Source organism: Talpa europaea (assembly GCF_964194135.1).
Source record: "Talpa europaea genome assembly, chromosome: 2".
Taxonomy (NCBI): Eukaryota; Metazoa; Chordata; class Mammalia; order Eulipotyphla; family Talpidae; genus Talpa; species Talpa europaea.
The window spans coordinates 58014156-58590871 of record NC_140068.1 but is presented as its reverse complement, the minus strand read 5'-3'; the positions used below and the strand labels follow the sequence as shown (position 1 = coordinate 58590871).

The following is a 576716-nucleotide window of genomic DNA, read 5'->3' as shown; positions in this document are numbered from 1 at the left end:
AAGTCATTGTACTTTACCCAGAAATGATCATTAATATTTTATGTATATTTGCCCAAAGTGGTTACTCTACCCATATATACAATTATAAGTATCTATTTCACAAGGGCAGGTAATGTCATAAAATCTCATTTAACTTCAAGGGGGATCTATCACTTAAAAATATATCCTGTATTTTTATATCTCATATGTATTAATGCTACTAATCTACTATGCTATTATGTTCCTTTTTCCTTGTAATGGTTGCCTAAAGTCTATCTCATGTTTATCAGACTTCTAAAACTAATTAACCATGTTTTTCTTCTAATTTCTCTAAGAGCACATTTTTGACACAGCACTTTTAATTTGTTACATTCTACTAGAACATCTTCTTGAGAGCAGAAAACTTGTAACTTCAAAGCTTAGGATGAGAGCTTACTAGCTACATATTCAATATAAGTACATGAATTAAAATACATATCCATCTATTCTACCACCTATAAGGTATTAATTTCATTTATAGGCTCAAAAGGAAGTATTTTTCTCATTATCACAAATAAGAAAAACCTTTTTTGGTCTTTAACAAATTTACATCATATGGAAAGTTCAAATTCCATCTGAAAAAGTTTAAAATCCATGATGTGGAAGAAGAATAGATGTTAGGGCAGTAGTACCTGGACTGTAGTCTGACCCTTAACTCTGCATGATGAGAAGAATTATCTTGTCATTGCGTCCTTGATCTAGCTTCCCCAAGAGATGCTGTCTATGGTAACTAAATTCACAAGAGACTGATGCACAATAACTGAAATTATAATGAATGGTGAAAACTGCATACTTATGATTCTTCCAACCAGTACAGTCTTTCTCAGTGCACAGGAAGCTAAATAATATCAGAAGAGAGCTGAGAAAAGAGGAAAGAAGGTTGTGACTTTACCATAAAACTTCCATTAAAAACAAAACTTCCATAAAAACATGGGGCTTAGTATAGCCATCTCCATTGTGAACTAATTCTGTCAGCTGCCACAGGTACCTCTATCCTGAACCAGAGAACTGAAGAGTTAGCTGTTCACACCCCACTTATTAGTCATAGAAACATAATATATGTAGTATGTAAGTGAATTATGATATGAAATAAAATAAATACTCACGAATATAACTATATTTAAAAGCCAATTGATTTCTAATACTTTTTAAAATGTGTATTTGTATATTTGTGCTTCTCTCCTGTCCCTGCCTACACTGACAGAATAATTACCACTCTGAAAAAATGTATCATTGTGCCTTGCTATTTTTGTTATAAATCATTATTACATATTTATCATCACTAAAATTTCTGTTTTCAGAATTTATTAAATACTGTATTTTAGATTGCTTTATTTTTACTCAGCATTAGGTATACAAGATTCATCCAGTTTGTTTTTTAAATAGCTGTATTTATTTTCACTTCTGAATAGTGTACCTCTGTGTAAATATACAACAATTGATTCCTTACTTTCTTTTGAAAGATACTTGTTGCTAAAACATTGTTGCCTATGTTTCATGATAGGAGGCAAGAGTTTCTCATACATAAATATATCCAAGAGTGGAAATGCCGGGTTATAGTGTGTAGGCACAGTCAACTCATGTTTGTTACCTAATAGTTTTCAAAAATGCTTGTACACTTTATTCTGTTGTCAGAGTAGAATAGTTCTGCTTGTTCCATATCACCATCAAAACTTGGTATTGTTAGACTTTTAATTTTTATCTCACCTAGAGGGTAAAAGTTGTACCTCATTTTTATATTAACATGACTTCTCTTGATGATCATTGAGGTTGAACATCTTTCATATATTTATTAATATTTCTGTTCTCTTATTCGTGAAATTCGTGTCTACGCCTTTTGCTCATTTTGTTTGTACATATAGAACATAGTTTGTTTTCTCATATTGATTTGTAGGATAGGGGTGTGTGTGTATGTGTGTGTGTGTGTGTGTGTGTGTGTGAGAGAGAGAGAGACAGAGACAGAGACAGTGAGACAGAGACAGAGAGAGACAGAGAGATAGAGACAGAGAGAGATAGAAATTTATCTGAGTAATAATGTTTATTGGTTTCATGTGTCCAATATCTTCTCCCATATTATTGTGGCTTACTTTTTACTTTCTCTACAGTCCTTCAATAAACTGAAATTCTAATTTTATCCTTCTTCACCAGAAATGTCTTGGCTCTCCTTCACTTTTCACTTTTCAATGCAAATTTTAGAATTAGCTACTCAATTTTTTCTATAAATCTTGTTGAGATATTGAAGGAATTACATAGACTCCATAGATGTTTAGGTAGAATTAACACTTATTATATTGAATCTTTTTCCTTATCATAGGTCTCCTTTAATATGCTTCAGTACTTTTATAAAAGTTACCATAAAACCTACCTACATTTTGAAGGTAGATTTCTTCCTAGGTATTTTATACATCTATTGACACTAAAAAGGTCTCTTTTTTGTGTATTTATGGAAATTGATTTTATATTAATTGTATGTCCAGTTTGTTAAACCTTCTGATTTAGTCTAATAACTACTTTTGGATTTTCTCTATAGAGAAATGTCAGGGTACATTTATTTATTGTTTTTCTCACTTCCAGTCATTCTGCTTTTATTTCTTTATTTTTTCTGTTATCACACTATCTAGGATTTCTGATTCAAGCTGAATAGAAATTTTGATAAATGGACTGCTTGCTTGTTCCTAATTTTAAAGAGAGTGCTTCTAAACTTTTTTAAGTTTTCACCATTACTATAGCTTTACATCTTTTATTGGGTTCCAGTATGAAAAAGGTTTATATGTTAAATTTTATCAAATGTCTTTTCTCTATCAATTGAGAGGACTAAATGGTTTTTCCCCTTTAATCTAGTAATTTGATGAATTTCATTTAAATATAGTCTGTTAAACTACCCTCTAGCATTTTGACTCAACTTGACCATCAAATTTTTTTTTCATACACTGGTGAATATATTAGATAATATTTTTTTTTTCTTTAGAACTTTTGCATTTATGTTAAATGGTAAGATTGTCTTATAAACTCTATTTTGTTTTAGTTTGAAAATTTATTTTCTTTATAGGATGAGTTGAGAAGAATTTCCTTGTTTTCTATTTCCTGAAAGACTTTATATAAGGTTGAATTAGTCTTGTTTTTGAAAAGTTTCTCAAATTGCCTACAAAACCATCTGGGCTTGGTGTTTCCTTTGTGGGAAGCTTTTTAACTACTGATTCCATTTCTTTAATGGTTACAGACATTTTTGACTGTCTGTCTCTTTTTACTTCTGGTTGCTTAAGTTGTATTTTTTAATAATTTGCCAATATCATCTAGATTTCTAAATGTATGGACATAAGATTTCCATGTATTCTGTATCTTTTTACTATTTAGTATATTTATGTTGTTTGATTGTTTATTTGTAGTATTGTTTATTTACTCCCTATTTATTTTTTCCTTGATCATTTTGCAAGTGACGTGATTGGAGAGTTAGCCAGAGGCCAACAATTTTTAGAAATTCCACAGAGAGCATAGATACGCCAATTCATTGACATTTGCCTTGATGCAATTATTTTTATCCAAGAATTTTCAACTGGTCAGCCAAATTATTATTATACACCATACTTATGCTATGAACATGACAATCTGTTAGATTTTTCTTGTTCTCTCTTTCTTTGACTTTTTTCTTTCTTCCTCCTCCTTTTCCTTCTTAAATTTTTGATTAAAGCAAATTTTTATTACTGAATAAAATCATTTTTGGATTTTTAATTATGAAAGATATACTGGATATAGAAAAAATCTGGTGAATAAAATGAAAAATAAAATTCTTCTTCCTGATCAGACCCAATCTCTAGAAGCAATCATCTTTATAGTCCATCTTGAGGATATTTTATAACTAAAGATGTATAATCTTCTGCACAATCTTGCTTGCATTATTTATGTTTCTTCCCTCTGCTTTTTTATTTAATAATAGGCCTTAGAGATTTTTTCTTATCACCAATTATCACTCTATTTTATTTTTATGCTTATCTATATAATTCTATTAAATTTTGCTCATATCTGTATTATCTCTTCTAATCTACCTTCTTTGAGTTACAATTTTCAACTTCTTTAAAAGTAGCTGTTTAATTCCTTAATTTCAGTATTTTATTTATACTCTAAGCCTTTAAAGTTACAGATTTTCTTTAAGCACATTGTTCAGTATTCTACTTAAGTATCTTGTGTTTTCATTTTCATTATTGCTACATATTTTAAAATATATTCCCATTTATTTTAAATGTGAGACTCAAGAGCATTTATTGGATAAATGAATTAATATAGCATAAAAAGTCCCTCCCCCTTTTTTGATATTATAGAATAAGATAGATATTTCTCTCATTTTGCCATGAAATTTTGCTTATGTTTCAAAGGTCAGAAAACTTTTTGTACAATTTTTTCTAACATGAAACCTACTTATCTACTCTAGTAGCCTTGAAGAATTAGTATTTTGTTGGATCATTGTTGCAACAGAATATTTCTCAGGGTTACAAATGTTTTCTAAATTAATATAGTCTAGGAATTGTCAAATTTCTCTACTGCATTTCATTTTGATACCAGCTTTGTTTTTTTCAGTCTTTCTATTACAAATCAAATCTGTTACTCTGATTTCTGTTCTAAAGCACTGTGAAAAACTGAGTGTTCTCTTGCTCATTAACACTGATAAGATAGTATTATAGTGTTTGTGGTCTTTGATCCATCAACTTTGTTACCTGTGTTCAAAATTGGTATGCCTTTTGCAATTTTCTTTCAGCCTATCATGTAATTAGTACTTCTTACAGTTTTATGTATGGAAGGAGAGTGCAAGTAGCTGTAGATTGATGATTTAACAGTGTCTCCTGCTTGCTCCTTTGTTAAAGGTACAAGTTTGAAAGACTGATTCTCCATTCCTTTAGAGAGTAAAGTTAATGTATTCCATAGAATATAACGTACTCAATAAAAAGGTCTATATAAGGATAATGATGGATCTTAAAATAAATGAAAAATAACAGGTACTCTTCTGTGTTTCTTCATCTATTTTTCCACTCTTTGGGGGATGGCCACTGAAAATTATGAGTTCTCTAAACTTTTCATTCAGCTACAATCTTTAAATAATCACCATTTTAGAAGCTGAGTAGATACAAAAATAAATAAGGTGAGGTCACTGACCTTGAAGATTATACGGTGTAATGAGTGAAACAAACATGGATGCAGAAAATTAGGTGCACTAAAAGTCCTTGAATTGGCTGTAGAATGCTATGGAAACAGAATTCTTTCTGAAGTGATGATTGAAATAATGGGAGAAAATTAGGAGACACCGTCTAGGGAATGAGACTTGACCTGGGCCTTGAAGAATAAAAAGAAGTTCAACAGACATTTTCATCACAGAAAACACCATTTTGTAATGCTCAGACATAAAATTAGGACAACGTGACATCGCAAGTGAAAGTTTCCAAGTCTCTAAAGAGAAGCGTGTAGGAACAAGGCAGGAGATGAGGCTGATAAGAAAGATCAGGAACTTTTCTAAAAGAGTATTATATATTGGGCAAAGAAGTTTCTACTTAAGGATTTACCAGATTTATCATATGGAAGATGGAGTGGGGAACAGGCAGGCTGAAGTTATAGAGACCAGTTAGGATACTTTGAGAAAACCTTTGGAACAACAATAGCGCTGGGCTCAACTGGGGCCTTACTCTTCAGTAGAACTCAAAATCTCAAAAACCTTTCGGGCTTGGTAAGTAGCTTAAGTGAGAAAGGGACTGATTATAAGAAATCTTTTGTTTTATTTTTTAAATATGATTTATATATATTTTATATCATTGTTCATTTTTGTAGAAAAACTTTGGTTTTAGAAGAGAAATACTGTGTGCCGAAAGGAACTCAAATTCAATGTAAAAGTAATGACAATAATATCTTTTTTTGTCATATAAAGTTCATGCATGAGACATACTTAATCTGTAGATGTCAGTTTATCACTTCTTTGTCAACATGGAATGACCTATTTATTCTTTTTTTTGATGCCCTTTTGGAAAAGAGAGATTTGCTAATATTCTCAGTTAGACCAGGCTGCTGTTCAGTCATTCTGGGAGTCAAGGGCTTCATTACATTCTGAACGCCTGCTTCTAGTTTAAATTCACTTCCATTTGTGCCACCTTCAGTGCAACCAGAGATCATTTGGGTTTTCAATCCCATTCTTGAAGTCTTTTGTATTCTTTACCTTCTAACTCAAAGAACATTTTGTTTCGAACCAATACAGTACATGAAATTAAAATAATGACCACAACTAAGATTTGCATAACACGCCCCAGCAAAAAGGCACATTTATCCCCTTCTTTTCAGGTAAATAAGGCAGATTTTTCAGTTATGAAAATGTGGACTTTGTTTAAATGACAAACTCAAGTCATATGGGTTGGATGATGGAAACGGGTATCTGGGCTACCTCACAAATAGGTTTGCTCTTTTCCTGACACCATCTTCCCTCTCACGGCCTATTTGCAAGTCGGATGACTCATCTGCATATTTGTTCTCTCCAAGTACAGAGAGAAAGAATATTGATTCAGGACTTAGAAAACAATCGCATTTTAATAAAAATGACACTTTGGGACTTAAAAATATTAAATTAATCTTTTCTTTAAACCCACAATTTTTTTGCACTGACAGTGTGTTGAAATAATGAATATTTAAAAGTTTGGTTTTTTTAATATGGAAATTTCTTTCAGTGACTACTTTAAAAACTCTTGAACTTTGAACTCATTCATTTGTTCATCCATCCATCAAAACATTTTTTTTAAACAGACATTGTACTACGAATACAAAGAAGGAATAAAACATGGTTTCTGCAAGCAATTCAGGCTCCAGGTCATTTCTGACTCCTTCCCTGATGGATTCTGCTGGTATATTCTGAAGCCTTTTTTCCTTCACTTTTTTAGATCTTGGTATCCCTCTGAAAAAGGGTTATAGACAGAAAATCACACCAATCTCTAATAGAAACTAACTCATGTTTTATTTCTAAGCAAAAAATTACAAACATATAGCACCCTCTAAATTAATTTAAAGAAATATCATATTGCTTACAAATATATTTTAAACCAAAGAAAAGTGGGGGGGGGTAGTCCACTCAAACATTGCTTTTTTGATAAACTGCTTTGAAAGATATCTTATTTGTCTCTTCCTTAAGTTTCAAGAGAATTGCATTTATATAACTTGAATAAACAATTATGAAAATTTGAAGTAATGAAGGATTGTTTGAATTTGAAAAACATATATGCCAAACTTTAAAGAGATGGAAGCAATAAACAGAAGAGGAATTTTGCAGAAAATCAATTAGTAAAGTAGAAAACAATTTGTAAATTCTCCCAGAGCATAGAAGAAATGAATACAAGACTGCAATAATGAAGCAGATAATTAAAAATATGGTGAAAATTTCATTGAGATCCAAGCAAGGAATATGGATTCTCCAAGGAGACAACAGAATAGAGGAAAGAGAAACAAGGATCAAAGAGTTAATGGAAGAAAACTTGACTGATTTAAACATGTAAATATTGAAAGTATGAATAATATACACAGGCAAATGTCATAACAAAACAATAGTTGACACTACTTGAATATTTTCAGCTATTAAGACTATGTAAAAATCTTAAGCACTTTCCACACTTCTCCCAGCCTCCTCCCACACATACACAAAATAAAATCAATAATAACACATCAAGTTATCCACTATGTCAATTATGATCCTGGCAGGGAACCACTTCTGTTGGTTCAGTGAAGAGACTTTAATTAAGGCACTACTTACAGAGAGACTTCAAGGTGCAAACAAGGAAAGTAAGGCACCCAGAGAAATAGAAATAGGAAGTTGTTGATAATTCTTGGACTGACAGAACAAAGGGAGAAAGTAGAGTTAGCAGAGTTCACTGAGCTGGAGCTCTGATGGAGGGGCCCTGTGTGGATTCTGAAATTACCAGAAGATGCTGTACTGAACAGGGGAAATGTCTTTGACCTCTATCTCTCCCCTCCTGTCCTATGACCTCTTGCTGGTACTTTCCACTGGGCAAACACAACCAGGACCCTACAACAACAGTGCCAACAGAGGCAAAAACCAGCTGTCAGTTTTCTACTGGTCAGAGATATATAGAGAAGCTTGGAACAGATAAGGAGAGTGGAGTCGGAATGTGGATAAGGAGACTAATCATATATCCAGGAAGGATCAAATAACTAATTTGATGGAGAAAATATCCGATTCACTTTGAGGAAAAAGGAGGATCTTTTTTTTTTCTTACATCATTGTTCATTTTTGTACAATATTTGATTTCTCCCTTCATGTATAGTCCCCATAATTCTCCCACCACCACATCGCCTGTGAACCATCACCAGAGTCCCTTGTGCTCTTCTCTCCCCTGTTTTGACCCCTTTCTCTCCCTCTTTCCTGCTGTATGCCTTAAATCTATGTTTTGCCTGCAAATTTTGTCTTTTTCCTAATCCTTTGTTAGGATTCTTTATCTAATCACTTTGTTGTTGATGTGTGAATGAAGTTTAAAAAAATAGTCAAAGATGAGCATGGGTTTAGGGAATCTTCTGGGGGATACAATGAATACAGGCTCAATCTCTGCTCTCACTGAGCTTATAGCCATGCGAAAATCAGTTTGTAATAAACACTGCCATGAGTTGGAGAAAAGCTTTCACAGGTGTGGGCCTGCAAGTTAAACTGACAATTGACAGATAACTGGAGAAAAGAGTATTACATATATAAGAGTGCTATATAGAGATAGTAGCTCCTGGAACAGCTAGGGGTTAAAGTTTATATACTAACCTAATAAAGGCTGTGGTAGAAGTGAAGTTTAAGGGCTTCAAAGGAAAGAAGGTGCTGGTGAGGGTTGCTTATACTAGCTTTCTTCAAACAGGTCAGTTCCTCCCCATCTCAAGTTCTCCCCTGGGGAGGATGGGAATTTATGTGGCATCTGACTTTCATAAAGTCTGTTGTAGCAAATGATAAGGAAAGTTAAGATAAGAATTCTTTCTTTATCTTCTTTTACTCAGTTGTTTTCATTTTGAAGTAATTTCAATACCTGTCTGGTAGGTTTTTGGTCTCTTCACTTGGCTATGGAAGCAGAAACATAAGTCTTATTGGGAATATCTTGGATTGAACAAGATATCATACTCCAGTATGATCACAGAGACTCAAGTCACAGTTGAGACTGAAGGATGAAGAGATGTGAAAAGGTAAAACAGTTCAGGAAAAATCTAGGCAAAGTAATAGTATATAGCATATATGGGTTGGCGCTCAGTAGGTGCTCAGCAACCATTACCAAGAGCTAAATAGTCTTGTTAAAGTCCTAAGAAAGTTTTCACAGGGAACAGTCTTAGTCTCTGGGGGCTGCTTCAACAAAATATCAGGGACTACACAGCTTATAAACAACAAATGTTTGTTTTCAGTTCTGGAGTTTGGGAAGTCTAAGATCCAACTTCTTCACCAGCCATCTTTCCAGTGTCCTCACATGGCAGAAGGGAGAGCTAACTCTGCAGGGTCTCTTTTATGTTGATCCTAATCATGAAGTCTTTCCGCGCAGGACCTAATCACCTCCCAAAGGCCCCTCCACATCACTTTGGACATGAGGTGGTTGCAACATATGAATTGGGTGGAGGCAAGGGTTGGGGGGGTGGTGCAAGTATTCAGACCATAGCAGGGCTGATGCCTTATCTATATGTAAGAAGCTTTCACTAATCAACCATTAAGGACATTGGGGACACAAACACAAACAAAATACATTCTTCAATTATATGGTTTTGACTGAGCAGTTGTGGAGAGAAGCAGTAAGCAGAGCAGTTTTGATGAGACCTGTCTATTCAAAGGAGGGTGTGGATGTCAGCGCTGCTCCCAGTGTATCACTCACATGTCTGCAATAGGTTCGATTTGGTGCTCTGGGCCCTCAGAGCTTGTCCTCAGAACTTTGATGGTTTGTGTAGAGGGACTCTAGGTGGTGTCACTAGTAATTTCATGTTACTATCATCCTTGTAAATGGGCGTCATATTCTTTAAGATGTATCAGCAACTAACTCTACTATCTATACTTTTTTCATCTCTTCACCATTAAGTTTTATCACAGTAAGAAAAATGGTGTAACTAACATTATTAAGTTTCCCAGAAATTTGAATAAGTTAAGGAATGTTCTGTCAAAAAAAATCTCTTTTTTAAAACTGTTTATTCAAATGAAGAGAACATTAGGAGTTTTTCAAATAAATCTATATAAAAAGTATGTCTTATATTGACGTGCCTTTCAGTAGTCATTTTTCTTAATTCTCTAAGGGACACACAAAGAAAGACAAAGCACAACAAAAGCAAATAATCACAAAAATGTACTTGGTAAAAAAAAAAAACATTAAACTAGAAACTCAGATCAGTAACTAATTTGAATTGTTCAAAGTTGCTTCACACTTGGATAAATAGGATTTTTATTTTATTTATAATTAAATTTATAGTTAATAATCTCTGCATGTCATGCATAAAGACATATTTATACAGTGCAATTTTAATCAATTTGGGTCATTTAAAAAATAAAAATAGAAAAAATACAAGAGGGCCTTAATATTTAATATATAGAATCTTAACTCTACAAATTGGTCACTTCTGTGGAAAAATGCAAACTGGTTGGATAAGAAATATGCTGATGTGGCTTTTTTTTAAGTTATGAAAGAGTGTGATTTTTTGGTAGCTCTGAAAATAGAGTTATCTCTAATGAAATATATGCATGAAGGGAGCCATTAAGTCACACTTTATCTTCCTTAGGCTTGTGATAAAATGTTCCCTACCGGTGAAAAAAAAGTGCTATGAATTGAAGAGCTGAGCTCTCTCTATCAAGGGAGTAATGATTCTTGTGTTAAAATGTAAATGGCAAGGTCTTGAGTGCTTTAAAATTTGTGAGGAAAGACTGTGGAATTGTCATTATCATACCATTACTGTGGCTCCCCACAGGAGCTATTGCAATGGGGGAGGGGTGAACTGAACCACCAAGTTCCAGGGATGCTTCCTGTAGGTTGAGACAGTGAGGAGGAGAGTCTGGAGGAATCATAGGTGATTTCAGGATCCAGGAGATCCCAAATTAGGAAACAAGAGTGAGAAGTACATTTTAGAAAGTCAAATTAAAAAGAAAGATGGAGGTTAGGGGCAGAGGCTCAGGGCCACTGACTGGACTTGTGAAGATAGGGCTGAAAAGGGTATGGTTTGCAAGAAAGCTAAGCTGGACCAGTCAGGAGCCACAGAATCAATCTCAAAGAACTTTATAATTCCAGAAGCAGAAAGGGGCTCAAAGGTAGTGAGTTGTCCTAGGACTCGAGAATCAAAATGGAGTAAAACAGAGTATAAATCATTGTCCTTCTGAAATTGAAGATAAAAATGTGTCTTGTACATTTTTTACTGTGAGAAAATTAGATCCTTATCTTTAAAGGCATCAGATTCTTAAAAGGATCAATATCTTCCCTCCTCCCTGTTCTTTTTCCTCATCACACAACAGCAAAACCAGGGGCCTGGAAATGCAACTTTATTTTTTTAAAGATTTATTTATTTATGCATACAAGAACTGGGGTACAGGCCAGATGTGTGGGGATTGAGAGGATTCACCAAAGGTAGCTGAGAACAGAACAGGCTGACTGACTGAAATACACTGCTGAGGGGAGGGGCGGGAGAGACAGGAGAGGTCTGCTGTGCCATGTGGGTAGCTCCCTGGAGGGCCAGGGATCGAACTTATGTTGCAGAGGCTGTGGATAGCTTCATAGTGCTGTGCTTAACCCCTTGCGCCACCAGGAAGGCCCTAGAAATGCAACTTTAGATTTAGCTGCTTCTGAAAGTGAAATGTCAACAAGAATATCTGAAATAACTTTATTTTTCAGATTTGTGCCAAGAGAATTGTTTAACCCAAGATTATATTTATAATTTCCCCTCTCAACTGTATTGTTTATTTCTAAGTTCTTTCATTCTATTGTGGATTTTATTGTACATTTGAAATGAATCTGTGTTAAACTAGTGGATAAGATAGAATGAAGACATGTCTTTTGAGAAGATACAGAAGTCCAGTGAGTGGAAGTCCTCAATATATTATATATATATTATATATATATATATATGAGACTCTTGTTCCTCTGTCCATATTCCTAATTAATGTGGAATGACAAAACCTAGGTACCACACATGAGCAAAATGTCATTCTCATTGTTACATTTGCTGTCCATGTCAGCTTGTGTGTGCTAGGTGGCTTACATGCCAGACATCTGACAATAGTTCTTTGTGCAAGTTTAGATCATTTGTAGTTCTAAACCACTTCTCAGGAGACAGGTAGCATCAAAGGTCACATAGAAATGGAAATGGTGGGCACTGAACTTAGTGGCTGGGCTCTTTTTAGATCAGCTAAGGATTTTTTCATCATCTAGCTAGAGGGGAAATGTGTACGTGTTCTCAATAGTTATGAGTTAAATGCCAAAATATAGGAACACATTGCTGGCAGTCCTTTCAATGATAGGATGAAAAGCTTTCAGAGATGAGAAGGTAATGGTGAAGAGCAAGAGACTGTGACAAAAATAGAGACTTCATAATTTGTCTCTCCTCCACACTCCTGAATTAGAATGTATAGGAAATTGACTCTGGGGTAAAGCTATTTCTGCTCCTTTTTGCTCTTATCCATTTGAAAATGGATGAAAATGCATTGTACAGATGAAAATGTTGAAAAATTATGAACCCAGAAATCTTAATGTACCATGATGTAACAGAATATAAAAGAAATGAATAGAGAGGTCTAAAGTCTATTGCATCTGATAAAATCTGAAGTAACCAGGAAATTTGAAAAGGTTGGAAATTAATCAACTAATTATTATGGAAACAAAATTAGTTAGGCTAAGGGTGTGATGTAAAATGTGGAAAATAAGACTTTTCCCTTTCAGGAAATACTGCTGTTGAAAATAGGTTTTCAAATTTTTAAGAGAGAAACTGATACTACAATTTTATGCACACCTATCTTTTGTGTGTTAAGCCTTCTGAAGCAAACTACTTAATGTAGCCTATAAGAAATTTTATGTTTCTTACAAAGGATATTGAATTAAGTATATTTATTTTTAGTAATATTATACATTTCCAAAATCATTTTGTTGTGTATTCACTTTCTCCATTTTATGTTTTTACAAAATATAATTGTATACTTTTTTTGTATTCAGGATGATTTCAATCTAACTTTGTATTGTAGGCAGTTGTGCTCTTTGTAAGTTCATTTGTAAGGTTAATGAAATGCCTTGCAGCTGAGCAAGTTGCTTAAAAAGAGAGATCTTATATCAGAAAAACTGTTTAAGAGAAACACTCTTCTCATATATTATTTTCTACTATTGTAGTTTGAAGTTTAGAAGTCCTTAATAATGTCACTGCAAAAGCATATGCTAAAATCGCCTGTTTAAAATCAGCTTGAGTAAAGTAGATGGAAAGCATTTGCCATATTTGTTTATATCTTAAATAAATTTTATGTACTTTCTCTGTCTACCAAAAAGACCCAGGAAGAGTGACTGATCCAATAGCAATGAACATCTCTGGTACCCAGGTTGTGGTTTCTAAATGACCATTTTTCTACTAAAATGAACCAAGACTTGTTAGGGATAAGGCTAATGTCAGGTCAAGGGTAACATGAATCTGGCATATCAGATGTGAAACTAAGATCCTATTAAAATCTGTTGGAGTCATGTCAAAAAAGCTGAGGAGCCAAATGGAAGAGACCCCACCCACCAAGAATGGAATCTTTGGAATATCAAATGTATTAGATGCTCAAATTAAATACACCAAATAGATTTAAATTCTTAAGGTTATAATGACACCAGAGGGTAGAAATTCACTGCGATAAAGACTCATTTATTAATCAACTTTGGAAGAAACTAGGGAATCAATTCATTGTTTTGAAAATTGGTAAATAAGGGACAAGAGCCAAGGATTGATTACGATTTTCTAGTACCAAGGGGTTACCAAATGTTTAAAGAGGATAAGGTTCTTTTTATAAAATTGTAACCAATAATTGTAGATGGAATAATAATACTATAATATTACCATTGAGAAATCCCTGATGAAAAAAATAGTTCTAAGCAATGATTACCATGAGCAGCTAACATTGAAAGACACAATTAAACATTATGAGCCTCCTGACAGAAGCATATACCATCAACCATGAAGTATTCCTGACAAAAAGTGAACCTGACTCCAACCAACCTCTCCATACAGCAACCAACATATAGGAGAGAAGAGCATGTTAAATAAACAACCTTGCGGGGATGCAATCAGCAAATCCAGAAACTCTGCAGGACAAATAAGTGAAAGCTTTTTTAAAAATAAATAAATTGCAAGAGATAAAAAGACAGAGGCACCTACAAAGTAAATGAGATTTGAGACTTCAACCAATTGTATTGCTTGGACCTTATTTTCATTCTGATTCAAATGAACCAACTAATAATTTTTTAAAAGAAGAAATTTGAACTCTAATAGGATATTGGTGATGATAAGCAATTATTACTAATTTGTTAAGGTTTGATAATAGTATGTGGTGACATTTTTACACAGGGTCTACCATAGAATGATATATTTACAGATCAAATTTGCTTCAAAGCAACATAGTTGGTTAGTAGGGATTAGAACTGTGTATGAAGGCATAGACAAAATAAGTTTGGCCATGAGTTGGGTCCTTGATCATGAAAATTTACTATTCTATTTTCTCTTATATGTTTGAACTTCTCTGTAGTTAAAAACTTAACAAATATTTAGAAGCTCTTTCTTCCCCATACATAGTAAAGTAAAAAAAAAAATGATCAAGTAAGATGATTTCAAACAGATAATTCAAAATTCTTACTTCTTATAATTAGTAGTTAAAACTAAGCTTTATTTCTGAAATGATATTTCCTCTACCAAGACTTCAGGGGGTCATGCCAATCCCAGCAGTTAGGGACAAAGCACTTTCGCATGTCTCCTAAGAGAGACAAGTTTGGTGACAATAGCCAACTCTGCTGTTGTGACAGGGAATATGCTCTTTGACTCTTGGGCTTCTTCTCAGAAAGTACTGAATAGTAAAGATAATATCTTAATAATGTTAGTACATTTAATATAAATGCCCATTTACTTAAACATCTTCATGAGAGAATTTTCAGAGGGAAATTTAAATATGCAAACTGGACTTAAAATTTCAAAATTTTGTTTATGCCTTTACTAATTCACATATGTAAACACAAACTTTCTTTGAGTACCTATCATATTAGAAAACAAGATAAAATCCCTGTTCTCAAAGAATTCTAAATCTTAAAATAAAAAAATCAATGATTACAATTTATTATTATAAATAATGTCTGCCATGTTCACCATTTTGCTTTAGCACCTAACAATATCTGACATATAAAAAAATCTAGGGCCTCCCTGGTGGCGCAAGGGGTTAAGCACCGCACTATGAAACATTCCGCAGCCTCTGCAGCACAAGTTCGTTCCCGGGCTAGCCAGGGAGCAACCTACATGGTGCGGCAGACCTCTCCTGTCTTGCCCACTGCTCCCCTCAGCAGTGTATTTCTGTCGGTCTGCCTGTTCTGTTCCCTACTCTCACCCCCCTGTATCTCTGGCCTATACCCCAGCTCTTGTATGCATAAATAAATAAATCTTTTAAAAAATCTAAATAAAGATTTCATAGGGGGATGGGCAAATGGAGTTATGGAAGGATGCAGTGGGAGATAAAGTAGGAGAGATAGATGAAGATCAGTCTAAGAGGCAGAAACACCAGAAACACTATGCCAGGGAAATAATCTTTATCTTGAAGACTAGGGATTATTTTGGTTTCAATAGACTTGATTTTTAGGGCAGTTTTATGTTCACAACAAATTGTAGCAGGAAGTACAGGGATTCCCCAGAGATCTCTGTCCCTCCAACTATATAGCCTCCTCCTGTCAACCTCCCACACCACAGTGGTGCATTTATTGCAATGAACCTACCTCATTATCACCCAAAGCCCATACCTTACATCAGGGTTCTCTCTTGGTATGACTTATTTTGAGGGTTTTTGACAAATGCATAATAATTAAATGTATTAGCTACTACTGTATCATGAGAATAGTTTCCCAGTCCTAAAAATTTCTCTGTCTATCTGTTCAGTCCTCCCTCTCCTAATCCTTAGCAACCACTGGTTCTTTTATTGTCTTCATAGTTTTAACTTTTCCAGGATGTCATAGTCATACAGTTTGTAGCATTTTCAGAGTGACTTCTTTCATTTAGTAATATGCATCTAAGTTTCTTCCCCGTCTTTTCATAGCTTAATATAGCAATTATTTTTAGAGTTGAATAATATTTCATTGTCTGAATGTACCACAGTTTATTTATTCATTCACCCAGTGAGAGAAATCTTGGCAGCCTCCAGGTTTCGGCAATTATGAACAAAACTGCCATAAACATCACTGTGCAGGTTTTTGTGTGGACATACATTTTTTAATTGTTTGAGGAAATATCAAGGTATGCAATTGCTGGATCATACTGTTGGAGAATGTTAGTTTTTTAAGAAATTCAAATCGTCTTCTAAAAATAGTGACTATATTATTTCACATTCCAAGAATTCCCAGCAGTGAATGAGAGCTCCTTTTGCTCCACATTCTCATCAGCATTTGGTGTTCTTAGAGCATTGGATTTTTGCCATTCTAATAGATATGTCATAGTATTTCCTTATTATTTAAATTTATAGTTCCCTGACGACATACGATTTTGAGCATCTTTTCCTGTCTTTATTTCCAACTGTACATCCTCTTTGGGAAGTGTTTGTTCTGCCTTTGTCAATTTATTTATTATATTTATTATTTATTTATTTATTTATTTATTTATTTTTAAAGATTTATTTTTTATTTATTTATACAAGCACTGGGTATAGTCAGAAGCGCGGGAGGGTGAGAGAATTCACCAGAGCCAGAGGGGGGAGCAGAGCAGACAGACTGAAATACACTGCTGAGGGGAGCAGCGGGCGGCAGGAGAGGTCTGCGCACCATGTGGGATCCTCCTCCGGTGGCCGGGGAGCAGCCGAGGATCGAACCAGAGCTGCAGAGGCTACGGGCAGCTTCGCAACCCAGCGCTCAACCGCTGCGCCACCGGGGAGGCCCTTTTGTCAATTTTTAAATCACCTTGTTTGTTTTCTTATTAATAAGTTTAAAGAATTCTTTGTATATTTTGGATAATAGTTCTTTATCAGACATGTCTCGGCAAATATTTTTTTCTCAGTCTGTGACTTGTCTCAGTGTTTTTTTGCAAGGCAGAGGTTTTTAAGTTTAATGAAGTCCCATTATAAATTATCTCATCCGTGGTCTGTGCCTTTGGTATTGTATCTAAGTTATCTCCATACCAAGATCATCTGCATTTTCTTCTCTGTTGTTTTTCAGTGGTTTTATAGTTCTGCACTTCACATTTTAGTCTATTTGTTTAGTCTATTTAGTTTATTTAATTTTGAGTTAATTTTTATAAGGAGGTAATGTCTGTGTCTAGGTTCTTCTCCTTTTTCTTTTTTTTCTATTTAAATGTCCAGTTTTTTTCTAGAACTATCTGTTCAAGAAAGGTAGGAGAGGTTGTTTTTTTTTTAATTTTAGAAAACAAGATGTTATCTCTTTCAGTTAATGTTCTTTCAGTTAATGTTCCAGGGTAAACATGTATGGCATAATAAAATAAGTGACTCAGTTAACAATATTGGGCATTAAAGTAATTGAGTTTTCTATGCCAAACCTCCTAAAATATTTATATATGCTACTGTCCTCAAAACAGAGATGAACTTCACATTATTCATTTGTTATATTGAGATGAAGCAAATTATTATGAATGTAAACTATATAATTGAATTAATGAACAATCACATGAACGATTTCTCACTCAATAAAAATACTTTTAAAAAAGGAAAACTGGATTCATAATATGATTTCTATGCATAATAACTTTCAAATAGCAACATGGAATTTTTATTTTATTGCTTAAATGAAAATGCAAGTTGCAAGAGATCTTTCTTTCTGATAAAGCTATTATAAATTACTAGTAGAATTGTTGTCACCACAAAACTACAATAGAAGAGACAAGTTCATTATACTAAGGAGAGACCAAGACAGACATTACCATAAAATTCAATTCACATGGCGCCTTGTACTCAGATTGCAGAACTTGAAATTCACATTTGCAATGACTCTAGATGTAGTATAGATGAAGTTAGTTCATAAACATAACCAGTACTTTCCACTAAGATTTGGGAGCAAAGGGAAAAATTAATATTCATTTATTTAACAAAACAAACTAAATAAGGAGATTGCATTACAGTAGTTACAAAGATGTATAGAACAGAGTTCACTCTCAGAAAGCAAATCTTCTGCTAGATTAGATAGGAACATACCTATATGACTTCCGGTTAATATAGAAAATGACCTGAAGATAAAAGAGGCACAAATTAATGATTAGAGATATCAGCGGTTATTTTCAGAAATCAGAAAACACTCCATCACGGGGTGTTGAAAGAAAATATTTGAGCTAAATCTTAGGAGGAGAAGAATCCCTTTCATCTCTCCCACAGTTGGCTAGAAGGTTTGGTATCCTCTTCTTGCACTACATTCTTGCCTCTACTCGATTAGTACACTTCCATCTTTAAAAGTTCTGCTTCTCTGAGTTTCATGCCCTGAAACATTCCACCCTTTCCCCCTCCTCATTGCTGTCAACCAACAAGCCACTGTTCACTGTCTTTTAATCACTGCAGACTTGGTTACGAGAACAACTTCTTCCTCTTTGTCCCAACATTTTCTTATTCTGGCTGGATTCAACACACATTCAGCTGCTGCTGTAACTTGGGCAAGTCCACGGGGTCATTGCCATCAATGTCTCTACCTGTTAGTTTGATAAATTTGGCAGATGATGGCAACACATGTGGAAAAAGAGGTGCCATTTTCATATTTGCCCAAAGTCACAAATTGACGAGTAGCCAGGTTGTATATGGACAAGTCATTCAATATTCTGCTCCTTTGTTCTTTGACTGCTACTCCATCAATTACCTTGCCCACCATTCCACCTCAGCCATATCATCCTAGAGTCACATCCTGGATTTTGTCCCAACCCTCCACACCTTACCATTACCTCACAATGAATCTGAAGACCCTCCTTTCATACCATAACTTTCTATCTTTCAAGCTCACTTACTCAAGTGTTTCTTTGAAAACAACTTTTCCATCTAGTTGATACCAAAGATGTGTTGTCCTTTTTATTTTTTTTCTGTAGTCATTAGTTCCAGTCATTTATTCTCTCCTATCTAGCTTACATTTCATGATCTTTTATTACAACTATTCTGTTACAAACACTCTCAACATCCTTGTTCTCACTCCCTCATTCACATTGTCTAGGGGAAAATAAACAATCCTGGATGAACTCAACATCTGTCTTCTCTGGGCTGGTACTCATGGCGCTCAGCTCTGCTAGAGACAGCTCCAGCAGATGGCTATCCCTCCCCATCACTCAGGCAATTCCAGCACCACCTTTTGATAGATCCTATAACAAACTGAGCTCTACTGTCTTTGCACACACCTTTCCCTCTTCTAGGGATGCTTTCTCCCCAAACTCTTAGTATGCTTGGCCCCCTACTTCAAACAATCTGCACTCAAATTCTCACCTCTACTTCTGGGAGTATCCAAGAAGTAGATTTTTTAGTAAACAAAAATAAATTTGTAGGAAAGAAATCCCCAAAAAAGTTGATAAATTTGTGTTTACAATTTCATGTCCTGGCTCCTGTTCATCTCCCCACTGTGTCCTCACATGGGTGAAGGGGTGAGGGACTCCCTGGGCTCTCTTTGCAAGGGGTCCCTTGCAAACCTGAGGACCAAATCACCTCCTAAAGCACCCACTTCCAAACACCAGCACATTAGGGTTAGTTTTTAACATAATAATTTGGGGATGGGCGGACAGTTTATAACAATATCTTTATTTTCCTGCTCCATCTTTCCTTTCCTTTTTTTCTTCCTTAAGCTATCAATTGGCAGTAACCTTTACTACTGGAGCAGTCAGTGTGGTATTTGTTTTGATATTTGAGGGTCAAGGTGATGCCCAGGTTTCCTAATTGAGAGTTGTAATAACTGATGGGTGTCTGTAGTGATATAATGGTGAAATGAAAAGAAACTTATGAAAGTTATATTAATCTTCCCCTCACAGGTATCTTGATTCAATTTTGCAAAGATGGAAACTAAGACTTAAAAAGGTAAAGTAACAATATTTTTAAAATAGTTTTAATTGTGATACCATTCATATAACATACAGTTCCCCCATTTCAAGTTTTAACTAAACAGTTTTTAGTATATTCACAAAGTTATGAACCCATCACCATAATATAATTTTGGACTTTGTTTTTACAGTAATGAAAATTACACACTTAATCTATATGTTAAATCCTGTGCCGGGCAGAAGAACTTAAAAGACACTTCTCCAAAGAGGAAATGCAAATGGCCAACAGGCATATGAAAAAATGTTCAACATCCCTTATCATCAGGGAAATGCAAATCAAAACCACACTGAGATACCACCTTACACCAGTAAGAATGGCACATATTAAAAAAACTAGCAACAACAAATGTTGGTGAGGATGTGGTGAAAAACGAACTCTCCTGCATTGCTGGTGGGAGTGCAAACTGGTCCAACCACTATGGAAAGCTGTCTGGAGGTTCCTCAGTCTACTAAAAATGGAGCTATTATATGACCTGGCAATTCCACTGCTAGGGATCTACCCAAAGGACACAAAACCATTGATTCAAAAGAATACCTGTACCCCTATGTTTATTGCAGCACTATTTACAATAGGTAAAACCTGGAAACAACCCAAATGCCCAAAAATAGATGACTGGATCAAGATGTGGCATATATACACAATGGAATATTATTCAGCAATCAAAAAAGATAAACTCATGCTATTCGCAACAATGTGGATGGAGCTAGAAGGCATTATGCTCAGTGAAATAAGCCAGAAGGAAAAAGAAAAATATCAGATGGTTTCACTAATAGCAGGAAATAGGGGAACCAAATAAGACATCAGTGTAAAAAAATAATAGCAGTATAAAACACAACAAAGCAAAAACAGACAATTATAAATCAGAGACATACTGCGGGGGAAGAGGAGGGAGAGGGATCAGAGGGAAGGAGGGAGGAGCACAGGGGACTGAGGTGATGGTGCACGGGTGTATTAGGGAAGGAAATTCTATGGCGACTACACCTGGGGGGTAGAGGGAAGCAAATATTGTTTAAAAATGAACAATGATGTAAAAAATAAAAAATGAAGAAAAAAATTCTGTGCCAGGATCTATAACAGGCACTGGACCATGTGGATGGACTAGAGTGTGGTGTTCTGACCCTGCCACGGGGCCACACACATACATCTAAAACCCACAGTAACAAGATAATCATAGGCTGTGTAGTAAATGGTGTGAAGAGAAAAAGGGAAAAAAAATGAGGATAAATCTTCAATTTACATGGCAAGGAGAGCGTCTCTGAGGAGATAAAAAATTATTGAAGAGGCATCAGGCAGATGCAGATCGGAGCAAGAACATTCCAGGCTCAGGGAATAGTAAGGACAAAAACTCCACAGGTTGCATAGACAGTGGCCCGGACTCATATAGGAGAAATAAGAATAAGGCAAATTCTGGGCCTCCCCGGTGGCACAGCGGTTGAGCCCTGGGTTGCGAAGATGCCCGCAGCCTCTGCAGCGCCGGTTCAATCCCCGGCTGCTCCCCGGCCACCGGAGGAGGGTCCCACATGGTGCACAGACCTCTCCTGCCGCCCGCCCTCAGCAGTGTACTTCGGTCCTTCTGCCTGCTCTGCTCCCCGCTCTGGCTCTGGTGAATTCTCTCACCCTCCCGCGCTTCTGACTGTACCCAGTGCTTGAATAAATGAATGAATGGATGAATGAATGAATGAATAAATCTTAAAAAAAAAAAAAAAAGAATAAGGCAGATTCTGCAAGAATTATACGTCCCTGGAAGGAGTTTGTATTTTATTCTAAATGTGTTTAGATGCTATTGAACTCTTAATCATCAGGTGTCATGACCTAATTTATACTTTTAAATTTTTTGTGTAACTGCTCTTTGGAGAATGGATATTAGGCAGTGGAAATAGGGAGACTGAATAGGAAGAGAGGATGTTGACTTGGACCAGTGGTGACAGTGGAGATAGAGGGAACAGATGGAGTCAAATATATGAGGAAGCAAGAAGAGATGAGAAAATCAAAGTAGCACGTTCAGTTTTCTGAGAATGGGGGAAAAGAAGAGGAGTAATAAGCTGAAGTCAAAGGATATCGGCATATGGGAGCTGCTTGAACATGCTTGGATTTTGGCAAAAAGAGCAAGGTGGGTGGGAGGGTGCAAGCGCGAAGAGCTGGAATGGTGGGAGGCAGGTAACACAGAGCGGAGGTGGGATGGACCCAATCACACCTGTGGCCCTCAGGGTTCTCTGAGGACTCCTCCATTAAACCAATTCAGAGGGAAGCAGAACAACCAGGACGTGAGGGAACCTATCCCGCTTTATAACCAAAATATTCTTTGTCTATTTTGTATTTGGGGCTTTAACACTTAAATTTTTACATGAAGGCAATGAACTGGGCTCAGTGAATTTGGAGAATCATGGTACTAAGCTACGTGCCAAGAAGTCATTTGCTTGGCAAATACTTCTCTAACATTGAAGGTGAAAAGATCTAACATTGAAGTGAAAAGATCTATAGACGATTGAATGGGAGGGTAAAAAAGACTTGAGATTGAGTCTAGTTACTGATTAAATGATTTAGGGTAGATTATGATGTCATTAACTAAGAAAGGTAATAAGGGAAAAGGAGCTGCTTTAAAGGCAAAGCAAAAGAAACTTAGGACTTAATAATTTTGTGTACAAACATGGGAACGTACGTACTTTATTTAATATCTACAATGATCAAAACATTTCCATTTACCTCAATAGTCCTTTCTGCCACCATTTATTTTGAATTGTTTTTCAAGTAATACAAATTGCACTAATTTTTCTACATTCACCTGCCCTTTCCCTTTTGTATTCACATATGTGCAAAATCTGAGATGAGGGTCATGATCCATAAAGGAAAAAATTACCATGCAGGATGGAACTCCAGCATCTGGAGGCATCAGCAGTATCCTCTCACCAGGAGCTAATTGACTATGGATAATATCACAAACAATGCACTTCTATTGCCACTGGATTTTTAAAAATATACCCATTCTGTTATTTCCACATCAAAGCTTGTAAGAAATAAGCTGTAAGTGGGTTTCACACCATTTAAGACGCTCCTGACATTTTCAAAGTTCCCCTGGGGTTTACAAACAGTCTTTCTAGGAATACTGATCTTTAGGAAATGAGAGGAAAATTCCTTGGGAAATTTTGTCTAAATGAAATAACAAAAGGAACATTTGGTATTCAAATCCTTCAAAGAAATTGCATCTTTTAAAAATAAAAGAATAATAGCTGTTGCAGGTTGCCACTTGCTTTTTGCTTGTGATTTTGTGGCAAAGTGCATGCTGAGTGGGGAATTTGATGAAGAGGGTTTGAGCATAATGAGCAGAAAATTGCGTGTGATCGATCTGTTGTATACATTATCTCAGTACCTAAGTGAAGAAGAGGGTGGTGAAATTATCCTTTGAATTCAAAGCCATGCTAGTCATCAATCTACATAATTTTTCAGTTGTATGTTTTGTTTGCTTAATTATCCAAACTAACCATCCAGTGACTTCAAATCCATTATTAACCATACATTCCTTGCTTTGTTCTTGTTTGGTAGACAAATATTTCCTTTCTTTTTAAGCAATAATGCACTTTTGATGTACTCACTTAGTACCTATGTGTAAGTGTGTGATGGTAAGGCAAAGATCTTACAATATTTTATCAATCCTTGAACTAGAAAAAAATGTTGAGAGATCACATAATTCATCTGTGGTTTGCATCTGAGAAATAGATTGGTTAGTTTGTGAGTCATTTTTCAGAGCGGTCCTTGAGTGCCTGTCCTGCTGATCATCACATGTCCCACACCCGGCAGAGTATCTGAAGCAGACAGAGACTCAGGACCCTTTGTTGAATGAATGAAGAAATGAGTGAATAGATGAATGAATGAACAGTGACTTGATACACTCACTTTCTACACCCCCAACTTCTCTAGTATTATTGCTGACAAGGTATTTACTAATTTATTTCCTTCGCCTAACATCTTAATGAGGTGATCATGTATAGTCCAAAGCAGGACATTTTTGAGAATGAAAGGAGTACTGTTTTAATAATTACACTGAGACAGCAGGTATAAACTGGGACCATATCAGACAAATTGGGACATACAGTCCCATATGAAGACACTGGACAGCCAGAGAATATTTTCTTGCCTGTGTCACATATTTTACCTATTTTTTTTGTTACCTTACTTAGCTTGATATAATTAACCTGACTTTTTGAGCTGATTACTAAGAGTCTCCTAAACTTGATAGCTTTTCTTTTTTTTGCATTCCAATTTGAATTTTTCACTGAAGTGGTAGGTAAAAAGCTCTACAGGGAGAGGCAAAGAGTCTTTGGGGGACACTATTCTAATCCCTATGCCCAGCTGTGGCTGGCATAGTTGGCACAATTATTTATTCCTTGCTTAAAATAAAAAGAATAAAACTTTGGTTTCAAAATGGCAGTATGTAGAACTAGTAAATGCTGCTCCCACATAAAATCCATACAAATGATTAAAAACACATATCAAAATAAATTTAAACTTAACAAAAATCGAGAGGATCTTTTACTTAAGAAGAAACTAATAAAATCTTGAAAAGTGGAAACCACATGGTTTAAGATAAAATTAGAAAATCATTTCTCAAACCATAAATAGGAGGTGTTCCAAAATGACTCCAGCACCAGAGGAGGTTAGAGGGGACAGAAAGCAGCACAGAGGCAATTAGCAAGGGTACCAGAATGGCAGTAGCTTCACACACACACACACACACACACACACACACACACACACACAAGCAGTGGTACATGTCCCAGGTGTCCTCAAACCCCCGAAGAACCAAGTGTGTCACTACCTCACTAGTGCCATGGCTCATTGTTCGGTTCCCCTTCCCTGGAAGCAGTACCTGCCTCAGCAGTGGTGACCTGTCCCTTAAGAGAAGTGACAGAAAATCTAACAGAAGTTCAACTATGAAAAAAAAAAAAACACAACTCATAAGAAACATGAAAATATTCTCAAAGTTTTGAGAAAGAATAGTATCATAGAAGTGACTGTTCTCAAAAACATATAAACTAGACAAAAAAATTTGTATCAGTTGAAGTAGCATAGGTCTATAGCACAAATTGATTTGATATCATCAGGGAGATAAGGGAAATTGTCTTATTCCAAGAAGTGGGATGAGTGACTGAGAAAAAATCCAATTGGAGATCATAGAAATGAAATAAATAAATATTTAGAAATAAAAAACTCAAAAATAGGTTGAATAGTGGAATAAATACAGTTGAAGAGTAAATTAGGGATCTGTAAGACCGCACGAAGAAATTATTGCATGAAGCAGAACAGATGGAAAAAGAAACACAAAGGAAAAAAAAATTAAGATTAAGAGCTGGCTGGAAATAAACATTAATCCATTGGTATAAATTCAGAGAATACGGAGAATGTAGAGAAAACAAAACTTAGTGACATAAAAAACACAAATTCTAGACCTAAAAAAAAAACCTGAGTCCTAAAATTGAAAAGATCTGACAAGGTTGAAGCATAGCAACAATAGCAACAATGACAACGACACCTAATTCTAGGTATTTCATAGTTGTGTCAAGCTTTAATGGAAAACCCTATAAGCTTGAAGGGAGGAAAAATCAGATTAACTACAAATAATTAGGATTACATTGACACTGCACTCACCAGCATCATTGACAGACACAATGACGTTGAGGGAAAATAGACTTGAATCTCTAATTTTATATACAAGGAAACTGCCACTCTGTGAGGCAGAGTAAAACATTTTTAGACATAAAAGTCCTCAGAAAGCTTATTACTCTTAGACCTTTTCATGAGAATTACTATAGGATATTCCCCAGGAAGAAGAAAATGAAGTCCAGGAAGGAGCAGTTGGATGCATGAATTGTAAGTACATTAATTTAATGTGTTAATTAAAATTGATAGTAAAAGTGACATTTATTTCTAAGGAAATGATATTTGATTTTTTTTTAATTGTAAACATGATTTAGTTACAATTGGAATTCTGTAACTTGCTTCAGTTACATAATATGTCACAAGCCAATAATGGTCCAGCTGAGGAATTATCAAAGGCCTAGAAACTTCTGATTAACCATACTGTTAATCTGGGAGGTCCGCTTTTCTTGACACTGGAGTAGGAGAAGGCTGGAGGCCAAGACTGAAGCAAGAGCTAATCTTCCCACAAAAAGATATGAGAACCACATGCCACAGAACTCCTGACACAGAGCCACCTCTAACCTGTAGTACAGTTCCCTGAAGATCTATATTTCAAATTTCTGTCAACAACTAGATCTTTCTCTGTGACTTTTTTTTTAAGATTATATTTATTTATGCATACAAGAACTAGAGGCAGGGGGGTGAGAGGATCCACCAGAGACAGAATGGGGAGCAGAACAGGCAGACAGACCAAAGACACTGCTGAGGGGAGCAGCGGGCAAATCAGGAGAGCTCTGTTTCCCCATGTGGGTAGCTCCCTGGCCGGGGATCAAACTTGTGTTGCAGTGGCTGTGGTTTGCTTCGTAGTGTTGCATCTTAACCCCTTGTGACACCAGGGAAGCCTTCTCTGTGACATTTTTAAGGAGTCTTAAAAGGTAAGCAGGATTTTTATAGGGAGCAAGTTTCATAATTCAAATAAATTGAATATTAGTGAAATGTTGAAATCCCAGAGATGCTCCATCTTACATTAACTCTTTCCTTAAGTTTCCCAACTCCAAGTCAAGACATAAGGTGCTCTGAGCAACATAAGCTTTTTCCCCTTGGTCATGCCCTCTACTCTCCAGGTGGCAGATGGACTCTAGGGAACAGTTCTCCCTCTTGACAGCTCAGTGTATAAGCAGATGTTTGCTAATTGAGGTTGCTTGTAACTACTACCTGAGTTAGGAGAATGTTAGGTTTCCTTTGCATTCATGTCATGCTTGGCATTGTGCCCTTGGTGGACATCTGCTGTTAGGACCACCCAGTTTATCTTGTCTTCCTCCAGTTTGCCCACCTTCTCCCTTTCCCACAGCAAGAGATGCCTCAATCCTACCTCCTTGGCCTCCGTGATTAGTACAGGAAATGAACCCGTACTTGGTAGATAAAAATCGTTCTCCAGAACTTTCTGTTCACCCCTAGAATTGGAAAGATGGGGACCCTTCATCTCTGAAAATCTGTGAAGATGTGATCTTGGTCATGTCATATCCTCAGTACATAGAAGAGGAAAGCCTGCGGATGGAGGGAAAGAAGCCAGAGAGGTAGGGATAAGGGATAAGGGAGAGTTCTGGTGGAGAAGGCCCTGGGCCCTGTAGCATCAGTTACACCCCTACTCTCCTGGGTCCTGACCAGTAACCTCACCACCTCACCTAGCTAGTGCAAGTTGTCTTTCTATTATCTGCAACACAAGACACCTGTCCAGCTCAGTGCTTTCCCCAGAACAGGTGTACATAAAGGTCACTGGACCCAGAGGAGCAGGCCAAGAACTAATTCAGCATGAGATCAGGTTCCGGAAGAGGGAGGTGAGTGAGCTAGGTCTGAGCCTTCTTGTGGAAGCATAGCACATGTGTGGGGGCAGGGACAGACCATGTGGGTGAAAATTTGCCAACAGGAAGCAAATAACCAAGCACCTGGCAGCACCTTGTGCCAACAGAGCACAGCAGAGGTGACTGTAGGTTGCAATAGAAAAAGGTCCTTCATCCAGAAATTTAAAATGACTTTTAGGGAATTTTGTTTTGTGCATTGTAGAATTTGGAAATGTCATGATTCTGGCTGTGTTCTAATACTCGATCTCCATTGGTTTTCCTTTCTCTTAATAACATTATCTTTTGTTACCTTCTGCTAAATTGTTTACATATGAATTTATGTGTATAATTTCAGAGAGGAAGGGGAAATTAATGAGTGGGCCTGTTGAGCTTCTAAATGAAGAGATTTTCTCAAGGCTCTGGGTGAGGAAACAAACCAAGAAAAGCATAATACCCAAAAGGTAATCTGAGCCCTTGAGGGCATAGGGATATCTGACCAAGGGACGGCAATAATTCACTTTTAGCTTTGCTTTCTGTGGTGCTACAGTTTTCCTTTGTGACAACTAATACTTCCTCTATGCCACTTTCAGGGATTATTCAAAGGTTAGCAGGATTTTTATTGGAGGAACATCATATAAATCAAACAAAATGCGTACTAGAGGTCTGTTTCGCTTCTAACTGTGCTTTGACTCATATGCCTCTGATGCAGTTATTATTATTTTTTTTGGTGTCCATTTCTTCATTGGCTGATATATACTCATCCTCTTTGACTGAACCAGGAGCATGGAATAGACATGGCAATTTAACAGGATGTTAAAAAGGGACTCTTCCTGTCTCTGTCTAAAGTGATGACAGAAAGACAGAGCAGGGCACAAACTATTATCTACAGAGTTTACGAAAAGAAATAACAGAGAATCACTTGTATTTATCATGGACTTCCCACCTAAATCACAGATTAGTACAAAAAAGAAAGTGCCTGAAAAGGGAAGAAAATTTGGTAGTGGTATCTCATTGAGGGAGCTGTTGCCACATTAAGTCTCCTAAGAAAGGGAGTGGGCTCGAGCACCAACACCTCAAACTATGTGAGGGAGCTTCTGTGGGGTGACATGGAGAACTTCGATGTGGCTTGAGACTTGGGAGACATAAAAACTGATGCCTGAAATAGTTAAAGTATCTCTGTGTCAACAGGGCAAGAGGTGGCTGTATCAGGAGCAGCTTGAGCTTCCAGTGTTTACTGGACCAACGGATCCAAGAGCACTTCCTATGAACCAAGAATGAGTCACAGTAGATTCACAATTACTGTGGGGTCATCGTATGCCCTGTGCTGAAGGGCTACATGGAGGAGTGGAGGGTTCCCAGTAACAAAAGACTGGAGATGAATTCAGAATTCTTAGGGTCTATAAGAGAAGTTGCAAGTGACAACCTAGAATAGAGATGCTGTTACCCCAATTATGAAAAATGCCATCAAATGTTAATCAAGGAAACTCTGAGAAGACCATAAAATCATTTCTTGGGATAAAACAACTCTTGGGAGAAAGAGTTGACTTTTCTCACCAGTCAGGCCCAGAAAGCATGAAGCTAGCTTGCAGCAGCATCAAGGTAAGACCTTTTCTATTCCCCTGCCACTCAGCCCCCTTCACCCTCCCCACCATAGCCCAGGAGGAGTCCGGAATTGGTTAGTGAGAGTTAATGAAAGAGAAACCCAATGTGGCAAAACCCACCCTGCATGCACCCCCCCCTCCATCCCCGCCCCACTGAAGGCTTCCAATCTGAAGCAACCTCATGTTAAAGAGGGAAAAAGATTTTAGTTTTAGTGATTTGAACAGTATCTCAGACTGGATGCTGCAATTATTGAATTGATTTCACACGACTATAAAATTGTCCATTAATTAACAGTGAGCAGAGAAGCCCACATTTCTAACCAAGTTTCTGTCTTCAGGTTGACTGAAACAAAACCGCTAAATTCATTTAAAAATAAAGTTGCATTTTGAATGCCTCATCACTTAGATTTGTTGGAGCAACACAAATAAAATCAAACAAATATAATACTGAGATATGTGAGCAAGCTGGTCAAGAGGCATGAAGACATAACTTTAATCATGCTCTGAATTAGTCAGGAATTCTTGCAGATGTTGTATTTACTCCTGGGGCTTATTACTTAAATCATAGTGTCCCTTTAGAAGCATGATGAAAAGATAGAAGCTTCAGATCAGGAAGAAAAGCTGGAGAACTTGACATTCAGCACTTCTCATGACACCATGACACCCATTCTTAAAAATTCTGTCACCTAGAGTTGGAGGCATCAAAACAGCACACCCATGTGTCACAGTTACACGTTAACTAAGTTCCCAACATGGGGTGCACTAAATGATCCAAAGAGCTCCAGGTGTGGCAACAGTGAGGCAGAAATAGAAATATTGGGAATCTGGAGATAATAATTGACGGCATAAGATGGGCTGGTCTCCAGCATCAGTTGACATTTATTGAGTAACAATCATATGCCAAATTCTGTAGATAAGGAGGCAGAGAGGCACAAAATAACCACATATTCAAAAGAAAAAACAAAAGTGAACACAAGACAGATGCAAACTACTGTGAGCACTGGGGCAGCAGGGGGCGGGAGAGCCATCTTATTCCACCCCTAATTAACTGCCCGCAGCCTCTGCAGCGCCGCCAACGAGGGTCCCACAAAAAAAAAAATAATATATGAGGGCCTCCCCGGTGGCACAGGCGGTTGAGCGCAGATCTGTGAAGCTTTATGCAGCCTCTGCAGCATGGGTTCAACCCGGCCAGGGTCCCACATGGTGCAGCAGACCTCTCCTGTCTCGCCAGTTGTGCCCCTCAGCAGTGTATTTCAGTCAGTCTGCCTGTTCTGTTCCCCAGTCTGTCTCCGGTGAATCCTCTCACTTTCCCGCACATCTGGTCTGTACCCTGATTCTTGTGTGCACGAATAAATAAATCTTTAAAATAAAATAAAATAATACATGATATAATGAAATCTAAATATGAAAATAAGTACAGTTGTCACTTTTGTAAATTAAATTGAATGCTTTGGAAAGATATGGCAAGGCAAGTCACTAAAAAATCATAATTTAATTACCCAGATTCCAGACTCTTAGTTCTTGCAAGTTTATGACTAAATGGCAGAGTGTGCTTGCTATTCTCTTGTCTTTTCTTCCCAAAATGTGATGTGAATGAGCCAATTTTGTAGATCTAGTCAATGCCAAAACAGACAAAACATTGGCAGAGAACATAGTGTCATTTTCTCACATAGAGGAGCACTGTCAATTGCAAAACCATTGTCTTGGCCACCAGCTAAGAAAAGTAATAACCTCCAGAAATTCTATTATTTGTGTGCCAGTAAGGCCATATGACCATTGCAGGGAGAGTCTTTCAGCATCAACCACCACATACTTCATGTCAATTCAGTCATTCATTCCATTAATATTGATTGAGCTCCTGCAGAGTGATTGGCAATAGTTCTTATTGAACAAGCAAGAAAGATTGCCTGACTCACCTGACTTCATCAATGTGCTGCCATGGAGGAATCCTGAGAAAGGTTATAGCTATGGTAGCCTCTCTTCTGAGATCATGGTTGTAGGGTAAGTGAAAAATTATCAGGCTTTTCCGCCCACCTGCCATTAGCATTAATGACAGATCCCTGTGATCCTATATGCATACCTGATGGCGGACACCTGGAATAGGGTGTGGGCATGCTTAGGTGGGCACCACCAGCAGAATGAGAGTAGCAGAACAAGAATGATGAGAAGAGCACCAGAACAAGAGCAGAACCAGCAGAGCAGCAAAGGAGAAGCAGAGAAGCAGAGGCTATGGGAGAAGCCAGAGTCCAGAAAGAGTGAAGATTTGCATCCCAGTCCCCCGGGGCACGCCTGCCTGCTGTGTACTTGGTAATAATAAGCTCAATAAAAGCCTGAAAAAGCCACGGAGGGTACCAGGACACTCTTTTACCCGTCTGCCCAGATCATAGATATCCTGCACTGTGCTTTCCCACCACTACAATGGTACTAGAAGGTTTGGCTTCCTGGGTTTGGGATTCAATTGTTTATATACTCTGTGGCTTGTTCCCTGGGGCAGGAAAGGTTCCCAGCAACAATGTAGTGTTCATTGGAATTTCAGGCTACAGAGAGTCCCCAGTCTACCTCCTTGCCAGGCCTGACTGTCAGTGCAGAGGCAAGATGCCCAGCCCAGGTAATGGAGAAGTTGCCTTGGAGACTTCGTGTACAGGAAGACAGCTGATTCTCATATATAAAGTAAACTTTATCATCATCAGTTTCTCCAGCATTAATCAATTTCTATTTAATATGCTAATATCCAATAAAAATCAAATAATTGAATGCTAATTATCCATGACAATGCTTATAAAGTATTGAAAATTCTGATAAATATTCATGATTGATATTCTAAGATTACTGACGTTTAAGAAACTGTTTCTATTTCTAAAATGACTTAAACACCATATAAAATTATAGGTCAAACTCTTATCTCAGAAGTTTGTTTTAAAGGCTGAAACCTGTTATTATAGCACTTATAGCTTCTATAAGAAAGAAGTCAAGCAAGTGAAAGATAAGTTGATATAAGGATTTGCTAATATTCTTTTTTTTAAAAGATTTATTTATTTATGCATAGAAGAACTGGGGTACAGGCCAGAGGTGTGGGAAGTGAAAGGATTCACCAGTGACAGAGTGGAGAACAGAACAGGCAGATTGAAATACACTGCTGAGGGGAGCAGTGGGCGAGACAGGCGAGGTCTGCTGTGCCATGTGGGTAGCTTCCTGGCCAGGCATCGAACTTGTGCTGGCATGGCTGCAGATAGCTTCATAGTGCTGTGACTTAACCCTTTGTGCCACCAGGGAGGCCCTAATATTCTTGATAAATATGAGAATTTGAAATAATTACCTCTTCCTGTGTCCTAAGTTTCCAACTATGTGAAATGCAACATCTCATATAGGCATTGAGGATACATGTTATTTATCTCACATCATATGTCTATGAGTCTTTATTTTGGGCAAACATGATTAGGATAGACAAAATTAGAATGGATGTTCCACCAACTCTGTGTGCTCTCTCAAGTTAGCTATTATAGAACAGTAAATTTAATTATCCTAATGTTTTCTTACTATTAATATTAATTTAAAATCTTAGCATTCTTTTTTATTCTTTTTTTACATCATTTTTCATTTTTGCACAATGTATGCTTTTTCATCTTGTTTATATTCCCCATACAATTCCTAGCCCCCTTATTTTGACCCTAATCCCTCCTCACTTCCGGCCCCCACCTCGTAGTATGTCTCTGGTTTATAGTTAGTTGCCTGTTGATTTTGATATGCCAATCTATATAGGCATGCCAATCTAATAGTTTATCAGTTTATTGAATGCCAATCTATATAGGCATGAACTGTGTTTTTAAGAGCACTGAATCTTACCCAATCTATTTTGGAGGAAGGAAAAATGTGGAGCAGTCAGTTAGTGGACACTCCTGGTAGTCCTCACTAGCCCTTTCATTTGTTCATTAAATGACTACTTCTACGCAAGCTGTGTTTTAAGGAGGAGATATAAAGGAGTTAAGGAATTCTTCTAGCTCATTCTTGACTCAGTAGGACCAAAAGAGGGGCCAAGAGGAAGCGCCCACAAGCATGAGCATGGAAAATGAAGCTGCCCTTTGCTCTGAAGGGCCTTACACTTCATTTGCCTTTGCTGAATCAAGGCGCTATAGCAATGAAAGAGTAACCTTGCTAGTCTCTCTTCTAGGTTCTTCCTTTGGTGGAATGAACTCAGAGGAACTTGTATTGATTGGAGGTTGCAAGGGGCTTGTATATATATCAAGTCTTCTTGAATGGAGCAGACCACACTGGTAGTATCAAGTACACCTGAATACATGCAGAAAACATGATAGTGTTGATTAAGAAAATCCTACCTGGGTAGAATTTGGTCAGAAGAAGGTGATTTTTAATGTAGTTGTGGCATCAATAGCATTTGCAAGTGAGAAGAAATAATGTATAAAAATATCATATGGAGGCATTTGATAGGTGCCAGTAATAATGCTACATGTATTACATACACAAACATACTCTGCCCACCTAACATTCCTGAAAGGTTGGCATTTTCTTTATGACTTCAAGGAACCTGAGGGCTAGAGTGTCTCCATAAGGTCAAGAAAAGAACAACTTTGACAAAAGTACATATCTATGCAAATTCAAAATTCACACTGTTGATCTCAACCAGGTATTATAACTAAATGGGAGAGACTTTAAAAGCAATATCCATACTTGAAAAGATTTCTCTCATCTAAAATCATGGAGCTATTTATTAGGCTAAAACATAAAATTGACAATATCTGACCACTTAACCTACAAAAATGGCATTTCCATGTGGTTCAGTCATATCTATTTATAACTTCTGCAGAAAGTATTCACAAACTGGGAGGTCACACTATAGACCACATTCAATCTGAGGAGCCCCTCACATATTCTATGACTACCAGACCATATTATGTAAAACTAAAGGGAAATTAATCCAAGTAACATAATATTCACCTACTAAAGTTGGTATAATTAAGGCAGAAAGTGCCTATGCATTAAAAATTAAAATTTACCATTTGGAGGTAAAAACAGGAACTCTTTGTAATAAATATATCAACTCTGATAAAAGTTGACAGTTTGACAGAGAGTAGCTCAGAATACCAAAGCAGGAAAACAAAATAAGACGATCTAAACCAAGCCTCAGCGAGACATACTTCTTCGGTTGGAGTTATTTATGACTTGCTATGCATCTGTTTATGTCTACCTTAACTATTTAGTGACTTGAACACAATCCTTTCACTCACTATATATCTAGTTAATTTCAGCTAATGCCTTGTTCTTCGTTCTTATAAAATTCCAAAGTAGAAGATTCCTTTCAGGTACCGTGGTTGTCATTCAAGCTATTGGCCAAATATGTTCAATTTTTCTCTCATTCAGATACAAGAATGGAAATGGCATTTCTGAGGTCCCTAAGGGTAGGTGAGCACTGTGATTAGTTCCAGCCAATGAATTGTGGTAGAGTAACAGATGTCTCTTCTGGACTGAGCATTGAATTTCTAGTGTGAGATCTTCCAGAGCACTCTTTTTCTTTTTTTTTCCTAACAGGGCCGTTGACAAGATTTGATACAACAGCTGGCTCTCAGCCCATATCCTGAGGGGAGAAGATCTGCAGTACAGTTACTAGTTTATCCTTGATGGATCATGATGGACAAATACACAAAAGAAAACTAAATTTATTTTAACAAATCACCAAGTTTTGAGTTATCAATTACAGAGCATACCTTAACCTATCCTGATGGATACAGGTATTTTGAATGGTTCAGCTACATTTTAAATCCCCATTCTGAAAATTGAGTTGGGTCTATCTGGTGCAGATATTTCTCCTGGATCTGATGGATACAGACCACATATCTGACTTACAAACTTGTGTTTGGAAAGAGCATATTTTAGTGTAGGTATAACTAGCCTTTCTAGTCAAAAGTAGGAACCTTCATGTCTAATGGCATGTTTAACTCCTTGAATGAAGCAAAGCCTTCACAAAGTTAGGGACAGTAGACAAAGCAAACTTATGAGAAACCAAACTTCAGAGGCAACAGAACCTCCATCAAGGAAGGAATATCGCCCCTCCCCCATCTACCATGGAGTCAGATTACCTCCATTCATCTCTTTAACCTGCGATGTCATTACAGAAAGAATGAATTAACAAAGATGATACCTAGAAAAGATGAAAATCCATTGTAACCTAGAACAGGTTACCTTGTAGATAAATTTTGACTGAAGAATAAGCCATCAGGGCCTCCCTGGTGGCACAGAGGTTAAAGTCTCAGTGCTATTGCCAGCCACTGTGGCATAACTTCAATCCCTGGTCAGGAGCTGACCCACATGACACAGCAGACCTCTCCTGTCTCGCCTGCTGCTCCCCTCAGCAGTGTATTTCAGTAGATCTGCTTTTTCTCACCCCCAACCCACCCTCCAACTTCCCTGTACCTCTGGCCTATATCCCAGTTCTTGGATGCATAAGTAAATCAAAATAAATCTTAAAAAAAAAGAAAAAGAACAAGCCACCAAAAGTCAAAGTGCCAGAGGACTGCCCAAAGGAAATGATACCACGCTGTGAGCAATAACACAGGAGACAGACGTGGGGGAGCAGGAACAACTGATTTTGCCAACTTAGTGATTTCATCTTGGAGAAAAGCCAGGTTTACACTGATTCCAAATGAGGTTTTTCTTAAGAAAAATCCTCATAATTGGAGATGTCTATCAAAAATATGATATCGGGGGAAGTAGTTTTCCATTAGGATCTAAAGTCTCTTCAAATAAATTTATACCCTTTTAATCTACTATGTAAGATTTGCCTATTTGTCAGTTGTTGCCATTATGGAACATTTATTCCAATTTGTAGAATATTTTTATTAAGATGTGTGCTTTGGGTTTGCCGACAAAGTCTCTTCATAGTCTACCAAAACAGTGAGTCTTGTCATATGCCTTGATAGCTGCAAGATTCATCAAAGTACTACTGCAGGTCAGGCAGTGATGTGAAACATTATCACAAAAAAACAAAATATGTATGAGGAAAACATTCATCTCACAAAAAAAAAAAAAATACAGGATAAAAGATGACATATTTTGTTAACAGGAAGAACAGCAAACCTCTCTCAACCCTCCTGACAGTCACCGTACCTGCCAGCAGGGATCTGTGAAAGAGCTGGTCATTTCATAGGTAATTTATGCTGCTCTTGTAACACCCAGACACTAATGCAAATTCCCTATTTAAGAATGCTGACCTTCCCTGCGTCAAACTAGGGCCCAGCAACCAAAATTCCCCTTCAGTCTTGCATGGAGCAGTCACATTTTAAAGCCTGTCATCCTGCATAGGGAACTACCATTTAACTGTCACTAATACAGCTTTTAGAATTTAAATTGAACAGCATTAAAATACAATTCTTAGCAGCAGGTAATTGTAGTTTATAATTGTTTTCTCCTTTGCATGATCCACTACAGTGTTCAGAACCTTACACATTGGTTTTCATTATGAGTTCTCAGTTTGGGGGGATTGGTCAAAAGATAGTTTTATAAAACCTTAGGTCTTGAAATGTTAGGCTTAAATCATGCTGAATTTTAAAAAATGTTTTTACATGTGTTTTTAATTGCCTTACTGTGATAGTTTGCTGCAGCAGCCACAATGAATTACCACAAACTGTGAGGCTTAAACAAAGGAGGTTTATCAAGAAAATAAAAAATACGTAGTGCATTGTCTGTCCTGGACTCATGAAGAAAGTTTTCAGAGGCTCATGGAAGAGAGATCATTCTCCTGGAGGAGAAAAGAAGGAGAAATTGGAGACAAATGAGGAAGGTGTAGAGCCAAGATAGAGAGAGACCTGAATGAACATGGAATAGGAGAATAAGAAGGGATGCCTTTGGGGAGAGGGAGCTCTGGATTGGGGAGCAGGAGAGATGAATAGGGCTAAGAATGGGCAGGCTGGATGGTCCAGGAGTTCAAATCAGAAAAAAGCATTTTAGTTCTCTCAATATTTCTGAATAATTTTCTGTAGAATTTATTTTTATGGCATTTTATAATGGACTTTTTTGATTGATTTATAAGCTTACTTTCAAGGACTACCTCTAAGTTAGAGCCTTTTAAATTCTCATCTCCCTTCAGGTTACTAGGAATGATTCCATCTTAGCATCACTCACATACTTCAGGATAATTCATTCTGTCTAATATGTTTTTAACAAAATATTAAATTGCAGTGAGCCCCAAACTAATCAGAAGAACATGAAATAGCCCCTGTAGAGAGGAAGGTTTAATTTTTCATGGTCCTTCAAGGTGAGTGTATGTGAGGAAGGATTCAAGCAGTTTATTTCAAGTCTGCACTCATTTCGTACCCACTGTGCGCTAAAGAAATGTATACTCAATATTTGGAGAATATCATAGAAATAGTTTCAAATAGTTTCAGCACACTAATGCATAGAAAAACAACTAAACAACATTGAAAAATTTATACATAAATGACAAAGTGAATATAATAGTACTGAGTAATATGAAAACTTATTAATAAAGATTAATGGAGTAAGAAATAGTAGTATCATAGTGAGAGTTATTGATATTTGAATGCACCTTTAAAATGATTTGAGTACATGAAAACAGAAAGACAGCTCTTTTTGGCAGGGAAAATGAGTAGAGTACAAAGGCAAGACTAAGCCAGGGCTCTCCTACACTGTGTGAAAAATAAAAAGTCAGGGTCACCTTGAAAAATCCCAGAAGATTAAGTTTTTGGACAGGAAGTTAAAGGAGCACTTTCAATGCCAGATTAATAATATCTCTTTCTCTGAAACACAAATCCTCAATAAGTATTTACCCAAGATGCTTAAGCATGAGTCCCAGACAAAGTCATAGAAATGATTCAAACCGTCTGCTGTAATGAAGAATATAATCTTATACTGTGTTTTTTTTAACAAGTACTCCTCAGATTAGTTGTCTGGAATGGAGATTTGTACCTCCTAAAATATAGTCCCCTGAGTGGAACATCAGATACCAGTTCATTTTATCCAATTTTGATTTATACATTGTAACATTTCACTTATAGTCTCAGCTTTTCCAGTTTTATTTTTCTACTTATTCTTATCCAACTGACTTCTAAACATATATATGTCCCCAAGATCCAGAATTATCCAAGGACTTTTTTAGCTACAAACTAAAGAATGCTTTCTCTCTGATCTACTTGTTTAACAAGTATTTCTTCAGTACCAACTAAGTTCTGAAAAACTAGAGACAATGAAAGTATTGATAAGTGATGAAAGATACTCATTATTATCTCATTTTATAGATAAGAAAACACATAGGCAAGATATGTGAATTTTCCAAAGTAATATCATGATTGAGTGGTAAAGTAAAACAGAAACTCTTCTGTCTTCAACCACAGATATTTATTATGAAATATTTGACCGCTAAAATGTAGAAATATAACTCTTCAGTTGATTTTTGGCATCTTAGATATACATCTTTTGTTCCCATTTGGCATCTTAGATATACATTTTTTGTTCTCATCAATTCTACTTTTTCTCTATGTCTTGGCTTTGAAAGACGAAAAATCTTGGTAAGATAAAGAACAAGCATGGGTTAAAGTTTGATTGGGATGCCACATGATAATCTCTAGTGTTAGAGACTATTACTCATCACCATTTCTCTGTAAAATGTACACGTTGAGAAACAGGTGATACTTGGATTTCTGATCATGAACTTATTGCTCACTTAGGTCCACACTTGTCAGTTTCTGCTATCAGCACCTGTTCTCCATCCAGGTTTTTAAAAAAAGATTCCACACTGAAATATTACACACTGTCTTCTGTTCCTCTGCATTTTAAGTAACATGGCTATTATGAAAATTATTTAGACATTTTCCTATAATTCATCATCCAGGATGTTTATCACCTTGACATGCTCAATTAGTAAGCAGCAAAAAGTGTTTAAGAATGGCATTTGAATTTAACATTCCAGACAGAACATCTGGCTTTTTTCAAAGGCGTCAAATAGCAAACTTTACTCATTCTGAAGGACACAGTGGCATGTTTTCATTAGTACACTATTTCTGTTTATTAGCCATGGTTGCCCTAAGAATTATCAAAATATTTAAGTTCAAACAAATATTTGGATGTGTAGAAATCAGATGACAAGGAAATTTTCTGATATAATTATATTTTATAAATACGAGTGTTCTCAGCATCATTTCATTGACTAACTGGGTTGTAATTTAGATAATTTCACTAAAGTTAAATTATTAAGTAAAGGCACTTCAAAAGAGGGTCCAGTATCCCAAAATAGAAAAGGCTGTTTACATAGAAACTCGAGATAAAAACAAGATAATCAGTTTACTTCTTTTTGAATCAGAAGGGAGAGGGTAGAATCCTTCATTATTTAGAAATGGAGAAGTTTACTTTCATGCTGGCATTTTGATAAATGGTAAGAATTAGTGGAGAGAAAGGTTGTGAATGCCAAATAGGAACTTCTATCAGTTACTGTGTGGTCATTTTTTTCTGGAAATAATACTTTTCTGAACAACCCATGCTATGATCTATCCTTTGTAATTGGTTTTAGGGTGGTTTACATGTAGAAGAATTGGTATTTGTAACTTTCAAAATCAATTATCTAAATGAAGGAACACACGCATATAAACCCTTGCTAAAACATAAGATAAATAAGTTAACCAATATAAAGTGTAAAAAGGAAGGAAGGAAAAAAAGAGGGAAGGAGAGAGGGAGGGAGGGGTAAGAAAGAAGGAGGGAGAGAGAAAGGGAGTGAGGAAAGAAGGATGTTAATTTTCACTGTGGACAAAATTTAGTAATGAAAAGAATGAAATCAATTTTCTAACTTCTGAAATGTCGGTTAATTTCATATGCATTGTGTACAAAACAGGAATCTGACCATGAATCAGCTGTGGTATTGGGCACTACAATATTACAACCTTCTGTGCACTTGTGTATTACTTCAATTAGTGACAATGAGATCTTGTGTCAAGAGCCAAGAACAGAGATTAAAGAAAATCCAATATTCAAGCAGTTCAAAGTACAGAAATATCATCCACTGATGCATGACACACCCTTGGGGGCAAATATGGACAGGAAAAGTCATGTAGAAAGAGCAAATGCCTGTAGCTTAGTTTGGAATTGTAGCTTCATCTCTTCCAAGTCATGGCATTTTGACAGGGCGTTTAAACTCTGGGCCTCATTTTCTTCACCTTAAACATAGGAGTAGTCACACTGCCCTCAATATATCACTGTGAGCATACATAAAATTTCATGTGGAAGGTCTATGTAGGTTCTAAATCACTCTGGAAATATTATGGGAGATGCTATGATGAGAGATGCTATATGCCTGAGAGATGAGCAGAAAATCTATTAGACACATAGAGTCATATTTCTTTGCGATGTTTGTTCCATTGTAAAATGCAAAGCAAATCTTAAGCCCTCTATTATTTACCATGGCTTTGATTCAATACACAATATTTGTGGATAGTTTGGACTAAATCTCATTACAGATTTTTATTAATGCATACGGGAGGGGGAGTTACAGAATAATGGAATATTCTGCTGAAATTCTCTCCCAATTTATCTTAGACTGACATGTGAATGTGTATAGAAATGGTATTGTGTGTAATTGGTGTCTTTGTAAATGTGTGTTAAGTATCAATATATAGTGTATGTGTCTACCTATGTGTGCATAAGTATGTGTCTGCTGCATGACTTATATGCTTGTGTAATTGTGATGGTGTCTGGTATATGTGTGCCTGGTACACTCCATATGTAGAATGTGAATATGTGTGTGTGTGTGTCTCTGTGTGTCTGTGGGAAGGTCTGCATGTGTGCCATGTGGCATTGTATATGGGCATGTCTGATTGAAGCCCTGAAACTTTTCAGTTGGAATCAAATGTTCTCTGGAAACAGAATTTCCATGAATTCATGTCATTTTTTATTCTGGTGTCACAACCTGAATTCCTTTCATTTTCCACATCCTTTGGTCTAGAGTTACTTGGATCCGATAATAGTAAATAGGCAACCTCTAAATTAAACATTGAGATTTGACCTTTTTTCTCCTTCTCCTGTATGCAGTGATAAATATTAAGATTGTGGGCTCAAAAGCATCTCACAGGAGCAATGCTGATTTGGTGCACACTTACGTATTTTTCCTAAATGTTCCTATAAAATATCTTAAAATTTTATTGCTCTCAAACTATAAGCATTTAAAATGTTTAATTTATGCAAAGTGAAAGACAATAGAGTGAACTTAACATTTGTTTAAAATATTTTCTTCAAATTTCTACTGAATAAACATTAAAATGATATATAGCTCTATTTCTCCTAGTAGATTATTTCTTTTTTATTCTTATTCTCTGATTTATTTCCTGGAGTAAATAACAATTGATTGATCATCTTAGAGAATGAAATAGTAAAATGATGTACTTAATACAGCATTAAATAAAGAGATGGAAGTTGTTTTTTGATAGTAATGATTGCTTCTTTTATTTTAAAATTTGTATTTCTGAAAAGTATTTCGTTCTGATCTCAAGTGGCATCCTATTCAGCTTTCATGCAACAGTAAGCACTAAACTGAGGTGGAAAGTATGGGCAGAAAGATTAATTTTTATTAGATATTTTAAAGGGCACTATAGAAAGTACTCAAAGACAATATGATTTAGACGCACGTTTGTTTGGAACAATAGGCAAAATAATGAAGCTTTTTTGCTGATTTAGCCAGTGTAGACTCTGGTGACTTTACCCTTACTATATTTTAATGTCTAAGATCATACTCTCTATAGTAACATCACACCAATGTGTGATGTAGTATTTCCGGAATCCCTGAAGTCACAAGCAAGGTCAGAAAATATTCTCCAAACAGACCCATGAAAGTATTTCTAGTCTAGGATTTCCTGTCAGTTATTGCAATATATAAGCCCATTAATGTAAGTTCATTAGGAAATCAGAGATTGTCTATGTGGATTTGTCAAGAGGAAAGGTCATATTCCTTCACTTTAATGCATTGCTGATTGCCAGCTGAATGTGTGATTTTGTGCACTCATGTGCACACATGTTTTCTTAGCTCACCCTTTTTCTTTACTCTGCTCCTATTGCCACTGCCAAAGATATCAAATAGCTCAAACCCATTTTCCAAATTAAAAAATGTTTTCTCTATCTTTCCACAAACAATCTGACAATTTTTTATAAGCATAATGAGTGCATTTTTGTTCCTCTGTTTAAACAATGTATTAAGTGTTAGAACAACATAAGAGGGCTTGACAACCTACGGTGTTTATGTTAAAGCTGACCTTCTGCTGGTGAGTAGCAAAAACATTAGCAAGGTCCATCAAAAGGGCAGAATGTTCGAAAGGAATTAAGTTCATTACTTATTTCTAGTAGACATAAAGAAAATAGACAACTAGGAACAACTGTTTATGTTTTCTTCATATTGGGCACTGGGGGATGTGTCTTCCCACATTCCTTCCTCTGTTCCTCCATCATTAAGCCTCAATTTTGCCCTCAAAATGAAAATGATAAATGCTCATGAAAATGGTTGGAAAGGTAGTAAGTGAAGGAGATCATAAATACCAAGACACAAAGTACTGATGGGTCCTGTGGCAAACTGAGTGATGGCACTGGTGCCAACCACATTTTACTTAAGGCCCTCCTCTATATATACCAATTGTATAACATCCATTTTTCATGCTGAGAAGTAGTTCTTTGATATTTTTAATGTCTGGGGATGGCAAGCATTTTGCCCACTATATTTGATTACTGACTGATGAAGGAAAAATGAATCCTTTTCTCCCTATTCTGTTGTTTATTACCTTAAATTATATGCACCCACCTTATTCTTTCCCTAAAGACCCATGTAGCAAAGACAGACTAGCTACCCCACAAATCCATTTCCCTTTTTCTTGAACTCACAGCTCAACTATATTTCTCAGCTTCCCTTGCAACTAAATTAGTTTATGGGACTAACTAAATTAGAATGTGGGACGAAGTGACATACACCACTACCAGGCATTACCCGCAAGTATCTTTGGCTCTAATCCTCCATTCTCTTCCCATCTACTAGCTGGATGTCAATCCCAGGGCCATCATGGAATCCATGTAAGAAAATAGCAAAGCATTTGTTAACCTGGGACTCTGAATGGCTGTGTGGTGAGGAGACCCTCTTCTACCATAGAATTGATTTCTTATAAACAAGAAAATTATTTTTCTATTGTGGTAAGTCCTGAGATGTCAGGATTTACTGTTGTAGTGGCTAATATTATTATAAGCCATACAAGAGGCCACGCTCAAATGAAATTAATGAATGATTCATCGACTGCCTGGTACATAGAAGATGCTTAATAAATGAAAGATATAATTATTATCAAATATATTATTTTACTTATGGTGTTAGTACAAACCTTTCTAAGACTGTAACATACTATAGTCATAAGAGACTGGCATGCAGCCACATGGAGTTCTGCTTTGTTGTCATACATGGAGGTTTTGGAGTCCATTATTCCTGCTAGAAAATGAGTACAACTGGGCATAGTCATGTCATCTGTGTTTCCTTCATGGTGTCCTTCAAATGAAAAGATCTTAATCATTGTTTGCTGAATATGCTGATAAAAATAATGAATGTCTCCATTGTGCCCCTCATTCCTCTGTCATTGGGTTGTAATCTGGTAGTTTCTACAACAAACCATAGAGAAGCCAGAAGCAAGGGGTTTAATTGAAAGCAGGAGTTCCAAATATATTAAAAATATTGTTATATTTGTAGCAACAAACAGTTGTTTTGGCTGACATTTAAATCATATCTTAGTATAAGGTCCCAACATACAAAATAGTACACAAAGTAATAAGTGAGAAAATGTCAAAATTTGTAGCTTATTTTCACTTGAGTATGACATTTTGTCAAAAAACAAAAATACCTCTTTGAAGTTTGGTTGTATTACATCTATAACCTAAATTCACACAAAACAAACAGTCAATGTTAAAGCTTTCCTTCTTTTTTTTTTAAGATTTATTTATTTATACATACGAGAACTGGGGTACAGACCAGAGGTGTTGAGTGTGAGAGGATTCACCATAGACAGAGTGGGAAACAGAACAGGCAGACTGACTGAAATACACTGCTGAGGGGTGCAGCAGACACCACAGGAGAGGTCTGCTGCGCCATGTGGGTAGCTCCCTGGCTGGCCAGGGATTAAACTCATGCTGCAGAGAATGCGAATAGCTTCTAAGTGCTGTGCTTAATCCCTTGCACCACCAAGGAGGCCCTTTCATATTTTTTAATGTGATACACTGGAAACAAAATGTAGAGCAACTATTATTGTCTTAAAATATCATCACTACATGTTCAAAAATGGAATTAGACAATAACATTTTGAAACCTAAATCTTAAATTCACTGACCTGCAAGATTAAGGATTATTTTGAACAAACCATTACTTTTCACTTGAAAAAAAATTAGCAAACAGACTGTAATCGAGATCTACAAGTTCATTATTTATTGTCCCTTTGCCTAAGTCAATTCCCCCAAAGAAATGAAATATGCTATTGTTTGAATTTGTTACAGTAAACAGGTACTACTTTCTTGCATCAAAAACTTTTGGATATATAGCACACAGAGAAGTGCATAAATCATAAATACACAACTCAATGAATTTTTTCAGTTAATCCACTGGTGTAACCAGTACTCAGCATAAAAATAACAGAACATTAGCAGCATCCCAGAGATTTATACCTCCCTCCTGTCACTAGCACCTTGATCCCAAGGATAACAGCTACTCTGCCTCTACACTATTTTAAATTTCTTTTTGATTTTTTTATGGTGCCATATAGTAGTTTTAATATAGATTGACAGTTTTTCAAGTATTTGTATCCAATTGTACTCCAACAACAATGTATGAGATTTCCACTTGCTCCCATCTTCACCAAGACTTGACATTGTCTATTCATTTTTTTTTTTAGCCCATTTTCAGTCATGCTTTATTCTTTATTTTTTTTTTCAAGTATAATTCTTTTTTTTAAATAAATTTTATTGTTATATTCCCCATACAATTGCAGCCCCCCATTCTGACCCCAATCCCTCCCCTCCCGCCCCCGCCCCCCTAAAAGTGTCTCTGGTTCATAGTTTTTTGTTGATTTTGATTTTCACTTTCTTATAGTTATTCATTTTCCTGGTCCCTTATTTAAGTTTTCTAGATTCCTGCTATGAGTGAGACCATCCGGTATTTTTCTTTTTCTTTTTGGCTTATTTCGCTGAGCATGATCCCTTCCAGCGCCATCCATGTTGCAGCAAATTGCATGTGTTTATCTTTTTTGAATGCTGAGTAATATTCCATGGTATATATGTACCACATCTTCTTGATCCAGTCATCTATTTTTGGGCATTTGGGTTGTTTCCAAAGCTTAGCTATTGTAAACAGTGCTGCTATAAACATAGGGGTGCAGGTGTTCTTTGGAATTGATGTTTCTGTGTCCTTTGGGTAAATACCTAGGAGTGGAATTGCTGGATCATATGGAAGCTCTATGTTTAGTAGGTCCAGAAATCTCCACACAGCTTTCCACAGAGGTTGGACCAGTTTGCACTCCCACCAACAGTGCAGAAGAGTTCCTTTTTCTCCACACCCTCGCCAACATTTGTTGTTGCTAGTTTTTTTAATATGTGCCATTCTCACTGGTGTAAGATGGTATCTCATGGTAGTTTTGATTTGCATTTCCCTGATGACAAGTGATGTTGAACATTTTTTCATATGCCTGTTGGCCATTTGCATTTCCTCTTCAGAGAAGTTTCTTTTAAGCTCTTCTGCCCATTTTTTTGACTGGATTATTTTCTTTGTTGTTGTTGAGTCTCATCAGCTCTTTGCAGATTTTTGTGATCAGTCCTTTATCATTAGTGTTGGGTGCAAAAATGTTCTCCCAGTTGGTGGGGTTTCTCTTTGTTTTTGTTATTGTCTCTTTTGCTGTGCAAAAGCTCTTTAATTTGATATAGTCCCAGCTGTTTATCTTTGCCTTCACTATCACTGCTTTGGGTGATGTGTCTGTAAAGATGTCTTTGATGTGCAAATCACGTAGTGTTTCGCCTATATTTCCTTCTATATATTTTATGGTTTCAGGTCTTATGTCTAGTTCTTTAATCCATTTTGAGTTGATTTTTGTGTATGGTGTGAGGTGGTGGTCAAGCTTCATTCTTTTGCATGTAGCGACCCAGTTTTCCCAGCACCATTTATTGAACAAACTTTCTTTGCTCCAATGCATAGTCTTTGCTCCTTTGTCAAAGATTAGTTGACCATAAATCTGTGGGTTTATTTCTGGATTTTCTATTCGATTCCATTGGTCTGTATGTCTGTTCTTGTTCCAATACCATGCATTTTGATGATTATGGCTTTGTAGTATAGTTTGAAGTCTGGGAGTCTGATGCCTCCATTCCCTTCTTTTTTTTTCAGGAGAGCTTTGGCTATTCGGGGTTTTTTGTGATTCCATATGAATTTCATCAATAATTGTTCTATTTCTTTGAAGAATGACATTGAAATTTTGATTGGAATAGCATTGAATCTGTATATTGCTTTTGGAAGGATGGCCATTTTAATAATGTTTATTCTTCCAATCCATGAGCAGGGGATGTCTCTCCATTTCTTTGTGTCTTCTTCTATTTCTTTTAACAGTGTTTTATAGTTTTCTTTGTATAGGTCCTTTACCTCTTTTGTTAGATTTATTCCCAAATATTTGATTTTTTTTGTTTCAATAACAAAAGGGATGGTCTTTTTGATTTCTTCTTCTTCAGATTTATTGTTTGTGTATAGGAAGGCTACTGACTTTTGCGTGTTGATTTTGTATCCTGCCACTTTACTGAACTGATTGATGAGTTGAATTAGCCTTTCTGTGGAGTTTTTGGGGTTCTCTATGTATAATATCATATCGTCTGCAAATAGTGATAGTTTGACTTCTTCTTTTCCTATTTGGATTCCTTGGATGTCTTTCTCTTGTCTTATTGCCCTGGCTAGGACTTCCAGTATTATATTGAAAAGCAATGGTGAGAGTGGACATCCTTGTCTTGTTCCAGATCTTAATGGAATTGCTTTCAGCTTTTCACCATTGAGAATGATACTGGCTGTTGGCTTGTCATAGATGGCCTTTATGATGTTGAGGTATGTTCCTTGTATCCCAAGAATTTCAAGGGCTTTTGTCATGAATGGGTGTTGCACTTTGTCGAAAGCTTTCTCAGCATCTATTGATATTATCATATGGTTTTTATATTTCTTTTTGTTGATGTGTTGGATAACGTTGATTGATTTTCGGATGTTAAACCATCCTTGTGCCCCTGGAATGAATCCAACTTGGTCGTGGTGAATTATCTTATGGATACATTGTTGGATTCTGATAGCTAAAATTTTATTGAGGATTTTTGCATCAGTGTTCATTAGGGAGATTGGCCTGTAGTTTTCCTTTTTTGTGTTGTCCTTGTTCGGTTTTGGTATTAGTGTAATGTTGGCTTCATAAAACGTGTTTGGTATTGTCCCTTCCTTCTCAATTTTTTGGAAGAGTTTGTGAAGGATAGGAACTAATTCGTCTCTGAATGTTTGGTAGAATTCATTTGTAAATCCATCAGGTCCTGGGCTTTTGTTTTTGGGGAGGTTTTTGATTACCATTTCAATTTCGCTAATTGTAATTGGTCTGTTTAGGTGTTCTATTTCTTCTTTATCTAGCTTTGGGTGATTGTAGAGTTGTAGGAATTTGTCCATCTCCTCTAGATTGTTAAACTTGTTTCCATATAACTGTTCATAGTAGTTACTGATTATTCTTTTGATTTCTGCTGTGTCCGTTGTGATTTCTCCTCTTTCATTGATGATCCTGTTTATTTGTGCTTTCTCCCTTTTTTCCTTTGTGAGCCTGGCTAGGGGTTTGTCTATTTTATTGATTTTTTCAAAGAACCAGCTCTTGGTTTCATTGATCTTTTGGATTGTTTTTTTAGTTTCAATTTCATTTATTTCTGCTTTGGTTTTTATTATTTCTTTTCTTCTACTGGTTTTGGGGTTTTTTTGTTGTTCTTTTTCTAGATCTTTGAGCTTCGAGATTAGGTTGTTTCTTTGCGTTCTTTCTTGTTTCTTGATGTGAGCTTCTATTGCTATATATTTTCCTCTTATTACTGCTTTTGCTGCATCCCATACATTTAGGATATTGGTGTCCTCCTTGTCGTTCAATTCAAAAAATTTTTTAATTTCTTCTTTGATCTCCTCATTAGTCCAATGGTCTTCCAGTAGTGTGGTTTTTAATCTCCATGAGGTAGGAAAGTTCCTTGCTTTCTTTTTATGGTTTATTTCTAGTTTGATGCCTTCATGGTCAGAAAAGATGGTTGATATGATTTCAATCTTGGTGTATCTGTTGATGTTTGTCTTGTGCCCCAGTATGTGATCGATCCTGGAGAATGATCCGTGTGCGCTTGAGAAAAATGTGTACTCCGTTTTTTTGGGGTTTAGTGTTCTGTAGATGTCTGTTAAGCCCAATTGCTCTAGGTCTTTATTTAGAGCTTTGGTTTCTTTACTTATTTTTTGTCTTGTTTATCTATCCATTGTTGATAGTGGTGTGTTGAAGTCTCCCACTACGTATGTGTTTTCTCTGATGTCTGTTTTCAGAGAGGACAACAGTTGTCTGATATATTTTGGTGCTCCTTCGTTTGGTGAGTATATGTTAATGAGTGTTATTTCTTCTTGAAGTATTGTCCCCTTGATCATAATATAGTGACCATTGGGGTCTCTTTTTATCTTTTTGAGTTTGAAATCTGTTTTATCTGATATAAGTATAGCTGTTCCTGCTTTCTTTTTTGGTCCATTTGCTTGTAGGATTGTTTTCCATCCTTTAACTTTGAGCCTATTTTTATCTTTTGTAGCTAAATGTGTTTCCTGGAGACAGCAAAAGGTTGGGTTTTGTTTCTTAATCCAGGCTGCAACTCTGTGTCTTTTTATTGAAGAGTTTAGTCCATTTACATTTAGAGTTAATATTGATATGTTAACATCTGTATTTGCCATTGTGTTTGTCTTTCCTTTGATTTTATTTATTTATTCTTTTAATAACTTTTTTTTTTTTGGCCTTCTTTCATTATTATTCGTCGCTCTGAGGTTCTGGCTTTAGGACTCCTTGTAGTATTTTTTGGAGTGGGGGTTTAGTTGCAATGAAATTCCGGAGTTTCTGTTTGTCTGGGAAGGTCCATATTCTTTCTTCAAAGAGGAAGGAGAGCTTTGCGGGATAGAGTATTCTTGGTTGGCATCTGTTTTCTTGGAGTCTGTTGACTATGTCCCTCCACTCTCTCCTTGCCCGTAGTGTTTCTTCGGAGAAGTCTGATGTCAGCCTGATTGGTTTTCCTTTGAATGTTATCTGTTTCTTCCCTCTTGCCAGCTTCATTATTTTTTCCTTGTCCTGGATTCTTGGGAGCTTTACTATTATGTGTCTTGCTGTATTTTTTCTTTCGTCGTGGAAGTTTGGTGTTCTTCTTGCTTCTTGTATATCAATTTTCAGCTCCTTCTTCACATTTGGGAAGTTCTCTTCAATTATCTCTTTGAATATTTTCTCTGTTCCTACATCTCTCTCCTCTCCTTCTGGTATTCCTATAACTCTTATATTTCCTTTCCTCATGGAGTCAGATAGTTCCCGAAGTCTTTCTTCGTTCTTTTTCCTTCGTACTTCTCTTTCCTTTTCTGTTTTGGTTCTTTTTATTTCTGTGTCTTCAAGATTACTTATTCGTTCTTCCATTTCATCTATTCTGCTTTCATTGCTTTTCCCAGAATTCTTTAGTTCTTCCATTAATTCTTTGATCTCCTGCATTTCTTTTACTTCCCTCTTTAGGGACTCAATTTCTTTCTTCTGACCATTGTTTTCCCTCTCTAGGGACTCAATTGCATTCTTCTGATCGTTGATTATTTTTCCCTTATCATTGTTTTCCTTTATGACTTCTGTCAGTTTTTTAATCACGGCAATTTTAAATTCTCTTTCTGGAAGGCTCAGAAATTCTTCCAAGTTATTGTCGTTGCAATCTGGGGGCTGGCTTTCTTTTTGTGGTGTGCTTTTTCTCTGGAGAGTTGCTAGGTTGCGTGTGGTTCTTCTCCTCCCTACTGTCTGTTTTCTAATTTGCCGTATGCGTTGGGACACTGTGTTGTTGGGACTGGCCGGCATCTTGGGTGGGCTTCTCTGTTCCCCTCTGGTTCTTCCAGGAGTCATCTGTCAGTTTCAAGCAGCCTTTACTGGAGAAAGGTCCCTGTTCTAAAATGCCGATGTGGGGACACACTCCCCTGTGCGCCTGGTCTGCCCCGGCGGTGGGTTCCTGCTCCCCTCTGGGCTTGGACTGCAGGCCAGAGGGGGTCTGGCGTGGGCGAACTTCCCCCGCTCACCTCTGGCTCCTGAGGAAGCCTTCTGCAGGTAGTCTTTACTGAAGAAATGTCCCTGTTCTAAAATGGTGATGTGGGACACACTCCCTGCGCTTCTGGTCTCAGGCACACACTTCTGCGCGCCTGGTCTGCCCCGGCTGTGGGTGCTCGCTCTCCCTGTGGGCTCAGACTACTTGTTCGGAAGGGGCCTGGTGTGGGCTAACTCCCCAGCTGGCCACTAGCTCCTTCAGTAGCCTGTGCTGGGGTCAAGTCGCTAGGTGGCGCCAGAGATCTCTCCTAGAGCCCTTGGGGAGCTGATTTTCCACCCCGTGGGACAGGGAGCAGAGCGGGGATGGTAGGGTACACCTCAACGGCTTTGGGGTGCTGTGTCTGCCTTGTGCCCCACCGTCGTGGGGAACCCACGCCCCTAATTTCGTGCCCCGGGTCTCAGTTCCAAAGCCCTCAGTTCCAGGACGCGGGCTGTAGCCCAGATCAGTGGCGCGGGAATGGCGCCTTTTGAATCCCGCTCCCCTGCCTGGGCACCTTGTTCCTGCTCACTCAGGGAGGGCCTCCCGCCGTCTCCCCGCAAGCCTAGGTCGCAGGCGCGGGGACCGGGGCAGCTGCAATCCAAGCGCCGCTTTTGCGCAAGCTTACCAGGGGGCCGGGGCTGTGTGCTGGTGCTGGTCTCCTCCTGGGGGGCGGGGCTCTCTTTAATGGCGCCTGGAGCTCACCTCCGCGGCGGATCCTGCAGGGTTCGCCTCAGCTCCCGTTCACGGGGTGTGGTGGCTGAAATAGTTCCTTTCCACTCACAGTCCCACTTGCTGTGTCCGTTTTTCTTGTTGGCCGTTTTGGTTTGTTGTTTCCCTCCTCTCTGCCGGTCGGAGAGTGCCGACTTTGTGTCTATTCATTTTTAAATATAACAATAGTGATGGTTTACAATTATTTTTAATAGCACACATTTATTTACTAGCCAAAAGGATGAGTCTAATGAAACCAACACTTTAAAATAGTTGCATGTAAAATATTTGTGATAAATATCACTTCAGGACTATTTTGGTTATTATGTTTGTGAAGCCCCATAATTAAGAGTGCATGCTCTTCCTCCCATTTTTTAATGACTTACTTGAATAAACAAGGCCTGTTGCCCTATAGGAAATCTAACCTTCTGGAATTGCCTTTTTCCTCATGCTCTCACTTAATTTGCCCTTCTCTGTTATGTATTTTTGGTAAACCTAAAGACCAAGAATGTTCATGGAATTCTGGGTATGACTTCCCTATTGAATTACCCCAGGAGACACATAATCTCTGGGCTTTCAATATTTGCAATGCCAAGTTTGGTCACAGGGTTAAGATATGATTCCCCATACATTTTCTTTGTAAAAGTACACATTTTTCCTTCCAACCCTCAATCTGAAGAATGAATCCAACTATTTTTATATTCACAAAAATGAGTTTAAAGAAATCTTAAGATATAGGATGTACCCTGGCAAAATTGCAGTGTCACTAGCATGTACTTCCCAACTTTCACCACTTTGACCCTTTCTTTTCTTCTTTCCCAATACATCTTGTGCCCCTCCCTACTTCCTTAATAAATGCTGGGCAGAAGATAACAACTGGGTAAGAAAGGTATACTGGAAGAATTCTGGCTGTAAACACCTATGTGCTTCCACAGGTTGGGAAAAGGTCATGAACATGCATTTGCATTTATTGCCTCTACAGTGGTCTTCAAGGTGTTTTACTGTTGTGATAGGAACTTTGTTGTCGCCTTGAGGTGGGGATGGGATGAGGGACACAGCAGTTGTGGAGCAGGTTTGAAAGCCAAGACTCTGTTACTTGAGCAGAAGCTCTTGTGCCATTTATTGAAAGCACACAGGCTAGTAAAAGCTGACCATGCAACAATGGTATGAGGAATAAGGTCTAGAGTGTGGGATAAGAATGGGGAACAAAGTTTCACGAGGGACATGGAAGGGGACATCGTGACCATATGTCAAGAGCCATTTCATCAGTAACATATCTGATGTTATCACAGGCAGAGTTATCCCAAGACCACCATGGAGATAGTCACTTAATCAGATCAAAAGCAGCCTAGGCATCCCATGGATAACATGATGTGGGCTATTCTCCATAGATAGTCGAGGAATGCTCTGCTATGATTTGTAGATAGTATACAGGTCACAATTGACCATGAGTGGCCAGCTAGTAGCCAGCTCATAGGAATTCACATTTTACAAGCATTAGCTATTGGAGCAACTACTTTCTCCACGTGTGACAATGCCTTCTGAAAGCAGGTTGTATTATAAACATGGAATAAGCTGTTAATTGTTAATGTTAACAGTTAATAGTTGCTGTTATTAGTCCCACAGGAATGCCACCATCTATCTTATGGGACCAATAAAAATGCAAGATATGATAACATGAAGAGGGTTGGGTTTTCTTTAATAGCATTCCAAATTTGGGAAAAAAGTCATAATCAGGAAGCAAGATTCCAATTCTGCCAATATACTTGAGTTGTGCAATTACTCAGTGATCCTGCATCTCTCAGTGATCCTGCACTGGGTTCAATTCTTGATGCTGTTTCATTGTCTTAGGAGGCATACATATTTCTAGGTCTCAAGGGTAGAAAAATGCTAGAAGAAAATTAGTCCCAGAATATGAAGAATGGACATTCACCATGTGCCGAACAGCTTGGAAATTATTGCTTAATATTAATTTATTAGATCATTGCTGAGCCAAAAGGACATAATATTCATTATGTAAATGTTCAGTCATGGACACTGTGCCCCAACACTTATTAAGTCCAGGCCGAATATTGAATGGCATGAATCCAAATCTAGATATGTTCAAATAGACAAGTACTTTGTCATGAAAAAGCAAGACCACTCAGTGAGTAGTACATTATGTCCTACAAATGAGAGAGTACTTTTTCTTGAACAATATTAAAGTCTCAAGCCAGACAAAAGTGGGCACTGGGGGAAGAAGCAAATAATGTGGTAGGAAAGTAAGAGCATTTCATTGCTACACTTTTATTCACATTTTGTCCTGTCTCTATTTGAACAAATGCCCTAAAGGTACATTGCAATTCGATGTGCACAGTGCTTATGATTATACTTTGCAAGCCTTTCAAGGATTTAGAAAAGGAATTGTCTCCTTTGTAATTTATGCGTAACAATAGGTGACTTGTATAATTCATTTGTTTATCTGCTCACCTTAGCATTTTCAAAAATGAATTTGTGACTCTGCGATGCAGTTTTTGAGGAGCCCTGAGTTTTGTACAGTTGACCTGACAACCTTTTACATACAGTAATCCACAGAGAATAAAGAGATTTTTCTATTTTATGAGTCTTCTTAGGCTTGAGGGAGCCCGTGACATAGATTGCCTTCATTGATTCAAAAACCTTTAAATGACCAGTGTGGGAAGGATTTTTTGCCACCATTTTCCATATCTGAGGTTTAAATTTCTTTTCAGTTCCTGAGCAGTGTTTAACAGGGGACACATATCCATGAGCTAATTGTTGTATGAACATACAAGAAAATGAATTATTGTATAAGGTCTAAAAGGGTATGCATTTTGGGCAAGCCTTAAAGCTTAGATGGTGAGACCATAAATAATTTGGCCAGTTTAATCATTTCCTGAGCTACTGAATCTATTTAAACCTTCCAGTAACCACTTTCTGTTTTATTGGGGCCAGCTGTCTTTTATAATATGTTCTTTTGCTCTTATAAGGAACCGCTATACAACTGTAGTCTCATATGAGCAACATTTATTTTCAGAAAAGATGCAGCAACATGTGAACTCACAGGAAAGAGCAGACATGATATTTTTATTGGTGAAGGAGTTCATCAGCAGACATAGCAGCTGGATGTGTGACTCTTTGCCTTTTTCTCATGTTTTTTTCTGGGGAGGATACCTCTGTTCATGACTACAGTCCTGGATACCTGATGCTTTGCCCCTTGAAGACATCTGACTGCTTTTAAACTGCAGTAAAACCCACATGGCACCATGTCCTACCTCCTGGAGACCTCTCCTGTAGCTTTCATCTTGATCTCTCCAGGTCTGGCTTTGCTGAGAAACATTGCTATCATTTGCCCCAATGCACAATAGTCCTATAGGTCCAGACCAGCTTTAACCTACCTGAATGACAGATCAGCAAGGACAGAAGATAATGACCATTTCAGGAAGCTATATTGTCATTATTTACCTTGTTTAGGATATGATCCCTGCCAGTCACATGTAAACATTAGCACCCTACTCACTGTGCTACAACTGACCATGTTTGCTAGACCCCGGAGCCAGGCTTGTCAATGACATTCCAAGAGCTGCACAGTGAAAAGTGTGCTTACCTCTGCAGGCCCCTTTTGGGCACACCAGTTACTCCACATAGCAAGGATGTTGGACTGTGTGTTGTCTGTCCTCACAATCTTGAAAGTGATCATAATAAAACCACCACTTTCTGGAAACCATCCTTCCAAAAGCAGTTATGAATAAAAGAGAGAATATAAATAAAGGGCCCTGAGCACCCAAAAATAAATGATGAATTTAAGAACCAGAAGCCTAAATATAATAAAAAGACTGCACAGTGAAAGAGAAATCTGCTAACTAGTGGCCAGTGTCTCTCCAAATACAACTTTTGATGTGAACCCAGAGGTAAGATACAGCAAATATAAAAGAAACAGTCCAGGTGAGAAAGTGGTAATAAACCAATGGAAATAAGCAATAAAGGTCGGAGTGACAGCATTGCCAATGGTGATGGAGGCAGTGAGGAGGTGCACTCTGACAATTGGTAGAAAGGGCAAAAAGGTGGCGAGAGAGCTGGGGACCACTCAGGCTGCAACTGGGAAGCCTTTGAGGAGAGAACTGCAACAATCTGTTAATCATGTGGAAAAGCTGAAAATGTGTCTCTATATCAACAACATATAGAAGCAAGGACTTTGATGTGAAAGAGAAAACCTCAATACTTGATAAAGAAAATACAGGATAAAATGTTTATGGCTTTGTATTGGGAAAAAATATCTTAAACAAGTTATGAAAAGTAAACAACTCTTAAAAGAGCAGATTAATAAGTTTGATTTTATTAAAACCAAGAAATTCTGTTTCTTGAAAGACACTATAAAGGGTAGTGAGCCACAAACTAAGAGTGCATTTACAGCATACATAAAGTCTCATTCAAAGGTTTTAAAAGTTAGCAAAGAGATCACCAATTAGAATGGATATCAACCATAAACCACTATTATAACTGTATCAGGAACACCAGCTTAATATCACTACATACCATGAAGGATTAGTATGAAAAATATATAAAGAACTCCCACATATAAAAGGTAAGCATCCAAATAATAAAGTGGGTTAAAAGACCAAAATAGGCATCAGGCAGAAGAGGAAGCACAAAACACCAAAATGATCCATGAAAAGATAGCCAACCTCAGTGGTAATCATGAAAATGTAAATAATAACCCACAATAAAATCCTACTGCTGAGCCATCAGGCTGAGAAAAAAGTTTAAATGTTTAGTTAGCTATAGTGCTACATAAATAAGGAATAACAGTAACTAACTTTCTTTCATGTTGATAGAAATGTGAACTAGTGAGGTCACTTGGAAAACAACTTGGCATTACCTAGAACATTAGATTCTGCACAGTACTTCTGCTCCTACATATAAATCCTAGAAAAATTCTTGCCCATGTGCTCCAGGGAACATATACAAATCTGTCCTTTAAAGCACCGATTATAATGGGAAAAATGGATGCAATTCAAGTGCCTGATGAGATTGAAGAGGATAAATAAAGCAGGGCATTAGAAACCTATACAGTGGAAGCTCTGTATATATAACTGAAAATGAGTGATCTATAGTTGCATGAATGAATCTCAACAGCATATCATTCAATAAAAGATTAAGTCATAAAAGAAAATACGTCCATTCTATTTATGTGAAATCAAAAGCAAGGGAAACCAAATAGCTGTTTAGAGGTGTGTGCTAACACAAACTGGGGTCAAGAAACACAATTTTGGACACTACCTAACTCTGGGGAAATAGGGTAGGGAAGGGGTAATGCAATCTGGCAGGGACACACTAAGCAACCTATAACTGGGGTGCTAAAACAAGGGTGTGTTATTACTATTCAAATATGTATATGTGATAATTATGCAAGTATACATATACATGTATTCACATTTAGAATTGTTTACATTTTAAAAGTTAAAGCACAAAAAAAGTGTAGTTGCAGAAATGCAGACACGGTGTAACATTTTAGCAGATAAAAAAGTAAATTAGCATATAAATGTGTACAGTAATGTGTATTCACTTCCTTCAGAATACTTAACTACCTCTGAGAAGGAGGCTGGGAGAATAATAGGATATGGGTAAGTACAAAATGAACTTTACCTGTATTTGTAATATTTTATTTCTTTAATAAACTCTGGAGGGAATATGAGAAAATGTTAAGATTTTAAAATTAAGATGTATGAACAGATTGATGCCTGCTACTCTATTTCTTGCACTTGTTAATATTTAGGAAAAAAGAAATAGCTCATTAATAAAAATCAAAATGTTGATGTTTTGGTAATTGAGCAACTAAGCCTTAATGATTTAGCAAACTCACATATCTAGAATAACTTAGTCAAGAGACAGGAAAAGAAATGAGGAAAGGTAGAGGCATGTTCTCCAGGAAATAAATTAACTTTAAAATGGAATGTATATATTTCATTATCCTACACTTAGAGTTCAGTTTAAATAATAATGCAGTTGGCTAATTTTTTTGTTTGCCTTGCACATTTTGTTCCAAACAAATAAGCATGAACACCATTTTTAAAATCTGATTTGCATTATTAGTTATATTCCCTTTATCTATAGTTTGCTTTACAATTAATCTTTTTTTATTATAACTTGAATCTTAAATTTTTTATTTATAATTGTTCTTCCTATTTTTAAATGAGGAAAATAACTGCTTTGTACACTGGGTGACTTTATTATTTAATGCATACATTTACATAACTACTTTTTAAAGGTTAGAATTTCTCAGTTTTAAAACTAACATTCACAGTTATATGTAAAAGTTTCACAACTAGTATAATTATTTTTAGCTTAATTTAATTTAAATTTCTGATCTTGAATATTTCACTGCTTGAATGAGATACTTTAAAGGCTGGATTATTTTTAATTAATTGGGTAAACTAATTCGAAATTAGTTTTAATGCTTTGATGTCATTCAACAAATGATATTTTTAAATCTTTCTGTATTCAAACATGGAGTAAATTGGCATGATATAAAATGCTCAAATTGCAAATTGATTTATTAAGCATGAAATTAACATTTACTACATATCTATTACAGTAAGCCTAAAAAATATGTAAAGCAATTATTTTTGAATTATTATCAACCAAATAAAATATATACTCATGCTTGGAAATATATTCTTATAATAATGTTTTCCCCATCTCTCAAAAAATACATTAAAAAAATAAGGGTACTTGTATTGCTAATAAACTGATATATTTGAATTTTAGTTTTGATCTAGGATGGGGAGAAAGTCTATAGTGCTCTCAATATTTGAATAAGGTTATTCTATATTCTTTAAAACATTAGTTTAATACTTTGTACTTGATGTACAATTTTCAATAGGCTAAAAGCATGGTATGCCATGAACTACTCCCATTTTAGTTTATGTGTGATTTTCTTTTTACATTTATGAGACATAGCCAATTTGCAATGCAGTGGCATTGTTATATTTCATCTTTTAAATGTTTTTATGATGAATAGGCAGTGATCATTGTGTTCTCAATTTTCCATTACCAGACAGGTATTTTATTCCTGCATTCAAGCATTATGTCGCTTCCAGAAATGGTGAAAAACTGTCATGTTGTACACGCATTTCATACTTACTTAGCCTGGCATATGGAAACTCCAGAATATACTATAAGTGAGCTTATTATCAAAAACAGAATCAATTCGCTATAGAAACAGAATGAGATCTGGGACAAGGGAAAGAAAGAAGACCTACTGTATGGAAATTAAAATGGCCTCTGAAAAACTCAACAATGAAGCTGCTCAAATTACACTTACAGGCAGAAACACCACAAATGGCTCCTGGCTCACAAAGAAAATCAATCCAAGAGGCTGTGCTGATTTACATAACTGATATGGCTGAAAAATGAGCATGGGAGAACACAGATTTAAATCCATAAAAAAAGGAAGGTGAAGAATTAGATTTGTACCGAGAAGATACATAATGGAAAGAGTTCTTCACAGTGACAAGCACCTTAAAAAACAGACATGGGTGAAGTGAGGATAGGGGTCAGCTCTGCCTGTCCCAGCCTGAAAACTGCTCCAAGAAATCCTGGTGAAAATGAAGCTTTAAGTGGGATTCATTAAGTTCCATAATGGTCACCCAGAAGTGATTACAAAGTTGCAAAGAAAATCTGTCACTTATGCTATCTATTTACAGATTCTATACTGGGTGTTTTGCAATTTCCTTTTCTTTTAACAGATTGAAAAAGCACACTTTGACATACCTTTTATTAATTTCTCTGGCTTTTAAATTGTCTGAACTGTGGAGGTCTGCTATAATGCATCAGCCTGTTCATTACAGTTCTTGTCCACTCACAGTTTCTGGAGAAGGAATGAATGAGCCTAGGAATGGAAATAAGTACAATTGTTAAATTACCCAGGAGGGTAGTTTGCCTGTGTCAGTAAATATGAGGGGACATAAATGCAGTGTGTTTGCAATTCCAGGAAACGGTGCAACTAAGTAGATCCCCTACATTTTTTGCAGGTACACATCATGCTAGTATTTCCAGCAATCCTACACAGCTTATAATGACATTTATATCACCCTTTGCATCATTTTGTTTGTTTATTTTTTTTCTTTTCTCCTTTGTAAAGGTGAAAGTACAAGAGGTGGTGGGAATCAGTGTGGGTGAAGACTGCCAGCATTTCCAACACAGCAAGCTTTGGGGAACTCCAGACATTATCCAGAACCACCCCTGGCTGTTCTTTGCCGGTTTTTTGTTTGTTTTGTCTTTTTGAGTTTCAGCACTTTTCTAAAAGGTCTTTCAGCGTGGGTTTGTTTATTCTTCCCAACACAGAGGTGGGTATGCTATTATCGGCATTTCACAGGTGTAGAAACTGTAACACAGAGAAATTAAGCACTGCCTCCCTGTTCACTACACAGATTTAGGAGACTGAGCTTGGACAGTCAATCAGATGTTTGGCTCCAAGTGTGTCTGCTTTCCACCCCTACGTCCTGCAGCCTGGGGACAATCACAGAAATAGCCTCATCAAGTCATGGATATTCAGTGACTCAGTGGCTATGCAATTACAGTTGTGGGTCTTTCTGTTATCACTATTAAGTGTTCACTTTCTCCATCTGCAAGGACAGTTTTTTTTTTTTAAATTCATTTATTTGTGCATACAAGAACTGGGGTACAGGCCAGAGATGCAGGGGGTGAAAGAATTCTCCAGAGACAGAGTGGGAACAGAATAGGCAGATGTACTGAAATACACTGCTGAGGGGAGCAGAGGGTGAGTCAGGAGAGGTCTGCTGCGCCCTGTGGGTCACCTCCCTGGTGGGGGATCAAACTTGTGCTGTGGTGGCTGCTCACAGCTTCATAGTGCTCCCCTTAACCCCTTGCGCCACCAGGGAGGCCCCAAGACCAGTTTTTAATCCGATGGAAAAGACACCATCCCATCACACACCAGCCTGTGCCTTGGGGAAAGGAAGGAGGCAGTATCACTATTGGGCTTCCCTTTCCACAGACTCCCACTTCATGTTGGTCCCACTGTGACACTGTGATTTAGAATAAGAAGTACATATTTGATCCAGTTTCTGTTCTGGCGCAGAGCTCCTATATCCCTTGGAATTTTCTAAGTGAAAAGAGCAACACAGGTGTGTTTTGTTTGCAAATAGGATAACTTTAAGGAGCACCTAAAGGTGAGAGTTGGTTACTAGGAGAACCAACCATGTAATTAGACAGTTGGAACTTTCAGTTCACACCCCCACATGCTTTCCCTAAACTTTCGGGAAGAGGAGAGGGGCTGGAGATGGAATCAGTCACCAATGACCAGTGATTTAACCAAACTTGCCTCTGTAATGATCTCTAAAAATCCAAAAAGTTGGGTTCACAGAGCTACCAAGTTGGTGAACAAGTGAAGATTCTTGCAGAATGAGCTGCCTGGAGATGGCATAGAGACTCCATTCTCCTCTCTTCATCCCTCCCCCTATGCATCTCTTCCATTTGGCTATTAATGAGCTGCATCCTCATATAACAAACCAGCAATTTAGTAAGGAAAATGTTTTTCTCAGTTCTGTGAGCCACTGTAGCAAATTAATCAAACCCAAGGAGGGAGTCATGGAAACCTCTGATTTATAACCATTTGATCAGAAGTAAAGGCAACAACTTCATTTTGCCACTGGCAACTCAAGTCCAAAGAGGGGTCACTGGAACTTCTGGTCTGGTAGCCAGTAGTTCAGAAACACAGATAATGAACTTAGCTTGCAATTGGCATCTGAAGCTGAGGAGAGGGACAGTCCTTTAGGACAGAGTCCTTACTTAACTTGTAGAACCTGATGCTCTGTTAAGGTAGATAGTATCAAAATTAAGTTTGAAGATACTGAGCTGGTGATGCGAGCATTGCTTATTGTATGTGTGAGGAACCCATTCCCACATTGGAAATCAGTTCAGGAACCTAAAAGATCAATCATCCCACATCATTGTTTGGTTCAAAGTTTTAGAGACATTAAGGTTCCTATTCAGTAAAAGAAATAAACTTGCTATAGAACCAATGGTTTCCAAACATGGCTGCAGGTAACTACCTAAAGATCTTAGCAATACCGACAGGAGCCCAGGACACTCAGGTTCTAATTTAACTAGACATGTGTCAGGCCTGGATATGAGGATTTTTAAAAGCCCCCAGGGGGTTCTAACATGTAGCCAAGGTTTTGAACCACTTGTCTAAGACATCTGTTCTGTAATAATCTATTAGTTCAAGTGTTTTTATTATTGTTTACTAAGTATTATAGTTTACTGATTAAATTAAGGTGCTTTCTTTGTGTCTCCAGAAGAAACTAACCTAAATTTACTTGATAAATTTATCATTTACTTGATAAACCTAAAATTTACTTGATAGAATAAACCATAATTGCCTGGTAATTGAAAGTGTGCAGAAAGGAATGAATGCAGGAGAGAAGAATTACAAGTGGTTTTTTTTTTGTTTGTTTGTTTTTTGCTTTTTTCCACAAACACTGCCCAAAAAGTGATCCACTTCCAGATGAATAGCTCTTGTTCTCTGGACAGAACTCAGCAAGTATGGACTAGGGGGACTCAACAAGCTTAAAAAAAAATAAATTAAGTAGAGGCTTTTGTGTCTAAAAATAAAAGATTGGGTTAAACAAAGGTCATAATATGAAATACTCCGCTTCTATCAAGGTGATTGTTCTGAAATAAATATACTGGTACAGAAAAATGTTCACAAGATGTTATTCAATGAAAACATTGAGAAATTCTATGGGGATTACAAGGGGGGGAGAGGCAGAGAGGGAAAGCAAACATTTTTTAAAAATGAACAATGATATAAAATATATATAAATGAATTTTTAAAAATAAATTAATAAATTGAGGAACAAAATAGTGTACATACAAATACTTTTTTCCTTTGTAAAATAAAACGAGATAGCCATACAAAAATAACTATAAAAATGCATCTCAAAATGTTAATAGTGATGATTGCTGGATGGTGGTATTGAAAGTCCTTTTTTTCTTCTTTTCTATCTCTTGACACAACTTCTCTAATACTTATGCATGACTTGTATGGCAAGGAATATAATGAAGAATAGAAATCCAACTTTCTTGTTCAAATGTTATGCTCATGAAAGCATTCTTCTAGTCTGTAATGGGGCAAATTTAGTATATCTACCCCCAAACTAAAAGGCTATCTTAGCTGACTTTAGTCATCCAGAATCAGATCAGCAAAAGTACCAACAGAGTTTTTAATGTGAATTTCTGCTGCAGCCAAGATCAGCCAAGCAAACCAGGATCTAATCCTTCATCTTCTGGGGGATTCCCTGCGAAGATTCCCTCAAACAGCCACAGACCATATCCTGTCTCCTCACACACATGGCCATGTTTGGGTAGCCGTGTGCTTTCATTTGGAGACCTCACCTCAGTGACTAGCATCCTGTTTGGGCCATTTGTAGATTCTGGCCACATATGCAAAAGACTGATTTTAGGCCAGAGCTGGAATTTGCTCTTTTAGTAAACGAAACATAGGAAAAGCAGCTGAAGACTTGCTACAATCAAAGTACAGAAAGCCAACTTTTACATTAACAGTCTTTTATTTTGAAAGCAAGAACTTAATGAAACCCTATCACCAATATAGTTTTGCATGTGATAAATATTTGATGAATGAATAAATGAACAAAAAAACATCAAAATTCATCTGTATAGAATGAAAATGAATCTTACCTAGGATGGGGCAGGCCCCTCAGTGAGCCAGACACATCCATTTTTGCACTTTTAAATTCAGACTTTTCACAGATGAGTGACACATGGTTCCTGTGGTTAGAGGCAATTCACAGATTCTTTGTGCACCATGTGAAAATACCTTCTGAATGAAAAGGTAATGTGGAGGAAAACACTTTCTCTACAATATGTGCTTTTGTGGGAGCGTTGCATCCTTTTCAGAAAACTTTTTTGTGGTTTGATACATATACATTATTTCACAATAGCGGCTAAGCCACTGCATTCAGAAATTAGAAATATCTTCAAGAAATCATGAACTTCATGGTCCCAAACCCTCACTCTTCCCCCCACTCCAATGAAGAAAAACACCTAACATCCTAGACATGTCTGACTAAATCTCAAAGATCTCCAGAGAAGAAGATCCTGTCATTTTCTTGAGACCATCAAAGTGAAATTAAGGGATTATTAACTTTATCCCAGGTATCAGGGTTTATAATCATCATAATATGTTACCAGCCTATTGAAAAAAACTAAAAATAATTTTCTTAATATAGTCTTTCTAATCTGAGTCAAATCCAAAATTAATCATCTATAATTATCAAACCTAATTTAATTAAAACTAGCTGTTCACCATCTGGTCTTATTTGTATAAATTTAAGAATCTACCATTTCATAAGAAATTCCTCTATTTAACCAATTAGGTTAAGCATAATTATTATGTAATTAATCTCAGTTCAAATTACATTTGTTGTCACTTGACAGAAAAGTAATTTATGTGATAAGAAATCAGTTGACCAACTAATTACTCTGCCAGATTGGGGTCTTTTATCTCAATGTCTCACCATTTTTTAAGTGGTATTTTATAGGAGAACATTGTTGTGGATATATGAATCTAGGTATTGTCAGGGCAAAGTGAACATAAGAAGTAATACTTGGAATGAATCATCATGTTTTGTAGTTATAAGACCTTTGTCTGGATAAATCAATAAGCATGGGAATAAATTAATGGTAGAAAAGAACACAAATTTTAGAATCAAATGTGCTAAACCAAGAAAATTCTTAAGGAACTAGGTACAAATGTATATATTCCCAAAAGTAAGTTTCCTGCAGCATTTTTGATTGCCAGCTACTTTCAAATGCCTGTTTCCCTGTTTATGATTGATAAACCTGCTAGTAGAGGTGATGAATAGTTACTGATTATGAAAAAGATACCTTTATAAATAATTCTTATTTCTATTCCTTTTCTTTTGAAGACTTCTGGAAAATTAATGATGTTATCCAGAAGAGTCTAAAGGGTCATGTTGTTCACCTAAAATCTTATCATATGGGAGGGAATTTGATCATTGCAGGAGTAGGTGAATTTCTGAATAAGAAGAAATAGTTTTGAAGACAAGACTGCCTGGCTTGAATAAGGGCTGGGATGATAAACCAAAGAGTAGGTCAGAAAAATAATAAAAATATAACATTTAGGTTTCTTGCTGCAACTAGATAAATGGGGCCACAGAGAAGGAGGAAGACATTGACATGTATCCAAACCTGAGAAACACTTTGCAGGACAAAGGAAGAACATCTTCCTACCAGCTGAGTGTTTCTCTCTTTGTTCCACACTTATTCTGTACTACTAGCTGGGATAAGTGTACTGGGCGTTGAACAGTTGTCTCCATAGAAGATGAGGCCACATATAAGACAGGTTATTAAAAAATTTTGCCAACATGCTTAAGGGCAGAAATGTGGTAGAGAATTTTAAGTCAAAATCATGAATTGCATTTTAAATATTGTTTGACATCAATGGTAAACCTGAACTTGATCATTGGTCTGTGGTTATGGAAAAGCTTGTCTTGTTCTTAGGAAAATATACAGTGACGTATTTGGAGGTGAATGGGCACAATTTTTAAAATTAATGCCCAAGCGAAAGCGATTCTGGATTTTTATATATGTATATATATATATATATATATATATTAGCAAATATGTCAAAATGTAAGTCATTAATGAAGGCTATTGGAAGTTCTTTATATAATTCTTGTAAAGATTCTATGATGTGAAATATTTGTGAATTAAACTTTAACAAATAAATATGATAAACTCAAGAAACTGTCTGCCGATAAAAATACTAAAAGTTCCTGATCAGTGTATTGGGTTACATCATCTAAGATCTTTAGGTTCTGTAAGTAGAGCAGTTGCTCTTGCCTTCTCTCCATCCCAGCCCATACCCCAGCCCCACTATTCCAAGTATAGAGAGCATCTTAACATTTCTGGTAAAACAACTCTGACAACAAAGGTATAAGCTATGAGAATATCTGAAGCAAAGAACACAACAGCTGATGCTCTGTCCCTAGTGGGAGCAGGAAATGTTCAGTTTTTTTCTCTGAACATGCATCTCAGTGGTAAAACACAGACCCCCACTTTTCCACCAGCTTCTGTGAAAACCAGATGGCATCTCTCAGATAGAGTACTCATGACTACAAAGGTGGCATATGGGTCAGTGCCAAGATGATCACTTACACGGCATCTGCAGATGGTGGTCCACCACATCCTGAGGCAGGAATAATGAGAACAACATCCACTTCATCATCATCTGAATATCCAAACAAACACCAGGGGAAAGTTAATGAAAACAGCACCAGGGCATGTCCCTGGAGGAAAGAGGGGGTCGACTGGCTTACCTGAGATGAAATGAAAACTGCAGCAAAACATATGCAAAATATTGAGTTTGGCTTTTAATTGGGAATCAAGGATGAATGATCCAAAAGAGAGTACTGCAAAGTATAAAGTGCCATACAAAAGGAAGAAATTATTTCTGTCCATGAAACTGAATAATGAAAACAAATATTTTTCAAATGTTGCAGAGTGAATTGAACTTCTCTGAAACTTATAGTAAAAAGCATTCATCAGAACACATAGGATCGATTTCATGTATTTTTAGAAACTGAAATGGCAGTTTCTATAATGTATACAAGTAATGCAAATGATAAGCAAAAAGTGTTATTAAATTAAGCCTGAAATTATAGCTGATTATCTTAGTTCTGAACTGCAATATGATAAACTACCTAGATGGCTACCAGGACCATAATAAATGATGCAATTATACATCCTCTGATTTGCCTGAAATTACACACCTAAACGCACCCTTGATTTCCAGGGCTATTTATTCATATCTTCTGATTATCAACAAGCAATTAACTTTAGCTGGGGAGAAAGAATAAAAGGATAATTGATTGGCTGGGAAGATGGACAGATAGACGGAAGGAGTAATGACTGCATGTAGAGATGGAGAGAATGAATGGACTGAAGGATGGGTGGCTACTAAAATGGATAAATGGAAAGATGATGGTTTGATGGGATGTGAAAAATAGAAGAACAGACAGATTAAAGGATAGAAGAATGGATGAAAGACTATATGGAAAGAGCTGTGTCTGACTAACATAAACACAATGAAAAACCTTTCAATTTTAAGAAAGCACATTTCTCTGATAAAATACAATCTCAGTCTACGGTTTCTATAATAATAATATTGGATTAGCTGTCAACTCATCCTAAGAGAATGGCTATTGGTTTAATGAAGGTTCTGTTTTTATCTCGATACTTATATTAATACAATTTTCATTTTCTTTGGTTTCTTTCAGTTACTGAAATAATCTGTCAATACAACATCAACATCAACTATACCTATATTTTCATTTCTTTAGTTGAAATTTCACACCCATTAGTTTATTTGCCGTTTTCATTCAATAAAAATTGAGTGCCTACTTTGTGCCAGGCACTGTGCCAGGCAGAGAGTTATGTTAGTAAGTAAACACATCATTCCTTGTCCTCAAAGGGCTAGTTCTAGTATAAATGGGGGACAGGTAGTAATCAAATAATAGCACAAATAAATGCTTACTTCCAAATTGTGATAAATGCTATGAAGAAAGGGCATTTGAAATTGAATAAGGCAATATAGGTTTATGAAAAATCTGGTTGAGGCATTCAATTCACATTTAATCAAAAGTTGTATTTTTAACCAAAACTATCTTTAGTCAGCTGAATTTATACACCAACTAAAAGGTAAAATGCCCTCTGTTTTTCAGGGCATTGTGTCTTACTGTGGTGTTTTCCATAAATCTATAGTGGTTTAAGCCACGTATTTTATTCATTGCCATGAAGCTATCTTAAATTTTTTTGTCTGTTAAAATACTATGTTGGTTTAAATCTCTTAATGTCAGGCCAATATAATTGTTTCTTATAATGTCTAGGAAAGAGAACCTTTATTATTAAATATACACATCAAGTTTAATATATGGGCCCTTCATTTACCCCTAAGACTGAATCTCTGTCTTTTTTTTTTTTTTCTGGCTTTTTCCATCTCACCTTAGCAGAGCCTCTTTTTAAGGTACTTGCTGAACAAAAAGTTCTGAGAACCCTCTATTCTCTCCCTTGGTTTCAAAAACATTTCTGGCAATTTTCCTCTCTCACTGGATTGTTTTCAGGCCCCAGTTATATTTAACATTTGTTTCTGTTAACATAAGCTTTTTACAAAGATTAATATCTTTCCAATCTCAACTTCTCCCACAACAACCCAACCCCCAAACATTCCTTCCTCTTCCAGGATTCAACCTACAGGTTTCAGTTTACTTAAATCAGTCTTTTAATGGCATGATGAAAAGATGACAGGATTAGGGATCTGGAAGATGTGGGTTAAATCTGTTAGTAAATGTTTACAAAACACTTAACTTCTCTATAACTTAACTGTCACATGTAGCTAATAACAGTCTTCTCACAGAGCTATTGTGATAAATAAGATACAGCATATTTAAAATCTGTGAAAGGTGATATGTTAATTTAAGGCATTTAAAATGTAATGATTATCTGTTTGTATTCCTTTCCACTGTTTTTGCCTATTTTGATTAAAGCAATTTAGCAGCATTTAACAGAGTAGCACAGGGCTATTACATAAGTACTCAGTAAGAATTAACTTCTCTTCTCCTTCCCTAATAAAAATTTAAAGTATCAAGTTTAATGTAGAATAATGAAGAGATTAATGAAGTTGGTTGTACAAATTTCCTTAAGAGCTCCCCTGGCTGCAATTTTCCCCCCTTCCAGGTAGATGGATAAATATGGCATTTGGCAGGGTAGTTCCTAGCACATGTGACACAGTTGTGCAAATACCAGGAAGATGTCCAGTCTCACCAGGGGGCTTGACTGTATATCTGCATCACTAAGACCCAAGTTAGGCCCTTTAGTTCAGTGCACAACCTGCATAATCATGGTTGGCAGCCCTGTAACCTCCCTGGAGCTGGAAGACAAGAGCTACTGCCATTTAGCCATCACTCTAGTATCATTCAAAGTGAAAATATTGGTCCAGCTATTTTTAGTCACACAGATTTTTCAGACTCTTCTACATCTATTGACATAAAACCGTGAGGCACATGAGACAAACTTGCTTATTCCATTATGAAACTGTACCTTTTAAGATATTTCTCTCATCATTTTATACTAGTTATGAAAATGGTGCCTAGTAGTGAGACAAAATTAATTGAGATGAACAAGTGTGCCTTTCATTTGATTATTCTTTCAAAAATAAAAATAAATAACATAACAACAGAATATGCAGTGAAAAAAATATTACAGGGATGCCTCTATTTATTTTACAAACTTCCCACTGATAATATTAACTTAAGCATCTGTTTGGTCAGTGCTAAAGGAAGGAACACCCTACCTTTGAAGTTTTTGAGAGAGAGGAAACATCCTAAACCCTTTGATTTCCTCTGCCATCCACCACCCACCCCACCCCACGCCCACCCCCACAAGACCTTGAGGTTCTTGGAGACAAGGCAGAGACTTTCCCTAATGCTGGATCTCCTTTTGGAAAAAAAGTGGAGTTAAAAGAGTGATAGCAAGAGTGGGTGGGATTTCACCTCAAGACTTACTCTTTTCAAGAATTTATTTTCAAGGATTCCTACAACCCAAGCAGGAAGTATAGATTGACAAGTGAGGAGATGAGGATCTTAGTGTGTGTGCTGGGTACAGGGCAGACGATGGTAGATATTCCAAGTAGTCATGCTTCCTCCTGTCCTGGGGACTTGAAAAGAACACAGCCACTGTCTGAGACTCCCCAAGTCCTTCTTCCCATGTACCAGCAGCAGAAGCCCAAATGATCCCCAAGCTTCTGCAGTCCCTGATTTTGCTATATGGAGACACAAGAGAGAAGCTAGGGTCCAGGACCAAGTTGCAAAGAGCTGCATCTTAGGAACATTGGTGAAAGCAGTCTTTATGGGATATGTTGGGGACTTAGCCACTGTTGAGGATGCCATAGCAATTTTTCCTATGGGAAAATACGCCATGCATTTCAAAAACTAATTTACAAGGATTTCAGAGCATAGCCATGAGTAAATTGGAATTTACTTTAAAAAATAATCCCCAATCAGGGTAGAATTAAATAGACACTTGAATGTGATTATGAACTTATTTGCTATTCCATACATATTATCTGTCCAACTTGTTATAAAATGTAAGTTTAACTAGAAGTGTTAACTTCTGATTTTCAGCACTTTCCTTCTAATTATTATTAGTTGCTATTTGTGTAGATAGTGAAGGATAGTTTTAGTTCATGGTGCCCTTTGAGAGATCTGAATTTTCTATAATGATGTGAACTGGGTAACTATTGTTCCTTCCATTTTGTGCATGAGGAAACGGAGGCTCAGCAAGTTTGGCTTCTCAAGGCTGTGTAACTGGAACTCAGCCACAGGTCTTATGGCAAAACCCCTGAAGGCTCTTTCTACAACATCCCACTGTATTGCACAAACCTTCTGATGATGGGAGAACAAAAACCATCAAACAATGATGTTTATCTAAAGGAAAGGCCTTGTTCACTCTTTCCAACCAGAAAACTGTTTGCAGTTTTTCATTAACTAGCTGGAAGCCTTCTCCTTTCCTTATGATCAACATTTGGCTCACTCCTGTGCCACAGCCTTCCCTTAGCAGTCAGCAGCTTGTCTTTGATTCAGCATTTGGACATTTCTGAAAGAAGTGTATATTCTGTAATGGGCTATCCCAAACGGCATTTTAACAGAATCATAAAGCCACTTACTTCCCTTTGAGCACTATCCACATCCTTTTCTGGTTACCAATATGTAAAGAAAATAGGGGCCTTTGCCTCTAGGAAATGTACTCAGGGGTGAGCCACAAACATGGATCCCAGTGTGAAAACTAACCGGAGCTAGATCGACTAAAGTAAGTGCATCAGTGAGAATGTTGAGTCTTATTAACTTGATTTTGTTTGGGTCCTGAACTTAGTGTTTGTTTTAAAAACAAATAGTGAATAATCAGTCTCTTTCTTACTGTTTAATAAAGGAGACACGATAAACAATTGTGGAATCCTATACTGTTATTAGGTCGATATTACATTGACAAATTCTTCTTTACTACATTTATTTCTCCAATAAAACCACATATCTCGGTCTTTTATCTGTGACATCAGAACACAGAAATTCAGAATCTTTCTTAAAAAAAAGGCTGGATATCCCTTTTTTTTTAAGTGTAAGAGCCTTTTATTATCCACTCTTTATTGCCACTGACCTTTGTCTAGTGCGTAACAGGCACTTGGTAAATAATTGTTGATTAAATGGATGTTGGTATTTTGAATTCAGCAAGTTTTATTCATATTATATTATACCATCAATTTATCCTATGGGAGATATTGAGTCAGAGAGAACAATGGAAAGTTTTTGTAATGGAAGTCTCAGCAGAATGGTGACAATGACAGTCAATAAATGTGAGAGAGATCGCAGAGGCAGAATGCCTTGATAATTGAATCTACGCAGCAAAGAGGGGAAATCCAAGATAATCTTTTTGAGACTTGCTGACTGGGAAGACAGTGATACTAATAGAAGAGTTAGGGAACATAAGCGTAAAAGCAGGTTTGTGATGGGGAGATAATTACTTTTCAAACCCCTTTTGCTTGAAGTACCAGCAGGACATCCAGGTGGAGGGTGTGGCAGGCCAGTATGAGCACGGAACTTGGGGAAGAGTCCGAGCAAGGCTGTGACTTGGGCCACCTTCACGGAGGTGTCTGACACCTTGGACTTTTATAAGACAGCCAAGGGGAAGAGCTGAGAGAGAAGCGAGATAGTGACACTGATTGAAATACACTGAGGGGCAGAAGGAGGAAGAAGGGCTAGGGCAGGAGCACTCTGAAAGGGAGCAGGAGAAATAGAAGAGCTGCGAAACAGACACCAAAAGAGACAGCCAAGCCCAGGAGTTACTCCTCAGAGAAGGCAGCAGGAGGGAAATGGGTGAACATAGCCAGTGGGAAAGAAGTCCTGATAGCCTCTGCTGAGTCATCACAAGAAATAAGGGAGCAGAAACACAGGACAGGAATTGAAGTCGAGGAGGTGAAAGGAGATCTTGTTGACCACTTTCAAGTCATTCAGATATTCAGGGGAGAAGTTAAAGCTTGACTCAAAGATATAATCACAAAATCTATTCATCAATCTAAAGATTTGCTTCTCTGAAACTCTGCTATAACTTTTATACTTTCTTCTAAATCTTATTTTAAAGTCTCCTCCAGAATCCCTTTAAATGTCACTCTTTTCCATTCTATCTCCAGGCAATGGCCATATTTAGCATCCCTTGCTTCTAATATTTTAAAGTTACTTTCTTCTTCATTAGCCTCACAGCCAGGAAAGTTTTCTGTCTTTATTATTATTCTCTCTTGAATATTGTAACCTCCTGCTCTATTATCTTCTCTTGCTCTAGACTATTTCCTATGAAATGTTGCCCACATCTTCATGGGTAGATTCCATTGAAGCTCTACCCCTATTTAAAGCTGGACTTGCTTTGTATATGTGCTGCCGAAGCGAGCACTAAAGCTTTGTATATTAACTCTTATTCCTTACCCTTCATGATTTAGCCTAATAGATCTAGAAAATTATAAATTTGATTACTGGACTTTTTAATCATTGTGTTTGCTTCCTAGACCTTGCAGAGCCCATATGATTAATACTTACTAGGAATAAAGTTTAGGCAAATACAACCTCACATAAGCACCAGTGGTAAGTTCTATGACATTCCACAGTTTCTGACTCATCTGACATTTATCTCCTTAAGAATTTCCGTAGAAAAATAAGGCAACATTCTAGTATCATCTAGTTTTAAGTGTAATTTTTATCCATTCTTTAGCAAATGAATAAATTAGTAGACATGTTCTTTGGGCAAATAGAAACTTAACAATTATCAGTATTGAACTTGGCAGGATATAGGTTTCCTTCTTTCAAGGCATGCATCGTCTATATATTACAGCATCAGAAAGAGTGGGGTCAAATTCTACAATTGAAGTAATTAGTACTTTGGATTTCAATATAAATATTTGAATTTTGCTTTAAAATAATAAATTAGTTTAATATTTTGTCTTTTATAAACACCATGATTTTCCTTTGGCTTTCAGTAAATTCAGACCAAGACATGAAAAATGATGATTAGATACAGACAACTTTGAAACATTACAAAGGTGATGTGGATAGTGCATGCGGTATGTTAATAAGTGCCAAAAATGACTAGATTGTATCCATATTATGTAAATGCAGAAGTCTTTTGTAAATTTTATCTCTGGGGAAAATTTCACAAAAGTACCCTCTTCCTACTTTGGATTAGCACTTAACAATTGTAAAAGTTGATTTTTCCCATGTAAATGAGTCAAAAATCTTCCTTTACTTTTGCATCCCTGGAGATAGAAAAATGTTTTATTAAAAAATCAGCTGAAGAATTTATTCCAGGCTAATTATGACTGCAAGATTTTCTGAAGAGTATCTTGCAGCCAGGGTTATCATTGGTTCATAGTTTGCTCTTAGCATAAGCTAATGAATCTGAAATAAACCTGGCCCAAACATGTCAGGAGACAAAGCTCCATTATTACTCGGCTCGAAGCTATCATTTATTCACTAGGAAAAAAATTTCAGGAAGAAGCTTGCCAAAGAACCAGATGTCACCATCAGTAGACAATTATGTTCCACAGTTTGGCACCTGGGGCCCACAGTCATCATCCAAGGAGGAGGAGAAATAAAAAGTAGAACATTCTGGCAGACTATAGATTAAAAGATTCCAAGTGCCTCATGGGGAAAATGGAGACTGAAGGATTGTTTCTTCACTGCTTAACAGGGATGCCTCAAGAAGGAAACTCATTCACATTCTACCTGTTGAAGAATCACGGTCCTGACAGACACATCCATCTAAGCAGGCTTTGGGTGTTCTTAGGCTGGCACACAAGCTGGTATGGCAGCGTTTCCTACATCGGAAAACTTGCCACCTGGTACGGGACATCTTCTTTTGGGTAAATTACCAGTGGAACCACAGGTATTTCCTTCTTTGGCAAATTTTAAGGAATAGAAAAGGAAGAGTTACGACTTGGCACTGGCTTCAATGAAGTACTGTCCCAAACATATGGAACTATACTGCATACATTATTTATTTATTTATTTCATAAATAATCTAGGATTCAGAAATTTACACTGAGAATCTCACTAATATCTCCCATAGATTCCGCGGAGAAAATGAACTTCCTCTTCTGAAATGTGTTTCACACCAGAATAGATACTTAACAGTCCTATCACATGACTCCAAATGAGTACCTAGATAACCTAACGTATCTTTTTTTTTACATTTATGTAATCTAAGAATAAAATTAATCAATGAAAATTGAAACAACTTACTTTTCTTAAATTCTTGCTAAATCTTTCTGAAATATATGTCTATACATATATACATGTATCTATTCCCTTATTTACCTTTACATGAAAACTGTCCATTGCCCCATATTAATTAAACAAAGGGTCCACATTAGATTTATTCACTAAGCCTGCAAGTAAACAGAATGAAACAGAATTTTGGCCAGTAAAAACTACTCGTATATCTTTCTTTGCCTTTTTAAGTCATCAACATAAGCAATCATTTAAAAATTGTGTTTATTGCACTTCTCAGACAGCTGTCATGTACTTCCATGATCAAAAACAGACTTTTTTGGGTGACCAATCTAGGTAGGGTGATAGAAGATCAAGGCAAGTTTCCAGAGAGAGCTAGAAGGAAATTATCAGTAGAAATGATGGGTTACAGATGTACAGGACAGGAATAGTAGAGTCAGAGGGGAAAGAGGTGGCTTTAAAATCAAGATCATCAGTGGACATGGGGAGGAATATGAATTTTACAATTAACAATTAATGACTGTTTTCTTTAAGACATTCAAAATATTTTTACTGAATTTGTCTTTGTAGTACTTAGAAGTGTGAAGTCTATAATACACGTAGAGTCAAATGAGACTTTCAAGTCTGCTTTCAAACATCACTGTGTAGTTCTTATGGAAGGAATATGACCCTTCTCCCTAACCCCAGCAACACTGACAAAACACGGGGTTTTATAAACCTGAGCAAATATTTTCTTAGGTTTGAATAATTCTCAATATTTTATTTGACTAGAGCTAACTGGCCCACTAAAGTTAATCTATAAATCCACAAATAGTTCTTTGATTCACGAATAGCTCTTATCATAATTCTTAAATTATTGTACTTTTTGGCAAGGTACATGAGTTTTCTTTATGTATATAATGTCAATCATCTAGTTCATTAATATGTGTTAATTAATCTCAACATGTATTATATAATTAGTGTAAATCATATAGTTAATTACATATTTATGTATGTCTGAGGTTGTGGTTCCAGAATAGACCTTCAGGCTAACTATAACTATGTTTGCAATATCATGATAAAATAATACATTACTTTGTTTATGGAAATGCCTTGCATTTAATATGGTGGTTTTCAAGTTTTTTTGTTTGTGAATCATTTTATCAAGGTTTAAAAAACAAACAATGGGCCACAATTCCCATTATTACTACCAGTTCCTACTTCCTTTTCCATCAGCTCTCCCCACTGAAACCCTTCATGAGCATTACAAGAAAGAATACTGCTGCATGTTTAAATGATACACATGAATTATAGCATAAATAATTTTCTAGTTTACTTCTGATGTGAATAACATTACAATTTTCTGACAGTTTTAAACACTTATACTATCAGCCTGTGTGCACTCCTGATCAATGGCAAATTTTTTTCCTCATGACTAGAAAAAAGCTGAGAATCAGAAGTCCCAGTTCTATTGCAGGATTTGTAGTAAGATACAGGACCTTTCTATGCATCTGAATTTCTTCAATTTATATGTAGAATTATTAATTTTTCCCCTAATGCACAGCACAGAATAATAAGCTACATTCTTAGAGTTAGGCTAGCAAAGAAACTTCCACAGGCCTATGTAAATAGAGAGAGTTTTTGCAACAAACCACACAACATCCCTTGATATTACTGCTGAAGCCTCACACCCCCACACGCCCTCTGATACCCATGCATTCCATTTCAAAAGTGGCAGGGAAAATGCCTGGAGTTAATGGTCACACTCATTGCTAGCTCCAACTGAATGACTCTTAGAATGGATGGAAAAATAAAGAAGAAATGGTTTCTCTCCTCCTCAGCTCTAGAGGGAACTCTGTGACACTCTCTCAAGGTCAAGGAGAGTACAGAAGTGGGTGGAGAATTTCTGCAAAACACTTCAAGGCCCATTGGAAACTGAAAAGGACATACTTTTATAATAGTGCTTTCAGTATTGTAAACACCTCTGCAAGAAATGATGATTTTGCTGTATGTCTGATACATAGTCAAGAAATAGTAGGGGGAAAAGATAAAAAATTATTCTTTAGGCAGTGATGTCAGTTTTTTAAAAATCAGTATTTTTTATTTTTTATTTTATATATTTTTACATCATTTTTCATTTTTGTACAATGTATGCATTTTCATGTTGGTTATAGTCCCCATACAATTCCCACCCCCCCCTTATTTTGACCATAATCCCTCCTACCCACCCCCCTCTGTAGTGTGTCTCTGGTTTATAGTTGCTTGTTGATTTTGATTAAAAATCAGTATTTATAATCTGAAAGAATTTCAACCCCTAGCTTGAAAAGATGCGCTACACTGCAAGTCCACTTTGACGAAATTCAAAAAGCACTATCACAAGCATTCATAAGGATGTAGAGAAACGGGAAATCTCAGGTATTATACATGTATGCATGTAAACTAGCAATATTTAATAAAATTAATTCTGCATGTAGTTAGCAATAGCTATCATATCTATGTAAACAAGATTAAGGTCACAGATCAATAAACAGACATATACAATGTTGTCTGTTGCATGATTGCTTTGGAAGCAGAGAGCTGGAGGTAACCCAGATGTCGATCACTAAGAGAATGGAAAAGTAAAGCACAATGAATACACATGCTGAAAAAAACTGCTGTAGTCAGAACTCAATGCACACACAGAAACATAAAATTTTAAAATAGTGTTGAGTGATAAAAGAAATAAAATAAGAGCAATAATACATATTTTATATGGAAAACCCCACAAAGAAGCATTCTATGCCTTCAACATTGCACACTATCCAAAGCTATACATACTGAAGTCAATACTTTTGATGTATTTCCATCAAAAGATGGAAAGAGTGAAGAAAAGGTATAGGAAAAAAATATTAAAACAATTCTGCCTTCATAAATATAGTTATTTGAATGTGATTAACACAAGTCTGTACACTTTAAATCAGGAACAAAAAATATGAGTTTTAAATTCATATTCTCTCTTAAGAAACTGAGCAATAAGGTAAGAATTTGCCTAGTGAGTTCAGAAAGGAGGTATGGCTAATTCACATTTAAGATGGAATCAGAATGAAGCTGCAAATTTGCAAACTCTTGTTTCTAGCCTGCAGAGCCTTCTTAAATATAAAACTACCCTCTGGCTCCTGTCTCTTTGAGTTCCAACCCTGTTGTAGCTTCTTTTTCCTTAAACTGTTTTGAGTCGTTCTCTATCCTTGCTCTCAAAGGAACCAAAATAAAATAAAAATGTGCAAGAATATGATCAGAGTCAAGGATTCCTACAGGACAGTGCTGACAATCCAAGAAGAAAAGGTGACTAAGGATCATGAAAAGGAAGATAAGTTTGGGAACCAAGATTACACAGATTATTGAAATCCTGTAGGAATGAGTAAATGTGGAAAGGAGAGGAAATTAGTCTTGTAAGGATTGTTTACAGAGAACGAAAGCAGCAAAAGAGACTGAAAAGAAATAGCTAGAGATATTAAAAAATTAATAAATAAAAAATAAACAGGAGAGAACACTATTACCGACACCAAATGAAGGAAAACACATAACCAATTTCATCATTTACTGCTAAGCTCTCAGTAAGTTGAGGCTCCATTGATGTTCCAATTGCAAAATCATGGTGGCGTTTTCCAGAACATCTCACTTCTACCGCGACCCCACCTTAATCTCTTTCCAGACAAATCACACTTTCCAGGCATCTGCAAACATATATGTCTATGTACATAATATTTCATAAAATAAAATCATTCCATTTAAAATATATAGGATGTGTAGGCATGAGTGATATCAATTGCTTTTAAAATCAGTGTGGTGGGACATTAATCAGAATGAAGGCTGCTGGTGAGTACTCCAGGCCTGGTGTGCCACATTTCCTTAGCCCTGTCCCAGCAAAAGTGCTGGGTACCTGGTCAGCAGTGCCAGTTACATGGTGTCCTGCCATGGAGGCTCCACTGGAGCCATCTTGCCTGTGATTTGGACATGTTCCTATCTGCATAACATCTCAGCTCTTTCTTAGGCTCTCAAAGATTTTTCTATGAGGTGAATAAGCTTTAATAAATTCCCTTTCCACAATATTTAAACTAGCCAGGGCAGTTTGTTGTGGGGTTTTTGTTTGTTTTGTTTTTGCCAGCAAAAACAGAGGTATATTAAGAAAATTTAAAAAACAGGTTTTTCATCTCATTCAAACCAAGGTTTTTGGAGACTGGCAAACTTTGGAATCTGTGGCCACCTATAAGGAAGTGAGCAAATCCCTGAGATTTGTACCTCTCTTTCTTCTCCCTTCCTAAATGAGTCAGCATGTAGAAGCTGGGCATTGCCAGCCCCTAAGTGGATTCTCATCTGTAAAAAGGACAGTTATTTTGAATAAAACAATTTCTCTCCTTTGGCTTTAATTTAAAAAAAAATACATGTTGCCTTATTTTAGACTTTTCTTTTGTAATTTAAAAATAAAAAGCAATCAAGAGAAAAACAAAATAAGATCTTCATTTGCATATATCTGCTTTAGAGGAAAAACATACTCTTTTTTTCATATTTTTCTTGATTACTTCAGCAAAAAAGCATTCAGAACACAGTGTTTTTAAATTACTGCTCCAGGTACTGATTATTTTTGAAGTCTTTATGATATTAAAGAAAAACTGAAGAAGGAAAATTTCCAAATTTTTTTAAATAGTCTAACTATGCACATGTCATGTTTAGAAAGTAAACTTAATACTCGATGCAACCTTATACACTGAAAATTGTCCTAGATACCAAGAAAAAGGAGAGGGACATTCCAGTTGCAGAAATGTAGTTCATATGTTCATTGTCTTGGTTTTGATATATGCTTAACTATATTGCATTCTAGGAGCAGCTAATTTCCATATAAAGTGTAGCCACTTTCAATTTTACTATGTCTTGTCTGCAGTGGAGGCTTTGATTTGTGTGCCCTAGGCTAGATCAGAGCAATGTATAATTTTCTTTAAGTTTCTTGTGTCATGCACAATCGGGGAGTTCCAGCACCAATTATAACATGGATGTTTAGAAAGACATTACCCAAAAGGGTAAAAAATAAGATAAATGGCATCATGAAAGGTTAGAAAATCAAAGACAAATTATCAGAGAGAACCTCATGTCAATCCTTCTGAATCGTATGCATTTGGGCTTAAGCCCACATGAATTTTGGTCTGCTGGGTAATTACAACTACTATGTCAAGGCTGCTTGTAGAAGGAAAGTCCTGCAGTCGTAGTAAAACATCTGTCATCATTCAGCCCTCATGTGATACTTATTGCAAGCCGACCTATGTGAAAGGAAGGTGATGTACCCACAAAACAGTTGGGTTAATGAGAGGTGTAACTTGTGCACCAATATAAAAGCTCACCCCCAATATATCCTAACGGTATTTTTTTTTGTGGGACCCTAGCCGGCGGCCGGGGAACGAGCCGGTGCTGCAGAGGCTGGGGGCAGCCTCCCAGCCCAGCGCTCAACCGCTGCACCACCAGGTGAGGCCCCCTAACAGTATTCTTTCATTCATTTTGTTCCTTGAGTTATTTTTGAAAAATATGTGCTTTTGAAGTTAGATGAAGGGATATCTGGAAGGTAAGACCAACTATTCACACAATGTCAGTCCATACTACAATATAATGCCTTTTTCTGGTTACCATTTAATAAAAAGAGTTCCAAATGGGGAACCAAGAGACTTAAGTTGTAGTGCTGGCTCTGTGACTACATACCTCAGGGTAAATTCTGTATCTTCTTTGGGTCTCGGTTTCTTTACCTCTGAACTGATGAAATGTAAGGTTTTTTACAATGTGGAAATCTGATTTTGTGACTAAATAATCACCCTTGCAACTTAGCATCTGGAAGAAATAGGAATCAGAAGAGTTCAGTTTTGATGGAGTTGGTGATGAGAGAGGTAGATAGGACGTGAGTCATGCCCAGACCACAGGTTAATTAGGAATTTGTTAGGGAAGAGACGCAAGCATTTGGCATTTTAAATTGGGGGGGAAACAAACATATTTTGTTTGACCCTGCTTCTGTACTTGAGTCATTATATATTTTTGAATTATTTTTCCTGTTAAAGGCACAGAAGACCTCTCCTGTTTCACCCACTGCTTCTCTTACCAGTGTATCTCAATAAACCCACATTTTCTGTTCTCAAAAAAAAACCAAAAATATTTATTTAAAATATTTAAATTTATAAAAATAAATAAAAATATTTTCCTATTAAGAATATTAGAATCTGGGGCCTCCCTGGTGGCGCAGCGGTTGAGCGCTGGATTGCAAAGCTGCCCGAAGCCTCCACGGCGCCGGTTCGATCCCCGGCTGCTCCCGGCCACCACCGGAGGAGGGTCCCACATGGCGCGCAGACGTCTCCTGCCGCCCGCTGCTCCCCTCAGCAGTGTACTTTGGTCCTTCTGCCTGCTCTGCTCCCCGCTCTGGCTCTGGAGAATTCTCTCACCCTCCCGCACTTCTGACTATACCCAGTGCTTGTATAAATAAATAAATAAATCTTAAAAAAAAAAAAAGAATATTAGAATCTGCTGACCTTCCTTTTGAAAACCTGCTCTTTGTTAGATTTATTTGTTTTATTGTAAAAGGATGAAACTACATGATCCCATCCTGATCATTGTTTAGAGTTCCTTCTTGCAGCCTTTTATTCATGCATACATAATTGTAAGCATATTGATATATGTTTCCACACTCCCCCTGCCATAACTTGCTCCACTGCACACCATACTACGGTAGTCCGAGCAGATGGTGTGATAGGATGTGCAGGTGAGTGCCCTGTGCCCGCATCTGACACACTGTTGTAAGTGCAAGGCTGGAGGGTAATTCTGTCTCGCCCACAGGGAGACTGCAGAAGGTGAGATTGCCAGGCTAAAGCACATTAGCTAGGACCTGCTTCACTGTCACGGGCTGCTGGGGTCAGTACTTTCTGAAATGTGTGAAGCCAGGAAGCAGGAATGAGAGAAGGGAGTGAAGTGGAGAAGGAAAGAGAGCTGATAGGGAGATGCTTTCTTGAGTATTGCTCCATATGAAATGTATTTCAGGACATTTGGGCAGGGAGGGTGGTGGGCAGTGGAAAAGGGAGAGCCACTTATCCAATTATTCTGTCCCTCATTCGTCAGAGATTTGCCTCATGGGATATTCACTTTCCAGCTCTACTGCTTTGCACACATGTTGGCCTTTGCACAAATTCCCGTGGAGTCCTGAGTTGTGGGACAGGGAGCCCTGGAATGGGTGAAACCTGTGTGAAGCTCACCTGAACCCACACTGAGTCACTTCAGCCTGGAATAACAAAGATGAGGTCAAGAAGATCTGAAGTGACACATAAAATGTTTCAGGTACACTAACAACCTATCACACAAACATGTGCTATCAGTTTACACTTCCACCAATCAGGCAAAGGTGTTCTTCCCTTTAATGATAGCAGATCCTATGAAGAACTTTTACCAATATAGTAGGTGAACACTAGCATTATTTCCTTTTATTTTGCATTTCTGTATTATTGAGGTTAAGTATCTTTGCATATGTTAATTAACCTGCTTAATTTGTCTTTTATGGATTAACTACTATATTCATTGTCTGTACTTTCTATTCAATTGTTCTTCAAGGTCTCATTTTTTTTAAACCAAGAAGACTATTTTATGAAGTACATGTTCATGAAGGTTTATAAATATTCTTCCTTATGTTCTAAAATAGAAATATGCTGCTTTCTAGCGGTTGAGCGCTGGGTTGCAAAGCTGCCCGCGGCCTCTGCGGCGCCTGTTCGATCCCCGGCTGCTCCCCGGCCACCAGGTGAGGGTCCCACATGGCGCGCAGACCTCTCCTGCCGCCCGCTGCTCCCCTCAGCAGTGTATGTTGTCGGTCTGCCTGTTCTGTTCCCCGCTCTGGCTCTGCTGAATTCTCTCACCCTCCCGCGCTTCTGACTGTACCCAGTGCTTGTATAAATAATAAATAAATAAATCTAAAAAAAAGACTCTATTAAAAAAAAAAAGAAATACGCTGTTTTCTGCTTGCCCAGTTCTACAATTTAGTGTGAACTGATGACATTGTTCAACCACAATATATACTCTTTGTATTAGTGAAGTTATTGCTTTATATTTTTTTCTGTATTAAAATCAGACGACATCATACTTCATATGTAATAGCAGATGTGCCATTAAAAATGAATACCTTTTACTTACAAATGATTTCCGGAACAAAGTTAAAGTTTTAAGCTCCTCTTTTCATTCTTTGTTCCTTGGGTAATGATTGCGTACCTTTTTTTTTTTTTTTTTTTTTTTTGTTCCTGGCAGAGAAATCTATTATCCTGTCATAGTCCAACTCTACTCTTATTTGCTACTTGTTAAATGGCTTCTGAAAGAATACAAGGACTTTTCTATAACCCGCTCATGATTTCACTTCAGATCTAATAGTGCAACTGCCACATACAATCTTGTCATTTAGTTATCAGCCAACCAAGCAAGGTCCTTTTGGTCTTATCCTTTGTTCTACAAATCTAACTTCTTGTATTTTTCTGCTGTCTCCATTGTGAACTAAGTGCCTGGAGTTTCAAGTGAAGCACCCTTATTACAGTAATATTGTAAAATATTATCTTATAATTTCATAAATTGTGTGTGATTATAGGAATATTGTAAGATGAACCTGATTTTCTAACTATGGGTTTCTAACAAAATTGTGTAGGCATCATTTTTTAAAATAAGTACCTCCTAAAAGCACACTTCCGAGGTAAATCTTATCTTTCTGATAAATAGGATCTATGAATAATTTCTTTTCCTGACTTATGGGATGGATGAATCCACCTCTAACTCCAGGTGTCATATATAGGTGTATAAAGGTGATTCCATCTTCTTTACCTGTTGTTGGTCTGAAATGAGCCTGTTTCCTAATTCTGACCAATAAAATAAAAAAGAAATTATGATAAGAAACTTTCAGGATTTTTTTTTCTTTTTCCTAAGAACGAACACAGGATGGAAATTTCCTCTGCGTGCCGTCATGCTTGATTTGGCTGCAGTTAGTTTCCTACTAGGCTGAGGGTAAAGACAACACTGAGACAAGCAGAAAGGGGGGAAGAAACTGGGTTTCTGATGGTCTCATTGAGTCACTGAATTAACTGACCTGGAAAGTTGTCTTAACTCTGGATTTCATGTAAAATATTTTTTTTCTATTCACTGGGGCTAATTTGAGTTGGGATTTCTGTTTCTTATCACCTAAAGCACCTAACGAAATACGTTCCTTCCTAACTCAGTCATAAGGATATAGGATTAGTCTGGAGACACACGTAGGTACTCTTTTCCTTCTAAAGTCCAGAGAGACCATGTGTTGAAACTGGCATATCACAAGGCTGCCAGAGGACAAAGTCTACAGCCTTTTCCAAGACCACAAGACTCACACTGTGCTTCTTAAGGACTGTTTTTTTACCTTGGGCAAATTGCTTTAAGTCTCTGAGCTTCCATTTTTTTCACCTGCAACATAGACATAGTAATCATGAATATGATTATTTACATATCTTAACTTATTTTATAGTCACATATAACCGATTATGAATTTAATATATGCTATTATTATTTCTCAATTGTAACATGGGCATAATAATCACAGTTACATTATTATGAAATAGTAATACAGGGAAATAATAATAATAAAGTAGATGTCATAAATGTCTTACAGATTTGTTAAGGTGATCAAATAAGATATATGTGAAAGAAATATACAAACCCAAAGTGTTTATCACTTTTAATTATAATGATTATAATAATTATGAAGAATTATGCTTTTTTAATTCTAAGATTCTATCAATTATAAAGCACATTGTTAATAAAGAAAAAATACTGCCAATTGTGCAACCAGCCTCTCTAGTCATTAGCTCTTCCCCATGTACTTCAAAGGATCTGGCAACATTGCCTTCAATTGCCCTGGTTGGCATATAATAGGTAATCCCTTAGTATATATCTCAGAAAGAAAAAAAGCTTAACTGTGTCTGGAGAAGGTTTTTCTTCCTGAAAGCCTATGAAGCACTTGCTTGTTGCTTTGAAAATAAATGTAATTGTGGTTATTTCTCCAAAAGTGAATATTTACTTCATCAATATCAAACTTATTCCCTATTGTTTTGTTTCCATCTATATCTCTGTACACAGAATCTTTTTATCTCTATCTAAAAATATTTAAATAATATAACTATACTACCAACTGTAAGATGCCAAGTTTATCTTAGAATTGATGAAATAGGGTACTCATAAAGGGACTAATAAAGACAGAATGACCCACTATCAGAAAGATATTTATATTTTTTCCATTGCCTATTTTTTTTGAAGGAGGATATCCAACTAATTGTGTAAGGATGTTAAAGCAAACTGGTAAATAGTATTAGAATGGAAGCTTAAAGAAAGATACCATTTCCTCTTTATCAAATTAACAAAGACTCAGAAAATGAAAATATCCAATTTGGTGTGGAAAAAGAGAAATGGACATTTCCATGCACGGGATGTATTAATTTTTATGGAAGGAAGATCTGAGATCTGCCAGACTTTATTTCTTTTGCACTTAAGTACTTGACAGAATAATTTCTTTCACCTTAATTTCTCTGTCTAATAGGAAATGCAGAAAAGAAGAGGCAATGAAGCAGAGGAAAAAATTAACAATGGTTCTGGATGCTCATGGAGAGAACAGTCTATGGAACATGCTGTAAGAAATGTGCAGGACAGGAGCTCTCCACCCTCATCCCAGACAGGTGCCATGGCTTGGAGGAAGGGCAAGCTACTCTTTGGGAGGCAAGCAAGAGAACTTTCCTTTTTTTTTTTTTTTTTTTAACTTTAAAATATCATTTTATTTTTTCTTAATTTTTTACATCATTGTTCATTTTTAAACAATATCTGCTTCCCCCCACCCCCTCAGGTGTAGTCCCCATAGTTTCCTTCACCAATGCACCCGTGGACCATCACCTCAGTCCCCTGTGCTCCTCCCTCCCTCCCTCAGACCCCTCTCCCTCCTCCTCCCCTGCAGTATGTTTCTGATTTATAATTGTCAGTTTTTGCTTTGTTGTGTTTGTACTGTTATTTTTTTTACACTGATGTCTTTTTTTTTTTTAAGATTTATTTATTATTTATACAAGCACTGGGTACAGTCAGAAGCGCGGGAGGGTGAGAGAATTCACCAGAGCCAGAGCGGGGAGCAGAGCAGGCAGAAGGACCGAAGTACACTGCTGAGGGGAGCAGTGGGCGGCAGGAGAGGTCTGCGCGCCATGTGGGACCCTCCTCCGGTGGCCGGGGAGCAGCCAGGGATCTAACCCCGCGCTGCAGAGGCTGCGGGAAGCTTCGCAACCCAGCGCTCAACTGCTGCGCCACCAGGGAGGCCCATACACTGATGTCTTATTTGGTTCCCCTATATCCCTGCTACAAGTGAAACCATCCGATATTTTTCTTCTTCCTTCTGGCTTATTTCACTGAGCATCATTTACTTTTAGCTCCATCCAAGTTGCTGCGAATGGCATGAGTTTATCTTTTTTGATTGCTGAATAATATCCATTGTATATATATGCCACATTGTCTTGATCCAGTCATCTATTTTTGGGCGTTTGGGTTGTTTCCAGGTTTTACTTATTTCCTCTTTAAGAGAAGGTGAAAGTTGTAGACAAAAGGAAGGGAAGGGTGGAGTAAAAGGGGAGAGAGCCTGGAGATGGACAGTAGCTAGGACCTGTGAAACCCCGTGTCTGAGGAGAGCCCACTTTTTTTTTTAAAGATTTATTTATTTATTTATACAAGCACTGGGTACAGTCAGAAGCGTGGGAGGATGAGAGAATTCACTAGAGCCAGAGCGGGGAACAGAACAGGCAGACTGACAAAGTACACTGCTGAGGGGAGCAGCAGGCGGCAGGGGGCAGCAGGAGAGGGCTGCGCGCCATGTGGGACCCACACTCAGTGGCTGGGGATGGAACGGGCACTGCAGAGGCTGCAGGCAGCTTCGCAGCCCAGCGCTCAACCACTGCACCACCAGGGAGGCCCAGGAGAGCCCCACTTTTAAAGAATGAAGATGAGTAGCACGTGCCTGAAGTTGTCTGCTTTTCCTCCCCACAATCTCAGGAAGTCCTCACTAAAGTCAGCTATTCTGACAAATGTTTGTTTTCAGCTATTTTTGACTGTAGTTTTTGAGGAAACTGACAAAGCATCCTGGGACACGTAAGAGTGACTTGGCGTGAGCCTGATGCAGGACCGACAAGACAAGAAGGTAAAGGCCAATACCCTCCTCTGACCTCCACCTCTTCCTGTACCCACTCCCACCCTGCTCAAATGTGTAGTCATTGGGGGGTGGGCTTTGCTCTCCTGCAGGCTGTACATTGGGCAAAAGGTTGATTCATCCATTTGATACGTATTTATGGACCAGCAGCTATGTGCAGCCACCGTTCTGAGTACTAGGAAGGAAGCAAACATGCTTCCATTCTTATGAGAAAGGGAGATAATAAATAACATACAATGTTCACAATTGCTGCAAAGAAAGACAGGATCAGAGAGTAGAGGTTCATGGGGTGAGAGTGAATCCCTCCATGAGCAAGTAAGCACTTTCCGCACAGACAGCAAGTGCAAGGTCCTTGTGATAAGGACCACTTGACTGATGTGTGTGAGAGGAAGGGTGAAGGCGTGAGGCACAGTGGTCAGGAAGAGACACTAAGGGTCTCACAGGCAGGTTATAGCCATTGGGTATTATTCTAAGTGTAACAAAGTCATTGGAGAAAAGGATCTGTTCTTCTATAGATGTTCTTCTGTAAGGAACAGCTATTCCTTTCCCCCATGTAATTGATTATATCACTAAAGATTCAATATTTATTTCATGAAAGGGTTAAAATCCAATACTATCAATATTTCATTGCTTAAATTGTTCCAACTTGGACTCTTTGAAGCTCCTTTAGAATGCTCTTAAACTGCTTTCTAAAATTATGAAATGTTTTATATATAGGAAAGTGATTAAATTCAGAATATACAAAACATATATGGCATAAATAATAAAATAGAAATATGATTAGCCAGCTTCTAGATTTTAACCTTAGAATTTGAGTAAGGATATAGAAACATGGGGGCCAAGTAAGGAGGAAAATCAGTAGTTGGGCTTAAGATATTTTAAGTGAGAAGCTTTTTAGTTGCCCAGTGAATGGCATTAAGGAGGGAGATAGAACTAAGGGCAACTGAGAGCTCATCAATAAAACTGAGGGTGCCAGGCTGACATGCGGGCTTCAAAAGAAGAAAAATCATAGTACACCCAATCCTACCGCTCTAAGGGAAATTCTTCTTAATGAACATTTGGAGTTATTTCTTCCAATTCATGGTCTCTTCTTTTTCCTTATTTAACATTTTAATATAAACATTTTTAAGTTTGTAAGGCCATATGTGTGTATAATTACCTATGTCTCTATGTGCATATATATGATGTAATAGTCTTACATTCACATACCATATCAAGGGTTAGCCTTATATGTCTTCATTTTAGAATATTTTCTCTAAATTTTCCTGGCCTTTTGCTCTAAGGCACTTTTTCACATTGGAAATGTCCTTCCCTAAGAACTGAGGTTATTGCCAAAGTTAATTTTTCTGTGTTCTTCAGAAATGTATATGATTTGTAGTCTTCACCTCTGTTATTAAACCTTGATGGTCATTATCTGTTTTTGTTTCCTTTTATAATTTTTTTAATGAGCTTTCTCTTGAGCTCATTTTTTTGAATCAAAGGCTTCTAGAAGTTTACAAAAGTAACAATTACCAGATGCAATTGATAATATAATACAAGGCAAATATTTTCTAAGATACTCTTTACCTCATGAAGTAAGACAAATTCATAATTTTGATGCTAACATTGCATTATTAGATTTCTTTAACATATAAGCCTCATTCCATACTACATTCTTTCTATCTAAGCCAACATGTAAGTCTGTTAGTTTCATATCACATCCAGCTTTTTTCATTTCAACTCTTCAGAGAAAAACCCTTTTTGCATTTTTTCCCCAGGTTTTACCTATTTCCTCTTTAAGGGAGGGAGAAAGTGGTAGACAAAAGGAAGGGAAGGGAGGTGAAAACATGAAAGCCTGGTGAAAATATGTGGGAAAAATCAATGTTCTATAACTTGTGGCAACTTGTTTTCAACATTTATGTTCTTCTTCTCCATTTTTAGACACTATTCCCTCTGTAGGAGCCAGGTGTTCCTCTTTGTTTCTTTTTTTCCCTCTTCTTCTATTACCAATAGCATTTTTGAAAAGGTGGGGAATCCCTACATAAATCTAATTTTGTCAACAAACTTAGCCTATAGATTGTCCTCAGTGCCAGATTGCTCTCCCAGGCATAAAATGATTGATTTCTAAGGTATGTGCACAGCTTCTCTCCAAATTCTGTTGATTCACAGGCTCTAAGAAGGTGGATAAAATCTGCTGCTTATAAGAAACTAACTGCCCATTAGAAGAGTTAATCTGTTGTAGAAGCTGAGATTGTATTTCTTCTAAATTTCATTGAGCATGTAAGTTATAAAATTAAAGCTATAAATATCCATAAAAGGAAACTGTCCTTATTATTGGAAAATATAAATAAAGTCCATCTTTTCTGGTCATAATTTTATATATGTAGTTATTAGTAGTTTTAAACAAATAAAGAAATAACTCACACTCCTCTTAAAAATATCTTATTAGATATTTTATATGTAAGTCTAAATTCTTAAGTAAATTCTTAAGAAAAATTATATGGTGAATTAATGATGAGTTTTGAATGAAGCTGGAATGCAACAACCATGCTACTTCTATGTTAGTGGAAGAAACCACAAATAGACCAACATGAGCCATGAGGTGCTGCACTCTTGTTACACAGGAAATATGATGGATTGTTTCATCCTATCTACCTTTGACAAAAGGTTTCCCTAAGTTCCTTAGAAAAGCAAACTTGAAAACTGATATCAGAATCCAATTTGATAAGTTATAGTTCGTGGTATATAATTACATTATAGTAAACTACATTAATTTCACTAATTTGCCAATAAGCATTTTTCTATCTCCTTTTACATCCCCATTTGGAGGCCTACTCTGGGTATTGTTGTGGAGAGACATCCAGGCTGAGAGGAGCCTTTCTGACTTTTCTCATCAATATTCTGGTGTCCAAACACAGATTCTAGGGCTGATTTTGAAATAAACTACAAGTTGTAACTGTGCATTTCAATACTTCAGAAGGCTATGATTTTTAAAAAGCAGTACCAATTCCTAAAGAGCATTTAGCAGCACACATGTGAGAGCATAACCAATATATACATGGGAGTGATACAGAGAAATGAAAGAACAAAGAAAAACCTAGCATCCACGAGTATAGTGTGGGAGGGGGAGGGCTACATAATCCTGATGTATAATGGACATGGTTTTTCTTTGAAAATCTTAAATATTGTCTTGTGGAACCTAAACCATAAATTTCAAATATCAAACAACAACAACCAAATAGTGACAAGAAGATCTAAAAAGCACTCATCCAGAAATGCAGAACATAAGATAAAATGACACTGGGAAATCCAAGCACTCTGACAGCTAAGAAGCAAGATCAAATCAATAAGATATTGAAGAGTAGAAATAGCACATAATGTTTATGCACCTAGCAGACAGTTCTTGATTCTTTTTGTGATGTTAAGAAGAGATGAACTGGTCCACCACTAGCAATAAATACATTATTTTACTATATATATACATATATATTTACTGTAAATATATATAAGGGATTCAAAAATCTCTTGCCCCAAGTGCCTCTGCCTCTATCCAAAGTTTGTTCCTTAAATGTTCTCAATGTTGATACTTCTGCTTAAGTTACTTTAACTTTAAATGCAACTGTATTACAATATGACTCCTAACCTCCATCCCTCTATTGTTTCCTAGAAGAAACAGCATATTAAAAAATTACCTTCCTTTACACCTTTCAGATCTTTCTGTAATTGAGGGCCTGAAGAAATGGACGCTTAGAGAAAAATTTGTACAAAAAACTTTTATACAAGAGTTTTATTATATTAATGCATGATATGGTCTTAGAAATCAACAATATAGAAAAACTTGTAATAAGAAGAGTAGCTGAATTTAAAGAAGCCCTTTGGAGAAATAAATGTCTGGAGTACCCAAAAGGCAGTTTGAGTGTCCTATAGTAAGATAAAGGAGACCTTTAAAGGAATTAGAAAGCCACATTGAGGTCAAAATTAGCCATTTTGCCTGGATCTAAGTCTGAGAGGGAAACAAAAAGAGTTTGTTTATTGTAGTTTATCTATTTGGTTCAATCTTTCCTAATTAAACTTATGAAGTATTTTTCTTCTTATTATACTTCCAGGTAGATGCACTGATATTCAGCAAAATGAACTTAAGGCAGCCAGGTAGGCAAGGAGATGACATAGAAAAAATACCATGGTTATCTGGTGGAAGCAGGTGGTGCTCTAATTTTACACCAAGGTAGTATCAGCAGGGCCCATGGATGATTGAGCCTCTACTCCCATCTGGCATCTTTGAAGTGGACTGAGATAGCATGAAGTGGGGTAATTGATACTCTACTGCTCTTTCAGGCACAATGGGGATCTGAATGCCCACCATGCATAAACAAGATGGAAAGAGAAAATGATATTCAGTACTCTGCTTTCCTCCAGAAAGAGGTGGCACAGCATTTTTTGAGAATTGAAACAATTAAACTTAAATTCTATACCTAGCAAAAATATCAAGACACTGTCAAATGAGAATGTATTGCCAGCAGACTTACCATGAAGAGTGGCTAAAGAAATTTCTCTAAGCAGAAAGTAAATAATAGAGACTGGGACTTTAGGAGTGAGAGAGAACAATGGAATGGACAAAATAAGTGTAAAAATAGTAAGTTATTCTTCTTCTCATAAGTTATTAGAATTATTTGTAATATTTGAAGCAAAAATTATAGCATCATCTGATATAGGGCTTAACACAGATACAAGAAATACTTAAGATATATATTTTTAAGTGGAGAGGATAAAGAAGTCTAATGAAATTAAGATGCTTATACTTCACTTAGAGTAGTAAAATACTAATACTACTCAACTGTATACTGTAACACCTAGAGCAACCTATTAAAAAAATTACAAGATATGATCAAAAGCACTACAGATCAAAATGTTATTAAAAAAATTTCAAGTAATCCTCAAGAAGAAAAAGAAATGGAAACAGAGGGACAAGAAACAGAATGAAGAAAGGGCAAGAAAGAAATAAAATGGCATACTTAAGCCATATCGGTACTTACATTAAGTTTAAGTGGTTTAATACACCAATAGAAACAAAAATTGGCAGAGTATATTTTTTAAATACCCAACTATATGCTGTATGTATGAAACTCCATCAAACTAACAGCATAGTTATTTGAAATTAAAATAATAGAAAAAGATATATGATGTAAGCATTAGCAATAAAAAAGTAGGGATGATTGTGTTAATATCACTTAAAGTGCACCTCAGAGTGAAAGAAATTAGTAGGGACAAAGAAGAACATTACATAATAATAAAAGGATCAATCTACCATGAATACTTAAGAACCTTAAGTATATATGTACCAATAAGAGAGTTCAAAAATACAAGAAGCTAAAACTGCAAGAGTTAAAAGAAAAGTACATGTGGGATATGAATAATTATTTGAATTTTTATTTTTAATTGAAAATAATGCAGTAATTATAAATTTCAATGTCTTCTATAGCATGAAGATTTAACAATGCTTCATCTTCCTCATCTGCAGAACCAAATAACAATTATGGTTTGGAGTAGGTCAGCAATGCCATATGGCTCACCCCAAGGATTACCAAATCTCCTCCCATAGCCATACCAGCTGATATAAATGTATACATTTCATTTACTTGCCAAGCATTGTGGAACACCCACTTTATGCTGATGGAAGTACCTAAGGACACGGGGATGAGTGTTATGGAAACATATAGCAAAAAAAAAATGGAAGGGTATCTCAGAGGATGCTATAAATTACCATAAATAAATGAGAAAGCCCTGAGGTTCAGAAAGCAATAAGAACCACAAGTGTGGAAGAAATGTCAACCTGGGCAGAGATGTGGATAAGAACACAGACTGAGGGTGAACTTTTGAGTTCTACACTTTTCTGTGCTCCACGTGGCTCAGTTCCATCATTCTTATGAGAGAGGCAGTAGCAGTGAGAGTGGCAGTAGCATTGATAGTAGTAGCAGCAGCAGACCAATTAATTTAGTGCTGGTGTTGATGAGCAGTAGCCGAGGTCAACCTGATTCACATGAGCTGACTGAAAAAGTTTTCTGTAGGGCAATAGCATACCGATTACTTGTTCCTCCATACCCCAAAGCTAACAGATTAAACAAAGGGAGATTGTCCCCTCCTAATGTGCATCCTCCATGGGATTAAGAAAGTCTACGAAAGACATGCTCTCAGAATAAGAAAATATTTACTAGAAATGCCAGGTACATGAAACTCTCCAAGAACTTATCTTTTCCTTCCTCCTTAAACTTCTTAATCTTCCTAATATAGGTTACGGTTTGTACTGCACCAGCAGTGACATAAACTGAGCCACAATACCTGAAGGATTAGATGATGTCACTATAAGAATATGCATTCATGAAACAAAATAATTAAATGCTGGAGTATTATAGCCAATATAAAAGAAAACAATAGGCTGATCAAATTCTTCCACACTAAACAGAAATACCAAAATAGGAGTATCAAGGATTTACATTAAACATAAGCTTTATCCTCAAAAAGACAAGGAAGGATATTAGTAAGAAAAATGTGTAACAAGAAGTCATCAAGATAGACATGACTATATTGTGTACGAAAAATGTTAATAGGTGAGACAAAGAAGACAACAGATGGGCTAAACAGTATTATGATTATAATTGGTACAAAATTACCAAGTTGAAGAAGTGACCCTATAAATCAGCAGGGAGGGGGAAAGGGTAAAATTTTTTTTCAGTTAAGAGATATAGAAGATAGAAGTAGAATCTATCTTGAATGATAGCCAAATAAGGGTTCCTTAAATGGAGGCAGAAGAAAGAAAAATACAAAGGAAAGAAAAGAGACAGTGACAAACCTCTCAGAAATAAGATGAAGAGTCTCAAATTGGAAAGGTCCTAGAGGGCCAAACAGGATAAGACACACTCATACCAAATTCATCATGATGACATTTGATAATCTAACTTTAGAGTGAAATTTAGTAACATCGAAAAGCTTCCAGAAAGAGTGTATCACTTCTGAACGAACAAGAATCAGGTTGACATTTGACTTCTCTACAACACTGAATGCCAAAGGACAGTAGACTAATATTTTTTAAAAAATTGATGAGAAAGAACTTTGAACTAGAATTAATATCCAGTCTATCATTTAAATGCAGGGATATGTTTAAAGGAAATGTGCTTGATCTTATTCAGATGTGTCAGTCTATTCCTACTTAATCTGGAGACTTAAAAAGCTAAGATACATTTACAATTAACTCAAATTACATTGAGATGACAGTTTTATTTTTGCAGGTTAAATACTGAGGAATAAATGCTTGCTGCCAGTAATTGAATGAGGAAATCAAGCCTCTGTGGCATTATCAACTGTTGTAACTAGTTTAAGCAAACTTTGATTGCCTATCTTCACTCTCTTTGAAGGCAAATGAATTTCTATGAATGTAGAATTATTAAATAATGCAATACAAGAAAAATGAATAGCTTAAAATTGGTAATGTAAGTCAGATATTCATTGTTTTGTTATTCATCCTCTCTAATATGACCCCATTGAATGTTCCATAAAATTAATTTTAAGTGGAAAAGTATATAAATAAATAAATGCAAGGATAAAAGTAAGCCATTGTATGATTTAAAAGTTGCCACATGAAAAGACCCTTTGCAAAACACTCTCTGAGGAAATAATTCAAAGAGAAGAGAAACAAATCTAGGAAAATGCTACAAAAGATAGGAATGTAAAGGGATCAAGTAACTAAGAAAATGTACTGTTTGAAAAAACCTAGGACCAAAACAGACAAATTAATAAGTAAAACAAAAAAGAAAGAAAAAAGACTTGCCTGTCAACCCAGATTACATCTGAGAAAAGGGTTGATGAGACACCAAAGAAGATGCTCATGTTCTAAAGCCCTTGTCTGCTTGGGTGGAGAGAGGACAGATCAATTAACTGATAGAGTTAAGAAATTAATTTATTAAGTATGTGTAAATATAAATCTTAAGTCATTATGTACAAACAGCAGAATGACAAAAACAAAAATGTTTCCTTTTTAAACTTAAAAATATTAAAGAGAGGGCCTCCCCTGGTGGCACAGCGGTTGAACGCTGGGCTGCGAAGCTGCCCGCAGCTTCTGTAGCGCAGGTTGGATCCCCGGCCGCCGGCAAGGGTCCCACATGGCGCGCAGACCTCTCCTGCCATGCCCACTGCTCCCCTCAGCAGTGTATTTCATCAGTCTGCCTGTTCTGCTCCCCGCTCTGGCTCTAGTGAATTTTTCACCCTCCCACGCTTCTGACTGTACCCAGTGCTTGTATAAATAAATAAATAAATCTTTAAAAAAATATATATTAAAGAGAAAGCCCCTCAAGCTCTGGGCACAAAGAAGAAAGTTTGCTGAGGTTTTAAATCAGTCACAACAAAGCTATGAAAAATATCACCATAAAAGATATTTGCTGTGAAGCAACCCTGTGGGTTTTATCCACCATTATTCCAAGTCTTTGCCCTTCCATGCCGCTACCAGAAGAAACCAGACCAGACTGATAGGAACACGCGTGCGCACACACACGCAAATCCTTTAGTACAAGAACTTTTGTCTTCTAGTACTTGCTTTTCTCACACACAGATTGCATCTGTACACAGAGACAGCAATCTTCTGAAGGTAAACAACACACCCCTTTACAGAGATGTTACGATTACTGTATGCTGGTTTCTGAAACAAATACTTGGGACATTAATGTAATTTTTCTATTATAATCAGTCAGACAATTGTATACAAGCTGGAACCTACCTTGAGAGCTGGGTGGAGAACAGTTGACCAGAACTCTCTGCTGACCTGATTGACCACCTGGCCCTCATCTTTGTCTCTGAAAAAATAAAATTCCTTTATTCACCTTTTCTCATCACAACAGTGATTATTACCTTTCAGTCAACAAGTATATAAAAATACAAGTTGAAATATCCAATGGAAGGTTTCAGGGAAGGAGACGAAAAATAGAGTAAACCTAAAATAGGAAGTAAATCCTAGAAATAATGTAATGTAAATAATAAATAAAGGGCTTCCCTGGTGGTGCAGGGGTTAAAGTCTCAGCACTATCAAGCAATCACCAGCCACTGCAGCATGAGTTTGATCCCAGGCCAGGTTGCTGACCCACGTGGCACAGCAGACCTCTCCTATCTCGCCCGCAGCTCCCTCAGCAGTGTATTTCAGTAGATCTGCCTGTTCTGCTCCCCACTCTGTCTCTGGTGAATCCTTTTACCACCCCCCCACCTCGCACCTCTGGCCTACACCCCAGTTCTTGTGTGAATAAAAACAAATCTTTAAATAAATAAATAAATAAATAAATGACAATGAAAATAAGCAAGAATGTGTTAAACTCATTCTCAAGACACCGAATCTCAGAATGGATTTTGAAAATAAGATCCAGTAATACATTACCTGTAAGTCATACTTTTACAAAATATAGCAAAGTTGAAAATCAAAAAAAAAAAAATATGCTATAGCAAGCAATTATAAAAGCTAGCAACTTTAAAATGTGACAACAGAATTTAAAGCAGATATAAATCATAAGGACCAAAAAAGAAGCATTATTTTGGTAAAAGGAACACTATATTATGGGAGGTAAGGAAATAGAAATGGTACAGACTCAGGCAGCCAAGACTGGGGTGATTGGGTGGCAGCTGGAGGGAAGAATAAGATCAGGAGGTGAGCTCTAGTAAATAATAGTTGAAGTTTCTTGAAAAGAAACATCAGAGGAGAGAGAACACTTCCATAGTGCAAGAAGAACGTAAGGAGGGAAGGAAGTAGGTAGCAAGGGGAGGGCAAGGGATGGGAGGAGAGAGTGGGAGGCAAATAGCTGAGGCTCACAGTGAACTCTCACCTGCTTTTCAGCCCAGCATTTAGTTTGCAGGCTGATGAAACCTGTATCATTTCTCTTGTAGCTAAGAGTCTCGATTATACCTACGTTGACCGCCACACAAAACAAGGTGAGTTTTACATTCCACCACCAGAATGCTTATCACACCTCAATAACTTTACACATCTTGATTTTAAATTTCTTATTTGTGTATATACTTTCCCCATATTTCTAGTGTCTCTGATATATTTGAAGAATAAAAACTGGGGTGTATAAAAGGCAGGCTGAATCAGGAAGAATGAAATATATAACTCAAATTTCCAATCCAGTTTTCAAATCCCAGGGACGCCACCCAGCTTTGAAAGTCTGGATGTACCCATGGGCCACGCCTTTGAAATTTCTGATGTTTGCCATTCTGACTGTAATGTCTGCCTCCAGAATGTGCCTTTATTACACAGAGAATGAAAACCATCCGTTACAGTAAGTGGCCTGATGTCTTCACGAGGGGCTTTAAAATACAGAAAGGGAAACCTTGCCCAGTGAACCACGGAACTGTTGTGTCTAGGATCCAAGCACAAAAAGAACAAGAGGCATGAAGGCTTCATCTGGCTTTCTTAGTCTAAGAAAATAATGGAGAATTTTTTTTCCTGGAAACAAAAAACCAGTGCAACATGTTGTGCCTGGAGGAGAGAACAAAGGTTGCTATTTTTCCTTAATGACAGCACTGGGTCTGAAATTGAGCACAGCAGGTAGGAAGAGCGTGTATAGATTTAAAAAGATATCTAAATGTTACGCAGACACTTCCCCGAAGAATGAGCTGCACGGAACCTGGTAGCGGGTTTTCTTTATTTTTCAACCAAAAACAAGACATTCTTGCAAAAACAACCCCATTCTTGCCCTTTGATGCCTTGATTTACTGTCACAAAGCAGAGATTTGGCTAAGATAAAAGTTGGGGGCTGGGAAGGGCTAACCTGTCTGTTCTGGTGACTTCCCACTTTCAATTATTCCCAGCCCCAGGGGATGGCTCTCCCAGCTCCTCTCTTTGTTTCTATAATTGTCATTATTAGTTTGCTAAATGTATCCCTATGTGCTCTTTACTGCAATATACTGGTTCAGGATCATAATGGATTCCTCTACTCGGGGACATTTCACAGATAAATCATGGAGATTGAGAAATTCTGTCTCCCAAGCCTGATACAATTTGATGCAATTATAAGAAACCCTAAGAAAGGAGATTTTTTTAAAGCATTGATCAAATGTCCAAAGTATAACAAAACAAAACCAAAAAAGAAGCAAAGAAGTAATATTTTTAAAAGATGTTTGTGACAAGGCAATTTGATCTGCATAAATTAAAGATTAGATGAAAAAGCAGAGAATGGAATCTGTGAAAGTAGGTACAGAGTAATTCAAGGACATGTAAGTCCCCATCACCGCTGGATAGAAGGAACCAGAGTCTAGACCCCAACAGGACTTCAAAAGCCTGTATTGATAGCTGATGAATAACTAAGGATGAATATTCAATGCTATGTCATGATTGGAAATGTAAATGTGGCTCTGAGGCATGATTCCAGACATTAGACATTTAAGAAAAGGTTCTTTCCTTTACTTATTTATGGCTGGATTTACAGACAGATGAGTTTTGTAGGAGGGAAGAAGCATGTGGAGAGCCTTGCCAAAAGGCGTGGCAGAGAGGGATTGTGAATGGCAAAGGAATGCAATCCGTCATGGTTAGGATAATAGGGCAAATTATTCTGTTGAGGAAATATATAAACAGAGATTTCCAAGTCAAGAGGAATTAATTCAGCAACAATCAAATGGAATTAAGTTACGAAAACTTCTGTTTAGATAAGGATGGGGGTGAATGAAAATGAGGACAGAGAAACAGGTGAGTGATGCAGGTACTGAGATCACCAAAATGTAGGAATTAAAATGACTAAAAATTTCTAACACAGCCTGGCTGCCACATTTGTGGGATGGTCTAGGGCTCTTATGGTAATTCTCACTCTTCTCCTGCACCCTGAAAGAAGTAGGAGAAAAAGTCTAAATGCCTGAGAATTGAGAAATTCTTGCAGTCCCTGACAATTTTGTGACCTTTGTGTGCACAGAATTACTTATTTTTCTCTGCAGTGCAGTGAGAAGCTCCAGTCATGTTAAGTTGGGTTTGTACTCTGAAGTTTATGTCTTTGGAATTGTATAGATCATTCTTCTGAGTTGGCTGTCTCTGGCTGTGTGGGCTTATTTACATCTGTAAACAGAATTGGGGCTAAGGTGGGGTGGGGGTTAGAGATGCTGGAAATCAAGACAATGCAGAGTGACAAAGCAAAAGGGTGAGGAGTGTCTGCTCACCAGTACAACTCTTCAGCATAATTTGCCTCCTTTATGCTACCCTAGTTTCTTCTTTGTAAGCTCTCTCAGATGAGGCAGACAGATGGTATATTGGGAGACAGTCTGAAATGAATGGGAAAAAAAGTGGGTGGTACTTCAGTAGAAGGTGAAAAAGATGAGAGACTAAAGTGGACCAGATTCCCAGTCTCCTAGATATAATATCGGCAGCATCTGTTTGTTTTAAAATCAATTTTCTTCCTATTTCTTCCTCAATAAGACGCTGTTGACTGCTTTCACTTTAGTGGTTAAATGAAAAAAATAGCATATGGGTTATCTAAGTGCCTTACCTTAATGAAAAAAGATTGCCTTTAATATTTCCTCTATGTTAACTGACTGGCTTAGCCCTTGATGTGATGAAAACAGATTATCCAAAGAACCATTCGACTAAAAACAGATACCTTTGGACTGAGCGTCCATCCTAATGACTCAGCAGCTCAGTTTGTCTCCAGCAGAGGTTAGAACACTCAAAACAGAACAAAAGAAACAAAGAAGGTAGTGGAGTGGGGAGACAATTGTAGCTGATGCCCAATGGTTGAAATTCCTCATAACACTATCATAGAAAAAATGTTTGCTAAGGTTATGACAGTAATATAAGATTTAGTTTAAGACTGAAAAATTACAATAATTTCTCTTCCATTACTCCAACCCAGGAAGCCAGCTAAGTAAACACTGTCATCTATAAAGCAGATGTAACCTTTGGAAGGAGAGAAAAGCTGTAGAGATGAGTAAGGGACGGAGGGGCAGGCACCATGGAAAGACAAGGCTGCGGGTTCAACGGAGGGAACACACTCTTATTACTCTCACTACAGATGCCTGTGCTCCCAGGCTGGCCTTTGGTATGCTATTTGAACAAGGTGTAATTACTGTGATTATGACTCTGAAAATGGCTTGAAGCTTTATCTTCCCAGTGCCACCCATCAATTGTACAATGCCAGAAAACAGAAATCTCTCCAGTAACTGGTCTTCTTCAGGATTGAATTATTTTTCTGATTAGTTTACACTTGTATTAGTTTAGCAGAGTAGCTGAAACAAAGTGCCATAAACTGGATGACTAGAAAAACAGAAATTTATTGTCTCACAGTCTGGTAATTAGAAATCCAAGATCAACGTGCCTCAGTGGGTTTGGTTCCATCTGAGGGCTGTGATGAGAACATGTTCCATGCTTCTCCCCCAGTTCCTGATGGGCTGCTGGCAATCTTTGGTGTTCCTTGGTGTGCAGATGCATCTCAGTTACCTCTGCTTTCACCTTCACGGTGTACATGGTGTATGTTCACATTTCCCCCTTTTATAAGGACACCACCGTACTAAATAAGGGCCCACCTTATTAACCTCTTAGGAATTGAATTAACCCTGGAAAAACCCTACTTCCAAGTCAAGTCATATTCTGAGGCACCTGTGAATTAGGACTTTAATATATCTTTTTTGGAGAACACAATTTGCCCACAACACTACCCAAGTTCAGCTGTTCTTAAATGAGAGCACCCACCAAGATGTCTGATGTAAGGCTGATCCTTCAAATACTGGTTTCAAACCCTTCCAGAATGGAGCTGTGCCTTTTATTTTGGATCTGAGAAGCAAGGGTGACAATTATAGTGGCATTTAATCCCATGCCACATCTTTAAGGTGGTTACTAGAGCCCCAACTTTCCTTGTAGTGACTTGCCTCTGCTGATAATTAGGGACTGATATAGGCCACCTCATCAGGGGCTAAGGCCCCTAAAAGTGTGTTTTTTCGGCTACAGAGACCTGCTTCTCCCACCCACAATGCCATGTCCCCTGTTCATTGACCCTTCTCTTGAGGTTGGGAAGGACCTCAGTGTTAAGGGAATTTTCTAGATTGTATCAGCTTTTAGAGATCTTAAAAAAGGTAATCCCCTTCCTTCCTTGTTATCCTAGAATAATATCTTAGGATAAGGGTCCAGGATAGTTGGGGACATCCTTTAATGTCTCTCCTCACTGATTGTAAAAATGCAATGCAATTTACATCAAGAGCCTCTTGAAAACTCATCCATTACCAGGATGCACAATGAAAAAGTGATAAGAAAACAGAGTAACTGCTTAGGTATCAGCTTAATTCTTTCTTTATGATTCCACATAGACCTTGTTCAGAAATCAAAATGCTGATGAATTTGAACCACTAAATGTAAAGTGCTGTGATTTCCGCATGCGTGCTTCACTTGGCTAGGGTATTTTCATAATGTGTCCCAAGGCCATTGACTGCAGCTTTTCCTTCAGATCTTTACCCTTCAGTGCTAAACATACAAACACTGAAAATACCACAGAGATTTTGCATCACACAACTCAAGGATTTAGGAAAAAGGAAATCTGAATGTAAACTTCACATAACTGGAGGGATTATTCGTGGGGTCACAAATACGGATTTCGTTGCCCACATGCCTTTGATAATGATATCAACCTGAGTTCACTAACCAAAAGGCAATGAGGACCCTCTACAGTCACGTGGAAGGGCGTGCATGGAAGTTTTTGGAAACCTTAGTAATAAAAGTCAAATGGTTTTCTATATGATTATGAGAAGAATGAGATATTTCTGAGAAAATGGCAGTTTTCCACTTCTATTATTCTTTTCATGAGTCAGAGAGCTATATCATGTGAATTTTTTAAATTATAGATAGAGGTTTAAAAAAAGTAATATTGCCAAGAGAAGAAAGCATATTTCAGCTTTGGCTTTTGAAACCTGTATTGCAACACATACATTTTGTTTTTATTATAAATATAAGGCCATTTTTCCTGGCAAAAGAAAAAGAAAGCTTACTATTTGTGATGAGACTGAAAGCAAGTAAGAAACACTGAATTGTATGATCATTCAATGAAAATTGGTTGCTACCTTTGATTGACATAGAGAACTTTTCCTACAGTCTGTTAGGAAGTAATTTGAAATCAATAAAATATATAAGCCAGGTTCTCAAGTTAAATAGCAGAAAGGTGAAAGTTGAGTTTGTATACTACCCATAGGCCATCTATTTCCGTGGTATTTAGAACATATTCAGTAGGTATTAAAAAAAAAACTTTTGTCTCAGTGATAAATAAAGCAGAATAAGTCATGCAAGGAAAGAAAAGAAGATTGTGCTTAAGAGAGTACAGGATAGTTGTTCTGGAACAAGGTTTTTAAAATATGTTCATTCTGATACTTTCCTAAGGCTGCTGAAAACTACCCCTATCTCTAACAACCCTGAACACAGAGGCTGAACAATAGTTACTAAAATTTCCTACTCTGGGAAAAAGGGAGCTATCGTCACCTTATTTGCTGTCCCCAACATAGGAGAGGAGTAGCAATAGGGAGGTCAATCTAGTGAGTTATGGGGGAAGCTGCACAGGAGGAGCGCCACCATGGCTGGCTATCGACAGGAGGAATGAGTCAAATCTGGACCTTTTTTAGAGAAAGTGCTGGAAATCTGGTGTGCTAACTGAAAACAAGAACAAGCTCAAGCTCTGTTAATACCAGTCAAGTCACCTTGGGTGAGTCACAGCTTCTCTCTAATATAAGTATAAATCACTACTCTTCAGTGAGTTTGGGAGATGAAGATCTACAGACACACAAATCATTGTTGCACAGGGAAGAGAGCCCATTTTATCATTAATTGGGCTAGTGCTTGCATCCTGTAGGAATCTGCACTGCGGCATATTGCTTAAGCTCAATTAAGTTTAATAGGTCTTCTCCCTCTGCTCCAAGGACAAATCTTACTGTCAACCAGTCTCTGGAGACCAGAACATTCAGTATTTATACATGAAGAAAAAAATAAAACCAGAGAAATGGTCAGCCAGCTTCCAAAATGCAGCAGTAGGCAAGTTTGTCACACAAGGCTGGATGCAAAAGGTCAAAGAGAGAAGATCCTGTAATCCTGACATCTTTTTAAGCACAGTTACCCTGATCACCAGTAAGTACAACACAGCCAGTATGGAATTTGAAGGTGAACTGAGCAGGAGCTGGTGGGCAGATTTCTTTCCCCCTCCATACACCTGCCTACTTATCTTAAAATACTGTGGTGGTCATCAGATCAGAGAGGTAAAATTTCTTTTGTAAAGGACTACAGTAATATGCATCATCATTGTTACAGTTGCAGGGAGGACACAAGAGATTTTGCTAATGAACCAGCACAATAAGCTACCATGGCAGATACATGCCTTGAAATGTTTCCCACATTTGGGAATGCCAATCTAATCTTCATGGTGAGCCTCTAAAAAAATATTGGGTTTTCAATTCTATTGAACAAGCTAGTAGGAGATTGCCTTAAAGCCCTGCTCCACACAGTGACATGGATACTGGTATTAACTTTGAAATGTAGAATTAGAGTTCCAGGTCCACAGATCTGCCTCTGGGTCCCGCCTGCTTGCTCTTGAAGGGCGGCTGCTGTGATATACTACCAGAGAGAGTGTGCAGAGAAATAAATGTAGGTTATTGGTTCCTTGGGTACTTCATTTATGAGAAGCAGTTACAATTTACTGTTTGTATTTAGGGTTATTCAAATTTAACACTGGAAGACTAAACTCCCTCTCTCATTCCTTTCACTTTAGAACCAACCTAAATTTTGAAAAGCACAGAAGAGGGTAAATGCACTGTTACTTCCATGCAATGGGACACCTCCTAACCAGATGTGCAATGATTGTGATGTAATAGACTAAGAACAGAAAACATCTTATAAAGCAGCGGGTAGATTTTCATTTCATTAAGACAAACAAAACCCTAGTTGTGTGAAAAAAAATCAAAGTATATATACAAACGCAAATGTTAACAGTAGTTATTTATGGATATGAAATATTTATTTTCTTCTTTTCAGTTTTCTCTATTTGCCTTAGTTTCCATGATAAAGAATATGTGGAATCATTTCATAATCAAAAAGAAGAAAATATTAAATTGCAAAAAGACGGCAAATATCACTATCTTCGGTTTCTCTGCTACATCAGCCTGATGCCCTTACCCTGCTTGTTTGTAATCTAAAGATTTAACACAAGAAAATGTGAACTGAAGAGCCAGAGGAAAGTTCCCCAATACCAAAAGCAAAGCTGATATTATTAAACACCCTGAAGAAGATATGCAAGACAAAGATGCCTTTAAAGGATCTAGAAACTCTGATGAGATGGTTGAATTACTTACTCTGCTTTAGAGCAAGAATTTCAGGATAGTGAGTGGAAAAGGAGGCATGAATATTAAGGCTATCCATACAGATCACATTGTTCCAGTCCCAAAGAGCAGCAGCCACAAGTGCACACTGAGCATCAGTGCTGATAATTGCAACAATTGGAGAAATCCTGAAGGATGTCATCACAGAAGAGGGGTGCAGTCGCCGTCAGCTGCCACGGCCAGATCCTCACCCTCAGTTTTGACTTAATACAACTGTTTTCTTTTTTGGTTTGTTTTACCAATTAAAGCCTAACTTCAATTCTGAACTGAATCTTGGAAAATGTAACCTGCAAAGTTGTCATGTTTTTCAGATCAGTTTATCTTGGTCTGAAAATATATGGTCACTACAAAGTGGCCTGGCATCTTTGGGTCCAGTGACTGGGTTTGAAGGGGGGCAGTACGGCTGACAAGTTTTGGAGAAAGCTGATGTAGAAGCCTGTAGTATAGTCCCAGAGATAGTCAGCAAGTTCTCAAGTAAGATTCTCCTTTGTGCTCTGAAGAGGTTCAAAAGCATGCCCCCCTCCAAAGGATTCCACCCCAAAATATGCCACTCTGGCATAAGGATTATTTTCAGCTGAAGGCAATTGAGAAAAAGCATCTACAGGATGTGCTCTCCTTCCTCCCACCCCTCCCATGCCTGAAAGTAGATTGTAAATGCCCCTTGTGAGGATGTCCCCCCACCCACCCACCACCACTACTGCCCCTCCCAGGAAAGAGATAAACAACCTTATCGCAGAGAGAAGGCACTAAGAAAAAAAATCTATACAAATTTCACTGACTAGCCCTTTTCCTCCATCAATTTCTCCATATATTTACCTCCCACAATTTGCTGACCCTAAAAGCTCAAAGTCCTTTTTCTTTGTCTTGTCATTTCTCTACAAATTTATTAGTTTTTGCCAAGATGCTGTCTAAGCCCAAGTCCCAGCCACCACTTTGGGTTGCTTATCACTAAGTTCCATTGTATGTATGATGCACACATTAGTAAATTTAGGTTAGTTCTTCTCTTGTTAATCTATCATTGTCAGTCCAGCTTGCAGGGCTCCAGGAAATAATCTAAGAAGATGGGGGGCAGGGGGAAGTGTTTCCTTCCCCACAGCTTCAATAAACAGACATTGCAGAAACAATGCATTCTCTCACCTGACACCAGAACCTGAAATAGTGGGATCCATATGGCCGGTTGATTCCATTTTGAACTCAGAGTCACCTCATCTCTGAGCTCTGCTATCCCATGTGCTGGGAGCAAATTTACTGTAGCATCAGTTTCAGCCACCAATCCAGACTTGACTCTGTTAGAGGAAAATAAATACGCCTGAACTGGTGAATCTGAAGTAGAAAAGACTGTCTCAGAGGCCTTCCAGTAGGGATTCTCTCTTACCTTATTGGTCTGGTTGGGTCATCTGGCTACCCTCCATCACTGAAAAGGCAAAGAGGATCACCCTTAGACCAATCAGGCCTAAGAGAAAGGCAGCTTTCCCAAAGCATCATGGGGCCATGTGGGAGATTATAGAGGATCCTTAACAAAACCAGGGTCACTAAGAAACATGAAGAGTTGATTGATTTGGGGTAGACAAGAAAATTGTCTATTACACCCCACTCAATCTGAATGGTTTGGTTCTTAAGGTGGTTCGGAAACTTAGTTTCTTCTGCCCACCGGATGATAGATTCAGAGCTTCTCCAAAGATAGATAGGAACCCCTCACTACAGCATTGTATGTTATTCTTCACTGACCAACACATCATCAAGGGATGTATGATGTATATATATATATATATACATACATAAATAAAATTGCTTACCATTGTATTATACATATTGTCTTGTTACTTTGTCATTTCATTCTGCAATCTATAAGGAGATATTTCCATGTCAATGCACACTGATTTAGCCGAACTTTTTCACAGCTGAATAGCTGAATAGCATTCCACAATACAGATTACTATAATTAATTGAACCTCTCATCAATAAACATTTATCTTGTTTAAATTTTTAAATTAATACAATGTCAAAATGTACATATGCTGCCTTACAAATATATCGTATGTATGTAAGCAAGTTTTTCTTTAAGAAAGACACCTAGAAATATAATTATTGGGTCAAAGACTTGTTTTTAAGTTTTGATTGAGGGGACCTCCTTGGTGGCTCAGGGGTTAAAGACAGCACTATCAAGCTATTACCAGCCACTGCAGCATGAGTTTGATGCCAGCCACTACAGCACAAGTTCGATTCCCTGGCCAGCCAGGGAAGTGACCCACATGGTGCAGCAGACCTCTCCTGTCTCATCTGCTGCTTCCCTCAGCAGTGTATTTCAGTAGATCTGCCTATTCTGCTCCCCACTCTGTCTCTGGTGAATCCTCTCACCACCCTCCACACCTGTGGCCTACACCCCAGTTCTTGTTTGCATAAATAAATAAATCTTTAAAAAAATACATAACTTTTGATTGAATTTGACAAATTATCTTCCAAAAGAGTGTCTCCAGTTTTCATTTCCACCCACAAAGGACAAAACAGCCAATTTCTTCATACTTGCTTAAATTGACATTATCCATTTTTTTCAATTTGAGCATTCTGATGGGTGATATATAGCTCATTGTTTTGATGTGCGTTTTTCAGATTATTATTGTAGTTCAGCATCTTTGTATGTTTACTGGCCATTTGGATTTTTTCTTCTTGGAATTGCCTCATCAGATATTTTGTGTATTTTTTTTCTATTGGGTTTCTTTTTGCCTTTTCTTTTTGATATAAAGAAAATTTTGTATGTCCTAAGTGTTAATCTTTTCCCCATTAAATATGTTGCAAACACTTTCTCCCATACATCACTTATTTTTATTATTATTTATGTAATTTTCTGGCCTACAGAAATTACTAATTCTATAAACTCAAATTCATACTTTTAGCTATTTCTGACCCAGGAGTATAAGGGAAAAAACATTTTAAAATGTTAGTCCCCTAACTCTATTATGCATTTCTTTTTTATTTTTTAAACTGGCATTATATAGAGCTGAGTATTTTCTTTGGTGTACAGTTTTATGAATTTTAACACATACATAGATTTTTTTTTTGGCAAACACCACCACATTCAGGATGGAGAATAGATCCCCATCCCCAAAATATAATGCTATCCATTTAAGCATATTTTCCCTTTACCCTAAGTCCTAGCAATGTCTAATATGCTATTTATCGCTATAGTTTTATGTTTTCTAGAATGTCATATAAATGTTCTCATAGAGTATGAAAACTTTTGATGCTATTTTATTCACTGAGCATAATGACTCTGGAATTCATCTAAGGAATTGCATGTATCAAGAGTTCTTTTTTCATTACTGAGTAATATTCCATTTCATGGATATAGCTACAGTTTACCTATTCACCTGTTGAAGTTCTTTTGGGGTTTCTTTTTTTCAGTTTTTGGTGATTATGAATATAAGACGTATTCAGGTACAGGTTTTTGTATGAACATAAACAGAAGTATAAAATTTTTATAAGATGCAATCAATTTTTTCTCTTAGATTATTCTTTTGGTGTCATGGCTACATGTTTGCTGAGTAGCCTCTAATAACAGAATAGTTTATAAAGGATAAATCTTAAGATTATTATTTTAACTAATCTTTCTTATAATATTATAAGTGTTTTATATTATACATTTCTCTCAGCTGAATCTTACACATTTTGATATTTTTTACTTTCATTTTTGTTCAATTAAAAATATTTTCTAGTTTTCTTGATCTTTGGATTATTTGTCTGTATTTTGTTTAATAGTCAAGTATTTGGAATTTTCTTTATCTTTATGCTATTGATTTCTAGTTTGATTCCATTTTGGTCAGAGATCAAACTTTGCATGATATTAAGTAATTTTAATTTGTTAGGAAAGTGGTTTGTCTTGGTGAATGGCCCATTTATACTTGAAAAGAGTGCTAGTCTGCAGCCATTGGGTGGGATGTTCTATAAACATCGATTAAATCTAGTCATTTCATGATGTTGTTCAATACTGCTTTATCTTCACTGATTTTCTCTATTCACTAGTTCTGTTAATCACTGAGAAACGAATACTGAAGTTTCCAAATGCAACTATGGATTTGTTTACTTCTCCTTTCAGTTCTATCAGGTAATTTTTTCATCTCTTTTAAAGAACTGATCCAAAGTGCACACATATTTGGAATTGTTGTGTATTTATTTTTGTTGAACTGACAATTTTTCATTTTATGTCCCTCTTTATTTCTTTCACATGTGCTTGTCTGATATCAACATATTCACATCAACTTTCTTCTGATTAATAAGGTACTTGCAGAATACATTTTTCCTTTTATTATGTATATTTATTTCCACATGCATCATTTTATTCAAAATGTGTTTTATAGCCACTATATCATTACTTTCAAAGTGTGTCTCTTGGAGTCAGCATACAGTGGGTTATACTTAAAAATAAAATTATTTTGTGTATTAATGATGTATTTATGCCATTGATATTTGCTACAATTATTGATATCTGTGTATTTACGTCTGCCATTTTGTTTCTTGTCTTCTGTCTCATAGGTTTTTTTATTCATCTCTTTCCCATTTTTCTACTTTTCTTTGGATTCTTTATTTCATTTTAATTTGTCAGTTGTGCTTTAGTATATTTCTTTGGTTTTTTTTTAAATATTTATTTATTTATACAAGAACGGGGGTACAGGTCAGATTCGCGAGAGGGTGAGAGAATTCACAAGAGAGAGTGGGGAGCAGAACAGGCAGACAGACTGAAGACACTGCTGATGGGAACAGCGGATGAGACAGGAGAAGTCCGCCACACCATGTGGCCAGCCAGGAATCGAACCCGCGCTGCAGAGGCTGCAGATAGCTTCAGAGCGCAGCGCTCAACCCGTTGCACCACCAGGGAGGCCCTAGTCTATTTCTTCACATTGTTTAAATTATTATACGTACCTTTTCATAACCCACTTAGGATCATTATCTTGCCCCTTCAAGTGACATATAAAAAAATTACCAATGTATAGGTCTCTTTCCACCCTTTATGCTATGTTGTATTATTTGTAAATTAAGCTGAGATATATAAAAGGTAACTTTCAAGCAATTTAAGAGTACTTGAAAATGATTTTCAAAAGTCATTTAAATATTTTCCTTGATATCTTGCCCAACAGTAGTAAATGATAATCAATGCAAATCAATCAAAGATAAATTTCAGGCTAGCCCCTCTCAAACTACCTAAAATTATGCATTAATTACATAGTACAGTGCTTTTTTTTTTTTCAGAATAAGTCACCATAATTAAAGACAGAGATTGTCTAAAAATACGAAACTCTAAGAATTATCTCAGTAGTAATAAACCAGGCTGCCAAATGACTTACTAGTGATATCATTATTCCACCAATGTCATTACTGAAAAAGTTATAAGTGAATCTTTACCATTTAATGCTCTAGGATGACAAGGAAGAGCCTAGGAAATTACCTATAATGAATTTGGAAGCATATTAGCCCCTTTGCTTTCTTTTTTTTTTAAAGATTTTATTTTATTTTATTTTATTTATGGGACCCTCGCCGGCGGCCGGGGAACGAACAGGCGCTGCAGAGGCTGCGGGCAGCCTCGCAGCCCAGCGCGCAACCGCTGCGCAAACAGGGGAGGCCCCCCTTTGCTTTCTTAACAAGGGCTTATTATTTCATCTACACCTCTTCCTTGTGCTACACCCACATTTACTCAGACTCCAAAGCCAATCCTTTATTTGCTCACTTTTAAGAGAGATTTGAGAAGCTCCTCCCCAGAAATATCAAAATTCAATCAACTTTAAAACTATGCTTGCTCTGACTTTGCTCCATATAACAAACTAAAGTCCAGCTCTAATTACCAAGGTCCCGAACAAAGTTCCATGGCCCTTTAAGATGAGAAATTGCCCTAACTCCTTGGGTTCTTAGATCCAGAGCCTTGGCCCTAAACCCTACTACTTGCATCTGGGCCCCATTGCTAGTGTTAGAGCTCCTTGCTGCCAATTACCCTTTGCTACCCTTTGTATTATAGTATTTGCTTCACCTGGTAAGACATCTTCCTGATGCAGATTAACCTATGCCTTGCAATTCATCTTCTCTCTTCTTCTGGGTCTGACCAGACTGTTTGCTTCATCTCCTACAGGTGCATCTAGACCCCATATTCAAGCTCTCTCCCTGTCACTTCTGTGCTACCATCTCAACACTAGTACCAGTACACCCTAAAGGTCTGTTATTCACTAATTATGTAAATATCTTTATTTGCTCATTAGGCAGAATTGTTTTGACACCTCTTCCTATAATGCTTTCTATGAACCTCTATTATAAGATTTATTAAATGTTATTATTTACCATTTTTTACCCTGCTTACCTTGAAGACAATTTAAACATTGCATTAAATCTTACATTTCAAGTGTTTATGTTTACTTCTAAACTATCATAGATAATAAATGTGCATAATAGAAAAGCTGGAATGTAATAATAGCTCATTTTTTTTCTCTTAAGCTGTATAATAATATCCCAATAACTCACAAAAACTGTAGATCACTTGCATGATTGGTAATTTTGCATGATAAAATTTTCTCTCCCCACTAAGCACCATGTTTTTTCCCAGGGAAAAAAAAAAACAAGATGACTATTTCACTTCATCTGAATCTGCTTTAAATATCTTTAATAATGTCAACATGCTTCAGGTCACAATCACAGCAAATTTAAAGTCAGTACCACATTCTTCCAAACTACTTAAGTGCAAATCTTTGATCTTTTGCTTTTGAGCATCTGGCAATTTTAACAATTAATTCTGGCATAGTGGATGTTATAGAGATGATGACAAAGTAATAATGCTAAAATTTCAACAACCATTAATTATAGGAATGTATGGTATAAAGTTTAAGATCACAGGAATGTATCAGATAAAGAAAGGTTAAGATCACAGAATCTAGAGTCAAACCTGTGATTAAATTCTAAGTCTGACTGTGTGACATTAAGCTAATATTAACTTATCCTCTATAAGACTCAAGCTCATCCTCTTAAGAGGGGAACATGATTAACTGAGGACATGTATTAAAGTGTGCAGCATAGTGCCGGGCACATAGAGTGTGCTTAAAAATAAATATTGCTTATTGTTATTAGCTGTTAGCTATTACAAGCTTCTAGTAGCAACACTGTTTCTTTTCTTGGGGGGGTATTTAGGAGTTAAAAACTTCTTATTGAATATTTTACAATATGTGAAACACTCAGCAAGGTCCTATGGAGAATATGAAACTATAAAATGCACACAACCTGCCAGCTAAAGCTCGTAATCCAAAGGAGGAGTAAGACATAGGCAAAAAAAAAAAAAAACACACACACACACACACATGATGTCAGCAAATAGGAGTGCCCTCGAGAAAGTCACCAACGAAATGCTAGGAGAGTTTAGCAGATGGAGGGAGAAGACAAGCATGTCTCAGCAATGATAGGCACACAGTCTGATACCAGGAATGTTCTTGACTGGTAAAAAAGTAATTGCTCTTTAAAAAGTGTCAATCTGAGTAACTTGAAGGATTTTTTTTTGTTTCTTCTATTTATGATTCTACCACAGTGATATTTAATTGTATGGTATTCTTTAAGAACATGTAAAGGGATCCTTGCAAGTCTCCCTAATAGGTACTCATTAATTCAGCCAAGCTAAACCAGCTGTAAATGAAACTGACAAATGCTATTATCCCACTTGCTATATTTTTTCTATATTTTCTTTTTATATCCAGATGGTTTGAAGATTTCAGAACTCCTGACACTATGTAGAGAGCCAAAGGGCCACAGATAATTAATGTGGACTGGTGCTGAATCCATTCCTCTTTCATCTTTAATATGCAGCAAAAGTCACTGGAATATTAGTGCAGAGGCTTGGATTCAATATTCATGATGTCCCTTAAAAGACAACAGATTTAATTATTCCATTTCTATCCCCTCCCACAGCACTCTGAGCCCCTTCTGACTTTGAGGATGAATGAGTAGTGGGCAGTCTGCAACCCTCACCTGATCATGCTGGTTCTGTGATCTTGGCCTCCCAGCCCCCAGAAATAAATGTTTGCTGTGTATAAACCACCTAGTCTGCAGTATTTTGTTATAGCAGTGCCAACAGACTAAGTCAGTGTTGTAGTAAGCAATAAAATTGCACTATATGAGGGTCTCTTTGGGGAAAGCATGGAAACTTTCAGGTTCCACAGGAACTTCATAAAGTCAATTGTCTCACAACTCCACCTTGGTATGGAAGAGTACACTGCCTTCCCAACTGACACAGTCTCTGCTCACACATGGTCCATGGGCAGGTTTCTGGATGCCAGACGGGGCAAAGCAGACTAGGAGAGAAAGGGTTAAATGTGAACACACTTTCCCAGGGAAAGCTGGTATTGCTAATAGATATCTAGTCTATATCTATCTACCTTCTATCTACCTATCTACCTATCTATCTACCTATCTACCTTCTATCTACCTATTTATCCAACTGTGTTTTTCAAGGGATATGTACTGGAATGTAATTTTTTATTTTACACAAATCCTTGTGCAAAGATCTTAATTGGAATGATACTTTATCCCAGGTTCATTGTGATATATCAGCTGGTGCTATTGGCTGCACCTCTGAAGCAAATATACTCCTAAAACCAGAAAAAAAAATCAGAAAATTGGCATTCTTGATTATATACTAGAAAATACCATCTTTATTATTTAATAGCAGTTAAGACTAAAAATGATGAGTCAGGTAAATTAAAATAAAAATAAATTTGTTTAAAACATCCTGTTTAAACATAACAAGACCCATCAGCTTAGATTAAGAGAGTAAAGTCAATTATATTTGCTTACAAAAGATACACCTACACATAAAAGAAAAGAACATTGAAAGGACAGAAATAATACTACCAAAAATGAAATTCAATTTGAGCATATATACTGTTGGCAAACCAATGAAAAAGCAGTGATCATAAAGATACCAATGAATTCAATACAAAAGCTTTGAACAAGTGACAAAGGATTATTTTATGTTGATGAAAGATAAAATTCACAATAAAGAGATTGTATTGTTTACACAAATTTGTAAACCATAATATAGTATCATTATATATTCTAACAACTGTTAGATATTCAAAGAAAATTCAACAAAATGCCAAATGTTTGGAGTGTTGAACTCTTTAAATTTCTTCTCAAATATCACGCACATTTTATGAAAATTATCATGTACTCTACTTCCAAAAACCTCCATAATTTCTAAAAAGGCAAATTATCTACTATGTACTAAAACAACAAAATTAAAAGTTTAATCAACAATGAAAACAAAATTTTTATAACAATAAACATAATTTCCCCAAATGACACTCTTTAAAAATTATTTGATCAAAACAAATACCTACAAAATATTTTTTAGACAACAATTAAAGCATAGTTTCAAAGTTATGAAAACAGATTGAAAAGAAATCATTCAACTCAACATTTTAGAGAAAAATACCAGAAAAGCTAGGAAAGGACTAAAGTGAGAAAGGTGCATGTAAACAAACAAGTAAGCAACATAGGAAACAGAACAGTGTTGACAGAGCTCTCTCAGATTTAAGAGAAAAAGAGCAACAGTGCAAAGAACAGATAAAGATATGTAGGAATGACACAGAGGATGAAACAGATACAATTTAAAAGATAGGAGAGTGTTTGTATTACTCAATGCTAATATTAGAAAGTTCCAATGAAATACAAGCTTGTCTTTAAGAACTGAGTTGCTAAAACTGACTCAAGAAACAGTCAAAAGCAAATCGACACCCAACCACAGACAAATAGAAAAGGTGTAAAGGAAGTACTGGCTCTGAAACCAGATGCAGTTTTGTCAAATGTTGAAGGAACAGTTAATGCTACACAAATTGCTCCAAAGAATGATATAGAGAGCTACATAATTTATTTTGTAAAGCTAATTTAGTTCTCATACTCAAACAAAAAGAAAGGGCAATCCCTTTTTGACATATTCAAAAAACCTTAAATAATTTATTAACAAACTAAACTCAACGGTATGTCCAAACACAACCACCCTAAAATTTATCCCTGAATTTCCATATTTATTAAATTCAATAAGCAAACATATTATAGGACATATGATATATACCTATAAAATAGAGTGTAATACAATTCATTTTTTTAAGATTAGAAATACAAAATTGAAGACTATTTGAGCAATATTAAATCATCAAAGAAGGAACTCAATTTCACATTTCAGGATAAAATGGAGAACCCCATCAAAATCAGGCAGAAAGCAGAAATCCATGTTATAAATGTTGACATGCAAAATTATATAGAGTTCATGCCAAAACAAAATATGAAATTTTAGAAAACACTGAAAATACAGGAGACAAAGTTATCATTGTCTGTTGATGATATGATTATAGGTCAAAAATTAAAGAAAATAATGATTAAAATAAAAATTTTTGAAATTAATGAAAGCCCTGTATAATAGCCAGAAAAAAGAAATGTATGTATCTTAATATTATTGGCTTTCCCATATGCCTATGATCACCAGTCAGAAATTGTGATGGAAAAATATTCATTCACTAACGCCACACTAAATTCATGACCTCAGCTGTGTCCTCCATACTCCCAAGGAATCCCACCATGTTTCCTTGGCCCATTCCCTCCCTGTCATTGTCATCCACCCATCTATTACTGCATCTCAGCAAATGACAGCTGCTCCCTCGTTACATGTGGGAGCCCTCTCAGACCATCTGAGAATGGTATGAAACCATGCTCTTCTCTTTCTTGTCAGTGGTCTTACATTTTTCCCTATCAAAGACCAAGTCTCCATATGTTTTTATGTTCTTACATTCCATATTTTTCCACAATCTTACCCCTTTCAAGAATGTCCACTGTCTTTATTATCAAAAAACAGTGTAACTAGGCCAAAAGAAAATAAATGACATAAACACTTACGGAAATAAAAAATCTCTATTATATAGAGATGATAGGGTTGTCTCTCTGTAAGACCAATGAGAGCTGAGAACTAACTGAGTTAGTGCAATACCTTTATTATATACCATTAAATTCAGTTAAAAGAATTAAAAGATTCACTCTGAGTAGAATAAAATATATAGAATATCTAAGAATAAATCTATCAAGTAATATGTTAGAGCTATATATTTTTTTTCCACTACAACCATTTTACTATAGGATATAATAGATTTAAATGAATGTAGAGCTATTCCACGTTCTCAAAAACTTTAATAATATAAAAACACCAATTCCATTCCAAATCAAATCCTCACACAAAAGGAATATGACAAGAGCAAAACATGTTTCCAAAGTTACCTAAAACAAAAGCTAATTACACAAGCTTGCTCAGGCCATTTTGCATGTTTGATTTTTTAGTCTGCTTATATATATAATGAGGTCTTACTAAATTATCACTTTTCCTAACTTTTAATAGCTCTTACATTAATTTTTGATAGATGATTCATTTACTTAACTCAGATCCCCAGTGAAATAATGAATTGAGGAAATGTTAAAAATCTGTTAACATCACAAAAAGAAAAACCACTGTGTGTTTTCTATCTCCTGACAAAAGAATAGAACACCACATAGACGGTCTTCTTGTGTATCTGCTCAAGTCTCTAGATCTTTCAGTTTACAGTTACACTGAGGACAGTAGAACATACAAAATGACACCATGGAAGCGAACAGTGAAACCTAGGATATAGAAATTCTACTGATCTCTTAAAAGAAGAATTTCAAAATGAAACTAAACAAACAAAGGGAGAGGAAGTTATGGATTAAAAGAGTTAGTAATCAAATGCCATCTAGGTACTAACCTGGATCATGATCTAAAGAAACCAATGGCAAAAAATTTTATGAAAAAAATGAGAACATTTTTAAACACTATTTTGTGATATTTTAAGTCATTGTTAAATGCTAATATGTGACAATAGCATTGTGTTCATATACTTTAATATGTTCTTACAAACATAATTACTGAATAATTATGTATAAAATTGTATATCTGGAATTTGCTTCAAACAATCCAGTAGGGGTTGAGAATATAGATAAAACAAGATTTGCCATGAGTTAATAAGCATTAAAGTTGGATAATGAATACAGGGGGGCTCACTCTAGGATTCTCTCTACTTATAAGATTTTCTGTAATAGGATCAGGATGGAATATGATGGTGGACTGTGGGCACTTTGGTGGTAGGAAAACTGGTTTTCCCATCAGAGGGGAGTAATCCTATATTGTGAAAAATTTTTAAATGATGTTTAAAAAATAAATTAAAATTAAAATTAAAAAAATTCTATAATGGAAAGTTTAAAAGGCAAACTACAATGTTTCCCCTGAATCTGCCCTGTTTCTGGTTTTCCCTAGGAATAACTATTCATAGTTTTCTTATGCATCCTTCCAGAGTTTTTATGTAACAGATTCTTTTCATGATTAATAAAACTTTCAAAAATATATTTTTAAAAGACAGATTTCTTGAGAAGTATCTAACTTTCAGTCTATCAGTTGACAGTTATTTGAGTTCATTCCATAAGACTGATGCTCATTTCCTTTCTGACTTCCTTGGACACAGCACCAGATCATTGGGAGCAGGGTAAGTGCTTGAAAATAATGACAGCAGATTCATTCCTGGTGACTGTTTCCATGGGAATGAATCAGCAGCATAAAACTCTCAAGTTTCAGCCTGAGGGTCACAGAAGGCCATTCCATTTTCAAAGTGTTGTGGTTGTTTATGGCTTTTATGTTTGAGGGGGTGAAAAAAATATCAACCATAAATTTATTTCATTGAAGAACATTACCTAATCTTACATATGAAAACCCGGCCATTATTCAAGGAGATCTGATGCATATTGTGTTCATATACAGCCCTGGTGGTGAGAGGCGGCTGAACACCATCATCTTCAATTTGACTACAATTGTGTTGAAATTCTGCCATTCTATACATTTTAGAGTGAAACATAGATTGGTGGGTCTATAACCAAAGAGTACTGCCTTACATGAGTATTACTAACAGAACTTTCTGTAGGCTAATTGGAATGCAAGGAATGTCAAGATGCAAATGGGATTAATTCAAGTTAATCTTTGACAAGAAGAAAAATGCAAGAGTTTAAGGAAGGATAGCAATGGCATAAATTCCTAAATGGAAGAAAGTTTTGAGAAAAGCTATTTAAGGATATTTCAAATAATTTAAATAATTATGCTTAATCCGAAGGCTTTTTGTACATCTTTCATTGTTTAATAATACTAGACTGTGGTTGTAGAACAATACATGGTCTTTTTTTTATGCACATCCATCAGCACAAATCTTGGCAATACATCATCTGGGAAAATTGTTTTTTGGGTGATGAATTGCCAGGTTAAGAGAATTATAGTCCTGCTATCACACCTTCATTACCAGAGCATATTATAAAATATGTTTTTATATGAGACAGGGATTTTGTTGTGATAAGAATTAATATAACACTTTAACAAGCAGCCTAAGCACATCATAGATTTGTATCCACAATATTATGTGGCAATGTTGATAATGACATTCATAGTGTCTTTTTTTTAAAACTGTGCAATTCACACCTACTTCTATAAGTGAAACACAAGTATAAGTATATGAATAATATGAAGACATTTTTAGCTAATTCATTAAAATAAACAAAGACAAATGAGTTTCATGTGCAGCACCAAATGACAGTAAAATTGTGTGTGAAGGAAATTTGTGATGGGGGAGTTGGCAAAGAGACAAAGGGGCCAATGCTGCATTCAATGAAAATCATAAATTCTTAGTTTCCTTGTCCGAAAGAAAGCAGTAAATAACCAGGTTAGGTAGTGACTGTTTATGTAGGTAAACTCAGAACCTCCTTTGAGACATTTAAAACTAATTAGCAGTTATAAATATTAGAAAATTCCCCAGGCCAAAGAATTGTTTTCTTGTAGAAACATGTAGTGAAGACAACATTTGCAAAGAGCACACAGTTTTCTCTAGATGAGAGATAGTAGGCCAAGCAATGAGAAATGACTAAGACAAAACAAGCTTAAAAAAAATTAAACAGGAATTTATCTGGAGGGTGGATCAACATGGCAGCAAGGAAACGCTGTGAGTATCTCCCATTAAAAAAAAAGGTAATAGGGAGGAAAAGCGGCAGGTCCCAGTGAGAACTGGGACACGGAAGATAAACGGGTGACTCCAGCAAACTACCCGAAGAAGAAAGTTGCCATAAAAGAGGACTAGAAGGGAGGAAAGCTCAGAACCCTGCTACCCTCCCCCACCCACAAAGTCGTCACTCTCCGACCAACCCAAAGGAGGAAAAAACAAAAAACTAAAACAACCAACAAGACCAAACTACGCATCAAGTGGGACTGAGAGTGGAAAGGAACTATTTCAGCCACCACACCCCGTGAACTGGAGCTGTGGAGAACCCTGCAGGATTCACTGCAGAGGTGAGAGAACAGCTCCAGGCACTATTAGAGAAAAACAAAGACTCCCCGAAACCTACACACAGCCCCAGGCCAGCCGGTAAGCTTGTGCGGAAAAGCGGTGTGCTTGAAAAGGATATGCAGATTGCAGCTGCCCAGGTCCCCCGCCTGCGATGTAGGCTTGTGGGGAGAGCACTGGGGCCCTCATTAGGTGAATATCCCTCACTGAGTAATCAGAAACCAGGCGCCCAGACACAGGAGTGGGGTGCAAAAGGTGCCATTTCTGTGGACACTGAACTGGGCTACAGCCCGCGTCCTGGACCTGAGGGCTTTGGAACTGAGACCTGGGGCATGAAATTCGGGGCATGGGATCCCCACGACGGTGGGGCACAAGGCAGACACAGCACCCCAAAGCCGTTGAGGCTTTCCCCACCACTCCCACTGTTCCCCTGTCCCACGGGGTAAAATAAACAGCTCCCCAAAGACACTAGGAGAGATCTCTGGTGCCACCTAGTGACCAGAAAAAAAAATCACCAACACCCCATAGAATAGGGACCTTTCTTCAGTAAAGACTGCTTGAAACCGGCAGAAGACTCCCTGAGGAGTCAGAGGTGAGCTGGGAAGTTTGCCCAAGCCAGGCCCCTTCTGACCAGCAGTCTGAGCCTAGAGGGGGAGAGGGCACCCACGGCCGGGGCAGACCGGGCACGCGGAAGAGTGTGCCTGTCTCTGAATCGCCATTTTAGAATAGGGACTGTTCTTCAATAAAGACTGCTTGAAACTGGCAGAAGTTTCCCGAAGGAGCCAGAGGTGAGCTGGGAAGTTCTCCCATGTCAGGACCCTTCAGGCCAGCAGTCCGAACCCAGAGGGGGAGCAGGCACCCAAGGCCAGGGCAGACCAGGCACGCAGGGGAGTGCATACCCTCATCACCTTTTTAGAACAGGTACCTTTCTTCAATTAAGATTGCTTGAAACCAGCAGAAGGCTCCCAGAGGAGCCAGAGGTGAGCTGGGAAGTTGGCCCACGCCAGGCCCCTTCTGGCCAGCAGTCCGAGCCCAGAGGGGGAGCAGGCACCCACGGCCGGGGCAGACTGGGTGCGTGGAAGAGCGTGCCTGTCTCCAAAGCGCCATTTTAGAACAGGGACCTTTCTTCAATAAACACTGCTTGAATCTGGCAGAAGGCTCCCCATGTTGCCAGAGGGAGAAGTTTCCCTGCGCAATCAGAGGTGAACTGAAGGTCTCCACAAGCCCAGTCCCACCTGGCAGGAAGTCGGAGCCCAGAGGAGGATCCAGAGATTTGGAAACCAGAGTACAATACAGCTGCCCCACTTCCAGGGAAGTCTGTGGGACTTCAAGACACACCTTTGTAACTAAACACAGAAGGAAGAGAGATTCTGTGACAGTGACCATTAACATACTCAAAGTACCACTGCCTCACTAGACTTCTGGCATAACTGTTTTTGACTCGTTTGGATTGCCAGTTTCTGAAACTCCCGAAAGAACACACCAAAAAGATGCCAGGCAGTACCAGCAGCACTGTGTCCCCACACATAAGGAAAATTAGAAGACAGGCAGCAGGGAAAAGAAAAACTACAAGCAAAGTAGCAACGCCTCAGAAAAAAGACACACCACACACACAAAAAAAAAACCACCCACCAGCTTGCAACTATGGTGACTTGGAAGAACTTCTGAGCCTTCCAGAAAAATTTAAAATTGCCATGATGAAAAAACTGATGGAAGTTATTAAGGAAAACAACACTGAGAAGAATGAAATTGAGTCCCTAAACAGGGAAATGAAGGAAATGCAGGAGATCAAAGGATTTTTGCTCAAGAATGCTGGGAAAAGCAGTGATAACAGAATAGAGGAAATGGAAGAACGAATAAGCACTCTCAAAGACACAGAAATAAAAAGAACCAAAGCAGAAAAGGAAAGAGAAGTACGAATGAAAAAGACTGAAGAAAGACTTCGGGAACTATCTGACTCCATGAAGAAAGGAAATATAAGAGTTATAGGAATCCCAGAAGGAGAGGAGAGAGACCTAGGAACAGAGAAAATATTCAAGGACATAATTGAAGAGAACTTCCCAAACATGAAGAAGGAGCTGAAAATTGATATACAAGAAGCAAGAAGAACACCAAACTTCCATGACGAAAGGAAAAATACAGCAAGACACATAATAGCCAACCTCCCAAGAATCCAAGTCAAGGAAAAAAATGATGAAGCTGACAAGAGAGAAGAAACAGATGACATACAAAAGAAAACCAATCAGACTGACATCAAACTTCTCCGAAGAAACACTACGGACAAGGAGAGAGTGGAGGAACATAGTCAACAGACTTCAAGACAACAGATGCCAACCAAGAATACTCTATCCCGCAAAGCTCTCCTTTCTCTATGAAGAAAGAATAAGGACCTTCCCAGACAAACAGAAATCTGGAGTTTCATTACGACTAAACTCCCACTCCAAAAAATACTACAAGGAATCCTAAAGCCAGAACCTCAGAGGGACGAATAACATCGAAAGAAGACCAAAAAAAAAAAAGTTATTAAAAGAATAAATAAATAAAATCAAAGGAAAGACAAACACAATGGCAAATACAGATGCTAACATATCAATATTAACTCTATATGTAAATGGACTAAACTCTTCAATAAAAAGACACAGAGTTGCAGCCTGGATTAAGAAACAAAACCCAACCTTTTGCTGTCTCCAGGAAACACATTTAGCTACAAAAGATAAAAATAGGCTCAAAGTTAAAGGATGGAAAACAATCCTACAAGCAAATGGACCAAAAAAGAAAGCAGGAACAGCTATACTTATATCAGATAAAACAGACTTCAAACTCAAAAAAATAAAAAGAGACCCCAATGGTCACTACATTATGATCAAGGGGACAATACTTCAAGAAGAAATAACACTCATTAACACTCAATACTTCAATAACACTCATTAACACTCATTAACACTCAATACTTCAAGAAGAAATAATACTCATTAACATATACTCACTAAACGAGTATACTCACCAAACGAGGAGCACCAAAATATATCAGACAACTCTTGTCCTCTCTGAAAACAGACATCAAAGAAAACACATACATAGTAGGAGACTTCAACATACCACTATCAACAATGGATAGATCAAAAGACAAAAAATAAGTAAAGAAACTAAAGCTCTAAATAAGGACCTAGAGCATTTGGACTTAACAGACATCTATAGAACACTAAACCCAAAAAAAATGGAGTACACATTTTTCTCAAGTGCACATGGATCATTCTCCAGGATCGATCACATACTGGGGTACAAGACAAACATCAACAGATAGACCAAGATTGAAATCATACCAACCATCTTTTCTAACCATGAAGGCATCAAACTAGAAATAAACCATAAAAAGAAGGCAAGGAACTTTCCTACCTCATGGAGATTAAAAACCACACTACTGGAAGACCACTGGACTAATGAGGAGATCAAAGAAGAAATTAAAAAATTCTTTGAATTGAATGACAAGGAGGACACCAATATCCTAAATGTATGGGATGCAGCAAAAGCAGTAATAAGAGGAAAATATATAGCAATAGAAGCTCACATCAAGAAACAAGAAAGAACTCAAAGAAACAACCTAATCTCAAAGCTCAAAGATCTAGAAAAAGAACAACAAAAAAACCCCAAAACCAGTAGAAGAAAAGAAATAATAAAAACCAAAGCAGAAATAAATGAAATTGAAACTAAAAAAACAATCCAAAAGATCAATGAAACCAAGAGCTGGTTCTTTGAAAAAATCAATAAAATAGACAAACCCCTGGCCAGGCTCAGAAAGGAAAAAAGGGAGAAAGCACAAATAAACAGGATCATAAATGAAAGAGGAGAAATCACAATGGACACAACAGAAATCAAAAGAATAATCAGTAACTACTATGAACAGTTATATGGAAACAAGTTCAACAATCTAGAGGAGATGGACAAATTCCTACAACTCTACAATCACCCAAAGCTAGATAAAGAAGAAATAGAACACCTAAACAGACCAATTACAAGCAGCGAAATTGAAATAGTAATCAAAAACCTCCCCCAAAACAAAAGCCCAGGACCTGATGGATTTACAAATGAATTCTACCAAACATTCAGAGACGAATTAGTGCCTATCCTTCACAAACTCTTCCAAAAAATTGAGAAGGAAGGGACAATACCAAACACATTCTATGAAGCCAACATTACACTAATACCAAAACCGAACAAGGACAACACAAAAAAGGAAAACTACAGGCCAATCTCCCTAATGAACACTGATGCAAAAATCCTCAATAAAATTTTAGCTATCAGAATCCAACAATGTATCCATAAGATAATTCGCCATGACCAAGTAGGATTCATGCCAGGGACACAAGGATGGTTCAACATCCAAAAATCAATCAACGTTATCCCACACATCAACAAAAAGAAATATAAAAACCATATGATACTATCAATAGATGCTGAGAAAACTTTCGACAAAGTGCAACACCCATTCATGATAAAAGCTCTTGAAATTCTTGGGATACAAGGAACATACCTCAACATCATAAAGGCCATCTATGAGAAGCCAACAGCCAGTATCATTCTCAATGGTGAAAAGCTGAAAGCAATTCCATTAAGATCTGGAACAAGACAAGGATGTCCACTCTCACCACTGCTTTTCAATATAATAATGGAAGTCCTAGCCAGAGCAATAAGACAAGAGAAAGACATCCAAGGAATCCAAATAGGAAAAGAAGAAGTCAAACTATCACTATTTGCAGATGACATGATAATATATATAGAGAACCCCAAAAACTCCACAGAAAAACTAATTCAACTCATCAATCAGTTCAGAAAAGTGGCAGGATACAAAATCAACACGCAAAAGTCAGTAGCCTTCCTATACACAAACAATAAATCTGAAGAAGAAGAAATCAAAAAAACCATCCCTTTTATTATTTAAACAAAAAAAATCAAATATTTGGGAATAAATCTAACAAAAGAGGTAAAGGACCTATACAAAGAAAACTATAAAACATTGTTAAAAGAAATAGAAGAAGACACAAAGAAATGGAAAGACATCCCCTGCTCATGGATTGGAAGAATAAACATTATTAAAATGGCCATCCCATCAAAAGCAATATACAGATTCAATGCTATTCCAATAAAAATTTCAGTCATTCTTCAAAGAAATAGAACAATTATTGATGAAATTCATATGGACTCACCCAAAACCCCAAATAGCCAAAGCTCTCCTGAAAAAAAAAAGAAGGGAATGAAGGCATCACACTCCCAGACTTCAAACTCTACTACAAAGCCATAATCATCAAAACTGCATGGTATTGGAACAAGAACAGACATACAGACCAATGGAATCGAATAGGAAATCCAGAAATAAACCCACAGTTTTATGGTCAACTAATCTTTGACACAGGAGCAAAGACTATGCATTGGAGCAAAGAAAGTTTGTTCAATAAATGGTGCTGGGAAAACTGGGTCGCTACATGCAAAAGAATGAAGCTTGATCACTACCTCACACCATACACAAAAATCAACTCAAAATGGATTAAAGAACTAGACATAAGACCTGAAACCATAAAATACATAGAAGGAAATATAGGCGAAACACTACGGGATTTGCACATCAAAGACATCTTTACAGACACATCACCCAAAGCAGTGATAGTGAAGGCAAAGATAAACAGCTGGGACTACATCAAATTAAAGAGCTTCTGCACAGCAAAAGAGACAATAACAAAAACAAAGAGAAACCCCACCAACTGGGAGAACATTTTTGCACCCAACACTAATGATAAAGGACTGATCACAAAAATCTGCAAAGAGCTGATGAGACTCAACAATAACAAAGAAAATAATCCAGTCAAAAAATGGGCAGAACACCTAAAAAGAAACTTCTTTGAAGAGAAAATGCAAATGGCCAACAGGCATATGAAAAAATTTTCAACATCACTTGTAATCAGGGAAATGCAAATCAAAACTACAATGAGATACCATCTTACACCAGTGAGAATGGCACATATTAAAAAAACTAGCAACAACAAATGTTGGCAAGGATGTGGAGTAAAAGGAACTCTCCTGCACTGTTGGTGGGAGTGCAAACTGGTCCGACCACTATGGAGAGCTGTGTGGAGATTTCTTGACCTAGTAAACATAGACCTTCCATATGATCCAGCAATTCCACTCCTAGGTATTTACCCAAAGGACACAGAAACATCAATTCCAAAGAGCACCTGCACCTCTATGTTTATAGCAGCATTGTTTACAATAGCTAAGCTTTGGAAACAACCCAAATGCCCAAAAATAGATGACTGGATCAAGAAGATGTGGTACATACACACCATGGAATATTACTCAGCATTCAAAAAAGATAAACATATGCAATTTGCAGCAACATGGATGGAGTTGGAAGGTTTCATGCTCAGCGAAATAAGCCAGAAAGAAAAAGAAAAATACCGGATGGTCTCACTCATAGCAGGAATCTACAAAACTTAAATAAGGGACCAGGAAAAAGAATAACTATAAGAAAGAAAATCTCAAAATCAACAAACTATGAACCAGAGACACTCTATGGGGGGTGGGGGGCGGGGAAAGGAGGGCTTGCAGTCAAAATAAGGGGGTTGCAATTGTATGGGGAATATAAAAATAGAATTTAAATTAAAAAAAAAAGATAAAGATTCAGATTAAGTTTACATATAAAGTGTCAATTTAAAAAAAAAAAATTAAACAGGGCCTCCCTGGTAGCACAAGGGGTTAAGACACAACCTGTGAAGCTGTCCACAGCCTCTGCAGCACGAGTTCCATCTCTGGCCTGGGAGCAACCCAAATGGTGTGGCAACCCAAATGGTGTGGAGAGCCTGACTCGCCCACTGCTCCCCTCAGCAGTGTACTTCAGTCAGTCTGCCTGTTCTATTCCCCACTCTGTCTCTGGTAAATCCTCTCACCCCCCCCACACACACCTCTGGCCTGTACCCCAGTTCTTGTATGCATAAATAAATAAATCTTAAAAAAATAAACTTATAATTTCTAGGTTGAAGGACATAGAAATGTGGCCTCATGAAGAAATAAAATGTTTGAAACATGAAATAAATTCTCAGCAGTGTCCCTTAGATTATTGTAACCTTTCTCCATTTTTCAAGTTTTTCAGATGTATATTTACAAATTTACTTATGTATGTTTAGACTAATGACTTAAAGAATCATTCTGATAATTTTTATTTTAATACTTTTAATTTTCCCTCTGCCCACCTATAACTAAGCAGGTGGCTATTCCCGCCTCCTTTTCCTAATAAACATATCCTTTTAAAATGTAAAATAAAAAATACTTTTAATTTTAAAGCTAAGAATAATTTGGGGCAAGTTTGAGTTATCTTCTATTAGGAAATAGTCCGTTTTAGTCCTTGCCTTGCACAAAAGAAAAACACCCAACACCTTGCCTGTCAAGCTCCATGTGTTCCATCCTGCAGTGTCTGTGTGAACCTTCATAATAAGTGTTTTCTGCAGACATCATGTCCCTCCATCCATATAAGACCTGGCACTAGACTAGCTTGTTGTGGTACTTGAAAATTTTTTTTTGATCTCTTAAAGAAACTGAGGCTGAAGAGTTATATATAACACATCTAAAGTCATCTGTGGAGTAAGTGGCAGAACTGGGATTCAAAATTCAAGTTGATTCTGAACCCATCTCTCTAAGTCTCTTCCTAGTTGAATCAAAATGTGTGCCATACATTGAACCAGATCCATTTTGAACAATGGAGTAATCAAAAGAATTGTTCATGAAGGTGCTATATTAGAAAGGAAGCAAGTGATTTTGTATATAGGACTAATGAATTTATCTTGGTTTTGGCTTTAGTATTCAGCGATCACAATTCTCCAGCTTAGAAAAGAAATCCATACCTAGCCAACCAGATTACAAGATCAGAGTCCTCTATGTGAAAATTTCCAGTGGCATAATAAAGGCATATGTCTTAAAGTATGCTTTAGAATCAGAAGATGGACTACAAGAATGCAAACCTTCTCTAGATCATAAAATGCAACAGATTATGCCAGGACAGTATATGGGGCTGGTGGCCTTCCTGCAGTGTACTAAATTCAGAGGGATATTTCAAGGTCTTATTCCTAAGGAGAAGACTGAATAGTTGGGCATTCATCCATTTCTTATCTTTAATTTAATAAACATTTGTCAAGTGCATTTTCAGTATATTAATAACAATTTAAGTAAAACTTTATCATCTGTAAAGTCAGGTGAAAACACAACCCATTATGGAGTTGTGAGATTTAAATGAGAGTCTGCAAATAGGACTTGAAATAATACCTGGCATGTAGTACTCCCTTAAAACATGTTAGCTATGATTGCTAAATTCTACAATGCCCTTGACAATTTCCTGGTTGTTAGAGATTCTAGGAAAAATTTGACTTCAGTGTTTTTATCAGGAAACCCCAGTTGTAGACTAAAGTCATGTAGATAAGACAGTAGAAGGTTCTATAGAATGCAGAGGGAACACAAAGGTGAGAGTAGCCAAGTGTATTGGAGAGTAAGGAAAAACAGTTCAAGCAAGAGTGACTGAATCCTGGAGGATAAGTAGATGTTCTCCAGGTGGAGTGCAGCTGAGGGCTGGATTCCAGAAGAGATACTAGTAGGAGCAAAAAAAGACTCAAAGTCATAGAAAGCCTATCTTCAAGGAATAATTCAATTATGAGGATGACTGAAGATAGGTGGCTGGTGGGAAGAAGAAAGAAATGAAGCCAGGTTTCCTTATTGCTGGTTTCCATACCTACTGATATACTCTTGACCTCCAAATCTCAATTTCTAGCCTTATGTCTTCCTCACAGTCAATAGTTTACTGCATGTTTTATTATATATATATAAAATAATAAAAAAATTTTAATTTAAAAATTGGGGAAAAAAGATTTGAAAGTTAGAAGCTTGTTGTTATTTCAATGTTTGCCAGGGCAGTCCTACTGGGAGCCAAACTATGATAGATATCTTGGATTGTGTGGTCATGTGATTCATATGTTTGTGTTTATTGTACATTTATGTGTATATATATATATATATATATATATATAAATTTTATATATATATAAAATTTCCTCTGGCTTAGATAGCTGCCTTCATAAGACTGCTGAAATATTTCCTATTGTATGTGTCCCTTTCACTCATGTTTCCATAGTTTCTCATGTATCTCTCCTTGATCGATAGTGTAAGGATCCACGCACTGAGTTATAAATTTTAGGAAACTGAAAGCCAAATTTGGCAGTGAAACTTTCAAAGCTTCAACCGTAATAAGGACAAGTAAAAGCAATTCAGGATTCTTCTTCCTAAGGAAAATGACTTTTACCAAAAAGAAAGAGCCACTCTTTGTGATTTCAGTCACATTTACTCAGAAAATGTCTTGAAAGGACCCTGTCTTAAGAGGAAGACCTGGCAGACCTGCTGAGTGTTCCTTAAGTCAGTTCAATATGAAATAATGTCTTTCAACTTCTACCATAGGGTAAGTTTTTTCAAAAAGTTTTAAGAAATTCTGAAGAGATGGTTGTTATGTAGATCTCTCCATGGGGAGAGCAGATTCTTGGCCCTGCAAGGCTCTGTGCTCCAGTTTAACTCTGTTCATGCTCAAAAGCATGAATAGAAAATCTATATTTGAATTTTTAACTTTTTATTTTCAATCAATTATGATTCACTATAAATTGAAAAGATAGTGCAGAAAGGTCCCATGTACCTTTCCCCAGTTTTCCCCAAAATTTACATCCTACATAATTATAGTACATATCAAAATCAGGATGCCAACATTGGTACAATGTGTGTGTGGTTCTATGTGGATTTTATCAAAGGTATGAATGACATAATACTATAACTACCATGGCTATCAAGATACAAGTCTTCCATTGCCACAAAATAAAAATTTCCCCCATGCTTCCATCTTATCATTTCAAAAATGTTATATTAATGGAATAATAGTATGTGATCTCTTTAGCTTGCCCTTTTTCATTCAGCATAATGACCTTGGGGTCCATCCAAGCTGTTGTATGTATCAATAGCTCGTTCCATTTTATTGCTGAGTGGTAGTTCATGATAGCTATATTCCACAATTTAACCATTCACCCAGTAAAGGACATTTAGGTTGTTTTCAGTTCTCTAGCTTTCATGAATAAAGCTGTTATGAATATTCATGCACAGATTTTTGTGTGGACTTAAGCTTTCATTTCTCAGAGCTAAATGCCCGTGAGTGTGATTGCTAGGTCATATGATAAGCATAGATCAAGTTTTCTTAAGAAACTGAGGAGCTATTTTTCAAAATGGCTGCATAACAAATGACATTCCCAGCAGCAGTGTTGCTGGCTGTCCTGAAAAGCAGTTTGCATTGTCACTATTTTTTTATTTAAGATATTCTAATAGGTTTGTAATGATAGATCATCGAGATCTTAATTTGCATTGCTCTGATAGCTTGTGATGTTGAACATCTTTTCATGTGCTCATTTGCCATCTGCATATCCTCTTTAGTAAATGTCTCTTTACATCTTTTGCTCATTTTCTAATTGAATTGTTAGGGTTTTTTTTAACTGTTGAGTTTTGAGGGCTCTTTATATATATATATATATATATATATATATATATATACACACACACACACACACTGTGTGTGTGTGTAAAATGGGATATCTGCATAAACTCTTTTGCATGTAATTTGCAAATATTTTCTCCAAGTATGTAATTTTGTCTTTTCATTCTTTCAACAGGGTATTTCACAAAGCAAAAATTCTTATTTAGATGAAGTTCAATTTATCATATTTTCCTTCTATGTTTCATTCATTTAGTGTCATGTCGTATTTAAATTTTAGGATCGAAAATTCATTTAAATTTCTGGAGGACAATAAGACAATCAGTACTGAGTACAGAAAAATCATCATGACTGAAATGATATATGTCTGGGCTATGCTTCAAAATAAATAATGCTGTTTGGATGGTGGGGTGAGAAAAAGTGGATGGGGTAAAAATGAAGAATAATTACCATGAATGGATAATTGCTGAAGCAGAGAAGATAGGTACATCAAGTTCATTATGTTATTCTTTCCACTCTTGTGTGTTTGAGATTTTTCCACAATAAAAAATTTAAAAAAATGTATGTTTTTGACTAAATAATCTAGTTTGGGGAACTTTGCCCTAAGGAAAAGATTGAAATGATGGAAAAAGAAAGTTATTTGTATAGAGATGTTTATAGCAACATTATTTGTGAAAGTGGAAGGAAAATAAAAAATACAAATAGCTAACGATCAGGGAATGGTTATATAATCTATGCTATATCATCCCAGGGTACCATTATGGAGCCATTAAAGTGATAAACGTGTGGTTGAAGATACATGAAAAGTTTTTTACAAAATAATGTTAGACAGAAAAAACAAAACACAATCTTTCAACTGTAATTTAGCTAGTCAGAGTATTGGAATAATGTGATTTTATATTTCTCTGGCAAAATTTTAGTTCATTCCCCTTAAACAATTTAATAATTTCAGTTGCTATAAATGAAAGAATATGACAAGTTTCAGTCCCTTCTAAAAACAACATTGGCAGGTCTAGCCAGTAGGGCAGGCTAGGGGGTCTCTTTTGCTCCATCACTTCAGTAAGAGGGTGAATAGCAGCGGTACACACAACCCCCCTCAAACATCCACCTTCAGCATCTTGATAATGTATTAACAACATTCCTGGCAGTTGCACAAGCATTTTGCTAAAGTTAAAAAAAAAAAAAAAGGGAAATGCAAGTGTGATGGGCATTAAATTTTAAGCCAGTATAAAACTAAATTTTAATTGCTAGTGAGATATAGCTTGCTCAACTATAACTTGAGGGAAAATTTGCCTTAGAGGATTATAATGCTTACCAATACTTCCAGAATAAATGTGGTGAGTCAGGAGAAGGGGTACCCAGCAGGGGCTCTTAGAGGTAACAATTCTAGTTACATTGAAAAGTGTGATGGTTTTCAAGTGTGTAATTTTGTCTTTTCATTCTTTCAACAGGGCCTTTCATAAGGCAAAAATTCTTACTTAGATGAAGCTCAATTTATCATATTTTTCTTCTATGTTTCATTCATTCGGTGTCATATTTAAATTTTAGGATTCAAATTCATTTGAATTTCTGGAGGACAATAAGACAATCAGTACTGAGTACAGGAAAACCAGTTTGGGATATCTTTGATATTCTTTTTCTGAAAGGTGGAATGTAATTCCCTCCCTTTAAGTATAGGCTGTACTTAGCAACTCACTTCTAGTACACATGATGAGGTGATTTCCATTAAAAAAAATTTAAGAAAATTTTACAGAATGATAGATGTGAAGGCATATGTCTTCCAAAGTTGAACTTACAGGTCTGTGACTTCCTTCTTGCTCTACCCTCAGATCATTTGCTCTGGGAGAACAACCACCATTTTGTGAAGATACTCAAGCAGCCCTATGGAATAACTCACATAGGGAGGAACTGAGGCCTCTTGCCAACAGCCAAGTGAACTAAAAGCAAATCTCCAGCTCCATTCAAGTCTTAAAATGAAAGCAGCCCCAGGTGACAACTTGCTTGCATCCCCACAAGAGCCCCTAAGCTAGCATCACCCAATCAAGCTGGTTCTGAATTCATGACCCACAGAAACTGTGAGAAAATAAACCACTGTTGTTTTAAACCATTAAGTTTGGAGTAATTCATTATGCCACAGATATTTCTAAAGACTTCTGGGAATTTTAATATGATTCCTAAAAATAAATGTTTAATGATGTTTTATTGATTCCTCTTAATCCTTGATTATCTCCTATGAGACTATGTTCTTGTCATCAGATTTTTTGCAAACTAGAAAATTTTTCACAAATTCTAGAACTGCAAAAAGACTTCTGTATCTAAAATCTATATACCTGCATAAAAATATTGGTGATATAAACAACATTGAGGTGAAAAAATTTGTGAGTATAGTTATTTAAACATTAATAACTTAGAGTATCTTTTATATTATTAATAGTTCCAAAATTTTTGTGTAAAATGTTCTACTCTTTGAAATTTGTTTTATTTGTACTTTTGTTTTTAATGTTTATATCAAAGAGAAGGAAGGGGAAAAAAGATGTGGATATAACCATAGCATATAAAAATAAAACCCCTCCTTTGTGAAAGCATTTCTCAAGTGACTAGCACCACATCTTTTTAGATCTTTTGGACATCTTTTTGAGGAAACAAAAATATTAATACTTGAAATGAATACTAGTTCTACGTTGTTCATTTTTAAGCATCAAAAGTATTTATTTTTTAATGTTTTTAAATTCTTTTTTCAATTTTATTGATGTCAATTATTTTTGAGAAAACATTATGTGACTAGCTATAATTTAAGAATTTCTTTAGTGCTTTCTACGACTGTTGGTTGAATTTATATTCTTTTCCTTCATCAAAGGTTCAACAAATATTTGAAACACCGGAAAGGTGTTCTGGAGTCTTGAAAGAAAGGCTACAAATTTCAAAGTCTTTGATACCTCCACACTAGTATAAAAACTGGCAGGCTTATTCTGTAATGACACTGTTGGTGAACTCCATAAGGAAGGCTTTGAATTTCATCTTAGGAAGTAATTCAGTGAGAAACAGATTCACTTTCAAATACCTCCACAGAAATGACCTAATGGAATGTCTTTGCATTCCATTAGGAATGCAAAATGTGAGGATATTCCTCCATGTTTGGTTGGAAGAGGAAGGTGGGGGCTGGGATTCATCATTATGCACCATAAAAGCCAAACTTAGGTACCACAGGACAAACAAAAGTCTTCTTTGTCCTGCACTCTGTGAAAACAGAGATTTTGAGGATAAAACACAAATCCGATTAATATTTCTGGCTTAGGAAACAACTAACATAAGACATGATGGTAGAGTAAGAGGATCATACCATAGTAATCTGTACCTCAGGGCATACCAAAGTAACCTCTAGAAGCAAGAGCATCAGCTTTTCATTCTGTGCATTTGGAGAATGTACAGGTAGTAAAACATTAATTTGACAATATGGTGAGACATCTCCACAATGAGTATGTTTGAGTAATGAGGGAGATTGTGCAGAACTCATGCCTGTGCCCACTGATGTTTAACAGATTCCTGAGTGGTGTCTATGCCATTGAATTTATATTCATTAAACTTACAAATAGGTGACTTATAATTCAAAGCATAGGATTACATTTCACAATATGGAAGAATTAGAAGTCAATGCATAAATTGACGATAAGAATAATGTAAGTCTCGGGCCTCCCTGGTGGCGCAGCGGTTGAGCGCTGGGTTGCGAAGCTGCCCGCGGCCTCTGCGGCGCCGGTTCGATCGCCGGCTGCTCCCCGGCCACAGGAGGAGGGTCCCACATGGCGCGCAGACCTCTCCTGCCGCCCGCTGCTCCCCTCAGCAGTGTACTTCGGTCCTTCTGCCTGCTCTGCTCCCCGCTCTGGCTCTGGTGAATTCTCTCACCCTCCAGCGCTTCTGACTGTACCCAGTGCTTGTATAAACAAACAAACAAACAAATAAATAAATAAAACATGCCTCTATTTAAAAAAAAATGTAAGTCTCTGGGAAAGGTAAATGGGAATATCAGATGTAATATATAATTTATCAAGACGTATCAAGAAAAAAAGTAATAACTAACCAAAGTTTACCATGATTTCTTACTTTTAAGAAGAAAATGATGGTCAGATGCAAAAATAAAAATGTGGAACATATGACATAGTCTTACAATTATATTACTACTTAGTCACACTCTTACTCTTATTGTTTGCAAGTCACATCACACCACACTCACCCCTGTCCCCTGAGACTTTACTGTGGGAATCCTCAGTTGTGGATATGCAATGACAGATCCCTCAGAAGGGCTGATTGAGAAGTGATTGAATATGAGTGATGCAGGTCATTGCAAGATGAAATCTGATGATGGAGGGCTGTCTGGATCTAATTCTTTACTGCTTCCTACCTGTGTGACCTTGGTCAAGTTACCTAATCTTTCTAAACCTCAAGTGCCACATCTATAAAATCAGATAGTAACAGAAATATGTTCACAACTGAGGATGGGAGGCTGAAAGTGAGATAAGGCAAGAAAAGGGCACAGTGAAGTGACTTATAGTAAATAGCACTCAATAAATTTTAGACAGCTTGGATAGTGCTCCAAAACAGATTCAAAAAGTTTCAAATTTGAAGAGAGAATGCTCTTTTGAAATAATATTAAAGAAGTATCTACATGGGAACTAAATTAATGGCAATTTCTTTTGAAAATTTTAAGGAAAGCCTTCAACTGGGTGGGATTTGACTAAATCATCCTAAGTTTTCTTGTTACATTCTGCATTGAAATGCAGTTGAGTACAGGAACTTTTGCCCTTTGGCAGCCTCTATAGAATGAGCGCTGTGTGAGCAAATGATGATTATATACTTAGTAATTTCAGTGTAATTCAGAGTTCACTGGTCAAGGTCATGCCTATAATTCTTTATCTCACTTGTCCTCGGCTGTCCTGATTCTCATTATCTGTGAAGATTCACATAGAATAATTTATCAAACTTTCCCCCAAAACTCCTAAAGGACAGTCAGTTGGCTAAAAAGAAACAGGCTATGCTGAATTTTATTTTGCTAGAAATATTGCCACCCATGGTGTCTGTTTGCTATTGAAGTTGATTAAAGTCCTTCCAAGCTGGTCCTAAATTATCTGACCATGTTCTCTCTTCCCTAATTGTTTGCTCAAGACTCCAGAACACGCCTTCCTGCTGGTGCTTCTGTGAAAAATAGAGCCCCCTCTCTTCTCTATCTTTCAGTTCTTTCCCTTGAGGACTTTCCAGAACTCATGCAAATTCCCTGTTGTAGCTTATCCTCTTTCTCTTTCTCTTTCTCTTTCTCTCTCTCCCTCTTTCCTCTCTCTCTCTCCTTCCCTCTCTCCTCTCTTTATCTCTCTCTCTCTTTCTCCCCCCACCCCCAGAGCTGCCATAACAAGAGACCATAGACTAGGGCATAAATTTATTTTTCATCATTCTGGGAATCAAAAGTTCCAGATAGGGTGTCAATATGGTTGTTTTCTAATGAGAACCATCTTCCTGGTTTGGGAACAACTGCTTTCTTCTTGTGTCCTCGCATGGCTGAGAGCTCTAATGCCTTCCACTTCTTATAAGGGCACCAGCCCTTGGGATGAGGGCCCCATTCTTATGACCTCACTTAATCTTTACCAACTCTTCACAGACCCCATCCCCAAATACAGCCACACTGGTTTCAACATATGGATCGTGGGGGGGGTGCACACTTCAATCCACCAAATTCTCTCTCTCCCTCTTACCCTTTTCTCCCTTTCTCCCATCTTCCTGTCCCTCTCCGCACCTCTCTCTTTTGAGTCTTCATAGCCTCTATGCTCTATCCTATTCCCTTACTGCTCCACACAACACATTTATCATTTGTGGATAGTTTTTTATGTCTATAACTTATCCCCTTGACTAGACTGTACCTCAGACAGTCGCTGAGGCAGCCCTATACTTTTTGGCATCCTCACAGTCTGGACATATGGAAGAACTTCTTAAAGATGTTTCTTGACTGACTCATTAAAAAAAAAAAACTTTCCATCAGTTGATAAACTGTAGTATTAAAAATTACAAAAATTATTAGTGGTATTCATTAAAGGTTTTTTTATGAGCTAGACACTCTTCCAAGTACCTTACAAATATTAATTCCACTAATATAATTAACCCATTTTATTTAAATGTGAACCAAGTGTTAAACCATAATCCAGGTGCTTTCCATGTCTCATATCACATTTAATTCTCACCATGACCTGCAAAATAGCTGTATTAGTAGTATACATCACTTTAAAGATGAGAAAATTGAGGTTCAAAGAAAGTCCCCAAGGTGACTGGCTCATTAGAGGTGACATTGAAGCACAAGTAGAATGGGTCTGACTTAAAACCATGACTACACAAGGCACAGCGTGGCCCACACTGCCCAGGAACATTCGCCTGAAAGAGCATTCACCAAGTGGTGACCCCCTGAGAGATTCAATCATGGCATCTCCACTGCACCTGGACTGGACCAGTGTTCAGACACTGTTGGACTTTTGTTGCGGGCAGAGGTATCAGCAGAAATTATGTGCAGCTTTGGATGACTTAAGCTGTCCAACAATGGAAGAGAAATTCAGGCTGCTTAAGAGGCTGCCTTCAATGATCAAGCTGATTTTCTCTGTCATACAGAGTAATCTCCTTCTTCATGAGGAATATTACACGGGCACATTTAGTATTCCACTGGTTCTGGAACAACAAAATACTGAGGTATACAGAAAAGACTGCCCGTGTGGAGAATGCCCGTGAGCAAAGATTTCATTCAGAGATGCCAGTGGACCACAAGGCTGTGAAAAATTTAGTCTGTGTCCTGATGAATTAATATCAAACTCCATACAGAAATGGCATATTTTTGAGTATGGCTCTGTAATTTCATCTCTAAGTAATGCAATAATGCAATAAATGTGAACTACCTTTTAGGAGACGATTTGGAAGTATATACTAATATGTCACATGTCTCCAAGCTAACTACAGCAAAATAAAACATGTGAGGCAATGAGAACCATCTCCTTCAGTGGCACCCCCTACCCCCCCATGACTAACCAAATTGAGCACTTATCTGAATGTTTACTGAATTGGGCAGTTGTGGGAGAAAGAGGTATATTTTACTATATTATTTCTTGCATATAATAAGCAACTCAAAAAGAGTAAAAGAATAGAGTGTATAATGCAAATTTCCTTCCCACTCCTTGTAGTTGCCCAGTTTCTTTCAACAGATATAACCAATTACTAGCTTATGAAGTCTTCCAGAATATTCTATACATACACACATTTGTTATTCAGGTGATTTGTGTTTTCTTCTGTGTTATAGTCAACAGGAACTAAAAGAGAAATGCCAAACTTCAGTGTAAACTTATATTAGGAATGCATGTTATGAGCTAACCATTGTAGAGCTCGTCACCAACTCAACTTTCACTATTTCTACCTGGGAAGGATGGCTATAAATGTTTAAAATTCTCCACTCCACCAGTATCCTGGGAATTCTTTTTATATCCTGCATTGCGTGATTCCTCCCTGTTGATATGCTTTCTCCTTTTGGTACATCACATCCTCCAGTCACCTCTTGAGAAAGTAAAAGAACAAATTATTTTGCTTGTCTGAAAGTCTCTTTATTTCCCCCTTTTCTTTGATTGATAGTATGGCCAAATATAGAATTCCAAGTTGAAAGTAATTTTTTTCTGACTTTGAAAGCATTGCTCTGATGTTTTCTAGAATTGTTGTGGAGAAATATGAAACTATGCTAATTCCTGAGCCTTTGCAAACCTCTAACTCTTAGGAGCAAGGACAAATAAACTAAGCTGCATTCACATCCATGTTTGATATTCTCCTACTCTGAGTCACATAGTAAGATACTCATGCTATCTCTTGTGTGGAAGTGGCTGTTGATCTGTGAGGTTTCATTCAAATGTAAGGACTAATTATAAATATATAGATGGAAAAATTCTGAAAACCCCTCTGGTTATAAGTAGTATTTATTATGATCACTGGTTAATGATCATAAAAAGTGTTGCTCTCACCCTTCCTATCTTTTTCTAAAGCTCTTTTAGACTCTATTCATTGACTTGGGAAAAACGCATTAATATGGGCTAATTGACTTGTCACGTTTAATGAAAAGTCTAAATTACAAAACATTTAAAACTGTTATAGGCATCTGTACTATATAGTGAAGTGAGTTTTGAATCAGGCATCTGAAGACCTATGTTTAATTAAGCCCCAACTTTGCCACTTATTAAACATGCGTCCTTGAGCAAGTCTATTAACCCATCTGAGCTACTTCTTTCTTATCTGTAAAATGGCCATAATGCCTAGCTGCTATGATAATTAAACATACTACAGACAGTTGCTTAATAAAGTTTACAACAAACACTAGACACATGTAAGGCATTCTCACAGCAACTAATGCTGTCTAGTGGAGTTCTTTAGGGAAGCTGCTTTCATGTATAGAAGAGTATTTATGTTGATGTGCTTCCAGGTTGCTCAGTAACTGTTCTACCACATAATTTAAATTTTTTCCATAGTATTAGTCGCTTAACCATCCTTTCTTCTAGGATATTGTAAAAGTAAATTGCTCTTTGTTCAAATTATTAGAATTTCTAAATAGATAAGTACTATTGTAGTTTTACTTTTTCATTTAGTTGTCACTAAAGAAATAAGGCCATTTGAGAGTAACATTATTCTCAAACATTATGATCAGAAGTTGGGATTTTGGCAATTTGAAATAGATGGAAACTTATTATCATAACTTGAATATGAATTGGATTTTTTAATGGAAAATAAAATAAGCCAGAGATGAGTTTAAGGGAGAAGTGATAGTTTGATTTTTTTAGATAGACTTATAAAGACATTTTTTTATAAAAAGTCACAAGCAAGGAAACAATGACTAAAGATTATAAACAGGTTTTGCACACCACTCACATGTGACACTGTTTCTCAAGGACTTTTCCCTTTCTACGTGCTGCTGTTTAGGTCAAAGAAACAAACAAGCATCTGAGAATTCTGCTATTCTTGAAGAAACACAGATGTGAATACTGCTAAATATATAATAAGGGTGCTCACCCAAAGTTCCAATTAACTGAGAAAGGTGTAGGAGCTGTCTTTGTTCTTCCTATCACAATTCACTTTATCCAAAATGCCCTATTTCTAATATTGCCATAAATTTAAGAAAAGAATTCAGTATAATTTGGTCATTCATTCACTCATTTCACCAATGTTTATTGAGTGCTTAATATATGCCAAGGATAGTGCTAGATGCTGTGAGTAAGACAGACCACAATTTCTGCCCTCCTGGAGTTTCCATCCTACAGGACGAAGTCAGGCAAGGCAAGTGCAGGCAGCAGATATTATGAAGCATGAGAGGAAATGATCCTGCACCTGTGTGACCTTTCAATATGGTGTTTGAGAGAACTGAAAGCCTTGAGAATCCTTTGGTTCCAGAGTCAATTCCAAAATGTATATACTAAGTCCTCTCAACATTATGGACAGGTTCTTAGAAATGACAGCTTCACATGGGCACATTTAGTATTTAGTATCATTCAACAATGTTGTTTCATTCAACAATGAGTGGGATTTCTTTGTTCTCACCAATGTCATAACGGAATGCTGCTGTTTGAGAACCTGTTGTATTTCTGTATACCTCTGGATGGCAAAGAAGATTCAAGATGTGGTCTAAAAAACCTGAGTGTGAAGAAAACTGATCATTTAACTGGAAACTTCACTCTTTCTCTCCTTTCACTAAACAAAGAATGCAAGCTGCCAGACTGATTTGTTGCATCAGAGGTATTTCAAGAAGGCCTTAATTTCTAATACTCTGTCCTACTCACCTAGTGAGTACCTTCATACTTGTCACATTACATTTTCCTAAACTTTGGTTGGGAAAATATGGCCTCTGTCACCATAAAGCAAATGCTGGAGCAGTAGCTGAGATGTTGTAACTCTGCTCTGCCAACACCATGTAGCAAGGACAACAAGGGAGGCAAGCCGATTAACGGAGGCAGCAGCTGCCGGAGATCAGGAAGAAAGTATCTATACTCTTATTAAGTCAGGATGCACAGAAGCATCTGGAGAGAAAGAATGACTAGGGGCTTTTGAAGACAGAGAAATTTCAAAATGTCTAAAGCCATTTTTAAGTCATTAAAGATGAGGGGTGCTACTTACAGAGTAACCTTTTTATTCCATTGCCCATTGCTTTTCAAATTGTGTGAGAGAGAACCCTGACCTTATTAGTCGGGCTCTCCTGTGGAACTTCTAGCCCCATCTAGCCTTGCCTGCCCTGCTGTTTTCTTATTGCAAACTCACCATCCAGATTCTCCACTAGGAAATGAAGTCCTGAAGGCACAGCTAGGATAAACATGATAAGTTCCTCAACATAAAACAAAATCTCTCAGCTATGTCTTATCTGACTGAAGCGTCATCTCCTTTTAATAACAAAAATAACAAATTGCATATATGTGTGTGTGTGTATATATATATACACACACACACACACACATATGTATATATTTGAAATTTGATGCGGTTTTGCAGGGATGGAGTTAATGTTCTCCATTTTCCTTAATGATCACATCCAGTGAGATGAAGTGTCACTTGTTCAAGTTGCTTGATTCTATTAAACCTAATATCATAAATTATTTGAGCCACTTTACAGTCTACCTAGTCCAAAACCTCACTTACAGGTGAAGAACCAGAGACCCAAGGAAGTTTCGTAGCTCTCCTGAGCCAGAGCATTAGTCAATTGTAATGTTAGGGGCCACTGGCTCCAACTCCATAGTTATTCCACTAAATGCGGTAATACACGGGGTAACATTTCTAAAGACTTTTCACCTCTGTAAGATCATATACTAGTTTTCGGAGGAAATGGAATCCCTCTTACGGAATGTAGGGAGGCAATAAAGATTCTCAGCTATATACAAGAGCAGGATTACCCACCTGGCTTTGCAGGCTTTTTTTTTTTTTTTTTTTTTTTTTAACACATAGAATGTGGTTTTTTTAGCCTGTAGATGGCGCAGTTGGGCACAGAGTGACTTAAGGTTAATGGTCTTTCTGACCCCTGTATTTGAGGACTTTAATTCATGTATGATGCAATATTGATTAAACTATAAAATTTGTATGATTCTTGACACATAATATAGTCTTGTCAATAGTGAGGACATGTGATATAGAAAACCTAACTTGAACACATGTGAACAGATAACCCTTTTAGTCACAGTGGATTTCTAAAACGATGTTGTATAAAGATGACTGCAATAAAATAGGCTGTAGTTGCCATAGGAACATCTCTGGTGATTGGTAGCAGTGTTATAAGTATATGGAAAGGGGAACAATTTCTTGGGCAAAAAAGGAGCCCTAGTAGATTGGTGGCACCTGAAATGGATAAAACTGATTAGCTTACACAATGACTCTTCATCATTCATTTGACTTAGACATGAAGTATTGGCTGTAAGGTGAATTAATTCAATAATTAATTTACCATCATTTGATCTGTCTCCTTAAATTTTAGAATGGCTTTGATGCATTAATTTAAATAATCCAGTTCTCTTTAACATGCTTTCCACTGACTATAAACAGCCAACTTTTTTGGCCCTTTAGAAAATGTCACCTTAGCAAACAAAATTATTACAAATAATTCTGTTGCCCAGAAGTTTCTTTTAAAATGATGGGTACTCCATTTATTTTTGTTGGTGATAGTAACTGAAAAGATTTCTGAAAAACATGGATTAATCCTACAATTCCACCCCCTCTCCATCTCCTCCAACCTCCTCAATTTATTTAAAGCAAAATGTTAGGGCAACTACTCACTATCAGTCCAAAAGCACCATGGTCTGGAAACAATAAGAGCTGCAGTTCATCCTTTATTATCATAGGACTAACTTGACATATTGTGGCTGAGCTTTTTGAGCACTTCACACTCCACTGAAAAGCATCAAGCCAATTACCAGACCTTTAGAATGGACATTTTATACAAGAGTTCACAGAATGATTAAGACAGACATAAGCAACCATCAGGCTTATTGGTACTTTCTTTCTTTAGAGTAGGAACATTGGTACTGGAAATGCTGAATAAAGGGTAGCAATGTAGGGGATTTAATTATGGGTGTTTATTAGGCAACTGGGTAATTGGGACTGGCTATATTGTCTGCATAGAGCACAGAAAGACAGAAATGAGACTGTGTAGGGAGTAATATGATGACTTTTGCATTTTTAACAGTTTTTGACAGTTCTCTCTTGCTAGTACGTAAAAAAATGGAGAAATGGTAGGCACAGAAGGAACACTTAGGAGGCTATACAGAGGCCCAGATAAGGTAGTTATGACTTAGATTAGAATGATGACAGTGAATATGAAGAGGAGTAAGACCTACATTTGAGGTCTATTTCAGATGTTGAAAGACTAGTACCTGGAAGTGGATGAAAGTTGATTGTGAGGTAAAGAATGGGATTAGACATGACTCCAGCCATACTGTCATGAACAAGTGAGAGAATAGTGATGCTGTTTACCAAGACAAGGAATTCTGGTAGAAGGGGGTCACCAGGGATAAGGATAGGGAGAACTCAGGCTAATCTGGTGATTATGAGATATCTAGGTGAAATATAAAATAAGCAGTTGTAAATAGTGAATCGGAACTCAACTGAATGTCAATTGACTTGACAATTAAAATTTGGGTGCCCATGTATGCTTAATGAGCCCACAAAAGTAAATGGAAATTCCAGAAACCATCTATAGAATAAAAAATAATCAGGTCCAGGACAGACCCTCAAGGAACCCCAGGACAACGGTCAAGGGATAGCGAGCAAAGGTTGAAACACAGAAGAGACTGAAGGAAAAGAGACTAAAAACAACCACCACTCTGCAGGTCAGTGGAAACCATAGAAAGGGAATACTGAAAAAAAATGGGGAGCACCCGGCAGCATTAGATGCTGTGCGAGAAAATGACATAAGAATAAAGATGGCCAAGGATAGTTATTGCTATACTTGTTAGCACTGTTTTTGACTAACCCAAAAGACATGGAAGGGAGAGTAGAAAATATTTTTGTGCTGTCTTGCTCTTGTCTTATCTTTTCAGAATCTTTCTTTTCATAAGCTGCACACTTGATTTGGAGATGAGTTGCCAACACAGCTCTGGGATCAGATGTGATCTAGGCTGTACTATTTACTAATTGTCTTACTTTCCTGTGGCTGTTGTAACAAGTTACCAACAATTGTGAAACCACAGAAATGTATTGTCTGTCTCACAGTTCTGGAGGCCAGAAATTTGGGATGAAATCAAAAAGTCAGCAGGCCCATGATATTCCTAGAGGCTTTAGGGGAATTTCTGTCCTTTCCTCTTCCAGCTGCTGGTGACCACCAGCATTTGTTGGCTTGTGTCTACTTCACTCCAGTCTCTGCCTCTGTAGTCACAAAACCTCCTGTTCTATGGTGGAGAGATGTTGATATCCCTCCACAGCTCTCCAAGAAGAACACTTACAATGGTATTTAGGGCACACATTCCATGGAAATATCTTTTGCTGAACACCCAAGCTCAACAATTACAAGAGCTGCTTTCCATGAAAATGCAGGACAATGAAGCTAACTTTCTACCATCAAATATCAAAGGTCACCACTCCTCCAGTTACCTCACCTGGAGTGGCTTTAATGTTCATATTCCTAGCAACATTTTGTTCCAGACAAATTAAGTTTTTGTTCTGTCATGCACTCTAAAATTCTTCCAGCCTCTGCCTGCTGTTCAGTTTCAAAATTACTTAAAAATGTTGGATATTTGTTACAAGAGCACTCCACTTCCTAGTGCCCAATCTATGTTAGTTTCTTTTATATATATATATATATATATATATTTTATATATATTTTACATCATTTTTCATTTTTGCACAATGCATGCTTTTTCATCTTGGTTATTATGTTAGTTTCTTTTGACTGAACTTCTCCTCCAGTTACAAGACTGGTCTGAAGAGAAAACATATGCCCAGGCCAGGACCATCACGGGCTTTCTCTGGATTTAAAAAACTTTACCTCAAGAGGGAAATCCTTGTCAATTCTCTACCTGTCTACTTGTCTATGTATGCATCTGGAGTTGTAGGCTTCAGTTTCCCTGTAACATAGAGAGTCTGTTCTCATTAGAAAAGAATGAAGTTAACACATTAAAAATACAGATAAGAGATATCTATGGAGAATGAAGGTCCATTCTGAATAGGGTTTCTACATTTCTTGCCCCTGAGACCAGGACTAAGCCTGAAGGACTTATTTCAAGTTTAATAAACGATGAAGGGCCAGAAACAGAGACTGAAAAGTAGTCACAGAGGGTAGAAGGACACCTAGATCTTCCAGAGACCACTGGAGAAAGTGACATAAGAAGGAAATGGTGGGGTGGGTCAGGTGCTGCATAGAAATCTGGAAAGGAGTACTGAAAACACCCTCCCCCTCACCCTGAGTTCACCAATGACAAGTTATTGGTTGGTAATCAGGAAGCCCATTCTAGGGAATTGTGAGAACTGAGACAAAACTAGAAATGACTGAAGAGTGAGTGGGAGAAGAGGCACAGAGGAGATTGGGAGCATATATAGAAAGAAGAAATTTTGCTGAGTGAAAAAAATAGAGTAGATGCAGGTAGAACAGGTGATTTGTTGGCAGGAATATAAGAACTTCTATTTTCTCTATTACACATCAAACCAATTCTATTGTAAGTGAAAAAGAGAAAATTGGTAAGCTTTGATGGAACAGGATATGGAAGTGATCTACAGAGATTCGGTGGCATGGGAGTTATGAAGAAAATGGAGATGATATTAAAGTTATTGAGGATGACAGGAAAGTACTGTACTCAAAAAAAAATCCAGAATTGCCTGGACATTTTAGAACTTGGTTGAGTAATCTGAAAAGCCATATTGCAAAGCTGCTCATATTAAATTACAATCAGATCAAGTCTCAAGATCTCAAAAAAGATTGTTAATTCAAGCTCCCTTCAACCAGAACTTTTTCCACTAAAGAATTTTTTCATATTTCTTTTTTTCTTTAACTAGGAACAGTAGTACAGAACCCTTGGAAGAGGAAATAGAAAATGAAAGTGGACAAAAAAGATAACCTGTAAGTACTAAAGACATCCTAAACCTTAAGATATGAATGTTCTAGGCTTTTGTGTCCTGCTTATTAAGGCTGGTCCAATCTTGACAACTCAGTTCCTGGACTAATAGGATGTTAATGGAAATTGAATAGAAAGAGCTAGAACTGAGGAAGTGGAAGGGGAGTTGTGTTACAGAGTATTGATATTTATTCTTGGCCAAAAATAAAGACTGTAGGAAGAAAGGAAGAAAGTCCATGATGGTTTTGATGAGTTAATTCTGAGTAGTTGAGGGCAAGAAGAAAATTAAGGGATCAGCTGCCTCCAGTGGAGGACAGTAAGGATGAAAGAGGTGGATCAATAATGACTTTTAAGAAGTTTCACTCTGTATTTGGAATGTGTACCTGCTGGGAGACTAAAATGCATCTTTCAGGTTTCTGCAGTTCTTGCAGATGTTCAAGGCTATCTTTTCAAGGATATTTGTCTAACAAATATTCTTAGAAGACAGACATGGTGTCTCTTTCCAGAACAAAGTGTAGGCATGGTAACTGTCCAAATATAAGTGATTCAGAGTCCCTAAGCCTAGGATTCTTTTCCTTTAATGCCACTCACTGTGTATTGTTGTTACTTGTCCCTCTTTGTATCACCTAATGGGGATTGAAACCTGGGGAACTGGAGCAAAAGTGCTGATACTGGGCCTCCCTGGTGGCGCAGCGTTTGAACGCTGGGTTGCAAAGCTGCCCGCAGGCTCTGCAGCATGGGTTCGATCCCCAGTTGCTCCCCGGCCACCGGAGGAGGGTCCCACATGGCACGCAGACCTCTCCTGCTGCCCGCTGCTCCCCTCAGCAGTGTCCTCTGTCTGTCTGCCTGTTCTGCTCCCTGCTCTGGCTCTGGTGAATTCTCTCACCCTCCCGTGCTTCTGACTGTACCCAGTGCTTGTATAATTAATTAATAAATTAATTAATTAATTTAAAAAAAAGTGCTGATACTATGGCTGCTGTTGCCATGAGTAGTAGTCTATGCCTCATCTTTGACCCAGAATTTCATGTCTTCTACTTGCATCCATGGATTGTGGCAGGCTCACTTGTTAGCTTACAAATTTGAATTTCTCAAATCACAGTTTTGTGTCAGTTGTACGAGTTTGCATCATGGAGAGACTGGACTATCTTAGCCATGCCCAGTGGGCCCCACTTATGTTCAGGTTATATTCACTGCTATTGGTTCCTGGAGTCAGATCAAACAAGCCCTTAACAATAGATTAATATAAATATGGTTTTTATTTCTTTCTTTACTTTGCCCTATAATACTCCAGGACAGGATGTGAGATGACTTAAAAAAATTATAGACTGGAAAATAAAAAGCAAATAAGTGAGGAAATCAGATGGAAAAAAAGAACAAGTGAAATATTAACAAAACAGCTATGAATGCTGTCCCCTCCTGGGGATGGGTCACAGATTTGGTTCTGAGCTCTCTTATAGTTGTTGCAAAGATGAACATGTATAATACGCAAATGTGCTTGAGTTTTACTGCTTGACTGAGTTAATTAACAGTGCTTCCCTATACAAGTTTTGTACCCTCATAAATTTAGCGTAAATATGAACTGCTAAATTCCAAGACTATTTCCAGTGTTCTCACATGAGCATCATTGAAGATGAGAATATTTAACTCTACTACTTACTATTTGGTAGAATATAACTTACGAATTGGCAGAGTCCCTTAATCTTTCTGAAGCTCTATTCTGTTATCTATAAAATAGGGATAGAACCAAACTCACAAAGTTCACTCATTCAATCCTAAGCTCATTCAAATGGTAACTGAGCATCCAACATGCTGGTCGGTTCTGAGAACTAGAGATAAGAATGAAAAAGACCAACATTCCTGCCCTCATGGAGTTTATGTCAGATTGGGGAAATAGGTCATATAACCAAGCAAATATATTGCTAGATTGCATCGTTTGATGTTACTACTGGGAAAATAATAAATCCCATCAGGTAGAACAGTAAAGGCTGGTAGAGAGCAGAAGGATTGTAATTTTAAACTGTGTGATCAGAAAAAAAGCCTTTTTGGGGAATCACAACTCAAGAGCGAAACCTTAAGCTCAAAGGCCCTCGTGCAAGAAATTTCTAACTTGGAAGCACAGCAAGGAAGCCAGTGTGGCTCAAGTGGATTAAGCAAGTGTGAATATTAGAGAAAATAAAGAAGAGAGTTAACAGGGACCCTGACTCAGAAAAGTCTTCTATGCCATCCCAAGGACTGTATTCTGAGTAACATGGAGAGCCACTGGGGGTTTTAAATCGCAGAGTGATATGGCCTGATTTTTATTTAAATAATATCATTCTGGCAATTGTGTTGGGGATAAAATAATGTGGGAATAAACATTAGAAAGGCAATGAAAGCAAAACCAAGGAGGCCAGTAGGAGGCCAGTTTTGAAGCACTTGTAATAACCCAGGACAAGACAAATGGGTGACTTGGTCCAAGGTATTGGAAGTGGAAATGAGGAAAATTAGTGGTGAAAAGTTGGTGATAAAATTAAAATGACATGGTACATACAAAAAGAAATTTGGGGTCTCCCCTGGTGGTGCAGCAGTTGAGCACTGGGCTGCGAGGCTGCCCTCAGCCTCTGCGGCACCGGTTCAATCTCTGGCAGCCGGTGAGGGTCCCACATGGCGTGACAGACCTTTCCTGCCGCCCGCTGCTCCCCTCAGCAGTGTATTTCATCAGTCTGCCTGTTCTGTTCCCCACTCTGGCTCTGGTGAATTCTCTCACCCTCCCATGTTTCTGACTGTACCCAGTGCTTGTAGAAATAAATAAAATCTTAAAAATAAAAAGAAATTTGTAATCTGAATTCCAATAAAAAGATCAAGACCTATTCTTATAGCATATTTCCAAGGTAACTTCTCAGTATAATAATCCCAAAAAATTACATCATTAACATTAAGGTCTCTGGCACAATCCAAACAAGACATCTTAATTGGAGTCCAACTGGATAATTTGAAAGAGTCAAACAGAGGAGGAAAATCCAATTTAATGTATATTATTGAGCTATAATTTGTGGATTTTTCTGTACTTTGCTTTCTACTCTTTACCATAAACATAATAATTTCATAACTGGAATTTGATTTTTTTTCAACATCTACATAACACCACTAGGCACTTTTCAGGAATCATGTAGAGCCCACTTCAGGATTGTCCACCAAGAGATGGATAGGGGAGTATTGGCCCCTGTATCCTACTCCAAGGCCCATAGGTTACCTTTGTGTATTGACCACCTTGAGCATGAGTCAGTGGCTGAATAGGCCCCTGCCGGCATGCCAGGTGATGAGACAGAAAGTCCCCAGAGCACAAAGCGACATGTGCAGCTGCAGCCACAGCTGGCGTAAAGAAGTGGGCAGGAAATATGTGGAACACGCATGGGTACCTGTACAGTCACAGCAAGGAGCACACTGGTTTTGTAAATTTCAGTGTAGAAATGTTTCCCAGAGCCCAATATGAGGAAAGATGAATGAAAGAAAAACTTGGCCTGTTGAACTCAGCACTTCTGGCAGTGCCCATAGGAATCTCATAAGGCCTGGCCAAGGAATTGGGGTGGGGCGTGGCACTGAGGGCTGGATAAAGATGAGCCACAGGGAATAATTAAAGACTAGAACCTTCTCAAACAGACAGTGGGGATGAGACTACGTCACTTCACACAGCTCTATCCTAGCCAGCCTCAGAGCAAAGCCCCACATGCTCATGTGGGTAGTCTGATACTGTTCCCAAATGAAATTGCTGTTCATATTTTCTCTGTTGTCTGTTCAAATAAGGTTTTATTGTTTATTGCCACACACACCTTCAGAAGTCAGATTTATGCTTTTGGCTTTGCATACTCCTCATGAAACTCAAAGAAAATAAAAAGCTAAGATATTGGAAGGGAAAAGTGAGAAGCTGAAGGATTCTCTACTCAGTGACATTTTCATTGACTTCAAAATTATATTCACTTCATAGATGAGGATGCTGGTATTTCCATTGGAATTTCAAGGAAGCTTGTACTTATAAATTAGTAAAATGTTTGAGTCACTGCAAAGTTGTGTTTGGTCCAAGATTCAGCCTTGCATAACACAAGACATCTATCCTAGAGTCAGTGGGTCCCTCATTAAAACACCATTCCTGGAATCTAGCCCTGTTAGGGTTAAGTTTTTATTGCTGTCTACATAATGTGCAATTACTTAAATTGCAGGACTTTTGTTAGAGGTTGGTTGCTCTTTGAGAAAGTGGATTTTTTTTAATGCATGGCTGGATTATAAGGTAGAAATTCCCAAAGGACCTTAGCAAGTATTGTTTTTAAAAATGAACTTTGACTAACAACCTGACTTCTATGCCCCAAGACATCAGTAAGATGTGAACTACATTGACACGTGGTTGTGGACTTGGGAACGGAATCAATCTTTTGGGGAATATAAGGCTCAGAAGGAAAAATCAGAAAGTACTGGATAACTCAATGGAAAAGCATTCAAAGATGTACTCCATTAAACCAGTAGAAGCCTCTTTTGATAACAATTAACCTCACGAATCATAGAGGTTATAAAGTTGAATTATTTATTCAAATAAAAACCTCTAAAAGAAATGGAAAAGATCTTTAAATGGTGCTGTCTTGCATGGATTTTGGGCAATAAACTAAGTTTCCAAACAATTTGACTTAGTATTGGCCTAATTTGTATTAGATTATCAAATCAAATAGAAAGCAGCACAGTCCATGTTTGGGACCCAGAATATATATGCATTGTTGCATTAGTGTATGTTCCTGCTGGGCTAGGAAGAGAAGACATGATTCACAGGTAGAATAATTTCCCAGATTTTAGTCCAAAATTAACAGGATGCTGACACCAAGAAAATTGGTAGAATACCACTGAAGCTTAGATCCTGCAAATGTGAATCTTAATGATGTGTTCCTTTTGCATCCTGCACAAAAGGATGGGCTTCTCCTCAGAGATTAGGGTCTGTAGCAGCGGATGAGGATCGAGCTTCAAGATCGGCAGTTTAGTGCTTTTGTGCAATCAATATTGTTTATGGATTGCTCTGACATGGCTGCATCCATTTGAAGGGGGAAAAAAGAAACTACAAACATATACACTTGAGAATTTCAGGAAATTACCCAAATGCTCAAATCCTTCCTGGGGGCAATGGTTTTCAATAGGAGTTTACAAGATAAATCCATGCAGTGAATACATTTAAAAAATAATAATCTGGCAGCCACATGGAATAATAGCACACCCATACTGCTGCCTATTTTGAAAAGCGTCCTTAGTCAGAATGTGTATGAAATTAGGCCATCAAAAAGGAAACAAGACAAAGGAGACCCAGAATGACTGAAACAGGCTGTGCAGCTTATCCACTGGCCCCTGACAATGCCACGCGTGCTGCAGAAAGTACTCAGAGCCAGGCTTACAAAGAGGCACACAAAGCCAGCATGGAAATGGATGATAAGCAGAGATGTGGGCCATTGGGAGGGAGAGAAGAAGAAGCAGCTGCAAAGACAGGAGGCCAGACATGAGCGAGTCAGTTTGCAAATAGATGCACCGATAGTCAGGCCTGGGGACAGGGGCAGAAATCTCTAGTTGGGCATCACTGCCATTAGTCTGCTCTTTGCCATCTTGATGGCTTATGAATTGCTGGTAAACAAGGTCAACTTCCATGGCCAAAGTTATGTTAGCATCTTGATGAGAAAAAAGATACTGCATATTCTAAGTGTGGTTTTAAAAAATATCACGTCTAAAACTAGAGTAAACAGCAAAGGCTAAATTTTCAAAAACAAAAAACCAGGGCCAGAATTTGTGAGGAAGCCCATTCACACCCACTCACTGGCTGGCACAGGAGATGTGGGCATAACTTGCCGGGAAGTTGCTTCCGAAGTGAGAGCCCACTGACAGCCGTCAGGATTCTCCCAGCATAACCTTGCAGCTTCTGCTCCCTCTTCTGTGAGTGCACAATCACCATGTTTTTAAAAACTTTTTTTTAACACCTGAGTCACTTCTTTACCACAAGGGAATGAAGTGACATTCAAGGTATACGCCAAGAAAAGCTGTTTAAAGAAAAAAATGTGCAAGAATCATATTTCCAAAATATCCTCTCTAGGATGTAGAAAAAAGGAATCCTCTTACATTGTTGGTGGAAATGGAGTCTAGTCCAGTCCCTATGCAAACAGCATGGAGATTTTCAAAATATTGAAAATAAATCTAGCATGTAACCCAGCAACTCCACTCTTAGATATCTACCCAAAGAATGCAAAACCACTAATTTAAAGGGACATGTGCACCCCTATGTTCACTGCAACACTATTCACATTAGCTAAGCTATGGATACAACCTAAGTGCTTAAAGACAGATGAGGTAGACACACACATACACAAAATGGAATACTACTCATGTATTTAAAAAATAAATAAACCTTGGCCATTTGCAACAACATGGATGCAACTAGAGGGGATTATCTAAGTGAAAAAAGTCAGAAGGAGAAAGACAAATACCAGATGGTATCACTTATATGTAGAATACGGAGAAACCAAACAAAAGGTCAGATAAAACCAAACCAACAACAAATTCTAGAAATCTGACTGTAGAATTGAGTTTACCAGAAGCGGGGGAGAGCAAAGTGTAGAGGGGGCACAATGGACTATGGCGGAGGACTATGGAGGTTGCTGGTGTGTGTGGTGTAGTAACATACACCTGAAGGGTGTGATCCTATAACTCTAAATCATAAACAGCATTGCAAACCAACGTTACCTCAACTTAAAAAAAAAGTTGCATATAAATTATTGAGAACTGAAAACAAAGAGCAATAATGCATATTGAATACCAAAAAAAAAAAAAAATGCTCAGTATATTGAAGCTCCATTTCAATGCCTGCCATTTTCTAAGGATTACCTGAATGCTTCCTTTAAAAGCATTTGCCAGGTAACCAGTTTTGGGTTTATTTTCCCCTACTGTGGATGGATAAAAAAGCAAGTATAAAGCCATTACCAAAAACCAAAGACTGTCATACCAAGCCAGGACTCCTACAACCTAAATCACCCCCTCTGGATTCTCAAATGGATGAGAGGATATCTAAAATTATTTTGTATTTTCAGGAGTAGAGGAATAATTTAACAAAAGCTCTGTGAGTAGCACAGTTCATTAGCTGGTCAAAAGATTAAAGGAAAGGACAGTGGAGAACTTGTCCTTAAGAAAAAAGGAATCTCCCTGGTATGGGTTTTATAAAATTGCTCTTTAGCTCTAGTACAAAGGAATGATGGGGGAAGAAACTGACCAAGAGTATTGTCTCCTCCCCATTATAGCGCTCTCCTGGCTCCATACTTACTCCGAGGAAGTTTCGTGTTTTGTAGCTCTATCCTGAGTCAAAGTCTGCAGAATCTTGACTGTGCTATGCTTTCCCTGCTCAGAGGAGGCCGGACTTGGGAAGGAGACAGCAGCCCTGATTGAGTAAGGTGGCTGGGAAGAGGGGCTTGTGATTGTTACTTTGTGTGCACAGAGTGAGAATTGCTCTTTCAAGCGCAGCCCAGGCTTCAAAGTGAAATGCAATCTTTGAGAAAAGTGTCAGTGGTAGGTAGCCTCCTAGTAGCAGTAGGAAATTATTTCCACAGCATTTGGGGCTCTGATGATTCCTGTGCCATCCCCTCCCAGGTCGGCAGGCTCCACGCTTCATTTGGATTACAAGAAGGTGAGAGCAGGTCTGCGCCTCATTATAGCAAGACTCCAGGGGGTGGGGAAAGAGCTGCACTCCAGTCTACAAGGAACTGTCAACTGCAAAAACTGCACCGACCCCCCTTTCATCAGAGATCATATTGTAATGAAGAGACATCTTTCTTTCTTCGGCGTAGCTTTATTCCCCACGCCAGAAGAAAAGATATCCGCGTGTTGTACCTTGAGGGGGACCAATGCTGCTAATAACATATCAGTCCAGCCCAGATTTTAAATGTTAATCGACGACCAGCCGGGGGGCGTCTTCTGGGCTGGGGAAGCGGGCTGGCAGCGGCCCATCTCGCTGCATTGACTCATGCCTGAATCACAGCCAGGCTGGCAGGATGTTGTTTTGGGGAAGTTCGCAGGCCTGTCAAAAACCTGCTGTTGCCATTGGCTGATATTATGCAAGATTCCGAGTTATATTTATTTATATTCTTTTGGGGTTTGTTGTGTGGTTTTCTCCCTTCGCTCCACAGGCATTAGAGCTTCAAGTGACCAAAGAGGAAAAAAAAAATTTAAAAGATAGGCAAGAGCCCATTAAAAATAAAAGCCACTCTGCCCCCCAGCTCTCAGGTCAGAGCAGTTCCAAGCCATTTGCTGGGATTCATTAAACCCCTCTCCTCTCATCCCTTCTCCAGACATTGCAGTTGGGAGAGAGGTCTGGTGAATGAGGCAGAGCCATCATTTTGATTGCCATTGAGGCCAAAAAGCATCGTGTGCCATGTCCAGATGTATTCCTTTGCACACTTGTGGAATATCTTTCTAATTTGCTGGATTAACAGCATCTCACATTAAATGTTTCATTCCCCTGATGAAGTTTGGCTCAGGACTAGGATTTCCTTTGTACATGTTTAACCGGTGATGGATGAAGGGTTGACTGTGCAGCTCTCAGAAGATTCAAAGAACCTTAAGCTTTTCAATCTGAGCTTCTCCCACTCCCGGAGTCCGTAGGAGTTTAACTGTAGAGCAAAGGAAATTCTCCCAACTGTATCATGTAGCACTGATAAGTTCCCTTGCAGAAACTTGGTAGGCAGAAAGAGTGTGAGTGAATTCATTTATGTGCCTAATTTAAGATACAATTGAGAGGCACAGTGTTCTAATAGATGGAGTTCTGGCTGAGGAGTTAAGAAACCTGAGTTCCATTCTTAGCTCAGCTGATGGCTCAGTGCAGTGAAACCGAGGGTTGGCACTTTTAGAAGAATTTGAACTCTAGAGACAGTCAATTCAGGACAAAATTATATATAAATACAGCTATGATCCCCATTATCTAGAGCTTTCATTGTTTTGATAAAACCCAAATTCTGCTCTACCTAGATTCTTAGAAAAGTCCTAATGAAAAATATTCTTTGAGTTGAACCTCAAGGGGAAAAAGAAGGAGTTGTTTAGCATTCACTGTGCAAGGGGGAGCTTTCTTTGGAACATTGTTCAAAGCAGACCTGTGGTGTGGGGGAGGGGCACCCCCCACAATGGCAATGGGGAGGCGAACAGGGTTCTTTCAAGTCCTGCCTAGGGCACTGGACACAGCTGCATTGCAGCCTTGCTGGAAAAATGACCTTGGCTATTAGCTCGAGTGCTTGGTGGTTGTTTCCATCTGAATAGCACACTCTGAGAAGATTTTAGGTTTAGAAGACAAAACAATCAATGCCTATAGTTCCGCTGACCGTCCATCCACTGCAGTCTGTTCACTAGCTAGAATTTACTTTTCAGACAACCGTGATTACATAAAAATAGATCTCAGGTATGGGTGTAACCAAATTACATTACCAAATTTTCTCCTCAAAATAATGATCTTTCAATGAATTAACGCAGTGACCTGCTAAATAATACAGTAATATGACATCCCACTCAAAGTAGTCATTTCCCCTCCGGCTCTAAGAATCTCCTTTGATTGCTTTTTCACCATGAATTTTAATTTTTCAGCTGTCAAAAAAAAAAATCCTTGTATTTGTATTTGTTTGGCTTTATCAATGATGAGGATTTTATTTTTTTCTATTCCTTTGATTCAATCATTCCATAAATACTTACTAGTGCAAACTGGGGGTCATGCACCTTGTTAGGTATTTGGGATACAAAGATAGATGTCTGTTTCTGACGTTGAGGAGCTGACAGTCCAGAGGGGAAGACAAACCAATCAGGAAAAGACTGGGTCACAGGTGCCCTGAAAATCTGTGCGGGTTTGGTGAGAATACAAAGGCAGGAAAGGATGAGAAAGTGTAAAGAAAGAGGCAGTAATGAAAAGGTATTTTCTAGGTGAAGAAATAGATATTTTCTAGTTGTGTGGCTTTCCGAGCAAATTCAAAGCACAGCACAGTATGAAGTGTTCAGGGAATCTCAATGCAACTTTGGAAACAAAGCAGAATGGGGAGCCAGGTTAGAGGAGAAAAAGACCATGAGAAGCAGCAGAGGTCAGATCTGGAATGCTTCTCCTGTTTTTCTGCACCTTATTATGCATATTGGCAATGGGAATTATGGGAGGATTTCATCAGGGGAAGGATGTTATTTAATATGCAGAAAAAGACCACACTGGTCACTGGATAGAGCGGGACTTAGAGGAAGTTTTAATGGATATTTGCTCCCAAGTACACATTCTCTCTTTTACTAACAAAACCTCTATTTTTCTTGCAGAATCAACTGCTCTTCATGTGAAGTGTATGGGGTTTGTGTGGAATGAATTGACTCCGACTTTTTCAGTGGCTGAGTTGGGTATATGTTGTAGTCAGTCAAGGAGAGTCAGTCCTGGGACTTTTGCTAAAGCAACTAAGGAAGAGACTGGCTTTTTCCATTTAAATTGCTAGAACAAGCTAGATCTGAGCTTCCAGCATGATCCACATCAGGAGCAACTGTCTGAGATGGAGCCACACGGTAGAAAGTAGTGTATAATGATGGAAGAAGACAGCTTAATTATGTCATCTTAGAACCTGGATTGAACTGCCCCTAAATCTTCTGACTTCTAAGTTATATATAGCCATTTAATGAAGCTTTTCTGTCAGTTGCGAGCAGAATATTCCTAATTAATGCAGTAGGGCAAGGAGGTCAGTTAGAGGATGAATGGGAAAAAAAGATGAATGAAATAGTCCAGGAAAGAGAATAGAACAGCAGGAATAAATAAAATTGTTTTTAAAAAAGAGTGAAAGAAACTGAAGACATGGAAATCCACAATTTAGTGATGAAGTAAAGATGAGGGTGAAAAGATGAGCGTACTAAGGATGATCCTCGTGTTTTGAACTTGACTGCCATGACTGTACCATTCCCCACACAGAAGGTATTTGAGATGAGAAGAAGGTTTGAGGGAAAAGAGAATGAATTTGAATTTGAATGTTCTGAATTAGGTCCTCTGGAATACCCAGATGGAGATATACAGTAAGCAGTTGGGTAACAACTCCCAGAATTCAGAAAAAAATGTCTTGGTGACCTTGAATATGAAATGTCATATGTGATTTATAGATTTCTGCCACTCATGACAACTATTAGAAATCCTAAGATCTCAAGATGAGAACAATCAATGGATATGAACCATATGAATGGTTGCTTCTCAAAGAAGGAGAAATTTTGGGGACCTCCCTGGTGGCACAGGGGTTAAAGTCAGTACTATCAAGCTATCGCCAGCACCTTCAGCGTAAGTTCCATCCTTAGCCAGGGAGCTGACCTACCTGGCTCAGCAGACCTCTCCTGTCTCACCTGCTGCTCCCCTCTGAAGTGTATTTCAGTAGATCCACCTGTTCTGCCCCCCACTCTGTCTCTGGTGAATCCTCTCACATCGCCCCCACTCCCACACCTCTGGCCTGCACCCTAGTTCTTCTACGCAAAAATAAAATATAAAATATATATATATATATATATATATATATATATATATAAACGCACTCTCATGTGGCTCCAAACCCCCCTTCAGAAAGGCTGCATCATCTTCCATGTGAATTATTATTAGTGTGTGGATCTATGTGGTAGCATATTCCTTCTACTATTCCATCATTTGCACAAGTTCAAATGAAATGGCTTAGCATAAGTGCAATTGAAAACCACATAATAAATACAACTCTGAGAGAGTAGAGTACTCCTCCACTGTGTTATCCTGCCTTTCTGTTCTGCTTTTCTCAGAATTTCAGTATTACACTGCTCAGAAGTTCTATCCCTAGGGAGCTCTCCTCATCCCATGAACTACCTGAAATGCATCATTTTCAAATGCAAAAATGACCATACATATACATATCCACAAGCACTGTGTTACAACATGCATCTGACTTTGTGTCTGTTTGCAGGTGAACATTGATTCGGGCTACCTGAGCCATTCTAAATTGGGGGAAATTTTTGATATCATTCAAAGCCAAAGAATATGGCAGCATGCTTTGCAAATGAGAATCTAATAATGTTAAATTCACATTTATCTGCAAACAAGTAGGTTTCTATGTGAGTAGTAATGTACTCATGTGTTGGGAGTGACATGTAATGTAAGGTTTATAAAAAAAAAAACCTACAAAGATGATGAATATATGAAAGACATTACTGAAGTGTGCTGTGATTGGCTCCTTGATTCAATGAATAATAGGTATCTCTCAGACTAATTTGAAAGCCTTCATTTTTTTGACAAGCTCTTTAATTTGCACAGTACCATGAATTAACTTGTATGTAAACAGCAATTTGATGAATTAAATAAAATGCATTGAATGCATGCTATTTTATACACTTGCTCTTGGAGTAAAAGTCTCAAAGAAATGAAGCCATCTTTATGTTTTAAAGTAGAAGCTACAGGGAGCTAATTTCTCCCATTTCTATTGGGATAAGAGAAAGCCTGGGGGTGGGGAGGGAGAAAGATGAAAAAGAACGGGGTGATAGAATCCTGCCACTTGTAGACTGCAGCTCTGGCTTACCTTAGGAGTGGAAGAGGTGTTGTCTGTTGGTGCCAATTCTACACGGAGCAGAGGACAGTTTTCAGGCCCAGCGCTTGTAGAAACAAAGAACATGAAGGGGAAAAGCCCTGATTCAATGTTAATTAACAAACTAACATTTCCTGATGTCTTCACTTAATTACCAAATTGGGTCACCCGTGTTAGTAGTGCAGCCTTTCCTTGCCAAATCATTACCACCAAGACAGTGCATAGGAGCAATGCCTTCTCCCACCAAGTTTGTGCTCTACAGTATGATGGAGAAACTGGAGCTGAATACACTTGCATCGAAGTATAAAAAGGAAAAGAAAAGCCTGAGCATTTCCCCTGGGCTTTTGTTTCCAGGTGGAGGTGGAAGGGCAGGAATGCGCACAAGGCAGGTTCTCTATGACCCGAGCAGACTGGGTAAAGGAGAGAGTCCTCAGGTGGCTTTTGCAGGCTTTTACTGGGATTTACCAGGTACACGGCAGGTAGGGGTTCCCGGGGGCCTGGAAGCTGGCAGGCCTCCCAGCCCCGAGCAAGTCTTCACTCTTTCTGGGCTCTCCGGCCTTCTCTGGTGGTCTCTGCTTCTCTTTCACTCTCTTTCGCTCTCCTTCTCTCTGCTTCTGTTGGTGTCCCCATGACACTGCCCTTATAAGCACAGCCTTAGCCCAGGTGTACCCACTTACGCATGCACACACTCTACTCCAGGTGCCGGCCATCAGCATGCATTCAGGACCGCAAGGAGCCATCATCAATCCTGATGGCGGGAGAGCAGAAAAGCCTGAAAATCACTTGCCCTACGGGAGGGTTCTCCAGTGCAGAGTGGTTTACCAGAAAAGAGGATGGCTTGTAATTGGGCAGCAGAGATATGGCAACTCTTTGAGTTTTACATCTACTAAATCATGGAAAATGGCAAAAAATTAAAAAAAAAAAAAAAGGAGGAGGTAGGAAATTTTTTTGACGCATGCTCAACAATTTTCTCCAAAGAATTGCACTTGCTCTTTATTCAGTGGTATCATCTTCAAAGTCCCAGACACACCATTTGTTGTGAACTGAGCAGAATCTTATTTGGGATAAGCTGCCACGTGATGATGATCTCATGAACAATGAAAACTTCCCATGAATTTACAAAGCCAGGAAAATATTTAAATGTGTTCTGTAACTAAACAAATGGAATTATATTGCTCTGTGCTAGCACATGGGCCATGGAAAAATGACTACTTCTCATTATTCCCATTAAAACTAGATTTCCAAGTCTCATTTTTAATTAAAATAATAAAAAGTAGTAGTATTGTCAGTAGTAATATTAGTATTATTACTAATAATTGGCACTAGTACTATGTAAGGTCAGGAACAGGACACAGTACAGGTTTTCTAGGATCCCATGCAGACCGGGTAAAGGAGGAGTCAGAGTCCTCAGTGGTTTTTTTGCAGGTCTTTTATTGGGGTTCACCAGGCATATGGCAGGCAGGGGTGCTGGGGGGCCGGGAGGCTGGCAGGCCTCCCAGCCCCCAGCAGGTCTTCACTCTGTGGGCTCTCCGGCCTTCTCTCGGCTTCTGCTTCTCTTGCTCCTCTCTCGGCTTCTGCAGCTTCTCGGCTTCTTCCAGCATTCCTGTGACGCCACCCTTAAAAGCACGGTCTTAGCACAGGTGTACCCATTTCAGGTTCCCGCCATCAGGCATGCATTCAGGGTCACAGGGTTCCCTCATCTATCCTGATGGCAGAAAAGCCTGATTTTTTACCTTACCCTGCATACTATTAACAGTTGTATTATCAGCACTACCTATTGAAAATCTCCTTTTAGTACTTGATTAACCATAGCGATTATTCTTCCCATTTATTGTTAAGAAAACAGAATCAAATTAGGAAGTGGCGAAGCAAGGATTGTGACTAACTCCAAAAACTGATTTTTCTGCTAGAACACTTCCCTGCGCCTGTGGGTCTCAAACCTTGGCATATATCAGAACCAGATTTGTTGAAGTACAGATTGCTGAACCCAGCGTTTATTTTTTAGTGAGGCAGTGTTGTGACTGAAGATTTTAAATTATTTTTTCCAAATTATGTTTACAGAGGTAAAGCAGGTTTACTACTTTGTAGCTACTCTGAGGGTTACAGGTTCAAATGTCTCCAGACTTTCACACCCTGCTCACCTCTGGTTTTGCAATAATCTTCCGCCTTATTCCATTGGCTTCCCTCCCCCACCACTCCCACCATGCCACCCTCCACTCTGGTTGTCTCAGTTTTGTAGTCAGATCTTAAGAGTTTGTTATTGGTTTCGTTTTGATTGACCCCTTTAACGAGTGCTCTGGGGATGTTGATATTTTTGGTCTAGAGGTTGCACTGTTTGAAAATTACTGACCTATTGCCTATGTGGTGTTTTTGTTGTTGTTGTTGTTGTTTTTGTCATCCTCTTGTTCTTTGAAAATTGGCTGTCCTTGTATCCAGAAAACAAAAATGCGATCTACTATTTGGCATTACTTCTCCAATGTAGTCCTGAGACATAAGTAAAGTATGGTTTCATACTTGAGATGGAAACATGTTCGATAATGAGGCATTATCAAAAATTAATGTCCCTGATGTTTAGGAAGCACACAGACTGTGAAAGGCAATTGGATATATGAATCCCAATAAATTGCTTCTCCAAGAAATCCTTTGGGAAATACATGCTTACTCCAGAGGTAATGTTACTGAACATTCTTATGAAGAAAAAAAAAAAACCTCTTGAAGTTTAGTGAAGTAGATAAGCAATCAAAATAGAATACATTATTCTGGATTTTCAGCACATATTTCCTTAATAGGCTCCATCGATTACTTGGGAATGAAATCCCAAAAGAAGAGGTCCAAACTTTCATGGAGTAAGGTCAGTTTTCCAATGTAACTGCTGTGTGTATATAGGAAGATTTTGGATAAAACAGCTGTAAGATTCCTTCAAATGTTTGAGTTGATTCCAGTTTGGGGATTTTGCAAATTGCACTTCTAGGAAAATTTTAGTAAATATCTTTGTCATCCCGCCCCCACAGATATCCTACCCAAGCTTGAAGTCGCTGGGTCTCAGGGTCTATGCTTATGTTCAGCTTTAGTAAATACTTTGAAACAGCTTTACAAAGAGTTTTGTCAATTTACCCTTTAGCAGAGTACAAGACACTGCTGCACATCCTTGCCAGCTCATGATTTTGAGTGCATTTCCAGCTTAACCTTTCTGGTATGGTAGTATCTTGTAGCTTTCATTTGCATCTCCCTGTTGACTAGAGACAAAGTGCTCTTCCATGTGGTCATTGGTCACTTGGAGAATCTCAGTTGTGAAAGTTGTCTTTAAAGTCTTTTGCCCATTTTTCTGCTGGTTTGTGTGTCTTTTTCTTATTTACTTTTAGGAATTTCTAAATATATTTTAGGTATGAGTCAGATGTCAGATATGTGTTTTGAAAACATCTGTCCATGCTTGCTATTTTACTCTTAATGGTAATTTTTAATAATTAGAAGCTCTTCGTTTTAATGTCCTCTAATATCATCCTTTTCCTTTATGAGTGGTGATCAGTGATTTATTTATCTCATGTATCTTTGCCTATGCTGATGTTAGGAAGAGCTCCTAGCTTACTCTAAGAAGTTTGACATTTTGTCTTTCACATCTCAGTCATCATCCTGGAATTAACTTTTGCCTGTCGTGTGAAATAGAGGTCAATATTTTATTTTTTATCTTCACTGTGGCTAGCAGATTGACTCAGAACCATTTATTGGAAAGACTGTTTTTTCCTCATGGACTGCAATTTTCATTTTTGTGAACATATGTGTATGTCCTTTCTGGGTCTCTATTTTTCCATTGGTCTAGTCAACTCTCCTTTTGTAAGTACCACATTCTCTTAATTACTTTGGTAATTAATAGGTTTTGACATCTGTAAGTTCAAGTCCAATAGCATTTTTTTCCTAATAATATCATTGGTCCCTCACATCTTGGCTGCCTCAGTAGTCCCCAGTCCTTTTTTTAAAAGTGTTTTACTCTGTTTTTCCAGCTGTTGTCAAAGGAACTGTAGGGTAAATGGTTGTCAGGTTTTTCTGCCCTCCCACCACTAGGATTGCCCTACCTGATGGGGTACCTGCAGTTGTTACATTGTTGTGTTATTTACTCCTGTGGGCCATGGCAGCAGTATTGAGATAGTTAACAAGAGAAGCAGAAGCAGGAGAAGAGGCAGCAGAGAGAGAAGGGGAGAAAGAAGCCCAGAGTGAAGACTTGCTGGGGGCTTGGAGGCCTGCTGGCTCTGGCCCCCCAGCATCCCTGCCTGCCATGTACTTGGTTGCCACACTACATGTAAGAGCTCAATAAAAGCCTGAGAAAGCCACCGAGGGCTCCAGAACTCTTCCTTTATCCCATCTGCCAGATCAGAAAACCTACTCTGTGGCCATCCTGCCCCTACAGGAGCCATTAGTCTTTTATCACACCATCATATCCAGGAGCAAAAGTCCTCAGTTTCATGATATATCTTTGTTACATAATACCTGCTCTCCTTTCCATGCCAACTCTCAACACTCCTTAGACATCTATGGCACAGGATGCTGATCTATAATCTCTTCTGACAACACTGTCACTTCATATTATTTATGAAATAAGTCTGAAAAAAATACATGTAATAGAGTTTGACCTCAATTTGCATAAGGAAGCTGAGATTTCCCATAGGAAAGTATGGAAGAGTTTCAGCGCAAGGGGTTAAGACACAACCTACGAAGCTATCTGCAGCCACTGCAGCATGAGTTCAATCCCCTGCCGGGAAGCTACCCACATGGCGCAGCAGACCTCTCCTGACTCGCCCACTGCTCCCTTCAGCAGTGTATTTCAGTCTGTATTTCAGCCTGTTCTGTTCCCCACTCTGTCTCTGGAGAATCCTCTCATACCCCACACCTCTGGCCTGTACCCCAGTTCTTGTATACATAAATAAATAAATCTTTTTTTTAAAAAAAGGGTATATGCAATCCTATCAAATAACTGAGCATAGGGGAAGCAACAGCTGCTGGTATTTATACCAACTTGGGAATCTTCCACAGGGGGTCTCTGTGCTAGTGTGCTGCACACAGGTGGCAAATCTGCACTGCTATCTGAAGGCTTTCCTAGTCTACTTCTGCTTCCTCTTCCTTTATTGCCGGGGACCAGCCTCCGGCAAAATGTCGTGTCAGGGGTTCCTGAAAGGATGAGACGACCTAGGCGACACGTTAAGGGCTGAGGGGAAGGGGATGAGGTGGTGAGGAGACACTGACACTCGATGAGGTGCAAGTATCTTCTGCTGAAAGACTCAGCAGGTTCTTTATACTTTTTTAGCAAGCCGTGAGATTACAATATCATGTGCATAGAAACAAAGCAGAAACAATCAGTGCATCTTTTTTTCCATAGACTTTTGGCCACTACGTGCTCTCAGTAAGAAGGCAACCTTCAAGGTTAATAAAAAAAACTAAGCCTTATTACTAAAACTCATTGTTTCAGTTAAACAATAACCTAAGACAGTAGATAGCCGCCAGTACATCCCTATCAGCTAAAGCCTAAGCAAGAAAAGACTTTTCTTAATCGCATGGCCTTCAGTCGGAGACCAGCTGCTACTCAGCTATCAGAACTTTTTCTACCTAGAAACTCCTTAACTCAAATAGCTTCATTTAAAAACTTTCCCAAGAAACTTCAAGATAAGGCAAAAGAAGGACTTACTATAATTATTGTGTTGTAATGCTTGTCAGGCATGTTCAATAAATTGTCTCCCATTGTCAAGTGGGCCAAATTGTTTAGTAACTAATTTCTAAACAGATAATTTTACGTGCCATTCACTTACAATATGCTGATACGTATAATTTATTGCCTAATATACTTTCTGATAAATTTTTCTCTCTCTATGACCAAGAACAAAAGGCAAAGGAATGCCAGATCTTCAGCCCCACGGTGTGAGGCCCTTTCTCTTTGCTGCTTGTCAGTATCCTTTCTGGCTGGGGCAACAAGACCCCCTGCAGCACTTTATCCTTCAAAGGTGTTACCCCCCCCAAAAAAAGGTTTTGCCCTTTCAACACTATTTTAGCATCTGCTCCCCAGAGGACTTGAACTGACACACACCTACATAAATCCCAATGTTCTAAATTTGTCTCCTTAACTTACTCGGGATGACTGAAGAAACAGAAATCTTGGCTAGACTTTCCCACCAGTTTCTGTTGCAAGCATTATGTTGATATTTCTCTGACCTCCTTGAGAACTCAATAGTGAGAACTCCTCAAAAATTAACATCTCTTCTTTATATAGTGTGTTGTGTTTAGCTGATGTTGTTGAGAATAAAAATATTTATATTTATTTATTCTTCCCTTTATTTTTATTATAGTAGAAAACTTTATTGAACATCTAACACATGCTAGACATTTTGCTAGATTTGCTTGAAAATCAAGCAAAAAAATGCCCCAAAAGTATAGAACAAAAACTTAATATCTAGCAAGATATGTTCAACTCTTTTTGTTCTCTCATTTACCCATCAGACTACAAGCTCCTCCACTCCTCCCACCTCCGCACCGTGTTATAGCTGTTGTGATTCTGGGATTTCAGTCTGTGAATATGGTTATTATTTATGGCCCAACTGTAGCCATGTTTCAGAACAAATATGTACAGCACTTTTGGTTAAGCTATGTGACTCTGAAAGGTTGAATATCGCATCCTACTAAGAACATCTGAAACATTTGTTTCATTCTTTTTTCTTTTCTTTCTTCCTTACTTGATTGCTTACTTGCTTTCTTCCTTTCTTTTTCAGGTGACATCAATTTACAATATTGTATATGTTTTAGGAGTACAGCTTCACACGCTTCAAATGTATGTTACTACACCACGCCTACTACCCCAAGACTGCTATATTGTCTTACCTGGACCACAGCCTCCTGCCATTTCTCTCCACTCCTATTTATTTTTTTTATTTTTATTTTTTAAAGATTTATTTATCCAAGCATTGGGTACAGTCAGAAGCACGGGAGGGTGAGAAAATTCACCAGAGCCAGAGCAGGGAACAGAACAGGAAGACTGATGAAATACACTGCTGAGGGGAGCAGCGGGCCAGGCAGGAGAGGTCTGCGCACCATGTGGGACCCTCGCCAGCAGCCGGGGATCAAACCGGTGCTGCAGAGGCTGCGGGCAGCTTCATAACCCAGTGTTGAACCACTGCGCCACCAGGGGAGGTTCTCCACTCCTATTTAATGAAACACATCTTTTATTTCTCTTCTCTATCACAATCTGTGTTAGATTCCCTCTATTATGTTTTTTATTCAATCGTTATGTTCTTTAACTTTTTGATTTCTGTTTGAAACTTACTCATATTTTCTCTGTCTTAATTATAGTTCTCATTTTTTTTCATCCTTTGTTGCCTTAATTTCAGTAAGCATCATTAAGATTCTTTCTTTGATATCTCCTTCAGGTAAATTTTTTATTTCTATTGCATTAGAGCTTTTTTTGAAGGTTTTGTCTTGATACTTCAACTGGGATGGATTCCTCTGTGTCCTCATTTTGCTTTGTGCTTTTTGTTTATTTCTATAGATTGAATTAAACAGCTTGCACTGCCAGTCCTGATGTAATGGGCTTGTGTTATAATTTAAGGTTGCTATGTATAGGCCTAGTATATTGGCCTGGGATACTGAGTATTCTATTGTTGTAGAGGTTGAAGACTTGTCACCAACCAGGATGGCTGAAGTTCAAGAGTCAGTGCCGGGGTGATGGCCTGAGTAATATGTCTACATGGTGGGGCTGGGAAGATGAGTAGCAAAGAAGTTGCTACTGTAGAGTACCAAGTACACAAGCCTTCCTGGGGTCTGTAGCTGCTTTAGATGAGGGAAAGATCTACAGTCACAACCAGCTCAAGGCAGATTCCACAGATAGAGGTTTCCTAGTAGCCTCAGGCTGCAACTCTGATCTCAGCAGGTTCTGCAAGCAGAATTTTCTCCCAGAGGCTCAGGTAAGAGAAGAGTGATTGTGAAGCTGTGGGCTCACGCTTCAAGCAGAAAATATGGGTTACTCTAGTCTTAATAACATGCAGGCTGCCTAGAAGTCTGTGGAGTCCAGGAGGTAGCGAGGCAGGTGTTTCTTTTTGACTGTAGGAGTTGGCTGTGAGAAAGCCCCAGGGAGAAGCTGTGACCTCAGGCTACTCTTAGCAATGTCCATAAGCAACACTTTCCCAGGAAGCACAAATACCAGGCTGACTTAGTGCAGTCTGGTAGTCACAAGAACTGACTAGAAGTCAGCAAAAGCTCCTGATGGTAGAGGTATAGGATGATTTTCCCTCTAACCTTGACTCCCTATTTGATTTCAACCAGTGTGGTATCTGCCAGTACATCTATACAGACAAAAGCCAAGAGAAGATGTCTAAAAGCATCTCTATTCATGGAAAGCATCTCCCCCACTTCTTGTTCCTCATGGTGAGGATTGAGTCTCAATAATTATAACTTCAGCAGTTAGGGCTGTGCCCCCTTCATTGATTTATTCCCTTTGTGCTCAGTCCTGTAATCTCTGCTCTCCAGGGTCTATTTATTTTCCAAAGTTCCTCCTTTTTTCTATACCTGAATGTGTGTCCTCCCCTCTGCACTGCAGTTCACAGGTGCTGGGGCACCCAGTATATGAGTAAGCCCTTCAGTCTCCAGGCAGAGGCTCCATTTCCTTGATATCCCTCCTGATCTTGGGTTGCAGTACCCTGCTAGATTTCCTGTCAAGACTGTTCTAAGGCTTTCCAACACTTTCTGATGGTTTCTGACACTTCATTGTAGAGACAATGATCCTAGAAACTTCTGTTGTTTTTTTCAAAAGCATTTGTTCTAATATATATGTAGGTATGTTGTGCCTGTAGGGACAAAGTGATTCCAAGATCTTGTTTCTGGGACAAGTCTGCCATTTTAAACACTTCCTGCCAACATCCAGCCATTTCTATGTGTTTTGCTCTTTGATTCTGATGCAAATTGCAGTGAGAGTACTAGGGGAACATGATTAAAATAAGGAAATTTATAGGATAACTGCTCTAACAATAAATCTAAGGAAAATTCTTGCCAAGAAGCAGAAATCAGGCAACTACCATGAAATTGATCATCCTCTAAAGACTGGCATTTTCCCTAGAAGAATGGCCAGGGAGAAGGCTGCTGATAGCCTGTGGGAAGTTCATAATGACACCCCGGTTCTCTTCCATTACCCATGCTAAAATAACTTTCTTTTCAGAAAATACTTTTCTTAGTCTTTCTCCTAAAATCTATGGAAATCAGGCTGAACAGTTTCATTATCATTATGTGGCAAAGAGGAAAAGTAGGTCTCTAGCTAAATGCCCTCTCTAAGGCAGTCATGAGCACAAATGGGTGTGACAGAACTGAAAATAGAGTGATATGACTCTAACACACTGTACATCTCTAAGCTCACCAATCCTGTCCATGTCTCATGGCCAACTCTACACTGCTGAATCATTTTAAAGAAATAGCTGAGCCTTGACAGCTAGAATAAGATGAGCTTTTACTCTTTCACAGTGTATAACACCAGGGTTCCAATTTTGATTGGCTTACATGGATCAGTAATTTCCTCACTTCTTAACAGGGACCCCACACTGAAGTACACTAAATTATATGTGGTAAAGCATGCAGTAAAATACAAGTATAATAAACTCCAATGAAAAGATTGAAAATGTAGCTGATAAGCTGAAGAATCTTAAGATAAGGAATTGAAATACCACAAAGAAATGAGGATTATAGAAGGGCTATGTGTTCAGAAGACAAGCACAGTTTAAAGCTCACTGATTCATTTTCCCAGCCCTAAAAGAACAATAAATCAGAAATACTCAAGCCACCAAAGATGAGATGATACTGAAGCAATTTTGCAATCTTAATTACAGTGAATTCTTTCTTTCTTGTCACACATCTTTCTGTGGATGAGTCAATGCTTCTTCTTTTTAGATTCTGTAGGAAATTTCTGTTTGAGTTAGATATGTAAAATGTACAGTGCTTGTCTGCTTTAGTTTGCTGCTAGTGTTTGCCATTTCCAGAGAAAGTATGTGTATATCAAGAAATATTCCTGACCAAACTGTGAGGTAACCCTGTGTAGCACCCTCCTACCATTCCATTCAAAGCTCTTCCTGGTAAAATACCCAGATGTTCCCACCCCAGGGAACCAATCCTGTGTACTCATCTTACTCCCCACTCTCTATCCTCCTTGACCTGCTGAGGTGTTAATTCTACCAAGCTGTCAGAACAGAACTGGCATTTTGGCCTCCAAGCCTTGGCTCAACTCCCTCCCAGCCTAAAATTTCTTCTCCACCCATCTCCATCTGTTTAATTTCTGCCTTTTCTTAAAGGCACACATATTGGCTAGGACCCTTTGCTTATAAGCTAAAATCATGCTTAACCCAGCTCAGGCCAAAAGGGTATTTGCTGAACATGGGTACCCATGTCATAGAGTAGAATCTAGCTGACTACAAGATGCCTGGATCCAAGCTTTCAGGAATTAAACTACATTTTCTCAGACATGTTTCCACATAATGTTGGAAATATAGTCTTTTTTTTAAAATAAATTTTATTTTTATATTCCCCATACAATTGCAACCCCCTTATTTTGACCCCAATCCCTCCCCTCCCCGCCCCCCCACCCTCCATACAGTGTCTGTTTCATAGTTGTTTGTTGATTTTGATTTTCACTTTCTTATAGTTATTCATTTTCCTGGTCCCTTATTTAAGTTTTTTAGATTCCTGCTATGAGTGAGACCATCCGGTATTTTTCTTTTTCTTTCTGGCTTATTTTGCTGAGCATGATCCCTTCCAGCACCATCCATGTTGCTGCAAATTGCATGTGCTTATCTTTTTTGAATGCTGAGTAATATTCCATGGTGTATATGTACCACATCTTCTTGATCCAGTCATCTATTTTTGGGCATTTGGGTTGTTTCCAAAGCTTAGCTATTGTAAACAGTGCTGCTATAAACATAGGTGTGCAGGTGCTCTTTGGAATTGATGTTTCTGTGTCCTTTGGGTAAATACCGAGGATTGGAATTCCTGGATCATATGGAAGCTCTATGTTTAGTAGGTCAAGAAATCTCCACACAGCTCTCCATAGTGGTTGGACCAGTTTGCACTCCCACCAACAGTGCAGAAGAGTTCCTTTTTCTCCACATCCTCGCCAACATTTGTTGTTGCTAGTTTTTTTTTAATATGTGCCATTCTCACTGGTGTAAGATGGTATCTCATGGTAGTTTTGATTTGCATTTCCCTGATGACAAGTGATGTTGAAAATTTTTTCATATGCCTGTTGGCCATTTGCATTTCCTCTTCAGAGAAGTTTCTTTTTAGTTCTTCTGCCCATTTTTTGACAGGATTATTTTCTTTGTTGTTGTTGAGCCTCATCAGCTCTTTGCAGATTTTTGTGATCAGTCCTTTATCATTAGTGTTGTGTGCAAAAATGTTCTCCCAGTCAGTGGGGGAAAACATAGTCTTTTACCACTCAGTTCACCCCAGATTTGTCAATAGAGAATAATTGGTCCCTCCTTGGGTCAGATTTTAAAATTCTGTGGAAAGATGCTGGGTGGCCTAAAGTAGGTCATATACACATATTTCTGCACATGGTCAGTATTGCTGCTATCCCTATTAGGACTGCCTGGCTGAAGAAGGTGAGAACAAGAATTCATTAAAGAACTTCCTAAAAAGAGGGAACATTTTCCAGAAGAAGAAAAATGTGATAGGTAGATCAGAAAATGAGTGTTTGCTTTTGCCTAAAAACTCATTACTCATATCATCTTAGTTCTGCCTTTATTCAAGTAGTCCCCTCATATACTTGGACAAATCATTTTGAATTTCCTGACTTCAATCTGTCTATAAAATTAGGAAGTTGAGTTGAATTGTTTTAAGAGTACAGTTAACTCCAGAATTTTGTAGTTTTAAGTCGCTCTATAAAATACAGGCTTTCTTGAGCATCTTATATTACTGAATTTTAGCATTGCTGATATAATTTTTATGGGCTACATAATAAAAAATGATTATGTTGGACTTTATAATTAACTTCAGTTAACTATCTGGGATGTTATCAAGAGTGTCAAGGTTACATAAGTCCCAAAAACATTCAACAACAATTTGATATTATTCACTAGACATCCTATGGAGGCAATAGGGATTAAATAAAAACAACTAATATGACGTTATCTCTATCAAAGGAAGAAACAGTTAAAAAGAAAGGAATTTCTCTTGCAGTCATGAGATAAGATGGTAATTTAACTCAGGTATTAAATTTCTCCCCAAACCATCACCAAAGTCAGCTTGGACTAACAAGCTGAATATAGGGAATAGCAATATAAAAACTCCACCTCCACTGTGGAAGAATTAAATTGAACCACCTATGAGCCACAAACTCCAAGGAATTTCAGTTAGATATATTGCAAGTACAAGTAGAATTATGAAAAATATTAAGATACCTTCTTGAGAAAACAATATCAAAAGTGTAAAAAAGAAAAAGATATCAGAAAAGTTCCCCAAAATATGTTATCATGGGATTATAGCTAGAAGAAAGTAAAAAAAAACAAACACCACAAGAAACAGAAACCAATTCTTTTAGAATCCATTTCAATAATTTGGGTCAATAATACTATATAAATAGTATTCCCCTCGCATGCTACTGAGTAAGACTCATGAAAACTAATAAGAGATATTTCTTAAATAATGTTTTCTTATCAAATGACAGCTATTAGAACTAAGATATAGGAAAACATTCTTACACTGAGTATCTGGAGTGAAGAGTAAGACAAATTGAAAATTACATAAAGCAAAGAAGCTTTGCACAGATAAGGTTTTTCTTTTAAAATGCATATAAAATAGAATAATGGATAAAAATGTAAAAATTAGCTTAGGAGCTATTGGGTAATGAACAGAGATCAGCAGACATGTATAAGTGCTCATGAGAATCCACTAGAAACAAAGAACCGAAAAATGATTAAAGATATAATAAAAGTAAACTGAGATGAAGAAAGTTGAATAGAAACACTGAAAGAATTTCCTGTGAACCCAGCAAAGTCAGTGAAAGGGGAATCACATTTATGATTATCCTGGCAGGCTGTTCAAAAAAAGAAAAAAAAAATCAACAACGTCAAGACAAAGTTCATCAACAATGGAGGTGGGGGTGCAGGAAGAGTCCTTTTATAAGATTTCTGTCACAATAAAATGAGAGAAATTTTTGACATTAAAAGGGAAAAGTTGTGGCCAACTATTCTATATCCAGTTAGAAATAAAGAATAAAGAAAAAAGAGAGACATTTCCAAATATGCAAGGATTAAAAATAATACTATAAGCAAATGCAAAAATTCAAGAAAGGGAAAAATATTAAAATTAAAAGTGTTCAGTGTTCTGAAACAAACAAGATAAATTCCAGATAGCTATTTTAAATATAGCATAAAAATATAAATATCACAAACCATTTTTTAAACAAGGACACTTAAGCGCTAAGCAGTGAAAAATTCATAATATTTTTTAACAATGTTAATATAATAGTAATAATAAAACAGGCAAAAATTTTAAGTTATGCCAACCAAAATCAAGATGTTAGAATTGGAAAGGTAGAATAAAGTTAAACTCATAAAATAACATATTTAAAATTGATAGCTTTTATTGTATTTCATTGATGCCTCAATGCAAACTGCATACATATGCAGATACAAACTACATTAATTAAATATCAATCTCAAGAGAAATTCAGGTCTAAATATGAAAGAGAATTGCTTCTTTGTTTTTGCTAAGATCAAGTATAAATGTGAAAAGTAAAAACTTAAAAAGATTCCAGATTATTGTATTAGAGTATAACCTTATGATTAGGCAGAGCTTGATTCATGACACAAAAAGATATAGCAATAAAGGAAATGATTGATAACTGTATATTAAATTTAAGACTTCTGTTCACCTAGATACACTTGTAAAACACAAAAGCAACCCAGATATAAAAGAAGATACTAATAAATACATCTGACAAATGACTTATATCCAAATTTATGAAAATTCCTAACACTAAATTAAAAAAAGTATGACCCAATAAGTGACATGACTAACTGCTTGAACAGAACTTCCACAAAACAAAATATCCCAATAGTCATAAATACATAGGGAAAAATATGTGCTCTGCCTCTCCAATTTCAAGGAAATGCAAATCACCACAGTGAGATGCTAATACACACCCAGTATAATGGCTAAAATACCAAGTTGACAAGCATGTGAAGCAATTAAAAGCCTCACACACGGGCCTCCCTGGTGGTGCAGCAGTTGAGTGCTGGGCTGCGAAGCTGCCCTCAGCCTCTGCAGCACCAGTTTGATCCCCGGCCACCAGCGATGGTCCCACATGGCACGATAGACCTCTCCTGCCATGCCCACTGCTCCCCTCAGCAGTGTATTTCGTCAGTCTGCCTGTTCTGTTCCCCGTTCTGGCTCTTGTGAATTCTCTCACCCTCCCATGCTTCTGACTGTACCCACTGCTTGTATAAATAAATAAATAAATAAATCTTTAAAATAAATAAATAAAAATCTCATACACTACTTCCTGGGGCATATGTTGGTACCAATAACTAGAAAAACCTTCTTGTCATTATCTCGTAAAGGTTCATATATCCATCTCCTAACACTCAGCAATGCCATTCCTTTGTATACAGCCAAGTGAAATGCACACATCTTTACTCCAAAGGATATATACAAAAATGTTCAATGACAACACCATTTGCAAAATTGCCCTAATTGGAAATAAACCAAATGTCCTTCAATGGTAGAAAGGATGATAAATGGGGGTGAAGTCATATAGTAGAATAGTATAGTCCAATAAACATGAATAAATTGCTAAAAACAATTACATGAATGAAATTCACAAAGACAATGCTGTGCTAAAGAAGTGATACAAAAGACTGCATAGTGTATGGTTCATTCATGCAAAGTTTAAAATTAGTCAAAACTAATGGGTAGAATAAAAGTTAGAATAGTGATTATCCCAAATAATGGTGATTAACTGGTAGTCTGAAGAGGGGGTATATGGGGCACTCTAGAGGGCTGATGATCTATCCTCCTGTCTGCTCTGCATGTTATTTGCCCAGATGCGTTCATGTCATGAAAAATCAGTCAAAAATGTACACTTAATGATTGATGTATTTTGTTTTACACATAATGGAAAATAACTAAAATCAGCTTATAAGGCATTATAATATATCAATTTTAGGGAAAAATGGTAAGGTGTGTATACTAAAAATAAAGTCAAAATATGGTTGTTTCTGTGTATTAGAAACACTTAAAATTGTTTCAGGGTTGATTATTGCTCTTTTCTTCATTTTATTTTTTTGTGTTGCTCTCTTTTCCTAATTTTTCCACAGTGACCATGAATCAGTTTTCTATTTTAAAAGAAAAATAAAAAATGTTTTAAATACAGAAGAACCTCTTCAGCCTTGACCCATTAGATGACTTGACCAAGACAGCCGCAGTTAATAAATGGATCTGGAAAAGGTGATTCTAAAAGTTGCTGAACGGAACAGGAGTGACTAATGAGCAATAAAAAATGATTCAGACCAGGCAAGTATAAAACACTGCACTTTGTGTTAAACTCAATGAGAAGTGATAATATCTCATATTTCAGTGGCCTTTACAGTGTCAATGTACTTGCATGCACATGTTCTCCCAAATTCTGTGGAAAACTGGGACAAGGGCCAGCACCATCATTTTATAAATAAACTTTATATCCTAGAGATATAAAGTAACATCAAAACCTAGCATTTTTCAGGGATTATTTGAGAGAAAATAACAGTAATCCAGAAGTGCTTGTCTCAATTAGGTTGTCTGTTATGAGAAGTAGCAATAGATACTTTTAAAAATTCAAAGACACTCAAAATATACCCTCAAATATGTATCCCCAAAAGTTACTCAAAACCTAATTCTCGACAATAAAGTATAAGAATCTCAGCCTCTAGAGAGGGCATTTAAAGCAAATGTATAAAATTATTGCCATTACCATTAAAACCAAATAAACTTATGAAGTTAAATATAAAAAAACTATAATAAATATTATCAAATTGAATCTAAAAAATGAAAAATGCTTAAGGTGTTATATATTTTTTTTTAATTTTATATATATTTTTACATCAGTTTTCATTTTTGCACAATATGCATTTTCATCTTGGTTATATTCCCCATATAATTCCCACAAGCCTTTTTTGACACTAATCCCTCCTCTTCCCCCCACCCCACCCAGTGTCTCTGCTTTATAGTCACTTGTTGATTTTGATTTTTACTTTATTACCCCTATGTTTATAGCAGCACTATTTACAATAGCTAAGCTATGGAAACAACACAATTACCCAAAAATAGATGACCGGCTTAAGAAGATGTGGTATATATACACAATGGAATATTACTCGGCAATCAAAAAGATAAACTCATGCAATTTGCAGCAAAATGAATGGAGCTAGAAGGGATCTGCTCAACAAAATAAGCCAGAAAGAAAAAGAAAAATACCTGATGGTGTCACTCATAGCAGGAATTTAGAAAACCTAAATAAGGGACCAGGAAAAGATTAATTATAATAAAGTAAAAATCAAAAAGGTGTTGTATTTCTAAGTATATAATAATCTGAGTCCATACACTCTAATGTAGGTAATATTGATATGTTTTTCACCTATCAGGAAGTCAAAATTTAACCTCTACTCTTAAACTTGGAAAATTAAAGATATGCTTAAGGCATTTTTTTAATGTTAAAAAAAAATCACCAGCAGAATTTGAATTACCACCTTATTTGCCCTACAGGGTAAAAGAAAACAACAAGTGCCAGAAGTACAACAAGCAAACATAAAACATGTTTTTGTTTTAACAGAAATAAATAAAACCATATTTTAATTTTATTATATGACAGTAATAAAGTAAATTAAAAATAAGAGAAATAAGAACTAAAGGCTCATTTAGAACAGTGTAAATGACTTAAAATTAAAAGCAAAAATTCTAAAATTGGACTAGAAAATAAATTCTAACCAGATGATTTTACAAAACACACTCAATAATTGTGAAATTTAAAAATTTTTTAAACTGGCTTATATCAGGCAAAGACAAAGAAAAAGCAAGGTCAGAAATATTAATATCTGGCAGATGTCAAGATAAATAAATGGGCTATAGTAAAAGAATTATTTTGTAACACAGTATCTCCATGTAGGATAAATGGTTTTCAGGGTTTTCTGCCCTCCCACCATTAGGATTGCCCTGCCTGATGGGGCACCTGCAGTTCTTACATTGTTGTGTTGTTTACTCCTGTGGGCCATGGGAAGAGTATAGAGATAGTCACTGAGAGAAGCCAGAGAGAAGCAGAAGCAGAAACAGCAGGAGAGAGAGGCAGGAGGGAGAAGGGGAGAAAGAAGCCCCGGAAGCCCAGAGTGAAGACTTGCCGGGGGCTTGGAAGCCTGCCAGCCCCCTCTCCCCACCCCCCACCCCTGCCTGCCATGTACCTTTGGCCACACCGCATGTAAAGCTCAATAAAAGCCTGAGAAAGCCACCGAGGGCTCCAGGACACTCCTTTACCCCCGTCTTCTCGGATCATAGATAACCTGCTCTGTGCCCATCCTGCCCCTACACTCCATAATAAATGTATAGTAATTAAGAAATATGTAAAATGAATCAAGAAATATATAAAACATTTCTGAAAAATGGAGACTGTCAGAAACCTAGTGGAAGATTTAATACCTCATTCTCAGTCGCTGTCAGGTTAAACAGATAATAAAGATGTGAGACTTTAAATAATTTAAATATTAACCCTGAATTAATAAATGTGTAATATTTTTTCCTTATAAAGAGTATACCTTCTTCTTAATTGTCTATGGACCATTTGCAAAGATTGACTGCAGACACAACATTTAAAACCCAAAAAGCAGACATTCTGTGACCCACATAGTCAGGAAGTCAGATGCAGTAATACATCAACAGCCAGTAGCGAAAGACTTCAGCCAAAATCTTGGACAACTTGAACATTTTTTTAACTCTGTCCTAAATAAGTATTAGGGTCAACAACAATCAAAATTAAAATCAGGCTCTTTAAAATAGTAAAATTAAAGACATTACCTCTCAGAATTTGGGGAATAGGGACAAGAACTGTACTTAATATTTTAAATTTTTCTAGGTGAGTCACAGAGAAGATGGCAGAAAGATGGGGTCCTTGAGTCTTCACTTCCTTCAGGGACACCAAGATTAAGGGTCTGAGGGAGAGGCCACATCTGGAATGGAGCTGGGTGAGTGACCAGTGTTTAGTCAGGAGGAGAGCCAGAAGTTATCAGAAAGGATAGGAAAACCTGAGAACCCATCAGTCGGGAACAGTGCCAGTTTACCTGGAGGAATGCTGCCCTTCCCCACAAGTCCCTGGGCTCTCCCATGACCCCTGCGTAGGAGGGAGAGGGCGTAATTCTCAGCAAGAGCATAATACGTTTGACAGTTCAATAAGGTCACCCAGATGAGTGGGGAGAGCTACACAGCCATCCCTGGCACAGTCTCTGGGCTTCTAGCATAGACTGTGCCCACCCTGGGGGGCTATGAAAGACACCTACCCCTCCTCCCCAGCAGGACCACTGGGGACCACTGGCGGAACCTACAAAGAAACTACAAGAGGCCACAGTGAACTTGTTCTGCCCAGTGGTTTTCTCTGCACTCGCTTTGGGAAGGCAACCACAGGGCTGGCCTAGACATTGTGCTACTTGTGGCACCTGCTCTACTGCACATTGGGGGAGGGTGGTGGAGGGTTACTGGGACTTCGGTGATAGGCATGGGATGAAATCATGCATTTGTAGAAGTTTTTGTTTATTTTAAACCTATTACCCCTAAAACAAATAAAATGATGGAAACCAAAACAGGAAAAGAAAAAGAAAGAATACTGGAGGCAAAGCAGAAAAGAAAATTCATGTTTATGAAATACAGTACAATGAGAGCATAATGTACACTTAAGTACTTTCAAACAATAAACAAAAGATTCCCAAATGTTATATGGTTTGCCACTGAAATGTTCAACAATATAAATTCTTAATTAGGTACAGGGAATAAATGGTATTACCAAAGCACATACAAGTTGATAGAAACCAAGCAGACTGCATGTGATAATGACAACGAAATAAAAAGAAGCTATTTTGAAAGTAAAATATAGTAAAAATAAAATTTTCTCTATTCCCTCTATATTTTTAAATCTGAGTCTTTCTGAGTAGATTCTCTTTGCTGAAGAGATTTATATTCAAGTATTTCATTGTTCCTAATGAAAATGTATAAAATGATATATTCTTTCAAAGTATCAGACCCTAAGAACCAACTGAACTTTTGCAGTTGGGCTTTAAAGCAGGTTCTGGGGATGGCCTTGCACAGAGTTTATGACCAAGAGTGACTGGAACTGTCACCCCTAATAACACCACCCTGGACTCCTCACAAGGGTTTCGTAGCAACTGGCAAAATTTGAGAATGATGCATACCAGCTTTTCTAGAAATGATGCTCTTGGGAGACAAGATCAGAGTGAGGGCAGGCAGGACAGGAGAAGGGAAGCAGTGTCTGGCAAATTAAACACTGCTCAGGTTAAGCGGTTAACCTGAGTAGCAGGGGGCCCATGAGGTCCTGCTCTGACCAGGCTGTGACAACGTTCATGCTGAAGAGAAAGATGGTGTGTCCAGCTGCACTGCTCTGATAACTGGGGACGTCAGCTGTGGCGTGTGGCCACCCGTTGACAAACATAACAGTCCTATAATGAAATTCAGCAAGTCCTATGATAAGCAAGTTTCATCTGCTCCATTTCAAAAGCGGGGTTAAGAAATCTGAAGCCTAGGGACTCTTTTACACTCCATTGAAAGCAATAATCTCAGTATCAGAAAGGGCCAAATTTTCTCCACACAATTTAGTATTAGAAAATATTTCTGCTTCTAGAATATCTAATATCTCCATGCCAGCTTAAAGTTCATAAAATTCAGGTCACTTGGTCCCATTTCCATAGTGCTTACAGTGAGTGGATCTCTCTCAAACCAAGAAGCTTCCAGCCTCTCCTTCTGGTTCTCTTCAAGGGACAGCTCAGCATTAATACCTGGTGTAACTAAGAGATTTTCAGAGTAGAAAAGAATGCGAGTGTGTTGCTTAAAATGTGACCTGCCTTGGAAACCATAAGTGAAAAATCAGAAACAAAAATCGGGTGGTATCTAAATACATTTGAATATTAAACAAAGGCAGATGGGAAGTGCATGATTAAAAACTATGGTTTGTAAAATGCCCCCAAATATTACCGTGTGAACGGAAATCAGGACCTCGTCAGTGGGGAAATATGGAGAAAGCCTGATTTTGCAGAACCTCCTGTTTTCTATGCAAATATTTAACCTAGATTCTACTCTTTGAAACCTGGTACAGCTTAACAACAAAGCCAAACAAAAGTTAGCTTCCCAACTAGTACTCTAGTAGCTTTCCTCTTAGCAAATTCTCTCCCATTTACCCATTTAATATATAATCTGTCATTTGTAAACAATGTTATACCTACCATATCTTAGATTTTCCTAACCATTCACCCTTGATTTTTTTATAGTTGACATAATTGTGAATTGTGTTATTCCCTTATCTCCCTTGAGGGATAAGTGTTTTGAGCCACACACATTATTTTGTTGAGTCTACTTCCCACTGGTGTACCCCACATCCTCTGGCAGGTCACCCCTGGGGCAGGATCTTATAAAGAACCCTATACCAATATTCCCTGAGATTCCCTTTGTGATGACAGGACTCATATCTTTGAACCATTCACAAAAGTAGGTGAAATTACTATCACCCAAAAGTCAGTGTCAAGTGTGTGGCCACAGCTGCGTGAGCTTGCTGAGAAGTAAGCTTCTCTGTGACTCTTCCCCTCTCCTGAGTCTCTAAAGACTCACAGCAACATGAACATGAAATACCACCAGTACCTCTGCAAACATACATAACTGGTTTTCATATCACTGTATTTGGTCTGAAAAATAAGGTCTTAGGGCTGGTTAAATTAGTGTTAGCTGCAAATCGTCTCATTTCTCATACCTTAAAGAGACTCAGGGCAATAGCTTGACTTTAGATCTAGGTAACCATTTTTATTCATACCACAAAACATGCCACCAATCCTCAGCTGCATTTCTGGGTCATGTAACATCACAGTTTAGCAACCAATTACACACACACACACACACACACCATCAACATTAACTGAACTTTGTACATAAGCATAGATCTTAGGCAGAGCCTAAAGACTGCCATGGAACTCTGCAGCTTGACAAACACTCTGTAAAATGACACACTAATAAGCCGAAGAGAAAAAAAAGTTAGAGCAAATGATCCAGCAGAGCTTGAGGGAAATAACAGGCAGAATCCTAAATTGGATATGTCACATTTTGGCAATAGCAGCCACTTGTGATTAGTGTGAAACAAGGCCTAACAGGCTAAAGGGCCCACAAGAAGCCAAAATAAGTTGAAAACAAATGAATCTCCAACAAAGGATGAAAATGAAGACAACTCAATCATTATAGGCTTGCTTGTCCTGTCAGCAATCCACTGCCCCTTGGGATACAGGTGCGGACTCCGTTTTTATTCTTTCTTCAACTTTCCACTGTGCAGTCTTCCTGTTCCCCAATGTGATCGCAAGTCCACTCCACCCCCCGTATTGGGGCTTGTCCGCACAAGCCTGGTCACTCTGTGTTCCATTTGCCCCCTTCAATTTCTCCCCTACGAATCACCAAAGTCTCCTCAAATGCCATTTTTGCCTCATCACTCCGGGGATCAAGAATTTTCTGCTTCCACTTCAGTTATCTAACTCTTAAGAACTCTTTCACTCCATTTTAGAAGTAAAAGCAGATTCTTTCTCTCTACAAGAATGTACCTTTTTATTAAGACACAGACTCATGGAGAAGACATGAAATCGTAAGCTCTTCAAGATTTCTAAAAACCCAGGCAGGATGAAAAGTAAGATCTATCCAGAGAGATGGTTCAGGGTCCCAGAGTCTCCTGCTGATGACAAGATGCAGCTCCTGCTGATGACATAGAAGGATGTGGGCACGGGCTAACCAACTTGGGTCCTCCCTCATCAGAACTGAGACTTATCCGCACCCCATCTTGTACCTTGGCTATCAGTTCTAGTAACTGCAATAGCAACACCACATGTTCTGCTGTCTCAGGATATCCTCAAAAGTTGGGCATCATCCACTCCTTCTCATGTCTAGAGAAGCTCTGCATACGGATACTAATCTAAAGCCGAAGGTCTGAAAATTAACATATAGATATGTCCAAAGCCAAAGACCATCTTAGTAGGTTAAGCTATGTGCCCTTAATAGGTATGTTCAAGTCCTCATCTTCTGTGCCTGAGAACATAACCCTAATTAGAAAATGGATCTTTGTTGAAAGAATTAAATTAAGGCTCTCCAGGTAAAGTCACCTATCAGTTTAGGGTGTCTTTTTTGTTTAAAAAGGGGGGAAAGAGCATCCGGTATTTTTTTTTCCTTCTGGCTTATTTCTCTGAGCATGATCCCTTCCAGCTCCATCAATGTTGCTGCAAATTGCATGAGTTTATCTTTTTTGATTGCTGAGTAATGTTCCATTGTGTGTATATATATATATATATATATATATATATATATATATATATATACAGTCATCTATCTTTGGGCATTTGGGTTATATGGGGAATATAACCAAAATGAAAATGCATACATTGTGCAAAAATGGAAAATGATGTAAGAAATATATTAAAAAATAAATAAATAAATATAACAATCCATGGAAATTCATAAAGAAATAAAAGATAAAAAAATTAAAAGGGGGGAAAGAGAAGAATGCTTGAGACACAAGCATGGGCAAGAAGACCGTTTGAGAAGGGAAGCAGAGATAGGAGTTAAGCTGCTTCGAGAAAAGAACGGAACACCAAAAGTCACCTTACAGGCAGCCACCAGAACTGAAGTCTGGAACAGGCAGTCTTCCGCGTGGAGATTCTGGGACCCTGAACCATCTCTCTGGATAGATCTTACATTTCAGCCACCAGAACGAGAATTCTAGAACATGCCCCTGGAATCTCCCTCCCAGCTTCCAGAAGGAACCAACCGTACCAACAACTTGATTTTAGACTTCTGACTTCCAGAACTGTGAGAGAATAAGTTTCTGTTGTTTTTAGCGTACCAACTTATGGTAATTTCTTGCAGCAGCCTGGCAAACTAATTTGTCACCATAGCAGAAGGAAGCTTCAGAAATGAGTAAATCTGAAATCGTGTTCAAAATTTTAATTATGCTTTTAAATTGCATTAGCAAAGTTTTGTAGTCAAATTTTGAAAGTCTGCACTTATAACACTGTAACAATAATTTCTCAATTGCTGTTATGCTTGTTGTCAAATATTCATTATATGAATGTATGTTCACTTTCAACTAAAGTTACTGGAAGGGCAAATTGAAGTCAATTTTGGTTATAAAGTTATTTATCCTCAAAATGTGTTTATAAAAACTTCCAAAACAGTAGTTTTAGTTTAAAGATTTGTATTCTAAATGGAATTTATTTAATTCAAATTTTAAATTAAAACTAGTTTCCAAAGATTATTTTGTATAATAATATAAACTTTGGTACACCAAGCAATTCTACCAAAAGTATAGCATTTCTAATCTTTTGGACAGCACTAATACAGATATAATTTAAATCACATGTGCAAGTTTTAATTTTTTAGCGGCCACATTTTAAAGAGTAAAAAAGAAACAAATAAAATAATTTAATGATATATTTCATTTAAACTAAAATAGCCAAAAAATTATATTTCGGGATGTAACCAATATAAAATAATTATTAATGAGTTAACAATATTTTATATACTTTTTGGTACTAAATCTTCAAAATTCAGTGCTATTTTACATTTATAATGCATCTTCATTTGTGTAAGCTATGTGGTGGAGGGGTGTATGTGAGAGGATTCACTAGAGACAAAGTGGGGAGCAGAACAGGCAGATCTATGCTGACGGGAGCAGCAGGCAAGACAGGAGAGGTCTGCTGCGCCATGTGGGTCAGCTCCCTGGCCAGGGATCAAACTCGTTGCCGCAGTGGCTGCAGATAACTTCATAGTGCTGAGACTTAACCCCTTGTGCCACCAGGGAGGCCCCTGAATGTATAGTATTCTATTTTATGGATGGATTATAATTTCTAAAACAGTTTCTTATCGTTTGGATTATTTTAAGCTTTTATATTTTTAAGAATCACTTCAAAATTCTGCAATAAACATCTTTGGCATTGTCCTAAGTTATTTCCGAAGAGTGACTTCCTAGATGCAGAATTATCAACACTGAATTAAAATATACGTGTCCATTTGTAAGGATTTTCATGTTTATTGCCATACTACTCTATTCCATAAAGGCTATGTCAGTTTACAGCTGCAACCAGTAGTGTATAAGAGGGCCCACACAGTGTACTATCATTTAAAATAAAAGTTGCTGGGAATTTTAATTGATTGACAATAGTGATAAGCTATGGATGCCTTAATGTGCATTGGTATTTATGTATGATTTGTATTTACTAGTAAAACTGAAAGAATACTTTATTCCTATTGGCGATAAAATGAGCATACAAATACAAATTTCTTCTTTTTTGAGTTGCTTCTTTATGCCATTTTGGTCATTTTCTATAGCCTTTATTTCCTTTGTAATGGACTAATGGTCAGAGCTATCTGTAACCCCAATGTGGAAGACTTTCAGGTCTAGGATGGGATAATTAAATATATTTTTTCTAGAAATAACATAAATGAAATGAAATCACAAGAGATGCTATTAACTGTTACTATTAACATGGTTTTATTCATTATAATTATCTTATGACCTTGTCTCATCTATGAGCTCATTTTATCTTTTACGTAAATCTCAGGCTCCAGGACTTCAGGGCTTTGGCAGCATGCTCCATTTATCCAGATGGCTTATGACTTCCTATTTTAACCTTGCTTTGCCCTGAAAATTTGTCACTTCTATATCTTGGTCTGTTCCTTCTAGATGTGTTTCTTTGCTACTTCCTAATTGTCTCCTTTCAAATATTCCTATTGAAATTGTTTTCACATCCCAATTTTTGGCCAATATAGCCTTCTATTATTTTTTTCTTACTGATAAACAGAACAGAGAAAGAATGCTAAGGGAAAAAACTCAAAAACATTACAAAAGTCACTTATTCAACGCCGACTTTTCTTAGTCACTTGAGTGTCATTGTTTAGAAGAGGAAATTTCTTTCTGATCTTAGTACCAAGAATAGTTCTGCTTTTGAGCAGTTGGTTTGTTTTTACGTATGAATTTCATGAATCATTTAGTTGATCATGCTCTCCTGTCTGAGCTGGTTGCTAGAAATCTCAGAGTCAGATTTGTAGTCCATCTGTAGCAAGTGAATTACATCTCAAAATACACTTTCTGTATATTAGTACCACTCTTATTTTTTATCTTCTTATTTTTCTGCTTATTTTCCTACTCTTCTTTTGTTTTTTCTATCTAGTATGCATTTATCCTGATTCTTTTTTACTTAAAAATTAAAGTCTTATAGTATATATTTTGAACACTGACTGAAAACTATTTCAGAATAAGATGGCAAACCTATAAATAAACAAACTTATTTTTTAAGAGAAAATAAGGAAAATCTGTGTAAGCTCAATGTCACAATTCACACTTCACCTATGATGGGCTAAAAGTTCCTAAAACCAGTGCCTCTCTTGAACCCCATTCTTATCCTCATTTTCAAACAAGTGGTGGATAGCAAGAAGTTAAGTGAATTGCCCAAGATCACAGACTGAGCCAGTGACAGGAGACCACTCTGACCCCTGCTTCCTCGCCCAGCACATTGTTGATAAGGCCAGCACTCCACTGCTCTCAGGTCATGACTAGCTGGGATATTTAATTACTTTAATAATTCATTCAAAGAATACCAGTCCATGTTCTAAAGCCACTTTGAATTTTACGTCTCTGGAGAACTGACCTAAGGTTATTACAAAATTAATTGTTTTTAGAAGAATTATGGTGGAGGAAAAAACATTTCTTGACTTTTCCAAAATCTGTAAACTCAGAATTAGGAAAACAATATTGTGCTTTTGTTGGTCCTTACTGCTCAAAGGAAAATACAAAGTTGTGATATTCCAAAGGAAAATTCTGTTAGATAAATGAAAACATTAAGCTATTCTGTTAAAACATACAGAGATGCTTAGGAAATTCCAAGTTAGGCAGCAACTGATTTTGATTAGCTGTGAGGAGCAATTGAAGAGCATATTTGAGGTAGACTTTGGTAGAGGGGCGGGGTTTGGATTATTTACATTAGGTGGAAAAGTCTTCTAGGAGACAGTAATGATAGGGAAGCAGGAATGAGGAGGACATATTAGAAACAAGGAAGGATATTTTAGCCAAAGTGGAGGATTTTCAGGATTGTGAGTCTAAAATGTATTTCTTACATCCATACAGCAAAATGAAAGCCAAGGAAGGTTTTCAGTTTTGTTCTCAGAGATGACTAGAAGACTAGACATCACCAAAGGTTCTTGAATAAAACAGTAATGAGTTGACGTTTTGTTGTTTGAAAACACAGCTAAGAGCAAAATAAGAGATAGCATTGAGAAGGGTTATGTTGGTTGGGATTGCCTTTTAGGGACCCTAAGAATGGAAAGGTAACTTTTAATTTAAGACACATTGTCTAGAAGAAGTAGAAAAAGAATGTCTGATTCATCAGATGTGAAGAAAGTAGAAGAAACACCTTTGTCAGGTCTCAATGAAAGTTAGCAATGAGATGGTTTTGAGATATTCAGAGAACACTGGGAAACATGGAGCTGGGCACTTGATAAAAAGTCAAAATTCAAAGCGCATTGTGGCAGTTTTAAGTCATCCAATTTGATAACTCAGTTGCTGAGTTTCCGCTTAATATATTATCCTTTGCTAGACACCATTAAATGTGAAGGAAAAGGTAAGACTCCGTAAGGCAAGTCTTAAGTTCCAAGAGTTGAGCAAACTGGGATAAGGAAAATAAACTAAATCAGGAGTCAATGGAAGTGTAACAAATGTCTTAAAAGCAGAAGAAATTATCCATCTCAAGGGATGTGACACTACACATTGGATTTAAACCAATGATACTGCAATAAAAATGAATTGGAAAAAAAGAAGAAGAAGAAGAAATCTCTGCACAGCAAAGAAAACAACAAACAGGGTGAAGAGGGCATCCTATGGAATGGGAAAAAAAAATTCAAACCATATATTTGATAAGGGGCTAATGTTCAACATATATTAAAAAAAAAAACTCCAACAACTCAACAACAAGTAAATAATTTAATTGAAAAATGGGAAAAGTTTTTGAAGACATATTTCCCCACAGAAGATAGACAACTGGCCAACACACACAAGATGCTCAACATCACTAATCTTTCAGCCTTACAAGATGGAAAGCTCCAGGGATCTCTTGCACAAGAAAGTACATTTAGTTTGCACTATTTTACAATTTAAAAATGGTCTAAATGGCAAGTTTTATGTTTTTTAATCACCAAAAAATATACACATGAAGTAATCTTGCAGGATGTAAGCACTAAAAATAAAGTTACTGTGGCTCCAAATGCACCTTGGAGAAGAGATAACATGAGAAGAACTTTACAAGACATAACAGAACTGAGAGATTGAATAAAGAATATAATATCACAGAATCTGAGCTAAAGGGGGCATTATAGGAAGAATCAAATGCAACAGAGTTAAATAGGGCATAAAAGAAACAGGGAATCACCATAGTCCTGGGGGTAGAAGAGGGGCAGATACAACTCTTTAATTGATTTACTCTCCAGGCATTTATTGAGTTCCAACCATGTATTAGGTGCTGTACTAAGAGGGAACAATGGAAAGAAAGAGTTTGTTTTCACTTATATTTGCAGGCAACCAATAGTAACATACCAGGGAGTGATATGTTTGGTGAAGAAACATAAGCAATCTAAGGATGTTGGAGGTAGAAAGCTATCACTATTTTTTTAGTTAGTTTTTTATTTATTTTATTTTATTTTATATATTTTTTACATTATTTTTCATTTTTGCACAATGTATGCATTTTCATCTTGGTTATATTCCCCACACAATTCCCACCCCCCTTATTTTGGCCCTAATTCCCCCTCCCCACACCTACCCCCAATGTATCTCTGGTTTATAGTTGCTTGTTTTAAAGAATGATAAATGGGTCAACTGAGCAGAAACTTGAAAGAAGTCCTGTGAGCACATTGGAAAAAACATGTAGACAGAGGGAAAAGCAAATGCTAAGACGTGAAACAGGAGCACACAGCCTTGAGAAACAGAAGGGGGCAAGTGTTTGAGAAAAAAACAAGCTGTGGAAGGTGGCCAGGTCAGCTGTGGCACTGAGGATAAGAAGACAAGGGTATAAAATTTAAAATAACTCAAAGAATTTATCAGTGAATAAAAGGAAAGATGGAATGAACTGGAGATGAATGGCTCATTGGAGGCCAGGAAGTTTTTGTGGTTTGCTTTTTAAGAAAGGTGATATATAATCCCTTGGGGAGGTAGGAAAGAGGAAGAGATGGAGGGAGCTATAAAATGGGGGGAAATAATAGAAGCAAAACCCCTTCCATAAAAAAGAAAAGAAAAGAAAGAAAAACCAAGACAGAGTTCAAGATATTAGGTTAGGGAAAAAGCAGAAATGCCTTCCATCCTCCAGAGATCCTGAGGGAGGAAGTAAGAATAATTCTGTAGTCACTGATGCCTGCCCTCAGCATCTGCTTCTATACAGCTGATCCAATATATGTGTATAAAGTCAGACAGTATAAATTCAACAGAAATGGGAGACAGATGGTCCAAGAAGTCTGAAGCCATAGATAGATATTTGAGTTGATTCCTTAGTTAAGTAAGGAAGTCGTTGGTTGTTGACTTAATAAACAATTGGCTACATATTGGTTTAATAAGCTCAGTAATTAACCCAGACAGGAAACTGGTTTGATGTTCATTTTCTTTAAGGTTTCTAAAAAGATTAAAATCATGATAAAAGAAATTTGAAAACAATACTTTATAATAGTTTAGAAGTTTCATTAACACATTAGAATGCATTAGCATGTAATATTTAAAATCATAAAACTATTTTTCATCAAAGAAACATTGTATTATAGCATTATATAATTTTCAGGTGCGGCAGCATAATTTTATGAGGAAAATCTTGTCAGATATAAATAGAAAGGTCTGAAAAACCATAAGATGATGAAAGCAAACATTTGAGAGATTTAAATAATATCAGATCATACTAAACATTAGGAATATTAAGTAGTCTTGGGTTCAAGACTCCACTGTTTTTAAAAGTTTTGCCATCAACAAGTTTCTTTGGATTTGTGACAAATAAGGAGCAGAAAGTTTTAAAATTTAATGTACATGGTTGGTGCAACAGGCTAGAGCTCTGGATGTCTAATACTGCAAACCATTAGAAAAGGCATAAAGAAGATGAAAGACAAATTAATAGCATAGTGCCTTTCTGTCAGCTATAATGCACTAACTACCAAGTATTAATCAGAATGACTTTCATATTAGCTGACACCAGTCTCTGCCTTTATTATCTATAAAACAGTGTTGCCTAACAAATCATCACCCTCCTCCTCACTTCACTTTCTCCTCAGGGATGGCTGTGGTCCCTTGCCTTTCTCCACACAGCCTCAAACAGCAGATTGGTTCACAGCGGCAGAGGACCGTTTTCCTGGCATTAGTATGGACCAATGTCTAGGTTTTCACCCTTCTAGTGGATGTGAAATTATCCATTATTGTGATTTTAGTTTCAATTTCTCAGTTTCTGAGTTTGCAGGTTTTTTCGATTGTTTGACACAGTTGAAACGGCTTTTCCAATAATAATGTTTCCCACTTTTGTATTTGGCTGTTTTTTTGGGTTTTTTTAATTTTCTGTTGATTTCTAGTTCATATCCTCCGAGTCATGTATCTTGAGTTATCTCCTAATTTGGGGCTGACTTTTTCACTCTTGATGATGTTTATCAAAGACTCTGTGATTTCAATGCCTCGTGTTTCAATGAACAGGCATCCTTAATATGTATGTAGTTGCCATTTATCAACATTTCTCCTATGATTTTAGCATTTTGTCTTTCTGATTGAAATGCATCATGGTCAGAGAATGACCACAAATGGGTTAGGCTGGCTTGTCCTAGTAAGAATTCAGTTTTTAAAGATGTTTCATGTGGATCACCCTTTAGTATGTATAATGTGCATTTTCAAGCCATTAAATATATTATTCTTTAAATATCTATTTGATCAAGCTTAATTTTTCAGAATATAGCTTCTATAGCCTTATCTTTGTCTGCCTGATCTCCTAGTAGTTTAGAGAGTATTATAGTAGTTGATTTGTCAATTTCCCTTTGTAATTCTTTGTATTCAACTTTTGATTTATATATTTTGAAGCTATATTATTTCATGCATAAGGTGAGATTTGCTCTAAAACAAATCTTAATTTTTTAGTCCCTTATAAGCTGTTATCTAATATCAAGATAGCTGTCTCAGGTTTCTTTTGATTATTAATCTAATATATCTCTTTTTCATTTTTTGGTTATAAATATTTAGATTTATTTTACCTTAGAGTTATTCCATTTACATACTATAATTGATAATATAAAAACATTATACTTATAGTTATAATATATATGTATAATGTATGTACACATGTTTGTGTGTGTGTGTGTGTGTGTAAAGATATATGTTCTCAGGAATGAGCTCATGTGATTACAGGGCAAAGAAGTCCCACAATTTGCTGTCTGCTAGCTGGAGACCCAAGAAAGGGGGCTGTGTCTCTAGTCCAAGTCTGAAGGCCTGAGGACCAAGGTGAGTCTCAGCCCAGTGACAAATGACCGATATCCCAACTCAGTCAAAAAAAAGAGAGAGAGAGAAATTCTATCCCCCTCTACCTTTTTGTTCTATTCAGACCTTTCACTGATTGGATGATGGCCACCCATGTAGGAAAGGGCAATCTGCTTTACTCAGTCTACAATTCAAACACTAATCCCATCCAAAAACACTCCTACAAATATATCCAAAAATAATGGTTAGCCAAATATCTGGGCACTCCATGGCCAAGTCAAATTGACAAATAAGATTGATCATCTTCTGTGCTGATATTCTAATGTCAATAATTATTCCTAAAACAGCAGATATTTTACAAGAAAACACTGAATCTAGCTTATATTATTATTTTATTTTTTTTTTATTTTTTTTATTTTATTTTTTTTTTTTATAAATTTTATTGTTATATTCCCCATACAATTGCAGCCCCCCATTCTGACCCCAATCCCTCCCCTCCCGCCCCCGCCCCCCTAAAAGTGTCTCTGGTTCATAGTTTTTTGTTGATTTTGATTTTCACTTTCTTATAGTTATTCATTTTCCTGGTCCCTTATTTAAGTTTTCTAGATTCCTGCTATGAGTGAGACCATCCGGTATTTTTCTTTTTCTTTTTGGCTTATTTCGCTGAGCATGATCCCTTCCAGCGCCATCCATGTTGCAGCAAATTGCATGTGTTTATCTTTTTTGAATGCTGAGTAATATTCCATGGTATATATGTACCACATCTTCTTGATCCAGTCATCTATTTTTGGGCATTTGGGTTGTTTCCAAAGCTTAGCTATTGTAAACAGTGCTGCTATAAACATAGGGGTGCAGGTGTTCTTTGGAATTGATGTTTCTGTGTCCTTTGGGTAAATACCTAGGAGTGGAATTGCTGGGTCATATGGAAGCTCTATGTTTAGTAGGTCCAGAAATATCCACAGAGCTTTCCACAGTGGTTGGACCAGTTTGCACTCCCACCAACAGTGCAGAAGAGTTCCTTTTTCTCCACACCCTCGCCAACATTTGTTGTTGCTAGTTTTTTTAATATGTGCCATTCTCACTGGTGTAAGATGGTATCTCATGGTAGTTTTGATTTGCATTTCCCTGATGACAAGTGATGTTGAACATTTTTTCATATGCCTGTTGGCCATTTGCATTTCCTCTTCAGAGAAGTTTCTTTTAAGCTCTTCTGCCCATTTTTTGACTGGATTATTTTCTTTGTTGTTGTTGAGTCTCATCAGCTCTTTGCAGATTTTTGTGATCAGTCCTTTATCATTAGTGTTGTGTGCAAAAATGTTCTCCCAGTTGGTGGGGTTTCTCTTTGTTTTTGTTATTGTCTCTTTTGCTGTGCAAAAGCTCTTTAATTTGATGTAGTCCCAGCTGTTTATCTTTGCCTTCACTATCACTGCTTTGGGTGATGTGTCTGTAAAGATGTCTTTGATGTGCAAATCACGTAGTGTTTCGCCTATATTTCCTTCTATGTATTTTATGGTTTCAGGTCTTATGTCTAGTTCTTTAATCCATTTTGAGTTGATTTTTGTGTATGGTGTGAGGTGGTGGTCAAGCTTCATTCTTTTGCATGTAGCGACCCAGTTTTCCCAGCACCATTTATTGAACAAACTTTCTTTGCTCCAATGCATAGTCTTTGCTCCTTTGTCAAAGATTAGTTGACCATAAATCTGTGGGTTTATTTCTGGATTTTCTATTCGATTCCATTGGTCTGTATGTCTGTTCTTGTTCCAATACCATGCAGTTTTGATGATTATGGCTTTGTAGTATAGTTTGAAGTCTGGGAGTCTGATGCCTCCATTCCCTTCTTTTTTTTTCAGGAGAGCTTTGGCTATTCGGGGTTTTTTGTGATTCCATATGAATTTCATCAATAATTGTTCTATTTCTTTGAAGAATGACATTGAAATTTTGATTGGAATAGCATTGAATCTGTATATTGCTTTTGGAAGGATGGCCATTTTAATAATGTTTATTCTTCCAATCCATGAGCAGGGGATGTCTCTCCATTTCTTTGTGTCTTCTTCTATTTCTTTTAACAGTGTTTTATAGTTTTCTTTGTATAGGTCCTTTACCTCTTTTGTTAGATTTATTCCCAAATATTTGATTTTTTTTGTTTCAATAACAAAAGGGATGGTCTTTTTGATTTCTTCTTCTTCAGATTTATTGTTTGTGTATAGGAAGGCTACTGACTTTTGCGTGTTGATTTTGTATCCTGCCACTTTACTGAACTGATTGATGAGTTGAATTAGCTTTTCTGTGGAGTTTTTGGGGTTCTCTATGTATAATATCATATCGTCTGCAAATAGTGATAGTTTGACTTCTTCTTTTCCTATTTGGATTCCTTGGATGTCTTTCTCTTGTCTTATTGCCCTGGCTAGGACTTCCAGTATTATATTGAAAAGCAATGGTGAGAGTGGACATCCTTGTCTTGTTCCAGATCTTAATGGAATTGCTTTCAGCTTTTCACCATTGAGAATGATACTGGCTGTTGGCTTGTCATAGATGGCCTTTATGATGTTGAGGTATGTTCCTTGTATCCCAAGAATTTCAAGGGCTTTTATCATGAATGGGTGTTGCACTTTGTCGAAAGCTTTCTCAGCATCTATTGATATTATCATATGGTTTTTATATTTCTTTTTGTTGATGTGTTGGATAACGTTGATTGATTTTCGGATGTTAACCCATCCTTGTGCCCCTGGAATGAATCCAACTTGGTCGTGGTGAATTATCTTATGGATACATTGTTGGATTCTGATAGCTAAAATTTTATTGAGGATTTTTGCATCAGTGTTCATTAGGGAGATTGGCCTGTAGTTTTCCTTTTTTGTGTTGTCCTTGTTCGGTTTTGGTATTAGTGTAATGTTGGCTTCATAGAACGTGTTTGGTATTGTCCCTTCCTTCTCAATTTTTTGGAAGAGTTTGTGAAGGATAGGCACTAATTCGTCTCTGAATGTTTGGTAGAATTCATTTGTAAATCCATCAGGTCCTGGGCTTTTGTTTTTGGGGAGGTTTTTGATTACCATTTCAATTTCGCTAATTGTAATTGGTCTGTTTAGGTGTTCTATTTCTTCTTTATCTAGCTTTGGGTGATTGTAGAGTTGTAGGAATTTGTCCATCTCCTCTAGATTGTTAAACTTGTTTCCATATAACTGTTCATAGTAGTTACTGATTATTCTTTTGATTTCTGCTGTGTCCGTTGTGATTTCTCCTCTTTCATTGATGATCCTGTTTATTTGTGCTTTCTCCCTTTTTTCCTTTGTGAGCCTGGCTAGGGGTTTGTCTATTTTATTGATTTTTTCAAAGAACCAGCTCTTGGTTTCATTGATCTTTTGGATTGTTTTTTTAGTTTCAATTTCATTTATTTCTGCTTTGGTTTTTATTATTTCTTTTCTTCTACTGGTTTTGGGGTTTTTTTGTTGTTCTTTTTCTAGATCTTTGAGCTTCGAGATTAGGTTGTTTCTTTGCGTTCTTTCTTGTTTCTTGATGTGAGCTTCTATTGCTATATATTTTCCTCTTATTACTGCTTTTGCTGCATCCCATACATTTAGGATATTGGTGTCCTCCTTGTCGTTCAATTCAAAAAATTTTTTAATTTCTTCTTTGATCTCCTCATTAGTCCAATGGTCTTCCAGTAGTGTGGTTTTTAATCTCCATGAGGTAGGAAAGTTCCTTGCCTTCTTTTTATGGTTTATTTCTAGTTTGATGCCTTCATGGTCAGAAAAGATGGTTGATATGATTTCAGTCTTGGTGTATCTGTTGATGTTTGTCTTGTGCCCCAGTATGTGATCGATCCTGGAGAATGATCCGTGTGCGCTTGAGAAAAATGTGTACTCCGTTTTTTTGGGGTTTAGTGTTCTATAGATGTCTGTTAAGCCCAATTGCTCTAGGTCTTTATTTAGAGCTTTGGTTTCTTTACTTATTTTTTGTCTTGTTGATCTATCCATTGTTGATAGTGGTGTGTTGAAGTCTCCCACTACGTATGTGTTTTCTCTGATGTCTGTTTTCAGAGAGGACAACAGTTGTCTGATATATTTTGGTGCTCCTTCGTTTGGTGAGTATACGTTAATGAGTGTTATTTCTTCTTGAAGTATTGTCCCCTTGATCATAATGTAGTGACCATTGGGGTCTCTTTTTATCTTTTTGAGTTTGAAATCTGTTTTATCTGATATAAGTATAGCTGTTCCTGCTTTCTTTTTTGGTCCATTTGCTTGTAGGATTGTTTTCCATCCTTTAACTTTGAGCCTATTTTTATCTTTTGTAGCTAAATGTGTTTCCTGGAGACAGCAAAAGGTTGGGTTTTGTTTCTTAATCCAGGCTGCAACTCTGTGTCTTTTTATTGAAGAGTTTAGTCCATTTACATTTAGAGTTAATATTGATATGTTAACATCTGTATTTGCCATTGTGTTTGTCTTTCCTTTGATTTTATTTATTTATTCTTTTAATAACTTTTTTTTTTTTTTGGCCTTCTTTCATTGTTATTCGTCGCTCTGAGGTTCTGGCTTTAGGACTCCTTGTAGTATTTTTTGGAGTGGGGGTTTAGTTGCAATGAAATTCCGGAGTTTCTGTTTGTCTGGGAAGGTCCATATTCTTTCTTCAAAGAGGAAGGAGAGCTTTGCGGGATAGAGTATTCTTGGTTGGCATCTGTTTTCTTGGAGTCTGTTGACTATGTCCCTCCACTCTCTCCTTGCCCGTAGTGTTTCTTCGGAGAAGTCTGATGTCAGCCTGATTGGTTTTCCTTTGAATGTTATCTGTTTCTTCCCTCTTGCCAGCTTCATTATTTTTTCCTTGTCCTGGATTCTTGGGAGCTTTACTATTATGTGTCTTGCTGTATTTTTCCTTTCGTCGTGGAAGTTTGGTGTTCTTCTTGCTTCTTGTATATCAATTTTCAGCTCCTTCTTCACATTTGGGAAGTTCTCTTCAATTATCTCTTTGAATATTTTCTCTGTTCCTACATCTCTCTCCTCTCCTTCTGGTATTCCTATAACTCTTACATTTCCTTTCCTCATGGAGTCAGATAGTTCCCGAAGTCTTTCTTCGTTCTTTTTCCTTCGTACTTCTCTTTCCTTTTCTGTTTTGGTTCTTTTTATTTCTGTGTCTTCAAGATTACTTATTCGTTCTTCCATTTCATCTATTCTGCTTTCATTGCTTTTCCCAGAATTCTTTAGTTCTTCCATTAATTCTTTGATCTCCTGCATTTCTTTTACTTCCCTCTTTAGGGACTCAATTTCTTTCTTCTGACCATTGTTTTCCCTCTCTAGGGACTCAATGGCATTCTTCTGATCGTTGATTATTTTTCCCTTATCATTGTTTTCCTTTATGACTTCTGTCAGTTTTTTAATCACGGCAATTTTAAATTCTCTTTCTGGAAGGCTCAGAAATTCTTCCAAGTTATTGTCGTTGCAATCTGGGGGCTGGCTTTCTTTTTGTGGTGTGCTTTTTCTCTGGAGAGTTGCTAGGTTGCGTGTGGTTCTTCTCCTCCCTACTGTCTGTTTTCTAATTTGCCGTATGCGTTGGGACACTGTGTTGTTGGGACTTGCCGGCATCTTGGGTGGGCTTCTCTGTTCCCCTCTGGTTCTTCCAGGAGTCATCTGTCAGTTTCAAGCAGCCTTTACTGGAGAAAGGTCCCTGTTCTAAAATGCCGATGTGGGGACACACTCCCCTGTGCGCCTGGTCTGCCCCGGCGGTGGGTTCCTGCTCCCCTCTGGGCTTGGACTGCAGGCCAGAGGGGGTCTGGCGTGGGCGAACTTCCCCCGCTCACCTCTGGCTCCTGAGGAAGCCTTCTGCAGGTAGTCTTTACTGAAGAAATGTCCCTGTTCTAAAATGGTGATGTGGGACACACTCCCTGCGCTTCTGGTCTCAGGCACACTCTTCTGCGCGCCTGGTCTGCCCCGGCTGTGGGTGCTCGCTCTCCCTGTGGGCTCAGACTACTTGTTCAGAAGGGGCCCGGTGTGGGCTAACTCCCCAGCTGGCCACTAGCTCCTTCAGTAGCCTGTGCTGGGGTCAAGTCGCTAGGTGGCACCAGAGATCTCTCCTAGAGCCCTTGGGGAGCTGATTTTCCACCCCGTGGGACAGGGAGCAGAGCGGGGATGGTAGGGTACACCTCAACGGCTTTGGGGTGCTGTGTCTGCCTTGTGCCCCACCGTCGTGGGGAACCCACGCCCCTAATTTCGTGCCCCGGGTCTCAGTTCCAAAGCCCTCAGTTCCAGGACGCGGGCTGTAGCCCAGATCAGTGGCGCGGGAATGGCGCCTTTTGAATCCCGCTCCCCTGCCTGGGCGCCTTGTTCCTGCTCACTCAGGGAGGGCCTCCGCCCGGGTCTCAGTTCCAAAGCCCTCAGTTCCAGGAAGCGGGCTGTAGCCCAGATCAGTGGCGCGGGAATGCCGCCTTTTGAATCCCTCTCCCCTGCCTGGGTGCCTTGTTCCTGCTCACTCAGGGAGGGCCTCCGCCCGGGTCTCAGTTCCAAAGCCCTCAGTTCCAGGACGCGGGCTGTAGCCCAGATCAGTGGCGCGGGAATGGCGCCTTTTGAATCCCGCTCCCCTGCCTGGGCACCTTGTTCCTGCTCACTCAGGGAGGGCCTCCGCAGTCTCCCCGCAAGCCTAGGTCGCAGGCGCAGGGGCCTGGGCAGCTGCAATCCGAGCGCTGCTTTCGCGCAAGCTTACCGGGCGGCCGGGGCTGTGTGCTAGTGCTGGTCTCCTCCTGGGGGGCGCGGCTCTCTTTAATGGCGGATCCTGCAGGGTTCGCCTCAGCTCCCGTTCACGGGGTGTGGTGGCTGAAATAGTTCCTTTCCACTCACAGTCCCGCTTGCTGCATCCGTTTTTCTTGTTGGGCGTTTTGGTTTGTTGTTTCCCTCGTCTCTGCCGGTCGGAGAGTGCCGCCTCTGTGGGCGGGGGAGGGGAGCAGGGTTCTGCGCTTCCCTCCCTTCTCGTCCTCTTTTATGGCAACTTTCTTCTTCGGGCAGTTTGCTGGAGTCGTCCGTTTATCTTCCGTGTCCCAGTTCTCACTGGGACCTGCCGCTTTTCCTCCCTATTAACTTTTTTTAATGGGAGATCTTACTCGCAGCGTCTCCTCGCCGCCATGTTGCTCCGCCCCTCTTTCTTATATTATTATTTTAAATGAGAAAATACATAATGTATTAAGAAATTACCCTTACTCCTAACCAATTTTCTTAAGTGAGATCATTAAATATAAATGTGAACAATCATAATAAAATATAAAATGCTTAAAATGTTGTCTTGTGATTACCAAACATGAAAATGTATATATACCAAGAACATTATGTTTACAATAAGGCAAAGTTAAATAACAGCAGTGAGTAAATGTGTTACACACACAAAAAAAATCTTGAAAATTTCCAAGAAAAAGCAAGACAATTACCTGCAAAAAAAAAACTATAATTCACCAAGTGAAGAGAAAACATGATACTTGAAGAAAATTGAGAAGGAGCATGAACAAAGCCATAATTGCTTGTCACTGGTTGTATAAAGTGCTGAATGTGGATGAGTGAGTTAATAACGGGTAATTTTGAGCAAACTATCCAACTCAGAAGTTGATAGAAATTTTCAATCTTTTGCCACTGTTGAAGCGGCTCCTCAGTACCAAAGCCTTGAGAAATTTTTAAAGGAGATGAGCAAAATTTAAGGATAAAAAAATGTATATATTGCAGCTTTGTTTTAACTCCCATTATTTACATTTTTCCCATGTTCACCACACTTTTCTTCAATGCTTTCTTGGATTGTGTGTGTGTGTGTGTGTGTGTGTAAAACTCATTAACTGTTAGTCAAAACGAGGGTTAGGTAGGATAAGCATGCTGGAACTGTGCTCAGGATAACATGAAGGTGGATTCCCACTGAGTGTAAGGTTGAAATTTAATTCAGGGCCAACATCCCCTTGGTTGGAACCTTGCATGTTTAAAAAAAAAAAAAAACTTCATGTGATTCTGATGATTTATCTACTGTATTTGGAATGTAACCTAATAACTTTCCGGCATATCATTTTGTTAAAAATGCATTGAGTATGTTGAATATTATAAGATACTTTTTCTATATAACCACTAACTAATAAAAAATGCATTCAGAAATATGTAGGTTCTATGATTTGGTTATTAAAAACCAAGAGCTATCCTACTGGAACCATATTGGATGAGGAAAATTCTGCAATGTATGCCTATATTTTGATTTACTTTTGTAATATTTTCTTTTTTTCCAGTTGTATCCCTCTCTCTGTTCCCCTCCTACCTTCCTTCTTTATTTTCCTTCGGGCTTAAAGATGGGCTGGCTTGTGGTTAAGAATTACCAGGGGAGAGATTAAACATTATTTTTCTCATTCCCAATGCCAAATTTAAGTCAGGTAAACTGCCTGCTGCCTCTTTCGATCGGGTAGGCTTCATTTCTCATTTTCCATTGCAATAAGAGTGTAGCCTTTCAAAGTCCTGGCTTATTTGGAGATCACCTCTGAGGCTTCCCAAGCTTTAGCTCTCACACATCCGAATTTCTGCCAAAACAGAAGCATGAGGTCTCAGTATAAAACCAGCCTGGATGCGTCTATACACCTAAGATGTCATTTGCTTCAGTTCTCACCTCAGAGAAACCCATATTTTCATGCCAACACAGCGATTATTTTTTTAAATTTTTAATTAGTATTTAATTTGTTTCCATTAAGAAACAAGCTGTTCAGGGCATCTAATCTGCCTGTACTGCTGGAAACAGAAGTCGCTCCTCCTTCTTAACATCTTTATTTTTATCCACCCAGAGTAGAAGACTGTCAGTTAACTTTTAGCTTCATACTAAATGGAACCAAAAGGTAAAGTGAAGCAGTCACTTTGCCCAACAAATTCAGTGGGTTTGCTACTACTGAGAGTTTGAATGGGACTATTAGAATCTGGGGAAAGCCATAAAGAAATGTCACCCTGCTGTGATTAAAATAATCCATCCTGTGGGTATAAAAAATGGCTAGAAAAATCTTAAATAGCAGTTATCTATAGGTCATGGGAACTACGATTCAGTGATTATTTTATTTCTGCTTATCTTCCCCCCAAAATAGTTCTAAATATGCATGTTTTATCTTATAAAAGGAAAAATGCAACTAAGTTCTGTTTAAGGCAAATATACATGCAACACAGTCAGGGGCTACATGGTCAGAAGGTGAGTGCTTCACTATAGACATCACATGCAGACAGGTGCCTTTGATCAGGAGAGGTAGAAAAAATGATTAAATGACTTACAAGAGTAAATGGTGTGGAAAGGCTGTAGTAAAAAGCAGCAGAGAATGGGTTCTAAATATTACAGGTCTAAACATTTAGGAAGACGTACTCCTCTAACACACAATAAAATGCTATAATGAGAAGATGTAAAATGAAAGCAGTCCTTTTGAAGGATGACAATGAAGAAATACACTTCCTGAAATTGCCTAATATTAGAAAATACATTTAAATTTTAATTAGGATGATTAATCAGCTCAATATTCTACATACATGGGAAGGTACAAAAGAAAAGCAGTCTTCTGAGGATTGTCAGCAAAGAAGTTTTCTTATACAACTCATCCATTCATTCTATTAGCAGACATTCCTAAGTACTCACTGTGTGTCAAGTACTATGGTAGGTCCTGAAACCCACAGACAATTGGTGCATCTTTTTAGGAAACAGATTTGTACGTGGGCTGCAATGTAGCATGGTAGTAGCAGGTTCCTTGAGAACAAATTACTGCCCTCCTTGCTGTACTGCATAATGACCTATGGTTAAATTATTTGGCTCCCAAATGCCAACTAAGAAAGACATCTCATTCGCTAATGTTTTGAAGTAGAGAATATACAAACTAATAGCCCCTGAACTAGAAACTTGCAGAATTTGCTTCAATTTTATAGCTTCTGCAGAACTGAAAAGCTGTAACTCAAATGGCAGCTGGATTTTGAATAAACATTCAGAGTTTATGTGAGACATGTGATAACATTTGTTCCTATTTCCAAAGCAGCTTGAAGAAGTAATTACAAGACTATACAGTAATGTCAGAACATGGTGGGAAGCTCACAACCTATTAGGTTTCAAGACCTGTGCTTCTTAGGGCTCCTTCTAGTGACACTGCCCTATCTATGGACCTTGGAAGGAGTATTCCAAAGGTGACATCACCATGGAGAAGGTAAGCCAATCAGATTTTCAGAAGAGGAATTTGAATTTAACAATAGAGACTATAATAATGCAGAATTGGAACTGTGACTTTATAGAGGCATGGATGACAATGAGCAAGAGAGGAAATTAGGCCAAAAGAGGAAGTCAGATAAATTGTCAAGTGACCGGAAAGCAGAAAGCCAGAGATTAGAGTGAGTTTATGGTCCTGAGATATTGAGGAAGCATTGATTCTTCAGTTCAGTTCCTAAATGTATACATAACATTGAAATGACTTGACATTTCTATATGAGCTCCTTCTTTACTTGGGTTAGCTAGAGTGGGATTATTGAGATTCTAAAGAGCCTTGACTAAGATAAATCAGAGCACAGTTGAGCAGACTCTTTTATTACTTGGCATTAGTAACATTCAAATGCTTCAGTGGGTAAACAAGCTCTATTAGTGAAAATCAACAGAATACTGCAAAGCAAATAGTGAAAAATGTACTGCTAGCTGCCATAATACCTAAACATGAGAGGGTGAAATGGATTGCAAGTTCAACTTGAGATTCAATGGGAAACCAAGATACATGCCACAGGGGACATTTTAAGCCCTCATCTCTGATGGAAATAACTTCTTGAGTGCCTTGATTGACTACTGAGTTCAAAAAATGTTATGAAATCAGGTACTCCCAACAGCAGCAGTAGTGATATTAATTTAAGAGTAATTCATAGCTCAAGCCAACAAGCTGAGGCTTCATGACAGGCCTCTGGACTCTCCCTATCACAGTGTGGTCTGATGGACTGAATACATCAACTTTTGTTTTCTTCATGGCAATATCAGAACAGTGTTTATGTGTCTGAGTCACCGGTACATTTACACAATCTTTTTCCACACTTACAATTCATTTATTAAATGGTAATGGTCTATTCCTCCAATAAAGACAAATTAGTCTTTCTCTTAGGAGATAAACCTATAAACTGGTTTCTTGTCTACAGTATTCATCCATTATATATCTTGTGCCTCCTGAAAGATGAGTAATTATAGTCCCTGAGGAGATCTGCTATATATATTGCTGTAGTAGTCATCAAATTTGGAGGGTTGATAGGTGTGGGCAACAATGATAAAATGAACAGCCCTCTTGTCTGTCAGGCAGCAAAGTAAATCGGTGAGAACAGTCCTCATTACCGCAAGTTGAGTGGGTATGTGTGGCATCCAATTTGGGGGCATGTACTCTTTCTCTCTGATAAAATAAATACTCTACCATAAAGACATACTAATCCTAAATAAATTCATCTAATGAGTAAATAAAAGAAAGATCATATAAGACTTATGGATGCATTCATTTGGGGCCCAATTTTATGTAAATAGCATGCCTTTTAAAATAAAATAGCCATATTATTTTTGCCATACTGGAAGACTATACTCCTTGGGGAAAAAATGGCAGATCAGAAATCAGAATCTAACAAGCTGTGCATAATAAATGTGTTGCATATGTTACAGCTGAATTCATTCCTACTGTTTGCAGCACATACATCCTATCTACCTAGAATTGCCGAAGTGCTTGTTATCTTGACAACACTGAGGCAAGGAGAGAAGATGACAGGAAGAATGCCATATATAGCTCAAGATACTGCCTCTCGAGACCCCATCAGGATTTCTAGCAATAAATCCACAGAAATAAATTCAGGAATCACTAGTGTTTAAAATTGCCAAATCCTAATTATAAACTATTCTTAGCAGTCTGATACGGCCTATGGATAAATTTTATAAATTGTGCTGATTTCATTATAACATATATCCTTTATAAAATGCAGAGTATACATGACTTGGGACTCCTGTTAATTCAATATATTCTCTGGATGATTCTGTCCTACCAATTCAAAGCAAATCCTTCTCTCTCCAACTTCAAAACCCCTAGTTGCTTGTCTTTAAAATGTCTACTTGATTTATCTTATCCTTCGTTCAGCAAATATTTATTGACTGCCAGAACTATGCATACAGTGTTAGGCTAGACACTAGGAAAGATGTAAAGCTTCATACTCCTAGCCCTCTAGAAAATTCATCTTTTTCAGGACAATATTATACACAAACATGAAAAGTGAAATAACTCAGAAGTTAGAATAATGAAAGACAATAAAGAAAGGATCTCAAAGTTGTACATTCTGAAATTCTAAATGACTGATATAGAAAAAAAGAGAAGAGTAGAAGTGGCAAGCTTTCAGTGCTTCGTGGTCAGAAAAGGCTTCCTGACAAAGGAGAAGATTTGAACCATTATAAAAGAGGTAGTACCTGAAGGGCCAAGGGCATAAATCAATATGCTGAGGTTCAAGGTGTACTGAAATGGAAGAAAATAGACCACTCTTCAGATTGAGGGGGTGGGGAAGATTTAACTGGATTGCAGGAAAACAAGCAAAAAGGTAATTTGAGGATAGTGTGTTAGACATCTTGATTAGCAGCAGGTGCTTTATTATAAAAGTAGTGGGTATCCACAAAAGGTTTTATTATTAAATCAACTTTATTGATGTATAACTTACATATAACTAAATGCACATATTTTCAACATGTTAGATTAGTTTTAACCAATTGATACTATCATCTGTACTACTAATATGAGATATAGAATATCCCTATCACTCCAGGAGGTTCTCTTGTAACCCCTCCCCATCAATCTTCTCAAACCCCTTCCTTTTCATTAACACACCACAACCCACTACTTACCCATCAGCAGGCATTTTTAATAGTACCAATTTTAAGCTATAATAGTTTCAAGCTGCTCTAATATATTTTGTACAGCTGTAAGCACTTTCAAATAGAAGTTTTTTAGTGTTTTGTGAATTATTTTCTTAAACCTGGACCTCCCAACGGGGCTACAGGGTTGTAACATATGATTCTCCATTCACCCATGAGATTTTGAGTGTGGTGTGGCATCTGATGCCATATTTCTACTTTGTTCTGAGTTCCAGCTTCCTAAGGTATAAGCTAGGTTTGTTGATTTTATTATCAGCCACAATAAGCCTAGTTAAGACTGCAACATAAACTCAGTGGCTTAATCATGCATACACGTCACCACTCAATCTCAAGGTTTTGATAAAATGAAACCAAAGGGATAACAATGTATAACATCCACAAAGATAAAGAAAATAGAGAATAAGATATCAGCAGACAAGACCTTGCAACACATCTTGGGAAGACAGAGGAAGACGGAGCTGCAGTAGTAGCTGAGTTAGCAGAGAAAGCCATATTTGACAAAGCACTAAAGAGGAGAAATCCATAGAATCTCTGAGATTTTTAGCATGTCAGATACTGCAGGAAGAAGGATAGGAGTGGAGTTGAAAAATGAAATGTTGATTGTCTGTTTATATGCTAGACCCTCAAGCTCCCTCCCCTAACCCCCACGCCTACATTAGTTTGTCAGGCAATTGTCTACTATATGAGGGCTTCAAGCTCTGCCCAAAGCAGGAGAAGAGAAATTTAATTTCTAAAGAACTCAGGAAAAAGCACTGAGCTCAGGGCACCCAAAACTAGTGGAGGACTTTAAGTGAGGAAATTAAATGAAAGAGAATACCAAGTAGTTGGCTGTCCTTTTGCTCACTTCCATGACATTGCCAGTTTCCATGGGCAGACAACTGGATTCTTCTCACCAAAACTGAAGTCCTCAGGGAACAAAACTGCTGAGAGTGACTTTTAGGCTCACTTCAAAATCAAATCACTCTACTGCCCAGTCACCCTGTAAAGAAATACCCCTGCTGATAAATTTCACCTATGCATACAGTTTCCTAGAAACTCTTCATTGCTTCTTTTTTTTACTAGAAATGGACAGCCAATAGTTGTTGCCATTTTAGGAAAACTTCCACCATGAGAGGGGGAGATGAAAACAGTGAATAAAAAGGATCCCAAGGAAGGAAAACAAAGTGCAGAATTTCCACCCCCCAAAAGCCTTAGAGAGATAATAGAATATACTGCATTTGTCAAATAGGAATAGAAAGGAAATTTTCCTTTTTTGAAAAGGAAAAGTTAAGAATTTGCTCTTGAAATTGCTCTTGAAATTAAACTTAGAATCAAGGAACTCTTCCAAAAACTAGAGCAAAAGTTCAAAGAAATAGAAAAACTGGAGAAAAATAAATATCAAAGTCTCAACCAGGAAGAACTTCTGAGTTCTAGAAAGAGAAAGCAGATAAAATGGGAGGAATTTGTCAAACAGGGAAATATAAGAAAATTGTGTGACTATCTAGATGGAAAGGGCTGCTCCTAAACTTGCAAATAAACTCATACTAAGAAATATTATTTTAAAATTCCAGAATACCAGTGATAAAGAGAATAATAATAATTTCTTTAAAGTCTTCAGAGAAAAAACAATGTCAGAGAGAAAGGAACATAGATCAGAATGACACTGGAATTTTCAATAGCTCCAGAGGATACAACAGAGTAATATCTTAAAAACTCAGCAGGAAAATTATTTATAACCTTCAAATGTGTACCCAGATGAACTATCAAGTAAGAGTCAGAGTAGGGCCTCCCTGGTGGCGCAGTCGGTTGAGTGCAGTGCTGTGAAACTCTCCGCAGCCTCTGCAGTGCCAGTTCAATCTCCGCCGGCCTTGGAGCAACCCACATGGCGAGCAGACCTCTCCTGTCTCACCCGCTGCTCCCCTCAGCAGTGTATTTCGTCAGTCTGCCTGTTCTGCTCCCCACTCTGTCTCTGGTGAATCCTCTCACCCTCCCGCGCATCTGGCCTGTACCCTGGTTCTTGTATAAATAAAATAAATCTTAAAAAAAAAATAGAGAGTAAAAGAAGATATTTTACTCTGACCTCCCATGTACTTTTTTGAGAACTGGGGACTGTTTTCCAAAGAAATTAGGAAAATCATCAAGGTAGTAGAAGATATTGAATTCAGAAAATGTGAGATGCAATAGAAAAGCAGTGAATGAAGTTCCCAGGATGATGTTGAAGGGAACTTCCCTTGGACAGCAGTGCAGAAAGCCTAAAGATCAGCCAGTCAGGGAGGGACAGGTGCACCATGGTTCTGAGAAGGCATCTCCAGGAAAATAAAATGGAATTAATAGACTGCACAGAATGTTGAAATGTCTAATAGAAAATTATATGAGGAAAAACAAAAGCAATTAATGAGTTTAGGTTGGAGGCACATCAAGTGCAAGTCAGAAATGAAAGTGAAATAAGCAAGTGAAGGAAGCTTTAAATAAATCAGCCTGAAATGAGCATGGAGCAGAGCATGCTCGTGTGTGTTACGCGTGTACAAGTGTGCATTGTATTGTAGATATATAAAAACACACAAGCACATGTGCACAGGTGAGTGTGTTTGCACACATGTGTCCCAGGAGAGAGAAATGAGAAGGGTGGAAGAAGAATACTGTTTTCAGGGGTCCTGTTTCCCAACATAAATCTGAGGCTTTTATATGGAAATGTCCTTTGAGTGATTTGTTCACATTTCCGGCTTGGTATAAGGAGGGAGGTTGCTGTTAATTTTTTGAAGTAGCCTGTGATGAGTTGCATCTTCTTGGGAGTTGGGTCTTCCTATGTGTGGCCATCCACACAGCACAGCCCCTGACATAGGGCCGGAGGAGTTCCATGGCCTTCTGAAGTCTATTGATGAAAGTGTTTCCTGGGGTCCATATTGTAACCCTTGCACAGATGTCTGTTGTCACATCCCGGAGCTGAGTTGTGTAAAGCAGACTAAGTCAAGTCCTTCTCAAAAGCTACCTTTTAAAGTCTCCACGTGGTGCTTGCACTGGTTAAAAGGGTTGCAGCGGCGAATACAGGAGACTGGGAGGCTTCCCGCTGATTCAGAGAAAGCAGATGAGACTCTGCCTTTTATAAGTCTGGGTGGAAGCCACAGTGGGCATGCTAGTCTCCAAAAACATTGACTTTTTTATTAACTCCTTTGACTATTATTATTGATGATCGTTATTTGTCACTAAGATCTGGCACACATTCACACAAAATCTTTAAAACAGTCTATTTCACAAAATATCATTGTATAGGAATGATGAAGTTTGATACCAGGATGAAGGTGAATAGCAGCCTAGCCAAAAGAATAGCACGTATATCAAGGGCACTGGTCTGGGATGACACCGGACCACTGAGGAAAGTCCTACAAAGGTATGACAACTGGGCAGTGGCCCCTGGAACATGAGATCAGAGACCTGGGTTCAGGTCCTAGCTGTGAACACAGGTGAATAATTTAACTTGCCTGTGTATCCTTTTTTTCTCATATGTAAAGTAGAAATAATTACTTGTGCTGTGGGGTTATTTTAAAGACAGCATATGTGAAAGATTTTTAAATGTAAGTTTTTAAATTATAGCTTACTATTATTAAATTCATATAACACCTTTTGGGCAGAACCATCATCTCCCAGTAAGTCGCTAAAATGACCAACACAAAGAGAAAGAGGGGAGACACCTCTATAATGTTCTCTAGTATGTTCAGAAAACATGGGGGTGTTCCTCTGACCACATACATGAGAATCTACAAGAAAGGTGATATTGCAGACATCAAGGGGATGCTAAAAAGGGAACACCCCACGAATGTTACCATGGCAAAACTGGAGTCTAATATTATCCAGCATGCAGTTGACATTGTTATAAACAAATAAACAAGGGCAAAATTCTTGCCAAGAGAATCAATGTTCATATCGAGCTATTAAGCACTCTAAGAGCCAAGATAACTTCCTGAAATGTGTGAAAGAAAGTGATCAGGAAAAAAAGGAAGCCAAGGAGAAAGGCACTTGGGTCCAGCAGAAGCGCCAGCCTGCTCCACCCAGAGAGGCACACTGAGAACCACAGGAAGGAGCCTGAAGCCCTGGAACCCACTCCCTGTGAATTCATGGCATGACGTGTGTGAAAAATGAAGGACCTCTGAACTATAAAAAAATTTCATATAAAGGTATATTTTATAATATATAGCCAGTATATGTGATATATAAGTCTCATGATACATTTTGTAACATATATATATATATGGAATATATAGATACATTAAAAATTAGTTTGGAGGTGGCTTCTTCCTTCAGTAAACCCTGAGATGAGAGCAGCTGTGGCCAAGACTTGGACCACGAGAAGAGTTCTTACTAGAACCTACGGGAGAGTTAGGCAGGCTCCTAACTGGCCCCTGAGATGATGGGGCCAGTGTGTCCCAGCTGCACCTACAAGTCTATAGGAGTTGAGAGCTATTACTGAGAAAAGATGGAAAAATTAGCAAATTCTATAAGGCACTGGCTAAGTACGTGATCACAGAAGTTAAGAGGGAGAGACAAGAATGATGCTAACAGGCCGCCAAGGAGGGGCAGTGTCTGTCAGGCTCACAGACCTTGGTGTTTGACCAACTCTGACTTTGAAGCCCTGCTTTGTTTCTTACACCTGTGTGATCTAGGTGACTCTAAAGCTTTCTAATCTTCAAAACTGGAGACAAATAGTACCTGTCTCCTGTGTTATTGAGAGAGTGGTTGCAATATTGTTCAGAGAACATAAGATTATGTGCTTAATACATAGCTTAATAAATGTTGATTATCGTCATGATTATCATGAGCTGGGACACAGTGTCAGCAAAGGCTAAACCAATTGGAACTATACTGATTCATGGGAGCAAGGAGACCTGTTTGATTGGATTAGAGGAATCTGCAGGGCCTCAGGCCCTGCAGGCTCAGTAATGAGACCCCTTCTTTAGGTCCTAAGTCTCTCCCTTGAAATTCAATCAGTTGAAGCACAAAGGTATATTTATGTTTAGAACACTGAAATTCTGCCACAATTGATAACTCAGAAAACTAATTGATTTATGTATAAAATATTAAGAACTTTCAAATAGGTAGGAAAGTAAAGACATTTTTATTTCATGAGACAATGAGTTAAATAGCTTAAGTTAGGAAGTATATAATTTTACTCTTGAGTGAAAATTAAAATATAAATCTAAGTTGACCACAGAACTGCACTGTCCAATATAATAGCTTCTGGCCACATGTGGCTATAAAAGCTGGAAATGTGCCCTGTGTGCATGGAAATGAGACATAATTTTAAAATTCACCCTGGAATTTCACTAAGACTTAGTACAAAAAAGAATTTAAAACAGCTCATTAATAGTTTTTATGTTGACAACATTGCTGAGATGATAATATTTTAGCTATGTTGAATTAAATAAAATGTTTTGCTAAAATTAATTTCACTTGCTTCTTTTTTACTTTCTTAATGTGGTTACTTGAAAAAATTAAATCACATCCATGGCTTGCATTTCTCATTATTTCTCTACTGGATATTCTTATGTTAGTCAAGGAAAGACCAAGGCATCTTCCATATAATCAATCACACATGTGTTCTACCACAATCATGCAGGATAGATATGGCAGCCTCTGTCCACATTTGCCTACAGGCTGAGAATTTATTGAATGAGGGTATTGTGTGTGGAGCCAGCAGAACTTCCCTGAGCTAGCTAGTGAGCAACCCTAGGTCATCCCCATTCTGTGTCCCGTACCTGCAGGTGTCCCCCAGTCATGCACTCTGCTTCCTATTCTGCTCTTTATCTTCATCACTATCATTCCTTTCTTTATACCTACTCCTGTGCTGCTGCTTCTTCCAGCTCCCATGGGAATCTGCCACCCAGCTCTGCAAACACAAAACCTACCTTCAGCCTCTCTTTCCAGAGAGTCAGCTCCCAAGAAACTAGTCCTGCATGTTTGGATCATTTACAAAAAGGTAGCAGAGTCCTTTATTTAAGGGAGTGGTTTTTTAGAAGAAACTATTCCAGAAAAATACAAGCATGAATAATTCTCTGCCTCCCTCTCTTTCCTCACCCGTTTATGGTCCTCTCCTTTGCTGTTTAGAAAATATCACAATGTCTCTCCAATGACAACATCAGTATCTAATAATATGACATCACACAAGGAAGTGACTTTTAATACCTGGATCTTTCCTGCTACAATTTAGCACCTGTCTTGTAGTTCTTACAAGTTAGTTCTTTGTCTGTAATGAAGAAAACTAGCCTGCACTATCAAGCCACCTGCTCTCGTCTTATCTTTGCAAATAACTCATGAATTAACTTTTCTTCTTTTTTCATTGAGAATAACTACAACTTTTAAATCTTTCCTTGTTTTTCTTGTTTGTTTTTCCTTCCTCGTAGCCTTACCTTGTTTTCCTTAGCTTTTGAGGCGGTGGATTCTTTCATGTAGTTTCATGAAAGCATTCATGTACTGTTCATGAACCACTTCAAGTTTCTATTTGTGATTGTTGGTCTTTTTAGAGCCCCCCTCCTACTCCACAAAGATCTGGCTATTCCATGAAATTAACAAAACAGCACTTTAAAGTTTGGTCTGTAGAATAGACAAAGAATCCATGGTTCTAATTTTTATACCTTTGTTTATTCTCACCCAGTCATCCTCACCAGAGTGGCAGAAATACATTATTGATTCATGTTCAACATCCAGACCACCTCCCATCCCTGCCTGTCATTCTCGTATTATGTGTAATTCCCAACGAGTGTTTGCTTCACTGTCCTTCCAGTTACCTTGCAGTGTTTCATCTGGGATTCCATTCTACTTGCCTTAAAGTTGTCAAAGAAAAATATTAAGAACAGTTGTTTAGGCTGTAAGTGAAACTGTGTGAAATGGAAGCTAATCTTATTCCCCAAAGTCAAAAATGTACCTGCCACTTAAGCCATAATTCTTTTGGCTGTAGTTTCTTGGTCCGATCAAATTCCTTTCCTTTGCTTTTCAAAAATAGCATATATGTCAAGAGTGTTGTTTCATTCTGTATAATGAATTATGAAATACCTATAATATTTCCTAGCCCTGGAGATTTCTTAATGCTTGCAAGGTGCAGTTTCAGAAGACCACTGTTTCCTGACAGCTCAGCCACAAATGCATTTCTGGCATGTGAATTTGGAATCAGAAAAAGATGTTTTAATACATTGTTTTAATTTTTAGCATTTTTATACAAAAGGCAATTTGGGGATACAAGCTAGCTTACAGTGCTTTATCATGGCTAAAAAATGAAATTAATAATTAAAATATCTGACTAGTTGATAAGAGTTTTTTGATCAAAAGATGAATTACAGAAATATTAAAGCCATATGTAAAAAATAATTGTTTTTAAAAATGGATAAGAAAGGAAAATTATTAAAATCTTTTAATAATCATTATTGAAATGTCCTATCTCTGAAAAAAAAAAAAACAACACAGTACATTTCCGGTATAGAAAATATGACCATTCAAGTAAAGGCACAAAGAAGAAATAAAATTATTTTAATGCATTTTTAGTTTTTATGTTTTTAATTTCTGTTTTAGTATTTAAGATTCCTTCTTTCTCTTACTTTTTCTTTTACATGATAACCTGTTTTCTTTTCTTTAATGGACACCATATAATTCAATTCTGAAAAAAAAAATGTGACATAGACTTCTTTTCATTCTCTTAATGTCTATTTTTATTAATTCTCTTTCCTTGAAATAATTACTCTGATTGTCCAGCTAGGTCTCTTTCTATACTAACTCCTGATTCTTCTCCAATGCCTAGTGATTTTTGTGAAGATTGGCTTAGTTAAGGTTTCAATATGAGTAACTGGTATGGGATGGGTCCCACAGCATGGAAGTCAGACTGGCTACCCTCTTCTGGCTGACCTATCCTGAAGCTTATTTTCACAGGAAGTCATTACCCACCCTCACTTCTCTCACTGCCTCCCCAGTCAGAGCAGATCCAGGATCATTCACATATCCCAAACTGCACCCTGACTCTGTTCATGCCAATTCCCATGTCACTCTGATATCAAAACAGGGAATCCATCATTTGCTACACAGGGTGGGAGCAAACTCATTCATTCCAACAAACTATTAATTTATCCCCCTGGGTGTGGTGTGGTAATAAATACACCTGAAGAGGTGTGAACCTATAACCCTAAATCATATAATCATTACAGTGTTGTAAACCAACATTACCTCAATTAAAAAACATACAGTTTAAATAACAATAATAATAGTAATAATAGTAATTTACCCCAGTCACCCTCCTCCAAAATGTAAACTTGTGAGAGTTCCAAAAAAGCTGAGACTCCACCAGGGTGCCATAAATACAAACATTTCAGTCAGCTATACTTTTAAAGAGAAACCAGAAACTAAAATACTAAGTGAAGAAGCTATAGCACTTGAAAGCAACGTCAATTCTCCAGTCATGATCCCCCTCCACCCTCCGCAGCACAAACCATTGCAACTAGAAACTCAAATGAAAAATGTGTACTTGTCAGGAAGTCCTTTCCACCTTGACCTCCAATGAGGTTATGCCGAGAGCACAGGTAAGCCAAAGACAAACTTAAGATGATATCGACACGAAACTCCATTTCAAGGGTGAAGAGAATAGAAGGTCTAGTTACATAAGCAAATAATATCAAAAATGGCAGCACATGCCCACTAAACTGTATTATTCACTCACCGTAGGGTAAATGGTTTTTCAGACTTTTCTGCCCTCCCACCATTAGGGTTGCCCTGCCTGATGGGTGCCCACAGTTGTTATATTGTTGCAAACTGTCTTGTTTACTTCTGTGGGTCATGGGAGGATTATTGAGATAGTCACCAAAAGAAGAAGAAGCAGAAGAGAGGCAGGAGAGAGAAGGAGAGAAACCAAGACAGAGAAGCCCAGAGTGAAGACTTGCCGGGGATTTGAAGGCCTACTAGGCTCCTGGCCCCCCAGAACCCCTGCCTGCCATGTACCTGGTAGCTGTAATATACCTAAAGCTCAATAAAAGCCTGAGAAACCCACTGAAGTCTCCAAGACTCTTCTTTACCCCATCTGCGTGGATCATAGAAACCTGCTCAGTGGTCCATCCTGCCCCTACACTCACCAACCATATTTTTGTCAAATGTACAAAGATCTTATGCCCCAAAACTTTATTTTTTTCCCCATATCTGTCCTCTCTCTGAAGATTTCCTGTATTATCTTTCACTGTTACTACTTTCCCTTGATCCATGGTTCCATTCTGAGCTAAGCTTTTGAAGAGATTTAAAGTAAAGCCTACTTGGACCGGGCTGCCACAGGGCTTGGGTTATGAATCTGACACACCTGGGTTTCCATAGTGGCTCCCTCCCTTACTAATGGCATGACCTTAGGAAATGACCTCTCTCACCCCAGTTTTCTCACCTGCAAAATGTTAATGGCAATGCCCCTAGCGTGGTCAACACATTACCAAAGTACCCAGAGTCCAATTAGAGATCAGATGAGTGAGAATCAATCCTCTAGTGTTAACTGGAGCCTTTAGAACTTTGAGAATTCCAGAAATTCCTTTCATGCCAAATACTCTGCATGAGTGCTTGGAGGAACACAAAATCACCAGTGCAATCACACATCTGCTCTCAAGGCGGGCACAGAAGCCCAGCCTGATCAAAATGGAGCTTGGACCAAATGTGTATAAAAGTTCCTTTCAACAGATAGGTCTCCTGGAGCTTAATCCCAAATTTTGTCTGTATTCCCTTGCTGGGGGCCAGGGCAGGTGGCAATTTCACTGAGCTCTGAAAGCCATTTATTCCTCTCTTAGAAAATATTTAAGATCACCTCACACTGTTGACCAGGCTACCCTCTTGGGTTCATGAGCCATCCAAGAATATCTTCCAGTTCTGAAAACTCCTGACTCTCGAACTCACCAGGGTTTCCTTTACCACAGGGGAAAATTTCAGTCATGTTTTCTGAAAATTAGAATCCAATTCACCAATCCTGGATTTGATACCATTACTAATAAGGAAGCTTTCATGCAGAATTCAGGTATTAAATAGGGCCAGAGTTAGTGGAGGGATTGCAGTTTTCCTTCTCATTTTTTTACTATTTTACTTCTGATTTTTCATTTAGTAATGATTGAACTAAAATTAAACTCATGTGCATAGACCAGAACATGAGAAAAATAAAACTCAATATAAGGGTGAACATTGACTTTTACCAATTACCTTCCTCCTACTTCTTTAATTTCATGAAAGGTTTTTCTTCAGCATCCTCTGCTATCAATTTAGGACCCTCTGAACCCAGAAAATAAGTCCCAAGATCCCTCAGTGCTGCTGTTTTGGAGAGTTCTGCCTAGTTTCACATACTGCGGGAGGGCAGGCATCTCAGGGGAGTGAGGCCTGCGCCTGCGTGGCTGACTGTCCTGAGTTACCAGGGGGAGGTGACAGAGGCCCAGAGACAGTCATTGTCATGCCTGCGCCGCAGGTCCTGATGGTCTCAAATCCAACAAAATTGAGTCCATGTAGGTTCTGACAGCAGAATGGAGGTTATCAGAGGGCAAGGTGTTGGGGAGCGGGACGAACAGGTAGATGGAGTTGATGGTGGTGGGCTGAGAACTAGGCTTCTGCTGGTTTTTCAAGGTAGAGAGCTGTATTCCTAAAACTTAAGTGTTGTAAATTGATATCAAAGGAAGGGAGGGAGAAGAGGGGGGAGAGAGAGAGGCAGAAAAGAAAATGAAGAGTGACGGAGAATTTACCCTTTAAAAATATCAAAAGTTTTAAAGGGTTATGTGTAGTTATATGATAATTTGTTTCTGCAATGTAGAAAATAAAGCCACACTGGTATGGAATGCTTCAAAAACAAAAGTCCAGTCTCCATATACTTTCTTCTCTGTGACAATGTCAGCAACATTCTATTCTGGTAGGACCAAGTGCTCAGTGCGTGGATCACAATCCCCAGCCATTTGTAATTCAGCATGGCCGGGTGACCTGTTGTGCCAACAGGCTGTGAGAAGACAATGTGAGCCACTTCCTGGCAGAGATGGTGAAAAAGCCCATACTTGGATCTCCTTTCTCTCCTTCCCAGCTTTAGTGGAAGTGGCCTTCCATCCTTCCAGATGGCAGCCAGAGACCCCAAGTGACAACAAACTGCAGAGTCCCCTCCGCTATCACTGCAGTTCATGGTGAGGGGACACGGGTGCAAGCAATAAACATTTGGGATCTCAGGCTATTTGATTAGCACAGCATACCCCACCCATACTTTCTAAGACATCCTAAAAGCCAAGCCCTTTTTCCTACTCCAGACTGAGAATATTTCTATTCCTTATACCCAGAAGTCTAAGCCACCCACCCATAAATGTGGGATGACAGTCACAACAATGCAGAAATAACATCTGACCAAAATACCTATTATGTGTATGTGCATTAATAACTAGAAACTTTTAGGGATTATTTCTGGGGAGTAGAACTATCCACTGTACCTGGAAAAAGAGCAAATTACCATTCCATAATACTTGTTAAGTAGATCAATGAATTGTAAGTAAGTGAATGACTTCTCCAGGCTTGACCTTGTCTGTGCAGTCTGACTTTTTCATCCTCAGTCTTGACGAGACACATCTTGCCTGCTCCAGACTCATATGCCCAATCTTATCACACATTCTAGAATGGCATGTCTTTAAAAAGTGCTTTTGGACAGGAACCTGTAACCCTTCACCATTTAATACATATTTGGCACTGTGTGATTTTGGAAGAGGAAAGGCTTTGCTTCCCTTTGTCCAGTTAGTTGTTTAATAAAGTCAACTGCATGCTGAACAAATCGACATGGGGTCTGCAGCCCTTTCTCTGGAGGCTGACAGGAGGATTAATCTCCACTGGTGATGCTTCTTTCCTTTGCAGTCAAGTCAGCAGGTGCTCTCAGCCCACAGTGGATCTCACCAGATGGAAGGCTGGAGGTCCAGGCACTGCCCAACATAGAATCAACACTATAATTATTAGTCACATTAAGGAATCAAAGTTATGAGTAGAAAGGTCTGCTATGGAAATCAGTATAAAGATAAATAAAGGGGTGAGGGGGGAGATGCATATCATTCTCTTGGTTGACATTAACTCTTTTCTTCTCTTAGGAGAATCACAGATAATCCAGAATAGTGATTATTTTTACTTATTCAAAGATCTTGGCCCACATCAATCGTTGTCCAAGGTTTGCATTTCTGGTCAAGCTGATTTCTGGTATAATATTAGTGTTACATTCAAACCACAGATTCTTTCTAAAACCTGTCTCTCCTTGCATCAAATCACAATGATTGTATTATTATGAATTCTCATCATTAAAAAATTGCAAGACCATAAGGTATGAAGGAATCCTTTTGTAATTGCACAGAATTGAGGATGGGCTCCTCCCCTGTAAATCCAGTTGAGAACAGAATTGCTGAATTTAGTGCTGACATTTGACAGTCCTATCTGCACCTTCCTTGTCCAGACAGACATAACATGACTGACCCACTTGTTCTCTGAGGAGCCTCCTGTGTCAAAGATCAAAGTCAAGGTCAAGCACTCCAACTGCCAGGGGAGCAGGACCATTGGGAGGAATACAGGAACAAAATGACCTTTTAGCAATGAGGCCACTTACAAGAGCTGCGGTTCTGTGTGATGCGGTAGCCAGGGCCATGCAGAGATCCAATAACATAGGGCAGTGAGGAAATAAACGGGAGGAACAAGGGTTGCTCCCCATGACTGTATCAGTCCCCGCTCACTCCAACCTAGCCCAGATCCTACCCTCTGCTAAAGTCCACATACCAGAAAATCTCACACCATTCAATACAGAAGTAGAGTATTTCAGGGCCTCTCTGGTGGTGTGAGGGGTTAAGTCTCGGGACTGTGAAGCTATCACCAGTCAAGACAACTGAGTTCGATCCCAGGCAGGGAGCTGACCCACATGGTGCAGCAGACCTCTCCTCACTTGCCCGCTGCTCCCCTCAGCAGAGTATTTCAGTCAGTCCACCTGTTCTGCTCCCCACTCTGTCTCTGGTGAATCCTCTAACCCCCCACACCACTGACCTATACCCCAGCTCTTGTGTGTATAAATAAATAAATCTTTAAAAAAAAAAAAGTACAGCAGTTCCCTGAACCACCTCCACTTCCTTTTTCTTATGTTAGCTCCTGCCTTCCAGCACACACTCGGTCTTTCAGAAAGCAGCTACATCTTTTTGGCTTCGTATCTCTTGCTTCACCCAACATCGCATCAAAACCTTGAGCTTCCCAGAAGAAAGAAAGTAATCTGCACTGATCCATTTCTTCAAAACACTTAGCCAATTATGTTAGCCTGTCATCTGACTTTTTGAAAATTAAAGTTGGTATTCTTTTGCACGTAAGTAAAAAAATAAAGTGGTGCTCTGATAGGGGACAGGGGAGGAAAAGAGAACAGACTTGCCAATTGTTGCTTTGCTTTTTTTAAAAAGAGTGATTCTGTATTACTTTTATACAATAGTTAGGAAAAAATCAATATTTCCTATTTTTTAAGAAAAGGCAGAGCAAGTTCATTTGTGATCCTTACTTTGCCAAGGGAAAATGAGCTTATTCTGAAATTGCAGAGATGGGTGTGTTGTGTGTGTGTGTGTGCATGCACTTGCCTTTCCTGTCATGATAATGCATACGTGCATATGGAGGGTTCAGGGACAGCGGTGTCTCTGCGGGCTGATGCCTTCCATGCGGCGTGTAAGTGCTTCATCTGCATTCCTCTGGCTGGGAATAAGAAACAGTCCACACCTCTTCTCTCTCTCCCAGCTGTTCAGCAGGGACCTCTGCACCACCAGGCAGGAAGGTGCTTTGTGGTGAACACCAGACCTGCAGAAGGTGCTGCATTGTGCACGAGGACCACCAGCACGAAACTACCAAAAATAAAGATGTCATAAGAATTACATTCCACCAACCAAGCCAACAAAAATTACACTGGTAAAAAATTATTTAAACAAGGAAATGGAAAAAACTTAAAAATTTTTGGAATTTCTAAAGTGACTGAAAACCGATGTTAATATTTCCAGTTCACCCTGGAAATGTAGAGAGCTGGAAAAAACATTGCCGCTATACTTAAAATGAGAAAAACTGGGACCAAAAAAACCCAAATTGACAACTTTTCCTGAAGCCATGAGAGAACTAAGGCCACAGGGCAAGCATCTAACCTAAAATCTGGGAAGAGACAGGCAGCTGCAGGGAGAAATAAGCCAAGGGCAAAAACTGCCAACTACCAAATCAACCTCCAAGAAAATTTCAGTAATTTAAAAGAATTACTAAAAACTGACTGTGAGCTAGTGAGTGAGAAGGAAAACCCTGAAAGCCACAAACCTAGGGGCGTTCATAACCTCTTTCAGGCTTTACTTTACAAAACCCCCAGACACACACCAGGCATCCTGAGAAAGATTTTGTCCATAGTGTTGGCTGGGAATGGGGAACAGCAGCCACCTGCTGAAACTACCTCTCCCCGGACCCATTTTCTTATCTCCCCTATGGAACAAAAGCTTTAATCTCTAAGGGGTAGAGCAATAAGGATTAATAGTATAGATCTCCAGGTGAAACCTTGAAACCTATTGCAGCTATGAAAAGGGAATGGATTATTTTAAAAGCTCTTTTACCAGGTGAATGGCAGGGTCTTGTGCTAGGACCAGCGTTACTGCTAGAAGGACGGGGCCTCTTGCCAGAGATTGCAGTGTCTGCCTAAGATGGGAGCCAAATCAAAACATGAGAGAATAGTTCCATGCACACTACGGTTCCCCTATACCATTGGAACAAGGATTGAGAAAGCTAACAGCAGAATATAGTTGGGAAGAAATGCAAATGGCACAGTCTCTCTCTCTCTGTGTGCCCTCTCTTTTCATTTCCCTTGCAAATAAACCTTTTATTAACCTTTTTCTGTGTGCCTGCCCTTGGGTCTTTCTGAGGTTTTTTTGAGCATGAGGGTGAGAATTCACACCCAGGCCATCCGGTTTCCCTTTGGGGTAACACCACCATCCTATCAGAACTCCACCTATATACTTTGAGCACCTACTCTTTCTATGCTTGCCGGCACAGTCTCTGTCTGCAAAACCTCTAAGCCTGTGTCTAAGAGCTATCTATGGCTGCTTCAGTCAGCTTTGTCTGCATGAGGTGCAGGCTTGAAGTTCCAAAAATGAATGCCCTGTTAAAAGCAACCTTCAATGAATAACTAGTGGATAAATCCTCCAGCTACCTTGCCCCTCAGATATGACATCTTGAAGATGAGTCTTTGTCTTTGCATGTCTTCATAGTTTTTCTCATAGTTCTCCAGTGGGGCTTAATGCCAGTGGCCCACAGGGTAAGTTTCTTAATAAAACACCCATTGCTTTCCTTCATCTGTCTCACTTCCCCAGGACTTACTAGTCTTACCTGAGATCACATTCTTACAGGCTATATGTGCTAATGTTAATATATTTTATGATAAATTTTTATCCCCCAAATCCATATATTGAATGTAATATGCCAAACACAGATATAACGGTATGTGGATGTGGGGTCTTTAGGAAGTGACTGCATCACGATGGTGGAGTTCTCATGAACAGTTTTAGTGCCCTGAGAAAAGAGACCGCAGAGAATTCCCTGCTCCTTCTGTCAGATGAAGACATAGCAAAGACAGTTGTTTATGAAACCAGAAGTTAGTTCTCACCAGATAATTAGTCTTCCAGAAAGATTGATCTTGGACTTTGCAGCCTGCAAGAAATAAATGTCTATAGTATATAAGCCATGCAATCCATAGTGATTTGTTATAGCAGCTCAAATAAACTAAAACACTATATAAACCAATGGCAGTTTTGAGGGAGGTCCTTGGATCCCTCCAAGAAAGAATTCAAGAGTTTCCATTCAGTTGCACCCAGCAAGTTTATCATAAAATTATTCTTGCATAGACACAAACAGGCAATCTTTAGGGTAAGAGCTGCCCTGTCTGGAAGGTGGGGTTGGTTTTGAATACCCTTCCAGTGGAATTTTCCAACAGAGGGTTGGGGATATTTATTTTTCTTCTTTGTTGGTTTTTACTTTTTTTTTCTCTATGTTAGCATCAGCATTTTTGAGGTCAATTGTTTGAGCTGCCTGTTCACTCTCTCCTTCCCCATCTCTGGTCTGTGGCTTTGTGAACTTACTAGCTCCCTTTCCTGTTCCTAGGCCCTCATCATAAAACCCTCACACTCAAATCCTTATCTCACTGTGTGCTTCTGAACAGCCCAAAGATCCTGGCTACAAATTAGTATTTACTACATTTTTTTTATTTTGAAAAACTTATCTTTATTCTGATTATTCTTGAGAGAATATTCATCCCCTACCCCACTTCTCTTGTTTTCATAAGAGAAAGGGTTGTCCAAGTAGATAATTCCAGATTCTTAAGTCTACTCACTCACAACTGTACATGGAAGGAGCTGTCATTAGATTGGTGAGTTCAGGAAAGGGAATGATTGATTCAACTCGACCCTTCTAGACTTGGTCATCATTTTGCAGATCTGTCTGCTCTCAGAGATGACTCTTTCTGATCTATCATCCCACAACAGTTTTCAGGGAAAAATACACCTGTCCTTTCAGAGGTGAAGAATTAATACTGATTGTGTTTGTCTGGATCTGTGCATACTTAGTAATCTTTGGGCAGCAGAGAGTATGAACTCTGCCTTAATGCTGGATTTTTTTTATATATTCTTATAAATTCTTGAGCAGTTTTGTTCTGTGATGCAGTTAATTTCCTTGGAAACTGACCTTGCTTCCAAGCTTTTTCAGGTATAATTGGCCAATAAAATTGTATATACTTAAGGCATACAATGTAAATACAGTATAATGATTACTTACACACACACACACACACACACACACGCACACATACCCGAAAGGATTCCTTCCATCAAGTTAATTAGCATATCCATCACCTCATATACTCACTCTTTTTTCTTTGTTTTGGTAGGAACATTTAAGTTCTACTCAGCAAATTTAAATTACACAATATTATATTATCAATTACAGCCATCATGCATCATGTTATGCAATGGATCTTCGTATCTTATTTAGCTTATTGATGAAAGTTTTACCCTTTACCAACCTCTCTCCATTTCCTCCAACTACTTTTCTCTTGTTTTCATGAATTCAATATTTTTTTAGATTCCATAGATAACTGATACCATAAGAAACTGACCCTTTGGTTCTTGCTCTTAAGGTCTGTTAAGTGGTCCAATGCAACATTTAATCTAAAATCAATAAATTCCCACAGCTATAGCAAGATCATTGTGAGTACTCTACTCCATGAATTCTGAGAATTTCCAATCTGGTTTGTAAAAGCAAACATGTATGAGTGATGGCCACCAGTCCTGCTGGTCCTTGCACATGATTTTCCTTGGGCCTTCCAGTGTTTCCTTCACAGGTGTGCTGTACTCAGGAGACCTGCCTCACAGTCTCTGGAGGCCTCCCCCATGCAGCTCTTCCTTCTCCCTGGCTTTGTTCTGTGTTCTCAAGCCACTTTGGCCTCCCTGAACTTTATTTAAGGTGCACCTTCAGGCTGTGCCTCCATTAACCTCCTGTGCTGTGACCTGAAAACACAAGGCAGTAAGCCCATTTTAGTTACCAGCCATCAGGAATCATTTTCTTCCATTTCAAAAATGAAAATGAAGTAAAGACTTTGTCAGGCAAGCAAAAGCTCACCACCTAGAGATCTTTAACAAAAATGTTAAAGGAAATTCCTCTGGCAGAAGAAAATGATACCAGATGGAAATTTAGATCTACACAAAGGAATGAAGAGTGACATAAATGGCAAATATGTGGGTAAATGCAAGATCCTTTTACTCAAATAGAGAGCCAGTGCAAGTAGCATTTAGGGAATAGTCCACTATTTTTCCCCTGAAGTGAAATGCTCCTTTAACTACATATCAAATTCCTTACATACACTTGCATCTCTTTGCATATTATCTATTCTATTCCAATGATCTATGTGCTTATAATTATGTGACAGAACCATTCTGGTTTTATTTTGATCATAACATAATTCGTCTAATATATATTAGGACGTGGTCCCCATGCTGTTCATCATTTTCAAATCAATATATCAAACACCACCCCACCACCACCAAGGCTTCTTGAGGTGCCGGTAAAGTTATATAAATCCATGTGTTAACTTTTGGTGTAGCACTTAGCTAAAAGCAAGTTTCCATTAGGAGAAAGAGATCAAAAGATAAGAAGAGAACCATGACTTGCTACATGTCACCCAGAAGCAGGGAACTGGGCAGCGAGCACTATGAGATGGGAGGGGGCTCTGGCTCGCAGAGAAGGAAGGCAGTACGCGCATGCAGCCCGTTGGTTGTCCTGATTTTTTGCATCTCAGTGGACACTTTTAGACAGGGTGAGCTTTTCTGTGAGGGGTAACTATTATTAGAAGATTAAGGAGGAAGTGAAAAGGAATGTTACCGTAAATCTACTGAAGTATCCAGAGCTGGCTGGAGAGAAAAGCTTTAATTCTTGGTCATGAACTTGCCCCTGGCTCTGCCACTCGTGTTATCTGTGCTGTTTGGCATTCTCAAATAAAAGTAAAAGAGGATATGAAACCATGATTTTTAAAAACAAGTGAAAATACACTCAAAAAATTAAACAATATTTTAAAAATCTAAAGATAATGTGTTCCAAGAGTTTAAATTTCCCCCAATGTGTATGAAAGTCTCTTTCAACCAAGGCAGCTGCAACATTCCCCATGGCTAACCTATACCAATCAACCATCTGCCTGAGAAGGGTGACTGGCTTGGGTTGGGGTGGTGAGGGGGGGGAACAGGAGGGAAACACCAAAAGTCAACCTTGCTTTCTTAGCTGTGCTGTGAGCTGGCCATTCTCCATCCCTGAAGTGATTTTATTTCCCAACTGAAATTCTAAACTACAAAGGATTTGAGATAAAAGTTTATAATGCTCACATATAAACGTGCTCATATTTTGCCTAAATCCTTTCATACAAGAACTCAGAGGACTATGAAAACTACACGTGGTGTCAGAGTTCACGTATCTCTGCTTTTCATGTGAAGGAACAGAGAGGAGAGAAGAGTGTTCAAGTCCCTTTGTGCCGGAGGATGACTGGATGGTAAAGCTGAGCAGGAACTTGCACTTGAAGTTCGCAACAGGAATCATGCGCCCTCACAGTGGCTTTCTCCCAGCTGTGTGGCAGTTCAAAAATCAGTTTGTTCAGATCTGTGCCCCAGAAATGGCCTGGTCACTACACATCTTAAGTATTCCTTAAGCGAAACTTCAGCCCTGAAGAAGCTGCTAGTCAGATCCAAAAGATGAGAAAGATGGGGTGCCTGTCAGCAAGGGATTTACAATCTACTCAGAGGAGAAAAGACATAGGACCATAATGGGGTGTGTCATACTGTGTGTTCCTTCAGAATAGAAGCCATTTACTCAAATTTGAACGCACAGGACCTTACTTTAAAAAAATAATAAAAAGCTAAGTGGAACAGTTGTTTAGCCCAAAAATGACCAAGATGGGTAATCCTGCTGAATGGGTTTTTTGATTCATGAGGTGCTAAACAGAGAGGAAAGGCTGCATGTTAGAGGAAGGCTGTGACCTGGATCCAGAAATTCTTTCAGAATGAACTCCTATAGGACCATTGATCTTCGTCCTTCCTTGTCACTCTGCTGTGAAACAAAAGAGAAAAATCAGTGTTCCAGTTAACTCCTTTCTTTATCCAATGAGAACAGCTCATTCATTTATTTTGTGAGTAATTTTTAACATCTGCCACGTCCCTGGTATTTCCTCATGGTCTAGAGATGTGGAGAAGTTAATCCCTGGACCCCAGTGAAGGGCTCTGTGGCTCTGTCCCTGATATTCCAGGGAGCCAAGGGGTCCTGTGTCAGGTGCTAGCCTCCCCTTGCCTCTGACCTCACTCTTGTGTTGGCTCACAAGACCATCTTCATGGCAGTGACTAAAAGATCCTTTTCTTTCTCCTTTTTTTCTCTTCTACCCTATGAAGAAAGAGGAAAGTCCATTAGGAGCCCTCAGTGTCATGAAAAGGTTAGCAGTGACTGTAAACAGCAGATTATTCCCAGGCCCATGGGAATCTCTAATGAGAAGAAACTGTCACGCTCAAATTCTCCGGTGACAGTTTCTTAGGGGAGCTTCCCATGGGAAATGCGGACTGCACAAAATGCACTGTTTTGTACTATGCATAATCCTTTACTCCCAGGAAAGGGTGGGGCTGGAAATAGTTCCAGGATGCTATAATTAGAGCCTGCTCCTCATAGCAATGAGAAAATCAGATGGGGAATCCAGTCCCAGCAGCAGCCCTTGTCTGGTGCTTCCTGCTCTTACATTTTAGCTCCATTTTCACGGCCCCCACTCTTAGGAAAATGTGCACTGTCTCCCACCAACATTTACCCCATGGGTCCTGGTGTGCCACTGGATCTATCCTCTGGCTTCATTGATTGTACAACTATTTTCTGATCATCTGTTTAAGCCCCATGCAGCCCCCAAATTCCACTGAACAACATTCCTGTAAAGGAGGGATTAGAAGACTATGGCACAAGGCCAAACTGGCCCGCTGTTCTTTTTATTTTATTTAAAATTTTATTGACATAACTCTACCTATTTTATTTGTATATCGTCTGGGTCTGCTTTTGCACAAAAACAGCAAAGTTGAATGAGAGAAATTCAGGACACAAGTTCTGTGCTTTTCACTCAGTTGTTTGTGTTAAGAAAAAAATTTTTATAGCTAATCTTTTCAGATAATATGAATTTTATATGTCCTATGGGTAATTTCTCTTTGATCATGAGAATCCTGTGGGATGCTTTGCATCTGTATTCCTAGTTTGTTGGTTTCCAAGGTGGCTAAGGCTAATGATGCATTCCACTAGATTCAATCAAGAATGTAAGTAGAGAAGGAATACATTTGGAGAGTTCATATAAAGTTTTTCAAGACAATAGTCAAGAAATGGAACTTGGAAGGGACACCTTGCCTTGACATGTGCACTTTTTTCCCAGCTCAAATCCCAAGGAGACCACAGGAAACAGAAAAACAGATTTAGATTATAAGATTATACATTTTTAGTTTGGATGGAAGGTGATATCTCAATGACTAAAAAAATAAAGTGGAGATCATCTAAAATTAATTGCTGTTTAAGAAGCAGGAATTCCTGAGACATAAAGATCCTGCTTGCTGTAAATGATCCTTTAAGTTATTAGACTTGCTGACAGACCATAGTACAGGAAGGTCTCTTATTGAACAAGCAATAAATTTTCGTTGCTTCTATGTAAGATGACTTCTAACTATATCTTATATATTCATGCTTATTGACAGTTGATTGGTTTTTACTTAGCTAATACCTGATAGATCTACAAATCAACAGAGTAACACAGACATGCTGACTCGCTGCCATCCAGTGGCTGAATGGAGTAACTGTTTGTGTTTGACCCGCAGAAGAGACATAACGGGAGCTGAAGGGAGTCGCAGAATTGGGTCTCACTCAGACAGAGACCTTTTATACTTATATCACACTAAAGATGTGAAACTTATTTGCAGATGGTATAATTGATTGTATAACTAACAAACTTAAAAACTCCTTAAAACTACTAGAATGAATAAAGGAGTTTGGTAAGGAGGCTGAAAATAAGATAAATATACAAAAAAAAAGTGATGTTTTCCATTATGCTAGTAGTAACTGATTCTAAACAAAAGTGGGGGAAATCCTATTTGCTTTAGCTGTAAAATCACAGGAAGCTAGTATCATTCCTTCCAGGAGATGCCGTATCTTCGAGCCAAGTAGTCAAGATCATGACAGGATTTGGTAGCTTCCCAATCTTCCATGGGGCTCTTGGGTCTAGTTCTAGCCTATCTCACATGTTTCATATTAGCTCTCTCATAAACTCAAGCTTTCCTTTCAGCAATTTTGTAGGATCTTTCAACTCTACACTATACAGAACAAGTCCTAATTTCATCCAACTCCCTATTTCTTCCTTCCTAACTTCTTTCACTGAGCTCTCTGAAATGCTTAATCTACAGTCAGAAACCTAATCTTTGAATAGTCATCCACAGAGAACACAGCTTCTCCTGTAGCCCTCTGACAAAGCAGTTATTTTTTGCCTCACACTTCATGTCCTTCAGGGCCAGGAAGGAAGTAAACCTATTTCTTATTCAACATTGTTACTTCCCACTTGAGACTACCACTTCATCCTTTCTTTCTTCAGACCTCTTATTCCTCCTATTCAGCTAATGAATGACCTCTTCTTACACCTGACTGAGAAAATAAGAACCATAATTAAAGAAACCCCCTTTCTAGATTAAATATATAGACCAGTGTTTCTCAAACAAAGGCAAATTCAACCCCAGGGGACATCTGGCAATATCTAGCAACATTTTTTAATGGAAAGAGAGTGTCACTGGCATCTAGAAGGTAGAAGCAAGGGATATTACCAATAGCCTACAAAGAATGGAACATCCACAACTAGATAGAATGACCTAACCCAGAAAGTCAGTAGTGACAAGGTTGAGAAGCCATCATATAGAGCAACTTGAAAAAGATATTCCTTTCTTCTCTTCCCCCAATGGAAGAGTATCTCTGCTCTAGTCAAAACCAGTTACATCTCATTCTCAAGGTCTTTCCTCCTGAAATTATCACTTTTTTCTCTCTGTATCTTCCTTCTCTATTGTACATATACAGTCATTCAACAGAAATGTTATGAACCCTTATATATGTCACACTCATATGCCAAGGATACAAACAGATGAAAATGCCTTACTCTGCAATTTATATTCTAAAGGAGGAAAACAATCAACATTATAAATAAGTAAAATACATATATCATTGGTGAGTGCAATGGGGAGAAAAAGCAAAGAGGAATAGAAATTATATGAGAAGACGGGTTAAATGCTAAATAAGGTTGACAGGGAAAGTTTCCCTGATATCCTAAGGCTTTATAAAATCTTCAAGGAATTAGAGAGAAGACCACGCAAATATCTTGGGGAAGAATCTTGTAAATAAGCAAGGAGAAAGCAAGTGCAAAGGGGTAGGGCGCCTGTTGTGGTGTTTGTCTGGGGGGGCCCAGAAAAGACAGAGGCCCATTGCACCTGAAGCAGACTGAACCAGGGGAAGAGCTGTAGAAGATAAAGAGAAACAATGAAGGACAGGTGATTGTATAATTTTTGTTTTTACTCATCTAAGTGAGATTGGGAAACTTTGGAGGATATCCTCATCTGACATACATTAACACAGGGGTCAACAAAGTACAGCCCACTCTACATTATACCCCCTGCATTTTAAATAAACCTATTTGTTAAAATAAAGTTTTATTGGAACAACATGCCCACTTCATGACATTTAACCTATGGTTACTTTCAAACTACAATGGTAAAAATAAGTATTTATGATAGAGACCACACAGTCCACAAAGCCTAGCTCATTTGCTTTTCAGCCCCTTACCAAAAAAAATAAATAAATAAATAAAAAATGGAGAGAACTTAATGAAGTCAAGGAGCTCAAAAGTCATTAATGAAAAGATATATTTGACAGCATAAATTTTAAATTAATTAGGTTTTTGTGAAGTTATAAACAAAGTACACAAACAAGTAAGTGACTAGGGAAATTTATTGCAAGTAAAGAGTTAATGTTGCTAATACACACAGAGTCCCTACAGATTGGGGGAAAGACCAAAAAGAGACCAAAAATTCAGGAGAAAAATAGGCAAACCCTATAAATAAGTAAAGAAAATGCAAATAGTCAACAAACTTATTAAAAGATACTTCAGCATCACTAGTGGTTGGATAAATAAAAATTAAAACCACAGTTTTTAATTAAGATACCATTTGTTACTTCAAAATTTAAGAGCTAAAAAAACTATGGGTCCTGGGGATACAGAGGATCATACATTTCCATCATTGGCTGGTGGAAATGTGAATTGCTTCAGAATTTTGAAAAAGTAGTGTGATAACAGGTACTCAAATATACAGATTTCTTAAAGCCAGCAGTTCCATTTTGGAAAATCTATGCCACAAAAATAAAAGCACCAGTTTATACATATGTATGAGGATTTTCTTCCAACATTGTTTGTTCAGGCAAACAAACTTGAAAAAGGGAGAGCCTGAGGTATCTAATAATAAGCTAAATAATATTTAAAAGATAGTATTTGTGGCAAAAGGTTAATTTACTTTACATACAAAGAGGCTCCATGAGTCAATATTGAAAAAGGATAAATAACCCAATTTTATAGCATACAAATAAACAGTTCATAGGGAAAAAAATGCCCTTAAAGACAGGAAATGACATTCAACTCATTTATAATAAGAAAAATGCAGTTTACCTTGAGACACTAGTTTTGCCTATCATATTGGCAAGGGACAGTAAGTAAACTTACTGAGGAGCCACAATTCAAGAGTGTGGAGATTTGGGTACTGTCTTACTTGTAGAACTGCAAATGATACAAACTCTCTGGAGAGTGACTGCAAATAGGTGTCAAAATTAAAATCATTTGACCTGGCAACTCCATTTCTAGAAATGTATCCTACAGATTAATCTACATATATACAGAGCAATATAATTACAAGATTATTCATTGCAACATTGTAATAGTAGAAGGGAGGTGGTAGAGGGAGGACAGAAAAATTTCCATTCGTAGGGAATAGATTAAGTATATTTTGGTAGATCTAGTTAATGGAGAAGTAGATACATTAAAAAGAATGAAACAAAATAATAATAATAGCAATAATAAATGAGTCAGTTTTGGTTTTTAATTTTATTTATTTATTTATTTTTTAATTTTATATATTTTTACATCATTTTTCATTTTTGCACAATGTATGCATTTTCACCTTGGTTATAGTCCCCTTATAATTCCCACCCCCCCCCCTTGTTTTGATCCTACTCCCCCTCCCCCTCTGTAGTGTGTCTCTGGTTTATAGTTGTGTTATAGAGCAGCCCCGATATTGAACGGGTTCCTGGCTGTTTAGCTTTAGGACATCCTTTTCCCCCTAACAGTTGCTTGTGGGAGTGTGTGTGTGTGTGTGTGTGTGTGTATGTGTATGTATACATATATATATATATATATATATATAAAACCATTTAATACCACTCTACATTTTAAAATACTTAAAAGGCCACATTTATTTTGAATACACTACCCAGGCACATACTGACTTCACTTCTCATTTGACCATTGGCCTAGCAGTGCCATGGGAAGCCATAATGCAAAATGAGGCAAAAAGAAACAATAATACTGATCCTGTCTATTTAAAATGTTGATGTCTTTGTTCATTGTAGATTTTTGCATTGATTTTGACTTAAAATATTGCACTGTTGGGCCTCCCTGGTGGTGCAAGGGGTTAAGCACAGCACTGTGAAGGTATCTACAGCCTCTGCAGCAGGAGTTTGATCCCCAGCTGGCCAGGGAGCTACCCACATGACACAGCAGACCTCTCTTGGTTCCCCTCAGCAGTGTACTTCAGTCACTCTGCCTTTTCTGCTCCCCACTTCGTCACTGCTGAATCCTCTCACCCCTCCTCTTGCCCCCGCACCTCTGGCCTATTTCCCAGCTTTTGTATGCATAAGTAAATAAATCTTAAAAATAAAATAAAATATTGTACTGCTCTATGGTGCCCCCTTTAAATTTTATGCCTTATCTCTTCCTACTCTGGCCCAATTCAGATCAAGACCAATGAAAAGGGGGGGCTAGGCTAGGTTTATCCCAGAAGCCCAGAAATTAATCATGCCAGAGGTATCTACACCTCCAAGTGCCTCTGGGTGACTTCAAATACCCCTGTCTACCAACCAGAGCATGAGCTCCATTTGTTTTTGCCTCTTATGGTAGAGTTACTATATCCAGCACAATAGATTCTAGCCACATGTAGCTATTTAAATGTAAGTTAATTAGCATTACAAATGTAGAAGGAGTTGGAGGAGGCTCCTGAAGCACTTCCAAGGCAACCCGGTAAGGACTGGTAGGTAGGGTGCTGCAGGGGGAATTATGGGACCAGCACAATGCCCAGTACATAGTAGAATCAAAGTCATTTGTTCCTTTATTTATCTGTTCAATATTAATTCACTCAGCACACCAGTATATACTCATCTAGGTATTAGGGGTACAGTCATGAACAAAAAGTCTCTACCCTTCTGGATCTCCCACTGTAGTGAATATAGCAATGCAATGAACAAAATAAATGAGCGAAATATGTAGTATATTTAGTGGTGGTGAATGCTAAGAAGGGAAATAAATCAGGGAAGAGGGAGGATGGGACGTAGACACATATGTAGAGCAGTCTGGGAAGAAGCTACCAGAGAAAGAACATTTCAAGAAATAACTTCATTCAAAAAAGCTTGAAAAAAGCCATTTTGGGACCCAGGGGGTCTGGAACTAGGCAGAAGGGGGGCAAGGAAGGACTTCAGGCAGGAGGGATTTGGGTCAGGAGGCCACAGTGGCTGAAGTGAGGTGGGAGGGAGGAGTTTGGTGGGGGCAGGGGGTACCATCAGACTGGAGAACTTCAGTCCTCAATGGATATTGGTATTCCCTGAAAATGTCCTTGTTTTTGTCTTGCATTCCCTTTCCCATAGGAGGCTCTGTCATCATCCCAGTGCATCCTAGTGACGATCCAAGACTCTTCCTGACAGGTCCCAGCACTGCAAGCTTTCTTCTGGAGCTCTGAGTCATTGATTTTGGTCTTCACCCAGCAAAGTTCCATTCCTCAGGGTCAGCCACCCACATAGTGCATGCAGGGTGTCCCTGGGTGACTGACCACTAGCCAGTGGTCATAATTTTCTTTCCTAATTTCCTTCTCCTCGTGAACCCAAAGTACTTAAAGATCTGCCATGATATTCCAAATGACCAGTAACCTATTGGGAAGGACCTGGCTAAGCCTGTTAGAGCTGGGGCAGTTTCCTGGGCCCTCCCATGCCAAGTTCATCTTTGCTAGTGGGTGATATGAGGTCCTGAGGAGGTAGGAAGGGCAGCAAGTATTCAGAGCTCAGGGCAGTGGCTGCTTCCTACCCAGCACAGAAGCACTGACTATTTAACATCTGGGACAGCCATAACAGAGTCTGCCAGCTAAAGATGTGCCCTGCTTAAGGCCACATTTACAACTCAATACAAGCTGCCCCAGTTTCCTATCTGATCCCCTGAGTTTAAATTTACAATCTAAAGATCCTCCAACAAAGATTATCATGAGAGCAAACATTCTCTCATCTGTTGGTAAATCAGGTACTCTCATCTGCACAACCCTCAGAAAAGGGCAGACGGTTTTCTAGAATCATCTTTGCCATGAAGGAAGATGTGTGAGTAGATGAAATCCATCCTCTTTGAATTGTGCAGAGATGCACTGCCCGAGTACACACCACCAACTGCTTTTTTAGTATCAAAAATTCAGATCATGTTCACAGTTCCTAAACACTACCATGCAGCCTGCTGAGAGATCAGACAGCCAGCATAATCTCTGAAGCTAACAGAAGTTTATTTGTGACCCTAACAAGTAGAACCTGTGTGAAAGACAGAGCCCGCCTCCAAATTTGCCTGCCTTCATGTCTCTCATTAAATCCGAAATCACAGTCACTCCCTGAAAACTCCTTAGCTCAGCCAGTTCCCTAGAAAACTTTGAGCTCTGCTGAAGACTGTGCATTTTACCAGCATCCAGCACAAGGCATTAAATGCAGTGAGGCAAAGGGAAGGGGGTGAGAGGAAAATGAAAGGGTAGAAATTGGCAGACACTCCTCCTATGGCCACTCCAAAGTCCTGGCCTCTGAACTTCACCAGAGAATTCATTCAATTGATGTTGCTGGGACACAAAGACAAATGAGGCAAATGGAATCACCCTACATTACCTGGAATTTTCATTTGTTTCCTTTGCTACCTTATCAACTGAAAATATGTTGGAAAGGGCTCCTGGGTTACAATGGCAGTCTGCCTACCATCCCTCTTAGGAGCCAAGTCCACCCCCTGTCACCACCAAAATACAAATGTGCCCATGCCACTGCCCCAGAGGCCACCAGCAATTGATGTGTAAGACTGGTAGACCGTGGGAGGGATGCACTTTACAAAGCGTATGTACAGTGCTTTGTTAAGGAAGGGTTTAAGTTAGAGCTGGAAAGCATCATCTAAGGAAAGAACTGATCAGAATTTGGAAATTAAGCAGTTGCTGGAAGACTTGGCACTCTGGAATTCCTGAGTATACAGGGGGTTCTATAAAGTAATAGGTGTTAAAGCAGTCTGAGCTTGGCTTTCCTCACCTGTTGTCATTTGGTGTAGTACGTCTGTTTTGCAAATTATAGAACTGTTCAATGCAAAATCTGGTTCTGTTTTTCAAATACAAAAATTAAAAAAATCCTAAGAGGGAGCAGAATATATGGGCACCAGTAAATGATAAATTGCAGTAGATTTCTGGAAAACAAGTACAAATGGGAGTGGTTTCATAGATGAAATGGGTGGGAAAGAGTCAGTCTAGAATATCCTGTGAGAGAGTTGCAAATGAAGGCCCACCTTTTTGTGTAACAAGACATCTAAGAGTAACAGCTGCTGTATTCTGTGCCTCCTGCTTTCCATACTTGATCTTTAATCTGTGAAACGACCTTATGCAGCAGGCATTGCTATCTATATATTACATATTAAGAATCTAAGACTCAGAAAAATTAAATAATTGCCTAATTTCTCAAAGTTAGCAAGAGTCAGGACTTAAGATTCAAATTCACAGAACTTATCTGCGAGCTCAAAAAAGTCAGGATTGTATCTCTGGTTGAATACAACATCGCCAATAGAATGTGCAGACATTATATATATATATATATATATATATATATATATATATATATATTCTATACACGAAGAGTAGGGGAATGAATGGAATACCAGATAGCCATCCTGCTGGATGGATGGATGGACCAACCAATGCAAATCCAAATGACTTCAAAATCACCACAACATACTGCCTGCCCAGAACTCTAAAATACCATATGAGTCCATCTAGAGGCTATATTCAGAGATATGAAAGCCAGAGGGACATACAATGTATTGATACCTTAGAAGGCATAATCCAGACTTGGGGTACAGAAGAGGGGGGCGTCAGAGTAACTGGGTACAAGAGCTTACAGTAGGTCTACAAGGGGGCTAAGAACCTAAATCAAAGTAGCTAAGCAAGAAAAAGTCAAAAGTGAAAGAAAGTCCCGAGTAGCAGGCCTGGGGCACCACCCCAGTGAGGAACCAGGCCTGCTATTTCCTTGTGCTCAGATTGAGCAAAGAGTCCGAGAAGCAGTGAAGCGTGATTGGAGCCAGAGGCACAGCTAGCCAGGTGCTTGCTATATTTATTCATGTATTTATACACTGGCTGGTGCCAGGGAGAACATAAGGCACCTTACAAGGGCACATAAAGTACAAGGTAACATAAATAAGAGCTGGGTGAGAAAGGAAATGGCAAATAATAAGGATTAAGCCATAAAACAAGAAAGGAAATAAACATGCAAATCTTACAATCCCAAATACAAACTGTGAGTGAACTGCACATCTGCCACTCAACTTCCTTTTTTTAAAGGAAAGGACTAGAGGAGATGCCTCCTCTTTCCTGCCCAAGTATAGAACTACTTAAAAACTAGATATGGAAATCAGACACAGGGAAATGAGCAATGATAAGCAAGGCGGGATGTTTGCCTCCTGCCTCTCCAACTGGCCCTTGGGACTCCCCTTCTGTGGGGATGTTAGTATCTGCAGGTACTGAACTCAGCCAAGAGGTCTGGGACAAAGGGGTGTAAAGGGCTCACAGTCCTTTACAAGGTAAGCCTGGACTGGCTACAAGGAAACACCATCTTACCTGCCCTAGGTACCGTGTATGACACATGGGCTGGAATCTTACCTTGTGCTGCTCTTGTAGTCAGGAGTCTCTCACATGCCTGAGACCAGAGCCAGGCCAGGGGTGGTAAGAGCACTTCACAAGGATGTATCTGAGGTTATTTGGAATGTCTTTTAATAGAAAACAAGGGGTATATTTTCATCTGGTTTTAGCACCAGAAGAATTGTGCTTCTCCTGAATAATTGGTTTATTTCAATCTCAGAGACAAGGTAAATTCTCTCACTTTCTCATAAGGTAGGAGTCCCTGATGGGTGAGTGATGGCCGACACTTGATGTTTCTTGACAGAAGAAAAGTTTCCCTGTAAAGGACTGAGCAGGGAGGAACTGGGCTCTGCCCTTCCCTCTCCATCCCAGACCTCTTGGCAGAGCACAGTACCTGCAGACACAACTATTCTCATGGGAGGCAGCCCCAAAGGTGAGTTTGGAGAGGAGGTAATCCAGTGGGAGCAGTCTCAAGCCAGTTGGGTTGCACACCTTAGCCAGGCATCCCAGCCTTGTTATCATTGTTTATTCATGTCTCTGATTTCTATGTCTATATCTAAGGTGATTCTTTACTTGGGCAGGAAAGAAAGGGACTTCTCAAATGCCTACAAAAAAGATACACAGAAATTCTCTATCTAAAAGATAATAAAAGCTAGAATGAGCTACTCAAAGATAAGTGTCATGCTATACCTTTATATCACCGTCAATTATCAAATGCCTTGCACCAAGTAGCATTCAATTATTTTTCATTTCAAATTCCCTATGACTTTCAATGACATGAAATGCTGTGATTCAAGGTATTCAACATCTGGGATTTAGTCAACTTTCGTCACTGAAATCTAAATTTCTGTAAATCTCATCTCTGATATATCTATAGTGATGATGGGGTGTTATGCAGTGGTGACAAGAAGCTAGTACTGAATTGATGGTCAAAGCTTAAACTCTATGGTTCCTGACACTATGGATACCTTTCCATCAAGTCTAACTCAGAATGTTAAGGAATATTTCTCAGAGTAATACAGAAGCTATCCTTAAACTCTATGGGGGGAAAGCAATCTCTTATGCATGAAACAAATTTTTCTCTTATTATTTTTCTTGAGAAAATTGAGAGATCCTCATTTGACCTAAGTTTTCATCTATTTCTGGATCCACGTAGAATACCAAATCTGCTAATAAGAAGCATTATCATGGTGTTATTTTTAGTGTTTTGGCACTAAAAGTTCCCTGACTAATCAATTATTTCCAGCTCAGCTAAGCCTTCTGCCTAAGACTCTCCAGCTTGAAGTTTTGTCAGCTCCTCCTTGCTTTGTTTCACCTCAGAACCCTCAGAGCAGAGAAGAAGCTGTTGATAAAGTTCATTTGTAAAGTTCTCAGAAAGAGACCATAAGACTTGAGAGCTGAGGTGAACTTCTGAAGGACAGGTAGCAACTTCCCATTCTCTTACCAGTTTTCTTAATTCTTCCCTCTCTCAAGGAGTTATTTTCACCAAGCTAATTTAATAGCTGATACAACTGTAATGGGGGAAATTAGAAAATATTAAACTCTGTTCTCCTCCATCACTACAATTGAATTGAGAAAAAAAAAAAAGAAAATCCATATTCCACCCAATAAACAGCTGAGCAACAAATTCACATAAAAGAAAATAGAGGCGGTAAATTATCAAGGATAGAAATGCTTGCTTCAAATAGCAATGAATCAAAAGACAGTTAAAATTACTTCAGGTTATCATTACTAATTTCTTTAAATATTAAACATTGTTGAAGGGTCTGTTCAGAAGTATTCTTATAGATTTGGGAGAGAAATTCATCAATGTGTATCAAAAATTATGAAGCTTTTATGCAATTTTGTTCCATTTTATGAAATAGATCATAAGCAAGAACTAACAGAAGCAAAAATAATATACTAAAATGTTCACATTGGTAGTATTTACAATAGTAGGAAACTGTAAACAATCTGATTCTAAGCAATAGGTGACTGGCTAAGCAAATTGTGACATATCATCATAATTCTTGCTCTACTACATAATAACTTTGAAAATATATATTTAATCAATTCACTCAACATAATTACTGATATGCTATTCATTTCTATATGTCTCTCATTATTCTCTGCTTCTCTTTATGCCTTTTCTTATATTACACAAAAATGTTTTAGTGTTCTATTTTAATGTCTCTGCTGATTGTTTTAGTCATTTTTTTAAATTTATTTTCTTGGAGTTTGCTCTTGGGATTGCAATATGTATATTTAAACTTTCACAATTGACTTAAAAAATTTTTTAAGATTTATTTATTTATTTATACAAGCACTGAGTACAGTCAGAAGCGTGGGAGGGTGAAAGGATTCACCAGAGCCAGAGCGGAGAACAGAACAGGCAGACTGACGAAATACACTGCTGAGGGGAGCAGCGGGCACGGCAGGAGAGGTCTGCGCGCCACGTGGGACCCTTGCCTGTGGCGGGGGATCGAACCGGCGCTGCAGAGGCTGCAGGCAGCTTCGCAGCCCAGCGTTTTAATGCTGCGCCACCTGGGAGGCCCTCACAGTTGACTTAATTTTAGTAAAACGTAACAACTTTAGTCCAATATGGCTCCAATTTCTCCTCTTCCTTTGTGTTATTTTTATCATGCATAGTATATGTTATATATACATACTACATATCATACAGATATTATGTATACTCATATGTAATCATATATAATATATCTCATATGTTATATAGACAAGTATAATACATCATATACAAACTCAAAAATATAGTATAATAATTATTGCTTTATGTAATGAATTATTATAATTAAAATAAAAAAACTATATCAGAGTCTCTTACATTTGCCCACATATGTAACATTTTCAGTCTTCTTCATTTCTTCTATGGATTCAAGTTACCATCTGGTTGAATTTTATTTTATCCTTGACTGTCTTATTATTTTCTGTGGAGTGGGTATTCTAACAACATAGTCTTTCATTTTCAGTTTATCTGAGAATATTTATTTCTCCCTTATTTTTTGGAGGTCATTTTTACTTGCTGTAGAATTCTTCGTTGACAATATTTTTCTTTCAGCACTTGACGATGTCTTTCCACTGCCTTCGTTTCTAATGAGAAATCAACTCTAACATTTTCCATTTTTTATTCCATTTTGCTCTTCTTGTCATTAATATTTCCTTAGTCAGATCCATTCATCTAATTTTCCATGTTATTGTTATCTCTTTAATAGAGAGAAATTTATTCATCTCCATCTAGGATAAAATACAGTATTGCTTATTTTCAGATTTTACAAAAATGTGTAGTACTGTTGTTGTTGCTGCTAATTTAACTTTTCAACCTATTTATATTCTCCATGTAGCAGGTGAGTGGGTTCAAGTTAATTCTCTTTCACAGTCATAACTTCTGTTCTGGTGTTGTTTCCACTCTATGAAGCACCCAGTAATGAGCGAATTAACTGAAGTGGGGATGAGGCAGAGTTAAGCACTGAGAATCTGCAGAACTCAGATATGCATGAGGCATTAAGAAGGTCCAACAAGAGGTAACAGAATGAATGACAAACAAAAAAGGCAGGCAGGACTGTTGGCAGAGATCTGGCAACATCCAGAAGTATGAGCAGGAGATTAATCAACAGCATGGCTGACTATGATCAGGTTAGCAGAAGCCAGCCAAGTGCAGACATCAAAGAAGGATCCGTTGTGACTCAGAAAAAGCCCAGGGATTTGGTATTACAGTACGTCATTCTCCTGCTTAGGTGACCTTGAGCAAGTCATTAACCTCTCTGAGTCTTATTTTCCTAGCTATAACCCAAGTCAATAAGACCTATTATTATCACAGAGTTCCTGTGCGTACTAAAATATGTAGTGCACTCTGCAGGACATAGTAGGCATTTAATAAATGGTAGCTGTTTATGCTATCATGAATGATAATATATGCAAAGTCTCACTCCTAGAAGACCTGAGGGAGCATAGATCCACGCACTGGGCGAACAAAGTAAAGATACAGTTCTTAGAACTTAGATAAGATTCCACTTAACTGCATGGAAGCAAATATCAGAGCTAGACTATGTTCAGAATTTATCAAAATATTCCTATTTCTATTTGCAACATCTGGTAACAGCGATAATCTGAAACAATAGTTTGTGAAGTTCTTTTTCCACAGTGGAGTGAATTCCTTAACATTCTTTCAGTTCCCATGACTCAATAACAAATTGCTCCAAACTTTGGAGGCTTAAATCAATGACAACATTTACTTTTATGAACCTTGAAGTCATTAAGCTAAGTAACATAAACCAGTCACAAAAGGACATTGTAACAGGCTTCCACTTATGTGAGTTTCCTAAAGTAGTCAAATTTATAGAGACAGACAGTAGAATGATGGTTGCCAGGGGCTAAGCAGAAAGAAGAATGAGCCATTAGTAGTTAGTGGATACAGAGTTTTAGTTTAGGAAGATGAAAAAGTTCCACAGACCGATGGGTGTGATGGCTGAAGAACAGTGCAATGTATTTAAAGACACTAACCTATACCCTTAAAAATGATTAAAATGGTAAATTTATAGTATGTCTATGTTGCTACAATTTAAAAATGCAAAAAATAAACAGAAATATATTTATTGCACATACTAAGTGACAAATCATTCTTAAAGAAAATATTCAGGATATTCTATGTGCTCTGCAGAAGGATTCCATATCATGTACATATTTCAGTTATTACGTATAACTTATAATTTCTAAGTTTCCCACCAATTTCACCATTTAGTAGCCCAGTGGCTTCCTGCAACTGACTAATGAGCAGCCAGTTGGCACACCAAGTGCCTGGGATGAGCCAGCAGCAGCATCAAATTCTTCCCCCACCAAATGGGTAAACAAAAGCTAACCACAGGACAAAAGCGGTATGCTTTGTTTTATTGGTGAGTCTATCCTCAAGCTACATGCTGCGCTTAAAAGTTAGTTACTTTGTAATCAGATAAGGATTGGGAGGCAGGTCATTTTTTTCCAGATTTAACACATTAACAGGCTATGTGAAAACTCTGTTTCTTACAATTGTTCCTTACCCATAGTTAGATAAGACCACAAAAGAATCTAGAAGTGCTCCATGGAGATGGTACCAAACCTATCCCAGATTATTTTAATGTAACTATTAATAATAATGCTTTATCTAAGGGAAATACTAAGTAGAAGAGGGGCATTCTGACAATAGCATTCAACAGACGGTCCCAGGTACATTAGGACTTAGGGTCACTCAAAAATAAGGATACTTGTCAAACATACCTCAATAGAGGAGGCATTGTAAGAGTTAACTAAGATAATGTTGTGAAAGAACTTGGTATCATTTACTGTGTTATATAATTATCTTTCTATATATTGACCCATATATGCATTCTCGCCCACTGATTATTTCAGATAGAATTTTATCATCATTTTGTAAACTTCCATAAAGTAACTTGCTGTGATTTTTAATAGGCATTTCATTAAATCCATACATTAACCTAGGGGGTATTGTCATCTTTGCTATTTTTAGTCTTCCGAATGAATAGTATGGTATAACTCCCCGGTTACTCAAATCTGCCTTTATTGTCCTCATTAGAGTTTTACAGATTCTTCAAATAAATCTCTTTGTCCTGGATTATATTAATAGCCACAGATTTAATGTCCTGTTGCTATTTTAGCAGAATTTACATTTCCATTGCATTTTCTAGACTTGCATCACTAGTGATAGAAAGATGCTTTTGTGTAGTGAATTAATCTTACATTCTTTTCTTACATGTTCACCCCATTTGATCTCATTGCCTCCTACGGTTTCAATTCCAAATTCTCTACCCCAAACCCATTCCCCTGAGTGCCAAATACATCTAGACAACTTCCTACTGCCTAGACATCCCACAGGCAACACTAACTTAATATAACCAGAAGAAAATTTGTCTTCCCCTAGAGCAGAATTTCCTCCTGCTTTGATATTCCTAATTGCAGTGAGTCACATATCCTGTTGTATACACTGGAAACTTGGAAGTTAACTTTGACCCTGTCTTCTCTTTCACCCTCACATCACCGCACACCAAGTTAATATACACTCTACATCCTTCCTATCTCCTGAATTCAATGTCTTTTCTCCAAGTTCAAGAATGGAAACAGAGAGCTTCTTGTGTACTGGTAATTATTATTCCTCTTCCATTTTTGTTTGACTCTGCAGTCCCTTCAACCTCTCCCCACCTTACGCACACTCAATTCACTTTCATGCTACAGCCAAAGGCTCTTTCTGAAACCACAGTGCTCCTATGCTTAGAATACTTCAAAAAGTACCCGTAAGTTTTAGTAGAAAACACAACTTTATCTTCCTTCTAGGAAGAAGTGCAAGACGAGTGGCCTAATGCTTACCTGCATCTTCATCTTTCAACACTGAACATCCTGCCTTCCCCCAGCCCTTTATTATAGTTTCATTGGTTTACTAGATGCTACCTAAAGCAGTCATTCCATTCTTTGGACCTGATTATTATTTTAAGTCTCTAGCTTTGAGGTGGTTTGGGTCAGACCAAAAGCTGCATATGCTAATGTAACATGCAACCTAATAGGCAATGGTAAACAAAATACAATCACACCAACCAATAATAACTTTATTAACGAAAAAATGTGAGCAATGTAAAAAATTACAAAAAAATGAACATATGTTCATGAAAATCAGGATGGTCAATTAATAATGATTATATTTTCCTGACATTTTCCAATAATATTTAATTCATGTCTATTCTCTTATATAGAAGGAATAGAAGTTTAAAGAAAGAATTTGATGAAGAAGGAGAGGAATTATTAAATTTAGGAAGTTATACTCTTAACTTTTTTCTGTACATTAGGGAAATATTACAATCCTTTTATTTAATTAATGAGACAACCTATATTTTACACAGGGCATTTGAGAATGACATGTCTAATTTCCCTATTGATTTTATTTTATAAGATTTATCTTGCCCTTTGGGGATGTTCTCATCTATTTACCACTTAAGAGTGTCTTTCTTCTAATTTCAAATCCATAAAATCCTTTATAATAATCTTGCCAACTGTGGAACTTTTTTGACAACCCTGTGGGCTTCTCTGGCTCTTGAAATCACCTATTTCCACTTTAAAAAAATTAGTTGACTGGACAAAGCTTTATTATCATCATGATAATTCTATTTCTCTTCCTTTCCTTCCAGGTCTTTCTTTTCTCTAAAGCTGAAGTTCAACAAAAACATTCTTTCTTTAACGTGTTTAGAAGTTAATTCTCCTTTCTTCTTAACAACTGGTAAGAGCTTGTTAAGGTTGTTAGTATTTTGACAAGAACATATCTGCAGAGTGGAATCCAGGAGTTCCCTTGAAATTAAAAAGGTCTTTTTTAATGTAGTTATTCAATTGTGTTGTAGTTTGGAATAGACAGGAATTAAATATTATTGGAAAATGTCAGGAAAAATATAATCATTATTAATTGACCATCCTGATTTTCATGAACATATGTTCATTTTTTGGTAATTTTTTACATTGCCCACATTTTTTTGTTAATAAAGTTATTATTGGTTGGTGTGATTTTATTTTGTTTACCATTGCCTATTAGGTTGCATATTACATGCAACTGTGTGCAGAATATCTACAATATGAAGGCATTCTGTTAGACATCAACTCCTCCAGAGTTACCCAGGTGCTTATTGAGTCCTGACCATACAAGCACAGACTTAGTCCATTGACTCCTCTCATACAGTGATTATTCTCAAATGTTATCATCTGTGTATTTTCCTCTATATTAGTTTTCTCTTGAAAACTTAGATCTGATTGACCTTTGCTAAATGGACCATGGCATCAACAATTCTTCATGGAGTTGTGCTTCTCTGCCACTGTTGTGGATTTTTTTCCCCTAATATCATTAAGTGCAATTTGAATTGCAATTGTCATTTATGTTGTAACAAGATGAAAAGCATTGATTATTCACTAGAGTTGTTGAGTGTTGTAGTTTGGAAAGACTTCAACTGAGGATTTATGCCCTAGAGACAGTAGAATATACTATTCTATCCAGAGACAAAAACATGACTACAATTCTTTCAAGGGAAAAAAGTTTGTTTTTAAATTATGAATTTTGTTCCTTTGTACACTATTTCCAAAGCTGGTTGACATTAGAGCACAATAGTTAAAGCTCTAAGGTTGAGGAGTTCAAATTCTAGTTCTGCCCCTTGACTGCCACATGACACTTTCTAAGTCTCAGTTCCCTCATCTGTAAAATGGGGGTGATATTGGAATCCAACTTAGAGGGCGAATGTGGGGAATAAGTGAGATAATCCACATAAAGTTCTTCACATTGTGCCTATGATGGAATAAACATTTCATTAATGGTAGATATTACTATAATATCTGCTTCCAGTACTGGCCTTTAATAAATGAAAGTCATTTGAATTTTCTAGTGTTTCTTTATGGGTTATGAATTTGGTCTCACGTCAACTATCCGCATGATGTACTCGTACCTCAAAACAAAAGGGAATCATGAATTAATAAGCTCAGACACATAAATGTAAACAGAAAGCAAGTCATCCCTATCGTGATCATTGGGCAATATTTGGTCACTGGTCACATATGTCTTTAACTGAATTTGAAAGAACTCCAAACATTTATCACTACTTGATAAATGCTATCTTACAAATCACAGTTAAGTAAATTTCTGAGAATCATCTAATGAAATGAAAGAAAATTGCAGCATGTCTGATTTACCTATAGGTTTTTAGATTGAGATACAATCTAAAAAAGAGGACGACTTTTGAAATTCACATGGAAAACAAAATGATAACATCTAGCTTTTGGAAGTTTAGCCCCAAAAGCTTTAATACAATTTACAATTCTTTTTAAAAAAAACATTATTATACACAGAGATAATATCCTTATAAAACTATAACAGTAAAATTAAATGGCCAATATAAATTCCCAGAACAGCCAAAGAGAAAATGAAATGAAAATAAAATTTGTGTTATTGGGTTTTCTCATTCAAAGCAAAGCTGTTCAGTTTCTGTGATATTTGGAAGCTATAGGAAAGTTGTTCACACAACCTTTTTATCATTTAAATATTCAAAATATATCTGGCAAATTGTGAGGAGACAGAGAAGATGGAAGTGAAGTTTATCAAGAGACAGAAGCCCCTTCCGGCAGAGTCACAACCCTATGTTTACAGGGGTTTTTGTGCCTGTGGAGGGAGTTTAACGCCATGTTTCTCTGAAATCCCTAAAGCAAGACCGAGGTAAAACACTGAGGCTTCTGCCTACAACTGCAGGGACATATCCTCTCAGAGAGCAACACGGATGTAGATAAAGAACTTTATCCCCCAGCTGGTTTGAAAAAGAAGACCTGATGTTTGAAGACACTAAGAAGATTAAAGCATTAGATTTTTCTTTTAAGCTTCAAAACACTATCTTCCAGATGGTCCTTATTGAGAGTAAAGAGTTTGTTGATTTTAAATGTGTGAGATAAGAAATCCTGAGACTCCCAGGATGTGACCCTCACAGAATAGGACTTTTTATTCACATCCTGGACAAAGCTCTTGTCTGTGACCACCAACGCAGAGTGAAGACAGGGAACAGCCTCAGAGAAATTCTTTGCCTCAGAGAAATTTCATACCAAGTCCCACCCATGTTGTCAGGAGGAAAGGGCCAGTGCCTGGAGGCATGAAAAAGGAACCCAATCATCACTCCCATCAACTTGCTCATTTTTCTCTTTGATGGTTTCGCAGGGGAATTCGGTTTTATTTATCTCTGCATCGGACAAGTTCCAGTAACCAAGCCATCTATACAGTTGAGATGGGATGGCTACCCAAGATGGCGAGGAAGAGGATAATTTCAGGTAGAATAAAGATCAAATGGAGGATTGGAGGTCCAAGGGACGTTCATCAGTCATCTACTAAAATATCACCTCTTCAGAGCAGACCATCACACATAAGACAGCCGCACCCATTAGTCTCTATATCTTTGCCTGTTTAATTTGTCTCTGTAACACTTATCACTCCCTAAAGTTCTATTATATAGTATTTGTCTATTGATTTATTTGTCCATTCTTCAGCTTTGTATTGATTACCTTCTCTGTCAGGTCTGCTCTAAGCACTGAGATCATAGCACTAAATGAAACAGACTAAGGCTGCTCTTACGGAATTTAGATCTCATTTAGGAGTGAAGAGAAAGATTGATAATGAGAAAATAAAAAGTAATTAGAAAGTCTGTCAAGTAAGTGTTCTAGAGAAAAAATAATGTGGAAAAGAAGGATAGGAGATGACAACATGTGGAAAGTGGAAATTTAGATGATGACATTTGAACAGAGAGCTACAGGAAGAGAGGAGGAGACACATGTGGCTATCTGGGAGGGAGGAGCGTTTCAGGCAGAAGCAGTAGCAAGTGCAAAGGCCTGGAAGCAGGACTATGCTTGATGTGTTCAAGGAGCAGTAAAGAGCCAGTGTGAAGGGAAGAGGAGGGAGTGAGAAAGTGATGACTGATGAGATCAAAGAGATACAGGCACCAGAGCATCAGGGTTGCTGCCAAGATTTTTCTTCTAACATTGGGTGAGATGAGAACTCACTGGTATAGGACTGAATGATAAAATATAAGACATCCAATAAATTCAAGCTTCAGATGAACCATTTCTTTTTCTGTATATTCCAAATCTTGCAGGGTACATAATTATATTTAAGAGGTATTATTTATCTGAAATTCAAATCTAATTGAGTACTATGTGTTTTTTTGACTAAATCTGGCCCTTATGTTGGGACTCAAGGACTCACTGATCCAGGTAGTGGGAAGACATTGCCTTCCCCCAAACCCCACCATTTGATACCAATTTCACACCTCAAACACCCTGACGTTTGCCCCACAAATGGCAGATAAATAAACAGACATGGAGAAATAAGGGGTTATTTGTATGAAACCATTGGGTGACTTGTCCCAAATATCTGTTTCAACACCTCCATCTGAGAAGACTGTTCTGAAGGGAGAGAGTAATCCAATGATCCCAGGAGACCTAAGGTGCACCATGTCCCAATAGCACTCTGGCCATGTTCAGACCTCTCCTCCCTCCACATGACTATGGTCTTGGGGGAGAGCTCCCACTACAGCCCCAGGGGATGCCAACTGGGCTATAGGTGTAATGGGTGAAGAGTGGAATGTGACCCATTTCTCACCAGCAAATTAACGGGAAGCAGGGCATTGAGAAAGGTTCTGAGTGAAATTTCCTTGCAGACAGAGTTTCTGGAACACCCACTGTCACTTCTGATTTTGAATAACATATTGTCTGGACGTGATGAGGCCAGCTCAGGAGATGGTGGAATGGTCTTGCATGGAATGGCTGAACCACAGAAACAAGCAGCCTGAAAGCCTGTGGCCCCCCACCATGTGAGATGCTAAATGCCTTCATAGTCTATGCTGCTGGTCAGAAGTTCCACAACAAGCTGACACCTGGCTGGGAGTCAGCAGTTCCTGGATACTACCATGACCTCACACGTGCCCAGGATTAGACCCCTCTGACTCATGTCTAATGAGTGCCACTGGCAGGGCCTTGGACCTGTGAGAGGGAACTCCCCCATATTCACATTGGAGAGGGACTTTTGCCAAGGTAACCCTACTTATGTCTCAAGATAATGCCCCTTTTCTCTCCCCACCCGCCTCTCTTACTGTTTCCCAGAAGAGAGGAACAATCTATCTGATTCATGAATCAGGGAGAAAAAAGGAAGTCCTTTTGCTCAGCCTCCTCTCTCCCTCCTCAAGATGTGGTCTCTGGCCTCCAAAAGCTCCGAGGTCCTGGATTTGTCAGATGTGCCAGTTACAAAATAGGTAAGTCTAATAAATGCATGGCTATGTGTGTAGATGAATGGATGAGTGAATGGATGGATGGGTGGATGGATGGATGAATGGATGAATGGACTCAGTTTCCTTCACAGTCTAATACTCTCTCCTGTGGTCTATGCCAGGGCATTATACTTGTTCCAAAGTGAGAAGTGCTGGGGCAAGAACATTCTGAGACTTGCTGAAATATCAGCAAGCTTGCTTTAAAACCACCTCTCCAGCCTAGTTGTCCTAGCAATGCAGTATGTTGACCCATATCTGACCCACATTCCTCTCTTTGTTGGCTCTAAAAACAGGAAAGAAAGAAAGGGGTGGGTTTCACCCCTTTTCATTAGTTAGAAGGATAAAGGTTGAAGAGTTGTAACAAAGTGGCCCAAGAGGACAGTGGCTTAAATAAGACAGAAGTGATTTCTCTCACACACAGGAAAGATGAAAGCTCTAGGTTGACAACAGGCCCTACTCAGCCATGTATTAAGGGGCCCAGGTTCTTCTACCTGGTAGCTCTGCATCCTCAATGTAGGTCTCATACACATGATAGAAGTGGGGTGATTACCACACCCATATTCCATATTAATTAATAAATGCATGGCTATGTGTGTAGATGAATGGATGAGTGAATGGATACATGGTGGATGGGTGGATAGGTTGATGGGTGGATGAATGGACTCAGTTTCCTTCACAGTCTAATACTCTCTCCTGTGTTCTATACTAGGGCACTATACTTGTTCCAAAGTGAGCAGTGCTGGGGTAAGAACATTCTGAGACTTGACGAACAAGAAGTAGCACCAAAGTGGGGAAAGATCACCAGAAAATAAGATTTTTTTTAATCCTTGCTTTTTGTTTTCTTGGAATAAAGATGACACTAGCCATGTCCTCTCCAAAAACTTAAATGTTAAAAACCCTCCTCTATAGTTTGTACTGTCTGATGTTAGCTATTTCTCTGTTCCCATTCTCTGAGATTTAAGTCATGAAGCCAGGTGAATTGTGGTCCAAATGTGCCTTAATTGTGCAGTATGGGCCTGCTGCCACGCTGGAGCTCAGGTGGGACTAGACAGTGTGCCCATCAGGGTAACCAAAAGAGAACCCACCATCTGTGGACTGTAGACTGGGACTTGCCAATGTTCAACTTGGACAAGCAAAGATATTCTCCCACAGCACCCCATGTGTCACTAAAAAATTCTATGCTTTGGTTCCCCCTCATAAAAGAAGGTCAGATACCATGATGTAGAATTGTTTTTAAAGAAAATACACACATACTTATATATAGAGAGAAAAAAAAAACAAGTCAGGTAACTCAATGGTATTACATAAAATAGAAATTATACTTGCACAACTCTTTTCCCTGAAGTGGGTTCTCATTGCTTTGGCTGTCTCCTATCCTACACAATCCCACCTTTTAGCCACTAGTCTATCAAAACAACTCAGAGCCCTTGAAGAAAATAATCCCACCTTCTGAGTAACCTTCCAAAGAAGTTTATGGTGAGTGTGGTGTTAAGATGACCCTGAAAGGGCTTTTAAATAATGGATCCAATCTCTCTGTGGTGTCCTTCCACAGACTTCAAACACCACCCTCTTACAGGAGAATCTGTCTTAGTGGGTGGGTGAGACTCCTGTGAGACTGTGGAAATGCTTTTATCCTCCTAAGTAACCCCTCTGCGATCAACCCACAAATGCTCACAGCGAAACATAGCACTACCTTGCATTTAGGAGACTCTTTGATCTTCCTGAGTTGGAAGGAAAGAAAGGAGAGCATGGGAGAGAGAAGGGGAGATGGAAGGAAAAAAGTGAGGGAGGGAGGCAGGAACTCTTTTAACCTGTTTCTAAGCCTGGTCATGACAACACATGGTGTCCCCTAACTCCACCTTCAGGTAAGGACTTGCTTCCTTAGGACCTGATGCTGGCAGAAAAGCACAGTCCTTGGCTCCCAGGTGCCTTATAGGACTCAGGATATATCAGGCTGGGCCAGGAGAGCCCCCAAATAAGGAAGAGGAAGAGGAAGCTGGAGAACCCCAGGGACAGAGATTACTGAAAGGTCAGAAAAAGACTCCTGTATGTCCTGTTGGCAGTACCTGAGTGTGGACTCTCAACTTGCTATGAGAGACCACATTTATTGCCTCAGAAAGCAAACATTTTCCTTCTTACAAGAGAGAATTTTCTTTTTAATTCAGCTCTGCTGGGAAAAGCGAACTTTCCCTCCCTGAGGCCTGTGTATCGTGTATAAAGTGATTCCCCCATGCCCTCTACTCCTCCAGCGCAAACATCCTGGTCTAGGTTTAAATCGTCTTTGCAGGCTGCAAGTTCTGCCAGCCCAGAGGGAAGAGCCAGGAAACAGCGTGATTTTCCCCCCATCCCAGAGCAACCCACTCTGGACTATGGGCCACAGACAGACTGGTCTAAACCAGGGGTTGTCAGACTTCTGCACATCAGAAGACTGCAGAAATGTTCACAACCCAATGATCAAGCTGCACCCCAGAAATGAAGCCAGGATTTCTAGGTGCTGGTCAGGACATCACCCCGCAGGGATGCATTTGCAATATCCTGAGAAGTCCTCAGAGGTATAGATGCCTGATTCCCAGCAACCAAGTTGAGAATCATATCTCATAAAAGCCTACCAGACACCAAACCCTTCGGTCCCACATCTGCCCCACCTGAGCCCTGACCCCAGGTGGTCTAAGCTTTGGGATGCCTCAAGTATCAGCCAGTCTATAATTTAAGACTGAAAACACTGATCTCATTAAGACAAAATTAACACCAATAATGACAATGCCCCTGTGCTCCAGGCCAGGCATCATGGAAATAGTTTTAGGCATATAATCAAGTGCACTCCCTTCGCAGCCTCATGCAGGACCCCCTTCCTGAGATAAAACAGTCTCAGAGGTGTGCAGCCCCCTCTTGCTACTCTCCGTGAGCATCCACTGCTGCAGCTTTGTAGATGAGCTCATCATGGCAAGCACATGCCCTCCGCCAGCTCATGATGCTGTGCCTTTGCACAGGTTGTTCCCCACACTTGTCTTTCCCTAGTTTAACAGGTGGCACCTATGAAACCCTCTCTAGGCTTTCAGGAAGAATTAAAGGTTCCCTTCTTTGAAGTCGTACAGAATGTTCTCTCTTTCCTGGTGTTCATGACTATGATCTCCGTTCTTGCTTATTTCCCCTTCAGGGTACTGAGTGCTTCCAGGAACCATGCCCCACTTCTCTCTGAATGTGAGAGACTTCACACAGTTCTCAGCCCAGAGTGGAGACATCATCAAAATTCAATAATAGATTGCAGGAACTTAACCTTTGGGAGAGGGAGAGTTTAGAGAGTAGAAAATGCCACTTTTTGAGGCAAGCGAGCAAGGTAGATCGAAGCCAGATTGGGAAGGTTCTGAGAAGTCATGAAGAGAAGTTTAGGGGGTATCCTGCAGACTTCCAAGATCCTATGGAAATTTCTTCATCTGTGGCCCAAGAGAGAATATTCTATGGAACAAAGACCTGGCGGTGCAGAAAACAAACCAGAGTGAAGATATGTGTTTGCCCAAAAGCTCATCTGGGAGATACTCACCCTTCTAAGTGACAGAAGGCAAGTGAATGAACTGGGACAGAGGTGGTTCAGATGGACTCAAGAGATACATCTGAGAAAAAATCGGGAGTCTTCGCAGCCAAATCACAGCACAAAAGAAGTGGAGAAAAGAAACCAAGGCAGAGCCTGAGGTTTCCAGGCTGTGAACACACAAGGCAAAGGGGCCAACCAACACGAGAGGAACGCAGGGGTCGGGTGTGATTGGGGGTAGGACTGGAGGAGTTTGAGGGGGTGCTCTGTTCTGGACACTCCTGGACAGTCCCAGGAGGCCACTGGGTGAGTGGTTCTGGAGCTCGAGGGCAGAGAGAGCTGATTGGAGATAACAGTGCTCAGGTCGAGACAGGGGGTGGTCAAAGCTGCAGGACTGGATGAGTTGTCCAAGAAGAGTGCACACTGCCAAGACACGGTGGGCTGTCAAGGGGCCCCTGAGGAACACCAGCAGGAAGCAAGCCTCTCTGTGAGACTCCCAGATTTCCTCGCTGGGAAAAGCAAAGAGGCTGCCCACAGTTCTGCAGCTGTCTGTCCTTAGAGTCCTCTGAGCCTCCTCAGAAACAGCTCCCCTATGAGGAATAATTCTTCCAGCCTTCCATCTCTCAAAATTATATTTCTCTTTGCTAATAATATTCAGGCACAAAACTCGGCCTCACAAGCTTGGGTTTAATGTGATGAAAATCCATATTCACCTTGAACAGGCTATTTCAGATAACAGATATTTATTTGATCAGACTCCATTATGCCCTCAGCTATATCCCTGCATACAAGTAAAAAGGCTCAGCCCAAGGTTTTGGAGACCATTGTTCAGGGTCCTTCAGTCCCTGGAACACGGTAACCACAAGAAGAGAGAAATTAAAAATTAATACATGTGCTGTACTGGATGTCTTACAATCAAGGGTATTTACGTAGATAAAAGAGCAAGAGGGGAGGAGGGATTTTGTTGCTAATGTTTTTCGTATAATTATTAGATGTGGAAAATTGGTGAAGAAGCGGGGGTGGGGACAGAGCATCTAAGCCCAAATCAAAGCCCTGCATTGCGAAACCAAGGCCCGCAGAGGCGAGGAGGTGCAGACAGTGGAGTCTTTTCAGGCTTGCATGACAGGGGGAGCAGTACAAATAAAGTATGGGGTACATCAGGGTGAGGAGCAAAGTACTTCCACCTGGGCAGCTTCCCCCAAAGCCTGGCCAGCCCTGACTTGAATAAAGAGGCTGTTTCCACCAGCCTGAGGCCAGTAGCAGAGACTTATGTAACAAAATAAAAAAACAGTCTTTAGTTTATCTACCTTCCTTACAGAAAATATGAGGCTTTCTACACATAGTAATTTTGTCTGTGGAGTTTGTACAGCTGCTGTGCTGTGGTTACCATCAAAGGAAATGTGTATTTCCTAATGAAAAGTGAATTAAAATGCTAATAATCAATTAAATCCATCCCCCTACTCCAAACATACGCACACACATACACACACACACTTGCTGAACCCTGAAAGAAAGCAAACTAATACTTTTAAAAAATGAACTACAAGATCATCAGATTTTTTTCCCCAGAAAGAGTATACAGTGAATTAAAAGCAAATCTGCATATTTTCTAAAACTACTGAAGTATCGCAAAACCAGCACATGAGAAGTTTTTCAAATCAAGCTTGAAGTGAGCAAATACTGCATTTAGTTCAAGTTGTACTTTATATACTACTATGCTATTTTAAAGAGGTAACTAAAATTTTGTGGATTAAATCCCTATGGAAGGCAGAATATATACATCTAGGATGAAGACTTGGTTACAGCCTATACCACTCACAACACAGGCCAGCTTAAGGCAAGTTAGATCAGTTGGACAAGCTTACAGAGCAGAATGGCAAGGTCAGGGCTGTGATGGCTTCACAGGCCAACTGGTCCCTGTCATGTCTGGGACCCTGACAGAGGACCAGAGAGTCACGTGTGTGCTTCCCACGAGGAGGAACTGATGTGAGTGCCTTTTATCAAAGGCACATAACCCGCCCAAAGCACAGGCCAGCCGGTCCCTAGCACAGTAAGTTGTGATACTCACTGTGCATCAGAATCACCTTTTTAAATCTGAAGAGGCTCTGGACTCACCCACAGAATCAGATCCAGTGACTGGAGGTGATGGCGCAGCCTGGCATCTGCAACTTATAAAAGCTCTCTGGGCTTCTCTAATATGCAATCACAAGAGCCCTGCCTTCGCCATCCGGGCCATGGCTGAACCTCCTTCCCTTCAGTTGCTGTTTCTTCCTGGGGCAGGGAACGCCATTAATACCACCCCCTCCTCTGCCAAGTGTCTACAGATGGTGCCAAGCCTCATCATGCTGAAAGCTAAGAGTCGGTGATTGTCTCTAAGTGAGGAGTGATGCAAGCTGATTTGTTGTTTTTTGGGGTTTTTTTAGAAAAATACTCACGTAGTTAGGGTGGCAGAAGGACGGATGATGAAGATCTTGCCTGAGGGCTAGGAGACCAGTTGGGCACTTGACCTAAGTCGGTCTCAAGGCCGCAGAGGAAGGAGGGGCCAGGGACGGAAGAATATGGAAGAGAACCTAGAAACGTCTGAGATTGAACCAACACATTGTGTTGACCGTGTCAGAGAGGATGAGAGAAAGGAATGAATTGACAGTAAAAATTCAAGATGAGGAAATAAGGTTAAGAGTGACAAAATCAACTAAAAAGAAGGTCAGCTGATCTGGGGAAGGAAAGAACAGGTGTGCCTGTCCGCCTTTCTCATCCCAGGAGCAGGTCACGCGCGCTGGCTTTCTACCTGGCACAGTAGACCTGTTGCAATAATTCACGTTTGTGCCTAAATGAACTCTGAGCCATTGCCGAAGGGCAGGGACTAGTACTGCTCATCTTATTTCAGTCTGAGCACTTAGCACGGTGAGCACGAAACAGGCACACAACACATTTTTGCTAAGAGCTGAGTGCCATAATGGAATCAGGAGCAGCTTCACCGAGCTATCTCACGGTTACACACCAGCTGTATGACAAAGACTGTTTTGCATAAGAACAACCTAAAGTGCCTTATTCACCTGGGCTGCAAATGGCTTACATGATATGATGATTCCAGCAGCAGCCTGGGGGAGGGTGTTAATGAGGGAAGTGCTTTCAGCAGGAGTCATGTTGTGTTTCAGAGTCTGTTCTCTAGGGTGGGCACCTCTATTAACGACCACTGTCCGTGGCAGATGCCATCTCTCTAAATGTGCAGGTGGGGGTCGGAGGTGCAGGTGGGGGTCTGAGACCAAAGCCTATATCTGACCTTGTCAGGGATACATGGGGGTGCAGGTGGTCAGGAAGCAGAGAGGCAAGAAGTGACTTTAACCAGAAGAACCAGAGGGGGAGGGGGTCTGCCACTCACTCAACAACAGAAAAAAGCCCCTTTGAATGGAGTGAGGGATGGTAGTGGTAGACAGAAGGCAAGCGATGGCTTCCAAGAGCACGGGAAACACTATTTCAGAGCTGCCATTCTTTGCTTTCAGATCTTCCTGCATCACCTCTTTCTTTCCCTAAGTTCCCTGGAATGATACAATGAATATGGTTAATTAATCAGTCAATCAATCGCCAGCAATTATCAGACAGCTGCCTCCTGCCTACCAGAGAGGAAGTCACCAGGGCTTGCAAATTGGGGGACAACCCAGATCAGGGCACAAATGACGTCAAATGCGCCTCAGGCAGCATTTGACCAGATGCTCCCCAACCCACTTCTCATACAGATGCTTCTTAAGTAGTTTGATCCCTCCTCTATCAAGAAATTGATCATGTCAGCTTTAGCTGTATTTTTCATATCAAATCTCCCTGCATGACTTGGTGCTGTGAGCCATCTCCCCTCCCAGCCCCACCATCCACTCCAATTCCCGCGGCCGACAGCACTGCATTACCAATTAGAAGTATGACATCCTTCTTTGTCTGCAATGCTGTGAAGTCTTCATTTTCACATTTCTCTTTGGCTGGAAGTGTTAACTCCCGGTATCATGAGTTCAGGGCGGGGTTTCTTTCCACATCTACGAAATTCAGTATAAATTTGTACTCACTTTCCCTGCTTTACAGGCTTTCTTCTATCCTTTCTTATTTCCCTAGTATCAGAAGTCAGCAAACGTCCATGCCAGGTGCTATTGTTGACTGCTTAGGAGGGTGGAATGGGAAAAAAGGGAAGGAAATAGAAATAGAGAAGGAAAAAGAAATAGGGAAGACACCAATAGGAAAAGAGGACTCAGGCAAAAGAAGAAGGAGGAAATTGTTTGGAAACAACTAGCCGCCTCCTGTTACCTGCCATGGGCTTTTGTTTTCAGTATCTTAAATTCAGTCACCAACTTACTTATTCAATTCTGTAGCCTGTTTCAGTTTCAAAATTGCCTGATACATGTCTGAGCATACTCCCTTCAAAGGCATCCATCATGGAAATGAAATCATGTTACAAGCGCGCATAACTAAACTGAAAGGGAAAATTTAAGCTGAAACAGGGGAGAATATTAACATAAATATTCAGAGCCTTGGGGCCTTCCCTGATGGCCACAAGGGGTTAAGCACAGCACTATGAAGCTATCTGCAGCCACTGCAGCATGAGTTCAATCCCTGGCAGGCCAGGGAGCAACCGACATGACCCAGCAGACCTCTCCTGTCTCGCCCACTGCTCCTCTCAGCAGTGTCATTTCATTAGATCCTCCTGTTCTGCTCCCTGCTCTGTCTCTGGTGAGTCCTGTCACCACCACCCCCACACATACACCCACATACACACACACACACACACCTCTGGCCTACACCCTAGCTCTTGTATGCATAAATAAATAAATCTTTAAAAAAAAATTGCAGAGCGTCACCTGGATCCTGCCTGGAAGGGCTTTCTCTGTGTGCATCTGTGCACAGGAGAAGCTGTGGGGGCGGAACTGCAAACCCTGGCTAGTTTGCTTTAGAATAAACAGGAGTGAGGGACCCTGCTCCCCATCACCAGTTAGAACAACTGAGGGAAGGAGTGAGATCTGGAAGAATCTGCTGTATTGGGGAGGGGGAAAGGGAAGGGGAAAGGGAGAAATTTTAGAATCTTCTGTGCATTATGACTACCCTCCTTGCTGGTGCTGTTTCAACAAGCAGTCCTGAAGACTCAAGTTACTCTTAAGCGTTTGGTTAACAGATCTTACTTTGTGATTCCACACGGAGGAAGGACCACGTGCATGTCATCTTTATCAGGGTTACAGAGAAGCCGAACATCATTGTGAGAGCTGGCAAAGAAAGTGGTATTGATTGCGGAGGGGTGTTCAGGGAAAAAAAAAATGGGGGAAATAGTTTCCTCATAACAGTATAAAGAAATCATGCTCGGGCCTCCCCGGTGGCGCAGCGGTTGAGCGCTGGGTTGCGAAGCTGCCCGCGGCCTCTGCGGCGCCTGTTCGATCCCCGGCTGCTCCCCGGCCACCAGAGGAAGGTCCCACGTGGCGCGCAGACCTCTCCTGCCACCCGCTGCTCCCCTCAGCAGTGTACTTCGGTCCTTCTGCCTGCTCTGCTCCCCGCTCTGGCTCTGGTGAATTCTCTCACCCTCCCGCGCTTCTGACTGTACCCAGTGCATGTATAAACAAAACAAACAAACAAATAAATAAATAATAATAAAAAAAAATGCCTCTATAAAAAAAAAAAAGAAATCATGCTCAATTTTTCCACCAAACAATCCTTGAATCCTAAACTTTGTCACTAGTGGAGCAACAACAATCATGAAAGAGGCCCAGTACCCCAGATCCACTCTCAGTAAACAGCCTCCTCCTTGTTGTTAGTTGTTAATTGGTGGTTTCCTCTCCAGCCAAAGCAGCAATGCTAACCAGGTCCCACAGGCTAATTAGAGACACCGTGGTAATGAGGACTTGGCTTCTGGAGAGGCCCCAACCATCCTTCACAGGAGATTCTGGCCTCCTCTTTGCACTCACTCCCCCCAGCCTCCCTTGTTCCCCTACCTCCTCTCCCCTCTGCTCTCCTCACCGCTCTTCTCTCTGCAGATTGTCTGGAGGTAACCACCATCTTGGGGGGGCAAGGGGAACCTATGAGAGAACAATTCAACCCCCACCTGAAGTTTCTGGGAATTAATAAAGTATCACAGGTGAGAAGTCAATTTATAACAACAACAACAACAACAGAAGTGATCAGTTTTCCACAAATCACCATTCAAGATCTTGGCTGTTGGAGAGTTGCTGAAAAGTGGGCAGCTTGCTTGCCAGCCTTCATGCCCCAGTTCTAGCTTCATGGCTTCAAAAGTTGTAAACCGGGGCTGCATCTGGGCCCCCTGGGACTGAGGAGCTTTCCCTGCAGTCAGGTTGTGGAGAAAGTGCCAGGCTGGGCTTGAGGGCTTGACCCAGAGCAAGCTCCAACTCGCACCTCAACCCCTGGCCTGCTCAAGAAGGACATGGGTGCTCTCCTGCACTACGGGATTTCAAATAGCCATAGTGATTGTAGGGTAAGGAAAAATGTCAGGCTTTTCTGCCCTCCCGCCATCAGGAGAGATGATGGATCCTTGCGGTCCTGAATGCATGCCTGATGGCGGGCACCTGGAGTAGGGTGTGGGCATAGGTAGATGGGATTCACCTGGGCTGAGACTGGGCTTTTAAGGGCGGCGTCACGGGGACGCCAGCAGAAGCCAAAAGAAGAAGCCGAAAGAGAAGCCCGAAGCAGAAGCAGAGAACGCCAGAGAACCCAGATAAGTGAAGATTTGCTGGGGGCTAGGAGGACTGCCACCTCCCAGTTCCCCAGCACCCCTGCCTGCCACATACCCGCTGAACCCCAATAAAAGACCTGCAAAAAAACCACTGAGGACTCTGACTCCTCCTTTGCCCGGTCTGCATGGGATCAGAAAACCTGCACTGTGCCCGGTCCTGCCCCCTACAGTGATTGTAGCCCATACACTGATCTCAGCCTCAAGAATGGCCCAGGGAGCCAGTATTTAAAACTGTATAATCACCAAGATCTCTGTTAAATTGCATGACATGTATACACACACACACACACACACACATAAATAAAAGATTAGAAACACAACCCTTATCTACACTACAGTTATTCCTTATTTTCTCCCTCAAAAACAAGCTTTTCTGTTTTCTCAGTTTACAGCTACAATCATTTGCAACTTTTACAATAAGAAAATTTCTTTTAATTGTGAAAATAATTACAAGTTTCAAGTTCTTGCTCTGTCCCTGATTACCCAAAGGTAATAACCACTCCAAGTCTTGGTTTTCTCATCTACAAAATGAGAAGGCTGTGTGTGACTTATTCACTAAGGTCCCATTCAGCACCAATATTCTGGAAATCTGTGAAAGATTTGATTATAAATTACACTAATTTAGCCACAGAAGAGTACAGTCCTTTCAAAGCTCTTAGGAGTCCCCATTATTTGTATTTAACTTGACAGAAAAAAATTGAACTTGGCTTGACATAAGGGAAAATCATTATATATACTAATTCTATTTTCGCTTTTGGAGAATCTAATGGTCCATTAAATCATTTATCAGATGTTGTTAAAGCTTATTATGTGGCAAGATTGTTGCCAACCATTGTTTTAATCTTCACAACAATGCACCACACATGTAGTAGCAAAGGTAAGGCTGGCTGTGGTAACATATAACCCCCATCTATCAGCGGCTTCCTATGGAGTGATGTTTGTGCCTTACTCACCTGAAGCCCTGAGTGGGTATTAGGATGCACTTTTCTAAGCAATGATTTAGGCAGTAAGACTTCCAGTCTTGTGTCCCTAATGCTTTCAAGACACAGTTTACTAGGTGGCCGTTTTGGGGTGGAGCAGGGTGAGGGGAGCATGGTGCTTTTTTTTTTTAAATAATAAATTTTATTTTTATATTCCCCATACAATTGCAGCCCCCTTATTTTGACCCCAATCCCTCCTCTCCCGCCCCCCACCCCGCCAAAAGTGTCTCTGGTTCATAGTTTTTTGTTGATTTTGATTTTCACTTTCTTATAGTTATTCATTTTCCTGGTCCCTTATTTAAGTTTTCTAGATTCCTGCTATGAGTGAGACCATCCGGTATTTTTCTTTTTCCTTTTGGCTTATTTCGCTGAGCATGATCCCTTCCAGCGCCATCCATGTTACTGCAAATTGCATGTGTTTATCTTTTTTGAATGCTGAGTAATATTCCATGGTGTATATGTACCACATCTTCTTGATCCAGTCATCTATTTTTGGGCATTTGGGTTGTTTCCAAAGCTTAGCTATTGTAAACAGCACTGCTATAAACATAGGGGTGCAGGTGTTCTTTGGAATTGATGTTTCTGTGTCCTTTGGGTAAATACCTAGGAGTGGAATTGCTGGATCATATGGAAGCTCTATGTTTAGTAGGTCCAGAAATCTCCACACAGCTCTCCATAGTGGTTGGACCAGTTTGCACTCCCACCAACAGTGCAGAAGAGTTCCTTTTTCTCCACACCTTCGCCAACATTTGTTGTTGCTAGTTTTTTTAATATGTGCCATTCTCACTGGTGTGAGATGGTATCTCATGGTAGTTTTGATTTGCATTTCCCTGATGACAAGTGATGTTGAAAATTTTTTCATATGCCTGTTGGCCATTTGCATTTCCTCTTCAGAGAAGTTTCTTTTTAGCTCTTCTGCCCATTTTTTGACTGGATTATTTTCTTTGTTGTTGTTGAGTCTCATCAGCTCTTTGCAGATTTTTGTGATCAGTCCTTTATCATTAGTGTTGGGTGCAAAAATGTTCTCCCAGTTGGTGGGGTTTCTCTTTGTTTTTGTTATTGTCTCTTTTGCTGTGCAGAAGCTCTTTAATTTGATGTAGTCCCAGCTGTTTATCTTTGCCTTCACTATCACTGCTTTTGGTGATGTGTCTGTAAAGATGTCTTTGATGTGCAAGTCACGTAGTGTTTCGCCTATATTTCCTTCTATATATTTTATGGTTTCAGGTCTTATGTCTAGTTCTTTAATCCATTTTGAGTTGATTTTTGTGTATGGTGTGAGGTAGTGGTCAAGCTTCATTCTTTTGCATGTAGCGACCCAGTTTTCCCAGCACCATTTATTGAACAAACTTTCTTTGCTCCAATGCATATTCTTTGCTAGCATGGTGCTTTTTTAAGGGCCCATACTATGAGTGGGGCTCATCACTCCTGTTTATATTTCATTGACTCTCCTCGGTCATGTGACCACAAGGGACAGGGCAATACAACCTTGCTGTGCAGCCAGAAGGGGGAAGTACAAATTTGAGGATGAGCTATCAGCTTTTGCCTCAGTAGGTATTATCCCCATTTTGAAGTTGAGGAAACTGAGTATCAATAAGCATGTGGCAGTTCCAGAATATGGACCAAGACTCTGGGCTGCAAGAGAAGCCACGTACATATAAACTGCAAATGAACTATATGAACATTGTGATAGTGATGGGGAGGGGGGAATCCCATTTGCAGCAACATGGATGGAGCTGGAAGGGATTATGTTTAGTGAAATTAGTCAGAAGAAAAAAAGATAAATATCAGATTGTTTCACTTACTTGTGGAATATAGAGAAACCAAACAAAGTGTGGGGGTGGGGGAGCAGCAAAACTTGCAAGCTGACCATAGATCTGAGGCACCCAGTAGGGGAGGGAAAGGGAGAGCTGTCAAAACAGGGGCCAGAGGAGCACACAGACTGTAGCGATGCCTCATGGGTGCTGTGGCGGCGGTGGTGGTGGGAGAAGTCCAGGGCCTACACCAGCAGGGAGAAATCCGAGTACTAGACAAAAATGAACAACAATGTAAGAAAATAAAATTTTAGAAAGAGTGACTTTGCATTTATATGTTGAACCTTATTCAGTTAAAAAAAAAAAAAAGGAAATTGTTGGGGATGGTGATTAACATACCTTGCCTATTGGAGGTTGTGGGGGACAGAGGATCAGAGAAGTCAAGGAAACTAAGCAACCAGTCTGTGACTCAGCAGGAACTCCAAGCCCAAAACCCCCTATCTACTCTGCTATCAGGTTGCCTCAAATTCCATCTCGGAGAATGAATGTGTGTTTGCTCACCAAGGAGAAAAGGCAGGGCTCTGCGAGTAGAAGGAACAGCAAGTATGTATGAATCTGGGGGCAGTATAAAACCTCCAGAGAAAGAGCAAATCTCTTCATGTGGTATGTTATCTGTTAGGAAAGCAATCAAACTGTCTATAGCCAACTTGGCAGTAGATTCTGTCTGTGGAATATTATTGCTTAGATAACCCAATTGTTATATTGCCTGTCATTTTTATTTTTGCATAAAATCGAACTTTATTGTTTTATGGTAATAAAATCCTTTCATTTATACCCTGTTCCTACCCACTAAGCTTTCACTAAGATATACTCTTTTATGTTATGCTATATACTTTGATGAAAGCATTACAGATCCATCTAATTCCACATTCAAATAACTGCCTTGATCAGTTTTGATTTTCCACACTTTCCCTTTTGATCCATTATCCCATTTCTCCAGAATGGCTCTAAAATAATTTGCAGTCTGGTATTTTGTTCTATGTATAGGTGCTGACCTATATGTTTAATAGTTGTGCAAATCAGCCAGACTTGATCTGTGTTATTCTTCATTTTTGCAACCTGATTAAAGTCATGAATCTCAGAAGTATAACTATGTTTTCAAGATTGTCATCTTAATTATGTAAATAACTAGCCCCATAATTAGCTCTCTTTGATGAGCTTCCGTTCAGTTTTGAGGCATGTTTATCTATATTTGTCAGGTTCAAGTCTCGCTTATCTCCCAGACAGCCACGTCTATGCAGGAGGTGAGCCTCCCTGGGGAATACCAGGCAGCATCCTGATGGAGATGCCCGAGCCACCAGCCTTCCCTTCCATGCCCAACTCACATGCTTGCCAGGCCTCACATCTAGAAGATTCTTTCAAAGAATGCAAACTGCTGAATCCTTATTTCCCCTGACTGCTTTTCAGGTTATTCAGGTTGAGCACCATTTCTTTTTTTCCCATATTCTTTCTATCTCTGCCACTGATAACTTTTCAGATTCTTCTAAAGGAATTCTTCCTGTCTCCACCTAGACTTTCAGATTACTAAATTAGTGCTTGCCGCCGGGAACTGAGGGTGGGATGTGACTGTTTATGTGTGTGGAGTCTCCTTTAGAGGGAGTGAAAATATTCCAAATATAGAAAGTGTTAATTGCACAACTCTGTGTAATCCACTGGATTATACACCTTAAAAGAGTGAATTTTATGTCATGTGAATTATACCCCAATAAAATAATTATTTGATAGAAGAATAGAGTCCTAGTGAGGACTTACCATGGAAAAACTTATGAGGTTTTGTGACCTGATGGGAAGCAAATTTGCTGGTGATACAATGCCATACACCCTGGGGATAAGGACACATATGAATTGAGATTCTAGTGGGTAGAGTGCAGGCTGCTGCTAAACATCTTACAAGGTAGCAAACAAACCACCCCCCAGCAAAGAATTATATAGCCCAAAATATCAGTCATGCCCAGATTGAGAAACAGGATCTAGCTGAAGTTCTGCAGATTCTTCTTACCATCTCTCTTTTAATGCAAGTTTTTTTTTTTTTTTATAAATTTTATTGTTATATTCCCCATACAATTGCAGCCCCCCATTCTGACCCCAATCCCTCCCCTCCCGCCCCCGCCCCCCTAAAAGTGTCTCTGGTTCATAGTTTTTTGTTGATTTTGATTTTTACTTTCTTATAGTTATTCATTTTCCTGGTCCCTTATTTAAGTTTTCTAGATTCCTGCTATGAGTGAGACCATCCGGTATTTTTCTTTTTCTTTTTGGCTTATTTCGCTGAGCATGATCCCTTCCAGCGCCATCCATGTTGCAGCAAATTGCATGTGTTTATCTTTTTTGAATGCTGAGTAATATTCCATGGTATATATGTACCACATCTTCTTGATCCAGTCATCTATTTTTGGGCATTTGGGTTGTTTCCAAAGCTGAGCTATTGTAAACAGTGCTGCTATAAACATAGGGGTGCAGGTGTTCTTTGGGATTGATGTTTCTGTGTCCTTTGGGTAAATACCTAGGAGTGGAATTGCTGGATCATATGGAAGCTCTATGTTTAGTAGGTCCAGAAATCTCCACACAGCTTTCCACAGTGGTTGGACCAGTTTGCACTCCCACCAACAGTGCAGAAGAGTTCCTTTTTCTCCACACCCTCGCCAACATTTGTTGTTGCTAGTTTTTTTAATATGTTAATGCGAGTTTTTTTAAGGCACAGAAGTGATTATCTAAAACTATTTAAAAGTTCTTTCTGCAAAGTATTTTTCTCTGCATATAATCGTAGCAATAATACCCTGGTTTCAATGTACTCCAGATTTACAAGAAAAACAGGTTTTCCTGTAATTTCCTGGTTTATTCCTCTTTTGAAAGCAAAACTAGATAAAATCTTTATAGGAACATGGAATTTTGACTAAAATAAAAAGTGTATATGTTCAATTCAATTATTCCCTAAGTTTCCTAGGTGTTCCTTTGGGCACAAAAACAGTTTTACTTAACTGAACAGTAATACTACTTTCCCTTTAAAATGAAATTCAGTAGAAAAATATCTTCTAAAATGGAAAAAAAGAAGGAAGTGTGTGTTTATCCATTAAGGAGATGTCAGAACCAAGAGGCGGTTTGGTGGAGGAAAAGGAACTGCAGTTTTGGCTTAAGCTGTTTCAGCCTTAGCTCTGCCTCTTTCAGCTGTATGGCCTTGAGCATGTCATGTTCTCTCTAAACCACAACTTCCTTGACTATAAAAATAGATAAAGGCCCACCGTTCCAGGCAATTGTGAGAGTCAGATGAGACCTTGCATGCATGGCTCTAAGCCTGTGCTCAGCGGTGCCCCCAGAACTCCTAGTAGCCCTTGCCTCAGGCTGGTCTACACCATCCACCCCACCCATTCACACACACATTTGTAAATATAGTGGTAGTTTCTAGAAATAAAAATAGCACCAAGAAAATGGGTTTGCTGCCAGGAATGCCTCTGTCTGTTGCTAGGTCTGGAGCAGGCGAGGTCCCTGTTACCTCTAAGGTCTGCCATCCCACAATACTGCAACAGTCATCCCTTCTCTCTGGTCAGGCAGGTGACCCCTGGAACTGGCATCACCTCTGTTCTCGACTCACATGCAATGTCTCTCTCAAGTCCTTTCTTCACACTCCAGGTTAACTGAGCAATGCCTTCTGCAAAGAGGGCATTAAGGCTTGTTGAGCACCTACCAGATGCTTGCATTATGATAGGCAAGTCACATCATCATCTCATTTAACTCTGCAGCAAGTAATCATGGTCTTGGTCGTGACCTTTAGTGATTGCTTGATTACAGCCAGGCACTGTGCTCAACACTCTGCATCTATTGACTCATTTTAATTCCACAACAAACTATAAGAAGTACTGATAATAGCCTCATTTTGCAGGTGAGATACCAAACTGAAATGATACAGGTCCCCCTCACCATCTATTGTTTTATTTTTTTTCCTATAAAGTTTTATTGATTTGCCATATGTTTGCATAAACATGTAAGTTTGAGCGCACAACATATCACATGCTTCACTTTTCCTCCACCAGAGCCCCAGTGCCTATACATCATCACCTCACCCCTCTACACTCAACTCCTCTCCCTACCCCTGCTGGTAGCCACCATAGTTGTCACAGAGTCTAAGTTATTTTTGTTGTGTTTTGCCAGTTTTCTTTGGTGGTTTTTATTCCACAAATGAGAGAAACCACATAGTAGCCCTTTTTCACTTTCTGACTTATTTCGTTTAGCAAAATCATCTCAGCATCCATCCATATTCTCCCAAAGGCACTTTTTCATCTTTTTTAAATCTAAATGGGATATTACTATTAGTATTTACCCCTTAATTCCATGTCTTGGATGTTGTGGATAATACAACTACAAACGTAGGAGCTCGTAATTCTTTTTATATTAGTGTTTTCATATATTTCAGATAAATACCTCGAAATGCAATTGACAAATGATATCATCTCTTTTTTAATGCAATTCAGGGCTTGTATCTTGTCCACCAAGGGCTTTTACACTGCGTGCAACAGGAACAACTTCTTCCCACACCCTGATCTGACAGTGGCCTACCTCTACGGTGGGAAACATAATTAACCTCCTTAGGCTTAAGTTGGCATATTTGGAGTATTGTCCACATGTCTAATGTTTCAGGACAAGTCCTCCTGCCTCTAGTTATAATATGGGATGCCTAGAGTCAAGTACAGATTAAACTCAGATGCCATATACAACTTAAGACAGAAGTATATATTTCAAGATTGGATAATACTAAAGTATCAGCCTTCAAAATAGTTTTAAGTTTAAAATTAGACAGTAATACTCATTTTCCATTCCTCTTGGAGTAAACTTTTATCGTGTCCACTGTGGACCAGCTCACTTCGAGATGTGAAGGGGCCACAGTCCCTTTCCATAACAGCCTCTGAGTGCCCTGTTCTCCATGAATCTCTGTTCTAAACCCGAATCTGGGTTCAGTGAACCCACAGCTTTGTTCTACTTTACGCCAATTATCTTCCCTTCCCTTCCAGTAAGTTATGTGTTCATGGACAGTCCTAAACTCAACATGGCACCTCTAGATCTGTCAGGTCAAAAGAGGACTGTGCTATCTAAGACATCTCTGGGCTATAAACAATCCCCACACTCAACACAGTCCAGACTTTGAATCTAGAAATGACCTTTGGGAAAATGGAATGAAGGTAATGGAAGGTATCAAACAGCCCAGTGTTTCACCACACGTCACAGAAGCAGAAGAAGCCCAAGTAAACAATACATCACTAATGACTCACCCATCAGAGAGAGTCACCCCAAATGACACTTTCCCTATGCTTAGAGTCTCTGTTTCCACTTTCCTTCTATCTGCATCTTGCTCATCCTTCAAGAGATGTACCTCAAATGCTCCCACCTCTGAGAAAATTTTCCATACACCCACTTGAATTCATTGCTCCCTCTTTCTCCTGGATTCCCATAGCACCTGGTACTGACAGCAGCTCCAACACCTCCTGCACTTCGAAATGACCTGTGTAGATCTATCTCCTCCACCCAACTGAGGTGAGGGCAGACACCATCTTTACTTGTTTTGGAGTTTCACTGCCTGCCAGTATCTGGAAATGAGAGGTTAGTGAAGCCCTTTTTAGAGGAGGAGGAAATAAAGAAAGATAAGAAAGGGTGTTGGGAGGTGGGGGTTCAAGGGAAGTCCAGTGGGGTGGGGTGCACACATGTTTAAGTTTTCCACCAAAAAAAGCAATGCAAGATGTAAATTGTATTAGCATCCTAAGACTGTCTCAGCAAATTACCACAAATATGGTTGCTATAAAACAAAAGAAACTTCTTATCTCCTGGTTCTGGAGGCCAGAACTCCAAAATCAAAGTGCTGGCAAAGCCATAGGTCTCTAAAGGCATATTCTTTTCTTGCCCCTTCTAGCCTCTAGTATCTCTGGCTTTGCCTTGGCTTGTGGCTTCATAATAAATCCAGAGTCTGGCTGGATGGCCCTCATCTTCCCATGGCCCTCATCTCTGTGTCAAATCTACTCTTTTTCTTTCATAAGGACATCAGTCATTGGATACTTATATCCTAAATCCTATATCCACCCTAAATCCAGGATGATCTCAAGATCCTGAATTAACTTGCAAAGACTGTTTCCAAATAAGTTTATATTCATAATAAAGTCAACTTTTACAATAAGGTCACCTTAAAACAAAGTCAATCCTAACCAGAAGTTAAGATTTGGACTTATCTTTTAGGGGGACATGATTCAACCCAATGTTGGGAAATAAACTCCAAATTTTCAACACCCCCTTTCCACCCCACCCAGATATTCCTACACTGAGGTACTTTATTATAAGTCTTCCCAATTTTGGTCACCTCACAGCACATGTTTCTAAGCGATAATATTTCAGCATTACACTGGAGCAAGGAGGCAGCCACTAGCAGCCCGCGGCCACCAGGAAGAGGCTGCCGACCCCAGGTCTGCCCAAAGCCCTGAGCAGAGGGAATTGTTACCTCAGCACCCCAGTGACCCACCCCCAGAAGCTGCAACTCCCCAACAGCACTCTGTAAACATGGAAGAATCACAAAACTAGAGGTCACCACCTCTAATCTCACCTAAAGCTGGCCAAAGATTCCAAAGCCGTTTCCTTCCCAGGAGGCTCTTTCTTCTTCTTACACATCCACCTCACCAAAATGCATCTCTTACTCGCCTGTCTTCACCTCTGACCAGGACAGACAATGTAAATCAGTCTCCACCCTTGAGTATGAAATACCAGAAGGGATTAGGAATCAACCCCCTTTTCCCTGTGAACTTTTCTCCTCCTAAATGGCATGGATCTTTCTTTGTGACTACAAGTCCAGCTTCAAGTTTAAACACCTCCATCTTCTTTCATTAAAGCAACTAGGATTCTAATTACATTCATGACCAAAACCACACCAAAGATTGGTGTTTTTTATTCTTTCTGTGTTTTTATGGGGTGGATGCTATTATTTAGCAGCTATGTTGTTAATGGTTTTAGGTTTTGATTGTTTGGTGTTCTTTGTGTGTTTGTTTGTTTGTTTTTTGCTTGATGTCTTAAGAGAAAGGTATGATTTTCTTTCTACCCAATGCCAACATGGGATTCAGGAAAAGGCTGCTCTTAGATTGAATTCACTTCACATCTCTATTTTGTATTCTGCCGGTGATTGAAATGTAATCTGTCCTTCCTGGAACACCCTAATCAACTAACTTGGCCAAGTTCTTTCCTAAACAAACCCTGTGCAGCTTCCAGTTCTTTTTCTGCAAGAAATACAAAATTAGCTGCTTTGTGGTTTGCTGGTGAGCCCTGAGACCTTTATTTCATTATTAGGCACTCCCTGGCCTACAGGGAGAACTGCCTAGAATATCTAAAACTATCTATTGTTGAAGTTCATTTCACTTCATCTCTGTGCCTGCTTCCGTTGGTGATCTCGAACATGGGCTGTATATCAAAATGTTACTAGAGGAGGGACGGTAAATGAACACGATGATTGTGATGGCAAAAAGCCCAACTCATTTAAAATACCCACATTTAGATTTAATCTTTCCCCTGTGCAAGGATGGTAGTCAATGTTGGCTGATCTTGAAGACAATCAGTTAAATTTTCTAGGAATACATTTTCAAACATGCTGCAAAACATATGTATCTCAGCTTTCCACATTCAAATGGGGAAATAATTTTTATGAAAGCAAGTTTTGCAGAGGCTACTCAAACTTTTATTTACAGAGCTGGGGAGGTCGTTTTAGTGGGAAGAGTCAGTCTGCCCTGGCTGAACTCACGTCTCAGCAAAGACCCTGACAATGCTGGGAATTTGACAGGGCTCATTTGCAGCTTCAAAGACAGGCACCATTTAAATTCACAGCCTTCTTAACAGTTGGATGTAAGGAATCGTGGTGATGCTGACATTTTGCCCCTTAGCTCAGCTGTGAGTCAGAGTACAAACTATCACAGTGCCAAAACTTTCAAGGGATGACTTTAATGTTCTTGGCTAGATTACAACGGCCTGTGTATATTCTTGTCCTGTGCCACATGACCTCTCTGGGGTAACAATATAATTTATCATCCAAACAAGTACAGTTTAGAGAGAAAAAGGAGCTACTCTAAATAATTTATAGTGAAAAATGGTCAAAACCAGGATTATCCCAGACAAACTAGGAAGTGTAATCAACCCTTCTTCTCTTCCCACTCTCCAGAAGCCCTTCTCAATCCCACCTCACCCCCAGACATTCAGTCCTTTATTACCCTCAGCGACCTTGTGAACAGCAGTGCTGGGGGAGGAGGGATGGGGGCTTTGAGGCAACCCTTTCCATAGCACCCGGTCAATCACACATTCAGAGTCTGCTATTATCAACATATGAGACCATGTGTTGAGAGCTGAATAGAGACTGCAGCAGGAATGTATGTGTCTCCCAAACATATGTGAAAAAATTTTCTCTGTCTTCAATCTGTTGCTCATTGCCAACACCTGTCCCATTGCATAAGTACCCACCTTGCTGCCACCAGATCCTTCAGCCCATTTATATCATAGAAATTAGAAGCACTCAAACTTACATTAGGCAGAAAACACTTAACATCTCTTCTGGTTACCTAACATTTAGCCTTGATGACAGGAGCAAATACAGAGTCATCGATTTAGGAGAACCCTTTAGAACATAGCTTCCATCTACTAACCTTAGTGGAAATGGTTTGGGTTACAAAAGAATAAATTCTGTTATCATAATTTGTATATGGACAGAGCCTCCAAAGCCTATGTCAACAAATCTACTATTATATTTGCAAACATGAACAACTGGAAACTCATGTTTGACATACTCTGCAGTTCAGGATTTATTTCCTTGTCTGTCAATGTGGAGCACCCTCTCTCTAGGACAAACCCTTCTCTATTTTTTTCTCTCTAGCTTTTCATCATCTTTCTTGTTCAAATGGTTCTGTAATCACTTTGGGTGCACAGTCTGTAAGAAAGATGACTTTAGGAGGATGGTTTTCCTATCTGGTGTTTCTAGATCCTGGGAATCTGAACGATAATGACAGCATGATCATTCCTGGCTTACCATGGGGACATCTAAATGCCATTGCACTTACTTGGGCTCAAGACAACACTTGTTTTTCAATATGGATTTCTAAAGAGTTTGGTTTTTGTTTTTTTTTTTTCCCACTTGGTCTTTGGTTTCTAACTCCTCTGGTGTATCAAAGTCGTTTGGGTTCATTGTCATGTCTGTCTGCATTAATTAAACCAATTAAAAGGAAAAACATCACAAAGCTAGTCACAAATGGAAAAGATCTACAAGAACCTTGACTTGGGAAGACACACAATGCTTTGCTTTGCTTTTACTGAGTACTAAATGTCCTTGCTGAACTAAATTAATTTCAAGGCCAAAGTATCATTTATAAAAAATTGTCAGACAGGACTTCCCCTGAGAGCTGGGCATGTTTTATTATTCAGGAGGTTTTGTTTAAGGGCCACTCTCATGGTACATGTTGGAAAGTGTCTTGGCTAAGAGTTCCATGGACATGCCATACATCCTGATGGCAGCCAACTCTGCTACCTTAAAAACATTACCTCACTTCTCTGGACTTGGGGTCCTCATTCATAAAATGTGGAATGTTCACTAGAATCATACTCTCTTCTCTGAGATCATAAATTCCATCATTCTATTCTGCCAGTAAGGTAAATAATGCATTTATTTAAAATTTTTTTAATACTCATGTGAAACATTTAAAACACACAGAAAATTAGAAACAATATAATAGCTATTTACCTTCCATCAATATTTAACACATCTTAAAATTTTGCCATGTCTCCTTAGAATTTTATTTCTTTTAAAAAAGAAAACAAGGCCTCCCCGGTGGCGTAGCAGTTGAGCACTGGGTTGCAAAGCTGCCTGCAGCCTCTGCAGCTTCAGTTCCATCCCCAGACGCCCGCAAGGGTCCCACATGGTGCAAGAGACCTCTCCTGCTGCCCGCTGCTCCCCTCAGCAGTGTATTTCGTCAGTCTGCCTGTTCTGCTCTCCGCTCTGGCTCTGGTGAATTCTCTCACCCTCCCATGCTTCTGACTGTACCCAGCTTCTGACTGTGCTTGTATAAATAAATAAATAAATCTTAAAAAAAAAAAAACAAGACAAACACATTTGAAGCCCTCTATTTGAAGATTTCCATGATCTCCATGCCCCAGGAGCTTAGCACTATCTTAAGACCAGCACTTTCCATCTTTGTTTGTAAACTTTCACAACATGTGCATTGATAAACTTTGTGTGTTTTCAATCTTATATAAGTGATCTTGCACTTGATACTCTTAAATCCTTCTTTCTTCTCACCTTAACTTCTGAGAGATTTAGGGTCTGTATTATCATTAATCAGCTTGTTAAATTTCTGTTGAGAGTTTTTCTCATACCAAGTCCCTTGTCCAAGTAGTCATTTTTTGTTTTCTCTTGGGAGTTCATTTTGATTTATATTCAACTCCATTTAACTATTTGCTCTTCTTTGACATTACCTAAAAGTGTACAGTCTTAATAAAGGAAGGGCAATTCTCATTTGAAATTCTGGAACTTAAAAATTAAATGAGAGTAACAATTATAGAAAAGTATACCATTTTTTATAATTAATTTTCTCTAAAGAATCCTTAACAACAACCTCTAGCTCACATGTCCATAGAGAGAACATTTCTACAGGGTGTAGAATAAATAACAATGCTTTCATTTCATTTGCAACCAGAGTCCTTTGGGAAGACTCACAGAAAGGTTTACTAAACACTTGGATGGACTGGTAAATTTCTCATATTTATTCATCAACATTGTCTTCTTATAAGGCAAACACCACGGAAACTTGTGTCTTGCAGGGTGTCATAGAAAATGCCAGCACGTAATAAAAGGTGCATGATAATAATAATAACAGTTACAGATCTGGATATGAGGCATCTGGAAAAAAGATTCAGATAAATCAAGGCAATGTTCACCTTTATTTGGACTAGAATCACATACTCTATTATTATCAGACCAAAAGAAAATTAGAGTCAGCATTATTAAATCCCCTTCAGCTAAAACTGAGGAAGATAATGACCACTTACTTTGAAATATCTCGCACTAATATCAGAGTATAAAGGAATAGTCCAACATCCAGTGGAAAAGACAACTTTCTGTATTTCATAAATATCACTGCTGTGCGGGTACTGAGAGTCCAGCTATTTGATAAAATTATATGTCCACTGAAAAAGCAAGCAAGGCTCTGAACTCTAATGGAGAGAATAATATTAACCATTTTATTAACCATTCAAAGAAGATATTGCTGTCAGACAGCAGAAAACATTTCTAAGGCAGATGAACTACTCTGCATCTGAAATAATGAGCAAATTAATTCCCCATTTGGGGCTCCTCTACCAGACTGGTAGCTATCCACCTGGGAAAACGGTCCTTTTCTAAGGTCCTAAGAGACTGGAGACATGTGAGAAAACTCAGATTAGCATCCAACAGAGTGTGTCAGACCAAAGCCTCTTAGTTGTGATGTTAAACTACATGCCACCCTGCATCTGAGACTCCAAAATCAAAATTCAAAAAGAAAAGATTCTTTGAACGCCTTTCTAGTTTACTAAGAGGGTATGATAAAATGCCTGGGGAAATCAGAGATGATAAAGAGAATTTCTTCAACATGAAAAATACAATCTTTATATGAGGCATTGTTACTGATCCTCTAGAAAATAACAAAGGAAAGTCCAACATCAAATTCAGACCTTGGTCTATTTCCCCCCAAATTATCTCAGTTCTCATCATTTATAGCTGCACAAAACAGGCATTTCACAGCTGTTCTTAACTATTGGAAAAACTATCACTTAAGCTGCTTAAATATTATATTGATGTAATCTCATTTACCATTACCCTAATGGTAACTAACATTTATTGAGCAATTCCTTCCTAGAAGGTACTGCCTCCTTGATAATAACCCATTTAAGGTGGTTTTGAGGGGACCAATAAATAACCCAATGAAAATTGATCTAAGCAAAAAGACCACATAATAGAAAGTCCAAAAGTGGTTAAGGGTATAGCTTGCAGGATGACTCAGTGACTGGAACTGATTTCATCTCTCACCTTTCCCCAGTTCCTCTGTCTTGGATTAACTCTATCCTCCACGTGGCTTGTTCATTTTCCAAGTTCCAAGTTCAAGTTCCAAGTTCCACTTGGCATCATCGAAGTTCCTAGAGCTCTAGTTCCTAGAGCTCCAAACCTTATTCTTCTCAAACTGAGGCCTAACAGAGAGAGGGCCTGCTTCCATTCCTGTTATCACAACAAAAATCTCTGGTTCTGAGTGGGTCCCACACTTCTCCCTGTACCAACAGCTGAGTCCAGGGAAGCAGAATGCTGTTCTCTTCAGCTCTGGTTCCATGATGCATCTCTGAGTGGTAATGTCAAGTTTCATCCTAGCACCTGGGCTAAGAGCTAGGAAAAGGCTGATTCCTTGAGAGAAATTCTGGAGGAAGGATAAGGAGATACTGGTTAAGTACCTGATACAAAATGTGTAAGATAGGACAGAACGGCTGTCAATATTTCTGGGTGAAGGAAATAACATGGTACAAAAGTATGGTGGGAAATAAACATGGTTTCTGTATAAGGAGAATGAATTCATAACCTCAGCCAAATACAGCAAATGAGCTGTGGAAGACAAGACTGGATAAGCAGGATATAGATAAAATGAGGCAGGCCTTCAATTAGACTTGGACATTTAGGCAAGATTCAATAAGCATTAGAGTCACTGTATAGACCTGGAGAAAGAAGATAAGAAACAATTGTGAGAAAATGTGTTTTTAAGAATGATGGAAAGTTGGATGCAGGAGTGTGATTCAGAAACATATAGGTATTAACTCTGCCTTAATTAATGCTCCAGCCTGAAGTCTTGGCCTTGTTGATGCTGAGTTTGGCTTAATAACAAGGAGAACCAAGGGATGTTTATAAACATTCCTTTAAATGGAAGCACATAGATTATTGGTATGGATTTTTCTGAAATATTAACACTATTGAAACTGAAAGGGCCTCATGCTTTTATGATCTAGAAAGAACTAGACAGTATTGCTCTCAGCTCCAGTTTCTATCAGGATCTCAGGGGCCATGAGAAGTTATAATAGATAGGTTCTGTGTGTTTCTCCCTGTGTGGTCTCACTGACTCCAATAAGATTTTGCATCTTTGGCTTTTTAAAAGTAGGATTTCATGTATCTCTACAATGGAGGGTGGTGTAGCAATTATGTTGCAGGGAGACTGCCTGTGTGTGATGTAAGGACCCTTTTCCACCAATTCACACCACAAAAACAACGTTATAGTTGGTGACAAAAATCAGATTGGTACAAAGATCCTGTTACCATTTTGTACTTTGGAAGGGATGTCAAAGCTTTAAAGATAGTATAGAATTTTCTTGAACTATTAAAAATAAATCTACCATACAATCCAGCAATTCCACTCCTTACAATTTTTCCAAAGAATGCAAAAACACTAACTCAAAGAAATCATGCATGTGTTCACTGTAGCACCATGTACAATATATGGAAGAACATAAATGCCCAACAAAGGATGACTGGATTAAATAAGATATGGTATATATATATGCCATGGAATACTATGCCACCATCAAAAAATAAAAAATGATGAACTCCTGCCATTTACAACAACATGGGTAGAATTGGAGGGGATTAAGCTAAACAAAATAGACCAGTAGGAGAAAGATAAATATTGGATGATTTCACTCATATGTGGAATGAGGAGAAACAAAACAAAGGAACTGATAGAGGCCACTAGAAGAGGAGGAAGTTGAGAACAAAGTGGGACGGGGCCCAATGGTATACGATGAAAGGACATGGGTGCACTAGGGTGGGGGAGGGGGCTGGGGTGATGCAATCTGAGGTGTGAACTGATTCCTCTCAATCATACACAATGACGTCAACCAACATTACCTCAAATAAGTAAAAAAAGAAGAAAGAATAAAGGAACTATGAGCAACAAATACCTGGAGATATATATATATATAGACCTTGTAGTTCTTAAAATGAGACTATGAAATTTTTTAAGGAAATTGTGAGGGAGAAACATTAGTGAAATTCGTGTATTTCTTTAACACCCGGTGGATAATTTTGAGAGCCATTTCTGAGGATAAGATGTGCCAGGGCTTCCTTTCATGTCTTCATCCAAGTAGGACAAAATGACGTTGGAACAATTGAAGATCCCCAAAGGTAAGGGAGAATTATGAACAAGGAGGTTTCTTTTCTCTATCATCTGAGGCCATTATATGAAGGACCTCTTAAATTCCCACAACAGAAAATTGGAAAAATGATGAAGTTTTGGAAGTCTAAAGGGTCGAGAACAGACAGACCTGGGAGTTACTTTAGTTCCTGTCGCTCAACTGCCACCACCAGAGGGGTAACAAAACAAGGGGGATTAAGTACATTCATGAGAAAAACCACATCTTTATTGATCTTTCCCCAAAAAATGGCCAAGTAGAACATGGGTCCTGATTTTAAAATCTGAACTATGAGCAATTTTTTTCTAACCACATATGCAAAATAGTTCCTCTGGCATGCAAAACTGACCTTGAGACAGGTTTGGACAAATGCCCCAAGAACTGATTTTGTGCTCTGAAGTTTCACATTTTTTTCTTACCTAAGAATACAATATTCTATTAGCACAAAGGTACATAATCACTTTATGAAATTCTCCTTGAAACAAGTATGCATATGTCACCCTGCACAATAGCATATTGGGATGCCTGGGCTAAATGTGGAAGGAAAGGAGTATAAGGCGTCATTTTCAGGATGTTCATGGTTTCCAAGAAGACTGAATTAAAATGATCTCAAGACAATTCAGCTAAAGCATTAAGTATCTAACTTCTATGTTTTAGACATGCTTCTGTTTGAGGCATAAATGAATTTGTTGGATCAGAGCCATTGGAGATTGGGGAAGCTGGCAGTGTGCCCAGGATCTCCAAAGCACAAAATCTTAGAAAAACAAGTGTTTTTCCTTTCTTTTTGGTCACCTTAGAATCTCGGCCACAATTTCTTTGCTATCTGAGTTTCTGAGCTAAGGAGGGTGATGAGATAGCTGCACCTCCCTCTTTTCATCAGCAAAATTTGGGGGAACTCTGTGGAAGGTGAATATTCTAGAAGTTGGGGGAAATGTAAAATGGAGAGAATGAAACAGAGGATACAGCACTGAGAACTGGAAAAAATATCAGTTTTTATTAGAAAATGCCTCTTATGGAGAGAGTGAGCAAAGGGAGTTGAGACAGAGGAAAGAGAGGCCACTGGAGAGATTGCACACTGTTCATTTCCTGGAATACTAACAAGAGGAACAGGGAGAGAGCCAGATCAAGTGGGAGAGTCTCCAGCCTTGCCCCCAGTAGAACAGGTCTCTGAACCCTCCCCACCACCCCATACAAGAAAAATTGAGATGGCAGCCCCTGCCCAGTCAGGACCTACCCAAGATGAACAGGCCAAGCAGTGAGTCAGAGGGACAGCCCTTGAGAATTAATTGACAAGGAGGTGAAGAACTCCCAGGTTTCAATGAAAAGAGTGCAGTAGAGAAAACCGCATGTTTCAGCTGTACTACCCTTAGGTGGAGGTGTGATGAGCCCCAAACTGGGCCCCTCCCCTTTACAGGGCCCTCTATAATGGTTCACCAATATAGTGCCTGATCTAGACTGTCTGATAACAGCAAATGCAAAAGCATATATACACATCTGACTGGTTGCCAAGGGCCATGGGGTGGACTTGAGCCAAATCGATATGTAATCAAGTCCTCAGTCAGACCAAACCGTTAATGCATCTGAACAAAAAGGCAGATACTTAGAGTCCAAGGGCAGCTGACTCCATGACCCTAAAAGACAGGGGGCAAAAATAATGTTCAGGGGCCCTGGGACCCTGACTCTGTGACCTAGGAGCCAAAGGCTTCAAGAATGTATGATCACCCCGCAGAAGCATGGCTTCTCGAGGACCACCTTCAGCAACGGTGATGTGAGCTCAAGTCTGACATCTGTGTAGCAGTAGGAAGCAGTGGATGTGACACTGTGGAGGTAGCTGGATACCCCATCAAGAAATCTGGGGCCAAAGGAAGACACCCAGAGATAAATCACCTCTTTCTGCCTGAGTATCCCACTCATAATGCAGGTCCCTTCCTAAGACTTAGAATTCTTGTCTGATCAAACCAGGAACTGAATGTAACCTGGCTGTGTGAATCTGTTGGAAGGGATATGGAGGCTTAGGAAGACCTCTTTTTTGCCCATCTCTAACCCCCTGGATACCTTACATACCTTATCTTGGAAAAAATGTTCACCTAAACAGAATGAACAGGACTGTAATTCCTGGAGCAGGAAGTTACAAATTTCTGGGTTTTGTCCTCTAGCCACTTGCAACATAACACTACTCACCACCACCTAAAGTGCTTCTGTGTCTTTGAAAAGTAAAGATTAGCTTACAAATATTTTTCCCTTACATCTCACAGGAAGTTGTGAAATTTAACTAAAAGACACTTATGATCTCTGATGAAAGGTAGTCATTAAGCATAATTGTTATCATTACCTGAACTATTTTTACTTCCCTCATTTTATATATACATACATATATATATATATATAGTATGATGTGTTCCACCCAGCTCCAGAATTAGCATTTTCACCCAGTTGCGCACATATCTCAGTGCCTGCCCTGGGCTAGAAGGTGGTGATTTCAAAGGCTTGGGTCCCTGGGCACTAGACCGCAGGGACACCCTGGATCCTCTGCTCCTATAGGTGACACTTCCTGGCAAGCAGAAAATTTCATTCCAAAACAAATGTACCAATAGTTGGCTTGCTGTGGGTACAATTAGTCACTTTCTCAGAATGAGGAGCAAAGGGCTAATTGTTCTGCAAGTGGACAATTGCTGCTGTAATTATTAGCCCCTGTAATTTCTCATCCATACATAATTGCACATGCGGACGAGGAGAGCCTGGGCTGTCTTCTTGCAATTCCACCCGTGAGGCTTCTCATTGTTATGCTTAGTTTTTTTCTATTTGTATCGGTCACAGTTGGTTGTGCTTTTCCATGATTATCCTTTTTTGCTCTGTAAAATACCAATGCAAAAGCAGTTTTTAAAAAGTTTTCTAGAACAATTTAAATACTGAATCAGCCCTCGAGTCATTTGGTTTGTGTTTAATGTTACGTGAGTACAAAGGCAAGTTTCTGACTGAAGTTTATAGACTCATAGAAGAAAAAGAAGCTAAAAATGGCTCCTCAGCACCCTCTGCCTCTAGTCTCTCCTCCGTCTCTCCCTGTCCCTACTCTTCTCAAAGTCTCCAAGGGAAGGAATTTCACAGCCTCTTTTTGGAATTTCACTTCAATGTTAGATGTTTTAACTCTGAAGTGTCCAAGTTTTGTATGTTCCCAATTCGGCTCAGGAGTTCTAGGAACACCACGGGGCAGTAAACTTGTTGCTAGTTTCTTTGAACATGGTGGAATCAAATTTGCAGCCAGAAACGATCTTGCCAGGTTCATGAGTCCATCTTAGCTTTCCATGGGGAGTTTTAGATTAAATGCTTTTGGAAACAGATGATCTTTCTTATGAGGCATTTGGCTAGAATCCACTCAGCTTCATTCTCTCTTCATCCCCAAACCCTCAGCTCATGGCAAAAATGTATCCAGGTGATAGAGGAAGCTCTGGAACCCTATCTCCTTCCAATTTGCAAAGTCACTTGAGAACCCCTGGTACTGAAGGGCACCCCACTGTCCTTTGCTTCTGGAGCATAGCAGGGTGTCCTAGACAAATAAGCTTCCCCGGCACCCGTGGTGCTGCAGGCTTCTTCGCAGATGAAAACTTTGAATGTGCAAGAAAATTCTTTTTGGCTTTGTGAATTCTCATAATGCAAGAAGTCACAAAGCTGAGTAATGCTGGGAAAGGCAAAATTGATTTAAAGGATTTGGGAGAATAATGCCACTAGGCACCCCTTTGATTTTTTTTCTCGTTCTTTCACGAATTCCAAATAACCCTGAAACATATAAAATCTACCTACTGAAGTTGAGAAATAGGCTCTGGTGAAATCATTTGCTATTAAATGTAAACCTGCCTGTACATAGGGAGCAAATGTGGGCCTACATAAGCCCGCAGATCTTTTGACAGCCTCAAAATAACATTCTGTTGCTTCCAACCTCATGATCCCCAAAAGCTATGACCTGAACCCACCCCCACACCTAGAATGTTAACAGCCACTGCCGAGATCATGCACTGCAGTTCTAGCACCAAAATCCCCCTTTTCCTGCTCATACTGAATAGACTCCTAAATGTGCCACTTTTGCTTTTATGAGGATGCATTTGCCAGTCAGCCTCAATGCAAGCCTGAGTGCTTCCACAGCATTCATGAAAGGGGTGGGAAACTCAAGAGCCTTATTTTTGTCCCTAATGTTCACCCCAAAAGGAAATGTGCTTCTTAATAATAATAGAGGATGTGACCGAAAACATTGGCTATATTTTTCTGTTCCTAGTTCATTTGCCAAGGCTGATAGTTCCCATCAGAGCTCTTTTAGAAAGGCTAAAACAGTTAACCTCTTTCTCACTTGCCCTGCCAAACGCCAAGGTCTGACAGTTTTTGTTTAGGAAATTCAACTGAAGACCAGACTCTCCTCCACTAGCACACAAACCAAATGAACACATAATAATGGTAGGAGCTAACATTTACTGAGCCATGCTCTGTTTAGCACTTTACACATTAACTCATTTAATCCTTGAAGCAACCCATGGAGGTAGGCCCATTAGAACCCCCATTTTACCATTGGGGATACAGAGTTATTAAGTAACTTGTCCAAGATCACACAGCTGGTGAGTGATTCTGCTCTAGAGACTCCCTTCCTGGCCACTCTCTGATGCCACCTCTATCAGTGCGGCTTCGCATTTTAAGATGATGTCAACTGACCCATTGCCCTCTAATCAGTGTCAAGAGCATCAGATTGAAGGCAAGAGCAGTGCTGGCTCTCCCCCATTCCTTAAAACCCAGCCTCCCCTGGAGGCTCCTGCTGTCATTTAGCTTATTTGTGGTTGGCTGGATTTCTGACTTCCAAATCAGAAATGCTAAAAAAATCTTGGGCCCTGGTCCAATACAGGTTCTTCCAGGTTCACTTAGGCATCTCTGAGGAAGCTTACAATAGAGCACATGTATTAGACAAGATCATTATCAGATTATGTATCTAAAGAAATAACAAGCAACACACAGGAGCCAGTCGTGTCAGATTTATAATCAGCAGGCATTTGTCACTGATAGTCACCCAACTGTAGTGCTCATTGCTAATTTTCCACGAACTGTGTGATGCTAGCCAACAAGAAGGCAGCTGTAGAAAAGTCTTGTTGCCATGTGCTTCAATCTCTTGTGATTTGGCCCAGCTCCACATACCATATAATAATGATTTTTCTTTTTGGCTGATCTGTGAATAGATATCTTTATTATTTTAAAATAAGTTTTCAGGAGGTATTAATCCTTGTATAATTTGTTGCAGTCTGGGGGCTTTATTGACAAAAGTTAATACTTTCCAAAAAAAATTGTTTTTATTCTGATAAAATTCTCTATCCTCATTTGTAATGCCTTCAGTAAGTTCTGTATAGAGAAGGAGTTGAAAATAGATTTTGGCACCAAACAATATTCTATAACATCAAAATGCTTCCTTCATGTAAAAAAAAAAATGTCACTAACAACTTTTTTCTACACTCAGTTTGATAAATGGGAGCTTAAGAAAATATACAAAGAGATCCAGATTTGTGTTCCACATGTTTTCCTGGGTGCATGTCCAGTCACGATCCTTTTCCTCCTCCTAAGTCAGTGGAACCACCAACCACCCTAACTGATGTGCGCCCAGCTCACCCATTCCCAGCTCAAATTCTGTTCAAAAAGTGGGTCCAGAAAAATTCCCTCTACTCTTCCTGAGTATAGAACAACATCATTTTGAGTGGAATTAATAGTGGCTTTTAATTATAAATTAATTTGTTAGTTCAATGTAATTTTTGGCCATTGAATGTGTTCCTCCTCAAAAGAAGCTTGTAAGCAATATGTAAAACATCTTCCTGATTCCCCGGCCTATAGCCTTCCAAGTTCTCTTCTCTTAACTAATATTGTTTCTCTTCAGAAACAATAATTAAGAAGAAAGCAACAATCTACCTTTAGCTTAACCTTCATTGGTTTTCAACTAAAAACAAAAGGAGAAACTCCCAACATTTGGCTAGTGACCCGGTCAACCATTCCCCTTGACAGGAGAGTTTCAACAGGCGTTACAGTTCTGTGAGGACTGAGGGGCAAAGGTTTTGAGCAGTAAACCCTACCTTCATTCTGCCTTTGGCTTCCCTCTGGGTCCTGAAACGGTTGTATCTAACCAAAGGACCACAGATCATGGAAGATTATTTTTTCTGCATACAAGCAAAAGAAAGCACAAAGCCCAGGTTTGTGAAGAAGGCAATTTCCAGCAGTACTTTAATTAAGTGTTAACCTTTCTGGAAGAATTATAAATTGCATTCGAACATAAACGTCAACCGACGACATTTGAGACCGGAGCTGAACTTATGTAATGTTTCCAATAATAAGTGTGTCTATTTAAGATGTCAGTTAAAAGTTCAAAACCTTGATATGTGGGTGCCGTCAAAGAGAATGGTTAGAGCCACACATTGGGGTCCTCAGGGAGAATTTCCAGGTGTTGACAGATTTGGACCAGAATTGAAGCTGACTTTTGGTTCTGAAGAATCTTTTTTTTTTTTTTGCCATTCTCGGGGGCCCCCCAGATGCTTGGGGAAATCTTAATAATACTAGATGTGTTTACAAGTCTGACACAGTCAATTTTAGAGTCAACATCTATAACGCTCTTTTCACTTTCCTTAATAAGCTGATAGCCCCTGACTGACATCCCTTCACCTCAGTGATGCTATTGCTGCTTCTAATCTCCCAAACTCCTTTCATCCGCTTACTGGTAAGAAATGATTTTGCTTTCCATCTGGCTGACAGATGCCATAAAACGAACATTACTTTGTCAGCCCTGAAGTCAGGGCACCAGTAACTTCCACAGGGACAAAGTTGATAATAATCTCTTGGTATAAAATTGTCTTTTAGCGAATTAGATAAATATGAAACTCTACATTGTCAAGAGCATCACTCAATCTGCTTTGCCCGTTTTGACAGCCCATGAAGCAACACACGGGGAGCGCCTAAGACGTGGACATTTGTTTCCCGGCCTGTACTGCCTGCCACTGTCCCTCACTTCATTCCAGGCAACAAACTTGCTCCACAAAGCACTCCTTGGCCACACTCAGACTTGAGCAGGACTGACAGCCCTGAGCTGGGCCTGCCTCTCAGGGGCAGGCTTTCAAGTTCCGCTCTGAAACCTGCTGACTCCAGGGAATAAATAATTCATCTCATTCTGGTAATATCTCTTTTTACAGAAATTTCTGTGACTGAGCTTTGACAATAGCAATGTTAATTATGTTTGTTAATCCACAAGAGTAATAAAAGCTAGGAACGGGAGAGGGAAGCCCCAGCATGACTCCAGAATATAATTTCACACTGTTATCACAGTTAACATCGGAAATTATTTTGACAAAAGGAAATAAATGGATTTATAGGGTCTCTGAACCAGCAATTGCTGAAAGAGTCCAATCGATACATTCTGTTTCAAGCAGAATTAGTCCTGGCTGGTCAAGTCAGCACCTGGTCTTCTAGACTTTCTCTCAGAGGCCACTTCCCATTCTTAATTATACCAGAAAAGACTCTTTCCTGTGGGTCAAAACTCTCTCTTGTTGCAATTAATACCTTTTATTTATGTGGTTTTCCCTTTCCCATGCTCTCCATGAGCTTCTGGGCCAGTCTCCTTGCCTCCCCTACTCTATTGCAAATATTTAGAAGTATTTAGGGAGCATTTCACATAAATTTGGCTCTGTGCATGTACTATTTAGATCATTCAGATGCCATCTTGTCCTTTAGGAGTTTTAAGATTTAAGATTTAAGATTTCATGAATATGCAAACACCAAGGAGCAGTCATAACAAAGTCTTGCATCGGTTTCCATTGCGCCTTCAAAAAAAGCAAAAGCCCACTCAATAGTCTTCAAAGTCTGTTTAACCTGCTCCCCCTGACAGGCCCCCATACATGTGTGTACAAATGCTTGCACACATGTACCCCCCCCCCACACACACACACACACTGACTTTTTTTTCCTATGCTCTCCTGGCTAACCTGATTCCATAACATTCATTGACCTCGGACCAACTCCTGCCTCAGCACCTTTGCACTGGTCCTTTCCGTTGCCTGGAACTCTTTCCCTCCAGATGTCCACTAGGCTGGTTCCTGCACTTCCTTAACATATTTTCACTGAGGCCCACCCTGACTACTTGTGTTATACTGCAGCCACACCCCACACCCCACCCCCACCACACACACCTCCTCATCCCCAACTCTGCTCTATGATTTTGTTCTATATTAGCCACTTTCTAACATGCCTTATCATTTATAGTTATTATCTTCATTCATAATCAGTGCCTTCCCTAGATAAATATCAACCATTGCATCAGATATTTTTGTTTGTTTTCTTCAGTGCTGTATCCCTAGCACCTAGAGCAGTGCCTGATACATAGTCAGTACTTAACAATGTTTGACTGTGAGATCAAGTCACATCAGACAAACGATGGACTTCCTGGGCTTCAGCAGAGGAGTGAGAGGAGAGGATTGGTGGGGGTATGGTCCACACAGGTTAGCTGGCTATGGTGGTAGGAGCACTAGCCCCACGGAGCAGGGAGCACTGGGCAGCCTTTCCAGAGAGCTGGGTCTTCCAGAAACCTCATCTGCCTCCCTGTGGCCCAAACACTGCTGTCTCTCAGCCTTCACACTCTACAGTTTCTCATAACAAAACAGCTTCACTTATGGGCTCTACCCAATCAGGGTCAGTCACAGTGAGTTTTCTAAGCACAAATCCTACCTTTCACTCGACACATTTTCTTAGAGCTCCTGCTTCATGCCAGGATGTTCTAGGTGCTGGAGATATAGCAATGAACTAAACAAAACAAACAGCCCTTGGGAAAGTTACAATCTAGGGGAAGTGGCAGACAATACACAAGCTAAAGCAAAGCCTATACTGTTAGATATTGCTGCGGAGAGTCCTGGATTTTGTGTGCTTAAAACCCATCTTTGGCTCTATCCATTTCTATAAAACTCACGCCTCTTATATCTGGGCACAGACAACTCTTCATGTCCACTCCTCAGTTTGACGCTCCCCCTTTTTTTTTTTAAACAACTTCTGGGTTTTGCTTCTTTTTTTTTTTTAAGATTTATTTATTCATTTACATAAGAACCAGGGTACAGGCCAGATGTGCAGGAGGGTGAGAGGATTCACCAGAGACAGAGCAGGGAACAGAACAGGCAGACTGATGAAACACACTGCTGAGGGGAGCAGCAGGCGAGACAGGAGAGGTCTGCCGCGCCCTGTTGGACCCTCGCTGGCCGGCTGGCCGGGATCGAACCGGCGCTGCAAAGGCTGGGACAGCTTTACAGCGCAGCGCTCAACCGCCTGCGCCACCAGGGGAGGCCCTCCAGTTCAACACTTTCTAATTGCACTTCACCTTTCGGAGCATGAAATTTCATAGTTCCTGGTTTGCACCTGGTTCTCTTATACATCTTTGTCTTTGCACCTGCTGTTCCTTCTGCCTGGGGTGCCCTTCTCCCTTCTTTCCCTTTCTTTGCCAGTTTAATCTGAACTTACTAGTAACTTAAGCAGTATATCTTCTAATGGTCTTTCCCTGTCACCCCCACTGCAATGCCCACCTCCACCTCAGTGATTAATGCCCTTTTTTCAGTCTTTGCCACCTCACCAGGAATGCCTCCATCCCAATACTTTCCTCTGCAGGTTGTCCCTGTCTATTTCCCCACGGCTGGGGAGATGTTTGACCTTCCTATCATGGATGGATGGGTGGATGGATGAGTGGAAGGAAGAAAGGACAGATAGATGAATAAAAAACTGAATGGATGGCAGGAAGTTGTCATGGACTGACTTGTGTCCCATTCCAAATTCACATGCTAAAGTCCTAACCTGCAGTACCTCAAAATGTGACTATATTTAGAACTAGGATCATTAAGAGGTAATGATGCAACATGAGGCCATTAGGGTGGGTTCTAACCCAATATGATGGGTGTCTATTCAAGAGGAAACTTGGAGATAGACACGCAAAGAGAAATCCATGGGAGAGGACAAGTGGAGGCTGATATCCTCCCTTCGATCCCTGCAGTCCCTGTGGCTCCAGCTCAGTTTCTTTTCTCCAGTTTCCCACAATGCCTATGACATTCTGATTCTTCCCAGCAGGTCCCAGTCTTCTCAGTGTGCAGCATGAAAGACTCTGCCTTTGACCTCTACAGCTCGCTCCTCTCGTAGTCCTCGGCCCCCACTTCCTCCCATAGCTGACTTCTGTCAAGGCATCTTCTGATTCTCCAAGAGTTGTCCCTCCCGTTTTTGAAAACTTTTTCCATCCAGGTCCTTTGAAAGGTCATCCTGCAAAACTGAACCTCTATACCCATTAAACAAAAACACCCATTCCTTACCTACCCCCAGGCCCTTGCCACCACCCTTCTTGTTCTTATCTCTGAATTTGACTTTTCTAAGTACTTCATGTAAATGGAATCCTACAGTATTTGTCTTTTGTGACTTCACAAAGCATTATGTCTTCAAGGTTCATCTATATTTTTGCATGTGTAATACTCAGTAATATGCTACCTTATGTACATAGCATATCTTGTTTATCTGTTCTGTCAATAAACACTAGTGCGGCTTCTACATTTTGGCTCTTGTGAATAATGCTGCTATACATGTGCGTACAACGAGTTTGGCTTTTAAAAGGATATTTTTAGGAGTTTATCACTTTAGATGGCTTCACTCCAAGTTCCCAAGGACCACTCTGCTCTCTACTCAGTGCCACGGCAAGGGACTAATCAGGACGTGGTTGGGTTCCAGTCTGAGGAAAGAGAAGGAAATTCAGAAGAGAGGAAGAGACAGGCCCTCAGGGAAAGAGGGGGAGTAGAGAAAGCATTTTGCAGAGAAAAAAAGCTAGACAGCCTTTCCAGCTCCTTCGAAGCTAGTAGTTACTGATGTAGTCGCACAGCTCAAGCCCTGCACAGTCACCCTGCAGAGATCAGGAATGAGGGGGACTGGCTTACCTAGGCCTTGGCCCAAGCATAGGATTTATTCACTCTGAGGCTAGTGTCTTTATTCACACAAAGACACAACAGAGCAAAAGGACAGTCCGAACCTCTCAGCACCCATCTCTGGACTGATCCACACCTGTGCCCAGCTTTAGCCCTGCCAGCCTTTGCTCTGGCTCATCAAAGCCACATCCTTGGCTGGTAGGTGGCACTCTGAGGCTAGCGCCGGTTTTTTATTCATACAAAGACACAACAGAGCAAAAGGACAGGCCCGAACCTTTCAGCACCCATCTCTGGAGTGATCCACACCTGTGCCCAGCCTTAGCCCTGCCAGCCTTTGCTCTGGCTCAGCAAAGCCGCATCCTTGGCTGGTGGGTGGGGAGGACATTATGCATGTACTGAGTTTATTAACCCATAAGGCAAGTACCTACCTGGTGTTAGCCCAGGGACAGGGCATCAGGTCTTGCCTTCATCCAGAGTTTAACTTGGCAGGGCCCCTGCATGAAAGCAGAGCAACGGGTCACCAACCAGGGCAGCCTGCCTCTGCCCCTCCCTCTCCCATCAGTAGGCAGAAGAATCCCTCAGTACCATCAACCAGCCAGTTCCCAGGGTGCCGGGGATAATACCCTCCCTGTGGCTGCTCCACAGGGATGACATATAAGAACCATCCAAAGTGCATGGGGATTGACCCTGCTCCACAGCGCTCTTTTGGCTTAATAGGAACAGCTGGTCAGTGAAGTGTTTGCTAGCAATTTAACAAGGCTCAAACAGCAAGAGGCATCTGCCGATAAATCAAACAGGAGAGCCCAGCTAAATGAGGTTTAATTTAAATTCCTATCTCGAGCTGAGAGAAGAGCCTCATTGTCCCTTCCCATTGTATTAGTGCCGAGAGGCCTGGGCCAGGTCAGCTGGGCCAGAGCATGTGCCCCTGGCCACCTATGGGGTGTCTTAGCCCCAACCAGCCTGAGCTATATAATCAAGACAAACTGTTGGCAGGAAGGAAGTAGAGAAAGGAACGAAAGATGTCACTTCTTCTTTCCCAGAAACAGAGCAAAACAAAACCCTCTTCTCTCCTGTTGGAAGCCACAAGCTCCTCTCACCATGACCAGTCCACCGTGGTTGCCCCGCAACAGCAGAGGGCAGGAGCCCACACACAAGTGCGCGATCGAGCCTGGCAGGGAGGAGGACTTGGTCACTAGAAATGTCGCCCCTCACAGCCATGATGACACCAGGGAAAATAGGAGCTGCTTCTTTCTCTTTGTTTCCTTGAACAAAGAGCTGGGCACAGACTTGGCGGCCTGAGGGTTTCCAGGAAGCCCTCCTCTGCCTTGGAGCTGCCCCAGCCTTGTGCTTCCACTTGTAAATGTCTAGTCCTGATGCACTGGAGCTCCCCTTCCTGAACATCCCATTTCTTTTTAAAGTCAGAACCCTAAACTTCTATCAGGCATGAGGCTGACCGCATGTGCCTCAGGAAACTGCGTTGTGAGTCACTGAAAACTCATCCTTCAAGGACACCCACCCAGCTGCCCTTCTCACTCATTTCCTCTCACTGGGACCACAAGGAGTCTGAAGGGTGGAGCAGGAGTTCAGTTCCCAGGCCTGTGGAGCAGCGGGCGGGACTCGGAAGCATCAGGGCATTCCCACCAGGGGATGCCAAGAGGACAGCCCAACGTTCACTCACGTTCTCAGTCCCCCTCAGCCTTCCGTCTCCACACTCCTCTCAGGTTCTCTCTCCGATTTTGTTCTTCAAACACATCGGCACATATTCATTACAAACACGCCAGCTTGCTCTTGTGTAGTCGGTTCCAAGACTGACGGACCAGGGCAAAACCTAACACAAGAGTGAGAATACAATTTAGAAATTGTGTTTCACTGTTAGTGAAAGCAAAGAGAAGATAGAAGTTTATTTTTCTCTCACATAAAATCTTTCAGGTGGTAGTCCCGAGCTGGCTGTCCATGGGTATCAAGGACCAAAACTCCTTTGATTTGGGGGCTCTTTATCTTTAGCTTCTGACTTTTGAAAGTCTGGATTTTGAGCTGCCTCATAAGTTGGAACACCAGCTGTCACAGCTGGAGTCCAGGCAGGAAGCCTTAGGAGAGAGACACAAAAGCCAACAAACAAAAGTCACCAGGCAGGTCACAAATGTCTATCTTTTAAGAAGTTCTCCCAAAAGTTCTACCCAATAACCTTAGCAATGTGGTCTCTTAGGTGAATATATTGCCACAATAAATAAGGAATCTTCTGCAGAGGAAGAGGAGGAGAATGGATTTGGGCTGACACTAACAGCCTCTGCCACAATGGCAGCATCTGGATCTCTTTACACCATCTGACGAGTCTATAAATAGTCTATTTATAGTATATTTATAGTCCCCCAAGGTTCTGTGGTAGAGAGGGAGGCATCCAGGCCAGGGGGTCACGGTCTGGGGAATCCCATCTAGGTAGCATCTCAGAGGGCACTATGAGTAGGCTCACCAGGAAGCAAGTGTAGAGTGACTGTCACAGAACCAAGTCCTGATTGCAAATGTTATCAATGACTTGGACAAGGATTGCCTAGAAGATGGTTATTTATCCTGTGAGAGAGAGTCACAAAGGAGAAAAAAGGAGCAAGCACAGCACAGGCGCTCAGAGGGAGCGTGTCCCAACAGAACGGGAGACCCACAAATGGGTTACTTTGGTATCTGACTCCAAACCCTTCTAAGCATAGCCCTGGGGTCTGTTGGTATTTACACACATAGAAATACAAAAATAATAAATAAATTCCATTTCTTTATGCATACATTTTTTACCTAGAAACATGTTTGGCCAAAATTAGCCACAAAGTTCCACAACTGGTCTTCAGTGAAGTCAATACGAGAAGCAGGTGGAGCGAGGCTAAGATTCTATTCTTGACTCCCAACTTGACTTCTAGTTGTCTGTCTTCTTGTCTCCAGCTTTGAGAAGCTTCTGGTGGCTAATGCTTTATGTATTTTTGCCCAGGATTTTTAGTTGTGATTAACAGGAGAAACAGGCAGAATGCACTTCCTCCATTTTATCAGGAATCAAGCCTCCATTCAGTTGTAATAGAAAGTGCTATGTTCAGGCATCAAGGTGACTTAACCTTGCAGATTCTCAACAAAAAAGTCTTGCGTTATAGACTGCGCCAGGGCAACCTCCCATCACACAAGACAACTAGCACCTGTGAGTGACATTTTGGTCCTATGACAGCTTCTGCTCTTTCCTTCCCTACCAAACACAGAAGAGGATCACTGGGAATTGTTTTGGTTTTGTTTTGTTTTGTTTTATATGAGAGAAAAATTAATTCTCATTTGCCAGACACCATCAGGGCGCAGACCAGCATTTGGTGAGATTTGGGGATGATGAAGTTAGCAAGACGAAGCAAAAACAAACCCATGCAGACTTTACTGAACTCAGAGGAGGATGTGTGAGAGAGGTGACAAGAAAGGAGGCGAGAGGAGAACATTTGCAGCTTCCCACTTACAAACAGTGACTTTGGGAAAGGGCTGAGGAGCTATGCCAAGGTTTCCTTTGACTGGTGAGCAGCGACTGTGTGTGTGTGTGCTTGTGTGCGTGCGCGCGTGCACACACACACTACAACCAGAGAGCAGACCTGTGTGACACACACTTTCCAACTCCTTGCCAAGTAAGGGCAGTTCAGCTTTGCATTTTAGTACAGACTGGCTCCAGCAGCTCACTAGAGACAGAAACAAAGGCAGAAGATGCGAAAGGAGGAAGATAGTCCCTTTATCACTGCAGATTAGTAAGGAAGGGTCAGTGTCGTGAGCAAATGCAGACCGTCACCCCTGGGTCTGATCAGCACCCCAGTGACGATTCTCTTGGTAACAATGGCTGCCTTTTGCAAGCTTCAGGACCTTCACCCACAAGGCAGTGCTGAGGATACCACATCCTCTGAAAAAGCACAAGCAGCCTTTACTGAGCAGTGCAGCAAATACTGCTGGGAAAAAGCAAGACAGCAGCTGAGCGTCCCGTCTTGCCAGAATAAGAAAATGTGGTTTCTCTTCTCTCTGTGTTAGCAAGTGAATTTGCATTTCCACTGTTTATGTGTCTTAAAAGCCAACATTTTCCGTGTGTTTTTGGTGTGGAAAATGATCATCCCACAATTGGCAAGGCGAGATTATTTCTTAGGCGAGGCATTTCCTTTGAGACTGAACTGCCATTTGTAGAGTTTTGTTATTTAAGACAACACATTGCCTGGCTGGTCGGGGAACAGAACATGAGTAAACTGGCGAACTTCTTCAGGAACGTGAGAAGCAGTCTCAGCTCCTGGTGAGAGTTACAGCTGAATTTGGGTGAGGACCAGGCAGAGAACACCCACCTGCTTCACTGGTTCATCAGGCTCCAAGGCTGTGAACCTGCTGGAAGGGGGAGGATGGGGGTGGCTGCCTAACAGGTACCTGCCTCTTTACCCTCCACTGACCCCAAAGATATCTTCCTGCTCTGGCCACTGACAGCAAAACCCACTAAGAATAGAATTGCAGAAAATGCTTTTTTCTTGAGCCAGATCCAAGTGGAACCCAAAATCTGTGCAAAAAAAAAATGTGAACTTGTATTCGGTCTCAGTCACTCCAGGAGGTGTTCATGCTCCTCACACACATCTTGGAAGCTTCTCCGCTTCCCTTCTTCAATCCTCATGGTCTCAATGTTTTCCTGAGGAAGATGGTTGGATTAGACATTAAGCTTTAAAGTGCAGATATGCTCAGCAGTGAAAGAAATAGAGTTGGGGGTGTACAAGCTGCAAGATGAATTTCTTGTGTGATGTTTGGTGATCATAACCCTAAAGATGAAGACATGATCTCAGTATATCACAGGTCTTTAATTCTAGATGTATTCCAAACCCATAAATGTCCTTGTGGTTCTTGTTAATGTTCCCAGTGGTTCCTCTGTGAAATCAAACTCCTTGCAAGATGAAAAAATCCAGGTGAGCTTTTCTTGCCTCTGCAATCCTTCTCAGGAACTGGAAAAAGTCATCCCTCCATCAGTCACCTCCTCCTGGCTGCCATTCCATTGCTTTGGATTTTCTTCCATCTCCATCAAACACACTACGGTCTGATTATTTATGCAGAAGCTAGTCTTCCCCTTTGACCCACATGTCAAAAAAAATATCCTCACAAAGAGTTATTGGATGATTGGATGTACAATGGATGAATGGAAAGATAAATGGTGGGTGGGTGGAAGGATGGATGGTGGGTGGGTGGATGGATGGGTGGATGGGTGGATGGAGAGAGGGATGGAAGGATGGTTGGTTGGATAAACAGATGGATGATTGCCAGGTGGTTGAGTGGGTGGATAGATGGATAGATAGGTGGGCAAATGGGAGAGTAGGTGCGTGGATGGGGTGAAATGGCAGCAACAGTGGGTGCTGTGGTCTCTTGAAGTCCCCAGTAGGGGAACCTGCCAACCTTCCTGTCTTTCATGTCCTGCAGGAGAATCCAGCCCAAGCCCTGACTGACTAATACATGAAGAAAGAAGGAGGACGGAGAGTGTTCTCACTCCCCCTGACATCTGTGTCTGCCTTGGCTGATGTAATAACATGTTTGCTCCTAAAAAGGGAAGGCAGGAATAGGGAAAGGTCCTCAATTGAGACCCAAGACATAGAGCTATTTGGTTTCAAGGCAGAAATTAACCAGCTACCACTGACGTAGTCTCATCTTCAAAATTAAAAAAAAAAAAAAAAAAGAAGTGTGTTTGCTGGCCAGCAGCATCTTTTCCAATCCAGCAGGATGAGAATGCTGGTGTCAGGACAGTGTCCAAGCAGAGCCCCATCTCTGCTCATTTCTCAGGCCCTGGTCTCCAAAGAGATGGGAGCTGAGCTGGGGTCTGGGACCTGCTTCCAGGTCAGCAATCTGAGGTTGGCGGCTCTGGGCACAACAGGCCTCTGACGGAGCAGTGCAGGGAGGGCTGGATAGCAGAGCTCGGGCAGTGCCCACTCCCTCTCCCTAGCACATCGGGGAGGTCTGCAGACAAGTTCCTCCCCCAGATTTCTCCAGTGCCTTGAGGTACGCTTCCCGGCTCTGAGCTGGCAGGTAAATGGGCGAGAGTCTTCCTGGAGGCGAATCCACTGAGTCCCCAGGATCAGGTGAAGACTCACTGGAAAGGGCTCCCAAAAGTTCCTTTCTTTTTCCATCTTCCTCTTTTCATCTCCAGTTTCGTGCTCTCAACCTTTCCCTTTCCCACATCTGCTGGCTTGTGAGGGCGGGGAAAGCCCCGCTAGTCCTCTGCGCCTGCCTCGGCCCTCCGCATTCCCAGCACGTCAGCCGGCCTGCAAGGACTGGCTTGCTCTGGATGCTGTCTGAGCTCCCTTCCAGCTCTGGCATTTTTCTGTCTTTTTTTTTTTAAAGATTTATTTATTTATGCACACAACAACTGGGGCGTAAGCCAGAGGTGTGGGGGCGCGGGTGAGAGGATTCACCAGAGACAGAGTGGGGAGCAGAACAAGCAGACTGACTGAAATACACTGCTGAGGGCTGGACAGCACAGGTCTGCTGTGCCATGAGGGTCAACTCCCTGGCCAGGGATCGAACTCGTGCTGCCGTGACTGAGGGTAGCTTTGTAGTGCTGAGTCTTAACCGCTTGTGTCACCAGGGAGACCCCTCTGGCATTTTTCTTTTAAAGGGTGGGTAACTGTTCTCTTCCTCAGATCCCCAGAGCAGAGATCTTGCTGCTCATCCTTTTCTGGGCCCAAAAGGAAGACCCAGGTCTGAAAACTAATCTGCTCACTGCTACCTCTCCCTCTGCTGCCCAGATCCGCGGCAGCCCTGGCTACAGGTGGTCCGTTATGAAAATTTCATAAATCTGAAGTATTTTTGTCCCACGAGTTGTTTTTCTTCCTTCCTTCTTCTCTTCCCTTCTTCCTTCCAGTCTTTCTTTCTCTCTTCTTTATGAGGTCACATTGGTCTACAACCGTGTATGTGATTCAGAAGCAGAGAATACACCGCGGATGCTGTCACCGCACCCGCCAGCTCTCCAGCGTCATCCATTGTGCCCCCTCCGGGACCGTGTCCCCCGCTTCTCCCTCTTGTGTTGTAGCCTCAAGGCCACAGTCAGATTTCTGGGGTTTGTTGTTGATTTGGTTTTATCTGACCCTGTTTTGTTTCTCTACATCCACAGATGACTGAGAACACTGCTATTTGTCTTTTCCCTTCTGACTTACTTTTCTTGGGGTCGGGGGGGGGGGGCGGGCATAATCCCCCCAGTTCCATCGAGTTGTCACAAACACCAAGGTTCATCTTTTTTTCTAGACTAGCCACTTTTCACTTGCCCATAGCTTACCTGTGACTAGTAGCTGCCAAAGGATATGGCACAGAAAAATATTTCCATCATCTTGGAAGGTTCTGGGCCCCAGGGCTGAGAAATGTCCTGACATATGGAGGTGGCAGAAACAGTCCTAGTGAATCTGATCTGAACACGCATGCCCAGAATGCCCCCCTACAATTCTTTCTGAGATGACTTTAGTATTAACTGTGAGTCCGAGAAAGGCCGCCAAAGCCCCAAATATGAATCCCATATTGAATTTTTAAGCAGTCACCCTCCCGCATCCACCACCATCCATGCCACTGGCCACAGGACCATCCAGCCACCACTTTCCCATGTGCTGCATCCCAAGGGAAGGACCAGGAATGTGAGGACTCAGGGAGAGCAGGGCAAACGGCTCGCAGCATTGTCTCTCTGGGGGGTGTGCTAGTCTTGTGCTTAAGACACTAATTTGAAGCACGATACAAGCTCTAAGAATTTTTCCAGCCTGTATGGGATAGAATCAGTGACTACCTCAGTTTTCCAACCCACCCAACTGGCTGGGAAAATAACCCCAATCTGGCTTACCTTGAGCTGTTAGGGGACTCTAACGTCCTTGCATACCCCCAATTCACCACAAACTGTGCGGTCCTGAGTAGGGGCCAAGCCCTTGTGCACACTGGGCAAGAGACAAGAAGCACTGCTTGTTCCAGACTTCAAGTGGCTGAGCAGCTGGAAGGCTAAGCAAGACCAGTTCACCAGGAGGTCAAGAGGCTGAGGGGCCTGCTGTGACCTTCTTCCTACTAACTTCCCTTCCAAGCTGTTCTTACAGCCTTCAGAGGGGTCCAGCTATAGGTAAATGTAGGAAGCTCCCAAGTAAATGTGGCAGTTTTGGCCTCTTGTTTCCCTCTCAGAGTCTCCCCTTGGTGGACGCAAGGACTACAGACCCTCCCTACTATTGCCACGAGTGTCCCTTCTGCTGGTACGCGAGCACCTCTGCTTCACTTTCTCCTTAAATGTTGCATTTCCCACCTTCCCAGCAAGACCCTTTCCTTTCACTCTATTCATTTATGCTGATTGGTTTTGCAGTCACCGTTGCTGAATCTGCCCTCCACGCCACTCCATGGTCTGGGAACTGGCTCCGCAGACTGCATCACTGCTAAGCCAGCCAGTGGCGGACAGCAACAGATGGGAGAACCAGAGGAGAGAGAGTTGCGGGTCACGATGACCCCCTCCTACCTGCCATCCTTCATGATCCTGCTGAGACTGTAGTGGCCCCTCCTCTTCACAACTTCACCGTGGTCAGGCTCATGACAATGTCCCATCAGGCATAGGAACGGGAGTGGCGCCTCCTGGTGCTCTTATCCAGGTGTTTTAGCATCCCTCTTATGTTCTCAGTCCTGCCCATGTCTCTTTAAAGAGACTCTTCTTTCGACTCTCACCTTTTAATTCCTCTGCAATTTTTTTGGAAGGGGAAGTGGGTTGGGAGGGGAAGCCCTGGAAAGTACGTCTGCTTATCCACCGCTACAAATACACCAGTTCAAACATAGTGATGTGACACAATAGCATCCTGTACTGGTTTTTATTGCATTTTATGACTCTGGTTTTGAGTCGACTCAGCTAGGTGGTGATCGCTCTGCGTTTCTCACAAGACTGGGTCCGAGGACAGTAGGGACTAGAGACATCCCAAAGACATTTTTCACTTTAACGGTCCAACTGTCAGTGAGTCCTCAGCTGGGCACCTTCCCCCTGGTCTTTCCACACAGTTTCTTAGCTTCCTCACAGCATGGAAGCCAGGTTCCCAGCGCAACAGTCTAAGAAGGAGCCATGAACAAACTTGATTGTTTCACGACCTGGTCTTAAAACACACACCATGTGACTTTTGCATTGTATTCATTAGAAGCTTGTCCCTAAGGCAAGTCCATATTCAAGATGGAATAATGTTAAAGAATTTGTGGACATGTTTTAAAATCAGCACAGATGGTAAATTCCAAATCTGACATCTTTTCCTTTTATCACCATCTTAATCTATGTCTTCTACAGCCTCTCTGGTTCCCAAAACAGAGATGAGAGTCTCCACACTCCTCCCTCCTCTCCCACCCATTGGGCACCAGGCCCTGTTGACTAACTTCCAAATTTCTCTCAGTTGTTTCAGCCCCTCTTCATCGCCCCCTGCCTTTGCTGTGGTGGTTGGCCCTCCAGCATATCCATCGTGTCTGGGGAATTGCCAACCTCCATCCTTCTTCCCAGGGGTACTACAGACACCGTTGGAATGCACCTCAGACCATATCACAGCCCTTCATTTTTCTGAGTGTCAGACAGGTGAAGTGTCACACAGCCTAAAGTCACACAGCTAACCAGAGGCAGAGGCAGAGACCAGGATCAGGGCTGCTGGATACTAGGCTGGCTCATTCCACTACTTACCAGCAAGTATTTGGCTGTTCTTGGAAGGCATTCACCATAGACCTGGGACAGTCTGCCTCTTCATTCCAAATCCCAAATCTGGTCTCTCTTGCAAAGAAATTGCTAGAAAAATAATCAGCCACCTTTATTATTTTCTTTATTCTATTTTACCAATTTACCACTTAACTGGGCATTTCCAGATTTCTGGGTGTCATCATCTCATAAAGGAACTATTCTTGCTCTTAAGGAACTTCCATTCTAAAATTATCCAAGACACAGACAGAGGAGATAGACACACAGAGAGACACTATGCCTTTCTTTTTTTGGTTAGGGCTGGGGGAAGCGCAGAGAAGGGAGAGAAAATAGAAAAGGATAGAGAAAGATCAGCACTGTTTGGTGGATGAAAATAGCTTGAAAGACAGCAAAGAACTTGATGGGATCTGTCCCCAAGAAGAAGGGATTTCGAAGCTGAGCAACTGTTTATTTATTTTTGCATATGGAATCAGCCATTTTATGCAACTGATAAAATCAAGGACAATTAGACCAAATTGAGCTTTAATTTTGGATTGAAAGTGTGATTCTTCCACCAGAACTCCCTCCCACAGCATCTGAAATTGCTAACTGCGGAAGGAGCCCAAAGCCATCAGTCTAGATAAGCATGAGCTTATTGCTTGTCAAAAATGTAGACACTGATAAGATCCGCCTCACACTCCTGCAGGGGCATTAGAAAGTCTAGACAAGATGCAGATTAAGAAGCCACCTCAGGGAGCAGTATTTAAAGCATTGACAAATTTACAGTTGATTCAACTTTGAAACTGAGGAAGAAAAAGTGACTCCAGAACCCCTGGACTATCTGGGCTGCTGGCTGTGGGTTTGGGAGGAAAGGGGGTGGAGAGTGTTGGTGGGACACACTCTTTTCAAGAGCTAGATTTCCAAAATTCTGTTCTCCAAAATGTGCCAAGCTTCCCCTAGCCTTTTTAAAAAATTCCATCTTTTCTGTTTCTCCCCAAATTTGCCAGCCTGGTTCTTAACAGCACAATATCCAAGTGCTGTTATGCTGTAGGTCACACAGACCTGAGGCAGGACCCTTCTTTATCATACCATCTCTTGTGACCTGGACAAGCAAGCCCTCTCTGAGCCTCAGGGTCCACGTCTGCTAAGCATTAAATGCTGATGATGACATCTGCCTCGTGGGACTCACAGGATTAACGAGCTGATGTGTGTGAGGAGCTTCGCACTGTACCTGGTCAGAGCTCAAAAATGTTTCCTATCATTATGTTTATTACTTTGGTTATATGGCCTCACATGCCTCCAGGCCCGTTTCTCCAGGAACCTGAGAGTCAACTGTTGCTGGTGATTGACATCCCTCCCTCCCCTCATTTACTTTTCCTTTCAGAAGTCTTGTTCCCTGTCAGGCAGCTGGTTATATGTGTCATATGTGTGACCATGTTAAGAAATGAAGTTTGGCAAGAGCCCTATCATGGAGGCCCTGGAACCAATGTTATAGTTGCGATTTTCTCAGGTGAAAGATGGGAAGCCCACAGACATTGAGACTGCATTTCAGATCAGACTGCCTTGGTTCCTGCAATGTGCCTGGGTCTTAGATGGTCACACTTTCAATCATGACATTCCGCTTTGATGAGATGAAGAGACATGAGGCAACTTTATTGTTGCTTTTGCCAACATTTGAAGCAAAAGAAAGTCTTGCATGTCTTTGAAGGTCCTTTAAAAGGTTTTTTTTTTAATTAAATTATGTTTTAAACATCAGTTATATAATAGGAAACAACTGCCCCTACCTTCCAATTCTCATTTCTCAAAGACAATGTCTTCCTTCTGGTATTTACCTCCATATTTGCAAGCAGCATACACAGAATGCTTTTTTTATTCTCTTTAGTTTTAGATTTATTGTCAAAGACTATGCATTATATATGTACATATATGCATTATATATATACATATGTATACACACACACACATATCTCAATATCTCATTGCCTCCTCTCCATCTTCTCAGTATAGTTATATCACTGCATGTAGCTAAATCAATGACTGGTGTAGTGTTTTCAGGCTAATGCATTTTCTTTCTTTCTTTTTTTTTTTTTTTTTTTGCTTTTTGTCTTTCCTGGAGTTAGTAATTGTTGGTATGTTTGATTTTTCTATCTAAATATCATATATTCCCAATCTCTCCAACTGAGCCCCAAATTTGGAACACACAAGTTATCTATATAATCCTTTTTTCTCTGGAGATGTTCCTCCTGTAACTTCTCTCTCCTGCTCCAGATAGGATGTACTGCTCTTCAGGCAGCAGCCCAGCAAGCACACAGGGACTTCATTATACTCTCAGCCTGAAAAATTCCTTTGCTTTCAGAGGCCTTCTTAAAGAACATTTGGGGACCTTCCTCAGGTAGAAGGAGCTATATTAAACTTACAAAAAACCAACTAAAATAATTTTGTATTTTGCCTTTTAATTACACTGGAAACTACTCTTACCCACATGCATACCTTAGCTTTCTGAGGATACAAAAGTAAATCCCCTCTTTGGTTTTAAAAACACTATGCTGCCAGTCTGATTTATACAACGGCATACAAGAAATGCAGCTGTTATTACTTTCAGGTGCACACACAGTAATTTAACTAAATGCTATCAAAGCCTTTCTAAGTAAAAAGGCCTCCTGGGCTTGTTTTAATGAACAGATAAAGCTAATTTGTAATTAGTACATTTCATAGTTAATATGCAAATGAGTCCTGCTGTTATCTGTAATTAGCACCAAATTCTTGACTGCTAAGGATGCTGCTGAAATACTTTAAGTGTCCAAATACCTGAGGACTTGAAGACCAGAACCCTCCTCTGAACTCTCTTCCCAGCCATCCACTTTCTCCTGGACCCCTTCTTTCTCTGTACCAGTCGCATTTTGAACTAGTTTAAAAGTAAACTCAAGTTCTGTTCCCTCCCTACAATTGCAGCCCCTTCTATGAGTCCGCTGATCCGATACCACATTTATTCCTCTCTTCCTCCTCTTTCTCTTGCACGTTCCCCATGTAGGCAAGTATATCCATCTAGTCACCAACCCAGAAACATGGGCCTCCTCATGAACTCTTTCCTTTCCCTTTCCTGCTGTATCTGATCCATTTCCAAGGCTGCTGGCTACCAATTATTCCATCCACTGTCACCTTCTCAGGTCAGACTATACCAGCTCTTCCAGAAAGACCTGCAGAGGTCTTCCATGGTCTTACCACCTCTGGTCTCAGCTCCATCTATTTTCCATGTTGCAGTCAGTGTCACTTTGCTTCACTTTACATCTTTCAGGTTTCAGTTTTGACATAGTGTCCACAGGGAAAATATCCAAGATCCCAATTCCCCACATCTGATTATAAGTGCCCTTTCCACTTTCTCTCCTAGCTCCCATACTATCTCATGCGGCATCTGCACTCAGGACAAAGTGTGCCTGTGCAAATATGGGAACAAATATTTTCTTACAAATTGAGAAAGTAGTGTGTGTCAAAAGAACAAAGCAGGGCCTCCCCGGTAGCACAGCGGTTGAGCGCTGGGTTGCGAAGCTGCCCGCAGCCTCTGGAGCACCGGTTTAATCCCCGAGGGTCCCCCATGGCGCGCAGACCTCCCCTGCCACCCGTTGCTCCCCTCAGCAGTGTACTTCATCGGTCTGCCTGTTCTGCTCTCTGCTCTGGCTCTGGTGAATTCTCTCACCCTCCCGCTTCTGACTGTACCCAGTGCTTGTATAAATAAATAAATAATTAGATAGATAGATAGATAGATAGATAGATAGATAGATAGATAGATAGATAAATCTTAGAAAAGAACAAAGCAAGCAGTCCATCAATCACACAGTTTATTAAGGGCAGCTCATATACAGGGATTCTTGGCACTGGAGCTGGTGGACTGGACTTTGGGTCAAGGAAGGATCTGCATCACCCATCGGCCCAGGTCATCCATCGGGTCTTCTGATACCCTGCTTAGTACAAATGACCCTTCTTGTGTAAGACTGATAACACTGAATTTTGTGTGGGGGACATGTCATGCACTTCTTTGCTCTTTAAAATTAATAGTTATGCATGGATCTCACGTATGGTTAAATACACATGAAAGAAACAATAGGGAAATTGACTATATTCCCAATGCAATGCAATTACTGGTCACAGGCTTAAGATACGTCTATAAACAACAAAATCATTTCGATTTTCCTCCCGTACCTGCTTATTTGTCTGCTTTACTTCTCAGGAACAGGAATGTGTGTTGCTACCCTAATCAAGTGACACACAGTAAACCATCAAGAAATACTTATCAAAAAATAGCTAGTCTTCTCAGATTGTTTTTAGATGTTCTCTCATTCTTATTACTTTGATTAGTTTGTTTGCAAAGCAACTCCTTCCCACAGCATACAAGTGTAACCTATTCTTAACCATAATCAGTTGATCATGAATGCTGAATGCATAGGAGGCTGGGGTGAACAGTTGTGTCTAGCTTGATTGCTGCCCCCAGAGAAACACACAATCCACTCTGGGAGGGCTGGGGAGGTAAATGACTGGATAGATTTTCCCATCTCTAGGCTGTGACATGTTGAACCAGGCTCCCCTGACTAGCTCTCCTGTCTGGCCAGGTGACTTCAGTTGTGCATGAGGGGGGAGGGGGTGCGAGGGGGTGGGGGGATGGGGGACCTCCAGTTTTGCCACATTGTGTATGTTTCTCTCGCCTCCATTACCCACATCTGCAGCCATTGGCCTCAAATGCAGATTAAGTCCTTTGATGGCAGGCTCTAAAAACACGAGAAAGATTTTTCTCTTTGGTAGGAACATTTGAAATAACATCTTTTCAAGTGTGTTGAAGATCAGAATATGAATAGGATCGGGGTGTGGTAGGAAGGGATTGTGAAAGGAGGGGGTTGGGTCCTGCAGCTTGGACTATTCTGAAAGGGGTGGTGGCAAAACTAGCTTTCTTTTCTCTACAAAATGACAAAATCACTGTGGGGACATTTGCAGCCAGAATCTCTTTGACATTTTTGAATCTCCAAAATCATCAAAAATAAGACATACCATGTGTGTTAACAAGGAAAATGCTTTCTGTGGTGGAGTTGTCTAAAAGCCTTTAGCTTTATCAAGATTGCTCTGAGTTTTTGGATCATTGAAACATGTTATATTTTCCTGGGCAGCATTTACATCATGTAGAAAGTGCAGTAGAGGAGATAAGTGCTTACCTATAAGTCACTGCAGACACAGCCAGCATGCCAGGTCCACAACTTCCCTCTTGGAATGGAGAGAAAAGTAGAACAATGAAAATATTTGAAGTGTGGAATGCTGTCCAACCACCATTCACTGACTTAACGAACCTTTACAATTATGTTAGAGGCCAGCCCTAGCCCCATAGTTGATCCTTAAGAATCACAGGAAAAAAGATCTTCAAATTTTCATTTAGAAGGACTAGGAACAGATCCCAGCAACCCCTTGAGGGTCCTGGAGACTTTGGCTCCCTCCCACATAGTTACAGTCCCTTGCATGGTCACTTGTTGGACAAAGATCATAAACACGCCCTTGATCCAGAGAGGCAATAACACTGAAATCCCAGTGAGGAGTCAAACCTGCTCTCACCCAAAGCCATCTGGTCACCTACAAATAAGTTATCTCCTTCCCCCAATTTCCACTTGAGATTCTTTCATGGCATCAACCTCAACATTTTTTGCCCACTTAGTTGTCCTTTAGGATCCAGTAGGATGTCAAAATCCAAAAACCTACCAGAGCTACTGACAACTACCTACAAAGATGCTGCCAATACCGAAGCTTTCCCCTTTTTTGCAGGGAGGAAACAAAAAGAAAGAAGGGGGCTTGGACCTTGCAGAGAATGGGCCAAAATAGATAGTGAAGCTGGAGCCTGAACAGATTCTTTTTCTGGAGTATGGACTTTTGGACCCTAGACTATACCCTTCTATGAAGCCCAGGTCATCTATGGGCTGATTCTGGGGCAGCATTGTAAAACCAGCAATAAGCAATGCAATATGACAGAAGTGTCACTTTCACATCCAAGAGTGGCTCTGAATAGTGCACACCCCATGTCATGAATTTAGGTTGGTCATTCCATTTGCAAACAAGAGACAATGTCAGCTTCTCTTTCATTTTTACAAATGCACACACACACACACACACACACACACACACACAGGCCTGGTAGCTTGCTAGGAGCCAAGAATCACTTGACCAGACGTTATTTCATTGCAGTAACCCAGGTAAAGATCAGTTCTGATCTGCTGAGACAGGTGTGCCCACTACCCCAGCTCCAAACATGTACCAAAAACTGCTCCTGTTTCTTAAACTTCTTGAATTTTTGAACCTCTTCAGTATTAATGAGACAGAAGCTCTGAAACCTCATTCCAGAAAAAAAGTACATATACATGAGTTTTGCCTAAAATTTCCCCTGAAAGCATGAACCATGGGGGTTCATTCACAACCTCCAGGGTAAGATCCTGGTTTAGCCAAATAGCCAAAGCAATACTGACAAAAAGGAGAAATAAAGATGATATCACACTCCCAGATTTCAAAGTGCCTAAGTGCCCAAAGACAGATGAATGGACTAGGAAGGTGTGACATATACAAAATGGAATACTACTCAGCTATAAAAAAGATAAACTCTTGTCTTTTGTGACAACACAGGTGGAACTGGAGGGGATAATGCTAAGCACAATAAGCTAGAAGGAGGAAGACAAATACCAGATGATTTCACTCTTATGTGGAATATAGAGAAACAAAACAACAGATAAGATAAAACCAACCTAATAACAATAGAAACCTGACTATAGAATTGAAGCTACCAGAGGGAGAGGGACCCAGCAGAGCAAAGCAGGAAGGGGGCCCAATGGACCATGGTAGAAGACTATGGGTGTCTTGGTGATGGGTGTGGCCTGGTAACTTACACTTGAAGGGCATGGTCTTATATCTCTAAATCACATACAGTGTTGTAAATCAATGTTACCTCAATTTAAAAAATTAATAAAACAAAAGGAGATACAGATGGAATAAAAATATCCTGGTTTAGAAACTGATGAAAAATGTCCTCCAACGAGAAGCACCTTTGCTGTGATGTTCAGAATACTTAACTTCTCTCTGAACACATCATAAATGATTGGTTTTACCAAAATTCAAATTATTTACAGCTTCTCAGGAATGCCTCTGATGACATTTCTCATTTGCGGAGGAAGCTTCTCTCCAAGGCAGAAAGTGGAAGGAGGTGGCTTTCTTCAAAATGTACATCAACTACAATCCTGGTTGCCTCAAAGGATCACCTGAGCTGAGTCATCTGAGTGCATCACTGGTGTTTTCTTGGGCGTCTTGTCTGCTTCTCATAATTTATCTGAGCGGTGCTTGTCTGGGGTGTGTTTGGTGACCATCTTAGTGATGAATTTTGTGCAGGTTCGCTCACCCTGCCATGATTAATTGCCAGCTACGTGAACTGTGACTTGGTGCAGCTGAAACATACATCACCTTGCAACTGAAACGAGGCTCTGGGGGCCAAGTCCTGGTTTCCACTTACTTGGGTGCCATCTTTTCTTCCCAAAACCCCACATGCACTCACGGGAGTGCTCAGCAGAGAGGTTATCGGAATCACTATGGGTTCCAAAATTCTTAGCCAGGATGATTGAAGTACTGGTTTAGGGGAAAACATTTCCCCTGGGGCAGGTGAACCAGTGAGCTGCATGGCAGGTATTGGCTAGTTACATGGAAAGCAAAGCTCAGCCCCACTGGCACAGTTAGTGCCCTGCTAGGTGTGGGAAGGGCTGAGAGCCCGCTCGCTCTTAACTCAGCCAATGCTGCAAACTCACTGGCACCTTGCAGAGAGGTCTTTTTTCTCAACCCCATAGTGGAGTGTGTGGGTGAACAGAAATGTGTGTGTGGCTCCTAGAAATGACCCCCTATTATAGGGTCCAGGTCAGAAGTGGAGGAAGAGGATCTGATAGTTGTCTACACCTGAGGCCCCACCATCAGCATCTAAAGGACAGGGCCCAGCCATCTTCTTGGCATTGGTATTTGGGAAAGGATTTCTCTGTAGCATCAAAAGAACTCAGACCTGTCAGGGTTAAGGACTGCTACCTGCCAGCAAAGTGCCAGTTAATGCAGATTTGAATCTAATCTTCGCTGACAAGTTATATCATTTTCCAGGGTTTTCACACTGAGCACCTTGTTTTCTTAGCGATAGAGTACATTCCAGTAGGAGAACTGTATCTTCCATATTTTTAAGATACACCAGGGCTCTAAGCTTGACAATGAACTTAGAGAATTCAGGTGTCTCTCTCTGGGTTCATGCCTTTGCACTAACAAGTCCTAAAATGTGTCTGAAATGACCAGAAGACCCTTATCCTGTAGACCCAATGCCACCACGTGGCCATGTGGAGAAAGGGGTCAAGATCCCAGTTCCACCTCTTCCTGGTCCTGTGACCTTGGACCCCGGCATCATGGGAGTAATGCTGACACTTCCTGGAGCTGCTATGAGGGTTTAGTCAGCAGCTGGAGGAGGCTTGTTCACTGCAGAGTTCCCAGCAGTGTTTGCCCAAGATGAGGCCCTTCCAGCAGGAGACAGCTTCTTAAATCAGTCAAAGAGCATCTCAGTATTTATACCCTTCATGTCACCCTCTCTCTGCTCAGTGTCCACTAATACGCATCATATTTGCTGTCTATCACTGTAGCAGCAGGAGTGGGCACAGAACAGGATCTCTATGACCTGAGCAGACAGGGTAGAGGAGGAGAGAGTCCTGGAGGCCTCAGTGGCTTTTGCAGGCTTTTATTGGGATTTATCGGGTACACAGCAGGCAGGAGTGCCAAGAGGCCAGGAGGCAGGCCTCCCAGCCCCCAGCAAGTCTTCACTCTTTCAGGGCTCTCTGGCGTTCTCTGGTGGTCTCTGCTCTCTGCTCCTCGTGGTTCTTCTCGTGGTTCTGCTATCTGTTTTTGCTGGCATCTTGGTGACGCCGCCCTTATAAGCTCAGTCTCTCAGCCCAGGTGTACCCACTTACACACGCCCACACCCCACTCCAGGTGCCCGCCATCAGGCATGCATTCAGGACCCCAGGGATCCATCATCAATCCTAATGGCGGGATCTTAATGGTGGATCCTACAACCACTCTCCTGCCCTTGACCGTACATACTAGGCTCATCTTGTCAGCTGCTGAAAGGCCAAACCAGCAGAATTACAACTGTTGGCACCCTCAGCGCGTGTCAGGACTACGCCAGCAGCAGCACTGCCTGAGTTCAGTCCTTTAGGGCTGCGGGTCAAATGTTCAAGTTCTAAGAAAAAAAGTCTCAGGGACACATGCAGTGCTGATGTTTCCAACCTGAAGATTTCCCCTGCAACAGAGTGTATTTTTCTATGAGCAGCAGTCTTAGCCAGCCATGTGAATAATTTTAAACAGCCTGAAAAATTACCATTGATTTCAAAGCATTGATTTTCTGCCCCACACTAATACATTAAATCTCTTTTTGGAAAAAGACAAAAGAAAACTAAAGTAGTAAACTTCCTCTCCGAAGGGAGGGGGTAAGGAGGTACTTACATAATAAATTTAATTTAGTAAGTTGCCTATTTTTATAGTAGATGACCTGCAAAGGATATTTTACTTCCATCCAGAAAGCCAGTTCTATAAGAAGGAAGAACACAGCAGCGCCCCAAAGAACAATCGAAAAGTCTGCAGCCTCCAGAGTGGATGAGCATGTGACTCACCTCAGGGCTAGGTCCTCTCTCCAAGGACTGGAACCCGGAGACTGATGGGGGGCAGCCGCTCTGAGCCCAGCCATGTGAGCCCAAGTTTGCTGGGTCAGCACCACACTCGTTTGCCCCGAAGGCAGATACTGTGTTCACAGACCTGTGTCCTGTGGATGGGGCATCTCGGTTTGATTTTTTTTGTTACTGACACCACAGCTTTAAAAAAGGAGTGTTGTGGGGGAAAGGAAAAAAGGGGAAGAAGCACAAGATTTCGGGTGGTGGAATATGGGTGAGTGGGCGATGAGGGCACACGGATGGTGATACCTAATGGGGGTACTCCAGTATTTACCTCCGTTAAAAATAAATTGAAAATAAAGGAGTGCTGGCTGTCAAATCAGAAGAGTTGTCCCTGGCACAGGTGTGTCGATTCAAGCATTTCCCCAGCATTCCTGCTGGCACATGTGTGGCAATGGAAGCGTATCACCACCATTCATACATTTTTCCCAAGCCAACCTGGTTTCTATGACCTTTAGTAATCTTGTGATTCCCAGTAGAAAACTGCTCCGAGCTAAAACAGTAGTTCCTTTACCATTATAACTTGTCTTTATGCTGAAAAAAGAAAATGAACCACCATCCTTTACACTCCATCCCCAGGCCTGCCTCACCCACTCCCCACTTCCAGCCCCCCACCAAGAAAGACCCTGAAACTTCCACACTTGGTTTCAAGCTCAAAGCAGAATTTATTTATTTATTTATTTTTAGAACTCATCGGTTAAATTTGTTCATCTTTTTTGAGTTGAGGGACTGGAAGAAATCACACATCATTTCTGATGTGATATACCCATGGGCGGTTTTGCATCCTACCCAAAGATAGCTCAACTTCATTTTAAGATGTTTTGCCTTCTATGGCAATCAAAATCAAACTTTCCTAAGTAGATGTGTGGTGGTGGGTTACGCAACTTCAAGCACCTACCAGCAGTGCCTGTGGTCTTTGCTTCACCTTGGATAAACTCCTGTGCCCTGGGGGCGCCCGTGCAACTGTGCTCCCCACGGGCAAGTGAGGTTGCTCAAAATCCAGCAGCAGAGGGTAAAGGGCAATGACTCTGGGCTACCTGTGCCCTTTGTACAGAGGTCAAACTGCCTGCTTGATTGGAGGCAATTTTTTAACCATCCCCCATCTTTATTTCTAATGGCAAAGGAGCTGGCACTCCAAGTCAGTTGTGTTAAAGCTGATCTTGTTAAAGTCGCCTTGTACTTCTTGGTCTCACTTTGCTAACCTCTAAAATGGGACCAGATGCTTAAGAAGGAGGCTTCCAGCTCAAACTCCGTATGATGTTTTGCTTCTCTCTGGGAAGATCCCAGGAGGTGACCAGGGTCCTGGTAGCAGCTGTCTTCTCTCTAAGCTTCCTCTGTCCAGCCAGCTTCCTGTTTGTCATTACTCTCTTGCCCCTTGAACAGCATCATCCCTCTGGCCGTAGCTCCCAGGCTCCCTCACCCTGATCAGCCCACAAACACCCCCTCCACTGAGTCCCCTCAACAACAGATCAGGGGTAACATATTTATAACCTGGACAAACTTTAGAAAAACATGGTTACAGTACCTGGCAAACTTGAATGAGTATTATCATAAATGCCTTTATAATCTGATCAGTTTCCCAAAACTCCGCTTCTGTCTTCTTAAATAAAACCTGATCTTTGCAGACTTCTTAAAGGAGGTCACCACATTCTTTCAAATAATGTTACTCAGGCCCTATTTTTTGAACTCAAGAAATGTTTCTGAGTAAGTGAATGGACTAATGACCTTGTTGGATCATACAGGAGATTCAAAAACAGACTCTTCCCAGACTTTAGAAGGATGATGTATTGACGGGGGTAGAAAAGATCAAAGAAACACAAAAATAGCTGGGAAAAAAGCACTTAAGTAATATTCATGGTATTGAAACACTACTTGTAAATAATGAAAGACTATACTAGTTGAACACTAGTTAGGATGTCGTCACTTTTCTAACCACCCCCTGCAAGTGTCTTTCTCCTCCCACCTCTCCTGCCTCTTCCCTGCAATCCCTAGACCTCTCTACAACCTAGCAACAGAAAGAGTTAACACTTGGTTCAGAAAGGAACCTCTACCATGCTATTCCAGAACTGTTCTGATTGGTTGGCAACCATGCCTATCAGATGGTTAATATTTTGATTATCACCCATGAATATAAGTAAAGCTCAGATGAGAGAAAGGAAATATTGGAAAAGTTGGCTCCTTTGTCAGCTGTAGCAATGTGTACCACACATAAGACTGGTCATTCAGAGAGGGCATTATATTCCCTGGCCACAGCGATTAGTTCAGGAATGGACAACCAAATGCAAAGAGATACAATAAAACTTTTGTTGGGGTTGTAAGTCAAGAGATTTTTGTTCTTTTTTGATATATGTGAACTTAGATGTGATTCTTAAAGAACAAGGGAAATAGGGGCTACCATATGAAGCCAAATGATGCTAGAAGTTGAGGTGGAAAGCTCCTGGATCAAGCTATACCTGAAGCCATGCCTCCCTTTTTTTTTTAAAAGATTTATTTAGTTATGCATACAAGAGCTGGGGTACAGGCCAGAGATGGGGGGGTGAGAGGATTCACCAGAGACATAGTGGGGAACAGAAGAGGCAGAGTGACTGAAATACACTGCTGAGGGGAGCAGCAGGCAAGTCAGGAAAGGTCTGCTACACCATGTGGGTAGCTCCCTGGCCGGCCAGGGATCGAACTCATGCTGCAGAGGCTGCAGATTGTTTCATAGTGCATTGCTTAATCCCTTGCATCACCAGAGAGGCCCCCATGCCTCTCTTCTAAACTACTCAATTATCTAAGTTTGTCCTTCTATCATTTATAACGAAAAAAAAAAAATCCTGATACTGGGGTGGGGGGGGCATCAAAGGAAATACGTGTAAGAGAAATAGTAAATGGTGCTCTGTCATTTGCAGTTCCCCTCTCTCTCAGCTTTTTGGAAACCACTCGACACTCTGATATTGGGATATGGTTCCCTTAGTCTTTCCCATTCACCCAGGTCATCATCCCCTCTGGCTTTACTTGATTTCTTACCCAATCTAGGATAAAGCCCCTCACCTTTCAACTTTCTTTCAACTTCACCATGCCAATCTCTAACCCTCGGCCACCAGAACAATGTTCCTCAATCCTTTCCACATCATGGGAATAAGATGTTTATATGGACCTCAAGGGGCAGAAAGTCCATTACATTTTCTTTGTGTTATATAATAATGATAAGAAAAAGTAAAATACAAAGTCCTAGAGAAGATCAAGTATCATATGAAACTGCAAAATAAACTTTTTTACTTGCCTTTTAATGCTTTAAATGACAGTTCTCCAATTCTGAACAAAACTTTTTAATCTTCAAATTCTTGGTTGTTACTATCAATGGGAACTTTGCACATGTTGGGAATAAAAAAAAAATTAAAACTAAAGCCACTTTTTTTGCAACCTTTCAAAAATGTCAACTGTTGAAATTACATTTAAGGAGACAAGTAACATTTTCTCTTCTTCACTTCTATGTACAAATTTTCTGTGATTTCTTGACTTTCCTTGTGCTAAAACAAAGAACTACTAATCCATCAGGATCACTTTTATATTATTTATTTCCTAATAATGACGAGGCCCTAATGTGCAGAATGCATATTTGTTGTTAAAGCAGACTCCTTACACCTCAAATGAAGGCCACCGCAACAGTTGACCAGCCATAGTGGGCAGGAGAATCTGACATATGTGAAGGGAGAAACTCAGGGTCATGTCCAAGAGCCCTCACCAAGTTTCCAGAAGCCCCATACTAACCAACCACACCAGGGCTGTGTGCATAGAAGCCCCATAGGACCCTTGTCTGAGATCGGCTGTCATGGATATAGCTGGTCCTGCCCGTTCTCCAGGTGGAACAGCCCTGCATCATCTGGATTTGCTGTTGGTCATGGTGCTATTGCCTGTGGGAACCCTGAGGTGCCCCCTCTCAGGAGCTGAGAGGCATCCCTTGGCTGGAGCCAACAGTCCACTCCCTTCCTGGTCACCCAACACCTCCACAACACACCTACAGGCCCTGTCTGCTTATGGGGAGCCCTCTGGACAGCTCAGTTTACCATCATGAAGTGAACACGCCCAGTGTAACCATAACTGCTGGGAATACTAATCCATCTTTTGCACAGATTAAACCTCAAATCTCGCCACCTCTACTTCCTCATATTTTCTTGACTCAAGACATTTTCATTGTACTTCTGAAGTCACCAAGAAACCAAATTCACACCCCTTTTTTCAGTCCATGACTTTCCATGACTTTCCTGGAGCAATCAGAACTTTTTTTTTGGGTTTAGCCTCCACTATCAAGAAACATTTCTCTCCTGGTTTCTGTGAGCTCAACCTTCTTGAGCCTCTTCTCTTCCTTTCTTTCCGTTACTTTCTTGATCTTTACTTGACCATCTTCTGATGCTTTACTTCCTTTACTATTCTTTTTTCTTCTACCAATTGATGTGGGGTCCCTACCCTCTTTTACTCCATACCTTCTACCCCTACTTCTTTTAACATCACTGCCATGGAGCAAACTTTAAAAAATCTCGATAGTAGTCTGACTGCATGACCCCGTTGTGAATTTCTGCCTTTAGACAAATCCGTCTGAATCTTCTGACAACACCTTCAGCTCATCATGCCCAGAAGCGCCTTCTTCATCTCAGCCTCAAGTCAACTCTTTCTTTTCATTTCCCTATTTCTGTTAAGGGCACCACTGTTCCACGACATGTAGGCTCAAAGCCTAGAAGGCAATCTTGACTTCTCAACTTATTGCTGAATCTCGATGATTCTCCCTCCTGAATGCCTGCCACATCCATCTCTATTTCTGTAGATGCCACCTTGTTCTAGGTTCTTTGCCTCCCATCTGAATTATTGCTATAGTGTCCCAACTAGCCTGTCCTCTTATTCTTTCCTCCACTGCCTTATACAGATTATCAGTTTATTCCCACAAAGAACTCCCTTTACTAAAAACTTTCAATAACATTATTGCTGATGAAATAGCCTAACTTCCTAGCCAGATATTCAAGTTCCTTCCTAATCTGTCTTCATTCTATCTATGTAACACTATTTCACTTAAAGATTCTAGAAATACTTACTGAGCTCATAAGCTTTGTGCCAGTCTGGCCTAGGTGCTGAAATATAGCACTGGATGAAATAAAATTCTCAGATGTCATGGAAATTACATTCTAAAGAGGAAAATCAGACAACAGGTAAAAGAATAAACACATCATAAGTGCTTGTAGAAATATAAAGCAGGGTAAGAGAGTGGTGGCATTTTAGATGAATGGTCAGGAAGGTCTTTTTGATGAGATGACATTTATCTGGAGACTTGAATGACTATTTGGGAAAAAAGCATTTCAGGTAGAGAGGAGAGAATATTTAAAGTCCTTGGGGCCTCCCTGGAGGTCTAGGGGTTAAGTCTCAGTGCTATCACCACTACAGCCTGACTAACCCACATATGGCACCGCAGACCTCTCCTGTCTCACCAGCTGCTCCCTTTAGCAGTGTATTTATTTCAGTAAATCCACCTGTTCTGCTCCCCACTCTCTGGTGAATCCTCTCACCCACCACATACACCTCTGGCCTACACCCCAATTCTTCTACACACACACACACACACACACATACACACACACACACAAAATAAAACAACAAGCAACTATAAACCAGAGACACCTTACAGGGGCGGGGGTTGGAGGGATTATGGTCAAAATAAGGGGGTGGGAATTGTATGGGGACTATAACCAACATGAAAAAGCATACACTGTGCAAAAATGAAAAATGTAAAAAATATATAAAATTTTTTAAAAACTTAAATAAATGAAGTCCTTAAAGTTGGAATATGCTTGGCAAGTTGGAAAAACAGCCAAGGAGTCAGTCTGGAGAGTGAGTGAGAGGAGGAATGGAGATCAGAGAGTAGTACAGGCAGGTTATAGACCTGGTGGACCACAGTATTTAGTTTAATTCTGAATGAGGTGGAAGGAATTGGAAGGTTTTGAGTAGCTGAGTGACAAGTTCTAAAAAATATCATGGACAGCTCCATGGAGTAAAGCTGGCGGTGTGTGTGTGAAAACTGGGATGCTAGTCAGGAGGCTATTGCTAGTCTAAGCAGAGATGGGATGAAAGGTTCTGGAGAGGCTGAGAACTTGTCAAATTCTGGTTCTATGTTGAAGGTAGTGCCAATGGTATTTGCTGATGAACTATACATGAGATGTGAGAAAAAAGAATCAAGGATGATTTTCACATGACTGGGAAAATGCAATTGTCATTAACTAAGTTCTTTAAGAATATGGTGGGAAGAGAAGGAGGTGTATAGGAAGAAAGCTTAAGTTGTGAGTATATTAAGATTGAGGGGGCTATTAAACATCCAAGGGAAGATTTTAAGTTGTCAGCTGATTTTTTGAGTGCTGAATGAGAGGTGGGGGGTTACTGGGCTAGAACATCACTGTTCTTCAACTCTAGACACCCCTCCAAAGCACCCTTCCCCACATTCTGTCTGCACCTCCCCCACACCATCCATTACCCCCCAGTCACCAAGGCCCGATCACCTCCCACTTCCTACGTCTTTCCAATTGTATCTGATGTCTCCTGGTATATAATTTCTACCTACATGCAGAATTTTCAAGAAATTTTTATAGGAGAGTTTTGGCCATGCCGGTGTCTGATGGGGTGGGTAGGAAGGGGTGGGGGGCGTGTTTGTGGCCCTCATGTTCAATGTCTATCAGAGCACAGTGTGTAGTTATACTGTAGATCAGAACCACAAAATGTTCCCTGACCATTTTCAGAAGGAAAGCTGAAACTTCTACAGAGACGGTGAAGTTATTTATTCCTTTAGATCCTTGAAGATTGCATTCAATAGTAGCAACAAGAATAATATCTTTCACTTGCCTTGTCTGCTCTAAAAGACATGGCTAGAAGCACTGACTCACACTAAGGAATCACAGACTGGTATTTTATTTTAAAACTAACAGGAAAGCCTCAGCATTTACCAAAGAACTTCTCTTTGTAAACATCAGAAATTGGGTGAGGGAAGGTTGGTAGGAAGAAGGAGCTTTCAAGTTTAAGATGTGAAAAGCTCAGAGAAACTATACTAAAAAAAAAAACAAAAAAAAACCCAACATGATTAAAAACACTACTTTCCTCACACCTCTCTGAGACTGTATCACAGGGAGGAGACTAGGGCACTTTCTTAATATTCTTCCTGCTGAGACGTTTCCCTCAGAAGCACTCATTCTTAGTGCAAAAGGCAAAAACAGACATTTCTAATCTAGATTAAATACAAGATGCATGAGAGTTAGCTTCTGAAGAAATTTTTAACAAGAGGTACATTTTTATTACGGTGAGAAGGCTAGAATGACAAAAATTATGTTCCTATGACTAAACTGAGGGAGACAATAGTAAATACACCTTGACTGATTATCAGTAGCAAGTACAAAAGGGTGTTTGAACCTCATGGCCTAATTACTATTGAGTGCCCAATACCAAGCATTGCGATGCTATGAGTCCAAAGATGACATCGCTCCCCACTCACAGAGCCCCTTGTCTCAAGGGGTGATCAGGGGAGACTAGATCTGAGATCTTAGGGGCATATCGTCTATGGGAGAAAGGCATCTTTGATCCAGAGACTAAGGGTGGTTGTGCGGTTTCTGGCGGAAGTAGTGGCAGCAGCATGAGGTCCCTGGGCTGAGAAAGCCTGGAGGTGAGGGAATAGCAGGGAGTCCCGCCACCATGGTATCAGCTGGGCAGGAGAGTCAAACCCGCACATGCAGGCAGAGGACCCATCACAAAAGGGCTGTGAGGTCACGTGCCAGGGAGCTCTGACTGGGGAGGAATGACAGGGGCAGGTTTGCAATTTTGAGAAAGATCATTCCGGTGGTAGTGATCTGAAGGAAAAATAGACTGTGAGCCATCTTCTGTTGGTCTGCTCTGTCAAGGCCAAATTCTTTTTTTGTGTTGTATTTGGTTATACACAGGTTTGCACCAGAAGCAGTTGAGGGTTTTGAATATAAACACTCAATTTCATTTTTGACCTCTACATCTTTTATCAGAAGAACATAATCTAAATCAGCCACTATAATCAATCATTGCGGTATAATTTTACAGTGGTCAAGTTCAATCAAGAGGTTGCTTCTTCTCTGAGGGTTCTCTTGCTTCTCTCCCCAAGTACAAGTCCCTGTCAGAATTTCACCAATGCAGGGGTTGCCAACACCAGTCTATGGGAAAGTTTTCATCAGTTTGGGGTGAAATGTAGAAGTAAATGGCAGTGTAGCAAATCTTCCATAAAACAAAATTTGTTCTGTGTAAAAGCCTGTCCTTTCTTCTAAATTGTACCCAGCACCACCTTTTGGGTGTTAAGATTCCCTTTGTGAGATGATGGCCACATAATTTTTTGTTAAAGTCCTTCCATAGCAAAATAGTCGGCAAACCCAAATCTAGGCAGTGATGATGTGGGATGTGAAATCTTCTGAGAGCCCCAGTAGGTCCCTGCTTAAAGTGCACTGCACCCCCATCCTTGCTCATCATGCACAGTGACCGCCTGAGTTCAGAGTCTAGTGAGAGCAGGGGTGCACCTGGGTTAACCACGGTGGGCACTGACCTGCCAAAACGTCAACAATCAGGAAATGTTGGCCCAGTATATAATTTAATCACTTATTTCTTCCTAATTACATCTTTGGAACTGAGCATCTTAATAAGAATATTAAACTTCTTTTCATGGCCTCTGAGTCACTCACATTTAAATATCGTTAAAGAAGTACTGAAATAAGATCTTAAAAAAGGCTTAACTTCCTATATCTTCTTTCATTGCCGAGGTGCTGGAAGTCTGTCCCCCATTCGCACCTAAGAAAAGGCTAGAATAGTTTGGGATCCTGGCGTGGACACAGTTCTCCATGCAAGGACTGTAACAAAGCCCTCAGAAGAATATTATACCATATTTTAGGTACTAGAGTTAGAAAGACTGTGTGTGGGCCTCAGTTCATAACTTAGTAGGTATGTTCACCATACGCCACTTAACCCTCTGTATCTCGGGCTCCTCATCCACAAAATGAGGTTCAGGACAATACTGACCTACAAAGAGTGGCTGTATTTAGGACAGTCTTGGTGCTTGATGAATACTCAATAGAGGTCATATTGTATTATGATGAATATATTTATAAAGTTCTGGCTCTTACGCAAAAATTATGTTAGACCTGAAAAAGCTGTTTTTGATTATCTAACCCAATCTTGGTATTTCATAGATGGGAGAAAGGTGGAAAGAGACACAAGTTCTATAGAGAAGAGAGAACCCATGAGAGGCACAGCCTAGACGTGGCCTCTAACCACGTTCTCTCCAGGCACGGTTCTCTCCACTACGTTAGTTCTCCCCACATGGAAGTATTTGGTTCTTAACGTTTAAGTTTTGACCAGAAAGAACTATACACATAGTTCAAAATGGTGGTATCACCTAAAGATGGCAAATATCTTCTCACAAAATGCAGACTCAACAGAAAAAGGGTAGGTCATTACTTCATTTTCTCAGAATACTTACCACTGAGCAGTCTAAAAGAATTAAATACATTAAAAAATAATATAATAGTATCTACTCATACAAGAGGTGCTAAGATGAGGTAGAGGTACAGAATATGTCATATAAAGATATGCTTTTTCCCACCCCCTTACACTCTAAAAACAAAAGGTATAAACTATATCCCCCATGTCAATCACATTTCTTGGTTTCTCAGGAAGAAAAATCGAGATTTCCCCAGTCTTTAGATTCTGCTAATCTAAAGAATGCAACAAACCAGATGGATTATGTTGAATATGGCAATAGTAGCAGGATCTAGTGCCAGCAAGGGAGGACACAAAATCATTAGTTAAATGAGGGGACACATAGGAATCACCCGTAAAACAAAGCAGATGCACTTTCAGTTATTTTAAATCAGTAGTTTTATTACAATATTCACTGACACACATTTAGAGAAGGAATGTCCTGACATATTCAGAGCATTTCACGGAAAGCAAATGTAACCATCCAGGCAGTCGAGTCATCCACATCTTTCCCAAACACAAAGCAAAAGCTTTTATGTGTGATAACTCAGGAAAGCAAAGTTTTGTTATTCTTATCTATAAAACCTCAGTGTCAGAAAACAGTTGTAGTACACAGTGGGCTGAAAAGGAAGTGTTTGCTTGATAATGCCTCTAGATTATCCCCCCTGACTTTCTGGATATCTTTTTATAATCTTGTAGGTGGTAGTGCTCAGGGGCTAAATGGGAGCTAAGAAAGAATATTATATGACACTGTAAGAGAGAAGAAAGGATAAATTAAAAAAAATAAGTCTCACTAAAATGCACAAAGAAAAAATATCTGGGAGTAACAAAAATGAGATGCTCTTTTCATAAAAACTAATTTAAAAGGTTACAATTACCATAAACATTTTAACTCCATTAAAGATCACTGGCAAAAGTTTGCACTTACATTTACACAAGGGCCCTGGCTTTACAAAGGCTTGGTAGAAAGCAACACACCATGTGAAAAAGAGTCACAAATCGTGGTGAAGCAGATATCAGACTATTTGGAGTTGCATAGGCATTTTTGAAGATCCCCTTTGCATCAAACACCAAGGAATCTTGAGAAATTTAAATTTCCATCTTTCAATACTCATTATATTCACTCAGGTGTTTTAACCCATTTAGTGCCCAAATGAACAAAGCACTCTAGAAAACAAACACTAAAATGGCGCTTTGGATAAATTCACAACACATTGTCTAACCTGGGGACAACAAGAAAAAAAGCCCAAGCATGACTCTAGCATTTCATACAGAAAAGCACAGCAGGAGAAAACTTTGCTTAAAAACATTAGAACTCAGGAAATTATACATTTTTGGTTAATCTGTGCTATATCCTGTCAAGTATTTACTCTACTAGTTCACTTGTTTGGATTTCATGTCTGTATTAGTAGAAGAATATACACTGTCGCATATACTCAAATATATATGCATATACATATACAAAATTCAGATCATGAAAATTTGTTTTAAATACATATACTTAAAACCTGTACCTCTAAAAATAAATACATTAGCCTCTAATTGGCTAATTCTCAAAGTTCCTTCACAAACCAATCCGAATATAGTTTCTCAACAATGGCAGATGACCAATTTGCTATTCTCTAAATCCATAATCCATGAGTAAACATTTCAAAATTCAGATGTACAACAGAAATAGCATTCCCAGAATAAAATATAGATAGAATTCTGGCTTTGAAAAGAAATGTCTTGGTTTCCTCGATGTGTAGTTCCTATAGATGTCTACCCTTTGCCTCTGCGTTTATCTAGCAGTGGGAGCGCATTTTCTCATGACAGCATTCTCGTCCGTTGATATTACCTTCTAATCAAAGGAGTCAGCTGGCATTTCCTCTGCTGTTTTGTTCCAGGGAACTAACACAACATTGCTTGTATTTGATATCACTCCCATAATCACAGTGAGTTGTGTGTTTTAATGTAGTGTACAATGTGCTGATACCACTGAGGTAAAGCAGGTAAAGCCTGGGTGTTTATTAAAAAAGGCCTCCCAGGAGAATAACACATAAAGGACCTGATGGTATCCATCTGAGTACTATGAAATAACTCAAAATCACTGCCAGAATGAACACCTTGGATATCTGATACTGCAGTTCAAACAACAGAAACAGATGAAAGTACTCAGTATACTTTCTTTAGAAAGGATGCAATTCACAAAAATGGAGTTTTACTGTTTTACTTTTACAAAAACACCTTAAAATGACAGAAGCCAGACCAAGTTGTTTAATATAATACAATACCTAACAACCTTGTCGTTTGTTTTTGAACACAGGAATCTCAGAAATATAGGAAATCCATGATAAATAATAGCAAGAATGTTTAATGCCATTGCCTAAATGTTTTAAAAGGAAAATTTACCATAGTTGACATACAACTTCTAAAAAATACAGTTCTATGCTGTCACAGTTCCAGATTGCAGATAACTTTATAAATTAATAGTGAAAGTTATCCATATATAAACAAGGCCTCTTTTTCATTGATTTCAATCTCATTTAAACCTTTGGATATTTCAATCTTCAGATTCCACAAGGTAAGGCTGAGTTTATCAGATATAAATAAAATGTTCAAGTCCTTGATGTACTGTAGCACTGAGGAAACAAATACATCAAATATTTACAGGCTGGCTACAATATTTTCTTTTCCTACAAAAAATTCAAATGTGTATCAACATCAAGCCACACTCTTTTTTTTTTTTAATTTCACCGGCTGCAAAAATGGAGCGACAGCATTTTCCTCACTCATCTTTCCCCTCCATCCTGAAGTCACAGGCAGATCTTAGGTCAAAGGGCGCGGTCTTTTGGGAGGTGGTGGTGGCATGAGCTCTGTGTCAGGGTCCAGATGATGCTTTCGCTTCTGTCCTTGAGAAGCTACTGCACATCTGTCGATGAACTCAAACAGCATCTCCTTGGTGACAGGATTTGAGATGCTGTTGCACACAGCTGTGGACAAAAGGAGACACATGTCTCACGTGAGGGTTAATTAAGGCCACTGACTCACCCCAGGGAGATGAAAAAGGGGAAAGGTTTTCATCCACTATGCTAAACACTTCCACTTTACCGATTCTCATGACATGCTTCACATTAAACTGTTCTCTCTCCTTGTCCCCAAATGAGTGCTTTTCTAGCAGCTACTCTTTACTGCACTATTGCTTTTACAGCAAAACTTGAAGTACTTATGTTATAACCATGTTTTCACTATGGTTTTCTATCCTTCCAACAGTTCTCACAGGATTTTAATTTAGCACAGTTCATCACACTGTAGTCCATTTCCAACCAAAATCTCTACAGAAAAGCTGTGGTCTAGTCCTCCAGTCTTTCTCTCAGAAAGAAGTCTACAATGGGAAGCATGTAACTGAGTACCAGTGAATAGTGAGCTGTCATTGTAGCTGGCAGATCATATTATTTTATTTTATTAACTTGTTTAAAGTAAGTTATTATCACAAAAATACTAAGCGACTGAGTATTTTTTCTTTTTATTATAAGCAATTCTTATGGGGTCAAAATTTAGTATCAGTCTTTTCCAATTTATTTACCGTTTCAATTTTATTTTTTTAAAGATTTATTCATTCATTCATTCATTCATTCATTCATTCATTCATTCATTCAAGCACTGGGTACAGTCAGAAGCACGGGAGGGTGAGAGAATTCACCAGAGCCAGAGCGGGGAGCAGAACAGGCAGAGGGACTGAAGTACACTACTGAGGGGAGCAGTGGGCGGCAGGAGAGGTCTGCGCACCATGTGGGACCCTTGCCCAGCGACCGGGGATCAAACCGGCGCTGTGGAGGCTGTGGGCAGCTTCGCAGCCCAGCGCTCAACCGCTGCGCCACCGGGGAGGCCCTACCTTTTCAATTTTAAAAGGACACTGGCTTAATTATTCCTATTTTAGATATGAACTCACCTTTTTCAAACACAGATGCTACCCTCTGACAAGTCACAACAATGACTTTTGAACTGCAAAAACCAAACTAGCAATTTCTATATATTTATTTCATTAGTTTATTATACAATAATCATCTTCACCAACTGAGCACTTTTAGAAAGCATACAATTCTATTAATTTTTAACCTTGGTTTTTAATCTACGTTTTCTAATTCCACTAAAAATGCCTTCCAGAGCAACAACTGCTACTAATAGTAGTTTGCCTTACAAAGTTTATTAATTTGTGTTGTTTCCCTGAAAGAAACTTACGACTCTGAATTCCCAAAGCATTTATATTGTACCCAAAGAACTCTCAGAAGAAGAGCATAGCAAGTGTTAGGATTTTTTAAAAAATGGCTTTCATTTACTTTGTTCTCTATTATTTGTAAAGTTATTTTAGGAACTGGAAATTACATTTTCCCCTGCTAATTTTGTCTTTTACCATCTGGCAAACAATGGTTTTTATAATTTTGAATAGATCTGAAATTATCCTGGCTTTTGTTGTTGTTCAACAAATTCAACTTGTCCATTATCCAGTCCTTTATCTTGCTCTTTAAACTTTTCTTTGGGGCACAAGGGCAGAAGCCCACAAGTCTAGAGAATCTAGGGGTTGAATGAAATCAAACCAGGTACAAAATGGACACAATCCCTTTCCTAAGAAGCAAGAGTGGGGTTCTGAAGGACTCTGTGCCCCATCAAGGAGGACAACAAAGACTGCACATTTGGGTTCTAACACCTTAACTGTTTTTCTTTTTCTTCTTTTTAGTGTAACAGCATTGGTAGGTTGTCATACTTACCCAAGGCAGTGTTGTAGGCATTAGGAAAACTTTTGTCTGTTCTCTGTCTCATGAAGACCCAGCTGTTGTTCTCAAATTTGCATTCTATAATTTTGTTGTCATACTGTTTTAGTTCTTTTGTCACCTGTTTTAAAAGAGAATTGAGGAAAATATTTAAATCATTTGAAAGGCTTTTTGCTTCCACTCTGTGACAGATGCATTAGGGAATGCCAAAAACACCTCAGTAACTCTTCACACAGAGCTCTTTGTCATCTGAAGTGTCTAATCAAGCCTAAGGATATAGTGTGCACTCCCTTGCACACATGCTCATTAATCCGACATTTTATAAATAGTTGTGAAAACGGCTGTCAATATATAGCAATTAAAAGAAGCTAAGCAGAAACCAGCCACTTCTGGGCCAAATGCAAATATGTTACCATAGGGACCAATGCCTTCAATATTGTCTGTCCCTCTGACTTTCAGAAATTGAGTACGCTACTTAGGTTTCATCAACTATCAGAAAGGTCTTGCTGTCTAAATTCCTATTCAAAACCTAAGAAATTTCCTCTACTAGTTAAAAGAGAAAGTTACACATATAAAACAAACATTAAGATCAGGTTCTGGTAATGTACATCTTAAATATCTTTCTTTTTAACTAAAAATGTAATCTTTGGATATTTTTCCCATTTCCATCTCCCAACTAGCATGAATTTAGAAGTGAAGCTACTTTGATTTTAGTTGGTAGATTTTTCTGGCTACTTCACTTCAGATGATTGAATATGGATTACAACTTACTCTATCAAAGCTAACAAGTATCCATGGTAACTATAAGACCTTTTAAAAGATATTTCATCAGGCTAGGAGGATGGTTTTCATAAATAGGAACCTAAGCTTATCTTTGCAGTTTTTAAATCAAATGCCAGTCATGGTAATATTTTAATTCTGCCCTCATCTTTCACAGCTAACAACTTTTCCTCACAATATGGTAGATTGCAATCATTTAACTTCATTAGCATTATTTGAAATGCTCTCATTTTGCTACCCACATATTCACTACCACCTAGGAATATGAAGGGAAGCAATTTTTTAAAAGATGCTTTCAATTCACAGATTAGGCAGTCTTCCTAAAACTTTCAAGTTGTATTTCCTTTCCCTTACAATCAATTGAACTATTTGCAATTTCAATAAATCTAACAGGTCCAACACACTCAGGGGTTCTGGAACCAGACGTGTCCCTAAAAAGTGATGGCACTCTTAGCAAACTTGCTAAAGTTCATTCTCAAATACTCATTATTCTAGTTTCAACTCCCTCCCTTCCTTCAAAGGGATCCACCTCCTTTTACTTTTGATTCATTGTCTACATTAAGTATTAGGTAACTCATTCAGTTAGGTAACTATATATGTCAGGTCTAACAAAGATAAGTTTCTAAACTTTTCAGAGTCTTCATTCCCTAATTTCTAAAATAGGCAAAGGAGTTTCTAACTTACTGGGACACTGGAAGAAAAAATATGAATGCCTAGCACACAGCAGCCAATTGAATATAAAATCAAGAAATTAAACACTGCTTTAAAAAAAAAAAAACAAAAAACCTCTACAAGCAAATTAGTAAAGAACCAGGATGATACATGGCAAGGTTACACTTTGAAAACAGCTATCAAGAAAGTTATATCAAATGCATTAAACAAAAACGGTGTGCTATCAACAATGCAGTCTACACTCATTACTGACTAGCAAATGTAATAAGTCTTTATCATATAGCTTATCATTCCTGTGTTCCTAGTTTACAGAACTGCTATAAACCATGTGTTCCTCTACCTAGCCAGAGCAATTAAGCAGTATTATTAAGTATCTGTGTATCTACTTGGGTATGCATTAACAATTCAATAATCCAGGAAACAGCATCTCAGAAAATGCACACTCCTATCACTCTACTAATCTAAATGGATTTCCATGTTCAAGAATATTACATCGTTCTTCACTGATATCACCAGTTATATTCCCCAGATAGACAAACTATAGGTATTCATTTGGTTAGGTAATAAAATATATTGAACTGATGAAAAGAATACCTCTTGACTGTGCACAAATCAAAGGCAGTTTTCATTAATAATCAGATCAAGAGAATGATTGACATGTAGGGGAGGAGTTTAATTTTAGTGTCCAAATTCTAATTTGTTACTATGACAATAATCATCCTCAGTCAATTACATATTATTATTTACTAAAACAGGACTGCTTTAGGCCTACTATAATCAACCCTGTTATCCTAGTTTGAGTTAATGAGAGTTTGAAAGTAATAAGGATAAAATATTTATAAGTCAGGATTTCATATCTGTATCCATAATTACATTGAATTAATGAAATTTTACTGGTTTTGAAAAATGAGCAATATATAGTATATTTTATATGAAAGACTTTTTTCCCCCAAATATCCATCTTATTGAGTACCACACTTTTTTTTTTTTAAAACTGTATTTGATCTACCAATTACCTGGAGTTAAGAAACACTCAGATGAAACTGAATCTAGTATCTGTGAAGATTTTTAATTAGCAATTCAATGATAACACCTAGAAGGAAGGACCCAAAACAAAGGCAGCTACTTTTTGTAGCCTAAGAGCTGGGAATGTTACCAAGTCACAAAAGACAACTGATCTGCATTGGCTGAACTAACTGACCTGCTGCACAGGGCAGGCCCAAAGATGTGTTCTTATTTCTAGTGTTGGACAGAGCCTTTAGAATTTACTGTCCCCACTTGGAGAGAGCTGTTTAGCTATCAAGGGCTCATCTTCGTTTCACAGAATGACCACACAAAGGCTTGGCAGGGGTGGATGGGTAGGATTTCTCTGAATGAATCTGCTCTGGAGAGATTTTAAAGTAACAAATATCTTGAGACCAAAAAGCAAGCAGTGACTTTTCTTTTTAACTTTTAATGCTAAAATAATTCTAGATTTTCAGAAAGTTTTAAAGATAATACAGAGAGTTCCAGTATTCCTGTCACCCACCTTCTCTAATGGTGGTATTTTATATATCATGGTGCATTTATCAACTCCAAGAAATGAGTATTTTTATCAGTTTCCAATCCAGGAACACACATTGCATTTAGTCATCATGTCTCCTCAGTCTCTGCTTTTCTTGAAACTTTTGAAGGCTACTAGTCAGATTATTTTATAGAATGTTTCTCAAGTTGGGAAATTCTGATTATGGATTTGGGGGAAGAATGCCAAAGAGGTAAAACGCCCTTCTCATATCTGAGGATAGATGATATCAAAATGATTTATTACTGGGGATGTGAACCCTAGTCATATGGTTAGAATGGTAGTTGCCAGATTTCTCAATTGCAAAGTTACTATTTTTTCCCTTGCCATATTGTATTGACTAGTTGTGAGTCCCATGCTCGTTGGAGGATAAGGAAATTAAGCTCCACTGTCTGGAAACAAAGACATTTGAACATTTATTAAAACTACCACAGAATCTAGTAAGTTTCTTGGGAGATATTTTGAAGGTATACAAATATCCCACTTTTCCTTGAGGTTTCACTCATTCACTTTAGCATTTTCCATGAATCTTGCCTGCAGCAATCACTACAATGGTGTTCTAATGGGATTTTTTACTTTTTCTATTTCTTCTGATTTCTCGATTTCTTCTGGATTTCTTCTGTAAGCAAGATTCGTCTCTCCTCCCTTATTTACTTGTTTATATTCATATGGACTCATGGATATTTATTTTCTTCTTTGGTTTATAATGAAGTACTGCTGCCATTTTATTATTTTGCATAAATTCTTACTCTTTTGACCACGCTCAGAGAACTCTCTCAGGTTGGCTGCTGTATTCTTTTAACTTGCTCCCATTTTTTCTTATTTATTTTTAGCATCTACTTTCTCGCAATATCAATCATTTCTAGAACTGTATGGCTCATCTTTATATGGATAAATGTTAATAATTTATTGCATACTTAGCATCTATTAAACATTATAAATTAGTGAGCGACACACATAATATCATTAATTTGCACCACAATCTTATGAGGGAGAAATTTTATTAATGCCCTTTCATAGGCACAGAAACCTAAGCTTAGCGTAGTTAAATCTCCTTCAAGTTACATAAAAATTAACTCAAAATGGAAAAACCACCCAAACTTAAAACTATAAAACTTCTAAAAGAAGATGTAAGAAGAAAATCTTTGTGACCTATGGTTAGGCAAAATTTCTTAGAAAGAAAACCAAGAGAATGATCTAAGCAAAAAGTTGATAAATAGTATCAATATTTAAAACATGTACTCTGCTAAAAATATTGTTAAAAGAATGAAAAAACACAGGATAAAGTTATCAGCAAATCACCTATCTGACAACAAGCTTATATACCAAGTGCATAAAGAACTCCTTAAAATTCAATAATAATAAAAAAAAACCCAACTGAAAAATGGACAAACTATCTGAACAGATGCTTCACCAAAGAAAATATATGTATGAAAAATAAGCACATAAAAATATGCTTAACACATACTTAGTGATTAGGAAATTACAAATTAAAATGACAATGAAATGTTAGTATATACCTATGAGAATATCTAAATAAATATTGACATTAAGTGTTGAGTTACAATGCAAATTATCTGAACTGTCACACACTGTTAGTGGGAATGCAAAATGGTATAACCACTTTGGAAAACAGGCAGTGTCATTAAAGAATGAAACATACATTTACCAAAAAAGCCAGCACCCCCACTCCTAAGCATTTATCTGAGAGAAATGAAAACATGTTCACCTAAAAATCTGAATACAAATGCTTAATAGTAGCTTTATTCATAATCTCCGCAAATTGGAAATGACTTAAATACTCTTCGACTGGTGAAAATATAAACAAATTTTGGCATAGCCATACACTGGGTTATCATCCAATAACAAGAACAATTGATAAAGTATTGATAAACACAAACAGAAAAGTTTTGAATGCAGCACGCCAAGTTAACCTTAAAAATCTACAGAGTAAATGCTCCCATGCGCATGACAAGATCAGTGGTTGCAGAGTCTAGGTGTGGGAGGAAGCAGTTAATTACAAAGGGGAGGTGTCACGTGGGATTTTTTTTTTAACTGTTAAGTAACTTGGTTGGGGTTCATAGTAATTAACATACTTCATCCCTTTCTAGGTTTTATGATACAGTATCTGAGTTTAATCCGCATAGGAATCCAATGAGATTTTCAGATGTGGAATCTGAAGCCTGAGTAGTTTAAATAACATGCATGAGGACACAGCACTAGTTTGTCTTAGAATTCAAATTCAAATTCCAGGTTTTTGTGAATAAAAACTCTGTGCCCTCCTTTTTCCTAAGAATATAGGCTCCTGATTGAAATAGTACTAAATGAGGGGACGGTAGACTACACTTGTGAACAATTTTACTGCCTATATAATAAACTGTAACGTAAGTGATAATTTCCAAGGATTACATTCCACTTGGGAGAGTCTGTGGGTGGGAGACCAAGTGATGTGTGAAAGATGAAGGGCAGAAGGACACTGTGTATTAACTTGAACCAAGCATATTGCTTATCAAGTTTCTTTTCCTTTACTTTTTCCAAATGCACGCTATTTTGACCTGCATCATCTTTGCTATTTGCTATTCTAGTTGCAGCACAAACCACAAATCACAGCAAATTGCAGAATTTCTCAATCATTAAGAATTTACAATAGGTTAATTTTAAAATGGGATGCATTTCACAGCTGCAAAGCTTTTGTCTGATTTCTAGACTAAATGAGAAACCATTATTGAATCGAACAACCTTTCTATGGGCATGACTAGCAAAAGAAAAGGTCATGTGGCTAAAACAGGCAGCTCTGCCAGGTAAGGTAAGGTAATGGTAATAGCTTATTAAATAGGGCACTAAACTATATGGCACAATATATTGTTCACCATCCGTTTAGTATCAAGCCTGATGAGAATTATAAGGAGATCATGGATTCAGTTTTTGCTTAGGGTAATAAAATGATATACAACCAACTATTTTTTTCTAAATAGTGAGAAGTATGGATAACAGACTTATCTGATGTTGTTTTAAGACCTCTGTCCCACAACCAAAGCAAATTATTCATACAGTGTATTTATCAACTTGAATTTGATAAATGGTCTATTTATGACAGGAAACCTAACTTTAAAAATCACTTTAATGATCATCAAATATGCTTTTAAAAGTTCACAATCACTGAATCTGATGTCTGAGGTAGGCCACTCATTAATATGTCAATGCACAGTTCAAATTTACTTCAGAGTTCAAGGACTTACAAACAATTTGGATCCAGTAATGCTCATGTTTAAAATTCCTTTAGGAATCTGTGCTGTTTACATACAACTGTCTCCTTTCTCTCACCTGTTTAAAGCCCAACTATTTAACTGTCCCCCCCCCCCCGCTTTTTTTGGTGGGACCCTCGCCGGTGGCTGGGGATCGAACTGGTGCTGCAGAGGCTGCGGGCAGCCTTGCAACCCAGGGCTCAACCGCTGCGCCACCAGGGGAGGCCCTTAACTGCCCCCTTTTTACAGAGACCTCGAGAGAATTGTCTGTCCTTTAGATAGATCTACGCGGCAGGCAGTAATAAACTAAAAGGCTACAATAGTAAATGATTTCCTTCCTGCTCTTCCTACTACTTGGAACACCAACAAAAAGAATTTCCCATTTGATCATCTTCAAGAATAAACTCTCTTTCCTTTAAAGTCAATTTGCTCTGGTAGCAATAACAGGCACTATGGCCTAGATGGACTCACACCTCTGAATCATTAGCTTAGCTGCACTGAACTCCTTGGTTTAATATAATGCTCTCGTGACAATCAGGATCCATATGAGCAAATGAAACTCTCCAAGATCCCTTTCAGACTCTGAGACTTTCTGCCCAAAGCAGCTGCAACCTGCCTCGGCTATGTCCAATTGGCTCTTTGGAATTATTCTTTTACTCTTTGCCATGCACAAAACATTCTATTCTCTCAATGTTTTCTCAACGACTATATTTCTTCTTTGAAAAAGAAATCCTGGACTTATTGACTCTGTATTACATAATACAGAGTGATATAATAAAGTAGCTCAGAACCCTAGGGTTCCATTTTGTCTCTATGTATTCTTTGAATGATACACATTATAGGTGTGTATATAACTCACCACCTCCAGTATTGAGGACATAAAAGACTAAAAAGATGCTAAGGTTTCAAAAAAATGAAACAATAAATTATTTACATCAAGCATCACACATTATTTACATCAAGTATCACACCCTAAAATGCCTTTCTCAAAAAAGGGGGAGAATTCCCCCCAATCCCCCAAAAACAGTTACCTTTCATAAAACCCAGTATTTTGGAGCTCATAGGAAACTTGGGGATGATCAAATCAAACACTTTTATTCTGAAATATTCAAGTACATCCCCCATTACTTCTCCTAATTAGTGTATCTTTAAATGTGTGAACATTTAGGCACTGAGGAGGTATAAAACTAGGGGAAAAAAGCAAATTCATTATTTTAGCATCTTGTACTCAAAATTAACTTAATGTTTTTACTCAAGATATTTTATTTGCAGAGATGTTTACCTTTAAAACTAATGGCAGAGTGTTTTTCTCTCGTGGGGAACTAACATTTATTAAAAACCTGTTATGTAGGCTGCACTGCGCAGGGCACTTCATGTACATTCTTTCTACATCTTATAATAATGAGGAAATTAAGGATCAATATTTAAGTATTTAATTCTTTTATGGCTGTGTTTAGATCTAGAGGTCTACATCACACTATCTCTTGGCATTATCTGGGAAATTTAACACTCTACAGGAAAAGGAAATTTTATTATCTTTCAGTCCTAATCAAGAAATTACTTAATAGCTAAACCAAAGAGCTAATGTCACCACAAACTAAAGGAGACATGTGAACTCTACTAGGTCATGTTAAGTTGAATGAAATATAACCTTCTAAAATAAACAAGAGAGAAAAAACAAACAGAAACCCCTATAAACCTCAAGTGTTATGGGGTTGGCTAGTACTAGTTTGGAGAAGACAGGTTTGGGAAGAATTGAGGGAGAACAAAGTAGAAGAAACCTTAAAAGGAGTAGGGAAAGGATATAGAGACACAAAGTTTGAAGTGTTGTAAGCCAGGTATGTAAAATGGAGATAAAGTGCTTATCAGCTGAGTAACATACAACAAAGATTTCAGTGATGATGAGAGTCATTTAAATTTTTAGTAGGCTCCAGTGATTTAAAACAATCTTTTTTAGGGCCTCCCCAGTAGCGCAGTGGTTGAGCGCTGGGTTGCGAAGCTGCCTGCAGCCTCTGCAGTGCGGGTTCGATCCCCGGATGCTCCCCGGCCACTAGAGGAGGGTCCCACATGGCGCACAGACCTCTCCTGCCGCCCGCTGCTCCCCTCAGCAGTGTACTTCGGTCCTTCTGCCTGCTCTGCTCCCTGCTCTGGCTCTGGTGAATCCTCTCACCCTCCCGCGCTTCTGACTGTACCCAGTGCTTGTATAAATAAATAAATAAATCTTAAAAAAAAAAACAAGATGCTGTTTAAAAAAAAAATCTTTTGGGGCGTGCAGGGGAGCGCGTCGCCGCACCGGCATTTTGCAGCAGCAGGGACCCTTCTTGCTGGAGACTGTGTGAACCCAGCAGAAGGCTCACCAAGGAGACAGAGGTTAAGCTGGGAGGCTTGCCCACACCAGGCACCTTCTAGCCTGCAGTTCCAGCCCAGAGGGGAGCAGCACCCACCGCTGGGGCAGACCGGGCTTGCAGGGGAGCTCGTTCCCGCATCGCCATTTTGCAGCAGGGACCTTTCTTGCTGGAGACTGTGTGAACCAGCAGAAGGCTCACCGAGGAGACAGAGGTAAGCTGGGAGGCTTGCCCATGCTGGGCGCCTTCTAGCCTGCAGTTCCAGCCCAGAGGGGAGCAGCACCCACCGCTGGGGCAGACCGGGCGTGCAGGGGAGCGCGTCGCCGGCACCGGCATTTTGCAGCAGGGACCCTTCTTGCTGGAGACTGTGTGAACCCAGCAGAAGGCTCACCGAGGAGACAGAGGTTAAGCTGGGAGGCTTGCCCACACCGGGCACAACTAGCCTGCAGTTCCAGCCCAGAGGGGAGCAGCACCCACTGCTGGGGCAGACCGGGCGTGCAGGGGAGCGTGTCCCCGGCTCTGGCATTTTGCAGCAGGGACCCTTCTTGCTGGAGACTGTGTGAACCCAGCAGAAGGCTCACCAAGGAGACAGAGCAGGGACCTGTCTTTGCTGGAGACTTGTGAACCCAGCAGAAGTTCCCCAGAGGAGCCAGTGGTGAGCTGGGAAGGTCGCCCAAGATGCCGGCCAGTACCAGCAACACAGTGTCACAAGGAATACGGCAAATTAGAAAACAGGCAGTAGGGAGTAGAAAAACAACATGCAACCCACCTACTCCTCAGCAAAATAGCACACCACAAAGAGAAAACCATCTACCAGATTGCAACGACAGGAACTTGGAAGAACTTCTGAGCCTTCCAGATAGAGAATTTAAAATTGCTGTGATTAAAAAACTGACAGAAGTCATAAAGGAAAACAATGATAAGGGGAAAATAATTAATGACCAGAAGAATGAAATTGAGTCCCTAAAGAGGGAAGTAAAAGAAATGCAGGAGATCAAAGAATTAATGGAGACGCTAAAGAACTCTGGGAAAAGCAGTGAAAGCAGAATAGATGAAATGGAAGAACGAATAAGTACTCTTGAAGACACAGAAATAAAAAGAACTAAAACAGAAAAGGAAGGAGAAGTACGAAGGAAAAAGACCGAAGAAAGACTTCGGGAACTATCTGACTCCATGAGGAAGGGAAATATAAGAGTTATAGGAATCCCAGAAGGAGAGGAGAGAGATGTAGGAACAGAGAAAATATTCATGGATATAATTGAAGAGAACTTCCCAAACGCTAAGAAGGATCTGAAAATTGATATACAAGAAGCAAGAAGAACACCAAACTTCCATGACGAAAGGAAAAATACAGCAAGACACATAATAGTAAAGATCCCAAGAATCCAAGACAAAGAAAAAATAACGAAACTAACAAGAGGGAAGAAACAGATAACATTCAAAGGGAAACCAATCAGACTGACATCAGACTTCTCTGAAGAAACACTACGGGCAAGGAGAGAGTGGAGGGACATAGTCAACAGACTCCAAGAAAACAGATGCCAACCAAGAATACTCTATCCCGCAAAGCTCTCCTTCCTCTTTGAAGAAAGAATATGGACCTTCCCAGACAAACAGAAACTCCGGAATTTCATTGCGACTAAACCCCCACTCCAAAAAATACTACAAGGAGTCCTAAAGCCAGAACCTCAGAGGGATGAATAACAACAAAAGAAGGCCAAAGAAAGTTATTAAAAGAATAAATAAATAAAATCAAAGGAAAGACAAACACAATGGCAAATACAGATGCTAACATATCAATACTAACTCTAAATGTAAATGGACTAAACTCTCCAATAAAAAGACACAGAGTTGCAGGCTGGATTAAGAAACAAAACCCAACCTTTTGCTGTCTCCAGGAAACACATTTAGCTGCAAAAGATAAAAATAGACTCAAAGTTAAAGGATGGAAAACAATTCTACAAGCAAATGGACCAAAAAAGAAGGCAGGAACAGCTATACTCATATCAGATAAAACAGATTTCAAACTTAAAAAGATAAAAAGAGACCCCAGTGGTCATTACATTATGATCAAGGGGATAATACTTCAAGAAGATATAATACTCATTAACATATATTCACCAAACGAAGGAGCACCAAAATATATCAGACAACTATTGGCATCTCTGAAAACAGACATCAGAGAAAACACATACGTAGTGGGAGACTTCAACACACCACTATCAACAATGGATAGATCAACAAGACAAAAAATAAGTAAAGACACTAAAGCTCTAAATAAGGATCTAGAGTGCTTAGGCTTAACAGACATATATAGAACACTAAACCCAAAAAAATCTGAGTATACATTTTTCTCAAGCGCACACGGATCATTCTCTAGGATTGATCATATACTGGGGCACAAGACAAACATCAACAGATACACCAAGATTGAAATCATACCAACCATCTTTTCTGACCATGAAGGCATCAAACCAGAAATAAACCATAAAGAGAAGGCAAGGTATTCTCCTACCTCGTGGAGATTGAAACCCACACTACTGGAAGTCCACTGGACTAACGAGGAGATAAAAGAAGAAATTAAAAAATTCTTTGAATTGAATGACAAGGAGGACACCAATTTCCTAAATGTATGGGATGCAGCAAAAGCAGTAATAAGAGGAAAATATATAGCAATAGATGCTCACATCAAGAAACAAGAAAGAACTCAAAGAAACAACCTAATCTCGAAACTCAAAGATCTAGAAAAAGAACAACAAAAAACCCCAAAACCAGTAGAAGAAAAGAAATAATAAAAACCAAAGCAGAAATAAATGAAATCGAAACTAAAAAAACAATCCAAAAGATCAATGAAACTAAGAGCTGGTTCTTCGAAAAAATAAATAAAATAGATAAACCCCTTGCCAGGCTCACAAGGGCAAAAAGGGAGAAAGCACAAATAAATAGGATAATAAATGAAAGAGGAGAAATCACAACGAACACAGCAGAAATCAAAAGAATTATTAATAACTACTATGAACAGTTATATGGAAACAAGTTTAACAATCTAGAGGAGATGGACAAATTCCTACAACTCTACAATCACCCAAAGCTAGATAAAGAAGAAATAGAACACCTAAACAGACCAATTACAAGCAGCGAAATTGAAATGGTAATCAAAAACCTCCCCAAAAACAAAAGCCCAGGACCTGATGGATTTACAAATGAATTCTACCAAACATTCAGAGACGAATTGGTACCTATCCTTCACAAACTCTTCCAAAAAATTGAGAAGGAAGGTATAATACCTAACACGTTCTATGAAGCCAACATTACACTAATACCAAAACCGAACAAGGACAACACAAAAAAAGAAAACTATAGGCCAATCTCTCTAATGAACACTGATGCAAAAATCCTCAATAAAATTTTAGCTATCAGAATCCAACAGTGTATCCATAAGGTAATTCACCACGACCAAGTAGGATTCATTCCAGGGACACAAGGTTGGTTTAACATCCGAAAATCAATCAACGTTATCCAACACATCAACAAAAAGAAATATAAAAACCATATGATAATATCAATAGATGCTGAGAAAGCTTTCGACAAAGTGCAACACCCATTCATGATAAAAGCCCTTGAAATTCTTGGGATACAAGGAACGTACCTCAACATCATAAAGGCCATATATGACAAGCCAACAGCCAGTATCATTCTCAATGGTGAAAAGCTGAAAGCAATTCCATTAAGATCTGGAACAAGACAAGGATGTCCACTTTCACCACTGCTTTTCAATATAATACTGGAAGTCCTAGCCAGAGCAATAAGACAAGAGAAAGACATCCAAGGAATCCAAATAGGAAAAGAAGAAGTCAAACTATCACTCTTTGCAGATGATATGATAATATACATAGAGACCCCCAAAAACTCCACAGAAAAACTAATTCAACTCATCAATCAGTTCAGAAAAGTGGCAGGATACAAAATCAACACGCAAAAGTCACTAGCCTTCCTATATACGAACAATAAATCTGAAGAAGAAGAAATCAAAAAAACGATCCCTTTTATTATTGAAACAAAAAAAATCAAATATTTGGGAATAAATCTAACAAAAGAGGTAAAGGGCCTATACAAAGAAAGCTATAAAACACTGTTAAAAGAAATAGAAGAAGACACAAAGAAATGGAGAGACATCCCCTGCTCATGGATTGGGAGAATAAACATTATTAAAATGGCCATCCTACCAAAAGCAATATACAGATTCAATGCTATTCCAATCAAAATTTCAATGTTATTCTTCAAAGAAATAGAACAATTATTAATGAAATTCATATGGAATCACAAAAAACCCCGAATAGCCAAAGCTCTCCTGAAAAAAAAAAGAAGGGAATGGAGGCATCACACTCCCAGACTTCAAACTATACTACAAAATCATAATCATCAAAACTGCATGGTATTGAAACAAGAACAGACATACAGACCAATGGAATAGAATAGAAAATCCAGAAATAAACCCACAGATTTATGGTCAACTAATATTTGACAAAGGAGCAAAGACTATGCATTGGAGCAAAGAAAGTTTGTTCAATAAATGGTGCTGGGAAAACTGGATCGCTACATGCAAAAGAATGAAGCTTGACCACTACCTCACACCATATACAAAAATCAACTCAAAATGGATTAAAGAACTAGAAATAAGACCTGAAACCATAAAATACATAGAAGGAAATATAGGCGAAACACTACGTGATTTGCATATCAAAGACATCTTTACAAACACATCACCCAAAGCAGTGATAGTGAAGGCAAAGATCAACAGCTGGGACTACATCAAATTAAAGAGCTTCTGCACAGCAAAAGAGACAATAACAAAAACAAAGAGAAACCCCACCAACTGGGAGAAAATTTTTGCACAAAACACTAATGATAAAGGACTGATCACAAAAATCTGCAAAGAGCTGATGAGACTCAACAACAACAAAGAAAATAATCCAGTCAAAAAATGGACAGAGGAACTAAAAAGAAACTTCTCTGAAGAGGAAATGCGAATGGCCAACAGGCATATGAAAAAATGTTCAACATCACTTGCAATCAGGGAAATGCAAATCAAAACTACCATGAGATACCATCTTACACCAGTGAGAATGGCACATATTAAAAAAACTAGCAACAACAAATGTTGGCGAGGTTGTGGTGAAAAAGGAACTCTTCTGCACTGTTGGTGGGAGTGCAAACTGGTCCAACCACTATGGAGAGCTGTGTGGAGATTTCTGGACCTACTAAACATAGAGCTTCCACAGGATCCAGCAATTCCACTCCTAGGTATTTACCCAAAGAACACAGAAACATCAATTCCAAAGAACACCTGCACCCCTATGTTTATAGCAGCACTGTTTACAATAGCTAAGCTTTGGAAACAGCCCAAATGCCCAAAAATAGATGACTGGATCAAGAAGATGTGGTACATATATACCATGGAATATTACTCAGCATTCAAAAAAGATAAACACATGCAATTTGCAGCAACAAGGATGACGCTGGAAGGGATCATGCTCAGTGAAATAAGCCAAAAAGAAAAAGAAAAATACCGGATGGTCTCACTCATAGCAGGGATCTAGAAAACTTAAATAAGGGACCAGGAAAATGAATAACTATAAGAAAGTGAAAATCAAAATCAACAAAAACTATGAACCAGAGACACTTTTTGGGGGGTGGGGGGCGGGAGGGGAGGGATTGGGGTCAGAATGGGGGGATTGCAATTGTATGGGGAATATAAAAATAAAATTTATTAATTAAAAAAAATCTTTTTTAATTCTGGCTTTTGGTTTATCTGCTTCATTTTCAAACTTGGGGGAAAAGAAAAATCTGCAAAGAATAATGCATATAAGTAAAATGCAACCTAAAAATCTCCAAATGGCTATTATCCAAAGATTTCTACATTACCAGTATCTGCCCAATCTTTGAGAGATCAGAATTTTCACTACTCAAAAATCCTGAAGATTAAATTTTACATATAATTGCTCCTTCCCTCACCCACCACACTCTCTTAAGTTTCTGTTCTAGTCCTGTACTCGTGAGGCTAAGGGGAATATCTGTGACATCTCTTAGTAGAATAAAGACCAAAGGTAAATATCACATGGGTAAAAAACACCCCACTTCTTTGGACATTCACTACTCAGAGGGTCCATTCTGAATAGGGTATCTGTGGTTACATATTAGGAAAGAAATTATTATTTAATATGTGTTTATGTGGGATACAGAGTTTATGAAGACATATTACTTAAAATTAAGTGTTAGGATAAATGAGGTCAAGTGACCATTCACCTTTCCTCTAAAAATCATCTAGGACAATCTTGGTATTTAAAAAAAATAATATATATAGATAATTGGTAGGAATGCTTTTAAATCATCAGTTTTCCTAGGATATTCTCACACAACTGTTGTGCCTCTCTCTAATTTAACTAAGTCGGCCCAACTCCATGAAAAATAGAAATGACGAAGTGAGTCTTTTAAGAGTGAGAGTGCTCCTCATACGAATGCTATGCTGTGCCTGTGCCAACTTATAGGCCAGAACACCTGCCACCTTGAGTTCCCAGGGCTTCCACACTATAGACTGCTGTGCCCAGTGCACATTCTGTGTCTAGAGCTACATGATCATCTGCTCCAGACGAATGACTATACAGGAAGGATGTTTGTTTTAGGGGGTTATTCAAAATTGGAGAACACTGTGGAGTGTTGGAAAGTAACAAGCTGAGAACACTATATCATCTGCTTTGTTTGCCAGCTGCCAGCTGCCACAGAAGACATGGTGATCACCTCCTGGTACTGTTCTGTGCCCAGAGGCTCCAAATTATCACTGTTTAAACTGTCTTGCCACCACACTTCAGATGTTACACTATCATTTTCATTTTTGCTATTGGAATATTCCAAGAATGAAAGTCTTGGTGTAAAGTTTACCTACAGATAGGCATGCTTCCCCCCAACTTCGCTTTAAATGGATTACCAGCCCTTTTCTGCACTTTGAAAAGGAGAGGGGGGGAAGTCTCTGTTTTTACTATTGCAAAGCCTGGGTTTGACTAGCAGATGAATGTTGTGGAGCTCCACTCCAAAGCCTGCTGATGGCAGAGCAAACAGCTGAATTTAACCCCAAATTAATCATGAAAATGAACTCTGAATTAACCCGACTGGCAATGATTTGGCAAGTTAGGAAAAGTGGCAGAATGAACATTTGGGACTTTTTTTTCCCAATCTGACATGATAAAGAAAAACAGGATCATTCTTAGTTACATTTTCTTTTGATTTTCTTTTTAGAGACTTTTTTTCTTAAATAACTTTTTAGAAATCAAAACCCAACCATGAGAACAATTATGTTAATAATGCCAGGAAACTTGTTTGCTTTGTTAAATTGAGCTTCAAAAGCACTTCAATTGAACACACATTTGTGATCGCAAGTAATGCCTATTCTTATATCCATTTAAAATGTTTACTTTATTACAGCTTATTATAAATGCAAGTCTGAAATGCAGCACCATGGCCGCTCAATTTCCAGGCCACAATTTTATGATAATCATGTGAAATGTATTCCTGTGTCAACAGAACTGTCTAACAATGCCCCAAATGGAGATGTTAGCTACTCTGTCTTTCTGGGGACCACACGTTTCTGTGCTTCATAACATGAAGAAACTGCTAAAAGCAGAGAGAGTTCCTTGAGGATTTTAACTTAGTTTGTAACATGTACTATTTTGCTGCACTTAGTTTTATTGCCACTATCTAAAAATAAAGGTGAGCGCCTGCATGGAATCCTAAATACCCAAACACATACATGAACTGGCTAAAACAGTTCTGTGGAACCAGAGAGGATAAGGCTGGACACTCTGTACCTTATGTTGCCTACTGCACTAAGTGAGGGAAAAAGGTACCTGGAAGATACCGTCTGTCATTCTGCATCTTACAAAGAAAGGACTGCTTATAATATACGCAGATTCAATAACTGAAAATGGGTAACAGGGTTAAAAGGTTTCCCTTTGGCCCAAAATATCAATTTCCCCTGAAGGACATAAGCCCTCCTTACTTTTGTGCACAGTCCACAAAACGTCCAGCATAGGGGTTGGGATCTCAAGCAACATTTTCTCAACTCAGCTTTTTTTTTTAACGCTCTACTACACAAGTGCCAAGTCAAATGCTTATTATTTCATTCACAGGACCTATGTGCACACAGGTGCACTTTTTAGGGGGAAGGACAAGCACATACTGTCAAGAGCCAGAATGATATGGTAGTTACCCATACATAATTTTTTTCTTCAGGCTTTTGTTTTTACTCCTGGGACTGTATCAGGGTGTCCCCAGGGAAAGGGGAGGTTCCAGGTTCTCCGCCACACCCAAGGAAGGGTGGCGCTGAGCAGGGAGGAAGAGAAGCTGAGAGCAAGAAGAGAGAAGAAGAGAGCAAGAAGGAGACCTGGAGGAGGCACATGGAGCAAAGAGACATGTGAAGAAGCTGCATTTGCTTCTTGGCCTTGGACCTGTACCAGGGACTTGGTGGACATGGAAGGAAACACTGGAAATAGACATGAGTGAGAGACCTGTGGGGTGGTTGACAATGGCAGCTTTTGTCTTTATTTTGATCATTTCATCCCAGACTTGCCTGGCCCCTTCTACCCCTTTCCCCACCAGAAGGCGCCTTAGACATAAGCCAAGCTTTTGGGCTTCAGTGGTTCTGCTTTGAGCCAATCCTGTCTTGCCGGGCATTTGCCCCTGAGGGGATGAGTAACTTTGGATGTTTTATGTGGAAACTATCTTATCTATTCTTTCCCTTCTCTTCTCTTTATTGCATATTAATTGTATTAATGGAAAGTTCCTTTCCATTGAAGGTCTTATGCACTAGAGTATGTTTTGTCTTGATGAGGCGGGTAGCAGAACGTATTTTAGAGCAGGAAGTTTGGGGGCTGAGAGTGCCCTTCACCCTGCCATGTAACAGGAACACCTTTTGGAACTGATAAAAGGTCTGTGCAAATGTTCAATGAACTTGAAGACTTTATACCCAACTGCCTTAGACAGAGTATGAAGTCCAGAATCTTGGTTAGAAGAGACCATAAGCAGTCACCCAGGCCAACTCTCTTTTTAGAATGAAAAAGAGGTTCACAGAAAGTCTTTAATTTGCCCAAAGCATATGGCTCTTTAAGGGCAGAGTTAGAATAAGGGTCAAGACTGCTGACATATCAGTCTAGGGCACTGATTCTGGAGTTTAACAAGATAATCTTAATAAAAAGAGAGAAACTTGAAGGTAAAATTTTAACATGTAGTCTTAAAAGTTTCACCAAAAGGTGAAAAACGTTTGACCCAGTTGATTTAATATTAAAAAAAAACACTTTCTATCCCAACATACTACAGAAACAGACATGTTTCATAAAACAACTTGCTTCCTGACTTGATATACTTCTGCTATTTTCTATTTCATTAAAACAAAACCAAACAAAACAGACTGAGATTCACCACGTTATTCTGAAGACCAACCACCAAAATCTCACAAAATATACCAAGAGAATCATGGACAAATTTCAAGCGACTAGTGAGGAAGTAGGGAAGGCATTTTACCTTTTCTAGTCTCGAATTACAAGAAAAATGAAAACAGATCTCAGGGTAGTAGTCTTCCTACTCAGCAAACCAAACTAGACCCTTCCCCTCAACCCCTCCATGGGTCCTTCCACCTTTCCTTTCCACCCCCTTTCCCAAGAAAAGGCCGCCCTGATCAGGCAATGACTCTCACTCCTCTCCTCCGCCGTCTCTTAGGCAAACCATACTGACAAAGATCTGATCTTGACTTCAGATGACATTTTTCTCTAGAGAACCGGGCTTAGGTTTGTCAGTTCCTAAAATAGCACATGATATGTTATGTATTATTTTAGCATACAATTTTTTCCTTCTGTTTACATTCTCTCCCATTGGATGATAAATGCTTTGAGTGAACAAAACAAAGGGGCTTTTGTTCACTGCAAGATCCCAATGAACATATATAGATATTCAATAAATATGTGCTGATTAAAGGGGGAAAAAACCCTTGATGAACATTACTCAAAGAAATTACAGAAATGACATCAGATTCCAGACCATTCCAATCATTATTAAATTGCTGTCATCCCCTGGACTGACCACACTGTCTCACAGTGGGCCTTTTTACTTACTCTTCCCTCTGACACCATCTGTTGTTCTCCTCTAGCTAGCAACTTCTCTTTACCAGGATCACTTTCTCTGGAAGATTTCTCGCTGCCCACAGGACCTTGTGCTTCATTGATATACTCCCATAATACCTCATTCTTCCATTTATCTTAGAAAGACCTATTGAATTCTCTATATCTCCAGTTTGAAAATAAGCTCAATCAGAATGGAATTTTAACAGTTTCTCACATATAGTACATGCTCAACTAAATTTTTCACATCTATATATGCATGAAAAGTTATGTACTTTGTGTAAAATACAAAACAGAACCAAAATAGAATAAGCCCAACCTAATGACCCAGTCACATAGGTAATTGGTAAATGGATCAACCATAGCTTTCTCAGTAGAAGTCCCTGTAACTATACTGCCACATAAAATTAGGCTCCTCCTACCTTTGTGGATGTGGTTTCTATGATTCCTAGTGAGAAGAAATAAAATGTTAGCTACTGGGGAGACCTGAGGGAGGAATCAGGAGGAGAAAGTAAGCAAGCAAGCCACCTATCATGCATTTTTATGCTAGATGGGAAGAAAATAGTTAAGGCATCCTATTGCATCATATTCACTATAAAGAATTTTCTGCTTTCCCATAATATGAAAGATAATGCACATTCACCCAGCATTTATCAATATTGTTCACAGTATGAAAAACAGATAAATGCATCATTCCCTTTTGCATCAAGTGTACAAATAGAAGTGCTAGATAATATATATTGTATATAAGCAAATTTTAAATAAGTAATTCATTTACATAGCTCCACTGATAGGAATTCAAATACCTTTATAGATGTAATGCTTCATACTCTTGTGGGCTAATTTTGCATGATTCCTGTTTTGAATAGTGAATTAGGACCCATGTAAGTTAGGATGAATTCAAAATACGCATCTGCTTTCCAGTCTGCCAGTCTGAAATGAGCCTACATTTCCTTCTTAAAATTATTTTCCATCTCTTTTCCACAATAAAAGTCTTAATACTTTTGTATTGTCTTAAGAAACATAACTTGCTATTAGTTCAGAGTAGGTTGCACAAAATTATTCAACAGGATTACAAAAAGCTGGAAGGCTAAAAACTGAGAAAAGACATATGACAAACCATTGAGAGTCTGCCCTGAAATGCACAAAGGGTTGGCTTCAAGTCTTAATAATTTATCACTTTATTAATGAGCCAACAGATGACTTAATGAAGAGCTTGCTAATAAGATGTAAATTCAAAGTTGGAGGTTCCCTTGATTATTAACTAGGAAAAGTAATATTATGAGAGAATTTTAGAGAAGCTATTTGTGCAAAAGAAAAAAAAATACAGAAAATAAAATATAACGGGAAAAAATATAAAATCCTGGTAAATATTTAATATGTAAGGGGAAATGGAAAGCACAGAGAGAAGTGATAGTTGACAGAGTAAAATTTAAAAATGAGATATTTCATCATTTATATATTATTGTTGTTATTATTAACAGTTCTCACACTCTTTAACAGAGGGGAGAGAGAGAGAGAGAAGGTTACTATAACAGGAGGTAGAATTTTGGAGGAAAAACTCCCACAGGAAGAAAAAAATACTACCAGCGGATGAGAATTAGGATTAAGTGTCAGTAGTAATATACTAGGCTCACCCTTTTATCCATTCTTTTTTTCTTTATTAGGCAGAAAAACATAAAATGCCTAGATAAACAGGGAAGGAATATATAGAGAAAAAAATTCATTCCTTTGTATTTATTTTCTATGTCCAGATGTGTGTGCTTGTAAGTATATATGTATGCATATGAAGCATGTATTTTATTCTCAGATTTTAAATACCAAGATGTAGGGGCAATGAGTTAAAAAAAATCAGGTTCCCCCACCTCCCACCATTAGCACCTATGACCAGCACCTGCGCTATTGCCCGCGGACCTGTAATTACGGACACCTGGGCCCAGAGAGCATGGGGCCTGCGTATATGTAAATGGGGACACCCGTGCCAAGGCGCAATGGTATATAAGGGCGGTGTCATGCTGAGGTAGACAGATGAGAGAGCCAGGGAAATACTGAGAGAAAGCTGGTCTGCCCCCGGATTCAAGCATTAAAAGCCTGTAAAAATCTACCCAAGGCTCCAAAAATTATTATTTCATCTGAGAAAACTGACAATGAACCTCCCCAGCCTGGGAGGGCTGCAAAACACAAGTCCAGAGCTTTTCAAATGTAGCTGATATTTAGATACCAAAAAAAAAAAAAACCTCTAAAATTCTGCCAGAAATGGAACACAGCACACCTACCAGTTGAGGATAGGTTAGATACAGAAAGCTTGTCTTTCAATTTTGAACCTTCCAAGGCCTAGAAGAATGTACAAAACCCAGCCCTCAGTGCACACGTACACATTTGCCAATGCAGTCAGAAAATGACAGATTCAGGAACAGAATCCTACATTCTTGATTATCGGCCTGCAGTCTTTCCTCTACACCACACTGCACAATATACTTTATTTTTATCCTCTGGATGTATGTGATTATTTTTATTTATAGCCTAGATCTTCAGATATAGGACTTGTAGTTTCTTGTATTTACTCTGGTATCTGAAACTACATCACAGATTCAACCAGCACCTGCTCTTTGGCATGAAATGGAGCACATTCTCCTTTTTAAGAGATAAAGATCATTATACAACAAATATTTGTTCAGCAGTCATTTTCTGATATATCAAAAGAGCCTCCTTTGGGGGGAGGTAGGTGGGAGCACATTTGTAGCAACAAGAAAACAACCATAATTCTGGGATCAGGGTTATATCTAGCACCTGCCCTGCTGAATGAGAAGGAAGACATCATCTGACAGCTCTAGCTGGTAAAAACATCGTTGATTACCTTGGAATAGAACTATTTCTCTCAGGGAAGCTGGTATGGTTGGTTTCTTAGACCTAGCTTATTGTGAATCTTACTCTACAAGGAAGACTGTTTTAGAGTGGTTTCAATTTATTATTGCTAGTTAACCTATCAACCATTGATAAAGTAGGTTAAATTGGTAAGGAGAAGCAGATATATATATAGTACCATGAAGTCACAGTGTTTACAAAATTCAGACATTTTAGAAGCTTTCAAACAAACTAGGAAGAATCCTGGACATAATTTAATGGAAAACCATATTTTTAATTTAAGAAAATTTAAGACAAAGATGAGAACCCCAAATCTCATACCCAATTCTAAGTTCCTTCCAACATAGCACACTTTTTCCTTTTTACTTCCACACTGTAACTACATAGCATGGAATTTAGGGGAAATGCTGCGTACTATCTTTCTCATCTTGCCAAAAGACAATCTAGGAGGCAGTAATATGGGAGAATATAAAGAACTTCAGCTCAGGAAGAACCAGATTAAAAGTCTGACTCAGGTGCCCTGGAGAGGAGTGTTGTGCTCCATGCTGCCCCATTTGTAGGTCCTCTGTGACACTCCTCTACGTGATTCAGTACTAAGTTCCATCATCTGGAGCACAATGACTGGAACCTGCCAAATGGTTGCTGCTGAGACTACGTAAATCATTTGGTAGCCATCAGGAAACTCAACTCTGTCTACTTGCCTGCTATTTCCTGGGGTTATTCTGCACTCAACTTATATAGGAAAACACGATAATGCATTACATGAACAGAAGAATTTTCTATTCCATTTCCTTCAACACCCATTTGAAACAAAAACAACAACAACAAAAAAACAAATTAAATTCCATGTGGTTCACTCTTAATGTATGCTTTAGGATATAACTATTCATGACAGTAGATGAATACAAATAACTGGCTATCTGACTTATTCTTTTCTTTGCCAGCCTGGAAAATGATGGCTATTCCATGAGGTTATGTATGAATTAAAACCTAGTTTGAAAAACAATACCTTGAGCTCAAAACGTCTCCTTAAATTGGAATTCTGTGTCACAGCCAGGAATTCTAAGCACAGCATGTGTCCCACTTTTTCAGGAGAGGTGTATCAAATTTTAGGAACCCAATCCCCTGTAACAAATATTCAAAATACATATCCTGAGGTTTAATTCTTTGCTTTCCCAACTTCTCATAAGAAAGAAAAATGTACAAAGAAATTACATCTGAGGATCCTAATGACTTGATCATAAGGTAATAAAAGAAAATGGCCCTTATTTGGGATGGTTTATTAAATGCCTTGGGGAAGGTGTCATGGAGGTAAAAGCAAACAAAATTTTTTGAAATAATTTTCATAAACTTGATAATTATGCTGGATGCTTTAGCCACACTACTCTACACAATTCATACAATAACTCTAAGAAGCAGACATTGCCACTCCTATTTTATAGATAAATAATCAAGGTACATCCACCAAAGTATATAAATCAGATGGAACCCCACCAGATTTGTTTAGTTAAGTCTGTCCTAAGGTTCAGAGATTAGTTTGCTTATCAACTGAATGGCAAATCATCCCTGTGCATTTTAATAGATTCATGAAAAAAATTTCCATAAAGATTTCTAAAAACTAATTAGGAAAGGTAATCCCATACCCATAATGGACATAAACACATCTCACACACCAGCCTTCCACATTTCAGTTGAATTTAATCTAAGCAAAAAGCACAAGAACCAAAACACACTAAAAAAACTGAAGGATTCCATTCTTTTGGATAAAATAAACTTTTTCTTTAATCTGCCAAATTTTTCCATTGGTTACATAGTGAGCAATTTTCTCACAGGAAATCTCTTGTATTTATAGCAAGCTAATTACTCTCTAGAAGTGACTGTCATATGTATATGGATGGTTTTAGGATTCAGTTTTGTCAAGGCTGGCAAATTAATTTATGCCTCATCCATGCAAACCTATTTCTAGGGAATTTCTGAAGACCACCCTTAACTAAAATATCCATTAATCTCCTTTTTTGTTTGGATGACATAATCTATAATACACACTGTTTGCTATGATAAATTCAATGTTTCACCTAAGTGGGAAAGAAATACCTGTTTACTGAAAAAATAATTTTATCCCTCAAGTTTTAAAGAAAAGCTTACATCTAATCACAAATATACTGTATTAAAACATAAAGGCAAGAGATTCCAATAAATAAAATGTCAGATACTATTGGCTGCAAAACCTGAGATGTTCACACTGGTCTCTTACCAGTTAAGCAGAAGCACTTTCCAGCCTTTACAGATGTCTTTAATACACATTTTTCTCAAAAGCTACAATATGCTATTTGCTACACAATAACTGTTTTCTCTCAAGAGGAAAATGTAGGCAACATTTTGAAAACTTCAATTTGTTGAAATATGTAACTGTCTGCTGAGCTTATTTTATACCAGCAAAAGTGAATCATGTTACTTTTGCTATCACCAAACAAAAAAAATCTTAAATGATCACCAATTTTGACTTTAATTTTTTCATTTTAATATGGTAATACATTTCAAAAATGCCATGAAGGATGCTTCTTTATCACAACAAAATATTAAAACAGACAGTTGGTGGAATCAACACATGGGGTTTCAATGAAGAATACGGTCAACATTTTTCATTTTGGAGGAGGCAGTATATATTTCTTAATCTATAAGTAATCCTTCTAAAAGCATTATCATAAAGGTATACAGCAGTTATGAGGTTTTTGTATAAGTAAAATTTTAGTAGGTTTCCAAGACTACTCAATAACATACAAATCATCTACTACTCAAATATTTCAGCCTGTGAGATACATTTCTCAATTCAAGCAAATACTACGTTCATCTCTAATGTCTCTAGCATGAGTGCTTATGGTATATGATCATGGTAGCAGTATCTTTCAACTTCACCAGGCTTCATCTTAAAGAAAACGTGGTACTTTCAATAGAGGCAAGGACCTTTTCTACCCAACGAGGACCATGCTAATGGCAGATTCCAGGCACTGTCATAAAAGCAATATATTATTAAGCAAGAAAAAATGCTTAATTCAAGCAAGAAAATTTCAGTGCAAGTTAAGATATACACATGTGAAATCTTAAGAAGTAAATAAGAATACAAAATAAAAGACTTCACAGGTAGTATATAATTATTTGCCAAGTAACTGACATAAATCATATGCCACTCCCAGAAGAAAGGATTGTTCCTTCCCAGAAATTGGCTCACATCATACTTATGGTTCTTACTGTATTATTCTTGGCTTTTCAGCAATTTCTAAACATATCTTGATTATATTTTTCATTTCTGAATTATACCACAATGCTGAAAAATATCCAGCAGTTGGTAAATGCTCAAAAAAAAAAAAGGTTTATTGAGTATCTGAATAATTGGTGATGATGCCAAAGGTGATGAAGTTAAGGGCTAGCTCTAAGTGCTTCACATACATTAATTAATTTAGTTTTCTCTTGGTAAGTCCACTTTACAAATGAGGAAACTGAGGCAAAGAGAAAACAAACAGCAAATAGTATATCTAACTCCTTCACCCCCTTTCCTTCTTTGCTTGAAGGTGACTTCAATTGGGAGGCCTTCCTCAACTAATTAGACAAGAGCTAGCCACCCTTGCCATCCATCCAGCCTTTATTTTCTCTATCATATTATTCATGACTCATGAAGTACTTTTTCAGTCAGAAGACTTAAACATTACACAGTAAACTCCATGAGGGTAGGGACCATATCTGTTTTATTTACTACTCTAATTCCAGTACTTTGATTACCTATCAAAGTACTTGGTACATAGTGGGTGATTAATGAATATGAGCTTAATGACTGAATGATGTATAATATGTGTCAGTCATTCAGTATTCACAATAAAGAATAAATAATACAAATGAATGAATCTGAAATGATGTTGAAATAGTCATAATATAATTCTCCAGCAGGCATTTGAAGATTCAAAACTGAGGTTTAAGAGTCATCTGCAGACTATTATTTCACAGTTATAAATGACCATGACTAGGCTGTGGCATTAAGTTTGACTTATTTCTGAATACAAATTATTTGTATATTCAGGAAAACTCAACATCATATGCTTAAGTTGTGAGTCTACAAAGTAAAAACTCAGTTAAATTCCCCTTTATTGACTGTAAAACAGATAAAACCATTCTTTAAGAGATTTTTCTTAATAATAATATATTGCTTTTATGACAGTACCTGGAATCTGCCATTAGCATGTTCCTTGCTGGGTAGAAAAGGTCCTTGCCTCTATTGAAAGTACCACGTTTTCTTTAAGATGAACCCTGGTGAAGTTGAAAGATACTGCCACCATGATTATATACCATAAGCACTCGTGCTAGAGATAGTAGAGATGAATGCTGTGTTTCAGAGACACGCAAAGTATCCAAATCTGCAGATGGATCATATGTCACACTGTACTACTATGACAAAAGTGAAAAGCCCTGTAAGGCACTGACTACAAGGCAGGAGAAAACAGAACTTGTCCAGTCGTTTTGCTGGGGAAGCTTGAAGAAATACATGTGTCAGGTAAGTTGGAAAGAGAATCATTTTGAGTTTCAAGCTGTTTTATAACACTTGGTATGGCTGGGAGTAGCAGTAACAGACATCAGTTACTGCCACAGTGAAGAAAGGGAGACTGAGTAAAAGCCTCTGGCTCATTGAAGAAAAAAAAAAAAAACATTGCAAATGAAGTAACATTCTTTTTGAATGATCCGCTGATGCTTATTGTCTTCTTGGCTGTATTCACAAACACTGCCAGTAAGTAGCATCACATTAAAGTATTTAGGCTCACAGAGCAATGCATGTAATTGAAAGAAATAAAGAGTAAGTATGTAGGTCTTTTAAATAAAATACCAACACTAGTGTGGGAGTGCCTTAAGGGGAAAAAAAGACAAATTAGTACACCTTCATCAAAAAAAGGAAAACAGAAACAAAATGTCAGTGAATCAAAGTAATAAGCTTTTCCATGAAGATGCAGATGCATCTCGAGGCCCACTGGTCAAAACCTACAGATAAATTTAACTGAGTGCAAATTAAGGTTACTGACTTAAGTTTAATATCCCGATTTTACCTATAAATTTCAAGTTACTTGCAGAAAAAAAATTAGACGCAGCAAGAAAGAAACTACCAGAATGTGATTTTGAGAAATGACAGCTGACAGCAAATCATCAGCACAAGAACTTAACCATCTTGGGCCACTTTCTGAGGAAGTAAATGATTTTAGAGGCAGTGCAATTCCTGAGGTCATCACTTTATTAAAGTATAGGTAAGTAGTCTAAGATGTTAACTCAAAATAAAAGTTGTATAAATTACATAAGGTAGGGAGATTTCTAATACATAAAAAAAAAGTATTTGCTTAAAAAAAACTACATAGAAAATGTTTCATTCAATGTTGATCCTATTGGGTAACTGAAGTCATTACACTATGTTTCTATACAGTTTATACTTTTCAATGCAATCTTGTATCAGCTAACTCCCTTGAAACACTTGATCAACATTCTCAAATGAGAAATTCAAGTCAGCAATATTTACACAAAAACAACACTGTAAGAACAAAGAGAGTAAGCTCAGGGAGCCAGAAAAATCTGAAAAAAAAAAAAAAATCCAGTCCTAATTATATCATCTACTGGTTATTAATCCCTTTATGACTATATTTTCTCATCCGTAAGTACAAATAATATTTACCTTGTAAGACTACTATAACATTAGTCGGCCTTAGATGTCCTGGGTACATAAATATGTGCTCAATAAAAATAATTTATTTTGCTCTTTATAAAAACACCTTATTATTTTCTACACCTAATAGAATTAAAATTGTATGTTATAATTCCACTTATGCCAGAGCTGGTTTTTTTTTTAATTATTATTAATCTGAACACAATATCTAGCTTTTAAAATAATGTCAAAGGTTATTATTTCCAAAAGAAGGCATATATATATAGAACCAGGAACATACATATTCTATTACTGGGTAGTATATCACCACAGTACAGGTTTCTGCTTCTATATTACCATATAGAAACACTAAATGTTTAATGAAAATGGTAAAATATAGGAGCCAAACTTTTAGATTTACTTATTTAATATTTATAATTATTAATTTTTAACTAAATAATAGACTTGGGTAATATTTTTAAAGTAAGGATTTTGAAGCTAACTCTGAAGCTGTGAATACAACAAAGGGTAATTATCACCTTCCATAGTAATGAACTGATTTCTTTCTCACAATAAAAATTTGCAGTGAACAAACTTGAACCAATCAATCTGTTGTCTTTTCCAGAACACAATTCTCCTGTGAAAAAATTAGTCTAACAGACTTAATCTTAACTTCTCAAGACTTGAAACAGATGACCATAACTGAAATAACAGCTATGGGAAGGCAGAATTTTGTATGACTTGAACTGTCAGCATCAAACAATACCTAGTAATACTAAGAAAGATTCCCTAGTGCATTCCCTTCCTGTCACAAGTAACAGTTCAACTTGAGCAGCAACACAATGTCAGAAACAACAAATAGAAACATTAATTTGAACTATTTTTATATTAATTTTATGTCTTTGTATCTCTTAAAAACTAACACTTCAACAACATGAAAATGATATGAAATATTTTATAACCTGACAGTTAAGACTTTACAATCCAGGAACGTTGTGTGATTGTCAATGTCAGTAACCACTCTTACTAATTAAGTCATCTGAAATACTGAGGAGTTATGAAGAAAATGTCAGTTTTTACACTGAGCTTGGTTCATACCTAAAATTTTAATATGCTCTTAAAAGGTATTATTGTTTCCACTGATTCCAATGTAGAAATTCTTATAGAGGTCTGTGTAGTCTTGCTGTTAGTTCACTGTTGCTTTTTCTTTTAATTCTCTAACACCAATTTACCTCTTTAACCATATCTCCTATTACTTCCTTACATAAACATTTGCTCTTATACTTAAGGCAAGTCTTTACAGCTCCACACTTAGTATATTTTTTTTTCTGTCATCATTCTATTCCTACAGGGCATAAACACACAAACACATAAACACACACACACCCCCTGCTATTCAAATAATTGAGAAGACAACCCAAATGCCCAAAAATAGATGACTGGATCAAGAAGATGTGGTACACATATACCATGGAATATTACTCAGCATTCAAAAAAGATAAACACATGCAATTTGCAGCAACATGGATAGCGCTGGAAGGGATCATGCTCAGCGAAATAAGCCAAAAAGAAAAAGAAAAATACCAGATGGTCTCACTCATAGCAGGAATCTAGAAAACTTAAATAAGGGACCAGGAAAATGAATAACTATAAGAAAGTGAAAATCAAAATCAACAAAAAACTATGAACCAGAGACACTTTTAGGGGGGCGGGGGCGGGAGGGGAGGGATTGGGGTTAGAATGGGGGGGCTGCAATTGTATGGGGAATATAACAATAAAATTTATTATCTAATAAAAAAAATGGAAAAAAAAAAAGATTGCACAATTCTTACTTCCTTTGTGAATCTAACCTCAACTGCCCCCATCCACAGTTCTTTCTCAACTTTTGATACATCACACCCCACCCTGTGTTGTGTATTAACTTTATAAAAAGAGATTTCTTCCATCTCACCAACTAGACTATAAAAAATTAGGGGCAGATAAAATGTATTATTAATCTTAATATCTTTAGTCTTTGCCAAAATGCCTTGTATATACCTACTTAATTGATATTTGTTTTTGACAAGCAGTTAAGTTTTGAGATAGGAAAATATACAGTATGGACAGCCTAGGGAATTGTAAACAGTAAAGAGGAGTAGGAATTAAGGGAAACCAGAGTATGATGGGACAGGAAACAGAAAGATTTACATTTGGACAATAGGAAGCCATTGTCAGTGATAATTTAAAAATGAAAAAAAGCAAACTCCTATAGAGCAAACTTATGAAAGGTTTTGAGGCCATACATCAGAGGATAAATTTATGCTAGCAAGTATCAAGATGCCTAAAATAGAGATTAAGCAGGAATGGAAGGTTTGAGGAGGAAAGATATTCAGAAGGACGCTAATTCCTGTCATCAGAGCGGACTGGAGACCAGGCCTCCAATAAGGTAAATCTATTGAGAATATTTGGAATTCAGGGCCTCCCCAGTGGTGCAGCAGGTTGAGTGCAGCACTGTGAAGCTGTCCCCAGCCTCTGCAGTGTCAGTTCAATTCCCAGCCAGCCAGGGAGAGTCCCACATGGCGGGGCAGACCTCTCTTGTTGCGCCCGCTGCTCCCCTCAGTAGTGTATTTTGGTCCTTCTGCTTATTCTGCTCCCCGCTCTGTTTTTGGTGAATCCTCTCACTCTCCCACGCCTCTGGCCTGTACCCCAGCTCTTGTATAAAAATAAATAAATCTTTTTAAAAAAATTAAAAAAATATTTGGAATTCAAACTAAAATTTTTCATAATTTTACTGATTTAATAAATCATTTAGGCCAGTAAAGACAAAATCATCATCAAACTTAAGGGCTTACTATTATGAATAGAATAGAATGACTCCTAAAAAAGCCTAGGGGTCTATATCTTTTGATATATGTAATAACATGAAATAGTTCACCAACACAATTTCTACCTTTTCCTCATGTAGCTTCATTCCATTCTAGAAATTTCCCCTTTGAGACATTTAATGGTCCATATCATGTGGCTATTACCTTATTTCATTCATCCTTTTGCTAAACCAAAATCTACCCAAGAACATCTCCCTGCTTTTACATCATCCAAATACCCTTGTGCTATGCAACCAACCTACTCATCCTGAAACTTAAAAACATCTGTTCCTGCTCCTTGTAATTCTGCTATAATTCTTTTTGCAGCTAAAATCAGCCCTTAGTCATCAAAATGCCTCCAAACACTGATCTTGAAAAACATTAAAATGTTTTAATACCAGTTATGCTCACAAAGCATACTCAACTTTCAGCCAGAAAATGAGAAATTGTTTTTCGTTGTATCTACCAAACTGCAATGCCTGCTTTAAAAAAAAAAAAAAAACTTGTAAATAAGATACTAATTTTTTCCTTTGTGAGCTAATCAGAACACTCAAATTTCACAGGTGACTTGTTCATATATAAGCTGGTTCCATCTTAAAGTAGATTTCTAGACACTGTTTCAAAGTAATAACTAATAGTTGGGCCTCCCCGGTGGCGCAGTGGTTGAGCGCTGGGTTGCGAAGCTGCCCGCAGCCTCTGCAGCGCTGGTTGGATCCCCGGCTGCTCCCCCGCCACCAGAGGAGGGTCCCACATGGCGCGCAGACCTCTCCTGCCGCCCGCTGCTCCCCTCAGCAGTGTACTTCGGTCCTTCTGCCTGCTCTGCTCCCTGCTCTGGCTCTGGTGAATTCTCTCACCCTCCAGCACTTCTGACTGTACCCAGTGCTTGTATAAATAAATAAATAAATCTTAAAAAGAAATTAAGCAGCTGAAAATATTAAAAAAAAACAAAAAAACTAATAGTTTTACCCAAATCTCTTGGATATTAAAAAAAGGTAAAACTAAAAGTATTTAATACAAAAGAAAAACAAGAAGTACAGTTGGCCCTTCTAAAAATATGATAGCTTAAGGAGAAATATGTGACACAATGAACTTCAAATTAGATGCTTTGGGAACAGAAAATACTTGATAATTATATCAAATGATACTGTAGTTAGAAGCCTTTTAATATCTCATAGATTCACAAATTGTTCCCAATACATGAACTCAGCTCTTGTTATTAACAGCTAATGAACATAAACACTCAATAATGATTAAATAAGTCACAAAGGTGAGACTGTAAGTTTGATTTTTTTTTTATGGTTTCACCTCTTTTTATGTAAATGAACCCAAATGATTCTATCTTGATTCTTATAGTGAAGCCACATTCGTCTGGTTAAGTCACTGAGTTCAGTTAGTGTCTTTATAAGTATTATATCATTATTACATAAGCTAATTTTGGCCTATTGTACAAGCAAACCTCAGAAGGGCTTCAAGGACTATAATTATATAGTATATGATGTATATGATAATGCTACATAAATAATACCTAATCAGTTCAAAAAAGTATACACTAAAATAATACTCTAACAGGAGGCAATATAATTTAACTGTATATCCAAGTGTAACCTGGGGTTGTTACTCAGCTTTCTATGTTCTCCTGACCTATAAAACTAAAAATGCTCAATGTATCTACATGTTATAGGTTGGGAAATAGAACAGTGTATGGCACAAAGTGCTCAACAAATGATGGCTAACAGGTTTTTTTGTTTTTTTTTTTGCTTGATACCAGTACTAACTGTTCATACTTTTGGTTTAGTAAATAAATTCTATTTCCATTTTTCATGTTAGAAAGTTATCCAATACTAAGAAGAAAAGAAGAGGAGATTTCCAGGGGACACCAATATGGTTATAACATCTGCTGATATAATGAAAAATCATATTATACATTAAATTTCAATATTTTTATGGTATTTGCTTTTCAAAGTCTCAGCCTACCATGACCCTACTCCCAAAAAAATTTAGTACGAAATGAATTTCACACTACATATCTGTTTTTATTAATAACTAAGACTTAGAAAATCAAATCTGATTCTAAATTATTGTAATCTATTGAGAAATTCTGGATAGTAAATAAAAAATATCACTATTATCTATCTACAGAAATTCTGGACAGATTAATTTTTAAAATAAGACTATATATAAAAAATACGTTTATTGCTAATATTTCAACTATTGTCAGGATTAAATCTTAGCAAGAAACTTAATTAAAAGTACTTTAATATCAGAAACTACACATTACTTTAGCAGATGAATGAGCACTTGCAGGGCTATTTCCAGGGTATTAGAAATGTTCTGATGTGCTGACACTGTAGAATGAATTTAAATATTAATATTTAAAATATTTTAGTGACACTGTAAATATCCAAATGATACCTCAATGCTGATTTGTATTTGCAATGTTTAATTTGTAAGTTTCTCCAAACCTTAAATTTTACTGCATTTAGTAGTTTGTGAATTTCTTGAACTACAAACTTGTCATTTTTACTTACTGGCAAATAATTCTGTAGAGAATGAACTTTTGGAATATTTGAAACAAATATTTAGTTCACTATTTAAATATAACTATTTTTAGATGTACTTGACTATATTTCTTTATTCCTGTCTTAGAAAATCAACAATCCCTCCTACCCATGCCCCACAATATTTATTTATGACAGGGTGTCACTGTAGCAGTCTGAAAATTCTGAAGGTTGTACTTTAATCCTTCTGATTACAAAATCTGGCAACTTATATGGATTTGCAACATCTAGTCTCAGAGTTCCAGAGTCTGTCACAGACTTTAAAGACACAGAGTTCTTAAAGAATCAACAAGAACACTAGTCAGTCTGGAGCTTTCCTAATTGCCTGAATCATGACCATGGAACACATGAAATGAATCTTTACTACAGTGTCTGCATTCGGGGGTTTGGAAGTTCTTGTTTGTTTTGTTTTGTTTTGTTTTTTTAATTTTATTAGGCAAGAAAACAAATGAATTCCATTTTTTAAAGTTTTTTCTTTCTTTCTTTTTAAAAATATACAGAGCTATCTAGCATAATTTCTGCGGACGTGGACGAGCCATTCAAGGAAGCTGACTTATGGAAACACCTTAGCAGTGCCTATTGAGACCATGGTAGTTTGAGCAGACATAGCAAGAGCAGAACCCTGGCAGTATTTTCTTGGATGGCTCCAGTAACATCTGCTGATGACCCATCTTACTTTCTGGATGCAGTGAGGCAAAAACTGAATATTGCTTTATAACTGACTATTCACTGGAGAAATTATGTCTCTTTTTGTGGGAACAGAAGTGAAATATATAACTTTTAATGTCTAATATAAATCTAAAGCAGAAATTGCGACAATGTCAGAAACATGAATTCAGCAATAGTCATTTTAGATCTAATCTTTTATATTTATATGTTTACTACTGCCTTTGAAACTCAAGTCAGAGAACTAGTCCCCTTTGGAAGTAAAATACTGGTAGGAAAAGAACACATGATAAGTACCATGTTATGTCCTTTCACCAAAACAGGAGGTTCATTACATTATAAATACTTAAGTAGGCATGACACCATTTATATTTTTTGAAAACATTTCAAAATTACAGAAAATAATTGTTTGTTCTTTTTTGCTCCAAACCACATTTAACAAGAACTTATCTTGATATGATTTTTAAAACCAGAATATGCTAAAATAATTTCCAATATTTTCCTATAAAGTGTCTAGAGAGATTGAAGTCACTGGAATTTCCAGCTAAGAAAAATGCTAACTTCCTTAATTGGAAAATAATTTGAGGACTATATTTAAAATGTTCTCAGAATAATGTATTCACAAAATTTACATTTCAAATAAAGCTACTGATGTTAATAATTTTCAACCACAAACCTAAATTAGAAAATAAAACTAATTCATATTGCCTCACAGATAGCCCAATCCAAGATGTAATAGTGATTAGAAATAAAGTTTTAAGACAGTAAATATGTATGTAATTAGAACCAGAGTTTTAAATACTTTGATGAACTTCATGGTAAATACTTAATGGTAAAAAGCAAAAACCAAAACTTGGGTTTCAAGGCATTCTTCAACAATAACATTAACAAATAATTATTTAGTGTTTTTATATCTGAGGTACTAAGCTAAAAGATGCTAAGAATACAGAAATGAATGAGCTATGTCAGCCTAGAAGTTAAGAATACTGAAATTGAAATGTTTGTGGCCATAGTCATTAAGTGTTACTAAGTTTGGGCAGTAACACTACCAAGAGGACCTTGCCAAAAAAGAACAATACTATAATATACTTTTGGAACTTGAGTCTGCAATTATTGTGTGTGACTTGTTTTTAACTAGTTAGTAAATAATGAATGGTTTTCAACATCTGGAAAGTTACATATGGGCTCACTTGAGTCCATCCTGAAGCACTCTGTCAGCAAGTGTGAAGGATAATAAGTTGTCAGCAACTTAACAGCTATTGCATACAGAGAGACTTACGACTTTCATGAGGGTTTGTTGGATTTTTTAAAACTTCTTTCATTTTTTTTAATGTTTTCTACAAAAAGATAGCCATGTTCTTCCTTACTACTACAATATGAGACACTGAAAATTTGCCTCTTTATTTATAGCATATATTTAGCCATTTTTTAAATGAATACATCAAGCAAATATTAGAGCTGATTCCACTGCTTTCGACTATTTACTCACCTCCATTTCTTTCTAATTTTTTTCACCCAAGGGAGATCTTACCTTTCTTTTGCTATTCTCAAAGTATATGAAATCACTCAGAAGACAGAGTAGGTATGGAAGGCTCCCTACTATTCTTGTGAATTAGGATTTTTTTGAAACAGAAAATAGCTTTACTTGCTCCATAAAACATCTTAAATTACTTCTCATTTATCTTTTCCTATACTCTTCTCCTCCTCCTTTCCAGCATCTATGACATCTCATCATCTTCTTCCCCTCCAAAGCTACTAGAAGGGCTATCAACTCAGGAGCAGGCAAGCTTCCTTACTAACATTTCCATTGCATAAATGTGGCATTCTCCTGCCAAAATCATGGCAAAGTTAGTCAGTCAAATCCTACTAGCATGCACTGTTTGCCAGACTGTGATTAGTGACCCAATTTCCAAGACAAAAGTAAATTTAGTGGATTGAGACCACCATTTAAAAACTGAGTCATGGGCTTCCCTGGTGGCACAGGAGTTAAAGACACAGCACTACCCTATTTCCAGCCACTGGGGCATCAGTTTGATCCCAGCCAGGGAGTTAATCCACATGGCACAGCACTCTCCTGTCTCACCCCCTGCTCCCTTTAGCAGTGTATTTCAGTAGATCTGCCTGTACTGCTCCCTACTCTGTCTCTGGTGAATCCTCTCACCCACTTACCTAAACTGAGTCAATAGAAAAATAAACAGCAGGATGGAAAACACAGTTCTAGCATCACACTTGGAAACTTCAGTTTATGTTGTGTGTTTATAAATATATGTATGTATATGTGTAGTGCTTCTCAATTGGAATGCATTTCTTATATTCCCATAGGTCATGGTCAAAAGTTTGGTAGCTTCTAATATGGAATAATCAGTCCCAGGGACCGAATCTCTTCCTGAGGAATACTGCAGATATTTTAAAAATTTAAAATATGGATCTTAGATAATTTCATTTCGTAAAGAGTGTTAATCTAATAAACCAAATATTTTCTAAAAGTTAATCAGTCAGCAAACAAATAATTACCATCACTTTTCTAAGTATTAAGTTTTTTTTATAATAGACACCAAATACTTTACCACTAAATTTAATTTCCTCTAAAAATTAAAATCAACAATCAGTAAACTCAAAAATATTTTTTAAAGATTTATTTATTTATACAAACACTGGGGTACAAGTCAGAGGTGCAAGAGGGTGAGAGAATTCACCAGAGATAGAGCAGGCAGCAGAACAGGAAAGAAGGGCCGAAATACACTGCTGAGGGGAGCAGCAGGTGAGACAGGAGAGGTCTGCCCCGCCATGTGGGAATCTCCCTGGCCGGCCAGGAATCGAACCAGCACTGCAGAGGCTGTGGACAGCTTTACAGCGTTGCGCTCAACCCGCTGTGCCACCGGGGAGGCCCTGAAAATTATTTTTAATAACAATCTGAGCTTGATACACCTTAAAGGAAAATATTCTACTTTATTTTAATAAACAGAAAAAATTGATAGGAAATGATCTGATGAATTTTCAAAATTGGAGACCATTATTTCCTTGCCTCTACTGCATAGGCATTGGAATACAAATAGCAATCTTATATACTTCCTTAGCTGAAAAAGGTTTTTCTTAAATGCAGGCTGAGAAACTTAGAGTATGAGACTGTGACTAATGGCACCCAGTTCCTCAGCAGGACAGAACCAACCTCTGAGGAAGAGAATAACTTAGCTGTACCAAGTATAAAATAACTGCCTCAGAAAAATGATTATATGCCTTACTTTATACATGGCTGCAGCATGGAATTCATAGTTAAAATATAGAAGACTTTTTTTTTTTTTTAGCCATTCTTTCTGCAGTGTCAAAGTAGAAACTGTCTGACTCAGCCCCACAGCTTTTCACACTTCTTAGGCTGTCAGAACTGGAAGAGGCAACTAATACCAAGCTATGTGGGGAGGGACAGCCCTGTGGCCTGGAATCTTCCATAACAACCCCTGGGTTGACTAAAAGTAATGCTGTCAGGTTTTGGTCTTTGTTGGTTTTAAGGCTATGGCTGTTAAGTGGAGGCTCCAGGACTAAAAACCCTTGAGTATAACATTAAAATTTTGTACTGGGCTGCAAAATGCTCTAGAAAACATCACAAAGTAATAGGTATAAAATATAAAAAATCCTTAAACTTGAAATGCTTACAAAAATAAACTATAAATAATATATGCACACACAATTAAGATAAGGAATTATGCAAAGTTATTGGTATAGGGAAATATATCTGTTCTCTCCTCCCCCCCCCACAGGGGGCTTCTGAAAAACGTAGTAGTTTAAAAGCTACAAACAGGAATTAAGCAAAATTTTATTTTAACCAAACTTCCTTTCTAATTTCAAAGGCTACATAGAAGGTATAATAAGTCATATCTCTCAATAAGAAAACTCTTAAGTCGTCTACTGCCTAGTGTATTTAGTAACTTAATACTGATAAAGTTGTAAGAAGTTCAATGATATTCTTGGATGAGGGTAAAATTTGTGTCATTTATAGCACAAAACAATAAAGTATATGAGGCAATTTCTTTTTTATTTTGTTACAACTCATTATAAAATTATCCTTATTTCAGTTTATTTTATTTTAGGATAAAACAAGAATCATGCATGAATTATATTTTAGGATAAAACAAGAATCAAGATATTCAGATGACAAATTTCCCCTGAAAACTTGAAATTTATGTTTTTAAAACCTTTTTGGCACTAGAAAACTTGGAGAAACATTTTATTTACTTCTTAGGATTCTTAATTTTGGGTCCTTGAATGCACTTCTGTGGGGTTCATGAATTCTCTGAAAATATAAGCGCGTGTCTGTGTGTTGTGTGTGCGCACACGAAATTTTTCTAGGTAGACAGTTCAGTTTTTATAGGATTCTGAAAGGCATCAAAGGTCCAAGAGTAGAATTATTAATTATTCTTAAATTAAAGTTATATATATTGAACTAAGCTTATTTTTAAAAAGAATCTTCCCAACGACTCACAGAAGATGTTGAGATAAAATATAAGTTGGAATAATTTCCTCTAAAACTAAAGTAAACCTGAAACTATCAATAGTATGATGATACACTGGTCTGAGATTATGATGAAGTCCCATGTTTGTATATTTCCATGTCTTTATCTAGGGCATAGTTAAAAAACAAAACTAAAAGATGGATAATAATGGCTGTGTGCGTGTGTGTGTGTGTGTGTGTGTGTAAGTATTATCATGTTATAACGAATTTCTAAATTCATTTAACATTTGTCCAAAAATCTATTTCCCTTTTGTTTTTCTTTCTCTCACTGTGACCTTTGTAAAATGGAGTTCCTTTTTAGAAATACATCCCTAAAATGTCTCTTAAACAAATAGCCTCTAATACCAAGCCACTCACTGTAGCTCTGTGATGTTCATGAGTAAGAATTCCTTTTCTAAAATACTCAAGTGAACAATTTCCTATCTTGATTTATTAAAAAAAAAAACTCAATACCAAAATGGTCTTAAGAAAAGAGAAACAGTTCCATTTATTAAAGCTTATATCTGATATTTATGCTATATAGCATCATATCATTATATTTAGCTTAATGGGAGAAAAATGAACATAATAGATACTAATATTTCATGTCCATGAGTAGTCAGGTGCAAGGCAAAGGAGGAAAGTAAACTTAAATTTCTAGTCTAATCTTAAGCATTTAAACTATGATTTTTTTACTGTTCTACAATTAACTTATAAGTATTCCAATTAGGTCAGGATGTTTATATAAGATTTTCTCCAAAACCACAGTAATTATGAAATGGCCTCAATAAATAATCATAAGAAATTTTTTCACAGTATGTGAAAGAAATCTTTCCCACAGCAACATCAAAAGAGAAAGATACCCTAAAATAATAGTTTTTTTCCTATTGAGTTGATTATCCAGGCATGAAAAGTTGACAAAGGACTGACTATCACTGGGCTTGTTAGGAAAGGCATGGATAAAGAAAATGTTACATTAATGAATCAGGTGAGAGACTGCAGAATTATCCTCACACATATTTACATATTCTTAGAGTATGTTTTTGAGAACATGTAACATACATACAAACACACAGAACACACACACAAATTCTACCCTAAATATATCAGATAAGGCTCTCATTTTTTAGTTATTTCAGTTATGATAAAGAAAAACAGGATTTTCCAAACCACTGGAGAGAAAAATGTTGAACTTTCAAAAATATTCCTGCAGAAACTTACTAGGATTCCTGGCTACAGAGTTGAATTTGGTAAAAAGAATAGTGGGGAAGGTTTTTGAAGGGACTCTTACCAACTCCACTCATGTTCCAGGGATATTAAAAATGGAAGAAGAAAAAAATGTATTTGAATGTTTATCATTAATACATAAGGTGACAGAAAAGTTCAAGGGTCCACAATTTAAGATCCTATAGATGGACTTCGCAAACTGTTTTGATTTAAATTAAATTAAAGGAGTTATTTGAAGAGATGCTGATGCTATGGTAACTCAGATAAAATTTTTTATTTTAAAATGTCAATAATGTGACTTAACCGCCTCAGTATTAAATATCTTGTTTATCCTATTCAGGTTCAGTTCACTCTGAAAAAATCCTTGTTTTTTAAAGCATAAAAACATGTCATAAATACAAACAAAAAAGAATTTAAACTCACACCCTTTAAATGAACAGGAGAAAAATTAGTGTCAAGAAACAAAAGTAAAGAAAAATAAGAAAACTAAACAAAAAATGCAAAACAATTTTTTCAGGCCTATCAGAAAACATCAACAAAAATCATAAAAACAAAGAAAAGGGATGATTTCAAACCTTCCTTTTTACTAACTGCCTTTGATATTCAGATTATTTTACTTCTTACAGGAAAGCCTAGTTGTAATCTAGGATTCAACCCTCAACCAATATTACTATAAAAACAATTTTTGACGTAACAACTAAATGCAATCCCTCAAGATCAAGAATGTCTGTTCTCACCATTTCTATTTAACTCTTGACTGAAGTTTTTAACCACTACAGTAAAACAAGAAATAGCAGTAAAACATATCCAGATCAGAAAGAAGAAAAACTGTCTTTATGAACAGATCTCATAATCATGGATGTAAAAAAAAATCCCATGAAACCTATTTTTTAAAAACTACTAAAATAATTGAGCATATCAAAATTAGAGGATTTTAAGTAAACACAAAAAATTATCTTTTTATATAATGAACTTACACTGAAATGAACTTATACTGAAATAAAAACAATTATATTTCAGTATAATGAACTATATTTCAGTATAATGAACAGGATAATTACATTTCAGTATAATGAACTTATACTGAAATAAAAATAATTTTATAATAGCATTAAAATATATTTATGAATTTATTTTAAAATGTGCAAGACCAATACATTGAAACAACAAAATAAAAGACAAAATAATAGACATAAAAGATCTAAATAAATGGAGAAATATGTGGTCCTCATGAACAGAAGACTCAACACTGTTAAGACATCATTTCTCCTCAAATTTATCTACAGATTCACTGTGATCCAAATCAAAATTACAGCAAGCCAATTTACAGAAATTGATAAAATGATTCTAAAATTCATTTGGAAATTAAAAGAACCTAGATTAGCCAAAAGAAGACTGAACAAAAAAAAAAAAGGTGGAAAACTTATGCTACCTGACTCATGACTTCTTATAATGCTACAATAATCAAGGTAACTGTGGTATTGACAGAAGGCTAGGCACATAGATCAACAAAGCAAGAACAGAGTTCAGAAATAGAACACTGATATGCATAGCAACATGGATGAATTTCAAAATGCTAATGCTGAGATAAAAGAGAAATGGGACAGTGTGGAGGGGGAGAGAATGGAGAGACTTAAGCTTTCATTCATATAAAATTCTAAGAAATGCAAATTAATCTGTAATGAAACGAATCATAAAATCAGAGAAGCAGTTGCCTGGGGGTATAAAGAAAAAAAGAAAGACAGTAGGGGCTAATTTCAAAGGACACTTTTGAAACAGACATGTTTATCATTTTGATTGTGGTAATGGTTTCACAAATGTAAACAAGTTAAGATGTACCAAATTGCATATTTTAAATATGTACAGATTACTGTATGTCAAATATACCCAAACAACACTGTGAAAAAATTTTAATAGCAAAAGAGGTAAACTACAGAGTAATGTATGGCCCTAAATGTACCCTTCTTAACTAATCATGAAATATGCTTTGGTCAAAGTCAGCTTTACTATGGGCAAGTTTCACATAATTCATTCATTGAAAAGCTGAATTAATGGGGGGGTGCAATTGTATGGGGAATATAACAAAAATGATAATGCATACGTTGTGCAAAAAATGAAAAATGATGCAAGAATTATATAAAGTAAAATATTAATTTATAAAAAATATAAAAATAAATAAAAACCCATCTCACTAGGGGAAAAAAAAGCTGAATTATTTCTCTAGTAGAAATATGCAAAATCAAATGAAATTAATTCATGTTCACAATATTTTTGACATATTTTGATATATTTGATGCTGCTCATAGGTTTTTGGTGGACAAGTGAACTATATCTAGGAAAAGTATAATGGAAAATGAGCAATCATACCTTGATTTGTGCAAAGGGTCTTTCATAACCTCCAACGTAGAGAAGGCCAACATTCTGCGGAAGTAACCTACCAAGGAGGGGAGAGAAACGCACTATTTATAAAATATTCTCCTATAAATAAAAAGTTGTATATTTATCAAATTTCATTCCACAGACACTGAAAAAATATCTGTGCGATTATTCTTGTCTTTTGCACTATGGGACAGTATCCAGCAAAGATTAAACAACCCTAACAAAAAGTAGCCTTTCATAAGAAGTCACATTTTTTAAAGATGTATTTATTTCTTAGAAAAACAATAAATGCACACAACACCAAAAATCAATCCATAGAGAAGATAGAAATAAACCATGGTTACTTTTCCTGCATCAACCCTCCCTATTCTGACCTCAAAGAGGTCTATATCACTCTTGACTATATTAAAGCATTGCAAATGAAGAAATACTACCCATTAGAAATGTGCTTGTGGAGTACGTAGTAACAGAAAATAAGAGGAAGGCATAATTAAATATTGTTTATCTCTTTTGTTTTAATCATAAATCTCTTCCTAATGTACACAGTGAGTAAATTGATGCAACTTCAGTCTTAGCATGGTTGTACATAAAAAAACACAAAAAAAATATTTGTCAATACTCCTTTCCTAAAGCCATTAGGACGAGCTATGGATCCTCAGAGTCTGGATAATGAAAGTTAATAGAATTTTAGGGCAGATAAAAGAATTCTAATTAATTATCACTAGGATGACTGTAAATTCTATTGCATCAATCTGAGAATGGAATAATGAGTATTATCTAAAGTGAAGGAAAATAAAATGCAAACTCAAAATAATCAAACAGAAGATTCTCAGTATATCTTAATAGTCTAATCATGAAAAATTAGAATACAAGATTATCATAATAATCATGATTATCAAACCATATCTTTTAAATTTAGTGACTCAAAAACCCTACTTCAGTAATTCTAGAATTCATTTATTTATAAGTTAATGTCCCTGAAATTAGGATGTCTCTGATATTCTATAGTATCTTATCAACCCTGTCACCAGGTAACAGCTGTGAGGTAGTTGAGTGATTAATTTCCACTGACTCCGTGAAGTAAGACTAAGAAAGCATACTCTCAAGACATCTAAGATTTTAAGGGAAAAAAAGGTAGATATTCAGTCTCCTAAGGATATCCACTGTTTCCTACATTCTTTAAAGGTCTATGAGGCACTTAAGGCCAATAAAAAGAATGTTAATCACTGATGAACAAAACCTGAATTAAACCAATATAGCAAAAAGCTGCTTACATTTGGAATAAAGTTATAAAGCATTTTAGGATTTTACTGAAGGTAATAAACAAAACTAAAGATACTTGCTGACTGAATGCAAAAAAAAAAAAAAAAGGACACAGAAAAAATCTCAGATCTCAACTGTGAAATGGAGAAATTTCTTAGCCATCATTCGACAAACAAATAAATCCAACCAACAAAACTTTAAATCTCTCACAAGTAATTGCTAATATCAAAAATTTAATGTTAGTTATGTATAGTGGTAAGTCATTTCCTTTATAACAAATGTTCAGAAAAAGCTTGATAAACTCCATTTTGCAGTAAGAATAGTCACTGTTCATACAAATAGATGTTAGGAAAAAAAGAATAAAAACTGGCTGACATTTAAAATTCAGTATGCCTCTAATTATCCTGCATATGCATTTCAGGAAGCTTGCCAATATACTACAGAGCATGTCCCCCTTCCTCCAACGTACTTATCTAATAAATACCTTTCCTAACCAAGAAATTTCTTAAATATATCAGTTACATAGCATATATATGTATATAAATTTCACTTTTTAAAACTGCTCTTTCTCTTTCATGTACCTACTATTCTTTAACATATATTACCACCATCATTTCAGTGGATTTTAATATGTTATGGTAATGTAAAGCTGTTGTGTATATAATAACACTTTGAAAATGCAAATTTCCACTTTTAAAATAGGACATTTCTTAAAATGTTTTTACTTTTCAAAAATTATTCTAACAAGATATATATATATATATAATTATTTTCAAATAATAGGCACCATTTTATCACGACAGTATACTTGTGTATAATATAGCAATCACTCGTTTTAATTCCCCGGAGTAAGGCATTAATTCAGCACTGATAGAGGCATTTATATGTATGTGTTAAAATAGGAACCTTGACTTATTTAGTACCAGGAAATTGTTTTGCCCTTAAGTTATATGGACATTAACATAATTCTTATATAAATGCCAACAATTTCTAAAATATCTGCTTGTAACTAAATGCTTTACAGCTCCTCCAGTTAGAGGTTTGAAGAAAGAACATTCACAATGGTGACTATCAATAAATTAACCTAAAAATATCTGGACGCAGACCTTTCAATGTTAACTGATTTAAAGAGTAGTCCCTTGTACTACATACATAGAGAACATACTGTTTTCCTTCCAGTAAGAATCCAATTCATGGAGGGTGTGAAGAATTCTTACAATGTAGCTGTTCAAATCAGCCTAAAATCTTTTTAGCCTTTATTGCTAAATAAAGTTTTTTTCAAACCTTCAAAAGAAAAAAAAAGAGGTCCTGATGCCACAAAAGAACTAAAATACAATCTTGTACAATGGTTTTCAGAAATTGGACAACAGATGGTATAGGTCAGAGGTCCCTGAAAGCAAGGAAGCAAATGAAGTGAATCCTACCACTACCCCAACTCACTATCTGGAGTTTTTTAGATCACAGTGCATGAAGTGAGAATCCGGGCCTATAAAGTCCAAAACATTTAAAATCTAGTCCTTTAGAGGAAAATAAAATGTCAATTCCTACTCTAAAGAAATGAAAACATGTCTACAAAAGACTTGTATACAAGTTTCATAGTAGTTTTATTCCTAACAGTCCAAAATTAAAAACATCCCAAATATCCATTAACTGGTGAATAGATAAGTAAATTGTTAAGTATCTATGCAATAAAATACTACTCATAAATAAAAAGAAAATGACTACTGATACATAAAACAACATGGATGAACTTAGGGTGGAGAACAGTCAGAAAAGGGAACGGCACATAATGTAGGATTCCATTTATATATAATTCTAGAAAATACTGAATAGTAGACTGATAGTATGGAGGGAGAAAGGGAAGAAGAAAATGGAGGAGGAATTAGAAAGGGGCAGGAAGGAAACTTTTGGAGGTGGCTGGCACCTTCATCATCTCATCCTGAGAGTGATGATTTCACTCATACAAACCAAACTGTATACTTTAAGCGCAGTTTTTTATCAGTTACTGCTCAAAACTAAAAAAAAAAAGACTTAAGCACAAACTTCATTTTCTAAACTTTGTTTAATATATTTTAAAAGGAAAGTCTGCATCTGTTCACATCTGAGCCTACAAACAATTCTAAATTGGTTCACTTTCTTTCTAAGGGATAGTTGATTATTTGAAGAATTGTCTGTACAAACATGAAGCAGAATTACTGTGACAAGCGGCTTTTAACAGGAAAACCACTGAACACACCTAGTTCCCTGCCTACTTTGTTATCTAATGATCTACTCTGGGCTTACTTCTACCTAGAAAAGAACAAAGAATGATTTACTGACCTCAAATACAAATACCTAAAATCACTTGAATCATCATTATATCCATAAATTTTCACTTCTTTGACACTGATCCTATGATGTATGTGTAAAGTATGTATGTTGATAGGTTAAGCGAATAAAAACTTTATTTCCTGTATTGGGTAATAATGATTCCTATTTGTTCCCCTCTATTTTTGTTGGAAGAGTTACCCTTGTATATTCGGACAAGAATTTGTGAGGTCCTCCTTTCCCCTAGGAATATGTAGGAACATTATGTCAAGAACCTGTTTCTGCAGAAAAAGTACAAAAGATGTTCTGGAGACTAGAAACAGAGAAATTTAAGCTGAGTGAGTATAATTCACAATTCAATGTTTTTCAGTCTAAATTACAGCACCATTTCACATGTTACTAGCTATTTCAATAATAGCTATGATCAATCAAAGAGGAAAATGTTGTATTTTAAATCACAGACCCTAGAATGACTGAGATTGTTATATTTCACATTGAAAAAAAAAGTCACTGCAAATCTGAATTTCAGTTTTATAGAACTCTCCACAAAATGCTGACATGTGACCTATCACAAAAAATAGAGAATTGCTGAGGAGTCTCATTGATAATATATACATTAAATCAGTCTTCTATTATTAATTTTAATTTAAATACTCCCCTGGTATATATTATTATCCATCCCCTTTCTTAATATGTGAAATATGGCATATTTTGAATTATTAATTTTTCATGGCAAGGCATGTACTAGTTATCCTTATTTGTGAAGAAAATTATCATTTTTATGTTCCTATTTATAATTATGAAATCAGCCTGTTTTGGGTTAGTTCAACAGACATTCCTGGCTTAACTGAATCAGTCTGTCAGAGTAACCACTGTCAGAGTAATCCTTGAAGGAACTGTTAACCTAGCTGAATAGTTCATGTAAAAAAATAACAGTTCATGTAACAGTTCAAATAACAGTTCATTTTATCCTTTAATATATGTTCCAAACAAATTTATAATGATATCATACTACTACTTCAAATTTAAAAGTAACTGACTAGAATACTGAATTGTATGTCAATTCTTTTACTTGTAAATCACTGTATTTATCCTTCATGTATGCCTCAATAACCTAACAATTAAAGGTCAACATAATGTGTGAGATAATTTAACCTCAGCAATATAACTACAAACTATTTTAAGTATTCAAGAAGTTATAGAATCTTGTGCTCTGGGCTGATAGTAAACCATTAGATGCCCATAAAACTACTTCCATTGGATGGATAATGGTGGCAATGATAAAAAGCACGATAATTTTAACATTTCTTAAGGCCATGAATATAAACTAAATGTAAGATGACTAGAACTACATTTTATAAATGACTTAAAGATCTCCATATTCTCATGGTAAAGCTTAATTGGCTTATTCCTAAAAAGACAGAGATTATCTAAAAATTACAATATTTTTCCGTTCTTTTTTTTTCGCATTCTGTTAAGCTTGATGGGAATTCCTAAGGCAGGTTATGGTCATTACAACTTCAGAATGTCTTGGGCAAAACAGGAGTAATCATATAATGTTTATCTTTTCCTTAAGCAAGCTAACCAGGTTATTGGAATGACTTATTTTCAGAAACAGTATCGAATTATATAGCCATCTCATAAAGTCATTTCATAAAAGACATTTTAAAATATGGATTTTAAATCCATTCTTTGCACTCTGCTCTGGTGTTCATAGCAGCACTATTCACAATGGCCAAAAGGTAGAAACAATCTAAATGCTCATCAACAAAATGCAGAAGATATATAATGGAATATTAGTCAGCCTTAAAATGTAATGAAATGCTGACATGCTACAACAGAGATGAATCCTGAAAACACGCTTTGTGAAATAAGCCAGTCACAGAAGGACTCCTTTTATATGAGGCACCTAGCATAATCAAGTTCCTAGGAACAGAAAACAGAATATGAGGAAGGTACAGGGAATTATTTTTCAATGGGTACAGAGTTTCTGTTGGAGATTATGAAAAATTCTGGAAATGGATAGTGGCAATAGTTGCACAACACTGAAAATATACTGAATGTCACTGATTTATACACTTAAAAATGTTTAACATGATAAATTTTATGTTCAGCCCATTTTATTAGAATAAAAGTCAAAAATCATGCATTACTAAAACACATTTATCAGCAATTTCAAACATTTTTCTCTTCTTAATTACAGATTGTTCCAGACACTCCCCGCAACACACCCTCTTCTCCCAATCCCTTCAAGTTCACCCCTCTCTTTTCTATTGCAAGAAACACTTTCATTTCACATTGAATGTCTATCCTTCAATTCATCTCTATTTCTATAACTATATTCTTAGATATCTAGTCCTCCCTTTGATACCTTCCCAATTTCAACTTCTACTTATTCTTTCTTTTCTCAAAGAGCTATACTCTTTTCTTTCCTCTACTATGCCTGCTAACAAGGAGATTTACAATGTCAGAAAAGGTCATTCTGAAGTTGAGTCAACTAAAAAAAAATCACAAGAATGGATGATATTTATGGAAGTAATGCAGCTAGAAGAGAGAGCTCATAAATGGGGGTTTCTAGGTCCTTTTTGTGCAGATTCTTATGTTTTCAAAAGGATGGCTTGAAATCATGGAGTAAAACTGATTTCTAATGATGGTGCTTATTTTACAAAGACATTTTGAGGATTAAATAAAATAATGTATATATTTAATTAATGTTTGTTCAATCTAAATCAGCTGAATACATTAATGACCAAGGTATATTCTCAAAATATATGACATTTTAAAAAGAAAAAATTGCCTTGTATGAAACACTGATGTTTGTGGTTAAGGACAAATAAGAATTTATAAAAATTTGTTGATATTTATGAGGTTTGTGCATGTCTACATGTACCAGAGGGAGGAAAAAGAGAGAGGCAGATGGTCAGAGGGGAAGATGGAGACTGGCTGACATAATTAGCAAAAATGTTACCTGGATACTAGAAAAGTATACACTAACATAGAAGACCTAATTGTCAAAGCTCTAGCATAGCTTGGATAAACTATCCTACAGGATCATGTAATCCATTTTCTTTGATCACATTTTCACAGAGTAATCTTAGTTAGGCACAAATGGTACGGAAGAGTGTGTGTGTGTGTACATATGTGCAATAAAATATTACTATAATTACTACTAATAATTACAAAAGTAACAATGATAGCTATTTATTACTATAAATTACTACTAATAATTACAAAAGTAACAATTATAGCTATTTACTAAGAATGTCAATGTGCAAGGTCCTGTGCTATTTAATTTTATATTACATTGATCTTCTCTCTGGTATTAATTTTAATTTGAATATGCCATTATTATTAAGAATTTAGGATTGTCATTTAATCTTGTCAAAGAACCCCATGAGTTAGGTACCATTATTATCCCCTTTTAAAAATAAGGAAGCTAACAGACATAACTAATTTGCCTAAGGGTACACAGCATGTACAAGAGAGAATAGGGAATCAAACTTTTCTTCTTCTCATTCTTTGTCCTTAATTCTCATGCTGAATAGCATTGTTATAATAATTAAGAAATCTGATGAAAGATAATTAATTTCCCACATGATAAACTGACTAATGAAATCAGTTTGGGGTTTGCAAAACTCTATCCAACTAAGGTGTACAAAATATCTCTTCAGCCAAGATGATCTACTTTTTAAAAAGAGAAACTGGGGAATAAAGAAAGGAAGGAAGGAAAATTAAATGAAACCTATTTATCTTGGCTCTCTCCAATCTCCCATAACTTATGAAACTGTACCATCAACTAGCCAATTGTTTATTGTATTATCAGTTATTTATAGTCTATGTCAAACTCTAGGTCAGATAAGGGAAATTCCTACCCTCAGAAACTCATAGTCTTAAAGAGGCAAGTTTGAAGCAAACTATAAGAAACTAAAAAAACTTGGCAAACAGACTACCAAAGATTTTCAGATCCTCAAAGTAGAGGCTCACATGTTACATGAAAACTCTCATGTTGGTTTCTAGGGAATTAATTTAGATGCATTATGTCTCAACACTGGAACCACTAATACCCTTGGCATTTTAAGATGATCAAATATCGTGAAGTAACATCATACAACATTTTATATTATAAACCCAAGCCTTTAAAATAGTGCCTGAACCTACTAAACATAGAGCTTCCATATGATCCAGCAATTCCACTCCTAGGTATTTACCCAAAGGACACAGAAACATCAGTTCCAAAGAACACCTGCACCCCTATGTTTATAGCAGCTCTATTTACAATAGCTAAGCTTTGGAAACAGCCCAAATGCCCAAAAATAGATGACTGGATCAAGAAGATGTGGTACATATATACCATGGAATATTACTCAGCATTCAAAAAAGATAAACACATGCAATTTGCAGCAACATGGATGGCGCTGGAAGGGATCATGCTCAGCGAAATAAGCCAGAAAGAAAAAGAAAAATACCAGATGGTCTCACTCATAGCAGGAATCTAGAGAACTTAAATAAGGGACCAGGAAAATGAATAACTATAAGACAGTGAAAATCAAAATCAAAAAAAACTATGAACCAGAGACAGTTTTTGGGGAGTGGGGGGCGGGAGGGGAGGGATTGGGGTCAGAATGGGGGGGTTTGCAAATGTATGGGGAATATAAAAATAAAATTTATTATTTTAAAAAAAATAAAGATGTTATGTTGAAAAAAATAAATAAATAAAATAAAATAGTGCCTGGCACAAAGCAAGTGATCAATGGTTGCTTGGTAAGTAAAAAAAAAAAAAAAAAAAAAAAAAGGAAAAAATTGTCAGAAGAGGAAACAAAACAATACCTACCTCCTCAGCGAATAATTAACCAATAATATTAAGTTAGTCTAAAAAATTTTGTGATAGGTAATACAAATTCTTAAATGAAATTATGTGAAGAAAATTTCTATGTAGATTTTGTAGCTATGAAATATTTTTATATGCAAAACCAAAACTGTCAGCTGTAGTTTTGGCATAATCTATGCAAAATAAAGATTACCCAATCTAACGGAACTTCAAAGTAGAATTTCTAAAAAATTAAATGAAACACATAAATACACAAGAAGCTTAACAGTTTCCTAAAATAATCCTTCAAACTAGTTTTAGAAAAATGAACCTGAAATATTCACTCAAAGTTCAAAAATGCTGCTGGTATTGCAAACTTAGTTGGAATTAAAACATCTGAAGTCATCTGTGGTATAAAAGCCAACAACCATTATTTTGTAAATGTCCTCATTATAGCTATTAGGGTCCAAGTTATCTTACATCTAAGATCAAACTTAAATATCCCATCTTATTTCCTAAAGTTTAATTATTATTATAGAATTCACAAGTTCAGAGTCTCTAACTTTCTAATAGGAGATATTCAAAACAGTCTGGGATTTAAAACAGCTTCTTTCTCAAGCAAGAGTTTCTGTTTTAGGAGTCTGATTTGATTATATGTGAATGAGAGAAGGAAAGAAAAACATTGGAACAATATTAAAATCCCAACAATAAAAGAGACTTAATTCCCTGACTTCAAAACATAAAAAGCTACACTCATGACTTTTCATTTAATTAAGGAGAGCAAGGCAACAGCATCAAGCAAGCAGTATCAGGCAAGATTCCGAATCAGTATAAACACTGAGTACATCATCCATGCATTGAAATGTTCTTTTGAGGGATGGAGGAAGAACAGCAGTCTTTTGGGGTAATTAAATGAGGTAAAGCAATGTGTTGCTGCTGAGATCAGATTAATTTTATAAGAAAGTGGAGGTGTCTTACATGTTATCTTACAAAGTACAATAGTTGTACTTTGTACAATCTTTATAGCATATAAAACATAGACAATGTTTATCTATTAACATTATCTATGTTTTATATATCATATAACTCTTTATATCATATAAAACATACATAACAATCTTTATATCATATAAAACATAGATAATGAGAAAGAAAAGACATTGTGAATTTATTACATATAAATAATCTAGAGATGGACACAATTTGTTACTACAAATGAGAAATGGCACTGTCCGATTTCCTTTCAGGTATCTCATTAAAAAAACAGGGGGAACAGAGGACACATTAATATGATTCTATAATTTCAATGGTCCCAAGTAGTAAGTTGGAAGTTAAAAGAACACTTTCAGCTAGAACTATTTTTAAAAAGAATTCTACTACAATACCTGAATATAGAATGCACAGTTCAAGTATTTTATGAAGTATAATTTAGTATGGCAAATATCAAGGTAGCTTAAAATAAAGTGAAACAACTCCATGTGTTCAAGGCACAAATAAATATAAATTCTACAGGTGTACAGATACTGAGGGAAATGAACTATTTCATGCAATTTTAAGTTAAATGATCTGTCATTCATTAGAGCAGTACTCTAAAGAATATAATAAGTGTGGTAGTCTAAATTAATGAAAACATCCTAGAGAGAAATGCCACATTAGCGTCTATCTATCTGCTACTGCCATAACTAAAATCATCCCAAATGCTTTGCTTCAATTTTTTTCAGAGTACATGTAATATTGTTCATAAAATACCTAAAATGTTGCTTTCAAAGTATCTACTGGGGCCTCCCCGGTGGCTCAGCGGTTGAGTGCTGGGCCACCAGGTGAGGGTCCCACATGGCGCGCAGACCTCCCCTGCTGCCCGCTGCTCCCCTCAGCAGTGTGCTTGGTCAGTCTGCCTGCTCTGCTCTCCACTCCGACTCTGGTGAATTCTCTCGCCCTCCTGCGCTTCTGACTGTACCCAGTGCTTGTATAAATAGATAGATAGATAGATAGATAGATAGATAGATAGATAGATAGATAGATAGATAGATAGATACATAGATAGATAGATAGCTCAAAGTATCTACCAAATTTGTATTCACTGAATTTTAACCATAGTTTAAATGCAAACTGACAGTGAAAATGAATATTAAATTGTGTAATTACTTACAAACTATAAAGAGCACAGTACTTTCAATTATAGCTATGCCAATTATAATTATGAAAAACACTGATAAAAACTTTATGATACATTTTAAAATGCAGTTTCTACGAGAATAAGTGTATACTGATACAAACAGAAGACAAATATTCAGTTAAAAGCTATTGATTTCAGTTCAGTTAAAGCTGTTGATTCTTCATACATCTCTCTTCAGGAAGGGAGGGGGAAGTTGCTGGGTGCAAGGAGCACTGAGAAAGGAACAGAATCTATTTATACAAGAACTATATATGTAAGACAGAATCGATATGTTAAAAATAATGTCATAATTACTTTGTAGGAGGTATTTAATATTTCAGCTTAACTCTCTTCTTTTTATTAATATTTCATAACTTTCTTCTCATTGCTATTCCTCAAAAGGGTGTTTTGCAGAAATGAGGAAACTGGGCTATCATAACAAGATAAAAAGGCAAAAATAAATTTTATTGCAAAAACAAGAAAAGACAATTGCATTGACAAAAAGTTCTCATGCAGTAATAAAAGTGCAGGAAAAAACTGACATTTAGCATACCCTGCCTTAGAGAAAGTGACATGTCCACATTCATATGGGAACATTGTGGTAATAAGTTTATATAGCTGAATGAAAGGAAAGAGCTGACAAAGTTTCAATATAAATTTTGCTATTAAGATGTTAATTAAAAATTTCAGACAACAGGCCTCCCCTGGTGGCGCAGCAGTTGAGCTCTGGGCTGCAAAGCTGCCCGCAGCCTCTGAAGCTCCAGCGAGGGTCCCACATGGCGCAACAGACCTCTCCTGCCGCGCCCGCTGCTCCCCTCAGCAGTGTATTTCTTCATCAGTCTGCCTGTTCTGTTCCCCACTCTGGTGAATTCTCTCACCTTCCCACGCTCTGACTGTACCCAGTGCTTGTATAAATAAATAAATCTTTAAAAAAAAAAAATTTCAGACATGGACTTAGATCGTATTCTCTGATTTCCTTACCACTCAGCAATTACAAGACTCTTATTTTCACCAAATTTCTGGTGAATGTGCCAGTCATTTCCATCTATTATATTCTTTTTCTAGCAGTACCCATTTTCCAGATATAGATCCAGCGCCATCTCATCAATGAAGCTTAACTTGATTGTCCCACACTCATGGATTTATCACTGCTCTAAATTTTTTTGTCGCGTCAACAATCTGTGCCACACAATTTGGCTCTTATCTACATATTATGTATATGCTACACATAGTACATCATTGATTCATGTGTTTTTACTTTACCAACTATTCTATCACAACTATATTGTAACTTCCTATGGGAAAATAGTATCTAATGGTTCTTCAATGTTACAAACATTGCTTATCATTGTCCGAGGTAGGTATTCCAATAATATATTCAGTGAATATTTGTAGAATGATAATAATAATATAATTAAAATAATAATTATAATAATTATACTAATAGCCAACATTTATTAAATTATGTGTAGCAGACACTGTGCTCATGTACTTAGATTATTTTAATCTTCACAATAACTATGAAGATTACAATTAACACTGAGATTAAAATTAACCTCATTAACGAGAAAATAAAAGCTTAGTTTGGTAACGACCAATATAGTCTAAGCACTAATGTCAAGGAATTTGACATCAGAAAAATATGAAAACTATTACTCTTGTATATTCTGCTTTCAAAAGACACACATTGTAATGATTTCACTTATGTGGTATGCACAAAAAAAAAAAAAAACAGATGTACTTAATAAAACAGAAATAAACATTTAGACTATAAGGTCAAATTAGTGATTACCACAGAGGAAAAGGGGGGAAAGGGCAGATAAATCAGGTAAGAGAGATCCACTGTGGGGTGAAGTTCAGAGCTGGACTTTTAGTAGAAAACTTAGCATAGTAGATACCCACGCTGAAAGTTCAATGACACACACCTCACACCTGAAACATATAAAGTTATAACACAATGCTACTTTAGTTAAAATATATATTAAAAAGATGAAAAAAGTAAAATAAATTTTAAAAAAGAATACATCCTTAAAGATCTAACTCCTAAATTAAAGAAATACACTGTATTTGTGAGAAATGTTTCCAATCTTACTACCAATACCTCAAAGTAGACAATATGAAACCTCTTTCTTATATTTGACCTTACAAATGATACAAGTAAAATCAGAAAGAGAAGGGAAGAGACTGCCCTCCACAAATAGTACAGGCATTGTCTCTGCTCGGTAGAGACAAAATTTGCCAGGTAGAAATACATTTTTAAAAAGGAGAAGCCAGTGGTCACATGAAGTAGATTCCTTTTTTTTTTTTTTTTCATTCTGTCAAATGTTATGATCAACAAAAAAATATTCTGAAAGCACCAAGTAGTCATAGCTTTGGAAAAAAATAGGAATTATATACCTAGAATCAGCATATAAAAGGTATAATTGATCTATCTTACATCTACTCTTTGTATTCCATTAAGGTGATGATTGTGCTAGAAGGAACAAATCATGTTGCAGTGAACAAGCATCATTTATTTTCAGTAAAGTTAGATATATAATAGAATGACTTTAACCACATGATCAAGAAAAGTATTAATGTGAGCTCTTTATGACTTCTTAGTGAGAGAGAAGTCTGAGGCTTTTTCTCACATCTTCTCCAAAGTACAAAAGGCCTTTGAGATCATAAATGCTGTTTTACACTGGAACAACAGACTTTACCCCCAAGAATATAATATTTTAATGAAAGACACCAAAAAATCAAGTTTCACAGTTCAATTTAATAAACTGTATATATAGAAGGACAAATGGACTCAGGTGCAAGGGGTCCACAAGTAAGACTTCATCTGTCAATGTTTGCTTCTCTCTTTTTGTGTTTTTTTTTTAAATAGTATATTTGAATTGATTCCATATCAACAAATTTTATAATTTAAGTTGAACAAGGATTTTTTAAAATTTTTTATTTTTTACATCATTATTCACTTTTAAACAATATTTGCTTTCCCCCACCTGCTCAGGTGTAGTCCCCACTAGAATTTCCTTCACCAATGCACCCGTGCACCATCACAACAGTCCCCTGTCCTTCTCCCTCCCTCCGATACCTCTCCAGCCTCCTCCTCTGCAGTATGTCTCGGACTTTAATTGTCTGTTTTTGCTTTGTTGTGCTTTGTATTATTATTTTTTATACTGTTCTTATCTGGGTCCCCTATATCCTGCTATAAATGAAACCATCCGATATTTTTTTCTCTTTCTGACTTATTTCACTGAGCGTAATTCCTTCTCGTTCCATCCACGTTGCTGCGAATGACATGAAGAACTTAGATTTTTCTAGGCCAGGTAGAAGATTCCATTGAGACAGGGTTGGGGAAAGGAGGCACCCTTCAGATTGTGCAATCGAAGGCTTGGCTCTTTCATGCTGCAGTGATAGACCATTTCTTTATAATCCCTTTCTTGAATCAGAAGGTCCAGGAAGCCTTCTGCAGCTATCAGTTTCTCCAGTGGCCTGATGCCACTGATCACTGTTCCCAAGGTATCAGCTCTGCTCTATAGGTGATCTCTAATGCAGAATGTATATTTTGCTTGCATGCTGAGATCTGCTATTACTTGGACTTCAACATCTTCCCCTTCTTTCTCTTCCTTACCCTATGTGCTGGCAGTTATTGCCTATTGTGAAATCTCAATTTGGGGATTATGGCACCAGCTACAGTTTCCAGACTGTAGAGCTACTGTCCAATACTGGGGTAGCCCATTTTCTGAAATCTTCCATGATTCTGTACCCTCAGCTCTGCCCAGACAGCTCTCAGTGCTGTTTTACCAAAGCTTCTGCTGAATTTCAACCACTTTGGCAGCGCTATAAAATTGAAGGATTTTCTCTGTCTTCTAATTTCAGTAGAAATGGAATTTTTACAGTTTATTTCACTTCCCTGTTGTCTGTATTTTCCAGGAGGAAAAGGATGGATTTTGATGCTAAATTATCACCTTTAACTTTGGCATTAATACAAAGCAGGCAGAAGCCTTCCTCTGGGAAAAAAGCAATCTGAAAGGTGACAAGTCACTGCTTTCACTTCTTCAAAACACATAGTATTTAATTATTCATATTCATTTAGTGAATGAATTTCCATTGTTTATGGCTTACTATAGAAAGAAAAAGTAAATCTTTATAAATATTTACCTTAAAATATTATCGAGATTAAAAAGAAATCCTCTGGCTGAGACACTAACAGTTTTCAAAGTGGACTGAGATTGAATGGGAGAAAAGTATAAAGATGGAAAATAAAGGCAACAGAGATACTGCGTTCTCTGTGTTCTACTGAACACCGATGAAGTATTTTTAGAACACAGTTAATCTGTGATGGTAATCATATAAATACAAATGATAACTTTATTTATAATTTTAAAAATCATATAGCTTAGTATTTCTACAAATATAAGCCACCATTTGTACTTTTGGATTCTTGAGTAACAGGCACATTGAAAACAAAAGACGGAGATGAAAATAGATTTAATAATATGTTCAAAATTATTACCATTTCAACATTTTAGTAAATATCAGTTATTAGATATTTTACTTTTCTGGCACCAAAACGTCAAAATCTGGTATATATTTTATACTTACAGCACATCTCGTTTTGGACTAGTCACATTTCAAGTGCTCAATAGCCACAGATGTCTAGCAACTACCATATTGGAGAATGCGCATATACTGTAAGCAAACCATCTGTTCATTCAGGGATGTGACCTGAACAAAAATTCTCAAAGAATTCTACTGAAGAAATAAAAATTCTGCTCCATCTCAAGGTAGAATCCATGGTACACCCACTATTGCCAAGACTGCTTATACAATTCCTGTGCCTGTGAAAACTACCTAAGAAATTAGGTAGGACCAACACCATAAAGTCAAGGCCTGTTATTAAATAATATTTTGGAAAGTTAGGAGATGGAAAGGAGAAGCTGTAAGTAATCATCTGAGCTGAAAGGTCACACTCTTTGCAGAAAAAAATTCTAATCTCATCACTATGAGATTTAAATAAAATAGGTGATCTTGTTCATTTGAGTATCTTAAATTTTTCAAGTCTCAAAATATATATACACTATATATATAGGATATATGTATACACACATATACACCTATATATATTACTTTGCTTACTTTTTTTGTTTTGCCGTTTATTTACAAAACTATTATGTAGTTTTGGGAGTTGAACTTCACACCTCAACATGTGCTGCATTCTTTACTTGCCTTTCATAAACACTTCAGTACCAATATCCCCTCTATACACTGTTAGTCTAGACCCTTTCCCTGTAACCACCGTAGTTTTCAGAGTTTATGAATTACTTATATTGTGTTTGCTAGTATGTTTTCTTTGATTATTTATATTCCACAAATGAATGAAGTCATCTGGTAATTGACTTTCGTTTTCTGACTTATTTCCTTAGCATAATCACCTCAGGATCCATTCATGTTATCTTAAAAGGCACTTTTTAATGGTTGTGTAGTATTCCATTTAGTATCTCTATGATAATTTCTTTATTTAGTTGTCTGTCAGTAGCTATTTATGCTGATTCCATGTCTTGGTTGTTATGAAGAATGCTGCTATGAACATAAGGGTGCACAAACCTTTCTGTATTATTTTCATATTCTTTGGGTAAATGCTTAGCAGTGATATTGCAGGATCACATGGCACTTCCTTTTTTTTTTTTCCCAAACATGCTTGTTTATTTTTTTACAGTATAGGATTTCTCCCCTCAGGTGTGGTCTTCTAAAACATGAGTTGTAGCTTTATTTCACAGTTAACTTGATATTCCCCTATTATGTTTCTTTCAGCCTTGTAATGATACAATTAACACAAAAATAAAAAATTGTGCTAAAAGCAGTAGTGTATATTATTTGTACACATATGAATGCAATTAAATTTGCTTAGTGATTTGTTGAAAGTTTGTTTTCCCTCTACAATGAACTAAATGTTTCTGTCCACCCCAAGTTCATATGTTGAAATCTTAATCCCCAATGTGAAGGTATTTAGAAATGGGGCCCTTGGGAAGAAATTTCAATTAGATTAGGTTACAAGTGGAGGGACCCTCACAATTAGATTAATGTCCTTTTAAAAAGAAGAAGAGACTTGAGATCTTTCTTTCTGCCTGCACACACCAAGGAAGGCCATGTCAGTACATCGCCACATAGTTAGAACTATATTAGTACTGTCATCTCAGACTTCCAGCCTCTAAAACTAAGAAAAATAAAAAGGTTTTTAAGCCACCCAGTCTGTGGTATTTGATATAGCAGCCTTAAGATTCATTACAGTGCCAAAAGCAGCCAGGAAGATTGCTTTAGCAAAACTACACTTTCTAAAATGAATAAAGCTTCATTGTACATGTGTGTTTATATGCATTACATGTGGTATAAAGGTTAAGACTATTTCTTTTATCCACCTAAAATCATAAGCAGATTCTTAAAAGAAACTCTGACCAGTGGATTTATTATGATAAAGACAAGGAACAAAACAGAAACAAAAAAAAAAGAGTGATATTTGCATTAATGTACCAGATTTCAATTGTCCTTCATACCTTTTTTAAGCATAGGATAAAACTCTTTTCTTTTTTTTTTTTAAGATTTATTTATTTATTTATACAAGCACTGGGTACAGTCAGAAGCACGGGTGGGTGTGAGAATTCACCAGAGCCAGAGCAGGGAGCAGAGCAGGCAGAAGGACCGAAGTACACTGCTGGGGGGAGCAGCGGAAGGCAGGAGAGGACTGCGCGCCATGTGGGATCCTCGCCCGGCAGCTGGGGATCCAAACGGCGCCGCAGAGACTGCAGGCAGCTCCACAGCCCAGTGCTCAACCGCTGCGCCACCGCCACCGGGGAGGCCCTCTCTTTTCTTCTTAAAATAGTACCTTGCAGGGCCTCCCCGGTGGTGCAAGGGGTTAAGACACAACCTATGAGGCTATCCGCAGCCACTGCAGCAGGAGTTCGATCCCGGCCAGCCGGGGAGCTACCCACATAGTGCAGCAGACCTCTCTGACTGGCCTGCTGCTCCCCTCAGCATTGTATTTCAGTCAATCTGCCTGTTCGATTCCCCACTCTGTTTCTGGTGAACCCTCTCACCTGTCCCCCACATCTCTGGCCTGTATCCCAGCTCTTATATACATAAATAAACAAATCTTTTTAAAAAATAGTACCTTGCAACCACATTCATGTAAATAATGAACAACAATCTGTCCATAACTACTGGTAAAGAGAGCTCTGCATAGCATAAGATCTCTGAAAGGACATATTTCCATGAACAGTAAGGCCACAGAAATTTGTCCTATCCCATTATATACAAATGTAAGAACAACAAATGACATGAGTGAAGTGAAAATTTTACAGGAAAAGATATGCACTCTTTCTCTTTACATGAATTAAGAAAAAAATCATAAAGCTTTCCAGAGCTTCAAAAACGAAACCTAATAAACATATTTCAGAGTGATTTTTTAAATTAGCTTATTCTTGGTAAACTGTTTTTGGCTTAAAATTAAAAAGTTATATATAAATAATGTTCTTAAATTTTTTCTTGGGTGGAACTAGGGGTCTTTTTCAAGGATAACACATCTTCATTTAGAAATAAACCATATTACTTTTTACTTTCATCATTTCTAACATTAAATAAACAGGAAACTAGCCTTGTTCTTAAATAATCTCTAGAAATGAGTTTCAGTCTTTCAATATTCAGTGTCAGTATTTCAATATTTTATCCAAAATGATCCCTTTCAAAGCCTCAAGTTTTAATTATAGCACTGATATTTGGAAATTCCAACTTATTTTATACAGCAGTATCCTTTAACCTGATAGTAAACCTATCCTAAGTTTTCAGTAAGTCTTATACTGCACATGTGTGATATAAGGTATAGATATCTAATACACTTAATAGCAAGAATATGCACTATACGATTGTTATATATATATATATATTGCATTTTCTTTCAGTTTTTTTAATTATAAAAAATATTTCATATAACTATAAGATTTCTTAAGGAAAAGACGTTTTTGAAAGCATTGTCTTGTACTATGAACTTTTTATTATGCTGTGTATCAAAGAAGGGATATGATAATGATGAAACATTCTTGATGCATCAGACTGAAAAATCAGATATTTACAGACCATGTCTGAGACGAAAGCTCTAATTGGATAACTCCCTTTGTTCTCATTTTGAAAGATATATAAATTTAATTTGTCTACTGACATGGTCTATTGGACTGAGCAAAGATGGTTTAAAAAAAAATCTAGAATTCCAATATTGGTCTATTTTAATCTCAATTCGCTGAATGCTCTTGGATAAGTCATAAACTACATGACAAATTTAGTTTCCTCATCTGTAAAATGGAGATAACTATACTAATTCACAAAGATACTATTTATTTTAATTAACAGCTGGGTAAAATACTGAAAACTGCAAGTGTGCAGTAAAGTTAAAATTGAAATTTAACTCATTATTCAATCTGGAATTTTGAAAATGGACTTTTTAAACTATTAACTGAGTTCGCTAACACCATTTGTTAAAAGGTCACCTGACTCATCTGAACCTTAATCTTTCAAGGGTATGGAGCAGCCTCAAAATAAGTGACAACTTATAATTTAAAATAGATGCTTTGATTGGCTCATCAGCTCCAGAGATGATCTTTGGTTCTGTAATCAAAGACCACGCTCATTTAAAAATCCACAGTACAAGAAAACAATTAAAAGATAAATGATGACCCAAATGAATTTTAGCATAAAATAATCGGTTTCCAGTTAACAATGGAAATAGTTGAAGACTAAATTACAGTTCAACATAATAATTCTATCTTTCTTCCCTTAAATCATGAATTATGCTTACTAAAAAGTGTAAAACTTGATATATTTGAAAACTAACTTGGTGGAAATGAGGCAGGTGTTTATTTGTGTCTTCCTTTTCTCAATTCAGAAAGATCTTGCATGGAGATAACAGCCTTCTTGAAGAAATATTTAAGGTGCTTTTAAAGTTACAACAGCTTCCACAACAGGAAATATCATTTTAATATAATATCATATAATAGATAATATCATAATATCATAGTATCATTAAATATGCTTTACACAGAAACACCTCCAGAATAAAACAGAAAAAAAATTATTAAATTCTAAGATACCAAAATCTTTGTTATCTACATGAATTACAAAAAAGTTGTCCCTCCAAAAAAGAAAAAAAATTCTGATAACTTCATTGGTTATATCCCTATCATTGAAAAAATATTTTAGTATTTTCCTCTCCGTAATTGTACAACATTAGCTTTTACACTATAGTACAACTAAGTAAAAATGTAGGATCAGTAAAATAGCTAAAATAGCTAGCAAGATTGGCACAAATTTCTGAAAGCCCTCAGTATACCATGTGAGCAAGCTGAGACATGAAAGGACAACAGCCACAGGAAAGAGCAAAGTATGTGTGTGTCACATAAAAAAGTCTGTTTGAGGGCCTCCTCTGGTGGCACAGGCGGTTGAGTGTCACACTGTGAAGCTGTCCACAGCTTCTGCAGTGCCGGTTGGATGGCCCGCCAGCGAGGGTCCCACACGGCGCGGAGGACCTCTCGTCGCACCCGCTACTCCCCTCAGCAGTGTATGTCGTCAGTCTGCCTATTCTGTTGCCTGTTCTGTTCCCCGCTCTGTCTCTGGTGAATCCTCTCACCCTCCCGCACACCTGGCCTGTACCCTGGTTCTTGTATAAATTAAAAAAAAAAAAAAAAAAGTCTGGTTGAACTGAAAAAAAAAAATCAATAGTTCCTAATGAAATCTGAAATATTGAATACAAGGTTTATGTTTGTGTGTGAAAATAGAAAGTAACTAAATAGAAGAAGGGTTTTGCTTTTAGCACTATTACTTATATAACAAAAGCATTTTTAAAAAAATCACATCTTAGAACAGATTGAAAAGACTTTAAAATGTTAAAAATGTTTACCATTTTGCCTGTTCAAATTTCACACTCTAGAATTAGGATATATTTCCCCTATGCAACTGCTGTGTAAAAAAATTAAATAAATAAATTTAATTATGTCCTTCCTAACACATGCTCCATATAACTAAGCTAACATTGTTTGATTTTATTGTAAAACCCCAAAACATGAACTGCTATATGAAGTTCCTATTAAAATTTATTCTTTAGATATAACACATGAAATGACAGAAAATTTTTTTAAAGAGTAATCAATATGTACATTGCTGGTGAGAATGCAAATTGGTCCAACCACTGTGAAGAGCTCTTTGGAGGACCCTCAAATTACTAAAAATGGACCTTACCATATGACCCAGCAATCCCACTCCTAGGAATCGATCTAAAGGACACAAAAACATTATTTCAAAAGAAAACTTATACTCCAATGTTCATTGCACTATTTACAATAGCTGAAATATAGAAACAACTTAAATGCCCAAAAACAAATGGTTGGATCAAGAAGATGTGGTATATATTATGATGGAATACCACTCAGCAATCAAAAAAGAAGTTCCTATTAAAATTCATGCCATTTGGAGCAACACAGAGCTGGAAGGTATGTTCAGTGAAGTAAGTCAGAAAGAAAAAGAAAAAAATTGGATGGTTTCACTTATTGTAGGGAACATAGGGAAATCATAGAAGGGATCAGGGAAAAAAGATCAAACTAGGAGAAAATTTCTGCACACAACACTAATGATAAAGGACTGATCGCAAAAATCTACAAAGAGCTGATGAGACTCAACAAAAACAAAGAATATAATCCAGTCAAAAAATGGGCAGAAGAGCTAAAAAGAAACTTCTCAAAAGAGGAAATGCAAATGGCCAACAGGCATATAAAAAAATGTTTAGCATCACTTGTAATCAGGGAAATGCAAATCAAAACTACAATAAGACACCATCTGACACCAGTGAGAATAGCACATATTAAAAAAACTAGCAACAGGGCCTCCCCTGGTGGCGCAGTGGTTGAGCGCTGGGCTGCGAAGCTGCCCGCAGCCTCTACAGCACCGATTCGATCCCCGGCCACCAGCGAGGGTCCCACATAGTACGACAGACCTCTCCTATCTCGCCTGCTGCTCCCCTCAGCAGTGTATTTCATCACTCTGCCTGTTCTGTTCCCAGCTCTGGTGAATTCTCTCACCCTCCCGCGCTTCTGACTATACCCAGTGCTTGTAAAACTAAATAAATAAATATATCTTTAAAAAAAACAAAAAACTAGCAACAACAAATGTTGGCGAGGATGTGGAGAAAAAGGAACTCTCCTGCACTGTTGGTGGGAGTGCAAACTGGTCCAACCACTATGGAGAGCTGTGTGGAGATTTCTGGACCTACTAAACATAAAGCTTCCATATGATCCAGCAATTCCACTCCTAGGTATTTACCCAAAGGACACAGAAACATCAATTCCAAAGAGCACCTGCACCCCTATGTTTATAGCAGCACTGTTTACAATAGCTAAGCTTTGGAAACAACCCAAATACCCAAAAATAGATGACTGGATCAAGAAGATGTGGTACATATACACAATGGAATACTACTCAGCAATCAAAAAAGATAAACTCATGCAATTTGCATCAACATGGATGGAGCTGGAAGGAATCATGCTCAGCAAAATAAGCCAGAAAGAAAAAAGAAAAATACCAACGGTCTCTCTCATAGCAGGAATTTAGGGACCAGGAAAAAGACTAATTATAATAAAGGAAAAATCAACAAGCAACTATGAGTCACAGACACATCGGGGGTGGGTGGGGGAATTGTATGGGAACTATAACCAAGATGAAAATGCATACATTGTGCAAAAATGAAAAATGATGTAAAAAATATATAAAATTTAAAAATATTAATAAATAAAAACTATAAAACAGATTCATCAGGGGAGGGAGAGGGATCAAAACAGGAGGGGAAAGCACAAGAGTCTATGGTGATGGTTCACAGGTGTCTTGGTGGTGGCTGGGGACAACATTTGAGAGGAGAAATCAAACACTACAAAAATGAACAACAATGTAAAAATATATAAATAAAACTGAAAAAAAAAAAGAGTATCACTATGAAAGCTATAAAGTATTTCTCACGGCCAAGGGGTTGTTTCCAACCATCTTTTAATCTGATCAAGCTCAACTGTTATAAACAAAACCACTCAGTGATATATAGAACATATATTTATATGTTAATGTCATCTTAGAATAATCAATAAAATGAATGCATCAGTTACAAACTCTGCCAACATGAAGATATCACCCTAAACTTCCAGAACATCGAATTTGTCCTGAAACCCCAACATTCCTTTTTCAGAAGCAAGAAAATAAATACATTAGAAATACATTGTTGTCCTACTCAACAGGTAGGACATTAAGAACATATTATGAAAATTAGATATAAGAAACTATTAAAAGTGGTTGTGTTTGAGTAATGTGAAGGGAGAATATTACCTCTGATTTCAAATTGTTTTTCCCCACAAAACATCTATTTATTATCTTTATAAAATAATCATCAATTAGGATGTCTTAGTTTAAAGACATCTTTACTTCATCAATTAATGATAAATAGCATTTATGACATGATGACAATGCAACATAAATGAAGACAGCTACTAAATGGGAGAAGGTATTTGTACTTTACATATCTTTTAAAGAGCTAACAAGCCAAGATCTACAAAGAACTCATATAACACAACTAAAAGAAAACAAGAAACCCAAACAAAAAAATGGGCAGGAGTTAAAAAGGCACTTCTCCAAAGAAGATAAACAGATGGCCCAACAGGCACATCAAAAATGCTCATTAGGGAAATGCAATTCAAAACCATGATGAGATACCATCTCAAACCTATGAAAATGGTACATATCAGAAAGTCCAGAAACAAGTGTTGGTGAGGATTTGAAGTAAAAGGAACCCTCCTACACTATTGGTAGGAATGCTGACTGGTCCAATCCCTATGGAAAACAATATGGAAGTTTCTCAAAAAATTAAAAATCAGTCTACCACATGATCAAGCAATTTCACTCCTAGGAATCTACCCAATTAAAGCAAAAATACTAATTCAAAGAAATACATACACTCTTGTTCATTGCAGCACTAATAGCCAAGTCATGGAAGCAACCTAAGTGTCCAAAGACATGAGCAGATTAAGAAGATGTGGTATATTTGTACAATGGAATACTATTCAGTTGTTTTTTTAAAAAATGAACTTTTGCCATTTGCAACAACATGGATGGAACTGGAGGGGATCGTGCTAAACAGAAAAAGCAAAATGGGAAAGACAAGAACCATATGGTATTACTCATATGCAGAATATGAAGAAACAAAACAAAGTCCAACACCACCAAACGAAAATCAAACACTAAAAATCTGTCTGTAAAACTGAGGCTATCAGCAGGGAGGGAGGGAGGGTAAGGAAAGAGGGAGGACATGGAAACTAAAGGTGGTGAGGAGCACAAAGGACTATGGTGGAGGACTATGGATGCCTTGACTATAGATGTGTGCTAACATACACCTGAAGAGTGTGATCCTATATATCCGAATTAGATACAGGATTGTAAACCAGTGCTGCCTTAATTTAAACAAGAAAGTGAGAAATCAGAGACAATCAAGAAGAAACAACTTTAAAACCCTGATTACAAATTCATCAATTCTGTTCAAATAAATTTAAATATGCAACAGAACAAAAGTTTATCTTTTAAGAAACTGATATATTTTATATTATGTTTTAAAAATTAGCTAAAGTTTAAGCATTAGATATAATTCCATGACTACTTAACATACCAAGACAACTTTCTAAAGCATCATCATCAATAACATCAATAGTCTGTGTTTCCTTCATCTTTCCTATTTGTGATATGGAAGGAAAACTTTAATACACTAGGGAAAAGGCTTGTCAAAAGTTATTAGAGACATTAGGGGTGCACGGGATGCTCTGTGATAAAGAAAAAATAAACAAGAATTTATAAACACATACACAGATACATAAGAGTACTATAGTTAAATGGCGCAGAACTACATGGCTGAGAGGCATTACCATTAAACACCATAAGAATCCCAAGCTACAATTAGACTGCAATAGCTAACTAAAGTTTGTCAGCATTTACTTAAAATTCACGTGTCGATTTTTTTTTAACTTGTAGAGGGCTTATTGAGCAATGGCTAGTGATTAATTTTCTAGAGTTATAAAGAAAAATGAACAGTTATTCTTAATTTTCCATTTACATGCCAGGCAAATGCAAAGGCAGATTGCTTAGTCACAGTTTAAGGCATCACCTTTCATTTGAAGAAAACTATATGGATCATAGAAGCTTATCTAAGAGGAAATAATCAGGCATTATAGAGTTCTAACCCATCAATTTTGAAACACATGAAGTATGCTAAATTTCAAAAAGTTAGACTGACAGTTTTAATCTGAAATAGTAACATGAAAAGTTTACGTTAATCATTTTATGTTAAAAATGCACAAGAGGGCAGTGTAGAATCCTGATTCAAACAAAACTCTACTATTCATAGAACAGTTTGAAAATCATGACTACAATAGAAAAACGGTAAACTTTGGAGTATGAGAAATATTTCATTAAATAACTATATGATTTTAGACAGGCAACTACTTTAATTTACTATTGCTAATTGTAGACATTCCTATAATGAGGATATTTCTAATGAAGACAGCAACATCTACATCAAGGCAGACCAAAAAGGAAACGACCTTACATGATAAATTAAATGAGATGAACAAATATTTACAGAGCATTACATCCCAAAACAAATGCAATGAATTAAAAGGACAAATATAAACTGTTTAGTACAAAGCATAGAAACATATTAAATACTTTGTTAGGGCCCTTCTCCTATTTTCCTAAAGAACTAAAAATACCACATTTCAACAACATTCTAATAATTATTTATTTTATTTGCCAACATACAATAAATTTCATTATTAAATAAACTTTATTGAGTTCATCATCTCCAGAACATATGACTTAGTACAGGAAAAAAAAAAGCTTCGTGAACAAGCAGTGATTATTCTAAAGTAATTGATAAGAACAGGATCAATCTATCACTCCTCTTTATAAATACAAAGCAGAGAAGAAAACTATTATACTGGTTCTTTTTCTTAAGAGAATTTTATTCCTGTTATTAAACACGTTTTCAATGCTATGATGAGAAATTGATTCTTCATAAGGAAGAATTTTAATGTGTTGTCATTGTAACTTAAATATGGTGAATAATTTGGGAGAAAATAATTTAAAGTCCAAAGATTGTAATAATCTGTTATCAGAACACAAAAATACTTTGGAAATGGTACTCCAAGCTAATAGAAAATTTTAAAAAGCAGAAACCATTCACTTATATCAGATAAAACAGACTTACAGCCAAAAAAAAAAAAAAAAAAAACAAGAAACAAAGGCAGGCATTATATAATGATAAAGGGGTCAACACAACAAGAATAACATTTATACATACCCAAAATTGGAGCACCAAAATATATAAAGCAAGTATTAACAGATCTAAAGGGGAATACTGGTAACACAGTAATAGTGGGGGACTTTTAACATCCCACTAACATCCAGGCAGATCAAAAAGGAAACAACCTTACATGACAAATTAAATGAGATGGACAGATATTTACAGAGCATTACATCCCAAAACAAAAGAACACACATTCTTCTCAAGTGTGCATGGAACATTCTTAAGGACACAAAATGAGTCCCAATAAACTTATAGAGTGAAATCACACCAAGCATCTCTTTTGGAGCATATGATATGAAACTAGAATCAACCAAAAGAAGAAAGAGGGGGAGGGCCTCCCGGGTGGTGCAGCGGTTGAGCGCTGGGTTGCGAAGCTGCCCGCGGCCTCTGCAGCGCCGGTTCGATCCCCGGCTGCTCCCCGGCCACCGGAGGAGGGTCCCACATGGCGCGCAGACCTCTCCTGCCGCCCGCTGCTCCCCTCAGCAGTGTACTTCGGTCTTTCTGCCTGCTCTGCTCCCTGCTCTGGCTCTGGTGAATTCTCTCACCCTCCCGCGCTTCTGACTGTACCCAGTGCTTGTATGTATGTATGTATAAATCAATCAATCAATAAATAAATCTTTAAAAAAAAAAAAAAAGAAAGAAGAAAGAGGGGGAAACTACAAATATGTGGAGACTAAATATCATGTGGAAAAATAACTGGGTCAGTGAGAAAGTTAAAGGAAAAAAACATTTTAAAAACCTGGACACAAATACATAAATAGGGCATTTAAGAATGCCCTTTACCTTTAAATAAGGCAAACTTAGAGTATTTAGGAAGTTAACAAAACAGTTTTCATTTCATTTTCTTTACAAATATATGATAAATACAAGAAACAAGCTATGAAAAGTTATCAAATTATGAATATTTCCAGCTATACATAAAGCCAATGTGTATGTGTGCCTATTTAGAGATTAAAACAACTTTTCTGAAAACAGAAAAATACCATGAGAACACTGAAGTAAAATTATTGCAGGCAGGATCTACCAACGGAAGTTAAAACTAATGGGTGAGGGCCTCCCCGGTGGCGCGGCGGTTGAGCGCTGGGTTGCGAGGCTGCCCGCAGCCTCTGCAGCGCCGGTTCGATCCCCGGCTGCTCCCCGGCCACCAGAGGAGGGTCCCACATGGCGCGCAGACCTCTCCTGCCGCCCGCTGCTCCCCTCAGCAGTGTACTTCGGTCCCTTCTGCCTGCTCTGCTCCCCGCTCTGGCTCTGGTGAGTTCTCTCACCCTCCCGTGCTTCTGACTGTACCCAGTGCTTGTATAAATAAATAAAAATAAATAAATCTTAAAAAAAAAATTAAAAAAAAAAACTAATGGGTGAAAGTCTGGGGAGAAAAATTTATCTGCATATTTTGAAAGCATCACCCCCAAGAATTTATTAGAAAAAGGAAAGTAGCAACTTTATGGAGGAAAATCCTCACCGTAACCCAAGTGTTCAAGGTTAACATTACCAGAACTCTATCATCTACTCTCTGACATGGTACACTGAGAAGGGCACATCAAGTCCTCAGTATTCTCGAAAAAAAAAAGTATAACCTCAATCTATCTAATCATGAGAAAATATCAGAAAAATCCAAACCTAGGTACTTTGTCATTGTTCCCAAGAACAACCTCATGTTCAATGGTTCACTAAAAGGACTCATGGGACTCTGCAATTGTTATACTCTGAGTTATGGTTTATATCACAAAAGGATATAGAGTAAAATAAGCAAAGAGAACAGGCACATCAGGCAAAAAATAAAGAAAACCAAGCACAAGTTGAGTAAAGGGTGTATGGGAACTCTGTAACATTTTTGTAACTTGCCCATAAATCTAAAGTTATTTTGAAATAAAAATCTTTAATCCAAACATCACAGATTTGTTAAAAAAAAAACCTTTGTTATGGAAATTTTCAAGCATATTCAAAAGTATTAAAAAATATATTGAGCAATTACCATATGAACCTAGCTGTGATAAACATCAATTTATGAAGAACCTTGTTTTAGTTATCTCTATATATTCATTCACACCTCCAAATTACCTTGAAGTAAATTCCAGATATGATACCACTCTGTACTATATATATATATATATATATATATATATGTATGTGTGTGTCAATATGCATTCTTTGATACTCTTGGTTTTTTTTTTAACTTATTTTTATTTATGCACATAAGAACTGGGGTGCAGGTCAGAGGTACATGAGGTGAGAAGATTCACCAGAGACAGAGTGGAAAGCAGAACAGGAAGATCTACTGAAATATACTGCTGAGGGAGCAGTGAGCGAGACAGGAGAGGTCTGCTGTGCCATGTGGTTTAGCAGGGATGGCCAGGGATCGAACTCAGGTTGCAGTGGCTGGTGATAGCCTGATAGTGCTGAGACTTAACCCCTTGCACCACCAGGAGGCCCCAACACTCTTGTTTTTAAACATAATGACAATTCCCTTCTACCACCTACAAGTCCAATCTATATCATTAAATATTTAGTCTTTGCTCAAACTTTTCCAAATGCCTAAAATTTTTAACAGTTAGTTAGAAGTAGGGTTCAAAAAGGTCCCTATATTTCAATTAGTTAAAAAATTGAAATAATTGACAGCTCTTTTGGTGGTCACTATCTCCTTGGCCTTTGCCATTAATTTTTTAGGAAACCAAGTCAAATATTGTGTAGAGTTATCTTATGACCTAGATTTTGCCTTCTGTATCATGACAGTGCTAGCTTAACATGCTCCTTTATTCCACTGAACTTCTTAAAAACAAGAAATTAAATCTAGATGCTTAATGAGATTCAAATAAGTTTAATTATTTTGGCATAACTTCATAGGCAGACTTGCATTTTTACCAAGAAGTACACAATATCAGCTTCTACCTCTTTTATAATGTTAATGCCACCAATGATCATTAGCTAGATCTGAACTATCCATGATAGTAAACAAATACAGCTACTGAGTACTAGAAGTGGTGCTAATTCAAACTGAGATGTGCTGTACATATTAAATATACACCAAATTTCAGACTTTGTACAAAAAAAACTTAATTTCTGTATTACATTTTGAAATGGTAATATTTAAAATATTCTACTGAAATTAATTTCATCTGCTACCTTTTGGCTGTGGTAGTTAGAAAAAATTTGATTGTACAAACAACTCACATTATATATCTATAGGACAGTGCTAGTCTAAATAAATGAGGAGTTCCAAAATGATGATAGTCTATTATTCTTTATCACATGACTAAATAAACTGACAAAAATAAACTTATTTTTGCTGAGGAATGTCTTACATAGAAAAGGCAGAGGAAAAGTCTTGATTCTTTCCCTTTATTGGTTTTCAAAATAATAACTTGACTTCTTTACAGCCACTAAGAATAACTGTGGTGGTTATCAACTAATAGTGACAACTTACCAGTTTTAAAATTTTTTTAAATTTTTAAATGTAGTACTTTTTTCCTTACATTGCTGTTAATTTTGAACAGTGCATGATTTCTCCCCTCAGGTGTGGTCACCACTGTTCTCCTACCACCAAAGCACCCAGAGTCTAACATCATATTGCCCATATTCTACCTCTCCCTATTTTCGCCCCTCTCCTTCCCCCTCTCCTCCCAAATGCCTCATATCTATGGTCGTTTGTCTTTATGCAATTTATATATCAATTTATATCCTCCTTGCTCCAAATTCACCCTTCTTGCTCTGCTTCATGACACATGATCAAGATATCCTGTAACATTTCTACTTTGCCAGCTAGTACAATGTCCAGATTTGTCAAATTCAGAGCAGTGAAGGGACACTAAAAGGTCATGACCTATCAAATCCCAATAGCATTTTTCACAGAACTAGAATTTTAAATCATGAAATTTATCTGGAACAAAACACTCCAAATGGCAAAAACATTCCTGAGAAAAAGGACCAAAGTTGAGGTATTGCATTCCTCAATGTAAACTATTCTACGGAGTGATAGTGATCAATACAACTAGGTATTGAAAGGGAAAAAAAGACACACAGCTAAGTGGGAAAGAACTGAGAGCCCAGAAATAAAACCATACACATATGGACAATTGGAGTCACAGCTTACAATAGTGCAAGAAAGTCTCTACAATAAATGGTGCCTGGGTAACCAGAGAGTACCATGCAAAAGAATGGAACCAGAGTACTATCTAACACCATTAAAAAAAATTAATTCAAAATGAATTAAAGACTTGGAGATCAGTGCTGATTTGGATCAACATGGCAGCAGGGAAACAGTGCGAGTAAGTCCTCCCATAAAAAAAAAAGTTAATAGGGAGGAAAAGCAGCAGGTCCCTGTGAAAACCAGGACAGGGAAGATAAACGGGCAACTTGGCAAACTGCCCAAAGAGGAAAGTTGCCATAAAAGAGGACAAAAAGAGAGGAAAGCTCAGAACCCTGCTACCCTCCCCCACCCACAAAGCCAGTACACTCCAACCAACAGAAATTAAAAACAACAACGAGAACAAACTACAGATCAAGCAGGACTGTGAGTGAAGGAACTATTACAGGCACCTCACCCTGCAAAGGGGAACTATGGAGAACCTTGCAGGAATCGCCACAGAGGTGAGCGAATGGCTCCAGGCCCCATTAGAGGAAGATAAGGACTCTGAGGAGAGACCTACAAATACCCCAAGACCAGCCTTAGGTAAGCTTGTGCAGAAAAGCGCACTCATGCTGGAAAAGCATATGCAGATTGCAGCTGCCCAGGTCCCCTGTGCCCGCGACCTAGGTTTGTGGGGAGACACGTGGGAACCGTCACTGAGGTGAATGATCCTCACTGAGTAATCAAAACCAGGTGCTCAGGCACGGAAGCGGGGTGCAAAAGGCACCATTTCTGTGGGCACTGAACTGGGCTACTCCCACGTCCTGGATCTGAGGGCTTCAGAACTGAGACCCGGGCACAAAATTCGGGGCATGGGATCCTCACTGAGCGCGGCACAGGGCAGACACAGCACCCCACTCCGTTGAGCCATTCCACACCACCCCCACTCAGTTCCCCCAGAGACCCAAGGGGGAAAAGCACAGCTCTGGAAGGATACTAGGAAAGATCTCCAGTGCCACCTAGTGATCAGAACAAAATCACCAACTTCCTAATAGTTGGAAGCCAGGCTTTCCAAAAACACCCTCAAGTTCTGAGAGAGGGTGGGCCACCCAAACAGGGTTAAGAAGGGAAACAAGGCGTGAAGCAAGACCCCATTCTGGAACTGACAGCTAGGCACAGAATTCGGGGCATGGAACACATCACAACAGTGCTGACTGCACAGGGTGAGAGCCATCATTTTGAATCTGAGACCCTGAGATTGAGAACTAGAGCACAGAATTCAGGGGACCGGATCCACACAGCCACGGGCACAGCACCCAGTGTAAGCAATAGCCCCTGTGTCAAGATGCTCCCCTCCCCTACTCCATTTCTCAGAGAACTACATGAGAAAAACACAGGTCAGCAAGTACAGGACTCTAGCACCACCTAGTGACCAGAGCAAAATCACCAACAAACTGATTCCCTGCTGGAACCAAGTAAATATGAAGGGAACTGTAAGAGGCAGTGCCCAGCAACACAGCCACAGCATCAATACCCTGGTGGAGTTTTGGCCTAAAAGTGCTGGTCTCAGTATGGTAAAGAGTTTTCAACACCCCTGTAGGAGCAATCCAAAGAGATGCCTGCCAACTCCAGTGGCACAACGTCCCAATGCATTGCACAAATTAGAAAGCAAACAGCTGGAAGAAGAAAAAATACAAATAACCAAGCAAGTCTGCAGGAGAAGGACACACCACAAAAAGAAAGTCAGTCACCAGAGCTCAACAAAGACATGGAAGAACTTCTATGTCTATCAGATAGAGAATTAATCATCATCATCATTAAAAAGTAAAAAGACAAATAATCAATGAACAGAAGAATGAAAAGGAGACCTTAAGAAAGGAAATAAAAGAAAAGGAGGAAACTAAAAGATTGCTGGAGGAGACAAAGAGCTCTTGGAAAAGCATCAAAAACAGGACCAAGGAAATGGAAAAATGGATCAGTACTCTTGAAGATACAGAAATAGAAAGAACCAAAAGAGAAAGATAGAGAGAAGTGCAAAGGAAGAAGAATGAGAATACCCTTAGACAATTATCAGACTCCATGAAGAGAGGAAATATAAGAGTTATAGGCATTCCAGAAGGTGAGGAGAGAGACAAAAGATCTAAGAAATTATTCAAGGAGATAACTGAAAAAAATTCTCAAGTATGAAAAAGGAGACGAATATAGACATACAAAAAGTGAGAACACCCAATTACCACAATGAAAAGAAAACTACAGCAAGACACATAATAGTAAAGCTTGCAAGAGTCCAAGACAAGAAAAGTAATAAAACTGGCAAGGGGGAAGAAACAGATAACTTTTGAGAGAAAATCAATCAGGCTAACCTCAGACTTCTCTGAAGAAACACTACAGGCAAGAAGAGAATGGAGTAACTAACATATGCAACAAACTTCAAAACAGCAAATGCCAACCAAAAATACTTTGCCCTGCAAAACTATCCTTCCTCTATGAAGAAAAAATATGGACCTTCTCAGACAAACAAAAACTCCAGAAATTCATTACAACTAAACCCCCACTCCAAAAAATTCTACAAGAAGTCCTAAAGCCAAAACCAACAGAGGAATGATCAAGAAGAATAAAGCGAGGAATAAAATCACAAAAAAGACAAACAAAATGGCAAATACAGATGCCAATATATCAATATTAACTGAAAATGTAAATGGATTAAACTCATCAATAAAAAGACAAAGAGTAGCACACTGGATTAAAAAACAAAATGCAGCCTTCTGCTGTCTCCAGGAAACACATTTAACTACAAAAGATAAACACAGACTGAAAGTAAAAGGTTGGAAAACAATTCTACAAGCAAATGGACCAAAAAAAGAAGGCAGGAACAGCTATACTTATGTCAGATGAAATAGACTTCAAATTAAAAAATGTAAAAAGAGACATAGATGGACACTACATTATTATCAAGGGACAACACATCAGGAAGACATAACACTCATCAACACATACTCACCAAATGAAGGAGAACCAAAATATATTAGACAGTTATTATCAGCTCTGAAAACGGACATTAAAGAAAATACATATATGGTGGGAGACTTCAATACTCCACTCTCACCAATGGACAGATCAACAAGACAAAAAATAAAGACACTAGAGCCCTAAATAAGGACATAGAACTCATGTACTTAACAGACATCTATAGGACACTGTACCCAAAAAAATCCAAGCACACATTTTTCTCAAGCTCACATGGATCATTCTCCAGAAATGATCACATATTGGGCCACAAGACAAACATCAACAGATACATGAAGATCAAAATCATTCCAACTATCTTCTTTGATCATAAAGGCATCAAACTAGAAATAAATCATGAAAAGAAAACAAGGAACCCTCCCACTTCATGGAGATTGAAATCCACACTACTAGAAGACCAATGGATTAATGAGATCAAAGAAGAAATTAAAAAATACTTTGAGTTGAATGACAAGGAGGACACCACTTTCCAGAATGTATGGGATGCAGCAAAAGCAGTAATAAGAGGAAAATATATAGCAACACAGGCTCCCATCAACAAACAAGAAAGAATTTAAAGAAACAATCTAATCTCACATCTCAAAGAGCTAGAAAAGAACAAAAAAAACCCTATAGCCAGTAGAAGAAAGGAAATAATAAAAATCAAAGCAGAAATAAATGAAGAAGAAATTAAAAAAAAATCCAAAAGATAAATGAAATCAAAAGTTGTTTATTGAAAAAACAAACAAAATAGACAAACCTCTAGCCAGGCTCACAAAGAAAAAATGGGAGAAAAATAGGATTATAAATGAAAGAGGAGAAATCACAACAGACTCAGCAGAAATCAAAAGACTAATCAGAGAGTACAATGAACACTTATATGCAAACAAATTCAACAACCCAGAAGAGATGGACAAATTCCTAGAATGATATAATCATCCAAAGCTGGACATAGAAGAAATAGAACACCTAAACAGACCAATTACAAGCAGCGAAATTGAGGCAATAATCAAAGCACTCCCCAAAAACAAAAGCCCAGGTCCAGATGGCTTCACAAATGAATTCTACCCAACGTTCAGCCGTGAATTAGTGCCTATCCTACACAAACTTTTTCAAGAAATTGAGAAAGAAGGAATACTACCAAATACATTCTACAAAGCCAACATCACTCTAATACCAAAACCAAACAAAGACAGCACAAAAAAAGAAAATTATAGGCCAATCTCCCTAATGAACACTGATGCAAAAATCCTCAACAAAAACCTTGCCAACAGAATCCAACAATGCATCAAAGGGATAATACATCACGATCGAGTGGGATTCATACCAGGGACACAAGGATGGTTCAACATACGAAAATTGATCAGTGTAACCCAACCCATCAACAAAAAGAAAAATAAAAACCATATGATCATATCAATAGATGCTGAGAAAGCATTCAACAAAGTCCAACATCCATTTATGATGAAAGCCCTTGAAATTCTCAGGATAGAAGGAACATACCTTAACATGATAAAAGCCACATACAACAAACTCACCACCAATATTATTCTCAATGGTGAAAAGCTGAAGGCCTTTCCTTTAAGATCAGGAATAAGACAAGGACGTCCTCTCTCACCACTGCTCTTCAATACAATACTGGAAGTCCTAGCCGGGGCAATAAGACAAAAGAAAGACATACAAGGAATCCAGATAGGAAAGAAGAAGTAAAACTATCACTATTTGCAGACAATATGATAATACACATAGAGAACCCTAAAAAACTCCACAGAAGAACTACTCAAAATAATCAACCAGTTCAGTAAAGTAGCAGGATACAAAACAAACACAAAAAAATCAGTAGCCTTCCTATACACAATCAATCTAAAGAAGAAGAAATCAAGAAAACCATTCCTTTTATAATTGAAACAAAAAAATCAAATACTTGGGAATAAGCCTAACAAAAGTGGTGTAAGACCTATACAAAGAAAATTATAAAATACTGTTAAAGGAAATAGAAGAGGGCCTCCCCTAGTGGCGCAGCAGTTGAGGGCTGGGCTGTGAAGCTGCCCGCAGCCTCTGTAGCGCCGGTTCGATTGCCAGCGAGGGTCCCACATGGTGCGCAGACCTCTCCTGCCGCACCCGCTGCTCCCCTCAGCAGTGTATTTTGTCAGTCTGCCTGTTCTGTTCCCCACTCTGGCTCTGGTGAATTCTCTCACCCTCCTACGCTTCTGACTATACCCAGTGCTTGCATAAATAAATAAATAAATAAATCGTTAAAAAAAAAAGGAACAAAAGAAAGAAAGAAATAGAAGACACAAAGAAATGGAAAGACATCCTCTGCTTGTGGACTGGAAGAATTAACATTATTAAAATGTCCATCCTATCAAAAGCAATATACAGATTCAACACTATTCCAATAAAAATCTCAATGACATTCTTCAAAGAAATAGAACAAATACTGTTGAAATTCATATGGAACCACAAAAAAAAAAAAAAAAAAAAAAAAACATGAATAGCCAAAGCCCTACTGATGAAAATAAAGGAAAAAGGAGGTATCACACCTCCAAACTTCAAGCTATATTACAAAGCCATAATAATTAAAATAGTTTGGTATTGGAACAAAAACAGACACACAGACCAATGGAACCAAATAGAGAGCCCAGAAATAAAACCACACTTATGTGGACAACTGATCTTGACAAAGGAGCAAAGAACATGCAATGGAACATGGACAGTTTGTTCAATAAATGGTCCTGGGAAAACAGGACCACCACATGTGAAAAAAATGAAACTAGACCACTACCTCTCACCATGCACAAAAATCAACTCAAGATGGATAAAAGACCTGCACATAAGACCTGAAATCATAAAATATATTGAAGAAAATATGAGTAAAACACTATACAGAATGCATCTCAGTAACATCTTTAAAGACTCATCACCTAAAGCAAAGAAAGTCAAGGAAAAGAAAAACACCTAGGATTATATTAAACTGAAAAGCTTCTGCACAGCAAAAAAGACATTAACCAAAACAGAGACACACCCCACTGATTGGGAAAAAAATCTTTGCACTCCAGTCAATGGATAAGGCACTGATCACAAAGATATACAAAGAACTCACATGACTCAACAAAAACAAAATAAACAATCCAGTCAAGAAATAGGCAGAAGAACTTAAAAGACACTTCTCCAAAGAGGAAATGCAAATGGCCAACAGGCATATGAAAAAATGTTCAACATCCCTTATCATCAGGGAAATGCAAATTAAAACCACATTGAGATACCACCTACACCAGTAAGAATGGCACATATGAAAAAAAAAACAAGCAACAACAAATGTTGGCAAGGATGTGGTGAAAAAGGAACTCTCCTACACTGCTGGTAGAAGTGCAAACTGGTCCAACCCCTATGGAAAGCTGTCTGTTCCTCAGTCTACTAAAAATGGAGATACCATCGACCCAGCAATTCCACTACTAGGGATCTACCCAAAGGACACAAAAACACTGATTCAAAAGAACACCTGTACACCTATGTTTATTGCAGTACTATTTACAATAGGTAAAATCTGGAAACAACCCAAATGCCCAAAAATAGATGACTGGATCAAGAAGATGTGGCATAAATACACAATGGAATATTATTCAGCAATCAAAAAAGATAAATTCATGCTATTCGCCGCAAGATGGAACAAGAAGGAATTATGCTCAGTGAAATAAGCCAGAACGAAAAAGAAAAATACCGGATGGTTTCACTTATAGCAGGAATATATGGGAACCAAAAATAAGACTCAGTGTAAAAAAAAAATAACAGTACAAAACAGAACAAAGCAAAAATGGGCAATTATAAATCAGACACATACTGCAGAGGAGGAAGCGGGAGAGGGATCAGAGGGAGAGAGGGAGGAGCACACGGGACTGAGGTGGTGATGCACGGGTGCAGTGGTAAAGGAAATTCTATGGGGACTACACCTGAGAGGGTGCGAGGAAGCAAATATTGTTTAAAAATGAACAATGATGTAAAAAAATATATAAAAAATATATTAAAAAAGACTTGGATTTAAGTCTTGATACCATAAAATACATAGAAGAAAACATAAATAATGTGTCCCTTGACATTAGCCTTAGAGATGTGTTTGGGGACATGACTCCAGTGGCAAGGGAAACAAAGCCAAAAATGAATAAATGGGACTACATCAAACTAAAATGCTTTGGCACAGCAGAGACTTGTAGCACACTATAGATCTGAGGCATAAAAGGAAGGAGAGGAGTCAAAACAGGGGACAGAAGAGCACTGGGACTATGGTGACAGTTAACAGATGATGTGATGGTGGGAGGTTTACAGGGACTATATCTGAGGGGAGAAATCAAATACTGCACAATAATGAACAACAATGCAAGAAAACAAAAAAAAAGCTAAATTGAAAAAGAGAGACCTGCAGCAAAACAAAAATAGCCCACTGAATGGAAGATATTTGTATGTTGTACGTATAACATCAGGTTAATATTCAAAATATACAACAAACTCATAAAACTCAGCACTAAAACAAAACAACCTATGGTGAATAAAATATCTGGTTGTCTACTGGAATATTTGATACCAGCAATTGGTAATGTAGTTAGTACTTATATACATATAACTTATTAAAAAAAAGATAAAAGATATTTGAGTATTCCTATTTCTTTGAAGTTTACATCACATGAAAATTCTATCTCCCAGAGCCAAATATTAGGCAGATTATACTACTAATGAGATATAATATGCAATACTGACTTTTTTTAATTTAATTTCATAAGCTCTCTGCATTTCTGGAAGAATCCAACTCGTTTCACCAACACAAAACTAGTGGGTAAACAATATATTTACAGCAACTAAAAAATGCCATTATTTATAGGGTATATTTTCAACAGTTTAGCACTCCAGGAGAGAGTCTGTGTCTAATTTTTGTGACTGATACTAGCACATACCCATGTATAATTAAGCACACACTAATTTTTTTTAATAATGTTCCTCATGACAGAATTAACAAAATTGCAAAATATAATAACATGTACAGAAGACAAGTTTATGAACTTTATTACACACACTCAAAAAAAATCTTCTTTCATCCCTAAAGGTTTTGGCAATAAAATTGGAAATGGCTCATTAATTTCCACTACTGAGGCAGAAAACTCCTTAATCAAGTAACATTCATCAAGAAAACTAGCATATCCTTACAAACTCTTGGTCAGAGAGTCACAGCAACTTTAAGGTAAATATCAAATTGCACATAGCTTTTTAAGTGGCATGCCACCTGACATACAACCTGTTTATTTCTTCATTTTGTCTCCTTCCACTGAATGTTAAGATGTGTAATGGCAGGGACTTTCCCCTTAATATTCACAGATATATTTTCCTGCTCTTAAAATAGCATCTGAGGGGCCTCCCTAGTGGCACAAGTGGTTAAGCACCGCACTATGAAGCAATCCACAGCCTCTGCAGCACGAGTTCGATCCCCGGGTGGCCAGGGAGCTACCCACATGGCGCAGCAGACCTCTCCTGTCTCTCCCACTGCTCCCCTCAGTGGTGTATTTCAGTCCGTCTGCCTGTTCTGTTCCCCACTCTGTCTCTGGTGAATCCTCTCACCCCCTGCATCTCTGGCCCGTACCCCAGTTCATGTATGCATAAATAAATAAATCTTAAAAAAAAAAAAGCATCTGATATGTGGTAATTACTTACCAAAAAAAAAACCTTGTTTTTAATGACTCAAAGTATACAACTTTTCATGTGGTGGTGACAGATAAACTGGAGAAATCTTTCATTCTGTCTTCTTGAACAGATGTCATCAATACAACCTTTAAACCTTAAAAATACTATGTTTTATGTTTCATCAAATCTAAGAGCCTACTCATTTTAAGAGCCACAATTATTTTATGTGCCACTAAGAAATAAAAAGCAGCCATATGACAGAGGTAGTGTGTGCTGTGGTTGACTACCACATCTCCTCTTTAGAAATGAGGTGTCATCCTAGGTAACAGGAGTCCTAGATGTCTACAATTCACAAATGATTCACTCTGGTAATTGCAGACAACTGAATGGAGTCTCTTCAACCAAGGTTATGACTCTTCCCTATGATTACTGGCATCTAATGGTGTGGAATTATGAAAGGCCAGTCCTGTATTTTACATTAGGAAAAACTGTGAGGGATACTTTCAGTTCCAAAGTTCTCATGTATCAGGTGAGCCTTCTGTTGCAAATAACCATGATTCCTCCTCAAACCAGCCCTGCTCCATCAGACCTCTCCCCAGATGCAAGTTTCTGTCTCAGGATGTATTACTTAGGGAATCAGCTTAAGGCAGAAACTGCTGACTAAAAGACCATCCTGATTTCAGACATTTAAAATGTGAAAACCAAAAATGTATGCTTAAGAACTGTTAAAACATTGTAAATGGAACCAGAGGGTCATAGAGATGTTTTGAATTATAAAAACGCACCACCATTTACCACCATCACTGCCTTATTTTGAGAAAAAGTTGAGTTTCTCCTGTGGATCAATGCAGAGTATGGACATGAGACTAGGAAGCAGAAGTTCAGAAAGAAAGATCACCATGATAAAGTGATCTGTTCGGAGTTTTGCTTGTATCTTGGACTCTGGGCTTTCACAAAGCATAGAATTAACTGGGGGGTGGGGGTGGGGGTTGGAGAATGACAAGTCAAATCAATTTCATCGAAAACTCAGGACTTTCCTTGCTAACAACTAAATTCATAAAAATACTTTAAATCTGACTTAAAAACTCAAATAACACAGTAAATAAAGCTAAGCCCTAGGATGAGTACTAAGGGAAATCTTGTGTTAATAATGACTGAGAAAACAAATGAACTTATTCAATCACACTCAAGTTTGATTCTCCTTATAAAATAATAATATTAATACTTCCTTTTTTAACAAGTAAAAGAGAGTTCATGTTGGTACAGAAGAGATGCTAATGTAGGAAATCTTACTGTTTGAAAGCTAATTCATGCTACTCAAGTAAAATTTTCCATATTGAATAGGTTAAATAAAACGAGATCAAGTAATACACAAAATTTATTGAATGCCACCAGTGCTAAAAATCTATGACACCTCTACTTTTAGAATGACAAACTGACTTCTCTAGTTAACTGAAACAAGTCATTGTTAATAGGGCTAAAATCTATACCTATGCTGGACTAGACGGTGAGATTCATAAAAGGTTGGTTTTTAGAACTTCTGATGAGCAGAAATACAAAATGTATCAAAACAGTCTAATATGTAAATGAGTACAGGAAAAAGACTTTAAAAAATCAAATGATACACTGTCTGAAAAAATTCCGAAGAGCAACTTATAAAGTAAAAATTAGCCAGTGAAATTTTGGCAGGTAAACAAAATTACAGGAAAATTGTCAGAACATTACTAATGCTATTGTTTCAAAAATACTTTCAGAATGTCTTGGAAGCATAAGGACTCCAAATCTAAATTACCATCAAAATAACACCAAAAATCATAACGTTATGGTAAAGAGAAAAACCCCTTCATCAATAACATTTGCATTTTTACATAAATCCAAAATGTTTAAAAAATCTAATTTCATCATATAATTATGACAAAATAAGTCTAAAATTAAAGTAACCTCCTAAGTGTGGTACCTTTTGTTCTCAAATGTCAATTATTCAATACCAATTTATAAAACAAGAATGAATTGGCCACATAATTTGTGAGAGACATATTCACTTATCACTGAATGTGTAACTAATTAAATATTGCCAACTTGCAGAATGGTTAGGCCCTAAGGGGAAGTAAAAGAATAAAAGTATTATTTCAAGGAACATAAGGCAGTCTAAAAGGAAAGAACATTCAGTCCATTTATGCTATTCATGGTAGTTATGCTCTATAAAGTGACTGAGATCACAAAATTAGTAAATATTGAATCAATGTTCCTTGGGAGATATAGTAGTAGGTAACTGCAAATTACTGCTCATAACATTTTTATCAATCAATACATAACCTTGTTTTCTTTGTGTTTCTGTTTAAAACACATTATTTCATGAACATTGAACTCATAGCCAACAACACTACAATTCCAGCCTGACTTATATCACACAAAAGGCACATTACAGGTCCTCTCTGGTGGCGCAAGGGTTTAAGCACCACACTATGAAGCAATCCGCAGCCTCTGCAGCACAATTTTCATCCTCGGCCTGCCAGGGAGCAACCCACATGGCACAGCAGACCTCTGCTGTCTCACCCGCTGCTCCCCTTGGCAGTGTATTTCAGTCAGTCTGCCTGTTCTGTTCCCCACTCTGTCTTTGGTGAGTCCTCTCACCCCCTGCACCTCTGGCCTGTACCCCAGCTCTTGCATGCATAAATAAATAAATCTTTTTTTAAAAAAGGCACATTAGTCTTCTTGCACTTAGGAACACTAGACAGTGTTCTTTAGCACTAAACTTAAGAGGCAATTTAAACAACAAAAGCTAACATGGTACTATACAGGGAAGGGAATTCTGGGGAAATATAATTTTAGTTCAGCTAAACTGACAAAAGAAAAAGCACACTTTCAAATTATAATGTAATTCAAGTTATATCTAAAATCATAGGGTTATGCTGACAAAGAGCAGAAGCAGCAAGGGAGTTGCTGAATAGGATACAAAGCTTCTTTGTCTTACTCCTGAGAGTGTAAAGACACAGAATTTCACTCAGCATTCATATATTTAGGGAATTATATTCAGAATCTGACCATTTCTCAGCATCACCAAAGATGCCACTCCCACAATGTAAGTTTCATTAGACAGGAAACTGATTTCTTGTGACTATATCACAAGTTCCTAAAACATAAACTATTAAATACATGGTGTTCAATAATTATGTGTTTAATAATTGAATTAACTAGAGTTCCAGAAAGAGAGAAAAGGAATTGGGCAAAAGTAATATTGAACAAATAATGACAGAAATGTTTGAAATTGATAAATATATACCTGTATATATATATATATATATATATATATAAAACATTTTCCAAAAGGACAATAAAAAAATCCATACCTAGACTCATCATAGGGAATCTATGTAGCAATACACTAAAGACAAAGATTGAACCTTAAAAGCAAACGGAAAGAAAGGTTATCTTCAAAGGAGACAATTATAATGACAGCTGATTTCTCAATTGTAACAATGAAAGTCAAAAGACACTGGAATAAAACTAACTTTTTACTTATGGAAAGTATAATGAAGAAAAGTGAAATAAAAACTACCATAAAAACAACTAAATTTACTACCAGCACAGCACAAAAGAGAAGTTAAAGGATACAACTACTGGCAGAATTCCACATAGAAAGTCTAAAATAATAGAAAGATGCATAAGCCAGGAAAGTTGTAAGTAGGAAAAGCAATCAAATATTGACTATATATAAAATAATAACATAATAAAATATTAATATAATAAAATAATAAAATAAAACAAAACAATAATATATTATGGGTCTTAATAAAAGAAAAAACTCAAAACTTAAGTTGGTAAGGGTGGTCAGAATTAAATCACACTACTTGGAAATGTAAAGTTGTCAATTAAACCTATCAAGTTAAACATGCATGCTAAAATTTCTCTAGTGGACACCCAAAGAACAAAATTTCAAAGTATAAACTGAAATTGAGCAGAGACTAGAACAATGAGGAAAAAAGAATCAATCAAAATAAAACACAAAATCATAGGTGGACAAATTAAAGTATAAATGAACAAAATAATGCATTTAAAAGGTAGAGATTATTAAAGTATAACTGAAAAAACAATAAATCCATCTAAATATTATTTAGAAAAGATCTAAAATAAAAGGGAATACGAAGATGAAAGTTAAAGGATAAAACAATATATACCAGGTACATTAGTTTCCTAAGGCTCCTATAACAAAGTACCACAAACTGAAGGGTTTTAAAACCAAAAATATTGTCCTCTATTCTGGAGGTTAGAGTCTAAAATTAAGATGTTGACAGAGTTATGTTTCCTCTGAAACCTTTAGGAGAGAATCCTGTCTTGCCTATTCCTAACTTCAGGTGATTTGTCAGCAATAGCTGCAGTATTTTGACCTGTGCCTCCATTATCACATGACATTCTCTTCATATGTACCTCTTCTACTCTTATATCTCCTCCAGTGAAGACAATCATATTGGATTAAAGGTCTACTCTACTCCAGCATGACCTCAATTAAACTTACATAATAATTACATCACCTATTTCAAAAAAATATCTTTTATAGATACCAGGAGCAAAGATTTCAATGTATGTTTTTGAGAGATACAGTGATCAATTCTATTGACTACATTAGGCAAAAGAAAAAAGAGGGAAGTGACAAGGAGGGAAAAAGAGAGCAGAGAAAGATAGAAAGGGAGAGAGAGAATATGAACAAATATGAAAGAAGATGAATACTAGCAGAGTTCTACTAATGCCTAATAATGTCAGGCAAAACATCTAGTGGGAACAAGGGTAATATACAGCAAAAGCAGTTAGAGGTTATTGCAGTAGTCCATTTATTATAATGCTAGGCTGAAGTAAGGTCAGAGAATAGTCACAGACTTAAACAATAAGTAAAACTTACAGGACTTCATTGGATAACTCATTGGAAAACAAAGATGATGTACAGGTTTCTGACTTGTGAGACTGTTTGGAATATGTGGCAATATCTATCTTCTAGCAAGAGTTATATTCTAAAACACATATAATATCAAACCTTTTTATACTTTTCACCAATTCTCCAAGATTAATTCTCCAAGTTCTAAATCTTTATTCTGGCTTTCTCTGCTATCATACTCTGCTAGTAGCCTACATTTTGTGCTATTACTTACAATTAAAATATTTTTATATGTAATATAAGATTGTCTGGGCTCCTGTAATACTTAACTCACATTGATAGTACAGAAATTGTCACAATATTTATCTATATCTGTCTTACCAGTCAAGTTCCTTACACCTTTAGAGTACAGTTTATTCATCTTTTTTACCCCAGTACCTAACATACATAAATATGATTTTTCAATACATGCTTACTGAATAAATCAGTAAGTGATAAATCAGTTACAACTAACACTGCCATTTACTTATGCTGAAAGTCTAAAAGTAAAATAGTAATTTTTTTCTTTTCTATAAAGTAGATTATGATAAAGGTCTTTGCTTCTTAGTAATGAATTCATGTAATTTACACTTAATTTATTCTAAACTCCCTTGAGACCATGAAATATGGTCCATACTTTCTACAACAAATCCATATTTATTTAAATTCCAAAGCAATTTTTAAATATAAATACTACATATTCCAGTTCTGTTTATAAAAGTTAAAACACAACCCAAAAGAAGCATATCTGATGGTATCTGAAGAACTCATATCACTGTATAATGGTCAGTAAGAATATTCTTGATACTAACACATTAATACATATAATTTAGATTATCAGTTTTCACATATCAAATGAAGACAAATATAAATATTCTAAAAGCTGCATTATTGAGATTTTCTTTGATGACTGAAAACATTCTGAAACCTGCGATGACTTGTTTGTTATTATAAACATGAGCTCTCTTTTAGCGATAGATAAAGAAAACTTCCAGTCGAGAGGTTTTTAATTAAAATACAAGCTAATTATTATAAATATAATTATTAAATCTGTAGTGTTTACACTGGATAATGCTGCTATAACATAAGGGCATTTAGAAAGTCTAAAGCTTAACCCAACAGGCATTTCACACACATGCACTCACATGCGTGCGCGTGCACACTCACACACACACACAAACACACACTCCTAAAGCTTAAATTGCTACTACAAATTAAATGTGGTTCCTCTGATAAGTATAATTTTTTCAAAACACCACAAATAAAACTAAGATATAAAAAATAACCATTATAACCACCTCTACATGCAGCTTTGCAAAAATCTTGGATCAAAATTATTCTTTCTATTCCATTATTCAACACTTGGAAGTATAGTTTGCTAAGATAGTTTTCTGATGTACACAAAGGGCAAAATAAGCTCATTCTATACCCTCCCTGCCCCATGTCCTCTCCCCTGAGATTCAAAGCTTAATATGAGTTCCATTTTCTAGAGATAAAAGGACTGCATTAACAATGATGTGCCCTAGCTTTCTTCTTTTTACAATAAATTACCATATTTATATTTTGAAGCTGTCATATGCTAGAGGATATTAAATATCCTCTCAACATAATTAACTCTTTAAACCAAATTAAATGGCTTGGTACAAAACATACTGTGAAAGCTAAAAGTATATAATTCTATTAATATTATTTTTCAACTTAGTTTAATAAGAGCTATTAGTTTTATAATTTTTTTAAATGAGAAATGTTCATGGCTATGAAGCTCAATTTTTTTCTTATTTTACATCTAAAAATAAGTATTTGAACTTGGGGTTATTTAGCAATATATAACGACTTCATAAGTACTTCAGCAAAATCCTAATATAACAAACTATAACAAAATACTAATTCTAAAAATTCCATCCATAACTAGATAAAATATAAGTCACAGGATTATAACATTAGTGTTTACTGTGACATTATTACAAACATAACTGTTTCTTCAGAAGGCTAATATAATAACATGGAAAGCAACTCTTTAATGTATAAAATATTAACTTACAAGTTTTTAAAGGTAAATGGAAATTCCCTACTGTTTAAGGATGATTTAAAGATTTCAAAGGTTCTGAAGACATTGCAAGATTCTAAAAGCAAGAAAAAAAATCTTATATCCTATCTGAAAAAAAGTTTCTTAGAACTTAACAGAATTAGTATTTCAAATTTATTTTTAAGATTTAAATAAAAATAGGAATTACTGACAGCTACTGTAATATAACCTTTTATTTCCTCCTAACATTAAAGTTATGTGTGTGTGTTGTATATTAGACCACAATAGAAAAATTCCAGGCTATTAAAAAATAAAAAATAAGAATACTTCTTAAAAACATGAAAATATACTTGAACTGAAGGAAAATTCTGAAAAAAAAAAAGGTAAAGTCAAGGTATAAAATAACTATTAATGAACACCAGAGTCAGTTAAAATAGCGATATTTAAATAATTACTAAAAATCTCGTCACATAACAAAAATATAAGATCCAACAAACTATTTGAAAGATAAAGGAAAGAAAACAATGCACACGATTTATATCTAAAATCATAGGGTATACTGACAAAGAGGCCAGGGAGATGAATAGCATACAAAGCTTCTTTGTCTCACACATGTGAGTGTAAAGAGACAGAATTTCACTCAACATTCGTATATTTAGGGAAAACCTTTCATAAATTTAATGGGTGACTACAAACTGAAGGTAAAACAGAACACAGTATTAGACCATAAAGAAAATTTCTATTTTTTCAGTTACGGACTAAATGTTTGTGTTTCCCCAAAATCTCAATGTTGAAATTTAATTCCCCAACATGATGATATTTCGAGGTAGGCCCTTTGGGAGGTCATGTGGGTAGTACACTAATGAATGAGTTCATTACAAAGTACAGGCCAGAGAGTTAACTCTCCTTTTCCACCATATGGACACAACAAAAAGTTGATCGTATACAAATGAAAGTGAGCCCTCACTAGAATTCAAACATGCTGGCACCCTGATCTAAGACTCCCAGCCCTTGTACTGTGAAAAACAAACGTGTGTAATTTAAGACACTCAACCTATGGTATTTTGTTATAGCAACCATAGCTGATTTCTGGGGGTGAGAGGGAGAGTGAGGGGTTGTTAACAACATTTTTGTGATCATAATTTACAAAACAAGGGAAAAAAGCCCAAAAACAGGAATAAGGACTGTTAAAAATAAAAATAAAAGATTAAGGATCTTAGAAAGATAATTTAAATATATCTTACTTTTCCTCATACCCAACTCCAAATTATCAGTCTTTCAAGACAAATTTCTACTGAGTGTAAACTGAGTCTTTGGTAATGTATTGGCCCATTCGGAGCTAAGGCTTAAAATGTTTGAGGCCTGAAATGGAAGACTATACAGGAAAAAAAGCCGGGAGGCTTTCCTCAAAATTTATTGCAGGGAAGTGGAAACCTCTAACTAATGATGCAGTGGGATGAAGAACATGTTTTTCCTTCTTGTATGGAACTGCAACCCCCGATAGCATTCCAACAACCAAACTTAAGCCCAATGAGTCAATACAGAAAAGTAAGAACAATGTAATCCACAAAGGAAGGAAAAAGGATCAAACTAGCATCAGATTTATTGTCTCTAACACTGGAGACAAAAGATAATAAAAATAGACAGAAAATAACTGTACCTCAAAAATTCTATAGTCAGGTAAGGCATGACTAACCTGTCAGGAAAAAGATATTTGCAGATATGTAAGAAATCAGAGTCCCATCTGAGAAAAATACAAATAAAAAAATAAACCTGAACAATAGGAAAGGGAAAAGGGGTGGACAATGAATCTTGAACTATATAAATGCAGTTAAATTTAAATCAGATAATGACATACTATAAGGAAAGTTATTAAAAAATGATATAAAATTCAAGAAGAAGATTCTTAAAATAAAAGGAACATGCATGGTTATAAGAGAAATTCTAAAAAGAAAAAAAGCCCAAAAGCAAAATTCCTAAGACATTTCAATAACATCTTTAAAGACTGGATTGAGAAAATGTTCCAGTAAAATATTTCAATAAAACCTGAGGTGAGTGGTAAATAAAAACATTTCAAAAAATGTATCTGGAGAAAGGAAGGAAAGGTAAAGCACTAGAAAGTATTCCAAGTTCTCCTGTGCTAGAGAGAGGGCTAAAAGACTATCTCAGGGGGGAAATAATTGGTATCTTTTCAAACAGTAACAAAAAAATGTATATCTGATTATGAATGCAGGGAAAAGAAAGATAATCCTTCATATAACAGGAAAAGTATCATATAAACTAACAAGGAGGCAAATTAAATTAATACCAATGTGATCAAAAAGAAAGTTTCCTTAAAGACAAAAAAAGTAGGTAAAACATAAATTACGGTAGAAGGAATAAAACCAAGTACCTAAGCACATTAACTTTGAATGGACTAAACTTGTTCACAGTCTACAATTTGGCTTAAATAAAACCAAGTACATTTTCAAGAACAAAGTTTAAACAAATAGAATTTGTCCAACAAAAGACTAGATTTGATGTTGAAAGAGACTGACTCTATTGTCTAGACAAATCATACTTTATCACTACATTCCTCAAAATAAATACCTATGTGGTCTTGAGGCAACAACACGAAGCTGGCACAGTTACCTTCTTTATGACCCCAGAGGGCCACCCCCAACCTTATAAATTTTAAAATTCACTCTCATTTTGTTGTACACAAGTGTTTTGCAAAGGAGATGCTCCCTACAGTTAATAGTTCTTTGATGCTTTCCTCAGAATATACACTACCTTAATGCCCATTAGAACAATGTACAAATTTGCATTTCAACTAGTTTAAGAAAAAAAGCACTTATCTGCTCACATCTAAATTGTTGTTTTAGAATTTTTTTTATTTGAATGAGCAAACATCTTTGTAGATTCACCAAAGAAAAAAGTGTAGTTATTCATTCAGGGCATTTTTTTTCCTACTTGATAATACAGGGTATGTTTTTAATCTATTGTGCTGAGGTTAAATCATTAACTATAACCATTAACTCAAAAGTAAACATCTATCAAGTTCTAAACTGAATTCTTAACATGCATCATTTTATTTAAGACCTATAAAAAAATCCCATAAAGCAATGTTACTTTTATATTTTACCCCACTGACAGTTGTGAAGTCTTGTAAGGGCAGAATTCATATTTACTTTTTTCACTCCTGTAATTATATTGAGTATGAATAAATCTTCACAACAAATCTATGTTATAACCACTACTACTTGTCAATATTTTACAATGAGGAAACTTAAAGAGGTGAGCATCCAGGCTATAAAATCAGTGGAGCTAGGATCAGGTTATATGCAGTCCTGTTGTTAATCACTACACATACTCCGAAGGCTATTTTAAGACTTTTGTTACAAAAAATCTACAAATAAAAGTTAAGTGATTTTTGCTGTTTCTTACTCTCCACTTGTTTAACAATTTATGGTTAATTATACAACTAAGTTGAAGATAATATGCATTTCAAAAGGGAAAAATCATAGTGGAATCAAATAGGAAATGATTCACATGGAAAATTCAACTTAAACAGTTGAGCAAATAACATAAATTTGTAGGAATGGCAAAAGGGAATGTGAACTTTTAAATCTATCCTAATTAAAACAAAAAAGTAGCAAACATTTAAATGCTTACATATGCCCACTTCTGGTCTAAAATATTTTATACATATTAGCTCATTTAATCCTCACAAAAGTCTTTTAAGGCCAATTCTATTTTATTGATGAAGAATCTGAGCCACATAAAAAAGGAATGTCCTCAAGGTCATATTCTAATAAGCAAATAAGAAGATTTAAATACAGCCATTCTGGCTCCAGGATCTATTCTGTAAACTGTATGCTATACAAATAATAAGTTTATACTGCTCAGTAAAAATCACTGACATTGCACTAAACAGTTAAAAGTTTCCAAAATACACACTACCTTTGTGATTTTCTTTTTTGATAATGTCCATGGTATTGGTAATAGATTAGTTAATATAAATCCATAGTATTTTTAAATAATGTATATCTCTCAGATAAAAATCTATATTACATGCCTATAAAGCTTAATACAATATAGATTGCTAAGCTACACAAAAGTTATTTTAGGTCATGATACTATACTTCAAGTTTTCAGAAATGACACAAAAACGGGTGAAAAGAACAAAGCCTAGATGCTTAATTGCCATAAATAGAACATTTAACACAACAGATTTTTTTTATTTGTACTTCATTTCAATCTAATAGGAATCTATTTCACAGCCACTTTATTATAGCAACTGAGACTCAAAACCATATTCTGAAAGCCTAAAGATACATAAAAAAAAATTACTGCAAATATTTTCAAAGATTGGTTTTTATATTACAGCTCTGAAAACATTCCACTTCATTCTAAGCTTTGTAGAAATATTTAAAAGTGCAATCAAAAAAAAAAAAAACTACCTTATCTCCTGCTATTTTAATATCTTAGTCCCACTTCATGAGCCACATGCTATGATTCTTATGATTCAGAGACGTGGCTATTCTCCTTTCAACTTATTATAGGCATAGTGTAATACCCTTTAATAGACTGTATCTAACATTAGCATTAAATATATAAACTCATTTATTTAGTGAAAACTATTAATAGATAAAACCTTCTTTACATTTAAAAATGTATTATCTTGGCTAACAGGATAATACAGGTTTTACGCAATAAGTTGTATCTCATATTAAATATTTTCTTTTTGAAAATTGACATCCATATTATATAGTGCACCTATACCAAAACCATTTTCATAATGCTATCAGGTGACCACCTTAAATGTTGATACTTTAAAGATGTACTAAAATCAAATATAATTCAATTTTTAAGACATTTAAATAAGTAAAATCTTAAAAGGACAAAATTTATTTAAAAGCATAATAAGAATGAAAACAAAACTGGGAATAAAAATTACCAAACTGAATCACATTTTGCTATACTATATTTAATTGCAATGGACAACTGCAAGGAAAAAATACAATTTTTTGTACTGAAAAAAGGAGGCATTCTACATTTATCATGCAGCATTTAAGTGCTGCTTAGAATTATGATCTGTGAAAGGCAAAATTTTTTTCAAGACACAATGAAGCAATAAATATAAACAATAAGGATTTATACTCCTTAACTAAATACTTTAAGTACAGAAATGGACAGAATAGAAGATTTAGTACTAAAGCAATTTAACAATCTTATTTCATTTTTGAAGAAGTCTTATTTCCAAAGAATATTTATCTGCATCATAAAAAAAAAAAAAGATGCAGGCAAGAGTCATAGTAATTAATCCCTCAGCCTCCACTATGTTCTTCTATAAGGTACTTTCAGAAGAAAATGTAAAATCTTCATTTAGGTCCTAGTGTTGCTATTGATGTGTAGATTGCACAGTAAACTGGCAACCCAGAGTATCTGGACCCCAGATGCTTTGTCAGGAAAAATAATCTTTACCACTACTTATCGATTTTGTAAATATATATGAATGTGTGTGTACATGTATATATAAGCCTATATACACATATTATGAGTTTGGGGCAATTTCTCAAAATACTGATTAATAATGTTATTCACAACATATAAGTATATTTAATTATATATTATTATAATTAGTGAAATATTACTTAGTATTAATATCAATACTTCAAACATTAGAGAAATACTATTATTGTATAGCTATTGACAGAGTTGTAAACTCAAGATTAGTCTTCCTGACAAAACAGCTCATGTATAAATTTTCTGTTGCCAGTATTACTTCTCTTTTCTAATTCTTTGATATTATTTTATGGGATATATTTACTCTATTAAAATCTATGAGTAGTCAAAAGTTTACCTATCCATGGATTAATTAGCAATACTATTTTGGGTACCCAATAATTGTTCTCACTAAACTGTATTTTGCTATTAAGTCACAATCTCTTATTTAAAGGTACAAAATATTAAATACCTCAGTTCTTGAAAAGTGACATCTACCTGACTTACTAAACTCTTTTTACTTAGGATTCACCACACTACACTATATCTTTATTTGAAAATGCAGTCTCTTAAAAGACTATTTTAATCTCAGAGTCTGGATTCATATAACTGATCACTATCCTTTGTTCTACTAGGTAAAAGAAAGCAAATCTGTGGTTAACCTCTGTCAAGTAAAAAGAATTTCATGTCATGAATTGATAAACTTTAATCTCTCTGCCACAGTTATCTTATTTATAATCCTTGATTAAACATTTCTAATTTTCTTGTAATGTATTTACTTAGATAAAATGCCATAAAGAACTGCAGATCAAGGTAAAATGAAACAAGACTTTAGAAAAACAATGAATATTCATGTTAAATCTCATGTTTATTCTAAAGTAGCAATCAATAAATTCGTAAGAGGATAAATTCAAAAAAGCAAAAACATAAACATTTAACATAATGAAAAATCTTAATGAAATTCAACACTTAAAATCTTACCATATTATACAAGCAGTATTATTTCATGAAAAAATGGTGCAGGTGAGGGAAGATGCTTACTTACCCTTCTCCTCCCATTCTTGTTATCTTGAGGCGAAAATCTACAGAATTCAGACTGGGAGGCTTCCATTTTAAAATATCATCACATCGACCAGGTTTATATTTCTAAAGTGAATGAAAATCATGGTTAATAAGAAGCTAAAAAATTCAATGTTTTTAAATTGAGGTAACAATGGTTTACACAACTGTATATGATTTAGGGAAATATGTCCACAAAATTAAACATTTTGGAACATAATACCACTTATGTTTTATTAAGTAATTTACTACTTCTTTCCTGAATGTAACTTGTTTATCTTCAGCCCATGAATGAGGCTAGATATCTATCCTCATATTAATGGCATTTCTCCTTTTTCTGCCAAAGCATATGTGTCATTCCAATATGTGGAAGTCCAGAAGAGGAATAAAACCAATATTACAATGATTTAAAGAATTTTGATAATTTTATTTTTTTCAGCTTTACTATTGGATAATTTACAATGATTTATACCATGATTTATACCATATATTTATACAATTATAAATATATAAATTGAATTAATTTTTTGACCACTGAATCTTGACAAATAGATTCAATCATGTAACCATCACCAAAATCTTGATATACAGCAACACAATAACCCATCAAAATTTTCTCCTGATACTTGTAATCAATTCCCTCCTACATACTCTCTGCCAACAATGGTCTTTCTATCCCTGTAGTTATATCTTTTCTAGAATTCATAAGATAATCTTAACCAAGTTTTGGTTAGTTATCTATGCTGTTGTATGTATTAGTAGTTTAATTCTTTTTATTACTAAGATTCCATTTATGTATACACCATAAATTGTTTATACATTTAGAAATAGGTGAATATATGGAAAGTTGTCAGGTTTTGGCTACCATGAATGATGCTGCTCTGTAGACATATGTTTTCCTAACTCTTGGTAAATACCTAGGATTGAATGGCTGGGTCACATGGTAAATGCTGCTTGACCTTGTAAGAAGCTATCAAACTGTTTTCCGATGTGTTTGTAACATTTTCCCATTCCCAGTAGCAATGTATAACAGGTACACCCAACTAAAATATAACAGCTAAAACTATAAAACTCTTAGAAGAAAACAGAGGTAAATTTTTATGGTCTTGAATTTGGCAATAGATTCTTAAGTATGATTCCAAAAGCACAGGCTATAAAAGAAAAAATAGGTAAGCTGAAACTGTGTATATCACAAGGTATTACAAGAGACAATATTTGTTAATCATGTAGCTGATAAAATTTAATATACAAAATATATAAACAATTTCTATAACTCAACAAAATTAAAACTATAAGCCTTGAAAAATAAATAATAATCACTCATGAAGACTTGCAGGATGAAATAAATATGAGAAAAAAATAACTTGAAAAACACAGAATCTACTGAAAAGAGGCAAGTATATGAATTCAGCAAAGAATATTCAGAAAGGAAAAATGATATGTGTTCTCATTATTTTGTTTAAAATACAAGTCAAACAGAATTCTAAGATTTTTATAGATCTGAGAAAAACTGCCCAAACAGGATTACTTATTTCAAACAGAAGCCCATATAATGGCAAATTTAGTATAACTTAAGTTTTGTTAAGAAAGACAAACCATTGATAGGAAAGACACTGTACTTAGAGCAAGTTTAAGAACACAGTATACACTGTTTTCTTTCAAGCCTTGGGTTTAAATATGAATGAAAACAAAATCAAACATATTTCAATTGAAGTTTGCATCCATGTATTTGCCCTGAGATATTCATTTAAACAATATATATCCTTCAGTATGCAAACAGCCAACAGGTGTATGAAAAAATGTTCAACATCACTTATAATCATGGAAATGCAAATCAAAACCACAATGGGATACCAACTCACACTGGTGAGAATGGCCCATGTTAAAGAAAACTGGCAACAACACATGCTGGCAAGGATGTAGAGAGAAAGGAACCCACTTACACTGTTGGTGGTAATGTCCAGCCACAATGGAAAGCTATTTTCAAAAAATAGTATTTTGAAGATCTTCCACACACCTTTCCATAGTGGCTGGACATTCCCACCCACAACAATGTAAAATATATGTAAACAAATAAACTTAAAAAAATACTAGAAATGGATCCTAGTGACTCATCTCCTCGAAAACTACACAAAGTACACAAAAACACTCATTCAAAAGGAAACCTGCAGGCTTCCCCTGGTGACGCAGTAGTTGAGCGCTGGGCTGCAAAGTTGCCCACAGCCTCTGCAGTGCCAGTTCGATCCCTGGCCACCAGAGAGGGGCCCACATGGCACGCAGACCTATTCTGCCGCACCTGCTGCTTCCCTTAGCAGTGTATTTTGTCGGTCTGCCTGTTTTGTTCCCCGCTCAGGCTCTGGTGAATTCTCTCGCCCTCCTGCGCTTCTGACTGTACCCAGTGCTTGTATAAATAAATAAATAAATCTTTAAAAAAAAAAAAAAAAAGAACAAAAAGAAACCTGCACTCTGTTTACAGCAGCACTATTTACAATAGCTAAGATATGGACCAACCTAAATGCCCCATTTAGTATTCATTAGAATACTAAGTGAATACTACTCAGCAACCAAAAAGATAACCTCCTGCCATGTGCCACAACCTGGATGGAGCTGGAAGAGATTATGCTAAGTGAAATAAGTCAGAAGGAAAAAGAAAAATATCAGATGGTTTCACTCATAGGTGGAATATAAGGAAACCAAACAAAGGGTCCAAAAAAAAAAGACAAAACTGACAGGCAAAGTACAGATCTGAGTCATAAGGCAGGAGAGTGAGAGGGGTCAAAACAGGGCAGGGAAGAGCACAAGGAACTATGGTGAGGGTTCATGAGCGCTATGGTATAGGGTCTACACCTGAGGGGAGAAATCAAATACTGTACAAAAATGAACAATGTAAGAAAATTTAAAAAATGAAAAACAATAATTAAAAAATAAACAATATGTATCCTTCAAAATGATCACAAATCTCTTTAGACTTGTTTTGAGTATTTTTTTAATAAATGCTGAAACAGCAAAAGTTTTCTAGTTGTCAACAAAATAATGAAAAGAATGTGATAAAATTTACATTTTTCTAATAAAGCATATTTGACAGGAATGTCATAGACCTTTTATAACAGTAGCTCACTATGGTAGTGAAGGGTAAAAAGAGTAAGGGGACAAAAAATGTCAGCATCCCTCCTTGATACCATTCACAACCTCTGCCAGGGTAATGTCACACTCCACAAATCATCGTTTACTTCTGTTCCCTATTTATTTATATAAGTGACTAGGAGGCTAGCTAGAAACCAAAGTCAATCTAAGTTAGTAAATTTAGGAAAACTTAGTGATTGGTACAGTTTTAGAACACCTCATAATAGGTCCCTAATGATAAATATCAAAAAAGGATTTCAATGCATATTTTATAATAAATATTAAATATTCCTTACATTCTTCTCTGAAAATCAAGACTTAATCTTGTCTAAAGACAGAATTGCTGGTTTTTATACAGCAATAATGTCAGAAACAAGTCATTCCTCATCTCACTGAATACCAAATATTTATAGCAATTTAAAATATTGGAATTTGTTAGTATTGGCCATTTCAAATTATCTTTATAAAAATAAAATGCATGATTAAACATTTAGAAAACTATATTTTTAAAATACTGTAGCTCTCAATGACTGATATAAATTCAACAATGACATAGATTTCTGTGAGTAAAATGTATTTAAATACCTATTCAAATGTAAATTTTACTTCTGCAAAAACCATGTCTAACAATACGCCTAACTAAATACCTAATAAAATGTTCATTGAATATTTGACAAATAAAAGTACAGAATTTTAAAACTTACTAAAAAATGTTAGTCTCAGTTATACTTAGGTTTAAAATAGAATATTTTAATTATATAATTATTTAAATCAGCAATACTGAAAAAAGATTGTATATATCAATCACTAAAATATCCCTTTTTTCATGATCACTAAAATAGTAAGTGCAAAGATACTACAGAATACAGAGAATTAAGTCTTTTAAATAAAACTTAGGAGTTACTAAACTTAAAATACAGGATCTGCTGAACTATAAACAAGAACACAAAAACATCCTTTTAAGCTACATGTTCCAATGCACAATTAGGAAGTAATACATTTTAATTTCATTAAATTCACTAGCATGTATCAAGATTAAAATAATTATCAAAGCAATAATTAACTGATACATACAATACTGAGTACTATAGAAGTAAATCTGATTTGTCAATAACTTGGGAACAGATTGTTTGAAATCAATTACCAATACAAATGAAGATATCCATTGTTGCCTGGGGAAAAAACAAACAAACAAAAAAACACAAAATGATGCCAATATCAGGCAACAACAACAAAGTAACATGATCAGGAAAATGTTTACCAAATGAGATTTGAACCTTACTTTGAGGTAGAAATCAGTCATGTGCCAAAGAGAAGTCTCTAAAACTAGAGAGAAAACTAAATGGTAGCACAAGTGATCCATCTGTAAAGCAGCCTTTCTTGGTGGGGGTGGAGGGGGGTTGATATTTGGTAATGCCTGCATTTTTGGTTGTGGCACTGGGGAGGGGAGGGAGTGCTACTGCCATCTAGTGGGTAAGAGGCCAGGGATGGTGCTAAACATTTATATGCACAGAACAGGGGCCCACAAAATTACCATGCAGCACAAAATGTCAATTGTGCCACAGTTAAGAAACTCTGATGTAAAGTAGCCAGTAAGAATAACACCAAAGAGGTCATAATATTTAGTTCCTCTTTGCCTGTACTAATTACAAACTTCATGATTTTAAGAAGTCCAATATGGGCTTCATGCATCTCATTTGTAAAAACTCAATAATAGCATTCTGCTTGCCAAAACAGGATAACTAAAACAAAGATACCTAAAATCTTTTGTAATCCTATGCTATGCTTCAATTTCCATTAGTAACATGTGGGTATCTACATTATTTTAATACATAATCCAATTCCAACACTGAAACATAATGACTTCTTTACAAGGATATTAAGAACAATCCTTGGCCTTACTATAGTATTAGTTTAATTTTTGTTGTTTCAGCATTACGTTTAAATAAATCATAATTTTAAATAAATCCTAATTGTTAGATAGGAACATTTTAGTGACTTGATAAAATCCTTTGTCCACATTTCACTAAGAAACAAATAAGTGATAGGTGCATCTATTATGCAAACAAGACATAAATACTCTGTATAAAGGAAATGTCATTCACTCAACACTAAGTTCCTAGGATGAGCCAGTACAATATTAGCTGGAAAACGTAAATGATTACCAAGACAGTGAGCTCAATGAGACTGTTAATCCACAAGAGGAAATAGAGAAGTACTAAAAATTTATATGCACAGAACAAGGGCCCACAAAGAACAAAACCAAAGTTGCTAAGGTAAGGAAGTACAATAAAGAAACATCAAAATCAAAGGGGTAGTGAGGGAAGCAGGAGGAAAGGAAGGTTTCCTGAGAAGAAAAATGCATAAATTAAATTCTGAAGAACAACTCAGTTATAAGAATTCTAAACAATAGGACCAAGACCATACCTGAGTTGAGGGGGAGTATGTTCACCACTCTAAATTGTTCCTGTTGAAGTGCAGGAAGAAGCTGTTTCACAATAAAAATATGTCAAGGCAATCACTTGGCATTCCATTTTTGAAATGTCAAACTTGGTAGAGATAGCAGGGAGAGGTATCGTGAAAAGAAGTAAGAAGTAGGGGAATAAAATGGAAGAGTCCCAGTTTGCAAAGATTTGCTGACATTTCTTATTTGCTTATAAAAATTTTATTGCTCTTATGGAAACTGATGTTGTGAGTTGAGGTAAAATTATAGAATTGATGCAGGTTTCTTAGTTTATCAAGGTTGGGAAAGTTACTCAAAAATACATTCAGATTACTATTTTTACTCACAATTTTAATATAAAATAATCAATGGCTTACATTTCAAATGAAAAAATTTTGAAATAATTATAAGCACACAAAGACTTCTAACATTTCAGAGCTGTTATTTTTTTAAGATTTATTTATTTATGCATAGAACTGGGTGTGGGTATGAGGATTCACCAGAGACAGAATGGGGAGAGCAGGCAGGTCTACTGAAATACACTGCTGAGGGGAGCAGCAGGCAAGACAGGAGAGGTCTGCTGTGCCATATGTGGGTTAGCTCCCTGGCCAGGGAGCTAACTCAGGCTGCAGTTGTGGTAGAGTGATAGCACTGAGTCTTAACCCCTAAGCCATCAGGTAGACCTGAAATTTCAGTTTTAATTTCTGCACATGGGCGGATCCAAGAGCTAGAAGAGATTTTGAAATTTAACCAATAAAGTAGGATAAAAACTGTTAAATGAAAGCAGCCAGTTATCTACCATTAACAAAATAAAACTCACCATTTGTCCAAAAGCATATGATAAAAAGTTGAAAAGGCCGGGTTAGATGATTACATGAGATGAAATTATAAAATTGCTCTAAAGGTAACCAACTGCAAGGTGTTTCTTAATTACTCTCAGTATTGCTTTGTGTAGAGTGGCAAGTAGGAGAAGGCAACTGGCAAGTGACCAGGTAAGCAGGAAGAGAGAATTCAAACAACCTAATAAACTTCTTCAGCACCTAAATAATTTAGCTCATCTCTACCACTCAGGCACCAGTAGAAGCCTACTGAATCAAGTATCCTGCCCTATTAAACAAACACTTAATCGCCAACATTCAACCTGTCCCACTCTCTGACTCCACCAGAGTGCCTCCGCTACTCCATCAGTACCTCATCACCTTACACACCATTATGTAATCTGCTATGTCTAGTTTCCTTAAAGAATGGAACCTCGGGACTCCCTGGTGGCGCAGCAGTTGAGCGCTGGGTTGCGAAGCTGCCCGCAGCCTCTGCAGCGCTGGTTCGATCCCCAGATGCTCCCCGGCCACCAGAGGAGGGTCCCGCATGGTGCGCAGACCTCTCCTGCCGCCCGCTGCTCCCTTCAGCAGTGTACTTCGGTCCTTCTGCCTGCTCTGCTCCCCGCTCTGGCTCTGGTGAATTCTCTCACCCTCCCACGCTTCTGACCGTACCCAGTGCTTGTATAAATAAATAAACAAATAAATCTTCAAAAAAAAGAATGGAACCTCTTTGAAGGCAGAAATCCTGCCTTTATCCATTTTCATTATTTCCAAACCTTAGCAAAGTACATGACATAAAATAAACACCAATGTTTACAAATGAAGAAATGAGCTAATCTATTTCACAATTCAAGACTTCCACTTAAGACCACTGTCATGTAGTATAAAACTCCATTTACTTTTAAAGCTAGCCAACTCTGAGTTTCGCTTCTTCTCTGGTAGATATAATCTAAATAAAAGTGATCTAGTGATAGGTGATCAAATTCTAAAGTAATACCAACAGTCTAATTACTTTATACATTAACTACTTTAACCTCCTTTTTGTTAATTTGTACTTCATAGTATCACTAAAATAATTTTCTAAGCCCTTTATACTGGTAGGAAGAATTGGTAAGACAGTTTTCAAAACTGGAGGGCAGATAATTTAGTTTAAAAAGTCGGGGTAATTATGCTTTCCTGTCAAAATTTAAGCTTAGCAGAATTATTCAATCTCTCTGTGGATCATTAATAAATCTGATTTTAAAACAACTCATAGGCAAGCCCAGTTATCTCAGGACACAAAGAAGATAACAAAAACTTCGTAACAAAAATTATATAATTTTGTTCCATATCACTTGATATGAAAATATACACACTAAAAGACAGATGACAAACAGAAAGCAAGAAAAAGCAAATAAAAACATATATATTGATAGATAAATATATTATACAAGGGCATGGTATACAGGAAGTGGGAAAAAAATCAGCAGATATTACTACATGGACTTATTCTGCTTCCTGAAAAGCAAGAGACAAATAATAACACTGAACATTTAAGGAGATTTTTTTAAAACTACATTCATAAAATAAAAATTGGGGGTGAATTTCAACATTAGAATCAGTTTTGAACAAAAAAAAATTCTTCAACTATCTGTTCTACACATATATATGAATTATATATATTACATATATATAACTAATATCTCACTAAGGCTCCAAACATACCCACAACAAAATTTATTTCCAAATTTCTATGTCTAACCCAGAGAAGTCTTTCTGGGGGGGGCGGGGGCCGGGGGGACAACAAGATGACATATGCATTGTAGAAAGTTTAGCTGCATCACTACCTTCTATCCACTAATACCTGTGCCAACAAGCACCCTACCTCCCTCTCAGTCATGACAATCACAAATGTCTCCAGATATTGTCACCCTTATCTGGGAAGTAAAATGGTCCAAATCTAAAGTATGTATTCATTCTTGTTTTCCAACCAGTTATCTATTGATCAACTATTAGGATGGCATTCCCCTCGGTGCTGGAGGCAAAAGAGATGACAATAGTGGGAATTTTGGACAAATAAGACATTACAATGGATTGTGAGTAATTTTATGAAGTTCAGAGACTGTAACGATATGTAGTGGGAATTATAATGAAAAAGATCAAGAGAAGCATTCCAGAGGAAGAGAAATTTAAGCATGGAGTTATATAGGCAAAACGAAGTGTAAATAGAAGGAAGAAGAAAATACAGCAAATTCAAGAAACTAAGACATTGAGCATACATATAAAATAGTTCTTATTATCCATCACCTGAGAAACTACAATGATAGAGAGACTATAAATATCACTGTGAATGAGACAAATATGGTCTCTGCTTTCATGGTACTTTTAATCTAGTTAAATAGGAATTCTTAAAATAACTAACAATCACAGTATGATAGTCAAATACTTTGGGGGCCAACAAAAGAATAGGAGGAGTATATGACACAGGGGAGTGTAGTAAGACAAGGCTTCCCCAAGGAAGCAATACCTAATTTGATAATCAAAGAATGAAATGGAGTAATACAGAAAAAGAGGAAAAAAATGAATCAAAAGGAAAGTTTTTATAAAAACACATTCATTATAAAAAATTTCAGGAAGGGGCGGATCAACATGGTGGCAAGGAAATGCTGCCAGTAAGATCTCCCATTAAAAAAAATAGGGAGGAAAAGCGGCAGGTCCCAGTGAGAACTGGGACACGGAAGATAAATGGACAACTCCGGCAAACTACCCGAAGAAGAAAGTTGCCATAAAAGAGGACTAGAAGGGAGGAAAGCTCAGGACCCTGCTACCCTCCCCCACTCACAAAGTCAGCACTCTCCGACCAACAGAAAGGAGGAAAAAAACAAAACAAAACAAAAAATAAAAACTGAAACAACCAACAAGAACAAACTATGCATCAAGCAGGACTGTGAGTGGAAAGGAACTATTTCAGCCACCACAACCCGTGAACTGGAGCTGTGGAGAACCCTGCAGGATTCGCCAGGAAGGTGAGCGAACTGCTCCAGGCACCATTAGAGAAAAACAAAGACTCCCGGAGACCTACACACAGACCCAGGCCAGCTGGTAAGCTTGTGCGGAAAAGCGTCGCGCGTGAAAAGGATACGCGGATGGCGGCTGCCCAGGTCCCCACGCCAGCGACCTAGGCTTGAGGGGAGACACGCAGGGGCCCTCACTGAGGTGAATGTCCCTCACTGAGTAATCAGGAACCAGGCACCCGGACACGGGAGCGGGGTGCAAAAGGCACCCTTTCTGCAGACACTGAACTGGGCTACAGCCCACATCCTGGACCTGAGGGCTTTGGAACTGAGTCCTGGGGCACGAAATTCGGGGCATGGGTTCCCCACGATGGTGGGGCACAAGGCAGACACAGCACCCCAAAGCCGTTGAGGCTTTCCCCACCACTCCCACTCTGTTCCCCTGTCCCACGGGGTGAAAAAAACAGCTCCCCAAGGACACTAGGAGAGATCTCTGGCGCCACCTAGCGACCAGAAAAAAAAAATCACCAACACCCCATAGAACAGGGACCTTTCTTCATTAAAGACTGCTTGAAACCAGCAGAAGGCTCCCTGAGGAGCCAGTGGTGAGCAAGGAAGTTCGCCCACGCCAGGCCCCTTCTGACCAGCAGTCCGAGCCCAGAGGGGGAGCGGGCACCCACGGCCAGGGAAGACCAGGTGGGCAGAAGAGTGTGACTGAGACTGGGCGCGCAGGGAGTGCATCCCGCATCGCCATTTTAGAACAGGGACATCTCTTCAGTAAAGACTGCCTGAAACAAGCAGAAGGCTCCCGGAGGAGCCAGAGGTGAGCTGGGAAGTTCGCCCACGCCAGGCCCGTTCTGGCCTGCAGTCCGAGCCCAGAGAGGGAGCGGGAACCCACCGCAGGGGCAAACTGGGTGTGCAGGGAGTGCGTCCCACATCGCCATTTTAGAACAGGGACATTTCTTCAGTAAAGACTGCCTGAAACCAGTAGAAGGCTCCCAGAGGAGCCAGAGGTGAGCTGGGAAGTTCGCCCATGCCAGGCCCCTTCTGGCCTGCAGTCCCAGCCCAGAGGGGGAGCAGGAACCCACCGCCGCAGGGGAGTGGGTCCCCATATCAGCATTTTAGAACAGGGACCTTTCTTCAGTAAAAACTGCTTGATATCGACAGATGGCTCCCGGAGGAGCCAGAGGAGAGTGGAGAAGTTCACCCAAGTTGCCGGTCAGTCCCAGCAACACAGTGTCCCAATGCATAGGGCAAATTAGAAAACAGACAGTAGGGAGTAGAAGAACCACACGCAACCTAGCAACTCCTCAGGAAAAAAGCACACCACAAAAATAAAACCACCCCCCAGATTGCAACGACAGTAACTTGGAAGAACTTCTGAGCCTTCCAGAAAGAGAATTTAAAATTGCCATGATTAAAAAACTGACAAAGTCATAAAGGAAAACAATGATAAGGGAAAAATAATCAACAATCAGAAGAATGAAATTGAGTCCCTAAAGAGGGAAGTAAAAGAAATGCAGGAGATCAAAGAATTAATGGAGGCACTAAAGAACTCTGGGAAAAGCAATGAAAGCAGAATAGATGAAATGGAAGAACGAATAAGTACTCTTGAAGACACAGAAATAAAAAGAACCAAAACAGAAAAGGAAAGAGAAGTAAGAAGGAAAAAGACCAAAGAAAGACTTCAGGAACTATCTGACTCCATGAGGAAAAGAAATATAAGAGTTATAGGAATACCAGGAGGAGAGGAGAGAGAGGTAGGAACAGAGAAAATATTCAAGGAGATAATTGAAGAGAGCTTCTCAAACTGGAAGAAGGAGCTGAAAATTGATACACAAGAAGCAAGAAGAACACCAAACTTTCATGAAGAAAGGAAAAATACAGCAAGACACATCATAGTAAAGCTCCCAAGAATCCAGGACAAGGAAAAAATAATGAAGCTGACAAGAGGGAAGAAACAGAAAACATTCATAGGCAAACCAATCGGGCTGACATCTGACTTCTCCGAAGAAACACTACAGGCAAGGAGAGAGTGGAGGGATATAGTCAACAGACTCCAAGAAAACACATGCCAACCAAGAATACTCTATCCCGCAAAGCTCTCCTTCCTCTATGAAGAAAGAATAAGGACCTTCCCAGACAAACAGAAACTCTGGAATTTCATTACGACTAAACCCCCACTCCAAAAAATACTACAAGGAGTCCTAAAACCAGAACCTCAGAGGGACAAAAAACAACAAAAAAAGGCCAAAAAAAAAAAAAAGTTATTAAAAGAATAATAAATAAAATCAAAGGAAAGACGAACACAATGGCAAATACAGATGCTAACATATCAATACTAACTCTAAATGTAAATGGACTAAACTCTTCAATAAAAAGACAGAGTCGCAGACTGGATTAAGAAACAAAACCCAACCTTTTGCTGTCTCCAGGAAACACATTTAGCTACAAAAGATAAAAATAGACTCAAAGTTAAAGGATGGAAAACAATCCTACAAGAAAATGGACCAAAAAAGAAAGCAGGAACAGCTATACTTTTATCAGATAAAACAGATTTCAAACTCAAGAAGATAAAAAGAGACCCCAACGATCACTACATTATGATCAAGGGGACAATACTTCAAGAAGAAATAACACTCATTAACATATATTCGCCAAACGAAGGAGCACCGAAATATATCAGACAACTATTGTCATCTTTGAAAACAGACATCAGAGAAAACGCATACGTAGTGGGAGACTTCAACACACCACTATCAACAATGGATAGATCAACGAGACAAAAAACAAGTAAAGACACTAAAGCTCTAAATAAGGAACTAGAGCGCTTGGGCTTAACAGACATCTATAGAACACTAAACCCAAAAAAAACCGAGTACACATTTTTCTCAAGCACACATGGATCATTCTCCAGGATCGATCACATACTGGGACACAAGACAAACATCAACAGATACACCAAGATTGAAATCATACCAACCATCTTTTCTGACCATGAAGGCATCAAACTAGAAATAAACCATAAAAAGAAGGCAAGGAACTCTCCTACCTCATGGAGATTGAAAACCACACTACTGGAAGACCACTGGACTAATGAGGAGATCAAAGAAGAAATTAAAAAACTCTCTGAAATGAATGACAATGAAGACACCAATTTCCTAAATGTATGGGATGCAGCAAAAGCAGTAATAAGAGGAAAATATATAGCAATAGAGGCTCACATAAAGAAACAAGAAAGAACTCAAAGAAACAACCTACTCTCGAAGCTCAAATATCTAGAAAAAGAACAACAAAAAAACCCCAAAAACCAGTAGAAGAAAAGAAATAATAAAAACCACAGCAGAAATAAATGAAACTGAAACTAAAAAAACAATCCAAAAGATCAATGAAACCAAGAGCAGATTCTTCGGAAAAAATCAATAAAATAGACAAACCCCTAGCCAGGCTCACAAAGGAAAAAAGGGAGAAAGCACAAATAAACAGGATCATAAATGAAAGAGGAGAAATCACAACAGACACAACAGAAATCAAAAGAATAATCAGTAACTACTATGAACAGTTATATGGGAAAAAGTTCAACAATCTAGAGGAGATGGACAAATTCCTACAACTCTACAATCACCCAAAGCTAGATAAAGAAGAAATAGAACACCTAAACAGACCAATTACAAGCAGCGAAATTGAAATGGTAATCAAAAACCTCCCCAAAAACAAAAGCCCAGGACCTGATGGATTTACAAATGAATTCTACCAAACATTCAGAGAAGAATTAGTGCCTATCCTTCACAAACTCTTCCAAAAAATTGAGAAGGAATAGACAGTACCAAACATGTTCTATGAAGCCAACATTACACTAATACCAAAACCAAACAAGGACAACACAAAAAAGGAAAACTACAGGCCAATCTCCCTAATGAACGAACACTGATGCAAAAATCCTCAATAAAATTTTAGCTATCAGAATCCAACAATGTATCCATAAGATAATTCACCACAACCAAGTAGGATTCATGACAGGGACACAAGGATGGTTCAACATCCGAAAATCAATCAACGTTATCCAACACATCAACAAAAAGAAATATAAAGACCATATGATAATATCAATAGATGCTGAGAAAGCATTTGACAAAGTGCAACACCCAATCATGATGAAAGCCCTTGAAATTCTTGGGATACAAGGAACATATCTCAACATCATAAAGGCCATACATGACAAGCCAATAGCCAGTATCATTCTCAATGGTGAAAAGCTGAAAGCAATTCCATTAAGATCTGGAACAAGACAAGGATGTCTACTCTCACCACTGCTTTTCAATATAATACTGGAAGTCCTAGCCAGAGCAATAAGACAAGAGAAAGACATCCAAGGAATCCAAATAGGAAAAGAAGTCAAGCTATCACTATTTGCAGATGATATGATAATATACATAGAGAACCCCAAAAACTCCACAGAAAAACTAATTCAACTCATCAATCAGTTCAGTAAAGTGGCAGGATACAAAATCAACACGCAAAAGTCAGTAGCCTTCCTATACACAAACAGTAAATCTGAAGAAGAAGAAATCAAAAAAACCATCCCTTTTATTATCGAAACAAAAGAAATCAAATATTTGGGAACAAATCTAACAAAAGAGGTAAAGGGCCTATACAAAGAAAGCTATAAAACACTGTTAAAAGAAATAGAAGAAGACACAAAGAAATGGAGAGACATCCCCTGCTCATGGATTGGAAGAATAAACATTATTTAAATGGCCATCCTTCCAAAAGCAATATACAGATTCAATGCTATTCCAATCAAAATTTCAATGTCATTCTTCAAAGAAATAGAACAATTATTGATGAAATTCATATGGAATCACCAAAAACCCCAAATAGCCAAAGCTCTCCTGAAAAAAAAAAAAAAAAGAAGGGAATGGAGGCATCACACTCCCAGACTTCAAACTATACTACAAAGCCATAATCATCAAAACTGCATGGTATTGGAACAAGAACAGACATACAGATCAATGGAATCAAATAGAAAATCCAGAAATAAACCCACAGATTTATGGTCAACTAATCTTTGACAAAGGAGCAAAGACTATGCACTGGAGCAAAGAAAGTTTGTTCAATAAATGGTGCTAGGAAAACTGGGTCGCTACATGCAAAAAAATGAAGCTTGACTACTACCTCACACCATGCACAAAAACCAACTCAAAATGGATTAAAGAACTAGACATAACACCTGAAACCATAAAATACATAGAAGGAAATATAGGCGAAACACTACGTGATATGCACATCAAAGACATCTTTACAGACACATCACCCAAAGCAGTGATAGTGAAGGCAAAGATCAACAGCTGGGACTACATCAAATTAAAGAGCTTTTGCACAGCAAAAGAGACAATAACAAAAACAAAGAGAAACCCCACCGACTGGGAGAACATTTTTGCACACAACACTAATGATAAAGGACTGATCACAATAATCTACAAAGAGCTTGAGACTCAACAACAAAGAAAATAATCCTGTCAGAAAATGGGCAGAAGAGCTAAAAAGAAACTTCTCTGAAGAGGAAATGCAAATGGCCAACAGGCATATGAAAAAATGTTCAACATCACTTGTAATCAGGGAAATGCAAATCAAAACTACCATGAGATACCATCTTACACCAGTGAGAATGGTACATATTAAAAAAACTAGCAACAACAAATGTTGGCAAGGGTGTGGAGAAAAAGGAACTCTCCTGCACTGTTGGTGGGAGTGCAAACTGGTCCAACCACTATGGAGAGCTGTGTGGAGATTTCTTGACCTACTAAACATAGAGCTTCCATATGATCCAGCAATTCCACTCCTAGGTATTTACCCAAAGGACACAGAAACATCAATTCCAAAGAGCACCTGCACCCCTATGTCTATAGCAGCACTGTTTACAATAGCTAAGCTTTGGAAACAACCCAAATGCCCAAAAATAGATGGCTGGATCAAGAAGATGTGGTACATATACACCATGGAATATTACTCAGCATTCAAAAAAGATAAACACATGCAATTTGCAGCAACATACATGGCACTGGAAGGGATCATGCTCAGCGAAATAGGCCAGAAAGAAAAAGAAAAACACCGTATGGTCTCACTCATAGCAGGAATCTAGAAAACTTAAATAAGGGACCAGAAAAATGAATAACTGTAAGAAAGTGAAAATCAAAATCAACAAACTATGAACATGAGACACTCTATGGGGGGTGGGGAGGGGAGGGATTGGGGTCAAAATAAAGGGGTTGCAATTGTATGGGGAATATAAAAATAAAATTTATTTAAGAAAATAATAATAATAAAGAAAATGTAACTAAAAAAAAATTTCAGCTTGTAGTTTTTACATTTAGTCTACCATTAGAAACTAAAAGTTATGACTGAACTTTGACATCAAAAGGAGACTTAATCTCCTTATTCTAATTTGACAAAATATGTTTTTAAATACTGTCTTCTGAATTGCTGTAAGCATAAGGGATTACAGGAGTCAGTAATAAGCCCTAATGTTTAGCTAATTCCAGTATGTCCCCATGCTAAAATTACAGCATTAACAAAATATACATTAAAAAATATATTTGTGCAAATTTTTAAGAGCAAAGTATTATGCAAAATAATATGCTACCTTTTTGAAAAGTGGGGAGTGGATAAAAAAATATTAATACATTATATCCAAAACAAATTTTGAAAAGATAAGTTAAAAACTAACAACATAACTGAGTGGGGGAAGAATTATAAATATGAAGACTCTCTTCAACGTATTTTGTAATACATGCTAAAATTTTTGTATTTAGTTAAAAATCAAAATTAACATAACATTGCAATCTACCATTAAAATCTACCCTTAAACTACCATCTCAAGCAAATTCTGCCATTCAACAGTAAGCACAAATTAACAATAAAAATGAACTATTCTTGGGGCCTCCCCTGGTGGCGCAGCGGTTGAGCACTGGTTTGCAAGGCTGCCCACAGCCTCTGCAGCGCCAGTTCAATCCCCAGCCACCGGCGAGGGTCCCACCAAAAAAAAAAAAAAAAAAAAAAATGAACTATTCTTAAAGTCACTGATATTTACCCCGTTGGAATTTAATAATTCTTTGATTTTTGTGAAGTCCTTATTTGTATTTATTTCTGTTTTCTCTGCTACCAATATATCATCATTAGCAGAGTCCTAGTTAGATATACAGTAACATCATATATCTACATCCAGATGAAAGTGATTATAAATTATTCATCTTAAGCTGTTTGTCAACAAAATTCAATGGAAAAGTGAATATTTTATTTATTTAGAAAAACAACGTTCTCCTTTTTCTTCTTTACACAAAGCAAAGGGAGAATACTGCTGTGTTCCAAAAGTTGATCAAGGGAACAAATTAAGCCTAAACAATGTCTATTTTCTTTCTTTCTGGGCACTTCACTATTACAATTCTTTGGAAAGTATTATATTTTTCAATAAAAGATAACACATTTTGAAAAAGACAGAATGATACTTCTCCTGTCTGCCAGGAAACAGAGCCCTTCTTCAACTGAAGACCTATCAAAATATGCAAGCAAATGTCATGGCAACAGAAGCTCTCACCATGGTAACATCATCCCTGCTACAGAGGAAAACCACTTTAATTCGTCATGTACTTCAAGAGAAGGCATTAGACTAATTCCAATTTTCATTTTACAACCTATCCATAATATTCAATATACCTGGCAAAAATAAAGATTTAATAAAAACAATATTTCACAAGAAAGCAATATTAAATTCAAAATTGACTCAATTTACATGCAAACTCATTAATGCCAGAGACATAAAATCAAGCTGACCCACCTTAGAGAAAGTCAAGATAGTGATGACAACATTTTAAAAAAATTGTATCATCATTATTTGAGAGTAAATACTTATAGGCTCAATATAGAAATAAATGTGCTGTATTTTACTAGCTACAGTATAGTTAACCAATGTCATTTTTGAAGTAAAACAGATACTTCCAATACCTTTATTATTACCTCAACTTTGTAATTCATCATATGTAACTTTTTATTTTAGAGCAATAATTAATGGCACAAAAATTCTTATCTAGAAACTATGTCTATATGATAAAGTAAAATCAACCATTATTTTTAAAAGGTTATAAATTAATCAGCTATTATCACAAAGTATCAAATCTTTATAAAACTTAGTAAACAAGTATTATCAACTCTATATATTAAATCAAAAGATCTAGTAGTTTCAAGTAGAAGATCTACTACCATATTAAAATGTCAAAATGTCCTTTCAAAATAGTCATTTAAAAATAAATACAAATATTCAATTTGTGGTGATAAACCACAAAAAAGTGCAATTTAAAAGGTCAACAAAACCATAAAATTAAAAACCTTACATATAAGAGTCTAATAAAACCTAACTGGTTTATGATATAGACTAATAACCAGATAGAAAATTCAATTTGAAAATTATCACTTCTATCCGATGAAATTTTTAACTTTATACCTTAGGATAAAATATAAACATTAAATAGTTAATTTTTCACTTAAAAAAAATACCAAAAATTTTTCTCAAAATATTTTAGTATACTGTCAATTGTAACTGTCAAATGTTAAAAAACACAGTTTGTGAATAAAGTAAGTAAGTCACCTTTAAATAAAAATGCTAGTTATTTTTTGGGACAACAGCAAATTACATATGGAAACCAAAAGGTACCATTGTCATAAAGAGAATAAATGGCTTCAGATATAATTTTGGCCTTTAACCTAAAAGTAAGGGGAAACGACTAGAGATTAAAGATCATTCTGGAAGTAGTATAAAGGAAGAACTGGGCAGAGACAAGTGTGGATGTTGCATGACAGTTACGGAGCCTTTACCCCAATGGCTCAGGCAAGAGGCAATAAATGCTCTGTCATATTAGAGCTGTGTCAGCAGTGATGGGGAAAAAAAGGGAATAATTTAAGAGATATTTAGGAAATAAAGCAAGACTTGGAGATGGATGAGAGGGATGAAAGAGGGCAGGGTTTCAAATATGACATCACAATTCTTCATTGAAGTAACTGAGGCAGATAGACTAGGAAAGGTTGGTTTGTACCATCTGCATTATTTGCTTGTTTGACTGTTTTGGCAATAGAGATGAAATCAGGTTTTAAGATATACTGAGTTTCTGATGTTTTTAATGCAATTACAAGGGTGATACTGGGGTAGGCAATTAGATAAATAAATCTGGACTTTATTAGAAATCAAGCCTGAACAATAGGCTTATAGGAGATAACTAAAGCCATAGGTTTTAAGGAAAGAGTGTGAGAAAAAATATAAAAGTCTATGACATGAGCCTTAATGAACTCCAAACTACAGTGGTTAATAGAAGATGAAGATTGAATGAGATAGAAAAGAAATAGCATGAAACTATTAATCAGGTCCTTTATATCACAGAAGCCAAGGAGGACAGCATTTCAAGAAAGTGGACAGTAGGAAAGGCTAACACTAGATGACTAAGATAAGTACTGAAAAATCATCTTCATTTTGCAATGTAAAGAAATCATTACTGGCCTTTCAAAAAAAAAAGCAGCTGAATAAAATGGTATTTACCTAAGGTGAAGTTCTTTTTAAAACACAATCATATCTAGATGTACAATAGATAAAACAAATTAATCAGGGTTGCTATGATATAAACAAAATGCTTACCCTAATAACCTGTCCCTATACATGGTTCCCTATAGCAATTCATGGATCTTAGAACTTTGGAAATTAGTGGTTGGAAACTATTCAAGTAGGTAAATCTTCAAAGTATCTTTTTAGCTGTGATTTTCTATAGTTCTGTAAATGCAATTTAACCTGTTTTGTTTAAATCAAGGAGTTCAAGACAATAAATGCAGTGCTTTAGTAAATATCGGATACTTGTACAGTAGTTCAGCAGTCCTCCCTCACCATGGGGACACATTACAAGACTCAGCAAATGCCTGAAACTACAGATAGTACCAAAACCTAAATATACACTGTATTTTCCAACACATACTTACCTATGACAAAGTTTAATCTATAAATTAAGCAAGAGATTAACAATAGCAAAAAATAAAACAATTATAATGTTGCAATAAGTGACTGTAGTGTTACTCTGTCACTCTTCTCCCGCCCTCTCAAAATATCTTCTTGTACACAATATTTAGAATCAAAGTTAACTGAAATGCAGTCAATCGAAACCACAAAAAATAATACTGCAGATAATTACAGGGGGTGGGAACTACTGTACATTTCTTTATAAACACAAAATACCTAAGCTTTCTTTTCTTGAATATACTATTAATTTTTATTTCCTTCTTCCTATAAAAGTAATAAGTATTTATGTTCACATCTCTGAAAAATAAAACATTAAATCAAAAAGTAAACACGTTCTTTTCTAAGTTGGTGTTTGCCCCCAACAGAATCATCATTTTAATATAGTATCTTTACCACTTTTTTCAATATTTGGCCAGGATTCAAAATAGTCTTTTTCCCAGCAGTTGTATTATCTTCTACTTTTTTCTTCCATTTAATTCACTTATTATAATTAATATAGTGGAACAGAATTAACTTCCAGAGAGATTTAAGAAATTAGCACTAAGTATACTTAGGTCAAGAAGTTCTTTCACAAGAAAATACACCAGTAATCCTCTACCTTTTGCCATTTCATTTGCCTTCAGAGTATTTCTGTGCTATCAGAGAATGGATTGCAGGTTAAAAAACCAAGCTTTGCCTACCCTTGACGAGGACTTCCTCTCCACTTTAAGCCACTCATTCAAAAGTCCTCCATTTACTTGAACTATTGGCTCAAGGAAGCCAACAGATGCAATACCACATTGTGAAAAATTAGGGGGATTTTCTGACAAACATGTTAAACATGTGCATTTATATCCACATATTTATTCATAAATATGTGCATTTATATTTGAAATCTTAGGAAAACAAGAATAACAGGAAAACAAGATATCAACAGAAAAGAAAAACAGGAGGAAAGAGGACAACAGAAAACAACATGTCAATACATTTTGGAAAGATAGAACATGGATAGAGAAGTTCACAGAGCGCAGAAATTGTGCAAAAACAAATACCAATACAAAGCAATGCATGCTGCATGCTGAGTTCCCTGGAATGAGTTAGGTTATAGTAAGGAAAATAGAAATGAGAAATGAGATATGTGTGTATGTGTGCTCATGCACATAGGCATGTGTACACACAATTGAGACATGATAAGAAAACAAGGACATTGATTGAAAAGCTATATTAACAGTGTTTAGACCACCTCCACCCCAGGTAAAAGGCAAGATATATGTTCATTCTGCACGAAAATGAAAGGACAGAAGATTCAGTCCAGAAGATTAAAGCACAAGAAAACCAAAACCTGAGGAGTTCAATGAAAGATTAACTGCTGAAGAACAGACCTTCACCCCTTAGCTCCTTGATTCTGAGAATACCAACAGCCAGGCAGATGCCACCAACCAAGAGATTGGTGGATTGGTCTCTGGGTATGCTGAGGAATTCTAGAGGAAAGAACTAGAGATTCTAACATTTGGATACCCCCCAACATAAAATAAAGTGTGAAAAACTTAAACACATTTTGACCTGATTAAAAAAAAAATACAGGTTACCTGTAATAAATTGTATTATTTCATTTTAGGTGTCCATCACTTACTCTGCCTGCAGTTAATTATTAAGGCTTGAGTTGATCAAAAGGTTTTAGACTCCCCAAAAGATAAATAAGAAATTACATTTAAAAATTTGGGGCCTGATTAAGGGTACTAAACTTCTCATTTAGATCTTACTTTAAATAGAAAATCTAACAGAGGAAGGTAATTTTTATATGCTACAAAAACAAACAAAAATTTCACTAAGTATTAGGGTCAATGAATATAAAAAAACATATCAAACTACCTATGGCAGGCTAAATAATGGACCCCAAAGATATCCAGTGAATGTCACCTTGATAAGGCAAAAGAGACTATGCAGGTGTGATCAAATTAAGCATATTGAGAGAGAGATAATATTGGTCTTGTTTTTGTATACTTTTTTTTAAGATTTATTTATTTATGCATACAAGAGCTGGGTTACAAGCCAGAGATGCAGGAGGTGAGAGGATTCACCACAGACAGAGTGGGAAACAGAACAGGCAGACTGACTGAAATACACTGCTGAGGGGAGCAGGGGCGAGTCAGGAAAGGTCTGCTGCACCATGTGGGTTGCTCCCTGGCCAGCAGGGGATCGAACTCATGCTACAGTGGCTGCAGATAGCTTCATAGGTTGCGCCACCAGGGAGGCCCTACTTTTTTTTTTTTTTTTAAGAAAGATTTTTTTTTTCTTACACCATTGTTCATTTTTGTACAATATTTAATTTCTCCCCTCAGGTGCAATGCCCATAAATCTCACACCACCATATCACCCATGAATAGGTGAAATTATTTTTGACTATAAGTGGAACCTACATGCAATTACAAGTGTCTTTCTAAGAGGGAAGCAGTGGAAAATTTTACACAGAAGATGGCAATGTAACCACTGAAGCAAGCTGTCTTGTTGCTAGTTTTGAAGATGGAAGAAGGGAGCACAAGTCAAGGAAAGTAGAGCTCTAAAAGCCAAAAATGGCAATAAAATCAATGGATTTTTTGCCTTGAGCAACCAGAGGGAACATGGGCCTGCCAACACTTTGATATCAAACCAGTGAAACTGATTCTTTGACCTCAAACTATAACAGAATAAATGTGTGTTATTTTAAGGCACCAAGTTTGTGGTATGTGTTATAGCAGCCCTCAGAAATTAATACAACTTATCCTAAATAAGCAGTCTTAAAAGTAGAAATGATGGAGATGATTCAATACTAAAATCCAGTAACTGTTTTGCCCTATTGAATAGCATAACAACACTTTTGTTGTTGTTGAAAAGGTAAACATTAGCAAAGTCTTAGATATAAAAGCTAGAAATAAACTACCTTTCTCCATATAAAGTGAGAGAATGAATAAAACTGGAAGAGAATTAAATTTCTCATGGTGTGATGCACTGTCATTTAATGTTCTGGTTCCTGGACCATCTAAAACCATACCCACTCTCATCATTGGAAGCTACACCTGTCTGTAATCCGCTCACTTCTTACCTCCTCATATAGAAGGCACAAAGCAGCTGAAAAGGAAAATTAAGGTCTTTCTTTGAATATGCAATAGCAATCATAAAAGGTCATTATACCTGGTAAAGAAAAGGAACTGATGACAATGTATAAACACAGTACTTTCAATCCCAAAGAATTACAGTAAGGAAAAAACTTGTTTTTTTCTTCTTTGAAAACCATAAAAAGAAATCATAAATCAGGAATTATTAGAAAAATATCTTAAACTCTGCTTTCTTTAGCATAACACTGTAACTAGTATTTGATAATTTTATTAAAGCTTACTTATTTAGCAGAAATTTCTATTTTCATTTCCTAAAAGAGGTAGAAAAGTCATAAATCTCTGCGTAGAAGTTAAGTACAGTCTCTCCAGGGGCTCTGGCGTAGCAAAAGCTTGAAAATGGAATACAAAGGACCATTTCTGTAATGGTGACCAAAACTGAGGACACATTAAGTCAAGAACAGAAAAATCAAATTGAAATTGCAAAAGCAAAATAATGAAAATAAATAACAAGGTACAAAGTTGAATATAATGAAACTTTACATTTGAGTGAGAAATTTGCCTCATGCTTACCACAAATGGATTCGTGCTAAGTGGAGCTTATTCTAAATAGCAAATAAATATAATTTTATATGCAGAATATTCTCTAGAAAATTTAATACAAATAAGTAGGGATGCAAAAGAGTCACTGAATTAAATAGATTGGATAGACATGTGACTAAGAGCCATATCCTTCCTACAGTCAGATGCCAGTCTATAAACAGCAGTCCCACCAAAGGGCACACTGCAAACACTGTAAAAGGTATTTTATAGGGTAAAAATTAAGAGGAACAGAGTAGATAAGGGTGTACCTTCAAGAAATAAAAAATTAGGGCCTCCCTGGTGGCACAAGGGGTTAAGATGCAGTCTATGAAGCTATCCGCAGCCACTGCATCACAAGTTCGATCCCCAGCCGGCCAGGGAGCAACCCACATGGTGCAGTAGACCTCTCCTGACTTGCCCACTGCTCCTCTCAGCAGTGTATTTCAGTCAGTCTGCCTGTTCTGTTCCCTACTCTGTCTCTGGTGAATCCTCTCACCCCCCACACCTCTGGCCTGTACCCCAGTTCTTGTATGCATAAATAAATAAATCTTTAAAAAAAGAAATAAAAAATTAAAGAGGAAATTATCATGAGAAATTATAGATGAAATGTATCAAAAAGATAGAAATTATTAAAATTTCATGGAAAATGCAAATGAACAGCCAAAGAAAAACTAATACTAGTACAGTATAGTGCTCTTCTACCAATCAAACTTCTATCAAAATAGGCAGGTGTGAAATATTTTTCTAATGAAAGGTATCTTTTGTAGATATACACTAAGAATCTATTGTGCTAAATTAATAAGACACTGACAAATATCATCACTGATGAACAAAATGTGATCTTTTTCGTGCCATTCCATATACTGAACAATCTTAATAAGTTAAGAGGTAAAGTGTGTAAAAATGAAAATTCTATTGAAATGATAGCCAAGAAAAAAAATAGAAATACATTCATGCAAGAGTGACAGCATAAACTTCATAAGAAATCTATTTCATCGATTGCAAATTGATGTCTAAATTTCCATTCAAAATAAATTGCTTTAGGAAAAGTAAAATAAGTATTCTCTTTTATTAAAAATTCTTTACCTGATATACTTTCACAGAAACTGACAATAAGAAGGAATGATTAAATATTAGTTTATATGACATACATTAATCATCTAAGATCATCACATAATTTCCGAGCTAAACTCTTAAGAGTTATATACATTTTACAGATGATGAACTAGAGTCAACAAGATACTTAGTGGTTTGTCTTAACCAAAGGACCTTTCCTAACCCACTGGGAAGTCTCTGAAGAAAATATGCAAGTAGCAAAGCTCATGTTATTGTTTCATGAAGAACTAGTGTTTGCATTCTGGATGTTGTAAAGAACAAAAGAATGTAAAGAAAGTCACGCAAATTTTCTTTAGTAAGATATAGCATATATTAGATTATACATATACACATGCAACAAGGAAAATAAAGCAGTTTTAAATTTAAAAAATGTTTGCCTACAGTGGTAAAATATAAAATCTGTCAAGTCTAAAAGATTAGTGAAGAAAGACAAGATACATTTTCATTTAAAAAAAAAAATCTGTCTAGACCTAGTATGCCAAACACTATCCTAGACACTGGACATTTAAAGATAAATAAGAAAGAAAAGCATTAATAACCTTAGAGAAGCCCATAGATTTGTGAAATAAAAAACATTATCAATGGATACCTTGTGAGGTGGTCACTACTTCTTAAGTGTCATAAATAAAAGCATGTTCAAGATCTTTCTTACTTTGAAAATAATCATTTGAGTGACTTTATTTCTAAATCTATTTGGCAATTAACTGTAACAACTATCAAAGAGAAAAGTTAGAAAAGAACATTAGGTTTCACACAAAACAATGACCCATAAGTCTTATAAGCTGTACTTTATAATACTTTATTAGTAGTAAGCAGCAAATCATATATAAAACAGAAAACCAAGAAAGAGCAGCATAAATACATTCTGTAGAAATAGGGAGGGAAAAGAGAAAAAAAAAAAAAAACAGCAGAAAAATATTACATTCTAGGAATGCCACTTTGGGTGCTTTGTTTTTTAGGATAAGTCATGATATTTTAATTGACTTTCAAAATCATGGGAACATAGCAAGAAGAAACAGAAATACAGTGTGGATAAGGGGAGCAAAAGAACCAAGGAAGCATGCGATCAGAAAGCCAATGCTTAGTCTCAGAGATGAGAAAAAGGTTAAAACCTGAAAAGAGCTCAGCACAAAAAAGTGCTACATTGTAGCCACAGTGGACCCAAACCTTAAAGGAAGAATCCAGAATCCAGAAGATTCCTAGAGTTCCTATCATGTACATTTCTAATCATAGATACAACACGGAGTAGATGCAAGTGATTAGAGAAAGCCTCTGTTCTAATTCTCAAGAGCCAAAGTTCCTCTGGCTACCTTCAACCAACTTTCTTTGTTGCCAATTCATTAAACATGTTGTGAGCATGAATTACTGCTACAATCATCTATCTGCTCTGTTATGACCTGAATACGGTTAAATAAACCCACTTTGTGATATTGTTTTGAAAAGGTTATTTTACATCATTTAAAATTTTGTTGCATCTTTTTATAAATCAAATGACTGCTCAAAAAAAATTTTTTAAAAATCATGTGCCATCACCATAGTTATCCCTTTTGCTCTTTCCACCCGTTTTGATCCTTCTCCATCCTCCTCTCCTGCAGAATGTCTCTGATTTATAGTTGCCTGTTGATTTTGATTTTTAATTTATTATAATTACTTTTTCCCCCTGATCCCTTATTTGTTTCCTCTACATTCTGGTGGGAATCTCACAGGGAATACACCTGAGAGGAGAAAGCATACATTGTACAAAAATGAAGAATGATGTAAAATATATATAAAAGAAAAAGAAAAAGAAAAATCATCAGCATGTGTAATGTATTATTTAGAACTTACAAAATTTTTCCCATAATAATATGGAAATACAATATAATCTTTTCACATACAAAAAAGAGGGGAAAATTGTAAGAAATAAAGTAGTAAAATTCTTAAGAAATTATTACACCCAGATCTAAAGGTACATTTAAAAATTATTCATATCTATCTATGGATGGATGGATGGATGGATGGATGGATGGATGGATGGATGGATGGATGGATGGATAGATGGGTAGGTGGCTGGGTGGACGGGTGGGTGGACAGAGTGTTATTATTAATCCCAGAATGCAAGAAAGGATCAACATAAGAAAATCATAGTGATCTGCAACATAAATATTATAAAAAGGAAAATGGCATGATAATCTCAACAGACACAGAAGAGGTCTTTAACTATCAAAGCTTTTTAATATGGGGGGGGCGATTAGAAACATACATTTTTTTTTTTAATATGACAAAGGACATCAAACAGAAGTCTACCAAAAACATACTGCATGGAGAAAATTCAGCCTCATTTTCAAGTTGAGATCAAGGCATAAATATCTGCTCATCCAATCAGCTATTGTTAAAGCCAATACATAAAAATTAAACAATCACTAGAACTAAGACTGTATAGCAAGGTGGTTGAACCAACTACTTAAATTAGCAGTGTGGCAATCCACAAGGATCAAACTTTTTAAAGACATCATTTTTTTATAAAAACAGAAAAAAAATCTAGATATAAATAACCTGAATAATTAAAGTCTAATTCAAGAACCAGAAAGACCTATACTTTATTCAAGAAGATATTTAACATTGTAAACATGTTGATATTCTCCAAATTAATCTAAATTCAAAGCAATTCAATTAATTTCTTAACAAGAATTGTTGTACCCTGAGAAACTTATGTTGAAACTTACATGTTAAACCAAATGTTTAAGAAAATCCTGGCCAAAAAAAAACATGACTTACCAGACAGTAATTACAAAGTCACTGTTAATAAAGTCATGATGCATTTTTGCTTGAAAAAACAGAAAAAAATACATCACGACTTTTCCAACAACCCAATAGAATGGAAACAGACTAATAAGTCAACTGATTATACTAGACATCCCAGAAAGAGATTCACATATTTTTAAGGACACCTGTCTTACACATATGAAAAATGTTATACATGTATGGGTCTGAACCATGAGTTTAACACATAGTTGTACAAATTTTATTTCTTTTAGTCTAGGAAGATTAGACCTAGAAATTATTGACATTCAAAGATTTAACTTCCATCTTCCTAAGATAGTATTTTGTACAATTTATGTCCCAGGTCTCTACCTTTCCTCCATCATCTCCTCAAACACAAAAGATTGTTCACTCACTTTTTGGGGGAAGGAAGGATATGGGAGAAAGACAGAAGTCAATCACATGTCAAATAACATCTAAATTTGCATAAAAGCAAAGTTATACTATTTATGTGAAGCATGTAAAATACTGTGTTTAATAGTATGCAAAATATTAGTTCCATTCCATTTTCTCCAAGCACCTAGCTTGATGTCTCTAAATATAACTTCACAACTAGCTCACACCCTAATTTCTACGACAGAATTAATGAGGCAAAATGCTGCATGTGATGAGGTGTAGCAAGTGAAATATAACTCTATCTACAGTGTACTAGGTCTCGTATTTGAACATGCATCAAAGTCACTTGGAGAGCTTATGAAAGCATAAACTGCTGGATTCCATTTCCAGAGTTTCTGATCAGCAAATTAAAGGTGAGTGGCACTTATAACTAGTATCCAGGGGATGCTAATATTCCTTGTATCGGGTACACTTTAAGAAGAATTGCTCTACAGAGCAGCAGTTCTCAAGTGGGGACAATTTTGCTCTCAGGAAAATCAGCAATATCTATGCATATTTCTAGTAATCATAACCTGGAGGTGGGGAGGTGGCAGAGGTAGTACTGACATCTAGTGAGTAGAGACCAAGGATGTCACTAAACATCCTACTATGCACAGGAGAGCTCTTCGTAGCAAAGAGTTCTCTAGTCAATAGCATCAGTGGCCCTGAGGTTGAGAAACCCTACTACAGAGTAAATCACAACTTACTATAAATATATTATCTGACTATTAAGTAGGTGAAAGTTCTTCAGTGAATTTCAAAAATGTTGACATGGAATAAATATTCAAAAAATTCACTTTTTCTTCAAGTATTAATAACTCTGAATTTTACTCATCAATAGCAAAATGAAGTTTTAGAAATACTAAGGCATAAAGGTATATTTGGCTATAGTAGGAAATTAGCATTTATGTAATGCTATTGGTAATTTCTAATTTATATTTCAAACATTTGACAAGAATCTTAAAAAATAATATTACAAGACTGAACTGAGAATGAATAGCTATGTTTAATCTTAAGCTAAGTAAAAAGCAACCTGTCATTTTAGTATATTGATATATTATATTGATATATATTCGGTACAAATATTTTATAATGAATAATTTGTTTCAAGGAAAAGCAGTACCTACAGCAGTAATCAACCCTAAATGAATATGGCTGAAAGAAATGTACAAATGTATGTGTATATATGTAAATGTGTACACACACACACACACACACACAAACTTACTCCAATGGGCTGAAAAATAAGTCCATCCATTTCATGGCTGACTTCTTTGGCAAAATTTCCTTCAAGCAGCTAAAAAAAAAAAAAAAAAAAAAAAAAAAAAAAAAAAGTATTTTTTAGAATTACAGTAATCAATACAAAAACTATCCTAACTTTTGTAAGTTTTCTAAAAACTTAAACCTTAAGCTTCAAGAACTAAAATATGAAATGGGAATAGGGTGATACAGAGGGACCTAAGTTAAAATATTATGAGGTTTTTTTTTTTAATATATTAAGATCTCCATTCCATAGCAGACGAGATATTCTTGAATAATAGTATAAAGTCTGGGAGCTCCCTGATGGCGCAAGGGGTTAAGCACTGCACTATGAAGCAATCCGCAGCCTCTGTAGTACAAGTTCAATCCCCGGCCCACCAGAGAGCAGCCTAGATAGTGAAGCAGACCTCTCCTGTCTCACCCACTGCTCCCCTCAGCAGTGTATTTCAGTCAGTCTGCCTCTTCTGTTCCCCATTCTGTCTCTGGTGGATCCTCTCACCCCCCGCACCTCTGGCCTGTACCCCAGCTCTTGTATGCATAAATAAATCAATCTTTAAAAAAAAACAAACTATGGTCTCACTCATAGCAGGAATCTAGAAAACTTAAATAAGGGACCAGGAAAAAGAATAACTATAAGAAAGAAAATATCAAAATCAACAAACAACTATGAACCAGAGACACTCTATGGGGGTTGGGGGGCAGGGAAAGGAGGGATCGGGGTCAAAATAAGTGGGTTGTAATTGTATGGGGAATATAAAAATAAAATTTAAATAAAAAAATTAAAAAGTATAAAGTCTAACTACAACAACCAAAATGATGAATAAAATATTAAAAATGTATTTTAAAATGCACTGCTGAGCCAACATAAAAAGACAGGTTAAAAGCAAAGTGAAAGTAGAAACTCTGTGACCTAATAAATAGAATGCAAAATACACATACACAAAAAAGGAGATGGCAGAGAAACTTGAGTGGGGATTGGCAGAGAAGGACAGGAGGCTGGGGATGCAGCTGAGATTTTGTTATCATAAACTAGTTCAGAAATGGGGATTGTAATTCAAAACTACATATTCTATGTTTTCCCCAAAACCTCAAGCAGATAATTTAACCTTTGTCATTCCTTTTTGGTTTTGGTTTTTTAAATCAATTTTTCAAGCAGAGAATGCATTACTAGGGATACATAGTACAAAACACAAATAACAGTTTTTTTAATGCCATTTCTGACCAATTATAGGTCCAGTGCTCTCTCATTAGTTCTGAGCAAGTGGTTTTTAATGCTCCTCTTCACAGATTTTTATTATTTTGAAGAACTGAACATGAATATCACTGATGGAGGCTCTAATCATTGATTTCTACATTTCAGGGACAAAAAAAGAACACACTGTCAGAGTCAGGTAATGTCATATTATACAGAGTCTGTCCAGTGAGCAGAACATTCAGGACAGTTCTAGGATTCAAATATGTGTATCTAAAATGTTGGCTATGACTGTGACTTATACATCTCTTTTTTTCAGTCACAATCTCTTGTAACTACTACAGTTGGGGGGAGATTTGCAAACCAAAAGTAACAACTAAATTTCAAGCATATTTCACTTGCAACAAAATCTGTGATTCTCCTCCCAAACTGTGACTTCAGCTTCTCTGCCATTTCTTTTCTTCAAAATTTGTAATTTCACTAAACTGAAGGCAGTTCAGTAAAGAAAAATAAGAGCAATCCTAGTTTCTAAGTGTTTAAGAGATATCCATCTGTCTCTAGCCTGGAAAAGCTATGTCAGAGGCTAGTGTGGAGGTACCAAACGTAAATGCCTACAGGTTGCCAGGTCCTAAATCTGAACAGGACTGCCTATGACAAATTAGGGACTTCTGAGAGCTATGAGGAGCTAGAGAGGGACTCCTTATCTACAAGTAAATTCAATGTTTTAAGTACTATATGATGTTAACTTTCATGATGCCTACAAGTTTATGACTTCTGATTAATGTGGAACTACGTAAAATAGTCATTTTAGAGTAAGTGTGTTTAATAGAGATGTTTAAGGAATTTGAGGGACTAGAAAAGCAATTACATTTTCCTCCATGAATCAGTTTTATTCAAATGTTAACTGATTACTAATTACATATCCATGACAGTGGAAAAAGAGAGAGAGGCCAGGAAGAGGAAGAGAGGTAACACATCTAACACTATACATCAGGTACTGTTCTAAGAACACTTCATATATTACATCATTTTAGCTTCATACCAATCAAATGAAACAGCATTCAATATTATACACATTTTAAAGTGAAGTTTAGAACTTGCCCAAGGTCACAATGCAAGTTACTGGAAACCCATATCATTCAGCTTCAGAATCCATGTTTGGATAAAGAATCATGATAGGACAGATAAAAACAATCTGATACAAAACAAAGCATAAGTTAGGCAGAAAACACATGGAATTTATTATCCCAAGAACTTGAGTGGAACAAAAATATAAATTGTAAGATAGGTTTAAGAGTGGTTAATTTAAAAGAATAAACAGAAACTACTATGAACAGCTATATGGAAGCAAGTTCAACTATCTAGAGATGAACAAATTCCTATAACTCTACAATCACCCAAAGCTAGATAAAGAAGAAACAGAACACCTAAACAGACCAATTACAAGCAGCGAAATTGAAATGGTAATCAAAAACCTTCCCAAAAACAAAAGCCCGGGACTTGATGGATTTACAAATGAATTCTACCAAACATTCAGAGACGAATTAGTGCCTATCCTTCACAAACTCTTCCCAAAAAATGAGAGAGAAGGGATAATACCAAACACGTTCTATGAAGCCAACATTACACTAATACCAAAACCGAACAAGGACAACACAAAAAAGGAAAACTACAGGCCAATCTCTCTAATGAACACTGATGCAAAAATCCTCAACAAAATTTTAGCTATCAGAATCCAACAATGTATCCATAAGATAATTCACCACAACCAAGTAGGATTCATGCCAGGGACACAAGGATGGTTCAACATCCGAAAATCAATCAACGTTATCCAACACATCAACAAAAAGAAATATAAAAACCATATGATAATATCAATAGATGCTGAGAAAGCATTTGACAAAGTGCAACACCCATTCATGATAAAAGCCCTTGAAATTCTTGGGATACAAGGAACATACCTCAACATCATAAAGGCCATGCCAGTATCGTTCTCAATGGCGAAAAGCTGAAAGCATTTCCATTAAGATCTGGAACAAGACAAGTATGTCTACTCTCACCACTGTTTTTCAATATAATACTGGAAGTCCGAGCCAGAGCAATAAGACAAGAGAAAGACATACAAGGAATCCAAATAGGAAAGGAAGAAGTCAAACTATAACTATTTGCAGATGATATGATAATATACATAGAGAACTCCAAAAACTCTACAGGAAAACTAATTAAACTAATCAATCAGTTCAGTAAAGTGGCAGGATACAAAATAAACACACAAAAGTCAGCAGCCTTCCTTTACACAAACAATAAATCTGAAGAAGAAATCAAAAAAAAACCATCCCTTTTATTATCGAAACAAAAAAAATCAAATACTTGGGAATAAATCTAACAAAAGAGGTAAAGGACCTATACAAAGAAAACTATAAACACTGTTAAAAGAAATAGAAGAAGAGGGCCTCCCAGGTGGCGCAGAGGTTGAGCGCTGGGCTGCGAAGCTGCCCACTGCCTCTGCAGCGCCGGTTTGATCCCCGGCTGCTCCCGGCCACCGGAGGAGGGTCCCACATGGCGCGCAGACCTTTCCTGCTGCCCGCTGCTCCCCTCAGCAGTGTACTTCGGTCCTTCTGCCTGCTCTGCTCCCCGCTCTGACTCTGGTGAATTCTCTCACCCTCCCGCGCTTCTGACTGTACCCAGTGCTTGTATAAATAAATAAATAAATCTTTAAAAAAAAAAGAAAGAAATAGAAGACACAAAGAAATGGAAAGACATCCCCTGCTCATGGATTGGAAAAATAAACATTATTAAATCGGCCATCCCATCAAAAGCAATATACAGATTCAATGCTATTCCAATAAAAATTTCAATGTCATTCTTCAAAGAAATAGAACAATTATTGATGAAATTCATATGGAATCACCAAAAACCCCAAATAGCCAAAGCTCTCCTGAAAAAAAAAAAGAAGGGAATGGAGGCATCACACTCCCAGACTTCAAACTATACTACAAAACCATAATCATCAAAACTGCATGGTATTGGAACAAGAACAGACATACAGATCAATGGAATCAAATAGAAAATCCAGAAATAAACCCACAGATTTATGGTCAACTAATCTTTGACAAAGGAGCAAAGACTATGCATTGGAGCAAAGAAAGTTTGTTCAATAAATGGTGCTAGGAAAACTGGGTCGCTACACGCAAAAGAATGAAGCTTGACTACTACCTCACACCATGCACAAAAACCAACTCAAAATGGATTAAAGAACTAGACATAACACCTGAAACCATAAAATACATAGAAGGAAATATAGGCGAAACACTACGTGATATGCACATCAAAGACATCTTTACAGACACATCACCCAAAGCAGTGATAGTGAAGGCAAAGATCAACAGCTGGGACTACATCAAATTAAAGAGCTTTTGCACAGCAAAAGAGACAATAACAAAAACAAAGAGAAACCCCACCGACTGGGAGAACATTTTTGCACACAACTCTCATGATAAAGGACTGATCACAAAAATCTACAAAGAGCTGATGAGACTCAACAACAAAGAAAATAATCCTGTCAAAAATGGGCAGAAGAGCTAAAAAGAAACTTCACTGAAGAGGAAATGCAAATGGCCACCAGGCATATGAAAAAATGTTCAACATCACTTGTAATCAGGGAAATGCAAATCAAAACTACCATGAGATACCATCTTACACCAGTGAGAATGGCACATATGAAAAAAACTAGCAACAACAAATGTTGGCGAGGTTGTGGAGAAAAAGGAACTCTCCTGCACTGTTGGTGAGAGTGCAAACTGGTCCAACCACTATGGAGAGGCTGTGTGGAGATTTCTTGACCTATTAAACACAGAGCTTCCATAAGATCCAGCAATTCCACTCCTAGGTATTTACCCCAATGACACAGAAACAGTAATTCCAAAGGGCACCTGCACGCCTATGTTTATAGCAGCACTGTTTACAATAGCTAAGCTATGGAAACAACCCAAATGTCCAAAAATAGATGACCGAATCAAGAAGATGTGGTACATATATGCAAAGGAATATTACTCAGCAATCGAAAAAGATAAACACATGCAGTTTGCAGCAACATGGATGGAGCTAGAAAGGATCATGCTTAGCGAAGTAAGTCAGAAAGAAAAAGAAAAATACCGGATGGTCTCACTCATAGCAGGAATTTAGAAAACCTAAATTAAGAGACCAGGAAAAAGACAAATCAATGCAAAGTAATAATCAAAATCAACAAGCAAGTATAAACCAGAGACACACTACGAGTCGGGGGGGGGGATTTGGGAGGGCAGGGAGAGGAAGAACTAGAGTCAAAATAAGGGCGGGGATGCAATTGTATGGGGAATATAACCAAAATGAAAATGCATACGTTGTACAAAGATGAAAAATGACGTAAGAATTATATAAAATAAAATATTTAAGAAAAGAGTGGTTAATTTACCTTGTGTAAAGATTAGTAAAGGGGTATTTAAAAAAAGAAAAGCTAAAATCATTTCTCATTGTTAAACACTTGTCACAAGCCATCTCTTATTTACCTTCATTATCTCCGGGGAGAACTCAGGAATGGGATGCTAACTGGTCATCCTGTCTGTAGATTAACTTCCTTTCTCCAAACCATATTTACATACTACTACCAGAACTGACTTTCTAAGCAAAATAATTATTTATGAGTCGTAGTCACATCTAAACATCTTTGACTGATTCTCACTGCCTACAATCCAACTTTCCTTGGCAGGATTTTTAAAGTTCTTTTTTATTTGGGCAACCTCTCCTAAATATTTTCCAGAGTATTTAACCCAGATTGCAGCTGGTAAAAAATTTAGGTAATGTGGATACAAAAGCATGACCTACTAGATGGCATATATTAAGCACTTATAGAAACAATATAAGAATAGAATGGATATTTAGCCATAAACACATAAGTATGGCAATAAAAATAAATCTAAACTAAACAGCTAGTCTGAATGTCACAATGGACAAAATCAAAGTGATAAAGAAATGTAGGAAGAGGCTGTGATTTGAACACAAAGGAGATATCACATTTATTTGCAAAATATAAGGTTTTCAAATAAAGAACAACATAGCAAATTGCAAAACAGTACTTCTCACTCAAAAATTCATCTTTTGTTTAAATGGGTGTTAAAGAGATAACTTACCAAAAGATAGGTCTTGGCCTTTGCCCTCATCTACTATTGAGCAAGGTATCTAAGCTCCTAGAAAGTCATGACAAGAGTTATCTATTGGATACTATGAGGAATTTGGCAGCTGGAGAGCCTACCAGTGTGATTTAAGATGGAGATTTTGGAACATTACTAACCTCCACAGAAATCAAAGATTAAATGTACTAGCCTGAATATGTAGGAGGGAATGAAGACTTGCTAAAAGTAGATCATGAAGGCAGTGTGTGACTGAATACACTATAAACTTTGGACACCAAAGGTTCAAGGGAGCTTCCCCAGCTGGCAATTATTTTTCCTTTTTGAATACTGTCATAGGTAGTGCTATACAAGATACCCCAGGAGAGGTCAACCAGAAGCTTTGCTGAGTTTGCCCTATGCAATTCCTCCTTCTGTTTTAAGTAAAACTATAATCATAAATACAGTGTTTTTCTGAGTTCTGTAAATCACTAATGAATTATCAAACCTGAGCCCCTGGGGACTCAAGAACTTTTAATCATTAACTTGACATAAGTAAAGATGGCTAGAGATCCCAAACATGGGGCTAATATCTGAATGACAATAACCTTGTGAGAAACAGTTGGCCTGAACTCATTACAAGTTTTTGTCACTGCTATTTCCCTAATTATACAATTTAGACTGATAGATTAGACGTCTTCAAAATTTAAACCTTCAGCTCTTATAAAGACAATGTCAAGAGAATGAAAACACATTCTGAGAGAAATATTTGCAAAAGACACATCTGATAAAGAACTGTTTTCAAGAATATACCAAGAACTCTTAAATCTCAATAAGAAAATGAATAGCCCAATTAAAATATGGTAAAAGAACCCAACAAACAATTCACCACGACAGATATACAGATGGCAAGTAAACATATAAAAAGATATTCAACATTTGATGTCATTAGGGAATCACAAATTAAAAAGCAATGCGATACCACTACACATCTATTTGACTGCCCAATCCAAAACACTGACAACAACAAATGTTGGAGATGTGAAGCAACAGGAACTTTCATACATTGGTGGTAGGGAATACAAAATGGTACGGCCATCTGGAAGACAATTTAGTGATTTCTTACAAAACTGAACATAATCTTACCACACAATACAGTCAATTATGCTCCTTGGTATTTATCCAAAAGAACTGAAAACTTATATCCACACAAAAACTTGCACAAGGATATTTACAACAGCTTTACTCACAATTGCCAAACTGAGAAGCATCCAAAATGCCCATCAGTAAGTGAATGGAGAAACCATGGTACAATGTTTGTACAATGGAAATATTACTCAGCACTAAAAGAAAATGATCTGACAAGCTATAAAAGGAGATGGGGGAACTTAAATGTACATTACTAAGTAAAAGAAGCAAATGTGAAAAGGTTACATACTGTGTGATTCCAACCTTAAGACATTCTGGAACACGTTAAATGAAAAAGTAAAGACAGTAAAAAGATTAATGGCTGTCAGGACTTAGGAAGGAGAAAGGGATCAACAGGCAAAGCACAGACACTGAGTTGTGTAACAGTGGGAGTATATGGGAAGCTCTGTATTTTCCACTCAATTTTACTGTGAACCTAAATGTGCTTTAAAAAATGAAGGAGGAGGGAAGGAGGGCGGGAGGGAGGGGATAGTTACCAAGCCACAAAAAGATACAGAAAAATTTTGAATGCATAAGAGTAAGTGAAAGAAGACAATCTTGATATGGTTATTTACGGTTTTAACTACATGGCTTTCTGGAAAGGACAAAGTACAGAGACAGGAAAAAGACCAATGAATGTTAGAAGCTGAAAGGGTTCAATAGGTATAATACAATAATTTTTTAGAGCAGTGAAATTATTTTGTATAATACTGTAATGGGAGATACATGACATTTTATGCATTTGTCCAAATTCATATAACACACAAGCAGTTCATCCTAAAGCAAACTAAGGACTTTAGTTAATAATAATATTAATACAGTTCATCAACTGTAACAAATACTAATGCTAGATGATAACAGAGAAAACTGCTAGGAAAAGACAGGGCCTATGGGAATTCTCTGTACTTTCAGTTCAACTTTCCAGAAACATAAGCAATTTAAAATATATATTAATTTTTTTAAATATAAGAAAGTAAATATATAGGCCAATTTTTCTCAACAACATAAAGGAGAAGGTGTCCAACTGACCCAACACTACATTTGAACAGACCCATTCCTTCCCCACTATCATCTTTGTCATAATTCAAGTTGTAACTGAATCCCCATGGCCTCCAGAGGCCAGGGGGCAAGATGACTTTTGGGGGATGAAGCTATGGCCCACCACCTGTAGACACAGATGAATCTGTGTGCAACCAGCTTCTTAAGAGAGATGAAGGATTCACTGGACCACCTTCAAAGAACATTGCTGCAACCTTTGAAGAAGTAGTATTCATCAGACCACCTTCGAAGGATTCTGCTCCCAGCCTCAGAAGAGAAAGATGCACTGAGCAATCAACCTTCCATGGGATGCACCAGACCTTCATAGACCTTCATGGACTCCATGGACTGTACAGATTTCATAGACTTCTAGACCTCCACATCTCTGTAGATCTTCACACAGACTTGGCAACTGCACCTGCCTCCAACCCTACCTCTGACAAGGAGCACCGACAGGCTTGGCCCAGTGTGGCCTAGAATCTCAAAAGAGCTGACCATAGCCTCTGGTTCTCTGGCACCACCCACTTACTGGTGGTGTTGGTTACATCATTGCCTGGTTCACAGCCAGCTCAGGCTTCAAACTGCTATTTCTGCTGCAGTGTTGCCTCTTCCACAAGCCACCTCTGTTTTGAACTTCTAGACACAGCAGACATTGTCTGAGGGTGAGACAGCTGGCCATTTGTGGCCCTCCCCACAAATTTTCCTTTTCCCAGTATCTTTTTTTTTGGGGGGGAGGAGGATTGTTTAGAGAAAGAAAAAAGTTTGTTGAGGAGAAACAGAAATAAAGTGGGACTCGCAGGCCCATGCAACCAGGCCAGGGAGGAGTGAGGAAGCCCCGTCTCCCAATATCTTGTTAAATAATCACTATCGTGGACCCTGAATCTTAGTGGTCTTGCAATTGTGTGCGTGGGTGAGAACCCATTAACAGTGTGACCTGTTCCCTACCTTGATCCCTTCTCACCCTATGAGCTCTGTTTGAGCATTCTTTTAAGAGTCTTTTGTATTGTTTCAAACAGACCATATATTCAGGCCTGTTTGCTATTTTGCTCCTGAGTTAATATACATTACAAAGTAACATTCACACGTGCACCCTAATGTTCACAGCAAACACTATGTGTAAAAGCCCAAAACTAGAAACAACCCAAATACCAGCAGAAAGGAGAAATTATGATATACTCAGATGATACATGTGTATTGTGATGGAAATGAAGATAGTGATTATTCCTGGAGAGAACGGGACATGGGATAAAAATTAAGAGGGTATACAGAGAATCTGGCTTTTGTAATTCTGGTAGTTTTATGGATCTGTATGAGTTTCAGAAGTCTGGTTATTTCATGAAAATTTTGGAAACAGCAAATTTATGACATTTCAGTATATCCATTATTTACCTAAGAAAAAAATTATTTAAAAACAGTATATAAAGAAAATACTTGCTAAATCTTAGAAAGCATGTGAGTTATATTCGCAGTAAGTTTCTGGGGGAAAACCCACACTAAAAATAAGTAGAATCAGTAAGCTAAAAAAAACAGATGGGTGAAAATAGTAAATTTTAAGATCTCCAATAACACAATACAGAAGACATGAAATGCATAAAAGGTAAAATATACAGAAGAAAGAAACATGCTAAATTAATTTTTTTAAATATTAGCCAAAACTGTATTAGGAGAAAAGCAAAAGTTATCATCTCTAGGCAAAATATGATGAGCAATTAAAAAAAAAAAAAAAAAAACCTCTAGTAAACTCCTAGAGAAAAAGATTGTACCAACTACATTCTCTAACCACTGAGGGAAAAAAGCTATAACTAAGAAAAAAAATGGAAAGGGGGAAAACTTTGACAAACTCAAAATCTGAAAACATTCTGTTAGGTGCTGTTTCATCCAAGAAACACAAGGCAATTCTTCAGAACTCCAGTTCTTCTTCTGGGCAAACGGAGAAATAAGAAATTTGGTAATGCTCACAAAAATAAAGTCAAAACTGAGAAGGGAATCAAACACACAGCTGGCTTTCCCCTCAAGATTATTATAAAATTAAGTTACACAGGTGTATAGAAAACAACAATAATTTTGAAATTATGAATAAAATTGATAACTTTCTAAAAATTACGTATTATTACATTTTGCTCATAAAAAATGTTAAAACTTGAGTAATATTTTTTAATTTTCTCTTTTAAAAGCCGATGTCCACTACAAGTGTAAGTTAACTATTCCCTATTATAGAAGAAGCTAGAAATAACCCAATTCATTTTATATAATGAATACAAAAACTAACTATGAAACCAATCCTATCTACTATCAACAATGGGACAATCTCTATTATTCACTCAGCAGTTTCCAGGTGGTATTCTAGGTTCTTGAAATACAGTAATAAATTTTGCATCACATTATCTATCTTAACAGAAAGTGTGGCATGGAAAGGAATTTTCACATAAAGGGTGAAAACTAATGAGATACCAATTAAAAACAGAGGATCAATCTACAAATACATCAGCATTTATAATACAGTGATTTAATTTTGACAAAGATGTCAATGCAAAGTGGGGAAAGAAGTTTTCAACAAATAGTGCTGGAATAACTAGATATCCATGTTGGGGGAAAATAATGAACCTTAACTTCTATCCCACACTATACATACAAAAATTAAGGTGGATCATACATATAAACATAAAAGCTCAAACCCAAGGTTCTCAGAAGAAAACAACGTATTTCTGACTTTGTGTTAGACAAACACATTCCTAAGCAAGACATAATTTATAAGAGAAAAAATAATTGATAAATTAAGCTTCAGTGAATTCAATAACTTATGCTTATCAGAAGACACTGGTAAGAAAATGAACCAGCAAGTTACAAAATGGGAGAAAATATCAGAAAATCGTGTCTGACAAAAGATTGATGTCCAGGATATGTAAAGGACTCTTCCAACAAAGAGATAAACACTTTAATAAATCTAAAATTAAAAATAAATGGAAGTCCTCAAATTAGTTTGAAATATATCCAGAAAATGGACTAATAGGTGGATAGAGGAATAGATGAATTCATTAAAACATTAAAGTAGGTATAGTAAAACACAGACTCTAGGTGATGAATATACGGGCATTTATAGCAAAATTTTTTCAACTTTTCTATGTATTTAAACTTTTCTTAGTAAAGTATTGTTGAAAAATATCGGAGATCAAAAAAGGACTTATTTAGGAGGTAATACTGAGCAGAGAAGAAAAAGAGGCAGCCATAAGATCCAAGGACAATTCCAAGCAGAGTTCAGCTATCTTTAAATGAAATAAAATATCATGTAAATGAGAAAAATATAAAACACTGACAAGTAAAAGACAAAGTTATAGAAAATGAGCAGAAAGGCAGGCAAGAAACAGATCACAGGTTACTGTACCAAGATAATGTATTTAGACTTTACTTAAAAATGAAAACAATATACGATATTGTACAAAAATCCTAAATATTAGCAAATTTAGTTCAAATATACATTACATTGTGCTATTTCATATGGTAGCAATGTGATTGTTTAGATCTAAATAAATTTTAAACTTAAAAAATAGCACTCGCCACAATTCAAGTATTCAGTAACATTGTGGTTTGTAGACACCATACCAAAAACAGAAATTTTAACAGGACATATTTCTATCATCAACTGGAGAGACCACCTTATAAGAAAATACACAAATAAGCATAATACCAACAAGATGAGCCATATAAATGGAAAACTTCTAAAAAAAATGCTTAAGTAAAAATGGAAGAAAAAGAATAAACTGTGAAAAATTATTTATGAAATATAAAAATTCTTAACAGATGAAAATATTTAAAGAAATTTTGTCAATTATAGAATATACATTGAAGAAGGCATTCAGAACTGGGGTAATAAATTGAAAATCACCACGAAATTCCATCACATTTGCCATCTATTGGTTAAGCAAGTTACAGATCCAGCTCATACTCACTGGGGTTATCTCAGAAACCTGGTTACCACATGAATAAAGGCAGAGTCTGTCACAAATCTTATATTCTATTTTTGGAGTTTTTCCCAAAGAAATACTTATGAATTTCTACTAAGTAGTCTATAAAAATATTCATTAAAATATTAGTAACAAAAAATTTGCAAAATCTAAACATTCAATATGGAAATACTAACTTAAAATCTTTTCTAAATAAATGCAACACATTTTCAATCTCTGTGTGTATATATTTATCTACACATCATGTGATTGACATATGTATACATTTTTAATATTTCTTTATTTGAATATACACAAATCTTACCTTTGATCTGTGGCTGTAATCATGGTTTGCTGTACAGTGGTACTGGAGTTTCTTTCATTGCAAAGCACAATATTATGCATTGTTCTTGCATAATAGTTCACTATTGCTTCCCAGAAAACACTGGGTATGTAATAATGCTCTGATTATGACCACTGTTTTTAAATGTCTCCCTTGCACATCATAGATACAGTTGCCACATCCCATGTGTTCATTCTAGAATTTCCCACTATCCTCCACCGTACTCTGAACATAGCACACATGTTCAACTAAGTAAGCTAACAGTGATGATACACAGGTGAAAAACTAAGTAAGCTAACAGTGATGATACACCGGTGAAAAATAAAGTGAAAGAAATAGATGCCTTGATCTGGTCTAATACTATCTAAATGTATGATTTATTTGAGCCAATTTAATAAGCTAATGTGAAGAAATACAGAGTCCCTCTCTCATTCAGGAAATATGTACTTCCCTATTCCAGAGTCTACATTTCTCCACATCTCTGAAAATAGAGGACAATCAGTGATATATCATAGTTTAACTGGCAGAGTTCTTGCTTATCCAGAAGTAAATACAATACATTCAATGGCATCTTACTTGGTAAAACAAGATACAGAAAACATGGTTTTACAAACAATGGATTTCTCTGTTAACCTTCTTATACTTCACTAGTTATAAGTTGCAGAACCAAATATGCACTAGAAGCACTAGAAGGGCACCTGTGATTTAGAATCTTTTCTCATGATTTGTCTTCAGAATTTATCAGCCTATCTAACTGCTTTAAAAATGGCTAAAATTGTGCCTCCCCTGGTGGCGCAGCAGTTGAGTGCTGGGCTGCAAAGCTGCCCGCAGCCTCTGCAGCACCAGTTCCATCCCCGGCAGGAGAGGGTCCCACATGACGCGCAGACCTCTCCTGCCACACTCGCTGCTCCCCTCAGCAGTGTACTTCATCAGTCTTCCTGTTCTGTTCCCCCGCTCTGGCTCTGATGAATCCTCTCACCCTCTCGCGCTTCTGACTGTACCCAGTGCTTGTATAAATAAATAAATCTTTTTTAAAAAAAAAGCTAAAATTTTAAAGTGCTCATTCCATTTACTTTCAAAAGATTACTCTGCCCCGAAATTTTCAAAAAAAAAAAAAGGAAAAAACTATAAAATATAAAAAGTAAAAAGCAGCTTCTCAGACTGAGAAAACAATAATAGAGCTTTGCAGTTAAAATGTAGTCTGTCTAGCAACTCTGATACAAGTTTTCCAAAACATCTACTGAAAACCGTAGATTGAAAACTTCAAACCTGTATTAGGCCAAAAAAGTCGACATGCCACCAGAACTTCAAGGCTGACTGATCTCTTTTGAAGCTCGGTAAACAATGCAGGCAGCTGAAGTATGACCAACAAAAAAATGAGCACTGCCCATTTCCCCACCGCCCACCATAGATAACACTAGACTTCTACCCACCAGAAACCAGGTGAATGCTCTCCATGTGTGCACGTCATCATGGGGCAAACTGTTCCTCTACCCTTCCTTACCCCCTCTTCATGATGGTTTTCAAAGTGTGCATTGGGCATTTGGGGGTCCTTCAGACCCTTTCAGGTGGTCCATGCAGTCAAAGCCATTTTCCTAACAATACTAAGCACTAATTTACCCTTTTACATCACTCTCTGATGAGTACACCATGCAGTTTTTCAGAGGCTACATGACATATGGTATCACAGTAAACTAAATAAAAAAAGAATACAAAAATCCAGCTGCCTTCAATTAAACTAGACATTCCTTAACTTACAAAAAGGTAAAACAATGCCACTCATCACACTAAATTGTTTTGTCCTTTAACATATATAATTGTTTTTCACAAAATGTTATTTCTGTTGATACAAGCTTTTTATTACTGTCATTTTTAATTGAATTGCTAGATGTTTTCATTTTTAATTTCTAATTTGGTGAACGTCACTAGATATAATCCACATAAATAAAAGCTCCCCAGTGTCCTCAATAGTTAAGTGTGTAAAGGGGTAAAAAAGACATCCTTCCTGTCTTTAATATCCTTCATATATTTGTTTTGAGACCAAAAAGAATGAAAACTGTCACTCTGTTCATTTTCTTTACTGACATGAACCCCAGGTCAAAGAAGAAAGAATATATGGGAAGAAAGAATATATGTATTTGTTTTATTGGAACTCATAAGAAGTGCAGTAGTGGGGGTGGGAAGGAAGTACACAGAAGGATCCAGAGAGCAGCACATTTTAGAGACAATAATATTGATATACATCATCTATTAAAAGGATCATGTGATAGGGTCTCAGCGGTTGAGCACTGGGCTGCGAGGCTGCCCGCAGCCTCTGCAGCGCCGGTTCGAGGGTCCCACAAAAAAAAAAAAAAAAGGATCATGTGATAGAGGACATAAGAACATTCCATTTCACTCTAGCACAGTCCCAGCAATGGGACTGAGGTCGTTCCATCTTTCAACATTCAATGCCATGAATGTAAACCAGCATATTGAAGGATTTTAAACAGAATGAAGGTATAAACAATCTACAACCCTCATCAACAAACCAACTGAATACTCTTTCAATATTTGAGGAAATGAATGAAAACTCATAGGAAAAGTAGGATTTTAAAAGTGAAATTCTATTTTAAAAAAAAATACATTTTAGAAAAGTTTTGTATCCTCAACAGAATGTGAGAAGACAAACCCTCTTAAGAAAAAAAAAAAAAAAACAGGGCCTCCCTGGTGGCGCAGCGGTTGAGCGCTGGGTTGCGAAGCTGCCCGCAGCCTCCGCGGTGCCAGTTCAATCCCCGGCTGCTCCCCGGCCACCAGAGGAGGGTCCCACATGGCGCGCAGATCTCTCCTGCCGCCCGCTGCTCCCCTCAGCAGTGTACTTTGGTCTTTCTGCCTGCTCTGCTCCCCGCTCTGGCTCTGGTGAATTCTCTCACCCTCCCGCGCTTCTGACTGTATCCAGTGCATGTATAAACAAACAAACAAATAAATAAATTTAAAAAAACAAAAAAAAAAAAAGAAAGAAAGAACTAGATGAAAAGAAAATACTAACAGGATGAGATTAGAAGGAAAGTAAGTAAGGCAAAAAGTACATACTGTAAAAAAGAGGGGAAAAATGCACATTATGGAAATTGACACTGGGAAAAAGGAAATACTACTTTGTGAACCAAGCTCAAATTTTCCAAAATGATGGGGAAAAATTAAATGAATATATTATATAAAAATAGTCAATACACAAGTTAACAATTTTAAGTATGTCCCAGGAAAACAGAACACTTAGAACTGATACACAAATAATGGGCATTTAACATCTATAAGTTTCTTGAAAATGTATAGCACTGTATTTAAGATGGTATTAATTAAAATGAAATTAATTCAGCACAATATAGAGCAATCAAAGAACTCTCAGAAGAAATATTTCAATACATTTCTGAAATACAAAGAAGACAGTGAACTATTGACAGATAAACCATAATTATATACCTTAGAACCCTAAATGGAACTTCACTGAAGGAGAGGGGAGAGCTAGCTATCTACAGAACGACAGCTAAGGGGAATAACTCTAAAACTGTTAGACCATCAAACCAGCAATAAAGCTCAGGTTATCACTTAGCTATTACTGTATTTGAAGATCTCTCCAATTTTTGTTTCAGAACATAAAACCTTTGTTATAAAAAGTTTCTATCTTAAATACTGGCTAATGCTTACTTTCTAATACTTTCTTCATGTAACAACAGAAAAACTAATTCAAATTGTGATTGTTTACATTTTTTCATTAAAGAAAAATTCTATAATGTGAGAACCAATGTCACCTCTAACAAAAAGCTTAAACCCGCCTTAGTGCTTTAACCAAATCCAAAGCTTTCCAGTTACTGCCTTGAAATTACAGCATAAACAAAGATTCAGTTTTCTCCTTCCGGAAATCATATCTGAGCAACAAAGGAAAGATTTTTTCTGTGTGATTTTTATTTACGAAAGAGATATTTTTTTAAGTAAACTCAGTTTCAGCAAACTCAAAGATAAATATAATCTTCAGACTCTAAAATACAAGGTTAGTTTACAAAAAGCAGCTAGAATCCAACAGAAACCTCAAGGGAAAAAGGCTAAGAAAAGTTGAGTGTGTGACTGGAAGAACTTGCAGCAGATCTCAGAAACTACAAAAATATACTCCCTGAAAGTAAACAGCTTGCAAAAGTGCAAAAGCTAATTTCAACATTTGAAATACAATGTGCAGGAACCAGGGTGAAAGGGGCTAGGGACAGAAGGACTCTAGTTCCCAGACTAGTTTATAACACCGATTTGGTGTATCTACTTTAAAAAATTATACAGAAAAGTCACACTGCCTAGAACAAATCTGACTATATGGCAAAAGTGAGACTTCTGGCAATAAATCTAAAATCACTTCCTATACCCACACCTAATATAGCAACATCCACAAATAAAGTACCCAGGAATGTCTCAATATGTCTAAAGATGAGTATAAGGGAACTGACATAGCATCAATAAAAAAAGCACTAAACAAAAAAGGTAGGAATTCAATACTAAAATCCGTGCAGACACAGAAAAAACATTGTCAAACATGGGTGAAAATTATCAAGCACTTTATTATGACTTTCTCAAAAGTAATAAAACTCTCACTGCTATAAAGAATAAAGTAGAAACAAAGAGTCAAGGGAAAAGAGGGTAAAACAACTAAGTAAGATAAAAGGTAATATGACAAAATACAGCAGGGAAAATTTAAGGGGGAAACGATCAGAAAAAAGAAGGTATGGGAGGATATATATTTAAAGGACACAAGATGAAATGGTACTATGGGAAAGGATTTTATAGGATCAGGGAATCAATATATACTTAGAGCAGTGGTTTTCAAAATAAGGTCCCTGATACAGCAGTTGTGGTTTCACTTGGGGAAATGAGAACTACAAATTTGTGGGCCACTGCAGACCTACCCAAGTCAGAAAATCGGGGAATAGAACCCAACAATCTGTTTTAATAAGCCTTCCAGACAACTCTGAAGTACAACAAAGGCTGAGAACCACTGCTCTCAAAGAGGGACATGGTGATACACTAAGAACAGAGTCAGAAAGTTCACAGAAGAAAATCAAAACAATATAATGTCACAAATATTTAAAGATACAAGTCTAGAAAACTTAAAATTTGAATCTACATACTAAAAAGGGCAAAGGTACCAGCGAAAACTGACCTGGGACCGTCAACTCCAAGACATGTCTCTAGTAAATTACTGAACTTTGAAAATGGAAAAATAATCTTTTAAGCAAAGAGACAAAAAGATTAGGTTAATTAAAATAGATTTATCAGATGGCATCTTATTGCTTCACAGCAACATTAAAAGCTTGAAGACCGTAACCACAACACTCAGAGGTTAAGTGTGAACCAAGAATTTTATATCTGTCCACATGATCCTTCAAAAACAAAGGTTACATGCTTAGAATGTTCCCCAGTTTAGCCCTGTCTAATGTTACCTTAAGGTAAGGTTATGGTCCTTTAGCAGGAATCTCACAGAAGTGATGAAGTGACTCACCACATCCTATCATGAGGGGTTCCATATTTTCAATTTGACCTATTCCTGGGGTGTACACTTTGAGCATATGATTAAAATGGTGTTTGTTTGGCCTCCTCTACTGTAAAGTATGTCTATTTCCCTTTCTAATCCAGAAATATTTTGAGGGAGTACTCTGAGATTACATAACTCTCAACAACTTACTCATTTATTAATTTTTATCAGAAAGAATTTAAGATTCTTATTTCATCCAATAGATTATACGAGTTATAATTTGTTACTATTATTATTTACTACAAAGCTCAAATTGTCCTCGATTTATCTAGTGATGTTTACTTCAAGCTGACTTCTATGTCCTTCTGACATGATCCCCTAAGTCCCCATCACTTGGGGCACTTTCTTAATTTCTAGCACATTTAAATGTTCCAGGTTTAGTTTGTACTTCCTGGCACTAATCCTGGAGTCAGCCTTTCTCTGAGTTTTAAGGCCATTTCTCCATCAGTGCTCTGGATCTATCACAAGATGTAAATGAAATGGTAAGAGGTGTTTATGAAAACTATATAATGAACTGTTTTCGTGTTTTTTGAATTTAAAGCTACAACACTCTGTACTTGAAATCCTAAACTCCAAAGGTAGAGATTTCATGAGAGTTTATTACAATTTCTTCACTGTACAGATATGTATCTTTAGCATACCAGTAAATAATGCAGTTAAAATACTCTGTATAACACAGCACATTTATAAAATCAAGGCCTGCACAAGAAGATAAAATCTATTTAAAACTGCCAGTTCAGCAGCACGGTTGGTGAACTTTAAGCAGATAACATGAGTTTGTGTCTCAATGGAATCATTTAGTATGAAAATAATCTATACCTCACTAGGTTTTTAATATTAAATGAGGGAGCACTTTTAAAATTGCCATGTAAGAGAGTTATTTTAATATAAAATGTATTTAGAAATGCTATCACTTAACTGTTTAAACTAAAAATGAACTCCTTGGTTTTCCCTAGAAAAGAAAAATCGCCTGTGGCAAAAAGAACTTGGATACTATTAGCCTTCTAAAAATGTGAAATTGCCATTATATTTTTAACAGGACCTATAATAGATCTCAAATTGCAATTTTGCTACAGTCTCACTGATGATTATGCTATTATTGATCATTAACTTTGTAACAGGAGAGGGGGAGGATCATGTAAAGAGAAAGTGTTTATTAAGCTATTAAAATTGCTGAAAATGAAGTACTAATGAAAATAAATTCTACAAAAAAAGATAAAAATAAAGGTTATAACAACCAAACACTTCAAACATGCAAGAACTAAGGGGATCACTATTCTCATGAAGTATTCTTGAGAAAACCACTAAGAGATAAATTTCAGCTAAGTAAAAATGAGGAAAGAACGACTATTCTCAAAGCATTCATGGTAGTTAAGTGTAAAATAAAACAAATGTGGAGATTAGGATAAAACAACAGGAGGAAAATACCATCCACCCCAACATAAAGTAACACACAGCAAAACTGACAGAAAAAGGGATAAAGGATACAGTGGGACTCAGAGTTTACAATTTAATGCTAACAAATCAACCAGTAGAGTATAACCATTTAAAAGCAATTATTCATTAAAAACTACTAGATCTTGTTTTTATAAATTTAGTCAAATGTTTTTATATTTAGAGTAAGAGGGTAGACAAAAAAACACGTGACTTACAGTGTTCACAGATAATGATTTAACAGGTAATATGTAAAAATATACTTAACATATAAAGATTATGAAATTAACCACTAGAATAAAAATGCAGACCATTCAAATACCAGAAAACTACAAACGCATGTACCCACACACATTTTAACAGCAGAATGAAAGACTTATGGTTAACTATAAAAATAGAAAATATAATATAGTGACAGCACTGGTACCCAACATAGCTATCATATGGATAAATGTAAATGGAATAAGCCTCCACTTGAAAAAATAAGAGTGATACATTTGTCCACCTAAGAACTTAGACACAATTATTTGTAGTGACATTATCCACAATAACCAGAGTGAAAACAATTCAAATGTCCATCAAAAAAATTGATAAACAAAATGCTTATAAATCCATATAATGAAATAGCATTCAGTCATAAAAGCCACTAAAATACTGATTTATGCTACAACATAGGTGAACCTTAAAAACATTAGGCTATAGCCTAATGAAGCCAGTCACAAAACCCCACATAATGCATGATTCCATTTCTATGAAATGTCCAGAATAAGCAAACCTATAGAAACTAATGGTAGACTGGGGACTACCAAGGGCTGGGAGTTTGTGGGGAAGTCGATGGAGTTTAATAAAAATTTAAATAATGAAAGAGTTACTGTTTGGATCATAAAGGAAAACAAAGCACATACCCAAAATAATGTGACTCACAAAAATTTTGAAATAGTAAAATGTACAAAGGCAAATACAAACACAAAAAAAAAAAAAAACAAGACTCACAATATTTGTCACAATCCTAAAAGTCAAAACAAAAAGATAAAGCAAGTTAAAAAATTAGTTTATAACTCTAAGAAATATAAATCTAAATGGATAAATATGTATGAATTTATCATCACCAAAAGGCACAGCATTAATATTTATGAAGAAGAAACTTTAGACGATATTATAATTAGACACTAGAGTTAGGAGGTTTTCATTCACGTCTCTCAGTCCATGACAATCAACTGAACTAAAAATAAATATGGATATAAAGACTAAAAACAAAATCATAATTAATTAGGTAGATCTGATTGACATATATCAAAGTCTTTACCCAGAAAATTTTAAAATCTTTTGAAGTATCTAAGTAATAGTCAAAAAATTGCTTAAAACTTACAGTAAATTCCAAAAAGCAGAAAAAAGTACATCTACTATTTTTTATCTCAGCATAATAAAATTTTAAGTTGATTAAAAAATTCAGAAAACAAAAAATCTTTCCACTTGAAATTTCAAAGTTCTTTAACAGGAGTGGTAAAGACAAAATACAAACCAAATTGCAGTTAAAAAAAGTAAAAAGTATAAAACATGTAAAAAGTTTTCCAGTATCAGTCTAGTCATCAGACTATGGCAGGCTCAGACTGAAATTTTAAGTGTAGTACCCCCTCAGTATCTATAGCATATTAATTCCAAGACGCCCCATTGACACCAAAATCCAAGGATGCTCAGGTGCCTTATATAAAATCGTGTAGTATTTGTATATAACCTACTCATATCCTTCCATACTTTAAATCACCTCTAAATTACTTATAATACATAATACCACATAAATGCTATGTAAATGTCAATGCTGTTATACTGTATTATTTAGGAAAAAAAGAAAAGAAGGACATGTTCAATACAGACACAAGTACTGTAGAGCCAACTTCATATGTATTTTCAATCCAAGATTGGTTGAATTCACAGATACAGATACACAGTTGTGAAATCCATAGATACAAAGGGCTGACTATATTAATATCTGTAAGAATGAAATGAAGCGCAAATGCAAAAGTTAGCAAAGGAAAATAAAAGAGAGGAACAAACAAAAGATTTAATAAAATAAAAGTAGGTTTTGCTTAGGTAAAGAACATAGAAAAACAATAAATTAGAAGACTGGTTTCTTAGAGGGGAAAAATTGAATAGTTATTAAGAAAAAAGCAAAGAAATAGAAACATTGAACTAATAAATCATATGAAAGGAAATAACCATGAAAACAAAAGAAATATAAGGTCTTACACTCAATTACTTTCCCCAATTCTATACAAATAACTTTAAAAAACTGATAAAATGGGTATTTTACTAGAATCAAGATTTACCAAAGACTCCAGAAGAGAGAGAAAAATCTAAGTATGCCAATCTCCATAGATAAAGTGGAAGAATTTCAAATTCTATTAACCCCAAAACATTAGGACCCAATAAGTTTCATGGGATAGTTCTACAAGATCTATGAAAACTAGAAAATTTCAATGCCCTTGAAACTATTCCAGAACATAGGAAAAAAAAAAGAAAATACTAAGTTCTTTTTAGGAAGCAAGTACAATATTGATGCGAAAGTTCCCCAAAATTTACAGAATGAAGTCATTCATACACATCAAAGTCCTAAATACTGTTAGAAAAAAACTGGGCAGTAAATTCTTTAAAATTAACATATTGGGCCTCCCCGGTGGCACAGCAGGTTGAGCGCCATGCTATGAAGTTGTCCGCAGCCTCTGCAGTGTGGGTTTGATTCCCGGCCGGCCACGGAGAAACCCACATGGCATAGTAGACCTCTCCTGTCTTACCTGCCACTCCCCCTCAGTAGTGTCTTCGGTCTGTCTGCCTGTTTTGCTCCCCGCTCTGTCTCTGGTGAATTCTCTCACCCTCCCACACCTGACTGTACCCCAGTTCTTGTATAAATAAATCTTTAAAAAATAAATAAATAAAATTAACACATTTAGAAAGTCCATCTTCATGCCTAGAATGGCTCAATAACAGTTCTTCCAAATTAATCTATAGATTCAATGCAATCCTAATCAAAATTCCAGCAAGTTATTTTGTGGATATCTAAACAACAAACTGATTCTAAAGTCTTATAGAAAGACAAAAGACACAAAACCACCAATATAATATTGAAGGAAAACATAAAAATTGGAGGAATACAGTAATCAAGACAGTATGGTATTGACAAAAGAATAGACAGGTCAATGGAACAAAACAGAATCTAGAAAGAGCCAACTGATCTTTGACAAAGGGCCAAAGGCAATACAACGGGGCAAAAAGTCTTTTCAACAAGTGATGCCAGTAAAACTGGTTATCATATGGCAGAAAATCAGTCTATAAACAGGCCTTACACCACTCACAAAAATTAACTCAAAATAGATTAGAGACCTAAATGTAAGACACAAAACTATGAAACTCCTAGAAAATAACAGGAGAAAACTTAGAGGACCTTTGGTGATGCCTTTTTTTAGATATAACAACAAAGACATGATCGATCCATCAAAGAAATAAATGATAACTTGGACTGCATTAAAATTAAAATATTATGCTCCATGAATGACAAAGCCAAGCAAATGAGGAAAGCCACATATTGGGAGAAAATATTTGCAAAAGATACAACTGAGGGTCTCCCTGGTGGCACAGGGGTTAAAGTCTCAGCGCTATCAAGCTAACACCAGTCATTGCTGCATGAGTTTGATCCCCTCCCCCCTCTTTTTTCCCTCCCTCCTCAGGCCAGGAAGCTAACCCAAGTGGTGCAGCAGTCCTCTTCTCTGCTCCCCTCTGCAGTGTATTTCAGTGGTTCTTCCTGTGCTGCTCCCCACTCTGTCTCTGGTGAACCCTCTCACACATAACCCTGTAACTCTGAAACCTACATCCCATCTCTTGTATGCATAAATAATTAAATCTTTTTTTAAAAAGATACAACTGATTAAAAAAACTTATCTGAAATATACAAAGAATTCTTAAAAGTCAACAAAAAAATGAACTGATTTTAAAAATGGGCAAAAAACCTTAACTAACACCTCATCAAAGAAGACACAGAGATGCAAAATAAGCATATGAAAAGTGATCTACACCATATGTCTTTACGGATTTGCAAATTTAAAAAAACAATCAGATACCACTGCATACCAGTTAATTGGCAAAAATCCAAAACATTGACAACACCAAATGCTGGCAAGGATGTAAACAACACAAACTCTCATTCACTGCTGGTGGAATAAATGGCACAGCCAGTTTGGAAGACAGTTTGGCATTTTTTTACAAAGCTAAATATACCCTTACCATATGATCCAACAATCATGTTCTTAGGCATTTATCCAATGGATTTAAAAACTTATGTCCACACAAAAACCTACACATGGATGATTATAGCAATTTTATTCATAAATGCCAAAATTTGGAAGCAACCAAGATGTCCCTCAGTAGGTGAATGGATAAATTAAAGTGTGGTGATCTAGGCAACTCAGTATTATTAGTACTTATAAAAAATACCTATCAAGCCAAGAAAAAGCATAGAGAAACTTAAATGCACATTCTAAGTTAAAGAAGCCAATCTGAAAAAAGTTACATACACTGTCATTCCAACTATATGACATATGAAAAAGGCAAAATTAGAGAGACAATTAAAAACTTAGAGGTTTACATGGGTGAAAAGAGGGCAGAAAAGAGCAGGCAGAACAGAAGATTCTTAGGGCCATAAAAATACACTATATACTACTGTGAAGAATCTATATCATTATACTTTTACCCAAACCCACAAAAGGTACTCAAGGAGTACGAACATAAACTATAGATTTAAGTGATAATGATGTGTGAATGAATGTAGGTTCATCCTTGGTACCAAATTACCATTCTGGTAAATGATGCTGGTAAGGTGAAAGGCTATGCGTGTGTGGTGATGGCAGGTAGGAGATAATGGGAAACATCTGTATCTTCCTTATAATTTTGTTGTGAATCTAAAACTGCTTTATAATAAAATGAAGTCTTTAAAAATAATGTGTTAAAACTAAATAGGACTTCATTCCAGGAAAATAAGAAAGATTTCACATTAGGATATATTTTTTATATAACTCAGGAGATAGATCTAAAACAGAAGAAAAAAATTTATATTTATAACAGATGAAAAACCATTTGACCACACTGAACACCTATTCTTAATTAAAAGTTAAATGACTCAATAAAACAGAACAGTCACTTGTTTAATCTGATAACTCAGATTTGGAATGCAAAGGCAATATATTATACCTTGAACACACACTAGAAGTATTCCCACTCAACTCAAAAGACACACAAAACCCACAACTATTACTACAATTTAAAGCCACACTTTTTATAACTGATTTTGACAAGAATAAAATACACAAAAAGTCTACAGAGTAAAACTACATCTATTTATCCTTAATATAATCGAATACCTTAAAAAAATTCAATAGAATCAACTGAAAAATTATGTAAAATAACAAAATGCAGGAAGAAGTGTATAAATAATGTCTGTATGCCAAAAGCAACAGTTTTTCAAATTTAAAAACTTACCTTGTATAAAGGGTATCTGTTAAAGTCCTACAGGTAACATCATATTTCACAGTGGAAAAACAAATATTTATTGCCCCAAAGATGAGGAAAAACAGGACTGTTCACTCTCAACATTATCCAAGAAGTTCTAGCCAGTGCAATAAGGTGAGAGAAAATAAAAGGTATCCATACTGGAAAGGAACAGTATCTTTTTCTTTTTCTTTTTCCAGATGACAAGATTGTTTATGTTAAAATCTGATGAAATCTGATAAAAAAAGCTCTTAGAATAACAAATGAATTTAACAAGATTGCAATATTAAAGGTCAATATACAAAAATCAGTGTATTCCTATATTAATGATTAGAAATTTAAAGTTTTTTAAATACCATTTATAATACTATCAAAAAGCATAGAACAAATCTGGAAAAAAATCAAATGAGTAAAACTTGAGACTTAAAATTACAAAAATTCCTGAGACAAATTAAAGCATCAAATAAAAGGAGAAGGATATCAGGTTGATCAGACGGAAAATTCAACATAGTTAAGATGTCAATTCTTCCCTAAACACAATTCTAAACCAAATCCTAGCAGATTTTTTTTGTAGAAAGTGACAATTCAAAAATTCATATAGAGATGAAGGCCTAGATTAGGGAAAGCCATTACAAAAGAGAAATACAAAGTTGCACAATTACCTGTCTGATTTTAAGATGCATTATAACCAAAAATAATCAAGACACTATGGTACTAACATAAAGAGAGACAAAGAGATGAAGGAAACAAAACAGTGAGTCCAGACACGCATGACAATTTATTTTTTAGAGAGGTAAAAAAGCAACTCAATGAAAAGGACAGTCTCTTCAATAACTACTGTAGAAACAACTGTATAATCATAGGCAAAAGCAAACTTATCAACAGACTGAAACAATGCAAATGTCTATGATTATGGGATAAATTATGGTATACTGCTAAAATGGAAATCTGCACATCTATAAAAAAGGGAAGAGGACAATCTCTACCTACCAATACTAAGGGAAGGAAACCAAGATATATTTAAAAAAGTAAAGTACAAAACAATGTATTAAGAATCACCTCTTGGGTAGGGTTGTAAGAATATAAATAAATGTATTTGCTTATATGTACATAAAGAAATTCTCATGGATAGTTAAATGCTAATAGCAACAATTTATTCTTCTGAGAAGGTGATCAATGGATAGAAAATTTTCAGAAACATTTTGCTCAACTAATTTTTAATTGACCTTTAAAATAATGGCAAATAAATTACAATTTGAGAAACTATTTGTTGTTACTATTTGGATGCAATTATTTTAACTATAAACATTAAAGTTAAAATTTGAACAATGCATTATCCCTCCACTGTACTTGATGGAGCAAATGACAAAATGAAGAGGTTGTTAATAGAGTTAGATTAATGAAGTCTTGCAATAAATATTATCTTTAAGATTGTACAGATATACAGAAATGAAACCCCATTATTTTCCACAAAAAAATGCATATTTTCCACAAAAAATGGTTGTAAACCTTGTTTAAAACCACATAACTAGCATTCCTCATTAAAATGATACATCCATGATAAATACTTTATCATTCATAATATCAGTATTTTACCATTCCTAATAATGAAGATAAAAGTATTAAGAATCTCCACAACAATAATCTGTTAGGATAGCTACTATCCAATAACTGTTGTCTCTATGGTAGTAATGTTTAGGCCAAATCTTCTTCAAAATATGCTTTCCTTCTGTATTTTTGAGGGGAAAAAAATGGTTAAGAACTGAAAAGGGGGGCAAGAAGAGACTTAAATTTAAAATTCCTAATATTAGCACTGCTTTTAAAAAAAAGAATATCCTGGAGCCTCCCTGGTGGCACAGGGGTTAAAGACACAGAACTATCAAGAGATCACCAGCCACCTCAACATGAGTTCAATCCCTGGCCAGGGAGCAACCCACATGGTGCAGCAGACCTCTCCTGTCTCGCCCGCTGCTCCCCTCAGCAGTGTATTTCAGTCAGTCTGCCTGTTCTGTTCCCCACACTGTCTCTGGTGAATCCTCTCACCACCTCCCCAACACCTCTGGCCTATACCCCAGTTCTTGTATGCATGAATAATTAAATCCTTTTAAAAAAAAAAATCCTGTGATATTTTTAAGGCGTTACATCAGCTAAAAAGAGAGGGGGAAAGTAATAAAGAGCATCATTTTCCTAGTGAAAAACTGTTCAGAATAACTGCTTGAGGTCCCTAAAGAACAGTTCTAATTGTCATCGACTGGCAAACATTTCTAAGTAGCAGTGACTCTGGCTAAAGAAACTATACTAAAACACATGTTCTTAAATGTTTAGCTGTGAATTATGACAGCACAAGTTTTTTTAAAAAACAAATGCAAACTGAATCAAGTTGGCTTCTGCCCAATTTTTACACTATATTTAAAATTTAGAAAATATTTCTATAAGAGGACTTAGTTACAGTTAACATATTTCTACCAACGATGTGGTCCATGACAAGTGTCAACCTTGTCCTTACCCTACCTATTGGCAAGGCACAAAAGTAGAAAGATTCTTTGAAGCAAGCCCATAATTCCCTACTGCCAAACAGACACGAAAGGCAAACTGAACTGTAAGAAAATCATGGTAGCAGAGATTAACCAACCAGTGCCAAGCAAGTATTATGCAAAATATTAATAGAGGTAGAATGATACCTTTGTATTTGTTGAGATGAAAAGACAGGTACTCAGCAGTGCTGTGATTACTGCTAGTATTATATCCAAAAGCTAATACCAAATTAAGTGAACATGAGCAAAAGCAGACAAAGTACAACTAACACTTATTTCACCTAGCACATACTAGAAAGGAGTTTAAAACATGTAATTGCACATATTTCCTATCTAATTATATATATAGAATTCTCTATGCATATTCTACATATAATCACTATACCTCTATATAATTCTATCATCAGCACTTCTCCTTCCAAAAATAAGAATATAGTGATGTATCTTTAATGTTAAATATTATGCAGCAGTTTAAAAATGTGGCAACTCGCTATGCACTAACATGCAAATATTTCCAAGTCATATTATTAATGAAAACAGTCCCAGAATACTCAAAATTATGCATTTTAAGCATCAAAACAACAAAAGGAAAATCTTCAATGTGTATATTTATATACATATACATGTACATGAATTTTTCAAATAAGACTATGTACCAAACACAGTTAATATTCAGAAGGTCTAACAGGTGATTACCACTCTACATAAGTCTGTACTGTTTCTTTAAAAACATATACATATGCGGCTTTTTAAAAAAACTTAATATGGACCAAAAGTCCATTAATCAAATACTAAACAAGGAAGCAATCTAATTTAAGCTTCATTATCACTGAGAATCATACCAAAAAGAAGCATCTGGCAACATGTTTGCCCAAAAGAGCATTATATTCAACTCAAGAAATTTCCGGAAAAATCAAAACAACTGGGTAGTAAAAATGTGATTCATGTTTCTGAATTATGATACACTGTAAGTATTAACTTGAAAATTTTACCTTTCTTGAAGTATAGATGTCAAAAAATGGCTTGTTTCTGACACTAAATGGTTCCTGTGTTTTGTCAATGAGCCCAGACTTCATTTTTTCATGTCGAGGATTTATTATTTCTCGTTCTATACACTGCAGACGAATATTAAAATCACAGTCTCCAACTGGCTGTGCCTGAATTAAATGAGACAATTACTTAAATTTCAACGCGAAAAATGATTTTATCAAAATAATTATCAAGGCTGTCACATTGTATACAGAAGACTATATAAATAGCATCCTTTGGGGTTGTCCATTGCACAGCCTACACAACCATACATGAAAGTCCTAGTAATTAATTTGACTAATGTTAGAGGCATACCTAAACATACACATACACACACACACACACACTTTTTTTAATTATGCACAAAATAGTATGGGCAGTGATATAAAGCTATGCTAATGTAAGCTGATTCAAAGTTTTCACATCTGAATCAAAGCATAAATACAAAATTAAAAATTAAAATTCTGGAATGGATTTCCTGAAGGGGCGGAGCAGCATGGCGGCGAGGAGATGCTGCGAGTAAGATCTCCCATTAAAAAAAGTTAATAGGGAGGAAAAGCGGCAGGTCCCAGTGAGAACTGGGACACGGAAGATAAACGGACGACTCCAGCAAACTGCCCGAAGAAGAAAGTTGCCATAAAAGAGGACCAGAAGGGAGGGAAGCGCAGAACCCTGCTCTCCTCCCCCGCCCACAATGTCGGCACTCTCCGACCGGCAGAGAGGAGGGAAACAACAAACCAAAACGGCCAACAAGAAAAACGGACGCAGCAAGTGGGACTGTGAGTGGAAAGGAACTATTTCAGCCACCACACCCCGTGAACGGGAGCTGTGGAGAACCCTGCAGGATCCGCCGCGGAGGTGAGCTCCAGGCGCCATTAAAGAGAGCCCCGCCCCCCAGGAGGAGACCAGTACCAGCACACAGCCCCGGCCGCCCGGTAAGCTTGCGCGGAAAGCAGCGCGCTGATCCAGATCGGATCGCAGCTGCCCAGGTCCCCGCGCCTGCGACCTAGGCTTGCGGGGAGACGCGCGGAGGCCCTCCCTGAGCGAGCAGGAACAAGGCGCCCAGGCATGGAAGCGGGATTCAAAAGGCGCCATTCCCGCTCCACTGATCTGGGCTACAGCCCGCGTCCTGGAACTGAGGGCTTTGGAACTGAGACCCGGGGCACGAAATTAGGGGCGTGGGTTCCTCACGACGGTGGGGCACAAGGCAGACACAGCACCCCAAAGCTGTTGAGGTGTACCCTACCATCCCCGCTCTGCTCCCTGTCCCACGGGGTGGAAAATCAGCTCCCCAAGGGCTCTAGGAGAGATCTCTGGCACCACCTACCGACTTGAAGCCAGCACAGGCTCCTGAAGGAGCTAGTGGCCAGCTGGGGAGTTAGCCCACACCGGGCCCCTTCCGAACAAGTAGTCTGAGCCCACAGGGAGAGCGAGCACCCACAGCCGGGGCAGACCAGGCGCGCAGAAGAGTGTGCCTGAGACCAGACACGCAGGGAGTGTGTCCCACATCACCATTTTAGAACAGGGACATTTCTTCAGTAAAGACTACCTGCAGAAGGCTTCCTCAGGAGCCAGAGGTGAGCGGGGGAAGTTCGCCCACGCCAGACCCCCTCTGGACTGCAGTCCAAGCCCAGAGGGGGAGCAGGAACCCACCGCCGGGGCAGACCAGGCGCACAGGGGAGTGTGTCCCCACATCAGCATTTTAGAACAGGGATCTTTCTCCAGTAAAGACTGCTTGAAACTGACAGATGACTCCTGGAGGAACCAGAGGGGAGCAGAGAAGCCCACCCAAGATGCCGGCCAGTCCCAACAACACAGTGTCCCAACGCATACGGCAAATTAGAAAACAGACAGTAGGGAGGAGAAGAACCACACGCAACCTAGCAACTCTCCAGAGAAAAAGCACACCACAAAAAGAAAACCAGCCCCCAGATTGCAACGACAATAACTTGGAAGAATTTCTGAGCCTTCCAGAAAGAGAATTTAAAATTGCCGTGATTAAAAAACTGACAGAAGTCATAAAGGAAAACAATGATAAGGGAAAAATAATCAACGATCAGAAGAATGCAATTGAGTCCCTAGAGAGGGAAAACAATGGTCAGAAGAAAGAAATTGAGTCCCTAAAGAGGGAAGTAAAAGAAATGCAGGAGATCAAAGAATTAATGGAAGAACTAAAGAATTCTGGGAAAAGCAATGAAAGCAGAATATGGAAGAACAAATAAGTAATCTTGAAGACACAGAAATAAAAAGAACCAAAACAGAAAAGGAAAGAGAAGTACGAAGGAAAAAGAACGAGGAAAGACTTCGGGAACTATCTGACTCCATGAGGAAAGGAAATATAAGAGTTATAGGAATACCAGAAGGAGAGGAGAGAGATGTAGGAACAGAGAAAATATTCAAAGAGATAATTGAAGAGAACTTCCCAAATGTGAAGAAGGAGCTGAAAATTGATATACAAGAAGCAAGAAGAACACCAAACTTCCACGACGAAAGGAAAAATACAGCAAGACACATAATAGTAAAGCTCCCAAGAATCCAGGACAAGGAAAAAATAATGAAGCTGGCAAGAGGGAAGAAACAGATAACATTCAAAGGAAAACCAATCAGGCTGACATCAGACTTCTCCGAAGAAACACTACGGGCAAGGAGAGAGTGGAGGGACATAGTCAACAGACTCCAAGAAAACAGATGCCAACCAAGAATACTCTATCCCGCAAAGCTCTCCTTCCTCTTTGAAGAAAGAATATGGACCTTCCCAGACAAACAGAAACTCCAGAATTTCATTGCAACTAAACCCCCACTCCAAAAAATACTACAAGGAGTCCTAAAGCCAGAACCTCAGAGGGACGAATAACAATGAAAGAAGGCCAAAAAAAAAAAAAAAAAGTTATTAAAAGAATAAATAAATAAAATCAAAGGAAAGACAAACACAATGGCAAATACAGATGTTAACATATCAATATTAACTCTAAATGTAAATGGACTAAACTCTTCAATAAAAAGACACAGAGTTGCAGCCTGGATTAAGAAACAAAACCCAACCTTTTGCTGTCTCCAGGAAAACATTTAGCTACAAAAGATAAAAATAGGCTCAAAGTAAAAGGATGGAAAACAATCCTACAAGCAAATGGACCAAAAAAGAAAGCAGGAACAGCTATACTTATATCAGATAAAACAGATTTCAAACTCAAAAAGATAAAAAGAGACCCCAATGGTCACTACATTATAATCAAGGGGACAATACTTCAAGAAGAAATAACACTTATTAACATATACTCACCAAACGAAGGAGCACCAAAATATATCAGACAACTGTTGTCCTCTCTGAAAACAGACATCAGAGAAAACACATACATAGTGGGAGACTTAAACACACCACTATCAACAATGGATAGATCAACAAGACAAAAAGTAAGTAAAGAAACCAAAGCTCTAAATAAGGACCTAGAGCAATTGGGCTTAACAGAAATCTATAGAACACTAAACCCCAAAAAAACGGAGTACACATTTTTCTCAAGTGCACACGGATCATTCTCCAGGATCGATCACATACTGGGACACAAGACAAACATCAACAGATACACCAAGATTGAAATCATATCAACCATCTTTTCTGACCATGAAGGCATCAAACTAGAAATAAACCATAAAAAGAAGGCAAGGAACTTTCCTACCTCATGGAGATTAAAAACCACACTACTGGAAGACCACTGGACTAATGAGGAGATCAAAGAAGAAATTAAAAAATTTTTTGAATTGAACGACAAGGAGGACACCAATATCCTAAATGTATGGGATGCAGCAAAAGCAGTAATAAGAGGAAAATATATAGCAATAGAAGCTCACATCAAGAAACAAGAAAGAACGCAAAGAAACAACCTAATCTCGAAGCTCAAAGATCTAGAAAAAGAACAACAAAAAAACCCCAAAACCAGTAGAAGAAAAGAAATAATAAAAACCAAAGCAGAAATAAATGAAATTGAAACTAAAAAAACAATCCAAAATATCAATGAAACCAAGAGCTGGTTCTTTGAAAAAATAAATAAAATAGACAAACCCCTAGCCAGGCTCACAAAGGAAAAAAGGGAGAAAGCACAAATACACAGGATCATAAATGAAAGAGGAGAGATGACAACGGACACAGCAGAAATCAAAAGAATAATCAGTAACTACTATGAACAGTTATATGGAAACAAGTTCAACAATCTAGAGGAGATGGACAAATTCCTACAACTCTACAATCACCCAAAGCTAGATAAAGAAGAAATAGAACACCTAAACAGACCAATTACAATTAGCGAAATTGAAATGGTAATCAAAAACCTCCCCAAAAACAAAAGCCCAGGACCCGATGGATTTACAAATGAATTCTACCAAACATTCAGAGAGGAATTAGTGCCTATCCTTCACAAACTCTTCCAAAAAATTGAGAAGGAAGGGACAATACCAAACACGTTTTATGAAGCCAACATTACACTAATACCAAAACCGAACAAGGACAACACAAAAAAGGAAAACTACAGGCCAATCTCCTTAATGAACACTGATGCAAAAATCCTCAATAAAATTTTAGCTATCAGAATCCAACAATGTATCCATAAGATAATTCACCAAACCAAGTAGGATTCATTCCAGGGACACAAGGATGGTTTAACATCCGAAAATCAATCAACGTTATCCAACACATCAACAAAAAGAAATATAAAAACCATATGATAATATCAATAGATGCTGAGAAAGCTTTCGACAAAGTGCAACACCCATTCATGATAAAAGCCCTTGAAATTCTTGGGATACAAGGAACATACCTCAACATCATAAAGGCCATCTATGACAAGCCAACAGCCAGTATCATTCTCAATGGTGAAAAGCTGAAAGCAATTCCATTAAGATCTGGAACAAGACAAGGATGTCCACTCTCACCACTGCTTTTCAATATAATACTGGAAGTCCTAGCCAGGGCAATAAGACAAGAGAAAGACATCCAAGGAATCCAAATAGGAAAAGAAGAAGTCAAACTATCACTATTTGCAGACGATATGATATTATACATAGATAACCCCAAAAACTCCACAGAAAAGCTAATTCAACTCATCAATCAGTTCAGTAAAGTGGCAGGATACAAAATCAACACGCAAAAGTCAGTAGCCTTCCTATACACAAACAATAAATCTGAAGAAGAAGAAATCAAAAAAACCATCCCTTTTGTTATTGAAACAAAAAAAATCAAATATTTGGGAATAAATCTAACAAAAGAGGTAAAGGACCTATACAAAGAAAACTATAAAACACTGTTAAAAGAAATAGAAGAAGACACAAAGAAATGGAGAGACATCCCCTGCTCATGGATTGGAAGAATAAACATTATTAAAATGGCCATCCTTCCAAAAGCAATATACAGATTCAATGCTATTCCAATCAAAATTTCAATGTCATTCTTCAAAGAAATAGAACAATTATTGATGAAATTCATATGGAATCACATAAAACCCCAAATAGCCAAAGCTCTCCTGAAAAGAAAAGAAGGGAATGGAGGCATCACACTCCCAGACTTCAAACTATACTACAAAGCCATAATCATCAAAACTGCATGGTATTGGAACAAGAACAGACATACAGACCAATGGAATCGAATAGAAAATCCAGAAATAAACCCACAGATTTATGGTCAACTAATCTTTGACAAAGGAGCAAAGAATATGCATTGGAGCAAAGAAAGTTTGTTCAATAAATGGTGCTGGGAAAACTGGGTCGCTACATGCAAAAGAATGAAGCTTGACCACCACCTCACACCATACACAAAAATCAACTCAAAATGGATTAAAGAACTAGACATAAGACCTGAAACCATAAAATATATAGAAGGAAATATAGGCGAAACACTACGTGATTTGCACATCAAAGACATCTTTACAGACACATCACCCAAAGCAGTGATAGTGAAGGCAAAGATAAACAGCTGGGACTACATCAAATTAAAGAGCTTTTGCACAGCAAAAGAGACAATAACAAAAACAAAGAGAAACCCCACCAACTGGGAGAACATTTTTGCACCCAACACTAATGATAAAGGACTGATCACAAAAATCTGCAAAGAGCTGATGAGACTCAACAACAACAAAGAAAATAATCCAGTCAAAAAATGGGCAGAAGAGCTTAAAAGAAACTTCTCTGAAGAGGAAATGCAAATGGCCAACAGGCATATGAAAAAATGTTCAACATCACTTGTCATCAGGGAAATGCAAATCAAAACTACCATGAGATACCATCTTACACCAGTGAGAATGGCACATATTAAAAAAACTAGCAACAACAAATGTTGGCGAGGGTGTGGAGAAAAAGGAACTCTTCTGCACTGTTGGTGGGAGTGCAAACTGGTCCAACCACTGTGGAAAGCTGTGTGGAGATTTCTGGACCTACTAAACATAGAGCTTCCATATGATCCAGCAATTCCACTCCTAGGTATTTACCCAAAGGACACAGAAACATCAATTCCAAAGAACACCTGCACCCCTATGTTTATAGCAGCACTGTTTACAATAGCTAAGCTTTGGAAACAACCCAAATGCCCAAAAATAGATGACTGGATCAAGAAGATGTGGTACATATATACCATGGAATATTACTCAGCATTCAAAAAAGATAAACACATGCAATTTGCAGCAACATGGATGGCGCTGGAAGGGATCATGCTCAGCGAAATAAGCCAAAAAGAAAAAGAAAAATACTGGATGGTCTCACTCATAGCAGGAATCTAGAAAACTTAAATAAGGGACCAGGAAAATGAATAACTATAAGATAGTGAAAATCAAAATCAACAAAAAACTATGAACCAGAGACACTTTTAGGGGGGCGGGAGGAGAGGGATTGGGGTCTGAATGGGGGGGCTGCAATTGTATGGGGAATATAACAATAAAATTTATTTTAAAAAAAAAATAATAAAAAATAAAAAAAAAAAACTAAATCATTATTTCGGCCTAAATGTATCTTGTTATCAAAAATAAGAAATGGAAAAAAAGTGACATCAAAAGCCAATCAAATAAGGTAATAGGAACTCAATAAATATGTATATAAATGAATGATTCTAGACCTGCAAATGAAAAGCGTAACTGAACCATTTTAGAGCAAAATGTGAATGAATATCCTAAATAAGGCCAAAGCACAAACTTTGAAAAGATCTAATAAGTTGTATTTCATAAAAAATCAAAAACTTCTGTTCATCAATGATACTGATTTGCAAAAGATAACTGTTCGCCACATATATAACCAAGAAAGGATTAGGAGCCAAAAAAAATAACTCCTCCACATTGAAAAGAAAAAAAGATTGGCAAACGAACAGAAATATTAAAAATTATTTGAACATGCAATTAAATCACAAAAGAAAAAAATCCAAACAAGTAAAAATAAACTTATGAAATATGCTTAACTTCATCAGTAATCAGGAAAGAGCAAATTAAAACAAGATGAGAAACCATTTCACACATGTCAAATTGGCAAAAATTTAAATGTCTGATATTACCAACTGCGGTAAATTGGTACAACTACTTCTGTAAATTTAGCAATGCAGTCTTAAAAAGCTGTGGTTGCCAATTTAATCAAAATCTCCATAAAGTAGTGATGAGAAACTGGACTTTTTAAAGCACTTCCCTGGTGATTACATCCCATGAATGAGAACTATTCTAGAGAAACCTTCAAAGTACACAGGTGGAGGGGAAATAAATAAGTGAGTGTGTGTGTGTGTACACACACATGCAATTACTTAATATAACAGTAGTGTAGTATATTAGCAAAAAAAAAAAAAGGAAAACCAAAGATCCAACAAAAGAACAAAAGAAATTCTGTATATTTAGATATTGTAATACTTATTAGTTAATGAAATGAACTAACTTATACATATTAAGTCAGGAAAAGCTAAACAAAACAACATGGAGCAAATGTTGAGTCCCTTGATATAGTACAATGATACCAAAACTCGTGCGAAAATGAAAAATGATGTAAAATATATATAAAATAATTAAAAAAGAATACTACATCCCCACCAACATAGATGGTGCTGGAAGGGATCATGCTCAGCGAAATAAGCCAGAAAGAAAAAGAAAAATACCGGATGGTCTCACTCACAGCAGGAATCTAGAAACTTAAATAAGGGACCAGGAAAAAGAATAACTATAAGAAAGAAAATATCAAAATCAACAAACAACTATGAACCAGAGACACTCTTTGGGGGTTGGGGGGGCAGGGAAAGGCGGGATTGGGGTCAAAATAAGGGGGTTGTAATTGTATGGGGAATATAAAAATAAAATTTAAATTAAAAAAAAAGACTACTATCTATGCTTAATCACCTTTAATGTGACTGGACTCAATCATAAACACTGTTCTACTGAAAAAAAAAAAGAATACTACATCTATCTTATACACGAAAGTAATAATACTATTAGAAACATCCATGTATTGAAATAATAAATACCAAATTAAGACAGAAGCTGCTTGTGAGTATGAAAATCAATAGGATGAGAGAGGTGTGCACAAGAACCTTCTATGAGATCTATAATGATTAATCTTAATAAAAAGAACATGCAGTAAAAAAAGACAAAATGTTAAGTTTCAATAAAAGTAGTGGTGAGTACATGAGACTGCTCATATTATTCACTATTCTTTTATGTATGCTGAAATTTATTATATATTTTTTAAAGATTTATTTTTATTTGGTTATGCATACAAGAATTGGGGTGTAGGCCAGAGCAGCAGGGGTGGGAAGATTCACCAACAACAGAGTGGGGAAGCAGAACAGGTGGATCTACTGATATACACTGCTGAGGGGAACAGCTGGTGAGACAGGAGAGGTCTGCTGTGCCATGTGGGTTAGCTCCCTGGCTGGGAATGGAACTCACGCCACAGTGGCTGGCAATAGCTTGACAGCGCTGAGACTTTAACCCCTGCGCCACCACAGAGGCCCAAGAAATTTATTATATTTTTTTGAAGAATTAGAAGGCTGTTGTCTAAGACAAAGTTCTAAGACTACAAAGTGAATTTGCAACAAATCCCTATTAGAGCAGAGCTCAATATCAAGAGAAAGGAGACAGCGCTCCCCCATTTATAAAAAAATATTGGTTAGCCTAAAACTCGTAGGAAATAGGTAGAAAATATAATTTCTCTTCTTTTGTACCAATTTACAACAAAGAATTTTATATTTGGCTTTTAAGTTTCCAGGTTATGCTCTAAATAACATTTGTGCCTCCAAAACATTCATAATCAGATCAACAATCACAATCAGACCTCAACATTCACAATCAGATTTTCTCTTTTTAAGTGACAGTAATAAAATTTGGGGACTCTTGTTATCAAAAGGATAACTAAAACTGGACATTTCCACTGTACAAAACACTGTCTTATCAGTTAAGCTTTTCTTCTTTATTTACTTGATAAACATAAAGACAAAGAAAATGCAAAATATTAGACAATGGAGAAAGAAAAAGAGACAAAATAAGTTTCAAATCACTCACAATTTTTCTTCCCTACTATCTCTAAAACAGTAACATTTATTTGTTAAACAAATATCCATTATCTAAGTGACAATTTTTATTTTATAAATTATAAAAGGTACTTACATTGAATTTAATTATGTCATATATCAAATATCTAGGAACAGCCTGTCCATTTACTCTGTCAATAATCATTTCCTTGAAAGAGAAAAGAAGAAAGTTTGTACAAACTTTAACAGGAATTTATTTAATTTAACTGGAAGTTACTAAACACACAGAAAGCATATCATAAATATTCAACTTGGTGAAATTTCTAAGTAAACATACTTGTTCCCATATTAAGTCAACAGTTTGTCAACACCCAAAATCCCCATTATGAATCTATTCTGTATCAAAATAGAAACATTTAATATTTCATTATTTTATATTTGAATTACTATGCTACATTTTGTCTTATGTTTGAATTACTAGTTTTAAATTCCAAATATCAGGAAATTTTAAAAATTAATTTCATTTAACCATTACTTCTTTAATATTTGTGAAATCCCAATTACTTTCATCACAAAATCTATGTATAAATAGTGCCCCTATTCTGTAGTTCCCATGTGACCCATATGATCACTCTGGTTCTAGGTCCCTCTACTATAACAATAGGGAATAGGACTAGAGTAAATGAATAGGTCATCGCAAATCTAACAGACTTAAAAAGAGATAAAAGACACTGAAGGATGAGTGCAAGTATATAATGCATTAATTAATAAAATTTTAATTCTTAAAAGTTAAGTTTTGACCTTACGGTTTTTCCATATCCTTCCTAGGAAACTAATCAAGATCTTTCTTATCTAATCTCATGACAGAAAATTCACACACAACACCTAACAGATCTTAAAAGCGAGATTTGAAAGGAGCAAATTATTTCCAAACAAATTAACTGTACCCCAGAACAAAGCTCAATTACATCTATAGGAATACAAAAATATCAAGTCCCCACAGGTAAAATTGAGACTATCTGGCACCCAAACAAAAATTACCAGGTATGCCAAGAAGCAAATATATATAAGGAGGACAAAATCAAAAATAGAAGACACAGTAATAGAAGCTATTCAAAATGAAACACAGGAAAGTTTAACTAAAAAGAGCATTAGTAATTAAATCTATAAAAGGGGGAAGAGTATTGTTAATGGCAAAGAAAAACTGTCTACTTTTGATGAAAATTGCAAACCTACAGACAAAAGTTGTTCAACAAACACCAAGCAAAGAAAACAAAGCATATTAACTTTATATCCCTCAAGAACTTGTTAAAAAATTAAACCAGCCACTGTCTTGGTATTAAATATTTCTGTGAAGAAATGTGAAGTTTGAATTCTTCACTGTGGATAACACCAAAAAAAAAAAAAAAAAAAAAAAAAACCCTGCATGTTTGACCTCCCTCTCCTCTACCTTTTCTATATTCTTTTCCCTTTAGTGAAAGTCCTCAGACATCTACCCTTCTGCCTACCATTCCAATAATTCCTAACACCCAACTATTCATTAGGCATAGCTCTAATTACTAGAGAAATTAAGTAAATAATCCCTACCTTCAAGAAACAGAGTCCCAGAAAGAGAAGCAAATATATAAATAGCTAAATTCAATGAAGAGTTAGTTTTAATGATAGATGGCTATATAAATAGAATAACCAGGCAGACCTTGTCTAAATCAAGACACTTTTGCCAGTGAAATGGATTGCTATTAGTAATAATACCAAAAGGAAAGCACAATGAACTATATTGGTAGACTATGGGTGATTTGGTAATGGGTCTATCAATGTCACTAGCTAAAGCAGGTATCCACAATCACCTCAATTAGAATATTAAAATAAAATCACCTCAATTAAAATAATAATTATACTAAAACAAGTATACACCTGTTATTATCCCAGTTAAATTAGGACAAGTGGTAATAGCCTAAGGAGAAGTTAGTTACTTCTACTTGAAGCGCAAAAAAGAGATTTGAAAATAAGGTTGTAGATGCATTTGTTGAAAGCTGGAAGATGTGACGGATATTTTCTAGCAGGACAGTGGATGGTCCAAAAGTTATGCCAAAGGAATGGAAAAAGTTTTGGGTAAATTATCCAAAGCTCAGCATGGTTCAAAGGTTCAAAGTCAAAATTATGCTAAAGATATGTCATGTTCATATATAAAAGAATAATATGCTATGAGGAACCACTGAAGGATTATATTGAGGGTGAGGGGAATACAAGTTCGTTGGAAAAATCTATGGGCCTTCAAAACTTAAAGGTTACCTACTCCTTGAAGTTCTTTCAGATAAGGCCCACTTGTTTCTAATTATAATAGCCAATCTAGTTGGATAAAAGTCTAATAAAACTAGATAGTGGTTAATAGTTGTACACCCCGTAAATATACAAAAACCACTGAATTGTATACCTTAAATCAGTGAACTTTTTTAGCATGTGAATTATATTTCAATTTGTAAAATAAAACTAAATTTAAAAAAAGAAATCCTAAAATCAGTTCTTCAGATTGAAGGAAAACAATAAAATCCCAGATATACAACATATGTTAAATGTCAGCAACATGTTGATTATATGCATTCTATAAGTACAGGCAAAACAAAATGACTAAAAGGAAATATATCAAAATGTTAACGGGTAATTTTTCTCGATAGTGAACTTTTTCTACTTTATAATGTACTTTCTAAAATTTCAACAATGAGCATGCATATTGCATTATAAAAAAACTAACAGTTGAAAACACATGTCATTTTTCCAAGGTTCTTGCTATTAACCTTAATAATTTAGTGGTATATTCTCCTCTTAGCCACAACATAAAATTGATCAAATTTACTGATTGTTTCAAATGAATTAATGCCACATTTCTAAACTTTATTTTTCCCCATTTTGTAGGTCAAAGAACTTAATTTAGAGAGCAAAACAAAAGCTTCAATGCTCACGTCTTAAAGTCAGACAATTAGGTGGTTTGGAGTTATTCTTGGATTTGGAATTTTACAAAAACAATTTGCAAATGAAAATGTAGACGAAACAGGAAACTACAGAAGACTGTTTTAATTAACTAACTGGAAAAACAGATATGGCAACTATAATTCTGGTCCAAGTAAATTGACATCATGAATCATATTGCTATTTTAAAGACTCACAAGAATCTATTATGCTGCTCTCAGTTATCCAAATTTGGGGTGAAAATAAACAGTATTAGTAAGTTAAATACACAGATGGTTAAACATCTAATTTTTCAGCATTATTTCCTACCTGGTATGCCCTCAATCCATGCCCAACAAAAATTTTCTATTAGAAAACATTCCATACCTAATGTCAATTCCTCCACAAGACATTATTAGTTTCTAATCAGATGTAATTTACTTCTTTTCTAAACCACCACAAAATTGTTTTAAATAATGATCTTCAGGGTACTGTTTTATTTGAGGGTCTCCGCCATCATTACCAGTCATTCTCCACCCCGACACCCAATGAAGTAAAATATCTCAAGGGCAGAGCCTTCTCCTCAAACCTCTAAGCAATGCCTCATCGAAGGACAACTTTTGACACAGCAACTTGAACATGACAGGCATTCAGCAAAATTAGTGCAATTATAAATTCTACTAATTGTTGGCAAATATTGCAACTTAAAAGTCTTTTTCTTTATTTTATTAATTATAATGTTTTTAAAAATATCTTAAACGAAATTAAGAAAAACTAAAATGCTCCTGCATTGGCTATGCAATTTATGCACAGCACCACTTCCAGGGGTATCAGTCATAACAACTACAATAAGAATGGCTTGGCACACCCAGGAGATGGGCAATGAATGATACTTCCAGTACCCATTGGCTCTTGCCAACCACAGCAATGCAAGAGAAAAGGGAGATTGCACACAATGCACAGAAAAGTGCACACACACTACAGAAATGTATGTCTATAAATATGTCATTTAATGACATGTTACTGCACATTATCTTAAGAATGAAAATTTACTAGAGTACACAGTATAGGAAAATTTACAGTACACAGTATAGGAAATTTTGTTTTGTGACTCTCACTATTTGCTCACTCAGTCTGGCTGCCTGTCATTCTCCATCATATTTCCTTCCTTCCTCCTTTCCAATCATTAGTGCCCACCTCACAGTCATCTCAACCTCAATTCCTGCCATTACTCATAACTCATCTAATACTGTCTTTGATATCATTTCCAATGTTCTTCAGATTACCTCAACCACTAACTCTCTCTAGGTTATATCCTAAGCCTCATCACCTTAACTATACTTCAGAAATAACTATTTCTGACATTCAATTCTGCACAATCTTTCATCTTATGGTTCAAATGCTCCAATATTTAGCTGGTAAAAAAAGAAAATAAGGTACATGGGATAGGGGCTACAAGCATACAGGTCACTTGGAAAGTGGATTTCCTTTTGTTAAATAAATACATATTTCATACACATAATTATCACTGAGAATTTATGTGACCATCCAGAGGCAGATTCCCATCGCCCCAATATCTGTTAATTTAAACAAGAAACAGACATATTTCACCTTAAGACAGGAAGTGTTCTTACACAAATTCCAGAAAATATTAGCCAAATGTTATCTAATCTGGCTTGTGAAAAAAGTCCAACACTGAGGAAAGTAAAGAAATTTTTAACAACCTAAGTAAATGAAGTCCTTGTAGAAGAGATACCTGAGGTTGTGGGGAGTAATAAGAAATGTATATAGGATCACTTTCCCTCCAAAGAAAGGCAGGGAAGGTGTGGCAGGGAGTAAGTTCACAACCAAATATTGCAAACAGAAAGGTGAGTGGTGTGGAGATAAGTCTACCAGAGATTACTCTGAAGAGAAAAATAAAAGCTCACTCTTGCACAGTTGTACAGCCTAACTACTCAAATAGCCAATTCAGGCTAAAAAGAAAGGCTAAATTTAAGTAGCAACTCTTGAACAGTCACGAGACTGGGTTTACTTGGACTGCTGACATTAAATTGTATGCTAAAGCCATAGTATTTAAGTCAATCTAAAACTACCACTGGAAAACAAAATACTAATGAAAGAGGAAAACAAAGAAAGAAACAAATGGTATACAGGAGAAGTATGGGATATTTTAAATTAAAAACAAAATATCGGAATGGTGTTGATGCAACAGTTTATAAACAGCTGGAAATTACAACTGCACCCCCATTTTTTTCATTTTATTAAAATGTGTTTCAGAAAGAACAATATTTAAATATCTATACAGATATTTATATATTTCTATAATTTAATCTATGTATTTAGATTATTTCTATACATAAACCTATATATTTAGACATTTAATCATTTATTTAAATACAAATAAAATATATGAAGTCAAATATTAAAAACTAAGCTGTTTATAATTTTACCTACATAAATTTAAGTTTCTCTGCCACGGGAAAAGTAAAAATACATTTTTTCAAAATATGTGACATGTTCCCCAAAAGATAAAAACTTCTCATAAACTGAAGAAAAAGATAAACACACAACTCACAAAAGAAATACAGTACAATCACTTCTTGGCCTTTTGGCTAAGAGCAAGTCTAAAAATATAGTACAATGGTCTATGGGAATGAAGTATGAGTGAGTTGGTGGTGAGTGTACTATGGTGGTTATTATACCTGATGGGAGTAACCCAATATTACCTCTGTTTAAAATAGTGTAAATTTTAAAAATAAAAAAGAAATATAACTCAAAAAAGTTTTTTTAAAAAGGGCCTCCCTGGTGGCACAGCACTGTGAAGCTGTCTACAGCCTCTGCAGTGCGGGTTCAATCCAGGCCTGCCACGCAGATGCGCACATGGCCCAGCAGACCTCTTCTTTCTCGCCCGCTGCTCCCCTCAGCAGTGTATTTCAGTCAGTCTTCCTGTTCTGTTCCCCACTCTGTCTCTGGTGAATCTTCTCACCCTCCTGTACATCTGGCCAGTACCCCAGTTCTTGTATAAATAAATAAATCTTAAAAAAAAAAAAAGTTAAGCCTCATTAAATTCATATAAATGCAAGCTATGAGATAAACACCTATTTTACTATATCAGGCACTATTATCAGCATTTCACAAACTATCCAAGAACCACACCCTGCTATTAGTCTCACTTCACTACTGACAAGGAAGCAGTAAATATGAATGAAGTATCTCTCATGTAACAGCTGATGGAGGCAGTGTGGCACCATCACTTAGAGTAAGGGCTCTAAACTGCTATGCAATAATACTGTCCCTCAAATTAGAAAATACTAAATTTTCAAAACCCAGTGTTTAAGACAGTGTACAGATCCTCTATACACACAGTTGATAGAACTGTACATGTTTTCAAACTTTTTGTAAAGAAGGGTAGCAGTTATACATGACATATTTAAACCAGACAAACCCTTGAATTCAACATGATGACTATGGCATACAGACTGTTCCCATCCCTTCCTTGGAAGCACTACTCTTCTTATACTCCAAGTAGTAGTGCTACCAGTGAGTTCTGGCCCCCTCTATCACTCCTCCATGGTTATGTAACTCAGGTAAGGTCCCTTGGGACTGATATGTGGATGCTGGGAGAAAAAAGTCTTTCTTCTTGAGCGGCAATGCAACTTGCCTCCCATGTGAAAAGAGTCTTCATGCCAGAATGAGAACAAGCAGTAAAGCAAAGAAATAGACAGAGCCCAGATTCATTCATAGCTTAAACAGGCAAAACTGAACCTTCTTAATAGCTTGAGTCATTCTAGTTCATTTTTCTTTGGTTACTTCCAACTTTGAAGTTGGACTTTAGTCATTTGCAATCGAAAAATTCTTAATAAACACTACATTCTCATCTATATGAAATTTAATTATAAGGTTGCACAACTGGGCCTCCCTGGTGGCGCAGGCGGTTAAGCATCGCACTGTGAAGCTGTCCATGGCCTCTGGAGTGCGGGTTCTATCCTGGTCGGCCAGGGAGAAACCCACATGGCGCAGCAGACCTCTCCTGTCTTGCATGCTGCTCCCCTCAGCAGTGTATTTCGGTCGGTCTGCCTGTTCTGTTCCCCGCTCTGTCTCTGGTGAATACTCTCACCCTCCCGCACATCTGGCCTGTACCCCAGTTCTTGGATAAATAAATCTTTAAAAAAAAAAAAGATTGCACAACTGAGAAAGGAAAACAGCATAAGGATATGCATCAATTATGTCTTATAACAGAAAAAAACTACAAATAAATCAAAATGTCTACCAAAAGAGAACTAATTAAATAAATTACAGAACTATTTCTCAAACTTGCCTGAATGCAGTCACTTGAACATTTACTAAAAGTACAAACACCTTGGCCCCTAGAAGATTCTAATTTATTAAATTCAGGATGGGCTAACTGGAATGGGTCACATTTTTAATTAGCAACCCCTACCAATTTTTATAATCAATATAGCCTGAAACCTCAAGTTATAGTGTAGACATATACAATAATATACAACTTAGGTGCTTATGTGAGGAAGCTGTCCAAAACAAATTGTTAAGTGGAAAAAAAGACAAGTTACAAAACAAATGTAACATGTGGTTGTGTGTAGATATTTAATCAGAGCATTCATTTTCAACCAGGGAAAAGATACCCTGATTATTCAGAATCTTTCTGGGACTGGAAGTGGTCCCAACTTGTCTAAAAAGTCTGATACACATTCTGTTTTAAGAATATGAGTCACTATTACTAATATGAATATGTTACATTCCTCAGGAGCAGATGTAAGATCAAACACTGGCACAGAGAAAAGTCTGGAATAGGTTCATCAAAATGGTAATAAAAGTTACTCCAGTGGCTGGTCAGGTGACTTTTGTCACTCTTTTTTAATGTTCTATATTTTTTTTAATTCTTATTTACAACATACAATAGTTTTAGAATCAGGAAAGGAAAACTGTATAAGAGAAAGTTAAAATATTTTTAAGTAATTTTATGACTCAAATGAAAATTTTCTGGAATGGAAAAGTTCTCATCAGCTTTCAAAATTCAAACCTAAAAATAAAATGATTGCTTTCAAGATACAGTTCTCTTTAATCAAGAACTAGTCTGTATAGCTAAAAAGCCAATGGAAAATATGCTATCATAATTATGATGTGATATTATTAAAATTCAATTGACAAGTAATAAAATTAATTATTTTTGACAAGTATTTTTTAAACATAGAAAAAAATTAATATTTAATTTTGCTCAATTACTATCTTGCCCATGACAATGAGCAATATGAAATTCTTTAACAGCTTTCTCAACTAAGCAAACTATCTCAAAACTCATATTTATAGCCAAAGAGTGAGCTGGCAGAACTCTGTTTTAAAGGATATTAAGCAGTTTGTAAGTGCAGGTAGAAAGTAAATGGAATTTAACATCTTAATAAATGCTAGATTCAATTATAAATTTCTTAATTAATAAAAACACATTTACTCACAAAAGAAAGAAAATTGCAATGCTTAATTTTTTTAAAGATAAAATAAAACTTACCCCATCTAAGAGAGTATTTGATAAATGAATACGAAGATCTTTACGAAATGGAAATTCCAGATTTGAAACATGAAACACTGAGTTATCTCTGTCAATCATAAAAACTTCATTTGTGCCATCAATCAACATCATATACCTATAAATGAAACATTAAAAAGGAAGTATTTATTAGTGTAATTCAAGAATAGGGTCATAAGAAGTAACAAATTGTTTTTTCTTACACTTACAAAAGCTGTGTGGAATTACATTAACTAGGGTTCCCGAAACCCCCCCAAATCATTCAGATTAAAGTACCACAAATAACAAATATTTTGTGTGTTAGCTTCCTATAAAAAACACAGGGTAAAGAGAATTCAAAGCTTTGTATAGAGACAATGTGATATTCAAGAGAACCTTATAATCTATCTTAAGAGTGAATAGTACCCTAATTTTTATTAGACCTTAAACATCAAAGTTTACAAAAGTTTACACACACATACATGCAATTATTTCGTTTACTGGGTCATTAAAATAAACATTAGATATTACTCTGTCTACTTTGCAGTAGAAAAAATGAAAGTGATTTGCAAATGGCCAGACCTCAAACTAATATTCTTCCTACCACACTACACACTTAACAAAGCAGCTAAACCCCCTCTTTGAATATTATCATACAGCCAGAAACAAGCATTTCAAGTGTCATTCTCCTTCATTACTATAAGTTAAAATATTTTTAAACACAAACTCATGAGAATTTATATTAATCTTTATCTTCTTAAAGTCAATCATACATAAGATTTATATACCTTAACATGTGTCATTCTTTGAATTATCAACTTATCATCATTGATTCCTCAACAGCAAATATAAAAAAGCAGATATTTTTCTACTTCACACCATATATAAATATAAAGTCCAGAAGACTATGAGCCTCAAATGAACAGAATCATTTTGTCAAGTTTTTTTGGTTGCTGTTAAATGAAAAAGTGGAAGAATATAGTCTGGTTGTACCACTGAAAATGGAGAATGCTGACCAGTCTTGTCTAACCTCCCACCTATGGTGTATAGGAGATACATTAGAAACAGGACACAATACCTGGAAGATGGAACTGAAACAACTCATGACCAAGGGACTGAAAAAACAATAAATGAAAAGATGGAAGCCAACTTCCATACCATAGGTTGATTGATACTATGAAGGATCTTTTACTTTCCATAAGCAACTGTTCTAAAGAGGAGACACATTTACCATAGTCAAGAGCACCGATTAAGGTAAAAGAAGTTTGCTACAGGTTTAAGAGCACCAAGGAAGACCAAAGGGGTTTAATTTGGGGACCAGATTAGAAGCATGCTGTTACCAACTGTTTTCAAAATAATTAGTCCCAGCAGGCCACTGGGGGAGGTGATAGTTAGGGCCCTTGCTACATATTGAAACGGCTGTAGTTCTTCTAGATAAGGAATGTGGAGACTCAGATTCACAAGGAAAAATAAACTGTGCCCAGGTCTGCACTGACTGTGCATCTGACAGACTCCCAGAACTACTGCCAAGTGAGCAAGATGGCAGACAATAGGAATATGTAGGCCCCAAGGTCCCCTCCATACGCTTTTCAAAAGTAGCAATTCCTGGTAGATAAGAAAAAGCTAGGATTCTTGGAAGTAAGTCTTGGCCTGGATTGTGTTTACAAGAGAACTGAAATCAACATAAAGAAAGGTCAAGTAAAATAAAGGTATCGTCTGCAGAATGGCATGAAGACACAATTCACTGTGTTTTTTAAGGACCTAGTCCAGCATTTTGCAAATCTATATATTTATTTTAAAAGTGTTTCATGGTAAAGTAAGTTAGAGAAACACTGTAACTTTCTTTTAGAAAATCAAAATACAGCTAAGAATATTTAAGATTATGGGAAAACATAAAAAGTCTGTTTAACTTATTTAGCCCATTGTTTCCTAAACTTGCTCCTGATATTTGTTAATATTCAATGGAATTTTACATATTTTCTCCACAATTTAGTAAAGATAGCATGTTAATAAATTTCTAACTCCCAAAAAAGAAAATGACTTGCCTCTTCTGATCATATAATGATGGCAGAAATAATGTTCAACTAGAATGAACATTAAATCCCAGGATGCTGGTATATTTGCTTTATCTGTCATAATTTTTTATTTTCTATTCCTATGTTAATCACTTATGTGTATGTGGTTACTATTTTTTAACTTCAAGTGGACTATCAATTATAAGAAAAGATTGTCTATGTATGCATCTGTATAACAGACTTAAAAGACCAAAGAAGAAATGATTTTGGAAGACAGGTCTCACTATAAAGTATTGCTCGTGGGAAATAAAACTTGCATTTAAGCTTTAAATTTCTGCAAATATAAATGTTCAGCCTTTGGAATCAAAGTTTCTAGGACACGATTTTTGGTTTGAACTCTAGCCATTTCAGAACATGTGTTATTTTATTATGTGACATTTTAACAAGAGTAATAGGCTATATTTCATGTTAGGGAAGGAGAGTAAGGAATGTGGAAATATTTCCATACCACTCCAATGTCTCTGAAAACAGCCATATTCTTTAAAGAAAAAAAAAGGCAACTATCCTGCATACTGTCAGATGGCTGATATAGGAGATAATTATGTTCTACCTTCAGTGGAAATGAATCACTAGTATAATATGATTTCTTATTAATTAGGAAACTATCTCAACTGCAAACTAATGTTTGACATTAAGTTATTTTATATCCATTCTCAATAAAAGGCAAAAATTAACTCAGTGGAAGTTTCACTGCATTAAAAAACATGTTTCACTATTTTATAGTAAAAAGAATAACCAAAGGTACATAAATTACAGAAAAGCCAAATTTTAAACTGCTTTACTTTAAATGCAGGTTTTGCAGCCTGATTAGAAACAACCTATTAGGTTATTCAATGAGATGTGAGATCTCTAGCCCAGTAAAGCCACCCAATATACCAAATAAAATGTGACAAAGTATATAATCAAAGAGGAAAATTGAGAAATATATACTGCGTGACTAACAACAGATATCTTAGAATTCTAATTGACATTTCTAATAGTTATCTGAGAGTAAAACAGTCTCTAAGCATCTTATAATTTAAATTTACCCCCAATTCAGATCAACTTTGATCATCAATTACATTTCTATGAATTTATCATACTCCATGAAAGCAGACATCACGTTAATATTATTATTTTACACAGACCATGTGCCTTGCAGTCTATTTGAATACACACAGAAAACAATCAATAAATACTTGTTAAGCAAAGCAATGGGACAGATGTCCATTAATTTAGGAGATAAGTTAAATACTGCATTTCCATGTAAAAGCCTACTAATCAAGCATTTTTTAAAGTGACAAAAATATTTATATGAAAAGAGATTCACAATATAGTAAATGAAGATATATCAAGTTAAAACTCAGAATGCATAATACAATTATGGGATTGGGGGATAAAACTTTGTACATATAGCAAAGAAGACAGGAAAGTACAGCAATATGTCAAAGAATTGTCATTTCTATGTTAAGGAATTATCAATGATATTTACTTCCCTAATTTCTACCTTTTTGCTTTTCCAGATAATTTAGAAATAAGCACAAATTTCTTTTACAAGCAAGAGTTAAAATCAAAGTTAAAGGAGAAACAAAAACAAACAAAAAATTCCCAGAAATACTGTCTAATCAGAATCTAAGAGGCGTTTTCCCTTTGGAAAAAGGCAATGGAATAAGATGGGATGCTATATTTTGTTCTTCCTACCACAGCAGCTTCAAAATTAGCAGGCATTTCTCCTCTCCTATTATAGAATATCCATATTAGACCTTTTTAGTGGGCAATAAAAACAAAAAGTTGATCATTTAAATTGATTCACTTTACCACCATCTTGTAATAATCCATATCAAACTCACAATGATTTTTCTTTTAAAAATGACTAATTTAAAAAAAATGTTTACTAAAGGACCAACCAGGTAGGTACAGGCACAGTGCCAAAAGCTAGAGATAGAGCAGTAAACAAGCCCAGACTTTTCAAGAAATTTCATGTAATTTATACCTTTAGCAAGAAAACAAGACATTAAACAAATAACCCCAAATGCGGTATTGAAAATATGAAGGACAAGGTGTTATAGAGGCACAAAAAAAGTGGAACCTGTCAGTTTGGAGACTGGAAAAGACATTCCAGAGGGATCCTCAGGTAGCTGATAATAACATCGGGTTATCATCACTTACTGAGCAATTACTACACATAGAGCAATGTTCAAAGCATTGTATCTCATTTGAATCTTACAACTACCTATGTAGGTAAAATTATCATAGCCATTTTCCAGATTAGGAAATGAAACAGACAATAAGTAACTTGCCCATGGTCATAAAGCAGGTATTAAATACAGTATCAAACATAGTATTTACAAAAGCTGATATTAAAACCTAGATAACAGCCTATCTCTACATCTACAACCTCTAGGTAGACTGTCTCTGCCCTGCACTATGCAAGAGTCAGTCAAATAACCATTATGTGGGAGGAGGGTGAAGTGCGGGGACGGGAGGGTGTGATAACCAGAGCTGGCACAGACTACCAGGTGTGTAAGGTCCTTTAAGACAAAAAAAATTGCAGATTCTGACAACTTAAAAACAAAACAAAAAACATAACATTGATGTGAAAACAAAGAAATAGCATGACTTGAGACTAAAGAAGTTAAAGACTTTAGAGTTAAGGAAGACTTTATTTTTTACTTATCCTAGAAAATGAAAAACCTCTTGTAAGAAACAAACCATAATGAGTAATTCAAGCACGGAAAAATTAGTACCAGAAATTGGTCATACAAATACAGGAAAGCTAGAAACGTAAACAAGGAAATGTAAAGTAATCAAGAGATTAATAACTGCAGAAAGCATTACCACCCAAAGGGCTGGGGGAACTAAATGGAAGAGGTGCTATTCAGAAGCTTGGGAAAAGGACACCATCGGGATGTGTCTGGAAGAGGATCGGGGAGATCCATGGATGGAGCTAGTGTCTCAAAACTCTAAAGAGGTGGCATCATATGGCTAGTACCCATCCTCTAAGGAGAGGGACCTCACAAGCTGGAATCTCTACAGAGGAGGTATAGAATAGAAAGTGCTCAAACGACTAAGGGGACACAGACCAGTAGGTAAGGAAGTGATGCAAGTGGCACTCTACCTAGAATGTACCCCTCCTGCCCAGAAGCTTATTTTCTGAGAGGATAGCAAGACTGATGCCATGAGAGCCAAAAGAAACTGGAAAATGAGTGGTAGTTACCTTTGGCTGTAGGAGATACAAACAAACTAGAAACAAGAGAATTCCCTTCTCTCACCTTCCAAATTCCTGTCAAAAGTCCCAAAGAAAGCCCACAGGAAAAAGGCTGACAGGAAAGAATGGGAAATGTAGTTTACAGAGTTCTATCCCCCACCACAGTATAAAAGAATAGCCTGGAGCTGAGACAGCAAATAAATAAACAGCAAATCACTGAAAGGTTTTTAACAAACTAGTAGTATAATTTGACCCACATTTTCAAAAGTTCACCCCTATATAATGCTCTTATAGGGTGGGGGGAAATCTGTAGATGACAGAAATTATGAGGCTTCTATAGTATATCCAGTGGAACTACAATGGCAATGATAGATTCATTGGGTAAATTCAAGACATTTAAGAGGCAGATTAACAGGACAATATGCTTTTGACTGGATATGGAGCCAAGGGAATAGAAGTCAAGGCTAACTTCCAAGCTTCTGTTATAAGGGACTGGGTGTACTTTCTTTACTGAGCCATGAGAATTTTAGAAGAAAGAAAGAGTAATTATTCAGTTTATTTTAAGGGAAGTGACAGACACTATGAGCTCAGTTTTCAACATGGATAATCTCATTTTCACATGAGAAACCAAAACTCCCCAACTTTCTCTACCCTGTCCCTAATAGGCTGAAAATAGGCTCAGGATCTCAGTCAGTCCCTACTCCTTTCCCAAAACTTTAAAACTGGCAAGTAACAGGGGGCACAGGAATAGCTATAACATTATTCAGAGGAACAACACAGACAAGTGCTAATGGTGGCTTCCTACCAGCAAGTGCCAATGGTGGCTTCCTACTCAATGTGCTCCTGTGCCTGACCTTGGCTCTGTTCCTTAATGCCTGGTCTCCCTCAATTCCTATGCATTTTTCCAAGACTGGTTCTCCTGAAAGCCCAAAGTTGATGTCTACTGCTCACAGTCAGTGTAATACTAATGGTTATGTTGTTGTTGTTTTTTTTTCTTTTGGCTCACAATATTCATCTGAAGGAAAGTTAAATGTACCTATAACGTAATCCCACCGTTATATCCCCCACATAGCCTGAATACCAAAGCTTACATGATACTAACTCTTTATATAACTTCATATCAAGACACATGCCATCTATTTCCCATTCTTCAACAGAGATGGTATATAATGCTAGATGCAGAGCTTACTTTCCCTCTGTACCTTTTTCTCTCATAAAATTTCATTGTCAAACCACTATGGTTTCTACACCAGTTACACTTCCCTTCATTTTTATTCCCAGTAGAAATGGCACATACATCCCAAAACCTAAAACATCAAGGTAACAGAGATATTCAGAAATTAATTCATGTATACTCGAAATTTTTATAAAGAAAATTCCACTTAGAGCCAATTCCTCAGATACAATTATAAATGTTCCTGACATAACAGCAGTTGGTTAGACTCTGCCAACAACACCTGTCATACCTATTTCTAAAAAATAATACAAGAACAGCTGACTTGCCAAACTCCTGTTTTCTTCCTTCCCCATAGGGGTTCACACACACTTTGTTTTTTATCTCTCACTAACTCACTGTTCAATAAATTTTTATCTCTGGTAATCTCTTGCAAAGTATACCCATGTCATCTTCAACACATTCTTCCCATTTATTTCAACTCTTAATAAAAAAGAAAGAAAAGCAAATTGTGTTATGTGTATATTTTACAAGTTTTTGAAATGAAAAAAACATTTTCTCCTTCTAGTCTCATTCACTTAGTCCACTAATGAGCCTTAAAAAAGTTTAATCAAGGCTGGTGACACATCTGTATCAAGGAAAATTAAGACAGAAATTTTTAATCCACCTAAGACAAAAATATAAAGAACCAGTGTCAGAGAATCCCTTCCACAATCTCCATGATATTCTTAATTTCTTCATTAGCTTATAAAACCAAATCAGATTTGCCCAGCAGAGTTTTTAAATTGTCAAAATAGAATTTTTATGTACGTCTTACATGTTTTGCAATTACAGCTCGTTTAGTTACCAGTGCTGCAATAGTATGCTTTGTCATTTGTCACAGCAGACATACACAGTAAGTCATTTAGCTCCCTTAAGAATTAAGCAAGCTTCATAGGCTAGGTTGGAGAACCTCCATTCACACTATAATTCTATGGAAAATGCAACCTAGAGTCTACCAACATAAGTTAAAGCAGCTCGGCAAAATACTTCAGATAACTCTATATACATCATTGTTCTTATTCCTTCTACAAAAGGACCAAAATTTATTGATAAAAATCCTACACACAAGCTTTACTTTCAAGCTAATGGCTATTGTCTGTTTACTTAACACAAACAACATTTCAACATTCTTTGAAATGAAAAACCAAAGAAAAACTATCTGAAGGAGCACTACCTTAGTTCATCTTCCCAGAAATTCAAAGAATTCATATTAAGGTCATTCTTATTTTCACATTAACAAAGTAAAGAGAACAGAGACTCCCTGGTGGCCAAGGGGTTAAGTCTCAGCACTATGAAGCTATCAGCAGCCACTCAACACAAGTTCGATCCATGGCCACAGCAGACCTCTCCTGTCTCACCCCTTCCTCCCCTCAGCAGTGTATTTCAGTAGATCTGCTTGTTCTGCTCCCCATTCTGTCTCTGGTGAAACCTCTCACCCCCTGCACCTCTGGCCTATATCCCAGCTCTTGTATGCATAAATAAATCTTAAAAGAAAATTTAAAGAGAACACACACATACAGTAACACAACTACCTCACTTCTTTAAGTTGTATTACTACTGCTAACAATCATGGAAATGAAGACACAGCTCTAACATAGACTCTCCATCAAAAACTATCAAAACTTTCATTCAGGGCCTCCCCGGTGGTGCAGCAGTTGAGCGCTGGGTTGTGAAGCTGCCCGCAGCCTTTGCAATGCCGGTTTGATATCCCCGGCTTCTAGGCGAGGGTCCCACATGGCATGCAGACCTCTCCTGCCGCCCGCTGCGCTCCTCAGCAGTGTCTTTGGGTCATCTCCCTGTTCTGCTCCCTGCTCTGTCTCTGGTGAATTCTCTCACCCTCCCGCACTTCTGACTGTAACCAGTGCTTGTATAAATAAATAAATCTTTGAGAAAAAAAAAAATTTCTTTCAGCATTATAAAAGATACCAATACAAAGGGCATTTTTTAATTTTTATATATTGATTCTACAAGTACAACAGTGTTCTTCAAAAGATTAGCTCTTTTTAAATCCTGATATCATATCAATTGAAAGTCATGAAACAGATATGATTAAGGTTTTATGGTCTTAAATTCACTTTAAGTCCACATCTTCATTCTCTTATATCACTTATATACATACAACAGTAATTAAACAGACATGTATTACTTTATTTTAAATTGCAAAACCCACTCACTTCCCCATCATTTGCAAAATTTGCCTAACCACCTTTTATCTTGAATGTTAATTGTATGTTGAATGGCAGGCCAGCGGCATGCCACTGAACAGCTGGACAACTTGCCCACATTTAATGTCTTCTACCTAAACATAGCCATCTTTATTTTATAAACTTTTTATACAGCAAATTTTCTACTATGTTCTGTTCAATCTAAGTTTTGTTTAAGCTTAATAAACAGTACTTAGTAAGCTTAGTCTATGGAAAAATTGTCAGTTAGACTCTGTTTTTAGTCTCAATTTAGGTAATTTCATCAGAAGTAAATCCCAAAGATGTAGGGTACTTATCATTTTTTTAAAAATCACAAATTCTCTAAGCCTTCTCATTAAATTATCATGTATACTTCTATTAACAGACATTAATCATTTTCAAACCATAGATGATTCTGTTTTAAGGAATCTCCTTCAACCAGTAAGATTTTGAGTCTCGTACAAAAACCATCACTGTAGAAAGTTAGGCGAGGTCTATAGGGCCCAGTGTCTGTTTCTGGATTCCTGGCTGCCATTACACAGAAGTAATGATCCTAATCAAATGTATTATAATGTAAAACCAAAGTTGTTCCTAACCACCCAATTAAAAAACAATTTAATTTGCTTACTTTGTTTACATGAAGTGTCAACAAGAATTCTATCATTATGGGCTTGGGGAAGAAAATTCCAGTTCCAGAGCCTATAACACCAGCCTCAGTAGTGCTTGCTAAAAAATAAGCAGGCTGATTGGAAATGAAAAGCTACTCAAATATTATTAAATGTTTCTAACTATCTGACTCTTCAGTATATGCTTTTAACTTGAGAATTACAAATTCCTTCTCCCTTCTCATTTTGCCATCTTCCACTGCTCAGAAATTTATACATGCCTGTTTCTCAGCCTATGTACTATTACTATATCCTGTCCTAAAAATAAATATCTTCAAATTCTTACTCAAAACTCTCATCCATGACATCTCTCATGCTCCAAATAATATATTCTAATTCAAATTACCTAATCACTCCAAATTTTCCAGAAATTATAAATCTATAATGGGCAACAGGTAATTGTTTATTACTTGTAGTAATTGTATATTATGCTTGTAAAAGAGAAATAAACAGCAAGCAAGTGGGAATCTTAAAATCCATCTTAAGGAATTTCAACTTTACTTTTTATTGTGCTAGTTTATAGTTCAAAGGCAACAAATGTGAAAAAATACTATACTCTATTTACCAACATAAATATTAAAGGTATTTGTTTTACATGCCATAAATTATATATTAACATATAGTAAATAAGGGTAAAGATATCTGTAGGCAAGACAAAGCACAAACATAGAAAGATACAAGGGACTTACTTTGGTGGTTAGAACATGAATCCCAAACAGGCTCTTGCTAGCTGTGAGATTTTTGCACATAACTGCTCTAAGAGTTTTCTCATCAAAAGTCTCTACCTCCTAACATGGTTGCAAAATTAAATGAGTTCGCACAGGGCCTCCCCGGTGGTGCAGTGGGTTGAGCGCAGCACTGTGAAGCCGTGAAGCCTCCCTGGTGGCGCATCGGGTTGAGCGCAGCCTCCACAGTGCGGGTTTGATTCCCGGCCAGCCAGGGAGATTCCCACATGATGTGGCAGACCTTTCCTGTCATGCCCAATGCTCCCCTGAGCAGTGTATTTCAGTCGTCTGCCTGTTCTGCTCCCGACTCTGTCTCTGGTGAATCCTCTCATCCTCCCGCGCCTCTGGCCTGTACCCCAGCTCTTGTATTAAAAAAAAAAAAATACTTTAAAAAAAAATTAATGAGTTAGCACACCCATAATCATAGCAGCCCTATTCACAATAGCTAGAGTGGACGCAACTCAAATGTCCATCACCAGAGGAATGGATAGCAAAACATGGTATGTACATTCAAAGGATTATTATTCAGCTTTCCAAGGGAAAGAAATGCTGACTTATGCCAAAAATATGGATAATCCTTGAGGATATTACACTAAGTGAAATAAACCAGTCACTTAGAAAAGACAAATACTATATGACCCCAATTATATGAGGTACTTAGAATAATAACCACAGAGACAGAAAATAGAATGGCAGCTGCCAGGGGTTGGGGGAAAGAGAGGTATGAATTACTGTTTAATGGATATGGAATTTTAGTTTCTCAAGAAGAGTTTTGAGAATGGAAATTGTTAATTTTTAAATATATTATGAGTACATTTAATAATACTGAAATATACACTCAAAATGGTTAAGATAGCATATATTTTGTTATGTATATCTTACCACAATAAAAAAAAATTAAGAGAAAAAAGAATTAAGTGTGTTACTATATAAAGGATACCTAGTATTGTCCATCACCTGGCTATTGTTATATACAAGGCACACAGTAAGAACATAATTAAAGTTGGATATAACTATTATTAATAAAGTTGGATATAACTATTATTAATACTACTACTACTTTATACAATTGAAAAAAAAAATGAGGTTATTGATAAGACAAAGCCTGGATGAAAGGATTAGTTTGAGAACCCTATAATTGGGATAGAAAGGGTCATCCCTTCCCAAAAAGAAGAATTGAGAGAACACATAAGTATAGTTTGTAAAATCAGAAGCTGTGCTATTTGAATCGGCAAGTCAAAACAAAGAACTCAAATAAATGAACTTGAATCAGGTGGATCTCTCAATCTGTCTGGGAACTTGTTTCTAAACATCAGAATGATAAAAACAAACCCAGAGCTTAAAATATTCTAATGTATTGAAACAGCTTCTTAATATTTACTAACAATAATGGTACATCACATAAATAGACAACTCCAAAAGCTATTATACATATTGGGGAATTACTGTTTCTTCCACAATCTAATGCATTAAAATAAAAATAACAAATTAAATTATAATCAAATCGACATGGGTTCATATTTCCTTTGCAAACAAAAAAAAATTATAGCAATAAGAAGTGACTGATAAAATCCTCTCCTATGTATAAGTTTATAAAGTCAACTAATTAACAGAGTTTGGGGAAACACAACAAGTAGAATATCAAAGCATACATCCTTCATTGAATGTATATACCATGTTTTGCTATCCATTCATCTGGCAATGGACACTTGAGTTGCTTTCACGTAGCTATTGTGAACAGGGCAGCTATGAACATGGTTGTGCTAACTCAATCTTGCAACCACTTTCGGAGGAGGTAGGTAGAGATTTTTGATGAGAAAACTCTTAGATGCTAAAATGGTAAAAATGGTAAAAAAACAACTGTCATACAAGAACAGAACTTATTTGCTATCAGCAATATATGTCTTGTTATTTGCTACTTCTGAGGGTTAGAGTATGCTTCCCCTTTCCACCAATCTACAAATTGGAGAATTATGAAATCTTAAAGGTTTAAAAGTGTTTTTTAATGTAGTACCTACCACTTGGCCCAAGTAGTGTGTGCACAAATGTGGGGGCGCGCACATGTACACACACACACACACACACACACACACACACTCCCCCATCCTCCCCCCAGCCCCGTAAAAATCCTAACAGCACTGAAGACACAAGGAAAACCAGGCTAAATTCAAATGCAAGTGAGATCAGAAAGTCTTCTTATAGGCACTACCAACAACACAAAAACTATCTGGTTATGTTACCACCTCTAATTCCTAACAGTCTAAAAATACACTATACTTTACATAATGAAAAAGATAATGACTAATTTTCTATAGCAAAAAGCCTCTACCTCAAAAACTATGCTTAAATGTAATACAGATGTTCTAATAGTTTTTAAGTTCACTTAAATTTGTTTCTTAGTGGTTACCTAAAGTCTAATAGGTTAATAAACACTCTGAAACAATAATTTGATAGACACAGGTGAATAAATCAATTTCTTTAGATCCTCAAAAGCCATAAGGATGAAAGAGAATCTTAAAATACCTCTTAAAGATTGAGTGAAGTTAGCTAACTAAATAAACAACTTATCACTTAATTAGAGGAAAGGAATATTTCCCTTAGTATTTATATGTCTCCTTATGCTCAGAAATATGACATTTTTGTGACATTAAAAAAATGAAAGTCCACAATTGCTAATTACGTATAGGTTACTGAACAAATTTGGTCTCTGTCTTTGAAATCTTCATCCTGAGAAACAGAGTAGACACGTGCCACACAGTGTGATCCTTGGACCAGCAATACTGGCATCACCTGGGAATTTGTTAAAAATGCATTATCTTCGGTCTCACCCCAGACTTAGTGAATCCAAATTTTCATTTTAACAAGATCCCCCGATGACTGGTATGCAAGTTAAATTATGAAAAAGCACTGCACTGCATTGCATAACCTCTAACTACCCTTAACACTAAAATTAAAAAAGTCAAACAATAGAAGTCAAAATAGCAAAGAAATTAAATTTTTTTAAAGATAGATAATTTATTTATTTGTTTGTTTGTTTATTTATTTATGCATAGGTACATACATACAGTCAGAAGCGCAGGCGGGTAAGAGAATTCACCAGAGCCAGAGCTGGGTGCACAGCAGGCAGAAGGACCGAAGTACACTGCTGAAGGGAGCAGCGGGCGGCAGGAGAGGTCTGCGCGCCATGCGGGACCCTCCTCCGGTGGCCGGGGAGCAGCCGGGGATTGAACCGGCACCACAGAGGCTGCAGGCAGCTTCGCAACCCAGCGCTCAACCGCTGCGCCATCGGGGAGGCCCAAGAAATTAAATTTTTAAAACACGTGCAAGAAAATACTTGTCTAAAAGTTAGTCAATAAATTTTCCCTCTTTTCTTAGAAATTGTCTTTATTTGATGCTAACTACAGAAAAAAGAGCAACAAGGGGTAAAAAGAAGACTAAACAAGATCGTAAGTTGGTTCTAGTAAGTCTTCCAATTTTCACATTTTATATTATGCAACTTCTGAAACTTACTGTTGGCTAGATGAACTGAATGAATGTTAATAAATCAATCTACTTTCAATAAAAGTTTTCACTAAGTCCCCCCAAAATTCACCTAGTAGTCCTTGAAAATGAAAGACAAAGTGTTGAGGGGTAACTTCTAGTCAATTACTATAGGGTCTTCTTGTGCCTCTTACCAAGGTAATCCCCCTTGATAATGTCTTGCTAGGGTTGGCTTTTCCATTACCCCTTTTCTTTTCTTCCTCCACTGACAGAAGTAGGTAGTCCGCTTCCCTTTCCACAGCAACTATTCCACAGGTCCATTACCCTGCCTTCTGTATCTCTATGGAAAATATTATTTCCATTCTCAATACTCTATTCAAAATACAGCTCTTTTTAGTACCTGAAAGGCCATTGGACTAACGAACTAATTCAGCAACTGAAGGAGGTCTTAAAAAAGATAAAGTATCTCCCACTTTACAACTTCCTAAGGACAATTCAGAAAGTAGGAGGTAAGGAAATAGTCAAAATTTAAATTAGAAGCTAGAGGGGCAGCAATCATGAGCCATGATATGTTATTCTGACATGCTTAAAAACAGAAACAGCAGAGTTTAACTAATCACCTTTATGTAACAGTTTTGTGCCTTTAGGTAAGTACCTGTCAGATGGTCAGATTTACACAGACAATGGATTTATACTAAACAGAATAATCCAACTCAGGCTTTTTTCACCTCCTGATTTCATATTGCTCCTCTCACCCATGTTACTCACCCTTCACTAGTTGTCCTCCTCCTGAGAACGCCTACATTTTCAGAATCTCTGTCGTCATTTACAAGCAATTATCTTTCATACTGTTCTCTCGTGTATTCCTAGCTTATTATCATAATTAGATTGACCCATTTTAAGGGCATGATCCATGCATGTCTTAAATATTTTTTTAAGATACAAATTAATTTTCCTCTCAAAACTTTATTGCCATTAAAATTGACCACGCATTAATGTTATTTTTTGGCTTTAGGTGCTAGTCAGAGCAGCTACCATTTAAAGTTTGTCTAAAATTAGAAATTTTTCTGTAAAGCAAGTGACTTTTTTCAAGTTTTTTCTACTAGAATAATCAATCTTTTTTTTAATTATCTTAGTGAAAGGGAAAGAGCTACTCTGTAAGAAACTTGAACTTTACTTTTAACACAGATATTATGTTTCTCTTATTTTACCATCTGATATTTTACTATAAAGATCCCCAGTAATTTATTTTAAATTTATGAATGAATGAGCTAACAGCACAATTAAGATATTTTTAACAAATTTTTAAAGCATCAAAGATGCACAAAATGATACTCGATATTATTTAATATTGTGTAATGCACATAGGGAAAATATAAGTAGGTAAAATTATCTCTCAGTGTAGCAAATGTTTTAAATTAGCTTTAATTTCTCCATTAATTAGTACGCAATGCTTAGTGAATAGTAGTCAAAATTAACTGATTTCCATTAGTATTTATTTGTTCATGTCCCTATAAAAAGAAGAAAATCTAGGAGAAATCCTAGATGTGCCAACCTTAACAGCTAAATGCTAATACCACTGTATCTGCAAAAATAAATATGGACTCATTTAACATTACAGCAACTACCAGAGTAGACTCAATGTGCTGCTGCTTAACGTTTACAATTTAAGCAATAATTTTATTTGTTCTATTTCTACACTATATTCTGTACCTCTAGCCAGTAATTTACATTTTATCAGACTAATATAAGACATGAAAACCTTATATATCATTCTAAATGATTCACACATAGGAAAATAAAATTTAGTTCTCTGCCCACGCAAGTTTTTAAAAATTAAATTCTCTAAACTCCAAAATGTTGCTAAAAGAAATTTTGTCCAAAAAAGCTTGCCTACTAGCTAAAATATGAGAAACAGCAGCAACATTAGAACAGGGATGAAAACCATACATGCATTATACTAAGATGGGCTGCCTACAAAATCTCAAATCAGATGTCAATTTTAAAAGGAGTTGTCAGAATTGCTCATTCCTTATTTCTTTACCTTGTTCACTGACACTAATGCCTTTTGGAGCCATAAACATACAAAAGCTGGATATAGCTGCTCAGGAAAGTAGAAATACCATGTGATTTTTTAAGCATCTCATTATACAAATTTCTTAGCCAAAATATAACTGCAGCACTTTCATCAAAATCCTTATTTTCTTCATATATCACATATAAAGCATAATACTTTTCTACCCTATGAACCTAAATTTCACTACTGAAAACAGAACAGCTATATTCAACATTGACTACTGTTGGACTCCTTTGTTTCCAATACAAACAACTGAAAGCAAACGGCCCACATGAGATAAAAGAATTTTCCCATCATTCTTTCACTGTCTGAGATTATAACATAAGAAAATCAGTTTCCTGAAGCAGGCAAAACATTTTGCAAACTTTAATATGGCAAAAGTGTTCTTTTAAAAATAGTCCCAAAATGACAGTGCATAGTCATCTACAAACGTAAAAATAGTTCAAATGCAATGCACAAAAGACTGCTAATGCTTTAAACATTGCTGAACACATGGGCTCCCTAATCCTCATTTAGTAATCCAAAACTAATATTTTGGGATGTATTAAATGTACAATGCATTCGTTACACACCATAATCTACTGCTTCACAAAGGTAGCCTGAATTAAAGCTGGTCCTCTGCTGCCATCTAGTGAATTCACAAAATGACTAAGCTAACCAAAAATGACTAGGTACATTTTTAGATTATGAATCTGTTAAATAAAGCATTAAAATATACCGGGTTCAGAACATGGCCCATAAAATACCACTGAAAAAAATGGTACAAAAATATATTAATACACTGGAGCAGCATGTATTTCTACAAATGTATTCCAGAGCATGTAGAATATAGCAATAAATGATAATAATTATATTCAGGTGAATAATTACTTCAGTGAAAAAAGGTATCTAGAATTATATCATAGCACTTTAAAAAAATCAAAAGTCCAGAACAAACTAAATTTTCAACCACTCAGAATTTCAAATAAACCATGATGCATTCAAACAATGGAATAAAAAGATTTTTTACTTCCCAAGACTTTAACAAAATGCTAAGAACATTGTTAGGGTTTTGCTTTGCTTTTTCCAAGTATAAAGCTACCTGATAGTTTTTTAAATATGCTCACAAGTTCATAAATTATTTGAAACTTCCCCATCAAGAGATGGAACATCATTCCCTATCCTTGAGAGCAGACTGGATTTCCATCTCACTTCCAACAGAGTATGGTAGAAGTGGTTAATGTCACTTTTGAGATTAGATTATAAAAAGACTAATACTTCCACAATGGATATCTTGCATTATCTTGCACTCTCTCTCGGATCACCTGCTCTGGGGGAAGATTGCTGACATGTGGTAAGGACATTCAAGCCATCTGTGGGACCCTACTGGAACCCGAGAGTATATAAGAGTCAACAATGCAGAATCAAGTTTTCTCAGAGCTTCCCTTATCTGATTAAAAGCACAAACTTCTGGGGATAAGGGGACAATGAATTCCCTCTTCAAGGAGGCTTCGCTCGTAGGAAGGAAACTATCTTAAACCCACTCTCTGGAAAGGGAAACTATCTTAAACCCACTCTCTGGAGCAATTGTACTGCCATGAAGAAAATGGAAAAGATACTGGAACTACCCCAAAAAAAATTACCACCTTTCTTACCTCTCAACTTATCTCCCATTTGTTCTCCTAAAAACACACTTATATTTCCTTAAAAAAAAAAAAAAAAACCACTTTTGTTCTTCCCAAAGAAACATTCCTACTCCTTTGCGAAACATTACCCTTTCCCTATTAAGTTAGATATATAAGCCCGTAACTACAGCTGCTTCGTAAGCCACTTCTTTTGTATTTTTGTATGTTCCCATATACAATGAATATACAATGAATAAACTTTGTTTTTTCCCTTCTGTCTTGTGAATTTAATTCACTCCCCCCTCACCCCGCCACCAAAAAATACCGCCACTAAAAATAAGTAGACAAAAGAAAAGTTAATTTTCCTCCCACACATCCGCTGGACAGACAAAGCAAGAAACAGAGAAGGGCTCAGGTCAACAGCCAGTAAACTGTCATCAAGCACATAAGAGAGCTGGAAGTGAAGCCTTGAGATGACAGCAACCCTGATTGACAGCATGATGGCAACCCCATGAGACACAAAGCTAGAACCATCCAACTAGATTGCTCCCCAAAACTATAAGTGTTTGTTGTTTTAAACTACCAAATCTGGGTGTAATTTGTTAGACGGCAACAGATAGCTAATACAACACACACGAATGAAGATACTGAAGGGAAGAAAGGAAAGAATGAGCAGATGAACTATTTCAATAAATGTCCAGTTGACAACTAATGAAGTACACAGAAGCACTGCAGGAGGTGGCAACATTCACAAATAGATCTGCCTGTTTTGCAAAACCTCAAAGATGATCCAGACCCACAAACATCCACTAAAAGGATGACATGAGAGACACGGACTGAAAAAGAGGAATTGGTTCTTTTAAAACTAAGGTGAAAAGAATTAAATCCTCACAACTCACATACAAAATATGCTTGTTATCCTCTAAGAATAAAAAATAATCTAGAGGGCTCTTCTCTACAGAAACTGGACCAAATTCTGAGGGAGAGATAAAGCAACTATGCAGGCAATAGCACCCAGAAGCAAAGACCACTCTTTACAGAGCCGGAGGGTTCTCCAGGATAACTGTTTAGCATAAAGCAAAGGTCACACATCCATAAACCTAGTCCACGTTCCTACATTCAGAGTTTTCACACAGTCTTCTCATTTTTAAATTCAAACAAACGACCAAGGATCACCATACACTTGATGAATACCAGAGAAATGAAGAAAGGTAATTCAAGAAAAAAATAACTTTAAATACCCTCTAATTAGTATTTTCATAAGAGATACAAGAAGCTATCATGTCCACAAATCAAGAATAACTTGACATGAAAAGGTATAGCAGAGAATAAGAAGCATGTACTCTTGAAAATTAAAAGCATAATTATAATTCATTAGAAACATACAAAGAAAATGAAACAAACCTCCAGAAAGCTGAAAAAGACAACAGGAGATGAAAGGTATATATGTGAGAGAAATATCAGAGATGAAAAAATAATCTAGAATCTAGAAGACATAACAGGGGGGGAAAGAGCAAATAAAGTGTAAGAGAGGAAATAAAAATTTCCCTGGAATGGAAGAATCAGGTGTTCACATTCAAAAAGATCACCAAATTTCCAGCATCATGAATGGGGGAAGAGGGAGGAGAAACCCCACCTAATTAGATATTCACTAGGACAGTTTAGGCCAAGAATAAAGAAAAATTCTAAAGTTTCTGGTAGCACAAGCGGATCACTTATAAGAAACTAAATCAGTGTAATACCAGATCTTCTATCAGAGTTATTAGAAGATATTGAAGTTTTTAATATTGAGGGAAAATAATTTTTAATCTAAAATTTGATATACAAAGTATTAAATTTAGGGCCAGAGAAACAGCATTTTCATGGATGGAAGGGAAGAAGGGAGGGGGGAAGGAGGAAGGGATGGAGGCAAAGAGGGGAGATGAAGGGAGGGGAGACAGGGCAGGGGTGAGGAAGGAGAGGAAGAGGAAGGGGGGAGGAGGGGGGAAGGGGAGAGGAGGAAAATATGGATTTCAGAAAGCTAGATCCAATCAGGAGATGAATTCAAGATAACACACTTTTATACACAGGCTAGAAATCACAGGAAGTTCTACAAGACCAAAGTCTTTGGGATAACAAAAAAATAATTGAAAGAAATAAAATGACTAAAACCTAGAAAAATCTTGATTATGGGGTAAAGGCAATTAATGGAGTGAAAAACAACCTATCTAAAGTCAACAAAAGGAATGTTCTACTTCAAGTGACAGTTAAGTCGTGACTTGGAACTCTGGGCAAGCACTGTCTTTTGGTATCAATTCTATCTTCATAGTGTGTCTCTTTGAGAAACAAGCAAACTATACTCCCCAGACTTCTCTGCCAGCAAGGAGGGAGAAACCTATTGCTCTGGCAGCAGTCATGGATCCAAGTGCTCAGCTTCTCAGCAGACACCCTTCAGTGAGTGGCTGCCCTACTGCAGCCATGACACATTCCAACAGCAACAGCCAGAGCACAGGCAAGTGCTAACCAGGCTCCAACCAGAGGCAGTAGAACTGTTTGAGCTCCTCAAGGTAATCCCCTTTTCCAATGCCTTTGTAACCAGATATATATTAATTCTTAAAACATAATTATAATTCATTAGAAACATACAAAGAAAATGAAACAAATCTCCCAGAAAGCAGAAAAAGATAATAGGAGATGAAAGGTATATATGTGAGAGAAATATTAGAAATATTCTTTCAATTAATCTAAACAACAGTCCTGTGGGGGGATAAGGGGATTTTATTTTGACCACTTAAATATAGCATATAAATGTAAGTGGAGTTGACAATATTGAAATTAGAGCTGACATATGGAGACAGACAGAAAACAAGGAACTCCAAAGTTCTCATTTTACAAGAGTCAAGAAACACTATATAGAGGTTATTAGAATAAAGGGAAGATTAAATACACAGGAGTGACAAAGAACTAATAAGAATAGTATAATTCTGATGAGAAATCGGAAGAAAGGTGGGCACAGAGATTTTGGTGAGTTAAGCCTCAGTCACTGCACCAGGAATTCACCTAAAGTAGACTAACAGGGATACACATGTATTATGTAGAGTTTGGGGGATAACCACAGAATACATCAAAACAGAAATGTTTAAGAGTGGTTGTCTTTAGAGAGCAGGACTGATAGACAAGAAAAGGGGTGGAGGGCTTCTATTAGAAGCATTCCAATATTATTTATTTAAACATAAACAAGCATTACTTTAAGAAAGTTTTTAATAACCTAATAGAAAAATATTTAATGAAATGGAAACACTAATAAGTAAAAGCAGATTATCAAACTATAAATCACATATACTAAAGTTTAGGTAGAAAATATACTTCACCTAACAAAAAGCTCTAGAGCAGGGACCACAGGTATTTCTAGCACTATGTACACCTTAGCACATAAAACACTGTATCATGAAATGAATCCGTTTTCATTTAACTGAACAACATAATACATATAGACAGAGAAAAGCACACATACTCTGTGTATGTCTAAAAGCACACACACCAAAACTTACGCAGCAATCATCTATAACTGATAAGATTATGGATGCTTTTCATTTTTGTTCTTTTCTGTATCTTCATTTTCTAAATTTTCTACAATGATTATAAATTATTCTTATGGGGATATTATCAAAGACACAATCATACTGTTTCCATCACTATCAGACCAGAATCACAAAAGACCAAAAAAGACACTTTCATTAAAATTTATATCAAGTCCAAGTTAGAAAAAATCCCAACTTCTAACAAGGAAAAAGGTTTATTAGTAAGGTACAGACAAATTCATTCATCATGAACTGATTAAGAGGGTTTGAAAGCTTTCAAGATACGTAAATACCGCAAAATGATTACTCATTGCACAAATCAGGTAATTAGTTCCAATACTGGTAAACAAATCTCATCCCTCTACCAGTTCTACTGATAATAAGTCTCTCTCTTGGTTATCTTAATGTTACTTTTAGATAGTTCTAATCATAATGAGAACACTGAGTGTCTTTTACAAACTTTTAAGCGTAAAATCGTATGATATATTCTTTTAATCACTATGAATTGACAGGTTATGCTTCTTAGAACTGCATAACCACGTGGATTAAAAATATAAAATACAATATCCTTTTAAAGATCTTCTATCAGAGGGTAATGTCACATCCATTTCTCAGATATACTTTGATCTAGAATAAAATGTAAAAATCTCTCTTAAAATGGTTTGAGTGGCACTATATATCAAAAGGGCAGAAAGATATCAACACCATTTCAATTTTATAAAACAATCAAGTCTTCATGAAAAGATCAAAAGAAATATTCCAAAGGTTTTACCTTTTATATTTGTCCCTGACATGGTTGATTACTTTCAATTTTATTTTGTATAAAGACTACATTTTTAAAAAACAATTACTCTCTCAAACCCATTTTTCACTGGTTCACAAAGGCAAATAGATTTTTCCCCCTATTTTAACAAAGCCTACTGTAGGCATTTTATCATTACACATAATGGGCTAAAACGTGAGCAAATAACGAGTTCTTAAAGTATGATGGAATTATGAAAAAATAAGTATGAAAATCCACTTAACAGCTCATCCAGCAGATAGGTCCAAGTTGAGATGGGATTATAGGGCAAATGTTCACCAGTCTGGTCTGGTAGCACAATTCAAACACTAAAAAACAAAGTCTTTGCAACTCTTATTTATTCTACTCTCAAATTTCAAAATCCATCTAGGCCACCCAATATTACACTGCTAAGATTAAAATCAGTACTAATGTCTTATATGGCATATCAGTAATTTAATATGGACTATCAACTAAGAGTCCTCAATAGTTTTTCAATTCTCACTCTTTTGCCTTGTCTATATATAGTTCTACTACATCTTAAAGCGGCCAAGGGCAGGAATGTATGTGTTTTCCTAGGTGTCTTATAGCATCTTTGAAACTGTGGAAGCCTATAATGGTTTAATAGCTACCTAATAAAGTAATAAATATTAATTCTAGAAAGACAATGATTCCCCCATTAAGTGAAAGTTGCAATGCAATTCCAATTAGTACTGTAATTTGAAGGAAATCTGATGAAATTTTTCTACAACTTATTTATAACAGTATATATTGTATGCCATTTATACGGACAAGCAGGCAGTGAGGGAGGAAGGCAGTAAGGAGAGAGAGGCATACTATCCAGCAAAACCAAACTACCCACACTTAACCAAAGGAGCAGGATAAAGTTCTCCCAAGGAGAACTTAAATTTTTCTACATGTTTTATAAGTTAAGTATATTTTTTAAACAAGTAAGTCACCTATATTTCTAAGAATAAAACAGTAAAAGTAATCAAAGAAATATTGGGGAAAATAATAAAGACATCATCTACCAAAAACAGGAAATACATTCATAACATAGCACTGTGGTAAAGACCCTCTAGAGCCAGACCACCTATATTCCAATCCCAATTCTGTTACTTACATAATTGTGTGGGAGTGGGAAATGTACTTTATGTAACTCATTTTTCTAATTTATAAAATGGGATAATATCCGTACCTATACATCACAGAGCTGTTGGGTGTTAAATGAGATAGATGCTCAGTGTATACTGAGATAGATGCTTGGAAGAATGTCAAGCACATGTAATTGCCCAATAAGCACAATTTTTAAAAATATAATTGTTGCTATAGCCAAAATACATAATAAACTAGTGCAACCATATTGATATTCAAAAAACTGTAATTAATGCAATAACAAAATTTCATTTGTCACAAAAAAAGGTAGACTCTTGCCATATACAGCAACATGGATGGAGCTGGAGGGAATCACGCTAAACTCGGTAAGTCAGAAGGAGAAAGACAAACACCAGATGGTGTCACTTACACGTGGAATACAGAGAAACTAAACAAAAGGTCCGATAAAGCCAAACTAACAACAAACCTCAGAAACCTGAATATAGAACTGATGCTAGCAGGGGGAAGGGAAAGGAGTGAAAACAAAGTTGGGCGAGAATACAATGCATTATGGAGGTATGTGACTTGCCAAGCACTGGTGGTATAAAGGCATAAAGACTAGCTTAGTCCCTGTACTTGTGAAGTTTATGATATAGCAGGACAGACAAAATGATAAGAATAAAAATAGGGGCCTCCCTGGTGACGTAGGGGTTAAGTCTCAGTGCTATCATGCTATCACTACTGCAGCATGAGTTCAACTCCCAGCAGGGAGCTACCCACATGGCGCAGCAGATCCCTCCTGGCTCACCCACTGCTCCTCTCAGCAGTGTATTTCAGTCAGTCTGCCTGTTCTGTTCCCCACTCTGTCTCTGGTGAATCCTCTTACCCTCCACACCTCTGGCCTATACCCCAGTTCTTGTATGCATAAATAAATAAAAATAAATCTTTAAAAAAAATTACTCTTGATAATGAAAAATGCTATGAAGGAAACATTACACTGGGATAGAAGACAACATCTCAGTTTTAAAAATTTGACTTCACTGCAAGTTAAGAAATATAACTAATTGTTCCTTCAAAGTGATTTCACCTGTTTCAAAGACTACAGTAGCTTAGTGTTTATCAATTAACCTTTATAAATACTACAAATTTCTCACTGTTTCATTTCTTTCCATTTCCGTATTTCTATCTATATTATCTGCCTTTACATTTAGAAAATATTTCCTGTTTTATAATATTTTAAAATCCACAAGGCAATCCTGCCAAAACTGCCATTGTTATCTCCTGATTTTGGTTAGATTAATGCAAAATTACTAAGCAATATCTTTTATTGCTAATTATATCCACATCTCATATTACAATCAATTTCAGAGATCCTCAGATCTAAATATTACTTCTAGGTATAACAATCAATTAGCTATAGGAGAAGGGTAATGATAACATAGGTCCCATACTCTATAGTGGCATGTTTGAAGAAAATGAGGTCTAGGGTTAATCAGCTGTTTTGATTCTGTGGCCAACTAGACCTCTTAGGCTTGTTTTACCCTGTCAGTCATAGAAAGTCACTCTTCCTGTGCTACTAGCCTTAAACCCTACTGCCCAAAAGAGAGATTTTGCACTGGTCCAGAAAACATCTCACACAGACATTTTTCTCCCAGAATAAAGTATCCTAAGACAGAACAAACATCCAAATAAATACTTAAGGGTTTTTCCTTTGGTTTTTGGTGGAACATGGTTCTATGAGATTTCAGAAACACCTTAGCTTAAATTGCTTTAACTGACAATTTTGAAACACAGAGAAAGGATCTACAACTGCAATGGGGCGGTTGTAACATAATAAGAGGATGACAAAATGCAAGTGACAAATTTTGCAGATCTTACTATTTTAGCCAAGGGTAGCCATGATCACAGCTGGGATACTATGGAAAAGGCAAAGTAGAAAGTACATCATATCTGGCCTATACCCTCAGCTCTTGTATGCATAAATAAATAAATATTTAAAAAAAAAATAAAGTTGATGCCAAGGCTGGGCACTTTAAAAAAAAATTATATAGATATTATATATAAAAGATTATTCAAAAGTGGGCCTCCCCGGTGGCACAGCAGGTTGAGCGCAGCACTGTGAGGCTGTCCGCAGCCTCTGCAGCATGGGTTCGATTCCCGGCCATCCAGGGAGAAACCCACATGGCGTGACAGACCTCTCCTGTCGCACCCACTGCTCCCCTCAGCAGTTCTTTCAGTCATCTGCCTGTTCTGCTTCCCCACTATCTCTGGTTAATTCTCTCACCCTCATGCATCTCTGGCCTGTACCCCAGTTCTTGTATAAATAAATAAATCTTTAAAAAAAAAAAAGATTACTCAAAAGCATATCATGTTGAAATAATATCATTCACTTAATTGTAAAATCAAAATTTATCTGTCCTACTTCATGTCTCCATATATATCTTTTAAGCACACAAGTTAATTGTAGATGAAGACAGCATGATACAGAAGGCATAAGTGCCAATTTGATATTCAAAAACTTGTCCTAAAAGTTAAATGCACCCTATATCATCTTCAAAATAACATTGAAAAAAGTAATGGAAAAACTAGGATATCAACTGAAAGAACATTATGTGAAAGCCAATTGTGGGTTCCTATGCGCTTACTTTTCATGGGCAACTGTGACCATGAAATTTGCCATGTGCCATGTGCAAATCACAACACAGCATTCCTTGACTACCTACAGAGAATAGCCTATATCACAAGCCAGGGTCACCTAGGCTGCCACTGACATGATACGTGACTATCTTCATGGTGATCTCAGGAAAACTCTCCTGTGAGAACATCAAATACTTTGCTGACGCAAATGTCCCTTGACATATGATCATGATGTCCTCTTCTCTGTTCCTCGTAAAACTTTGTCTCCCTTACCCAGCAGACCTTACTCCTCATACTACTGTTGCATGATCAGCTTTCACTAGCCTGTGTACTTTCAATAAATGGCACAAGAACTTCTGCTCAAGTAGCAGAGTCTTGCCTTGCAAGCCTGCTCCATGACTGTTGTGTCCCTCAAGGGGTTCCGGCCACAAAGAGGGAACAAAGTTCCTGTCACAAAAGCCAACTTCTTTTAATATTAAAAATATTCTATTAAGAGTTTTTTGGAGGGCCTCCCTGGTGGCGCAGGCTCTTGAGCGCTGCACTGTGAAGCTGTCTGCAGCCTCTGCAGTGCCAGTTCGATCCCCGCCGGCCTCGGAGCAGCCCACATGGCGAGCAGACTTCTCCTGTCTTGCCCGCTGCTCCCCTCAGCAGTGTATTTCATCAGTCTGCCTGTTCTGTTGCCCGCTCTGTCTCTGGTGGATCCTCTCACCCTCCCGCGCATCTGGCCTGTGCCCCCGCTCTTGTATAAATAAAAAAAAGTCTTTAAAGAAAAAAAAAAGTTTTTTGGAAAATCTATGATGAATGTTGCATTTATTGAAATGAAAAAATAAAAACAGGGCCTCCCCTGGTGGCACAGCGGTTGAGTGCTGGGCTGCGAAGCTGCCCGCAGCCTCTGAAGCGCCGGTTCGATCCCCAACTGCCAGCGAGGGTCCCACAGGGTGCGACAGACCTCTCCTGCCATGCCTGCTGCTCCCCTCAGCAGTGTATTTCTTTGTCAGTCTGCCTGTTCTGTTCCCTGCTCTGGCTCTGGTGAATTCTCTCACCCTCCCACGCTTCTGACTGTACCCAGTGTTTGTATAAATAAATAAATCTTAAAAAATTAAAAATTAAAAATTAAATAAAAACACTAACCATGAAAATAAATCTCAAAGAGACCTACACGCTCATGTTCATTGCAGCATTATTCACAATAGCCAAGATATGGAAACAACTTAAGGCTCAGTCAACAGATAAAGATATTGTATGTATACATACACACACAACACACACACACTGACATACATACATACACACACACACACACAGGAATATTTTTCAGTCATGAGAAAGAAGATAATTCTGCCATTTGCAACAACATGTATCATCCTCAATAGCATCATGCTAAAAGGAGTCAAACACTATATGATATTAGTTCTACGTTGAATATGAATAGGCTGAACTCAGATTACTGAGAATGGAATTATGGCTACCATGGAATAGAGAGTGAGGGAGAAGGAGATATATCACTAAAAAAGGTACAAACTTCCAGTTATAAGACAAGTACGTCTCAGGGGTCTAAAACTTGGTGACTGTAGTTAATGATACTGTATTATACACTTGAAAGTTGCTAAAAGAGTAGAACTTAAATGTTCTCATCACGAGAAAGAAATGGTAATCATGTGAAGTGATAAAGTGTTACCTATGGCTACGGTGGTAATCATTTAGCAATATGTAAACAGAATACACCCCTTAAACTTACACAACTCTACATGTCAATTAAAGTTCAGTAAGCTGAAAAAAAATACTTGTGTGTGTATGTGTATGCACTCCTAAATATTCTGAAATGCTTTATTATGAAAAAGTTTAATAGGATTTCTAAATTAACACCTATGAAAATAATGTTTCAACTATTATAAATTTGCTTAATAAATAAATTTATATATAATAAAACTAAAAAATATGGATTACAAAGAGAAAGAAAAAAATAAAGGCCTCCCTGGTGGCACAAGGGGTTAAGTGTCTGCACTATGTAGCTATATGCAGCCACTGCAGCATGAGTTCAATACCCAGTCAAGGAGATCACCCACATGGGGCAGCAAACCTCTCCTATCTCCGTCCCATGCTCCCCTCAGCAGTGTTATTTCAGTAGATCTGTCTGTTCTGCTCCCCACTCTGTCTCTGGTGAATCCTCACCCTCACCCCCACACCTCTGGCCTGCACCCTAGCTCCATTTTAAAACTCAGGAAAATGAAATTTGGAGCTAAGCTTTGTTGTAAGGACACAACCCTAACAGTGCATAAAATCCAATGTGTAAGCAAGAAGGAAGAGAAAAAGAAAAATTAATCAAAAGAATAAAATATAGAACAAACCAGAGAGAGCAGGTAATTTTTAGATTATAAACTGACAATACCTCTCTTAATTTTAGGAATACCTAACAATCACTAAAGACAAAGTGATGGGTAGCAGACATACCAAAAAGCACAATATTCTCAAGAAAAAACACTTTCAAACTTAAATTTGGTATAGATTTATGTCAAACTAACAACTCTGAAATCAAAAATTTAGCAGAATGAGAGGTAGCTATACTACACAGCTAAAAATACAAGTAAAACAAAAACTACAATACTTGACACATGCTTACTTTACTGTTCAGATCAGAAATTTACAATCCCAAGAATGCAAACCTTCTATAACAACTAAGTAATATTCTTCCAACTACTAGGGGTTATTTGCATAACTTTTTTTAGAAGTCTAACTTACCGAGTACCATCTGCTTTCCAGCTTACTTTATATGGATTCTGCTCCAAAAGTTTAATATTTTGCTTGTCCATGGAAACAGGCTGTGCTCCCGGGAATCCAGACCTTAAAGAAGAACATTTTATTACTATCATGGCTGGTGTCCATACAAAGCAATAAGTGCCTTAAACCAATTTCACATGAGTCACACATTTATCACAATGTTCTTCCTATCATGAGTATGTCAGTTGGAATCATAGCAGCTTTCATAGGAATGTTTAAAAGTTATTTTCTTGACATTTCAGAACACAAATTATCAAGTTTCTAACAGCCACTACTATTAAATATTAATAATCTTAATACTATAATACTATTAAATATTAACATACAAAATTACATAGTAAAGCAGGTATATTTATAAGTTTTTATTTCAGAAAACAAACATTGGCTTAATTATGTTGTTCTAGATCTCATAATCTTCTATCCTGATCTTGCCAATTTGGCATAACTCTGCAGAGTTGGCAAATTTCTGTTCAAAAGATGCCCAGAAATGACAAAATAGAAGGAATGTAGGTTAAAATTAATATATACTGGCAGGGGATTAACACATCAAAATCAGTATTATTTCATCATCATTTTCTTCTTTTAATAAAATTACTTCTAGCTGATTGAGCTGTATATACCAGTGAAAGAGATCTCTTTTTCACAATTAACAATCCTGTTTCATCAAGTTCTAACTGTATCACAATTTTCTGCCAGACAGTAATGATCAACAAAAATGACCTGAGAGCAAAGAATTGTCTCCTGACTCCTCTCCATGAAATGTCTAATATCATATATACTTGCAAGTCATGGGAGGGAGCAGAACATCTTCAAAGCTAATTCTTGCAGGATGTGATTACACGACTGAAAAATGAAGCACATTCAAGCTTTACCTCTTATCCCTTAATAAATTATGACCAAACCAAGCATTAATCAGCAACAATAGAATCAGACACAAAATACCAGTGACAGCATAACTTCCTATTCCTTTAGGATGACATGTGAGTCATCTAATTTTCATTCAACTGTCTAGATATTTTACTGCTTGTCTTGAGAAAAATCCAATAAACACTTGTTTGACATTTTCAAGAACTGTATGTAAAGATACAAACTTCAAGAAACAAAGGAGGTATGTCAATGTTTGCATTAATGTTAAGTGTTGCAGAGAAAGAATAAATTTTATTTAAAACATTAAAATGTTCAGGGCCTCCCTGGTGGTGCAGCAGGTTGAGTGCAGCACTGTGAAGCTATCCACAGCTTCTGCAGCACTAGTTCAATTCCTGGCCGGCCAGGGAGAAACCCACAAGGTGACGCAGACCTCTCCTGCCTTACCTGCTGCTCCCCTCAGCAGTGTACTTGAGTCTATCTGCCTGTTCTGCTCCCCATTCTGTCTCTGGTCCCGCACATTCTGTCACCCTCCCGCACATCTGGCCTGTACCCCAGTGCTTGTATAAATAAATCTTTAAAAAAAAAAAAAACTTTAAAATGTTCATTACCCTTCCCAGCCACAGAACTGGTGACACTTCTGTTGCACCTCTCCTAACTTTGGTTGAGTTGTTACTTGAGTTACACCTTTAACAGTTACACCTTCCAGGAAAATAGCACCCTTAAAAGAAAAAGAAAAATATTTTATTAGGGTTCAAATCTATTTACAAAACCCAAACTGAGAAATACATCCATTTAGTTTCACAAACCTGAGTAAATACATAAAACAAAAAATGGTGTACTCCAGGAGGCTCTACCAATACACCTAGGATATACACTAGTTTTTCCTTTATCCAGCATATGATTTTCAATGTACATACAAAGCAGTGTCTGCAGCATAATATCAAGGCACTCCACAGGCACTACTCATAATCATAACAGCAATAGTAATTTATCTATCATTAACTCAGAGCTAGACATTTTATAAACATTTTCTCTAATCCTTATAATAACTGTGAAATACATCATGTTCTATTTCACAAGTGAATGAGGCATAAAACTTATGTAATGTATTCAAGTGGCAAAAAAAAAAAAAAAAGAATCTGAACCCAGATCTACACTAAACCATTCATCAATGAATCTTATTTGGGGAGGGAGAAGGGAGTTGTATCACTGTTGGAATGTGGATTTTATGGAGATACATACCCACAATATAAACCTTTGTAATGCAGAATAAGAGTATTAACAGTAGGCAAAGTGGCTAAGCTACAACCATTGAATATATCAACATAAAAAAAATTAGTATTACCCACCACTAAAGTTTTGATTGAAGTTCTTTAACTCAGAACTACATAAAGTGTCTTATTGTATTTCACAGCAAGCATATTTCTAAAATATCACAGAGAAGTGAAGCAGATGGAGAATTTATATATCAAATAAAGAACACTCCTGGAAAGTTTAAAGTCTAAAAAAGTAGCCTAGATTCATTCTGCAGTTACTTTCAGACCCATAAGAGGGCTGGCATCAGTCTCAAGAAAAAAATCTGTGAAGCAACTCTATCTGTTAATGTAATTAGGGAATAAAAAATATGGTCTGCAAGCTGCAATGATCAACCTTCTGGCAAAGACTTGGCAACTCAAGTCATTTGGGAAGGGAAAAAAGATCATTTAATATTTAATCCACATATGTCCCTGTCAAATCTAGTAGTCCTGAGTCCATCCAGCAGACACTGGTCCTACTTTCTGCCCCTAATTCTGAATTACTTTACCTAATATGTTCTCCACAATGTTTTCCTTAAATTGGGGGTTTCATGAGCCAAAAGATCAAAGAGTATATTTCCTCCCTAATGCACCATCACCTCCTTACCAAGCAGTGAAATTTATCATAAAGCTACTTCCACCATTAAATGTAATAACTAAAGAAATTATTTTTAGAGGAACAATCAACCAAGTGAATGAGATTTAACATAGTTACTGAAATGCTCAGTTAACTTCAACATCCTTAAAACTTGTATCTTGAAAATAGCCAAAACTCTCCTGAAAAAAAAAAAAAAAGGGAATGGAGGCATCACACTCCCAGACTTCAAACTATACTACAAAGCCATAATCATCAAAACTGCATGGTATTGGAACAAGAACAGATACACAGACCAATGGAATCAAATAGAAAATCCAGAAATAAACCCACAGATTTATGGTCAACTAATCTTTGACAAAGGAGCAAAGAATATGCACTGGAGCAAAGAAAGTCTGCTCAATAAATGGTGCTGGGAAAACTGGGTCACTACATGCAAAAGAATGAAGCTTGACTACTACCTCATACCATGCACAAAAACCAACTCAAAATGGATTAAAGAACTAGACATAACACCTGAAACCATAAAATACATAGAAGGAAATATAGGCGAAACACTATGTGATAGGCACATCAAAAACATCTTTACAGAGACATCACCCAAAGCAGTGATAGTGAAGGCAAAGATAAACAGCTGGGACTACATCAAATTAAAGAGCTTCTGCACAGCAAAAGAGACAATAACAAAAACAAAGAGAAACCCCACCGACTGGGAGAAAATTTTTGCACACAACACTAATGATAAATCTACAAAGAGCTGATGAGACTCAACAACAACAAAGAAAATAATCCACTCAAAAAATGGGCAGAAGAGCTAAAAAGAAACTTCTCTGAAGAGGAAATGTAAATGGCCAACAGGCATATGAAAAAATGTTCAACATCACCTGTAATCAGGGAAATGCAAATCAAAACTACCATGAGATACCATCTTACACCAGTGAGAAAGGCACATATTAAAAAAACTAGCAACAACAAATGTTGGCGAGGTTGTGTAGAAAAAGGAACTCTCCTGCACTGTTGGTGGGAGGGCAAAGTGGTCCAACCACTATGGAGAGCTGTGTGGAGATTTCTGGACCTACTAAACTTAGAGCTTCCATAGGATCCAGCAATTCCACTCCTAGGTATTTACCCAAAGGACACAGAAACATCAATTCCAAAGAGCACCTGCACCCCTATGTTTATAGCAGCACTATTTACAATAGCTAAGCTTTGGAAACAACCCAAATGCCCAAAAATAGATGACTGGATCAAGAAGAGGTGGTATATATACACCATGGAATATTACTCAGCATTCAAAAAAAGATAAACACATGCAATTTGCAGCAACATGGATGGAGCTGGATGGGATCATGCTCAGCGAAATAAGCCAGAAAGAAAAAGAAAAATACTGGATGGTCTCACTCATAGCAGGAATCTAGAAAACTTAAATAAGGGACCAGGAAAAAGAATAACTATAAGAAAGTAAAAATCAAAATCGACAAACAACTATGAACCAGAGACACTCTATGCCGGATGGGGGGCGGGGAAAGGAGTGCTTGGGGTCAAAATAAGGGGGCTGTAATTGGATGGGGAGTATAAAAAATAAAATTTAAATTAAAAAAATGTATCTTGTATTTTCTAATTAAAAAGCAAAAGTATTCAAAAAGTTTAATATTTAGCATCTTTATTCCAAAAGTACTAAAAAGCTTAAGATATTTTTTGTTTTAAGTTTTCATGCTGAAGGTATCTAGCTTAACATGAATTTGTATTTCCTATACAACATCAGATACAATCAGAAAAGCAAAGAACAAATTAGCATAAATCAATCCTAAAACCACAAAAATTACTTCTACTTTTAACAAATAAAAAGCATGAAAATGTAAGAAAAAAGATCAACATTCAACCATGTACTTTACCACAATATTACTAGAGAAATAGTTTAATAAGTCTAAGCAGATGAACAAGCTAAATATTTTTTGATTTAAAAGAGCAAATAAATGAGTACATATTTAACGGCTACTGAGTTTATTCATAAAAGAGAACTCCAGCCACTCAGTTAATGTCTATCACCCATTTATTTTTCTTCTTATTCCTTCCTACAATGCATCGCTTTTTTAGGTTCCCCAATTTTCTTCTGCAATAACATACTATCAAGTAAAAAGAGTGGTAGGAATAAGTCCAATTTAAAAAAGAAAAGGTAAGTATGATGTATTTTATACACAAATAATATTTAGTAACTTTAGAATAACTTACTTTGCTTTCATTACAAGTTTCCTCTAACAAAAATATCATATATTATGCAAAACTGTGTAATAATTCCAAGAAAGATCACTAGTTATAAATATAAACAGCAATGTCTTAACTCTAGAAGTATTTTAAAACATAGTATAATTGAGTTTCAAAGTCATTAATATTTATTTTCACCTTTTAACAAAATACCATTTCAAAGTGTGTGAATAAAGATAACTAAATGGAAAAAACAATGCATACTTAAAGTGAAAGAAATATATGTCATAAGCAGAGTCCACCAATCTTAAAATGGAAATCTGTATGGTTACTACAGAGTGAATCATTAGAAGGAAATTAAGGCAATTATTACAAAAGTAAGGGTAACCTATATGAGAAGTGTGTATGTATAGAAAGTATGTATGTATAAAAAGACTGAGTAAATATGTGTGTGTGTGATAAGCGCATTTTAGTAATCAAGAAAATGCATTAATAATTTTATCCAGAGATGTTCCCAGACATCAATTCAAAGGAGCAGGCAACATATCTGTAAGTCATGCTTCTCCAACCCGAGAATAGCATGTGCTCACAAGATGAATAAAGAAAGTATCTTAGGAATATGTGAGGACCAAATATAGGGCATATACCACAGTGACAAATCCAAAGAGAACTATCTGAATTCACTACAAGGAGCCCATTACTTCAAACCAAGTTATATCAGTGTAAGAGTCAGAAAAAGGAAACCCTAACAAAAATAAAGCATCAAACTAAAATGACCCCGTGTTTAAAGATATGAGTTACAAGACTTAATCAGCCTTAGTTAACGATCTTCAACTTCAGAACAAAATTAAAAGAAAGTGAAAGCCAAGGGTGAACTTTCCAGTTAATTACATCTATGCTTCTTATCAACCATACCACTGACATCACCCAAAATTCAACCTTCCAGTCACATTCCACTGATCACCTTGAACTCACTGTTTTGGAGTCCCTTCTCTTTGTTTCATCTTAGCATTAATCACCATCCCAGAGTTTCAGTATAAACCCTAGAATCACTTTCTCATAGATAACCTTTCCTATCACCTCAATATTTTTTCTCTACACCCTAAACCCTTAACTAAAAGGCAGATTTCCACCATACAGACCACTTCTCTCTTAAGTAAAAGCTACTCAATCTCCCATAGCCCAAATCCCCAAGGGTGGTATAAACCATTCTTCTATATCAGCACTGATTTCCTGACCTTTTTTAAAAGCTCCTCTTCCATTTATACTGGCTCCATTCAGCTGCCACACTAAGCTGTGACGGAGATGACATCCACTGTGGTTGGTAGCACAACAGCTCTGATTAAGAGCTGTTCTCTCCATCCATAGGGCCCTAATTGTCATGTTACATGACATTACAGGATAACAGTCCCTCCAAGCAAAGCTGATGGAAGCCAGACCTAATCTAAACCCATGTGGTTTTCTCTTCTGGTAACTTGGAACTGATTCAGAGAGTAAGTCTCTGCATGTGGTTAAACTTAAAACAAAGTTAGACAATCAGGATAATTTGACCTCCTCCTCACCTTTTGAATATAATGTATGTACTGATAAATAGAAAAATTAGTATAAAGCAGGATAACCAAAAAAGAAGAGGATGGTTGTAGTGGGAGTGAAGAGAAACCTTCACTTTTAAATCCACATACTTCTAAATGTTCACTTTTTTTTTTTTTAAGATTTTTTTATTTATTTATTTATACAAGCACTGGGTACAGTCAGAAGTGCGGGAGGGTGAGAGAATTCACCAGAGCCAGAGCAGGGAGCAGAGCAGGCAGAAGGACTGAAGTACACTGCTGAGGGGAGCAGTGGGCAGCAGGAGAGGAATGCGTGCCATGTGGGACCCTCCTCCAGTGGCCGGGGAGCAGCCGGGGATCGAACCAGCGCCTCAGAGGCTGTGGGCAGCTTCGCAACCCAGCGCTCAAACGCTGCGCCACTGGGGAGGCCCCACACATTTATTTTACAAAGAAAACCGATTTTGGGTCTCCCTGGTGGCACAGGGCATTAAGTCTCAGCATTATCAAGCTATCACTTACCCGCTGCTCCCCTCAGCAGCATATTTCAGGAGATCTGCCTGTTTCTTTCCCCACTCTGTCTCTGGTGAATCCTCTTACACACACACCCCGCATCTCTGGTCTGCACCCCAGTTCTTGTATGCATAAATAAAAATAAATCTTTAAAAAAAAAAAAGAAAACTGGTTTTATATCATTTGTGAATATTTTATATTTAATAAATAGGTAACTAAATAAGTAAATGGGGAGAAATTCTTCTAAGAAGATAAAACTGCCAGTGGTAGGGTGAAAGTTGTTAAATTTCCAAGCTTTCCTTAATATATTATTCTTATACGTAAAAAATACATTAAACAATTTTAAGATTTACTGATTATGATTAGAAAAGCAGAAAAAACTACCAAAATGCTACATGAGAGTTCAGGGTTTTTTTTAATCATAACTCTGCCTTTAGAAGTATAAACTCAAATATCCTTGAAAATTATACCTCTACACCTTCAATTAGAAATCAAACTTAGCTGCTTTCTTCCAAAATGGAAAAGGGAAGATTTCTGCTTTTGATAATGGTAGATGAGCTTACTCAGACCAATTTTGTGGTCATGAGAAAAAGCTAGACAAAATGTAAAAAGCACCTGTTTAAAGATGATAAAGAATTAGAAAGGCAGGAAGCACTAGAAGGGCCAAGCACTCGGAAGAGAAGACCACCAAAGTGACCCAGACACCAGTATAGCTTTCTCCACTAGGATTTTCCTCTAGAGCATTGTTTCCAAAATGGCAACTGAGAAACTGAGAAGCTGAAAAGAGCTTTCAGCAATATCACAGGCAGGAAGAAACAAAAACTGGAGTTCCAGGTCAATAAGGAGTTGTCCTGTTTAATTCTCCAAGCTTTCAGTCAGATTCCCAAAGTGCTACAGTCTAGGAGTTAGGGTAAACCAAAAACAAACCAGCCCCCAAAACTAAAGTCTAGTTTCTTAACGGTTTAACTTTAAAAAAAAAAAAAAAAAAAAAAAAAGATTTATTTATTTATTTATACAAGCACTGAGTACAGTCAGAGGCGCAGGAGGTGAGAGAATTCACCAGAGCCAGAGTGGGGAACAGAACAGGCAGACTGACGAAGTACACTGCTGAGGGGAGCAGCGGGCAGCAGGAGAATTCTGCGCACCATGTGGGACCCTAATGGGTGGCCAGGGATCAAACCAGCGCTGCAGAGGCTACGGGCAGCTTCGCAGCCCAGCGCTCAACCACTGCACCGCCAGGGGAGGCCCTAAATGGTTTAACTTTTGACTGAATGACGATGTTCCATTCCTATATCTGTATGGGAAGTAAAAGTAAATCTTCTCTGAAGGAAGATAACATGGATGCAAAGCCTCAAATTATTTCTATGGTTTTTCATGTGTAATATCTAATAAGCTGAAATACTCAGGTAGCAAAGAAAAAAAATCCTACAATTGACCAAAAATCAAAAGGACGTGAGTAGAAAAACTAAAAAAGGTCCAAAGGAGATACACGTATTAGTGTTATTTGACGTAGGCTTTAAAATAACTGAGAATAACAAATTCAAAAACCTAAATATCAAGATAAAGAATTGCAGCATAGAATCGAAAACTACTTTAAAACTCAAATGGGAATTCCAGAAGTGAAAGTAAAATAACTGAAAATAAGTACTCAAAGGATGAACTTAACAGCAGCTTAGAAAACTAAAGAAGGAATCAGGAACTGGAAAATAGGTCAGAAAAAAAACAGCCAGATTGAAAAATGAAACAAATGATAGGAAATATAGAAAATAACAAGAGTTGTTGTTGTTGCTGCTTTTTAATTTATTGGGTAAGTCACAGAAGGAATGGAAAAAGAATGAATTTAAAACAACATTTGAAGCAATGATAGCCAGGAACTATCAAAAATAAAAACTTTTAGGGCCTCCCCGGTGGCGCAGCGGTTGAGCGCTGGGTTGCGAAACTGCGCGCGGCCTCTGCGGCGCCGGTTCGATCCCCGGCTGCTCCCCCGCCACCGGAGGAGGGTCCCACATGGCGTGCAGACCTCTCCTGCCGCCCGCTGCTCCCCTCAGCAGTGTACTTCGGTCCTTCTGCCTGCTCTGCTCCCCGCTCTGGTGAATTCTCTCACCCTCCCGCGCTTCTGACTGTACCCAGTGCATGTATAAACAAAAAAAACAAACAAACAAACCAGCAAACAAATAAATAAAGCATGCCTCTATAAAAAAAAAAAAAAAAAAACTTTTAAAAATCCCTAATCATAGAATCAAGAATCACAGCAAACAGGAAGTAGGCTAATAAGACCACATGTAGAACCATCATAGTAAAACTGTTCAAAATCAAAAAACAAGAAGAAATTTCCTTCACAGAAGCAAGAAAACAGTTGACTTCTCAACAAAAATGGATTATGGAATATTTTCAAATGTCAAACCATTTGAGAGATCTCTATACCCTTCCCCCCAAAAAAATCTTCAAAATGACAGTGAAAAAAGACCTTTTCACACAAATACTAATAGACTGTGTCACAGCAGAACCACATTAAAAAAAAATACTAAATGGAACTCTGCAAAGTTAGAAGAAAAACTATCTAACTGGAACCACAAAAATACATGAAAGGATGAAGAGCATGAGAAAGAGTAAATATGTAAGGTCTAGTGAATGAGTTTATCTAATGAATAGTAACTATATAATAGCAATAATAAGTATCTTATGGAGTTTTAAATATAAAGAGAATAAAAATAAACAATATCAAAAGGCAGGAAGAGGTAAATGGAATCAAAGGTTCTAAAATTAGCAAAAGTCCTAAAATATACCAGACTTTAACAAGATGCACGTTAAAATTTCAGATTTAGACACTAAAAGAACAGTAAAGACAAGTAATGGGCTGGGGTAACAGAATAATAAAAACAATTAATCATAAAGTAGGCAAGAAAGAAAAAAAATACCTAACGTGGCACAAGCAAAACTATAGTAAGATAGTAAGTTTAAATCTAATATAACAGTACCATAAATGTACATGTACTAAATATTCCAATAAGAAAAAAACTGTTGACTAGGTAAATAAACACTGACAACTTGATGCTTATAAAAGGTATACCTTAAGTAAAGGGTAAATAAAGGTTGAACGTAAAGATAGAAAAAAAGATATTTCAAAATAATATCCAAAAGAAAACTTGTGCAACCATATTCGTATATTTTACAATATAAGTTAAAGATAAAATAACCTTTTACACATATTTGTATAAACCAAACTATACCACTTTGAAACATATAAAGCAAAACCTGACAGAACTACAAAAATAGGTAAAGCAAGAATCACAGGGGGTATTTTTATATATTCCTTAGTAGCTAACAAAACAAATACAGAAGGAATTAGATTGAGATTTTATTTTAAATGTCATTTTCCCTAAAGAAACATGCCCATCTTTCAACACACTCCCAGATTTCAAACTAAGCCATAATAATCAAAACTGCATGGTGGGCCTCCCCGGTGGCGCAGCGGTTGAGCGTTGGGTTGCAAAGCTACCTGCAGCCTCTGCAGCGCTGGTTCGATCCCAGGCCGCCGGGCGAGGGTCCTACATGGCGCGCAGACCTCTCCTGCTGCCCGCTGCTCCCCTCAACAGTGTAAATCGTCGGTCTGCCAGTTCTGTTCCCCGCTCTGACTCTGGTGAATTCTCTCACCCTCCCATGCTTCTGACTGTACCCAGTGCTTGTATAAATAAATAAATCTTAAAAAAAAAAAAAAGTTGCTCATTTGTATCTTAAAAAAAAAAAAAACTGCATGGTATTGGAACAAAAACAGACACATGGACCAATGGAACTGAAGAGAAAATCCAGAATTAAACCCACAGATTTACAGTCAACTAGTCTTTGACAAAGGAGCAAAAAATACGCAATGGAGCAAAGAAAGTTTGTTCAATAAATGGTTCTGGGAAAACTGGGTCACCACATGCAAAAGAATGAAGCTTGACTATTACCTCACACCATGCACAAAAACCAACTCAAAATGGATTAAAGAACTAGACATAAAACCTGAAACCATAAAATATATAGAAGAAAATATAGGCAAAACACTACATGATATGTACCTCAAAAAACATCTTTACAGACACATCACTCAAAGCAGTGATAGTGAAGGCAAAGATGAATAGTGGGACTACATCAAATTAAAAAGCTTCTGCACAGCAAAAGAGACAACAACCAAAAGAAAGAGAAATCCCACCGACTGGGAGAAAATTTTTGCACACAACACTAATGATAAAGGACTGATCACAAAAATCTACAAAGAGCTGATGAGACTCAACAAAAACAAAGAAAATAATCCAGTGAAAAAATGAGCAGAGAGCTAAAAAGAAACTTCTCCACAGAGGAAATGCAAATGGCCAACGGGCATATGAAAAAATGTTCAACATCACCTGTAATCAGGGAAATGCAAATCAAAACTACAATGAGATATCATCTGAAACCAATGAGAATGGCACACATTAAAAAAACTAGCAACAACAAATGTTGGTGAGGATGTGGAAAAAAAGGAACTCTCCTGCACTGTTGGTGGGAGTGCAAAATGGTCCAACCACTAAGGAAAGCTGTATGGAGATTACTCAACCGACTAAAGATAGAGCTTCCGTATGATCCAGCAATTCCACTCTTAGGTATTTACCCAAAGGACGTAGAAACATTAATTCAAAATGGCACCTGCACCCCTATGCTTACAGCAGCACTATTTACAACAGCTAAGGTATGGAAACAACCCAAATGCCCAAAAATAGATGACTGGATCAAGAAGATATGGTATATATACACAATGGAATATTATTCAGCAATCAAAAAAGATAAACTCATGCAATTTGCAGCAACATGGATGGAGTTGGAAGGGATCATACTCAGCGAAATAAGCCAGAAAGAAAAAGAAAAATACTGGAATTTCTCACTCATAGCAGGAATTTAGAAAACCTAAATAAGGAACCAGGAAAAAGACTAATTATAATAAAGAAAAAAATCAAAAAATCAAAATCAAAATCAACAAACAACTATAAACCAGACACTATGGGGGTGGGGGGGAGAAGAGGAGGGATTAGGGTCAAAATAAGGGGGGGTGGGAATTGTATGGGGAATATAATCAAAATGAAAATGCATATATTGTGAAAAAATGAAAAATGTAAGAATTATATAAAATAAAATATATTTTAAAAAAATTTTAAAACAAAGAACAGCCCCTCCTCAAAAAAAAAGAAATATGCCCATCTTTGCGATCATTCTCTTAATGCTGCTGGAGCTCACCCACAACTATAGGGATTTAATGGTACTTGATCTTATCAAGTAAACATCATTATAAGACCCTTTCTGTTATAATACTTGATATTCTCAAGTAAACATCATTATAAGACCCTTTCTGTTAACAAAAAAAAAGATTACTTGCAAAATATTCCATTTGGCAAAATATAACTCTTTGTTTTAAAATTCTTTCACACATTCAAGTATTATATCATAACTCAAAAGCACATTAAGCATATGCTGGTGATCATTATTATTTAAAAAATCATTCAGTTCCCTTACAAACATAAATAAGAGAGTAATTAGCTGTATGTGATATCATGCTATTTATTAGATTTTATTTAGAATATGATTATGTTTTTTTCTTTGTATGTGATTTAGTAATTTCAAGTATACATTCAGGAAATCATAGGTTAGAACAAAAGAGTGTTTGGTTTTTTTTTTTAATTATTACTATGTTTCAAGGCAATTCACACTCTATAGTGGGGCAATTTTTTTCAAGTGAGGATTTTTCTTAAAGTCCAAAGTAACTATTATATGATTTACATATTAAAACAAGTCATTTTCTTTCTTGTCTGTGAATCACCTGCCTACTAATAAATGAATTATTCATTTACATTTATGAGTTCACTGCTCACCATGATATTCCACATATCTTAATAATGAGCTTCATAACTCTTTGGTTCCACAGTTTCTCTAACTTTCACTTTTGGCCTGCATCATATACCCTGTGTATGTACAAGCATAATCCTTTTCTTCTCAATATCTCTCCTATTCCCCCCCCACCCCAAGAAAAGGACATTACTCCTGGGCCTCCCCAGTGGCGCAGCGGTTGAGCGCTGGGTTGCAAAGCTGCCCGCAGCCTCTGTAGCACCGGTTCGATCCCTGGCTACCGCGAGGGTCCCACATGGTGCACAGACCTCTCCGCCGCCCGCTGCTCCCCTCAGCAGTGTACTTCATCAGTCTGCCTGTTATGCTCTCTGCTCTGGTGAATTCTCTCACCCTCCCGCGCTTCTGGCTGTACCCCAGTGCTTATATAAATAAATCATTAAAAAAAAAAAAAAAAAGAAAGAAAGAAAAGGACATAACTCCTAACATTTTTGTTAGGTCTATTATTTCTAAAGGATTAGTGGGAAGTGACCATAGAAGTAAGTCTTCTCTACCTGTACCCCTATGTTTACTGCAGCACTATTTACAATAGGTAAAACCTGGAAACACAAATGCCCAAAAATAGATGGCTGGATCAAGACGATATGGTATATATACACAATGGAAAACTATTCAGCAATCAAAAAAAATAAGTTCATGACATTTGCAGCAATATGGATGGAGCTAGAAGGAATTATGCTCAGTAAAGTAAGTCAGAAGGAAAAAAAAAAATATCAGATGGTTTCACTTATAGGAATATAGGGAAACCAAATAAGACATCAGGGGGAAAAAATAACAACAATACAAAACAAAACAAAAACAAATAGACAATTACAAACCAGAGACATCCTTCAGGGGAGAGGGGGGAGAGGGTTCGGAGGGAGGGAGAGAGGCGCACAGAGGACTGTGGTGATGATGCATGGGTGAATTGGTGAAGGAAATTCTGTGAGGACTATACCCGAGGGGGGAAAAAAAAAAGCAAACATGGTTTAAAAATGAATAATGATGTAAAATATATATAAATAAAAATATATATGAACAAAACAGAAAAAAAAGAAGTCTCAATTCAAACTATATAAAATATGAAAATATCTGGGAAGAAGCTAAATTGATATGTAAAGTTATTCTAACTATGAGGCAATTTTGTAAAGCATTACTAAAAATGTTCACTCGGTTATTTAGTTGGAATATCAAAGTTCTTAGGTTTACCTAAAAACAAAACCAGGATAAATTTATATAGATAACTGCATCTTGTTTAAAAAAAAAAAAAAAAAGGCAAAGACTCATGGCTATCAGAATGAAATAACCTTACAATCTCAAGAAACATAGTCAACATTCCATTTTCATAAATCTCAGTATATCTGCAAAAGAAAAAGATAAAAACAATAATAGTATTTTTAAACTTTACCAGTTTTAACCGTTCTTTTCTCCTTTTGCCAAAGGAGGCACTTGACCCAGGTTCTGATTCCTTTTTTCCATCCTCATCCTCATCTTCATCTTCATCATCCTCAAAACACCAATCTGGCAATAGAGGTGGAGGTGGTGCTTCCTCTATATCACCATAGCGACGAAAAAGTTCTTTCAAATAATCACCCTTATAAATCCCTGGTGGTCTGGCTTGGGCAAAAGTAGCAACTGCTGCTTCAATACTATGGAAAACAAAAACCATGCAATTTCCTCACTACACTCCATTTATTCAGATTTATCAAAACTCACTTATTATATTCAAGGCACCTACAATATATTAGAAGTTTATGAAATGGACAAAATCACAGACCCCACTCTCAAGGCATTCAATCTATCAAGGGACAAAATTATTCTGAAACAATTTTAAACAACGGTACCTTGGTAAATCTTAAACTCTAGAGATAAACTGCTGTAAATGTAAAGAGATCTGTGGAGAGTTTATGAAAAATTTAAATAAAGCTCTCAAGGCTGAGGTCAAACTCTAAGGGAAAGGTAAGTCAAAGAAATGTGAATAGCAACATAACGAAAGTAAAAGTAAGCCGGTTTTTCAAGAACTTTCAACAGTCAGGCAAAAAAAAAAAAAAAAAAAAGCAGAGATCAGAGAGAGGCTAAGCATAGGCTGAATCTGACATAGGAGTCTGAGCTTATTGTGTAAAGCATCTGAAAGGTGAGAAAGGTAGAGGATATGTTCACATATGAGGATATGTGAACAGGGAAATGTACAGCAGTTGTGTCTATAAATTCAGACACTTCAGCTGATTATGTCAGAGAAGGGCCTATGTGAAAGGCTTCATAAACAAAATAAATGACTCTCAATAAGTCAATGAGGAATTTCAGTTGTTGATACTCCATTCTGTTAGGAATTTTGGGTTAAACTAAGGTTCTAATATCTCAGGATCTGAAAAGGCATTTCACAAATCACAAGTGCTCAATAAAGACATGCTGGTGGGTTTAAATAGAGCATGTGCCCAAAAATAACTCCTCCATGTAGCATTATAAACTTTTCCTAGTCCTCAACAATTATTTTTTATTAAAAAAAAAAAGCTACTATTAAAAATGAAAATAATGATGAGTAACTTCACTGGTGAATACAAACACAAAATTTTGGGAGAATTTGTCTAGGATTAATTCCGTAAGATTGTAAAAAAAAATCTGGAAAGTGAATACTTTGTAGCTAGGACCCATATGCACTCAACTAAAATGCTACTGAGTAAAAAGATCAGATAATGAATGTTATTCTAAAGACAAACCAAATCTAAAATGAAAACCACTTTAAAATATGTTAATCATGACTTCACCAAAAATTTAACAGTATAAAGTGCTACAACTAAAAAAAAATTCAAAATTTTTTAGCAATTACTAAATATGTCTCCCTCTATTATAACAAGAAACAAATACCTCCAATCCATTTTCTCCACCAAAAAGGCACATATGAGGAAACCAGTGCGATTGAAACCATGGGTACAATGCACACCTAGAAAATAAAGCTTTGATTTAAAATAAATCATTTCAGAGGCCATTATTTTCCTTTAAAAGTCCAACCAGCAATTAAAACATTTGAATCTTCTATAAAATAACTACATTTAAAAAAACCTGACAGTCTTTTTCTACTATTAGTAATTTGTCAGTTTAAGCTGCTTAGAATCTAACTTACAATACCAGCTGGAAGTTTAAAAGTAAGATATTGGTTTACTGGTTACAAACTGTCTGTAAAATCTATTTCTCTTAAAACTAAAAGAATCCAGGCATTTTAAGTAAAAGGTATTTTCATCAAACACAACTCTAAAGGACATGGACAAACACACACACACACACACACAATGCCTCTGATCCACAAATTTTGGATAAATTTTTCCAGAAGAAAAGAATAATCCTCCTGGTAATCAACAGCATAAATTTGTAAAACAGTCAAATTATGTAACAAAAAAATCCAGAAACAAGAAGGGTGAAAAGAAACTAATGGAAATATAAACTAACCTGGAGGATACTAATCAAATGTGATCAACCAAAGTGACTGGCTACAGAAAATAAGTGACAAACTATGCACAAACAATACACTAAAAATAAAACTACTTTGAAGTCTTCTAGAAACCACTGACTGTATCTTTACATTAACTTATAACATTTCAAAATAAACTTTTATTTTTCTTACACTTTTCTCAAGATTAGTGTGGTCATATCTCTATATTCTGAAAAGCTAACAAATGAACTTCTAAATTCCAAAAAATGATTGGCTTTCTATTCAGTCTGAAATCTTTCACTATTTTGAAAAGTAATAAAAAAAAATGGATATATGGATATTACTATTACTGTAGTTAATGCACTCTCCTGCAAACCTCAAAATGAAACTTTTCCTGTTATCTCTGATTAGTTGAAGGATATGCTGACATTTAAGACTCTCTTTTAATGATACTTGCTACCAAAACCAAATACAGAAATTAAAAGTTATCTATTTAGAGAAAATCTAAACGGTGAACATCTGTAAGAAAATATTGGAGATAATCTTTGCAAGCTTAGTGTAGATGTATAGATAAAACATTTCTTATATGAAAAACAAAAAGCACAAAATAAAAGATAACACTGATAAATTGGACTACTTCAAAATGGAAAATATTTGCTCTCTGAAAGACAGTATTAAGAAAATAAAACATAAGCCACAGAAAACAACCCATATCAGGCAAAGGACTTGTATCCAGATTAAAAAAATAAATAAATAAACGGCTAAACGGCTGTAGTTTTTTAACTAGGCGAAAGATTTGAACAGACACCTTATAAAATCATCTATGTAAGTGACTAAGAAGCATGTAAAAAGATGTTCAGGGCCTCCCTGGTGGCGCAGGGGTTAAAGACACAGAACTATCAAGAGATCACCAGCCACCTCAACATGAGTTCAATCCCCCGCAAGGGAGCAATCCACATGGAGCAGCAGACCTCTCCTATCTCGCCTGCTGCTCCCCTCAGCAGTGTATTTCAGTCAGTCTGCCCGTTCTGTTCCCTACTCTGTTTCTGGTGAATCCTCTCACCCCCCACACCTCTGGCATATACCCCAGCTCTTGTATACATAAATAAATCTTAAAAAAAAAAAATGTTCAACATAATTATCAGGAAAATGCAAATTAAAACTACAATAAGATCCCACTACATAGTAGTGAGAATAGCTAATATCAAAAAGACTGACCATACCAGACATAAATGAGGATATAGAGGAACTGGAACCTTCATACACTCCTGGGAAAAATGCAAATTGGAAACACCTTGGAAAAGTTAGGCCATTTCTTAAAAAGTTAAACATGACACCTATATCAAATGACCCAGACAGTCTAATCTTAATTATTTACCCAAGAAAAATAAAAATAAATGTGCAAAGACTTGCACATAAAAATGAATGTCCAGTGCAACTCAAAGACAAGTGCCCACAGTAACTTTATTAATAATGGGGAAAATTGCAAACATCCCAAATGCCCTAATGGATAAACAATATGTGGTATACACATGCAATGAACACTCAGCCATAAAAAGGAATGAATTGTTAATAAATGCAATGAGAATGATTTGAAAACAATTATACTATATAAAAGAAAACAAAAAAATACATAGATATTTCATTTTCATAAAATTCCAGAAAACACAAATTAATCACAGTGACAGAAAGTAAAAAGTGATTGCTTAATTTACAAGAAAGGTATATGTAGAGAGGGTGAACACAAAAGAGCAAAAGATGTAAATGCTGACTTGACTGTGGTTTCATAGGTGTCTATATCAAAATTCATCAAAATCCACACCTTAAATGAATGCAGTTTATTATATTTAAATTATACCCCAAAAATACTGAGCTTTTTTAATTAGATATTAAAATGAAATGTTGGTACAAGTCTGTAATTTTCATTAATAACTTATTTCAAATGTTAATGTTCATCAACATTAATGTTTCAACAACTGACAATCAAAAATGTTACAAATTATATATTTTTTAAAAGTATATCAATAATTTTCATCTCATTTTTGTAGTAAGATTTCTTTGCAAAAATGATTTGCTACTTAACAAACATTTTGAAAAGCAGCTGAATTTACTGTCAAGCCAAATCATCAATTTCTACATTCATAATAAATAAAGTCATCATTAAGAATAAAAACTAGGGGGGCCTCCCTGGTAGTGCAAGGGGTTAAGACACAACCTATGAAGCAATCTGCAGCCACTGCAGCATGAGTTCGATCCTCAGCCAGCCAGGGAGCAACCCACATGGCACAGCAGACTTCTCCTGACTCACCCGCTGCTCCCCTCGGCAGTGCACTTCGGTCAATCTGCTTGTTCTGTTCCCCACTCTATCTCTGGTGAATCCTCTCACTCCCCACACTTCTGGCCTATATCCCAGCTCTTGATCTTGAATTCATAAATAAATAAATCTTTAAAAAAAAAAAAAGAATAAAAACTAGGAAAGGGCCTTCCTGGTGGCCTGGGAGTTAAGTCTCAGCACTATCATAGCTACAAACAGCGTTCGATTCCCCACCAGGGATCTAACACACATATGGAATAGCAGACCTCTCCTGTCTTGCTCACTGCTCCTCTTAGGAGTGTTTTTCAGTAAATCCACCTGTTCTTCTCACTATGCAGTCTCTGGTGAATCCTCTCACCCCAGTTCTGTCCTACACCCCAGTTTTTCAATGGAAAAAAAAACAAACTAGGACAATGAGCAATGTTCGATAAATGAGGATACAAAGAAGAGGAGCAATCTGTGCAAATGTAATTATCAAAATAGCACATGTGGCCAACTGTACGTGAATCTGAGTAACTAGAGCATCAGGTATGATAAGAAAGTAATGCCAAATACAGCTGGAGAAAATGAGTCAAAATCTTAACTTGTGTACCACACTAAAGAGATTATAAGGGGATGGGGAGACTTTAACATCTTTTTAAGTATGACAATAAAATGATCATATTTTAGAAAGTCCACTCCAATGGCAATAAACACAAGATAGTGAGAAAGAACAAAGAAAGCAACAAAACTAGTAAGGAAGCCACCCAAGTAATCTAAGTGTGGGACATAAGGGTCTAAGCAACAGTGCATGGTAATGGGGATAGTAAAGGAGAGCAGAGTGAAGATACTTTAAGGTAGAATCTGCTGAGAAGCAAATGACTGTCTACACTAAAAGAAAAAAATCTAAAACAAGTCTGGTTTCTGATGTGATTAATTGGGTAATGGTACAATTTACCAGGTTAAGAAGTACAGGAAATTACATTAGTCTTAGAGGCAAGAGAGGAGTCTAAAAAAAGCCTAAGAATAAACTGTCACTAGGTTAAATAAAAGAGCATGGAGTCACATATACCATAAACAAAGGAGAGTTTCAAGCTCCGAATCTTCAACTATTTAAGTCACATAACGACCAATATTGAAAATCACTATTTGGGGCCTCCCCGGTGGCACAGCGGGTTGAGCACCACGCTGTGAAGCTGTCCGCAGCCTCTGCAGCATGGGTTCAATTCCTGGCCAGCCAGGGAGAGTCCCACATGGCATGGCAGACCTCTCCTGTCACTCCCGCTGCTCCCCTCAGCAGTGTATTTGGTCCATCTGCCTGTTCTGCTCCCCGCTCTGTCTCTGGTGAATTCTCTCACCCTTCTGCGCCTCTGGGCCTGTACCCCAGTTCTTGTATAGAATAAATAAATCTTTTAAAAAAAAACAAGAAAAAGAAAAAGAAAATTACTATTTTATTAAGAATACAGAGGGAGGGCTCCAGATTGCAATGAAATACGTGGGAATAAATTAAATGGATTCAAGAACTGATCTTTTAAAAAGGAGACGGGTGGGAAAGGGGATATATAAAACAGAAAGAACGTTGTGGGTGTTTCTTCCTTTGGAAGTGTGGATTGTTTAATATGAAAGGTTTAGATATGTTTACAGGAGGATTTAGTTAAAAGAGAGAAATTGACAATAATAGAGAACAAGGATATAACTAAAATGAAATTTCTGAAGAGAAAAAATAAACAGTCTCGAGCAAAAAGAAGCAATTCTTAGAAATAAATGGCTATAATCATGAAATTCTATAAATTCCATCATCTCCATTGCCTTATTATATCAGGCTTCAAAAAACTGACACAAAGCTGTTAGCTATATACACACTTTTTATTCAATGTATCTTAACCCAATATGTACATTTCATTCTTTATATTTTTAAGCAACAAATATTCTAACTTTATAGATGTTTCTTACCTAAACCCCTACTGTTTTTGCATCTAATTTTTACTCTAGCAAGATTAAATATTTTTATGAATATGAAATGTAATAATAATTGTCAGTTAAGTGATTAAGTCATGTGAACATATATAAGTACCAGAGCTCTTTTAATATTCTTTGCTGCATAAATAAAATTTTAGACTTATTGCTGTTATACTTTAAAACAATAGAGATGACTAGATTTTTTATATAAGATAAAGGTTATTTGGGGACCTCCCTGGTGGTGGAGGGGTTAAAGTCAGTGCTAACAAGCTATTGCCAGCCACTGCAGCATGAGTTCGATCCCCAGCCAGGGAGCTAACCCGCATGGCGCGGCAGACCTCTCCTGCCTTGCCCATTGCTCCCCTCAACAGTGTATTTCAATAGGTGGGCCTGTTCTACTCCCCCCTCTGTCTCTGGTGAATCCTCTCACCCCCAACCTGCATCCATACCTCTGGTCTACAAGCCAGTACTTGCATGCATAAATAAAATCTTTGAAAAATAATAATAAAGGTTATTCACTTACAAAAACCTTCATCATAAAATATCTGTACAGAAAAATATGAAAGACTGTGTATGTTATAGAAAAAAATCCATTAAGTGCATTACAAGATTAGTTTGATATGTCCTCAATGTTTTTATAAAAATGTGTTTTTCAGTTTTATTCAGTTCATCATGAGAATGGGTCCCTCTAGTGGCAAATAAACATAATCTATTAACTAAAGACTAGCTGGCTACTATTTCAAGTCAACTATTCAAATTTGTCTACATAAGCCAACACAATAAAATAAATTCATACAACATTTCAAAAATTCTAACACTAATTTATGTATTAAGGGAAAACTATGGTTCTTTTAAATTCAAATGAAGAAAAGAAACAATCTTGCCCAAGAAAAGAAGAGAATCTACGACTATACCACCTATATTACCCAGTCTCATCCAATCTCAGAAGCTAAGAAGGGTCAGGTTTACTTAGTATTTGGACAGAATTCCAAGAAAAGGAGAGAAAGATAAGCTGTAACTCCAGAAATACACACAATGGATATATAACTAAGGAAGAATTGACTTATAAAGCGCTGTGGCAACATATCTTTTTAAACAAAGCCTGCTCTCAATAACACCATTTCCTTTCCATCTCACTAGTCAGGTAAATTAACAATTAGGATCAAAAAACCTGATTAGTTTAAATCAGTGGATCTCCACTAGAAATGATTTTGTCCCCCAGGAGACAACTAGCAATGTCTGCAGACATTTTAACTGTTCCAAGTGGTGGGGGTGCCTCCTAACATTTAGTGGATAGAAGTCAGGGACACTGTTAGATATCTTACAACAAAGAGTCCCCCAAAATAAAGAAGTATCAAGTTCCACATGTCCATAGCGCTGACATTAGACACACTGACACACTGGTCTAAATGAGCGACAAAAACAAGAACAGAAAATGAAACTAATAATTATTAGTTTATCATGTGTCAAGTTATCTTAAAATATGCTTGCTTAATGAAAATGTGTTTGGGGGGGCAGGGAGCACAAGGGACTATAGAGATGGACTATGGGTGTTTTGGTGGTAGGAAAACTACAGTGACTGCACCTGAGGGGAGAAATCATATATTGTCCAAAACTTAAATTAAAAAAAAATAGATTTTTTTATTAAAATAAACACATGCTATTCTGGAAATACACATTCACAAATATGTTGCACATGTTTATAACTAGACATGTCTAAAGTAATTAGAGGCATTAGTTATGCTGTGTACTTAGTATTCATAATCTGCTCTTTTAACATGAAACAGTCAACAAAATTTTAACTATCAGAAGCACTTATTTCTAATACAGGCAAACAAGTGCACTATAGTTCTATAGCCTCTTATTTGTAATTATAATTTCAAAAATATTAAGATTTTTGGTAAATCATTTGGGGATAAAACCTGACCTGAACTGATGTAATGTTTTTATAGTGTTTTTCCCACATAATGTAAATGAATATTTGTATGTCTATGTTTAAAAATATTAATGTAATTAACTAAAGAATATGCTAACAGATTATCCCCAAATATTATTTTCTACTAAAAGGAACCAGGTCCCTTAAAGAAATAACTGATTGCTGGTCTGGAATACATCTTGTGGCAGAAAACACAGAAAGCATCAAAAACTGATAGTGCGATATCAAAAAGACACAAATCAATTTAAGGGAGTTCCCGTGAGCCTAGTACTGGACAATCTGGACATAAGTATATTGATGACAACTACTTTAACTACATCAAATATATAAAAATGTGTGAGTTCACACAGACACTCAAAAAAAGAAAACCAGTCACCTCTGGAGACTGCTAAGATTCTGAAAATTAAGGGAAAAAAGAGAGGATTCATATCTATCACTTGCCTTTCCAGTACAAATACCATTTCATTTTAACCAAATTGTTGAGCAGGAATAGTTTTTTACTAGTAAAGAATTCCAACTGATACTTTAAAAAGTGAATCACAAAAAATCATTTCATAACCCCTAATGAAATACTGGATCAAGGCAATAATCATCAGTGAATACTAAAATCATTAGGTAAAAGACAGATGGAGAACTTTGTAACCAAGAAAAGAAGCTGGCACCACCTAAACCCACTATTCATCTCAGTACCACTAAAAGTGGAACAACCAGACATCACATGCTTCCTGATGGGGTGTGAAAGGAAGACTACAGCACCTACTATGATATATTCTTGTCTGAAACCTTAAAACTGAATATACATACACAATCTCATTTTCGTCTTACAATAATCCTATTAGGTATACATTCTATACATAAAATGGTTTATACGATTAGCAGAGAGGACATGTTCAATAAATGTTAGCCAATGTTATTAATAAAATTAATATCACCATTATCAAATTTTATAACTAGTTATTGCTTGTTTGCAGGCAGGTAACTTATTTGTGTCCAAATATATCCCTTGAACTTTCTTACGATTTTGAATAGTTTTTCAGTTAAATCTCTGAATGGGGAAAACATTTAATTGCTTAAAAATTTTAAAAAAAGAAAGTGCAGGGCCTCCCAGGTGGCGCAGCGGTTGAGCGCTGGGTTGCGAAGCTGCCCGCGGCCTCTGCAGCGCCGGTTCGATCCCCGGCTGCTCCCCGGCCACCGGAGGAGGGTCCCACATGGCGCGCAGACCTCTCCTGCTGCCCGCTGCTCCCCTCAGCAGTGTACTTCGGTCCTTCTGCCTACTCTGCTCCCTGCTCTGGCTCTGGTGAATTCTCTCACCCTCCCACACTTCTGACTGTACCCAGTGCATGTATAAACAAACAAACAAATAAATAAAACATGCCTCTATAAAAAAAAATAAAAAAATTTAAAAAGTACAAAAAAAAGTATATTGACAAAATTTTAAAATATTACCAAAAATATTAAAAGCCAAACTAATTGGCAATTTTTCAAATTGTATATACAAGAAGTTAATTTATGACATCTAACCATTAGGAGAGAATATTCAGTAAGTTATAATGGGATATAAGCTTATGTAGTAAACATATAAATTGTATCCTCAATTCATATTACTTATGCCAATATAAATATCAGAAAGAAACAAACTATTCCTGCTCAACAACTAATAAAGAACAAAGAATAAAAGCTAAAAATCAAACCTTAAAAATTCTAGATCACTCCCTAATAACATCACTCATAATAGCAAAAACTGACAATAACTCAAATGTCATCTTAAGTAGCTGTTATTTTAAGAAAATTTAGTCATTTATTATACTTAGTGTTTATTGCCTGACTACCACTACTCTCCTCCCACAGCCCACATTAGAAATATAAGCTCTAAAAGAGAAAGGACTTTTTTTCTGTTTTCTCCACTGATGCATTCCAGGAGCCTATGCCTGGCAAAGAACAACAATCAATAAATAACTGGCGAAAGAACAGTCTGCAAAAGGTAAATGGACAAAAAACAGTATAGTGATACATCACTTAACATGGGAATTCAATCTGAGAAATGCATCATTAGGCAATTTCATCACTGTGTGAACATCATAGAGTATAATTACATAACCTAGATGTTACAGCCAACTACACATCCTATGCTATATAGTACAGCCTATTACGATGATCTTCACTGACCAAGACAGGGTGACAGGGTTAGGCAAAGCATAACTGTTTCGTCTATGATGGAATACCATACAGCACTAAAAAATGAACAACAGTTACATACACCATCACAGAGACTCATGATGATGAATGAAAAAAAGTTTCAGAATAATACATTCAGTATAAAATGCAAAAAAAAATTATACAAAATAAAGATGTAGTATTCAAGGTGGTTTCCCAACAATACACCTGAAGAAGGGTAATATCTTGAAAAAACTGTAAATACATACATTTTATAGTTTACAGGAGAGACTCTCTTTAATAAACACTACTTGGGGGCCTCCCCTGGTGGTGCAGCGGTTGAGCGCTGGGTTGCGAGGATGCCCGCAACCTCTGCAGCACCAGTTCAATCCCCAGCCACCGGCGAGGGTCCCACAAAAAAAAAATAATAATAATAAAATAAACAAATAAACACTACTTGGTGATTACTTTTAAAAGAACTCACGGGGGAAAAAAGAGAATGAAAATCCAATTACAAAATTACAAAATAGTGATAAACCCAAACATACCTATAAGTTCAGGTGGGTTTCTTTCATTAAACCGCTCACATAGGCGAATAAATGTCTCAGTATTCTCAGTTGTAGGGCACTCACCATGTCTGGTAACATGAAAACATTTTGTTTTGTTTTTTTTTAAAAGAGTACAAATTTCAGCAAACAATTTCAATATTAAAGAGTCTTACTCAATGACTTACCCTTTACACTGTAGTTTTATATATTTGATTCCTTCTTTTTCTATGTCATTTCTGTCATAAAATCTTGAAGTATTTGTCAAGTCTACCAACAAGCCCATCTTAACCTAAAAAAAATAAAACAGGTCATTTATTAGTAACTGGATTTGTTCCAAAACAAGTTGACCATATAACAATACTCCAGTTCATCGTCTTCACTGAAGGAAATTTAAGTTTACTCTGGCAATGAATTACTGACAAAGAAAGTATCACTTATCCAATTCTTCTTCAAGCACTAAGTGAAATAAATTAACCCACCAACTAATGAAGGAACAAGAATAAGGCAAAACAGACCACATTTCAACATTTCAGATGTCTATCTACAAAAGAAAAAATTGATGAAATTTTCTGCATATACCACTTCACCTATAATTTATTAGACAAAAGACTAAGTAAGGGACAGCGTCTATCTGAAATATACCTCAGCCTCAGAACTGCATACACATCAACACAGCATTCTAAGCAGCCATCACTACATCACATGTTAGGCAATTAAATTCTAAAGTGAAAATAAAAACTAGAAAATGTGCACAGTCTAAATTCCCTTTTAAATTCCTTAATCAATAAAAAAATATATACATGACCAAACCTCTACATCTTGTTGGAGACTAAATCCCATCTCTCAGTTATCCTTCCTGCATTAGAATAAAAACCATTATTTCTTCTGTTAAGCATTAAGTGAAGTCTGGCTTGTGTTGAAGGGTCAAGAGGTTTGAAAAACGTTAACAATTACCATCACATTCAGCCTGGCAAAAAATGGCACACTTACACTGAAAACTAAGAAAATGTCAAAAGAAATAAAAGACACAAAGAAATGGAAAGATATCCTTTGTTCATGGACTGAAAGAAGAAATGGTGTTAAAATGGCCATATTACTAACACAATTTACAGATTAAATGGAATACCTATCAAAATCCCAATGATATTTTTTCAAGGAAATTGAAATAAATAATTCTAAAATTTGTATGGGACTGAACAGCCAAAACAATCCTGAGAGAATAGAAGAAGAATGGACTTAACGCACTCTCTAGCACCAAACTGTATTTCGCAGCTATAGTAATCAAAATAGTATGGTATTAGAATAAAAGTAGAAACAAAGACCAATGAAATACAACCCAGAAATAAATCCACACAAACATGGACAGTTTAAATTTCACAACAAAAAGACTAGACAAAAAGATTGCAGCATGTAGAGAAAAAGGAACACTCAACTCACTATTGATTAGAATGTAAACCAGTACAGTCTCTATGGAAAACAGCATAGAGATACCTTTAAAAAAAAAAAAAAACTAAAAATGGGGGCCTCCCCAGTGGCGTAGCAGGTTGAGTGCAGCACTATGAAGCTTTCCACAGCCTCTGCAGCACCGGTTTGATTCCCGGCTGGCCAGGGAGCAACCCAGATGGCAAAGCAGACCTCTCCTGTCTGGCCCACTGCTCCCTCAGTAGTTGTACTTTGATCAATCTACCTGTTCTGCTCCTCACTCTGTCTCTGGTGAATCCTCTCACCCTCCTGCACCTCTGGCCTGTACCCCAGCTATTGTATAAATAAAAAATAAATCTTTAAAAAAAAAAAAAAAACTAAAAATGGAACTATATGATCCAGCAATATGACTTCTAGGTATTTATCAAAGAATAAGAAAACACTATTATGGGCCTCCCCGGTGGTGCAGCAGGTTGAGCACCACGCTGTGAAGCTGTTTGCAGCCTCTGGATTGCGGGTTCGATCCCTGCCGGTGGGCAAGAATCCCACATGGTGCGGCAGACCTCTCCTGTCGCGCCCACTGCTCCCCTCAGCAGCGTATTTCTGTCGTCTGTCTGTTCTGCTCCCTGCTCTATCTCTGATGAATCCTCTCCCTTCCCACGCCTCTGGCCTGTACCCCAGCTCTTGTATAAAAATAAATAAATCTTAAAAAAAAAAACTATTACAAAAAGATTTATGCACCCCTATGTTCATAACAGCATTATTTACAGTCACCAAGGCATGAAATCAACCTAAATGCCCATCAACAGGTAACTGGATAAAGAACTGCAGGACATATATATTCAAATGAATATATACTTAGCTATTAAATGAAATACTACTTAGCTATTTAAAAAGATTAAATACAGTCTTCTGTGACAATAAGGATGGATCTTGAGGTGATTATGCTAAGTGCAATAAGAAAGTAAAGACAATATCCAGATGGTTAAACTCATTTGTGAAACATAAATAAGCAAAGAAAAACAGGCAAAACACAATAAAAATAACTCGATTGTGAAAATTATGGTGGCTACTGAAGGAGAGGAAGGGAAAAAGGACAGAATAGAGGAGTGAGAGTCTACTGAGTCTACAGAGCTGTGGTGGAGGGTGAGTGAATCATGTTCATAATTGAGGTATAAAGCTGTATTGCCCAAATCATATAGTTTTGTAAATGAATGACAAATCAATAAAATTTGATTTAAAAAAATAAATTAATATACAGCAGAACTAAGTAAAAACAGTTAATTCACAGATATTCCATCTCATTCTGAAGTATATATTTTCTGATAAGAATGGCAGGAGAAACAATCTGCACTTTTAAGTGCTATTTTTCTCTCTTTTGTTGTTGTTGCTGTTATAGAGTACCTATTGCTGATTATGCCTACAGGAGTCTACAAAGTGATGACTCCACTGTTATGGGGGGAAGGGAGACTGGCAAAAACATTTAAATTTCACACATGACAGAGATACCATCTGACACCAGTGAGAAAGGCACATATTAAAAAAACTAGCAACAACAAATGTTGGCGAGGTTGTGGAGAAAAAGGAACTCTCCTGCACTGCTGCTGGGAGTGCAAACTGTTCCAACCGCTATGGAAAGCTGTGTGGCGATTCCTCAACCTACTAAAGATAGAGCTTCCATATGATCCAGCAATTCCACTCCTAGGTTTTTACCCAAAGGACACAGAAACATCAATTCCAAAGAGCACCTGCACCCCTAGGTTTATAGCAGCACTGTTTACAATAGCTAAGCTTTGGAAACAACCCAAATGCCCCAAAATAGATGACTGGATCAAGAAGATGTGGTACATATACACCATGGAATATTACTCAGCATTCAAAAAAGATAAACACATGCAATTTGCAGCAACATGGATGGTGCTGGAAGGGATCATGCTCAGCGAAATAAGCCAGAAAGGAAAAGAAAAATACCGGATGGTCTCACTCATAGCAGGAATCTAGAAAACTTAAATAAGGGACCAGGAAAAAGAATAACTGTAAGAAAGAAAATATCAAAATCAACAAACAACTATGAACAAGAGACACTCTATGGGGCGTGGGGGGTGGGGAAAGGAGGGCTTGGGATCAAAAATAAGGGGGTTGTAATTGTATGGGAAATATAAAAATAAAATTTAAATTAAAAATAAATAAATTTCACACATGACAAAGTAGAAAAAAATGTAAGCTTCTGCTCTTTGCGGCATCTACTGCGAGAATGAAGACCATTCTCAGCAATCAGACTGTTGACATTCCAGAAAATGTTGACATATCCCTGAAGGGTCACACTGTTATTGTGAAGGGCCCCAGAGGCACCCTGCGGAGGGACTTCAATCACATCAATGTCAAACTCAGTTTGCTTGGGAAGAAAAAGAAGAGGCTCCGGGTTGACAAATGGTGGGGAAATTGAAAGGAACTGGCTACTGTTCGCACTATCTGTAGTCATGTACAGAACATGATCAAGGGTGTTACACTGGGCTACCGTTAAAAGATGAGGTCTGTGTATGCTCATTTCCCTATCAATGTTGTTATTCAGGAGACTGGGTCTCTTGTTGAAATTTCTTGGGTAAAAAATACATTCGCAGGGTTCGGATGAGACAAGGTGTTGCTTGTTCAGTATCTCAAGCCCAGAAAGATGAGTTGATTCTTGAAGGAAACGACATTGAACTTGTATCAAATTCAGCTGCTTTGATTCAGCAAGCCACGACAGTTAAAAACAAGAATATCAGGAAATTTTTGGATGATATCTATGTTTCTGAAAAAGGAACAGTTCAGCAAGCTGATGAGTAAGATTTAAGTTGTCCAGCTACAGAGCAGCAAGATAATGGATGATTTCTTAGACCTATTTGTGATACATCTTTAAGATGCAATAATAAAAGTCGTCATTGAAAAAAAAAATGTAAGCTTCTCAAATATAACTAGCTGCTGTAATGTGCTCTGATAATTTCCCCAGATTTCTCAGCTGTTGTAGAAATGCGAGATAGGTAGACCTATCAGGTGTACTTAAGGAAATGTATTTTTGATTGCATTTTCTACAATCTGTCACTCCCGGGCCTACTTTTTTCTTTCGACATAGCTTCTGCAGTGATCTTAATTGCTTCAGAGGATATGTATTGCCAAACACAAAGATTTATATACCATAATAAAGCTTCTCAGTGAGCAACAAATAGAACATATGTTGTTTGTCTTCAGACTCAAATTAAGGAGTGAAAAGTGGGGAGAAGCAAGAAAATATGAATTTTCTAAATACTCAGAAATACTTAAACCAAGGAAATTAAGACACCTGCATAACTTAAATGCCAAGTCCCATATATATGTATATGTATAAATGTGAATGTGTGGATAATGTGTATCTGTGTGTGTATATGTATATGGTATATATATAAGGTGTATGTATAAGATATACACACACACACATATTTCTTCATAAGACATATAAGAGATATTACCATGAAGGGTAATAGTTATATACCTCATGGTTGTGAAATTTAAAATGAAGTCCTTACTCTGTACCAACCACTGTTCGACATGCTTTACATACACTAATTTCTTTTTACAAATGAGGAAACAGGAACATGAAGAGATTATGTAATTTGTCTACATAGATCTAAGTGGAAAACTAAAACTCATACTCAGGCTATCTGATTTGTGTAAGCATGCTGCTAAGAAATGCGTAACACTCTATAAATGTTAACTAATATGACATTCTATATAATTGATAATGAAAGCAGTAACTAAAAGTTGATAAGTAAGCTAAAATAAAATATATAAGGAATCAAAGCTACACCAAAAAATAAAAGGAATGAGTAACAGGTTTTCAAAATCTAAGTGGCAGCTTTTCTATCCCATGATAGGAGTATTGCACATAATGGGCACTAATACTTGTTGAATGCACTAATATAACATATAATAATAGACTACCGATAGCATAAAATGGAAGGTTAACAAAACACTATGTCCCCTAAAAAGATATGTTAAAGTCCTAACTCTAAGTACCTATGAAAATGAGCCTATTTGGCAATAGGGTTACAGGACCTTTGTAAATACCATCAAGTTAAGATAAGGTCATAATGAATTAGTGTGGGTCCTAATTCAATGACTGGTGTCCTCATAAGAGGGAAATCTGAGCAAAGGGACATACAGGGACAATGTCAACAACAAAGCAGACTACTGATAGAGTTACAAATCAAAGAATACCAAGGACTGCTGGCAATCACCAGAAGCTAGGAGAAGAAAATGGCAAAGATCCTCCCTCCAAATTTCCACAGGGAACCAACCTTGCCAACACCTTGATTTGGAACTTTTAGCTTCCAGAACTGTGAGAGAATAAATAGCTGTTGTTTTAAGCCAAACAGTTTGTGGTAATTTGTTAAAGTAGTTCTAAAAAAATTAACACTATCAGTAATATGTCAAAATAACTCAAAAAGTTCATTTATTCTTAAAAAGTTACCTGATGGGAATACAAAATGTACAGTGACTGTAACACAGTTTGGCACTTTCTTGTAAAACTTACCACATATCAGCAGTAATTATACTCCTGGGTATTTAGCCCAGAAAAATGAAAACTTATGTTCACACAAACTTATGTTCACACAAACACATGAATGTTCACAGAAGCTCCACAACTGGAAACAACTTAAAATGCTTAAACTGAATGGTTATTTAATCATTCAATATGACATTAAATAAATTCTGATACAGCCACAGAATTGATTACTACTCGGTATATTATGTGAGACAACTTGGATAATAAGGGCATTACACTTAGTGCAAAACGCAAGTCACATACTGTTCTATTCCATTTACACAATATTTCAAAATGACAAAACTACAGAGATGGAGAACAGATTAGCAGTTGTAGTGGAAGGGTAAGGTGGGAAAAGGGTTTGCCTATGAAGAAGTAGCATGAGGGAGTCCATTGCAGAGATGCAAGAGTCTGGATGCACCACCAGAAATCTATACACTGGATCAAACTGCACAAGTCTATACACATATACTCACAAATGAATGCAAATAAAAACTGATAAAAAACAAAAAAGGTCAGTAATCTGGTCAACAGCACTGTACCAACATCAGCTTCCTCTTTGTGATATTGTACTACAATCATTTAAGGTGTCATCACTGGAAAAAGTTAGGGGAGGGGTTCGTAGAACTCTACACATGATCTTTACAACCTCCTCTGAGTCAATTACTTTATAAAATTTTTTCATTAATTAATAAAATGTTTTCAAGTGTTTAAAGTCACCTGAAGAACAAGAAAAGGATAAGTACAAGAAAAGAATAAGTACACAAAATGAATTAGAAACAAAAATCTTTTGTTTCTTACCTTCAGACTCTTTAGATAATTTGAGAGCATGCTGGGATGGAACCGATTTTCTTCAGCAACTTGACTATCATATCTTGGTCCTAACATTGTCTTCAGAGGTAAGAATCTGCCTAAACAACATTAAGAAAGATAACAATTTTCATTAAAGAAAATGCTCCAGGTTAAAACCCTACAGTTAGCAATTATCAAAATCACTTTCTTAAAACCCTTTTTTAACACTATATGAAAGTAGAATTCATTCCAGAAATGCAATAAATGGAACTCTTCAAGAACTCTCAATATAAGCTATACTTTTAAGTGATAATGCTTTGGAACTTTTAAAGTGAACATAACTTTCACAGAGATCATAAGTTCTAAACCACTACCTTAAAACTTGTCTTCAAACCTTTAAAAAGATACTAGAAAGCTGACAATAGAGTGAATTAAATCAAATCTTTAAAACTGTCGATTTTGGGTTTTTTTAGCATGAGGTTGGAACTTTCTCCATCTATGGACCTTATCCTACATCTCAGGATAAGGATCATATTGAGAAGCATGCTAACCCAAACTCACTCTCTCCCGCTCCAGTCAACTATCGGTGATTCTCAGTTTGTCAAGAAAGACTAACTTATTTGACAAGAAAGACTGACTTATTTGGCCTTTATTTCTGAATCATAGTATAAGCACAATGGAAGTCACTTTATATAATTGATTTTAAAATCACCTATTACTGGGCCTCCCTGGTGGCGCATTGGGTTGAGCACCACACTGTGAGGCTGTCTGCAGCTTCTGCAGTGCGGGTTCAATTACCAGCCAGCCAGGGAGATTCCCACATGACACGGCAGACCTCTCCTGTCTCGCCCACTGCTCCCCTCAGCAATGTCTTTGGGCCGTCTGCCTGTTCTGCTCTCCACTCTGTCTCTGGTGAATTCTCTCACCCTCCTGCGCTTCTGACCTGTACCCCAGTTCTTGTATAAATAAATCTTTAAAAAAAAACCTCTAAAAAAAAAAATCACCTATCACTATTTTTAGTTAAAAAGCACTATTTTTAACTGATCTTAAAACATAATAAAACTAATCAGTCCCTAAAATTCTATATCAAAGTGAAATCTTAACATCTGTCCAAGATTTTTTACCTAAATTTCATAATTTTTTAATTTTTATTTTCTACAGAACCACTCAAGATCACCAAAAACCTAAACACTGATAAATCCAAAGGTCAATTATTAGTTCTCACTTTACTCAAGATCTCCACAACATAAGAAACAACCGATCACTTTATAATTCAAAAGGGAATACTGAATCACTTTTTTCAATTGACTTTCACCTACTTTCTCTGGTCTCTCCCATCAGTCTTTTTAGTGGCTCTTCCTTATCTCCTTAACCTCTCTGTTTCGTCCCATGATTCTGTCCTTGAATCTCCTTTCTATCTACAATTACTCCTTGGTGTCTCATCTAGTTTCACTGCTTTAAAAGCCATCAACATGCTAATAAATAATGACTCATGAACAGGAGTCTCTCCCTTAACTCTAGACTCATATCCAACTACCAATCTGACATGGACTCTAGCTGATGGCTGAAAGATGTCTCAGACTTGAAATCCAAATCCGAGGTCTCAATATTCACATTCCAGAAGTTGTCTCTCTCATGGTGTTCCCCATCTCAGCAAATAGTAACACTACTTTTTTGGTAGATCAAGTTAAAGCTTTTTGAGTTAGTCTTAATTCTTCTTTCTCACACATCCCATGTCCAATCCATCAGCAAATCCGATCAGATCTAACTCCAAAATATATCTAGAACCTGACCCCTTCTCACCACCTCTACCATCATCTCTCCTAGATTATTATATTTCATTTTATTTAACAGCTATTTAATGAGTGATTATTATATACCAGGCATTGTTCTAGATGCATGGAATACATCAGTGAAAACAACAGATAAAAATTCCTACTCTCATACAACTTACCTTCTATTAGTGGAGTAAACCATAACTAATAATTTAATTTACACTTATATTACCTCTATGTATTATTTACATAATTATTAACTTATCATTTCTACATATGATTATGTTAGAAGAGTTACCCCATTCAGCCTTTTTTCCTTCTCACTGTTGTCTCAGAGATTCAATCCTATTTCCATCAGTTCCTCTAGTCTTCACTTTCCTTCTGAGCCAATGGTCAGAGTACACAGCTGATCATCATAATCACTCCTCTATAAATACTCCTTGCTCCTCCCCCGTTACTCAATCATAGTCACCCAAGAAAAACCCAGACCTCAATTAAGCCAACCACCTGATTTCTTTGTGCCTACCCCTGTGCAGCTCAGGGCTTCTAGAAAAGTTCTCCACACAGCAGCAGATGGGTGACACTATAAATCATTATCAATCTCAAAGGCAATCCTAACACACAACACTAATTTTCTGTTCCACATCTTTTTCTCATTCATAAAATATACCAAATGTCCCCACCCCCTTTTCAACTGACAGCTTTATGTTATAACTCACTGAAAAGAAACGGTAAAAAGAAACAGAAGCCATAATAATAAAAAGTTAACTTTATATGTTTACCACATGTCAGGCACTGTTTAAAATATTTTACATAATTCACTTGTCCTAACAAAAAAAAGTACCATTGTTATTCATATTTTACAGATGAGGAAATCAAGGCAAGAGAGACTAAGCAACTTGCCCATTTACTCACGTTTTTAGTTAAGCAGAGAACCGTAATTTAGAGCCAGCAGATATGGAATGCGGAGTCCATGTATGTAACTGCTATCCAAGAATGCCTCTCAACCATCACGCAAAAACTTCTCTCACCTTTGCAGTTCACCTATAAGCCTTTCTGTATGTGAATTCATCTTCTCTATCTTCTCCTGTCTTCCCGCCCATTAAAGGCCAGTCCCCTCATTTCTGCCCTGGATTCCCTTCCATTTGGCTTTCTCAAGGACCATTAACCAACCCTTTCCTCCTTGCATGTTGTTACCAACTTTCCGAGTATCTTAACATGTCAGCAGTATCTCATATATCTGACAACTTCCATTCTTCCTGGAAAATTACCTTAGTTTCAATTACATCCGACTTTTTTATTTCTACAACCCACCTATCACCATCCCCAATTTTTAGCTATTCCTCCTCAACTCTCGTTTCCTCTTTTTCCTTCAACCTAACTTCTAAATGACAGGTTTCTGTCTGTCCCATCATGGACCTATTCCTCCACTCTCTCTACACACTCTGCCTGGAAGATCTTATGCCAGGAGGACACAGAGCAGGTTCTCTATGACCCGAGCAGACGGGGTAAAGGAGAAGTTCTGGAGCCCTCAGTGGCTTTTGCAGGCTTTTATTGGGATTTACCAGGCACATGGCAGGCAGGGGTGCTCGGGAGCCGGGAGGCTGGCAGGCCTCCCAGCCCCCAGCAAGTCTTCACTCTTTCTGGGATCTCTGGCGTTCTCTCGTGGCGTTCTCTCGTGGCGTTCTCTCTCTCTTCTCTGTTCTCTGCTCTTCTCGTGGTTCTGCTGGCATCCCTGTGACACTGCCCTTATAAACTCAATCTCCCAGCCCGGGTGTACCCACTTATGCAGGCCCACACCCTGCTCCAGGTGCCCACCATCAGGCATGCATTCAGGAGCGCAGATCCATCATCCATCCTAATGGTGGGAGGGCAGAAAAGCCTGATATCATTTACTTACCCTACACAGGGCAAAAGCAACGCTACCTGTTTGCCAACTTCTATTTATTTTCCTCTTCCAGGGCAGAGAGAAAGACTCTATTTCTCCTATAGTTAGGTGAGGACCATGTGACTGGATTCTAGTCACTAGAATATGGCAGGGGTGAGAACACTACCAAGGCTGGCCATAAAATCCACTAGAAGTCACACATTCCTGCTCTCCCCTTTCCACCGCAACCTTAGAGGTCAGTGTTCAGAGGACAGCATCGAGTCCAGAGAGTCAGCACCTGGAGAAGAGCTACCCAAGAAAGCTGCTGACTTTGAGCAAGAAATAAACACACATGAAATGGAAACCCTAATTGCCGGACTTGTTAGAGCAACTACCAACTTTTTAAATATTGTCTTTATGCTGATAATCCTTAAATATACATCTCCAACTCAAAGTTGTTTGAATTCCAAATCACATATCCAAATGTATATCTCTATTCAAGCAATAAGAGCTTAAGACTGCCTCTTCCAACTGCTTTTTCTCCAATAAACCCTAATGATACCAATCATCCCACTGCTTAAGCCAGAAATTGAATTCTCAATTTTTACTTTTTCCCGCATTCTAAATCAAGCACCAAATTCTGTCCATTTCCCCTCTCTAATCCCTAAAATCAGTCTAGTAATCTTCAACTCTACTTCTAAACCATTACCACTGTCTTTCATCTGGATGATCACAAAGTTTCTAACTAGTCTCCCCACCTTCATTCTTGTCTCCTTCCATTTAAACACAGGACAAGCAAAGTAACAGAAGGCCTTTCCAAAATATCAATATATGTGTAATATCAACATAAGACATATGTAATATGTAATATTACATGTTCTATACTACACACACACCCCCACACACCCCAACTATTCATCTAGGAAATCTGTATTTATACAAGATAATGCAAGCATTAACTCCTCTGGGAACCCTTCCCTTTTTCCTCCCCGTCTCCTCTTCTCCAATCTCAAAGAATTAAGTTTATTACTTCCGGTATTCAATAATATTCTAGAATAGTCATTATTGCATTTGTTACAGCATAACTATGTTTAAAATTGGTTTGCGCCTCCCAGGGGACTACGTGCTATTTAAAGTGAGGTGCTCTATTTTAGTTATCTCCCAAGCTCCAAAGACTAGCACAAAGTAGACACTTACATATATTCTAAGCAAAATGACTTCAAAGTCACCATCACTATCACAAGACTGTCTGGTATTTATATGCCCACCATTAGTTCCTAGTAAGTCCTTTACACGTAGTAGGTACAAAATAACTTTATATTGAATGAACTACCCTTATGAAATGAAAAGCTCATTTTCTTCAAATTATTCACCTGAAATCTATCACTCGGAAGGAGAAAAAAATTCTCCAGAAACAAAGCTTGGGCCTATCTCCAGGCATGCACTCTCATTGGAAGAATGGTTTAATTAGAGAATGTGAATTCATAATCAGCTATGAATAGAATATACATATTAAACATATATAATGTACATATATTTATTATAGATTATAATATAGAGATTATAATTAGTGGCATCTTTCTGAGTCAGGGAAATAATAATAAACTTCTTGTACTAGTAAGATGCATCATAATATTTACAATGAGAAAATTTAAGCAGCCACAACATTTTCCTAAATATGTAAAATATCAAAGAAATTATATAATAAGCATGTATTACTCTCATAATCAGAAAAAAAAAACAGGAGGAAGAAAATAGAAGGCAGAAAATGGGAGTGGGGATAATTTCCTATTTTTCACTAGAACTTCCAAGAATATAGCTAGTATTTCTTGCTCCGCTAAGTAAAACATTGCTAACCCTACATTTCCAAAATATATAATGTGGCATTTACACTTTCAGCTTACAGAGAGACAGAACTATCGGGGAAATTCAAAGAAACTTATCAAGAATTCTGTGCTGTATTCATTTAACTTTCTAATAAGCATCACAAGCCAAAGCAGTAGTGATTATTAGTAAGATCCCCTAGTTGTTAAGAGGCCTGGGGTTCCATCCAGGGATTACAATATAGGTGAACTTAGTGACTCAATTAAGAGTTGAGTTTTGGGGGGCCAAAATATTCCTATACAATGAAAAGGCAAAACATTTTATCCCTGACCCTTCATTCCCAACACAAGGAAGACAAAAATCACACAACACCATTTCTCAAACAAGTATAAAGTTGCCTGGAGTTTAGCACCTTACCTGCTGCCGTCTACCCCTACCAAATGCCACATTCGTCCAATTTATCTAACAGTATTCTGATGTTTGTCACTGCCATTCTGAAGACTGTATTAAAATTTGCTTTTTAAACTGTTTCTTTCTAATTCTAAATAAATAATATTCACTCTGACAAGAACTTCTTTGTGATTTTGTTTTTCTCACAAATCAGTGTAGCAGATACTCTAATGAAAAGGATATAAAAAACTATGTTTCAGGTTAGAAAAGAAATCAGACATCTAAGTTCAGGGGTTCCTTCCCAACTTGATAAAGAAAACCACAAATAAAAAGAAAGAATTCAATACAAAGTTAAAGATAGTAAAGGGAAAATATGCCAAAATGGGGTCCTCCCTGGTCGCACAGAGGTTAAATTCTCAGCACTATCACACTGAGGCCTGAGTTGGATCCCCAGCCAGGGAGCTAACCCACATATGGCACAGCAGCTCCCCTCAGCAGTGTATTTCAGTAGAGCCACCTGTTCTGCTCTCCACTCAGTCTCTGATGAATCTTCTCACTCCTCACACCTCTGGCCTACACCCCAGTTCTTGTATGCATAAATAAATAAAAATAAATCTTAAAAAGTCAAAATGGGGGCCTCCCCAGTGGCGCAGCGGTTGAGCGCTGGGTTGCGAAGCTGCCCGCGGCCTCTGCGGTGCCGGTTCGATCCCCGGCTGCTCCCCGGCCACCGGAGGAGGGTCCCACATGGTGCGCAGACCTCTCCTGCCGCCCGCTGCTCCCCTCAGCAGTGTACTTCGGTCCTTCTGCCTGCTCTGCTCCCCGCTCTGGCTCTGGTGAATTCTCTCACCCTCCCGCGCTTCTGACTGTACCCAGTGCATGTATAAACCAAACAAACAAACAAATAATAAATAAATAAATAAGACATGCCTCTAGAAAATTAAAAAAAAAAAAAAAGTCAAAATGGCTAAGGGGAAGACATAAAAAAAATTAGGAATTATAAATCAATTTATTTGAAGAAAATATAGTAAATGGGTCCATGGAAAGTGACTTCAGGTGAAAAGACATAATAAAAGCAGGACAAATAAAATCTTTTTGTTCAATGTGGGTCAAAATTGTTTTTCCGTCAGTCTTTTCACGAAACGACATTCAAGAAACTATTACACAATGATTATCAAGTACAACTGTTTTCAGTACAAGCGAAAACATATATATATAAATGGATCATAAAGGAAATTATTTCATTTTTCATTAAAGAAAAACATTTTCTCAAACTACAGCCTACTTAGATTATCTCTTAATATCAATACCACTTTTATCTATCATTTATATGATCTGAGGATTTTATATAAAAAATGTAAAGTTGACAAAACGTTGAATGAGAACATTTGAATAAAAAGTGACTACAGTAGTTCCTCTTCTAATAATTTTCAAGACAGATATATTGTGGATAACTAAGTACATAATTATAAGTACTCATAGCTCACTGCAAAAATCCTTTAACTCTAGTTCAAAACACTTTCTGGTAAAAGCTCTAAGTTGGAGTAAGTCAAAAATTAAAACCCTTACTCTTCAAAAGAAACTGTTAAGAGGATGAAGAGACAAGCCACAGACTGGGAAAAAAATTTTTTGAAAGCAGCTATCCAACAAAGGCTCTGCATTTACAATATATAAAGGGCTCTAACAACTCAACAATAAGATAGACAACACAATTTAAAAATCAGCAAAAGACCTGGGCATTTAACTAGAGAAAACACTGTGAATTGACAAGCAGCACATGAGAAGATGCTCAACATCAAACACAATATTACAGTTGACCCTTGAACAAGAGTTTGAGATGCACGGTTCCACTGTCAGATTGTCTCATAAACAGATGACATCAACTTACACTATCAATAAATACAGTACTGTAAATGTATTTTTTGTCTTATGATTTTCTTAATAACATTTTCTTTTCTCTAGTTTGCTGCATTGTAAAGATACAGTATATATAATTCAATACATATACAAAATATGTACTAATGGGCCATCTGCTAAGGCATCTGGTCAACAGGCAATTAGTAGATAAGTTTTGGGGAATGTAAAGGTATGTGCAGATTTTCTGAGGAGGAGTCAGTGCCCCAAACCTTCACTTTGTTCAAGGCGCAACTCTACTACACATCTACTGGCGTGGCTAAAATAAGAGACTGATCATACCGAGTGTTAGAGAGGATGGGCAGCAAACGGGGAGTATGAGATCCCTCGTACACTAAAGGTGGGAACATAAAATGTCAACATTTTTGAAATGTTCGGAGGGTTCTTGAAAAGTTCAATGTACACCTACTATATGACCCATTCTTCTCCTACATATCTGCACAAGAAAAATTAAAGTGTATGCCCATACAAAGAATTATACACAAACGTGCACAGTAAGTTCATTTGTAATAGTCAAAAATGGGAAGCAACCCAAGTGAACAGATAAACACACTGGGTGTATCCATAACAATGCAATACTACTCAGCAATAAAAAAGGGTAACTTACAAGGATACTTACAAGGATCAATTTCAAAACAATGCTGAAAGAAGCAAAAGAGTACATCCCGTATGTTGCCTTTTTTTTTTTTTAATTTTTTTAAACTAATCTTTTGTGCCATAAGTAGACCAGAGGTTCCTGAAGAGGGAGGGATTATAAAGGAACAGAAGAAAACCGAGAAAAAAAACGGTTATGTTTACTCTCTTGATTTTGGTGACGGTTTCATGGTTATTTCATCGGATGTGGAGTCCAATTTTACCAAACTGTACACTCGAAAGTTGACTTCATGTCAAACTCAATAAAGATGAAAAAAAAAAAAAAAAACAAACAGTAAGTCGTTAAAAAAAACCAACACCTCGTCTCAGCGCAGATCCTTCCAACTTCAAGAACTGCCTCGTCCCCTCTTTAGCCCTCCTCCATCGCAGACTGACTTGTCCCTTCCCCTTCCGAGAACCCTGAAAGGTTGACAAACTCATGACTAAGCTTCACCGAACTGACCCGTGTATCTGTGGGTTCTCAGCACCTACCACACAAACCGTGTGTCCATCACCTCCCCAGGCGCAATCCTCCCCCTGCACAGTGCCCAGGACCCCCGCCCACCGCCCACCCGCTCCAGTCCACGTCCCAGAGACTCATCACGAAGCTTCCCTCGACCCAGCACAGCTCGGTCCTCGAACCGGCACAGAGAGCTGCGCCCCCCAAGCAGGTAACCCCCAGATCCGCCGGCGCGCGGGGACTCGAACACCCCCAACCTGGATTACCTGCCACCGGCTGGCCGCGCCGCGGACAGTTCAGCCACCGCGGCGGGATCTTGTTGTGAGCCATGTCTTGGGGCCACGCAGAACCGCCCCCTCTGCCGCCGCCGGCCGCCCCGCCGCCGCCTCCTCGCGGGCTGCTCGCCACCAGAGGTCCGAAGCGCCGGGATCCGGGGTGGCGTCGTAATCCCAGCCGCTCTCACTCCGTTAACGTCAGGGGCGGCGCGCCACTTTCATTCAGGATCCACTCCACCGCTCCGGGCGAGCCCACAATGCACAGCTACTTCCGCCCCCAGAGGCCCCGCCCCCTTCTTTCCGAGGTCAGAGGGGAAGGCAGGGAAACTCGACGGAGGGACGTGAAGGAGTTAAGGCCAAGGAAAATGGTGGGGCGGGTCTTACGGCGCCCGCCCCGCCCCGCACCGCACCGCCTCGCCCCGCCCCGCAAAGGGCCGTGCGCATGCGCGGTGGCTCCGGCTCCGGCTCCGGACCCGGCGGAGCTCGGGGTGTTTTGTCTTCCCGTCTGGACCGCGGATAGTAATCCCAGAAAACGCAAACCCACGCCGGATCTGAGTTTGTTAGGGAGTTTGGAGAGTGCGCTTTGATATGTATCTCGGAAATGAGCATTAGAGAAATTGTAAGGATCTTTGAAGTATGTGAAATTAATCCCAAAGCATTTTTAAGAGGTTAGGCTTATATATTTCTAGAGCAAAGGTTCAAAGCGTATTTGGGCGTCTGGGAGGGTGAGTGTGTCAAAATTACTATAATTGGCAAAGGCAGGAATTGCCCAATGGAGTACCACTGTGTGGCGATGTTCTGCGTCTCACTGGAAGCCTTTTATAAAGGCTGTCTTGTAAATCGTCTTTAGTTACCCCCAGTTGAGTATTCACTGTAAAACTGGATAATGGCAAATTCATGGTATCATCCATGATAGTAATGTAGCAGTTTCATTTTAATCCAATGCTTTAGTTCGACTACAAGAGCATGAGGTTTGGGGGAGTATATTTTTTTAATCTCATTTTTATATTTTTTTACATCATTGTTCATTTTTAAACAATATTTGCTCCCCTCCACCCCCTCAGGTGTAGTCCCCATAGAGTTTCCTTCACCAATGCACCCGTGCACCATCACCTCAGTCGCCTGTGCTCCTCCCTCCCACTCCCCTGCAGAATGTCTCTGATTTATAATTGTCTGGTTTTGCTTTGTTGTGCTTTGTACTGTTATTATTTTTTCACACTTATGTCTTATTTGGCTCCGGGGGAGTATATTTTAAAGAGTAGATGGTATACCTGAATACCTGGAGCACCTCCAATAGATCCAGCATTCTCCCATAGAGTCCAATGGTTGTCTCTCTGAGAGAGCCTGAGTTAGAAATCACACTTCTTGTCTGTTCTGCTGAGACCTCTAGGTGAAAATGTTACTCTGACTCTGACTCCATTTCCTTGCAGACCAGTCTCTGCCTAAATGGCCCCCAATTCTCCTCTGCTCACAGGCTAGAGTTCTAACATGCCCAGTGTGGTGAAGTGTTTGATCCCCCAAATCTCTTCAGTGGGTGGAAAGGTAGGCCTGGTCCTAGAAGAATACTGCACTTTCCCCTTTTGGAACTGACTCGCCTTGGAGACTGTCTTTACACACATGCTGTCACCCAAGGAGTTCAGTTCCAAGCACAGGGAGAGCTTCCCAGTGGTGTCATAAGATGATGAGCAACTGTAGTTGATTATAAGGCAGCAGGGTCCACTGCCCAGTGATGCCCTCTCCATCCTCAGTGCCTACAGATTAGGAGGACCTTATAGCTCCCTCCTGCCTACAAAAGAGAGTAGATTAGGAGAGTGGGACTAAACAGTCCCCCTTCAGCCTTGCTGTGAAGTTTAACCTTCTGATCCAAGCATCTCAGTCAATGGTTGATTAAGGGCCCAAACCTTTTAATTCAGACACCAGCAATTCAGGGTGGTCAGAAGGATGTCCTATCTGGCTTCCCAAAAGTTGATAAAATGTCAGCAAGGGACATTAGTTTTTTTGATCAATTGCAGTTTTCCCTCGCTGGCAGAGACTAAACTGGTGCTATCTGTGTCCAGCTCCCCTTCTCATTCTGATGACCACCATCTCCACCTCTTGCCTGTACTTATCAACTTCAGTAGGTGGGAAAAGTTCAGGTGACCATGGTAGGTTAAGTCTATAGCAGAGGTGGAAACACAGAGGATTACATTCTAAATTCAGGTTCGGGACAAAGACAAACTCCATTGCTGTTTCTTGCCTGAGTACCAAATGTAGTTGTTGACTGATTTCATGTTGTACAATAGCAGCAATCCTTAAACAACAGAATCACACTTTTCCCAACCAGATGTTCATGTCTGAGAGAGCTCCAGCTTCACATTGTACTTCAGATCAGGGAGCGTAACAATAAGTAGCTTTTCACTCTCTTGTATGCCTCCCCTGGTAATTCATACCAGTGGCTTTGCCATAGTTAAATTCATACCTACCAACAGCTATTCTAATGTTTATAAACCAGAGAATGTTTGATGAGGCTTCTTATTTTTACAAATTCCTTCCAAGGCTTAAATATTTATAATTTTATATTCTTAATCTTATAGAGGGTACCTTAACTTGTATAAATTCAATCCTGTTCTGGGTTTTTGTCTACCACAAAAGATTTGTTGAAGCTCTAACCCTTAGCACTTCAGGATGTGAGCTTATAGAAGGAAAGACCCTCCAAGAATAGGATTTTTGTAGAGGGAATTAAGCTAAAATTAGGTCACTAGGGTGACTGGTGCTTTATAATAAGGAAAAATGTGGACATAGAGACAATCACACACAGAAGGGAGAAGATATGGAAACACACAGAAAACAGCTTCTCCACCTTTTGGTTAAGATCAAGGGTAAAGACACACAAGGCATCCACAAGCTAGAGAATGCCAGGGATTGCCCGCAAATACCAGAAGCCAAAAGAGTCAAGGGAAGATTTCCCCAGAGAGCTGTCAGAGATGGCATGGCTCTGACTACACTTTAGACTTCTAACCTCCAAAAATGTGAAACAATAAATTCATGTTGTCTTAAGTCATGCATCCTTGGGGCGGGGGGGGGGCAAATTTTGCTCCCCTTTGCATCTCTTTATTCCTATAAATCCACTTAATTTTTATTCTGAATACCCTTCCTGCTAAATAGGTGGTATAGAGGAGGAAAATTATTTTCCTTCTAAACTTCTGAGTTTCTTAGCTGAGACTCCTATGATAAAAGACAAGTTAACAAGTGTATGGGGCACAAAGGAAATCACTGTACCCCTCTGGGTCCTTCTCAGACTGGACAAGTAATCAAAACAGCCTCAGATGGGTTAGCAAAGGGAAAATCAATTTAATAACATATGTCTGGAGAGTTTATATGTTTGTAAATTCTGAAGAAAAGTGGCTCAGATCAGATATTTATCCTATGTTTAGGGACCTGGGGCATCAAACTGGGAGGGGGGAGGCCTTACTTGACAGACAGGAAAGGGGTTACCTCATCCTTACACTGAGAGATGATGTTCTTAGAGAAGACATGTCCACTGATAAGCCTACAATTGAATGAAACGTCTCAAACTACATTCTTCTATGTCATATAAGGTAGAGCAGTGATTGTTTATCTGATTAGGGAAAGGACAGAGGTTTAGGGTGAGATGATCTCTCCTTTGAAGGGATTCAGATGTGGGGGTTCAGATGATTGGAGTTCTTGGGTCCCTCTGAGAAAAATTTTGGCAGAGTTTCCCATTCCCATTCATTCATCCCATTCATCAGCACAGAAGAGTTTATTAAAGACATCTGCATAACACAAACAGGCAAAGGTTTATTAGGAAAAGTTTTAAAGATTTATTAGGAAAAAGAGAGGAAGAAAAAAGAGGCACCTGCACAGATACAGACAGGCAGAGAGCTGCTGCACTTTGCCAGAGCAAGGGGTATTCTTTTATAGTGTTCTTTAGGGTGAAAGGGTTCATTCCTATGTGGAATTTTATCTCTTTGGGGTCAGGTTGGGTTGATTTTCTGTAACAGATAATCCTTGACCCTACCTTAAATCTTAGATTCCTAGAAAATTCAATAGCTGGTTTAATGACTTATTAATAAATTATCTCTACCCCCACCTCTTGTGCTTGTGCTTGTGCTTGTGAGACCTTCCCTCTAAATGTTTCTACTCTAAACTTCCATCACCATCATTAGGGAAGGACAAAGGACTTAGGCAATGACAGAAATTTCTCCTCAGCTTCAAGGGATTGCATTACTCTTCATTCACAATACTCTGCATGCTAGTAGAGGGAGTGTTGAGGAGACCAGTTCTAAAAATCTTGGGGTGCTCTAATTTGGGCACCTTCACAAAAAAAAATATGAACAGAAATTTATCAGTATGCATACTTATGTGTGCATGGGAGATGTCCAGGAAACTCTAACTCCCCAAGATTGCCCAAGCAATCTTATCTTCAACAACAGACAAAAGATTATCTTCAACCAAAGACAAAAGAAAGATGTTGGAGGGGAGAGATGGGAGAGTTATTGGAGGTTACCAGGGAAAGCACAGTAAAGGGTAAGGTTTATTATATAGATCAAGGTACAGAGAGGGAAACATACTTACAGATGGAGATTTTCTAAGTTAAAATTTCTGTTACAGAAGAGTTAACTTCCACTTTATTTACAGGGTTTCTCCTATGTGTCTGCTGGTCATCAAAAAATAATCAGTTCAAAATAATCCTTAATGCCAAAGCAGTGTATTTTGGGGTGGCATTTCTACTACTGTTCAGTAGGAAATTCCAGCTCTGGCTTTCTTGGAGTTCTCTGCCACTATTTCTATACCTAGAATTATATCTTGGTTCTAAGGCTCAGACAGCACATCTCGAAGAAAGAGACAAAAGAAAAGGTTGGCATCGTGTCACTGATAATGTGTTCATGTGACTTGCACTGACCTTGACATGGCTCCCTCAAGCCTAGCAGCTCTTCCACTCTTTGGCCACACTCTGGGGGAAGGGCACCTCTTATAATGTTGAAAGAATATTGCTCAGGCCTTCCCTTTCTGGGGGCACCTATGCTTGTTCCTCTCTTACACATTATAAGGGAGTAGATTGCTGGAGTAATATCCAATATCTCCATTCACTAAGAAAACAGGCTCAAATAAATACACATGACTGGACAATGTTTCGATAGATTTTTTCAGATTATGATAACAAAATGAACCTACAATACGAGGGAACCATCAAAGATCACTCTTATGAAGACAAGAACAAGAACACACCCTGTTCTATATATGAATGTCTCCAATTTCTGACCAGCTCCAGGAATCATAAGCCTATCACTTTAACTATAATAAGCAGCATTTAAAGTGTGTATAGGGCCTCCCTGGCGGCGCAAGGTGTTAAGCACCGCACTATGAGGCGATCTGCAGCCTTTGCAGCGTGCGTTCGATCCCCAACCAGCCAGGGAGCAACCCACATGGTGCAGCAGACCTCTCCTGTCTCGCCTGTTGCTCCCCTCAGCAGTGTATTTCAGTCAGTCTGCCTGTTCTGTTCTCCACTGTCTCTGGTGAATCCTCTCACCCCCTACCCCCCTCCAGCATCTCTGGTCTGTACCCCAGCTCTTGTATGCATAAATGAGTAGATCTTTAAAAAAATAAAGTGTGTATATTGAAAATTTTCTCCTGAGGGCCTCCCCTGGTGGCACAGCAGTTGAGCGCTGGGCTGCGAAGCTGCCCGCAGCCTCTGCAGCCCCAGTTTGACCCCCAGCCACTGGCGAGGGTCCCACATGGCGCACAGACCTCTCCTGGAGCACCCGCTGCTCCCTTCAGCAGTGTATTTCATCAGTCTGCCTGTTCTGCTCCCCGCTCTGGCTCTGGTGAATTCTCTCACCCTCCCGTGCTTGTGACTGTACCCGGTGCTTGTATAAATAAATAAATAAATCTTAAAAAAAAAAAAGAAAGAAAATTTTCTCCTGAATAGAGAAGTCAGATGTACTATTTGTATTAAAAGAGAAAACTAGAATTCCCAGAAAATTCTCTGTAATTGAAAACTAAACCATACTAGACCACTAGATGGAGCTAGAAACCAGGTAACCCAACCCCTTTGGCCACTGCTTTGGATGGACAGGAAACTCGGTCAGTGAATCAGGTTCTTCAATTACAAACGTGTGTACCTATGCCAAAGGTTAAATTGCCCCTAATTCACCAAATTCATAATAACAAAAGTCACTTTAACAGTGGCTAGCAAGATATCTCTAATGTGTAGCTTACATACATCTCTTCACTGGAAAATGTGAAAGATTTGAAGGAAAAATAAATAACTGCTTTCTAAGCATCACTATCAAAGCATGAAGGTTTTCAAAGATACAAGATATCTATCTGCTTCTGTATGCCATGAGAAGTTTACTTCTGCTGTTACATTATATGGAACATTGTCGGCCTTTTCATTGAAGAATAATAAAATCTTAAGTGTGAGTTGTGACTTTTCTTCCACAAAGTAACCAGATTTTCTGGGCCTCCACTGGTGGCTCAGGCAGTTGACACAGCCCTATAAAGCTGAGCCTCTGCAGCGCCGGTTCGATTCTGGCCAGCCGGTGAGGGTTTCCCACATGGCACGGCAGACCTCTCCTGTCTCGCCCGCTGCTCCCCTCAGCAGTGTATTTCATCGGTCTGCCTGTTCTGTTTCCCACTCTGTCTCTGGTGAATCCTCTCACCCTCCTGCGCATCTGGACTGTATCCAGTTCTTGTATAAATAAATAAATAAATCTTTAAAAAAAAAAAGTGTCCATATTTTCCAATTTCAGTGAATCCTCAGAGTTCTGTGAGAGAGACACTGCTCCTTCTCCATTTTACAGCTTAGAAAACAGGCTCAGGGAGATTCAGTGACTTGCCCGAAACCCGACAGCCAGTTGGCTGGAGAGCCCACAGCAAGGTGATGTGTGAGGCTGGAAGGCCACAGCCCTGGGAAATCTCTGCTCGGATTCAGCCAAGTTCTGCCACCCTTGTGGATCAGATCTGGAGGGTGAAAACCACCTGTGAGGCTGATTTTTTTGTTTTTCTACTTGAAAAGCAATTTGATAGTTCCTAGGGCAGTACACATTAAACTTCAATGGACGCAGTCCCCTGGAGGCTTGCTGAAATGCCATTCTACTTCGGTATTTCTCTGGTGGGCTTGACATCTGGTGCAGACTGGTGGACCATACCTTATAACCTTCCTGGTGTGGAAAGCTAATCACTAACATGCACAAAGGAAAGATATCCCCAAAGGAAGAAATGGGCAAACAGCTATGGTTGTGATTTGAGATATTCACTGGTAGGTGGCCATTAGAAAGGAACTCTATTGCTTCATATTGATCTCTGTGTGACATCATTTTATGCTTCTAGCTTAATTGAAGCCTATCAGATAGGAAAAAGAAACTTTTTATATATATGTATATATGTGTATATATATGTGTATATATATAATTTGTTTCTTTGATCATTTGGTGTTTTTTCCCCACTCCACATTTCCTTCATAATATCGTATATGAAGCTGATCATTTATGGTTCTGTTATTTGAAGCCATAATCTCTACCTAATCACATATAGGGAAATAGGAAAGTCATCCTATTTCCCCCAAAAATAACCACTGAATTTCTATACTCTCCCCATACTGAAACATTCTTTTATCTTTTGCAGATTCCACTTGCTTGCTAAGAAGTTATTAAAATATAGCAGTGCTTAAAATCAATTTGAGAGATTTTGCAGTTCCTCTATGTAGTGTTTTACAATTTAAAAAAGCATTTTCTCCTTTTTTGTTAACTAATTTAATGCTACAAAAACTTAGTGAATAAGATAGGAAAGATATCATCTTCCCCACTGCAAATGAAGAGACAAAGTTTCCAGAAAGGTTTTGCCAAACAGAAACACAGTCAGTATCTACTGATCCTAAATCCCAAGTTCCTTCCACCTCACACACTGCTTTCCTACTCTAACTCGTGGTTAAATGTGAACAGGAATATGTGAGTGGAGTGTGTGCTTGCTGTAGATAAAGGAGGAAGAAAGAAGGAAGATGAAGAAGCTTAGAATCACTTTATTAGGAGAAATAAGGAAATAAAAGTAATATAGGAACACAGGTTGCACCATCACCTTGATTCACTTTTAAATTATGATTTAGCACCTTGTTATGTACCTAACATTATCCTAGGTGGAGAACAACAGCAATGAACAAGACAAGGCCCCTGAGCTCAAGAACTTTTCATAGCCAGTATAGAATACAAATAAGACTCTGGTGGACCAGGAGTAAAGCATGTGCACATACGGAGGCATGAAGTTGTCCTTCCAAAATAATGTAGCCATGTGAATGATTGGCAAATCAGTAAAACTTGAAAAAGAAAGAAAAGAAAAAACTAGTATGATAAGTGAGTACTGCCCACGTCACCACAGAATCACAGAGAAGAATATTCCACTCTTGAAGAGCCAGGAGAAGCTTCCAGGAGGAAGTGCTATTCAAGCTGAGCCAAGATGGGATGAGGAGAACCATGTGTGCAAAGGTCTACAAGCAAAAGTGGGGGGGGGGAACATTTAACAATCATCTCTCCCAGGGTAGGCAAGAACACCCTAATTTGTAGTTTGGCCAATGTCCTTCATGTAAATACTCTCCCAATGCTGGCTTTAGACTTCCAACATGACATCGCTAAACGGGAGGGGGAAGAGAAGCACACTTGGCTCTCACAGCCCCCACTGCCTGGCAGTCAAGTGTGGTGCTTCTGGGGAACAACACACAGTTCTATAGGGTGGTACTTTGTGTGTGTATGTGTGTGTGTATGTGTTAAAAATTTTGGACGTTATTATTTCTGCATTAAATTTGGAATCACTGGATGGTTTTTAAAGAGAGAGCAAACTTGTTGAGGGTAATGTCTGTTGAGTAATGGAGACAAAAGGCTGATGAGAATACTCTGGAGCATGAATGGGGAATGATCTAGAAGGTGGAGACAATGAGAACAGATAGTATCTCCACTTACTGTGCAGCCAAGGGAGCGAGGAGCTAAAGCAGTGACTGTTGGGGAACTTGAAGTCAAAGGGTTTGATTTAGGGACTTTTTTAACATTAAAAAAATTGATAACAAAAGAAAATAACAAAAAATTAATAAATTACATTTAAATGAATACAAGTTGCCAGTGGAAAGGAGGGGGCAACTGGTGGAGAAACAGAGAGTAAGGGCAGTGTAGGGTAAAGAAAATGTCAGGCTTTACTGCCCTCCCGCCATCAGGATAGATGATGGATCCTTGCGGTCCTGAATGCATGCCTGATGGCGGGCACCTGGAGTAGGGTGTGGGCAGATGTAGATGGAATTCCCCTGGGCCAAGACTGTGCTTTTAAGGGCGGCGTCATGGGGACACGAGCAGAAGCCAAGAAGCTGAGAATGAACAGAAGCCAAGAGAGAAGCAGAGAAGGCCGGAGAGCCCAGATAGAGTGAAGACTTGCTGGGAGCTGGGAGTCCTGCCAGCCTCCCAGCCCCCCAGCACCCCTGCTTGCCATATGCCTGGTGAACCCCAATAAAAGACCTGCAAAAAACCACTGAGGACTCTGACTCCTCCTTTACCCGATCTGCTGGATCTTAGAAAACCTGCACTGTGTCCTATCCTGCCTTTACAGGCAGTAAAAGAGGGGCCTCCAGGTACAGATGATCTGTTACAGGGCAGAGTAATAAAGTACCATGAGAAAAAACATGCTATTAATGCTAAAAAATATATCCAAAGTAGTGTTGTGAGGGCAAGATCCCGATCTGTTGTCCTCACTTCTATATCCCTAGCACCTAGTCACTCCCCACAACTTGCTGGCCCTAGCCCAGACCCTTTGTCCTGTTAAGTCTTCACAAATGTATCATTTCTTTGTCTAGAAGACATAAATGTTTCTTGTTCTAGTCCCTTCTTCATTATTTTATGCAGGCCCAATGTACACCTAAAAGTTTAATAAAATATGTACACTTTTCTCCGTTCATCTTATGTTAGTTTAATTCTCAGGCCCAGTTGGAGATCATTAAGAGAGTATAAGAAAATTTTTCCTCCCCTACAGAAAATTTCCCTTAATCACTGTAGGGTAAGGTAAAAGGTATCAGGCTTTTCTGCTCTCCTGCCATCAGGATAGATGATGGATCCTTGCGGTCCTGAATGCATGCCTGATGGCGGGCACCTTGAATAGGGTGTGGGCATAGGTAGATGGGATTCACCTGGGCTAAGACTGCTTTTAAGGGCAGTGTCACGGGGACGCCAGGAGAAGCCGAGAAGAGCAGAAGCAGCCAAAAGAGAAGCCAAGAGAGAAGCAAGAGAAGCAGAAGCTGAGAGAAGGCTGGAGAGCCCAGAGTGAAGACCTGCTGGCTTCCCAGCCCCCAGCCTACCAGCCCCCCAGTGCCCCTGCCTGCTGTGTACCAGGTAAATCCCAATAAAAGACCTGCAAAAACCACTGAGGGCTCCAGGACTCCTCCTTTACCCGGTTTGCATGGGATCTTAGAAAACCTGCACTGTGGCCAGTCCTGGCCTCACAATCACACACAATGGTAGATGTGAGATTTAACCCATCCCAATTTCATTCAAACCTATGTTTTAATAATGACTATGATTATAAGTATCTGACTTTCATGCATTCTATCACTTTGCCAGTGTCCCAGACTAGCCAAGTAATGATGCCTAAACCAACTCCAGAGCAACTGACTCAGAATTCCTGGAGATGAGATTCAGGTGTCCATGTATTTTAAAATCCCTCCAGATGATTCTAATCTGCAAAGAAGGGTGGGAACTGCTTCCTTAGATCACTTGCTAATTTGATATTATCTACCTGCCATTTTATTATGAAGAATTTTTTGCAAGTACACAAAACAAAATATGTCATCTTATTTTCCTTGCCCTATAATCTCAAAGCATTGGCTGTTATTCAATTCCCTTATGGAGGAATTAAGTATTTGAAGTGAAAATTGAAAATATTTAAGAAAGGAAAAGGAAAACTTTTGAATCCTTGTGTGAACAGAGTAAGTAGAAATGAGCTAATGCACAGAGAAACAAAACAGCATACCATTAAGCAGTCTAGGAGCCACAAATCCCAGCCCTCACGCTCACTAACTGGTGACCTTCAGCAAGTTACATAATCTCTGTGCACCAGTTTCCTCTCCCATAAAATGAGGATGCTGATAGTACCTACTTCATAGAATTGTTAATGTGTGTAAACAAAGGACACACAGAAGATTCTGGGTCAGCCAGGGGTGTTACTGCATATCATTTCCTACAGGGAAAGAGGATTTTGTCTGTTTTCTGCCCAATCATATCTCTAGTTCTTAGAACAGAGCCCTACCACAATGTGGTCTCTCCTAAATGTTTATTATTGTGGTTATTTTTGAGATGAAATAATTGTATAAACTGAATATCCATCATGTGTGTATGTCACTCAAAAATACTCATTGAATCTGAAGCTAAAAAATATAAAATATGCTCATAAATTGTTATCTTACTTTCAAAGAACTTGAAAGCTATTATAGTAAGCTACTATAAAATTTAAAAACTGATAGGACCATTTAAAATACATGATTAGACAGTCAAATCCTAAATTTTACATGTCATCACCCAAACAATGTTGACCTTAGATTAGAAGAATATTCAAATATGAAAATACATTAATATTAACATGATAGAATCACAGTGATCTTACCCTTTTTCTCAGGCTTCTTTATTATTACACCACTATTTCTTACATTATTATTTTTCCTTACCAATATTAAACTGAGAGTAGCTTCATCTACTCTTAAGGAAAAAGAAAAGACAGGAAATCATCCTACAGTACTTAGAACTGAACTGAGTATTTTGATATTGCCCTTTTAAAAGCTGAAAGTTGTTCATGAAATGCCTTCAACCACTCCTCAATTTGTGAAAAATTTATTTAGGAAGCTTCTGCCTTATGAGCAACTCATAACCCTTAGGGAGACTGGATCAAAGCAATGTACAATGTGTCTATGAGTCATCCTTAAAACACTGGTATTTTCCTCAATAAGCTTCTGTAATGGGGAAAAATTATTATTCCAAGCAAGCTTGTGAAACCGTTATCACTTTGTAGATTGAGTAACCCTTGGAGACAAGGCAACCCACTGGCTAAACAGCCTAGAAACAGCTTCTGGACTAATAACTGCCTGGAAACCGTTTTTGGACCAATGAGCTACCTAGAAACAGTACCTGGACCAATCACTGTTCCCTGAGAACTATTTCTCCTGAAATCTGCCACTGCACCTTGCAAACCAAAATCAGGAAAATAAAACGTAGCTGAATTATTTCTACACCGACTTCGCATGTCCCAGCCTATCTCTGTGGCCCTCACTGGAATTCATTTTGTAGCGAGAATTTTTTAGCCATATCACATCCTCTGTGGAATGAGGTGAGAAATATATACATTTCAGAATATTATCATTTTGTGCATTGTGATGGTTTTGGTGTTATTTTACATGACGGCATTCTTTTTTTTTTGAACTAGGTGATTCTCAAACTTAGCTGAATATTAAAACCACCTGCAGAGTTTCTTAAAACCCTGATCCCCAGACCTCACCGTAGACCAATTAAATCAGAATTCCTGTCATCAGTATTTATTAAATTTCCACAGATAGTTCTAGCATGCATCATAACTAGATGAAAAGGCTCGTCAAAGACAAGGCAGTTTCCTGTATTTTGCTTTGTCTCAGCCTGTGCTGCCTAGTACAGTTTTTCTGTCTACACTATGCAAAGTATTGATACTAAATACACAGGCAGGTACACAAAGGTACCCAGGATTGGGGGTAAAATTAGGATGATGTCATACTCTGATCTCAGTAAGGGAACATGGAGCTTGTTCTTATGGACTCAGAAGTGCATTTAGATTCAACTCTATCACCCCCTAAAGTAAGTTAATTGTAAAATGTGGAAATAAATAAATCTATTTGAGAGGTGCCATAAGGATTACATTAGATAATGTAAGTACTTAGCTTGGTCCTTGGCATATACACCATAAACAGCAAACTATAAACAAACACAAAATGGTTGAGATTACCCACTTGCAAATGTAACCCTTCTAAGGGATGACCTGCAACAGTAACCTGCAGGAACAGTGTTGGAAGTGCATCCTCAGGCCTATTATTTAACTGAGGAGAAATGTAATCTAATTGACCCTCCTGTAACTTGAAAGTTTCAAGTAACATTATAGTAATGGAGGTGTCATTGTTTGCACAGACTAAACAACAAAACACTACAGAGATAGAAAAAAGAAATAAAGAGGTAGCATTTACAGTGCATTTCTAGCTCCACATAGAAGAGAACTTTTATCTGTCTTGGGCACTTCTGTCCCAGCTTTGGGGGACTTTCCTAGACTATTGGAATGACAAGAAAGAAACTATGCTGCTACCCCAGCAGCAACTTGACCCTCTAGAATCAATAGGAGACAGAATTTCCTTGGGGAATATCAAGGCTTACCCAGTTACAAAACCTCCTGGATGTGGAAGTTAGAACCACATAGCAACTTCATCTTTTGTCCTCAAAAAACCCCTTTCAAACCTCACAGTGTGGTAAGAAAAAGTTTTCAAAAATTAATCACATTTGCATTTTAGTTTCTTAGGGCAGGAAGTTCTCTTTTTGATTATCATCCTTAAGTCATAACACCAGCTCTCATACACCTGAGGACACAGTGTGAACTTGCTTCCTCAGGATCTAAAAAGGAGCCTTAGGAAAAATTAACAAGCTGTTCAACTATTGCCTTATGAGATTTCATATTTTGCACCTGCTCCTCCATCCTCAGCTAAGGGTCCTACAAATACGGTCATAAATGAAATTAGAAATGTTTCCTATTAGGAATAGACAGGGACGGAATAAATGCATCATAAAAGCAGGTCATTTTAATTATATCATCCAGAAAATATGGCATTATTTCATGAATTCAAACTATTTTCTAAATGATGTCCTCATGTCTTCCATGTTATTGCAGCTCCTTTACAAGGTTTACTTACTATACAAAGATTTCTATCATTTAAGAAAACTTGTATAGCAATAACAGATGCATAGCTTATGTCCCAGCACATGGATCACATAAAGGCAAAATTGCATTTTGTCATAAATAAATGTTACAAATGTATTATACAATGACAATATTTTCTCACATAGATATCTGATCATATTTGTTGACATAATTGTCCTTTGCACTACTAAATTTCCCTGGCACCTTGTTGAGAACCAATATACCTTTCATATGTGATTCTATTTCTGGATTCTGTTCTGTTCCATTGATCTATTTATTCCAGTATCATATTTTCTTGAAGACTGTAACTCTTTAGTAAATCTTGAACAAGGTAGTAAATCCATCAACTTTGTCCTTTTCCAAGATAATTTTAGCTATTCTGTATTGTGGGTCTGCTAGACAAGAGGCCTGTTCAGCCACCATTATAGTCACCTGAAGTACTGCATTCCTATACAAAGGTCAGAACTGTCTAGTCACAGTCATATGAGCCAAACCTTACAAGGTGCCTTTCATATCTATCAAGAGCAGAAAGCTTGATCACTCTGGGAAGGGTATGCATCAAGAGGCATGACCGGGAATGCCCAGGGGGCAGAGGACCGATGTATGACAAGGGACCCCAGAAGATGATCAGTGGAATGCCTTGTTGATAAGATTAGGACTATGGCCGGTGGTTTGGGGTCTAGTTTCGATTACACTTGATAGTCAAGCTGATAACATGGTCAGCACTCATGTCCCCCAAGCCCTAGATAACATTCCTGAGTTTCATCCATCCTTTTCTCCTTATCCTCCTAACGCACATAGCTGATGCTCTATGATTATTCTATCAATAAAAATGGACAGGGTCTTGCTCTCAGCAGCATCCTGCCTTGTGCAGCCTGCTCCACGACTCCGGTGTCTTTATCAGTGTGGTGTTGCCCGACACAACACTATCTTTCACAATTTCACGTAAACTTGATAGTCAGCTAGCAAAAAAGCTTTGCACATTTAAAAAAAAAAATTATGTATCCCTAAATATCTTATGTTTCGATGCTCTTCTAAATGGTATATTTTTAATTTCATATATGGCCCTATAGCATATGATATACCATGGTGAATATTCAATTGTAAATTATGCATACTCTGCAACTGTTGGATCATCTAAATGTGTCAATTAGATCAAGTTGATGAGAGTATTATTCAAATCTTTATTCTTATTGATAGTTTATTCTGTCATGTGCTGAAAGAAAAGTATTAAAATCTCTAAGTATGGTTGTAGGTCTAGTTCTCATCAATGTTCGCTTTCAGGTACTTTAAAGCTCTGTTGTAAGATGCACAGACACTTAAGATCTTTGTTTTCTTTCTTTTTCTTTTTTTTTTTTTAAGATTTATTTATTTATTTATTTATTTATACAAGCACTGGGTACAGTCAGAAGCGCGGGAGGGTGAGAGAATTCACCAGAGCCAGAGCGGAGAACAGAACAGGCAGACTGACGAAATACACTGCTGAGGGGAGCAGCGGGACAGACAGGAGAGGTCTGTCGAGCAATGTGGGACCGTCCCCGGCGGCCAGGGATCGAACCGGCTCTGCAGAAGCCGCGGGCAGCTTCGCAGCCCAGCGGGCAGCTTCGCAGCCCAGCGCTCAACCGCTGCGCCAGCAGGAGAGGCCCAAGATCTTTGTTTTCTTGATTAAGTGTCCGTTTGTCATTACAACGGTGTTCTTTATTCCTGACAATACCCTTTGTTTTAAATCTACTTTCCTGATATAGAAATACTAATTTTATGATGCTTATATTTACATGGTATAGATATTTTACACTTTAATATTCAGACAATGCCTTTATATTTATATCCATGTATTTTGTCATAAATAAATATAAACAGTATATAAATAATATAAATAAATATAAACAGTTGGGTCTTGTTTTTATCCAAGATGACAATCTCTACCTTTGAATTGGGAATGTTAAGTCCATTTATAAATGGTGTAATTATGTTATAAGTGAATTCAAGTCTACCATCTTGCTTTTGGTTTGTCTCCTCTCTTCTTTGTGCTTCCTTTTTCATCTTATTTTGGATTAAACAGTTTTGTATCAGCCAATCTCTTCTACTGACTTATTAGTTAATATTTTTAAGCAATTAATAGTGTACAATATACATCCTTAACTCATCACAATCTACCTTGAATTGACACTATATCCTGTTTCATATAGAAAGTAAAGGTCTCACAATAGCATATGATGATAATCTCTAATAAAAGTTTTATCTTTTTTGGGTTTCAAATTTTATACATATATATTTATTAAAACTTATTAAATAGAACACTTTAAGTTGTTAGCATTTCATTGTATATGACTTCTGCCACAAAAAAAGAAAACCATAAACAAATGTTAAGCTCTACTTAACAATATGCATACTGAAATGTCTAGTGGTGACTGTAATTTATTTCGATACACATCAAAAAATAAGGTGGAATGATGAATGGCAGGAGAATGGCTAGATGGATAGATACGTAACATAGATTTTAGAATATAGGTGATCCTTTCCATTATTTTCATTGCTTGAGATTCCATAACTAAAATGTTATAAAAGCCAATTTTTTTCATTTCACATAAAAAAATTTGATCATTTTTAATATTATTTAATAATATAATGAAACTTTAAGAACAAAAATTATGCACATAAATTTTGTTCTGGTGATGACCTTTATCTCAGTGATTCCTTTACCTTCTTCATTCCAGACCTGGCCCAAATCCAGAGTCACAACACTATCTACAAGGTTGCCTTCATCCTTGCTCTTCACCTCACTCTCTGCACACTAGCGTGTGAGACTGTCAGTTCCCTGAGTGACCTGGGCTCATACTTGCCTGAGGTCTCAAGGCCCCCACATAAATTAGTTATTTCCTTGCCTAGAATGCTGCCCTCTTCCAGTCCTCTCCTTCTTTTGCAAAAAATTGTGTTCATCATTTAGGTTTTAACAGAAACATCATTTCCAGTGAAGTAATCTCTCATCTCTCAAAGTAGGTCAGGCTCCTATCCTGAAGAAACTATAGGAAAGCACCTCATAGGGCCTGAGTTGCTGGAAAGCCAGTACAGAACCATGGTATTTCCTTCTCAAAGGAAGCAGATGTCATTAACAGGCTTATGACCTTTGTAAATTACCCTTAAGCAAGGCATCCCCTTCTCAGATATAAGGAGGACTAGATGTGGCATCTAAAAATCCCCAGTTAAAAGTTGTATTGGTTTTTAAATCATGCTTGCTTGATTGTTATGTTATATAATAAGAGAAATATACCCCTTCAGTATCCAAATAGAATGGGTCAGACCACCACCAGCACACACACATACACACACATACACACACAGAGAATAGCAGTCAGATACTTTGTGCATTAGCTCATCAGTAGGCTGTAGGCAAAACCACCTTGCTGCATGCCCCCAACCTGTACAATCTGCCCACGGTCTGCCAGCTCTCATATGCAGAAGCATCTGAGCAGATGCAGAGCTCTGCCTTCAACCAGAGGGCCAGAAGCGGTGCCTTTATAACTTAGTGTTGATAAACTGAAGTAATGGGGCACAGAGGGGTAGTGAAAACCTCAGCTTGGTCTCTGCCTGTTGATGCTCGATATTATCTATCTCAATGTCAGCTAAAGATATAGTGTAAGATCTAACTCTGATCGGAAGGGAAGCAGCTCCAAGTTCGGCAAAGCCTAGAACAGCCATTGACTAAACATTACTGGTAATTCCCTACATTTCTCTTTGTAAAACTGTCAGATATTTCCTCAATGTTCATCTTCCCCAGCAGAATCTAGCTCCTCGAGGGCAGAAGCACATGTGTCTATTTTCCTCTGGAAACTTGAACAGGTAATGTATAGTAAGACCTCAGTAAATACCTATTGAGAGCCTCGCTGTTGGTGCAGGGGTTAAAGTCTCAGCGCTATCAAGCTATCACCAGACACTGATACACAAGTTTGATCCCTGGCCAGGGAGCTAACCCACATGGCACAGAAGACCTCTCCTTTCTCACCTCACCATCCCCTCAGCAGTATATTTCAGTAGATCTGCTTGGTCTGCTCCCTACTCTGTTTCTTATGAATCCTCTCACCCCCTAACCTCTGGCCTATACCCCAGTTGTTTATTCTTTTGTTTAATCATTTAGCTCCCATTTATATAACACCTGCAAAGCACTGTGCAAGCAAATATTAGTATTATAGATTCTCTGCCCTTATGTAGTTCATATTTTCTAAGAGACCCACAGATTAGCAAATAGAGAACCTCCATACAATGCGGAAGTGTCACAATGACGTATAAAAAGGGGATTGTAAAACGGGCAGTTAAAATAGCAAAGAGGAACTGCTTTCTCCCTACCAAATACAAAAAGTAGTAATGGTCCACTTCCCCTTCTTGTTTACTAAGAGTCTCAATTTTTCTTCAGATATACATGCTTCATCCCTGGTGAGATGACTCAGGACAGGCTAACTTCATCCTCAGTCCCAAAGGTTGATTCTAAATAAACCAAAGATTATAACATAACCCCACCCAGTGGGATTGCCAGCAATTGATTCAAGAGCCCCAGCTTAAATCCAGTTGAGGGTTAGTGCTAGAGTCCCCTTGGAACTATCTATATCCAGGAAGAAGCATATGACCTAAAAATGACCCAGACTGACAAGTAGAACTTTATTTCATCATTAGAGTAGCATATCTCTCCTTCTCTTGCTGAAAAGAACAAAGAAGCAAGTTGCCCCAGCTTGCAATTTGAAGGGGCCCTGTGACAGTGCCAGCCCACAAAAGGGGTAGGGTACAGATGTGAGAGCTCCAGAAAAACAGGGTAGAAACCCAATTTATAACACAACAGAAGCTGCTCTAGTCTGTGTTTCTTTTTATAGCAGTGCTTATACTATTCTTTCTTTTTTTTTTTTTTTGCTTAGACATTCTTTTTTCTTTCTTTCTTTCTTTTGTTAATACATTCTTGTTATGACAATTTCAGTTGGTTGTTACTTGCATCTAAAAGTATCCTAACAAAGCAAAGGTATTGGGAAACTGTTTAACAATCTGTTGAAATATTTATGCTTATACTACTGGCTAAAAAAAGTAGAATACAAAAAAAATTTACACATGGCAATTTTAACAATATTTAAAAGTCTATGGAAATAGTTGGAAAATATTAACAATGATTGCATCATTTTCTCTAATAAGTATGTTACTACTATAGTGAAAAGTATTTGAAGATGTTGTGGAAACACATAAGAATGAATGTCTAACTCCAGAGAAGTCAAAGCGGGCTTTACGAGGAAGTGATGTGAACTGTTTGCCACAGGAAAAAGGCAAGTATTTCTTTTGTTAGATTTGGGCAAATGCATTAACTTCTATTAGCCTCAGCTTCCTCATTTTAGAATAGGGAAACTAAGAATTTAAAATCATTAGTTTGGAATTTAATATTTTTATCATTGTCATTGTTGTTGATATTAAAGGCACAGACATGAAATATCAAGGAGGCTTGAATCTTGTAGTACATTGGAGCATAGAACATCCGGCAGAGAGGGCACTGAAAGTGAAACAGTAACCAGATCATGAAAGGACTTGGATACAACGTATGCCACAGAGCTTCAAATAAACTTGAAGTTTTCTCCTGTTTGGGAAAGTCAGATTGAGGTCCTGAGACTGTTCTTGCATTCCACCTGGACCCACTATGGTTGCTTAGATATGAGCTGAGACTGGTCATACCACCTGCAATACCAAGCTGAAAAAAGGAATAGAGGTAAATACCCCCAGGACATGTACATTTCTCCCCAAGAAAGTTAATTCAAAGTCTGCACCCATAAGTTGTTAGGGAGACAGAGCAGCCACAGGCTCTCAGGACAATTATAAGAGGTCATTCTGAGAAGTGCTGGAGTCCCCTTCTCAAAGGACATTGGTCAGGTGGTTGCATCAGCTTAGGATGCCATTATGGGCAGCTAAATGCCAGGAAATCTTGGCTTTCCTATAAGAAGAATGCTGCCAAGTCTTGAGTTTTGTTCTGCATAGCAAAAGAGCTTGTACCTTTGGCCTGTGGTGTTTACAGCATCTGCTCACCACTACATCACCCTTTCAATAGTCATATTACATTCCAAGGAATTTGCTTATCTCCTATAAGTTAGTGGTTCTTCCACCTTTGAGTTACAGATGTTTTTGAGAATATGATGAAAGCTATAGACCCTCTCCCAAGAAATAGATATATTCATGTCATTTGTCTGCAGGGTTTCTGAGCCCTGTTCATTAATCTGCTAAATGTCCATGGACCATTGGTTAAGGACCACTGCTACAGAGAATGGTGAGTCACTGCAGAGTTTTAAGAAAGAGGGTGACGGGTCACTCCAGTACTGTGGTGGTACATGAATTTGGAGGCAGACGGACTGAAATTAAACCTGAAGGCAGGAAAACCACCTATGAGGCCACCACAAATATCCAAAGGCCTGAACTAAAGCAGTGCCAATGGAGAGAGAGTAAGCGACAGTTTGGAAAAGAATATACAAGTCTTTGTCATAAAATACATGGAGGGTGGGTAAGGAGCGCCTGAGCAAGGTGATGGGTTTGGTGAATCATTAGCTTCACATACCATGGCTGAAGTTTTGGGATGCCAATAGAGTAAGTTCTAAGTTGCATGACATTTAGTTCCCCACATGCCACCTCCTCGCAAAATACAGCACCAAAGATTTCCAATCTAGCAAATGCTAACGTTCTTTAATATTAAGCAATGAAAATAACAGAATAAAATTTAAAATTCTGGCCCTCTGGAAGTATCCTCCATAATGAATCTGTCAACTTTTTCTTTTAAATAAAACTAGAAACAATTTCTCAGAAAGCATCATTTTATGTTACAACAGAAATCTAATCTTTTGACTATGTTGGTTGAATTAGCCACCTAGAAACAATCAATTTTTAAAAGAACATAGAGTACTTCAGCAAAGATTTATTACTGATATGGCTTTCCTTTTTTACTTAATGACTCACCAGCAAAATCCTTTAGAATTGGAAGGCTTTGTACTTTGTGAGATTGCCAAAGTTAGTCACTGATTTATTCCCTTTAGTGTAATTTGAAAGAACCTTCTGTGTAAATCTGAATACTGTAAACCTGTAAACCATAAATCTTTTAAAATCTACCTTTCCTGGGCCTCCCTGGTGGTGCAGAGGGTTAAGACGCAACCTATGAAGCTATCTGCAGCCGCTGCAGCATGAGTTCGATCCCTGGCCAGGGAGATACCCACATGGCGCAGCAGACCTCTCCTGACTCGCCCGCTGCTCCCCTCAGCAGTGTATTTCAGTCAATCTGCCTGTTCTGTTCTCCACTCTGTCTCTGGTGAATCCTCACACACACACACACACACAACTCTGGCCTGTACCCCAGTTCTTGCATGCATAAATGAATAAATCTAAAAATAAATAAATAAATACCTTTCCTAATGCTCCAGGATAGAACTATGAAATGGGGATGGGAAGGGTGACATGGGTGGGACCTATACTGTGTTAAATTTCTGTGTAGGGCCTCCCCTGGTGGTGCAGTGGTTGAGTGCTGGGCTACAAAGCTGCCCGCAGCCTCTGCAGCACCAGTTCGATCCCCGGCTGCTGGCGAGGACCCCACATAGAGCACAGACCTCTCCTGCTGTGCCCACTGCTCCCCTCAGCAGTGCATTTTGTCAGTCTGCCTGTTCTGCTCCCTGCTCTGGCTTTGGTGAATTCTCTCACCCTCCCGCGCTTCTGACTGTACCCAGTGCTTGTATAAATAAATAAATAAATCTTAAAAAAAAAAATTCTGTGTAAAAACTTCTACTGAACCTACATTCAGAGGATCAGTACCAGGTACAATACAACCATGGTACTTCACAACCATGGTTGTGAAGATTTGATGGCTTTGGGTTGGATAAGATTCCTAGAGGTTTTTAATTTATCACAGGAATGGGATTCTGAAATAGAAAGTTATTCTCAAGTTAACTATATTGTTACAAATTGGGTTAGTATTGTTAAGGAAACATGCATGACATGGTGATGTCTGGTGGAGACTGACTTGGCCTAGGAGTGACAACAGAGTTTTCTTGAGGTGACCTCTGTTAATACGGCCGCACAGCAAACTACTCCAGAATGTAATAACTAAAAACAAACAAACCAACCCTGAGGAAGAGGAACCATATATTTGCTCACAATTTTATCCTTTGGCCTATATTCAACTGGTCTGCTTCTCTCCAGGTCTTGTCAGTGGTCATTCATGTGACTGTATTCAAATGCCATATAGGTTGGGATACAGTCAGATTTCCTCATGTAGTCTCTCTGGCAGGGGAATCGGACCTTTTATATGTTGGTTCTTCTCCAAGAGCACGAAAAGCAGATGCTGCCCATTTTGCTTAAAGATCAGACTTGGAACGGACACAAAATCACTATGTGCTGAATTCTATTGGTTAAAGCAGTCACAAAGCCAACCAGAGTCAAGGGAGGAGACTCCCAGGGCAGGAATACTGGAAGGTGCAATTCATTAGGGCCACAAGGTCACAGACTTCCAGAATATTAGGCAAAGGTCTGAAAGATGAATGGGGGTTAATAGAGCAGAGCAATTATGGCAGAGGGGCACACAGTGCTTCTGAGCAACTGAAAGAAAGCTGGAATGCAGAACCCAAGGGGAAAGGTATGAGCAAGAAAGGCCAGATTATGTCGGGCATTGTATCCCTTAGAATCTTCAGTGTGTGATGGCAGAATCCTAATAGAAACTGCCTTAAGCAAAAATACAAGCAAAAACAAAGAGATAAACAAAAAGAAAAAGATGGAGAAATTATTAGTTCATATTCCTAAAAAGCCCCAGGCACAGTTCATTTCAAGTATGGCTGTATCTAGAACTTCAACATCCCCAGGAATTTTCCACCGTCAACTCCTGGTTCTGCCTTCCTCTTTTTTTTTTTTTAAGATTTATTTATTTATACAAGAGCTGGGATACAGGCCAGAGGTGTAGGGGGTGAGAGGATTCACCAGAGACAGAGTGGGGAACAGAACAGGCAGAGTGATGAGATACACTGCTGAGGGGAGCAGCGGGAGAGACAGGAGAGGTCTGCTGCGCCATGCGGGCTGCTCCCTGGCTGGCCGGGGATCAAACTCATGCTATAGAGGCTGCGGATTGCTTCATAGTGCTATGTTTAACCCCTTGTGCCACCAGGGAGGCCCAGTTCTGCCTTCCTCTTCGGTGGATTTACTTTCAGACAATTTGTGGAACTCAAGGCTTTTTCCTCTCAACCTATAGAAAATAAAGTTCCTTTCCAACATGTTCCAGAAATGTATCAGCATCAGCCTGAGGCCCAACAAGAATCAGTAAATACATACAAATTAGGATAATTAAAGAATAGTTTATTAATAGAAAGAAACTATTTCAGCAGTGTTCTTGACATTTATTGCCAACTCTATTCAGTGACTTCACATTGGTACCTTGAAATGGGTTATGATGAGAATATATATATACCATAGCAACTGGCAAATGCTACAAATTAAAGTTCTCCTGGCCCCCACCCACTGCCCCCCAATTATTTACCAGCATATCACTGGACTATTTATAAAGGTGAGGAGAAGTGTAGAGATACTACAAGCACCCAGAACTGAGAGCAGCAGAGGTCCAAAGGAACAAAAGAAGAAATAGGTTCCCAGAATCCAGGAGAGAGGGGCAGTGACCTTCAGTTGAAGGGTACCAACAGTCTGAGTGGTATTGCAGGAAAGAAGCTAGAGGATAAATATCCTGGTTTTAGTTTTTCATACAAGGAGTAACATTGTTTTATAGATTCTGAAATAAAAAAACTAAAATGATATAATCAATTGTTAAATCAATTAACATTGTGATGTGGAATATTTAGCTGCCAATTTATTTGCCTAATGCTAAAAAATACAGTACTAACTTTAGAAAGTCCCCAAGTTTCCCTTGCTGGAAAGTCCTATGGCTAGCCAGCACATGGAGCCAATCCTATTCTCCTCCTATAGGTTTCAGATTCACTTCTACATAGAGCTTAAGAATTGTCAATGATATGGGAATTTAGTATACGAAAATACAGTATTTCAAAACAGTAAAGATATTCAGTAAATTATCTAATCTTTGGGAAAATAAATAAAATTAAATCAAATAAAAATTTAAAACTGCTTACCTCATATAAGATCACATATAAATGAAACAAGTAAAGCAAAAACCATAAAGTAATGACTAGTTGGGAAATATTTGTGTATGTAGATAAATATAGGTATTTATGTAGGTATTTATAATACAAAATGCATTATAAAGAACTGCTTACAGTCAAAAATAAAAAGTCAAACACTGGGGCCTCTCCGGTGGCGCAGCGGTTGAGTGCTGGGTTGCGAAACTGCCCGCAGCCTCTGCAACACCGGTTCGATCCCCGGTGCTCCCCGGCCACCAGAGGAGGGTCCCACAAGGCGCGCAGACCTCTCCTGCCGCCCGCTGCTCCCCTCAGCAGTGTACTTGGGTCCTGCTCTGGCTCTGTTGAATTCTCTCACCCTCCCACGCTTCTGACTGTACCCAGTGCTTGTATAAATAAATAAATCTTAAAAAAAAAAAAAAAGTCAAACACTAACAGAAAAAAGGGGGGAAAGAATCATGAAAAGACAATCCTATTAATAGATGTTCAATTTCATTAACAATTATGGAAATGAGAATCCACTTTCCACCAATTTATTTAGCGAAATTTAAATTTGTTTTATATCAAATATATATATACATGTTAAGGCTTAGGGAAATGTATAGTGTTATTCACAGCCAGGGGGAATATAACCTGTTTCAGCCACTTCGGCAATTTGACAGCATTTTTAAAAATTAAAATGTGCATATCTTATGATCCAGCATCCTGTTTCACACTGTTTTACACAAAAGAAATGTTCCGAAGTTAACCCAGAGACACCTGCAAGGATGATCATCCCTGCATCAGTTGCAACATTAAAAACTGGAAACAACCTAACTTTCCATCTGTGAGAGAATACTAAAAAACAGAACTAGGGTCTATCCAGGCTATGAAATACTGTATGGCAATTTAAAGGTCTGAGGCCAACTTATAAGGACTGGCATAGAAAACTCTCAAAAGTGAAAAAAAGCAAGATAAAGAATATGGCAAAATGAAAATTAAAAAGACAAACAAAACTCACATACAAACCACCCCTCTCCCACATATATAGAAAATACCTGGAAGAATGAATGATTATTCATCTTTAGTGAGGGCAAAAAGATTAGAGTTGTTTATCAAGGGAGAATTTAACTTTATTTGTAAGGTTTTATTTTCTTGTAATGAGAATGAATTATTTCATATTTAATCAAAACTTTTCAAAAATATTTTCTTTAAACACCATGGTTTGTCTTTTTGTAAACAGCTTTGAGATACAGATCACATACTGAATAATTCATCTGGGCCTCCGTGGTGGTGCAGAGGTTGAGCACTGGGCTGTGAGGCTGTCCACAGCCTCTGCAGCACCGGTTTGATCCCCGGCCACGGGGCGAGGGTCCCACATGGCACGCAGACCTCTCCTGCCGCCCACTGCTCCCCTCAGCA

The 576716-nt window shown here is 37.5% G+C and overlaps 1 protein-coding gene and 1 pseudogene across 4 annotated transcripts; one reads left to right on the top strand and one right to left on the bottom strand.

Annotated features, from left to right (window-relative positions):
• Window positions 1–310961: 310961 nt before the first annotated feature.
• Window positions 310962–551296, bottom strand: RNGTT (RNA guanylyltransferase and 5'-phosphatase; the record flags this gene model as incomplete). 3 transcript variants are annotated; one of them, XM_084228320.1, is made up of 16 exons in its annotated part: window positions 310962–311125; window positions 312902–313025; window positions 354357–354423; window positions 406519–406619; window positions 435135–435203; window positions 464059–464223; window positions 473704–473775; window positions 482038–482173; window positions 510059–510160; window positions 511573–511682; window positions 524423–524663; window positions 525880–525955; window positions 535332–535420; window positions 535517–535620; window positions 542116–542225; window positions 551233–551296. In XM_084228320.1, 16 exons carry the CDS (start codon window positions 551294–551296, stop codon window positions 310962–310964), a joined length of 1794 nt encoding a protein of 597 aa, XP_084084446.1. The 3 variants fall into 3 exon arrangements, with proteins under 3 accessions (XP_084084446.1, XP_084084447.1, XP_084084448.1); XM_084228321.1 differs by lacking the exon at window positions 435135–435203; XM_084228322.1 differs by lacking the exons at window positions 525880–525955; window positions 535332–535420.
• On the top strand, window positions 539008–539579 carry LOC311167381 (large ribosomal subunit protein uL6-like; annotated as a pseudogene). The gene has a single exon. The product of its transcript is annotated as a large ribosomal subunit protein uL6-like (transcript).
• Window positions 551297–576716: the final 25420 nt, after the last annotated feature.